We start from the raw sequence: 533,029 nt of genomic DNA on the forward strand, positions 1-533,029 counted from the left end.
AGACTGAAGACTTGCCACCCTCAGAAGATGTACGGCCGGGGAAATGTTGTAGAAGCTGGAAGGAGCCATGGAAACAATGTTGCAAGAAGAGTCTTCTTTGTGGATGCAGATTGTCGGTTCCTGGAGGGTCCAGTCGCAGTTCCAGTGGCTAGAAGTCAAAGTGGAGGTTGCAGAGGAGTCCTGCTGGAATCTTGCAAGCTGAATCTGAAGACCCACCCAAGACAGAGACCCTAAATAGCCCTGAAAGGGGGATTAGTCACCTAGCCAGGTGACCACCTATCAATAGGGGGCTCTGACGTCACCTGCCTGGTCTGGCCACTCAGATGCTCCCAGAGGTCCCTTCCAACCTTGGATTCACGATGGCAGAATGCAGGGACCCTTTGCAGGAGCTCTGGGCACCACCCCTAGTGTGGTGATGGACAGGGTCACTTCCCTTTCCATTGTCTAGTTTCACGCCATAGCAGGGATTGAAGCTCCCTGAACCGGTGTAGACTGGTTTATGCACAGAGGGCACCAAATGTGCCCTTTAAAGCATACCAGTGGCTTGAGGAGGCTACCTCTCCCAAGCAATGTAACACCTATTAACAAAGAAGGAGGGTGGTCCCCCCCTCTCCCAAAGGAAATCCTTTGTCCTGCCTTCCTGGGCTTGAGCTGTTCAAGAAGCAGGATGGCAGAAACCTGTCTGAGTGGTGGCAGCAGCTTGGGCTGCCTGGAAAACCCTGGAAGACTGGTAGGAGCAATGCTGGAGGTCCACTAAGGAGCCCCCAGAGTGCATGGGATCATATTGGGGTATGATTCTAACATGTTTGATATCAAACACGCCTAGGCTCTGAGTTACCATTATGTAGCTGGATATAGGTAGTGACCTATGTCCAGTACTCATGTAAAATGGCATCCCCATACTCACAAAGTCGATGAAAATGACACTGGAGTTCGTGGGGCACCTCTGATAGTGCAGGGGTGCCTCACATACAAGTACTTGCACCCTGCCCTCTGGGATAGGAGGGCCTACCATAAGGGTGACTTATCGTGACCTGGTGCAGTGCCCTATGGTGAAAAAGGGTGCATGCACCCTTTCACGCAGGCTACAGTGGGAAGCCTGCAGAACACTTTGCATGGGCCCTCCATGGGTTGCATAATACATGCTGCAGCCCATGGGGATCCCCTGGTAACCCAAGGCCCTGGGTACCTGTGTACCATATACTAGCGACTTACATGGGGACACCAGTATGCCAATTGTGGGGTGAAAATGGTACAAGTTACCAAGTTAGAAGGGAGAGAGTATAATCACTGGGGTCTTGGTTAGCAGGATCCCAGTGAACACAGTCAAACACACTGACAACAGGCAGAGAATGGGGGTAACCGTGCCAAGAATGTGGATACTTTCCTACAATTATTTTATAGATTGGTGTGTTTGTAGGATTTTAAACATGCAATGCTATTTATACAAACCCCACTGTCCTTTTGAAGTTGTCACACTTGTTCAGGCACTGCTGTGTCACCATTTTACGTTTTGTTTCAACTTGCAAACAAGTACATGTGCATATTAATGAAGGCTCACTTACAGACTCTATGGCTTGAGAGTGTTGGGTTACTGCCATTCAAATCATTAAAGAATTTTAAAAAATAGCGACTCTGGAGTCCACCCTGACAAGTTAGTGTCATTATTACTTGAGGTGGGCAATCCCCCACCCCAAAAAAGAATCCACCTCCTTATACTTGTCTTTACACCAACCATTATAAAGAAGTGTTATGTGGAACACATTTCCCCAGAAGACACATTGGCATTATCTCTGCTTGAGAGAAAAATCTCAGCCCCTGCTAAGCCAGTGCCAGCAAAGAAAAAAATAATAATCAGAGCAACCTACTGCTAAGACTCAGTTCCCTGGTTAACTATTGACTTCTGGTCTCAGGACTAGACCTGAGTTGATGCACTCTTCACACAGCGAGTATGCTTTAGAACCAGGGCCACTGGAATTATGTGGTAGGGGAGGACCAAATGATGTGAAAGGGCTGACTAAATAATGTGGTAACAAAATGCAAACCATGCAGCATGATGCAACACATTTTTTGCTTGTATTATGTCATTTTAAGGTTTCACCTGCACAGTGTTTGAGAAATCTCTTGTAATGAAAAAAAAATCTTTAAAAGGGTTTTCGTTACTTACAACTGGCTGGCTACCACGTTGCTCACGGTACCTGTCTTCTTATTGGTCAGCGGATCCTCCTGCCTTCCGACTTCCTCCTAGGCTTCAGAGTCTTAGTCCAAGCTGTGGAGCTAAGACCAAGCACTGCTTCCTGTGGCCAGTGTGCTTGGACCTCTTACCAAGCAGCACCAGCAAATTGACCTCCCGCACCACCTTATCTCTGTCCTCTGGTAGATTCTTATCATCTTGGACTGTTCGGTCACTGCTTTACCCTCGGAACTCACTGTGCATCCCATCCTGTGCCTCGGTTACCACAGCTTTCTGTTAAATAGGGACCTAGAGCAGCCTTGAGAACAGCCTGAGCATTGGCTGCTCTCGGTGCTGCCTACTGACACCCCTCCTCATGCAAACAGGGCAGAGCTGAGTTACGAGCTATATCCCTGTTCCCCAGCGAAGGGCTGCTGTCCCAGTGGTCTGCGTGGGACTCGGCTCTGCCCACTATCACTCACTTCTGCATCTCATTTCTATCTCCCAGGTGTCTCATAAGGAGTCCGAGGCCACAGCAGTCTTAGAGATGGCTGTCACGGCTAATGTTAAAATGCACTGTAAACATACTTCAGGGTAGTCACGCATGTGAATGTGGGTGGTCCTCACTAGATGTAAAGTGACACAAACAATAGGTACTCAACAATGCTGAGTGCAGTTGCTTCTTTGGAGAACTTAACCTATTTTAAATGTTAAATAATATAATTCAAGAGTGCTATGGGAGAACCGTTATTTGTATTTAAATATCTGTTGACCGTTTCAGACCATATGGATACCCAGAAGATGAGGCTCCTTTTGTCTGTTTTGTGCTGGCAAGTGTTCTCAGTAGCTATGAGGATTCCAAAATGGACGCCATTGGGCTTGAACTTCAGTCCTTTTTTTAGTTTTCACTCATCCAGAGACCGGGCAAGAGCCTCTTTTTTTTCCTCTTGTGGTCTAAGATGGCAGAAATCCAGGTGAGGGCTCTGCGTGGCTCAAGAAACAGCAACGTACAAGTAAATGACAATTGCTTTTCAGTGTGAGAGGTTGCTGAGGAGCACTGATGGGGTCAAAAGGGTTGCCACGTGGATTCTTGGTGTACAAAAACCACAGAGGATCCATTGGTGTAGGACCTTAGGCCAGCGCTTCACACCACAAAACTTGGTCCAGTTCTCTAAAGCATGGAAGCTGTCCTGTGCAGTGTGTGTCGCCAAGTACACAGTGTTTGTTAGTCAATTTGCCAACTGACGGGCTGGCTAAAAATAATAATTTTTCTAGCTTAAACAAAAATAATTTTCGATTCTTTTAAGGACACAGAGGCGAGGATTATGCTTTTCTTTCTTTACAGTAGCCAGTTACAATAATACACAAGAAAAACGACATATCCCATGAACCTCAAGTCCTTCACTAAGTACAGGAACTTCCATTTTGTAATCCTCTTTCTTTGCAAACGGAGCTGGAATTATAAGATCAAGAATAACATTAAACTGAACTCAGGCGGAAACCAAGAAGTAGAATCCTCAAACCCTTGCAACCACAAGAACTCCAAAGGGAGTGGTCTTCCTTCACAAAGAGGAATGAGTCATCCTTCACACAGGACTGCAACACCTGCTCTTTATACCAACTTCATGTGGGAATTATTCAACTTCAGCCGTGTTTCTGATCCTTTTGTATGAAATCATAAAAAGGAAGCCATAAAATCCATTCCATCAATCATTATAAGCAGAGAAATATCACAGACAGGGCGGGAAACCCAATTGGAATCACAAATGTATATGCACAGGAGTAACACCAGTAATGTACCAATGATTCACATATTTAATCAGTACACAACAAATCAGGGTGGGATAATCCTCGCCACCGTGTCCTAAGTGAAATTGAAAATTCTTATCCCGTAAACTAGATTTTTTTTTTTTAATTCTAAACCAGGACCGGAGGTTCCGATTATGCATGTATAAAGCAATGCCACCACCACTTCTGCTACATCAACAATCACTTTATAATAGAAAGACTTAAAGGTTGACTCAGATTACCAGCCCACTGCATTCATAATATCTTCAAAGTGTGAACCAAATGCGAAGGATTTCGAGGCCAAAGCTCCTCTTGCTGAATGTGAGCCAAAGATAGAAGTGTCTATACCAGCCTCTGATAGAAGCTACCACATCCATCTTGCTAAAGTAGCGGATGCCACAGGTTTGAAAGGTTTTTGCAATGTAATGAGTACTTGCTCTCCTGGGTCTACTCAAGATTCACTGGTGGTCGTTTCATAAGCTTAGAGGCATTACTCTATATACAACTTAGGGTTATTGGTTAACACTGTTTAAGAGTACCATTCTGGTGTTAGATTTAGCCTTCTGGAAATAGAAAAGGAAACCCTGTCTGGGGAGAAAACTCTGCCAGACAGATTAGGAGCTCGTACATCAGACACTCTCTTACAGGAAATCAAACACAACAACATAGTAGGTTTGACTGATAGTTACTTATGTGAAAGAGACTTATTATCAGACCATTTATCCCCAAAATGTAGGACATAAGTCACATCCCATATAGGTGATTATCTAGCTTGAGGGGGCCAGTACATTCGTATACCTCTCATGAGTTTATACACCACTGGATGTTCTCAGACAGGTCTCCCATCAACTGGGAGTTGTCTCATAGAAATTACAGACCTGTAGTTATAAATAGACTTGTAAATTAGGCCTGATCCCGCCAAGGAAAAAGGAAGTTAATCACCAAGCAGACATCAGTCCCAGTAGGATCGGTATTCCTTCTATCACACATGGTCACCAATTAACCCATCACCGCCGTGCTGAAGCATATTGTTTGTATGTCCCTGAAGTCCATGCTTGATGGATATAGAAGGAAGCTTGTTGTGAAATGCCTTTATGCTACCCACCTGAGTTGAACTGAGAGAATCAACAGATGAGGTTGCCCCACTGGTTCCAGCACCAGGTCCTGGCGAAAGGGGATCAAGAGGGGCATATCGCAAGACAATTCCAGAGCCATAGGGAACCACTGGTGAGCTCTCCAGAATAAAGTCACCAAAATGATCTCTGCTTTCTGATGATGCACTTGAGACAGAACTCTGGGGATCACGCTGAATAAAGAAAATGCATATCCTAGATGTGGAAACCAGTCCTGGAGGAAAGTATCTGTTGCTGTCACATCCAGATCCCAACGCCAGCTGAAAAGCAGAGAAATCTGATGATTGAGATGGGAGGCACTTTTGTGGGGGGGGGGACAAGATGGCGGGCATGTGAGACGACTGATCAATGCTCTCCTCCTCCAACCCAGACCCCCTGCCTTGATTCCCGACTCTTGACTATCACTGCTGCTGCTACCTTGCTGCAAAATCCCGAATTCAACACTGACATGACTCTCTTACTCAAAGCCGGCAGTTTTACCAATTTTGAGAGTTCTGGTGGTGCTGGTGGTGGCTCTAAGGAACCCAAGATGGCGAGATGAGGTACACAGGGCTCAGCTGAGCCCGAGAAGGAGAAGGCGAAAGTGAAGATAGTGGTAAATGCAAAGCCTGTTGTTGCACCGCTTGCAAAGTACTTAAAGAGAAAGCTACAGTTGATTTGTCTTACTCATTTGATGCAGAGTGGCAGTAGGCAGTGCAGAAACTGAAAAGCTAAATACAAGTATGATGAAAAATCTGGATGGAAGTGAAGGCAGTGAAGCGCATAAGGAGACTCCCCAACCGGCAAACAATGGTGAAGCCCCCTACCGTTAGACTTTTCTGTGGTGGCACTCACCAATATGGATATGGAACAGGATGGGTGTGGGGGGGTTGGAGGCACGGTGGAACACCGTCTGTAAATGAGCACTACCCCAGGCTCCAGATAGGTCTCATGAGGGGGCCAAAGCAAGCGTGATAGGGAAGCCTCAAATGAGCAAATAGGTTATGACTAAGGAGAAATTGACCCCCCCCCCCAAGCTAGGACTGGAGAAAGGTCTGGGGGATACATTTTTCTCCTTGTCATATCAATTTAGCTGGACTAATGTTGAAGATATTGATCCTGAAGAGGAGAAGAGTCAAGTAAAGAGTAAAGGGCTGAAGGAACAGATCCTCGCAGATTTATGGTGAATCTCCTCATGGAGGCCTTCACAGAGCTAATCCAGTGGGACTGGAAAACAGAAGTTCAGAGAGCCCACAGATTTCCTTTTAAAGTAAAAAACAAATCAAACGCAGAGGGAGCCAAGACAAGGGCAATACTGATCTGCCTGCATAACTTCCAGGCAAGACAGGCCTTATTCAACCTTGCCTGCCCAGACAGTAAATACACAGCCAAGGGGTGCGATTTCTTTGTCAGATCAGATTTTCGTCATGCAACCGTGGAGCAAAGATAGAGGCTACAACAATTGATCTCACCATTACAGGAGAAAGAGGCTTAGGTCTACCTGATGAACCCAGCTAAGCTGAAGGTGGTTGCTAAAGACAAAACTTCTTATTTTCTGTCTAAGGTTAAGGCCAAGGAGTTCTTGTACTCATTGTGAGAATCAGACTTTGTGGAGGGTAGGTCGTCTGTATATGTTATCTGATATTTATCTGATATTTATTTACCTCTCACAGGGAAAGAGGGCAAGGAAGAAGAGGAGGGAAGGGAAGGAAAAAGGGGAGAAGAGAGAAAGAATTTATTAAACATGTTTATGAGGGTGGGACTCCTTTTGACGTGAGGTATGTTGCTCTAATATTACACATTTTAGAACAAAAGGCATGAAGACTAGGGAAGGAGGTGAGCACAAATCCATTGTGGAATGGACTAGATGGGTCCTATGTCCTCTGCGAACTGGTGGGGGGGTGGTATTGGGGTTGGAATTGGGACAGAGGGTAGGGGAATAACTGGTAGGGATTGGTAGGTGAGGAGTGTGCCTGGGAGGGGAGGGGGGGCTCAGGTTAAGAAAGGGTAAGGTTAACCGGCAAACTAGAAAGTACGGGCAAGGGGGCTTAATGGTGATGCTAGGAAGAATATTCAACAAAAGACAAGGGAGGATAACCCTTTGGGACGACCAGTCAAGGATATTGCAACGGTGCCAGCGGACGACAGACATCCAAAAGCAAATATAAGGGTCATAGGCCGAGAATATGCTCCATCAATATTTGTGGTCTGAACAGCCCCCAAAAGAGGAGAAAGGTGGCAATGGGAATGCAATCAATGCAAGCTGATCTCATCTGCATTCAAAAGACTCAAATCTCTTTGGGGTGGCAGGGAGTGCTGAAGAAACTAGGGTTGACACTCCCAGCCTGTACACAGCAGGCGGTGACAACGCAGGGTGTGACAGTTTGGGCCAAAAACTCTATTTGCAATGCAGGCCGCTCCCTGGTAGATAAAGGGGGGTCACAGGGTCATCTTAGAATGCAATATAGGTATGGCCAGGTTTACTCTCTGCACTATGGATTGAATTTTCATGAGGATGAAGTTCTTGACGCTTTAAATCTGGAATTAGCTTCATGGCCACTTCCGCTACTCATATGTGGAGATTTTAACATCCACTTGGAAGTCAATAAGGGCCTGGGCAAGTATGACAGTTATCTCGGCCGCAAACCCAAGGTATTTCGGGCCATAAGAAGACTGATAAAGGATCATGGTCTTATTGATGTTTGGGAAAAACTTAAGGCCCCAGACCCTGGCTACACATTACTCTTCCCCACAAAATAAACTAGTATGGCTTGATTATTTCTTTGTCTCAGCCACTCTGGCCTCTAAGGCAGTGACAGATCTTTCCCCTAGAATGTTATCAGATCATAACCCACTACTCTTGGCTATACCAATAACCAGATTTCTTAGACCTCGCTGAGCCTTGTCGTTTGATAAAAAGTTATTAGTCGACCCGGGTTATTTAGATCATATGTGTGTTTGGTTAAAACAATTTTTAAAGGCTAATAGAAACACGGCTGCAACAGGAATGGTATGGGTTAAAAGCTGGGGTCAATGGGGAGACTTTGAGCTTTAGTTTACATCTACAGAAGGTGAGGGAGGCAGAGGCTATGAGTCTCTATCAAGAACATTATGTTGGCAGAGGGGAAATTGACGCAAAGTATAATGAAGGCAGAAGAGGTCAGTACAGCACAAGCTGAGTTAAAAACGAAAACCAATCAACATCTTAATAAGGCGGCAGCAGCCAAATATCAGATTTCTAAGGCAGAATGTTATGAATATGGGGAGACCACTGGCAAAGTCTTAGCCAGGCGAATAAGGCAAAGAACGGTAGATATGGGTATAGCGGCTATTAAGGATTCTTACGGGCGCAAATGGGAAAAACCAAAGGAGAGCTTGAAAGTTTTCAAAGATTTCTATGAGAAGCTATACTACGATAATTTAGAACACGCAGCCCTTGAGTACAGGGAGAATTCCTGGTAGGGTTAAAATCATGTAGGCTTACTCAAGAGGAGCAAAATTTATTGGACTCTCAAATCTCATCAGAAGGAATACACAAAGCCATGACCACTTTGGCTTCAGGAAAAGCTTCAGGGCCGAACGTCCTACCGCTCTAGTTTTATAAGGTATTTTTTCAAGAACTACGGAGTGACATGCAAATAACTTTTCAAACGGCTCAGCAAGGACAGATCCCACTGTCTTGGGAAATAGCCAGCATAGTCATTTTTAGAAAAAAAGGATAGACCTCCTGGGTCGTATAGACCAATATCATTGCTGAACTGTGATGGGAAAATATATACTGAGATTTTAGCAACCAGGCGGGCCAGGGTCATTCCTCCATTAGTACGCAAAAGGCAGCATGCGTTCATTCCAGGCAGGGGAGGGTCGACCACATTAGAATAATTATCTCTTGGTTTGATCTGGCGGAAGCACGTCAAACATCATTTGGTTTGGTTCTACTAGACGATGAGAAGGAATTTGATTGTGTTTCTTGGGATTTTTTATGGGATACCTTGAAATGGAAGGGGATTGGGGAAGGCTTTCTAACAGCCATCAAAGCTATGTATAAGGTCCCCAAAGCCCGGATACGTCTGGCAGGCTTAGAGTCAGATTTAATATCCATCTCTAGAGGTACTAGGCAGGGTTGCCCGTGCTCACCGCTATTATTTGCATTATATATATAGATCCCTTTTTAACTAAATTAGAGGAATGTACAGATACTAACCAGGTTGTCTATCATGGAGAGAGGTATAAGGTTTTTGCTTATGCTGATGATGCAGCAGTAACTACAACTAATCCGGTGGCAGCCGTTAAGGAAATTCAAAGGTTGGCTACGCGGTTTGGATCATACTCTGGCTGCAAATTAAATGAGGACAATACCCAGGTTATATGTTCAGGTCAGACTATTAGCAGAGATAAGCGGGTTGTGTCTGTGTCTGATGCTGTATATTTGGGGATCAGAGTCACTGCTGCAGTAGGTCAGCTGGTGAAGTAAAAGATGGCCCCCCTGTTGGTCAAAATAAAAAGAGATCTAGACAGAATGCATGACTTAAATCTCTCGCTTTTGGGCTGTCACAATGTATTAAAAATGAATGTTCTCCCTAAAGTACGATTTTCTCTTCCGAACTGTAAAGAAATGGCTCCCTGTTGCAGTTACCCCCCACTTTTTGCCTGATACTGATGCTGACTTGACTGAGAAGTGTGCTGGGACCCTGCTAACCAGGCCCCAGCACCAGTGTTCCTTCACCTAAAATGTACCATTGTATCCACAATTGGCACACCCTGGCATTCAGATAAGTCCCTTGTAACTGGTACTTCTAGTACCAAGGGCCCTGATACCAAGGAAGGTCTCTAAGGGCTGCAGCATGTCTTATGCCACCCTAGAGACCCCTCACTCAGCACAGACACACTGCTTACAAGCCTGTGTGTGCTAGTGAGAACAAAATGAGTAAGTCGACATGGCACTCCCCTCAGGGTGCCATGCCAGCCTCTCACTGCCTATGCAGTATAGGTAAGACACCCCTCTAGCAGGCCTTACAGCCCTAAGGCAGGGTGCACTATACCATAGGTGAGGGTACCAGTGCATGAGCACTGTGCCCCTACAGTGTCTAAACAAAACCTTAGACATTGTAAGTGCAGGGTAGCCATAAGAGTATATGGTCTGGGAGTTTGTCAAACACGAACTCCACAGCACCATAATGGCTACACTGAAAACTGGGAAGTTTGGTATCAAACTTCTCAGCACAATAAATGCACACTGAAGCCAGTGTACATTTTATTGTAAAATACACCACAGAGGGCACCTTAGAGGTGCCCCCTGAAACTTAACCAACTATCTGTGTAGGCTGACTGGTTCCAGCAGCCTGCCACACTAGAGACATGTTGCTGGCCCCATGGGGAGAGTGCCTTTGTCACTCTGAGGCCAGTAACAAAGCCTGCACTGGGTGGAGATGCTAACACCTCCCCCAGGCAGGAACTGTGACACCTGGCGGTGAGCCTCAAAGGCTCCCCCCTTTGTCACAGCCCAGCAGGGCACTCCAGCTTAGTGGAGTTGCCCGCCCCCTCCGGCCACGGCCCCCACTTTTGGCGGCAAGGCTGGAGGGAACAAAGAAAAACAAGGAGGAGTCACTGGCCAGTCAGGACAGCCCCTAAGGTGTCCTGAGCTGAAGTGACTCTAACTTTTAGAAATCCTCCATCTTGCAGATGGAGGATTCCCCCAATAGGGTTAGGATTGTGACCCCCTCCCCTTGGGAGGAGGCACAAAGAGGGTGTACCCACCCTCAGGGCTAGTAGCCATTGGCTACTAACCCCCCAGACCTAAACACGCCCTTAAATTTAGTATTTAAGGGCTACCCTGAACCCTAGAAAATTAGATTCCTGCAACTACAAGAAGAAGGACTGCCCAGCTGAAAACCCCTGCAGAGGAAGACCAGAAGACAACTACTGCCTTGGCTCCAGAAACTCACCGGCCTGTCTCCTGCCTTCCAAAGATCCTGCTCCAGCGACGCCTTCCAAAGGGACCAGCGACCTCGACATCCTCTGAGGACTGCCCCTGCTTCGAAAAGACAAGAAACTCCCGAGGACAGCGGACCTGCTCCAAGAAAAGCTGCAACTTTGTTTCCAGCAGCTTTAAAGAACCCTGCAAGCTCCCCGCAAGAAGCGTGAGACTTGCAACACTGCACCCGGCGACCCCGACTCGGCTGGTGGCGATCCAACACCTCAGGAGGGACCCCAGGACTACTCTGATACTGTGAGTACCAAAACCTGTCCCCCCTGAGCCCCCACAGCGCCGCCTGCAGAGGGAATCCCGAGGCTTCCCCTGACCGCGACTCTTTGAACCTAAAGTCCCGACGCCTGGGAGAGACCCTGCACCCGCAGCCCCCAGGACCTGAAGGACCGGACTTTCACTGGAGAAGTGACCCCCAGGAGTCCCTCTCCCTTGCCCAAGTGGAGGTTTCCCCGAGGAATCCCCCCCTTGCCTGCCTGCAGCGCTGAAGAGATCCCGAGATCTCTCATAGACTAACATTGCGAACCCGACGCTTGTTTCTACACTGCACCCGGCCGCCCCCGCGCCGCTGAGGGTGAAATTTCTGTGTGGACTTGTGTCCCCCCCGGTGCCCTACAAAACCCCCCCTGGTCTGCCCTCCGAAGACGCGGGTACTTACCTGCAAGCAGACCGGAACCGGGGCACCCCCTTCTCTCCATTCTAGCCTATGTGTTTTGGGCACCACTTTGAACTCTGCACCTGACCGGCCCTGAGCTGCTGGTGTGGTGACTTTGGGGTTGCTCTGAACCCCCAACGGTGGGCTACCTTGGACCAAGAACTGAACCCTGTAAGTGTCTTACTTACCTGGTAAAACTAACCAAAACTTACCTCCCCTAGGAACTGTGAAAATTGCACTGTGTCCACTTTTAAAACAGCTATTTGTCAACAACTTGAAAAGTATACATGCAGTTTTGATGATTTGAAGTTCCTAAAGTACTTACCTGCAATACCTTTCGAATGAGATATTACATGTAGAATTTGAACCGGTGGTTCTTAAAATAAACTAAGAAAAGATATTTTTCTATACAAAAACCTATTGGCTGGATTTGTCTCTGAGTGTGTGTACCTCATTTATTGTCTATGTGTATGTACAACAAATGCTTAACACTACTCCTTGGATAAGCCTACTGCTCGACCACACTACCACAAAATAGAGCATTAGTATTATCTCTTTTTACCACTATTTTACCTCTAAGGGGAACCCTTGGACTCTGTGCATGCTATTCCTTACTTTGAAATAGCACATACAGAGCCAACTTCCTACATTGGTGGATCAGCGGTGGGGTACAAGACTTTGCATTTGCTGGACTACTCAGCCAATACCTGATCACACGACAAATTCCAAAATTGTCATTAGAAATTGATTTTTGCAATTTGAAAAGTTTTCTAAATTCTTAAAAGACCTGCTAGGGCCTTGTGTTAGATCCTGTTTAGCATTTCTTTTAGAGTTTAAAAGTTTGTAAAAGTTTGAATTAGACTCTAGAACCAGTTGTAGATTCTTAAAAAGTATTCCAACTTTTAGAAGCAAAATGTCTAGCACAGATGTGACTGTGGTGGAACTCGACACCACACCTTACCTCCATCTTAAGATGAGGGAGCTAAGGTCACTCTGTAAAATAAAGAAAATAACAATGGGCCCCAAACCTACCAAAATACAGCTCCAGGAGCTTTTGGCAGAGTTTGAAAAGGCCAACCCCTCTGAGGGTGGCAACTCAGAGGAAGAGGATAGTGACTTGGAGGAAAATTCCCCCCTACCAGTCCTATCTAGGGAGAACAGGGTCCCTCAAACCCTGACTCCAAAAATAATAGTCAGAGATGCTGGTTCCCTCACAGGAGAGACCAACACCTCTGAAATCACTGAGGATAACTCCAGTGAAGATGACCCCCTGTTAGCCAGGATGGTCAAAAGATTGGCTTTGGAAAAGCAGCTCCTAGCCATAGAAAGGGAAAGCAAAGAGATGGGCCTAGGTCCCATCGATGGTGGCAGCAACTTAAATAGGGTCAGAGATTCTCCTGACATCCTAAAAATCCCCAAAGGGATTGTAACAAAATATGAAGATGGTGATGACATCACCAAATGGTTCACAGCTTTTGAGAGGGCTTGTGTAACCAGAAAAGTGAACAGATCTCACTGGGGTGCTCTCCTTTGGGAAATGTTCACTGGAAAGTGTAGGGATAGACTCCTCACACTCTCTGGAAAGAATGCAGAATCTTATGACCTCATGAAGGGTGCCCTGATTGAGGGCTTTGGATTCTCCACTGAGGAGTATAGAATTAGATTCAGGGGGGCTCAAAAATCCTCGAGCCAGACCTGGGTTGATTTTGTAGACTACTCAGTAAAAACACTAGATGGTTGGTTAACTGGAAATGAAGTGTGTGACTATGTTGGGCTTTATAATTTGTTTATGAAAGAACACATTCTAAGTAACTGCTTCAATGAAAAGTTGCATCAGTATCTGGTAGACCTAGGTCCAATTTCTCCCCAAGAATTGGGAAAGAAGGCAGACCACTGGGTCAAGACTAGGGTAACCAAAACTTCCACTGGGGGTGACCAAAAGAAAGGGGTTACAAAAACTCCCCAGGAGAAAGTGGGTGACACTAGAAACAAAGAAAAAGAGTCCTCTGTAGGCCCCCAAAAACCAGAACAGGTGGGTGGGCCCCAAGACACAACCCAAAACAAAGGTGGGTACCAGGGTAAGAACTGGGATGCCACTAAGGCATGGTGCCACAACTGTAAACAGTCTGGGCACCACACCAAGGACACTTCTTGTCCCAAAAACAAACCCCAGAACAAAATTCCAGGGGTAACCAGTGTAGCCATGGGAGATGACTCCTCAGACGAGGAGGTCTTCATAGCCTTCAACTGGAAACAGGGCCCAACAGGTGAGTTGGAGATTCCAGAGGGAAGTAGACACTTCCACCACCTACTGGTGAATGGAATCCCAACCACTGCCCTGAGAGACACTTGTGCCAGTCACACTATTGTGCATGACAGGCTGGTGCTCTCAAACCAGTACATCCCAGGTGAGACTGCCAGGGTAAGAGTTAGCCTAGACAGGGTCACTAAGAGGCCTGTGGCTTTAGTGCCCATAGAAGTGGGTGGCACTCTTAGCTGGAGAAGGGTAGTAGTCAGTACAGACCTCCCCCTTGATTGTCTCCTTGGAAATGACTACCCAGAGGTTAGTCAGAGCCCAAGAGAGGAACTGGTCCAGTGCCAGTCCGCTCCCAAGGATTCTGGAGTGCCTGCCTCTGCAGTAAATGCAAGTAGGCCCCAGAGGAAAAAGAAAAGGAAACAGAGTAGGAAAGGTGGACAACCTTTAGCCAAGGTTCCAGCAAGCCAAGGAGATCCTGCTCCAGTAGGGGAGAACTCCAAAAATGGCTCTGATAAAGTCCAACCTGACCCACAAGAAGTCCTGGCTAGTCAGGCAACTGTTAAGCCTGGGTGGGTGGCTCCTCAGCTAACAGAAGAAAGAGTGGAAGAAGGGTGTTTACTACAAGATGTGGTAACCCCCCACTCTAATACAGCAGACAGGCACCCTGAACCCAAAGAAGCCTGTAACTTAGCCCCTTCCCTTGTAGGTGAAGAGCTAAAGATGTGGTTCTGGGCACTGACAGCTGTCAGTGGCCTCTGCTGGGTGTTAGCCTTTATGGCTGCACTATCCTTGGCATGGTGGTCTGACCCCATGCCAAATAACAAGTTAGGCCCCCTGACCCTGTTGGTCATGGTGGGGTTACTCCAGCTCTGGGTAACCTCTTTGGGTAAGCTAGGGGTGACCCTGGCTAAGATCAGATTAGCAGAGGTGGATACCTCTGACCTCAAAATAGAGAGAATGGGTGAAGACATAAAAAGCACAGACAAGAGGCAGTTCAGACTAGGTCCTATCACTGTGGAAGTGGGTCAGTTCCCCAGAGGGAATGACCTGAACAGGAGGATGTAAGGCAGAGTAGGCCCTGCAACAAACCAGCCATTTCCTCTACTCTTCCTCGCCTGACAGACTAGGAAGACTCTTCCAGCGTTGGCTGAGTCTCCTGGCCTGTGGGCTGGGGGGGGCTTGTGTAAAGAAATGGCTCCCTGTTGCAGTTACCCCCCACTTTTTGCCTGATACTGATGCTGACTTGACTGAGAAGTGTGCTGGGACCCTGCTAACCAGGCCCCAGCACCAGTGTTCCTTCACCTAAAATGTACCATTGTATCCACAATTGGCACACCCTGGCATTCAGATAAGTCCCTTGTAACTGGTACTTCTAGTACCAAGGGCCCTGATACCAAGGAAGGTCTCTAAGGGCTGCAGCATGTCTTATGCCACCCTAGAGACCCCTCACTCAGCACAGACACACTGCTTACAAGCCTGTGTGTGCTAGTGAGAACAAAATGAGTAAGTCGACATGGCACTCCCCTCAGGGTGCCATGCCAGCCTCTCACTGCCTATGCAGTATAGGTAAGACACCCCTCTAGCAGGCCTTACAGCCCTAAGGCAGGGTGCACTATACCATAGGTGAGGGTACCAGTGCATGAGCACTGTGCCCCTACAGTGTCTAAACAAAACCTTAGACATTGTAAGTGCAGGGTAGCCATAAGAGTATATGGTCTGGGAGTTTGTCAAACACGAACTCCACAGCACCATAATGGCTACACTGAAAACTGGGAAGTTTGGTATCAAACTTCTCAGCACAATAAATGCACACTGAAGCCAGTGTACATTTTATTGTAAAATACACCACAGAGGGCACCTTAGAGGTGCCCCCTGAAACTTAACCAACTATCTGTGTAGGCTGACTGGTTCCAGCAGCCTGCCACACTAGAGACATGTTGCTGGCCCCATGGGGAGAGTGCCTTTGTCACTCTGAGGCCAGTAACAAAGCCTGCACTGGGTGGAGATGCTAACACCTCCCCCAGGCAGGAACTGTGACACCTGGCGGTGAGCCTCAAAGGCTCCCCCCTTTGTCACAGCCCAGCAGGGCACTCCAGCTTAGTGGAGTTGCCCGCCCCCTCCGGCCACGGCCCCCACTTTTGGCGGCAAGGCTGGAGGGAACAAAGAAAAACAAGGAGGAGTCACTGGCCAGTCAGGACAGCCCCTAAGGTGTCCTGAGCTGAAGTGACTCTAACTTTTAGAAATCCTCCATCTTGCAGATGGAGGATTCCCCCAATAGGGTTAGGATTGTGACCCCCTCCCCTTGGGAGGAGGCACAAAGAGGGTGTACCCACCCTCAGGGCTAGTAGCCATTGGCTACTAACCCCCCAGACCTAAACACGCCCTTAAATTTAGTATTTAAGGGCTACCCTGAACCCTAGAAAATTAGATTCCTGCAACTACAAGAAGAAGGACTGCCCAGCTGAAAACCCCTGCAGAGGAAGACCAGAAGACAACTACTGCCTTGGCTCCAGAAACTCACCGGCCTGTCTCCTGCCTTCCAAAGATCCTGCTCCAGCGACGCCTTCCAAAGGGACCAGCGACCTCGACATCCTCTGAGGACTGCCCCTGCTTCGAAAAGACAAGAAACTCCCGAGGACAGCGGACCTGCTCCAAGAAAAGCTGCAACTTTGTTTCCAGCAGCTTTAAAGAACCCTGCAAGCTCCCCGCAAGAAGCGTGAGACTTGCAACACTGCACCCGGCGACCCCGACTCGGCTGGTGGCGATCCAACACCTCAGGAGGGACCCCAGGACTACTCTGATACTGTGAGTACCAAAACCTGTCCCCCCTGAGCCCCCACAGCTCCGCCTGCAGAGGGAATCCCGAGGCTTCCCCTGACCGCGACTCTTTGAACCTAAAGTCCCGACGCCTGGGAGAGACCCTGCACCCGCAGCCCCCAGGACCTGAAGGACCGGACTTTCACTGGAGAAGTGACCCCCAGGAGTCCCTCTCCCTTGCCCAAGTGGAGGTTTCCCCGAGGAATCCCCCCCTTGCCTGCCTGCAGCGCTGAAGAGATCCCGAGATCTCTCATAGACTAACATTGCGAACCCGACGCTTGTTTCTACACTGCACCCGGCCGCCCCCGCGCCGCTGAGGGTGAAATTTCTGTGTGGACTTGTGTCCCCCCCGGTGCCCTACAAAACCCCCCCTGGTCTGCCCTCCGAAGACGCGGGTACTTACCTGCAAGCAGACCGGAACCGGGGCACCCCCTTCTCTCCATTCTAGCCTATGTGTTTTGGGCACCACTTTGAACTCTGCACCTGACCGGCCCTGAGCTGCTGGTGTGGTGACTTTGGGGTTGCTCTGAACCCCCAACGGTGGGCTACCTTGGACCAAGAACTGAACCCTGTAAGTGTCTTACTTACCTGGTAAAACTAACCAAAACTTACCTCCCCTAGGAACTGTGAAAATTGCACTGTGTCCACTTTTAAAACAGCTATTTGTCAACAACTTGAAAAGTATACATGCAGTTTTGATGATTTGAAGTTCCTAAAGTACTTACCTGCAATACCTTTCGAATGAGATATTACATGTAGAATTTGAACCGGTGGTTCTTAAAATAAACTAAGAAAAGATATTTTTCTATACAAAAACCTATTGGCTGGATTTGTCTCTGAGTGTGTGTACCTCATTTATTGTCTATGTGTATGTACAACAAATGCTTAACACTACTCCTTGGATAAGCCTACTGCTCGACCACACTACCACAAAATAGAGCATTAGTATTATCTCTTTTTACCACTATTTTACCTCTAAGGGGAACCCTTGGACTCTGTGCATGCTATTCCTTACTTTGAAATAGCACATACAGAGCCAACTTCCTACACGAACGATACCCTTAGAGTTTGCCAGAAGCTGGCTAGGCAAGTTAGAAGCAGTCAGTAGCAATTTTTTGTGGGGTTACACTAAACCTAGAAGGGCCTTGAAATATAGGACTCTTCCAAGATCCCGGGGTGGATGGGCGGCTCCCAACTTTATGCTATGTTATTACGCCTGCTGTATGCAGCATATGAATGTATTAATTACTAGAGGCGCGGAGGGGTGCAGCTATGCAGAGTCCCCCTCTATCTATGAAATGTTGCTGTGCTCTGAGACTAAAGGTTGGCACCAGACAATATATAGAACCCAGCTATTTCAAAAGAACAAAATTTAAGGCTTTACGAGCCGCCCATAAGATATGGGTACAGTTAAAACGGCGGATTTCTATAGGTAGGATCAATTTTTATACTCCATTGTCCCCCTCATCACTCCCTCCCTCTGTTTTTAAAGGTCCTGTTTTAGATATTTGGAGACATCAAGGGATAACTATGATTGGGGATTTATATACCAACTCCACACTCAAGTCATTTACGGAGTTACAGGCCCAGTATAATCTGTCCCGGAATCATTTTTTTATGTTCTTGCAAATTCGGGATTTTCTCCATTGTCGTAAAAAGGAACTGTCCCCGATGGATAACATTTCAATAATAGAAACAATTAGGTGTAGGGATGAGATAGGAATATTCTATAACTTATTAGTAGACAATCAGCAGGATGATCTCTCTCTCTCTCCAGAATGAAAGATGGGGTATAGGGATTTGGTAAAGAAGGGGTTTGGTTGGAGGAGTCATTAGAGATGGCAGAAAATACTTTTTTTCAGCTAGTCTAAAAACCCAACATTACGAGACACTATTCAACCAGTATTATACGCCAGCTAAGGTCTTTAAGTGGGGTGGCTCTGATGGAAAATGCCATAATTGTGGAGGAGGGGAGAGTGGGGGGGTTGAGATGTGTTTTTGTTTGCCCCAAGTTGAGGCCGCTGTTTTATGCAGTAGAACAGTTTCTCAGTGTTATTATTGAAGGACGGGTCAGTCTTACACCTACATTAGTGTTACTGAAAGGTGGTGGATTCAGCAGAAGAGAATGGATATGTAAAAAAAGAAAGGTATATCCTTTTTATGGCCATAGCAATACTCCGGCTATGTATCACCTCAGGTTGGATAAAAGTCCAGCCCCCGACATTGGAAAAGTGGAGGACAAGATTGTTGGCTATCTATAGTATGGAATTGAGTTTATATAAACTCAAAGGCTATAAGAAGAGGCGCTGGGGGGAACCTATCTGGGCAGCACTGACTAAATGGTCAGAAAGCATTATTATGTGAGCCACGAACATTGAATTATCACTTGTCTATGCTGAATTTGTTGAGTTTTCTTTATTTTATTTTGCCTGACTGTGATTTTGGTCTCCTTCCTGACAGTTCGAATTTTCTGGGTGACAACACAGAATCTATCTGGAATCCCCAGAATTCCATGCGCTGTAAGGAAATCAGGCACGACTTTGACTGATTTACTACAAAGCCCAGGTCCTGAAGGGGTTTAATTGCCCAAGACAAAGGCAGGGGTTTCCCAGAGGCTTAACAGAGGCTAAAGTAGATAATACTAATGCTCTCTTTCGTGGTAGTGTGGTCAAGCAGTTAGGCTTATCAGAGGGTAGTGCAAAGCAATTGTTGTACCCACACAGGCAATAAATGAAGCACACACCCAAAGACTAACTCTAGGTCAATATATTTGTATTGGAAAATTATACCTTGTTACTTTATTTCTAGAACTAAAAGGATTTTATTGCAGGTAAGTACATTTGCAAGTGAATATCAAGCATTTGTATCAAAGACACTTTGTTTGGATTTGGTAAATAAAATGTTTTACAGGCAAGTAACACTTTACAATTTCAAAAGTTGACAGTGACATTTTTAGAACAGTCCTTGGGGGAAAGTGTTAGTGCAGTTTTGAGGTAAGTACTCGACTTACAGTTCCATTCTCTCAGGGTTAGGATGTCCACTGGTCGGGGTTCAGGATGACCCCAAACCTACACCACCAGCAACACAGGGCTGCCAGGGTGCAGAGGTCAAAGTTGAAGGTAGATTTAGAATGGGATCCTATGGAGAAAGGGGGCACTCGGAAACAGATCTGCTGGCAGGTAAGTACCCGCAACTTCGGAGGGCAGACCTGGGGGGTTTAGGTCAGCACAGGGGGGCCACAGGTCAGCACCAAACACACACCCTCAGTGGCACAGGGGCAACCGGTGAAGGGTGCAAACACAGTGTCGGGCTCTCCCAATGCTTTTCAATAGAGGGACCCTGGGGGTCACAAAGATGTTGCAGGCTGGGTCCAGGGGGTCGGTTCTGGGAAACCACAGATGAACAAGGAGGAGGGCCGTCTGCTGAATGTTTCTAGACCAATGGTCAGATTCCCCAAGGCCAGGGGGCTGCTGGTGCAGGGGTACCTTTAGGCATCAGGAATCTTCGGCTGGTTCTTTCGCGGTCAGGGGTGTCCTCCGGATTTAAGCTGCAAGCGTCGTCGTGCTGGTCAGGAGTGGTCAACCCAGGGGGGACACAAGGTCAGAATAGCCTACGGATCTGCTCTTGGCTGGTGGGCCACCTGGACTCGGGCCGTGGGCATCGGGTGCAGAGTGGACAGGACTGACGGATCCGGGGAAGTTCTGGAGTCCTCCTTGGTGTTTCTAGTGGACAGTGCCACAGTCCTCGGGAGTTCTTGGTCCTCCGGTGAGCAGGCAGTCCTCTGGGGGTTTGGAGAGGTCATTGGTCCTGCAGGATGCATCTTCTGTTTGGAGCAGGGCTTCAGAAGCTGCAATCAGGCCAGAAGGGCTGGGGCCAAGTCAGTTGGTGTCTAGAGTTTTCTCTGCTGGGGTCGAATTGGCAGTCCTCCTTATTGCTTCTTTTTTCATCTTGTTGAGGTCGCCTGGAATCTGGTGAGCTAGGTTCAGGGGATCCCTCAAATCCTAGATTTAGGGGTGTTACAGGGGTCAGAGGGCAGTAGCCAAAGACTACTGTCCCTGAGGGTGGCTACACCCTTCCTGGGCTCACTCCCTTGAGGAGGAGGGCACACTCCTAACCTTATTGGTTCTTTCCTCCAAACCAAGATGGAGGATTCTGCAGGGAGGGGGTCACTTCAGCTCTGGACACCTTAGGGGTGGCCCTACCTGAAGTGGTTACTCCTCCCTCTTTTACCTCATTTTCCTGCTGGACTTGCCGCCAAAATTGGGGCTTTGTCCAGGAGCAGGCATATTCACTAGCTGGAGTGCCCTGGGGCACTGTAACAGGAGGCTTGAGCCTTGGAGGCTCACCCCCAAGTGTTACAATTTCTGCAGGATGGAGGCGTGAAGCACCTCCACCCAGAGCAGGCTTTGTTTCTGGCCTCAAAGAGCACAAAGGCTCTCACCCCATGAGGTCAGAAACATGTCTTTTAGTGGAAGGCTGGTATAGACTGGTAAGCCTTACACTAAAGGGTTGGTTACAATACAGGGGTCATCAAAGATGCCCTTTGGGTGCATTGTACAATAGATCTAACACTGGCATCAGTGTCGGTTAATTGTGCTGAGGAGTTTCATATCGAACTTCCCAGTATTCAGTGGAGTCATCATGGAGCTGTGGAGTTCGTAATGACAAACTCCCAACCCATGTACTTAATATTGCAACACTGCACTTACAGTGTCTAAGAATGGACTTGGACACTGTAGGGGCATTTTGCTCATGCAGCTATGCCCTCACCTGTGGTATAGTGCACCCTTCCTTAGGGCTATAAGGCCTGCTAGAGGGGTGCCTTACGTATGCCACAGGCAATGGTTTGTGGGCATAGAGTCCTGGAAGGGGTGCCATGTCGACTTTATCTTTTTTCTCCCCACCTGCACAAACAATCTGTAAAGGCAGTGTGCATGTGCTTGGTGTACATGCTGCAGCCCTTAGGGACCCTCCCTGGTCACAGAACCCTTGGTATCACTGGTACCTTTTACACAGGACTTAGCTGTGTGCCAGGGGTGTGCCAATTGTGGAAATAATGGTACAGTTTAGGGAAAGAACACAGGTGCTCGGACCTGGTTAGCAGGATCCCAGCACACTCTCAGTTAAGTCAGTGTGGGGAGGGTAACCATGCCTAAAGGGGCACTTTCCTACAAGAGTTACCGTTTGATGATCCTGGGCCAAGAGAATTAGGTCGAGATAGATAATTACCCTCACATCTTTGGTCTCAAAGAGCCTCCTCAGCTTAGTAAAACACCTAGGAGCTGAGGCGAGCCTATAGGGAAGGACTTTGAACTTGAAGCAACGGCCCAGTCAAGTGAATTGGAGGAATCACCAATGAGGGGAAAAAATGGGAATTGTCAAGTATGCATCCTTCAGGTCGAGGTTAACCCTCCTGTAAAATGTCTTGGAGCAGGTGAATGTCCTCCGTCTTGAAATACCTGTACACTATCCAGATGTTGAAATCTTTCAGATTTAGGACTAGACGAGTACCACCCCCTTTCTTGTAAACCAAGAAGATGGTGCTGAGGGAACCCCTAGGATGAGGGGTGGAAGGGCAGATTGCGTCTTTCTGCAAGAGGACTTACATTTCTGAATAGATGACGTTTTGCTCTTGTAGGGAAAAATACAGATCCTGTGGAGGGCTGAGTTGGAAAGGGGTGTTGTAAAACTTCAGTTTGTAACCCTGGACGGATTCCAAAACCCAAGGGTCTTGAGTCAGAAGTTGCCAATTGTGTGAGAACAACCATGTTCTGACCCCCAAAAATACCTCTGTAAGTGGAATAATTGTCATCTGTGGATACAGGATCCTGGGAGGCTCCCTGGTGTCCTCAGTTATTTCCTATGTGGAAGTGTTGGTGACCTCCACACTATCGAGAGGGGGAAAAGGAATTGCCTGAGAAAGGATCATGCCAGTTACCACGACCATTGTAGGAGATGTCCTGCTGGGCGCCTTGGTAAAAACCACAGCCTGACGATCGGCCTCTAAATCATCCAGCCCTGCAAAAAGGGTTTGGCAAAATACTTTTTTTCAGAGAGAGCTGTGCTTTGTCCAAAGTGTTATACGTTGAGGCAAATGTGACTAGGTCCTTGATATAGAGACCTCTGAACAGGAGACCCTGAGCTACTGACCCTCCTTCTGATGAGACTAGATCATTTCATTTGCAGTCAATCTGCAACAGGATTGAGCTACTTCTCTTGGTAGATATGGTGCAGTTGGCGTTCCCCAACTGGGAAAATGTGCGCTGCACCCAACCAATGAGAACATCAGGATCTATGGAAATATTGGAATCCTTGGCCTGAAAGGCCAGCTCCAAGATCTTTGTAAGGAGACCAAAAATGTCTACAAGTTTATCCTGACAGATACGCCAGGCTCTGTCGAGGCCTTTGTTGGGATCCTTAGCTCATTTTTTCATGAAGCTAACCATGGTAGGGTCTCAGTGACCTTATTAGCAAGGTGAGGTCTAGGGCATTCCACATGAAGTTTAGCCCAGACCTCTTCATCAAAACTTTGTCTAATATGATTCTGCATATACTTAGCCACTTCCTGGGGACGGGCCCAACTGGTCCACTGCGAGTGGACAATGTCACCTGGATTGGAGGTCAACACCTTTGGGGATTTTGAATGAGAATCAGCACGCCACCCAGAGCTCTTCCTCTTATTGGGCCCCCGTCATCCTCATGCTCATTGTCACTGGAATCAGGTGTGGTACAGTCCATATCTGTAAGGCTTAACTGAGTCAGTTGGGACATTAGGCAGGGGGTGCTGTACCAATGGCCATCCATGACTGTCTCAGTTTCTCGACGGCCTCTGTATAAGCCCATCTCCTAGTCTTAGATTTTGCCTTACCAGGTCTATTAAAGGGGGAGGTAAACCCTCAGAAGGGGTGAGAAGGGAAGCCAACCCTGCTGACAGGCAAAGCCTTTAAAATGGTGGGTAAGGGGACCCAAAGCCCTAGCCAGGGCATTGTTTACTAATAGTTGGACGTTACTGTTGAAGGTGTCGACAGATCCTCTTCTAAGGAGGCTTGCATGTCCTCCTGATAATACTCTATACCACCTCAAATTAGTTATATCCGGCCATATTGCAGGATTATAAGAGGCCAACTGGGCAGCAAAAATGCCAAAATCTGGGTAGCCAGAGACTACAGGTGTGGAGATAGCCGCCTGCGAGAACACTCTAGGCAGAGCAGGGGCACATTCAGATTCACCAGGGAGTTATAGGGAACCAATATCTGGGTACAAAAGAGGCCAAAAGGGGTTAAGCGACCTACTAGTGGAGGGATGCACTGCTAGACGCTGCAATCAATACTCGCTGCTGCGTTGGAATGAAGCGCAGTGGCTCCATGTGTGCCCTGAACTTTGAAAGGCTTGACATGGGACTGCAGCAGTCTAATCACGACGGCCGCGTCCAGCTTCTCAGAAAAGCTCATCAGAAAAGAGCCCGTGAGGGAGGTTGACAGTCTTGGGAGGCAAAAGCGCTCCCGCAAAGAAAAAGGCGGCAATTGGATCAAATTAAATAAATGTGAAAACAGCAGGAGGTGCGTCCCTTGAAACGCGGGAGACACCCAACCATCAAACGAAGAGGCATTGATGGGGAAGCGAAGCCTTATAAACACATCCAAAGACAGTTGAATAATTTGTCGTGCACCCACAATAGAACACACCCAATATATTAAATAGAAATGAGGAGGTACTTAAACGGCTGCGCAGCAGCAAAGGAAAAGGATTACAAAATGGAGGTTCCTGTACTTAAATGACTGGTTTGTCAGCGATTGGAGCACATGACTAGTGATGGACTTGAGGTTCATGGATATGTAGTTTTTCTTTTATGTTATTGCAATAGGCTGCTGCTAATTATATGAAGTAAAAAGAGAGAAGCATAATCGGAGCCTCCGGTCTTGACATAGAATCAAACCTTCAAACCCCAGCAAAGGTATTCAGTAGATCCCGGTTTCAAGAAAATTGAGAAGCACTTTGAGGTTCAGACGTTGGTGAATTTTAATAAGCAAACCGAAACCTCAAAGTGCCATAGCATTTGTATTTTATTGTTAAATTTGTCCCCATGCCCCAAAATCGAGAAATGTTCTGCAAGTGACGATTACAATACCGGAAAACCGGTTGTTTAGTATGGCATGCTTTTCATCAAGGGGAAGGACTGACTGAGTCAAGTAGGAACAGAGTTGGGTCCATATTTATACTTTATTTGCGCCGCATTTGTGTCATTTTTTGACGCAATAGCAGCGCAAACTTACAAAATACAATTATATTTTGTAAGTTTGCACCGCTATTAAGTCAAAAAATGCGGCGCAAAAAAGGTATAAATATGGGCCTTAGTGCTTTAAATGTATCTGGTTCATAATGTTGAACAAGCCCTGTTTCGGCGCCAGAAGAATTTGTTTAGCAGAGTTTTTTTCTCTCCCACAAACGCCTATTTTCTCATGCAGCATTGCTGTGACTGCTTTTTCAAGTTTCTTTGTGGTTTGGCCTGTGAAAGCTAAAGCTGCTCTCTATCTGTGTATTCCAGAAACCGCTTCATCTACTTTCGAGAATGTCTCATTTTTGAAGCATGCCTAAAGCATCTTCCTTGGCACAGACAATAGGGGTCCATGAACGCAGCCCTTGGCTTAGACAACATTACTAATCTATACACTTTAAGTGTAACGTTTGAATCAAGATTGATTTACTTCACTCGAGTTATGCCATCAGCAAATCATTGCTAGTATCGATAGAATTTAATAATTTTCCTAGTAATGATCAGTAGTGTCCCACAAAATTGTGCCTTAATGCTGCGTGTCGTTGTTGTCCCATCCAATTGCAACCTGTCATTCAAAGTTTTGCAACTTAAATCCTGTTATGTGGTTTAAAATAAAATAAAAAGGCTTTTGCTTTCAAGTGTTCCAAAAGCCTGTCTGTTTCTTTTACGGCAGTGGTCTTCAAACCTTATGAGCCGGTCCCCCAGAATTAGGGGCGTAGCTTGGCAGTAAGATTGGGGGAGCTGAGCTTCTGAGTTTCCAACAATGACGCTAGCATACAATGTTAAACTACATTATAAGATAAGCAGGGTGCATGAAAGAGGCCTAAGGGACAGTGGAAAGGGAGATGAGTGCGGATTGGCAGGGGTACTAAGTGAGAGAAAACAAAGCATTTTGTAAAATACCAAACATTATTGAGGAATTTCAAAACCGAGGCAAAGAGAGTTTGTGTACATTTTTGTCTGTGTGCATGTAAAACTTCCAGACACCTTACCATACCTGACTGAAAGCACCCATCCCCAACTATTTATCAGAAAATTCATTTATCAGGGGGGTGTAACACCCCACAATCCCCTGAAGCTATGCCCCTGCCCAGAATGAAAACATTTCACAATTCTATTAAAGTGACAGTTTCAATATATTTAACAATTCAAACATTACAGCTATGTTCAGTTACCTCTTTAAAAAATACAGGACTGCATGGAAGCATAGGCTGCTTGAGCTTACTGAAGATTCAAACTAACCATGGTGAGGGTGTGGGCTACTTTGAGGATTATTTAGAGCCCTTCTCCCTTTGACACCTACGCCCAGTCAGGATATGAGTGACAAAAGATGTTAGTGAGGTACCCTTACAGAGTGGATTATTATTGTATTAATTAAAACCAAGTACTGTTTTAAGCATAGCCAGTTCCCTGCGTGCCCCTTCCCCAAGGTTAGGTTTGGCCCCGTCACCCAGCTTGAAGACTTGAGTCGTAATTGTAAATTGTACTCATGTTGTACTTGCTATATTGAGGCATTAAACCACTTTGGCCCTCATTACAAAATCGGCGGTAAATCCCGCTTACCGCTGTGCAGAAGACCGCCAACACACCGCCGCGGCTGTGGAATTCCGACACAGCTATTACGACCCACAGATCGGAATCCGCCAAAATCTAGACACCCACACAAGTCCGCCACACCAAAGGTCAGTGATAAACTGGCGATAACAAAACCTCCACCGTCACGCCAACAGGAATACGCCCACACTATCACGACCCACGAATCCACACGGTGGTCTTTCAACCGCGGTATTCCATTGGCGGTACACACTGCCGCGCTCAAAATACACACACTCTTACAAAACACAACCACATTGGACAAATCGAAATACACACACCTGATACACATACACACACCACTCCCACACACCCAATACAATATAAAATACACACCCACATTACCCACAAACCCTTACAACCAACATTTTTTGAGAAGCACAGAGACAGCAAAACAAAGACCACACCAGCATACAGAGGCACACAACACCATCACTCATACACCTTCCACGCACAAAACACCTCACACCCCTAAACATCACCCACCCCACACATTACAACACACACCACCTCACACATCACCCACACCACCCCATGGCACCGCAAAGACACCCAAGGTTTTCTGAGGAGGAGCTCAGTGTCATGGTGGAGGAAATCATATGGGTAGAGACACAGCTATTCGGATCACAGGTGCAGCACACCTCCATAGCTAGGAAGATGGAGCTATGGTGCAGAATCGTGGACAGGGTCAACTCAGTGGGACAGCACCCAAGAACACGGGATGACATCAGGAAGAGGTGGAACGACCTACGGGGGAAGGTGCGTTCCGTGCTCTCAAGACACCACATTGCAGTTCAGAGGACTGGCGGCGGACCCCCACCTCCTCCCCCACAACTAACAACATGGGAGGAGTAGGTCTTGGCTATACTGCATCCTGAGGGCCTTGCAGGAGTAGCAGGAGGACTGGACTCTGGTAAGTCAAAGTTTAACTACTTCATCCCTCACCCTACCTGCATGCTATCACATACCCCCATCACTCCAACTCCTCACATATGTCCCACTATCACAAACCACACATCCCAACACCAAGCCCTGCATGCGACAACAAAGCATGGACACCCATCACCAATGCATGTCCACTACACATACCTACACAGACCCCTAAACAATTATCACACAAGGTCCTAGATAGAATGTAAGCACTGGGGTACAGGGTCACCCATTGCACACTATGGCACACACAGATGCAATAATCATGCCTTTAAACCCCTGCAGTACCCCTACCCAACGTCACCGGACAGTAGGTTCCAGACATGTCCACTCCCCCCACAGAAGAGGCCCACAGTGATGACAGCAGCTCTGACCAACTGGATCTAGATGACCAGCCCGGCACATCTGGGACCTCAGGACAGTCGGTTCCACTCACACAGTCACAGGCCACCGTAGAGCCTCCCCCTTCTGGAAACACCAGCACAGCACCCACCCAGCAGGCCCATACCTCTGTCCCCAGGACACGTCAAGCAGCAGTGTGTCCACCACTACAGGGAACCCAGGCTAACCCACCACCCCAAGAACAGCAGGGACCTGGGGGCAGTGGCAGTGTGCACACGGTTCAGGGGACAGAGGCCCAGGAAAACCGGGGAACTGGGAGGTCTGCTGTGCGACAGGGAGAGGACAGGCCCAGGGAACCCACTCTCCACGAGGCCCTCTCCAACATCATGGGAGCGTACCATCATTCCCAGGAGACGATGGCAACGGTACTGGCAAAGTTTCAGGAGACCCAGCGGCTGCAGGAGGAACAGTATTTGGGGTTCAGGGAGGAACTCAAGTTCATCAATACCACCCTGGGCACCATTGTAGGGGTGCTGAAGGACCTCATGAACACCAGGAGGAACACTGTGGCACAACAAGGGGCCCCTGACACTAGCTTGGACAATGAACTGCCCACCACCTCCGCCGGCGCTAGTGGACAGGAGGCACCGACACAGGACCACAACACCAGCACCCCACCCCCTGCAGATGGAGAACCACCCCGCAAGCGGTCCCTGAGATCAAGGACAAAGACAGAGAACAATGCCAAGACCCCCACCAAGAAATAGGACCACCCTGAATGTCATCCCACTGTCCCACTTTGTCACCCTGTTCATCCTTAAACTGCCATTGCTCCACTTCCTCTGCCCCTTTGGACAATGCACCTGTGAGACAAATAGACTGGACTCTGCCATGGACATTCCTCCACCATCACCCCTGACCATTTTACAACCCCCTCCACTATTTTGCACTTAAACACCCTTGAATCACAAAACAATCTGGAGTCAGTCTGTGCTTTCACTAATGTGTATTTGTAATAACTGAGGGAAATAGCAATGTTCATTGTATTGTCAACATACCTATGTCACACAGCTCTAGTCCATGAGGTAGCATAGCAGAGGGCACACAGTGGGACCCACATCTGTGAAATCGAAAGGGAAAGTGACAATTCAGGGTCCATACACTGGGTGAAAGTGACAGACAGATGAGAGGTAGAACAATTTATCAGATGTAGGAGGCAGTGATGTCTTCTTACCTGTGTCTCACTGGAAGTATTGCTGGATCATGGTGTTCCTGTTGTCTATGTCCTCTTCTTCTGCGTCCTCTTCTTCACTGTCCACAGGCTCCACAGCTGCCACAAGACCTCCTTCTGGATCATCCTCCTGCAGAAAAGGTACCTGTCGACGCAAAGCCAAGTTGTGCAGCATACAGCAGGCCACGATGATCTGGCACACCTTCTTTGGTGAGTAGTATAGGGAACCACCTGTCATATGGAGGCACCGGAACCTGGCCTTCAGGAGGCCGAAGGTTCTCTCTATAACCCTCCTAGTTCGTCCATGTGCCTCATTGTAGCGTTCCTCTGCCCTTGTCCTGGGATTCCTTATTGGGGTCAGTAGCCATGACAGGTTGGGGTAACCTGAGTCACCTGCAAATGGCGAGGGACAACTGTTAGACACACACCAACCCTTAAGGACAACCCTAGACCCAGACAACCATTCACACTGTATAGGGTCCTTGTCCTCACCCATTAGCCACACACGATGCCTCTGGAGTTGCCCCATCACATAAGGGATGCTGCTATTCCTCAGAATGTAAGCATCATGCACTGAGCCAGGAAACTTGGCGTTCACATGGGAGATGTACTGGTCGGCCAAACACACCATCTGCACATTCACAGAATGGTAACTCTTCCAGTTTCTGTATACCTGTTCACTCCTGAGGGGGGTACCAAGGCCACATGTGTCCCATCAATGGCACCTATGATGTTGGGGATATGCCCAGGGCATAGAAGTCACCTTTCACTGTAGGTGAGTCCTCCACCTGAGGGAAAACGATGTAGCTGCGCATGTGTTACAGCAGGGCAGACAACACTCTGGACAACACGTTAGAGAACATAGGCTGGGACATCCCTGATGCTATGGCCACTGGTGTTTGAAAAGACCCACTTGCCAGGAAATGGAGTGCTGACAGGACCTGCACTAAAGGGGGTATCCCTGTGGGATGGCGGATAGCTGACATCAGGTCTGGCTCCAACTGGGCACACAGTTCCTGGATTGTGGCACGATCAAGTCTGTAGGTGACTATTACATGGCGCTCTTCCATTGTTGACAGGTCCACCAGCGGTCTGTACACCGGAGGATGCCGCCATCTCCTCACCTGCCCCAGCGGACGTGCTCTATGGATGAAAACAGCGATCAGAGGGTCAGCCAACACTCAGGTACTAAAAAAAACAACTTTATTGCACACATTTGTCAATCCGCTATGTGCCTGTCTTAGTGTGTATGCAAGGCCTAGATATGTGTGACGCATTTAAAATTAATTCCATGTGACCCCCTAAAATGGAGGCTGCCTGACCTGTAATGTGGGACAAGGGGATATGAGGTAACTGCGCTGGCGTTGTACACCGTCGCGGTAGGCGGACGAAGACCGCAGTGCAATCCTGCATTGGTTAACATTGGACCCCATGGGTCCCAGGAGCCAATGATGATGTACGCCGGCGGTGACGGTACGCACCGCTACGGACGTGCTTGCCATTTTCTCTCTGTTCACTCACTTGATACCTGATCTTCGACAGGAGAGGACCTACACTGCAAGTGCTGCTGTGACCTCAGTCTGGAAGCAACAATGGCTCATGTGTCTGGGGAAAGGGCCCCTGCCTTCACCAAGGAGGAGTTGGATAAACTAGTGGATGGGGTCCTCCCCCAGTACACGCTACTCTACGGTCCTCCAAACAAACTGGTGAGTACACTGTGAGCATGCTGTATGGGCAACGCCTGTTTGGAGTGGTGTGGATGTGAGATAGGGGGGGGTGAGGCCTGCATGATCCGACGGTGTGTGTATGTGCATCAGGGCAAGGGTGGGAACGTGGGCCAATGACTGAGACGGTCCGTTCGGTTAAAGTTTTTCCTATTCCCCTGTACTATTCCTCTAGGTCAGCGCCCGCCAGAAGAAGGATATTTGGTGTGCCATCGCCAAGGACATCCGGACCCTGGCGGTCCACCACAGACGGAGCACCCACTGCCGTAAAAGATGGGAGGACATTCGCTGCTGGAGCAAGAAGACGGCGGAAGCCCAGCTGGGGCCTACCAACGTGGGAGGGGGGCCCATCGCACCATTACCCCCTGATGTTCCAGATCCTGGCGGTGGCGTATCCGGAGTTGGATGGGCGCTTGAGGGCATCACAGCAGCCACAAGGGGGTGAGTACAGTCACATCCATCTGACTCTGCGCGCATAGGAGGTGTCTGGGTGGGGGAGGTGGGCTGTGGGTTACCCTAGGCTAGGGCGAGCCTTGTAGGCAAGGACCCTTTGTGAGGCAGGCTAAGTGACACCCCAACCCCACCAGTAGTAAAAGCCATCAACACATAGTCAGGCTCCTGTGTCTTCCATGTGTGCAGCAATCGGGCATAGGCCATGTACCCCATGTCCCTGTGATGAATTAGGGATTTCTAAGTGCATGGTGTAGTGCAGAGGGCTGCTGTGTCTGTAGAGTCCACCACCGGTAGCGATATTGCATGTACAGAACATGTCTTCCTACTTTCTTCCCCCTCCTTTTTGTGGTCTCCCTGTTCTTGTGTGCATTAGCATCATCAGGCGGAGGAGCTGTGCCAACGGAGCAGGAGGGAGCTGCATCCCACATGGCCCTGGAGGGTGACGCTACGGAGTCAGAATTCACCAGTGGGATGGAGGGTGAGGGGAGCTCCACGGCGGGGACTGGAGCAGAGACCAGCAACACCGACTCCTCCTCTGATGGGAGCTCCCTTGTGGTGGCGGCCCCCAGCACCTACAGGTACATCCGCCACCCCCCCACCAGCACCGCCCTCCCAGCAGCCCCTCAGCGTGTGCCCCGTGGCCGCTCACCAAGGAGGGTGGGCATCTCCTTTGCCCCAGGCAACTCAGGCCCTGCCCCAGTCAGCCCTGCTGCCCTCAGTGAGGAGGCCATTGACCTCCTGAGATCCCTCACTGTTGGGCAGTCTACCAATCTGAATGCCATCCAGGGTGTAGAGAGGCAGTTGCAACAGACAAATGCATACCTGGAGGGCATTCATTCTGGTCAGGCAGCCCAACAGAGAACATTTCAGACTCTGGCCGCAGCACTAATGGCAGCCATTGTCCCCGTGTCCAACCTCCCCCTCCAACTTCCTCCACCCAGACCCAATTCCCAGTATCTCAGCCTATCCCAAGCACACCATCAGACCAGCATGCACACACCTCAACATACAAGGGTAGCTCTGGCAAACATAAGCACCACACATCCCACAGGCACTCACACAAGCATCATACCCATGCACACATACCAACATCCACTGCCTCCACTGTTTCCCCCTCTTCCACGTCTCCCTCCTCCCTCCCTGTCACGTCTCCACTCACACCTGCATGCACTACATCATCAGCCACTACCTTCATCACCAGCACGCCCATCACCACACACCGCTCACGTGCAATCACCACCCCCACTACCATTCACACATCCCATGTCCTCTCCCAGTGTGTCTGTGAGCCCTCCTCCCAAAGTACACAAACGCAGTCACACACCCACCCAACAGCCATCCACCTCACGACAGCCTCCAGCCCATGCACCTTCACCCAAAGTCAGCAAACACCTCCTACAACCACTACCTCTTCCTCCACTCCCAAACCCCCTCCATCTACCCGTCCAAGTGTGTCTAAAAAACTTTTCCTGGCAAACCTTGACCTCTTCCCTTCACCTGCCCCCCCACTTCCGTCCCCTAGGGCCCGCCTTTCCAGGTCCCAACCCAGCACCTCAGCCACCACATCACCGGGCATACTGGTGCCAGCAGTAACCGGCTTCTGGAGTGCGCCAAGCAGCAGGGCTGCCAGTGTCCCAAGGAGCGAGCCCAAGGGCATTCCCCCACCTCCTAAACAGAAGAAGTTGCCCACATCCCGGAGGGAGAAGGCCAAAACACCTGCCACCAAGGGCTCAGCCAGGACAACAGCTGGGAGTGGCAAGACAGCTGCGCCACCATCCAAGGTGGGGAATGGCCTGAAAAAGAAAGGCAAGTCAACATCGCCGCCAACCTGCACGGCGGAGAAGATCGCCATCGGCACCGCCACATGCACCGCTGCTCAGGACACCGCCGCCAGCAGCAAGCTCAGTGAGCCCGCCACCAGCACCGCCGCTCAGGACACCGCCGCCAGCAGCAGGCTCAGTGAGGCCGCCACCAGCACCGCCGCTCAGGACACCACCGCCAGCAGCAGGCTCTGTGAGGCCGCCACCAGCACCGCCGCTCAGGACACCGCTGCCAGCAGCAGGCTCTGTGAGGCCGCCACCAGCACCGCCGCTCCGGTCACAGTCGCCAGCACCGAGGTGAGTGAGCCCCCCACCAGCACCGCTGCCCAATGAGCGCCGCAAGCATCGCTGCCAGCGGCCGCGCCACTTCCTGAGCCAGTGGCACCACCGCAGACATGGCTGCCATCCCCAGCGGCCATTCGTACGAGGCAGGTGGTCAGTTCCAGGGGCCTGGCTAGCTTGCATGTAGCACCACCATCAGTGGAGAGAGGCATCCACTACCTCTGTCCTTGGCATGAAGAAGCACTCTGGGCACCGAGCCCCCTCCAGAACCAGTGAAGAATCACATCCACTACCTCTGTCCTTGGCAGGATGAAGCACTCTGGGCACCAAGCCCCCTCCAGAACCAGTGGAGTATCACATCCACTACCTCAGTCCTTGGCAGGATGAAGCACTCTGGGCACCAAGCCCCCTCCAGAACCAGTGGAGAATCACATCCAGTACCTCAGTCGTTGGCAGGATGAAGCACTCTGGGCACCAAGCCCCATCCAGAACCAGTGGAGAATCACATCCACTACCTCTGTCCTTGGCAGGATGAAGCACTCTGGGCACAAAGCCCCCTCCAGAACCAGTGGAGAATGTTATACACTTGAGAGATTGTGGCTTTGCACTCCCCAGGATAAAGCAATGGGCAAACCACCTACTGGAAAGACTTGTGAGACTGTGGCTTTGCACTCCCCAGGATAAAGCAGTGGGCAAACCACCCACTGGAAAGACTTGTGAGACTGTGGCTTTGCACTCCCCAGGATGCAGCAGTGGGCAAACCACCCACTGGAAAGACTTGTGAGACTGTGGCTTTCCACTCCCCAGGATGCAGCAGTGGGCAAACCACCCACTGGAAAGACATGTGAGACTGTGGCTTTGCACTCCCCAGGATACATCAATGGGCATGGAGCCCTCTCGTGGAGCTGACATCGTGCACTCATCCGGCTGAGGTGCCCCCCCTTCCCCCTGAGGTGCCTGTTTTATTTTGATCTGATGCCCCTGCAGTGTTCTCTCCGTTTGGATTGGGTATCTTGTGTGGGCCTCGCCCATGCATTTTGGGCCCAGTGGTCCACGGACTATATAGTGCAGTACATGGATTGGAAATCTTGGGGTACATATTTGTTAAGAGTGTATATATATTTTTGACTAATGGATTTTTCTTGATTACAATCGTTCAAATCATTTCCTTTTGTCCTTGCGTTCTTCCAGGGAGGGTGTAAATGTAATGTTGCAGCTTGCATTTGTGTGTATGTTGTGGGTGAGGGTGGGGGTGGGGGTGTTGTGTGTTGCGTGTATGTGTCACTCTCTTTTCCCTCCCCCCTCCCCTGTGTCGTAGGTGCAGTACTCACCGTGGTCATCGCCGCCGTCGTTTGTGCTCCTGGTAGAGGAGCAGGAAGACAATCGCAGGGAGTATTTGGAGTTCCGGCTCCATGGCGTCCTGGTTCCTCGTGGGGTGTGTAGAGGTGAGCATTTTCCCTTCCAAGTCCTGTTTCCGCCGTGTTTTTGTTCGCGTTGAATCAGCCCCGGAAAAGGTGGCGGATTGGCCTCTCATAATAGTATGGGCGGTACATTGTTTTCCACCTGTCTGTTGGCGGTGACCGCCATGCTGTTTGTTTGTACCGCCGTTGCGGTCGGAGTGTTAAAGTGGCTGTCTATGTTGGCGGTTTCCGCCATGGTCGTGATTCAATTTTTTTTTCCGCCAGCCTGTTGGCGGTCTTACCGCCACTTTAACACCGACCGCCAGGGTTGTAATGAGGCCTTTGTGCCAAGTTACACTCTGTTCTGAAACCCAAGATTAGAGGTTAATCGTAAATTAGTAATAAGTGATTTGTTTTTCTCCCTTGTACGTTAGTTTTGTCAGGTTTGTGCTCGCAATTTCTTGCGTTTAGTAGAGATTAGAGTAGAGGTAGAGTGATGAGAATGTTTTCGAAGGGGAAAGTGGTAATTCTCTATAAGTAGTGGTTGTGTGTGCCTGTTGGAGTGCAATGGGCAAATAAGCATTGGCAAAGCCAATGGATCACAGCGATTGGCTTTGACAAAGTTCTGTAGCCATACTGTAAAGCAGTGTGGATGCTTTGCAGTGTGTCTAAAACAAATTGTTAGGATGCAGCCAGAGCTAATAGGCTTTTTTTGGGGGGCAGGCGTTAACGCTGGATGCATCATAGTCATTTTATCCCATTTCACAAGCCAATCTTGGCCCTAGGCATCCTATCTCCACGGGCCTGTTCTAACCTTTTTCTAAAAAAAAAAAAATTGTTGGATGGAGGGTGGCTGCGCAGCCCCCCTCCCCAGGCCAATCTTGGCCCCGGGGACCCCATCCCCCAGAGCCTGGCCTAATTTTTATTTTTTATTTTGGTGAGGGAGGTGTGTCCCCTCTTCCCAGGGCAGATCTCTGCCCCAGGGACCCCATCCCCCAGGGCCCAGTCATGTGACCTGGGTTCCCTCCAGGGCACTCACTCACAATTCTGGGGACCGTAGGGGGGAGCCTGAAGGCCCCCACTGTCCCCTCTCTGTGAGAGCAATGTTTCCTCTGTCTCCCTGCCTATATCTCCCTGGGCAGGGAGATAAAGGAAACCTCTGCTTGCAGTGAGGGAGAGCTGTTTGACAGCAGAGTGTTTGCTGTGACTTGGCAGCAGCTGTCAAAGCTACCGCTAAGCCACAGGAAACAGCTATGTCCCCTAGGACATTGCAGGAGCAGGCCCTGGAGGTGCTCCAATGAACATAGCCCCGGGGAGGTGGTGGTGGTCCCCGAGGCTGTGGGGGGGTCAGGGGGGGGGAGCTGCATGGCTCTGCGACATTATATTTCTGTTATGCCCCAGGAAGGTGGTGGTCCCAGGGCCTGCGGGGTGTATGGGTGAAGGACTCAATTTTAAAAAACAATGCCCCTAAGACCAGGCCCAACCGGGGGCTTATTAAAAACACAAGCACGGGAGCTTGCACTTTTATTTTTTTTAAAGATTTTTCCCGCAAATTTGCCACGGTGTCACAATTTTGTACACATTTTTTTTTATCAAAAGCTTTTTAGCTCTGGCAGAAACCTCAGCACCAGAGCTAAGCGGTCAGGATGTATCTACCATGGCCAATTTTCTTTTTTTTTTTTTTGACACTTTTTGTATGGGTCTCAGCTCAAGCCTGGTTTGAAGTGTTGGTGCCAATCAGAACTGCACAAGCTTGTCTTTTTCTGTGAATCATCGCAAAGGATCTGTGTCCTTAGATGTAAACATTTTATTTCCCTTTAATTTCTCAAAAACTACTGAACGGGTTTACACAAAATAAGCGAAAGTGTAATCTGTGTACCAAAAGCTAGCCTTCTGCCAAATTTGGTGTAATTCCGTCCAGCAGTTCGGTCTGTAGTCGTATCTAAAGGTCCAATCGGAAATAACTTGGGAAAAGCAACTTTTTTGATACTCCCCCTTTTTTTTAATCCCCCACTTGACAAATCACCCCAAAACTTTCCGTGCACAACAAGAATCACCAGACCACTTGTTTTGGGAACTTTTGTGAAGATTCATCAAATGGAGTTAAAGATAGAGGCTGTTCAAAAAACGCTTTTTCTATAGAAACATGGTCCTGACTATAACTATCTAGTGGCAACTGCCACTACCACTAGGTAGGTATATATATATTTTTTTTTCTTCCCTTTTTTCAGCTGGGAGTTGGAGAAGAAATACCAGATAAGTCATCTGTATATCTCTTTACTGGAGCAGACTCAGCTATATCCACAGCGGCTCACAAAACAGATATCCTTCAGCAGCATGCCACTGGATAAAGAAAGATGCAGATTCAACATTATGGAGAGGACACCAGAATCTTACGGTTATGGACGTCAAGCTAGGGGTTACTGCCAGAGCTGTTTTATTTGTTATAATTACAGATAACATATGCAAAGTTACACTGCATACCAGTATGAGAGCTTGCAATGACAGCAAAGAAGCCAGAGGTGTTTGGGGCAGAAAAGATGCTAAAGCTACTCAAGCTGCCAACAGGCTCAAAAAACAAAAGAGCTTAACCTCTGGTTGGGGATTGCTCATCTGTTGATCCTGTCTATGGGAGGACACATTTAGCATATTCAGCAGAAATAGCACGTGAGATTATTAGAGGCTTGTCTGTCAAGGGCATCTTTTACAATTCAAAGACAAATCACCAAAAAAGCCACTAAGTATGGAAAAAGTACGAAAATCTGAAGGAGCCCAAGAGGCAAATTTTGCAACATATTTGCTGGAGTGCCATAGAGACTGTGCCATCACAAAATAAAACAAAACAGGAGTATTGTTCAAGATCTTTGATCATTCAAAAAACGAATGGAGAGCCACCGTGAACATCTGAGGCTCGAACAAATTTCTGGAGAAGGATTTCTTATGGTCAAGCAAACCTCCCTTTCATAGAAAATGTAAGATGTAATAGGCCTGAAGAGAAAGGAATAAGGCCACTCTTGTCAACACATAGCTTAAGAGGGAAAAGTGGAGGAGCATACACAGTGTGAGACAAATACAGGCCTAAGCCAGGGTACCATGTTAAAATGGAGTACAGGGGCAGAAAGGAAAACTAAGGAACAGGCCAGGTGCAGGGCAAAGCAGTTGCAGCCGGTCCTCACATACCACAGATAATTTAGAAGGCAGCACACAAGAGAGCCTGAGCCCCTTCCTGACACAAGTGTTAGGAGGTGGGGTACATCATGGCAGACCTGAAACGAAGACACAGGATTCTTGTGAGCATCAAGGTTGGTGGAGGCAGTAGGACAAGCTGTAAAACTTCAGAGTATCAGAGCAGTGTAGGAAAGAAACACAGAAAGAATTCCAAAGGTAAGATCAAAAGAAACTGTGCTCGTTAGAGGATGCATACGTATATTACATACGCTACAGCTGCATTTTTTAGTGACAAGTAGTCAGATGCATTATTTGAGAATTATTGCTTGTGCCAAGAATGAAGGTAGATTACATTGTATTGAGCTACTGTGTTAATTGGAAATATGATAAGAAAGCATATACGAATCAAGCCTATAAAAGACGTTGTTTGTAAAAGCTGAGTTGAGTGTGGTTTCAGTTACAGAACTGAGCTGTGCTCCCGGCCGTATTACTCTTTGATAAACATATACTACATTACTACCAGAGTTGTGTCACCTCTTTATTCTTGAAAACCCGACTACATTTTGGCGAGCGGTCGCCAGGAGCCCCGTCTCCTCAAGACCCTAGACAGCGGCTGAAGAAAACACCACCTGCGTCGCTTGAATAGAACATTGTGCGCAAATCAGTTGAGCATACAACTGCCTATTCGACCGGGAGGTTGGGGTTCCAGAGGTTGCCGTCCTAAAGGGTGAGGAAGGGTTGGGCTTCGAACTTTATTATTTAAAGTGCATAATTCGGTGGCAATTGTAGTATGGGGGAGTAAGTGCATGCAGAATTTGTGTGGGTTTTTGAAATACAATGGTGATGCAGAAATGAAATGTGGTTTCCCGGCCACGCCGGAAGACTAGCTAGTAGGGATTCCCTTTTTGTGAAAGAAAGGAAGTAGAAAGAGTACTAGTGCATTACCAAGGGGGCAGTTCCTGGAAGAAATAGATTGTAATAGTATTACCCAGGGGACAGCTCCTGGAAGAAATAGATTGTACTTGTGTATTACCCAGGGGACAGGTCCTGGAAGAAATAATTAGGTACTAGTGCATTACCCAGGAGGCAATTCCTGGAAGGGACAGTTTGTGTCCATCAAATATCCCGGTTAGACCTGGAGGGTTAGAATAGAGAAAGTGAGGTGAATCGGGCAATGCGCACAAAGTCTGACGCTGCAGGAGACGGTTACTTTACCGGCGCCAGCAGGCCTCACGCTAAAAAGGTCAGATGCCTGGTTCACATATACTCGATTTAAGACATCGGGAAGGCGCTTTGGAGGGAGAACAATCGCAGCCGAAGCCTCAGTGGGGAGTCTGACATTTAGGTAAAAAGATGACTGAATGGCGTCAATTGACTTTACCCTGAGCACGGTCAGACCCTCGGTTGCGAATCTGAACATGCGCAATAGCAATGAATAAAAATAATGAGTAACAGGAAGGATAAAAAGAATACGATATTCCACAGCCACGGCCGTCAAATTATAGAAAAAAGGCAAGGGTTCTCGCCAGTGGTTTTACAATCTGAAATAAGTAAGGATGAGAGGATGCGAGGTCTCTGCCATATTATTGATATCCCAATAGAAGAAGTCAAAGCGGCAGGGAAGTGGGGAAATATTAGTACAGATAAAACACATGAATTAAAAGCAGAAAACATCAAAACAAGTGGAAATAAAAAGAAAGACCCTATGAGTGAAGTTAACAATTCCCTGTTGCGGGAAACAGACATCTTCGATCTAGTTTTAACATATAAATGGGCTCACGACCAACCCCATGCCTGTGTAACACCCCTCGGTTTAGCATTACAACGCAAGACCCTCTCATATTAGAAATACTTATTGATGCGTTTTTCACAGACTTGTATTATTTCTGGGGTTTTAAACTAAGGAAGGGACGCCACATCCCCAGACACCATCACTGATAATTTTCATTCATGATAACGTTAAAAAGTGTATTGCACCAGACACCAATCCACTTCGCCCCACCATAAATGCACCCGCACCTGACATTAGTATAGAAGAAGTGCTGGACAGGTGAGCGATCATTATCGCTGATGTTCACCAGCACGGCCTTACGACGATGTATGTCAAGCCAGGCAACACTCCATGAGAACACTTCTCCACCAAGCACACTGCCATATGTTAGCAACATTGATAAGTATATATACATAGTAGCGAGGGAGACAAAGGGCAGAGAAGGGACACGAAGAGGGGAATAGTAATAAGAGAAAAATACAGGAAGCGTATTTGTCCTGGGGAAAGCCATGAATGCCCCCCTTGAACACATGATAAAAACATTCTCGTCAGACAAAAGAAAAATACAGAAATATTGTACGCAATGGCATAGAGATACTAAGGACCATGCTCAGCCATGGCCAAAGGAAGGGATATTTGATGAAAACATAGTTGAGCACACACTGACTTATATTAGATCTAAGTATCAGAAGAGGAGAAAGAAGAAGGAAGCTATTTTGTCATTATGGCGGGTTTTCTGTGATAAGAAGACAAATTGTAAAAGTGACAGAGCCTAAAGAGGCAGCAACGCAGGAGCAAGAGAAACCCCCAGAACAGGCTCCAGAGGAGCCCCCACCATATGGTATCCATCCTACTCTGCCGGCTGCGGGATATCAGGATCCAGAACGGGTTGAACCCGAGGAAGATAGGACAGATGTGAAAGGGGCTGGGAGAGCGCCCAGTCCCAACCCAACACCTCCTTGGGTGGATCATGAGCAGAAGAGAAGAGACAGGGCAACACCTAAGTTGAGGCACACCAAAGAACAGGCAGGAAGATCCAGGAGCCTTGACCCTATTCGAGGGCAATGGACGATTGGGCAGATCATTCTAAAATTGGGAAACACATTGGCAGAAACACTGAGAGAGGCAGCTGGGGAGTGGATGCAGGAAGAAAGAGAGTGGGTAAAAGAGATGGAGAGATCACGGTATGACGAACGTCGAGATGAGATGGAAAGGGGAGCGGGGGCAGAAGTGGAAGATGAGGAATGGGACGAAGGGTTTGAACTAAAAGAAAGTACCTTCAGAACAGGCAGACGGCTGTATAATTTTCTGACAGCGGACTATACAAAGACCACAATTGATAACAAGGGACCCAGTAGAGACAGAGAGAAGGTCAATTTTAAACACATCCAGAGTGGGGCTCACACCTATAGAGACGACAGAACAGAAGGAGGGTAGTTATTATTGTCGGTCCTTTTTAGACGAACTGGCAACATGGACTGAAAGAAACGGGAGGACACCGTGGCCCAGACAGGGGTCTTTTCAACCCTCTGACTTAGCCACGGCAGAAGACTGCATACAGCAGGGATGGGGTGCCTCAGATTGTAACTATCCAAACATGCAGGTTTGCCTTGCAGTCTGGGAGATCTATGCTGAGGACAAACCGACTGAAGTGATACCTTCTAACACGCCACATCCGAGGTTAAGCCGCAGGCTACCAGGTCTCCCGCCCATCATGCAGCTGCCCCTAATTTTTAAGGGAGGGCAATTACCAACATATGTGCCCTGGCAATAAATGGACAAAGAGAATTAAAAAAGAGCACTGCCCCCACTTTCTGAAGGTGCAGGGAAATGGATAGGATGTTTTGAAAAACACACTGCCGGAGTCAACCTCGGCTTGGGTAACGTCAAAGGTTTGTTAAGTTCTCTAGTGGGAGATGAGGTAACCACCATATTTACGAGAGTAGGACTCCCTCAAGTTACATTGATAAACATGCAGTTTGATGGGTCCTCTTTCAACAATGTCTGCCAACACGCTTGGAATGCGCTTCTGCAGACATACCCAGATAGCACTTATAGCAGAAAGTATTAAGCTGATTGAGGACATTGCAGACTTCATCATGAGAATGAAAGAACAATGGGTACAGGAGATCGGGTGTAATTGGGAAAATACGGGAGGAAATGCACTTGTATTTTACAACGTGCTGAAGAAAGGTCTTCCCACCTGAATACAGTCAAATTTGGATGGGGTAGTGAGAATTGAGGCTAAACCGTGGCCAGAAATACAGGCCTACATAATACATTATTTTAAACGGAAACAAGAAAAAGTTAAAGAAAGAACAGAACAGTCAGAGAAGGCCACTGCTAAGTTAGTGCAACAGAAACTCAAGAAACTGAGCATGGAAGGGGTACTTGTGACAGCATAACCAGCAACTATCGCAACGCCAGTGCAAGGGCAGACATCAGGAGGGCAAATAGCAAGTGATATGGGGAGGAGATAAGGAGGTCTGTCAGGAGAGCCAGGAATAATGCAGCGGAGAAGGCAAGGCGGATACCAAGTGGGACAGCAGTGTTATTATTGCGGCAAGGTTGGTCATTTTGCAAGAGAATTCAGAGCTAAGAGGTCAGATGAACGCACGCAAGGGTGGCCTACTTTGCAAAGACAGGAGACTAGACCGCTGCAGATGCAATGGGGACCACAACAATATGGGAGACAGGAGTACCCCCAGACCTCTCAAGCTCAGTGGGTGGCACCACTGGGGCCACTGCTGCAAAATGGGCCCCAAGGGGGCAGCAAAACCATGGGAGGGCAAGCACATGTTAAGGTAGGAGGAGTGATGGTGCAAGGAGGTAACCTCTTTCACGAATCACCTCAAGCGTTCAGTGGGACACTGACAAATAACTATGTCCAATGACAAAGCCCACAGGTACCAACTATGTGTCCAATACTATCGGTAACCCACAGGTCGGAAGGGGAATCCACTGTGACAGTAGCCATAGAAGGGCGCCCCTATCAGTTTTTAATTGACACTGGGGCCATCAAATCTTGAATAAAGGAAGGAACGTTACCACTTTAGTGCGACTCAATGGACACACAAGGGTTTTCTGTTTTCTGGGGCTGTCAGAAGGGTTCCTTTTACGAGATCAGTAAACATGACTGTGGGTGACACACAAATTGACAGGCCATTGTTGCATTCCCCAGAGTCACCCGTCAACCTTCTTGGAAGAGATCTAATGAGCAAGTTGAATATGACCATTTCGTTCCGCGAAGATGGATCGAAGGTGAGTTCTACACCAAGTGTCACGCCAGGCAGAATACTATCCCTCATAGCTCCTCAGGAATCAGGGCAGCAGGTTAGAGCAGTACCAGGTGATACAGAGGCTTTCTTGCGTGGCTTATATGCTGCACACACCAGCGCTGCAAGGTAAGAAAGTGCAGTTACCAAAAGAACTGGTGTTCAGACCTTGCGAACTCATAGACCCCATAACAGAACAAGAGATGTTACTGGACATATCAGTTCTTGAAATAAGACCAACATATGCGGTGCTCATCGCATTCGACAGGAGGTAGAAAACATGGGCATCAATAGTGTTTACAGATTCCGGGGTCAAATTAAGGGATATCTCAGACGAGGAATTGTTCAGTGAACACCACCGGATTGGAACAGTTGTGTTTGAAATGGACATCTCCATTAGAATGCAGTTGCAGTATAGGACAGTGTCAAAATACGCACAAGTCACTAGAAGGAGAGAAAGAGATTTGGCAAAGGTACCGGAAGTGTTATGGATAAAGGGGCCACATGACGTGGGACTGATTAAAGGAGCTGAACCACCGAGGTCATCTCCTACTTTACAGGTACTCAGTCACATACCACTAACCTCTCGTTTTTCAGCAGAAGCTGCAGAACTAGTAGCCATTATCGAGGCACTGCAGCAGGCCGAGGGACTAGAAGTCACCATATACTCATATTCAGCATATGTTACCACCACTGTACATTCTAGCATTCACAAGTGAGAGAGGAGGGAGTTTCTTAAATCTGATGGTGTAGTGGTATTTGTGTTTTGACCACTGACTTTGTGTCGCACCATTTTGCATTAGGCTTAGCTGTCCACCGTCACATTATTGGTCACCAGTTACAGACTCTATTTTGTATTCAGCTTAGCCTTAGCTTCACCACCACATTAAAGGTGCAAGTAGTTTTCCGTAAAAAACATGTTTTGCAACATGTTTTCTATTCTGCGTGTCTGCATGTTCTTTTCTCACCGAAGGGCTAGGACCTAACGTGGAGGAGTCAGTTAGCAAGATAAGGATGTACTAGAATTATGTTTATGGTACAGCAAGGAACGGTTTAGTTTTGGGAAAGACACCTTGGGATTTTGGCAAAGTTCTGACGTGTTTCTTTCAAAGCTTACCTAAAATAGCCAGCATTTTTTAATACTTCTTACAGAGCGGGAGGGGTTTTTCCAGAAAGCTCTTTCCTCGTTTGTTTAAGATATATAAGAGATCCAGGTCGACAGTGGGAGATTCGGATACCTCACTCTGGATTTAGACGAATGCCTCATATATTTCCTGTGAGGGTAGAGATCTCTCTTTCTCGTTGCGGTCAAACCGGCGTCAAAGACTTGCTGGCAGGAGAAAGATGAAGCACCAGACAGGCCCTACGGTGATGCATTTTTATTAATTATTTGCTTTGCATTGTGTATGAATATATCTATACATATATATATATATATATATATATATATATATATATATATGTGTGTGTATATATATATATATATATATATATATATATATATATATATATATATATATGTATGAATATATAAATATATATATATATATATATATATCTCAATATAGGTGTTTGTATCCTTGCATGTATATAATTGCTGTTTATAGATTGAAGATTCTTGCATCAACATTACATTTACACCCCGTAACTCTCTGGAAGAACGCAAGGACAAAAGGAATGGAGTCAAATCAGTGATATATTAGAAATAGTCAGATATACGTTATAATTTGAAAAACAGTATTTACAAAAATATACAATATGTACATAAGGTGGTACATTCTCCACTAAAAATGTCCGTGGGCCACTGGGCCAAAACTCATAGGCCAAGCCCGCACTTGACTCCTGCCGCAAAACGGAGAGAACACTGCAGGGGCATCAGGTGGAAGACACACAGGCACCTCAGGGGCACGGGGAAGGAGGGCCACCTCATCCGGAAGATGGAATAACGCCACTGCTCCTGGAGGGGGCTCCATTCCCACATCAATGTCCTGGGGAGTGAAAGGCCACAGTCTCTCAAGTCTCTCAAGTGGGTGGTTTGCCCACTGCGTGGTCCTGGTGAGTGCAAAGCCACAGTCTCTCTAGTGCGTGGTTTGCCCACTGCTTGGTCCTGGGGAGTGCAAAGCCACAGTCTCTCTAGTGGGTGGTTTGCCCACTGCTTGGTCCTGGGGAGTGCAAAGCTACAGTCTCTCTTGTGGATGCCTTCTACCACTGGTTCTGGAGGGGGATTTGTGCCCAGTGGGCTTCATCCAGGGAAGGACAGGGTGAGTGGATGCCTTTCTCCACTGGTTCTGGAGGGGGCTTTGTGCCCAGTCTGCTTCATCCTGCCAAGGAGGGGGTGAGTGGATGCATATTTCCACTGGTTCTGTAGGGGGCGTTGTGCCCAGTGATGCAACACTTGGGGTGTGTCAGTTCCCAGTCCCTCACCTTGGTGTCTGAGGCACGAGATTTGCCGGGACCAGGATGCATGATAGTCCATGGAGGCAGGGCTAGAGTCCAACCGGCGGCGCCTATGGCTGAAAACTGGTGGTAGTTCCTTTGCTGGTGGGGGTGCTGCCAGTGGTGGAGGGAGGCTCCAGCCCCTCTCCTGCAGCCTCGGACGGCTGCCCACTGGGGCTGCTGCTGCTGGTAGTGGTGCTACTGTCAGTGGTGCAGGTGGCGGTGCTTGCGGCGGTGCAGGTGCTGCAGGTGGTAGGGGGAGGCTCCAACCCTTCTCCTGCAGCCTGGGACGGCTGCCTACTGGGGATGCTGCTGCTGACAGTAGTGGCGCTTGTAGCGGTGCAGGTGGCAGTGCTTGCGGCAGGGGCTGCTGGCGGTGCTGGCCGCGGTGCATGTGGCAGTGCTGGCGGTTGTTCTGGTAGCCACCAGGCCTTTCCCTGCAGCCTCAGATGGCTGAAGTGCCTTGCCTGGTGTTTTGTGCCCCTTCCGCACCTTGGCAGATGGTGGTGTGACCTTGGGTCTGGCAGCTGGAGTCTTTGAGGTGGCCTTGCTGGGTGGTTGTGGCTCCTTCCCCTTGCTGGATGCTGTCCCCTTCTTCACCTTGCCAGGTGGCGGAATGGTTTTGGCCCTGGCAGGGGTTAGTGGCACATTGGCTGGGTTGACGGGTGCCCCCTTTGAGCCTCTTATAGCTGCAGGAACCACAGCGGACGTGGACTTGGTGGCTGAGGTGCTGGGCTGGGTTTTGGCCAACCTGGCCCGAGGGGAAGGACGGGGGGAGGGGTAGGGAAGAGGTCAATGTTTGCCAGGAAAAGCTTCTTAGGGACACTGGGACGGGAAGAGGGAGAAGGTTTGGGAGTGGAAGAAGAGGGAGTGGTTGTAGGCGGTGTCTCCTGAGTTTGAGTGCAGGTGCATGGGCTGGATGCTGTTGTGCGGTGGACGGCTGTTGGGTGGGTGGGTGCTTGCGTTTGTGTACTTTGGGAGGAGGGGTCACAGACACAGTGGGAGAGGACACAGGGGACGTGTGCATGGATGTGGGGGGGTGATTGCCAGTGAGGGGTGTGTAGTGATGGGTGTGCTGGTGATGGAGGTAGTGGATGAGAATGTAGTGCATGCAGGCGTGAGTGGTGGCGCTACTGGGAGGGGGTGGACGAGGAGGAGGAGGGGGACACAGTGGAGGCAGTGGATGTTGGTGTGTCTGCATGGGGATGGTGCTTGTGTGAGTGCCTGTGAGATGAAGTGTGGTGCTTGTGTTTGCCTGAGCCACTTCTGTGTGTTGATTTGGCTGAATGCTGGTCTGAAGGTGTGCTTGGGATAGGCTGGGGTTGAGGAGATTGGGTCTGGGTAGATGAAGTTGGAGGGAGGAGGCTAGAGACAGAGACAATGGCTGCCATCAGTGCTGAGGCCAGAGCTTGAAATGCTCTCTGTTGGGCCGCCACACCAGAGTGAATGCGCTCCAGGTATGCATTTGTTCATTGCAAATGCCTCTCGACACCCTAGATGGCATTCAGAATGGTTGACTGCCCAACAGTGAGGGATCTCAGGAGGTCAATAGCGTCCTCACTGAGGGCAGCAGGGCTGACTGGGGCAGGGCCTGAGGTGCCTGGGGCGAAGGAGATGCCCACCCTCCTGGGTGAGCGGGCATGGGAAACACGCTGAGGGTGGTGCTGGTAGGGGGGGTGGCGGCTGCACCTGTTGTTGGCGTGGGCACAGAGGTGTCTGCCACCGCCAGGTGAGATTCCATCGGAGGATGAGTCGCTGTCTGTGGTCTCCCCTCCTGTCCCCGTCGTGGTGCTCCCGTCGCTTTCCGTCCCACTGGTGCCCTCACCGTCGTTGGATTCGGCCTCCAGGCCCATGTGGGATGCAGCTTCCTCCGTCGCCGGTGCCTCTGCTCCTCTGTCAGATGATGCTAATGCACACAAGGACAGGGTGACAAAACAGAAAAGGGGGTGAGACAGAGGATACACTTGGTCAATGCCAGCAACAACACTACCGTTGGCGTACACAACTCACAGGGAACAGCCCTATGCACTAGGCCATGCACTACCAGTTACAATGCCAGTCAGCAGCCCATGGGGTACAGTGCCTAACGCCATCAGCTGCACACCTGAAACAAACAGGGCTCTGACAAATAGTAAATGCCCACTAACACTATTGGGGTTGGAGTGCATCAGAGCCTGCCCAACAAGGGACCTACCCTGCCATGTTCGCCCTGGCCTAGGGGCACCCACAGTCCACATTCCCACCCGAGTCAACCCTTAACGCGTGCAAAATGATGAATCTGAATTTGTACTCACCCCCTTGTGGCTGCTGTGATGCCCTCAAGCACCCCTCCGACCCCAGATAGGCCATCGCCGGGATGCGGAACATCAGGGGGGTCAGGGTACGACAGGCACCCCTTCCTTGTTTGGAGGCCAGCCCCAGCTGGACCTCCGCTGTCTTCCTTGCCCAGCGGCGCAGGTCCTCCCACCGTTTGCGGCAGTGGGTGCTTCACCTGTCAAAGATCCCCAGGGTCCGCACCTCCTTGGTGATGGCACGTCAAATACCCTTTTTCTGATGGACGCTGACCTGCATGGAAAAGACAGCAGAAAAGGGAATTAGTTAACCGTCCGGACTGCCCCTCTTACAGGAGATCCCTCCCATCCCCAGATGCACATACATTGACCACCAAACATGCAGCACTCTGGCCAGGACGCCTCTGCCCCCCCTACATGTGGCTTACACACACACCACACCATACATTCATGGCCCACGCATCATAATCACAGTGTACTCACCTGTTTGTCTGGAGGACCGTAGAGTAACGTGTACTGGGGTAGGACCCCATCCACCAGTCTCTCCAACTCCTCTGCAGTGAAGGCAGGGGCCCTTTTCCCAGACACTCGAGCCATTGTCGCTTCCAGACACAGGTCACAACAGCACTTGCAGTGTAGGTCCTCTCCTGTATAAGGTCAGGTAGCAAGTGAGTGAATAGCTAGAAAATGGCGGTCACGTCCGCGGCGGTGCGTACTGTCACCACCGGCGTACATCGCCATTGGCTCCTGGAACCCATAGGGCCAAATGATAACCAATGCGAAGTTGCTCGGAGGTCTTGGACCGCCTATCGCAACGGCGCACAACGCCAGCTGAATTACCTCATTTCCACTTGTTCCTCCTCACAGGTCAGGCAGCCGCCATTTCAGGGGGGCACAGGGCCTCGCACCTAACTGCGTCACAGCAGACATTGGCACAGCCACTGACTCTCGGATTCACAAACTGGTTCTGTAAAGGAAAAGATGCATCATTATTGCAATTGATGTGTGAATATGACCCTCTGCTCATCCTTTTCCTCCCTATGCTTCAACCGCTGAGGATGAATATGAGATGGAGACATCCTCCAGTGTACAGAACCCTGGTGGACCTTGCGACAATGGAGGACAGACACATTATCCTAACATACAGACTTGATCGGGCCACAATCCAAGAACTGTGTGCCCAATTGGAGCCAGACCTGATGTCAGCTATCCGCCAGCCCACAGGTATCCCCCCTTTAGTGCAGGTCCTGTCAGTGCTCCATTTCCTGGCAAGTGGTTCCTTCCAAACAGTGGCCATGGTATCAGGGATGTCACAGCCAATGTTCTCAAATGTGTTGACCAGAGTGTTGTCAGCCCTGCTGAAACACATGCACAGCTACATAGTATTCCCCCAGGTGGAGGATTTGGCCACAGTGAAGCTGACTTTGATGCCCTGGGACATAGCCCCAACATCATTGGTGCCATTGATGCTACACATGTAGCATTTGTCCCCACCCCCCCACCTCCGGAGGGATGAACAAGTGTTTAGGAACAGAAAAAGCTATCACTCTATAAATGTGCAGATGGTGTGTTTGGAGTACAAGTACATCTCCCATGTGAATGCCAAGTATCCTGGCTCTGTGCATGACGCATTTATCTTGAGGAATAGCAGCATCCCATTTGTGATGGGCCAACTCCAGAGGCACTGGGTTTGGCTAATAGGTGAGCCCAAGTTCCCCACCTAGTATAAGTTGGTGTCTGGGTACGGGGTTGTTACTAAGGGTTGGTGTGTGTCTAACAGTTGTCCCTCGATGTTTTCAGATGACTCTGGTTACCCCAACCTCTCATAGCTACTGACCCCAGTGAGGAATGCCAGGAACAAGGAGGATAACTGAAAGAACCTTTGGCCTCCTGAAGGTCAGGTCCCGGTGCCTCCATCTGACAGGTGGATCGCTGTACTACTCAACCAAGAAAGTGTGACAGATCATTGTTGCATGTTGCACAACCTGGCCTTGAGACGCCAGGTGCCTTTTCTGCAGGAGGATGGGCCTGGAGATAGACTTGTGGCAGCGGTGGAGACTGTGGACAGTGAGAAAGAGGAGGCAGAGGAAGAAGATGTGGACAACAGAAGTAATATAATACAGCAGTACTTCCAGTGACACACAGAGACACTGTAACTTCAATCAACTTTTCAGTTTTCTGTTGGACATTGTACATTGCAGCCTGATTGCCCTATGTCTATGGCCACTTACTGTACCCTTTGGCATCTCTATTTTCAGATCTCTGTGGCCCACTCTGGCTCCCGGTATGTTTACTGCTGCCCACTAAAGGTCATTCCAATGTAAATATAACTGTACATATGACTTGCAATGTTTTCATAATGTTGTATTAATACATATTTGAATCATTTGATAGACTCCAGATTTGTATTTGTTCCAAGGGTGTTTATTTATGTGCTAATATGAAGAGGGGGATGTGCAACGGGCTGGGGTGCTGGTGGAGGAATGTCCAGTTAGAGTCCAGTCTCTTAGTATCACAGGTGCATTGTCCAAGGGGGCATAAGCAGGGGAGTAATGGCAGTTCAAGGTTGACCGGGTAACAGAGTGGGACACAAGGGTGACAATCAGGAGAGCCTTATTTCCTGGCTGGGGTCTTGGCAATGTTCTCTGGCTTCTGCCTGGATCGCAGGGACCGTTTGTGAGGTGGTTCTCCTTCTGCAGGGGGTGGGGTCCTGGTGATCTGTTGTTCCTGTGGCAGGGCCTCTTGTCCACTGGCGCCCGCGGAGGTGGAGGGCTGTTCTTTGGTGTGGCTAGTGTCAGGGGCCCGTTGGTGAGCCACTGCCTCCCTCATGGTGTTGGCCATGTCAGCCAGCACCCCTGCACTGGTGACCAGGATGGTGTAGATGTATTTGAAGTCCTCCCTGACCCCCAGTTACTGTCCCTCTTGCAGCCGCTGGGTCTCCTGCAACTTGGCCAGTATCTGGCCCATCGTCTCCTGGGAATGGTGGTATGCTCCCAGGATGTTGGTGAGTGCCTCCTGGAGAGTGGGTTCCCTGGGCCTGTCCTCCCCCTGTCGCACAGCAGTCCTCCCAGCTTCCCTGTTGTCCTCTGTCCCCTGAACTGTGCGCCCACTGCCACTGACCCCAGGTGGTGGACACACTGCTGATTGACGTGTCCTGGGGACAGTGGCCTGGGCCCGCTGGGTGGGTGCTGTGGTGGTGTTTCCTGAGGGGGGAGGCTCTGTGGTGGGTTGGGACTGTGGCAGGGTAACCGACTGTCCAGAGGTCCCTGATGGGTCAGGTTGGTCATCGTGATCAAGGTGTGCAGAGCTGCTGACATCACTGTGGGCCTCTTCTGTGAGGGGGGGGACTGGATGTTGTTGGCAACTCCTCTCCGGTGACGTTGAGTAGGGGTCCTGTGGGGATGCAAATGCAGTGTTATTGTATCTGCGTGTGCCATCTTGTGCATGGCTGTGTTTCCCTGTATGGTTGTGATTGCCCTGTCAGCTTTGCCTTGTGTGTGTCGTGAATTTGTGGGCTAGGTGATTCTCTCTAATGGGCATGCTGTGGTGATGTTTGTCCATGCAGGTCTGTGATGGGGGTCCATGGATTGTTGTGGCATGCAGGGTTTGGGATTGGGATGGGTGGGTTGTGATGGTGGGGTATATGTGAGGTGGCGGAGTGATGGGGGTGAGGGTAGGGGTAGGAGTTTGTGATGGCATGCAGGTAGGTTGGGGGATATAGTAATAAAGATTTGACTTACCAGAGTCCAGTCCTCCTGCTACTCCTGTGAGGCCTTCAGGATGCATGATCGCCAAGACTTGCTCCTCCCATGTTGTTAGTTGTGGGGGAGGAGGCGGTGGTCCACCGCCAGTCCTCTGTACAGCTACCTGGTGTCTTGCAACCACAGAACACACCTTCCCCCATAGGTCGTTCCACCTCTTCCTGATGTCATCCTTTGTTCTTGGGTGCTGCCCCACGGCGTTGACCCTGTCCACGATTCTCCGCCATAGCTCCATCTTCCTAGCAATGGACATCTGCTGCACCTGTGATCCGAATAGCTGTGGCTCTACCTGGATGATTTCCTCCACCATGACCCTTAGCTCCTCCTCTGAAAACCTGGGGTGTCTTTGGGGTGCCATAGATGTGGTGTGAGTGGTATATGTGAGGATGTGTGGGGTGATGTGTTTGGGTGTGTGGTGTGAGGTGCGTGGATGGTGTATGGGTGATGGTGTTCTGTGCCTCCGATTGAGTGGGTGCTCCTGGCTTGTGTCTCTCTCTGTTGGCAATATTGTTTTTCGTTGTAAGGGGTTGTGGGTAATGTGGGTGTGTTTTATATTGGATTGGGTGTGTGGGTGTGGCGTATGTACGTGTGTCAGGTGTGTATAATTGGAATTGTCCAATGTGGTGTAGTTTTGTAAGTGTGTGTGTATTTTGAGCGCGGCGGTGTGTACCACCAATGGTTTACCGCGGTTGAAATACCGCCACGTGATTCGTGGGTCCTGATACTGTGGGCGTATTCCTGTTGGTGTAACGGTGTGGGTTTTGGTACCGACAATTTATCACTGACCTTTGGTCTGGCAGACTTGTGTGGGTGTCTGTATAGTGGCGGATTTCTCTGTGTGGGTCATAATACCCGTATCGGTTTACCGTCGCGGTCATTGTATGTTGGCGGCCGTCAGCACGGCGCTAGGTGGCATTTACCGCCAGGGTTGTAATGAGGGCCTAAATGTCTTCTTCAGATTAAGAGGTGCATTCCAGAGAATCTTTTCGACTCCTCTCTGTGTGTGAATTTTGGCTTAGTCAGCAGTAAAGCAAAACAGATGGGTCCCCCATTATGCACAAAGATTTTGTGGCAAAATTGATACAGGCTTTAGCTCTACCGTCCAAGGTAGCAGTGATGAAATGTGCAGTGCACACAAACAAGCAAGATCTTGTCTCCAGGGGTAATGCTTTGGCAGACTGGGCAGCCAAGGAGGCAGCCAAAACATCTCCCAACTACACAGAATCAGAAGAGCACACATAAGAAATGATGATGAGTAGGCAACAGAATAATTCTGAATTACCACCCCTGTACACAGATACAGCACAATTACATCCACATGAGTTGCAAGAGCAGGCACAACCACATGAAAGGGAATTATGGGAATGGAGATGGTGCATACAATTACCAACAGATTTCATTTATAGGAAGGAAAGTACTGGGAAACCTGTAATGCCGCAAGCCCTGTTGTATACTGCGTTAGAGCAACTACATCTCCCCGCGCACATAGCCAAAGAATATCTCCTTGCCACATTACAGGCAGATTGGTTTATCCCACAATTATCTGAAATGATTACTATGTATATTGCCGAATGTGAAGTATGTCAACAATATAGCCTCAGACCCACACTAAAGGTCATTGTGTCAACGATTCCCGGTCCACAGGTTCGTTTGTAAATCTACATTTAGATTTTGTTGACATGATTGACAGATGCAACAACTACAGGTATCTAATTGTAGTTGTTTGCCCTTTATCAAGGTGGACTGAGGCAGGACCCTGTGTACATAATGATGCCAAGGCAGCAGCTCATTTTTTGATATGAAAAGTAATACCTAGGTGGGGAATCGCAGAAGCAATCCGCTCAGATAACTGGACACGCTTTGTAAACACCATTTTTCAACACATCTGCACCTCCTTGGGGGATCAAACATAAATTGCCGTCTGTCTATCACCCCCAAAGTAGTGGTATAGTAGAGCACCTTAATGGCCTGTTAAAAACAAAATAAGCAAACTGCGCTACATTGCATAAGAACTGGCTCCACTGCCTTCCCTTAGCCCTGTATGCCCTCAGAAATCAACCAGGAAGTGATCATCATTTGATCCCGCACCATGTAGTGACAGGACGTCCTACGCCAACACCCTTAACTATAGCAAGACAAAAGACAGACGCTCATAAAGCAACTGAGATTTTGGGGAATGAAATGAGCTGTTATCTGTCTCAGTTGCTGAAGTCTGCTAAGTTCTTCTCTGAACAGATGACATGACAGCAGAAGTGCACCACCGCAGCCCAGCAGATCAGTCCAATTCCTGTGGGTTAACAAGTGCACGTTTGCAATTTCGTAAAATTATGGAAGGACAGTATTATTTAGTCACCCAGAGCACCCCCACCGCAGTGAAAGTGAAGGGCAGGAAAACATGGATACACCTATCGGACATTCGATTGGCCCCTACTCTGTGTCAAACATCGCAATCTTTGCAGGAACAATTAGAGGAGAACAAAGAGAAAGAGGAGTAACCAGATTTTCTTTTAAAAAGCAAGCGGAGTACCTTATTGACTCTGCCAGCAGACATTTATGTATTACTGTTTTGTTTTCTTGCTTATGGTTTGTCACAGTTGTAGCTATCTTACAAGGGTATCTTAATTCATGTTTAGCATCATGTCCAAATATTGTGCTCTTGCAAAGAGAAGCGTATGAGTATAAGAATGTATCCCACAATATTCATGCCAGCTTATTAGTTAATATGTTTTATAAGCATATGACAGAAGTAGGCATGCAAAGTACTAACGCGTCTTGCCTGGTATGCTCCTTAATTCCGCATGTCAGTGATTCAGATAGATTGCATTCATCTAAAGACGTACCTCCTAATGTTACACAGTGTCTTTTGCATCTTTTCCTGTGTACAATGAGAGCACGGATGCAACCCTCACAGGTACAAAGGAGAACATTTTTAGTAAACACAACACAGTATGAAGAGGAGTTAGCTGACATAACAGATATCTTGACCGAGCCCAAAGAAATAGAAGTGAAGTTAGAGACAATGACGGGACAGGAGTTCTAAGGTACAAAGGGTAAGGTGGAAGGCTAAAATATTAGAGCCGGGATTCCTAGGGGGTATCACGACCTACTCTTTTATTTTTATGTAAGTATTATCCTGCCACACCTAGGCCCTATGAGTGTCAGGAAAGACCATATCTCAAGGTAAATGGTTCAGTATACGTCCATGGTCAATGGCACCATGGTGCAACATTTGCGTGCAGAGCTCTCTCCTTATGGAGAGAGAGTAAAAACAACAGTAACCCACAATAGAACTGTCAGGCTATATGGGGTGAACATATACAGAGTTTAACCTGGGTAGAAGCACCTACAACTCTTCGAGTGGGCCGAACACCCATTGTCTTTTCCTTATGTTTCAGGGGAAACTGAATGGTCTCAGTAGGAAAGAACATCAATTGCATCACCACAAGGTACAACGCTGTCGTACAATGGGGCAACTCTAGTCTGATGGGACTATTATTGGCAGTGTGGAGAATGGATATATACGCGACTTCCTGCGGGATGGAGAGGTCTCTGTTCTTTAGTCACTGTACACACCCCCTCCTTGGTGATTCCAGGACTGGATATTTCGAAGCTACATGACCACCCCATAAGCCGTCCAACGAACCTTGTTACATCATCATTGGAGGAGAAGAGCCGCTGAGTATCTTGGCACTGCAACTTGGGCAGAAGTTCCGCAGGAGTATTGATTGTTTAATGATGCCCAGCTATTTTTTGGAAGCATCTTCCCATTCATCCAAGTGAAAGCCACAGCTCCTTGGTTGCAAATAACACAATGGGAACAGATGAAAGCCATCAATGCTACGGAAGATGGTTTCAATGTAACAAAGGGCAGTGCGAGTAATGCTTATGTAACCTAGGTATGTGTTAGACTTGATGACGGCTATGGAAGGAGGGGTTTGGGCCAAGATCGGTAACGCTTGTTGTACATAAATGCCAGCTAATGATGCAGACAATGGAACAATAACAGAGGCCATACAGACTTTGTATAATCTGCAGAAGAGAATGATGGATTGTTTTCTTGGATGCTGTCCTGGTTACCAGAATTGCTTAAAGGACTTCTTCCATTCCTTGTGGTGATCATTTTAATGTATTGTCTGGTCCAAATTATTGTAGGGTGTTGTAAGTCCAGAGGTCAGAAGTTAGGAGGGATGTTTATTAGCAGGGTAGTTAATAAAGTGTGTAAGGAAAAGCAGAATGCATACACTGAGATAGGTTCACTGGACAGGAAAAGTTAGTAGTTGAAAATTCAACTAGAGGGGGGAATGTAATAGGCATCAAGAGAAAGACATGGCTTAAGGGGGAAACGTGCAGGAGCATACACAGTGCGAGATAAATACAGGACTAACACAGGGTACCAGGATTACATGGAGTACAGGGGCAGAAAAGAGAAACGAAGGAACAGGCCAGGGCAAAGCAGTTGCAGCCAATCCTCGCATATCACAGATAATTTAGAAGGCCGCACACACAAGAGTCTGAGCCACTTCCTGATACAAATGTTAGGAGGAGAGGTACATCATGGCAGACCTGAAAGGAAGACAGGGGATTATTGTGAGCATCAAGGTTGGTAGAGGGAGGAGGACAGGTCGTAAAACTTCAGAGTATGAGAGCAGTGTAGGGAGGAAACACAGATAGAATTCCAAGGGTAAGATCAAAAGAAACTGTGCTCCTAAGAGGGTGCATATGTATATTATATACGCTACAGCTGCATATTTAGTGACAAGTAGTCAGGTGCGTTATTTGAGAATTATTGCTTATGCCAAGAAAAAAGGTAGATAACATTATATTGAGCTACTGTGTTAAATGGAAATATGACAAGAAAGCATATATGAATTAAGCCTATAAAAGACGCTGTTTGTAAAAGCTGAGTAGAGTGTGGTTTCAGTTACAGAACTGAGCTGTGCTCCCAACAGTATTACTCTTTGATAAACATATACTGCATTACTGCCAGAGTTGTGTCACTTCTTCATTCTTGAAAACCCGACTACATAGATAACTAGCTTTGCGAAACTCAAAGAATGCTCATTTAAACTTACCCATACATACAAAACATTGTCAGTTTCTGCACTTCAATGAACCTCAAATCAAAGGGTTTTCGATCATTGGACATGCATCCAAGATGTACGACCCTAAAGATTTGTCTGTGAAAATTAATTACCCCTGTGCTGGTCCTGATGAAAGCACACAAGCGTTCTATGTGGTGCTGAAATACCCGAAAACGGTATTGAATTTTGTACAACTAAGAGAGATGCGAAGTGCATCACATGGCGGCAGTGCTTTAAATGGGCCGGTACTCACCGGTACTGAGTACCGGCACTTCTTATTTTTCTCACTCTGAGTACTGGCACTTCTCTGCTGCCAGGAGAGTACCGGTACTCATGAAAGGTAGGCTTAATAGCTGCTAGTGCTGGTTAGCACTAGGCTGTCAGAGTTGAACCTGCCTCTGACAGCTAAGGTGCTGCTGTAGCTCTGAGCCGACCCCTGCTGAGCTTTTCAGCAGGGATTAAGTGCTTAATGTCTGGGTATTCACCATCACGCTGTGTTTGACAGAAGAGGGCCCATTCAGGCCCTGTGCTGTCAATCACATTCAAACTACTGTGTACATATGTGCAAACACAGGAATTGAGGCAGCCCCGCTGACAGAGACAACCAAGAAAGCCATAGGAGGAAAGTTTAATATGTCTTTAATCTCTCCTGCATCTTTTAGAGTCTGTTTAGTTTGTATGTGTTTGCCTTCCTGTATGTGTGTGTGTTTTTCTGTGAGAGAAAGGCGAATGAAAGAGGGAGAGAATCGGGACACTTTAAGGAGGACAGTGTGGAATGCTTTGTGTCTGCTTGTTTCTTTCTGTGTGTGTGCACGCTCAATAATATATAGTATTGTGCAAAACGACACCAAATAACAGTACCACATTAAGAAGCTGCAAATATTACAAAACAAAAGAAATGTTAATTGTTTCGCTTTCATCTTGTGTAACGAGTTAACCTGTTTTATTTAAACACACTTATCATGTGTTTTGGTATTGCTGCAACGGGTATTTAAGTCATAAAGTATCCTCATGTCTTGCTCTTAGCCCCGCCCCTAGCCCCACCCACCACACTACTAGCTCATATTAAGCAGTACCTGCACTTATTTTTTCCCATTTAAAGCACTGCATGGCGGGCCATTAATTATATACTCCGAGTCTATTTCAAAGCATTCCTAGTTTTGTTTTTTTTTATAGTAGCCATAAAAATATATATGTATTGGCGTTGTAAATGCTTATTTTTCAAACCCCACAAAAGCTGCAAAACCACAAACGACCTGGACGGACTAATCCCGTTAGCTTCCAGCGGAGCATGCGCACTGCGCCAGGGGCAGGTGTGCTGTCCTTTGTCTGTGTTCGTGGCTCCAGCCGCCGCCGCTCCTTCCTCTGCACAGTCATTTATCCGCATTGGTCACGGCCGTCATGTGACGGGCGAGGCCGGAAGCGTATAACCGTCTGAAGCTTGCGCGGCAACGGATCCGGTGCGAGAGAGACCAACATGAGTCTGAAAGTGTTTTGCACATCCGTGACGGCCTCGAGGGATGTGAGTGATACGGATGAGGGGCGGGTAGAGTAGCGATCAAAGTGTACGGTTTCTGTGGCACCCATGTGGACAAAGGGCAGATGAGCCTTAGAAGGTGCGAGAAGGGATGCATTGGGACCATAAGTGTTGTCGCATCTTGAGATGGAGTAGCGTTTGATCTTCGGTACGAGGGTCGTCGGGTCAGCTGAGAGGGCCGGCCCAACGAAAGAAGAGATTTGTCATTGAATGTTCCCCCTCATACTGTAACACCCCTTCCTCCCCAAAGAAAAAATAACACAAATCAAGGATTTCGGTTCTATACTCGAGAAGGGGCATGCTTCTCGCTTATGGCTTCACCCAAACGCTTGTCCGTTAGTAGACTACCTTGGTGATGGCCTCAGCTTACGTTCCTTTGCTTAAGATCTGGGATTGTTGAGCAATTGGGTGAATAAGTCATTGGATATCTGACTCGAGTGGCTATGTGTAGTACTTTGGGAGCCGGATCACACAAGACATTCCGACATGGATGTCCTTCCTCTTTTTCTATCATGCGGCGAATTGCACTTGGTTTCCTTTATGAAGCTACTGCACACCCTACAGAATTTTCCTCTCCCTATACCCGCACCTACATGAACACAATGAAGATATAATTACGTTTCTTTCTGCGGAACAGGGGGCACCCGCTGGCCTCCTATGCCACCTGCTGTAAACCGTGCTTCGATGACGGGCTGGTGATGACTGATCCAGGTGCATAATATTTAGATTCACAGCTAATAATAAGGTGACCCAGTGTGGGCGGACAGCCTGTTTATGCGTCTGAGCTTTGGCCACAAGGCGAACACTCTCATTGCTTATTTATATGGTTGGTACACAACGAGAATTGAGATTTCAGCATGGAAGGCAGCTAGCAAACGGGCAGGCAGGAGCGACAGACTTAAAAGTTACCTGTTATGGTAAGGTACGAGATATTTTTCCTTTGAGGGAAGGGAGAACATTCTATGCTAAGAATCTCATCTTTAGGCCGGTGGTTTCTTTAATGAGGCAGTGGCATAGATATCCATAGTGCAGCAGCGACTAGTCTACTGTACATCGATTATAGAGTTTTACTACCTAGACGGGGGATTAGGTATTTTCCTTGCTTTCACTGGAACCCACCCCCCTTTATATGCCATTGTGCAGCGAATCTCTCCGGGTGGTACACGGCTTTAATCTTCACGGGAGTATACGTACCTTCTTGAAATCTTAAGGAGATGGTATGCTGGTGCTCATACTCAGGAGCCTTATGTGAACGTTGGTAACCTGTATCCAAGCTGAAGGGCTTTAAAGGTTGGCACATAATTGGCATCTCAGTGTTAGGCGAAGCAACACAGAGTATGGCATTAAAAACTTTCTCGGAGAGTAATTTGAACTAGTGCACACACACTTTCCTAGATATCACCGACCGCGAGATGTGCTCGGGTCCGATCTACTTTCACGGAATATAGCCCACTGGAGGCTAAATTGACGATGTCCCATCTCACTCGTGGCTACGTCTCATACAATTTCAATATATAGGGTCTATTTGAATCCATCACGTCCTTGGCATTTCAGAGTGGTTCTCGGCTTTAAAGCCTGAGATATGGTGTGGAGACAGGAGATTTTTTTCATATTGCATGTTCATGTCCAGGCTTGAGACCCTTCTGGGAGGAAATACTTAATCATTTAGGGCAGTTCTTCAGAGGCTGCTGGAATTAATCCCAACATTCTCAATCCTAAATATACTCAAAGATGAGGGTATACAAATGCAGAAAAAGGCTCCCCTACTAGAGCTAACATTGAGAAAACAGGACGTAGCACAGAATTGTACGTAAGTAACCCTTCCTAACGTGGCGAAATGTACACCTGTCATGGACAGCTAAAGACGGCTTGTATTGCCTATTTGTGAAGCTCTTGGTTGCCCCCGTCAGCATAGACAGACATTTGTGATCAGGTCAATGGTTATTTTGATGAACATCTGCCGGATGACGGGCAGTTGAATCCCTGCGGGAGCGTATCTTTATCGAGGAATACATTGAAATACCAAACCTTGGTGTATACAAACTCCAAACATAATTGCTAAGCATTTTTGGAGGCAGTGTCTAATTTTGTTTGGTCTAATTATGTCTGTGCTAGCCTGGTCTAGCCCTGTGTGGTATTTGATGGTTTTAAAATGTGAAAAACTCCAACATATTTGAAGAAAAAAACAGTATTGCATGGTGCGCTTGGATGCTCCTTCTATTTTAAGTCTAGGTTATGGCGGCACAACGGTCAAATTACTTATTGCTAACAGTATACAGAGTGGGCTTTGGGCTTCCCGTTTCAAACACTGATTTTCTACGACCAGTTACGTTTAGCCATTGGCTCATCTTGCTTCAGCTCAGCGGAGTATTCATCTTTCACTTAATGCTACTGACATGTTGGTTGTACCCTTCTGCCTCCACCCAAGTTCTTGCATTGAACTGCATTAACTCTCCTGGTTCCCCCGTGTACGTATCACTATAATGTGCTTAAACTTCATGCGTTAGTACCTTAGACCCAGACCTTTTGACTTTGCCAACGTTTGTTTGTTGCGGTGCCTTAGCAGGACCATAGAGTACTGCTAGGGCCCCACAACAGTGCCCAACAGCAGTGGGACGCTATAATTGTTAATAAGGTCATAGAGCAGCATTATTATAATGTCCCAGACATTTGTTCTTGTGTAGCCTGAATGCTGCTTTCCTGAATCTGTACTTTTCACCGTAGATCAAGTCCCAGCAGGCAGAAATTACCCGGATCCTGGAGTCAAAAGGGATTCCCTATGAGTATGTTGATATCTCCCAGGACAACAGCTTCCTTGAGGAAATGAGGACCAAAGCGGGGAACCCAAAAGCTGTCCCACCGCAAATCTTCAATGGAGATCAGTATTGTGGGGTAAGTTTGGATAAGGGAATGCTTTTGTGCTAGGCAAATCCTATCACATTAAGTCCCTGACATCAGGTTTCTTGTCAGGGATGCACCCAGCACAGCAGAAGTTAGAAGCGAGCTATGTTAAAAAAATAAATAAAAATAAATACCCGGTGTTCTTTACTTGATGTCTGCTTGGATTTTGAGACATAGTTCCCATGATAACCCCTTTAAGCAACCAACTTTGGTTTCAGTTTAGTAGAATATAAATGGTACTTTTCCACTCAAACTTAAGGGATCCTTTTCTCTCCCTTCTGACAGGCTTGATTGGGAAAACTAAGGCTCTGGTTTTGGTGCAAAACTGCACTAACGCAGTTTTGCACCAAAACGTTTAGCACCGGCTTGCACCATTTCTGTGCACCAACCGGACACCATATTTATGGAATGGTGCAAGCCGGTGCAAAGGGTAGGCTAGCGTCAATAAAAATGACGTTCGTCGGGTGGAGCTGGCGGTATATGGAAGAAGGGGATTTTGCACCAAAAAATGATGTTAGGCAGGTTAGAGTAAAAAAATTACTCTAACCAGATTAGCGTCATTTTATGGCGCTAAACCTACCATGCCACATGACTCATGCCTTAGAAAATGCAGGAGTCATGCCCACCACCCCCAATGACCAGCACAGGGGACAAGGGTCCCCCGAGCATGGCCATTGCACCCTGTGCCATGTATGGGGGCCCATTTTAGGGCCCTCTAAGGCACGTTAAAAAATAACATTAAATACCTACCTGTACTTACCCGGGATGGGATTCCCATCCTCCGCAGTCCCTCAGGTGTCCCTGGGGCCTGGAGAGGGCACCTATGGACTTATTCCATGGTGTTCCACCATGGAAATAGGCCCACAGGTCCCCTAACGCCTGTCCTGACCCAGGCGTTAAAAAATGAGACACAGCAAGCTTTACACTATTTTGTGACCCCTCCTCCCCTGTGTGCACCATTTTTGCGCTGGAGTATAAATATGGTGCTAATGCCATAGTCATTTTTTGAACGGGAACGCCTACCTTGCATCTCATTAAAGCAAGGTAGGTTTCCACGCCCAAAAAATGACTAACTCCGTCAATTTGGCGCTAGACGGGTCTGGCGCCAAAGTATAAATATAGAGTTAGTTTTGCAACGAATTAGAGTAAAAAAAAAAACCAGACGCTAATTCGGTCAAACAGAGTATAAATATGCCTGAAGTGGCAAATAGCGCATCAGTAAGGACACTTAATAACAACTATAGTCCAGAGGAATGGAGAGTTCTCCAATGTTTCACAAGTATTTTTTGTCATAAGTCAAGTGACATATAGAACATTAGTAAACCTGTTATGCTGGCACTGGTTGTCAAAACATTATGGGAATTGAAGACTACTTTATAGGGGATATTACTGCTGCTTTTGCCCCACCCTAATTCAGGGCGCTGACAAGGAACATTTGGCACAGTGCTTCAGGTGCATTGTATGTGCAGCTGCAGCCCGTTCTTACAGGTACTATCCGGATTTGCAAACAAAGTTCCAAGTCTAAACACTGGGCTAGCACTGATGGGAGAGCAAAGTGACTAAAGTGGCATTTTAATTCCAAAGAATGTGTGGGAATTTTTTGCAGGTCCACAGTGAAAAGCAGGAAGGTCTACAACCCATTGATAGACTCCTCAGTGTGTATAGCATTTCCAGATATGTGCTTTTTAATAAGTTTGTGGCAGGTTTTGAAGTAAACTTTTCGCATGATTATTTTTAGCTTTTTAATTTTGAGAAGACACCAAACCGATCTAAAGTTTATGCATGACCCTTATCTTCACATATAGTGTCTCGGGGAATTTATAAATTGTCCTGCAGCCCTCAAATACTTTGTCTGGGTTGGGAAGCCAGAGGAGACATTGAACTTTATTTTACCAAATTTATGAAAAATAAGATTGAAAACAAAAATGTGATTGCTAGAATGCTTACGTTAATCTCCGCCTGTGGTACTTACTCAAAATAATATCTTAGTGCATTTGTTTTATGCCCATTAGGCTCTTTCAGACCGGTAGGACCAGCTATATGCAAATTGGCCAGGTTCCTACCCCAGTAGGAACAATCCAGCCTGAACTGCCAGACCATATTCCTTCTGAACTGGACACAAGCATTCCCATACCAGTTTCAGCCTATTTAAGCCTTGTCAGTAGAGAGCAGCTTGATGGTCTGGAATGTGGCCTGAGGGATTACCAGTGGCTGAAATTAATTTAAGCATTCCTTCCATCACGTTGTTGTTTGTTGCAGTTGACACAGTAAGTGCAACAGGTCAGCCCAGATGTGGGTCCCATGCTTACCGTAACACGGAATTCGTGAGCTGTACCTCACTTACGAGGCTGATCTGTACATGGCTGGTTTCTAGGGAAAGTGGGTGAAAACAATTGTCTGGAAGGTGGACCCGAGCAATGTGCTGTGACTGAGATTCATTCAGTATTTCCTTCCATCACTTTGTTGTTTGCTATACTTTGCCACTTTTTTTGCCTTTTGAGACAATCGGGTAAAAGCAAGAGTCGCTACATTGACGCGTGTCATTAACTTGCGTGCTGCAACACTTTGAGGCTTTACTCATCATACAATTGCATCCCATGGGTCTTGGACATGTGCTGGTTTGACCACATTGTTGCCTGTGCAACAGACCTGTGAACCACATGCTCTCCAGGATTACCCATTGATTATGAGTGTTAAATTGTAGACCTGTCCACAACCCATATACTACTGCTCACACTACACAAAGCACTAGTTCTTATTTTAGGCAGCTAGGGGCTCCTTTGCGTGCTGCTTAAATATTGCGTGCTGGAACGTGTTACTGGATTTTGTGCTTTATCTGTGGTGACTTGCTGAAGCCCTCTCGAGCAGCATATGCCCCTCTAAATTGTACTGGAATGTTAGTTGGTGTTGATTGAGCCAATTGTATCGCTCCTATTTCTGATGTCTGGGGAAATTGTGGAGACGATTTTCCTGGAAGTGTGGGAAAGTTTGTGTTCACACTGTGGGTGACATTGTAGGTGGCTAGAGCAGGCTGACATTGGCTGCTGCTTACCCGGGAGTCTGGAGCACCCTGCATCTGTCACTAGAGTGTGGCTATATCTCACAGCTATCTTTTTATGTGCTATGTTTCTGTACTGTGCATGACCCTTTCTAACGGTGCTCTTTGTCCGACAGGGTTTCGAAATGTTCAAGGATGCCATTGAATGTGACACCATAACTGAGTTCCTGAAACTGAGCAAAGAGTGATTCGTGATCATCTCATTTTCATCTGACTGACTGCATTCCTACCTGGCCAGATCCCAGGATTGCGACTCTTGAGGTGTCGCCACATTCCGCTGGATCTTTAATTATCTTCTTACCCTGCACCACGTACGTCAGTGTGGTGGACCCAGATGTTAGTGTGCATTCCGTCTGCCTAAGTCTTACAGCCTCTGCAGCTTCCTTTGCTACCCCTTTTCCAAAAGGCTTATCTCATTCCATTGGAGGGACCCAGGAGGGCATATTATTCAGTTCTGTGTTGCTTTGCTGGAGGAATGACCTTCATATCCTAATGAGTGTTAATTACCATTTTCTTCCTCCCAGATAAAAAAAAAAAAAAAACACACCTTGTAAACCACTTTGACATTCCCATTTTTAGGAGCTACTTAACTTGACAAACCTTTGCTCTTGTGCAAGCCTGGAAAGCCCACACTGTACCCGTCTGCTCCTGTGGGTTAAACATCTTTCTCTGGCCAGTCTTGAGTTGCGTATGCCACAGGTATTTTAAATGCTGTAGAGTCTGCCCTCTCCATGAATCTGAGTATACACCCCTTCCCCAGTATTCCATACTCTGCTGCTTTTGTAATCTGGACCAATACACTTGTAATGATTCCTGCCAAAAGGGAAGTTGAAATTGTGCTTTGTCTTCCAAGCTGCTAATAAATGTGATTGGACCTTGGTCCACAGCCTTTTTTGTAACAGTTAATGAGTCTGCTTTTATTTTCTCTTAATACTCAAATACATGTCCATTTACAAATGCATTGACACTTGGCAGAGTGTTAAGATGTCAAACGTTCCAAAGCATCACAGTCCACTATATTCTCCAACCTATCGTTTAGCAACATTAATGAGTTTTGTTTCAGTGAAAATATTTGAGGGAAAAAAACACAAAGTTACTGTTAATGCATCAAGGCAGAGAATTCAAGACCTACTCTGCCCTTGGTGAAACTAGGGTCAGAGAAAGTATTTCCAAGCAGAGTGGTATTGGCACCTGCTTCCTTCTAATACACACTAAAATATTTTTAGAGCGCTTTTAATCTAATTGAATCTAAAAGGGTGCTCTGGGGTGTTGCTTCTATGTTGATTGGTCAAGACCGTATACATGTGGTATTTTTGTAGTGCAAACCTTGCTTAAAGGCACTGGTTACTGTACAAAGCCAAAGGCAACAATACAGTGGACAAGTGATTCTGAGTATAGCTGGCTTGTTGGAGCAGATGTGGAACTAATGGCCTCACCCTATTGTTTCAATCAACAGTAGCCCCTAGTACCAGTGGTTTTGGACCTGGTCCACAAATGTGTAGTACTAGCTTTAGTGAGGTTGCACTTGGACACCATATAATACACCTTATTTCCTCACACAGGTGAAGTAATTTTACCTGGGTACCTTAAGAGAGAGGTTCCAGTACCTTATTTTCCATTAGAGCTCCCCCTGGCAGACTCACTGCCGGACCAGCTCGCAAACCGGTAATTTGAATAGGAAAGATAGAAAGTATCGGTCATACTCCCCATGGGGACCCCAGATCTCCCTTCCTGGCTAACTTTGTTTCTAGGTTTGTATAGAAAGTTGTGGGTGTGTCACTTTACTACTACTCTTAAAGCTAAGCTAAACCATTTGTCATTGGGCCCTTGATGTCTTTCCATAGCATCTCCCTTTAAAGAGAGTATCCACCTCCCCCCTCTGTGCTACATGTAAGGTGGCTGCCAGAGCAACAGAAAGTGGTGAGTCACTAAGTACACTTGTCCCTTGGACGTGGGGAATCACTTTTGGGATATGGTAAGGGCTACAGCTTTGCTTAAGGTGGAGACCGATGCGCACAGTGGTGCTGACAAAGAAGGCAGGTGTGGTTCGCGCCGCTGCAGTCATTACTGCAGTTTTGGTTGAGGTAGGGTGAAGCTGCAGGGTCTTGTTATGTGCCAAGTCCTTGCTACATTCGTATCTATCATGGGATTTCTGCCCTGCCACACCTCATCAGGATCACAAGCCTGTTATTTCCCAATATTACAGTGGTGTTCTGTGCTTACTTAGAGCAGGGTCAGTAACTGATCCTCTAAAATCTGCTGTCACAAAGTCATGAAAATGTACGGGACCCTGGCCTCTCTCATGCTTCAGAAATAGAAAGTTCTCCAAAGCCATCCAGGAAAATGTTAGTAAGTATCTGGGATGGATGAAAGCCTTTGTCTGTTTCTCCACTCACTGGTCGCATTTGACAATGAGACACACCATGCTAAATATGAAATGTTACTGACATGTAACTGTGGTTCTCCAGTATTGGTATCTTTCATAGATTCACATGCTAGAATCATTCCCCGTCCTTGAAGTGGGATTCCCACAGTATCATAACAAAGCAGCCCCTACCTTAACAGTAGGCTACAATGGTGATCGACAATCACTTTAATAGCTTTTCTGTGTCCTTTAAAATGAACTGAACTAAGCCAATCAGGCAACAACACAGTCTAGAACACTCCAAAACAGAGGCTGAGTCCCTCAGATTTTCAAGCACTACTAGGAACATAAGTCCAGTAGTAATGAGGTGAGCCTCTAAGGGGAAGATGGTGGGTCGCATGTGAATCTATAAACAATACTAATACTGTAAAACTACTTTTCTTCTCCAATATTGGATATTCCATAGATTCACATGCTTGGATCAGAATAGCACGCAGTTACAGTACTTACAAACTTTGTTAGTATCATGCAAGCGGATAGCAGGTATAATTCCTACTAGAGAAACAACACATGTATATGGACAAACATACAATCATTTATCATAAACCGTATCAATATGTTTGATGGCATGTGTAGCTGCAGATACACATGCTGTGCATATCTCGCCATCTAGTGAAGTTGTTTTTGTTCTAAGAAGTCTTTTTTTCAAGTCACAGGATTGAGTGACCCTCCTCTCGGTGATAGTGCGCATGGGCATCGACTCCTTTGTTTTTTTTTTTTCCGCCGTCGTGTTTCCTCTTGCTCCGGGCCTTTCCTTTTTTTTTTTTTTTTTTTTTTTTTTTGTGGTTCTTATTCATCCCAGGCACCAGGTCTTTCTTCACTCTTGTGATCGACCTGCCTCCTTAACCCGGGAGGGGGCCGCCTTCTCTCTCACTCTCATCATACCCATCGCAAAGGTGTGGGGGGGGGGTAAACCAAACCGCCCGCATTTCACAACTCCGAGAGGCACGAAAGAAGAATAATCATAGGACAAAACTACGTAATGTTTACAGTGTTTTCCTCCAACCAGACTTTAAATGGTAACCAAAATTTATTTGGCTTAGTAATCAGTTGATCCAACCACTATTTATGGGAGGGCGTGGCCTTACCAACCCCTAGCTAATAATATAGCATAAAACAGCCATTTCTGCAAGTCACTTCTTAGATTTCCTATGTGATCTAATCTCCTAAAGATAACTAATAATAAGGTAATCTTAACCTCAACCCCCAATACATTTGAGATCGTATACCTCACTGCCTCCCAAAAAGGTTGTATTACCGAACATTCCATAAACATATGAACATCCGTGGCCTTTTCCATTCCACACTTTCCACATTTAGTCAACTTTCCCTTCCCCATTTTTGAAAGCCTACAAGGTGACAAGTATGCCCTATGTAATACAAATAAGGGATTTCTTCTATACAGGGCAGGTTTAACCACTTGGTATAGGTTACGCATAGACGCCTGCCAGACCTCGCACACCTGTATTTCCGGGGAAAAAATTACCCCATAAATCATTCGCTAACTTTAATTCCCCATCTACTATTTCCACCATCTCCCAATACCAACTCGCCACTAGTTTTTTTTTTTTTGGGGGGGGGGGGGGGGGTGCGATCTTCCATAATCTTTTCCACTATCCGATACTGCAGACCACAACTCGTACTAACCTTTCAAACCCACCCATTCAATTGGAAGTACTTTAGTTTTAACAAGCCCCCTCCTGGTTTCATCCAGATTTCCTCCCAAGGGATTAAACCACTGTCCTTAACTAACTCACCCCAGCATTTGAACACACTGCATTCTTGATTGGAATAGCCAACACATCTTTAAGGCACTCTGGTGTGCCTGGTGAATCCCAAATGGGTGCCCAACTACTGTAATAATCTATTTTACACATACACCTTATGCTATAGCATAATTTTACTGCATCCCTCAAAACGTTTAACTTAATTTTTGGGAAAAATTTAGTCTCCCCAAATTTAAACAAAAAATGGTTTGAGCCCCCCTTCACTTCCGCTAGCATAGCCTTAAACATTAACCCCACCTCTGTGTCGTTTAGGGAGGAGCAAAGCATCCTAACGTTTTTAAATTGAAACACCCAACCATATAACTGCAGATCAGGTAACGCTAATCCCCCTTTTTCCCTTCTTCTGCGTAACTTCTTCCAAGAAATTCTTACTCCCTTCTGTGCCCACATAAATTAATTTATATCTTGTTGAAATTTGTCTATCAATGTTTTATCAAATTGCAAAGGGATTGAATTAAATATGAAACTAACCTTGGGCAAAATTACCATCTTCTCAAATGTATTCTGTCCAAAATTGACAAAGGTAAATACATACAACTTTTCATCAGATTGCAACAATCCCTACGCACTTTTTTCAAATTAACATCTGAAATTTTCTCAATTTCTTGCACTATCTTGATACCGAGGTATCTCATTTCACTTTTTATCAATGGGCACTCCGACCATTGATTCCATACCATCATTACTGTCTTATCGGCATTAATCTGATAACCCAAAACTTTGCCAAAGTTATCAACTATATCCAAAACTGCTGGCAATGCTGTATGTGAAACTAGTGTACACAATAGCAAATCATCAGCATAATGGGAGACTTTTTTTCTCCCATCCACCATACGAAAAAAATGGGATCCTCTGCTCTTGCCTTATTCTTCTGGCCAGAGGTTCAATATATAGATTAAACAATATCAGTGAGAGTGGGCAACCCTGTCTCGTGCCCCTAAAAATTTGGATAGTAGAGGTCAAACTCCCATTTACTAAAACCCTAGCCGTCAGTTTCAAATAAATTTGGCTCATCATCCGACAAAATGTATCCCCAAAACCATATTCTTTTAAAATAGTAGCTAGAAAGACCCAGTTCACCCTATCAAAAGCCTTTGAGGCATCCATCGTTACCACTGCTAAGGGGAGGCAAAATGTTGTTGCTATATCATTAGCCCCTATTAAGCTGGATGTCAACTCGTGAAGGTGCCTACCCTTCGTAAATCCCTTCTGATCTTTATGAAGAAGGCCACCCACCACTTTATTCAATCTTTCCGCCAACACCTTAGCAAAGACCTTATAATCTGAAATCGGTCTGTAGGACTCACATCTAGATGAACTTTTGGCTGGCTTTAGAACCACAATTATTATAGTGTTATTCCAAGATTCAGGGAGTTTCTCCCCCTTATCATAGATCTCTTCTAACAAAACTAACATTGGCACAATTGCGTTCCCCAATATTTTATACAGTTCTATCGGGATACCATCCGGCCCTGCCGCTTTCCCTCCCTTACTTAACATGATTGCAGACATAATCTCTTCCATAGTAATTTTTTTGTTCATAGTTTCCTTCTCTGTAGCTGTAATTTTGGGGAGTATATCCGCACCAAACCATCTTCGTACCTCTTCTGTCATTACCACGATATCCTGCTTATATAACTCTGAAAAAAACAATTGAAATGCCTTCCTTATATCATTACTGCTGGTCCGTCTCTCCCCCATTTGATCAGAAATCTGTGATTTCGCCCTCGTCATGTCTGCCTTAGCTTTCCAGGCTAACAATTTACCTGGATTCTCGCCATATTCGAAATGGGCCAATTTACTAGCCTCCCATCTTTTTTATTAACCTAGTCTGTAATAACTCCTCCAATTGTGATTTCAAATGTCTCCTCATGTCATCCAACGTATCTAAAGACTCTGACCCACCCATTTCAAGGCGATCACACTGTATTTGCCTTCCAATGTGCTAATTTCCATCCTATAGTTATTTTTCCTTTGCCTCTTAGAAACGCCTTAAACGTGTCCCACACCAGACTTATCGAGGCCGATCCAATATTAAATTTAAAGAACTCTTCCGTCTCTAAAAACAATTCAGTTTTGACATCATTCTCCAACAGCAAAGATCGATGAAGTGTCCATCTCTTCGCCTCTTTTTTTGGTGAATTTAATCGTTAACACGACCACAGAATGGTCCGAAAAATGAACAGCCATATATTCTAAATTGTCGACCATTTCCACTAATCCCTGATCTATCAGAAAGTAATCTATCCTAGATGCATGGCTGTATTTCTTATTCTTAAAAGAGAAAACCTGTTGAGTTCTTGCTCTTATTTTCCAAATATCACGCAAACCCAGTTCTCTATTTCTTGACTTGAAGAAACTCTGAGATTTTGGCATAACTGTAGACCTTGCACTTGATGATCTATCCAAGTTATTATCCAACAGCACATTGAAGTCTCCTGCCATAATAACTGGGCTGGGAAAATCCAAAGGATGCAGAAACATCTTCCTTATAGGTTCCACATCATCGGAATTTGGCCCATAAAACCCGACCACTGTTAACACAGTGTCATATATCTGAAGTTTAACAATAGCCCAGCGACCCATGTTTTCTGATACAGATTTTAACACTACTGCATTAAGTTGCTACTTAATGATTATGGCCACTCCCCTAATATTAGAATTATTTTCAGTGAACACCACATGTCTAACCCACTTCTGAGCTTTAAATAGCTTAGAGCGTTCCCTCCCTGTCAGATGGGTCTCCTGAATAATTAAGATATGTGCTGCATTAAGTTGCTACTTAATGACTATGGCCACTCCCTTAATATTAGAATTATTTTTAGTGAACACCACGTCTAACCCACTTCAGAGCTTTAAATAGCTTAGAGCATTCCCTCCCTGTCAGATGGGTCTCCTGCAAAATTAAGATATGTGCTGGATTATTCCTCAAGTACTGCAAGATTCTATTTCTCCTTCCTCTTATTCTCAACCCATTTACATTCCATGTCATTGCTCCAGGACTTTCGATTCGGAAACTCTATATTCTCTCAAACGTTTCTCATACCATCAATATTGTTTTGGCCGTGGTTTCTTCTGCACTTGATCCAATAGTACCGTCGGGATCAAGGAAATGCCCTTTTGGGCGCTCGTGCCCTTCTTGGACCCGTTCGGGCCTATTGTATCATAGCCTGATGGATCGAACTCCGTTCCGATTCTGTCCTCCGTGCCATGCTAAATTTCCTTACACGGACCAGCACTTGGTCTGTAATCTCTGCTTTTCTCCAGAACATCGTGAGGAAAGCTGTGACGCATGTCAGTCTTTTCGATCGAAGAAAACACTACGCGATGGAAGGGCACGAAGACTGGAGATGGTGTCCAAGCACACAGTCCACCACCGACACCCTCGAAGAGGAGCAGGCACAGATGGCCATTTCGATCTCTGACTCCGACTCCCAACAAGGTTCAGATGATCAGCCAGCCGATAGTAGTGGCGCAGTGTGTGAGTACACCTGCCCAAACACCCACTTTAAAAAAATCAGGCAAGGCCTTGGGTGCTTAACTGCTGTCAAGCCATGGTTCCACCTGAAAAAGACTAATCGTCGATATACCCTTGGGTTTGGCGCCAAAAAAGACCGAAACACTACATCAACAGTTTACTACACCTGTTTCGGTGTCAGGATTGAGCTGAAAAACTCAAACCTCAACCTCTGAACCGAGCCAACGCCCACAATCCTCAGATCCAAAAAGAGTACGGTCTGCTTCGGAGCCAAAACCACGGCCAACAGCTATGGAACTGAAACACCTCGGTCCGGCTTCGGAGCCGAAAACATCATCCTATACAGAGGAAACAGGACTTTTGGCTCAATTGAAGCAGGTGCCCAAAACATTCACTGAACATTCCTCTAAGGGCACAAAACATATCTCTGAACATTAAATAGAGGAATTGGACATTCAACCTATTTTAGAGGGTATGGATAACGAGAAGAGAAGAATACAAATCTAGCATTTCAAGAGACCCTTGGACCTGCCTCACCACTGGCAAAAATGTTCATGCGGAAGGAAAAGCCAAAACCTCTTCAGCTTTCTGCACCATGTTCACCACAGCTTTCTTTTCCTCCACAACCTCTCACTCCACCACCACCATTACACACTCATACTATTTCACAAGGAGACTCTGTAGACCCATGGGACATGTACGACTAGGATCCCATCCCATACCATCTAATGATCCAGATCGCTACCCCACTAGACTAGGGTTCTGCAGAGTCGGTCCTGGAGAGCTGGGCCCACACCAGATTTTTAGCATATCCACATTTAGAAAAATGTAGATTTCTGAAATATCTTTTTTCTAAATGTGGATATGCTAAAAATCTGGCATGGACCCGGCTCTCCAGACCCGACTTTGCAGAACCCTGCACTAGACCATCTCCACCAGAGGATAGTACGGTTTATAACCAAGTAATATCTAGGGCAGCTGCATACCATGGGGCACAAATGTATGCAGAACCTTTAGAAGTGGATTTTCTTTTGAATACACTATCCTCAACTGACAAGCAATACCAGTGTTTACCAATGCTTCCTGGTATGCTTAAGCATGCAGAGGAAATATTTAAATAACCAGTTAAAGCTAGGGTTCTAACACAGAGGATTGACACAAAATATAAGCCTTCACCAATGGATCCAATTTACATCACACAACAATTACCACCAGATTCTATTGTGGTCAGTGCAGCCAGGAAGCGTGCCAATAGTCAGTCTTCTGGGGATACTCAACCCCCTGACAAAGAAAGCAGACAAGTTGATGCTGCGGGCAAAAGGGTGGCAACACAAGCAGCCAACCAATGGTGTATTGCCAATTCCCAGGCCCTGTTGGCAAGATACAACAGGGCATACAGGGATGAGATGCAAGAATTCTTGCAGTACCTACCCAAAGAAAACCAAAAGCGGGCGCAGCCAATTGTGGAAGAGGGTCAGGCCATAACAAATAATCAGATTAGGTCTGCTCTGGATGCATTTGACACTGCAGCTAGAGGAATAATACCAGCATCACAGTTGAGGTCCTCAGGTTTTAAACCTGAAATACAACAGGCAGTCCTTAATATGTAGTTTAACAAACAGCAACTCTTCGGACCAGAGGTGGACACAACCATTGAGAAGCTCAGGAAAGACTGACACAGCAAAAGCCATGGGAGCCCTTTATACTACACCATTTCGGGGTTCCTTTTGTAAACCACAATTTAGGGGAGGGCTTAAAACCCACACTGCAGAGGCTTCCACCTCCCATCCAAAGCAAGGACAGCAGTACTGCTCACAAGGGTCATTTAGAGGCTCTAACACTGGACAAAATTTCAGGACCAGAGGAAAATTTGCAGCCTCAAAGGGTGCTTCCACACCTACTAAACAAACTTTCCAAACATCCCACTATCCCATACGTCTTCTGTGGGATGAAGACTGCAACAATTCCATTCTCACTGGAAAAATATCACCACAGATCAATGGGTACTCACAATTATCCACAATGGTAATTGCCTAGAGCTCATCTCCACTCCACCAAATATTCCCCCTCGTTCTCACAGACTCTCTCCAGAATACTATTCTACAAAAGCAAGAGGTACAATCTCTATTACTCAAAGGGGCAATAGAAATAGTTCCCATCTCACAGCAAGGGACATGAGTATATTCGCTATACTTCCTCATACCAATGAAGGATGGTACTCTCAGACCCGTTCTTGAGCTCAAACCTCAAAATCTATATATCATGTCAGAACATTTTCACATGGTCACTCTACAAGACGTCATTCCCTGAAACAAAAACAAGATTACATGACCGTGTTAGATCTAAAGGACACTTACTTCCACATTCCCATACATCCAGCTCACCGCAAGTATATAAGGTTCGTAATATCAGGCAACCACTACACATTCAAAGTACTACCCTTTGGAGTAACAACAGCACCAACAGTGTTCACAAAATGTCTAGCTGTAGTAGCGGCATACCTCAGAAGACAATACCTACATGTCTTCCCTTATCTAGATGATTGGGTAACAAAGTCCAGCACCATTCTAAAATGCCAACAACACACACAATAGATACCCTACACACACATTACGGTTCACAATCAATTACCAGAAATCTCATCTTCAGCCAGCACAAATTCAACCTTATCTAGGTACAGTACTCAATCAGCATTAGCCTACCCAAATCCACAATGGATAAAAAGGTTTTCAATACCTCATATCACAAATACAGATCAATCAAATTTACACAGTAAGATTTGTCATGAAATTATTGGGAATGATGGCACCATGCATAGCAATAGTACTAAATGCGAGGCTAAACATGAAACCACTGCAACAGTGTCTCTCACAACAATGGTCTCAGGCGCAGGGTCCATTAGAAGATCTAGTTTTGTTAGACCGCCAAACTTACAAATCTCTGCAATGGTGGAATCACAACAACTTAACAAAGGGGCGGCCATTTCAAGACCCAGTGCCACGATCATAATCACAACAGATGCGTCAATGTCAGGTTGGGGAGCCCATCTCAACAATCTAACGATACAAGGGGAATGGGACTAGATACAAAAAATTTACCACATAAACCACTTAGAATTATTAGCGGTGTTCCGAGCCATCAAAGCATTTCAACCACAGATCATACACAAAACAGCCTTAATAAAAACAGACAACATGACAACAATGTATTTTCTGGAAAACAACCGGGGACACACACTCATCCCAATGGTCCCTTCTAGCTCAAACAATATGGAAATGGGCAATTCACAGTCACATTCACCTGCTAGCGGAATACATCCCAGAAATACACAACCAGCTTGCAGACCTTCTAAGCAGGACGCAGCAACAAATACACGAATGGGAGATTCACCCACAAGTAATTCAATATTACTTTCAGATGTGGGGAACACCAAACATAGACCTTTTCGCAACAAGCGAAAACGTGAAATGTCAAAACTTCGCATCCAGAAACCCACACCCTCAGTCCAAGGGCAATGCTCTATGGATCAACTGGTCAGGGATATTTGCTTATGCTTTTCCCCCTCTCCCGTTAATTCATTTTCTGTTCAACAAAATGCGTCACACTTCCCTCACCATGATACTCATAGCTCCCACGTGGGCACGCCAACACTGGTACACAACACTCCTAGATCTCAGTAGTACCAAATCACAAACTTCCAAACACACCAGATCTTTTAACTCAGAACAAAGGTCAAATCAGGTATCCCAATCCCAGTGTGCTCAACTTAGCGATTTGGCTCCTGAAGTCATAGAATTTGGATACCTACAGCTTCCATTAGAATGTATGGACATTCTAAAACAAGCACGTAAACTAACAACCACACAATGCTATGTAAATAAATGGAAACGGTTTGTATACTACTGTCAACCTAAAAATATAGATCCACTTAAAGCATCAGTACAAGATATTATGTGTTATTTGCTTTATTTACAAAAAACAAATGAGTAAGTTACTTACTTTCGGTAATGCCTTTTCTTGTGGATACACTAGCTACCTGTGGATTCCTCACCTAATGAATTCTCTCAATGCTCCAGCATTCGATGGAAATTTTCTTCCAAGCTCTGCATGTCGACGAGGACGTCACTATTGCCAGACTCCCACGCGACTGCGTCTGATGTCATTGTGGCAATAAGAGGACCTTGCCGGCATGCTGACGTCAGTTTTCACTATTTTTTACGTGCCTTTGAGGCGAACAGGTGATCACCTGACATCACATACTTGACATGACTACATCAATGAAATATAATACACAACATTTAATCAAATATAAGCAGCAAAATATACAAATATGTATATATATGTATAACACATATATGTACATGTATATACATATACAATCAAACATAAATACACATCCTTATATACATACACCCTAGGAAATCTTGGTAAGACCAACCAGGCAACGGGGAGGCGGGTGGGACCATGAGGAATCCACAGGTAGCTAGTGTATCTACCAGAAAAGGTGTTACCAAAGGTAAGTAACTTGTTCTTCTGATGGATACAACTACCTGTGGATTCCTAACCTAATGAATATAGTCCCAAAGCAGTACCGCACTCGGTGGCGGGTGCCTGAATGGTCACACCAAGAAATCCTGCAGCACGGACCGTGCAAAATGGCCATCCCTCCTAACCTCCGAGTCCAAGCAAAAGTGTGAAGGGAAGCCCAAGTTGCGGCCTTACAAATTTCAGCCACAGGAACACCTCTAGCCAAGGCCGACTTAGCAGTGGTGGAATAGGCTCTAATTCCAACAGGAGGAACCTTCTTTGCCAAGGAATAACATACTTTTATGCAAAGAATGACCCACCTGGACAGTGTTCTTTTGTGGACAGCTTTGCCTTTCCTCTTCCCGACCTAGCCGACGAAGAGCTGATCGTCCACCTGGAAGTCTCTTGTTCTCTCGATGTAGAAATTTAAAGCTCTCCTTGGGTCAAGCCGATGCAGTCTCTCCTCCTCTTTTGATGGATGGGGAGGAGGGTAGAAAGACAAGAGCGTTATAGATTGTCCCAAATGTAAGGGTGTAACAACCTTTGGTAGGAAAGCCGCCCTGGTCCTCAGCACCACCTTGTCCGCATGAAAAGAAGTAAAAGAGGGTGTAACGCTAAGTGCTTGAAGTTCACTCACTCGCCTAGCCGACGTGATGGCTATGAGAAAAAACATCTTTAATACCAAAAACCTTAATGGACATGAATGTAAAGGATCAAACGGCGAACCCATCAGGAATGTGAGAACTAAATTCAAATCCCACTGAGGCATAATAAATGGAGTAGGAGGAAACCTATTGGTAAGACCCTTTAAGAACCTTATAACTATAGGTGAATTAAAGAGGGTTGATCAGGAAGGCACAGAAAGGCCGACAGTGCCGACAGATAGCCCTTAACAGTCGCAATTGCACAACCCTTCTGCGCCAAGGACAACGCAAATAATAAAATGTCTGACAAATGGGCCCGTAGAGGATCAATTTGCTTCTCTCCACACCAAGCAACAAATTTTGCCCATCTGCCAGCATATATAGATTTGGTGGAGTGTCGCCTGGCTGATAAAATAACGTCCACCACTTCTGGCGGGAGAGAAAAGGAACTCAGACTGCCCCGTTCAATCTCCAGGCATGAAGGTGCAGGCTCTGGAGGTGGGTGTGTAGAACCTGCCCCTGCGATTGCGACTGCGAGAGGAGGTCTGCCCTGTGAGGGAGACGGAGCGGAGGGCACAGTGAGAGTTGGAGAAGTTCTGTGTACCACACCCTTCTTAGCCAATCCGGAGCTATTAAGATGACTTGGGCCCAGTCTTTGCGAATCTTCCTCAGAACCCGAGGAATCAAGGGTATGGGGGGAAACGCGTAAAGCAACTGGCCATACCAGGACATCTGAAACGCGTCCCCCAAAGCTCCTTGCACCGGATACTGGAGGCTACAGAATGACAGACAGTGCGCGTTCTCCCGAGTGGCATAGACGTCTACCTAAGGGAATCCCCACAACCGGAAGACGTGATGGATCAGGTCTGGATGGAGACGCCACTCGTGATTGGCAGAGAAGTGCCGACTGAGACTGTCCGCACGTACGTTCAGAACTCCGGCCAGATGGTTTGCTACTACGCAAATCTGATGGTCCTGTGCCCAGGATCAGAGCCGCAGAGCCTCTCTGCAAAGAAGGTACGACCCTACTCCTCCCTGCTTGTTGATGTACCACATCGCGGTGGTGTTGTCCGTCAGGACCTGAACCGGCTGACCGCAAAGGGAAGAGAGGAAGGCCTTGAGAGCCAAACGTATCGCCCGCAATTCTAACAGATTTATATAAAACATCTGTTCCACTGGAGACCAATGACCTTTGACCGCCAGGTCCCCCAGATGAGCTCCCCACCCTAGAGTGGAGGCATCCGTTATGACCGTGGCCACTTGTGGTGGTTGCAAAAATGGCCTTCCTTGGGAAACGTTGCCGTCCGCAGCCCACCATGTAGATCCGCTGCAGTGTCTCTGGAGATCTTTATCGACTCCTCGAGATCCCCTCTGTGCTGAAACCACTGCCTGTGGAGGCACCACTGAAGAGCCCTCGTGCCAGCGTGCATGAGTGACCAACAGAATGCATGAAGCGAACAGACAGAAGTTGTACTGGAACAACCGCTCCACTTTGAAACATTGGAATCAACGCCTGAATGTCCTGAATCCATTGAGGCGGAGGATGGGCCCGATTCAATGTTGTGTCCAGTACTGCCCCTACGAACAGGAGGTGTTAAGAGGGCTCCAGTTGAGATTTGGGCACGTTTACCAAAAACCCTAGATCGAACAACAACCGGGTTGTCGTCTGCAGATGATGCAGCACGAGCTCCGGAGACTTGGCTTTGATCAACTAATCGTTCAGGTAAGGGAATACCAATATTTCCTTCCTCCTGAGATTTGCTGCAACCACCGCCATCACCTTCGTGAAGACTCGAGGTGCTGAAGTAAGACCAAAAGGAAGGACCGCAAACTGGTAGTGTTGAGACCCTACCACAAACCGGAGATACTTCCTGTGCGACTTCAGAATAGGGATATGAAAGTAAGCATCCTGTAAGTTGACAGACACCATCCAATCCTATGTGTTCAACGCCAGAAGCACCTGAGCTAGGGTCAGCATTTTTAATTCCTCCTGTTTGAGGAACCAATTCAAAACCCTCAGTTCCAGGACATGCCTCAAACGACCATCCTTCTTGAGGATCAGGAAATATCTGAATAACAACCCTGACCCCTTTCCTGCTCTGGAACCAACTCCACTGCACCTTTCGATAAAAGGACTAGAACTTCCTGCTGCAACAACAGGAGATGGTCTTCTGTGCAAAAGGATGGACGGGGAGGGATGTGAGGGGAAAACTCCCAAAAAGGAAGGGCATAACCTTTCCCTACAATATTGAGGACCCAGGAGTCTGATGTGATTAATTCCCACTTACACACTCTTGATCTTAAAAGAGCTCTAATGTATTATGTAGACAGAACAAAGGACTTTAGGAAAACTAAAAAAACTTTTTGTTGCTTTTCAACAACCTCATAAAGGTAATCCCATTTCAAAACAAGGATTAGCTAGATGGATTGTAAAATGTATTCAAACATGAATAACTCCAAAAGCACATTTCACTAGGAAAAAGGGTGCCTCCATGGCATTCTTAAGAAATATACCAATGGCAGATATATGCAAAGCAGCCACATGGTCAACAACACATACATTCATGAAGCATTACTGTGTGGATGTGTTATCTAGACAACAAGCCAGTGTTGGACAAGCAGTGCTAAAAACACAATTTCAAACGACTTCAACTCCTCCGGACTAACCACCGCTTATTTGGAAGAAGGACTGCTTTTTAGTCTATGCACAGCATGTGTATCTGCAGCAACACATGCCATCGAATGGAAAATGTCAATTACCCAGTGTACATCTGTTCGTGGCATGTAGTGCTTCCGATTCACATGCTCCCTACCTCCTCCCCCGGAGCCTGTAGTCGTAGTACTTATTTATGCATATGTATAAACATTTTCATGGACATCGTATTTACTTTTATACATCTATACGCAGTCTTTCACTCCTTACTTCACCCTCCTGCGGGAAAACAATCTAAAAAAGGAGTCAATGCCTATGCCCCCTATCACCGAGAGGAGGAGTCACTCGATCCTGTGACTCAAAAAAAGACTTCTTCAAAGAAAAAAAACTTGTAACACTCTGAGCCCAACACTAGATGGCGAGATATGCACAGCATGTGAATCTGAAGCACTACCTGCTGCGAACAGATGTACATTGGGTAAGTGACATTTTACATATATGTATATATCTTAAAAAAACAAAGGAAACACATGCACTCAACCAATCAATCACCTTATTGAAATGAGTGGCGAAGCACCACCTGTCCAACAGCTGCATCGCTTTGCTGCGCCAATTCTAGGCAATAATGCAGTGTGAATGTTTGCACATTATTCCATGTTACATCATGACATATTTTCACCAGAGGTCCTCCTGCAAACAATGCAGTAGATGGTAGAGACTGCTCGAGTAGTGTGGGTTTTGACCTTTGCTGGTAATGGTTTGCCGCTTTGGAATGACAGTACTGCACAGTGGAGGAAATTCACTGAGTGATGGTTGCCTTTGTAACCAGTGCATCTTTGTGAGTGTTCCGATATGTCTGTGTTAACAGTTGATTGTGAGAAAGTAGCCTCTTTCTAGCATGGTTATCCCCACATTTGGCCTGTTTGTGAATGTATGTCAGTGTGTTTTTACTGTGCCACTTGGATCCTGCCAGCCAGGACCCCAGTGCTCATAGTGAAAAACCTATATGTCAGTGTGTTTTGCCTGTCTCACTGGGATCCTGCTAGCCAGGACCCCAGTGCTCATAGTTTGTGGCCTAATGTGTGTGCTGTCAGTAGTGCTTAACTGTGTCACTGAGGCCCTGCTAACCAGAACCTCAATACTTATGCTCTCTCTGCTTTTAAATTTGTCACTATAAGCTAGTGACTTAATTTAACAATTTCAGTTTGGCACACCGGACCCCGCTTATAAGTCCCTAATATATGGTACCTAGGTACCCAGGGCATTAGGGTTACAGTAGATCTTTATGGGCTGCAGCGTTTCTTTTGCCACCCATAAGAAGTTCAGATAAACCATTCCACAGGCCTGCCATTGCAGCCTGCGTGAAATAGTGCACACACTATTTCACAAAACTTAAGAAACTTATAAGTCACCTATATATCTAACCTTCATTTACTGACGGTTAGGTGCAAAGTTACCAAGTGTGAGGGCACCCTTGCACTAGCAAAGGTGCCCCCCACATAGTCCAGGGCCAGTTCCCGGGACTTTGTGAGTGCCGGGACGCGATTACACGTGTGCACTACATATAGGTCAATACCAACATGTAGCTTCACAATGATAACTCTGAATATTGCCATGTAAGGTGTCTGAGCTCATGGAATTGTCCCCCCATTCCAAATGTGGTATTGGGGAGCCAATTCCATGCATAATGGGGGCTCCACCATGGATCCCCAGTACTGCCAAACCACTCTCTGAGGCTTGCAATGCAGCTACAGCTGCTGCCACCTCACAGACAGGGTTCTGCCCTCCTGGGGTCTGAGCAGCTCAGTCCAAGGAAGGCAGAACAAAGCATTTCCTTTGGGGGGGGGAGGGTGTTACAGCCTCTCCCTTTGGAAATAGATGTAACAGGCTGGGGGGGGGGGTAGTCTTCCCCCAGCCTCTGGAAATGCTTTGAAGGGCACAGATGTGCCCTCCTTGCATCAGCCAGTCTACACCGGTTCAGAGACCCCCAGTCCCTGCTCTGGGGCAAAACTGGACAAAGGAAAGGGGAGTGGCCACTCCCCTGTCCATCACCACTCCAGGAGTGGTACCCAGAGCGCCTCCAGTGTGTCCCACAGTTCAGCCATCTTGTTTTCCAAGGTGTGGGGACACTCTGGAGGCCTCTGAGTGGCCAATGCCAGCAGGTGTCGTCAGAGACACCCCCCCCCTCGATAGGTCCATACCTGATAAGGTAGCCAATCCCGCTCTCAGGGCTACTTAGGGTCTCTCCTGTGGGTGGTTTCTCTTCAGATTCTACTTGCAAGTTTCCAGCAGGAATCCTCTGCAACTACTTCATCCTCTGACCTCAGATTGACCGCAGACTGCTCCAGGAACCGCTCTAACAGCAACAAAGTATCCAGAAGGGCTACTTTTCCTCTGCACCTTCTTCTCCAGCCAGCAACTGCAAGTTTCCAAGGTGTGAAAGCTCTGGGGACTCCCTGTCTTCACCCTGCACTAGCAGGACCGAAGAAATCTCCTGTGGAGTGACGGATTCATTCCCATGCTCACGCAGGCACCTTCTAAGTCGACTGTTTCTCTTGGACTCCTCTCCTGGTGACGAGCGTGCTCCTTGGAACACAGGTGGTGGACCCCATTGATACAGACTGTCCTGAGGTCCTGCTGTCCCAATTCGGAGGAGGTAAGAGCTTGCCTTCCCCGAGTATGACAGTACCCCTGTGCAGCGTGTCTTCTTCACCTCCTCAGGCCTCTGTGCACTGTTTGCAAAATTCCTTTGTGCACAGCCTGACCCAGGTCCCTAGCACTCTATCCTGTGACGCTCAACTCGCTGAGTTGACCTCCGGCGGCATGGGACCTTCCTTTGTAGTGCTGCACCATCCGCATTTTGCACCTCCTTTGTCCCTGTGTCCTGGGACTCCCGTGGGTGCTGTCTGGTCGACTGAAGGCTCTCTGAAGTGCATAGAGCCCCCTCTTCCTCCTCACGTGGAGTTGAGGCCCCAGGTCCCTTCTGGGTCCAGAAAGTGCCACTTTGACGCAAAACACGACTTTGCCGGAACCAAGGCTTGTTGGACGAATCCAGCGCCAAAACCTGCCTGCATCCAACATCTCTTCGTGGGACATCCATTGCATCATGCAGGAACCTGCTGACATCTTCTTTGGGTGCATTACTGCAGTCATCGTCCAACAGAGGACTCTTCTTTTGCACCCTCTTCTGGGTTGGCAGGGGCTCCTGTCCTTCCTGGAACTTCTTCCGACTTCTGAACTTGGACTCCTTCCTTTGCATGTCTTTAGGTCCAGGGATCCACCATTTGTTGTTTGCAGTCTTGCTTGGTTCTTGCAATAACTCTAATCATGACTGGTAGTGTGTCCTAAGGAAACTCACATTACTTTACTCCTACTTTCCTGGGCTCTGGGGTGGGGTAATTTACTTACCTTTGCTGTATTCTTACTCTCCCAGCAATTCTCTACACACTACACTTGTCTAGGGGGGAATTTGTGATTCACATTTCACTTTCTTAGTATATGGTTTATGTTGCCTCTAGACCTATTTTCTCCCATTGCATTTTATAGCATTTCCTATTGTTTGCACTATACTGTGTCTAATTACTTACCTTATTTTAGTGTCTAGTGTATATAATGTGTATAATACTTACCTCCAGAAGGAGTATTTCCTCTAAGATATTTTTGGCCTTGTGTCACCCAAATAAACTACCTTTATTTTTGGTAACACTGAGTATTGTCCTTACTTGTGTATAAGTACTGTATAACTATAAGTGGTATTGCAGGAGCTTTGCATGTCTCCTAGTTCAGCCTAAGCTGCTCTGCTACAGCTACCTTTATCAGCTTAAGCTGCTAGAACACTATTACATTTCACTAATAAGGGATAACTGGACCTGGATTAAGGTGTACGTACCCACTACAAACCAGGCCAGCCTCCTACATTGATAAATTTTCCTTATCTGTTGTGTGCGTTGTAGATCGAACTTAAGACACATTTTGATGTCTAACATATGTAGAAATCTCTCTGTTGGTGACTGTGGATTTGTAAAAAAAAAAAAAGGAATGCTCTTAGGATCAGTGGTTCATTCAGATGAAAATCTAAAGGGACTTTTGGAATAAATCTTGGATTTGTTCTGAGAAGTACTAACTCAGTAAATGTGAGGAAAGGTTCCTTAAGTAATGCAATTTTCAAGAGAGGAACTTGAGATCCATTTTCTGTATTGGTTCAAAGGGACATTTCATGAGTTGTGATAATACAACATTCAGGTGCCATGCAGGGGGAGGGGCACTTATGGGAGGAAAAACCCTGAACAGCCCTTTGATGAATTGCTTAATAATCATGTTTGATCACAAGATTAGAGAGTTAGATGAACGTTGATATCTGGATATAGCAGTGAGATGTACCTTAATTGACACATATACTAAGCCTGATCATGTTAGTGACAGTAGATAAGGTAGTATTTGCTTTGGCGATGCCTGAATAGGATGTAGATTCTGTTTTTGACACCACAGGCAGAACGGTTTCAATTTTAACTCCTAAGTCTTTGTAGTGCTGTCTGCTCTGGCTTTAGCAAGGATGTCCCGTCAGTCCTGAGGGATATTTAGACCTGTAATCTCATTGAATTCCGGAGCCATGTGCATAAATGAAGAGAAGTCTGGTTTGGATGAAGGACCTGGCCCTGTTTCATCGTCAAGAGTGTCCTGGATGGTTTCAGGTGAATGTGGTTGCTTTCCGACAATAGGAGTAGCTCCGTGAACCAGTGCTGCCTGGGCTATTTGGGGACTATCCAGATGAGATAATAGTCTTATGCTTTCATTTTGCTGAGAACCTTTGGCATGAGAGGTTTCAGGTGGAGGGGAACATGCGGGGGAGAGGGATAGGGGGTGGAGCATATGCATAGATCCCTGACTATATGATCAAAAACTCCTTACCCTTGGATGCAGATACCAACTTGTGTAAACTGGTGTTCCGGTTGTCTTTTGTGGCAAAGAGGTTCAGCGCTGGCTTGCCCCATAGGATGAAGATCTGGTCTAACGCTGACTAGTTCAGTTTCCATTCCTGGCAGTTGACTTGTGTTCTGTTGTGTGTCTGCTAAGAGATTTCTTGCTGCTGGGACGTGTTCCACCAGAAGCGTTATCTTGTGCTTCATCAGCCAACTCCAAATGTCCTGCACTTCTACGATCTTGTGCCTCCCTGCTTGTTGATGTAATGCATGCATTGCCTGTCCGGACTAGTACTGACAAACCGGCTGTTCGTGGCAGGAAAGCCTGAAAAGTGAGAAAAACTGCTTTGAACACCTGCCGATTGATATGCATGGTCATTTTGGACCAGAGACCCCTTTTCATTTATTCGTAGATCTTGAAGGTCTCTTAGGAAGCTTCCTTGGTTATTTCAAAGTCTGGAATTTGAGGAAGGAACGTGAGACCCTCGGAGGGACAGCTTGGTTGAGGCCACTATGTTAGAGCTTCCATTATGCCTGCTATGATCTCCACTATATGGTCAAATTATCCCGTTGTCTGTGTCAATTTCTGGTCTCGTTTCTCCTGCAGAGGCCTCATCTTTAGGAGGGCAAAGGGGTTTAAAGTTATTACTGAGGACATCATCCATAGGAGAGATTGGAACATGCACACTAAAACAGTCTTTCTTTGTAGCAGCTTGAGTGCCAGTGCTCTGAGCTATTGATATCTGTCTTGGTATAGAAAGGCTTTCTCTTGGTATCCAAAGCTGCTTCTAGGAATACTGTCTTCCTTGAAGAAACAACTGATAATTTCTGTTGATTGACAGTGAGACCTAACTTGGTGAATGTTAGGCAAGCCTCCATGGCTTCTGATGTTTGACTGGCTGTTATTGGTAAGGCTGTTGAAAGTGTTGCTAAGCTTCTCTGTATGAAGTGAAACCTTGTCCTCCTCCTCCTCCTCCCTGAAAAGGCACTTCCTTAAATCGCAAGGTGCCCTAAGATTCCACAGTTTCAGTGTCAGCCTTGATGGCCTGTAAGGCATCATCCACATGCTGTCAGAGGAGGGCTTCTCCATCATAGGCCAGATCGAATGATCTTTGATTAAACTTCTGGCCAGAAAGAGGTTGCTTTCAGCCAATCTTATCTTCTCAAAACAGCAGCCCCTGCCAGCTGCTGAAAACTTATGGTAGCTATATCCATAGCGCAATAAATTCTTTCTGAGGATGTTCGTTCTCCTTGTAAAATCCGTCTCACCACTGATCTTTTATCCTCTGGCATTAGAGCTGTAAAGGCACGGATATCGTATTACATCGGTCGATCATTCCGGCCAATGATGGAAAGGTATTAGCAGCACCAACAGTGTTGGGGGACTTAGATGAGAACCTTTTGCCTGTCTTATCTAGGCGTCTACCCTCTCTATCTGGTGGAGCCAAGGTAGGAGCAGAAGGCTTTTTAGAACGGTGCTGAGCCGCTTGAGATTATACTGAGTCTGCCATTGGGCGGCCATCTAAACAGGCAGGTGAGTCTTCTGTCACCTTGTATTGCTTGTCTATGCAAGGCAAAACAACTGTTACTGTCTTGGGGTTCTTTACAATTCTTACACCCTCTTCCCAGATATAGTCCACTTATAGATATGGCTCATACCGATTTGTACTATTTATTTATTTATTTTCCCCGCAGGCTCCTTGAAGTCATAAAGAAAGCAGTCAGACTGTTTGACTGAAATGGGCAATTTAAATCTCGTTGCTGCTGTTTCTATTAGGCTGTGGAAGCCTTATATGTCATACAGAGGTTCATCTAATGGTGGCAGAGCAGGTGGTGAAGGAGTAGGAATCGGGAAGTCATTCTATTCATTAGTAGAATCTGGAATCTCTCCATCCTCTCTGTCATCATCCACTGATGAAGGATCATCTGTAAAAGAGACTGCAATGCTGGATGCAGGAGTCCTCTTGGGTGTTACAGGTGGCAGCATGGTTCTCTGTGTTCTAGGAGACATAGGCTGAGGTGGAATTTGAGACTTTGGTGGAGATGCTGGCCTTGCAGACTCAGGAAACCTCTTATAATAGTCCTGTAGCAGCCATTGGAGGTCCTGGAAGAGTGTTAAAGGAACTTGTACCATATTTGGTTCTGATGTATATTGCTCTCCATGACACCTGGGTGGTTCCACATATTATGTTTGCTGGGGGAGTCAGAGTCTTGGTAATACTGGTCATCTTCTTCATCTTGGTACTTAATATGGAGTTCGAAAGGGCTATGAGCAGTGCCAAATGGGACATCATCCTCAGATTCTTCCACATCAAGAAGACGCGTAGGCAGGAGAGGAGACACCTTACATGGAGATGAATGCTCAGGTAAGATGAATGATTCAATTATTTCAGTTGTTGACAGTGTTGTTGAGTTCTTTAAATGTAGAGGTTTTTTTTTTTTTTTTTTTTTTTTTTTACAATTTCTAGAGTCGACAAAGTTATTCTCATTGATGGACTTGTCATCAACAGAGCCTTCATTGACGAAGCTCTTATAGCTGCCAACGATGATCTATATGGTGTCGTCATTGTGTCAGTCGACGACGTGACTGTGGTAATAGTTACCGTCATCGACAATAGTGTTTTCAATGGCAAAGTGGTGGTCGTCAAGAATCTTAAAGCTGTTTTAGGATTCGTCAACAGTTCTGAGGAGGACTTTGGAGTATACACTATAGACTTCACAGGAGTGGATAGCTCAGGTCTGGCAGTTTGTGAGATTTTTTTCTTTTTTCACCTTTTTCAAAGGGTCTTTGACAGACTTGTGGTGAGTCTTCTTTAAAGCCTTCCTGCACTCCTCGTGTTCCTTGGTCCTGCAACCTTTCCTTTTCTGTGACATTTTTGGGCAGTAGAAGAGGTGCCATTATCTTCTTCTTCAGAACTAGGAGATCTTTTAGCTTTTTTTGAAGCCACAGAAGAAGCCTCCCCTCTCTATCCATTATTGTTTTTGTGGAAAAGGTTTGACATATTTTAGTCTTTTACCTGATGTTGAGGGTAGTGGCAGTAAGTACAGTCTTTGTGGGGCCTCTTCACAATGAAGTCTCTTCTTCCTACATGTAACACAGGGTCTGAAGAACCCTTTCTTGGATGATCCCGACATGGCAGTAGATGATGTGCGGTAGAAAATCTGATGGGCTCATCCCCTGTTTGGGAGTGTTTTCAAGAGAGTGCTATCACCTGATTAGCTGAGTTTGGGTCATTTTAAAGGACACGGATAAGCTTTAAAAGTGAATAGCCCCAGTCGTTTAGACTTGGGATTCTCTGGAACAGACTTTGGGGATGAGTAGATGCGGTGCAGATGAACCCTGTACCTAACATTATTCAAAGTGTAGCTCTTGGTTCAAACACTCAACATGGGTTGCCTGTCAAGGCATGGGTGGGAGATTGTTTAGCAAAAAAAAGGTGCAAGACTTTACCTTATGATACTGTCTGAAATCATGAAATGTGGTTGCTTACCTCCTCTTATTCTAACCATCAATCTTTGGGAGTTTCTTCATCATGTGCTAACAAATGGAAGATCAGAGACATCCACAATAAAAACATTGCTTTGGACTCTTAAAATGAGAAATTGAGTTAACTGCAACTTTTTCATATTGTTTCATTTATTTGTAAATTGCGCTTAGAAAGTTAAGATGCCTCAGGGTGTCTGCACTATTAGAAAAAAGAGAAGATAAAGTAGCGCAACAGGGGCACCTGTCAACATAAAGATTTGTGTAGCTTTTCTAAATTGGATGTATTGTATCGCTTACTTATTTCCTGGAGAATTATTTTCCAGAGATGAGAATCCCCTGTCACCACTACTCTTTATTTCTAGGTTTAGGTACTTGAACTTTAAAATGATCCCATGAATGACAAGTTCACCTGAGAACATATGGCACACATTGTATTCTTTGCACATGGTGGATTTAATCGGTGCAGAAATGTTAAAGTCCAGCAGAGCAACTTGAACTTAATCCAGTTTGCCAAAGGCAACCCTTGTAAATTCTGTACTACAGAGACAGACTACCTACATTGCTTTGACCCAGTATCAATTGTGTAGCAACATTTTTAATTGTATGAAGCGGCATGATTTACTATTATGACTAGACCTCCTTAAAGAACAAGACACTTACCTTCGGTAACGCATTATCTATTAGAGACTATAGCAGCAGATTCCTTATCTTTTAATTTCCCATGCGTCAGACTGGATCTGGAAGATTTTTGTCTGAGCAGTGCTCCTGCATGCCATTGGCTGGCATAGTTTGATTCTGTGTGACGTCGTTGGCCCTGGACATCAGGGTAACCTATATAGGATGTCAGTTACTTTTCACAACTTTGTATACCGGTAGTGCAGAGCCATGAAGTAAACTGAGGAATGTGTGTCCAAACTAGGGCCCTGAAAGGGATCAATCCTAGCCATAAAAAATCAGTTCGCAGAGCGGGGAGGCATGGGTGGGTGTAAGGAATCTGCAGCTGGATCTAGTCTCTCCAGGTAATGCGTTACTGAAGGTAAGTAACTTGTTCATCTGATAGAGACTTCTAGCTGCAGATTCCTTACCTTTGAATAGATACCCAAGGAATATCATCCCAGCATTGGGCTGTTGACAAAATAACTAGACTAAAGACTTCAGCAGGACTGAATGGGCGACACGTCCATCCCTACGGACCTGACTGTCTAGGCAGTAGTGTTTGGCAAACGTGTGCGGGGACGCCCACGCTGCTGCCTGGCAGATGACCAGGACCGGAACTCCATGAACCACTGTTGTGGTTGCAACTTTTCCTCTGGTGGAATGGGCCTGTAAGCCCTCAGGAGGCTACTTTTTACCCAAGGCTAGCAGATCTTGATACAGAGAATGACCCAGAGTGCAATGGTTCACTCCCGTACTGCCTGACCTTTCTTGACTGCAACATTCCCCACAAAGAGTTGGCCATCCACCTGCAACTCTTTTGTTTAGTCAAGGCAGAACAACAATGTTCTTTTTGTGTCTGGACAGTGGAGTCACTCTTTTTCTTTAGAAAGATGTAGAGTAGCGTAAAAGGTGGGCAAGGTGACAGACTGTCCCAAAAGACACGGGGTCAACACTTTCAGAAGGAAAAAAACTCTGGTGCGAAGCACTACTTTCCCTTTAAACACAGATAGGGAGGCGTGGATGACAAAGCTTGCAGCTCATTCACCCCCCTGACAGATGTTCTTCCCACTAGGAAGGCTCTCTTGATGGTAAGCAGCCGAAAGGGTCAATTGTGCAGCGGCTTGAAGGGAGCAGCACCTATGAGGTAGGTGAGCACAAAATTAGGAGCCCACTGAGCCATGATAAAGTGCAAAGGGGGAAAACGTGCACAAGCCTTTTGAGAAACATGTGTACAATAGGGGACTTAAACAAATAAGGTTAGTCAGGCAGGCGCAGGAAGGCAGTCAATGCACAGAGATAGCCCTTGAGAGTGCCCAGGGCAGAGCCCTGCTGGGCAAGGGTAAGGATGAAGAGAAGAATATCAGAAAGAGAGGCAGAAAGAGGGTTGATAGACTTTTTTGCACAATACATTTTTGTCATCAGCAGCCGTACATTGTCTTGGAGGAGGGACTCCTAGCTGCCAGAATAACATTATAGACTTTGGGATGAAGGTCAAAGGCTGTCAACTGTAGCTGCTTAATCTCCATGCAATGAGACTTAGAGTTGACAAGTTCTGGGTGGCAAACCCTGCCCTGCTGTTGCAACAGAAGTTCCTCCTGAAGGGGCAACCTGACAGGAGGAATGATGCTCATTCTCAGAAGCTTGGGATACCTGACTCTTGGCACCACAAGAATGACTTGAGCTAGGGTGTTCTTGACCATCTTGAGAACTCTGGGCAGAAAAGGTATGAGTGAAAAGGTGGATAGGAGGCTTGAACTCCTCTTAAGACGAACAGCGTCTCCAAGCGATAGCCGCCTTGGAAACTCCGACTCGCAAAACTGCTGACATAGCGCATTCTTTTCAGAGGCTAACATCTAACGAAGGCTCTCCTCACTGGTGATCCACTAGGCATCGACGGCTGAGCTAATCTGCCCTGGCACCTGCCAGGTGTTGAACCACCAGGGTAATGCCTTGCTGTCCCAGCCACATCCAGAAATGAAGGGCCTCTTGACAAAGGGTCCACAACCTCACCCCACTTGTTGCAGTACCACATGGTTGTGGTGGTATTGTCCATGAACAACTGCACTAACTTTCACTTGACTGAGGAAAGAAATGCTTTCAACGGTAGCCAGATCGCACGGAGCTCCAGCAATTTGATGTGGAGTCCGGATTCTGCCAGTGACAAGTGTCCTCTAATCTCCACCTCTCCCAGATGGCCACCCCCATCCCAGGAGTGATGCGTCTGTCGCTATGGTGTAATCTGTTTGGGGAAGGGAGAGGAGTTTTCCTCTGATACAATCGCGGTTCAACAGCCACCATTGCAGGTCTTTTGCAGTTCCCTCTGGGATCTTGAAAATGTCTGAGCGATTCCCATGATGCTGTGCCCATTTCAAAGCCTGCATATTCCATCTGGCATGATTCAGCAGCAGGAGGACATGAGGCCCAGCAGATTCTCACTGAAATCCAGGACTGAGGCTGAAACTTCGGTATCATAGCCTGCATATCCTGGACTCGCTGCTGGGGAGGATAAGCCAGAAGAACGAGTTACTTACCTAAGGTAACGACTTTTCTGGTGGATACATTAGCTACCTGTGGATTCCTCACCTAATGAATACTCCCATGGCGCCAGCATTCGACGGAAATCTTCTTCCTAGTCTCTGCACGTCGACGAGGACGTCACTCTAGCCCACGCGACGCCGTCTGACGTCATACAGGCAATAAGAGGTCCTCGACGACGTGCCGACGTCAGTACCAACATTTTTTACGTGCATGAGAACAACCACCCAATGCAATGAAAGAGCAAGGCAACATCCCATAACCTTGTAAAATACACAATATTGCAATGAATAGCTGTAAATTTAATATAACGAACAAATATATGCAAATCATGTATGTACACAAAGATATATACATATATATATATATATATACAGATAATATACACACGTATCCATATATACAACGTCTATTGCAACCTTGAAGACCAAGAGAAGCGCACTCAAGGATTACTTGGTAAGACCAGAAAGGCAACGGGGAGGCGGGTGGGACCGTGAGGAATCCACAGGTAGCTAATGTATCCACCAGAAAAGTCGTTACCGAAGGTAAGTAACTCGTTCTTCTGATGGATACAACTACCTGTGGATTCCTCACCTAATGAATAGAGTCCCAAAGCAGTACCACGCCCGGTGGCGGGTGCCTAAATGGTCAAACCAAGAAATCCTGCAGCACTGACCGTACAAAATGGCCGTCCCTTCTGACCTCAGAGTCCAAACAGTAATGTTTCGCAGAAGTGTGAAGGGACAACCAAGTTGCGGCCTTGCAGATGTCAACCACAGGAACACCCCTGGCCAAGGCCGAAGTGGCCGACTTAGCTCTGGTGGAATAAGCTCTAATGCCCTCAGGAGGGTCCTTCTTTGCCAAATAGTAACAGATTTTAATGCAAAGAACCACCCACCTGGAGAGTGTTCTCTTGTGGACTGCCTTTCCTCTCCTCTTGCCCACGTACACGATGAACAGCTGATCCTCCAGCCTGAAATCCTTTGTTCTATCAATAAAGAAGCTCAACGCCCTCTTTGGGTCCAGACGGTGCAGTCTTGTTTCCTCTTTAGAAGGTGAGGCGGAGGATAGAACGTGGACAAAGTAATTGTCTGAGCCAAATGGAAGGGTGAAACAACCTTCGGGAGGAAAGCAGCCTTGGTCCTCAACACCACCTTATCCCCATAAAAAGTTGTATAAGGGGGCTTTACCGATAAGGCCTGCAACTCACTCACTCTCCTTGCAGATGTTATCGCTACCAGGAAAACTGTTTTTATAACCAAATACCTTAAGGGGCAAGAATGCATAGGCTCAAAAGGGGACCCCATAAGGAAAGTCAGGACCAAGGACAAATCCCATTGCGGCATAACGAATGGTTTTGGAGGATATTTATTTAGAAGACCTTTCAAGAATCTGATAACAATAGGGGATTTAAATAACGATGGTTGGTCTGGAAGACAAATGAAGGCTGACAAGGCCGACAAATAACCCTTAATGGTAGCCACTGCACAACCTTTCTGCGCTAGAGAGAGAGCAAAAGACAAAACGTCCGATAGATGAGCATGTAAGGGATCAATCTGCCTCTCTCCACACCACGCAACAAATTTAGACCACCTATTAGCGTAGATAGATTTAGTGGAGTGTCGCCTGGCCGCTAATATAACATCCACTACATCAGGCGGGAGAGAGAAGGAACTCAGGTTGCCCCGCTCAATCTCCAGGCATGTAGGTGCAGACTCTGGAGGTTGGGGTGTAAAACCTGCCCCTGCGACTGCGAGAGGAGGTCTGCCCTGAAAGGGAGACGGAGCGGAGGGCACATTGAGAGTTGGAGAAGGTCGGAGTACCACACCCTCCTTGGCCAATCCGGAGCTATTAAGATGACTAGCGCCCGGTCTTGGCGAATCTTCCTCAATACTCGAGGAATCAAGGGTATGGGAGGAAACGCGTAAAGCAACTGGCCGCACCAGGTTATTTGAAACGCGTCCCCTAACGCTCCCTGCATCGGATACTGGAGGCTGCAGAATAACGGACAATGCGCGTTCTCCCGAGTGGCAAACAGATCTATCCGAGGAAACCCCCACATCTGGAAGATTAAACGGACTTGATCTGGATGGAGACGCCACTCGTGGTCGGCCGAGAATTGGCAACTGAGACTGTCCGCACGTACATTCAAGACCCCGGCCAGATGATTTGCTACCAAGCAAATCTGATGGTCCTTTGCCCAGGACCATAGTCGAAGAGCTTCTCTGCAGAGAAGGTACGACCCTACTCCTCCCTGTTTGTTTATGTACCACATCGTGGTAGTATTGTCCGTCAGGACCTGTACCGACTGACCACAAAGGGAAGGGAGGAAGGCCTTGAGAGCCAGACGTACAGCCCGTAACTCTAACAGATTGATATGAAACATCTGCTCCTCTGGAGACCAAAGGCCTTTGATCTCCAGATCCCCCAGATGCGCTCCCCACCCTAGAGTGGAAGCATCCGTTATGACCGTGGCCACTGGTGGCGACTGCGCAAACGGCTTCCCTTGTGAAAGATTGTTGCTCGCAATCCACCACTTCAAGTCCACAGCAGCATCTCTGGAGATCTTGACAGCACCTTCTAGATCTCCTTTGTGTTGAGACCACTGCCTTCGGAGGCACCACTGAAGAGCCCTCATGTGCCAGCGAGCATGCGTGACCAACAGAATGCAGGAGGCAAACAGACCGAGCAGACGAAGGACCTTGAGGACTGGAACTACCGCTCCATTTCGAAACATTGGAACCAATTCCTGAATATCTTGAATCCGCTGAGGCGGAGGAAAGGCTCGACTCAATGTTGTATCCAGTACTGCCCCTATGAACAGGAGGCGCTGAGAGGGCTCCAGGTGAGATTTGGGCTCGTTCACCGAAAAACCCAGGTCGTTGACTGCAGATGATGCGACACAAGCTCCGGCCACTTGGCTTTGATCAACCAGTCGTCCAAGTAAGGGAATACTGCTATCCCCTTCCTTCTGAGCTCTGCCGCAACCACCGACATCACCTTCGTGAAGACTCGAGGTGCTGAAGTAAGACCAAACGGAAGGACCGCAAACTGATAGTGCTGCGATCCCACCATAAACCGGAGATACTTCCTGTGTGACTTGAGTATCGGGATATGAAAGTAAGCATCCTGCAAGTCGACAGACACCATCCAATCTTCCTTGTTCAACGCCAAAAGCACCTGAGCTAGGGTCAGCATCTTGAACTTTTCCTGTTTGAGGAACCAATTCAAGATCCTCAGGTCCAGGATTGGTCTCAACCGACCATCCTTCTTGGGAATCAGGAAATACCTTGAGTAACAACCTCGACCCCTTTCCTGCTCTGGGACCAACTCCACCGCGCCATTTGAAAGGAGGACTTGAACCTCCTGTTCTAGCAACAGAAGGTGTTCTTCTGAACAATAAGATGGGCGGGGCGGGATGAGGGGCGGGAACTCCCGAAAGGGAAGGGTGTAGCCTTTTCCCACAATACTGAGAACCCAAGTGTCCGTTGTAACAGTCTTCCATTTGCGGAGAAAATGCTGTAATCTTCCCCCTACAGGAGAGGAGTGAGTGGGAAATGGTGGAAGCCTAAGGCTGCTTCCCCTGCTGCACCCCTCCAGAGGATGAGGAAGAGGCAGAGTGCTGCTGAGAGGCTCCTCTGGTGCGGGCCCTCCCTCTCCCTCTAAAAGATCTATAGGGATGGGAAGAAGCAGGTTGCTGGTATCTCCCCCGAAAGGAAGAGGAGGAAGAGCCACGCCCAAATCCACGAAACCTCCTGAAAAATCTGGAAGAGGCAGAGGAAGAAGGAGCTTGGAGCCCTAATGATTTAGCTGTGGCCCTGCTCTCCTTAAAACGTTCCAAGGCCGAATCTGCCTTGGCCCCAAACAGCTTGTCCCCATCAAAAGGGAGATCCAATAAGGTTGACTGCACATCCGCAGAAAACCCCGAGTTACGGAGCCAGGCCTGTCTCCTTGCCACCACAGTTGTGCCCATCGCTCTGGCCACCGAGTCGGTTGTGTCTAGCCCAGTCTGAATAATCTGGGTCGCGGCAGCCTGGGCATTTGAAACAACATCCAAAAGACCCTGGGGAAGCTCCGTTAATGATGAGGAAATGTCATCCATAAGAGCATGAATATATCTCCCCAGGATACAAGTTGCATTGGTGGCCTTCAACGCCAGACTGCAGGACGAAAAAATCTTCTTGGACTGCGCATCCAGTTTCTTCGAGTCCCTGTCTCCAGGCACCGTCGGGAACGAACCAGGCGCTGATTTGGATGAACAGGAGGCCTGCACCACCAAGCTCTCCGGTGTAGAGTGCCTAGAAAGAAAGCCAGGGTCAGTTGGTGCAGCTCGATACCTCCTGGCTACGGCTCTGTGAACCGCTGGGGAAGATACTGGTCTCTTCCACACCTCTAGCACCAGATCCAGCAAAGCGTCATTAAACGGCAAGAGTGGTTCCGCCGCAGCTGAGGCCGGATGTAGCACCTCTGTCAAAATGTTCTGTTTTGCCTCTACCACCGACAAAGGCAGGTCCAGAAAACTAGCCGCCTTCCGTACCACTGCGGGAAAGGAAGCAGCCTCCTCCGTGTATTCCCCTGGAGACGAAAGATCCCACTCAGGGGAAGTGTCCAGCCCACTGGCCGTCTCTAGACCATGCAGTCCATCACCCGAGTCCTCTAGTTCTCCTTCTTCCAGGACTCTTTGGTACTCCTGCTCCTCTAATAAACAGAGAGCACGTCTCCTCGAATGAAGCCTATGCTCGATACGCGGAGTCGACAATGCCTCCGCCGAATTCGAAGATCGGCGCCGATCTTCAGAAGCCACCGACGCCACGTCCGGCACCACAGGTAACTTCGGCGGCGATGAAAGAGCACTCGGAGTGGATGGACCCAACGGAGTCACAGGACAAAATCCCGACGTCGACGGGATGGAAATCTCCGGGGCCAATCCTCTGAAGCCACCGGAGCAGCCACCGGCGCCGACACCGGCGCCGAGCCCACGTTCCCAAAAGGGAGAAAGGGCATAAAGGGTGCCGGCCGTAGAGGCGCAGGATCACCCAAAGAAAAGGCCAAAGGGCCAGCTGGAGCACCCCCTGGAGCCATCTGTTGGAAGATGGTATACATCGCATTTAGGAATGCGGTACTATCGGCTCCAGGGGTGGGGAAAGACGGATACTGGGGTGCCTGTCTCGAAGGCGACCCCGACGCCGGCCTCGACGTCTGAGACGCCGGAGACAACACTTGAGGGTGCACCACTTCAATCACCGACGCCTGTCCAGGTGAAGTCGGCGACGCCGGAGAGGGCAACGGCGTCGATGGATGCGGCGTGACCGTGGGACTGACCTCCCAAGCCCTCCGGCGCCGATCCGAAGACCTGGAACGAGTCTCCTTGCTTGAATGGCGCCGTGATTCTTTACGGCGCCGGGAGTCTCGATGACGCCGATGCCTTGGTGAAGACTTCTTGTGATGTTTTTCTTTTTTCAACTTCGCCATAAACAACTTCGCCTCACGTTCCTTGAGGGCCTTTGGATTCATTTGCTGGCATGAATTGCAAGTCGCGACGTCGTGGTCGGAGCTCAAACACCAAAGGCAGTCGGAGTGAGGGTCCGTAACTGACATTTTGCCCCCACACTCATGACAAGGCTTAAAACCTGACTTTCTCTGCGACATTCTTACTGTAGCGAAGGACTACGCAGCAAAAATACACTGTAACCACGAAAGTAACAGTTGCTCCCTCGAAGATAACCGTTTCGAATGCACGGAAAAAAGGGAACTGACGTCGGCACGTCGGCGAGGACCTCTTATTGCCTGTATGACGTCAGACGGCGTCGCGTGGGCTAGAGTGACGTCCTCGTCGACGTGCAGAGACTAGGAAGAAGATTTCCGTCGAATGCTGGCGCCATGGGAGTATTCATTAGGTGAGGAATCCACAGGTAGTTGTATCCATCAGAAACTGCACTGTGTCTAGAACAGCCCAGATGAATGAGACAGGTGTGACTTCAGCACATTTATAGTGAACCCCAGGGAATACAGGACGTCTGCCGTAGTCTTAAGGTGGGAGATGACAGCCTGGGGCGAGCTCACCTTCAACAGACAGTCAAAATAGGGAAAGGCTGATAACCCTAATATCTGCAGATGAGCTGCGACCACCACCATCACCTTGGTGAAAACCCGAGTGGAGCTGGTAAGGCCACAGGGGAGCACAGTGAACTGAAAGTGCTCGCGGGCCACCTTGAACCGCAGATAACGCCTGTGGGCAGGCAGGATGGGGATGTGGAAATGGGCATCTTGCTACTAAAACGCTACAACCTGTCTCCTTGGTCTAGGGCAGACAAGACCTCAACCAAAGTGAGTATCTTGAATTTCTCCTTTTTGAGGAAGAGATTGATAGTTCTAGGATTCGCCAAAGACCCTTGTTCTTTTTGGGTATTAGAAAGCAGTGGGAATACTAACCACTGCCTACTTCTGATACCGGAACACTTTCTGTTGCTCCATAGTCCAAGAGAGCCATAACTGCCTCGCAGAGCAAGAATAGTTGATCCTCCGTCAACCAATCTTGAGTTGGAGGTATAGAAGGAGGGGAAATTTCGAAGGCGAGGGAGTAGCCCCTCCGAATGATCTGCAGGACCCACCTGTCTGATGTGATGGTCTGCCACTGGGGGAAAAGATGATAGATTCTCTCTCCAACTGGACAGACATGATCCCTGATCAGAAGATCAGGAGGGCTTAGAGGCTGTTCTGCCGGGGTTGGTGTTGGACGACCTCTGGCTACCCTACCCATGGGGCCAAAATTCACCGCAACCTTGTCTACTAAAGGGGCAAAAGGAAAATTAGGTGAGCGGGATCACTGAGAGGTCCAAGGACTTGGCCGTAACCCAAGAGTCCTTAAAGTGCTCAAGCGCAGAGTCTGCCTTCTCGCCAAACAGATATGTCCCATCAAAGGGTATGTCCATGAGATTGGCCTGGACATCCCCCGAAATGCCAGATGTTCTTAACCATGCGTGGCCTCTAAGAGCCACTATCAATAAAACCGCTCTGCCCAGTGAGTCGATTGAATCCAATTCACACCTGATGGTGAACTTTGCTGTATCTCTCCTGTCTTTTACTGCTTGGGAGAGAATGGCCTGGGACCTGTGGCAGCACCTGCACAACGTGTTGGAGTAGCTATCCAAAAGGCATGCTGTGCTCACCGACCACAATACTAGGACGTTGGAAGAAAACATTTTCCTTCCTAAGATGTCCATCCTTTTTGATTCCCTGTCCATGTGTGCGGCACAAAACGTGCCATGGGAAGTCGAGGCTTGAACTCCCAAGCTCTCAGGGGTTGTGTGTTAGGTGAGGAAACTAGGATCACCTGGACAAGGGTGATGGCTGCGGGCAATTGTCCTGTGCTGGGCTTGGACCACGTTCCAAGCAGAACAACAGTCAGTGTCTTGTTGAAGGGGAGCAGTGGTTCTGATGAGGAAGCCCCAGGCTGAAGCTCTTCTGTCAAGAGGGTTAGTCTTGACTGCCACACAAGGAAGTTTGTGGTCAAGGACCTCTGCTGCCCTCTTCCCCACCATTGCATATGATGCTCCCTTTTCCGTAGCCACAGTCAGGGGGAGAAAGCAAACCAGTATTTGGAGATGTGCCCAGTCCACTGGCATCTCCTAATTCTTCACACCAGTCCATAGATGTACATGTGTCTAACAGGTGTTCCAAAGGTTCCAGTGACACCTCCCATTCCTTCATAATGCCTAGCTGCTCCAGAAAATGCTCAGGCGACAACCTAGGCCCAATGGGCCCTGTCGGCGCCTATAAACACTGGGATGAGAATGGGGCTGGCACTGCCGGGAGCGTCGGGACGGCGCTGAAGAAGGATGTGTCTACACAACTGGCGCCGGTTCAGATCCATGAGACCTCATCAGATCCATCGGCGTGGAACCTGATGGGACCTCCTCTGCCCCCATGGGGATGACGGCGCTCCGAGGGGTTGGCCTGCGCAAATGGCCTTGTTGAAATACTTTAACTGAGCGGAGGTTGCTCCAGCTCCAGGAAATGGGGGAGGAGCAGAATCTCGCTGAACCATGCCTGGAACGCCGATGTTCTGAGCTCATTGTGTCGTCCGATGGCCGAGAAGAAGTTGAAGCCTGCTTCGACTTCTTACGTTTTTGGTGCCTCTTCCCTGAATGTGCCATGGACTCTGAATGAGAGTAAGAGGTCTTGGGGCTCATGGAGCAGTCCCACGACCTTCTTCTCAATCGGGACCAAGACATCCTAGGAGCCACACTAACCCAGGCTACAAGCAGCTTCAGGGACTGCTCCCTCAAAGCTTTTGGCGTCATGGCCCGGCAGTCCAAGCACGACGATGAGTTGTGGTCGTGCTTGAGACACCATAAAACACCATAAACAAACAAGGTACGGGTCCGTGTCCAACATGGCAAAGTGACAGGCGCCACACAGATTAAACCCTACCTTTCTGAATGACGTCTTCGACACACTTTGAAAAACAGTCCGAAAAATGACGAAAAAAAACTGTCAGAAGGAGACAGAGGGGTAGCTCTTCTCCAGATCAGCGTTAAGTGGCACAAAAAGAAAAAAAACATCTGCTTGCCTGGGTGGCGCCCATATAGGTGACCGCGACCTCAGTTCCGAGGATGCTGTGCAAAACCGAATGAATCATGCAGGGGAACTGCTCACGCAAAAATCTTCTGGATCCAGTCTGATGCCTGAGAAATTTGATAGTCCATATTTAGTTCCAAAGAAAACAACCACATTTTTAGGTTTGGCAAATAATGGCTCTTACACTCTACATAGTTTAAGGTAAGGTGCTTAGGTTCAGCCTCATTTAGCAATTGCCTTCTTTAGCTCAAGAACCTTTATTATTGGCTGAGACATTGTTAAGCCTATCTTAAATCAGCTCATAGGAGTATTTTAGTCTTCCTATTGTCTATTTCATTATATCCTTTGGCTTCTGCTGGAAGTCATGAGGGACTGTTTTATATCTGAAAAGTCTACTGTTATCACTCATTTAGGGGCAGATTTATGAAAAGTGGCACTGCACTAGGTGCCACTTTACCTGCGCCTCTTAGTGCCCCCCCTAACGCCACCATGGTAGCGCCGTATTTAAAATATGGCGCACGATTGCGGTAGTTAGGGTGACTAGCGTCATCATTTTTTACGCTAGTCCGGCACTTTGCAGGATTAGCATAAAAAATTATGACGCTAATCCTGCAAAGCATCCAGAAGACCATTGTAATCAATGGGGGCCTCTTTTTAACGCCTGCACTTAGCAGGCATTAAATAATGCTGCTAAAAATGGTGCAAAGGAATCTTATAGATTCCTTTGCGCCATTTTTACACCCTCCCCACTTTGTAAATATGGCGCAGTGATTTTCCCCTTACAACGCCAAGTTAGTGTAAAAAGAAAAATGACGCTAATGTGGCCTTGGAACGTCGCAAGGCCAACATAAATCTGCTCCTTAATTCTTTATATCATCCTTGCAATGTATACAGAGACGTATTTTTTTGCACTGCAGTAGTCATTTTGAGGTCACGCTTAAGAACACACGTACTGTCTCTTGTGAGACCTTCTATTACCTTACAGGGTTAAGAGACTGCCCATTGCTTACCACTGATTGTCTCTTTGTCACTGTGATTTTGCTTGCCTCTTATTCGACAGCTTCCACAGACTTCCTTGCTTTTTATCCCTCCTCTGTAGCATGTGTCCTTCCACTCTACTTTTCAGGTACTCCTTTTTTCATTTTTTTTTTTGTTTAAGCACTCTACCAGCATGCATGTTTTTCAGCTGTCTCCTTCATGTACTTCTCCCAGCTCCGTGCTTCTACCACAGTCCCTTCCACCCTTCATTTGTTGTCAATGTGTTTGCTCCAGCTAATCCTGCAGAACAGCAGAACCTGGAGCATTTTTAGGTGCAGAGAAGGCGGGTGCTGTGGGGAGGTGTTACTGCACTCCACTTTTAGAGTTAGATACTGTGAGCGTATTTCCAGCACTTGTCGCACCTCACACAACAAATCTAGACTTGATTAGTTATCAGGCCTCACAGTAGAGCCAACTCCATGATTGGGAGGGCTTCGTTACCACACCTTGGATAGAGCGACTGTGCAGCAGGAGCAGTTTCCACACCTCCGAGCAGTGCCAGTTCTGTATTGGTGATCAGTTACCACACCCCACATAGTAGCACCAAGGTTTTTACTTTAAACTTATGGGCAGTTACTGGCAGGGCCATCCTGAACCGAAAACAGTATTAAAGAATGGAAGGGCATTATTTGAACACAAAGAAAATGGAAAGTAATGATAAAGTATGCAAAACAATTGCATCGTTATTGTCCAGGCAAAATGAATACATCAACACAAGTTTGCAAAACCTTTAGTTTAATAATTAAAATACCAATTAACTAGAAAAAAGATCTAGGAAGGGGGTCAATGGGTATTAAAGATAAGGAAAAAAAAAGCTAGAGGTCAAGTATCTCTATGGTGATTCCAATGAAAAAGAAATGGGACCGGAAGCCGGGCTTAAGAGCCAACAACAAACTAGGAGGTCAGAATGAATGAAAGATGGAGTAAAGCAGTTGGGAGATTTGCTAGTTTTGGTTGCATTACAGTAGATAGGAGACAAAAAAATTATTAAAAAGAGCGGGTGGGGCGCACATGGGTAAAGGCAAGGTGCACAGCGGTAATGAAGAAGTGGACAGTGTTCTCTACCAGAATGGATGTGAGAATTGGAAAAACTGTGGTATATACAAAATAAGAGTAGCTTAAAAAGTGATGGGCTTGCATTTCAAGCTAAAACGCCTTAAATTATGATGTTCTTTGTCAACTGTTACAGTTTGGCACAGCAAAGCCAGGTGTGTATTTGGGAACAGCTTTTGGACTTCATAGGAGAGCTAAGAGTTTGGAGTAAATGCCCATGTCTCACACCACATAGCCAACACTGCCAGTGAGAAAAGACAACACTGCCTGTGAGAAAAGACTCCTTGTGAAGCCAGCTCTGTGCTTTGGAGCAGTTACCAAAACCGTACCCTAGACCTCATTTACAAGGCCTTTGCACCACTGTTGCTTAAATATTTTTTTGATGCAACAGTGGCGCAAGCAGTGCTCTACACTGCTCCACATTTACAAAGTTACGCATTGGGCCCAATGCGTCAGTTTGTACAGCCTTCGTCACGGTGAAATTTACAACATTTTACTGCGTCATTCTGTGATTTTACTGCATAAAAATGTTACCGCCTGCTCAGAGCAGGTGTAAAATTGACACAGGGCTTTTCTCAATGGGGGTCTCCTGGCACGTCTTTTATTTTGATTTTTATGCCAGTCCAGCAATGCATGAGTTTAGCGCCACAGATGCATCAGAATTTCTGACACATCTGTGAAAACGTATGCCATGGAGCTCTGTATTGTAAATACAGTGCATCCATGGCATCCTTAGGGGGCCGTAGGGCAGTGCAATAAATCTGACGCATTGGAGCAGATGTGTCAGATTCCTGTAAATGAGGCCCACTATTTAAGAGCAATTGCCCGACCTCACACCAGCTGATGAGTTTGAGCACTGATATTCCGGCCACAGTGCCAACTCTTACTACCTCCAAAGCAGAGCCTGTTATCACACTCTGCGGTCTCTCCTACGTCAGTCTGAACATACTGCTTTACTAAGGAAGGAGGGGTGGGGTACGTGATGGTAGGAATTCAGTGATGTGCTTATAAGCTAATCTCGGTGGGGAAACACGTGCTTTCCACATCGTGCACCGGGCAAGATCAAGCCTATCTAAATTTCCCATGTTTCCACACTCCCTAAGCCTATGTAGACTAGGGTGTGACGGGTAGGAAGGCACAGAAAGCCCGGAGGTAAAAAAAAAAAATAAAAAAAAAAAGTTTATTTTGGAATCCTCGCAGCAACACCTGCGGACCTGCATGTACTCCTTAGGCTTTCTTGGTCTGCAGAAGAAGTGTGGCGTTGGGAATGAGCCCACACTCCTGCAGGGTTCTGGCGCCATCGCTGTACACGTGCTGGGGAAACGTGCTGATTATGTCATAAGAGCTCGCCCCGGGCTGCCTGCAAGATAAGAAAACGGAATTGTAAAACAAGGTCGCGCCGCGGTGGGTGGAGACTGGAGCTTATTTTTACTGCGCCGAGAGGGGTGACTTACCGGTGCGCATCCAGGTAGATACGGAGATCTGCAATGGTTTCTGTGAAAAGCATCTTCACGATGTATGTCTGGTCCCCTCGTTCAGATTTCACTCGCAGCGTTGTCAAGTTTGGAGCAGTGGGAGGCCGGTTCTGCTCTTCCACCTTCAACCTGAGTCCAGAAAATTGACATTTATCACGTATTTAGCGCCGAAGAAACATCAGACTCATTTAGTCACTAAGAAAGGTCGAGGCAGCGCTGCCACTTGGATGAAAGCGGCAGCAAAGTCTAGAGGGTAAACTAATATGGAGTAAAGAACACTTGCCTCTCTTGTAGTGCAGTAAGAGCTGGGGTGTCCACAAGGATAACACTGGATTTCTTTGTTCCATTAGATCCCTGAAATGAAGCAGAAAAACAGACTGTCAGCAAACATATGAAAGCTGCATCTCCCACGCCTCATACTCCAAGCAGCGGACTTCCTTAGGGACGATGCTGTAATCCGAGCAGGGCTTTCAGTCAGGACCACAATTTACAGACAGTTGGACCTCCAAAGAGCGATGTTATTCTGCGCTCAGGGCCGCTAAAAGGAACATTAGCGCGAGAATGGGGTTTTGGTGGGCAGTCGACCAAAGGGAGGCCCTGTACAGAGATAGGAGGGGAAGTGGCACAGAGCAGTGCTTAATTTGTGCTTGTTGCTTCCGGTGCTGAGCACCAGCACTTATTTTTGAGGGCCGGGGCTTATTCTTCGACCTAAAGCATTTGCTGTGAGCAAAAGACACATATGGGAAAGACGGATGAAGGGAAAAACGAAAAGCCGTCACAAAGGTAGAAAGTAGAAAGTTGTAAGAGTGAGCTGAAGGGGCAGGGAGTGGCTTTCTATGGATTGAAGAGGAACCAGATGGCTTCAGGATTACGCCGCCTCAGTATTCCGTGTTCACACATTTAATTGCAGCAGCTGCGTGTTTAAGAGGAGGGCTTTGGGCACCTGCACTTACAAATTAAGCACTGGCACAGAGTGAGGTGGTAGGCCTTGAAGGGGAGGCAGGCTGGGGTGCATTGCGAGCGGCAGTCAAAAGAGCGGATGACACCTCAGAAAGGGTCTTCATGCACCAACAAGGGCGAGACAATGCTGGTGGACGGGCCCACCTCCGAAGGGGTGAGAACACTGTGGCACAAGGGGATCACAGAGGAGGGGGGCAGGTGAGCGTCGAACAGCGGGAGGAGGGTGAAAAGAAGGGATACAAGGTGGGATTGGGGAAGGCCTCGGAGCTGGCTGCCCCTAAGGGTCCAGACTCTACCCTAGTGGCAGCTATGCTGGAGTGGAGCAAGGATGGAGATATAGGCGACAAGGGGGAGTCAGAGGAGGAGCTGTCAGGGGGGAATAGAGGCCAAGAGTTGAAGGTGGGGTGTTAAAACCCTAGAAGGTGTACTCAAGGATGGGGTGGGGCAAGACTGTGACGGCCAGGGCGCATGGGCGCAAGTACAAGGGAGATGCGACCAGTTAGCAGGAAAGAGGAGCAGGGATTAGAGTGGGGGTCGCAAGTGGCGCATTGCGAGGAGAGTGGCAGATAGTGCTGATTTCTGAAAATGGGGGCAACCCAGGCTTCACACTATAGGGTCCAGTACTCACAGCCTATGTTCTTCCTTTTTTGCAGGGGCGACCAAACAGCAGGTGAGCAGACTCAGGAGAGCACATTGCAGCTTCAGTGCGCTGAGGAGACTTGAAGGCAGAGTACAATGAGGCCAGTCGGATGGCTTTGTTGGCCCGCACAACCACTGATCCAAGAAGGTCTAGATTGGCCTTGTCAGTGCAACCATCGAGCGGGTTAAAAACACCCCTTAGCAAGGCACGGGACGCAGCTTCCCGCTTCAGAAGAATGGTTGGAGGGCATGGTAAGGCCCCCATTAGCACCAAGTGTATGTAAGTCATGACAGACACCAAAATTGGCATGCTGTGCATGATGAAAAATGTGTTGGGGGTACAGAGGTCTTTGAAGACACAAGCCTGGATTACGGATGAGGAGAGTCTGCAGGAGGGTGATTTGGTGGACGATGACATGCAGATTGAGAAAAATAGGTTGTGGCAGCAGGGGGTGGGCTTGGAGAAGGGAGAGGGGATCTTACCCAGCATGTGCACAGTATCATAATGAGACAGGTGCCGGTCGGCAATGGTACGGAGGACCCGGTGTGCTTAACCAAATGGGACAGCTGGCGAGATGGCAGGCTCCTGAGCCAGCACCGACCCCAGTGCCAGGTAACGAATTGGTGGATGGAGGGAAGGCCTCTAGCATGGTTTCAATTGGTGTGGATGCGAGAGAGGAGCTGGAGAGCAGGAACACTAGGTTGAGGAGGGGCCTTTATGTAAAGGTTACAGATGTGGGCATAGAAGACCACAGCAAAAAGAGCAAAGGTGAATCGGCGGGGCATGGGGATAGCAAACAGGAAGTTAGTGTACCTGATGGCGGGCACAAAATGAGCTACTGGGGGACAGCTGGCAGTGAGCACAGAATTGGAAAAGATCATTGGTGGGAACACAGGAGAGGGGAAAGTGGAAGGTAAAAATGATGGGCTTGAGAGCAAAGAGTTGAAGATTACATAGCTGCCTTACATGGGAGTGTCCAAATCTTTGGGCGCGCACTTAATGCTGGCCACCAAAGAAAGAATGTGGAAGGGAGAACATGTGGAGATGCTAAAACTCTTACACAGGGAGTTGCCGGCCAAAGAGGGGTCAAAGGAAAATTACAAGTTATTCAAGAGGCCAAAAGTGGCCTTGGCCATAGAAAATTGGACGGTGGCTTTCTTAATACGTGCCAGCGTGTATTGCGAAAAGTACACAGAGAAGTGCATGGCGCTGTTTAAATAAATGATGTCATAAGGAAGGCGCAGATTAATTACTGGGATATGCATAGACCCAATATGATGACGAATTCAGGGCATCCAGAGACACAATGGGGGTAGATAGGTCCTGATTTATGGCAAAATACGATGGGGCCATCTAAATTTGAGAAGACTGTTGTCACCATAAGTGAGCTGCTGATAGTGTACCGGCCCTTTCAGCAGCACCCCACCTGGAGAGGGGTAGGGAGACAAGGGACAAAGTGGTCAGATGGGAGCCTATTGGGATTCCAATAAAGGCTTGTGCATGAGGGAATATTGCAAATTCTGTCACAAATGTTCCAAGTGCTCAGAAAAACATGCCCTTATCAATTGTTAAGGTGTGGGGGGACAATCAGGCTCACCTGCAGGATAGTGGCAGTATGGGAACGCAAGGGCCCAGCAGCACAGGTGTCAGGTTTGTGGGGAGGTAGGGGGACACATGGATCTGGTGGCTAGGGCTCGTACACCAATTACATTGAAAAGGTTGGAATTCTGGCTACAAAAATATGACATCAGAGAGGGCACAGATTTACTGAGGGAGGGGTTCCACAGGGGATTCTGGCTGGGATACGAAGGCCAGAGGGTGCATAGATGGGCAAATAATCCAAAATCAGTGAGTGCCTGCAGGCAGGTGGTGAGAGATAAGTTGCGTAAAGAAAATCCAAGAGGGCAGGATGGCTGGATTGTTTGGTGAGTGGCCCATGCCTAGCTTGATCGTGTCTCTAATTGGTGTTATCCCCAAAAAGAAAAGAGGCGGTTCAGGTGCATACACAATTTATCATGGCCTGAGGAAGCATAGGTGAATTACTTTTTCTGGAAGATCAAGTCTCAGTGTCATACTCCTCTGTGGATGTGGCGCTCTCCTTGGTGGAGAAGGCGGGTCTAGGGGACACACATGGCATAAATCAACACCAATTTAACTTTTCGGTTGCTGCCAGTAGACCTGGAGGATTTTCAACTTTTGGGCATACAGTTTGAAGGGCATTGGGGGGAGGCATGGGTTCAGGTCTGTATTGGCAAGGGAAGTGGTGTGTGGAAAAATGGCCACAGGAGTGGAAGCGGGGAAAGGAGCATTGCCTTTTCAGAGGTCTTTCTTTTAATGGGGACGGTAACTCTCTGTCGGACGTTGTTGGCACACAGGAGGGTGATGTTTCAAATTGATACAAGGCAGTGGTGCAGGTGGTGAACCAGCAGTCTACAAGAGATGTGCAGCAGATGTTGAAGCTGCTGAGAGTTTGTATTGAGGTTCCTGAAGGAAGATATTCTTTTTCGGGCGAAAGGAGGGGGACAGGGACAGGACTTATATCCCTCAGGAGCATTGGACAGTAAGCAACAGATGATGCTTCAGCTGGTGGTAGGATCGTTGGCAGTGTCTACTAGGAAGTCTTATGCGCAGGCTTGGAAGGAATCTTTGGACGGTGGGGGGTGCACGAAGGAGACAAGAAGACTGAGCCAGGACAGAGGACGTGGTGCAGTTCATTTTTGTTACTAATTGAAAAGGACCTGTCAAGGATCACGATACTAGGAAAGCTGACGGGCATCATGTTCATGGGGAAGCTTTTTTGGGGTTACACGGCAATGGCAGGAGAGTTGGAAAGAAGGATGTTAGAAGGTTGGGCCAGGGAAGCAAGATGTATGGGGCTGATGAGGAGGCCACTAACTTGGAGTTTGTTTTGTGACGTACTCCTATGCCTGTCAGCGATATGTAGGGGTGAGGATGGATCTGTTTTTGTTTTGTTTTCAACTTTGAGGACAGATGTTTCTTGGAGCTTTTTGGGTGTCAGAGCTCTTAGGCAGCAAGGGGAGTAGGATTTTGCTATGGGAAGGAGTGAAGGGCTTAGGTTTGGGGCTTGAAGAACAAGTTACTCACCTTCAGTAACGCATTATCTGGTAGAGACAATATCTAGCTGCAGATTCCTTACCTTTAAATTTCCCCCAGACTTCAGACTGGATCTGGAAAATGTTGCGTGAGCAGTACCCCTGCGCGCCGTTGGGTGTCTTCGTTTAGTTCTGTGCGGCGTCCCTGGCGCCAGAAGTGACGTCACGATTACCTATATAGCCACCATCCAGGCTCACGGACGACAATTACTTTTCACGACTTTCCAATCTGAGAGCACAGAGCAATGAAGTGAACTGACGAGTGAGTGTCCAAACTAGGACCCTGAAAAGGGAACAATACTAGCCCTAGAAATCTGTCCGCAAAGCAGGGGTGCATGGGTTGGTGTAAGGAATCCCCAGCTACATATTGTCTCTACTAGATAATACAGAGCTGAAGGTAAGTAACTTGTTCATCTGATAGAGACTTCTAGCTGCAGATTCCTTACCTTTGAACAGATACCCAAGCCATACGATCCTGACAGTGGGCTGTAGACAAATTTAACTAGACTAAAAAGTCTTGTAGGACCGAACGGACAAAAGACCCATCTTTGCAGACCTGACTGTCCAGATGGTAGTGTTTGGCAAACATGTGCAGGGATGCCCACGTTGCTGCCTGGCAGTTGTCCAGGACTGCGACTCCACGAGCGAATGAAGTGGTTGCAGCTTTTCCTCTGGTAGAATGGGCCATTAAGTCCTCAGGAGGTGTCTTTTTAGCCAAGGCATAGCAGCTCATGATACAGAGTACGACCCAGGTCAAAATGGTTAGTTTCTGTACTACCCACCATTTTTTGCTCTAACATACCCCACAAAAAGTTGGTCATCCACCCAGAACTCTTTTGTGCAGTCTAGTCAGAACAGCAGCGTTCTTTTTCAGTCCAGACGGTGGAGTTGCTCTTTTTCTTTAGAAGGATGTGGAGTAGCGTAAAAGGTGGGCAGGGTGACAGACTCTCCAAGATGGAATGGAGGTCAACATTTTCAGAAGGATAAAGTCCTGTGTGCGAAGCACCAATTTGTCAGGGAACACAGTAAGATAGGGAGGCCTGGATGATAAAGCCCGCAGCTCACTGCCATTATTGCCACTAAAAAGGCTGCTTTGATCGTAAACAGCTGGAGGGGACAATTGTGTAGTGGCTCCAAAGGAGCACACATTAGATATGTGAGAACCAGGTTCAGGTCCCACTGTGACATGATGAAGGGTGAAGGAGGAAACAAATGTACAAGCCCTTTCAGAAACCTATTTACAATAAGAGACTTAAATAAAGAGGGTTGGTCAGACAGCTGAAGGAAGGCAGACAGAGCAGAGAGATAACCCTTAATAGTGCCAGAGCAGAGCCCTGTTGGGCAAGGGTGAAAATGAAGAGAAGAACACCAGAAAAAGAGGCCGAAAGGGGGTCAATAGACTTTTCTGTACAATATTTTAAATTTTTTTGACAATGGCAGGCATATACCATATACCGCTTGGCCGCCAAGATAACTTTACAGACTTTGGGAGGAAGGTCAAAAGCTATCAACTGTCGCCGCTCAAGCTCCACGCAAGGAGGCGAGGAGTTGGCAGGTTAGGGTGGAGGACTCTCCCCTGCTGTTGCGACAGAAGATCCTCCCAATGGGGCAGCCAGATCGGAGGATCAATGCTCATTTGCAGAAGATCAAGATACCAGACTATCCAAGTATAACATGGGCCCGGTTGCTCCTGATCTTCTTGAGATCTCTGAGCAAAAGTGGCATGGCCGGTAAGGCGTACAGGAGGCCTGAACTCCACTCGAGAGGAAAAACATCTCTGAGAGATAGCTTCCTTGGAAACTCTAACACGCAAAACTGCTGACATTGCGTTTTCTCTTCTGAGGTGAACAGATCTAACTAAGGCTGTCCTCACTGCTGAAAGAGTCCTTGCTTACCTTCGAATGGAGACACCATTTGTGGATGGCTAGGCGTCGATGGCTGAGTTTGTCTGCCCTGGTATTCAGAGAAGCTATCAGGTGTTGAACCACCAGGGTTATTCCCTGCTGTTCTAGCCATGTCCAGAGATGTAGGGCCTCTTGACAAAGAGTCCATGACCCCACCCCACCCTGTTTGTTGCAGTACCACATGGTTTTGTTGTCTGTGAACACCTGCACTAACTTCCCCTTGAAAGAGGGAAGAAATGCTTTCAATGCTAGTCGGATTGTATGGAGCTCCAGCAAGTTGATGTGGAGTCTGGATTCCGCCACACACCAGAGTCCTCTGATCTCCACCTTTCACAGATGGCTGCCCCATCCCAGGAGTGATGCATCTGTCACCACTGTTAGATCTGACTTGGGGAAGGGAGAGGAGTCTACCTTTGGTCCAATCTCGGTTCATAAGCCACCACTGCAGGTCTTTTGCAGTTCCCTTTGAGGTCTGGAACATGTCAGAGAGATTCCCCTGATACTATGCCCACTCGAACTTTAGATCCCACTGCAGAGCCTGCATATGCCATCTCGCATGATTCACCAGAAGGATGCAGGAGGCTATGAGGTCCAGCAGCCTCAGCCATTCTCACCAAAATCCAGGAATGAGGCTGAAACATTGGGATCATAATCTGAATATCCTGGACTTGCTGCTCTGGAGGATAAACCAGAAACTGCACTGTGTTCAGAACAGGTCCAATGAAAGGGAGCGTCTGAGAAGGACTCATGTGTGACCTTGGCACATTTATTGTGAACTCCAGCGAACACCAGATGAGGGCCGTAGTAGTCTGAAGGTGGTAGACGATAGTCTGGGGCAAGACTGCCTTCAACAGTCAGTTGTTGAGGTAAGGGAAGACTGAAACCCTTAACCTGCGCAGATGAGCTGCGACCACCACCATCACCTTGGTGAACACCTGAAGGGCGCTGGTAAGGCCAAAAGGAAGCGCAGTGAACTGAAAGTGCTTGTGGCCTACCTTGAACTGCAGGTAACACTTGTAGGCAGGCAGGATGGGGATGTAAAAATACGCATCTTGCAAGTCCAGCACTACCAGCCAGTCTGCTTGGTCTAGGGCAGACAAGACCTGAGCCAAAGTGAGCATCTTGAATTGCTCCTTTTTGCAGAAGAGATTTACGTTTTGCAGATCTAGAATAGGGCAAAGACCCTTGTTCTTTTTGAGTACCAGAAGGTTGTGGGAATAACAACTACTGCCTACTTCTGATATTGGAACCCTTTCTATAGCACTCTTGGGCAGGAGATTTGTAACTTCCTCTTGGAGCAAGCTCAGATGATCCTTCGCCAGCTGTTCTTGGGATGACAGTATAGGGGGAGGGAAACATTGGAAAGGGAGGGAGTAGCCCCTCTGAATGATCTGCAAGACCCATTTGTCCAAAGTGATGGACTGCCAGTGGAGGAGATGATGTTGGATTCTTCCTCCAACTGGGCTTGAACAACCAAACTAGGAGGGCTTATAGGCTGCAGCTGCTGTGGGGTTGGTGGCTGACGACTTTTGGCTACCAGACCCACAGGGTCAGAATGCACCATGTTTACGTCCTCACACAGCTTGGGGAATCTGCACAAGGGTGGCGCGCCACTTCCGTAGCCACGAAAGGGGCAAAAGGCAGATTGGGGGCGAGGTGCTACTGAGAAGCCCAAGGACTTGCCTGTAGTCTGCGAGTCCTTAAGGGCTCCAGCGCTGAATCTGCCTTTTTTCCAAAGAGACGAAACCTGTTTAAGGACATGTCCATGAGGTTGGCCTGGACATCCCCTGAAAAGCCAGATATTCTCAACCAGGTGTGGCGCCTTAAGGCCACCATCGATGAAACTGTTCTGCCCGGCGAGTCAGTCTTGTCCAAATCACACCTAATAGTGAACTTTTCTGCATCTCTCCCATCCTTTACTGCTTGGGAGAGGGTGGCCCGGGCCTCCTCTGGGACCTGAGACAGCACTTGCGCAACCGTATCACACAAGGTATGGGAATAACTGCCCAACAGGCATGCAGTGTTCACTGACTGCAATGGTAGGCTGGTGGAAGAAAACATTTTCTTGCCTAAGCTATCCAGCCTCTTGGATTTCCTGTCTGGGGGAGTGGCAGGGAACACGCCAGAGGAAGTTGAGACTTGGACTACCAAGCTCTCATGGGTGGGGTATTGGGTGAGGAAACTAGGATAACCCAGGGTAGTGCGATGGCAGTGGACAATTTTCCTGTTCACAGGAGCCCTTGTGCTGGGGTTAGACCATGTTCTCAGAAGGACATCGGTCAGCGCTTCATTAAAGGGCAATAGGGGTTCGGATGAGCACTTCGGTCAAGTGGTTACTCTTGACAGCCACTGAGGGAAGTTCAAGGTCAAGGACCTCCGCTGCCCCCTTCACCACCATTGCGTAAGATGTTCCCTCCTCCGAAGCCACAGTGGGTGGAGAGAACAAGCCAGTATCTGGAGAGGTGTCCAGTCAGAGGTGGCATCTCCTAGGTCCTCATACCAGTCCAATTATGTTGGGGTCTCCAACTGGTATTCTAAAGGGTCCAATGCCCTCTCCCACTCTCCCCCCATGCTTAGCTGCTTCATAAAACAGGCAAAGACCTCGGGCCAGTAAGCCCTGCCGGCGCTAGAACTGGCATCATTCGACACCGTTCAGACTCAGAGATGCTGGGGATGAGAATGGGTCTGGCGGTGTTGGGAGCATCAGCGTCTGAATTGGTGCTGGAGAAGGTTGTTGGCTCGACTTGCCCCTATCTGGATCCAAGATCGGATCTGTGAGACCCCATCGGTGCCGAGGCTGGAGCTGCCCAGTGCAGAACCTGATGGGGCCTCCCCCGATCCTGTGGGGCCGTAGGCGCTCCAGAGGGGTCAGCCCACTCAAAGACGAGATGCATGGCCTCGTAAAATTCTTTAAACTGAGCTGAGGTCGCTCCATCTCCCAGATATGGGTGAGGGAGACGCAGAGTCAGACCTGGCAATGGCTCCACAGAAATGTGCCTGGAATGCTAATGTTTCTCACTCGTCTCGTCGGTCGACGGATGAGGTGAAGTCGAAGTCTGCTTGGACTTCTTTTTCTTGTCTCTCTTCCCTGAGTGTCCAGAGGACCTCGAGTTGGATGAAGAGGACTTGGGCTCCGGGAGTGGTTCCGCGACCTTCTCGATCTAGACCGCGCTTTCTGGCGTCGCCGGGCTGCAAGCAGCTTTAGGGACCGCTCCCTCAAAGCTTTCAGCGCAATATGGCCTGGCAGTATGAGCATGATTTTGAGTTGTGGTTGCGCTTGATACACCATAAACCGATCAAATGGGGGTCCGTAACAGGGCGCCACACGGCTTAAAACCTGTCTTCCTTGAAGACATCCTCAACACACTCCAAAAATTGTCAACAAAAAGTTTAAAGAAAACTCTCAAAAGGAGACAGAGGGGTAGCTCGTCTCCGGATCACCGCTAACTGGTGTGGAAAGAAAAGAACTGACATCCAGTGAACCGGTTTTGCCCGTGAAGTGGGGCAACTCCTTACAGGCGAGCACCATGGCCACTATAGGGCCAGTTTTCACATATATGGATGACAAATCGGTTACAGCATTCCAGCTCTTAGTCGTCCTGAGCAGGTCACTTAGTTATTTGGGAGTTGAGTAAGAGGCTATGGAAAGCTTTCCATTTAGGATAGGAATGACCACAGAAGAGGGCAGTAGAGGCTGGAGTCAGGAGAATATCATGGGGCTGGGCAGATGGTCCTCTGAATATTTCTGCCAGTATGTTAAGGGGGGTGGGGGGGAGTCAGGGGATTTTTGAGCCATTATCATATTCTCCCTTGCTATTGCTGTGTTTCCGGTTTGGTTTCAGGCCTGGAGGCTGCAGGTTTATCCATATAGATTGTGGGTCACTCATTCATAAAACTGGAAAAGAGACAAGTGTGCCAGTGGAGTCATGGAGCGATTTTGGGGCTGGATTCCAACCTGTTCACAGTGCATTGTCATGGAAGGGGAGGTATGTGTTGGAAAAAAGTGTTGTCTTTCCTTTATCAAGCTGCTGGTAGGAGAGAAGTGTCCAGATGTACTAGTCCTTCATGTTGGTGAAAATGACTTGGTAGTGGAGAGGTGGTTGGCATTGATGAGGTCAAAGAAGGAGGAATTAAATAAGATAAAAATAGTGGTCAGGGTGTTACATTGTTTGGATAGAGTTTATTACTAGGAGGGCGGGGGGCTATCAAGTCGGCAGGGATCGATAAGGCCAGGAGGAAAATTAACAAGGAAAAGAGGGCCTTTTGTAGAGATTTTGGCATTGATAGGATAAAAAAGCATGCTGACCTGCGATACTGAGTTTGTGTTAGAGGGGACGGTGTCGACTTGTCTCATTATGGCATGGAGCTTAGAGAGGTTTTTGCCTCCACGTTGAATGTTGAACTTTGAGTGTCAGTGAGGGGAGCAGAAACAGACCAGTTAGAGTGTTTTTCTGGGCGGTGGTTGGCCAAGAAGTTGCCATGAGTTTTAGCAAATTTTATTGTTGTTGACAGCTGTAAGCCAGGCTGAAGGGGAACGGGTGGACAAGCTCATGACTAGACAAGGCAGGAAGGAATCGTTTTTTACCTGTAACTCCTGTTCTCTCATAGGGGAATTTCCATGATGTCATAAGCACTGAATAGGCCCGCCCACGTGCTGGGACTCCCGAGCAGTTCTCTAATATATTTTCTTAAATGGAGATTTTTCACCTTTCTTTAGGAAGGCCAGTAAAGACACTTAGGAAACAGACAGATAATGCAGCCTAAATAGCTAGGCTACAATGGCCAAATTCTTCATCATGAAGTCAAAAAAGAGCCATTACATAAAATGAGCATACTTTAAGATGTTTTGGAAACAGTACAAATCTCCACAACCCCATTTTTATGACAGAATCGAGAGCAGGCAGGGCAGAGAAGCCTCATAGGCTGTAATTATATGGCTAAAATAGAAGCTGTGCCTTTAAGAACCCAGAGACTACCAGTATCCCATCATACCCAGCTGGTGGCAGTTGCTTCACTTCTTTTTGAAGGCGATGTGGGATATATAAAGATTGCAAGGACACCTCTGTCCATTCCACTGGGGAAGAGGGAGGGTTGCTTATGAATTATCATGGAAATTTTGCCTACGAAAAAACAGGAGTTAGAGGTGAAAAACTCTTCCTTCTCTCGCAGGGTATAGTCATAAGCATTGAATAGAGTAGCAAGCCCATCTCACATATTGCGGTGGAGAAGACAGATAGTCACTACACAGTTTAGGCAAACAGATTTTGGGGGGAAGCCTGCCCTACTTGAACATCTGCTCTAGCATTGGAGTCTAGGAAGTAGTGTTTGGTAAAAGTATGCCCTGATTTCTAGGTAACTTCTCTGCAAATTTCTGGAAACTGGATATTGCGTAGTAAAGCAGCAGCAGTTGCTTTCCTGCTAATAGAGTGTGCCTTAAGTTTAGGTTCCAGTGATTTATGAGCTTTTTGATAGCACAACAAAATACATTAAAATATCCATCTGGATATAGATTGTTTGGAGGTGGCTAATCCAGTGCGAACCGGACCATAGTTAATAAATAATTGGTCTGTTCAACGGATATCTCTTGTCGAGATAACATTTCAGAATCCTCCTAACATCTAGTGAATGGAGAAATCTTTCTACTGGAGTAGGATTCTGAAAGAATGTACGCATTGAGATAGACTGGTTTGCATGGAAGCCCGACACTACCTTAGGAAGGAATTTCGGATGAGTTCTCATAACCACTATGATAAAATGAAAGACAATGTATAGTTCATGAGAACATAGTGCTTGTATCTCTCTAACCCGGCGAGCAGATGTTATCACTACCAGGAAAGCTGTCTTCCTTGTATGATGTTGTAGGGAAGCTTTGAAGATGGGTTCAAAGGGATCCCGGATAAGACGAGAAAGGACTATATTGAGGATATCCATGCAGTCTTGTGGCAAGTTCAAGTGTCCATACTGCACTAGCTCAGGAGCCATGCCGCCAAATTTAAGGAGGAGAGATTGAGGTGTACCAACTGTCCTCCAAATTTCATTAGTAGGTCTGGCCTGCATGGCAGCTTGAGATGTGGACGATGTGACTGGTGAAGAAGGTCCAAGAACCACCATTGCCATAGCCACTCTGGAGCAATTAGGATCATCCTGGCTTTAGCATGAAACAGCTTGATCAGGACTGCTGGGATAAGGGGAATCGGCTGAAAGGCGTAAAGAAATTTGACGGACCAGTCGATCCATAGAGCATTCCCAAGCCTCTTTGAATGGTAATACCTGGAGGCGAAGTTGTGGCATTTTCTGTTATCTGCTGTGTCAAACAGGTGGCTAGAGGGGGTGCCCCACAAGCAGAAGATACTTTTAACGTATTCATCGTGCGAGACCCACTCGTGATTTTCACTGAAAGCTCTGCTGAGAGCGTCTGCTTTAACATTCTGGACGCCTGGGAGGTGAGTGTTTGTTACCCTCAGATTCCTGGCCAAAAGCTATTTCCAAATCGTCTGGTCCTCTAGTGAGAAGGCTCTGGACCCGGTGCCTCCTAGCTTAAACAGGTAGTACATGGTGGTTGTATTGTCCATCTGAACAAGCAGGCTGTCGGAAGGGAACAATGCTTGCAAGGCCTTGAGCGCCAGATGAACAGCGCAGAGCTCGAAGAGCTATATATATGGTATGTCATCTCTCTCTGAGACCATGATCCTTGAATCTGGAGGTGATCCATGTGAGCTCCCCATCCGAGCAGTGATACATCCGTCACAATGGTTATAGAAGGGACCAGTTGGTGAAACTGCATCCCTTGAAGGAGATTGCTTGGAGAACACCACCACTTGAGGGAACGTAACGCATACAAGGAGAGTGTGATCCTGTCCTCCCACTTGCCCATCAGCTGATCTCACTGGTCCTCTAGACACTCCTAGAGAGGTTGCATGTGGAGATGAGCATTGGGAGTGAGAAAGATACAGTAGGCCATCAAACCAAGAAGAGATGAGACTGCTCTTGCTGTCGGATGAGGTACCCTTCTGAGAGTCTGACATTTCAGAAGGATTGATAAGTGTACCTCTTACGAAGCACACACCTTTGTGTTCAATGTTGTCAATGGAGGCCCCTAAGCAATGCAACGTCTGGACTGGAGTTGACATGGACCTGTTGAAGTTGATATGAATACCAACCCGATGAAGGAGCTTGCAAGTCCAACTGAAATGTAGTTGGGCTTCATGAGAAATGGACGCCTTCATGAGCCAGTCGTCTAGATAGGGGAAGACGAAGATTCAGTGTTTTCTTAGACATGCTGCCACCACAGCCATGCACTTGGAGAATGTTCTGGGTGCTGACTTGAGGCCAAGTGGTAGTACTGTGTTCTGGTAATGGTCATGCCCCACAAGGAACCTGAGAAATTTTCGATGCTTTTTGACGATGGGAATGTGGAAATATGCATTGTGAAGATCGATGGAGTAAAGCCAATCTCCCTGGGGTGTATCTGATGTAAAGCCAGCATCCTGAATTTCTCTTTCCAAATCCACTTGTTGGTGACTTTGGGATCAAGAATGGGTCTGAATTTTTGTTTGTCTTTCTTTGGTACTAGGAAATACTTGGACTGCCATCTTTTGCAACAGGATGTTGACTTCTGTTCTGAGTTAGTTGAGATGGATGGTTTTGGTGGAATGGCATGGTGGTGGGGTGGTAAAACTGAAACAGTACCCATTCTTCATAATATTCAGAACCTAGGCGTCTGATGTCATGCCATTCTTCCAGGTAATGTGCAATGCTTCCCCCTACTGGAGTGGATAACAAAAGAGGGGGAAGGGAGGACACATGGTTTTGTGGCTGATGTTTGTTTACTACCTTGGGTGAGCTGTTGGGCAGTGCATCCTCTTGTCTGCTTGTGCTGTGGTTGGTAGGATCTCTGATGTTGTTGTTGAGATCTATTCGGAAGCCAATGAGGGGTTTTGAACCCTCTGTGAGTAAAATCGACGCTGGTAGGGTCAGAACGATTTGCGCTGTTCCCTGGGTTGTTCCAGACCCGCAGCTTTTAAAGTGTCCATTTCAGTTTTCATTCTTGCCATCTTGTCGTCAGCATGGCTGCCAAATTATGTAGAACCTGAGAATGGCAAATTTTGGATGCAGTGTTGCGCTTCTGGTTTTAAAGATGTCAGCCGGAGCCAAGCATGCCTCCGCAAGGTGACTCCCTGACAACCACCATGTGCAACAAGGAGGGAAGAATCCACAGCTACACTGATAATTTGATTTGAGACCATTGCATCCTTGTTGACGATCTCCAGGAAGCCTTCCCTTTTGTCAGGTCTCAGCAAAATGCTGGATTGAATCCTAAAGGGCTCGGTCATACTTGCCCAAGAGGGTTGTAGCATTGGCTGACTTCATTGAAGTGGCCTCTGTACTGCAGAGTTTGCGGCCTACCGAGTTCCATTTCTTTTCTTCTTTTCTGGAGGTCAAAAGGATGATGGAGAGGTGGAATGGACTTTTTTTGCAGCCAAAACCATGATGAAGTCGGTTGAGGATCAGTACAAAGAAATAATGGGTCTTGATCAAGAGTTCAGTATTTATTTTAAAGCCTGGATGGGGCAGACTTAGCTATGGTTAGAGTTAGGAATAAATCCATGACTGGCTCAAGGAAACCTGGAAGCAATAACCTTGAAGCTATATGCTGATGTAGCATCTCAACGATTACCAATGTGGACAGTGTGGGTACCAACATCGGTATGTTGAGTTTTGCAGCCCCTCAGACTAGCACCTCTTGAAAGGTAGTAATATCATCTACCAGAGAGACACGAGGCAGTGGAGAGTCCGATAATGTTGGTGAATAGTCTCTTGTAGAAGAAGAGGAATGATCAGTATGCCTTTAATGGGAACGTGACCTTGGCCTATGGTAAGATCCATGACCGTGATGGTTATGTCTTGACGTAGTAGAAGAGCATCCCAGTGTGCGATGACCATGATAAGAGTGGCAGTGCGATCAGGAGCAGGTTCCAGGCCTGGGAGCTGGAGTGCTTCTAGGTACTGGAGGAGGCGGTACAGGAGGCGGCGCTGATGGTAGAGGAAGCACCAGTGTTAGAGGTGGAGCCATCGGAGGAAGGGAAGCAGGTGGAGGAGGTGAAGATGGAGGAGGAGATGGAGAGGATGATAACTCAACCAGAGAAGGTGATGCCTTAGATGAAGAATAAATTCTTCTCCTCTTTCTCCACTCCCTCCTCGACATTGACAGACTCCTCGATGTCAACCTTTCACATTGATGTTTAACCCTCAACATCGACCGTCCACGCTGTCTCGATGGCTACCGGCACTTCTCGGCGAGAAGACACTTCTTGACGTCATATGCCGGCAATGGATCAACGGCAAATAATCCCTCGACGTCGACTGATGTGTCGATGGCAAATGTCGCCACTTCCTTGATGTCGAAAAAGTTGGCGCTGTACCCTTCCTCAACGTCGATCCTCTTGACGGGAACCAATGTCTTCTCTGGCCTGAAACATGATTCTCAGACCTTCCATGTTCACTGGAAGCTGAGGGAAGAGCCCTGATGGAAGACTGACCTTCTCCTCTCTGTAATTCCCCACTGGTAGGCTGTGTTTGCTGGCGATGTCTCTGTTCTCTCTCTTGAAGGCGAATGTTCTCTCTGTTGCGCAGAGTGCACCTGGAAAACATCCTGCAGATGTCACAGGTGTAATGGTAAGCAGATGATACAGAGTTCATGAGAGTCTGTTTTCGCATTTTTCCTGCAAAAGCAAGGATACTCATCAAACAATAAAGGCATTTTATTTGACAAAATTCCTCCGTTTTCTGTAAAAAAATAACAGAAAAAGGAGGAATGGTTAAAAGACGTTGTGTAAAGGTGTTGTCACCAATTTCGGAGAAAAATGTTTTCAGAAAAAAACCTATAAAAGGTCGAGCTCAATGCTTCAGGGTTCTGTCAGGAAGAAAAAAGAACTGAAGCAACTGCCACCAGCTGGGCATGATGGGATACTGTTAGTCTCTGGGTTCTCAAAGGCGCAGCTTCTATTTTAGCCATGTAATGATAGCCTTTTAGGCTACTGTTCCCTGCTCTTCCTCATTTCTGACATAAAAAGGGGTTTGTGAAGGAGATTTATGTAACAGCCGTTTTTTTTAAATTCATGATGAAGAATTTGGCCATTGTAACTGTAGAAAGCTGACCTGGTGTGTGGTGGGTACCTATGGTACTTATACGTTATACCAGGTATTCCCTTTTAGTGAACTGTAGGCAGTGTCTAGAAGCTAGGCTGTGTAGAGGTAGGTGTGGATGAGCAACCAAGGCTTATCTAGAAGACATGCAAAGCTCATGCAATACTACTGTAGTCACGCAGCACTTACGCACATTAAAGAAAACACTCAGTATTTTTGGAAAAAATCACCACAAAGTACTAGACAGGAAACCCATCCTTTGAAGGTAAGTAATACACTAAGGGGGTCATTCTGACCTCGGCGGTAAAAGGCCCTTACCGCCGGTCAGAAGACCGCCATAACACCGCCACGGCCGCGGTTAACCGCCACAGTCATTCTGACCCACAACGGCCAAACCTCCAAAATTCCGTCCTCCACTGCAGCCCGCCACATCAGCGGGCAGCGATAAACTGGAGATGACCAAACCTCCACCGTCACGCCAACAGAAATACGCCCATGCCATTACGACCCACGAATCCACACGGCGGTCATTCAAACGCGGTATTCCATTGGCGGTACACACCGCGGCGGTCAGAATACACACACATCACCAAAACACAGCCACATTGGACAATTTGAAATACACACACCTGATACACATACACACACCACTCCCACACAATCAACCAACTATAAAACACACACCTACATCACCCACAAACCCCTGCGACCATAATTACTGAGAGAAGGAGAGAGAGACACAGCAGACAATCCAAAGCTAAGCACACTGAGGCACACTACACCATCACACACACCACATAGTAGCACAAAGCACCACTCACCAACATACTCATCATCACATACACCACCCCACACCTCACCCACACCACCCCATGGCACCCCAAAGGCACCCACGCTTTTCGGACCAAGAACTCCGGGTCATGGTGGAGGAAATCCTAAGAGTGGAACCCCAGCTCTTCGGCTCGCAGGTGCAGCACACCAGTATAGCTAGGAAGGCGGAGCTATGGCAGCGGATCGTGGACAGGGTCAACGCGGTGGGACAGCATCCCAGGAATAGGGAGGACATACGCAAAAGATGGAACGACCTACGGGGGAAGGTCCGATCGATGGTCTCCAGGCACAACATCGCGGTCCAGAAGACTGGCGGCAGACCCCCACCCACCCCTCCCGAATTCACATCGTGGGAGCAAGACGTCTTGAACATCCTGTATCCTCAGGGCCTCGCAGGAGTAGCCGGAGGAATGGACTCTGGTAAGTCCAATCTCAACTACTATATCCCCCCCACCCCACCAGCATGCCAACCCACACCCCCACCCTCACCCCCAACCCCCCAGCACACATCCTCCCTGACAATGTCTCACCAGCACAACCCACCCATCCCAACACCAACTCCTGCATGCCAACACAAATCATGGGCACCCATCACCTAAGCATGACCACTGCACTAACCCCCCCCCCCCCCACTAACTACCCTCACAACACCTCCCTCAAGGGAATGCCTGCACTGGGGGACAAGGGCACCCATAACACGCACGCTATTGTACACACAGAAACAATAACCAAACTCTCTTACCCCATGCAGGACCCGAACGACAACACACCAGCCAGGAGGGTCCAGAAGTGTCCATCCCACCACCGGAACAGGCCCACACTGAGGATAGCAGCTCTGTCGACAGTGAACCTGATGCCCAGCCCGGACCATCGGGGACCTCTGGGCAGTCGGTTCCCCTCAGGCAGCCACAGGCCACACCAGACCCGACCCCCTCTGCCAACACCAGCACAGCTCCCACCCAGCGGGCCCATGCCTCTGTCTCTAGGACAGCTCAATCAGCGGTGTGTCTGCCACTACAGGGCACCCAGGCTAACCCAACACCCCAACAACAACAGGGACCTGGGGGCAGTGGTAGCGGGCACACCGTCCAGGGGACAGAGGCCGGGGGAAACCGGGCAGCTCGGAGGGCTGCTGTGCGACAGGGGGGGGAGGAGAGGCCCAGGGAACCCACTCTCCAAGAGGCCCTCACCACCATCATGGGGGCATACCACCACTCCCAAGAAACGATGGCGACGGTACTGGCCAGGTTCACTGAGATCCAGGCACAGCAGGAGGAACGCTACATGGGGTTCAGGGAGGAGCTGAGAATCATCGGGACCGCAATGGGGACCATCGTCCTGGCCCTCCACAGGATAGAGGACGCGTTGCGGGACCATGGTGCACCACACAGGGCCCCTGTCACTAGCCCGGACCAGGAACAGCCTACCACCTCCGCCGGCGCTAGTGGACAGGAGGTCCCAACACCTCGACAGCCCCCCAGAACCCCACCTCCTGCTGAAGAACAACCACCCCGTAAGAGGAGCCTGAGACCAAAAAAAAAGACAGAGTAGGATGTCAAGACCCCCGCCAGGAGGACATACCCCCTCAAGTCTTCCCACTGTCCCACATTGCCACCCTGTCCAACCATGAACTGCCTATGCTCCATCCTTCCACAGGCAAAAGGACAATGCACCTGTGAGACTGAGAACTGGACTCTGCCATGGATATTCCTCCACCCCCACCCATCACCCTTAGAATCACATGTACCGATATCTAGCACTGTAAATAAAGCACATTTTGCACACAAATCTGTTTTGAGTCATGCTGTATTATTAACAAATGTATTACATATTACTGTTCGATTTCTGTTCTGTCAATTAGTCATGACAACATACCAATGTCAATACGCTGTAGTTCATGGGCGAACCAAGCAGAAGTCAGGTACTGAGTCAGACAGCACTGAGAAGGGAAGGGAAAGGCAAAAATTAATGAAAAACATCTGTGGGGAACTACAGAAAGTACAGATGCAGGAGGCTATAAGCAATTGTGAAATGGCGTGGGTGATTCTTACCTGTGTGTTACTGGAAATACTGTTGTATCACTCTGTCCCTATTGTCTGTGTCGTCCTCAGAGTCTTCCTCCTCTTCACTCTCCACAGGCTCCACGGCTTCTACAACACCACCATCTGGACCATCCTCCTGCAGGAAAGGCACCTGGCGTCGCAAAGCCAGGTTGTGGAGCATACAGCACGCCACGATGATCTGGCACACCTTCTTTGGTGAGTACATTAGGGATCCACCTGTCATATGCAGGCACCTAAACCTGGCCTTCAGGAGCCCAAAGGTTCGCTCAATCACCCTCCTAGTACGCCCATGGGCCTCATTGTACCATTCCTCTGCCCTGGTCCTGGGATTCCTCACTGGGGTCAATAGCCACGGCAGGTTGGGGTAACCAGAGTCACCTATTAGCCACACACGCTGTCTCTGTAGCTGTTCCATCACATAGGGAATGCTGCTATTTCGCATAACATACACGTCATGCACTGACCCAGGGAACTTGGCATTTACATGGGAGATGTACTGGTCAGCCAAACAGACCACCTGGATATTCATTGAATGGTAATTCTTCCTGTTCCTGTACACCTGTTCATCGTCATTTGGGGGGACTAAAGCCACATGGGTCCCATCAATTGCACCAATGATGTTGGGGATGTGTCCAAGGGCATAGAAATCAGCTTTCACTGTAGGCAAATCACCCTCCTCTGGGAATATGATGTAGCTCCGCATGAGTTTCATCAGGGCAGACAACACTCTGGATAAGATCTTGGAAAACATAGGCTGAGACATCCCAGATGACATGGCCACTGTTGTCTGGAATGAGCCAGTTGCAAAGAAATGGAGGACAGACAGAACCTGCACTAGAGGGGGAATTCCTGTGGGTTGGCGGATGGGGGACATCAGGGCTGGCTCCAGCTGGGCACACAGTTCATGGATGGAGGCTCGGTCAAGTCGGTATCGTAGTATTATGTTGCGTTCTTCCATTGTGGACAGGTCCACCAGCGGCCGGTACACGCGAGGATTCCTCCTTCTCATCGCTAGTCCCAGCGGACGGTGCCTAGGAAGGAGAATATGGAGTACAGAGTCAATCCACTCACAGGTACGTACAACACAGCTTGCACAGTACAGGTAAATGTATGGTTTGATATGTTTGTATGTGTGCCATTGCAAGGCCTAGGCCTGTGTGACGCATTAGAAATTAAGCCATGTGGGCCCTTGAAATGGCCGATGCCTGACCTGTGAAGTGGGACAATGGGATGTGAGGTCACTGCGCTGGCGGGGCACACCGTGGCGGTAGGCGGTCGAAGACCGCTGTGCGAAGACGCATTGGTTAACATTGAAGCCTATGGGTTTCAGGAGCCAATGACGATGTGCGCCGGCGGTCGCGGGACGCACCGCCGCGGTACGCACCGCCGCGGGCGTGACCGCCATTTTCTATCTGCTCAATCATTCGAGACCTGATCATCCATAGGAGAGGACCTATACTGCAAGTGCTGCTGTGAACTCGGTCTGGAAGTGACAATGGCTGCTGCTACTGGTGAAAGGGCCCCCGCCTTCAGTTCAGAAGAGTTGGAGAAGCTCGTGGACGGGGTCCTCCCCCAGTATGCGCAACTCTACGGTCCTCCAGACCAACAGGTGAGTACACTCAGTGCACATTGAATGGGTTATGCCTGTGTGGAGGGGGGGGGGATGTAAGTTGGTGGGGTGTGGAGGGAATGGGGAGTGCAACGCACGACAGATGAGAGAATGGGAACCATGACAAGGTTGGGGAGGGGGGGGCATGTACTCCAAACATGCAGATATGTGACGGTTTCTCTTTCCCACCCTGTACATGTCAAACAGGTGAGCGCCCACCAGAAAATCGATATTTGGCGTGCCATCGCCGAGGAAGTCCGGAACTTGGGGGTCCACAACAGACGGGGCACCCACTGCCGCAAGAGGTGGGAGGACATCCGCCGCGGAATGAGGAAGACCGCAGAAACACTGCTGGGGATGGCCTCCCGACCTTGGAGGGGTGCCAGTCACATCATGACCCCCCTGATGTCCCGGATCCTGGCGGTGGCCTACCCTAATTTGGATGGGCGCTTGAGGACAGCACAGCAGACACAAGGGGGTGAGTATCCGCACATTCTCCTATCTGTATGCGCATTGGAGGCGTCTGGGTGGGGGAGGAGGGCTGTGGGTGACATTAGGCCCGGGCGCTCTCTGTAGTGTAGTCCGCTCCCTTAGGCATGGCCCTGTGCCCCCGCACCCCACCTCTGTAGGGTGCCAAGTGCAGCTACCCATGCTCCAGCATCACACATGTGCGCCTGTGTTGTCCCTAGACCTGTTTGCCTAGTCAGAAGTACTGAGTAGTGTACCCCAAGTTCGCGACTTAGTGCACGAGGCACCTGTTTCTGTCCTCTCCGCAAAGGGTATTGCTAAGGCATGCACTCAACTTTGTTTAATTTCTCCCCCCACCCTAAATCTTTGTCTTCTTGTGTTTTAGCATCATCAGGTGGAGGAGATTTGGCGTCGGAGCAGGAGGGAGCTGCAGGTCACCAGGCCCCGGTGGGCACTGACACAGACACCGAGGGCACCAGTGATCCGGAGGGCGAGGGGAGCACCACAACGGGGACCGGTGGAGACACCAGCGGCACGGACACGTCCTCGTTTGGGAGCTCCCTAGCGGGGGCGGCACCATCTGTGCCCCCCGCAACAACAGGTACAGCCGCCACCCAGCGCACCAGCACCGCCCTCCCAGCAGCCCCTCAGTCTTCGCTCCGTGGCCGCTCGGCCAGGAAGGCGCGCGTCTCCTTCGCCCCAGGCACCTCAGCCCCTGCCTCTGTTACCCCTGCTGCCCTCAGTGCGGAGCTCATTGACCTGGTGAGGACGCTCATTGTTGGGCAGACTACCCTTCTGAATGCCATCCAGGGGGTGGAAAGGGAGGTGCATCGGAGCAATGCCTACCTGGAGGGCATTCATTCGGGTCAGGCTGCCCATCAACGAGCGTTCACTGCTCTGGCCTCAGCACTGACGGCAGCCATTGTCCCTGTCTCCAGTCTCCCTCTTCTATCTGCCTCCACCCTTTCTCTGTCTCCTGTACCTCAACCTATCCCATCCACACCATCAGACCAGCCTGCACACACCTCAACACCCAAGGCCAGCTCATCCAAACATAAGCACCACAGAAAACACAAGCATTCACCCAAGCAACACACAGATGCAGACATATCAACAGTCACTACCACCTCTGTGTCCCCGTCCTCCTCGTCTCCCTCCTCCCTCCCTGTGACGTCTACACTCACACCTGCATGCACCCCAACATCAGCCAGTTCTTCCACCACCAGCAACCCCTCCACTACAGTCCGCACACCTGCAGTCACCACCCCCACTGGCATTTACACTTCCCCTGTGTCCTCTCCCACTGTGTCTGTCACCCCCTCTTCCAAGACACATAAACGCAGGCAGACACCCAAACAACAGCCAACCACCTCACCACAGCCTACGTCCCAGTCACCTGCACCCAAGGACAGCACACCTGGCTCTCATACAACCACATCCTCTTCCTCCACTTCTCTCACCACTACTCCTACCCCTTACCTTGGTCCCAAGAAAAATGACCTCTCCAGTTTTGACCTCTTTCCCTCCCCCGACCCACCCCCTCCAACTGGGAAAAGTCCCAAGGGCACCTCAGCCACCACCAGCCCAACTACTACAGTGCAAGTGGTGCATGGCATGTGGAGTCCACCCTTTGGCGGCAGTAACACTTCGGTGAGCAGCAAGGGGACAGCCAGCCCCCCCCCAGGCAAGAGGACCCGGAAATTGAAGGGCCGCCGTGAGCGGACAGAGACGGCTGCCCCCAAGGAGGTGACTCCGGCCACTTCACCGGCCACAGCAGCCAGGGGAGGCAAGGGCCCGAGAGCCCCATCTAAGGAGCGAAAGGAGAGCAGGGCGGAGAGGACAACCACCAGGAGCGCGGAGCAGGAGGGCCCCACAAGCCCCATCCCGGCTGCAAGGGACGACACCAAAGGGCCCAGGACTCACTCCCCGAAGGGGCCTGACACAGCACGGTCGGAGGGCGACTGAGCAGGGTGTCCAGGCCAGGTATGACTCCCTTGACATACTGCAAGAGCACCGCTGAACAGGGCCCCGCCGTGAAGACAGGTACCGCTGAACAGGGCCCCGCCGTGAAGACAGGTACCGCTGAACAGGGCCCCGCCGTGCAGAAGAGCACCGCTGAACAGGGCCCCGCTGTGCAGAAGAGCACCGCTGAACAGGGCCCCGCCGTGAAGACAGGTACCGCTGAACAGGGCCCCGCCGTGAAGACAGGTACCGCTGAACAGGGCCCCGCCGTGCAGAAGAGCACCGCTGAACAGGGCCCCGCCGTGAAGACAGGTACCGCTGAACAGGGCCCCGCCGTGAAGACAGGTACCGCTGAACAGGGCCCCTCCGTGCAGAAGAGCACTGCTGAACAGGGCCCCGCCGTGAAGACAGGTACCGCTGAACAGGGCCCCGCCGTGAAGACAGGTACAGCTGAACAGGGCCCCGCCGTGCAGAAGAGCACCGCTGAACAGGGCCCCGCCGTGCAGAAGAGCACTGCTGAACAGGGCCCCGCCGTGAAGACAGGTACCGCTGAACAGGGCCCCGCCGTCTCAAGCACCGCTCCGCTGGGCCCTTCCTGTCAAGCACCGCTCCGCTGGGCCCCGCCGTCTCAAGCACCGCTCCGCTGGGCCCTTCCTGTCAAGCACCGCTCCGCTGGGCCCTTCCTGTCAAGCACCGCTCCGCTGGGCCCCGCCGTCTCAAGCACCGCTCCGCTGGGCCCTTCCTGTCAAGCACTGCTCCGCTGGGCCCTTCCTGTCAAGCACCGCTCTGCTGGGCCCTTCCTGTCAAGCACCGCTCCGCTGGGCCCCGCCGTCTCAAGCACCGCTCCGCTGGGCCCTTCCTGTCAAGCACCGCTCCGCTGGGCCCCGCCGTCTCAAGCACCGCTCCGCTGGGCCCTTCCTGTCAAGCACCGCTCCGCTGGGCCCTTCCTGTCAAGCACCGCTCCGCTGGGCCCCGCCGTCTCAAGCACCGCTCCGCTGGGCCCTTCCTGTCAAGCACCGCTCCGCTGGGCCCTTCCTGTCAAGCACCGCTCCGCTGGGCCCTTCCTGTCAAGCACCGCTCCGCTGGGCCCCGCCGTCTCAAGCACCGCTCCGCTGGGCCCTTCCTGTCAAGAACCGCTCCGCTGGGCCCCGCCGTCTCAAGCACCGCTCCGCTGGGCCCTTCCTGTCAAGCACCGCTCCGCTGGGCCCCGCCGTCTCAAGCACCGCTCCGCTGGGCCCTTCCTGTCAAGCACCGCTCCGCTGGGCCCTTCCTGTCAAGCACCGCTCCGCTGGGCCCCGCCGTCTCAAGCACCGCTCCGCTGGGCCCTTCCTGTCAAGCACCGCTCCGCTGGGCCCCGCCGTCTCAAGCACCGCTCCGCTGGGCCCCGCCGTCTCAAGCACCGCTCCGCTGGGCCCTTCCTGTCAAGCACCGCTCCGCTGGGCCCCGCCGTCTCAAGCACCGCTCCGCTGGGCCCCGCCGTCTCAAGCACCGCTCCGCTGGGCCCTTCCTGTCAAGCACCGCTCCGCTGGGCCCTTCCTCTCAAGCACCGCTCCGCTGGGCCCCGCCGTCTCAAGCACCGCTCCGCTGGACATCGCCATGTCATGCACCGCTGCGCTGGGTCCCGCCGTCTCAGGCACTGTTTATGGTTCACTGTGCCCACCATGCCTCCTCCTTGACCACTGGACTCTGTAATCCACCTGAGAGACTGTGGCTTTGCACTCCCCAGGATGGTCCAGTGGGCAATCCACCCACTGTAGAGACTTGAGAGACTGTGGCTTTGCACTCCCCAGGATGGTCCAGTGGGCAACCCACCCACTGCAGAGACTTGAGAGACTGTGGCTTTGCACTCCCCAGGATGGCACAGTGGGCAACCCACCCACTGCAGAGACTTGAGAGACTGTGGCTTTGCACTCCCCAGGATGGCACAGTGGGCAATCCACCCACTGTAGAGACTTGAGAGACTGTGGCTTTGCACTCCCCAGGATGGTACAGTGGGCATGGTGGCTCCTCGTGGATCTGGCGTCGTGGACTCATGTGGCTGTGGTGGCCCCCCCTTCCCTTCCCCCTGAGGTGCCTGTAGTTTTGACATCGGATGCCCCTGCAGTGTTCTCTCCAAAGGACTCAGGTCTCGTGTGTGGGCTTTGCCCTTGTTTCGCAGAACCTTGGCCCACGGACATGTTAGATTCGTAGGATGTGCAGGACTTGTTACTTCAGTGATACACTGATGTGTATATCTTTTTGGTTTTTGTAAATATTTTTCACGGTTGCTCAATTATTTCCAGGTGCTTTTTTTGTACATGAAAATTTATTCCAAATTTGGTTGTGTCGTATTTTTAAAGGGGCTTTGTGTGGTGTCACTGTGACTTCCTGCTCTGCATTGGTGTGTACATATTGGGGGGGTGGGGGGGTCGCATATGTGTATGCCCATAACCTTTCTTCCTCCCCCCTCCCGTGTGTCGTAGGTGCAGTACTCACCGTTGACGTCTGCGCCGGAGTTCGTACTCGTGGTAGATGAGCAGGTAGACGAGAGCAGGTATGATGTTCAATTCGGGTTCCATGCTGTCCGGATTCCGCGTGGAGTGTGTCGAGGTGAGCGTTTTCCATTGAAAATGTCTGTTTCCGCCGTGTTTTTATCGGCGGGGCTCCCGCCCCGGAAAAGGTGGCGGATTGGTGGGTCGTGATAGGGTGGGCGGTACATTGTCTGCCGCCTGGCTGTTGGCGGTGACCGCCGCGCTGTTTGTTTGTTCCGCCGTGGCGGTCGGAGTGTTAATGCGGCGGGCTGTGTTGGCGGTTCCCGCCAGGGTCAGAATTGCATTTTTTTGACCGCCGGCCTGTTGGCGGGTTGGCCGCCGCTTTATCACCGACCGCCAGGGTCAGAATGACCCCCTAAATATATACACTAGTAATCAGAAACAGGCATAGAAAAGGTTAGAAAGCAGTGCAAATAGCAATAACCAATAGGGACCCTAAGGGGAGCACAAACCATATACTAAAAAAATGGAATGCGAACAAGGTACCCCCACCTAGGTAAGTAAAATGTGTAGAGGGGAGCTGGGAGTACTAGAAAACCACAGAAGTAAGTAACACAGTACCCCCAGCGACCAGGAATGCAGGCGTAAAACACTGGATTTTCCCCAAACCACCCAAAGGGAGGAAAAGAAGAAAAAGAAGACTCCCAGACAAGCCTACAAGAAAACCAGCAGTGGATTCCTGAAGATAGAAGACCTGTGGAGAGAGGGAACCAAGTCCAAGAGTCACAGTGGAGTCCAGGAGGAGTAGGAGCTACTACCCAACCAGCTGTGGATGCAGGAGTTGGTCGACGTTGATGAAGAACAGGTCAGCACTGCAGTCCAGGAGCCATGGAAGAGTTCCTGATGGATGCAGATGAAGCCCCACGCTGGAAGGAAGATTGCAGACGGGTGTTGGTGCAGAAATTCCACCAACAAGCCTTGGCAAAGTCAAACTTGCAGTTATTGGAAAAGAGATGCTGCAGGGGACCAGCAAGGCCCAGAAGGACTCAACCCAGGAGGGGGAGTCACAGGGGACCCTCAGCATCGCAGAGAGTTCACAGGAGCAGAGGCAGCACCCACAGGAGTCCCAGAAGAAGCCCATTCGGCACTACAAAAGAGGATCCCACGTAGGAGGCTGTGCTTTATAGGATGGAGTGCTGAGGGTTGGAGCTACACGTCGCCGAAGATCCTTTGGAGGAGATGCAAACAAGCCCTGGCAGCTGCAAGAGACTCGGTGCATGGGGGTACTGCCCCGTGTGGGAAGGCAATGACTTACCTCCACCAAAGTTGGACTGCTGGCAAAGCGGACAAGAGGACTAGTCTGCACCAACACCTGTGATGCAGGATCCACACAGTGCAGCAGGAGAGGGGATCCACGCAGCCGGTTGTCCCTTGTTGTAGGTGCCTGCGGTTGCAGGGGAGAGACTCCTTCATTCTAAGGGAGATTCCTTCTTCTTGTGCAGGCTGAAGAGTTGCAGTCTTCTGAGGATGCACAGCTGGGGAAATGTTGCAAAGCTAGCAGGAGACGTGGAAACATAGTTGCAGAAGAGTCTTCTTTGTTGTAGCAGCATTTGTTGGTTCCTGGAGGGTCCAGTCGCAGTTCCAGTGGCCAGAAATTGAAGCAAAGTTTGCAGAGGAGTCCTTTTGGAATCTTGCAAGCCGAATCTGAGAACCCACCCAAGAGAGAGACCCTAAATAGCCCTGAAAGGGGGATTGGTCACCTAACCAGTTAAGCACCTATCAGGAGGGGGCTCTGACCTCACCTGCCTGGCCTGGCCACTCAGATGCTCTCAGAGAGCCCTGCCAACCTTAGAAACAAGATGGCAGAACCCAGGGATCCTCTGGAGGAGCTTTGTGCACCACCCCGAGGATGGTGATGGACAGGGGAGTGGTCAATCCCCTTTCTATTGTTCAGTTTCATGCCAGAGCAGGGACTGGGGGTCCCTGAACCGGTGTGGACTGGTTTATGCACAGAGGGCACCAAATGTGCTCTTCAAAGCAAACCAGTGGCTTGGGGAGGCTACGCCTCCCAAGCCAGTCACATCTATTTCCAAAGGGAGAGGGTGTTACCTCCCCCTCCCAAAGGAAATTCTTTGTTCTACCTTCTTGGGCTTGATCAGATCAAGCAGCAGGAGGGTAGAAACCTGTCTGAGGGGCAGCAGCTGGGCTGCCCAGAAAACCCTGTGAGACTGGTGGTAGCAATGCCGGGGGTCTTCTAAGGAGCCTCCAGATTGCATTGAATCAAACTTCCAATACTTGCAACAGTACTGGGGTATGGTTCTGATGTGTTTGATGTCAAACATGCCCGGGTTCGGAGTTACCATTATGTAGCTGGACATAGGTAGTGACCTATTACCAGTACACGCATAAAATGACGTCCCTGCACTCACAAAGTCCAGGAAAATGGATCTGGAGTTTGTGAGGGCACCTCTGCTAGTGCACGGTGCCCTCACACTCAGGTACCTGCACCCTTGCCCTCTGGGCTGAGAGGGCCTACTATAGTGGTGACTTATAGTGACCTGTAGTGAAAACAGGTACATGCACCCGTTTCACGCAGGCTGCAACGGTAGGCCTGCAGAACCCTTTGCATGGGCTCCCTATGGGATGCAAAATAACTGCTGCAGTCCATAGGGATCACCCGGAACCCAAATGCCCTTAGTACGTCCTTGGTTGAGTCCTCCTGGGCCTTGCTGGTCCCCAGCAGCACCTATTTTCCACTAACCACGAGTTTGCCTTTGCCAAGGCTTGTTAATGGAATTCCTGCACTGACACCCGTCTGCAAACTTCCAGCGTGGGGCTTCATCTGCATCCATCAGGAACTCTTCTCGGCTCCAGGGCTGCAGTGCTGACCTGTTCTTCATCACGGTCTACCAACTCCCGCATCCACAGCTGGGTGCTTAGTAGCTTCTACTCCTCCCCGACTCCACTGTGAGTCTTGGACTTGGTCCCCTCTCTCCACTGGTCTTCTTTCGTCAGTAGTCCACAGCTGATTTTCTTGCAGGCTTGTCCGCTCGTCTTCTTTTCCTTCTTTTCCCCCTTTTGGGTGGTTGGGGGAAAATCCAGTGTTTTACTCCTGCATTCCTGGTCACTGGGTGGTGCTGTGTTACTTATCTTTGTGGTTTTCTGATACCCCCATCTCCCTTCTACACATTTTATTTAGCTAGGTGGGTGTACATTGTTTGCATTCCATTTTTTTAGTATATGGTTTGTGCTCCCCCTAGGGTCACTATTGGTTATTGCTATTTGCACTGTTTTCAAACCTTTTCTATGCCTGTTTCTGATAACTAGTGTATATATTTAGTGTATTACTTACCTCCTAAGGGTGGGTTACCTGTCTAGTATTTTGTGGTGATTTGTTCATTTTTGTTCAACTGAGTGTTTTATTTCATATGTGTAATTGTTGTGTGACTACAGTGGTATTGCATGAGCTTTGCATGTCTCCTAGATAAGCCTTGGGTGCTCATCCACAGCTACCTCTAGAGAGCTTGGCTTCTAGACATTGCCTACACTTACCTAAGAGGAGATACCTGGACCTGGTATAAGGTGTAAGTACCATAGGATCCCACCACACACCAGGCCAGCTTCCTACAGATTATATGTGATGTGCACCTGTTTCAATAAAGCAGACTTTTTCACACAAAGCTGGTGTCAGTGGTCTGGGCTGCACCCCCTCTCCCCAAGGGGCTTTCGAGGAGCAGCCAACCAAAGGGAAGTTTGTCCCCTGGAGGATTGGGGGAGTTTGTGCAGTGTAACAGCTGTTACCGTGTTTTGGGGCTGGGTTTGGACTATTTTATAGCCCTCACATAACCAGCCACCATTTTGTCTGTAGTTGACATGGTTGCAGTGTTCCTGCCCTCCCATTCCTTTCATCATTGGTTTCTAAGGGTGATATTTGGTGGTTTTCCTTTATTAGACCGACGGTCATTGGACCAGGTGCGTGGGTGGAAGCATGTATGTTGTTGTCGCTTTGAAGCACGTGCAGATGCAGTTGGCTGAGAAATTGCTATGAGTTTTAGTTAATTTTATTGTTGTTGACAGTGGTAGCCAGGCTGAAAGGGAACGAGTGGACAAGCGCATGCCTGGATGAGGCAGCAAGTTTAATGTTCATTAGGGAATTAAGTTAGTTGGAGGTTTATAGTTGCAATAACACTGTAGGGGAAGTTAAAGGTCTTAATTGCTGAAGGAGTTAGTAAAGACTTGCAGTTTTAATTTTTGTGAGGGGGAGGGACATTTAGAGGCGGGGAAGTAGTTTAACATAGTTGAACATCTCTATATTGTGAGGTTTTAGTTTTGTGAGGCGAAAGGCCCATGGATTATATGTGAAGTGCTCCCGTTTCAGTAAAGCAGCCTTTCTAACACAAGAGCGGGTGTCATTGGTCTGTGCTGCTCCCCCTCTCCCCCAATCAGTCCTCTGGAAAAGAGCATCATAATGAAAGAACCTCTAATGAGGCACACAATGCAGCCGAGCCTTCAGAAAGGACTACTGCACTAACAGGAACATTCTACTGAGAAGAGGCCTGTCAGAGTGATATACGCACTATGGGACAGATTTACAAAAGAGTTACACAATACAGCGCAGCAGGCAAAAATGCTGGGATGCGTTTCATGACAGGGAGGGAGCAGGAAAGTGCCAAATCAACAGAGATATAGCGCTCTCCTTCCCTCTCGAATCGATGGTGCAGAATTTTGCTGCCAAGCACTATGCATATACCTGTGCTCCATAGTGCAAGGGTGTGTGCATGAGTCTAGCATAGGTTTTGTATTGGGAGGGTTCCCTTCTAGTGTAAAATACTATGCCTAGACAATTTAAAAACTTGTCCTACTCTGTATCTGTGCTTCACAGTGCAGCACATATGCAAAGTCCGAAAAGGAAGGAGAAATTAAAACATTTGTCTTTTTAACGTCTGTTTTCAAAAGGTGTTATTTTTTGGATGCAAAATGCTTTCTCATATTTTTGGTAGATAAGGTTCTGGATAAAAAAGGGTGGGTGATTGCATGGGAACACACATGTAACTTCCCCTTGACGTTAATTAACGGTAAGCAGCGCATTGCGCTACTTTTAGTCAATTTCCAGCACAAAACAAGTTTGTGCTGGAAAGTAAATAATAAAATAAAAGTTTTGTGCTGATTTGCGTCACTTTTATGAAGCAAACCCAGCGCAAAATGTTCGTAAATCACCCCCTAGACCTGAAACTCAAGTGTTGTTATTCTCTAAGCAGGGTTTCCAAAGAGAGAATACTTGATACAGTGGAGCAGGGCTTCCATATTTATGCGTTATATTGGCAGCATGGCCTCTGTAAAGTTCCAAGACATTGAAAGTGTGGGTTTCTAGAGGCAAATATATAATGAGAGAAGGGGATCCAAAGAGGATCCTACAGAGAGCAGGACTTCCACAGAGGGATATTATACCAAGATCAGGGCTTGTAGAGGGGGATTTTATATTGAGAGTTGGTCTTTCACAGAGGGGCACATGAAACTCACATTTGAGCCTCCGAAGACACACACTGCACTAGACAGAGAAATTTCAGAGAGGATCACAAAGTAAGACTAGAGACTCAAGAGAGCAATAATATTCCAACAACAGCACCTCCAATAAACAATGAAGGTACTCAAAATAACAACAGGAGGGCCTCTAGAGGAGAAAACTGTACTGAGCCTTGGGGGCAGGGCCTCTAACATGGGAACACTGAATTACATATCGAGAGTGAGATATCTGCAGTTAAACATTGTAAAACCAGGATCTGCAGAGAGAAACATTACACTCATAGCAGGTGATCTCGAGAGGAGCATTATTTTCAGAGCTGGCTTCCAAACGGAGACATCAGACTGCAGGGCCTTCTGATGGAAACGCTGTAATAGGACTAGGGCCCCTAACAAAGGAAACATTATATAGTGATAGTGGGGCATCCACCATTAAAATGACACCAGGACCTCCTGGGGGAAACATACAGAGAACAGATTTTCAGTGTCAATAACTGTACTAAGAGAAGGGCATCCAACAAGAGAACACAAAACAAAATATGGCCACTGTAGGTGGAAACCTACCTGTAGAGGATCTTGCACAGCCCCTCTGATATCCAAGACCTGGCCACCTTTGACTACTGCTCTGGGAAGCTTGTTCAGAAACTGATCCAAGGAGAGCTTGTACCCTGATTAAAAGAAGGCAGAAGAAAATCACTGTATATAAAACCAATCAAAGAAGAAATTCTGAGTTTCTACTTAGTGGGAGGAATACCCCAGTATCCGTTAATTTAGAATATACCAAGTGATCACACCCATATGGTGTAAGTTCTGCCCATTGACAGATGATCCACTTCTTCTGATACTCTTCGGAATTGTTTATTTATTTATAGTTTTTATATAGAGTAGCCCAAGCCATTAGAGCACAGGGTCGCTTTACATAGAACACTCTAGAAATGTAAGTCATCATAACATTAACAGAGGAACACATGTACCAAAAAGAACTAGAAGGGCAAAGGGAAGCTATGGAAGGTAGAGAATTTTGAGATTTTTTCAGAAGGTAAGTGAGGGTTGGTTATTATGTCCTCAGTTTGTGTGCTAGGCATCAGAAGGGCTGTCTGGGAGTTTTTTTTTTTTTTTAGCTTTGGTCCACACCCTATCCTGACTATACCATTTTTAGGAGTCCAGACAGTGTCACCCAAGAAAACCATCAGCTTTGATGGTGAAGTTGCTTTAGTTAGGGAAGCCTAAATTAAAAGGCAGTACTTTTTGAGGCTAAGCCAACTCTGTAGGCCTTACAGAGATCACATGATACACTGGAAGAGGCGAGTACCCAGGGTGCTCCCAGGCTTCCCCTCTCAACCCAGTTTCTTAGGGTTTAAATCATACTGTTTATCTCCACAGTAGTCGCCTCAATATAGTAGACCTTTTAGGGTCAGTTCCCATAGGACATTCCATTCTTCCTTCAAGTCCATTGGCTCAGCAGATAAGTATGCAGTTGTACATGCAAGATCAACTAGGGTAAACAATTTTAAATGTATCCTCCTGCAGTGAACCTACTCTACCACTGTGACATCCTAGAATGCACACTCCATTCAGGATTCTACTTGAAACCACTCTCTTAGTCAAACAGACTAATGAGATTCCTTTTAAACTTGTTCAAGTATGCTCAAACTGCTTCCTCGGATCAAATCTGCACATTCCATAAGTCTTACTAAAACCTACAAGTTCTCCTGATGCTGAATAATTGTTGCAAATCTATAATGTTAACAGGCATGCCTAACAGGTGCTTACCAATGTACACATCTGACCCACTGCATGACAGAATAATATTTTATAGGAATTTTTCATAACTCTCACTGCAAGCCAATTTTATTTCTCATGTACAATGTACAGAAACGATGATCTCAAACTCAGAGGCTTCAACAAAAAAAATAGAAATTAACTTTAAACACACACAGTGTAGAAATTGCACATTTAACAAAACTATGCAACAGCATGGCTGAACATGCCATATAGCGCATGCATTTATTGTCCGACCCCACTGATGAAATCTTGTTCCACTGTTCCAGAAAGATATGGCTTTTGTGTTTTTTTAATTAAATGTAAGATATCTGGTGGATGTGTTGGTGTATGATTAGAGTATACGGTTGATTGTTTGGAGGCCTGTTAGTAAGGGCGGTAGATTATGAGGTGGGTTGTGTGGAAAGATGATGGTGGATATGTTGGCAGATGATGGTGAGTGAGTAGGCACTTATGATGGTATGTTATATTGCCATGCTGGGTGTGTTGCTTGATGGATGTGTAGGGGGTTGCTTTCATGTATGATGGGTGTGTTGAGATGATGCTGGATGTGTGGATGTATGATGGTAGATTTGTTGACAAATGACTATGGGTGTAGTATTGGAGTATGAGCTTAGTTCTTTAGAAGTCTGTTGATAGGTGTGGTAGCTTATGGTGTGGGTTGTGTGTATGTAGACAGTGGTATTTAAACACCTGGGCAATATGGGGATGGGGGCTATAAAGCATCCTAATCAGGGACAAGGCAGGGTGTGTTGGAGCATTTCCTCCTACCTGCAGCTGGACAATAGAGGTCATAGCACTCTGTTTTTAGTTTTCTCTCCTCCACCCTTGGGCAAAACAGAGAGGGGCATGAATACTCTTTGGCAATGATATGGAAGGTGTGCATAAGGAAAACAGTTACTTACCTGTAATTGTAATTCTCCAGCATTGGTATCTTTCATAGACTTGCATGCTTTACTCATTCCCCATCGCCAAGCTGGGCGTCCCACAGTAAAATTTAGAAAGCAGTACCACGCCAAACATAGCCAGCAATGGCTGAAAAACATTCACTTTATTATCCTAGTCACATCATTTGAAAATAACCAAACGCCAGTCAATTAGAATACTGGACCCTGAACACCACTCCCCTCAGAGGCTATCATACTTCATGTTTTGCAGTTCAAGTGTGAAGAAGTTAGTGTTAAATAGGAGAGGAGGGTGGGTTGTATGTAGATCTATCATAGAAACCAATACTGCAGAACTGAAGTTACAGGTAGCAACATTTCCCTTCTTCAGTATTGAATCCTTCATAGATTCTCATGCTTGAATCAGAATATTAAGCAGTTAAAGAATACATACATAATTATTGTAGCGGATAGTGAGATATAATGACAAAAAAGGCTCACTTTATTGGAAAAGATGACGCAACACTACAACACAACACTGCCTGTCCAACAGCTGCATCCTTTTTTCTACTATTGAATTCAAATATTAATTTTGAGTGAACATGGGTCTATTCTTCCACACTGCTGCACTGCAAAAGCCTTGTACTGACACACCAGAAAAATAGAGCAGTAGATGTGCCAACACTTCTTGTAGATTGTGCCTTTACTTTACTTTCTGGAGGTCTTCTTGCTTTGCGATGACAAAACACAGTGGCCACCGATATCAAACAGGCTATACTTTGTTTTGAATGAGAGAGACCCTTAACAGGCATACCATAGGCTACCAATAGTTGATCTGTTGTTCTAAATTCTTTAATCCTGTCAATGTAAAATTTCAAGCACCTTCTTACATAGAGAGTGTAATGAGCTCTCTCTGCTTCATCCTTCTTGTTTTGAAAGAATGTTTTTAAAACCGGATGCGCATTTAAGTGAAAATCCAATGGTAACTCTGTAGTGAATGACTGAATCAAGGGTTTGTTCTTAGTATAAACTGGTCATAACTAAATTACATGTAGTGCCCCTTATTGGTAAGGGCTTCTATTTCACTCACTCTTCTTACAGAAATCAATGTCAACAGCAATGGCATTTTCATAAAAGATATATCAGTTTGGCTTTGCGAATTGGTTCAAAAGGACTTTGCATTAGCTGTGAAAGTACTGTATTTATTTACCAAGAAGTTGGTGGATGCTTCAACGGAGTATAAGCTCTAAAAAGTCCCATTAAGGATTCCTTACCAACTCCATTAGACAAAGATTAGACAGAGGTGGTTTATTGGAAGATCGTCTAAAGCGTAATATAGCTGCTAAATGTACTTTAACAGAGGCATGAGAAAAGCCTAATCATGTCAGATGTAACAGATAAGGTAGCAACTTTCTGATCTAAAGGATATTAGGGGTGAAAATATTGTCTAGACATGATTAACAGAAACACTTCCATTTATATTTGTAAGTTTTCTTTGCTGTTTCCCCCCTACCTTTAACTAGGTTCCCTTTACAAAACTGTGGTATATTTCGCTGTGAGTATTCAATGTGTTCAAGAGCTTAATCGACAAGCTTAAGTATTCCGGATCTGAAAAAACTGCTTGCCATTTGTGGAGAGTCCAAAAATTAATTGTTTTCAGCCTAATATTATGTTGTTGCAATAGGCGAAGTAGATCTGAGAACCAGTCCTGTCTGGGCCATGTCAAGGTTACCATTGATATGGTATGTTAATTAAGATTGTATACTGCACGTTCGCAAGTGGTTTCCTGGCACTTTTTATAACGCATAGCTACTGATGTGAATTAGGTCAGAGACTGCTAAGTTGCGTAGGCTTGTTTGAAAAGCCATGTCTTCAAGCATTTACAAAATAATATGAAATTGGTTTTGTAGGAAACTGGCTCTCTATATGGTGCACTAAACATAAGTACACTGTGCAGAGGATCCCCAATTGGTTTGCAGAAGCAAAAGTAGGAAGGACTAATAAACAAGTTACTTACCTTCAGTAACGCATTATCTGGTAGAGACTTTATCTAGCTGCAAATTCCTTACCTTTGAATCCCCTGGCGTCAGCTTCGAGATCGGAATCTTTTGCTGAGCAGTACCCTGCGCGCGTTGTCAGGTGGCGTCGTTCAGCTCCACGTGGCGTTGTCAGCATCGTCGTAGCTGTCTGTGACGTCATGGTCGCTTATAAAGGCTCCACCCTGGCCCACGCACGTCAGTTCATTTACCCACAAAACATCCACACCAGAAGCGCAGAGTCATGGATAGAACCAACATTTTGTCTGTGCAAATCGAGGGCACTGAAAGGGAATAAACCCTAACCCAACCCAACTAGATATATCTGCAGAATGGGGCGGCATGGGTGGGTGTACGGCAAAAGTAGATAGGACTAATGAACAAGTTACTTACCTTTGGGAACGCCATTATCTGGTAGTGTTGGAGGCTGGCCTGGTTTGTAGTGGGTACCTTGGGTACTCAGACCTTATACCAGGTCCAGTTAGGCCTTATTAGTGAAGTAGTAGTGTTTTAGCAGGTTAGGCTGATAGAGGTAGCTATAGCAGAGCAGCTAGGCTGAACTAGGAGACATGCAAAGCTCATGCAATACCACTTATAACTACACAGTACTTATACACAAGTAAAGACAATACTCAGTGTTACCAAAAATAAAGGAAGTTTATTTGGGTGACACAGTACCAAAAATATCTTAGAGGCAATACTCTTTCTGGAGGTAAGTATTATACACAATATATACACTAGACGCCAAAATAAGGTAAGTAATTAGACATACGATAGTGCAAACAATAGGAAATGCTATAGAATGCAATGGGAGAAAATAGGTCTTGGGGCAACACAAACCATAGACTAAGAAAGTGGAATGCAAATCACGAATTCCTCCCTAGACAAGTGTAGTGTGTGCAGAATCGCTGGGAGAGTAAGAATAGAGTAAAGGTAAGTAAATTATCCCACCCCTGAGCCCAGAAAAGCAGGAGTAAAGTACTGCAAGTTTCCTTAAGACACACTACACCTCGTGATATGGATTATTGCAGTAACCAACCAAGCCTGCAAACAACAACTGCTGGATTCCTGGGCCTGTAGACCTGCAAAAGAAGGGGACCAAGTCCAGAAGTCATAAGACGTTCCAGGAAGGACAGGAGCCCCTGCCAACCCAGAAGAGGGTGCAAAAGAAGAATCCCCAGTTGGACAAAGACTGTAGGAATGCACCCTAGGAAGATGCCAGCGGGTTCCTGCGTGATGCAAAGGATGTCCCACAACGTGAAGATGGATGCAGACGTGATTTCATGTTGGAGGACTTGGCTACAACAAAGTTGAGTTTTGCGTAAAAATTGTGTGAGGAGGAAGAGGGGGCTCTCAGCACTTTAGAGAGCCCTCAGGATGTCAGGCAGCACCCACGGGAGTCCCAGGACACGAGAACAAGGGAGGTGCAAAACGCGGTTCTGCGGAACTACAAAGAAGGGTTTCACGCCCCCGGAGGTCAACTCAGCGAGGACCTGGGCCAGGCTGTGCATGAAGGAATTTTGCTAATAGTGCACAGAGGCCTCAGGAGGTGAAGAAGACGCAATGCACAGGGGTACTGTCGCTCTCAGGGAAGGCAAGGTCTTACCTCCTCCAAATTGCGTCAGCAGGACAGTCTGTGTAGATGGGGTCCACCCTCTCATGTGTTTCCATGAGCACGCTCGTCGCTGTGAGAGGAGTCCCGGAGTACCGGTCGTCGACTTGGAAGGTGCCTGCGTGAGCAGGGGAGTGACTCAGTCACCCCACTGGAGATTTCTTCGGTCCTTCTGGTGCAGGGTGAAGACAGGGAGTCCTCAGAGCGTGCACACCCTGGAAACTGTTGCAGTTGCTGGCTGGAGCGGACGTTGCACAAGAAAAGTATCCCTTGTGGATACTTTCTGCTGTTACAGTGGTTCCTGGAGCAGGCTTCGGTTGATCCGAGGTCAGAGGATGAAGTAGTAGCAGAGGATTCCTGCTGGAAACTTGCAAGTAGAATCTGAAGAGAACCCACAGCAGAGACCCTAAATAGCCCTGAGAGGGGGATTGGCTACCTTATCAGGTAAGGACCTATCAGGAGGGGTCTCAGACATCACCTGCTGGCACTGGCAACTCAGAGCCCTCCAGAGTGCCCCCACACCTTGCAAAGCAAGATGGCTGGAGTCTGGGACCCTCTGGAGGAGCTCTGAGCACCACCGTTGGGTGGTGATGGGCAGGGGAATGGTCACTCCCCTTTCCTTTGTCCAGTTTCGCCCGCCAGAGCAGGGGACATGGGGTCCCTGAAGCGGTGTAGACTGTCTTATGCAAGGAGGGCACCATCTGTATCCTTCAAAGCATTTCCAGAGGCTGGGGGAGGCTACCCCTCCCCAGCCTGTAACATCTATTTCCAAAGGGAGAGGGTGTATGACCCTCCTCCCAAAGGAAATGCTTTGTTCTGCCTTCCTGGGACTGAGCTGCTCAGACCCCAGGAGGGCAGAACCCTGTCTGTGAGGTGGCAGCAACTGTAGCTGCAGTGCAATCCTCAGAGTGCTGGTTTGGCAGTACTGGGGGTCCATGGTGGAGCCCCAGGATGCATGGAATTGGCTCCCCAATACCAGATTTGGAATGGGGGGACAATTCCATGATCTTAGACACCTTACATGGCCATATTCAGAGTTACCATTGTGAAGCTACATATAGGTACTGACCTATATGTAGTGCACATGTGTAATGGCGTCCCCGCACTTACAAATTCCCGGGAAATGGCCCTGAACTATGTGGGGGCACCTTTGCTAGTGCAAGGGTGCCCTCACACTTAGTAACTTTGCACCTAACCTTCAGCAAGTGAAGGTTAGACATATAGGTGACTCATAAGTTACTTAAGTGCAGTGAAAATGGCTGTGAAATAACATGTGCGTTATTTCACGCAGGCTGCAGTGGCAGTCCTGTGAAAGGGTTTGTCTGAGCTCCTTATGGGTGGCAAAAGAAATGCTGCAGCCCGTAAGGATCTCCTGGAACCCCAATGCCCTGGGTACCTAGGTACCATATACAAGGGACATATAAGGGGGCACTAGTATGCCAATTTTGGGTGAAATACTGACTTACCAGTATGCAGTGACAAAAGTTAGAGGAGAGAGAGCATAATCACTGGGGTCCTGGTTAGAAGGATCCCAGTGAACACATTTATGCACACTGACATCAGGCAGAAAATAGGGGTAACCACGACAAAAGGAGGGTACTTTCCTACATCAGGTGGCTACGTGGGCATCTCTGTACACTTTGCAAAACATTGCTGCCTCGACAATCAGGTACAGAGAGACGGACACTTTGCCGGTTCAGTCCTACAGGACTTTTTAGTATAGTGGAGGTATCCATATCTGTTGCCACCAATAGGGAGCCCATGCAAAGGCTTCTACAGGACTGCCATTGCAGAATGTGTGAAAAGGTGCTTGTGCCCTTTCACTGCCATTTACACTGCACCAGGTCACTTATAAGTCACCACTGTAGCAGGCCCTCCTGCCCCGAGGTTACGGTGCAGAGTACCTGTGCGTGAGGGCACCCCTGCACTAGCAGAGGTGCCCCCACGACCTCCAGGACCATTTTCTCAGACTTCGTGAGTGTGGGGATGCCATTTTACACGTGTACTGGATAGAGGTCACTACCTGTGTCCAGCTACATAATGGTAATTACGAACATAGGCATGTTTGGTATCAAACATGTTGGAATCATACCCCAATGTAAGTATTGGTTGTATGATTCCATGATCTCTGGGGGCTCCTTAGAGGACCCCCAGTATTGTCATTCCAGCCTTCTGAGGTTTTCCAGGCAGCCCCAGCAGCTGCCACCTTTCAGACAGTTTTCTGCCCTCCTATTTCTTGAGCAGCTCAAGCCCAGGAAGGCAGAACAAAGGATTTCCTTTGGGAGAGGGGTGTTACACCCTCTCCCTTTGGAAATAGGTTTTACGGGCTTATGAGGGGTAGCCTCCCCAAGCCACTGGAAATGCTTTAAAGGGCACATTTGGTGCCCTCCTTGCATAATCCAGTCTACACGGTTCAGGGACCCAAGTTCCTGCTCTGGCGGGCGAAACTGGACAAAGGAAAGGGGAGTGACCACTCCCCTGCCCATTACCACCCCACGGATGATGCCGAGAGCTCCTCCAGAGGGTCCCTGGGTTTTGCCATGTTGGATTCCAAGTTGGCAGAGAACTCTGGGAGCATTTGAGTGGCCAGTGCCAGCAGGCGACATCAGAGCCCTCCCCTCATAGGCACTTACCTGTTTAGCTGACCAATCCCACTTTAGGGTCTTTCTCTTGGGTGATTCTTCAGATTCGGATTGCAAGACTCCAGCAGGAATCCTCTGCATCCTTTACTTCACCTTCTTACCGAAGGAACTGCATCTGGACCCTCCAGGAACTCTACAAACTTTAACAAAGAAGCAAAGATGACTTCTGCAACATTGTATCTTCAGCTCCTGACAACAACTGCAACTATTTTCCGGTCGTGCATCCTCAGAGGACAGCCTGTCTTCAGTCTGCACCAAAAGAACGAATGAATCTCCCTTGGAGTGAAGAAGTCACTCCCCTGCTTCAGCAGGCATCTCTCTGCATCGACGACCGGCAGCGTGGGTCCCCTCTCCTGATGAGTTGTGTGGATCCAGCCTCAGGGGTGGTGGACTGAAGTAGTCCCGACAGTCCTGAAGTCCTACTGTACAATTTTGGTGGAGGTAAGAGTTTGCCTCCCCTCGCACGACAGTACCCCCATGCACTGCGTGTTTGCAGTTGCCAAGGCTTGTTGGCATCCTTCCACAAAGTGCACCGTGCAGCTCTGGCCCCCAGCACTCCATTCTGCAATGCACAGCTTCCTATGTGGTTCCCCGGTGGCGTGGGATCCTTTGTTGTAGTGTTGCGTGTGCCTCCTTTTGCACCTTCTTTGTCTCTGTGCTGTGGGACTCCTGTGCATGCTGCATAGTCTTCTGAGGGCCCTCTGAGTTTCTGAGAGCCCCCTCTGACTCTCCCTCCTGGGTAGAGTCCACCAGGTCCCTCCTGGTCCCGGGCAGCGTCATTTTCTGCTAACCGCGAACTTTACGTGTGCTAAGGCTTGTTGACAGAATCCAGCTACGCAAGCCAGACTGCAATCTTCCATCCGGAGTGGGTTATCTTCTGTACTAACCAGGAACCCACATCCGTCTTCTTGGGTGCAGTACTGACTGTTGTTCTTCACCGGTGGCTCTTCTTTTGCACCTTCATCTGGGTTAGCAGGGGCTCCTGTTCTCCCTGGACTCTTCTGTGCTTCTTGGACTTGGTCCCCTTCTTCCACAGGTCTTCAGGTCCAGGAATCCACTGTTTGTGTCTTGCAGTCTCTTCTGGTTCTTGCAGTCTTTCTTGTGTGTTCTAGGAAAGTTACTGTGATTTACTCCTGCTTTCCTGGGCTCTGGGGTGGGTTATATTACTAGGTGGGAAACCGACATTAGCATTCCACTTTGTTAGTATATGATTTGTGTTCCCCCTAGGCCCAATTCTAACTATTGTGATTTTCACTTTTTGCACTGTTTCAAACTGTTTTTACAGCTACTTCTGCATACTAGTGTATATAATTTGTGTATTACTTACCTCCTAAGGGAGTATAGTCTCTATGGTATTTTTGGCATTTGTGTCACCAAAATAAAGTACCTTTATTTTGGTAACACTGAGTATTTTCATTTATGTATGTGAGTACTGTGTGACTACAGTGGTATTGCATGAGCTTTGCATGTCTCCTAGATAAGCCTTGGCTGCCCAGCTACAGCTACCCCTAGAGAGCCTGGTTTCTAGACACTGCCTACATTTCACTAATAAGGGATAACTGGACCTGGTATAAGGTGTAAGTACCATAGGTACCCACTACAAACCAGTCCAGCCTCCTACACCTGACAGATCTCCAGGACTGGAACGCCCCGGGCTAGCGCGGTGATAGCAGCTTTGGCCCTGGCCGAATGAGCCCTCAGGAAGCTGCTTCCTGGTCAGTGTGTAGCAGATCTTGATGCAGAAAACTAACCAGCGGGAAATGGTTAGCTTTTGCAATGCCCGACCCTTCTTTGCTCCAATGTATCCCACAAAGAGTTGGTCATCCACCCGGAACTCTTTTGTGCGGTCAAGGTAGAACAACAACGCTGTTTTTGGGTTCAGTCGGTGGAGTCGCTCCTCTTCCTTGGAGGGATGCAGTAGAGCAAAGAAGGTAGGTAGGGTGATGTTCTGACCCAGATGAAATGGGGTCCCCCACCTTGGGATGCCAATAAGGAAGAAAGATAGCCCTTGAGATGACCCAAAGCAGAACCCTGCAGGGCAAGGGAAAGTAAGAAGAGAAGGATATCAGAAAGAGAAGCAGAAAGATTATTAATAGACCTTTCTGTAAATAATACACAAAGCGTTACCAACAGCAGGCATACACCGTTTTAGTGGTGGGACACCTGGCTGTCCAAATAACTTTACAGACTTCAGGAGGAAGGTCAAAAGCCATCAACTGCCACCGCTCAATCTCCACGCATGAAGGCGCAGAGTTGACAGGTTCAGGTGGAGAACCCTCCCCTGCTGCTGTGACAGAAGATCCTCCTGAAAGGGCAGCCTGATCGTAGGATTGTTGCCCATTTTGAGAAGCTCGAGATACCAGACTCTCCGTGCCCAGTCCGGTGCCACTAGGCTGACTTGGGCCCGTTCGTTCTTGATCTTCTTGAGAAGTCTGGGAAGAAGTGGTATGGGCGGAAAAGCATACAGGAGGCCTGAACTCCATTTGCATCGAAAAGCGCTGCAGAGCGATTGCCGCTTTGGAAACTCCAACGCGCAATACTGCTGACATTGCACGTGCTGAGGCGAACAGATCTAACCAAAGCTCTCCCCACAGCTGAAAGAGTCCTTGCGCCACCTCCAGATGGAGATACCATTTGTGATCCACTAGGCATCGACGGCTGAGTTTGTCTGCCCTGGCGTTCAGAGAACCTGCGAGGTGTTGAACCACCAAGGTTATGCCCTGCTGCTCCAGCCATGTCCAGCGACGCAGAGCCTCTTGACAATGGGTAAACGACCCCATCACCCTGCTTGTTGCAGTACCACATAGCTGTGTTGTTATCCGTGAACACCTGCAATTTCTTCCCTTTCACAATGGGAAGAAATGCGTTCAATGCCAGTCGGATTGCCCAGAGCTCCAGCAAGTTGATATGGAGTCCAGATTCCGACAGAGACAGCAGCCTCTGATATCTGCATCTCCCAGACGGCCACCCCACCCCAGAAGTGACATATCTGTCAATATTGTGAGATTTGGCTGGGGAAGGGAGAGGAGTCTGCCTCTGACCCAATCGCAGTTCACTAACCACCACTGGAGGTCTTTTGCAGTTCCCTTGGAGATCGGAATCGTGTCAATAAGATTTCCCTGATGCTGTGCCCAATGGAACGTCAGATCCCACTGCAGAGCCCTCATATGCCATCTGGCATGTTTGACTAATAGGATGCAGGACACCATGATTCCTAACAGTCTCAGAGTCTGTATCACCAAAATCCAAGATAGAGGCCGAAACATCAGTATCATAACCTGAATATCCTGGACTTGCTGCTCTGGAGAATAAACCCAAAACTGCACTGCGTTCAGAACAGCCTAGGTGAAAGGGAGCTTCTGAGAGGGAGTAAGATGTGACTTCGGTACGTTTATAGGGAACCCCAGCGAATGCAGGAGGTCCGCTGTAGTGTGAAGGTGGCTGATGAGAACTTGGGGCGTAGGAGCCTTCAACAACCAGCTGTCAAGGTAGGGGAAGACTGAAATCCCTAACCTGTGCAGATGAGCTTCTACCACCGACCAGGTGGACAGCGTAGGGGCACTACTGAGACCGAAGGGGAGCACAGTAAAACTGAAAGAGCTCATGGTCAACCTTGAACCGCAAGTAATGTCGGTGGGCGGGCAGGATGGGGATGTGAAGATACGCATCCTGCTAGTCCAACACTAACATCCAGTCTCCTTGGTCTAGGGCAGACAAGATCTGAGCCAGAGTGAGCATCATGAATTTCTCTTTTTTTGAGGAAAAGATTGACACTTCTTAAATCCAAGATAGGGCGAAGACTCTTGTTCTTTTTTGGAATCAGAAAGTAGCGGGAATAACAACCACTGCCTAAGTCTGACATCAGTACTCTTTCGATTGCTCCTTTGGCAAAGAGAGCCGTGACGTCCTTGCAGAGCAAGATTAAATGATCCTCCATCAGCCATTCTCTCAATGGAGGGACAGAGGGAGGGAAAGACTGGAAGGGGAGGGAATAGCTCTTCTGTATGATCTGCAAGACCTGTTTGTCTGCTGTTATGGAACGCCAGTGAGGGAGATGAAACCGAATCCTCCCTCCAACTGGGTGAATATGGTCTTGCAGAACCATACTAGGAGGGCTTGGGCGTTGCGGAAGAGGGGGGCTGGGTGGAGGCCGACCTCTGGCTAGACCCTCTGGGCTGAAGGTACCTCAACCTCGTCCTCGCACTGGATGCTGTGAAGATGGAGGACAGTGGCTGACTTGTGGGTGGCGTGGTACCTCACCCCTTCTGAAGCCTTGAAAGGGGTGAAAGGCAGACTGCTGGCGAGCGGGCACCGAGAGGCCCAAGGATCTGGCCATAGCTTGAGAGTCCTTGAACCGCTCAAGCACTGAGTCTGCCTTTTCTCCAAAAAGGCATGAGACGTCAAAAGGCATGTCCATCAGGTTGGCCTGGGCATCCCCAAAAAGCCAGTGGTGTGAAGCCAGGAGTGCCAACGAAGGGCCACTGTCGATGAAATCGTGCTGCCCAACGAGTCGGTCGTATCCAAACCACACAAATTGTAGACTTGGCTGCATCACTCCTATCCTTGACAGCCAGAGTGAGAGTGTCCCGTACGCCCTCTGGGACCTGAGGCAGCACCTGTGCCACCATATCCCATAAAGAATGGGAAAAATGGCCCAATAGCCATGAGGTGTTTATGGACCTCAGTGCCAGATTGGATGAAGAAAACATCTTCTTCCTAAGTTGGTCCAGCCTCTTGGATTCCCGATCCAGGGGAGCGGAAGGGAAGGTACCATGGAAAGTGGAAGCTTGGACCACCAAGCTCTCCGGGGTGGGGTGTTGGGTGAGGAAACTAGGGTCGGTAGGAGCTAGTCGATGGCAGCAGCCAATTGTCCTATTAACAGGAGCCCCTGTGCTGGGTTTGGACGACATCCCCAGGAGGACCTCAGTAAGGGCCTCATTGAAGGGCAACAACGGCTCTGATGTAGCAACCCCCGGCTGAAGCACCGCTGTCAGGATGTTAATCCTGACCGGCACCGTAGGCAAGTCTAGGTCCAAGACCTCAGCTGCTCTACGCACCACCATGGCATAGGACTCTCCCTCCTCCGTAGCCACAGAAGGAGGTGAGAGCATACCAGCATTTGGAGAAGTATCCAGTCCACTGGCTTCCCCTAGATCCTCATTCCAGTCCTGCTTCTCTAGTACATACTTTAAAGGGCCCTCAGACCCCTCCAATTCCTCACCTGTGCCTGGCTGTTCAAAATAAGCTTGGTGTGCAGGTGCTGAAACTGTGTAAGAACAGCTTCAGAGTACACACAATGGACTCTGCCACACTCAAAATGGCGATGCTTGAACATCAAACCCAACTTTGTGATGCCGGAGCGTCACAGGTCACTGGAACTCATATCTCTAACCACTCTGCTTCCAGTAACAAGATGGTCACCAAATATGCACAAGCCTCACTCTCTCCGACTTTTGTTGAAAATGCCAGTCTCTCAGAGACGATGCTGTTTTCCCCCAGTGTGTTCCATCCGACGACGTCCGAATCCAAATATGGCAAGACCCACAAACTTGATAATCCTACCACACCATCGCTCGCAAGTATCAGCTGGAGGTCCACTCAAGGCTGGTAAGATGGCAGGTTATATTTAAAGCAATACCATTGTACGAAAACATCTTCTTGAATGTCCGGCTTGATAATTGTATCAAGTAGTATATATCAAAACTGTTGGAAATAGATGAACAGCAGGCTGGAATCTTGAATCCACTCGGAAATTACCCTGGAATTACACAGGTTGTGTACAATCTTGTGAGTACTAAAATAAATCATTGCCAAAATGTTGTAGGGGCTTCCATTAACAACAAGGTAACTTGGATAGGTTTCTCTTCAAGTTTTAATCCAGTACACGACCTGGTGTTGATCCACACCAGAGAGACAGCAGCAACTGACTACCCTGGAATTTCACTCTGCCTTCGTTCTAAACAGAATGTTCTTGTACCAAACTTACAGAGAATATTAATTTGCCAAGCTTACATCATAACATCCAACACGCAGAACCCCCAACTGCAAGAGCTCCCGGACAAAGAAACCCGACGCCTAAGCATAACCCTGCATTCTTCATGCCTGGGCCCTGGAGAAAAGGACCAAAGGTGCACCTACGTCCCCGAGCACCTCAAGTCTACCACCTACCTGTTTGTTGTCCCTGACTGGTTTCCTAGACAGAGCCTGCATCCTGTCTTCACGGGGACCAAAATCCCACAGGAAACCATTGCTCACCTGACGCCTTACTGTACCCCTGCACCCGGCCACCCTAGTGCTGCCCAGAGTGACCTGCTGTTGTGGTTCTGATCAGTGCACAGTACTTTCTTGAACTCTCTGAGATTGGCCTTGTAAGTTATTGTTAACCTTGTATTTGCTGAACATTGTTTTCCTCCATAGGTTAACATTGAAGAACGCTGAGAATTGCCCTGTGTTGATTTTTTAATCTGAAAAGTATTTACGCTTGAAAAAGTGCTTACCTGTTTACAAAGTTCTTGGGTTTGAAATATATATATATAAAGAAGTGTTATATTTACAATTTGGTCTCTGATTTATTCTTTGAGTGTGTGTCTGTTGGAAATGGCCCTTTCTGCAGGGTTAATCCAAAACTCTTTTGCCTTTCTCCTCCTATTTTCCTGACCCTCTTTTTGTTGGCTTTAGGACTCTGGGCACTTTATCACTGTTAATCAGTGCTAACGTGCATGTGCTCTTTTCCCTACAACTTGGTATAATTGGTTTACACCTGTTTGGCTTATTTAATGTACCTATATGTCCTTTGTTAAGTGGTATACCATGTACCTAGGACCTCTTAAATTAAATGCTACTAGTGGGCCTGTAGCACAGATTGCGCCACCCACAGAAGTAGCCTCTCAAACCTGTTTCAGGCTTGCCACTGCATTGCCTGCGTGTGCAGTTTACTGCCATACTGACTTGGCAAGGCATACTACTTTCCAAGGCCTAAACACCCTTTTTACTAAACCTAAGTCACCCCTAAGGTAGGCCCTAGATAGCCCTGTGGGAAGGGTGCTGTGTATTTAAGAGATAGGACATATATCTTTATGTTGTACAAGTCCTAGTAGTGACAAACAGCCTATTTCGTTTTTCACTGCTGTGAGTGCTGCTCCCCTCATAGGTTTGCATTGGAAATGCCCTTACATATATCTAAGTGGTATCTTTTGATCTATGAGGAGTAGCGTGGGCATGTTTAGTACTTAATGGTAGTGAGAAATCCTACTTACTGGTGTAGGTGGTTTTTTTATTACTATTTTAGAAATGCCACTTTTAGAAAGTGAACATTTCTCTATGCTTATAACTCTAGTGCTTTCCAGCCTGATTCCAATTCACGTCTGGGGCAGAGTGACAGCTCCACTTGGTGCATACTTTATAGACAGCCATAACACAGGAGTGGCTGGGTGTGACAGAAGATGCATCTGCATACTGATAGTCTTCCTGGACTGGGTAGAGGGAGGGTCGTTCTGACCTTACATGTGAATAGGTTGTGTCCTGCCCTCACACAATGGACTGATTACCCACCAACTGATGTCTGGAGCCAGGGCTGGGTTGAAAGGCTGTTGTGCTTCACTTGAAAGGGCTCTTTTGAAGTTACCTCCTGAACAAAGGCATTTCTGAGTATAAGTAAAGGGGCTGTAGCCCCCTGATTCGAAGAGCACTTTTGGAACTGGAACCAAACCTCTGCGAGAGAGACAGCTGAATTGCACAAAGGGCTCATCTGGACCGCGATTCTTTTGTTGCCCTACTGCTTGGTCTCTGCTAGGTGGCCCAAAGGACTCATCTGGATTGCCAGCCTGTTCCCCGACTCTGGACTCCCAAGGTTCTGTGGAACTACGAGGAGGAACCGCCATTGATGGCCCTATTGAGCTGGCCTCCCTGTCTATTGCTGCCTGCCGTGGGTTTGCCCTACCAGTATTCTCCCAGGGGCCAGCGTTAGGTTAGTGTTGACCTGCAACTCCCTGGTTTCCTGTGTGTTCCTGGCCCCTGCCATCTGGGCTCATGTGGAGTGCCTGATATGGTTGCTTTGATGGTGCCATTTAGCGCTTGGTGAGTGCTTTATTCATCCGAATCCATTGTGCTGCAAGGAGATATGGAGGTGCGGTGCCAGCGCATGTTCCGTGCTCGCAGGGCCAGAACAGGCTCTATCCATTTATATCGCCTTGAGGGATTTGACCTCCCCAGTGCTTTTTGGCTGAGCCCCCTACCGTGCACCGCCTGACTCTCAGCACTTGTGGAACATAGTATGTGACCATCCAGCATGAGGAAGCCCTCCCGCAGCAACAGCCACGTTGCTGCAGCAACCAGGCTTTCCTCTGGGATATGGCTACAGGGAAGACACCGCCTGCCATGAGAGAACCTGCAGGCTACACTGTTCACCCCTGACAGGCATTGAGGGAGAGTGGGGCCAGGGATGGAGAAACTCCCAGCCTGCTGGAGAGGAGAGGAGAGCCGGAGAACGGACCTCAAAAGGTCCGTGTGGAGTCTCCCTGTTCTTCCCCGGTAACCACTCAGTGGAAGGCAGTCGCAATGTTGTACACAGACTGCAGGAGACCTAGCAAGATCTCCCCATTAACATAATAAGTGTATGAGCCACTACCCTAATACTTTGTTCTCACCTGGGGGGGGCACGTGTTATGCTGGGCTCTGGGTCACCATTATTGGGGGATTCGGCAGAGGTTCGGGGAAACTTCACCATGAGGAAATTCCTCAGAACACTGCTTCTTTTGTAACGAGCGCTGGAGCTCCTGCACCTGACACAGTGGATTTCGTTTCAGTATCGTATACTTGCTAGATGGAGCGCAGCGCGCTGTAGCCTCCATGGGAAAGGGCCCGAAGAGATTGCTAGATGATCTACATTTCTCTACTATGTTTATGCCCTCATACTCTTCTATGCTGCACCGTATGGCTTGAGGTGATTCTTGTGTTGTTATTGCCTGGCAAGGATAACATATATATTTCAGGTTCTGCATTCTAGGAAATGGGAGGGTATGTTTTTATCTCAAGTGCAGTATAGGAAAGTTTCCTGTATTTTGCACTATGGAAGTTTGACAAATTGCATAAGGTTGCAGAAATATCACTGATGTATGTCATCTTGGTCTATAGCTTTTATGTAATACAGTTTATTTTCATATAACTTGGTGTGGAGCCTCTTTTGTGGTGTACTTTAGTGTGTCACTGGTGCGAGTGTGTTGCGCAAACGCTTTACACATGACCTCTAGAGATAAGCCTGACTGCTCTGTGCCAAGCTATCGGGGATGAGCACAGATTATCCTTGTGTGTAACGGACTTGCCCTGACTAGAGTGGTGGGTTCTGCCTGGCTTAGGTACATATCCTAGCCAACCATAAATCCCATTTCTAACAGTGGCTTCGAATCCGGCATCTTTTGCTGAGCAATACCCTGCGTGCGCCATCAGGTGATGTCGTTTGGATCCGCATGTGTTGTTCGGCTCTGTGTGGCGTCATCAGCTGCGTTGAAGCTGACGGTGACGTTTCGGTCACCCATAAAGGCACCACCATTGCACGCGTACATCAGTTCTTTTCCTTCCGTGCTGGTAAGGGCAGGTCCGGGATTGAGCTACCCTCTGCCATTTTTAGCAGGTCTTTTCTTCATCCATTTTGTCTAAGATTTTTTTGGGTCTGTGCAGGGATGTCATCGAAGAAGACTGGGTTTAAGCCATGTGGTGCCTGCCATCGCACCATGTCGGTGACGGACCCCCACAAGGTATGTCCCTAGTGCCTCGGCAGAGACCACGACTTGAAGTCGACGTCGGTTGGCGCGACTCTTAGGAGGTCACAGTCCCGCTTGAGGAGGAGGTCGCAGGACCGCTCCAGTAGTCATCTTCTTTGCACTCGGGGAAGAGGCACAAGAAGAAGAAGAAGTCCAAGTGGATTTCAATTTCGCCAAGCCTGTTGGCCGATGAGGTATCACAGGAACGTCAACGTTCCGAGCACAGTTCCGCGGAGCCGATGCCAGGACCGACTTTGCGTCTCCCCCCTTAGCCAGGAGCCGGAGCGACCCACGCTCAAATTAAAGACTTCTACAAAGCCATGTGCCTCGTTTTTGAGTGGGCTGCCCCCGCATGTGGGTCTTTGGATCCTGTGGGTCAACAGGGGCCCCATCAGGTTGGACACTGGTGGCTTCGGCCTCGGCGCCGTTGTGGACCCCCGGGATCCGATATCAGATCCGGACCAGTGCCGATTCCACACAGTCAGCATCCTCTGGCGCCGGTTTCAATGCCATTTTGTATATGCAGAAGTCAGTTCAGCATTCCCTTAAGCTGTTTGAACACAGTGTCCGGACTTGCACACCTATGCACATTTTCACTTATTTAAAGAAAATCTTTAGCACTCAGTGATTGTCATTTGAAAGGGTCAAACTGTTATCTGCCCACCTACTACATATAACTTTTATGCAGAGCCAACTCAGTGATCTGTACACCGTAATACGTGTTAAATCTGGTAACATTCTGGGGTTGTGATTAATTGTTTCTCAAAACTATTTGCTTTATATTTATATATTCGTACAGTAATATAGTTATAGCATCTTAAGGCAACATTACACCTCCACCTCTGTTTTTACCTCAACCAAGAGCAGCTATTATATGCTGGGAAGATTGGGTGGAAATATTAGAAAATTGTACTTTAACTTTAGATGGGCAAAACTTTACTCTTGTTCGCAAAAAAGCGGTGTTGTTGAGTGCATTGGAGTGTGAGGGACTACGCATCTTCAAATACTTACCTATCGCATTAGGTCCTAATGGCCAACCCATGGATTAAGTTTTTAAGGAGGCTATCAGACAACTTGAGAATAGATTTGAGAAGGAGGTTTTAAGGAAATGCCTCCTTGGCATGGTTACACCCTGACTTTTTTCCTTTGCTGATGCTAAGTTATGATTTGAAAGTGTGCTGGGACCCTGCTAACCAGGCCCCAGCACCAGTGTTCTTTCCCTAAACTGTACCTTTGTCTCCACAATTGGTACAACCCTGGCACCCAGGTAAGCCCCTTGTAACTGGTACCCCTGGTACCAAGGTCCCTGATGCCAGGGAAGGTTTCTAAGGGCTGCAGCATGTCTTATGCCACCCTGGGGACCCCTCACTCAGCACATACACACTGCTTGCCAGCTTGTGTGTGCTGGTGGGGAGAAAATGACTAAGTCGACATGGCACTCCCCTCAGAGTGCCATGCAAACCTCACACTGCCTGTGGCATAGGTAAGTCACCCCTCTAGCAGGCCTTACAGCCCTAAGGCAGGGTGCACTGTACCACAGGTGAGGGCATATGTGCATGAGCACTATGCCCCTACAGTATCTAAGCAAAACCTTAGATATTGTAAGTGCAGGGCAGCCATAAGAGTATATGGTCTGGGAGTCTGTCAAACACGAACCATAATGGCTACACTGAAAACTGGGAAGTTTGGTATCAAACTTCTCAGCACAATAAAATGCACACTGATGCCAGTGTGCACTTCATTGTAAAATACACCCAGAGGGCATCTTAGAGATGCCCCCTGAAAACATACCCGACTTCCAGTGTGGGCTGACTAGTTTTTGCCAGCCTGCCACACACCAGACATGTTGCTGGCCACATGGAGAGAGTGCCTTTGTCACTCTGTGGCCAGGAACAAAGCCTGTACTGGGTGGAGGTGTTTCTCACCTCCCCCTGCAGGAACTGTAACACCTGGCGGTGAGCCTCAAATGCTCTCATCCCCTTTGTTACAACGCCACAGGGCATCCCAGCTAGTGGAGATGCCCGCCCCTCCGGCCACTAACCCCAATTTTGCGGCATGGCTGGAGGAAATGATGAGAAAAACAAGGAGGAGTCACTCTCCAGTCAGGACAGCCCCTGTGTCCTGAGCTGAGGTGGCTCTTACTTTTAGAAATCCTCCATCTTGCAGATGGAGGATACCCCCAATAGGATTAGGGATGTGCTCCCTCCCCACAGGGAGGAGGCACAAAGAGTGTACAAAGAGGGTGTAGCCACCCTCAGGGTCAGTAGCCATTGGCTACTGCCCTCCCAGACCTAAACACACCCCTAAATTCAGTATTTAGGGGCTCCCAGAACCGAGGAAGATAGATTCCTGCAACCTAAAGAAGAAGAAGGACTGCTGACCTGAAGCCCTGCAGTGAAGACGGAGACGACAACTGATTTGGCCCCAGCCCCACCGGCCTGCTTCCCTACTTCGAAGAAAACTGCAACAGTGACGCATCCAACAGGGTCCAGCGACCTCTGAAGCCTCAGAGGACTACCCTGCATCTAAATGATGCCTGAAGAGGAAATCCACAGGCTCACCCTGACCGCGACTGCCTGCTTCAAGGAACCCGACGCCTGGAACCAGCACTGCACTCGCAGCCCCCAGGACCTGAAGGAACCGAACTCCAGTGCAGGAGTGACCCCCAGGAGACCCTCTGCCTAGCCCAGGTGGTGGCTACCCCGAGGAGCCCCCCCTGTGCCTGCCTGCATCGTTGAAGAGACCCCTGTGTCTCCCCATTGATTCCTATAGGAAACCCGACGCCTGTTTGCACTCTGCACCCGGCCGCCCCTGTGCCGCTGAGGGTGTACTTTCTGTGCCTGCTTGTATCCCCCCCGGTGCCCTACAAACCCCCCCCTGGTCTGCCCTCCAAAGACGCGGGTACTGACCTGCTGGCAGACTGGAACCGGGGCACCCCTATTTCCATTGAAGCCTATGTGTTTTGGGCACCACTTTGACCTCTGCACCTGACCGGCCCTGAGCTGCTGGTGTGGTAACCTTGGGGTTGCCTTGAACCCCCAACGGTGGGCTACCTTGGACCCAACTTTGAACCCTGTAAGTGTTTTACTTACCTGTGAACTTAACAAATACTTACCTCCCCCAGGAACTGTTGATTTTTGCAGTGTCCACTTTTAAAATAGCTTATTGCCATTTTTGTCAAAACTGTACATGCTATTGTGATTATTCAAAGTTCCTAGAATACCTTAGTGAAATACCTTTCATTTAAAGTATTACTTGTAAATCTTGAACCTGTGGTTCTTAAAATAAACTAAGAAAATATATTTTTCTATATAAAAACCTATTGGCCTGGAATTTGTCTTTGAGTGTGTGTTCCTCATTTATTGCCTGTTTATGTACAACAAATGCTTAACACTACCCTCTGATAAGCCTACTGCTCGACCACACTGCCACAAAATACAGCATTAGAATTATCTCTTTTTGCCACTATCTTACCTCTAAGGGGAACCCTTGGACTCTGTGCACACTATTTCTTACTTTGAAATAGTACATACAGAGCCAACTTCCTACATTGGTGAATCAGCGGTGGGGTCTAAGACTTTGCATTTGCTGGACTACTCAACCAATACCTGATCACACGACTAAATTCCAAAAATTGTCATTAGAAACTGATTTTTGAAATTTGAGCTATTTTTCTACATTTTTAAAAGTCCTGCTAGGGCGTTGTGTTAGTCCCTGTTAGCATTTCTTTTAGAGTTTAAAAGTTTTGTAAAAGTTTGGATTAAGTTCTAGAGATAGTTTTAGATTCTTAAAAAGTATCCCAACTTTTAGAGAAATAATGTCTACTGCAGAATAGACAGTGGTGGAGCTCAACCTCACACCTTACCTGCATTTTAGGATGTCAGAGTTAAAGACTCTGCAGAAACCAGAACATAAAAACTGGATCAAACCCTACCAAGGTACAGCTCCAGGAGCTCTTGGCAGAGTTTGCTAGAGACAACCCCTCTGAAGATACCCTTACAGATGGGGAAGCTAGTGAGGTGGAGGAGAACTTCCCACCTCCAATCCTAGTTAGGAAGACCAGGGTTCCTCCAACCCTGACTCCACAAGTGATAGTCAGAGATGTTGCTTCTCCCACAGGGGAGTCCAACAGCTCTGGAAGCATTGAGGGCAGCCTCAATGAAGATGACCTCCTGTTAGCCAGGATGGTCAAAAGATTGGCTTTGGAGAGACAACTCCTAGCCATAGAAAGGGAAAGACAAGAGATGGGTTTAGCTCCCATCAATATGGGCAGCAACTTAAATAGGGTCAGAGATACTCCTGACATGCTAAAGATCCCCAAAGGGATTGTAACAAAATATGAAGATGGTGATGACATCACCAAATGGTTCACAGCTTTTGAGAGGGCTTCTGCAACCAGAAAAGTAAAAAAATCTCACTGGGGTGCTCTCCTTTGGGAAATGTTCACTGGAAAGTGTAGGGATTGACTCCTCACACTCTCTGGAAAAGATGCAGAATCCTATGACCTCATGAAGGCTACCCTGATTGAGGGCTTTGGATTCTCAACTGAGGAGTACAGGATTAGGTTCAGGGGGGCTCCAAAATCCTCGAGCCAGACCTGGGTTGATGTTGTTGACTTCTTAGTCAAAACACTGGATGGTTGGATTAATGGCAGTGGTGTAAATGATTATGATGGGCTGTACAATCTGTTTATGAAAGAACACCTGTTAAGTAATTGTTTCAACGATAAACTGCATCAGCATCTGGTAGACCTAGGTCCAATTTCTCCCCAAGAATTGGGAAAGAAGGCAGACCATTGGGTCAAGACTAGGGTGACCAAGACTTCCACAGGGGGTGACCAAAAGAAAGGGGTCACAAAGACTCCCCAGGGGAAGAGTGTTGAGACATCCAAGGGTAAATGTAAAGAGTCTTCTACAGGGCCCCAAAAACCTCAGGAGGGAGGGTCCAAAGACTCTTCACAATCCTCATTTGGGTACATGGGTAAAAACTTTTATCCCAAAAAGGCCTGGTGTCGTAGCTGTAACCAGCAGGGACACCAAACTGGAGACAAGGCCTGTCCCAAGAAAGGTTCCACTCCTACTACTACTCCAGTTAGCACTGGAATAGCCAGTCTCCAGGTGGGATCCACAGTGTGCCCAGAGCAAATCAGGGTTCACACTGAAGCTACATTAGTTTCTGAGGGTGGGGTGGACTTAGCCACACTAGCTGCCTGGCCCCCTAATATGCAAAAATACAGGCAGCAACTCTTAATTAATGGGACTAGTGTAGAAGCCCTGATGGGATACAGGTGCCAGTGTCACAATGGTGACAGACAAACTGGTTTCCCCAGGACAATACCTGTCTGGACAAACTTATCCAGTCACCAACGCTGACAATCAGACTAAAGTACATCCCATTGCTATGGTAACTTTAGAATGGGGAGGGGTCACTGGCCTGAAACAGGTGGCAGTCTCCTCTGCTATCCCAGTAGACTGTTTGCTTGGAAATGACCTGGAGTCCTCAGCATGGGCTGATGTAGAACTCAAAACCCATGCAGCCATGCTGGGTATCCCTGAACTGGTGTGTGTCAAGACAAGGGCACAGTGCAAGGCTGAGGGTGAAAAAGAGGTGTTGGAGCCTGGAAGAATGGCCCAACCCTCCAAGAGAAAAGGAAAGAAGACTGGGGAACCAGCTTCAACACGGCAAAAGAAAAAGAATCTCTCTTCCCAAGAAGACGTTCTGCCCTCTGAGGGAACTGAGCCCATAGAGTTGGAACCTTATAAGGTTGAACTCTTAGGCCCAGGGGGACCCACAAGGGAACAGCTGTGTAAGGGGCAAGAAACCTGTCCCTCTCTTGAAGGCCTTAGGCAGCAAGCTGCTGAGGAAACAAAAGGAAAAGTCAGTGGAACACAGGGTCTATTGGGAAGATGGACTCCTTTACACTGAGGCAAGAGATCCCAAACCTGGTGCCACTAGGAGAGTGGTAGTGCCTCAGGAGTTTAGGGAGTTCATTCTGACCTTAGCCCATGATATTCCACTTGCTGGGCATTTGGGACAAACCAAGACTTGGGAGAGGTTAGTCAACACTTTCTATTGGCCCAACATGTCCCAGAAAGTAAAGGAGTTGTGTGCCTCCTGTGCCACCTGTCAAGCCAGTAGTAAGACAGGTGACCATCCAAAGGCCCCCCTCATTCCACTTCCAGTGGTGGGGGTCCCCTTTGAAAGAGTAGGAGTGGACATAGTGGGTCCACTTGAACCTCCCACAGCCTCAGGGAATCAGTATAGCCTAGTAGTAGTGGATCATGCTACTAGGTACCCTGAAGCAATTCCCCTTAGGTCTACTACTGCCCCTGCAGTAGCCAAAGCACTCATTGGTATCTTTACCAGAGTGGGATTTCCTAAGGAGGTGGTTTCTGACAGAGGTACCAGCTTCATGTCAGCATACCTTAAACACATGTGGAATGAGTGTGGGGTGACTTACAAATTCACCACACCATACCATCCACAAACCAATGGTCCTGTGGAAAGATTCAACAAGACATTGAAAGGCATGACCATGTGGCTCCCTGAAAAGCTCAAAAGGAGATGGGATGTCCTCTTGCCATGTCTGCTTTTCGCCTACAGAGAGGTGCCTCAGAAGGGAGTAGGGTTTTCCCCCTTTGAACTTCTGTTTGGCCATCCTGTAAGGGGACCACTAGCTCTTGTTAAAGAAGGCTGGGAGAGACCTCTTCATGAGTCTAAGCAACATATAATGTACTATGTACTAGGCCTACGTTCCAGGATGGCGGAGTACAAGGAAAAGGCAAGTAAAAACCTTGAGGCCAGCCAACAACTCCAGAGGATGTGGTATGGCCAAAAGTCTGCTATGGTTGAGTTTCAGCCAGGGCAGAAAGTCTGGCTCCCAGGGCACTTCAGCACAGATGGAGTGGCCCTTACCCAGTGCTAGAGAGAAAGAGTCAGGTCACCTACCTGGTAGACCTAGGCACTAGCAGGACCCCCAAAAAGGGTGATCCATGTGAACCGCCTCAAACTCTTTCATGACAGGGCAGATGTAAACATGTTAATGGTTACAGATGAGGACCAGGAAGCTGAGAGTGAACCTCTCCCTGATCTCCTCTCAACTGACCCTAAAGATGGCTCAGTAGATGGAGTGATGTATTCAGACACCCTCTCTGGCCAACAGCAAGCTGACTGTAGGAAAGTCCTACAACAGTTTGCTGAGCTCTTTTCCCTAACCCATGGTCAGACACACCTGTGTACCCATGATGTGGACACAGGAGACCGCATGCCTGTCAAAAACAAAATCTTTAGACAGTCTCACCAAGTTAAGGAAATCATCAAAGTGGAAGTCCACAAGATGCTGGAATTGGGAGTCATTGAGCACTCTGACAGCTCCTGGGCTAGCCCAGTGGTCTTAGTCCCCAAACCTCACACAAAAGATGGTAAGAGAGAGATGAGGTTTTGTGTGGACTACAGAGGACATAATTCTGTCACAAAGACAGATGCCCATCCCATTCCAAGGGCAGATGAGTTAATTGATAAATTGGGTGCTGCCAAATACTTGAGTACCTTTGACTTGACAGCAGGGTACTGGCAAATAAAAATGGCACCAGGAGCAAAAGAAAAGACAGCATCCTCTACACCTGATGGGCACTATCAGTTTACAGTGATGCCCTTTGGCTTAAAGAATGCCCCTGCCACCTTCAAAAGGTTGGTGAATCAAGTCCTTGCTGGCTTGGAGTCTTTTAGTGCAGCTTATCTTGATGATATTGCTGTCTTTAGATCCAGCTGTCAGGATCACCTGGTCCAGCTGAAGAAGGTTTTGCAGGCCCTGCAAGCAGCAGGCCTCACTATCAAGGCATCCAAATGTCAGATAGGGCAGGGTACTGTGGTTTACTTGGGACACCGTGTAGGTGGAGGCCAAGTTCAGCCACTCCAACCCAAGATCCAGACTATTCTGGACTGGGTAGCTCCAAAAACCCATACTCAAGTCAGGGCATTCATTGGCTTGACTGGTTACTATAGGAGGTTTGTGAAGGGATATGGCTCCATAGTGACACCCCTCACAGAACTTACCTCTAAGAAAATGCCCAAGAAGGTAAACTGGACAGTAGAATGCCAACAGGCCTTTCACACCCTGAAACAAGCTATGTACACAGCACCAGTTCTCAAAGCTCCAGATTACTCCAAGCAGTTCATTGTGCAGACTGATGCCTCTGAACATGGAATAGGGCAGTTCTGTCCCAAACAAATGATGGCCTTGACCAGTCTGTTGCTTTCATTAGCAGGAGGTTACTCCCCAGGGAGCAGCGTTGGAGTGCCATTGAGAGGGAGGCCTTTGCTGTGGTCTGGTCCCTGAAGAAGCTGAGACCATACCTCTTTGGTACTCACTTTGTAGTTAAGACTGACCACAGACCTCTCAGATGGCTAATGCAAATGAAAGGTGAAAATCCAAAACTGTTGAGGTGGTCCATATCCCTACAGGGAATGGACTTTATAGTGGAACACAGACCTGGGACTGCCCATGCCAATACAGATGGCCTTTCCAGGTTCTTCCACTTAGAAAATGAAGACTCTCTTGGGATAGGTTAGTCTCATCCTCTTGCGTTTGGGGGTGGGGGGGTGTGTGTAAGGAAATGCCTCCTTGGCATGGTTACCCCCTTACTTTTTGCCTTTGCTGATGCTAAGTTATGATTTGAAAGTGTGCTGGGACCCTGCTAACCAGGCCCCAGCACTAGTGTTCTTTCCCTAAACTCTACCTTTGTCTCCACAATTGGCACAACCCTGGCACACAGGTAAGTCCCTTGTAACTGGTACCCCTGGAACCAAGGGCCCTGATGCCAGGGAAGGTCTCTAAGGGCTGCAGCATGTCTTATGCCACCCTGGGGACCCCTCACTCAGCACATACACACTGCTTGCCAGCTTGTGTGTGCTGGTGGGGAGAAAATGACTAAGTCGACATGGCACTCCCCTCAGAGTGCCATGCCAACCTCACACTGCCTGTGGCATAGGTAAGTCACCCCTCTAGTAGGCCCTACAGCCCTAAGGCAGGGTGCACTATACCACAGGTGAGGCATATGTGCATGAGCACTATGCCCCTACGGTATCTAAGCAACACCTTAGATATTGTAAGTGCAGGGTAGCCATAAGAGTATATGGTCTGGGAGTCTGTCATACACGAACTCCACAGCACCATAATGGCTACACTGAAAATTGGGAAGTTTGGTATCAAACTTCTCAGCACAATAAATGCACACTGATGCCCGTGTGCACTTTATTGTAAATACACCCAGAGGGCATCTTAGAGATGCCCCCTGAAAACATACCCGACTTCCAGTGTGGGCTGACTAGTTTTTGCCAGTCTGCCACAGACCAGACATGTTGCTGGCCACATGGGGAGAGTGCCTTTGTCACTCTGTGGCCAGGAACAAAGCCTGTACTGGGTGGAGGTGCTTCTCACCTCCCCCTGCAGGAACTGTAACACCTGGCGGTGAGCCTCAAAGGCTCACCCCCTTTGTTACAGTGCCACAGGGCATCCCAGCTAGTGGAGATGCCTGCCCCTCCAGCCACTGCCCCCACTTTTGGCGGCAAGGCTAGAGGAGGAATGAGAAAAACAAGGAGGAGTCACTCCCCAGTCAGGACAGCCCCTAGGTTGTCCTGAGCTGAGGTGACTCTTACTTTTAGAAATCCTCCATCTTGCAGATGGAGGATTCCCCCAACAGGATTAGGGATGTGCCCCCTGCCCACAGGGAGGAGGCACAAAGAGGGTGTAGCCACCCTCAGGGTTAGTAGCCATTGGCTACTGCCCTCCCAGACCTAAACACATCCCTAAATACAGTATTTAGGAGCTCCCAGAACTGAGGAAGATAGAGTCCTGCAACCTAAAGAAGAAGAAGGACTGCTGACCTGAACCCCTGTAGTGAAGATGGAGACGACAACTGATTTGGCCCCAGCCCCACCGGCCTGTCTCCCTACTTCGAAGAAAACTGCAACAGTGACGCATCCAACAGGGTCCAGCGACCTCTGAAGCCTCGGAGTGGCCCTGTTCAAGAAACTGCAACTCTTTGCAACAAAGAAGCAACTTTTAAAGACCACACGTTTCCCGCAGGAAGCGTGAGACTTTCCACTCTGCACCCGACATCCCCGGCTCGACCTGCGGAAAACTAACACTACAGGGAGGACTCCCCGGCGACTGCGAGCCTGTGAGTAGCCAGAGCTGACCCCCTTGAGCCCCCACAGCGACGCCTGCAGAGGCCTACCTTGGACCCAACTTTGAACCCTGTAAGTGTTTTACTTACCTGTGAACTTAACAAATACTTACCTCCCCCACGAACTGTTGATTTTTGCACTGTGTCCACTTTTAAAATAGCTTATTGCCATTTTTGTCAAAACTGTACATGCTATTGTGGTTATTCAAAGTTCCTAGAATACCTGAGTGAAATACCTTTCATTTAAAGTATTACTTGTTAATCTTGAACCTGTGGTTCTTAAAATAAACTAAGAAAATATATTTTTTTATATAAAAACCTATTGGCCTGGAATTTGTCTTTGAGTGTGTGTTCTTCATTTATTGCCTGTGTATGTACAACAAATGCTTAACACTACCCTCTGATAAGCCTACTGCTCGATCACACTACCACAAAATAGAGCATTAGAATTATCTCTTTTTGCCACTATCTTACCTCTAAGGGGAGCCCTTGGACTCTGTGCACACTGTTTCTTACTTTGAAATAGTACATACTAATCCAACTTCCTACAGAGGTGAACTTAGTTATGGCTAGATATCAATTTTATTCATAACCTCAGACTGACCATGAAAGTATTGATGAATCTGTGGCAAGATTAAGGAGTTATCTGTCAAATGAATTGATATGTGATCAGCTTATAGTGCAGTGCACAGAAAGGAAAATTCAGGAGAGATTATTGGCAGCAAAGGATCCTACACTGAAAGAAGCCATTGAAATGACTAAACTTATAGAGGAGTCACAGCGTAGCATAAGAGAGTTGAATAGAAGGGATATGTCCAGTGATGTGACAGCTCTGGCGAGTGAAAATCAGGATTTCGAAAGGGATGTCAATATAGTATCTAAGAAAGGGGGCAGAAATGTGACAGCGGCCAGAACTAAAGGGAATGAATGTACCTGTTGTGGGAGTACTTATCATATGTCGGATTCAAAAAAATGATTTGCACTATATAAGGAGTGTTGAAAGTGTGATCACAAAGGCCATTATGTGCGTATGTGTAAGGAAAACAGTAAAAGCAGCAAAGAGCTGAAGCCTAGAGTGAACATAGTAGAAGAAATGGATGATTTCACTAGAAATTATAGAATTTTGGGCATTGATCAACAAGATAAAATAGATAATCTTACAAGATTAGTCAATAACAGGAGAAATAACAGGCCCATGGCTAATTTTAAGATAAATGGGTGAGATAAATCTTATGGTTGATTCTGAGTCACTTTATACTATAATTCCTGAAAAGTTGTTCAAAGCTCTGTGGGATGATGTGAATCTGTTGCCCAAGGATATTAACCCAGGGGGTTACCAGAGAGAAAAGATTGATATTTTGGGGTATTTTGAGGGGATCATACAATACGATACAAGGTGTATTGGAGGTAAAGTTTATGTTTCAGCAGAAGGTCCTCCTATTTTAGGGTGGGTGCACCAGTTTGATCTCAACATTATAAACAGTCCCAGGGCACCCAATCAAGTGTTAGTTGTAGAGGATGTTCTACTTGAAGACATAGTTAGTGATGCCCAAAATGTGTTCAGAAAAACTTTGGCAGGTCTAAAGGGGTATGCACATAAAATTTTTCTCTGAAATGATGCTGTCCAAGGACAACACAAACTTCGTAGGGTACCTCTTGAGAGAGACGAGGTTAAGGAGGCACTAGAAGTTATGTTACAAGAAGGCATTATTGAACCAACAGAGGCATCTCTTTGGATATCTCCGGTGGTCATTTACTCAGAAATCTGATGGTCTCTTAACATTTTGTGTTGACTTAAGATCGTTAAACCAAAATATTGTGGTTGACTCATATCCCCGTCCTAATATTAATGAATTGTTAACATATGTCAAGGGTGGTAGGTATTTCTCAAACTTAATCTGAGAAGTGTGTATCATCAAATCAAGTTGCATGAAAGTTCTAAGGCTTTGACAGCTTTTACAACTTCAGAAGGAACTTTCCAGTTCACTCGCATGCCGTTTGGGCTCACGTCAGAAGCAGATGTATTTCAGCGTATGATGTCAAATTTGTTCGGAAAGATGGAAAATGTTATATTTTTCCAGGATGACATTTTAATTGTGGGCGAGACAATCCAGAAACATAGGCCCACATTATGACATTGCCGGTATAAATCACCTACTGCCGCAGTGACAGCCACCAAAAGACCATGACCGCGGCTACCATCCATATGGCAGATTATGATCACAGCCGGACTTCCGCCACAAGAAGGGTGGAAATCTGGCAGTGGCCATACTGGTGGATAGTGGTAAGGTGGCGCTGCTACCACCAGCACCGCCACGCCTGACGGAAGACCAGCTGGATGAAGCTAAGTTGGGCTTCCGACAGGGGAGGGGGTGAGGGGTGTTGTGTGTGTGTGTGGGGGGTTGTGTGTATGAATGTGTCGGTGTGTGTGTGTGTGTGTGTGTGTGTGAATGCGTCTGTGTGTGTAGTGTTGTTAGCGTGGGTGTATGCATGTGTGTGAATGTGTGTAAGAATGGAAATGCGAATGCGTGTCTGCATTTCAGTGTGAATGTGTGTATGGATGTGTGTGAGCATGAATGGATGTATGCGTGTATGAATGCGTGTATGCCAGTGTGATTGAGTGAGTGTATGCATGGTGCATGTTTGCGGGTGTGTGCGTGTATGGGGGTTGTGGAATAGGAAGGGGGGAGCTTGGATGGAGTGGAGTGTGGGGGCATCTGGGGAGTGTTTGGGGGGGTGGGTGAGCGTCCTACCAGTGACAGGGAGGGAATTCCCTGTCACTGGTAGGGCCTACCACCATGGTTCTGATAGCGTTGCTAATGCCACAAAAATCATGGCTGTAGGCTGGCTCAAAATGCCCCCAGCGGTACTATAGATTGATATCTCTGGCCAGGCGGCTGCTACCGCATATGCCATAAGGTGGTGGTATGTACTGACAGCCTGTTGGCGGTACTACCTCCACCTTAACACCTACCGCCGGGGTCATAATGACCCCCATAATGTCATCTAAAAGTGCTGAAAATATTGGGGGATGCTGGTTTGTGTCTGAATCAAGAAAAATGCTTGTTTTCAACACAACAAACTGAGGGCCATATTTATACTTTCTGACGCAAAACTGCACTGACGCAGTTTTGCGTCAAAAGGTTTAACGCCGGCTAACGCCATTTCCTCGCGCTGCTCGCGCGCCAAATGTATACTTTGACGCTTGGCAGAGCACACCACTGGTTAGAGTCATTTTTTTTACTCAAACCAATGCGCCATGTCGTAAAGAAAAATTACGTTAACGCGGCAAAAATTACTTTTATCTGGTTTACGATGCCGCAAACTCAATATGCGCCTTTTTTGCCACAATTGCTACAAAAAGTGGCACAAACACAGCAAAATGTGCAAAGGAGAGCCAACATGGATCCCAGAAGCTATGAGAGACCCCAGGAAGATGACAGCTGCCCAGGAACCAGCCAGGAGGACCCAGGAGAGGGAGAAGAAGAAAAGGAAGTGTCGGTTCAGTGCAGAGGAGCAGGAAATACTGGTGAAAGAGGTGACGGAACACCAACACCAACACCAACTTTTTGTCACCTCTAAATTGCCAAGTGGGAGGAGAGAGGCAATTTGGCAACAAATTGTCGATAAGATCAACAGTGTGGGAGAAGTACAGAGAACAGTCATCGAGTGCAAGAAGTGCAGGCATGACTGCAAGCGCAGGACCAAGGAAAAGATGGCAAGGAACAGGAAGGCAGCACTGTAGACTGGAGGTGGGAGTCCAGCATCATAGGAGGCCCTGGACCACATGGAGGAGATGGTGGCAGCCGTCATCCCAGAGGAGATCGTAACAGGGATTCAAGGACAGGACAGCGCAGACTACCAGGATACAACACAGATGCAGGGTAAGTGGCATGGGGAACTAAAATGCCTAATTGTTAACTTCAAGCGGGGGGGGACATACCTACTACACAATGCATGTAAGTCATGATAATCAGGGAGTGGAAAGAGCAAAGGGGCATGGCACGGGGGTATGGGCTGTGCAAGTCAAACCTGGGGCACAGCACAGCACAACACTACACCAACAACCTTTGAATTGGGGTACGCTGCCATGCCAAGGATGTTGGAAAAGCAAAGCCAGTCCAGGAGGGTAGGGTACAACGTAAAACTGGCATGCTGTTACACGATAGCTGGTATTGTCGTTACATGAACTAGGGCTCAATTAACAGTCTCAGGCCATATCCACAAGTGGCAACAGTTGCCACAACCACCTCTGCTGTGTGTGCAGGTCAAGTAGCTAATGGCAGTTTCGTGCCCATGGATCAAACACACCCAAATTAGAAGGTTCAGGATGACAACGTTATCTATCCCTTGTAATCAATAAAAATGTGCTAATCCTGTCAAATGCTAATGTCAATAGTCGCTGCAAACATCAGGCATTGTCATAAACATTATTAAGTACACAGCAGCAATGTCATACCTATGCTGCACATGTCAGGGTCTACCCTGTGCCTGGGTCACAATAGCTGCAGTTCCACCATGCAAAATCCCAACTGTCATACTGCTAAGACAACAGCATTGAGGGGGAGGACATATGTTTCCGGCCAGTGAAACACACCCGCACAGTGAGAAGAGGAAATGGAACACTGTTAGGACCATCAGTGCAATCCAATTTAGCACACATTCCGCAACATCAATATTACACACTACCAATGCTGACACCTGTATAGTGCCATGCAAATGCTATACATAGTATATGCTAGGTCTCAGCAACATATAGCTGGCTGTGAAATATCAGAAACTGGGTCAGTTCCAGATTGTTAAGTGTGGTGCAAGTGCCATCAGAACACCCACAGTCAGTGCAAGGCCACAACATGAGAATGGAAGTAGACGGAGGGTTGAGTTGTACAGTAAGGTGGCAACATACAATTTTGGCAGAACCTACACCTAGAGAATGTGACCCAGACAATTCCCCAAACTGCCCACACTACATGTGACATGCAGGTGGGGCATAGGCCTGGGAGAATGCTAATCTTAATGACAGGAACAATGAACAGGAACCAAGATCACAATGTGCAACTAATAGGAAGTCAGGCACGTCACATCATAAATGCCACAACACAGACACACTAATTGTACAATATCTCATTGCAGAGGACGATGGCTCTCCTAGGTTTATGCCTGTCCTGGACTTCCCTGATGACATGGATGACAAGTTGACAAACATCAGCCAGCAGACCCTCCAAGATGTCCTTGGAACCCTCCAGACCCCACCTTCAATCAAAAGGAGGAGCGCAGAAGTAGCAGCCATCACAGAGGACCCACCCACCACCCCAATTGTACAACCTGCCAGCTCCAACCCAGCTGAGGACTCTGACGACACTGGCACCAGCTTTGAGAGGACTGTAGTTGGAGTACAGCGAGAGCTGGCCAAGGAGGTGTGGGTGGGGAAGCAAAATATGGCAGCCAGCTAGAGGGGGTGCGTTCGTGCATGATGTCATCTGCAGAACAGGCAGCAGCCATGGCAGGGCAAATATCTATCTTGCAAGAACTTCAACAAAGTGTGAAAGAAATCAGCACAGTAGTAAGGAAGTTGTCACAACACCTTGCACACCAAACCTTTCACTGCGTGCACAAATGCAATATTGAGCCCCTCAGGGCCGACCTGGCTGCCTACCACAGTGATGTAGCTGCTGTACGTAAGAACCAGCAGCTCCTCCTTGCTGCAGTCATGCCCTCAATGGACAACTCCTCCTCTTCCTCCTCTTCCTCCTCTTCAGGCATTTGTGGCTCTGGTTCATAGAGGGGAATGTTCCTACTTACACATATGTTGTGCAGGATGGCACAGGTCAAAATGATCTTGCAGACCATTTCAGGTGAATATAAGAGGCTGCCTCCGGTGATGTCGAGGCACCTGAATCTTGAATTCAGGATGCCAAAAGTCCTTTCTACTATGGTGCGTGTCCTCCGATGTGCCTCATTATAGGCACGCTCTGATGCTGTGCTTGGGTTGGCAAATGGGGTCATGATCCATGGCTGGATCCCATACCCCTGATCAGCTGAAAGAGAAAATGAGTGAAAAAATGTTGATGTAGCTTGAACCATGATTATCACTTTGCATGGCAGTTGTTATCTTGTGTTGTCTGTGACCCATCTGTGTTTGTGTTATTGTGTGGAATCCTAGGCTTCTAGGATGTACTATCAGCATTGGGTTGTTTAATTATCTAAACTGGTGTTTGGCTGATTGACTAGATATCAGCGGTATTTTTGTACACTTGCAGTACATTGTGTACTTCCATGTATTATATCATGTGAAAGAAGTGTCCATGTGTCTTCACTGGGGGTGACATGATACTTCCACAAACAGAATCGATTCCACAGTGGTGGTAACACGGTTGCACTATGTGGCTTGAAGATCACATCCAATTCAACGTATGTGAAAGCCTGCGAAAAACAACAGTGAGGACCTTTGATTTGGCTAGGTGACAATGTACAACACATCTCCATAAGTTGGCAGCACTGAAGTGTTGTCAATTGACAATGCAAAAATAACCCATGTGTGACAAGTTCTATGCATACCTATTTTTGTGCCCTCACTGAGTTGGCTCATGTGCAAACGTGTACCTACACTACTGAACCTGCTCTACGTAAGCTGGCTAACTTGGTTGTGGGGGTGAAGGTTTAATTGTCAGAAGGTCCATATGCCTGTACATCTGTTGTGTATATGTGTAATTGTCTCAATCCATATGTATGCAATGTGCACTTTGCAATAATGTCACAATAATATGTGTTCTAAGCACAGTCCACTTGCTTATTAGTAGTGGGCAGTGTCACCCTAGGAGTGATGTGAGATGTTGGTACTACCTCAATGATTCCATGTCACCTTCATTAGAGTCATCATCATCATGCTATGTGTCTCTTGGTGTTTGACCTGCAGCAAAACACATTACACACCCTTTACACAGGAGGTATTGCTTGGAAGGGTGTGTGATTGAGTGTTATTAATGTGATATTGAAAGATTCATCTTCCAAGTTGTACTGCCAGTTAAGGCCATGTCATTGTCACTGTGTGGTTTTAAATTGGTCCCTTGTGGCTATGGAGTGGCATCTGTTGTTATTTGCATCTGTCATTTGTTCATAGGTCTGTATCCCATTGGGTCAGGATATCAAACATGACTAGCAGTGTCACAACCTCAGTGTCTTCCTGGCCACATGTCAATGTAGTGATGTATGTGTTGTGTGTCCTACAGGGTTGCTGTGCAGTGTGTATATAACTAGGTTTCTGTACTTACCAACAAGTAGGCCATTTCCATATCATCCATCCTGGAAGTGTTGATTGATGGTGCTGTGGCAGAAGATGAATGAATCTTGTACACTCCCAGGATACTTTGCCACGATGTTGGTGATCAATCCCCGGTGATCCACAATGGCCTGCACATTGATGGAGTGTGTGTGCTTCCTGTTGCGGTATAGAGGCTCGGTTGCATCAGGTGGCACAATACGTACATGTGTGCAGTCAATGGCACCAAGCACATGTGGGAAGCCGTTGATTTGGTAGAACCCCTGTTTGGTCTCCTGCTGCTTCTGCTGTGTGTTGGGGAAGCTGATGTGGCGGTGTGAGGGAGATGATGGCATCAAGTACCTTGGGAAGGAAGGCAGAGAATGAGGGCTGTGAGATCCCGGTAAACAGGGCACCAGTTGTTTGAAAAGAGCCACTTGCCAACGTGTGGAGGACAGCTAGCAGCGTGGTCTCTGGTGGAATGGTGTGGGGTGTCTGCAAGCTGGGTGCCAACTGTGGCTCAATGTTGCGCAGCAGCTGCTGTATGGCTTGCCAGTTTAGTCTGTACCTCTGGATGATGTCATGTTCCCTGAGGACCAAAAGGGTTGTCCTGGTCCGGAATATCCTCTCCTGCCTTCTGCATTACCTTTGGGGTCCCTGTTGGTGTGGTGGAAGCTGCTGCTGTTGGTCCTGTGCTCTGCGTCTATGTGCATGCTGGATGAATAGCACCTCCATGTCTTCCTTTTTGAGCTCTGATGTTGCTTCTGTGTGTTTTCCTTAAGTACTGGTGTGTTTGCCCCATTTTAACGCCTGCCCTGACCCAGGTGTTAATTTGTGACGCAAATTGGGCTGTGCACCATTTTCCGCCTCCCAGCCGTGCGGGATTTTTGCACAGTTGGATAAATACGGCACACAGGTGTTTAAGTCATTTTTTTGGACAGGAACGCCTAACTTGCATGTCATTAACGCAAGGCGGTTTCACGCATCCAGAAAATGACGCACACAGCGGAATTTTGACGTTCGTGGGGTCGGGCATCAAAGTATAAATATGGTGTTAGGTTTGCACCAAATGTGCGTTTAAAAAAAATGACGCAAATCCGGCACAAGCAGAGTATAAATATGCCACTGAATACCTGGGATACACCATATCCAATGGGATTATCAAACCAAAGAGGTGTTTGATGGAAGCAATCAAATTAGCACCCTCTCCTTCTGATAACAAACAACTGAGATCATTCTTAGGTTTGATAGAATATTATTCTAAATTTGTAGACAAATTTGCAGACAAGACGGAAGCATTAAGAATATTATTGCATAAAGGAAACACATTTTTATGAAAAAGCGAACAACAAGAGTGTTTTGTCAATATTAAGAATGAGATTTGTGATGCGGGGATTCCCGTTGCTTTTGACATTAAACTAAGGTTGATACTGACAGTTGATGCTAGAGCAACAGGTTTAGAAGCTACACTATCCCAAGTACATGGATGCAAGTAGAAAACAATTGCGTTTGCTTCTCACACTCTTACACAAGCTGAGAAAAATTACTCAGTAATACAGAGAGAGGCTTTAGCTGCAGTATGGCGTGCTGAGCATTTCAGAGTATACTTGTGGGGGGTTGCAATTCGTCCCACGTAGTGATCACTAGCCCTTGATCAAAATTATGTCTTCAGGCGGAGCTGGCAAAGGGTCAGCAAGATTGGCCAGACTGGCGGCTAGATTACAAGTGTATCATTACAAGCTGGAATTTGTTCAAGGATGGAAGAATGTGAAAGCAGATTGTCCAGATTGTCCCTTGAGTGGAGAAGTGTGCATGGTCAGTCATCAAAATATATTGATACAGAAGAGGCTGTAGCCTCAGTTACGGATGTTGTGGAAAATGGTATGGGTGCTTTTACGAAAGAGGAATGGGAGATAGAAATGAGATCAGGTCATGTTTTTCATGAAGTCTTAAAGATGATTTATAAAGGAACCAAGAGAGAGAGTTAATTATCTGTGTCTACAAGACCTTATTTAAGTGTGTTGGATGAGTTGTCCGTTTGTGGTGAGAATGTAATAATGAGAGGTGACCAATATTCTACCCAGGAGTTTGAGATTTAGGTTGTTTAGTCTGGCACATGAGGCATATTTAAGCCAGGGAATTACTAGCAGGAGGCTTAAAGAGGTATTTGTTTGTGGCCGGGTTTGGATGGACAAGTCAAGGTTTGGGTTGAGAGATGCAACATATACAAGGAGAGTGAGAAAAGACTAAAAGTGGGTGACAAGAGAGACTGTGGTCACATGGAGGATCCTGGGAAGCCGTGCCATACTATTTGTCTTGATTTCATTGGACCAATGTCAGAGTTACCATGTGAGTTAAGGTTTGCAGCTGTAATTGTGGATGTGCATTCAAGGTGGCTCATATTGAGATTTATGAGGGATATAACCACAAAGACAACCATAGAACTTATAAAGATTATATTTGAGCAAGAGGGTATAACTTCAATACTTATTACGGATAATGGGACTCAGTTGACTTCTAATGAAATGGTTACATTCTTAAACCTATCCAGGCTACCTTTTTGTTGAAGGAAGCACCCACAACATTGAGCCTACAGGTGTCATCAGGGAGCCCAGCTGGGGAGGGGGGGAAGCCCAGGGTGGATTTGAGCTCAGGAGAGCCTGAGTACGTAGTTGGCACCAGTGGCCCACCTCATATGGGGTCAAAGGCGATGGGTGCAGTGGTTGCTGAAGGTGTCAGGTTTTCTCTCACCACAGGGCGGCGGGAGAGTGGGTCTTCGTGCAGGGGCTGCAGGCCACTTGGAGGGGGAGGTCCAAGATGGGTAAGGCCACACTTGACTGGGACTCTGGACAGCTGGGGAACCTTGCAGTCACTATTGGTTGTCTTCACCTCGGATCGTGGATGTCAGGTGCAGGGGTCACTTCGGGTGTCGGGTCTTTACTGTTCTGGAGGCTGCAGAGGCCTATTTTGAGACTTTTTTGCACAGCAGAGGCAATGCAGAGGCAATGCTCACAGGAGTCTTGAGTCTTTATGGAATACAGGCAGTCCTCCTGGGTTTCTTGGAGGCTCACCTGCAGGACGAGTCGTCTTTTGGGCAGAGTCTGTTGAGCTCAGCAGGCAGGTCGGAGGGACGGTTCCATGTCAGCTGCTTCTTCTTTTCCTCTTCTGCAGGTGTGACTCTTCTTTGTCCTTTGCTTCTTAGGTCATCAGGATATGATTTCTAGGGTTGGGGTGCAAGTAAATAAGAATTACAGGGAGTGCCAGGTGGTAGCCAATGGAGTGACTACACCCTTCTTATGACCACTTCCACTGAGAAATGGGCATAACCCTAACCCTAATGGCCTAATTACTCCCAAACAAGATGGAGGAATTTAAAACGTTGTGTCCACTTCAGCTTCTCCACCTTAGGGGTGGGACTGGCATGGAGAAGACACATCTTCTAATATGCCTAATTTTCCCGCCTGTGCCGCCACCAAAAATGGGGTCAGGGCAGGAAGGTCAGTCATCTCCACCATCTGGAGAGACCTAGGTCACATTACAAAGGAGTCGAGGCGTTCGAAGCTTCCCACCCTGGCATGTCCATCATGCCTGGGTGATGTGATAACACCCCCGCTTTTGTATCTGGCCCTCGAGAGCGCTGGCTCTCTCCTTGGGGGGTCAGTCAACCCACTAGTAGCTGGCTAGATTTTCAAGGGGCCCCTCTAAGGTGCCCTCTGAGTGCAGATATTAATAAATTCCTCATTGGCATCAGTGAGGGTTTATTAATCTGAGGTGTTTGATACCAAACATCCCTATATTCAGAGAAGCCATCATGTAGCTGGGAAACTGGTAGTGACCAGATTCCACCACATGCATGTAAAATGGCTGCCCTGGTCAATTACTATGTCTGAGAATCGACAAAGACATAGCAAGGGCACATCAGCTTGTGCAGATATGCCCTCACATGTAATATAATGCACCAAGCCTTAGGGCTGTAAGGCCTGCTAGAGGGGTGACGTACATATATGCACGCAGTGTTTAGAGGACATGGCACACAGGCTGTGTGCCATGTTGTGTTTTCAATTTTGGGAGCACTTTGTCATGCAGTCTGCAATGGCCATCTGCATAAGTTTGGTACTGGGTCCCTCAGAGTGGGATAAGTTGTCCTGAAGCTCAGAGGGGCATTCTTCAGTACCCATGCCCTAGGTACCAGGGGTACTATTTATTGGTGACATACAGGGAGTTGAAGGGTCTGGTCACTTGGGGATCAAACATCAGGTGTATTGTTTTAGGGAAGGAGCACTGGCACTGGGGACCTGGTTAGCAGGAACCCAGTGCACTTCAGTCGAAGTTGCATCTAAAAGCCAGGCAAAAAGTGGGAGGGGGTTACTGCAACCAGAACCCAGCTCCCTACAGGTTTCATGGCAAATATTATCCAGCAAAGAATTCCAGCATACAGAGGCCAATGCTGCAAAGCTATGTCCACCTGATCTGCATTTGCGGAACTACGGGACTGTAAGTCGATTTGCATGTGTCAATCTTAAGTTGCATGGGGGAAGATACATCTCTATTTTTTCGGTCATAAATTTGAGTGCTAACCCATTCACGCTTTTGAAAACTGTGCATTGTGATTCTACATGGTTTCCTCTTCATCCTGTTCAGCATCTTTGGAAACATGAGTATTGGGGGAAGTGCACAGGCAAAGATTTCTGGCTCTGCTAAGGAAAACACATTCCCCTACGACTTCAGTTGTTGATGCCAACATGCGTAAAATTGGCAATTCTGGTTTTGAGTGTTTTAAACAGATCTAGCTTTGGCTTGCTTCAGTGACTGAATACGTTATTTAGCAGTTGTTGTTTTAACTTCCATTGATGGTTGGCCTCATCCACAAGCTCACCAAAAAGTGCTTCTCCATTATAAGGCATGTCCCAGATCTTACCTTGCACATCTGGCCTGAAATATGTTGACTGCTGTCAACTTTGAATTCTGAGATCCACAGCCCCTGCAAGCTGCCTTAACCCTGTAGACCCGTATCCATGGCACAGTCTATAATCCCAGATGATGCTTCCTCCCCTTGATGCAGGATTTCTTTTTAGCATCAGCTGTTTTGTCTTCTGGCAAAGGTCAATATATGTGCTTATGTTCGATCACATCTGCCTGTCGATGAGGAATCTGCGACTAAATATAGGCTCTAATTATAACATCTGCAGTACATACCGCCTACTGCTGCGGTGACGGATGCCAACATACCGTGGCTACTATCCGTCCGCCATATTATGAGCACTGCCTGATTTCCACCACAATAAGGGCAGAAATCCGGCAGTGCTCATGGTGGTGGACGGTGTTAAGCTGGGGCTGCAAACACCAGCATAGCCACCCCAAAAGAACGCCGCCAGCCGTATTATGACCAGTAATACGGCCTGGTGGTGTTATGATGGCGGGGCACTGCTGGCTGTAGCAGTGCCCCCTCCGGTTCCCTGCCAGAAGATCTCCTTGCCCAAGGTAAGTCGGGCTTCCGACAGGGGAGGGGGATGGGAGGGTGGGGGGTGTTGTGTGTGTGTGTGTCTGAGTATGCGTGTAAATGCGTCTGTGTGTGTGTTGTGTTGTTTGTGTGGGTGTATGCGTGTGAGTGAATGCGTGTAAGAATGGTGAAGTGAGTGCGTGTCTGCAAGTCAGTGTGATTGTGTGTAAGAATATGTGTGAGTATGTCTCGAAGTATGCATGAATGAATGCGTGTATGTCAGTGTAAGTGAATGGGTGTATGCCTGGTGCGTGTGGGTGTCTGTGTACGTGGGAGGGGGGTGTGGGGAGCTGTGACTGTAGTGGGGGTGGGGGAGGGGGAGTGATGTGTGTGTCTGTGGCTGTGGGGGGTGGGGTCAGTTGTGTGCGTGTATGGGGGGTGAGTGAGTGGATAGGAGGGGGGTGTGGGTTTGTTTGTGTATCGGGTGTGTGGGGGTAAGTTTGAATGGAGAGGGGGTTGGGGGAGTCAGGTGAATGTTGGGGGGTGGGCTACTCGCCTACCGGTGACAGTGAAAGAATACCCTGTCACTGGTATGGGCTACCGCCATGGTTTCCGTGGTGTAGCTAACGCTACGAAAACTATGGTGGTAGGCCGGATCATAATGCCATGGACAGTACCATGCCGGCTGCTGGGCTGGAGATAGACATCTCCGGCCCGGTGGCTCATACCGCCATGGCAGTATTAGTGGAGAAGTGGCGAGTTGGCTGCAGCCAACCCCCCAATCTCATAATGTGGCAGTATGTACCGCCAGCCTGTTGGCGGTGATACTGCCACACTATCCCTGGTGGCCAGAAGACCGCCAGGGACATAATGAACCCCATAGTCTCTACCAGAAAATGTGTTACCAAAGGTAAGTAATTTATTCTTCTGATAGAGGTGTCTAAACACAGATTCCTCACCGTCTGAACAAATACCAAAGCAGTACCTATATGGAGGTAGGTCTCTGAATGGACTCAAGCCAAAAAATCCTGCAGGACAGAGTGGGCAAAGGGCCCATCTCAGCAACCCTGACTACAGTGCTTCATGAACGTATGGCGGGATATCCACGTGGCCATGCAGTAGTAGTAGCCTTTGGCCCTGGTAGAATGAGCATGCTGTCATTCTGGAGTCTGCTTTTTAGCCATTGTGTAACAGATCTTAATGCAGAGCTCACTCCAGCAGGATATGGTTCTCATCTCTACGGCCTTTTGCCCTAGAGAACCACACAAAGAGGTGATCGCCCACATGGTGTTCTTTGGTATAATCTATGTAGAAACTCAGCATTGTTTTGAGGTCCAAGTAATGGAGTCTCTTCTCCTGAATAGCAGGGTAAGGCAGAGCACAGAACACCAGCAAGGTGATGTTCTTACGGACATGGTACGGTGCACTAATGTGAGGCAAAAAAAAGATGCCTGTATCTGCAAAACCAGCTGGTCTCAGAAGAGAAGGGGGGGAACATAGTGGGTTGATACAGAGGGCCTGAAGCTTACTCATGCCATGTCAGTGTTATGGAAATGAGGAACATTGTCTTGTGGGTGAGAAGCCACAAGGAGCAGCTGTGAAGCCGCTTGAAAAGAGTACACATCAGAAAAATAAAGACCAAGTTACAGTCCTATTGTGGCATGAGAAAGGGAGAGGGAAGAAACAAATGTAAACCTTTCAAAAACACATAACTGAGGACTTAAAAAATTAGTGCTTATCTGGCAGCCACCAAAAAAACTAAAGATATGAAAGTTAACCTTTAACTGTGCCCAGAGCAAGACCTTGCCATGCACGAGATGAAACAAACAACAGAATGTCAAACAACCTGGCCTGGGGAGGGTCATTCTGGAATGTGCAGCACCAAACCACACATTTGTTCTCACAAGACATATACAGTTTTTGTTGAGGAATGCCTGGCTGTCAAGATTACATCAACCACCTCCTTTCAGTCTCAATATATGTAGGCAGAGATTGCAAAGGACTGGGTGCAGAAGCCTGCCCTGTTACTGCAACAGCAGGTCCTACTGGAGAGGCAGACTAATTGGAGGAAAGATGCTCAAGTTTGTGAGCTCTAGATAGCATACTCTGCCTGCCAATCCAGAGCCACCAGGATGACTTGGGGGCAGCTGGTCCTGATCTTCTTGAAGATTATTTAGTGATCCAGCCATTTCCATCAGTGCAGGACCTCCAGCCACAGAGTCTGTGACCCAACCTGGCCCTGTTTGTTGCAATACCAAATGGCTGTAGTGTTGTATATGAGCATCTGTACCAGCCTCCCGTTGCTAGAAAGAAGGGAGGTTTCCAATGCCATTAGATGGCCCTCACCTCCAGAAGATTAATATGGAGCCAGGACTCTGCTACAGACCAGAGGCATCTGATCTCCAAATGTCTAAGATGGTGACCTCCAACCCAGAAGCGATGCATTGGTCATCACTATCAGCTCTGGGTGGAGTTTGTCCTTTTTGGGCACTAGAAAGTAGCAAGTATAACAAACATGATCTATCTCTGGTGTGGGCATCCTCTTGATAGCACCTTTGGCTAAAAGGGCTTTCACTTCCTGCTGCAAAAATGATAGATGGTCCTCTATCAGTCACCGGGGGTGTTGATGGTGAGACAAAGAAAGTTCAGGCATGTCCCAGGCAAACGTTTTGCAGGACTCACCTGCCAGGTGCTATGGTCTGCCAATCAGGCAATAATTGTTGAATTCTGACTCCCATTGGGTTGCTGTGCTCCAGTAAGGGCATGCTAAAAGGGTTTAGCGGGATGGCTGCAAGGGGCAGTAGCCCGCTGGGCGGCCATTGATCTTGGCCACAGGTGCTGTGGGCTTCACGCCTCGACAGCAAAAACGCTGAGTGCCTTGTGGAGGCTGGATAGGCTACCAGTATGGGGAATCTCTACATCTACTGAAACAATTAAAGGAGTGGTAGGTATAATGTGGCTAGCGAGGTAGGGCTGATAAGCCCAGGAAATAGGCTGTGCCCCTCCTCTCCTTGACCTTCTTGAAAGCAGAGTCTGTCTTGTCCTGAAACAGGTGAATCCCATCTAACGGCATGTCCATGAGGGACTGGACATCCCCTGAAAACTGTGGACCCCAGGCAAGTGCGGCAGCAAAAGGCAACACTTTTGCCAAGGGCCTGCCCGATGAAATTGGTGATGTCCAAGCCACAACAAATTGTGAACTTAGTGCTGTCATGTTCTCCTGTATAGCCTGGGGGGGGTTGGGGGGGGGGGGGGGTCAGAGATCCTCAGGAATATCTGAGAGCACTTGAGGCACTGAATCCCAAAGGGTATGGGAGTAACAACCCAGAACAGAGCTGGCATTTACAGTTTGAAGCTCCAAGCTAGTGGGGTCAGTTTTGCTAACAGATGCCTGTACAACCAAGCTTTTAGGGGAGGTGGGCTGAAATAGAAAATGCTGGGTCACCCAGAGCAGGGTTGTGGTGGGGCTCAATCTGGTGGTTGATTGGAGGGCCAGAGCCAGGTTTGGCCCGTACCCCCAACAAAGTATCTTTCAGGCCCTAGTATAAAGGTAAGAGCGGATGGGTGGATGTTTGCTCGGGCTGAAAGCCTTCAGCAGGAACATTGGTCTTGACCTCAAAGATGGAGAGCTGGAATTCAAGGACTCTGGCTGCCCTGCACATTACCTTGGAATAGGAAGCACTCTCTTGAGTGGCAGGACCAGGGGGTGAAAGAAGCCCAAACTCAGGAGAGGTATCACGGACACAAGCCTCTTGTAACTCACCAGATCAGTTGTACTAATGGTATGGCTTGCCAATTATCACCTAGGTCGTAATGGTTATCTGAATCTGTGCCAAACAGGAAATGCGGAGTAATGTGTTCTCCCTTGTCAAGGCTCGGGTGGAGGAAACAGCATCTCAACACCAGTCTGGAGGGGCTAAAGTCAAGGATAAACCGGTGCTGACTCAGAATCAGTATGAATGGTACCTTGTCTTTCCGGGCTGATGGAGTCAGCAACAGCGTTAAAGTTGCAGGAACTGGCGTGGACCTTGGTGCAGGAGGTGGAGTCAGAACTGGAGATGGCCCTGTGGTGAGCTAGGAAGGTCCAAGGGGCGCTGAGGGCAAACCTGCCAGCGGTATTGCAGATGGAGGGCCTCTCGGCTCGAAAGCGCACCAGAGGGAGTCTGCAAGGATCTGAAGAGTCAGAATATGATCTCACAGAACTGTTTGATCTGCTTTGGCAAGGCGGACAACCACAGAAATTCGGGTTGTGCTGGAACAAGTTGTGGAACAGGCTCAGAATTTGAATGACTTCTGGGACGTGATGTATAGCGCGCTCCCTGCATCATCTCAGGAAAGTGAGAGTGGGTGGAAGGGGCAGAGTCCCTCTTAGATTTCTTGTGGTTCTTCTTCAATGTACCAGATGACTTTAATCGAGACAAAGACCGACCTCTGGAATAACTCCTGTGACTTCTGGATCAGGACCAGGACTAAACTTTCAGTTTGGAGCAGTCTTGTTGCGGAGTCTTCTGGTGCTTGGCAATGTAGAGTTTCAAATTGTGGTCCTGGATGGCCTTTAGGTTCATCAATGTGTAACTGCTGCAGACCTTAGCGCTGTGACTTGACCCTTAGCACCACAGGCAAACCTAATGAGGATCTTTCATAGACAAATATTTGTGAAAGTCCCTACAAAGTTTAAAACTAGTCATCTGGGAGGTGACATTTCCCTTGCACACTGTTACAATTTTTAAGAGGTAAAAGAGGTATAAAAGAGAAAAGAGGGAGCTCCAGATGCGTTTCTGGTGGTGCGGCGAGAAAGAAGAACAAGTTACTTACCTTTGGTAACGCATTATCTGGTAGAGACTCTATCTAGCTGCAGATTTCTTACCTTTGAATTCCCTGGCATCAGCTTTGAATCCGGAATTTTTTGCTGAGCAATACTCTGCGCGCCATACCTGGTCATCTATAAGGGCCCCACCCAGGTGGGCGTATGTCAGTTCTTTTTCCTTCAGCGCCTGTTAAACACAGGTCTGGGATCAAACTATCACCTGCCTTTTCTGGCAGGCCTTTTTCGACTTTTTTGTCGGAGACTTTTTGTCTGTGCGAGATGTCCTCAAGGAAGACGGGTTTTAAACTGTGTGGTGCATACCATCACGCTATGTCGGTGACCCCCTCAACAGAGATCACGACTTGAAGTCGTGTTCAACCTACAGTCAACGTCAGTTGGCATGACTCCTTGGAGGTCACAGTCCCGCTCGAGGAGAAGCTCGCAGGACCGCTCCAGGAGCCCCAAGTCCTCTTACTCCCACTCAAGGTCCTCGGGGCACTCGGGGAAGAGGTACAACAAGAAGAAGAAGTCCAAGACTTCGACTTTGCCATGCCCCTCGGGTGACGAGGCAACTCAGGACCATAGATGTTCGACGCATGGTTCAGCGGAACAGATATCAGGACCGACTTTGCGTCTCCCCCCCCAAATCCGGGAGTCAAAGCTAATTTAAAGAATTTTACAAAGCCATGCGTCTTTTATTTGAGCGGGCTGCCCACGCTGGGGAGCCTGTGGGCAGCGCGGGGTCGGCAGGGGCCCCATAGGGTTCGACGCCGGTAGCTTCAGCCTCGGCACGGTTTAGTACCCTGGGATCTGATATCAGATCCAGATCGACGCCGGTTCCACACAATCGGCCTCCTCTGGCGTCGGTCCCGGCATCGACCCTCTCCCCAAACACAGGCACCCACCGGTTGTGAGAGCCCCATCCTCATTCTGGATGATCTGGTGCTGGAATGATGTTGTACGACGCTGATTCCGACTTCGACGGCCCCAACAAGGCCCAGATCAGTGCCTGAGGCTTATTTTGAACAGCCAGGCACAGGTGAAGAATAGGAGGGGTCTGAGGACCCTTTAGAATATGGATTGGAGCAGGACTGGCATGAGGATCTAGGGGAATCCAGTGGACTGGATACTTCTCCAGATACTGGCATACTCTCACCTCCTTCTGTGGCTAGGAAGGATGGAGCATTATATGCCATGTAGTGCGTAGAGCAGCTGAGGTATTGGACCTAGAGTTGCCTACGGTGCCGGTCAGGACAAAATCCTGACAGAGGTGCTTCAGCAGGGGGTTTCCTCATCAGAACCAATGTTACCTTTCAACGAAGCCCTCAAGAATGTCCTGCTGGGGAGAGGGTACAAACCCAGCACAGGGGCTACTGTAAATATGACAATCGGCCGCCGCCATCGACCAGCTCCTACTGACCCTAGTTTCCTCATCCAACACCCCACCCTGGAGAGCTTGGTGGTCCAGGCCTCCACTTCCCCTGGTGCCTTCCCTACCCTTCCCTGGATAGGGAATCCAAGAGGCTGGTTCAGCTTGGTAAGAAGATATTTTCTTCTGCCAGCCTGGCGTTGAGGTCTGTAAACACCTCATGCCTATTGGGTCGTTATTCCCGTACTTTATGGGATACAGTGGTACGGGTGCTGCCCCAGGTCCTGGGGGGCGTGTGGGACACTCTCACTCAAGCTGCCAAAGATGGCAGAGAGGCAGCCAAGTTTACGATTAGGTGTGGTTTGGACACGACCAACTTGCTGGTCAGGGCGATTTCATTGACAGTGGCCCTTCAACGCCACACCTGACTTCGTACTTCTGGCTTTTCGGGGATGTCCAGACAAACCTCATGGACATGCCCTTCAATGGCTCACGCCTTTTTGGACAAAAGGCAGACTCAGTGTTTGAGCGGGTCAAGGACTCTTGGGCTCCGGCCCGATCCTTGGTCCTCTCGGCGCCAGCTCGTCAGCAATCTGCCTTTCAATGCTTTTGAAGCTTCAGAAGGGATGGGGTACCATGCCACCTTCAAATCAGCCACTGTCCTCCATCACCTCAGCATCCAGTGTGAGGGCGAGGTTGTCGTACCTTTAGACCCAGAGGGTCTAGCCAGAGGTAGGCAACCACCCAGCCCCCCCTCCTCTGCAGCTTCAAAGTCCTCCTAGTGTGATTTTGCAAGCCCATACACGTCCAGTTGGAGGGAGGATTCAATTTCATATCCCTCACCGGCGGTCCATAACATCGAGCTAATGCATCTTGCAGATCATACAGAAGGGCTATTCCCTCCCTCTATGCCTCCATTAAAAGAACGGCTTATGGAAGATCACTTAATTTTGCTCCGTGAGGAAGTGGCGTCCCTCTTGGCCAAGGGAGCTATAGAAAGGGTCACGATGTCAGACGTATGCATTGGTTGTTATTGCGGCTACTTTCTGATTCCAGTACAAAAAAAAGGGTCTTCGCCCCATTCTGGATTTGCGGGACGTCAATCTCTTCCTCAAAAAGGAGAAATTCAAGATGCTCACTCTTGCTCAGGTCTTGTCTGCCCTAGACCAAGGAGACTGGATGGTAGCTTTGGACTTGCAGATGTGTATTTTTACATCCCCATCCTGCCCGCCCACAAGCGTTCAATGTGGGCCACAAGCACTTTCAGTTTACCGTGCTCACCTACGGTCTCACCAGTGTCCCTTGGATATTCACCAAGGTGATGGCAGTGGTAGCAGTTCATCTGCACAGGTTGGGGGTTTCAATCTTCTTCTCCTACCTCAAACACTGGCTGTTGAAGGCTTCTACACCCCAGGCTCATCAACCACCTTCAGACTACTGGCTTCCTGCATTCACTGGGGTTCACTATAAACGTGCCAAAGTCACACCTGACTCCCTCTCAGAAGCTCCCTTTCATCTGAGCCATTCTGGACACAGTGCTGTTTCGGGCTTATCCTCCCGAGCAGCGAGTCCAGGATATTCAGGTTTTGATACCGATGTTTCGGCCTCTATCCAGGATTTCAGTGAGACAGACTCTGAGGCTGTTGAGACTTGTGGCCTCCTGCATCCTATTAGTCATACATGTCAGATGGCATATGAGGCCTCTGCAGTGGGACGTGAAGTTCCAGTGGTCGCAGCATCAGGGCAATCTTACGAACGCGGCCCGGATCTCGCAGGGAACTGCAAAAGACCTGCGGTGGTGGTTAGTGAACTGCTATTGAGTCAGAGGCAGACTCCTCTCCCTTCCCCAGCCAGATCTCACAGTAGTGACCGATGCGTAACTTCTGGGATGGGGTGGTCATCTGGGAGAGGTGGAGATCAGAGGTCTCTGGCGGAATCCGGACTCCATATCAACTTACTAGAGCTCCGGGCGATCCGACTGGCATTGAAAGCATTTAGTCCTGTTCTAAAAGGGAAGATAGTGCAGGTGTTCACAGACAACACCACTGCAATGTGGTACTGCAACAAACAGGGCGGTGTGGGGTCATGGACCCTTAGTCAAGAGGCTCTGCGTTTCTAGACATGGCTGGAACAGCGGGCATAACCCTGTTGGCTCAACACCTAGCAGGTTCTCTGAATGCCAGGACGGACAAACTCAGCCATCGGTGCCTAGTGGATCACAAATGGTATCTCCACCAGGAGGTGGCGCAAGGACTCCTTCAGCAGTGGGGAGAGCCTTGGTTAGATCTGTTCACGTCCACAGAGAACACACAATGTCAGCAGTATTGCCCATTGGAGTTTCCAAGGCGGCAATCGCGTGGCAATGCTTTTAGTCATGAGTGGAATTCAGTCCTCCTGTATCCTTTTCCACCCATATCACTTCTGCCCAGAGTTCTCAAGAAGATCAAGAACGACTGGGCCCAAGTAATCTTAGTGGCTCGGGATTGTGTACAGAGAGTTGGGTATCCCAGGCTTCTGAAATTAAGCATTGATCCTCCGATCAGGCTGCTCCTTCGGGAGGATCTTCTGTCGCAGCAGCAGGGGAGGGTTTTCCACCCAAACCTGTCAACTCTGCACCTTCATGCGTGGAGATTGAGCGGCGCCAGTTGATGGCTTTTGACCTTACTCCTGAAGTCTGTAAACTTATTTTGGCAGCCAGATGTCCCTCCACTAAAATGGTATACGTCTGCCATTGGAAACACTTTCTATATTATTGTACAGAAAGGTCTCTTTCTGATATCCTTCTCTTTATACTAACTGTTGCCCAGCAGGGTTCTGCATTGCGTACTCTAAAGGGCTATGTTTTTGCCTTATCAGCATTCCTTCGGATGCCTGATCAGCCTTCACTTTTCAAATCTCCCATTGAACATAGATTCCTCAAAGGGCTTGGGCTTGTACATATGTTTCTCCCTGTGCCCTTTGTTATGACCCAATGGGACTTAAATCTGGTCCTCACATTTCTTTTGTGTGCTCCCTTTGAGCTCTTACACAACTGTCCCCTCTGGCTGCTTCTTAGTGGCAATAACATCTGCCAGGAGGATGAGTGAGATGCAGGCTCTTTCATCCAAGCCTCCGTATCTCACTATATTTTCACATAAGGTGGTTCTCAGATCATGTGCCTCTTTCCTCCCCAAGGTGGTGATCCATTTGATCTGGGTCAGACCATCACTTTGCTCCACCACATTCCTCTAAAGAATAGGAGCAACTCCACAGGCTGAACCCAAAGAGAGCGTTGTCCTTCTACCGTGCAGTACAAAAGAGGTCCGGGTGGATGACCAACTCTGTGGGGTACGTGGGAGCAAAGAGGGGTCGGGCAGTGCTGAAACTGACCATTTCTCAATGGGTCTGTCTCTGCATTAAGATCTTCTATGCATTGGCCAGGAAGCAGCCTCCTGAGGCCTTGAGGGCTCATTCTACCAGGGACAAAGCTGCTACCACTGCGATAGCTCAGGCGTACCAGTCCTGGATATCTGTCGGGCAGTACCATGGATATCCTTGCACACGTTTGCAGAACATTACATCCTGGACACGCAGGTCCGGAAGGATGGACACTTTGCCCGTTCGGTCCTACAGGACTTTTTAGTGTAAAGAAGGTTTATCCGCAGCCCACCGCCAGGAGGCTATGGCTTGGGTACCTATTCAAAGGTAAGGAATCTGCAGCTAGAAGTCTCTATAAGAGGAACAAGTTTCTTACCTTCGGTAATGCATTATATGGTAGAGACTCTATCTAGCTGCAGATTCCTTACACCCACCCATGCCTCCCGCCTCTGCAGAGATGTCAAGTAGGGTTAGGGTTTATCTCTTTCAGGGCCCTAGGTTTTGCAAAGACAAGCTGCAGGTTTGACTCTGCGCTTCTAGCGTGGAAGTTCGTGGGTAAAAGAACTGATGTACGTGTGCCTCGGTGGTGCCTTATAGACGATTGTGATGCCACAAATGGCTCCAACGACGCTGACGATGCCATGCAGAGCTGAATGATGCACAGGGATCCAAACGACGCTAGCCGACGGCACACGCAGTATATTGCTCAGCAAAGAAATACAGATTTGAAACTGACGCAGCACCACTGTAAGAAAGTAGCCTCTTTCTAGCTTGGTTACCCCCACTTTTTGCCTGTTAGTCAGTATATTTGTCTGTGTTCACTGGGATCCTGATAACCAGGATTCTGGTGATTATGCTCTCTCCTTGTAAACTTGGTTGCTGGAACCTTTTTCACCCCACATTTGTCACACTGGTGCTCCCATGTAAGTCCTTAGTATATAGTACCTATGTGCCCAGGGCATTGGGGTACCGAGGGATCCCTCTGGGCTGCAGCATGTATTATGCCACCCATAGGGAGCCCATAAAAAGGGTTCTGCAGGCCTGCCATTGCAGCCTGCATGAAAGGGTGTATGCACCCTTTCACTACCAGGTCACTGCACCCGGTCATTGCAAGTCACCCATATGGCAGGCCCTCCTAACCCAGAGGGCAGGGTGCAAGTACCTGTGTGTGAGGGCAACCCTGCACTAGCAGAGGTGCCCCCACATACTCCACTTCCATTTTCATGGACTTCATGAGTGCAGGGATGGATAAGTTACTTACCTGTAAATCCTAGTTCTCTTCCAGGGGTATCCTCATCAAAGTCATAAACATTGAATATTCCCGCCCTTGTGCGGGGACCCCGGAGCATATATAAAATATATACACATTATACATGTGTAACAAACAGTCATGCAGGCTATCATGTTAAAAACAGGCTAAAATGCTTTATTTCTATGAAGTTTTTTTTTTTTTTTTTTTTTAAATACTACAATAGAGCATAAATAAGTACCCAAGCTCCTAAAACTAGGCTTGGGGAAGTAAGCAGTAGCAAACTCTAGTGAAAAAATAGAGAAAACTGCATTGAAAAACAATGAAGCATTCTTAGCCAATAGGCTGCATGCAGGTTAACACAGGAGAACCATAAAAACTTTGGCACTGTGCCTTTAAGACCCTGAGCACCTCCAGTATCCCACCATGCCTCAGGGGTGAAGGAAAGGTGACAGTTGGTTCACAGTTAGGTCAGTTCTTTTTACGGTGACAATTTGTATAATTGAATCAAAATACTGTCTGTCCTGCACTTCCAGTAGACGTGTGTCCGGGGAGGAGGGTGGGTTGTTTATGACTTTGATGAGGATACCCCTGGAAGAGAACTAGGATTTACAGGTAAGTAACTTATCCTTCTCTTCCAGGGGATCCTCATCAATAGTCATAAACATTGAATAGATTAGCAAGCCCATCCCTAAACCCAGCGGACTGTCCGATAGAAGTGCAGGAATAGACATGACTTACGCAAATAAATTCCTTAGAGAGGCCTGCCCCACTTGGGCATCCGCTCTTGCATCTGAGTCTAAACAATAATGTCTTGTAAAAGTATGTACAGACTTCCATGTAGCAGCCTTACAAATCTCAGATATAGGAACATTGTTCAGGAGAGCAGCTGTAGCCGCTTTTCCCCTTGTGGAATGCGCTCTAGGCCGGGCTAGCAATTGTTTATTAGCTAGCTGGTAAGTATTAACAATACAAGAGACTATCCATCTTGATATTGTTCGCTTAGATGCTGCTTCTCCTGTCCTTAAATGACCATAGTTCACAAACAAGCGGTTAGAATTTCTAATCGATTTTGTCTTGTCCAGATAAAATTTCAGCACTCTTTTCAAGTCTAATGAGTGCAATGCTTTCTCAGCCGGAGTTTCCGGATTGGGAAAGAACGTCGGTAAAGTTATGGTCTGATTAATATGGAATTCTGACACCACCTTCGGAAGGAAAGATGGGTGAGTTCGCAGAACTACTCTATTGTCATGAAAAACCGTGTACGGTTCTTTTGCAGACAAGGCCTGGATCTCACTGACCCTCCTCGCTGAAGTAATGGCCACCAGAAAAGCCGTTTTCCACGTAAGGTGTTGTAAGGAAGCCTTATGGATAGGCTCGAAAGGAGGGCCCATAAGTTTTGCTAGGACTATGTTCAATTCCCACGGAGGAGAAGGCCTCCGAATTGGCGGAAAAACTTTCTTCAAACCTTCTAAGAAATCCTTGACTACAGGTTTCGTAAAGAAGGATTCCTGAGAAGGTGACTTGCGATAGGCAGTAATAGCAGACAAATGTACCTTAATAGATGATACCTGCAGACCGGATTTCGCTAGGTGAAGCAAATAGGACAGTATGACGTCCTCCTGCGCCCGTATGGGATTATGGCCTTGCTGACAGCACCATATGTAGAATCTCTTCCACTTAAAAGCATAGGAACGCCGCGTGGAAGGCCGTTTGGACTCTTTCAAAATGTTCATGCACTCCTGCGAGAGTCCTAGGTGCCCATACTGCAGGAATTCAGGAGCCATGCTGTTAAGCTCAGAGAGGGTAGGTTGGGATGCAGAATCCTGCCCTCCATTCTGCTCAGAAGATCCGGTCTGCACGGCAACCTCCTGTGAGGTTTTTCCGACAGGTTGAGGAGATCCGTGTACCAGAATTGCCGAGGCCATTGTGGCGCTATAAGAATCATTCTGGTCCTGGATCCGTAAAGTTTGCTGATCACTGCCGGAATGAGGGGAATCGGAGGAAAAGCGTAAAGAAATGTCCCTGACCAGTCGATCAACAGGGCATTCCCTCGAGATCCTGGACGGTAGAACCTGGATGCGAAGTCTGGGCATTTCCTGTTTACATCGTCTGCGAAGAGGTCCAGTTGAGGCCGACCCCATTGCGCGAAGATGTATTCTGCGACTTCGTCGTGCAGGACCCAATCGTGAACGTCCTCCAGGTGTCTGCTTAGAAAGTCTGCTTCTACGTTCTGCTGACCTGGCAGGTGAACTGCTGTGATTGACATTCCTCTGGCCAGGAGCCAATGCCATATCGCTTGGGACTCTCGTGAAAGGGGTAGGGATCTCGTTCCCCCTTGTTTGTTCAAGTAATACATCGTGGTTGTATTGTCCGTCTGTATCAATAGAGTTTTCCCCTGAATTAGCGGTGTGAAAGACTTGAGAGCCAGATGGACCGCTCTGAGTTCTAGCAGATTGATGTGGTACTGCTTCTCCTTGTCTGACCACAGACCCTGCGCTTGAAAAGGACCCAGATGAGCCCCCCATCCCTGAAGAGACGCATCCGTTACCAGAGTGTCGGATGGAAGTACCTGGTGAAACGGAGCGCCCACTGACAGGTGAGGTCTGTGCATCCACCATCTCAATGACTGCAGTGCTACCTCCGGTAGCTGCATTGTGTCTTCCCAGCGACCTGTTCTTTGGCTCCAATTGGCCTCCAATGCCTCTTGGAGGGGTCTCATGTGGAGTCTGGCATTTGGGACAATAAAGATGCACGATGCCATGGAGCCCAGTAGTGATGTCACTTGACGTGCCGTAGGTGCGCTGGCTCTCAACAGGTCCTGGCACTTCATGTTTATTGAGGACAGTCGTTCCTCCGAAGGATACACTTTTTGTAGTTTTGTGTTTATGATAGCTCCTAGGTAGTGAAGACTCTGCGTTGGAGTCAAGGTTGACTTCTGGTAATTGACCTGAAGACCTAGAGCTTCGCAAACTCCTAGTACAATGTCCCGATGGCTTCTCGCCTGCTCCGGAGAAGAAGCCTTTAGTAGCCAGTCGTCTAGGTATGGATATATGTATATCCTTTGTCTTCGTAGATGCGCTGCCACCACTGCCATACATTTCGAGAAAACTCTTGGAGCAGATTTCAGGCCAAAGGGTAGAACCCTGAACTGGTAATGCTGTAACGCTACTCGAAAGCGCAGGAATTTTCGATGCTTTGGAGCTATTGGGATGTGGAAATACGCATCCTGCAGGTCGATGGAGCACATCCAGTCTCCCTGATGCAGTTGAGGGAAAATTTGATGAAGCGCTAGCATTCTGAACTTCTGTTTTCTTATGTATTTGTTCAGCAGTCTTAGATCCAGGATTGGCCTGAAAACGCCCTCTTGACCCTTCTTTGTTACTAGAAAGTAACGGGAGTAGACCCCCTTTCCTCTGTGGGCAGGTGGAACCCTTTCTATGGCATTCTTTCTTAGGAGGGTGAGAGCCTCCTTGCGTAGCAAGGTGAGATGAGCCGGATTGTGTTTGGTTGGTGGCAAGTGTGGTGGAGGCTGCTTGAAAAGAAGAGAATAGCCATGTTCGACAATATTGAGCACCCATTTGTCTCTTGTGATAGAGTGCCACTCGTGAAGATGAGCAATAATACTTCCCCCCACCGGAGTGGTGTACAGTGTCGAGGGAAGCGAGACTTCATTGTTTAGTGGGTGCTTTTGGAGTGGACTGTTGAGGTCTGCTTGACCCTCGCTCCCTTGTGTTTCTTCGCTGAAACAGAGGGCGCCCCTGTCGTTGCTGAGACCTTTGCGACCAATGAGGGGTTTGAACCCTCTGTTGGAAAGGGCGTCTATCGTACGGTCTGTACCTCCGCCTGAAATCTTTCCTTCTTTCGAGGCCTACCGCCTTCATGGTATCCACCTCGGTCTTCATGCGGGCCATCTCTTCGTCTGCATGGGCACCGAATAGAGAATTCCCGGCAAATGGGAGATTCAGGATACGTTGTTGTGCCTCCTGTTTCAAGCCAGTGAGCCTCAGCCAGGAAGATCTCCTCGCACAGATACCATGTGCGTACCCATGAGCCGCCAAATCCGCCCCATCCGCTGCCGCGCTGATAACTTGGTTAGATACCAGGCATCCTTCCTGTAGAATCTCTTGGAAATCTTGCCTGTCTTCTCTGGGCAGTTTTTCCGTAAATCTACTGAGGGAATCCCACAGAGAACGATCGTACCTGCCCAGGAGCGCAGACGCACTAGAGACCTTCATTGCTGAAGCCGCTGTCCCGCACATCTTTCTTCCCAGAGAGTCTAAATGCCTGCTCTCTTTATCCGGGGGTACTGTGGATGAAGATGCCACCGAGTGGGTCTTTCGGGCGGCAGCTATGATCACTGAGTCTGGTGGCGGATCCTTCCTAAGGAATAAAGGGTCTTGCTCTGGAGCCTTGTACTTTTTAAGAATCCGAGCCGGGGCAGACTTAAGCGAGGCTGGGGCCAGAAAAGTGTCCATGGTCGGCTGCAACAAACCAGGCACTAGAGGCAGCAACTTTTTCGACGCTGACCTCTGTTGTAGTGTCTCAAATATGATTGATGAGGAGGTAGATGGTTCTGGAACCTCTATATTGAGTTTCTGTGCTCCTCTTAGTAACACCTCGTTGAAAGTGTTTATGTCATCCACTGGTGAGACTCTAGCAGGTGGTGAATCTGTAAGAGTAGGTGAGTAACGCCTGACAGAAGAACCTGATGAAGACCAAGAGGGTGATCTTCTTGAGCGCGACCTGGATCTCCGTTGAGAGCGAGATCTGCTGCGGGACGCTGTAGCCGAGCGCCTAGTCCTCGCGGTCGGCTGTCGAGGAGCTGAACGAGCCCGTTCTGCCCCGGCTGTCGGCGATGGCGTTCTTGGCGGGGAGGCAGTGGGTGAATACATTCGCGAATATTGCGAATCTGGGGAGGCCGCTGGTCTGTTGAGGCTCTCCAGCCATCTCGGAGATAGGTTGATGGGCGAGACATGCCCAGGAGATGCTCTTGACCGAGAAGAGTCGCTCTGTATGGAGACCACTGGAGACTGAGCCTTGTCTGGCGAGGGGCGATGTTCTGCTCCCTGTTGGACAGGTAAGACCTGCGTCGACGTCGATGGCTGTTTCGACGTCGAAGGACGCCCAGTCGGTTGGTCCTGCCTCGACGTTGATTGCCTCGACGTTGAGTGCCTTGACGTCGAACGGCGTTCCTTGGACCTCGACCTGCTCGCCGTCGTGTGCCTCGACGTGGAGCGATGGGAGGTTGACGGCGGATGTTTGCCGTGCCGTCGTGGAGATCTCGACGTCGTGTGTCCTGACGTCGGGGGGCGCACAGCCTTTGACGGCGACCGGGCATGCCGGCGGTGGCTCGACGTCGATCGGCGGGCTGCCGTCGACGGAGACCTGCCCCTACTCTGATGTTCCCTCGACGCCGTTCCCTTCGACGTCGGGTGCGTCGCCGTCGACGGCGATCTATGCCGGTGGGACGGTGGTAGCGACGACGTCGACGGTGAACAAGCAGGTATTTTCCTACCTGTCGACGTCGACCGGGCCATTCTCTCCTGAGAATGGCCTTCTGGATGCCTGGGGAGCGAGGAGGACGATGTTCTTTTCCTCTCCTGAAGCCCATGAAGTCGGATCTTCTCTCTGTCTTTTAGAGTCCTCCTAGACATGTTCTTACAGTACTGACAAGTGTCAGGGCAGTGACTCTGAGGCAGGCACACTATGCACAGAGAGTGGGGATCTGACTGGGCCTTCTTCTTCCCACAAGCAGGGCATTTGACAAAAAGAGAAGGCATTTTTCTGTCAGAAAAAACCTTCCCAGCTCAGACAAAGATGTTATTTGTCGAGTGAAAAATGAAAAAACGCTTTTTTAAAGAATTTTTCTGAGGAAAACTCAGAAAAACTGAGAGCTCAATGCTCCAGGATCCTCTCAGAAGGAGCCGGAAAAAAGAACTGACCTAACTGTGAACCAACTGTCACCTTTCCTTCACCCCTGAGGCATGGTGGGATACTGGAGGTGCTCAGGGTCTTAAAGGCACAGTGCCAAAGTTTTTATGGTTCTCCTGTGTTAACCTGCATGCAGCCTATTGGCTAAGAATGCTTCATTGTTTTTCAATGCAGTTTTCTCTATTTTTTCACTAGAGTTTGCTACTGCTTACTTCCCCAAGCCTAGTTTTAGGAGCTTGGGTACTTATTTATGCTCTATTGTAGTATTTAAAAAAAAAAAAAAAAAAAAAACTTCATAGAAATAAAGCATTTTAGCCTGTTTTTAACATGATAGCCTGCATGACTGTTTGTTACACATGTATAATGTGTATATATTTTATATATGCTCCGGGGTCCCCGCACAAGGGCGGGAATATTCAATGTTTATGACTATTGATGAGGATCCCCTGGAAGAGAAGCCATTTTATGTGTGTACTAGACATAGGTCACTACACATGTCCAGCTACATAATGGTAACTTCGAACCTAGGCATGTTTGGTATCAAACATGTCTGAATCATTCCCCAATACTGCTGCAAGTATTAGAAGTATTATCCCATGCACTCTGGGGGATCCTTAGAGGACTCCCAGCCTTGCTACCACCATTCTTACAGGGTTTTCCAGGCAGCCCAAGCTGCCTCCATCCCTCAGACAGGTTTCTGCCCTTCTGCTGCTTGATCTAATCAAGCCCAGAAAGGCAGAACAAACGATTTCCTTTGGAAGAGAGAAGTAACACCCTCTCCCCTTTGGAAATAGGTGTGACTGGCTTGGGAGGGGTAGCCTCCCCATGCCACTGGTATGCTTTGAAGGGCACATTTGGTGCCCTCTGTGCATAAACTAGTTCACACTGGTTCAGAGACCCCCAGTCCCTGTTCTGGTTCGTGAGAAACTGGACAATGGAAAGGGGAGTGACCACTCCCCTGTCCATCACCACCCCAGGGGTAGTTCTCAGAGCTCCTCCAGATGGTCCCTGGGTTCTGCCATCTTGTTCCCAAGGTTGGCAGGGAATTCTGGGAGCATCTGAGTGGCCAGGCCAGACAGGTGATGTCAGAGCCCCCTCCTGTACAGCTGGGTGGGTAGTTGCTCCTACTTCACCTGGACTGCACTGTGACTCTTGGACTTGGTCCGCTCTCTCCACAGGTCTTCTTTCTTCCGGAATCCACCGCTGGTTTTCTTGCAGTCTTGTCTGGGTGTCTTATTTTCCTCCTTTTGGGTGGTTTGCAGAAAATCCAGTGATTTACTCCTGCTTTCCTGGTTGCTTGGGGGGTACTGTGTTACTTACCTCTGTGCTTTTCTAGTACTCCCAGCTCCCCTCTACACATTCTACTTACCTAGGTTGGGCTACTGTGTTCACATTCCATTTGTTTAGTATATGGTTTGTGCTCCCTAGGGTCACTATTGGATATTACTGTTTGCACTTTTTCTAACCTTTTCTATGCCTATTTCTAATTGCTAGTGTATATATTTAGTGTATTACTTACCTCCTATTGGTGGGTTGCCCTTCTAGTATTTTGTGGTGTTGCGTTTCAAAGATAAAGTACCCTTGTTGTACAACTATGTGTTTTTTTCATGTGTGTAAGTGCTGTGTGACTACAGTGGTATTGCATGAGCTTTGCATGTCTCCTAAATGAGCCTTGGCTGTTCATCCACAGCTACCTCTATAGAGCCTGGCTTCTAGACACTGCCTACTCTTCACTAAGAGAGGATACCTGGACCTAGTATAAAGTGTAAGTACCTTAGGTACCCACCACACACCAGGCCACCTACCAGCATTCAGAGGTACTGCGGAAACGTTTCCAGATCCAGTCTGACACATGGGGAATATTCGTACTCTATCAGCTTAAATATATTTTTACACCTAGTAGGGTATTTTACTCCTTTAAGCAAAAGGCATCTTTGGACCACCAAGCTACCCAATACCAAACAAACACTGCAGGAAAACAATTAATGCAATGTGCAACACAAGAAGGACACAGTCTGCCTTTAGGACCACAATGTAGCACTCCTAGGAGAACTGCTTGGGGTTCATGCTTTAGCAAGCTGCACTGCTGTGACAAGTACAAGGCATTGGGCGCTGGTTGTTTCTGCAGGTGAATTCAAGATGGAGCAGTGTCTGGCCATGGTGAGTAGCAATCCCCGACAAAGGCACAAAGACAGCTGAAAACGGCACTGGTGACCCGTGATCCAGCGTTAAATCCAGAGAAGTAAATAAAAGCCTAGCCCTTCCATGCTGACCACTTCTTAATTTATGTATTTCAGCCCATAAATCAGTGGATGGTTCTCAGGGATCTCTGCCTGCTCTCAGCCTGCCCAGGTCTGCCGTTCCCATTATACATTTGGCTGCCACTGTGATGCAGAATGCCTGGAGATGTGCTGGTAGCATTCAGGAACTCTGCACTTATGTCTCTCATAGGTCTATGTACAAACTAATTTTCTGCTGTACAGCTACACCCAGGGAGATTTGCATATTCCCACGTACAGCTCAATATATCAATGTTCAATAGCAATACTGAAACACTTTAAGCCCCCTCCCCCAACACACGTATGTGCAGACACAAATCAGCAGAAATCCATAAGTGCATATTGATGGAAGGATGCTATACAGGAAGTCTAAGTCACACTGATGTATTTGCTGTTTTTCAAATTTTAATTTAAAAACAAAGCAAGAATGGTTGTCGTGCAGATTATCCATGTTTAAGGTACATAAGAGAATATGAAAAAGTTGGGAGATGATTCAAGTGTGTGAACCTATGAAAGATACCAGTGCTGAAGAGCAACATAGATATCTTTTGAGTTTTAAACTGTATTGATACCAAAGGGAGGGTAATGGCAAGTTGGTGCGAGAATATGGCAGTATTCTACTATATAATATTGTGTAATGTAGACTAGAACATGTACCAGAATTAGCACCTATGCAGATTGAGGTGTTCAAATAAAATCACCAAGGAAGTCAATTTCACTTTCAGTGCTGATTTTCACAGGTCATTAGTTCTATCACCTCTTAGATAAGAGTGTGAAAATGAAAACTTCTCTGGGAACTGAATAACTAAGATTCATAAATGGGACCAGACAGGTATTCCATGCATAAGGGCCCAAATCCCCATACGTCTAGCATGCTGAAGCTTGCACCTGGATACTTTTGTAAATGTTGTAAAGAAGCATGAACTTAAATGTGTGTGTGCTGATGTATGGTTGTGTTGAAGCAACTAGTTTTTTCATTCTGTAATTTTAGGAGAAAGTATATAAAATTGTATTTAAAATGTATCGAATTGGCATATTAAAAGACAATGCTCTACGTTTTTTGGTAAGTGTGAGTGCCATATATTATTTTCACACTACTCTAGCCTTTCATGTTAGTTTTTTAAAAACAGATATTTCACATCTGAAAACATTATTGGTAGACAAAATAGACTGGTGAATTTTACTTTCTGGTTAATTGGTGTAAGCCAACTCCTATTAAATGTTTTTTAGCTGGTTTCACTTTAGTGTTCTACGTTCTTGCCTTGTATCTACCCTGTATTGAGAGATAAGTATTTCAGTGGGCTCAGTCCCAAAAAAAAGTTTCATCCCTTCTAGACAGCTGCACTGTTGTGACTTTGCCCTTCAGAATAAAGCACACATACTTTTGCATCCATGGGATAAAGGTAATTATTTTAGAATGGTTTTATTTATAAGACAGGCTACGTAAGCAGTATTTCGTTGTATAGGGTTCAGCCTACTAACTTTGCATACAAACTCCCTCCCTCAGCTCCAGCAACGAAGCAATCCTCATAGATTTTCCAAGATGGCAGCCTGAACAAGCGGTTAGGGGTGGAATTCGAATAGGAATTAGAAAACCCATGTTTTTGGCATTGTACTTGAATGAATGAATAAAGAAAAGAGATTTGTGTATTACCTCTGTTACCCAAAAGATGATGCCTTGGCACTGAGGAATTAAGGAGGTAATTAAGCAACAAAGGTAACACTGAAGAGCCAAGCTGTTAGCCCCTTTCTAAATTGAAGATGGCAGGACATATGTAGGAAGCTGACCTGGTGTAGGTGGTGGGTACCTAAGGTCCTTACACCTTATACCAGGGCCAGATATGCTCTATCAGTGTAGTGTAGGCAGTGTCTAGAAGCCAGGCTCTCTAGAGATTAGCTGTGGATGAGCAGCCAAGGCTTATCTAGGAGACATGCAAAGCTCATGCAATACTGCTGTAGTCACACAGCAATTACACACATGGAAGAAAACACTCAGTGTTACAAAAACAAAGGTACTTTATTTTAGTGACACAGTTACCAAAACATACCAGAGGGTACCCTCCAATAGGAGGTAAGTAGGACACTAGATATATACACTAATAATTAGAATTAGGCATAGAAAGCAATAGAAAACAGTGCAATAGCAAATAGGCAATAGTGACCCTAGGGAGAATCCAAACCATATACTTAAAAACATGGTATGCGGATGCAGGAACCCCAATTCCCCCCCCTCCTGGTGAGTGGGATGTGTAGAGGGAGCTGGAGGAATGAGGAAACCACAAAGGTAAGTACCACAGTGCTAAACCACCCAAAAGGACGAAAAAGAAGATAATGCAACACCCAGACAAGATTGCAAGAAACCAGCTGTAAATTCCTGAAGAGGAAGACCTCTGGAAGAAAGGGACCAAGTCCAGAAGTCACAGAAGTGTCCAGTGGGGGTAGGAGCCACTACCCACCTGTCTGTGGTTGCAGGAGTTGGTCGACGGTGGGACGAAGATGGTTAGCAATGCAGCCCCAGAGTCGGTGAAGAGTGCCTGGAGGATGCAGTCGACGTCCCACGCTGGATGGATGATTGCAGTCGTCAGTAGCGTGGAAAAGCTATCAACAAGCATTGGCAAAGGCAGAAGTCGCAGTGAAGCAGAAGTGGAGCTGCTGGGGACCAGCAAGGTCCAGGAGGACTCAACCCATGGGGGGCAGTCCTATGGGGACCCTCGGCAAGACGGAGCCCACAGAAGAAAAGGCAGCTCCCACAGGAAACCCACTGGAAGAGGAACCAGGAGTCGCAGGGGAGCCCACGCAGCACAACTGGAGAAAGGTCCCAGGCCACATGAGAAGCATGCATAGCACTGTTGCCTTTTACAAGGGACTTGGCTGTGTGTAGGGGGTGTGCCAACTGTGGAAGCAGTGGTACAGTTTGGGGAAGGAGCACAGATGCTGGGGCCTGGTGAGCATGATTACACCTTTCCCTCTCATTCCATTTCTGGTTTGGAAGGTCAGGTAAACGTCTCACCATGATCTTTGTAGCTCCCACTTGGGTGCGTCAGCCCAGGCTCTCAACACTACTAGATATCGCAGTAGTTCCTGATGAGACACCCAGACGCAAAAAATGCGAAACCTAGCAATTTGGCTCCTGAGGTTATAGTTTGGCTACCTTGGCTTACCACCAGAATGTATCAAAATTCTCAAGGAAGCCCGCAGACCTACCATTAGAACCTGTTAGAAAGCAAAATGGAAGATTTTTGTTTGCTACTACCAACCCAAACAAATTGATCCTATGAAAGCCGCGGTGCAAGACGTTGTCTGCTACCTGCTTCATTTGCAGAAGGCATATGTAGCATACACTTCTATACACTACTTGCTGCAATGGCTGCCTATCTTCAGAATAACAGCATCTCTCACTGTTCAAAATTCCAGGCACTGAAGCTTTTATTAAATATTCTGCCTCTGGTTTCTCCAGAACAGTCCTGAAACGTTAACATTGTTCTCACTAGACTCATTGCTTCCCCATTTGAGTCTCTTCCCTCATGCCGACTTCAGTTTGTCATGGAAGGTGGCATTCTTAGTCACCATCACTTCACTTAGGCATGTTAGTGCGCTCCAGGCTTTAACCTTAGAAAAAACTTTTTTCCAAATACATAGTCAAAGTGGTTCTTTGCACTAATCCTAAACTCCCACCCAAGGTAGTTTCACATTTTCACCTCAATCGGTCCATTGAGCTCCCAGTCTTTTTCCTGCAAACAAATTCTGTTGCGGAAAGAGCTCTTCATACTTTAAATGAAAATCCAGCACATCCAGATTAAGTCACAAGTGTATTCACACTTGCTACATTAAGACCTTTACCTTTTTTGCCCACATCACACCCTAATTGTAAAAAGTGAGCCACTATGACCTTTCTTTAACTTTCCCTTAGCGGATATTTGTAAGGCAGGTTCATGGTCTACACCACACACCTTCACTATTGAATGGCTGTCTTAGCACACCAAGACGCCAGTGTGGACCAGGCAGTGCTAAGAACACCTTTTCTTACACATACCTTTCACTTCTTTCTCACTTGCCTGTGGGAAAACATTCTAACAGTGGAGTTGATGCACATGCGCAATATCGCAGAGATGAGTCACTCTACCTTGTGACTCGAAAGACTTCTTCGAAGGAGAAAAACAACTTCCACAACTCCGGACCCAACACTAGATGGCAGAAGTATGCAGAACATGTGAACGTACACCTCTACGAGAGTTAAGGAATGCTGGTAAGGTGGTGGAGGTTGGTTAAGGATGACTTTTAAGAATGTTGGGGGAAGATTCTGAAATGTTGATGGAGGTGAGGAGAAGAGAACAATGATATGATGTCTGACATGCCAGGGGTTGTTGTAACTGAGTGGAATAAAAGTTCAACTTTATTTATATAGCATCTAGTCACTTCTTAAAATGTTCAGAGTGAACCCAATGTTGATCGGTTACCCGCCACCCCAGGACTAATCATCCTCTCTTCCATTACCTAGTTCATAAGGGTACTAGTTGTGCTTCAGTGATGACGGGCACGTGCTACTACCATGACCTCCCAAACAACCCTACTAAATTCGCCCTCATTTATCTCACCCTGCTACTATGATCTCCCTAACCCTTCCACAGAATCTTCCCTCCTCCATCCCACTTTACTCACCCCAAGCCCCTGGGATGAGTAAATGAGGGATATACTCCTAATTAACACTTCTGGATTTCTTTCCTCCTCCACCCCTCCATTACTCCTGTCAGTCTAACTAACAAACTCTCAAATCCACGGCTCAAATTAACTCATAATAATACTAAAACTGTACTCATATTTCCTGATACTAATCCATAACTTATTCTAGTTGGGTTCCGGAGTAGCGTGCTACTCGCCAAAAAGCGCTTCGACGCCTTGTCAGGGGTAGTAAGCGCTATATAAATACTATTACAATACAATACAATACAATAAATGTTATGAAGAAAACTAGTTACTTACCTGTAAGTTTAGTTCTCCAGTATTGGAATCTTTCATAGATTCACATGCTTGAATCATGCCCCGTCGTCGAGATGGGAGTCCCCGGTATCTTTAATTACTAAGATAGGTTAAACCTAAAGGCCCTTAGGCCTCTCAGTTTTGCACTCTATCAGAGTCATTTTAAGAAAAAAAGGACCAAACTTAAGAGCCCACCAATCAGGCGAGACCACCCTTTAGAACCTTCCTGAGAGAAGCTCTAGTTCCTCAGATTTTCTAAGCACAAGTGCATAGATGATATAACAGAGATAAGAGAGGTGAAGGTGAGCTTCTCCGGGGTGGCGGACGGGTCGCATGTGAATCTATGAAAGATTCCAATACTGGAGAACTAAAGTTACAGGTAAGTAACTAATTTTCTTACTCCAGAATTGGAACTTTCATAGATTCACATTCTTGAATCAGAGTAGTAAGCAGTATTGATGTACATTGTAGAATACGTATCTCTGTTCCATAAATATGCTCATCGCATGTCTAAATAAATATTTACATAACTTAAAGTTGTAAATGTTAGATATTAGACTTTTTATGAGAATTTACAATGCATCTAAGACTTTTTTTCCCCCTAAAACAGACAATGTGCAGATCTGAACTGAGGATGGTGGGATGAGAGATATAGCTCACCTTTACTGAAAAAGATTTCTTAGGACCACCTGGCCCACCGCTACTTGTCCTTGAGAGAATAAATCCAAGCAGTAATGTCTGGTAAATGTATGGCAGCTTTTTCAAGTTGCTGCCCTACAAATGTCACGATACACCTGCAAACAGTGCTGCGGATGAGGATACTGCACGTGTTGAATGAGCACGAACAGAGGTTTGCAGTGGCTTGCCCGCTGCTTGATGGCAAAACCGGATTGTTGAAGAAATCCATCTTGCGATGCTCTGCTTGGAGAGCGATTGACCCCACCTTGGTGCGCCTAAAGCCACAAACAGTTGGCTGGTTTTGCAAAATGCTTTGGTCCTGTCCAAATAGAATTTAATGCATCTTTTAATGTCTAAAGGAGCGTAGAGGCTTCTCCGCTGGAGTTATAGGATTTGGAAAGAATGTTTTCAAAACTAAGGGCTCTTTCAAATGGAAGTCTAAGGGGACTTTTGTTATGAAGCGCAGGTTCATGCGCAAGATTATTTACATAACTTAAAGTTGTAAACGTTAGATATTAGACTTTTTATGAGAATTTACAATGCATCTAAGACTTTTTTTTCCCCTAAAAACAGACAATGTGCAGATCTGAAATGAGGATGGTGGGATGAGAGATATAGCTCACCTTTACTGAAAAAGATTTCTTAGGACCGCCTGGCCCACCGCTACTTGTCCTTGAGAGAATAAATCCAAGCAGTAATGTCTGGTAAATGTATGGCAGCTTTTTCAAGTTGCTGCCCTACAAATGTCACGATACACCTGCAAACAGTGCTGCGGATGAGGATACTGCACGTGTTGAATGAGCACGAATCGAGGTTTGCAGTGGCTTGCCCGCTGCTTGATGGCAAAACCGGATTGTTGAAGAAATCCATCTTGCGATGCTCTGCTTGGAGAGCGATTGACCCCACCTTGGTGCGCTGAAAGCCACAACAGTTGGCTGGTTTTGCAAAATGCTTTGGTCCTGTCCAAACAGAATTTAATGCATCTTTTAATGTCTAAAGGAGCGTAGAGGCTTCTCCGCTGGAGTTATAGGATTTGGAAAGAATGTTTTGAAAACTAAGGGCTCTTTCAAATGGAAGTCTCAGGGGACTTTTGTTATGAAGCGCAGGTTCATGCGCAAGATTATTTTATCCTGTTTAATCTGTAAAAAGGGATCTTGTATAGAGATTGCTTGAATCCCACTGACTCGCCTGCCTGATGTTAGAGCAACAAGGAGAGCTACTTTCTAAGAAAGGAATTTCGTAGATGCTCTATGGATTGGTTCAAATGGTTGCTTCATGAGTTACGCAAGAACAATGTTTAGATTTCAGGAGGGAGGAAGAGGTCTGAAGAGTGGAAAAACTCTGAAAAGCCCCTTTAGAAATTGTTTAATTAATCTGGAGTACCATAACGAAGGTGAAGCACCCAAACGTCTATAAGACGCAATTGCCGCCAGGTGAACCCTTATAGAGGAATGGGCAAGACCTGAGTGCGCCAAATGCAGCAAATAAGCCAATATTTGTTCCGGTGATGAGGAAACAGGATCAATCGATTTTGGCACCACAAACAGAATCTCTTCTATTTGCATGAATACGTTTTGTTGGTGCTAATTTCTCTGGCCCTTGACAGTATATCCCTGCACTCCGGCAGAATGTTTAGATGTGTGAACTCAAGGTGCTCAGGAGCCATGCTGATAACTGCATTGATTGAGGATTCTGATGCAAGACTTGTTTGTTGTTCATTGTCAGCAGATGAGGAGATATTTTCAGTGGGATGCAAGGCTTCACTGATAGAAGAAGCTCAGTGAACCAATGCTGGCGAGGCCAGTATGGGGCTACTAGTATCAGTGTGCATGGTTCCCTCTTCATTTTGGTTAGGACCCTCTGGATCAAGGGAATGGGCGTAAAAGCATGGGCAAAGATTCTGGACCATGCTATAGAAAACTCATTTCCCCATGATCCCCGTTGGTGATGCCAGTTTGTGTAGGATTGGCGTTTGACAAGATGGCGAAGAGGTCAAGGTTGGGTGTTCCCTACTGAGAAAATATGTGGTTGATCATGGACTGGTCCAGTTCCCATTCACGACAGACTGATTTTAGTCTGCTGGTCAAATCTGCTATCTTGTTCTGAATGCCTAGAAGATGAACTGCTGTTAGGAGTATTTTATGCTTTATGGCCCAGCCCCATATCTACTGAGCTTCCCTGGAGAGAGAAATTGATTTTGTGCCCCTGTTTGTGGATGTAATGCATCGTAGTGGTATTGTCTGTTCTTATTACCACCTCTGAATTGGCTATGTTTTGGAAGGAACGCCTGCAAGGTTAGGCAAACTCCTTTTAGCTCTAGAAGATTGATGTGTAGCGTTTGAAACGATGGTTGCCATTTGCCACTTATTTGCAGATCCTGCAAATACGCTCCCCAACCCTCTAATGAGGCGTCTGTGGTGATAACCCATGGGGCGCAGCGATGAAGCAATGATAGGCCGAAGGAAAGAAGATGCCAGACCATAGCAGAGCCTTGGTGATGACCGGACTGATCTTGATGTGATCTTCGAAGCTTCTTGAGACCTGGACCCATTGCAGACTGAGCTGTTCTTAGAGGGGGCACGTTTTGAGCCTGCAGAATGGAACTATAGGAATGCGCGAAGACATCATCCCCAATAATGATTTGTAAAAGCGTACTGAAATGGATTATTTTCATTGCACTGACTTTACCAGAGATAGCAGTCTTTGTTGTCTTTCTACAGTGGGGCAGGCAACGCTGGATTGATTGTTCAGGTTTGCCCCTAGAAAAGTTATTGTGCGTGATGGTTGTGTTTGGACTTCTCCCAATTTATAGTTAGAGCTAAGCTGTTGAGTAAGGCAATGCACTTTCTTGTTGACCTGGGTATTGCTGAGAAGGTGTAGGAAGTTGGCTCTGTATGTACTATTTCAAAGTAAGAAATAGAATGCACGGAGTCCAAGGGTTCCCCTTAGAGGTAAGATAGTGGCAAAAAGAGATAATTCTAATGCTCTATTTTGTGGTAGTGTGGTCGAGCAATAGGCTTATCAGAGGGTAGTGTTAAGCATTTGTTGTACACACACAGGCAATAAATGAGGAACACACACTCAAAGACAATTCCAGGCCAATAGGTTTTTGTATAGAAAAATATATTTTCTTAGTTTATTTTAAGAACCACAGGTTCAAGATGTACAATAAATACTTTAAATGAAAGGTACTTCACTCAGGTATCATAGGAACTTTGAATCAGCAAAATAGCATGTACAAGTTTGACAAAAATGGCAATAAGCTATTTTAAAACTAGAAACAGTGAAAAATTCAACAGTTCCTGGGGGAGGTAATTATTTGTTAGTTTTGCAGGTAGGTAAACCACCTACAGGGTTCAACGTTGGGTCCAAGGTAGCCCACCGTTGGGGGTTCAGAGCAACCCCAAAGTTACCACACCAGCAGCTCAGGGACGGTCAGGTGCAGAGGTCAAAGTGGTGCCCAAAACGCATAGGCTTCAATGGAGAAGGGGGTGCCCCGGTTCCAGTCTGCCAGCAGGTAAGTACCCGCGACTTCGGAGGGCAGACCAGGGGGGTTTTGTAGGGCACCGGGGAGGGACACAAGTCAGCACAAAAAGTACACCCTCAGCGGCACAGGGCGGCTGGGTGCAGAGTGCAAACAGGCGTCAGGTTTACAATAGGTTTCAATGGGAGACCCAGGGGTCTCTTCAGCGAAGCAGGCAGGCAAGGGGGGGGCTCCTCGGGGTAGCCACCACCTGGGCAAGGGAGAGGGCCACCTGGGGGTCGCTCCTGCACTGGAGGTCGGATCCTTCAGGTCCTGGGGGCTGCGGGTGCAGTGACTTTACCAGGCGTCGGGTTCTTTGAAGCAGGCAGTCGCGGTCAGGGGAAGCCTCTGGATTCCCTCTGCAGGCGTCGCTGGGGGGGCTCAGGGGGGCAACTCTGGCTACTCACAGGGTCGCAGTCGCCGGGGAGTCCTCCCTGTAGTGTTGTTTCTCCGCAGGTCGAGCCGGGGGCGTCGGGTGCAGAGTGGAAAGTCTCACGCTTTCGGCGGGAAACGTGCAGTCCTTTAAAAGTTGTTTCTTTGTTGCAAAGTTGTATCTTCTTTGGAGCAGAGCCACTGTCCTCGGGAGTTCTTGGTCCTTTTAGATGCAGGGTAGTCCTCTGAGGCTTCAGAGGTCACTGGACCCTGGGGGACGCGTCGCTGTTGCAGTTTTTCTTGAAGTGGGGGGACAGGCCGGTAGGGCTGGGGCCAAAGCAGTTGGTGTCTCCGTCTTCTCTGCAGGGCTTTCAGGTCAGCAGTCCTTCTTCGTCTTTAGGTTGCAGGAATCTATCTTGCTTGGTTCTGGGGGGCCCTAAATACTCAATTTAGGGGTGTGTTTAGGTCTGGGGGGTTAGTAGCCAATGGCTACTAGCCCTTAGGGTGGCTACACTCTCTTTGTGGCTCCTCCCTGAGGGGAGGGGGGGCACATCCCTAATCCTATTGGGGGAATCCTTCATCTGCAAGATGGAGATTTTCTAAAAGTCAGAGTCACCTCAGCTCAGGACACCTTAGGGGTTGTCCTGACTGGCCAGTGACTCCTCCTTGTTTTTCTCATTATCTCCTCCGGCCTTGCCGCCAAAAGTGGGGCCATGGCCGGAGGGGACGGGCATCTCCACTAGCTGGAATGCCTTGTGGCGCTGTAACAAAGGGGGTAGCCTTTGAGGCTCACCGCCAGATGTTACAGCTCCTGCAGGGGGAGGTGAGAAGCACCTCCACCTAGTACAGGCTTTGTTACTAGCCACAGAGTGACAAAGGCACTCTCACCATGTGGCCAGCAACATGTCTGGTGTGTGGCAGGCTGGCAAAACTAGTCAGCCCACACTGGAAGTCGGGTATGTTTTCAGGGGGCATCTCTAAGATGCCCTCTGGGGTGTATTTCACAATAAAATGTACACTGGCATCAGTGTGCTGAGAAGTTTGATACCAAACGTCCCAGTTTTCAGTGTAGCCATTATGGTGCTGTGGAGTTCGTGTATGACAGACTCCCAGACCATATACTCTTATGGCTACCCTGCACTTACAATGTCTAAGGTTTTGCTTAGACACTGTAGGGGCATAGTGCTCATGCACCTATGCCCTCACCTATGGTATAGTTCACCCTGCCTTAGGGCTGTAAGGCCTGCTAGAGGGGTGACTTATCTATGCCATAGGCAGTGTGAGGTTGGCATGGCACCCTGAGGGGAGTGCCATGTCGACTTCGTCATTTTCTCCCCACCAGCACACACAAGATGGCAAGCAGTGTGTCTGTGCTGAGTGAGTGGGCCCCAGGGTCGCATAAGACATGCTGCAGCCCATAGAGACCTTCCCTGGCATCAGGGCCCTTGGTACCAGGGGTACCAGTTACAAGGGACTTACCTGGATGCCAGGGTGTGCCAATTGTGGAAACAAAGGTACAGTTTTAGGGAAAGAACACTAGTGCTGGGGCCTGGTTAGCAGGCCTCAGCACACTTTCAAATCATAACTTGGCATCAGCAAAGGCAAAAAGTCAGGGGGTAACCATGCCAAGGAGGCATTTCCTTACAGAAGGTGTTTGCCTTTATCAGCCAGTTGTCTAAGTATGGGAATACTTGATGTTTTCTTCTTGTGAGAAAGGCTGAAATAGGAGGTAGGCACTTTGTGAATGTCCTGGGAGCTGATTTTAGGCCAAATGGAAGAACTCTAAATTTAAAATGTTTTTCGGCTACCACGAATCTTAGGTACTGTCTTTGGGCAAGATGAATTGGGATGTGGAAATATGCATCCTTCAGGTCTAGGGTAGACATAAAGGCCCTCATTCTGACCCTGGCGGTGTCTCACCGCCAGGGCAGAGGGCAGAGGAAGCACCGCCAACAGGCTGGCGGTGCTTCCGGGGCATTCTGACCGCGGCAGTAAAGCCGCGGTCAGAAAAGGGGAACCGGCGGTTTCCCGCCGGTTTTCCCCTGCCCCAGGGAATCCTCCATGGCGGCGCTGCATGCAGCGCCGCCATGGGGATTCCGACCCCCTTCCCGCCAGCCTGGTTCTGGCGGTCTTCACCGCCAGAACCAGGCTGGCGGGAACGGGTGTCGTGGGGCCCCTGGGGGCCCCTGCAGTGCCCATGCCACTGGCATGGGCCCCCTAACAGGGCCCCAACAAGATTTTCAGTGTCTGCATAGCAGACACTGAAAATCGCGACGGGTGCAACTGCACCCGTCGCACCCCTTCCACTCCGCCGGCTCCATTCGGAGCCGGCATCCTCATGGAAGGGGGTTTTCCGCTGGGCTGGCGGGCGGCCTTCTGGCGGGCGCCCGCCAGCCCACCGAGAAACTCAGAATTACCGCGGCGGTCTTTTGACCGCGCAGCGGTATTCTGACGGCGGGACTTTGGCGGGCGGCCTCCGCCGCCCGCCAAAGTCAGAATGAGGGCCAAAGTCTCCCTGGTTTAACTGGAGAAGGACGTACTGCAGAGTTATCATGCAGAATTATTGGTTTTTCAAATAGGTGTTTAATTCTCCGAGATCGCGGATCGGTCTCCAGTCCTTCTATTTCTTGTGAATGAGGAAGAATCTGAAGTAAAATCCTCTCCCTCGCTGTGATGATGTCACCTTTTCTTTTGCACCCTTGAGCATTTTGCTGATCTCCATCCTGAGTTGGTGCAGATACTTTGGGTAAGTCTTACGAGGAGGACTTGGAGAAGGTATTTGGACAAACTCCAGCGTGTGTCCACACCTTACCAGTTGTAAGACCCACTGGTCTGATATTATAGTCTACCATTGCTTGAGAAATAATGAGATTTTTCCACCTAGATTTAGAGGTAGGTGTTTGGGGGTAGCCGGAGCCCTGGACACATCATGCTCTGCGAGCCGAGTCTTTACTTGGTTGAGCTGAACGTCCTCTGGTGGTAGAGCTATTGTAAGCCGCTTGTGGAGGTTGTCTTCAGGAGTATTGCTGATGAAATTGTTGGGAGGTAAATGAGAACAACAGATATCTAGACTGCTGATAGCCTCCCCTATATGAAGGCATTCCACATCCTCTCATGGCATGAAAGAAAGACTTTTGAAACTGCAATGTACCAAATATTTTGACGTCTCTGTGTCAAATTTTATTGACTGCAATGCCTTGTCAATATATTTCCCAAAAAGCGCTTGACCATCAAATGGAAGGTCTAATATTTGATTATGTACTTCCAGAAGAAATGATGTGGCCTTCAGCCAACCTTGCCTTCTGAGGACAACTGCCCCTGCAAGCTGACAAAATGCAGTAGTGGCTTTGTCCATCGCACAATCAATTATCTCTGCAGATGTGCGTTCTCCCTCTTTTTTCCTTCTGCTTTAATGTCCTCCGGCAGTTGATCAACATATAGGGCGATGTCAGCCCATAATTGCCTGTCATATCTGGCTAACACCGCAAGGGAGCTAACCGCTCTTACAGTTAGACTGGACATTGAAGAAAATCTTTTGCCAATATTGTCCAATCATCTACCTTTCTTGTACGGAGGTGCGGATATTGGCGTAGAAGGATTTTTGGATCTTTCCTGGGCTGCTTGAGTTACCACCGAATCTGGGTGAGGGTGACCAGTCAAGCATGCTGGGGCATCTTCAGGTGCTTTATATTTTTTATCCAGGCATGGAAGCACTGCTGTGCCTGTCGCTGGGTTTTGCATGACTTTCAAACCTTCCTCCCATATGTAACTGACGAGTGACATGGAGCGTACTGATTTTTAGATTGGCTCCTTAAAGTCATAGAGAAAGCAATCAGTTTGCTTTGATGGTATGGGAAGTGCAAAGTGTTTAGCAGCCCTTTCCATAAGATTAAGGAATCCTCCAATGTCCTCTGGAGGTGAGTCTACCTTTGAAAGTGAAGGAGAAGGTGGAGCTGGGATTATATAATCGCCCCACTCTGACTGGTTGTAGAGAAGCCACCTTCCTCTTGTTCTCCTTGCGATATGTCTCTCTCTCCTCTTGATATGTTTGATCACTTGCATAGTATTGTGGGTCATAAGCTTCATCATACTTATCGTCATCCTCCTGGTACTTTACATTCAACTGTGAGGGACTGTGCACTGTTCAAAATGGACCCTCATCATCCGATTCGTCGTCACCCTCCAAGAGATGGACTTGTATTAAAGGGGTTATTTTACTAGGAGGAGTATGCTCTGGTGTAATTTTGGTAGTTTGCTGTCTTTTGTGTACTTTTTCTCTTGTCGACGGCATAAGACGAGCACTCGTCGATGCTGCCTTTGTTGTTGCAGATTTTGAAGATATTTTAACCGTCAATGGTTTAATGGTGGAAGCTACCATCGACGGGGTCGTCGCTGATGATGATGGTAATGAAGATACCATAGTTACCATTGTGGATGATGAAGAAGTATAGGTTTTCATCGACGCCAATGTGGGTGACATTGTCCTCTTCAACGGTGGGTAACTCGTCATTGGGATTATTATAGAAACCTTCGTCGACAGTGGAACAGATCTCGTCCTTGCTGTCGTCGACGAGGTTGTCGTCAACGGTGGGGATTTGACAAGTGGTCTGTTGACTGTAGGAGCAGAGAAAGGTCTCTTAAATGATTCAGCAGACTTAGAAGATACTTTTTTTTAGCCCTTTCTGAACTAGTGAAGTGTCCTCTTTCCCCTTTTGCAGAGAATTTGTGAGGAGATGAAGAAGGGCTGTGGCCTTTGTAAGACCCTGAGGCGGTCTTTTTGTAGGCCTTTCTTGGCTGCTCTGAGGAGGACTTTGAGTGAGGAGATCTCACTCTTTTACGTGATCTCCTGGAAGATGGGAGGGAATCATCGCTCTCAGAATCATCGAGTAGATTATCTTTAGATTTAAGTTTTTGCAACCATATCACCAATCTGCCTTCTGTATCCTTCAGGGATTTAGAGGAGAAGGTGCGACATGCCTTGCAGTCCTTGACAGAGCGATCTGGGTAAAGGCAGTATATGCAATTCTGGTGAGGGTCTTCAGAGTGTAACCTCTTTTTTCCACAGGTTTTGGAGGATCTGAATAAAACCTTCTTCTCCTTGTCAGACATGGTTAAGGCCTTACCAGTTATCAGTCAGAATTAGTTGTGAAGAGTATAACCTTTTGGGTATTCCAAAAAAAGAGAAAAGCAGAGCTCTGAGGAGACTCCCTAGGACGACGTTCGATAGAAAATCTGAGGAACTGGAGCTTCTCTCAGGAAGGTTCTAAAGGGTGGTGTCGCCTGATTGGTGGGCTCTTAAGTTTGGTCATTTTTTCTTAAAATTACTCTGATAGAGTGCTAAACTGAGAGGCCTAAGGGGCTTTAGGTTAACCTATGTTAGTAGTACTTAATTAAAGGTACCGGGGACTCCCATCTCGATGACGGGGAATGATTCAAGCAGGTGAATCTAAGAAAGTTCAAATACTGGAGTAAGCACCTGTTACGGATGTTTTTCAAAATGTATGTGTTCTGAAACACGTTAGGCTGTATTCCAACATATGCAAGTTCTGAAACACCTGCTCGGGCTGTCTTCTAACGTGCACATTCTGAAACACCTATAATGTCTGTTTTTCCAACATGTACATGTTCTGAAACGCCCTTTATGGTTTCTTTCAGTACGTATGCAATCTGAAACAACTGTTAGGTCTGTCTTCCAACATTTACAAGTTCTGAAACACCTGTTAGGGCTGTCTTCCCACAGCAATGACTTAACAGCAGCAGAATGGCAGAGTAAGGTCTCTGAAATACAGAGACGTTGCTGGGTCTGGCCTTAATGTTCCAAGGCAGTTTCAATATTGAAAGTACCAAACAGTGGTTTGAGTTGGGGTCCTAGGTGGACTGTGGGGTCTGTGGTTCTATGGTGATAGTTCTAGACTTACAACAGAGGGGAATATTCATCAGTCATTCAGTTTAGCTGCTCTTGAAGCAGCGACTAAGCTTTTCTGCACCTACGAGACCTCTCTACTAATTACCTTTCCGGGCTCCGTCTAACAGGTCCATTGGATTAATTTAATGTTGTGGAGCCAAACTTTACTTCATGGACACCTACAAACGTCAAGGTGTTCTGATGGAGACTGAACTTCCAAGCACCGCTCGATCGGGGTGAAGGATTGGGTGGATACAAACTGTCATGTCCATCACATGCTGCACTCAATGCAGTAATGTACTGTAGAGACCCCTAGTAGGAAGCCTCATGGACACCTGAGTGTTGACTGCCCCTAAATCTACATAGAGTGTATAAGTTACAGAAATCCTCAAAATGTTTGTACTGAAAGGGTTGTTGACCCTCCGTACTGACATTGTAAAGGTGAAATCTAAAGCCCCTTCTGGTTTTGACAGTGTACTGGACGAAGACCAAAACAAAGGATAACCATCTTTCAGTTTTCAGATTGATGGATAATGATTATTTCCTACTCCCGGAAATCACTCACCAGGTATCTCACTGGTTTCCAGTGTGCTGTCACCTGCTGGCAGGGACCCTCCAACCACTTGTCCTTGGCCAGGAAAGCTCTCCCACCGATGAGTCTCACGGAAAGTCACATTTCTCCTATCAGTAACCTGAGAACATAGTAAAAACAAAGGCAGAGTGAGCCTGCGTGGCACCAGGTCAAGGGGCATCACATGTGTCCACCCGTCAGAAGAGAACCATTGGTAATAACCAGTTTAAGAATTTTTACAAGTAAAATTTTTGCAAGAGGACAAAAACAAAATTCCAACATAGGCACAAAATGTAAATTTTAAGTATGTTGATCCAGGAAAAAACATTTCCTTCAAGCTGTGCTGTTAGACCAAAATGACTAGCATCTCCTACTACATGAGGTATAGTTAACACTGAAGCAGTTGTGCTTTCCCTTTTACGAATGTGCTCTTTGCATCAGCTTTGCAATGAGTTTTCAGTAACAAGCACATCTTTAAGTTTGGAACAAAGATGATTAGGAACGTAGATAGTTTAATGTGTATAAGAATGGGTCATGTGAAGTTAAGGGACACGTGCCTATCTTTTCCCCCAAAATTACAACCTGAGACTGAAACTTCTCATTTGAAGACAGTAGTAAAATACTGAGAGGATGAACAAAAAGAGTAAAAACAAACATTTAAAAAACTATGTGTGATTTTGTGAGTCAGTTTGTTGCTTTCGGGAAATATTTCATGTTTCTTCAAGTAAAATATTCTGGAAGGAACAAAGCTGCTCTTCAGCATGGCTAAACATTAGTGGCCTTATGTGGAAGTGGAATGTGGTAGATTGTATCAGAGTTGAGGGGGGTAGGTTGGAGCTGAGTAGAGTGGGGTAGAATTGAGTGGGTGTGGATTGGGTAGACTGGAGTGAGGTGGAATGGGGTAAACTGAAGTGGGATAGAGTGGAGTAGGGTGGATTGTAATGGAGATCTGGGTAGTTTGGTGTGGTAGACTGGAGTAGGTTAGACTGATTTGAGGTGGAGTGGGGAAGATTGGGGTGGAGTAGTTTGGGGTGGATTGGAGTGGGTAGATTGCAGTGGGGCAGACTGGAGTGGGGTATATAGAAGACCAGTACCTCAGGGTAGATTAGGGTAGAGTGGAGTGGTACATATTGGGGTAAAGTGGAGTGGGGTGTCTTAGGGTAGATTGCAGTGGTGTGCAATAAATTGCAGTGGAGTGGGGTAGATTAGATTGGAGTGGAACGGATGGATAGATTGTAGTAGAGAATACTGGAGTCGAGTGGGGTGGATTGCGGGAGTGGAGTAGAATGGAGTGGTGTGGGATAGATTGAGAAGAGGTGGGGTAGAGTGGAGTGGATTGGGGTAGATTGGAGTGGAGTAGATGGGGTAGATCGAGTGGGGTGGATTGAGTGTGGGAGTGGGGTAGACTGAAATGGGGCAGACTGGGGTGGATTGGGGCAGACCAGAGTGGAGTAGGATAGATTGGGGTATACTGGAATGGAGTGGGGTAGAATTAAGTGGGGTATGGAACACTTAAGTAGATTGGGACAGATTGGGTAGAGTGGAATTAAATGTGGTAGAGTGGAGTGGGGTAGATTAGAGTGGAGGTGGGTAGGTTGGAGCAGAGTCAAGAGTGAGTCAGATTGGTGAAGAGTGGAGTGGGGTAGATTGCAGTGAAGTTGGGTAGATTAGAGTGGAGGGGGATAGATGGGTGGATAACAGTAGGGTAGATTGGAGTAGACTGGGATACACTGACGTGGAATGGGGTAGATAGATTGTGGTGCATCTGGGTGGGGTGGAGTGGGGTAGAGTGGAGTAGTTAGGGGTAGATTGGAAGTGGAGATTGGAGTGGGGTAAAGTGGGGGTTAGATTGGGGTAGGGTAGTTTTGGTTGGGTGGGGTAGATTGGAGTGGGAGGGAGTGGATTACATTGGAGTGTACTTGGGTAGATTTGAGTGGAGTGTGGTACATTGGAATTAATTGGAGTGGGTAGATTTGGGTAGAGTGGGGTAGATTGGGTGGATTGGGGTGTTGTACATTGGAGTGGGCTGGAGAGGGGTATATTGAGTGGAGTTGTGTAGATAACAGTGAAAGAAGTTGGACAGATTGCAGTGGAGCTTGGAGTGCAGTGGGGTAAATTGAACTGCAGTGGGGGTAAACTGGACTCCGCTGACTGAAGTGGAGTGGAGTAGATTGGAGTGGAGTTTGGTAGACTGGAGTGGAGTAGATATGGGTAGGTTGGGGTGGGATAGATTAGAGTGGAGTGGTTTGGAGTGGGGTAGATTGGGGTATATTGGAGTAGACGGGAGTGGAGTGGGGTAGATGGGGTAGTTTGGAGCAGAGTGGTGTAGATTTGGGTGGAGTGCACTAGACTGGGGTAGAGTGAAGTGGAGTTGATTGGGGTAGATTGAGTGGGGTCGGGTAGATTGGAGTGGGATAGCCTGGTTACCCTCTTGATGATTAGTGCGCTATACAAATCCGGATGATTGACTGATTGATTGGAGTGGACTGGGGTAAACTGGAGTGGAGTGGGATAGATTGAAGTGGGGTACATGTAAGTGGGGTTGATTGGAGTGGTTTAGGTTGGAGTGGGGAAAATAGTTGTGGGGTGGAGTAGGTTGGAGTGGAAAGAGGGCATGGAGTGGAGGGATGTAGAGTGGAGTGGCATGTTGTGTCATGGATTGAGTGGTGTAGATTGAAGTGGCATGTTGTAGAGTGGAGTGTCGTAGAATGGCGTGGGGTTGCATACAGTAGAAAGGCATAAAGTTGAGTGGCCTAGTGTGGAGCATGCATGGTGTGGTAGCGCACTGCCATTACAGACAACACATTTTCAACTGAAATGATCATTATGGCCCTCATTCCGACCCTGGCGGTCAAAGACCGCCAGGTCCGCGGGTAACGGAAGCACCGCCAACAGGCTGGCGGTGCTTCAGTGCCCATTCCGACAGCCGCGGTCGGAAAACCGGGTCCGGCGGTTTCCCGCCGGATTAGCCCCGGCTAGGAGAATCCTCCATGGGGATTCCGACCCCCTTCCCGCCAGCCTGTTTCTGGCGGTTTTCACCGCCAGAAACAGGATGGCGGGAACGGGTGTCCTGGGGGCCCCTGCACTGCCCATGCCACCGACATGGGCAGTGCAGGGGCCCCCTAACAGGGCCCCAGTATTCTTTTCACTGTCTGCTTAGCAGACAGTGAAAAGCGCGACGGGTGCAACTGCACCCGTCGCACACCTGCAACACCGCCGGCTCCATTCGGAGCCGGCTTCTGTGTTGCAGGCCCTTTCCCGCTGGGCCGGCGGGCGCTCCCTTGGCAGGCGCCCGCCGGCCCAGCGGGAAAGTCAGAATGGCCACCGCGGTCTTTTGACCGCGGAGCGGCCAATTGGCGGTTCCCGAAACTTGGAATGAGGGCCTATATTTGCACCAGAACATGGTTTTACTGCACACAAATTATAATGTGAGCAAATGTTATCACCAAGTGAGTGTATTCATGTGTTTTGATTGTATTCAAATATTTGTTTCCACCACACTTTAAAATTACAAAAAAGTGCTTCATTTGTACTAAGTCTGAAACATCAGCACAGTTCACTTTTTGTTGTGTGCTGGAAAAAAAACATCCTACACCCTTTCCACTCTTGGCTACTCAGCAGGATTGTCACATAAATTCTCTCACGTTGAAGTCAGAAAAACAAAAGTAAACACTAGGCAAAAAATGTGAGTTAAAAACCACAAATCGTATGGCCAGCAATGGACACAATGCATTCCTAGGTGAAGCTTTCAGAATGCCCACAAAAAGTCATAAGCAAAGCAGACAGCTGCACTGTCTGGTAGGTTTCAACCTAAAAAGTGAAGTAGATGCACTGATTTTAGTGTAATTCCTAGAAACTCATGGTATGCATAGCTTCTCTAATATGCTTTCGACTTGGGCGTAGTTTTCGATACAACTGTAAAAGATTGATGGCCCACTGGTAACATCTGATGCTTTCAGAGCAGATTTAGCTTTAAAGACTTAGGCTAATATTTAACAGAAAATAACGAACAGAGATGCTGCGCCAAAATTGGCAGCGCGGTCTGTCATTTTCACAACGCAGGGATGCGCTGTATTTAAATGAATACGGGGCACCCCTGTGTGGTTCCCTGCGCTGGCGCTAAATTTGCTGCCGACGCAGCCACCCTTACGACATGGTGCAAGGATGGCTGCATTGAGGGGAAGATTGTTTTTGTGCAGGAAGGGACACCTGACACCTGAAGGGACCTGATGAAATCTCTGAAAATGTTGTGTCAACTTCGTGACACTGGCTGATTGAAACCTGCACCTGCCGTCAGCATGTCGGGATCACTGATTCCGGCGGAGACAGCTCTACCCTGGCAGTCAGACTGTCAGGGTCATAACGTGGGGGTTGAACTACCACAGCAGCGGCGGTGCAGACCGTCACCACGAGTCTGGTGGTCTAGTAACCTCCAGACTTGTAATTAAGCCCAGCCCATTGGGAAAGTGGTGTCAGCATTGTCGCCGGCTCGTAGTCAAGCCAGCGGCCATGCTGACGTCCGCAGGGGGCACCAACACCCTCGTAATGCGGAGAAAGCGCTGTGAAAAGGCTGTTGGAGATCCAGGTTGTAATCAGCAAGGCAGCGCTGAGTGCAGCGCTGCTCTGGCTGATTGCAACCTGCACCTTCCGTCAGCCTGTCGGGATCACCGATCCCGTCAGAGACTGCGGTACCCTGGTGGTCTGACTGTGGGGTTGTAATATGGTGGTTGGACTGCTATAGCAGCGTCGGTCCATACCTCCATCGCAATTCTGGTGGTCTAGTGACTGTCAGACTCGTAATTAGGCCCTACGTCTTACAGTAGAAAACTGCAGTGGAAAAGTTCTGTTTCATCAACAAGGATTGGAAATGTATTCCCAGTACTTTCTGGTTTGGAAAAAGGACCAAAAGAAGAGTTCAGACATTCAGGATGCTTATATTACACCAGATCTATTCTCAACTACAAGAAGGGGACTTGACGTGCGCAATAGGTCCTCAAGATGCCTACCTCCACATTCAGATAATAACAAAGCATCAAGTGTTTCTCCAATTCAAAGCTGGCTCTAGACATTTTTAAAACAAAGTTCTACCTTTTGGACTAAAGTCAGCACCACAAACATTTGAGAAATGTATGGCTATTGTTGCACAGGAGACAAAAGATGTTTGTCTACCCTTCCCTAAATGACTGATTAATAAAAGCAACATCATGAGAGGGAAATACTGAAGCATTTTCAAATATGCCTGAACACCCTGACCATGTTGCGCCTTTGGGTAAACCTCAGGATGTCTACAGTTTACCCAGTGCAGTGAATGGAGCTATACTAGATACTCAGACCTATATTTATACTTTTTTAGCGCTGCATTTGTGTCGTTTTTTTACGCAAAAGTGGTGCAAAAATACAAAATACAATTATATTTTATACGTTTGCGCCGCTTTTGCGTAAAAAAATTATGCAAATGCGGCGCTAAAAAAGTATAAATATGGGCTTCAATCCCTAAAAGTGTACCTGTTGTAAGAAGTACCAGGAAGAAATGAGGTAAATAGTAGTATGCTTTATTGGTCTCCACTCGCCGCTTCCTCCTTTCACTCAGTCGATCAGCAGTCTGCCTCATGCCACAGTTGATGGACAGAATGTAGACCGAATCAAACATTCACCCCAGTCAGAGATCTGGGTTTAATCCATCAGCTTTTTTGCTCACCATGCCGTTCCAGTTTGGACACAGCCATATGAAAATCAGTCTTGACCCTGTTCCCCACGGGAACAGTCCAGCCCGAACTGCCAGGCCAGGTCCTCCCTGGACCAGAAACAAGCATCCTGGGACTGGTTTCGGGGTATCACCCAGTCTTCAGCCAGGCTAGCTTGAATTATGCAGGAGGCTGGCCTGGTTTGTAGTGAGTACCTTGGGTACTTACACCAGGTCCAGTTATCCCTTATCAGTGAAATGTAGTAGCGTTCTAGCAGCTTAGGCTGATAGAGGTAGCTATAGCAGAGCAGCTTAGGCTAAACTAGGAGACATGCAAAGCTCCTGCAATACCACTTATAGTCACACAGTACTTATACACAAGTAAAGACAATACTTAGTGTTACCAAAAATATAGGCAGTTTATTTGGGTGACACAGGACCAAAAATATCTTAGAGGCAATACACCTTCAGGAGGTAAGTATTATACACAATATATACACTAGACACCAAAATAAGGTAAGTAATTAGACATAGGATAGTGCAAACAATAGGAAATGCTATAGAATGCAATGGGAGAAAATAGGTCTACGTGCAACACAAACCATATACTAAAAAAGTGGAATGCGAATCACAAATTCCCCACTAGACAAGTGTAGTGTGTGCAGAATCACTGGGACAGTAAGAATACAGTAAAGGTAAGTAAATTACCCCACCCCAGAGCCCATAAAAGCAGGAGTAAAGTACTGCAAGTTTCCTTAGGACACACTACAAGTCCTGATTAGTTATTGCAAGAACCAACCAAGTCAGCAAACAACAACTGGTGGATTCCTGGACCTGAAGACCTGCAAAGGAAGGAGACCAGGTCCAGAAGTTGAAAGAAGTTCCAGGAAGGACAGAAGCCCCTGCCATCCCAGAAGAGGGTGCAAAAGAAGAGTCCCTGTTTGGACGAAGACTGAAGAAATACACCCTAGGAAGATGTCAGCAGGTTCCTGCATGATGCACTGGATGTCCCATGGAGAGAAGTTGGATGCAGGCGAGTTTTAGCGCTGGATTCTCCAACAAGCCTTGGTTCAGGCACAGTTGGGTTTTGCATCAAGTAGGCGCTATCTGGACCCAGAGGGGACCTGGGGGCCTCAACTCTGTGTGAGGAGGAAGAGGGTGTTCTCAGCACTCCAGAGAGCCCTCAGAGCACCAGATAGAATCCATGGGAGTCCCAGGACATAGGGACAAAGGAGGTGCAAAATGCGGTTAGTGCAGCACTGCAAATGAAGTTCCCACGCCGCCGGAGAACAACTCAGCGAGTTGAGCGTTGCAGGATAGAGTGCTGGGGACCTGGGCCAGACTGTGCACAAAGGAATTTTGCAAATAGTGTACAGAGGCCTCAGGAGGTGAAGAAGACGCAGTGCACAGGAGTACTGTCGTTCTCGGGGAAGGCAAACCTCCTCCAAATTGGGACAGCAGGACCTCAGTACAGTCTGTGTCGATGGGGTCCACCCTCTGTGTTCCAAGGAGCACGCTCGTCGCCAGGAGAGGAGTCCAAGAGAACTGGTCGTCGACTTAGAAGGTGCCTCCTTGAGCAGGGGTGTGACTCCGTCACCCCACAGGAGATTTCTTCGATCCTTCTGGTGCAGGGTGAAGACAGGGAGTCCTCAGAGCGTGCACACCATGGAAACTGTTGCAGTTGCTGGCTGGAGCTGAAGTTGCAGAGGAAAAGTATCTCTTCTGGATACTTTGTTGCTGTTACAGCAGTTCCTGGAGCAGGCTGCGGTTGATCGGAGGTCAGAGGATGAATTAGTAGTTGCAGAGGATTCCTGCTGGAAACTTGCAAGTAGAATCTGAAGAGAACCCACAGGAGAGACCCTAAATAGCCCATGAGAGGGGGATTGGCTACCTTATCAGGTATGGATCTATCAGGAGGGATCTCTGACATCACCTGCTGGCACTGGCCACTCAGAGCCCTCCAGAGTGTCCCCACACCTTGCAAAGAAAGATGGCTGAAGTCTGGGACACACTGGAGGAGCTCTGGGCACCACCCCTAGGGTGCTGATGGACAGGGGAGTAGTCACTCCCCTTTCCTTTGTCCAGTTTTGCGCCAGAGCAGGGACAAGGGGTCCCTGAACCGGTGTAGAGTGGCTTATGTAAGGAGGGCACCATCTGAGCCCTTCAAAGCATTTCCAGAGGCAGGGGGAGGCTACCCCTCCCCAGCCTGTAACACCTATTACCAAAGGGAGAGGGTGCAACACCCTGCTCCCAAAGGAAATGCTTTGTCCTGCCTTCCTGGGACTGAGCTGCTCTGACCCCAGGAGGGCAGAACCCCGTCTGTGAGGTGGCAGCAGCTGTAGCTGCATTACAAGCCTCAGAGAGCTGGTTTGTCAGTACTAGGGGTCCAGGGTGAATGGAATTGGCTCCCCAATACCAGATTTGGAATGGGGGGGACAATTCCATGATCTTAGACACCTTACCTGACCATATTCGGGGTTACCATTGTGAAGTTACATATAGGTATTGACCTATATGTAGTGCACATATCCGGGAATTGGTCCTGAACTATGTGGGGGCACCTTTGCTAGTGCAAGGGTGCCCTCACACTTAGTACCTTTGCACCTAGCCTTCATTAAATGAAGGTTAGACATATAGGTGACTTATAAGTTACTTAAGTGCAGTGAAAATGGCTGTGAAATAATGTGTGCACTATTTCACGCAGGCTGCAATGGCAGTCCTGTGAACTCCTTATGGGTGGGAAAAGAAATGCTGCAGTCCATAAGGATCTCCTGGAACCCCAATGCCCTGGGTACCTAGGTACCATATACTAGGGACTTATAAGGGGGGGTCCAGTGTGCCAATTGAAATGGCGACACATTTAAAAGCAGAGAGAGCATGAGCACTGAGGTTCTGGTTAGCAGAGCCTCAGTGACACAGTCAAACACTATACACAACACACACATTAGGCCATAAACTATGAGCACTGGGGTCCTGACCAGCAGGATCCCAGTGGGACAGGCAAAAACATACTGAAGTACAGGTAAAAATGGGGGTAACATGCCAAGAAAGATGGTACTTTCCTACACAACCCCCACTTCCCCCAAACGAAGGACAATAAGGCTAACCTTGCCCAGATGAGTCTTCATTGTCTAAGTGGAAATATCTGGAGAGTCCATCTGCATTGGAGTGGGTACTCCCAGGTTTATGTTCTACTGTGAAGTCCATACCCTGTAGGGAAATGGACCACCTCAACAATTCAGGGTTTTCACCTTTCATTTGTTTAAGCCACAATAGAGTTTTGTGGTCTGTTTAAACAATGAAGTGAGTCCCAAACAAGTAGGGTCTCAGCTTCTTCAAGGCCCAGACCACAACAAAGGCCTCCCTCTCTATGGCAGACCAACACTTTTCTCTAGGGGTCAAACTCCTGCTGATAAAAGCAACAGGTTGATCCTGCCCTTTCAGTTAAGTTGTGATCATACTGCCCCTACCCCTCATTCAGAAGCATCTGTTTGGACAATGAGGCCCATATTTATTCTTTTTTAGCGCCACATTTGCACAGCTTTTTGATGCAAAAATGGCGTAAACTTACAAAATACAATTGTATTTTGTAAGTTTGTGCTGCTTTTGCATCAAAAAGCGGCGCTAAATGCGGAGTTAAAAAAAGTATAAATATGGGCCTGAATTTTTGGGAGTAGTTTGGGCTCTTTATGACAGGTGCAGAGCACATTGCCTGCTAAGCTCCTCAAAAGCTTGCTGACAGCTAGCTGTCCACAATAAATAATAAAAGGCATCTTTTTACTGGTGAGGTCATTAAGAGGGGCTGCAATGGAGTCATCATTCTTAATGAACCTCCTGTAATACCCAGTGAGACCTAAGAAGGCTCTAACCTGGGTCTGTGTAGTAGGGGAGCCCAGTCCATAATGGCCTGAATCTTCCCCTGTAGTGGTTCAATCTGTTCTCCACTTACCAGGTGGCCCAGATAAACCACCTTACCCTGCCCTATCTGGCACTTTGAAGCCTTGATAGTTAGGCCTGCCTTTTGCAGGGCCTCCAAAACATTCCAGAGGTGGACCAGGTGGACATCCCAGGTGGAGCTAAATACAGCAATATCATCGAAGTATGCTACACTGAAAGCTTCCAAACCTTGGAGAACTGTATTCACCAGCCTCTGAAAAGTGGCAGGTGCATTTTTCAAACCAAAGGGCATAACAGTGAATTGATAATGCCCCCCTATGGTTGAAAATGCAGTTTTTGGTTTAGCATCCTTTGCCAATTTGATCTGCCAATACCCTGCAGTCAAATCAAAGGAGCTTAGATACTTGGCAGATGCCAGTGTATCTATTAGCTCATCTGCCCTGGGTATAGGGTGAGCATCAGTTTTGGTTACAGTATTAAGACCCCTATAGTCCACACAAAACCGCATTTCTCTCTTTTCATCTTTGCTATGCATCTTTGCTATGTGGTTTGGGGACCAGCACCACAGGGCTGGCCCATGGGCTACCAGAAGCCTCAATAACTCCTAGATCCAACAATTTCTGAACCTCTGTTTTAATACAATTTCTGACATGGTCAGGTTGCCTGTAAATTTTACTTTTGACAGGTAAACTGTCTCCAGTGTCAATTGTATGTTCACACCATGTGGTTGTACCAGGTGTGAGGGAGAAGAGTTCAGAAAACTGTCCTAGGAGATTTTTACAGTCTTCCTTCTGCTGAGCAGTAAGGCAGTCTGCAAGAACCACTCCTTCGAATAAGCCATCAGCTTCAGTGTTGGAGAAGAGGTCAGGGAGAGGGTCACTCTCTTCCTCCTGCCCCTCATCTGTGGCCATGAGCAGGGTTAAGTCAGCCCTGTCATAGTAAGGTTTCAGGAGATTGACATTAAGTATCCTAAGGGGACTTCTGGCAGTGCCCAGGTCCACCAGATAGGTATTGACCTATATGTAGTGCACACATTTAATGGCGTCCCGCACTCACAAAGTTCTGGGAATTGGCCCTGAACTATGTGGGGGCACCTTTTCTAGTGCAAGGGTGCTCTCACACGTAGTAACTTTGCACCTAGCCTTCATTAAATGAAGGTTAGACATATAGGTGACTTATAAGTTACATAAGTGCAGTGAAAATGGCTGTGAAATAATGTGTGCACTATTTCACTCAGGCTGCAGTGGCAGTCCTGTGAAAGGGTTTGTCTGAGATCCTTATGGGTGGCAAAAGAAATGCTGCAGCCCATAAGGATCTCCTGGAACCCAAATGCCCTGGGTACCTAGGTACCATATACTAGGGACTTATAAGGGGGGTCCAGTATACTAATTGAAATTGGTAAATGAAGTCTCTAGCCTGTAGTGACAAATTTAAAAGCAGAGAGCGCATAAGCCTTGAGGTTCTGGTTAGCAGAGCTTCAGTGACACAGTCAAGCACTATACACAACACACACATTAGGCCATAAACTATGAGCACTGGGGTCCTGACCAGCAGGATCCCAGTGAGAGAGGCAAAAACATACTGACATACAGGTAAAAATGGGGGTAACATGCCAAGAAAGATGGTACTTTCCTACACCTCACACCAATATTTTAAAGCAGACTCCCACTCAACTGAAGGGTTATTCTAACTAGCATGTGAGAGGAGGTAGGAAGGGCTATACCATTATTGTATTTTTGAATACTTTAGCAAAAGGCTTAACTGAAAGATAATCTAAACATTACTAAGTACAACACATCCCCCAACCTATAAATTGTTGAACTAATGTGATGCAGAATGGTTACATTACAATACATCAACACATGCCACAGACTTGGGAAGATAATGTATGCATAACAAGGTCAACTATAACCCCCCTGGTATGTCACAGAAAATACTACTTCATTACATAGTCCTTGTGCCAAAAGGGGAGACTACGATTTCTTCCTTCCCAGTGCATGATGTAGGGCGCTGATGAGGTGCCATTACCTGTGTTGTCGCCTGTGGGTTGCTGTTTTACCGATCTGTCCATGCTCCACATTCGACCATTTTCCATTATGACTACATGGTGTTTCACTTTTGCGATGCACATGGGGTCATAAAACATCTTCACTCCTTCTACAGGGTTTCTTAATGTAGATCCAGTCTCCTGTTTCCCATTTTTGGGCCTAAAGCATGCCTTGGATTGCTGTCTCCACTTGAATATGATTTGTACAAGCTAATTGGATACAGTCTTTTATCATTCTATTAACTCTTTCCACCATACCATTGGCTCTAGGGCAGTAGAGTGCTGTTCTTAAATTGTCTGATACCCAGTTGCGTTAAGAATTCTGTCATTTCAAGGGAAGTGAATTGTACCCCATTGTTCGTCACAATAGTAGAAGGCACGCCTTCCATCCCAAACGTGTCTATTAAAAATGTTATGAGAGAGCTTGTGGTAATTTGATTTATCATCTTTGCAAACACCCAATGCGATTGGTAATCGACCAATACGAATGCAAATCTCTTTGTTAGACCCTTATGGTTGAGTGGGCCAATTTTGTCGAGAGCTATCTTTTCGCAAGGTTTGTCCAAAACTTGTACCGGGGATACAGGACTTATACGAATTGTTTTAGATTTGTCACTGTTGGCACAAATAGTACAGTTCTTTACCTTAGCTTCAATGACGGAGTCCATTCCAGGAAACCAGTAATGCTCCCTCAGTAGAGCCTTAGTGAGGCTTCTGCCTAAATGACCCTCATGTACTAGGTCTATGATTTTTTTCTCTCAATGCATCTGGGGGGACTATTTTGTCATTCCTCATTACTAAGTTGTTATTCACGTTGAGTTCTTGATGCACCTCCCAATATTGTTTGAGGTTCTCCTGTAAGTTTTTGTTATTCTTTGGCCATCCTTGTAGAATGTGGTTTTTTAGGTGTTGTAACACTTCATCCTCAGAGGTGTACTTTTCCCCTTCTTCGTTATTAATGGCTATTGAATTGATTTCTAAAATGGGATATTCAAAGGTCTCATAATCTTCTTCTTTGTTCAGTGGGGCTCTTGAAAGGAAGTCTACAGCCGTGTTGAGATTTCCAGGGACATATTCTACTTTGAAGCAAAACCCCTCCAATCCTAACACCCATCTGGCTATGCGTGGAGTACTGTTGGCAGCTCCTTTGGTTGTAAACATGTACGTTAGGGGTTTGTGATCCGTACGGATTTTGAATTGCAGCCCCCACAAAAGGAACTTGAAATGTTTGACTCCCCAGAAACACGCCAAGGTTTCCTTCTCAACTACGGAGTAGTTCATTTTGGATTTGCTAAGAGATCGCGAGGCAAACGTGATGATCGTTTCCTTGCAATTAATTATTTGAGAAAGGGTAGCCCCCAGACCTTTGTTGCTGGCATCCGTAGTTAGTATGGTTCCCCTATGGGGTCAAAGCTGCACAGATGCGGAGCTGTAAGGATAGCCTCCTTAAATTTTAAAAAGGATTCTTGATGCTCATCCAGCCAATTGTATTGAGTGTGATTTTTCAACAGTTCCCTTAAATTAGCTGTTATGGTAGCAAAGTTCTTTACATACTTCACCATATACTCCGCCAAGCCTAAGAAGGATTTGAGTTCTTCTTTATTTTCTGGAGCACAAGCTTCCTTTATTGATCCTAGTTAGCATATTTTGGGTTTAAAACCCTCCTTGGATATGGTATGGCCTAAATAGTTTACTGCACTAACTCTGATTCTGCATTTGTCCTTCCGTAAAGTGAGTCAGGGCTTCTTTGCCCTTGCGGAGGACATTGCGTAGTATCTTATTGTGTTCTTCCACTGTGAAGCTACAGATTAGGACGTCATCTTGGAAACACAAGGTTTTGGGTATCCCTTCCAGAATGTGCTGCATTATTGTTTGGAATACTGTGGCCACCGATGCCAGACCAAATGGCATTCTGCTGAACATGAAAGTGCCCATAGATGTGGTGAACGCAGTTAAATAGCTAGATTCTGGGTGCAATTCTACTTGGTGATATTCCATTGATAAGTCAAGTATGGAAAAACAAGTGGCTTTGCCCACAGTACTTAGCATTTCATGGATGCGAGGCAAAGGATGTCTCTACACATATGTTGTCGCTCAGGTCGCGTAGATCAACACATAATCTGATGCATCACCATTAGCTTTCCTGGCTAGTACAATTGTGGATACCCATTCTGAACAGTCTATAGGTTGTATGACTCCTAAATCTTTTAGCCTGGTTAATTCCTTTTTTAAAGGGCCCCACATTAAGTGTGGTTTCGGTCTTGTCTTGTGTACTACAGGTTTGTAGTTTGTTTTCAACTCAATCTTGTGTTGGTACTGTTTTAGGAGCCCTAATTTTTCAGAAAATACTTCAGGGAAGTCATTGCATATGTGTTTGCTTGCAGTGGCTTGATCTACTAGTAGTACTTGCTCCGGGTTATCGGGATCTAACTTTATTCCTAATTCCTTTCGATGTTGCCAACCCAGTAGATTTGAGCCTTCTTGTACTATGTACACTTTGCCCACAGTGGATTGATCTTTGAAAGTGATGTGTGTATGAATCATGCCTTTCAGAGGAATCGGGACCCTAGTGTATCCGCTGGGTGAAATATCTGGGGATTCAATCTAAGGATCGCTGTTATTGGTTATCAATTTGAAGTCGGAGAGGTTGATAAGCGTAAATGGTGAACAAGAGTCCACAAACATTCTCACCGGTTTGCCATTTAAACTAATGTCGCACACTGGATATGTTACTTGGTTGGTTGAGCTGTCATCCCCTATTTGTAAAATTATTTTTTTATACTTTGGGAATCTTCCTCTCTCATACTATTCTCCTTGCCTCCTGAGCTTCTTGATAAGTCTCTGCATACTCTGGCAAAATGACCCTTCTTATTGCACCTCCTGCATATGGCACCCTTGGCTTGGCAATTCAAATAGTTGGCCAAATGGTTACTGCTCCCACAATGATAACACTTAGTTTTACTTTGCATAAATTCATTTTTTTGACGTTGTTCTCCACTTGAATTATTTTTTAATTGAATCTTACATACATTGCCCTTCAGATCCTCTTCTGATAGTTTGGACACCTGTTCATTTGTAGTAGTGACCTTCATTTCCTTCAAACATATTGCTGTGTGTTCTATAGACTTGGCAATTTCTATGGCCTCCAATAAGTGTGGTTGTTTTTGCAGTAACTTCTCTTGAATTTTCACGTTGTTTGTACATCTAACTAGTTGGTCCCTTATTAATGAATCAGTGAGATTTCCGAAATCACAGAACTTGTTTAAGCCTCGGAGAGCTGCAACATAACTAGTTATATTTTCTTGTGTGCCTTGCACACGGCTGAAGAATTTGTGACGTTGCAGTACAATGCTGATTTTGTCTGCATATTGATTTTAACGTTTTAATAAAGTAATTTTGTACTCATCTACGTTGTTGCCCAGTATTTCCGGTTCAGGAATAGTTTCAAAATGTTTTCCTGCCATGGGGTCCTAAGTTGTACAGTAAAATATGCTGTTTCCTTACTGGGCTAAATGTTTCAGCACCTATAGCTATAAGGTAGGATTCAAAGATGTGCACCCATTCGTCCCATGGTTCAGTGGGCTCCCCCAGTTCATTCAAGAATAGTGGAGGTTGTAGCATACTAGCAGCTGCCATGGTGGTATCAAAATTCCAAGAATTGTTGTAGTTAGCTAGAATGTATAAGCTTTAGTTAGTTGTAGTCAATTTTTCCATCATACAATATTAAACAATTGTACAGTTTGTCATTTTTCAAAACTTCTCTGAGTAGATTACGTTAAATGTAGAAAGATCTTCCAAAGATATGAAACTGACGTAATGATAATGCTGTATGCTCTAGAAAATGAATATTCACATTTCACTTTGTCTAAGATCAGAGTTTAAACCGTTTAGATTTGCCAGCACAAAATAAATGCAATATCCTTAAGTATACTTGATATTCCTTAACTAGCCAGTAGATGGCGCTGTAGGATAATTAATTGTTGTGTGACAGACAACCACAACTGTAAATAATCGTTCTTTTAATAATTTTAAATAAATGGTAATTTCTCAAAATTACCAACGGTTTTATACAGTTCCATGTACTTAAAGAGGATTAAAACGTTTTAAATAAGTAATGCTTGTCAATATACATGTAAATTATACTTCAAACGGGGAGCAGGGAGTCCAAAATTAATAAATAACATGGTATGCGTGTCACCGACAATCCATGAGGACACACAGAGCCCAACTTGTGATAAGTGGTATGGTGTGCGTGTCACCGAATATATTTAGATTTAGACTACAGGGCTTAGATTATGGTGAGTGTACAGCCTTAGAAGTGCCAGAAAGGAGTTCTGGAACAAACATGCTTCAGGAAGCGGGGCACGCCTCTAGGGACGGTTTAGTGACTTAACCCATTAATGTCGGCAGAATTGAGCGCGACGACTTACACATCCTCAGGAAAGATTACAAGGGTATGTGCAGAATCTTTACAGCTGGAAGCGGAAGGCACACAGAAGGGGAGAAGACCACGCTTCCCACTTGCGCAGACAGCTCATTGCCAGAAATGTTGCAAGAAGTACCAGGAAGAAATTAGGTAAATAGTAGTATGCTTTATTGGTCTCCACTCGCCGCTTTCTCCTTTCACTCAGTCGATCAGCAGTCTGCCTCAGACTAACATTCTAAAGCAGACTCCCACTCAACTGAAGGGTTATTCCAACTAGCGTGTAAGAGGAGGTAGGAAGGGCTATACCATTATTGTATTTTTGAATACTCTAGCAGAAGGTTTAACTGAAAGATAATCTAAACAATACTAATCATAATAGTATCCTTTGGAGGAGAGGCTATCATCAATGCAATTGAAATGTCACAATCTATCGTAACCTCCTCATTCAAATGGACAACACAACAATAATATGCTACCTGAACAAGCAGGGAGGGGAGCTTTCAAGACCTCTGTCCCTCAAGTCAACAACCATATCAAATGGCTCATTGCAAGAAACTTAACAATCACAACTGTCCATCTCTCAAGCATTCAAACATAAAAGCAGACTCCCTAGTTGAACTTTCCAGGAAAATCACAACTGAGTTCTAAACGACAAAGTTGTAGACAGAATTTTCCAAGAATGGGGTTATGCTCAAACAGACTTGTCTATAGATGTGAAAAACAAGAAATGTCAATATTAGGCATGCATAATCTACCAGCTTGTTTGAACCAAACCACAAAGCCTTTTTGCAACACTTTATATGAACAACAGCGTTTTAGTTATTATCTCTACTTGCAGAGTATGTGAACTTCAGGCTTTGTGTGCTACTGAAGCATACACAGTTTTCCACAGAAACAGAGTGGTAATTACAACCCACCCCAGCGTTCTTCCTAAGGAGGTTCCAGATTTTCACATCAACCTAACAATCTCTTTACTTACATTGTTTTTTAATCCAATCTGTAAGCTCCAGCACAGTGATCTCTGCATTCCCTAGATGTAAAAAAGGTTTGAAACCCTACACAGACAAAACTAAAGCTATAAGACAATCATATCATCTTTTTCATACATTACAGTCCTGTAAGTACAAGTTTACCTTCATCAGAGCAGTCCATTTCTAAATAGATAGTTTCCTGTACATTACGTTTATACCAGCTAGCTAAAAAGCCTCTACATGGTAGACCTAAAGCACATTCCACACAGGGAAATTTGCTAATATAGCCCTCCTTAGAAATAATTACATTGCAGAAATTGGTAATGCTGCTACTTGGAGATCTGTTCATATTTTCACTAGACACTATTGTCTGAATTTAGACTCTAGAGTGGATACTCAAGTAGGGGAGGCATCTTTGAGGAAACTTATCAGATGATTGCTAGAGCTGTTTCGATTATTGGCCTGCTTATTTGGGATGCTAAACAAAAATGGGGCAACCCAGTATCCCTACGAACCCAGGTAGGAATATAATGTAAAACATAAAATGGCTCCCTCAGGAGATGTAGATGGCCTATACTTCTAACGCAGAAATAATGGTTAGACACAAAGTGATACTACAAAGTTCATCAATTGAAAAACCCCTAGTATTTGGATGCACAAGCCTGTTCAAACTTACTGTGAGGGCGGCTCCTCCATTATAGTTTAGGAGCGTCGCTTCACTGTTAAGAATGCCCGAGACACTGCCCAGAGGTGAAAAATAAAATGGTAATAAAGTTAGTTTATTACCATTTTATTTTTCATTCCCTGTCCCGAACAGAGTGTCAGGATGAGCTGGGGCTAGGTGAGTGCTAATAGCAGGGAGGAGTGGTCAGCTGCCTGTTCACTTGTTTAAAGTGCGCATGTCTCTGGCCAGCTTGTTGCTAGCTGCGCACTTTAAACCTCTTAACCCAGCTGTTTTATACAGCTGGGTTGAAAAGAAGCACAGGCCTCCAGTGCCCTTGGGAGCACAGAGAGAGGATGCTCCTCCAATCCTGGCACTTCTTTCATGCTGATTAACAGCAGGAGAGCAGTGCCAGGATTGGTGAAGGGAGTTGGAGCTTGGAGAGAAGAAGGAAGCCAGAGCAAAGAGGATGTCACCTTCGAAACATGGTTATTTTTTATTTTATTTACCCCCTTCTTGTGCCCACCCCCACTTATTTGCCCACCCCACTACTCTCAGTAGTTGTCGGCCACCCCAGCTAATGGTATACTCATTACATACACATAACAATAGGAATGTTTCTCCAGATGAAATTTAACAAAAGAACAGTAGGTGCTCCTTGTGAACAGTGCAGTGTTTGGTGAGCAGTGCAAAAAGGTGAGCAATGGTGTGTGGTGTTTCATAAAACAGACATAAAGTTGACTCTAATAATGATTTCAATTTGTTAGTTGGAATCCTTGTCTCCAGTGACGTAACAAGTTCTTTTGCTAGCAAATGTTTGTTTAAAGTGAACACATATATGTTGACATTTCGAACCATTAGCTTTAATGTGTTGCAGACTCTTCAAGACCCAACAAGGAAGACACCTTATAGCTAATATCACTCATATTTGATTCGCTCATAAATCGAAAAATGTGGATCCATCATCTTTGTCTGATATGGTATGGCCTATCTTTGTATATTATGGTATGGCCTGTGTTTGCTTGGTATGTTATGGTATAGCCTGTCATTGTATAGTATGGTATGGCAAAGTATGTTATGGTATGACCTGTATAGTATGATAGGGTATGGTAAAAGCTATGTCAACTCTGTATTTCTAAAACTTAATTTATGGCCCCTGAGACCAGGGGTAGCGAGGACAGTTTTAAGTAACCCTTAAAGAACCAGTCTGCAGTGTGCAGTACTTTATTCTACACACGTTATGCATAATATTAGACTATAAAACAAGCAAACAAGTCATCAAATTCGACATTCTGAACTAACATTAAAGCTATCGCTATTTTGAGTTATAAATATCTGCAAATCCAAATGGACCAATAAATACATGTTCAGACCAAGAGCTGTATTCACTTTTACAAGAGCGTTGCTATGAAATTCCCTTTTACTGGCTGCATTACTCAGTTCAGGCTGCTTTCAGCAGAATCTAACTCTGTGGACTCGCCCTTCTCCTCTCCCCCTTCCTATTGCACACTCATTCACTCATACACAAGTAAATAGTGCTCATCTGCTTCTTAGAGGTGGCGAGGTGATGAAGAGGTCACGGGGATAGATGCCGTATACACCTAGTGCCAGGACGCAGCAAAATATTTTCACAGATATTTGTCTTATTGCAACAGAAGCCTCTCTAGACACATAAAAGAGGATAATGGCGGGACCTGGTTGACTCAAATGCATCAAACTAATTTAGGTAAATGGCGTGCCAATCGACCCTTCATTGCTAAATGAAGACATTTGTGCATTGGATGTATGTATGGCGCGAGTCTTGCACGCCCGTTGAAGAGACATTTCATTGATCTGGCAAAGCTGCCAATGCAAAGGAGTGATAGAAGGACATAACGTGACAGCCAGGGCTGCTGCCTTTGGAACTGTGGTCTATGCACATCACTTAATCTTCTCATACCTAATAAACAAACCTGACTCTCTGTAATGAAACCGGTGCTCACTGAGAGTAGTCCAATGCCCTTGGGCTGAGTTCGCACTAAATATAAAAAAACAAAAAACACAAGAACACAAGAGAAGGCAATACAGAAGTGAGTTAGGGGCACAGAAGTACATGCTAACGTGAAGCATAGAGCTAACACAGACGTACACTGCTTGAGAACGACATGGGGGGCGGTTGAGAAACATACTAGGGAGAAAACTGGATAAAACATACACTCTTATGGACTGCTTCAGCCTCCCAGGTGGCCACTCCAACCTTGAAAGGACACATCTGTCTAACTATCAACTATGGGTGGAATAGGGAGAGGGGTCTTCCACTGACCCAATCACGGTCCAGCAACCACCACTTCGGGTCTTTTGCAGTCTCCTAAGAAATCTGGACATAGTCAAAGAAGTCACCTTGATGTTGGACCCACAGAGACTTCACATCCCACTGCAGAGCCAGAATATGCCACCTAGTGTGCTATACCAGCAGGATGAAGGAAGCCATGAGTGCCAGCAGCCTCAGAGTCAACTTCCCCGGAATCCAGGACAGAGGTTGAAAGATCGGGATCGTAGCCTGCATGTTGTAGGGGAAAGACAAAAAAATGAACTGGGTCTAGAATGGCTGTGACGAAGGGGAGCATCTAAGAAGCAGACAGGTGTGACTTTGACACGTTGATGTGAACCCCAAAGATGACAGGAGGTTCACCGTAGTATGGAGGTGGTTCTTGACTGCCTGGGGCAAGACCGCCTTCAACAACCAGTCTTTGAGTTGGGAGAAGACTGGAACCCTCACCCTCCAAAGATGTGCTACTACCACTGCCATCACATTCGTGAACAACCATGAGGCACTGGTGAGGCCAAGAGGAAACACAGCAAACTGAAAATGCTCCTGTCCTATCACAAACTGCAGGTTGCGCCAATAGGCCTGTAGGATAGGTATATAAAAATAGGCGTCCAGCAGGTCCAACTCCACCATCCAGTGTCCAAGGTCGAGGGAAGCCAAGACCTGGGCAGTGTGAGCATCTTTTATTTTCTCCTAGAAGAAGGCATTGAGAGGGCGCAGATCTAAAATAGGGCTAAGACCGCTGTCCTTCTTGAGTGACAGAAAGTAGCAGGAATATGTCTCACGTCTGCTACCGGAACCATCTTGACAGCCCTTTTGGCCAAAAGGACTTGTGCTTCCTGCCACAAAATGGAGAAATCATCCTCTGTTAGTCGCTGGGGGGATGGTGAAAGGTGCAGCAGAGAAGACAGAAAGGGTAGGAAGTATCCCTTGCAAGCAATCTGTAAGACCTACCAGACTGACCAGACCGCTTGCCAACCTAGTAAGAATCAGCAGATTCTGCCTCCTATCAGGTGGCTGTGTCCCCGCGAGGGCATATTAAAGAGTTTTGGCGGGTGGGTCCCTGGTAGGCGGTAGGTTGGGTGGTCCACAAACTTGGCTGCAGAGGCTGTGGGCACCATGGCCTCTATCACAAACCTGCTGGGTTCCCTGCGGGTGCCAAAACAACACAGTGATAGATGGAATGCTAGAATTAGTCTCAGCCACTGGCAATCACTCAGGCCACATCCTAATCCATTTTTTTTTGCCCAGCATGCCACCCCAGTTTGGACCGAGCCATGTGCAAATCCATGGGAACAGCCCAGCCCAAACTACCACGTTCCCTGCAGAGAGTGGATGAGTCGGCGATAAGGGGCACCTACTGCAGAGCCATGAATGGAAGTTTAGAACTGTTGGGCTTGGCAAGGTTGGGTGGAAAGGCCCAAAGAGTGAGCAGAGGTAAGTTATCTGGTCATCCAATAGGCTAACATAGGGACGTGGAATTGTAACAATGCAAGAACAGGACCAGTCCGGTGGAAACCAATGGTGGATTCTGGATGAAGAGGACCTGTAGAAGAAGGGGACAGAGTCCAGTCCATGCAGGAGTGTCCGGATGGAGCAGGAGGCAATGCCCACCCTTCTGTGGGTGAAGATCAGGGAGGACAGTGATGGATGAAGGCCAGCTGCGGAGTCCAGGAGCTGCAGCAGAGACCCTGAAGTCACCTAGCACCTGTCCCTCGAGGGTCTCTGGATTGCTGATGGGTCAGTGGGCAGGAGGACCACCAATAAGCACAAGTAAATGTAAGTTGGAGCTGAGGAGGATTTGCGGGTCTGGAGAGGACCAGCAAGGTCCTGGGGACTCAACCCTTGGATGGTAGTCCGGGCTAACCCTAAGAAGTCAGGAGAGCCAGCAGAAGCAGTCAGAGCCCGCACGGGCAACCCACTAGCAGCAGGCACATTTAGTCGCAGTGAGGCCCAGGCAGCACACCTGTGGGGTGCTCAAAGGAGCCCTCAGAGTGCATGGAATCATGCCACCAATACTGCCATCAGTATTGGGGTATGATTCCGACATGTTTGATACCAAACATGCCCAGGTTCGAAGTTACCATTATGTAGCTGGATCCATAGGTTGTGACCCATGGCCAGTGCATAGCTAAAATGGCTTCCCCACACATACACAGTCCAGGGGATTGGAGCTGGAGTTTGTAGGGGCCCCTCAGCTCTTGCAGGGGTGCTCACAGACACAGGGACCTGCATCCTACCCTTACGGCTGAAAGGGCCTACCATAGGAGTGACTTACAGTAACTTGGTGTAATGACCGGCAGTGAAAGGGTGCATGCACCTTTTGACGCAGGCTGCAAATGGCAGGCCTGCAGACAGTTTGCATGGGCTCCCATGGGTAGCATAATACATGCTGGAGCCCATGGGGGACTCCTGGTGTATCAAGGCCCTAGGTACCTACGTACCATATACTAGGGACTTAGAGGACTACACCAGTATGCCAATTGTTGGGTGTAAAGGGTACCAAGGCAACCAAATTTAGAGGAGAGATCACAATCACTGAGGTTCTGGATAGCAGGATCCCAGTGAAAACAGTCCAAGCACACTTACAACAGGAAAAAAGTGAGGGTAGCCATGCCAAAGAGAGTGACTTTCCTACAATGTGCGTACCTGAGGATTTAGAGTGTGATGAAAAATGATTTTTGGAGCGTCTCCAATGGTTCTGGGACCGAGAGCAAAGTTTGGAACTGGAGTGGGGTTTGAAACGGTACTGTTGCAGAGTCTTGTCATGCTTGGCAGAGTTTCACTGCATATTCCCTGATGGCCTTCAGGTTCATCATCGCATAGTCTCCACAGGCCTTGGAGTTGTGGCTCGATCCCAGGTGCCACAGGCACATCTGATGGAGATCTGTCACAGACATTTGTTTGCAGCAGTCCCAACAGGGCTTGAAACTTGTCATTTTAGGGTGTGACCTTCCTTGAACAACTGTAGAAATTTAGTTGAAAAATTGAGGTAAATGTCTCTGAGAGACGAGAGGGAGCTTTGGATCCGCTTCGGAAGGGGCCACAAGAAAGGAGCTGACATCAGTGCATGAGAGTGGCTCCTAAATATGCTATGCATGTCATTTCCAGAGCAGAACAACATCAGGGTGGAGCTTCAGGTGCCACCTTTCGGCACACTGAGGTACTGTTGAAAAGTTTCTGGATGCAGTTTGATGCCTGGGGAATATTCAACCGGTGAGGAATCTGTGGGTAGAAATCTCTATCAGAAAATTAATGCAACATGTGTGTCCTTCCTTGCAGAGGTGGCAAGTCAAATGGGGGAGGCGGCGCCTAGACGGAAGGCTAGCGAGGGCTTCATTTATGTCATAATGGTGTGACGGCTTCAAGGCTTCGGGAACTGGCATGGGGCTGGAGGTGGAATGAGTGCAGGAGTCAAAGGAGGCCCAGTGGTAGATTTGGGGAGTCCTGTTGGCAGTATATGAGATGGAGGGACTCTTGGCTCTTTGAGGCCTGGTGGCACGTCAGAGGGAGTCTGTAATGATCGGAAGAGTCAAACTCTTCAATCTGTCTCACTGTCGCAGAAAGCCCTGTAAACTCGACTTGCTCTGGGAGAAGTTGCCGGATGGGCTCTGAGGTGGAAGTGAAATCGAGAGGCATAGCGAAGCCCTTGCACCTTCTCAGGAAAATATGAGTGGTGGGAAAAGACCAAGACCAACTTGGATTTTTGATCACTGACACAATACTGTGTCAAAAATGTCGTTTTTACAAAATATTGTGTCCCTATACTTATAACGGTAAGTGCAAAAATATCAGAAATAAAATATTGTTTAACACTAATATCGTACGAAGATTTGGAAGGTATATCGGATGATGAGGCCCGAACATGATGCTGACCTGGGCGAGAAGGACCTAGCTATGTACAGTGTACTGAGTTACTTGTTGGGTCCAGGCTGAGGGTTGCTGGCCATCTGGGGAGTGTGCAGATCGTGACGAGGCGTTAAGGGGATCTATTTGAGAATGTTGCACATCTTCTTTTGTTTTTCGCAAAACAATAAAATATATATTTTTAAAAACACTAATATCGTCCAAAAATATTTGCTCATATATATATAAAATATATATAAAGTAGTACATATTAAATATTTTAATATACAACATTAACATAATGTACATTACATAAATCATATATATATATTTTAACACAGGTAAAATATAAAAAAACTCAAAATTTTCAAAAATATTAAATTATTTTAAAATATTAAATGTCAAAAATAATATAAAATTAAAAAATAAACAAATTAAAAAAAATATACATATATGTAACAAGTAATAGGAAAAATACTGGAGCCTGGGAATATTAGAAATATAATTTCCCCCCCACCCCAGTTTAGGCAACAGTAGGGAAACTGCTGGATTTCGGAGGGGTAAAATTTATTATTTCCTACTCCAAAGGGTGCAACCGTAGGGAGTGTTGGACTTAGGAGGGGTAGCTTTACTATTCCCCCTCCAAATAGCACAACAATGGGGAAAGTGTTGGAGTTAGGAGTCAGGAGCACTCAACCCCCCAGTCTAAGAGTGGGCGTTTTGATATCAACAATGCCAGCCATTGGTGCCCTGCACCCCATATCGAGTGCGAGAGAATACCATTTAGCTTGGTGAACAATCGTTTGGGGTGTATAATCGGTAGGGCAGTGAAGAAATACAATAAATGAGGAAGGATTATCAGTTTAGCAATCCCCACTCCCCCCATCAGTGATAACGGGAGCGAGCACCAGAAGGAAAGAGAAACTCGTATCGAGCGCTTCACTCTCACTATATTGCCTTCCTCCAGTGCCCTGACAGTATGATAAATTTGGGCACCAAGGTATTTAAATGTATCATGGCATCATTGAAGGCGTTGGTCCAATGAGGTACCTATGTGAGGTTCTGGAACGGGCACGAGGGGAAATAAACAGGATTTGGGCCAGTTCACCTTGAGGCCCAACACAGCTCCAAATTCTTCCAACAGGAGCATGAGTGCCTGTAGGGAGGTGCTGACATTGCGTAAGTAAACAAGCGCATCATCTGCATAAAGGGATATAGTGCGATGGATGTCGAGTTCCGGAATCCCCCATTCCCTTGCCCGTAGCCGTAGGTAACAAGCCAGCAACTCCATTGCAACTGCAAACAGCAGTGGTGATAGCAGGCAACCTTGCCTTGTGCCTCTCAAAATGGGGAAGCTGTCGGATATTAGTTGCCATGTCTATACTCTGGCCACCAGTTCTGTGTACAGGGTGTGTATTCAACCTTTGAACCTCTCCCCAAAGCCCATGCGCTGCAGCATGGATACAAAGAAGTCCCAACACAGGGTGTCAAAGGCCTTCTCGATTTTGAGAGAAACCACAACCCTGCTATGTGTCTACGGGTGTGTGTCGTGAATAAGACGTAAAAGATGAGGTATGTTAAGAAAGGTACTACAACCTGGTATGAAGCCAGATTGACCCTCAGAGACCAAAGTGTTGATCACCAGGAGCAACCTATTGGCAACCACTTTCCCTAGCACTTCGCAATTGAGATTAAGAAGGGACAGTGGGTGGTGTGATCGGACGTCCAAGGGGTCTCACCTCAGTTTAAGCAAAACGACTATTAGTGCTTCCCGCTGCAAATCTGTTAGTCGGCCTCGAAAGTGGGCCTCGTTAAGCACCTCTAGAAGGGGCTGAGCAAGATGAGCAGAGAATGTAGTGTAATACTGTATGGGTAGCCTATCGGTGCCTGGGGTCTTATTCCTGGCTATCTGAGCAACAGCGGTCTTAATTACTGCCAACTTCAGCTGTTCATCCATTTCCACCTTCTGGAGCGGTTTCAAACTAGGAAGCGGGATATCACATAAGAAACTCTGCAAGAGGGAGGGGTCGGTGGGGAGCACATCTCCATTTAATGTGCAATAATATTCATGGAACGTGTCACTAATGTCAGTTTGCGTCATAGCTAGTGAGCCGTTGATGTGTCGTATAGCACTAAGTGGTATGTGGGGTTGACTTTTCTTGACCAACCATGGTAGTAATCTCCCGGAGGGGGCACTTTCCCATGTTGTCTAGAGATCCATTATCTATAATCATGTTTGCTCAGCCTCGTGTCTGTTCCCTTGTGAAATGCACATAAGCACTGGAGGCGTTCGATCCCCACCCCCTGCTGAGCTACCGTCTTTTCGAGTGTATGTAACTCAGCTTCTAGTTTTATAAAATTTCCATGTGGTGTGACTCAGACCCACCCCCCAAGTAACAGTCATGCACCTATCCCGCACCACCACTTTATGTGTGTCCCATTCTGTGGCCAGGAGTAGGGTAGAATCCTTAGTTAAGTCAAAATATTGAGATATGCAAGCATTCAGGTCTTCTGTGAAGAAGGCATCGAGCAGCACTTCTGTCTGTAAGTGCCAGTTGGGAATATGCGCGTGTGATCTACTCCAATGTAAGCTCACTTGTAGGGGGCAGTGGTCCGGAAGCGTGCCAATGTGGATTCCGTGTCATTCACTCTGTCTGACAATTTGCAGTGATTTGTTCGTAGCAGATTTACTTCCAATGAGACAGCGTCAATTCGGGTTTCCAGGGAAGTTTTGGTGTCCTGTATGGCCTGGGGCACCTTATTGAATTGGGTAGAATTAGCCTGTAAGGTCTTGGTGGCGGGAAGCATGTCTGCCAAGATAACATTGCAGACTTCGAGTGGAAGGTTGAAAGCTGTCAACTGTCGCCGCTCAATCTCCATGCATGAAAGTGAAGTGTTTTCAGGTTCGGGTGCAGAATCTTGTCCTGTTGCTGTGACAGAAGATCCCCCCGAAGAGGCAGCCTAATTGGAGGACCTGTACAAATGCTCAATAGCTCAGGATACCAGACTCTTTGTGCCCAATCTGGAGGAACAAGACTGACTTGGGCCCGGTCGCTCCTGATCTTTTTGAGAACTCTGGGCAGGACTGGTATTGGCAGAAAGGTGTATAGGAGGCCGGAGCTCCACTTAAGATAAAAAGAGTCTCTGGGCAAGAGCAGCTTTGGTAACTCCGGCATGCAAAACTATGGATTGAGATGTCATCCATGGTCCGCTAGGCATTGACGGCTGAGTGTGTCCGCCCTGGTGTTCAGCGATCCCACCAGGTGTTGAACCACTCAGGACATGCCTTGATGTTCCAGCCATGTCTAGAGGTGCAGTACCTCTTGACAAAGGGTGCACGACCCCACCCAGTCCTTTTTGTTGAAATACCACATGGCAGAGGTGCCATCCATGAACACTTGTACCAGCCTTCCCATGCCTGAAGGAAGAAAGACTTTCAATGCCAGCCATATCACTTGAGGCTCCAACAGGATGATGTGGAGTCTGGATTCCGCTGGAGACCAGATTCCTTAGATCTCTACCTTTCTCAGATGGCCACCCCAATCCCAAAGTGACACATCCATCACTACAGTCAGCTCAGGCTGGGAAAGGGAGAGGGGTCTGCCACTGACCCAAATTCGGTTGGTTAGCCATCACTGCAGGTCTTTTGCAGTTCCCTCTAAGATCTGGACAAAGTCAGAGGGATTCCCCAGATGCTGTGCCTACTGGAACTTCAGGTCCCATAGCAGAGCCCTCATATGCCAACAGGCAAGTGTCATAAGAAGGATGCAGGAGGCCATGAGGCCCATCATCCTTAGAGTCAGTCTCCCCGAAATCCAGGCTAGAGGCTGAATCATCAGTATCATAGCCTAAATATCCTGGACTTGCCACTCAAGAGGATAGGAGATGTGAAAATAAGCATCCTGTAAGTCCAGGGATACCATCCACTCTCCTGGGTCAAGGGCAGACAGGACTTACATGAGCATTTTGAATTTTTCCTCTTTCAGGAAGAGATTAAGAAGGCGCAAGTCTAGCTTGGGATGAAGACCTCCGTCTTTCTTGGGCATCAGAAAGTAGCGGGAATAGCAACCAAAACCTACTTCTTATACTGGCACCTTCTCGAGAGCTCCCTATAGGCAAGACAGCTAACACCTCCTGAAGGAGCAAGGAGAGGTGGTCCTCTGTCAGCTTGTTCATATGTAGGTGGCATGGGGGGTGGTGACAAAAGGGGGGGAATACCCCCTTTGGACAACCGTCAAATCCCAATCGTCAGATGTTGCTGACCTCTAGTGGCCAGGTAATTGCGTATTCTGACCCATCCCACTGGATGCCCATGATGGTGAGAGGGCATACTAATAGGGTTTGGAGGCTGCGACTTCTGGGGGGGCAACTGGCTTGACTTCTGGCTGCCTGTCCCACGTCTGTGGGAACCAGGTCCTGGGCCATGAAAAGATTGTGTGGTTTGCTGGCTGTGGTGGTTGGGCATGTAAAAATGCATCTGGATGCCTCTTTTGTGGTCACTAAATTGACGAAGAGTAGACTAGGATTGATGAGGGGCCATGGAAAGGCACTAGGATCTGCCCATAACCCTACTGTCTTTGAAGCGTTCCAGTGCTGACCCCCCCTTATCTACGTGGAGATGGGTGGCATCAATGAGCATGTCCATGAGAGAAACCTGGACATCCCCTGAAAAACCAGTGGTTCTCAGCCAGACGTGGCGTCCCAATGCCACAGACGATGAGATTGCTCTACCAAGCGAGTTGGCTGTGTCCAGCCCACATCAGATAGTGAACTTTGTTGCATCTCTGCCATCTGCAATTGCCTGTGGCAGGGTGGCTCGAGACTCCTCCGAGACCATTGGGAGCACTTGTCCAACCGAATCCTAGATTATGTTGGTATATCGTCCCACCAGGCATGCTAGGTTGGGGGAAGAGAAAACCCCCTTACCAAAGGTGTCCAGCCTCTTGGATTCCCTGTCCAGTGGAGTGGAAGGGAACATGCCAGGGTTAACTCAGGATGTGGAAGCCTGGGTTACCAGGCTCTCAGAAGTGGGATGCTAAATGAGGAAAGTGGTATCTCCTGGAGCACAGCAATGGCGGCGGATTCACAGCAGCCCCTGTGCAGGACTTGGACCAGGCCCCAAGAAGGACATCTGTAAGTGCTTCATTAAAAGGAAGTAAGGGTTTGTTTGGATGGGGTAATTCCCTTGCTGAAGCACTTCTATCACCAAGGACAGCTGAAGGTCCAAGCCATCAGCGGCCTTCCTCACCACCATAGCCATGAGACACCTCCTGCATAGACAGGGTAACAGAGAGACCAGGCCGGTGTTGGAGAGGGGTCCAGATCACTGACATCTGCCAGTTCCTCCAGTTCCTTGTACCAATTGTCTTCAACATCTTCTAAAGGGTACTGGTAACCATAAGGGTACTCAGACCCCTCTTATTCACCCCCAAGTCCAGGTCTATAAAAAAAAACAAGGCACTGGCTCTGACAGGAGGAGTCTGCCCCCCTTCGGCGCCAGCACTGAATGATGCCCTTCCAGCTTGGAGTCTTGGACGACAATGAAAATTACACTGCAGTGGGACTGCGCCAGGGGCCCCAGCACTAGAGCAGGTGCCAGGGAAGGTGGAGGTGGCTCGACCAATGCCGATCCAGATCCATCACTGGATCCAAGAGGCCGTACTGGTGTGGGGGGGAATCCCACCAGTGGAAGACCAGTAATGGTCCCTCCTGAGCCAATGGGTCCGAAGGTGCTCCAATGGGACAGATAACCCAAATTTGAGGTGCATGACCTTACAGAATTCTCATAACTGGGCAGGGGTTACTAAGGCTCCCAGAAACTCTGAGATGTGGATACAACCCAGCCGCAGGTTCCGCCACAGAGCTAGGCCTCCAATGCTGGCACTCCCTCGTCTTGTCAGATGACTTCGACAAACGTGGTGAAGTCGAAGGTCTCTTTGACTTCTTGCTGTTCTTGTACCTGTGAGACTTACCCAATTTTCCCAAAAACTTCAACTGCAAGCGCCTGGAGTGGCTCTGTGAACGATCTTGAGATCTTCCTCTCAACCTAGATCTTAAGTGTTGTGGCGTTGAGCGGCAAGGAGTTCAAGGTACAGCTGCCTCAAGGCCTTTGAGTGTATGGTGCAGCAATTGACGCAGGTTTTGGCGTCATAGTCACACTCCAAGCATCAGAGGCACACCAAAGTGTGGACCTCTCACCCACATCTATTGATGACAGGCACCACATGGTTTGAAACCAGCTTCCCTAGTAGACATCCAGATGCACCAGGAGACAATGACAAAATATCTCAACAAAAAGTCAAAAAAGGGTAAGTAAAAAAAAGACGGAGTTAGCTGGATCTGCGCTGACTAGCACGGAAAGAAAGGAACTGACGTCAGCATGCTGGGGTGGCGTGTATATAGGCACCATGCATGTCACTTCTAGTGCGGATAACACAGACAAAGCAAGGTAGAGCCGAACAACACCACCTACCAGCACAGTGGTACTGCTCAAGTAAAATTTCCTGGTTCAGTCTAACTCCTGGGGATTCTAAGGTAAGGAATCTCCATCTAGAAGTCTCCATGAGTTATATGGAATCTTTGGTTTCATTACAGTTACAGAAATCAGGACTGGCCAACATGTCTATCAGACTTAATTTAACAGCAGTAGTTACTTTTTAATCATCTTTATTTATTGAATATTAAACATACATGTTACAGCCCACATGTATAGTTAACACTGTTGTATGGTACCTGCTGAATGCCCCCCTTGGGAAAATCCCCAATATATAATTGCTACATAAATATTAGTCTTGTATATCAAGTTCTCAGAATAAACCATCCATTTCCCCAAGACCTTACGGTGTTTCACCCGGCTGCCACGTGATTTATACACAAATTGTTCTGCTACATTGCAGTAGTCCATCTCACATGTCCAAACAGTTATCGGTGGTGGTAACCCTGATCTCCAGTGGCATGCTATATCTCTTTTAGCAACAAGGAGGCTTATGACAATAGAAGCCCTGTGTGGCATCTACCTCTCCACTCGTCAGTCAACCCCAGTACGACTAGTTTTGGTTTGGGTTGTACTGGGCTGCCCACTACTTCTGGGGAAATGTTGCAAATATTGTGCCAATGGCATTGTATGATCTGGCATTCTCTGGTTGTATGGAAGAAGGTTCCCAGGCTTCTTTTGCATTTCGGGCACTGTGTCTAGACCTTTTTTCATCTTGCTTAGTTTTGTGTGGCTGCAATATATGTGGTGGAGGTATTTTAGTTGGATTAATCGCCGTCTCATGGAGATTGCCAACATCCTGGGAGCCACTTTAGCCTTGACCCAGTCTTCATCATTGAGTGTGTCCACATCTCATTCCAAGTGTTTCCACATGATCTGGTGTATTGTTTACTAGTGAGTGGTATATTGTAGAGATCCTTTTGTTCCTCATTCGGGATTCTTTTATGTATGCCTGCAGTGGGTTGTAACATGGGAGGATTTGCATTGAGGTAAGAGAAAATTACAGACCATGGCAGTGCTGTAAGTATCAGTCGAATTGTGATTTGTGCATTGAGTATGTGCCAGCCAGGTGCTGGAATGTGCACATACAGTTACCCTGCCAGACATCCCCGAATTTGGATGTCCCTATGGTGCCACACTGTTTGAAGCCTCCCAGCTTAGCTGCATTTTTTAACCAGGTTCCTACCCATAGTGGTGTTTTGCCTGTTGGCACCCTGTGCCACCTAAGTCACCGTCATGCTTGGTGACAGCACATCAGTGTTGTTTGGGTCGTTGAAGGGGGTGCTGCATGGGTGTAGGGGGCGACAGAGTTATCCCAGTGTTCCATGTCACTAAAGAGCCTGGAGCTCTAGTGCTAAGGTGGGGTTGTCCCAGTCAGTATAGAGCCAATCATTAATTGATATGATCTGTCTGGCCCAGCAATACTGGAAGATATCTGCTAACCATTGATGTAGGAAGCTGGCTCTCTATATACTATATCAAAGTGAGGTATAGTGTGCACAGAGTCCAGGGGTTCCCCAGAGGCTTAACAGAGGCTAAAGTAGATAATACTAATGCTCTCTTTTGTGGTAGTGTGGTCAAGCAATTAGGCTTATCAGAGGATAGTGTAAACTATTTGTTGCACATATACAGACATTAGAAGAAGCACACACTCAATGACTTAACTCCAGACCAATGGGTTTTATATAGCAAAAATATATTTTCTTAATTTATTTTTAGAACCACCCGATTTAAGTTGCAGGTAAGTACTTCAATAGTTTTGTATTTCACACATGTATCAACAGTTCCTTGTTTGAAATCGATAAATTATACAGTTTTTGAAATATTGGCAATAATCTGTTTTAAAACTTGACACACTGCAATTTTCAGAAACAATTCCTGGGGGGAAGAAAAGTTAGATCGATAGGCAGGCAAGTATAACACTTACAGTTCCAGTCTCCGGGGGTTAGGAAGTTCACAGGTTGGGGGTCAAATTAACCCCAAACATCCACCACCAGCAACATGGGTCCGGCCGGGTGCAGAGGCTCAATCTAGGCAAAATTAATATGGGCTCCTATGGAGACTGAGGGCTCTAGGTTTCAGATCTGCAGGCAGGTAAGTACCTGCGTCTTCGGGGGGCAGACCTGGGGGGCTTTAGAGGAGCACTGGGGGGGGCCACTAGGAGGCACCAAACATACACCCTCAGTGGCACTGGGGTGGCCGGGTGCAGGGTGCAATTAAGATGTCGGGTCTCCAATGATTCTCTATGAGGGGACCTTGGGGGTCACTCATAGGCTGCAGGCGAGGTCCAGGGGGTCATCTTGGGCGAACCACAGGCTGGACAGGGAGGAGGTGCTGAACCCTGCTGCACCGGAGGTCGGGTTCTCCAAGACCTGGGGGATGTGGGTGCAGTGGGTCTTTAGGTGTCAGATATCTTCATCTGGAGCTTTTGCTGCAGGAGGGTCGTCGGGATTCCCTCTGCATGCGTTGTCATGGAGGGGTAGAGAGGTCAACCCAGGGTGGGCACTTGCTCAGAACCACCAGGGGATCCTCTCCAGCTGGCTGGGCCACCTGGACACAGGCCGTGGGCGTCAGGTGCAGAGTGGTCAGGACTCAAGCATTCGGTGTGAGGCTGGAGTCCTTAGTTGTTGTTTCTTCTTGGACAGAGCGATTGTCCAGGGGAGTTCTTGGTCTTTTTTGGGTGCAGGGCAGTCCTCTGGAGCTTGGCGGAGGTCGCTGGTCCCACTGGATGCATCACTGTTCTTTTGCAGGTTCTTTGAAGCAGGAGACAGGCCAATAGGGCTGAGGCCAAATCAGTTGTCATCTTCCTTCTTCTCTGCTGGGGGTTTCAGCTATGCAGTCCTTCTTCTCTCCTCCCATGTGGTCAGAAACTTGTCTGGAAGTGGCAGGCTGGCACAGACCGGTCAGTCCTATACTAGAGAATTTGATCAAATACAGGAGCATCTCTAAGATGCCCTCTGTGTGCTTTTTAGAATAAATTCAACACTGGAATAAGTGTGGGTTTGTTGTGCTGAGAAGTTTGATACCAAATTTCCCAGTATTCAGTGAAGCCATTATGGAGCTGTGGAGTTCGTAATGACAGACTCCCTGACAATATACTTAATATGGCCTCACTGCACTTACAAAGTCTAAGAATGGACTTAGACACTGTAGGGGCATTTTGCTTATGCAGCTATGCCCTCACCTGTGGTATAATTCCCTGCCTTAAAGCTGTAAGGCCTGGTAGAGGGGTGAATTACCTATGCCACCGGCAGTGTTTTGTGGGCATGGCACCCTAAGAGGGATGCCATGTTGACTTTGCCTTTTTCTCCCCACCAACATACACAATCTGCAATTGATGTGTATGTGTTTGGTGAGGGGTCCCTTAGGGTGGCATAACACATGCTGCAGCCCTTAGGGACTCTCCCTGATCACAGGGCCCTTTGTACCACTGGTACCTTTTACAAGGGACTTATATGTGTACCAATGGTGTGCCAATTGCGGAGACAATGGTTCATTTTTAGGAAAAGAACACTGGTGCTGGGGCCTGGTTAGCAGGATCCCAGCACACTCTCAGTTAAGTCAGCATCAATGTGAGGCACAAAGTGGGGAGGGTAACTGCAACAAGGGACAGTTTTCTACACTAGACCTCTGACACATTTCCAATAAGTGATAAATGCTCAGTTGCATCCCCGCCCATAAGAATCTCACAATAGCCGCATGAAGAGTGTTGTGGATAATTCTGTTAAAGAGGAGTTTGGAGAGAGAGATACTCTCAAACAGAGCTCTCCTGCCAGCTATGGTCAGTGGAAGGCTCTCCCATATGTTCACATCTCCTCTTGTTTTAGCTATCAAGGGTGCAATTTTATGTTATGTTATTTGTACTTATAAAGCGCCTGACTACCCGGAGGCCTTGCAGCGCTAAAAGGACAACAACAGGAACTAGGGTATTAAAGAGCCAGGTTTTAATCGCCTTTCGAAAATTAAGTTTGTGACTAGTTAATCGAATACTAAGGGGGAGGGAGTTCCATAATTTAGCTCCCCGAAATTACATTACAGCAAATGCAGTGACGAGTGCTGCGTTTCAGCATGAAGCAGTTTTGGTCAGGATGTACCAGGGTCGCAATTGACCTTACCAGGCTACTCGCTAAAATCTGGTCTCCATAATGTGCCTATGTGAGTCATATTTGTCTAGTGGTTTTTGTGGGTTTGATATCACTGATATAGTGGCCCTGCAGAGGTCAAGGGGGAGTTACCCTGCCTTCAGGGCTTTGGTGTACATGCCAAGCAGAGGCAGAGACTATTGCGATGCATGCCTTTTGTACTTTACAAGTGGGAAGCCATTGGGGTTGTGTGGTTTCCCTGTTAGGAGCAATTGGATAGCTTCTAGGATTTCTGTAACTGTGAGAGGTTCCTCTGAATCCGGTTCATCTTCCTCATTGGTGTAGGCAAAATCAGGCCTTCAACTAATGGGTTGTCTCTTTCAGCTGAGGGTGTGGATCACTCCTCATAAAGATGAGTGTAGTAGGTCGCAAATTCCCAGGCTTTGTGGTGGGAAGCCGTTAGGGTCTGACCTGTGATGGTGACTAGGTTCAGGATCAGACGTATGCCCTGTTCCCTACTCGGTAGCCAGTATAATACCTATCCTGCCTTATCACCTAGTTCGTACAATTTATATTCTATTGCTTTGTATGCTGTGGATGCAGAGTACAGCATCTTCTTCCAGAGAGTGAGGCTCAGCAGGTTAGGTCTGGGTTTTTGGCAGACATCTAGCATCCCTTCCTGTCTTTCCTCTGCCATTCCACCCCTTTGCTGCTGTCTAGTAGGATATTACCTGCCCCTGTAGCACCACCTTTATAGCTTCAAAGAGTATCGCTAGGGAGACTACTATATTTTTATTCATTTAAAAATAGTCAGTGATTTGTTGTCTAAAAAGGTCAATAAAGCAGGGGTCCTAGAGCCACCAGAAACTCAGTCACCAGTGTCCCTCCTGTTATCATTCAGGATGTCTAAGTGAGACAGTTATTGGGGCATCATCTGGGAGGACATGTGGCAGGATCTGGGAGATGGCCAAGCCTATTTTGTCTGTCAATGGCACAAAAAAGTAGTCTAGAGTAGAATTTATGTGAGTGGAAAAAGGTGTATTCTGTAGCCTGTGGGTGCAGTACTCGCCAGGCATCCATCTGGGCTAAGGAGGTGGCTCATGCCTGCAGGCTGACTGATTTGGACGTGTGAGGGTACCTTTGCAAAACCCCACTTGGAAAGCCCAATGTCCAAGCCGAGCCTTGCAAGATTGATTGCAAAGTGGATTAGGTATGTTATGCTAAAGCAAAGCATAGTCTTCACAGGGTTAGAGCACACTCCACTTGCATGAAAGGACCTAATATGGCCTGCTTTTAGAAATATATCCCTTGCAGACATCTGCAAAGCAGCTCCAAGGTCAACATAACACACTCTCAAGAAGTATTATTGTGAAGACCCGGGGTCTCCAACCATTTCTGTAGTAAAAGCTAATTATGTTCAATAAAAATCTTCCCGAGCTACTACTATTGTAAGTGGAGTGATAATGACCACAAGATTACATTAGTGGTCAACATTTGCAAGATTACCAGTGATAACCTCAGTTCATCAAGCACAGTGGCTAGCAGCAATGCGAAAAAGGCTTTGCCGAATTAGTTAGTTACCTTCGGTAATGAATTATCTGGTAAAGGCATATTCTAGTTGCAGATTCCTAACCTTAGAATAGATACCCTAATTTAAGAGGACATGCGCCTCATCTTTGGGCAGTCCTGCCCTGTCAGGGAGCCTTTGGACCCGCAGGGTTGAAAGGGGCCCCTTCGGGTTCCGCACCGGCGGCTTCTGCCTCTGCTCCGAGGGGCACTCAAGGATCCACTTCCAGATCTGGAATAGTGTAGGCTGTACCCTTGCGACCTTCCCCGACAAAAGTTCTGGTGCTGATGCTCCCAATGACGCTTGGGCCTGCGGACGACGTCGATCATATACTCATCGCCGACTTCGACACAAAACCAGAGCCACGGAGTTGGAGTTGTGCCGCTCAGCCGGGTCACTAGGCAAAATTCTGTGGAAGCAGTACCATATCTGCTCACAAGAAATTAGGGTCCCAACTCTACAGGGATTGTGCGGGACAGATGTCGATTACGGGCTGTCACGCAGTCTGTCTGTGGTAACTAAGGTCTAACCATGACCTACGGGCCTGCCCTTTTTGCCTCAGTATGCACCCTAAGGCCATAAAAGAGCAGGAGGCTAAGCTCTTCATGGTCAGGGCCAGAGAAGACCACTGATGCCGTAAATGGTCAAGGCATAGCTGTAGGTCTCCATCTTCCTCTTCTGCAGGCAAGAAAAAGAGGTAATGTAAGTCCAAGAAACAATGTAATGTTAAGTCCCCCTGTTGCTCTCTGTCTCCCACAGTACCCTCGTCCTCAGAAATGGATTTAGTCAAATTGACTCCGTACAGCAATGTTCTACCACTGGACTCAGCACTGGAGTGACCTTTGAATCTTCCAGAGCCCTCAATAGCAGTGCTTCCTCCACCCGAGGTTCCGACTTCAGTTCCAGTCTTCCCTGAGTACCCCATTCCAGGGTCGGACAAAGCGCCATTCTTTAATGCCATATATTCTATCTTTTTGAAGGCATTAGTACATTTGGGGCCATGAACAACTTACTGGCTTCCAATGTTGATACCCTTGCATCCAACACCCTTCAGTGACACTTCAAAGGATCCAGCACCAATGCCATGCTGTTTTGAACTGACACTCAGGTACACAAAACCACAGCAATCAATGCCGAAGATGGCACCAACTCCACCAGTGTCGCAACCCGATCTCACCACTGAGATCAAATCCAGCAGGAATGCCCAAAGTCTTTTGGAGGAGGAAAACTATAGAAACCTTCTGCATAACATTTTTGTCAATAGGGACTCTGACCCTATTTATTAGATGCTCTATGGTGACTCTGGGCATGATTCTTATGAATTTCAAGGACTGTCCTCCCCCAATAGCACAGACGCATCTCCTGGGGTAGCTATGGGCTTCCCCACTGGCCCACCAACGCCTGAAGCGGCCTCTCTCCACAAGGTGATGCTGAAAGTTGTGGAAGTCTTGGACTTATAACTTCCCATGACAGTAACCAAGACCAACATTCTCACAGAAGTCCTTTTGCCTTCCTCTTCAATATCAAACACATCTTCCCTTTAATGAGGCTATTTTTAAGCCGGTTTTGGCAGCATGGGAGATGTTTTCTTTCACTTTAGCAGTCAACCAGCTTGTAGGTCACCGCTACTGCCTAGCCACAGGTGACCCAGTGTTCCTTTCAGCCAATCCTTCATGGAGAGCCTTGTTGTTCAAGCCTCATGTTCCAGAAGCTAATCCAGAGGTACTTTCCCAACAGGCCATCTCACAGAGAATTAAAACAGTTTGAGGCCTGATGCAAAAAATAAATTTTCCTCAGGCAGTATGGCCCCAAGATCCCTTAATGCTAACTGCCCTCTAGCTAGATACAATCATGCTTTATAGCATAAGGCCCAAATGATCTTACCACCTTGTTCTGCATATCATGAAAGACCATTTGCAGGAGCTCATTCTCGATGGCCAGAATGTCTCCCACCACATTATAAAATCAAGCCTTGACACTGCGGATTCTGTGGTCCATCACATGGGAACCTCCGTCACCATTCAGAGACATACATGGTTCAGTGCATTTAACTTTTCTATGGATGTCCAAGTAAAACCTATGGACCTTCCTTTCGATGGGGTATGACTTTTGGTGATAAGGCTGATTCACCTTTAGAGCATTTTACAAACAGCAAGGTCACAGCGCTCTCCCTTGGCCCGCAGCTCCCGCCTCTGACCAAAGCCTCTGACTTTTGCCAGTTTCCTCACTTTGAAGGCTTTTTGAGGTGATCTTCTTTTCTTTCAAGACAATATCAACTACAACTCCACAAAAGCCTAATCCTGTTGTCTGATAATAAGGTGGTAGAAGATAGGGAAAGGGCCACAGACCTACCTTGCAACACTCCTCCTTTTCATCCTGCTTCTCTCCTGCACTGCCAGGAAAGCATGTTTGTTTCCCCAAGTTTATCTGGAGCATGTTGGAGGGTTGGTGTCTTCTTTTCTTCTTCCTGGAAGGCCATTACTTCAGACCACTGGGTCCTTTGAACCACAGAAAAGGGCAACACCCTCCAAACTCCATCCCCATGCGGCCCCTCCCTCTTCTTCGTCTTCAAATCACCTTGCCATATTGCAGCAGGAGGTGTCCACTCTTCTTTTAAAAGGAGCATTGGAGTTAGTGCCAGAGCATGAAGGGGGCAAGAATATTACGTCCATTACTTCCTCGTGCCCAAGCAAGATGGCAGTCTTCATCCCATGATGGACCTCAGCGACCTCAATTCTTCCTTGTTAAGGGAAAGTTCAAGATGATGAGCTTAGTTCAAGTTCCACATCCTTTTGCAAAAATCTGTAAAACGGCGACATGGTCATCCTTGCAAACACCTTTTCCAAACACTAATGTCAGAACTCTGAGGTGTGCAGGGATGGACACCTTGCCAGCTCCGTTCTGCAACATTTCCTCATCTAACCATACATCAGCCCTCCTCTGAGGTGGGGTACTGCTATGAAATCTGTTCACTAGGTGAAAAATCTGCCAGTAGAAGCAGCCTTCGAAGAAAAAACTACTTACCTGGGGGAACGATCTTTCTGGTGGATACTCTCTCTACCTGCAGAATCCTCACTGACATGCCTGCCTCCCCCGTTTGCGGATGAGTTATAGGGAAAGTTAATAAGATTCCAGATTATACATTTTTTGTTACTGCACTAATAGTTTGATGCCATCTGTCCTCTTGCCTTGAAGCTTGAGAAACAATGAATGTAAACTGACGTGTTGCACTGGGGCAGGGGCTTTACTGCTTCGATGACGCTGCCTTGATGTCATTTCCGGTATGGATCAATTCCAGCACCCTTTACTGGCAACTTGAGCGCTTTTAAGTTTCCATTTGGTGCCTGGAATAGTTCTACCGGTGAGGAATCTGCAGGTAGAAGTATCCATAAGAAACATTGGGGGTTATTCTAACTTTGGAGGAGTGTTAATCCGTCCCAAAAGTGACGGTAAAGTGACGGATATACCACCAGTCGTATTACGAGTTCCATAGGATATAATGGACTCGTAATACGGCTGGTGGTAAATCCGTCACCTTTCCGTCACTTTTGGGACGGATTAACACCTCCTCCAAAGTTAGAATAACCCCCATTGTTCCAAACACCTGCTTGCGAGCCACTGCTTTAGTAGGAAAGCATCACTTTTCAGTCTATTCACAGTATTTGATTTACAGCTAAATATGCTACAAACGGAAAATGTTACTTACCTGTAACTATCAGTTTGTATCTTGTAGGGCTGAAGATTCATACCTCCCTGGATTGGGGCTTATGTTTCACCTGTACATATCTACTGTTGTGCTTTGCTTCACTAAAAACTTAATTTGGATTTTGACTCAACCTTTGGGAAGGAAATAAAAATAAAACGTATTCTTCGAAGAAAAACACCTTGCAATATCCGTACCTAACACAAGAAGATAGGAGGGTGCAAAGAATGAGAATGTGCAGCACTACAGGGTACAAAGAGATAGTTACAGGTAGGCAACGTTTTCCATTCATCAGGCAGTATTTCTGGCATGCAAACCCCTTTAAGGCGCAGAAGATCACACGTAAAATAAAACTAGAAATGAACAATCAATTGACACTGAGGTGACCTCAGGCTCGTATTGACCCTTGCTGATTTAACAGTTTTGGGCCTTTTCCATAGCATTAGTTTTAGGAGGCATTCCTGACGCTGCCTTCCTGGCCACTGGAAACCACGATCAGCAAGGACAAGCCGTGGATATAGAAGAGAAATCCAGGAATACCACTTCGTACCCATGGCCACTCTTAATTGACGATTACATTAAAGTGTGGAATGTTCCTCATAGGTTAATAAATATCAAATTCTTTAAAATATCTATGTTAATAAATTGTCTTAAGCCTAGGGGATTATCACTGCACATATTGCCAAAAAGCCCTTTCAGAAGTTAGTACTAAAGAACTCCGAAACAGGCAGGGTTTAGAGAAAATCCTCATCTGCTTTCTCCCTTATTTACTGGAGGTGGAGGTTACATGGTAATCTGATTATGGGAAAACCACTTAATGCCCTTCATGAGCAGATAACGCAGGCTTGGGCCTCCTGAGTCACTTGAGATGATAGCAAAGGATCACCTGCACCTCGCATACTGAGAGTTGTGGTTTCACTTTTCACATTCTACGTCTGGTTCAGCACGTTTCAGCCTCAAACTGCAGTTGGCTGAAAATCCAGCAGCCAGCAGGGAACTAAGGAGTTGCTATTGACATGGAGCCACTTGTCAGCTATGTGGAGACGCAAAGGAGCAGCTCAGTTTCCTTTTCATCCTGTGTTGGCCATTTTATTTTTGTAAGTGTGTCAGAGAAGTTGATCGCTGTTCAAAATATTTTTTGATGGAACTCGGCTACCTGAAATAATAGAGAACCTTCCCTTGGACCCCGCCTAGATGCAGGACAGTGTTAAGTTATACCTGGCCTTTCCCACCCCCAGTTACCACTTGACACCTCCGCCGCCATGCAATTCAGGCTAATTTCAGCTTTGCAGGTGCAGCCACTTTTTCCTGTGTTTCTGTAACTGACAGGTTCAGGGCTCAAGATTCCTGCTTCGACCTACATCCTGCCTGCAAGAGACCTCGACAAGGAATGCTTCACAGAGGAGGGTGGTAAAAGACAGAGGTGGAAGGTGAAGGACAGGACAGGGCAAAAAGATGGTGGAAGGCAAGTGAGTGACATGACCTAGGGGAAGATGGTTGGAGGCAAGAGGTAGAGAGAGAGACCAGAGCAGAGGATGGTACGGGGCAAATGAGAATGAGCACAGCAAACTGGTAGGAGGCATGGAAGAGGTAGAGGTTGCAAAAGTGATGGGAGTCACGGCCTGGAGAAAGCATAGCCGTCAACAGGCTCAATGGCAGTGCCAATGTTTTGAAAGCCAATCGTGGCTTTTAAAACAGCATTAAGCGTGTTGGGGCTTGCATCTCACTTGCTTCGTTAGATAATTAAAGGCATTAAGTCCAAGCATGCTTAACGCTATTGACTGAAATAAAAAATCTCGTTGAGATCATCTACAACATTAGACAAGGTGGAGATGCTGGTGAGGATTGAAAGACAGGCTATGGTGGAAAGCATGTGAAATGTGGAAAACGTAAGTGGTCTTGAAGAGGATAATAGACTAGTAAGAGAATGACAGGTTTTAGAAAGGCTAAATAAGTTATGTGACATAGAAAAGGCAGGGTTGGGAGTTGGATGGTGGGAGGTAGGCAAGATGAGAGGCCGTGTTACAGTTATGGTGGTGCTACGCTGCTGAGAAATGAAGGTTAAGGCTTGGAGGCGATGGGGGAGGTAGAGGCTGGTTTTAGGATACCAGGACCTCTGAAGAATGTAGGACATCTGGTGAGAAGTGTCGGTATGGTGTTTTGGTGGGTGGAGGAATGCTGAGGAGAGATTGGAGCAGTGGTTGTAGGAATACATGTGAGATGGAAAATTTGGGTTTATGGCTATATAATGACAAGAAGTAGGAGGTGTAGGGTGGTGAAAGATGGATTTATGATGGACGAAGTTTGACTTGTCAAAGACAGACATCTGAGGTTAATAACATAGGAGTAAGCACTGTTATCTTACCTGAAATGGAATGCCGTCAGGAAAGCGGGCCTGCAGCTCCGATGGGAAGTAGCCATCCATGATGTCCTGAAGACACCGCTATGGTAAAGCAAGAGAGGTGTTAAGTGCAGTTATTATCAAGTCACCTCTGAAATGATCTTCACAGAAAGTGTATCACTACAAATACAAAGACTATACTCCTGCAGCATCCCCAGACTCAACTCCACCACCCCATCAGACAGGTCTGCACCACTCGTGCAACATACCAAGATTTCACTGCACCACAATCCCCACGACGGTGATGTTTCATCATCTCCCATGCTGTACCTCTGGAGCATCCTCACAGACTGCACTTGACTACCATCCACAGATGGCACAGCTACGCCATCATCAACACATACAGCGCTGCATTACACCCCTGCAAAATCTTTATGGAACTCACAAAGTGTACTTCACCTACACAATTATTCCTGTAGCATCTACAATCTGCACCACATCAGTCCTCTGCAGCATCCCCATAGTGTACTGCAGCGGTTCTACAGCATCCTTTAAAATGACACTACCTTCCCCATAGACTGACGTACTGTTGCATTCCCACATATTACACCACATCCCTCCTGTAGCATCTCTACACAAATACACACTCACTACCAGAGTGTAGATGGTGTGTGACACTGTTCATTGGTTTATCGATGTAAGGTGTGGGGGCCAAGGAGAATGAGGGGATGAACAGAGATGTATGATGTTCTGTTTGATTATTTGAAGCTGTTCTGGGATTGTCGTTGATGTGGGTAATTGTCCTAACATGGAGTATTGAAGTTGCATTTGTAAGTGTGAGAGTTGCTATGTGGTTGGTTAATGTGTATGAAACCTGGATGCAAGGGTAACGGGTATTGTAGGTAAAGAGGGGACCTGGCAGCTGGGAGGTTCTGAGTATTGGTTATTTTTGATGTGCTGTACGTCAATGCAGACTTATTTGGCATCTGTGAGTGGTGGGAGGTCATGGGGTTGTAACCGTGGCTTGGGTAATGTATCTTCTGATAAAGCTTAATTATGAGTGATGCTTTGGGTCTGGTATAGGATTTGAGTTGGGAATAGGTGAGTTTTATAGGGATGTTTGAAATTGGTGGAGATCATTGAATGAAGGGTGGTCATTTGATTTATCAAAAAGATTAAATTACCTCATGTTGTATTCTGATAGGTGTGGGAATATAGAGAAGGACCCTTTTTACCTGGTACGGAGGATTATGCTAGCTAAAAGATTTTCTTTTGTGGCTGGGGAACTGTGGGATGATTGAGGGTTACAAGTAGTTGTTTAAAGGTTATTTGGGTATGGACTGTGTTTTTCTAAATCTATCTCCTTCCACTCTCACTCTTTTATTCATCACCCTCTCAGCCACACTAAACCACACACTACTGGCACTCCTATTGCCCATCTCTTTAAATCATCTTATTATCTCACATCCACCCCTTCCTCCTCCCTCTTCTCTACAACCCTCTCCTCATCATGTCTTAATTCTCATGTATCCTCTCCATCCCCACACTAGTACTTCTTTGTCCTCAAGTCCATTCTTTCTGCACCATCTCACTCCTAACCTCCTACTCCTGTAAATTTATTTTAAAGACTGTTTGAATTTGATCCAGGAATTCCTTACCTTTGAGTCCTCTTTCTAAACCTCCTGCTAAATTGACTTTACTCTATCATCAACTTCTCAAATCCCACTACTTCCTCTTCTGCAAGCCCCGAATGCGAGCTCAATGAATAACTAGCATTTGCAATGCAACGGATCTCGTGTTTGTTCAAGTTAGAGCTATTAGCGTTGTAAATTCCTAACTCGACTTTTCTTGCCACATAAATTGAAAATGAAAAGTAAAGAGTTGACATAAGCAAGCCAATTCAAATTGCCACGGCCGCAATGAGCATGAGTGCAAAGGAGAGACACAAAAAGAAAAAAGGTTTGCTCGCAGTCAAACATATCGGCAATCGCGCAATTATTAATGTAACAAGATCAATGTCCAATGTGGTAACAAAAGTGCCCCAAGGAGGGACAAACGTAAAGCATTTACCAATGATAACAAAGTATTTTTGAAAGGCAAGCCCATGAATGAGTGATAGTGATGGGTGTGGTTAAAAGCCCACATAAATACCAACACATCGCAAAAGCAGAGCTCGCGCACTGCTATGCTCACCCTAAAAATCATTTCGGCATCCAGGATCTCTATGCCAAATTAATTTTCAGAAAAAAGACCAGAGGCAGACTTGCCACTGTCCACAAAGCAGCTGTTTAAACCAAATGATGAATGGACATCCAAGCCCCCGTACATGTGTCATTATTTATCCAATGCTCTCCATCGTAATCCTTTACATGCACATTCCCCTTGATCTATAGAGTACCACAGTACAAACTAGCTTTCACTGAACTCTTCCTGGACTTCACTGCTGTGATACTATTAAAACATTCTAACCTCTGAATAATTGTAGGTTTGCACATAGTTAGACATGCCTGTATCATATCAAGAGAAATATAATCTCTCTAATCTTGAATCAATTCATTTTCTATGGGCCAACCCACGCATCAAGACACACACTTGTTGCAATATTTTCCCCGACATCTGGGATCCCAGAAACTGCATCCTATTCATTCATCTTGAATGACCATTTCATTCCAGTATTTCACGCTATCACCAGTAAAAATAAGTAACTCCCCTAACCACTGTACACCTGTAACATCCTGGAGGAAACTAGATTTCACCCCCAACTGATCCACCCTATTCACTGTCCTTATCAACACCACACCAGTAACAGTTGAACATTTTTATCATGCTCCAGCGACTGTCTTCGAAGATCTTGTACCACTCAAATTAATCTCACCCAATACACGTTCCAGGATACACGACTGGCTGACACTTGACTTCAAAGCGCTCAAAATCTAACAAAAGGATATTTAAAACATTATGGACGAAGATTTACAGTAGCAATGAAAAACATAGCCCCTCGGTGCCACTGTAAAATATGTAAGATAACTGTCAATAATGGAAATCAACAACACTACTTACATTGTATATCAACAGCCTCTTCAACAAAGGATCTACATAAAATTATAACTTATGAATGCATTCCAAATTCCAGAATGCATTGGCACGAAAGTGACACTTTCTCAGGCACTAAGCAATTCTTTCACGAACCATCAAAAAAAGCAAATAATCTCGAAACTCACCATGATGAGAAAAACGACAGCATTTTAGCTGGAAATTATTTTTCTTTAACCTGCGTGCAGCAGAATACCTCAAACGTAACAAAAGTCTGTGACTCATCAGGTTTACCAGCGGATCCAAGAGCTGCTCACATTCTCAAGGATATGATCATGAAAAACTTTGTGGCCATCCGGGCCAGTGCCCTACACTATCATTCTTTGGCTAGACTGGAGGCATCCCAAAAGAACTAAAAAATGACACATATCAAACTTCTATCTAAAAACCTGACTCTGATCTCTTGGATCCTTAATAATTATTTATTTAATATGAATTTATAAAGCGCACTGTCACAAACAGCAGCAGCATGGTCGAACATAAAAGAAATAACTAGATTAGTTAGCAGACACAAATATTACATAAATTAAACAAACATAGAGAACACAAATCGGTACAAGGGAAGTTAGCGGAAAAGCCAGGTACTGAGCTTTAAAATGCAATATAGTTCTCCATCATCCGACCTCAAATTGAATACATTCTAAAGCGATGAGCCCAGAACTCCGAAGGCTCTTACTAAAGCCTGTGACTTCCCCAGAGCGTGAGAGAGACTGATTTCAGAGAGAGGGCATATATGTAGGGGTGGGTGATGTCAGAACGACATTTCGGTCCAACCCCCTATATGTGCACCAAAGAGAGAATCTTGAACTTAATACACTGTTGTTTGGGAGGGGGTCCTCCGGCAGAAGACGGGGGAGCTGCTGTCAGCAGCAGCGTCTGCCAGCAGAACACCGCCAGGCCGTATCATGGGTCATGATACGGTCTGCAGCGGTCTACTGGCGTGGCGTTGCTGCTGGCAGCAGCGCCACCTTACTGCCATCCGCCAGCATGACCACAGCTGGATTTCCGCCATCCTTCTGGCGGAAATCCGGCTGTGGTCATAATCCGGCTGACGGCTGGTAGCCGCGGCGATGGTCTTTTGGTGGCCGTCGCAACGGCGGTAGGCGGCACATACCGCCAATATTATAATGAGGCCCATTATCTTATCTAAGTGACAAATTGTTCATCACTTCACTTCCCCTATTATATATTTAACTCCACAGCTGGTGTACTTCAATGCTCAACCATTGCTCTCCTGTTTATCATCTATCATCTACCTTAGTGCACTACCAGATCTCATATCCTCCTTTTATCTCAACTACCGTACCTATGCTGATCACACTGAAATCATTATACAGCATTAAAAATGTATCCTGTCTTGGTGCCAGTACCACGTGGAACTACCTTCAAGCAACTAATACTGGATAGCTACTAAGTATCTCAAGCTCAACTCCTCAAAAACAGAGTTTCTTGTAGCTCGATAACAGGACTACTCACCATACTTCAATCATATGAACTCAGTGTAGGAAGCTGCTTCTGTATATACTATATCAAAATGACAGAATGAGATATAGTGTGCACAGAGTCCAGGGTTCCCCAGAGGCTTAACAGAGACTAAATTAGATACTACTAATGTTCTCTTGTGTGATGGTGTGGTTGAGCAGTTAGGTTCATCAGAGGGTAGTGCGAAGCATTTTTCTGTACACAAACAGGCAATAAATGAAGCACACATGTAGGAAAGTACCTTCTTTTTGGCATGATTACCCCCACTTTTTGCCTGCTGTCAGTGTGATTTGACTGTTTTCACTGGGATCCTGCTAACCCCGACCCCAGTGACTGTGCTCTCTCTCCCTCTAAGTGTGGTTGTTTCTGATTTTGTACACCCACAATTGGCGTACTGGAGCCCCCATGTAAGTCCCTAGTAGATGGTACCTGGGTACCCAGGGCATTGGGGCCCCAAGGGTTCCCCATGGGCTGCAGCATGTATTATGCCACCCAAGGGAGCCCATGCAAAATGTGTCTGTAGGCCTGCCATTGCAGCCTGCGTGAAAGGGTGCATGCACGCTTCCACTACAGGTCACTGCACCAGGTCACTGTAAGTCACCCCTATGGCAGGCCCTCCTAGCCTAGAGGGCAGGGTGCAAGTACCTGTGTGTGAGGGCACCTCCGCATGAGCAGAGGTGCCCCGACAAACTCCAGCTCCTTTTTCCTGGACTTCATAAGTGCGGGGAAGTGATTTTACCCATGTCCTGGACACTGTGTCCAGCTACATTATGGTAACTCTGGACCTAGGCATTTTTGGTATCAAACATGAAAGAATCATCCCCCAATACTGTTGCCAGTATTAGTTGTATGAATCTAAGCACTGTTGGGGCTCCTTAGAGGACCCCCAGCTTTCCTCCTACTAGTTTGTAGGGTTTTCCCAAGCAGCCAGCGCTGCTGCCATCCAACAGATAGGTTTCTGCCCTCCTGCTGATTGACCAGCTCAAGCCCAGGAAGGCAGAACAAAGGATTTCCTTTGGGAGTGGGAGGCAACACCCTCGCCATTTGGAAAAAGGTGTTAGATGACTTGGGAGGAGGTCCCTTCCAAAGCCACTGGTATGCTTTAAAGGGCACATTTGATGCCCTCCTTGCATAAACTGGTTTGCACCAATCCAGGGACACCAGGTCCCTGCTGTGGCACAAAACTGGACAATGGAAAGGGGCCACTCCATTACCACCCCATGGTTTGTGCCCAGAGCTCCTCTATGTGGCAACTGAATTCTGCAATCTTGAATCCAAGGTGGGCTGAGGCCCCTGGGAGCCCCTGAGTGGCCAGGTCAGGCAGGTGACATCACAACACCGTCCTGATAGGTGGTCACCATGCTAGGTGACCATTCCCCCTTCCTGGGCTATTTAGGGTCTCCCTCTTGGGTGGGTCCTCAGATTCGACATGCAAGATTCTAGCAGGATTCCTCTGCATCGTTTACTTCATCTTCTGGCCACCGGGACAGCAACTGGACCCTCCAAGAACCGACAATCTGCAACTCCAGCAATGTCTCCGCTTTACAACATTGTTTCTCCAGCTCCTTCCCACAACTGCAACATTTCCCTGGCTGTGCATCCTCTGAGGGCGATGAGTCTTCAGTCTGCACAAGAAGCAAGAAGGAATCTCCATTGGAGTGAAGGAGTCACTCCCCTGCATTCGCAGAAACCGACTGCAACGACGATCAGCAGCGTGAATCTTCTCTCCTGCAAAACTGCATGGATCCTGCATCATGGGTGGTGGTCTGGAGTGATCCCATTGGTCCTTTCTACCAGCTGTTCAACTTGGGAGACGGTAAGCCCTTGCCTCTCCTTGCAGGACAGTACCCCTGTGCACCACGACTCTTGCAGCTACTAAGGCTTGTTCGCTCTTCTTCCAAGGGATCTTCAGGCTCCGTGTAGCCCTGTCATCCAGCACTCTTCCCTGCAAAGCACAGTCTCTGCTGTGCCTGCTGCCTGTGAGTTGCCTGTGGAGGCTGCCTCCTCGACTTCTGACTCTCCTCACTGCTGAGGGTCACCGGAGACTCCCCTCCTTGGGTTGAGTCCCCCCAGATCTTCCTCGTCCCTAGCAGCTATTCTTCTGCAACTCTTGCCTTTGCATAGGCTTGTTGGTAGTTTTTCCAAACCACTGACTGAATGCAACTCTTCTTCCGACATGGGAGAGCAGATCCATCACTCTTCTGCTCCTGTGCTGCATAGCCGACTCCTAGTCTTCACCGTTGACCTGGTCCTGCATCTCCAGAAGGGTGGGAAGTGGTTCCTGCCCCAACCAGACACACCAACTGGAATTGGACTTGGTCCCCTTCCTTTGCAGGTCCTCTTCTGTCAGGATCAATCTTCAGTTTCTTCCAGTCTTGCTCGGGTCTTGCACAGTCCTTTTACAAAGTTTACCTGTGGGTTTGGGGGAAAACTAGGTACTTACCTCTTCTCTCCTGGTCACTGGGGGGGGGGGCAGCCTGGTACTTACCTTTTAGGGATCCTAGTCCCTCCAGCTCCCCTCTACAGATTCCACTTCCTTGGGCGGGGGTCTGACTTTCCAATTACTTAGTATATGGTTTGGTCTCCCCCTAGGGTTTCTGTTATTTCACTGTTTTCTATTGCTTTCTTTGCCAATTCCTGACTTCTAATGTGTACATAATAGTGTGTTTACTCACCTGCAAGTAGAGTATTGCCTATACAGTATTTAGTATTTGTGTTACCATAGTAAAGTACCTTTATTTTTGTAACACTCTGTGGTTCTTTCTTGTGTGTAAGTGCTGTGTAACAATAGTGGTACTGCATAAACTTTGCATGTCTGCTAGATAACTCTTGGCTGCTCAGCCACAGCTTCTTTAGAGAGCCCTGGCATCCTAGACACTGTCTACACTTCACTATCAGGGGATACCTGGACCTGGTATAAGGTGATAACACTATAGGTGCTCACCACACACCAGGCCAGCTTCCTCCAACACACAATGACTAACTCCAGGCCAATGTTTTTTTATAGCAAAATTATATGTTGTTACTTTATTTCTAGAACCACAAGATTCCAGTTGCAGGTAAGTACATTTGCAAGTAAGCATTCAAGATATGTATCAATACCACTTTGTTTCAATTTGGCAAGTTATACGGTTTTCAAATAAATAGCATAATCTGGCACAGGTCAGCACCAAACACACATCCTCAGCGGCGCAGGTGCGGCCGGGTGCAGGGTGTAAACACAACGTCGGGCTCCCAATGCTTTCCTATAGGGGGGGGCCCGAGGGTCACAAAGATGGTGCATGCAAAGTCCAGAGGGTTGGTTCCAGAAAACCAAAGGCTGGAGAAGGGGGAGGGCCCCCTGTTTGACGATGCTGCACCAAAGGTCAGATTCCCCAAGGTCAAGGGGTGCAGTGGTATCTTTTGGCGTTGGGAATCTTCGTCTGGTTCTCTCGTGGTCAGGGGAGTCCTCCGGATTTAGGCTGGAGGTGTTGTTGTGTTGGACAAGAGGGGTCAACCCAGGGTGGACACTTGGTCAGAGTCACCTGGGGACCAGCTCTAGTTGGTTGGGCTACCTGGACAAGGGCTGTGGGCGTTGGGTGCCGAGTGGGCAGGACTCCTGCATCCGGGGCAGTTCTGGAGTCCTTTGTTGGAGTTTCTTTCTGGATAGGACCGTGTCCACGGGAGTTCTTGGTACTCTGGGGTTCAGGCAGTCCTCTTGAGGCTTTTAAGTGGACACTGGTCCTGCAGGATGCGTCACCTTTTTGTAGCAAAGCTTCAGAAGCTGGGGATGGGCCTGTAGGGCTGGGGCCAAGTCAGTTGGTGTCTTCAGTCTTCTCTTCTGGGGGTCAGCTTAGCAGTCCTTCTTCTTTATTCTTGTCTTCTTCTTGAGGTCGCCAGGAATCTGACAAGCTAGGGTCAGGGGAGCCCTTAAATGCTGGATTTAGGGGTGTTACTGGTGTCAGAGGGCAGTAGCCAATGGCTATTGTCCCTGAGGGTGGCTACACCCTTCCGGTGTCCACTCCCTTTGAGGAGGGGGGCCCAGACCTAACCCTATTGGTGCCAAGATGGAGGATTTTGCAAGGAGAAGGTCACTTCAGCTCTGGGCACCTTTGGGGTGGTCCCAGCTGAAGTGGTCACTCCTCCCTGTTTTGGCTAATTTTCCTGTCGGACTTAGTGCCAAACGTGGGGCTTTGTCTGGGGGGCAGGCATCTCCACTAGCTGGAGTGCCCTGGGGCACTGTAACAAGAGGCCTGAGCATTTAAGTCTCACCACCAGGTGCTAAGTTCCTGATGGGGGGAGGTGGGAAGCACCTCCGCCCAGTGCAGGCTTTGTTTCTGGCCACAGACAGCACAAAGGCTCTCACCCCATGTGGTCATAAACTTGTCTGGAAGTGGCAGGCTGGCACAGACCGGTCAGTCCTGCACTAGATGTTTGGCTAAAATACAGGGGGCATGTTTAAGATGCCCTCTTGGTGCACTTTTCAATAAATCCAAAACTGGCATCAGTGTGTTTTTTTTTGCTGAGACGTTTGAAACCAAACTTCCCAAAGTTCAGTGAAGCCACTATGGAGCTGTGGAGTTCGTAATGACAAACTCCCAACCCATATACTCAATATGGCCACACTGCACTTACAATGTATAAGAATTGACTAGGACACTGTAGGGGAATATTGCTCATCTAGCTATGCCCTCACCTGTGGTATAGTGCACCCTGCCTTAGGGCTGTAAGGCCTGCGAGAGGGGTAACTTACCTATGCCACAGGCAGTGGTTGGTGGGCATGACACCCTGAGAGGAGTGCCATGTTGACTTTGCCCTTTTCTCCCCACCAGCACACACAAGTTGAAATTGCAGTGTGCATGTGTTTGATGAGTTGTCCCCAGGGTGGCATAATACATGCTGCAGCCCTTGGGACCTTCCCTGGCCACAGGGCCCTTGGTACCCTAGGTACCTTCGGTACCTTTTACAAGGGTCTTGACTGTGTGCCAAGGGTGTGTCAATTGTGAGAACAATGGTTACGTTTTTGTGAAAGAACACTGGTGCTGGGGCCTGGTTAACAGGATTCCAGGACTCTCTCATTCAAGTCAGCATCAATATCAGGCAAAAAGTGGAGGGGGGTAACCATGCTAACAAGGGCACTTTCATACACACAGGAACTAGAACCCCTTCTGTCTCCTCCATAGTCGCTTGAATTGAGAAACATCAGATTGATTATATTCTCCATACTTTCCCTTATACCACAGGCAAATAAAGTGACCAAATGAAGATTCTACATGATGAGGCGCCTTTGATAAATGTTCCCATAACTAGGGTTCCCACAAAAGGTCCAAGTTACCATTGTATTAGTGCTCTCCTACGTTAATACGCCAATTAACTGTATTTTGGAGCTTCCCTTTTAATACTGTAGAAACTACACAGAACTCAAAATGCAGTCGCCAGACTGGTGCTCAAACCTACAAAGGTGTACCTACACGAAACCTTGGCCCTTCCTTCTACAAAGGCTTCCAGTAGGCAGAAGGATCACCTTTAAAGCTATGTGCATAGATTTCCAGGTGATCAATGGGACTGGGCAACTCTTCTTTAAAACAAACTCCAGACATATTGCCAAACAAAATCTCTCACTGAAGGCTTGGATCATTGGTGACTGTGCCTCCATTCAAAAAGTTGAAACAATGGAACCTCCTCTGCCCAGAATACTAAACTCTGGAATTCAGTCTCTGTTCAGATAAAGAATATTGTCACTCACCACCAGTTCCGGAAGACATTAAAGACATGGCTCTTCCTGTCATAGTGAACACAAGATGCAGACTATGATATATAGAAATTTCCAAACAGATTACATGGCTGACTGTCCTCTTACACATGCTCCGTAGAACTTTATGCATATACGCTGCAAGGCATGATGCACCATCATGTACCTCAACCAGCATCTCATAAAAAGGTCTTACATATCAAAACCCCTTTTGACTAGACCGGTACGAAAGGAAAACAACAAAAATCAGATTGTTTCACAGCTAACAGTTATGAAGCACTATATACTGCTGTATAACAGTGTTTGAAACTTGGAGATTTTAACTTCCACCTGGAGGATAGAGAGGATAAGGACACTTCCCCTTCTGCATTTCATGCCCTGTTTTGGCTGGAGTCAATTGGTCACCTCAAGCACACAAGCAGCAGGTCATGTACTGAATGGGGTGTTCTCCACACAGGAACTGGTCACAATGGGCAATTGTCAGCAGTTAGAATGGTCGGATCATTGTTAGATCCCCTTCAGCATTATACATAGAAGTTCTCCGCACCCCAAGAACAAATCTAATATTTTGAGTCGTAGTTGGGGGTGAGTCAGAAAGGAAGACTTGAGCCTGGCCTTACTGAGGAGTCAGGAGAGGTTTGAAGGGGGAACAGGGTTCTCAGGAACAGAAATGACTCCTAGATAAGGGAAGCCATTCAGGAAATTGCACCTCTGAGGGAGATTAAAATAAAGACAGCAAAAAGCATCGGCCCCCTAGTACATGGATGATCTCAAGTTCCTTCGAAAGGCAATGTAGGAAACAAATAAGAAAATGGAAATTAGATTCTGGGCCGATGGAAAAAGCCAAGCTTAGGGAGCTTTGGAGAACTTGCAAAGGTGCCATTAGAACTGCCAAATCATGTTTTTATTCCCAGAAAATCATATGTGCTTCCAACACCCCTAAAGAATTATTTAAAGTGGTTAAGGCACTTGCTGCTCACAAATTTGTGATAAAATCCTAAGAATTCATTCTGAATTTTCTCCCCCAAGCTTAGCTCAGGGGATCTCTTGCCCCAGCACCCGAGATGAAAGTGAACGAGGCCCTATACTGACAACATTTGCTCCTCTAGTTCCCAGCAAAATTAATTACCTTCTAGCTAGAATTCACTTGGCGTCACCCAAAGACTCCTGCCAACCAAGAGTACCTCAATTACTAAGCGACTCTATCGCTGTGCCACTGGAGACAATTTTTGCAGAAGTGCTAGACTCAGGGGTGTTTCTACCCACTTGGAAGGAAACAATAATCATGCCGCTGAACAGAAAACCTGGAGGCAAACCAGACGATCTTAAAAACCTATGCCCTTGTACCTACGCTTGCAAAAATTCTGGTGAAAACATATCAACCAAGAGCTGGCCACCTTCTTGCTTAATCACGACTGTTTGGATGTATCCCAGCATGGGTTCTGGAAAAACTACAGCATGGAATCCGCTCTGATTTCCACTGATTCCATTAGGAGACAAGTTGACCAGGGAGGTGGTGCCATCCTGATACTACTGGACCTGTTGGTGGCATTCAATACTATCTTGCCCCAAATTTTGCAAAACCGCCTACATCAGGCAGGAATGAGTGGTCTGGCTACGAGCATCCTGGAGTCTTTTCTCCAAAACGGGACAATAACAGCTGTGGCGACTACAGCTCAAACCCCTTTCAGATTCCCTGTAGAGTCCCTCAGGGATCATAACTCAGCCCCACCCTCTTTAATTTGTACATGACTCCTTTGGCTAAAATCATCTGATCTTTTAACTTCCAGATGTTTTCATATGCTGATGACTCCCAAATTATTGTCAATATTCATGACAATATACAGATTACGGTAGACAGATTTCAATCCGGCATGAAAGAAATCAGCAATTGGACGAACCATAATTGGTTGAAGATGAACGGTGATAAAACGGCTGTCAGCATCTTTGGGGCAAACACCTCCATTTGGAGTCATAGCTGGTGGCCTGAGATCTGTGGGACCCTTCCAAATCTTATTTCTAAAGCCAGGAACCTTGGGGTCCTCTGCGATTCAGATCTGACTTTTAATTTGCAGATAAATAAAATTGCCAATACTGGTCTTTGGATAATTAATTCTAAAAATAGTTCTGCCATTTATTCCTCTAGACCTCAGGGTGACAGTGGTGCTTGCCCTCATAATCTCTAGACTGGACTACTGTAAGGCCCTTTATTTAAATATAAACCAATTATCCCTTCACAAGTTGCAGCTAATACAGAATGCTGCCGCTTGACTAGTGCTTGGGCTACCGAAATTCTCATCCATTACAGAAGGTCTGAGGAAAACGTATTACCTTTAAAGCACTGTGCCTGACTCATAAGGACCTTCACTCTCAAGGATCAGGATACCTACAATCGACCATTAACTGGTACACTCCCAACCGTCCTTTAAGATCAGCTGGGCTTAGGCTGGCCTAGAGCGGAAGAAGTAAAAAAAAACGAAATGGGGAGACAAAGCCTTCTCAATGCTCTGGAACTCGCTCCCTCCAAAAATTAGAGAGATATCATCCCTCCTGCCATTTCAAAAGCATCTAAAGACTTGGCTGTTCGCATTTTAGGTGGCTGCTTCGCTTCAGCCTTCTCACCTGCTTAGCACTTCAATACCTCTAGTCTGAATGCGCTTTTAAAAATAACCAAAAATACTAATACAATTACAAATAACAAAAATAAATGGCCAAATGAAATACACTACACTGCATTACCACTGTCACAGGCTTGACTGCTGCATCACCACCATCACTGTCTCCACAGGCTACATGCTAACACTGTCTGCCCCCATTATGTTCTACTCTATCACTCCCACAGGATGCACTGCTTTACCATCCCCACAAACTGCACTGAACTACCTTCCACACAGATTGTACTGCTGTATACCGATTCCCAGACTGCACTTTTACACCATGTGCAGAAACCATGAATGGTACGGCCAGTATGGCAATGCCGAAGAATTACACTCTAGCATTATCCCAGAGAATGCACTGCGGTTTCTTTCTTAGAGACAGCACTGCTGCATTCTCAGATTGCCCAGCAGCACCATCCACACAAACTGTACTGCTGCTCTATTCTTTCAGGCAAGATAAACAATGATGGATGGAATACCTGAATTCATCTCAGCCACTGGTAATTATACTGGGACACATTCCACTTTATAGTTTTTGCCTCATGTGTGCCATTACAGACAGGTAACAACCATCTGCAAATCAGTTGTCATTCCACCTCAAAACGGGTAGTCCGACTGCTGGAAAAGGTTCCTGCTAAACAGGAACACAAGTAACAAAGACATATTCTGGCCTTGTTAAGCCTCATTAGTGAAGTACAGTTTGAGTCCAGTGGCACAGCGAGTTGAGGCACCTCAACTGAGAGAATACCCCTCCCTACATGCTGCAACATCCCCTCATAGTGCATAGTTGTATCAGATCCAAGGACTGCACTGCTGCCCCATCCACACATAAGGCACCTCTATGATATCACTGCACTGCTGCACCATCCTCACGGACTCACATGTGATAGTGCTTAGTCCAACTAAGTATATTTGCAAGGCAAGCCTGGGCCAACATCAAAAGCCCCTGCATAACCATATTGCACCTTTGTACCTGTGTGGAGCGCTCCTCATAGGACCGGAAGGGGCCCCCAAACATGACAATCCCGTTCTGATAGAGTGTGAGTGGGATGGGATCAGGCTGTCTTAGCCTGGCTCCACCATCTGTGTGCTCAATCCGTGACTCTCCTTCCCCAGCAAGGGCATTTAAATCCTTTATGTTTTCCAGTACTACATCGAACTTCATCACAAAACTAGAGGGCGTAGAATCTCCTGCAAAACAGAGAAAATTGGGAGATAAGTTAGACCCATAGCTATGTGCTTCCTCACTTTTTTTTTGAATGAATGAATCTTTATTGCCTGATTAATTAAAATCATAACAACATGTTTAAAATACTAAAAATAATAGAAATAAAATAGGCAGCAAGAGATACAATTCCGGTGCCAAGAGTGATGCCTAGTCATGGCACCTTCTATGGGATGCTGTAAAGTGGTATAGCGCCCAAAGTTACCCCGACCTGGTGTCCCCAGATGTTAATCACAAGCTGTTTACACGAGTGGATACCCATAATGCAACCTTCTACGAACGTCAGCCAATTGTTCGCCAGTTGACCCAGACCCGTTTCCAGTATCCAAGGCCATTAGGTGACAGGGGGAGATGACTTGGGTGGCAGGAGCCATCTCGTCAGAGCCGTTTCTTTGAGGCCCCCCCCGCCCTACACAAGTACCCTTGCTAATTAGGCTCCTTTCCTGACATAAGGCTAAACACAGCTTATGGAAGAAGTTTCCAAAACAGGCCTGTTCTATGGGGACTACTGTGGTAAAGGTAAGGCTTAGGGCTTCTTTGCATGTTCTCACCCCATGTTTCAAGAACATAGGTTTTAACAGGAGGTGCCGTTCAGACGCCAAACAGGGGCAACAACATACAAGATGTTTTATTGATTCAGTGTGGTATTTACACAACATGCATTCATGCATGTGCCCTTGTGCAGTTTTCCACTTCTGTCGATATTCCCAGGCAGGTAAGGTTAAAAGGTGCATCTGAAGGATGTACTGGAACGCTCGTTCTCCTTGTGGGGCTTTTAGATAAGGCTGGCGTTTGGAGGTTATACGATTCATGCACGCCGTCAGCTCCACGAATGTCCCAGACTTCCTCACTTGGTACATACAAGTTACCAACATTATGGTAGTTGTTTCCAGAAAGTGGCACACCACCTACTTCACAGTTTCTTCAAGATGACAAGCTCTTCTTTGGTAATACATTGCTTCGAAGCAAAGCTCAGGCGATCAAGACCTAGGCTGGTGAGGAAGGGATCTTGAGACCTGCTCTGTGAGGAAGAGGCTCCTCCTAATACCTTGCCTATGAGGAAAAGCATCCTGTTAAGACCCTGGCCCATGAGGAACAGTGTTCACTTGAGACCCTGGACTTGAAGAAGGCACATAAGATCTTAATATGCAAAAGATCTCTGAACGCCTCGGGCTGATGAACTATTCCCATTTGCAAACCACGGATGGGCAACTTGCATTCTGACTGGTTTGTAAATGGGACAGCAATTTGTAATGCAAACTATCGACTGACAGGTAGCATCACAAGCTATATAGTCACAGTTGGTTAGTAAATGATCTGCCTAATTAATATTATTTAGGTAAGTCACAGTTTGCTACCCCCTGTGACTGGCTGTGCATGCACGAATGGAGGCCTTCAAGTGATAGCAAATCTCTATCCTTTTCTTTATATTGCTAAACAGGAAGGTTTTTTAAAGTAATGTGTCATTTAAAGGAACAGATTTTGCTTTAAAAAAATATTCCCTGGACAACTGCCTACTCCTCTTTAGGGTACCAACTTGATTCCCAAAGGAGAATCAATCCCAGGGAAACAGCTTCCCCTTTGCAAATGAGTTACTACCCCAACTAGGGGGAAGCGGCACAGTAACTTTGAATGGTTTGAGATCACAATAGCTGTCCCAAACCATTGATACATTCCATTGCAAATCCCAAATAAGAGAACACCTCTTTCACTCTCGCTACTATTTGCGAAGTGTTGCAGATCGCAAAAGCCCTTTTATGAGTCAGGAAGAATTTTCAACTTGTAAAAGGGGTTTGCTCATCAGAGTACATTCAGTAGCCATCCCACCCTTCAGAAAGAACCCTCCACATTTTTGTTCTCTATGCCTACCATAACTTATTTTGGAAGGTTTTCCTCCTGTTTGGAAACCATTTCTGCCCTGGGAATCAAATGTGGTTTTGTCAAGAATAATGGCTCTGCCATTTGAGCTAATGCACAAACCACTTCACAGCCTCTTTTGTCTAGAGTTGCTTTCTGATTGCCTTCACTTCATCTAGTACTCTTAGTGTTATTCAACTTTTGTTTATTAAGAAATGCATTTTTTTTTATTATGGCCTCTTATGGCATGCGATGGGCTGTCATTGTGTAAAGTATGGTATGCCCTGTCATTTAATAGTTTGGTATATAGTATGACCTGTCACTGTATGGTATCGTATTGCCTGTCGTTTTACAGTATTGTTCCGTATGGCCAGCCATTGTATAGTAAGGTATGGTATGGCATGGTATGTTATGCCATAGTATGATATAGCCTGCCATTGTACAGTATGGCCTGGCCTGTCATGGTATGGTCTGTCATTGTATAGTGTGGTATGGCATGGAATGGCCTCTCATTGTATAGTATGGGGTAGTACAGCATATTATTATAGTATGGTATATGGTATGACCTCTCATTGTATAGCATGATATGGTATGGAATGGCTTGTCATTTCATAGTATGGTATGGTAGGTCCTGTCATAGTACAGTATGTTATGATATGGCATGGGAAAGCATGTTTTCATATAGTATGGTTTGGATTGTCATTGTGTAGTATGGTATTGTATGACTTGTTATTGTATAGTATGGCATGGCCTGTCATGTATAGTACAGCATGGCCTGTCATTGTATGGTAAGATATCACCTGCCTGTCATTGTATATTATGATGTGGTATGGCCTGTAATTGTGTAGTATGCTGTGATATGTCCTGTCACTGTATAATGTGGTATGGTGGTGCCTGTCATTGTAGACTATAGTACAGTATAGCCTGTCACTATAAAGTATGGTATGCCATGTCCTATCATTGTACACTTTCATTTGGCTTGTCATTTTCTAGAATGGTATGGCTTGTCACTACATAGTATGATATGACATGGCTTATCAGTGTATAATATAGTATGCACTGTTACTGTAATTGTGCAATATAGCATGTTATGGTATGGTCTGTAATTGTATAGTGTGGTACGGAATGGTATGGCATGTCATTGCATAGTATAGTAATGTATGGTACGGCCTTTCATTGTATAGAATGCTATATAATGGCCTGTCATTGATAGATTAGCATGGTATGGTATGACCTGTTATTGTATAGTATGGGACAGTATGGTATAACCTGTCATTGTATAGTACAGTATGCCGTCTTGCCCTGTTGTATACTATGATATCGCCTGTTACTGTATAGTACGGCATGACTGTTATTGTATGGTATGGCCTGTCACTGCAAAGTATGGTCTGGTCTGTCATTGTAAAGTATGGTAAGCACTGTCATTGTATAGTATAGTATGATATGGAGTGGCCTGTCATTGGATTCTATGGTATGGTATGAAATTACATGGCCTGCCATTCTTTGGTGTGGTACGGGCAGTTATGGTACAGTATGGTAAGGCCATAATACGGTATAGTATTGTGGCCCTACATTGTACAGGGTGGTCTGGCCTGTCATTGTATATTTTGGAATATCATGCTATGGCCTGTCATTGTGTACTATGACACAGCCTGTCATTGTATAGTGCAGTATGATATGGAGGGCCCTGTTATTGTATATTCTGGTATGGTATGGAATATTATATGGCCTTTCAATATATAATGTGTGATAGTATGGTATGATCTGTCATTGTATAGTATGGTATGGTATAACCTTTCATTGTATAATATGCCATGTCACTTTATACTATGATATGGCTTGTCATTGTAAAGTATGGTTTGGTATGGCCTGTCTTTGTAGGCTATGGTCTGTCTTTGTGTATTATGGTATAACCTGGCATGGTACGGCCTATCTTTGTACAGTATGCCTTGTCATTGTATAATATATTATGATATGGTGCGGCCTGTCATTGTATACCATGGTATGGTATGATACGATATGGCCTGTTGTATAGTATGTCATGGCCTGTCATTGTATGGTATGATATGGTATGCACTGTCATTGTATAGTATGGTATAGAATCTCATAGCATAGTATGGTATGCTATGGAATAGTCTGTCATTGTATAGTATGGTACAGTATGGTTTGTCATTGTACAGTATGGTGTAACATATGGGATTCTATAATCCCTGTATAAATGCATGTCTCTAATTTGCTTATAATAGGTGTCTTGTGACCCACCCAGTCGCTGATTTTAAAAAGACATAAAAACTCAACTATTATAAGTTATTAGAGTCGAGTTGTTGGGTCACAATGCCTACTGCAGAGCCAGCAGCTGGGGTGAAAGGCAGGTCAGGTTGGAGAGCATATATGAAGCAGCTCTAATAAATAAAGTTTTTTTTTTTCTTCTGCTCTATTTTAATAGCCTACAATGACAGGTAGAGAGAATATGTTTGGTATTTTGCACTCCACAGATAGAGAACACCTGGAATCTTTCTGCATGTTTCTAGACATTAATTGCGCCTTTTTTTAACTGACTGTTTCTAGTATCTGTTTGCAACAAATATCTAACAGATTTTTATGTTTAATCCTGCACCAGAGGTTTTATTTTTATTCTTCATGTTTGCAAACATGCTCACTTTTTCATATGAAAGAGCTACACACCACGTTTTCCAGTGGTTTGTGGGGAAGATGATGGTGTGACCATGTATTATTTGAGATAAAGTACCCCCAGATGTACATGTACATAATAAGGATATTAAAAGTCACATCGGAGTTCCATAACCTTATAAAGGAAATCGGCCTTCGGTCTCATTCCTCTGTATTGTTATGGAACTCCTCAGTGACTTGACAAAGTGATACAGCTTGTAATTTTATGGTATGGATCGGCCTCTTATTGTATAGTAAACATATAAGGGGGGGCTTGAGAACTTGCTGAGTGCTCCTGCTTGAGAATCCTTGCCATAAACAAGATTGCCACAATCTTTTAGTGTAAGAGGGCATTGCGCTGTTGGAGTAAAACCACACTTATAAAGCCACATTTTTGTAACAAATACTGTAAACATTGTAATATATGTTGAGAGGCAATTCCTGCATTTTGTTTTCTGAAACTTTGGGAACATTCAGGAGACCCCAGTTACATCGATGGTAACAAATGCCTATCAGCCTAATCAGAACTGATTCCTGTTTCTGCAGTAGTACCTTTCAAGGTCAGCTCAAGGCAGCAAAAGAGACATACCTGATAGATGTAGATGAAACTGAGGTGCAGTCATAGCGTATACAAAGTTGTTTTAATGTCTATTCTGTATGGGTAAATCACAAACTATATCCTGCTGTTTCATAGGAAAACATCTCCAGGGTAGCATCATTCTCCAGGGAAAGTAAGGTAGGCGCTCTGGTCATTATCCTTGGCACAAGAAATGTGAAAGTCATAAGGAAAGTGAGGGGGTTTAGAAACTCTAGTCACAACTGTTGTTTTTTCACTCAAAAGGTTTCCCTCCCAGCAGTTCCTTCCCCAATGCCCTTTCCCTCGCCTGGCCACTCTAATAGTCTGTGTCAAAACGACATTCAGACTTTGTGGTGCCTGGAGTTGGACCATTCGGCCAGCAAGCAAGCCCCGAAGAATCATGCTTTGACAGTATGGTATGGAACGGTGTAGCCTGTCATTGTATACTATGGTGTGGTACTACCTGTCATTATATAGTAGTATTTCGCTTGGACTGTAATTGTATAGAAAGGTAAGTTATGGTATGGCCTTTCGTGGTATAGTATGGCATGACATGGTATGGCCTGTAATTGTGTAGTATGGTATTGCCTGTCATTGTATGGTTTGTTGTGGTATGGTATAGCCAGTCAATGTATAGTACAGTATGCCATGAGCTGTCATTGAATAGTATGGTTTTGTGTGGTCTGTCATTGTGTAACCTGCCATTGTTTAGTATGGTATGGCCTATTGGTATATAATATGCTATAGTTTGTTCTGTACTTGTATGGTATGGTATGGCCTATCATTGTATAATAAATGATTGTACAGTATGTCATTGTATGTATAGTATGGTATGGAATGGTCTGACAATGTATAGTATGGTATGGCATGTTATTGTATAGTATGGCACAGTATTGTGTGGCCTGTCATTGTACACTATGATACATTATGGTATAACCTGACATAGTATACTACGGAATGCTATGTTATGGCCTGTCATTGTATACTATGAAATGGCCTGTCATTGTATAGTATGGGATGTTATGGCCTGCCATTCTATGGCATGTTATCATATTATGACCTGGCATAGTATGTTAAGGTATGGCTGTTTTTTAATTGTATAGTATGGTACGGTATGGTGTGACCTGTGAGTGTGCATTATTGTATGGTATGTAAATATAAATCGAGGATTTGTAAAGTGCAGCAAATCACCTGTGAGGGCCTCAAGGTGCAAATTGTAGGCATAGGGAGATTAAGTTATTTGCCCAGGACCACAGGACGTTGAGCCGTTGCCGAAACTCAAACCTAGCTCCCCCAGCTCCCAAGTCAGCAGCTCAGGCCATCACCACATCCTCTCATGGCCTGTCTTTATATAGTAAAATATAGGGTTTCACTATATAGCATAGTATAGACTGTCATTGAAAGATAAAATATGGCCTATCATTGTATGATATGGTATGGCATGGCCTGTTATTGTACAGTATGATATGACTGTTATTTTATAGCATGATATTAAGTGACATGCTGTTTTATAATATGGTATGGCATAGTATGATACGTTTGGCCTGTGATTGTATGGTATGGCATATTGTATATTATTATAAGGTAAGGTATGGCCTAGTATGGTATGGTATTGCCTGTCAATGTACATTGTAGGGCCTGTCATTGTATGGAATGGTATGGTAAGGTACAGCTTGTCATTGTATAGTAAGGTATGGTATACTATCACAAGTCATTATATAGTATGGAGAGCCACAGTATGATAAATCATGGGATAACTTGATATAGTTTGCCTGTCATTGTGCAGTATGGTATAGCCTACTATTATATAGTAAGGTATGTATGACCTCTCATTTTAAAGTATGGTATGGTATGGCCTGTCAATGTATGGTACGACCGGTCATCATAGAGTATGGTTTGAAATAGCCTGTAAATGTATGGTATGGTTATGGTATGATATGACAGCATATGGTGTGGTGTGGTATGATATGGCCTGTCATTGTATGGTATGGTATGGCCAATCATTGTATGGTATGGCCTGTCATTGTATAGTATGGTATGGCCTGTTATAGTATAGTATGGGATGGTATAGCCTGTCATTGTATAGTATGCTATATGGTCTGTCATTGCATAGTATGGAATGTCACTGTGTAATACAGTCAGCCTGTCATTGTATAGTATGGTACGGCTTCTTACTGTATAGTATAGTTTGGTACAGCATGTCTCTTGTATGGTATGGTATGGCCAATTATTGTATGGTATGGCCTGTCATTGTATAGTATGGTATGGCTTGGCTGTTATAGTAAAGTATGGAATAGTATAGCCTGTCATTGTATAGTATGGTATATGGTCTGTCATTGCATAGTATGGCCTGTCACTGTGTAATACAGTCGGCCTGTCATTGTATACTAGTATGGTAGGACTTCTTACTGTACTGTATAGTATAGTTTGGTATAGCCTGTCATAGACTATGGTATGGTATAGGTTTTCATTGTATAGTATGATATGGTATAACCTGTCATTGTGTAGTATGGCATGGCCTGCCATTGCACAATATGTTATGGTATGGTATGGTATGGCTTATCATTGCATGGTATGTTAAGGTATGGCTTGTCATTGTATGATATGTCATTGTATAGTAACGCATAATATAGAATAATATGGCCAGTAATTGTATAGGATAGTACGGTATGTGATTATATATTATGACCTGTCTTTGTAAAGCATGATATGGCAAGTCATATAGTAGGGTATAGTATGGTATGGCCTGTCATTGTATACTATGATATAGTCTGTCAGTGTATCGTATGGTGTGTATGGCCTGTTACTGTATACTATGGTATGGCATGGCGTGTTATTTTTTACTATTGTGTGGAATGGCCTGTTATTGTATAGTATGTTATGGCCTATCATTGTATAATATGGTATACTATGGCTTGTTATTGTGTGACTGTCCAGTATGGTCAGGTATGGTATGGAATGGCATGTAATTGTACATAATGGTATGGCCTTTTATTTAATATTATGGTAGTGTATGGTATGGTTTGCCATTGTGTAGAGGATATTGCCTGTGATTGTGTATACTATGACATGGCATGGTATGGTTTGTCATTGTATAGTATGTTAGAGTGTGGCCTTGCACAGTATAGTATGGTATGTCCTGCCATTATATAGTATGGTATGGTATGATATGATATGATACAGTAGGGTAGGAAAGGGAATGGAATGGTATGATCATATACATATCTGGTATGGTCTATCACTGTATGGTATGGCTCATTATGGCATAACCTGGCATTGTTCAGTATGGCATGGTGGGGCATGGTCTGTCATTGTATACCATGATAGGGCCTTTCATTGTATAGTATGGCATGGTTAGGTCCACTGGAATTATGCGGCGGAGGGCCACATTATGTAGCAGGGTTGAGTAAATTATGCAGCAAGAAAAGGCACATTATGCAGCATCATGCAACACATTTTGTGATAGTATTACTGATTTTGTCGTTTCTAAACTTGTTAACACTGTCTAGCCATTTGTTGCACCTCATTAGTACCAGTTTAACACCTCAATATGGCAATATGCTACAGAAAGGTGACCAGTCAACCTCTGCAAAGGGCCTTCTGCTGAACGGCAACATGTGTTTCTGCATTTTTACTAACTTTTGAGCTGTTTGAGTTAGAAATAACTTCTTTTTGTTAAAATCTACAGATTATGCAGCAGATGATCGGTTATGTGGCAAATGTGGCAAATTGACAATTATTACAGTATGGTATCATATGGTATGGCCTGTGATTTATAATATGGAATTGTGTAGTGTAGTCTGTTATAATATAATATGGTATGCCCTGTCATTGTTTAGTTTTGTTTGGTATGGTATGACCTGTTATTGTACAGTATGTATGTTATCATATGACCTGTCGTACGGTATTCTATGCCCCGTCATGGTATGTGGTGTGGTATGGTATTGCAGGTCATTTTATAGTATGATATGGGCTGTAAATATGTCTGCTATGATATGGTATGGCCCATCATTGTACCATATAGTATGGTATGTCCTGTCATTTTGAAGTACCGTATGGTCTGCCATTGTATAGGATGGTATAGTATGGTATGGCCTGTCAACATATGGTATGATCCATCACTGTATATGGTGTGGTATGGCCTGTCATTGTAAAGTATAGTATGGCTGTTATTATATAGTATGGAATGGTATGGTATGGTCTGTCTTGGTACAGTATGGAATAGACTGTCGTATAGCAAGTTATGGTATAGTATAGCCTGTCACTGTGTAATATGGTATGGAATGCCTTGTTATTCTATTTATGGTATGACTTGCTGTATCTCATAGTTTATTATGTTATACTTTGGCCTCTCATGGTATGGGATGATAGGGTAGGGTATGGCCTTTTATATGTTATGGTGTGGCATGGTGTGGTCTGTCATTGGATAAGGTAGTATAATATGCTATGGCCTGTCACTGAATTGTATGGTTAGTTATACCCTTTCATTGTATAGTATGGTGTGGTATGTTATTGCCTGTCATTGCAAAGTGTCATATGGCCTGTCATAAAGTACTGTGAGATCTGCCTCTGTATAATATGGTATGGTAAGACCTGTCATTGTATAGCATGGTACAGTGTAGAATGCCCTGTCATTGTCACTGGAATCATACAGCGGGGGGCAATTTATGCAGCAGGATTGAGTAAATTATGTGGCAAGAAAAGGCAAATTATGCAGCACATTTTGTGACAGTATTTACTTCAATATTTAGTCATTTGTAAACTTGTTAACAATGTCTGGGCATTAGCTGTACCTCATTAGTACCAGTTTAACACCCACATATAGCAATAAGCTACACAAAGGTGGCCATTCAAACTTTCCAAAGGGCCTTCCACAGCACAGCAACACAAGTCGCTTGCTGTTTTTGCACCGTTTTATCCAGAAACCACTTTTTTTAAATAAAATCCTCAGATTATGCAGCAGATGATAGATTATGTGGCAAATCTAGTTATGAGAAAATCACTGTGGCCGCACAATCGCATAATTCCTGTGGACCTGGACATTGTTTAGTACGGTATGGTATGGAATGGTATTTTATAGTATGGTATTGCCTCTCATTCTATGGTATGGTAGGGCATGTCACTGTATGCCATGGTATGTCCTGTCATTTTATGTTATGGTATGATATGGCATGGTCTGACACTCTATGGTATGGACTGTCACTTTAGAGTATGGTAGAATTGTGTGGTATGATAAGGACTGTCAATGTATAGTTTGGCATGGGCTGTCATTGTATAGTATGGTATGGCCTATCAATGTACAGTATGAGATGACATTGTATAGTGTGGTATGGTACAGCATTGTGTGAAGTGTATGGCCTGTCAATGTAAAGTATGACATGGTCTGTCATTGTATACTGTGGTAGTGTGCCTTTCATTGTATAGTACGATATGGTAAGGTATGCCCTGTTACCTTATAGTATGGAATAGTATGGCCTATCATTTCATAGTATGGCATGAAATAGCATGTTATGGGCTTTCATTTTATAGCCTGGCATAATATGTTTGGTGTGGCGTGTCATTGTACACTATGCTATAGCCTGCCACTGCATGGTATAGTCTGGCATGTCATTGTATAGTATGGTGTAGTATTGTATGGTATGGTATTGCCTGCCACTGGGTAGAATAGTATGGTATTGTCTGTCATTGTATATTATGGTACGGTATAATATACCTGTCATTGTAAAGTACTGTATGGTATTGCCATTCATTGTATAATATGGTATTGCCTGTCATTATAAAATATGGTCAGCCCTGTCATTGTATGTTATTGTATGGTATTGTCGGCACTGCATAGTATAAGATGACATGTCATTATATATTATGGCACAGCATGGTATAGTCAGTCATTGTATAGGATGGTATAGTATGGTGTGCCCTTTCATTTTATTGTATGGTAAATTACACCTTATCATTGTATAGTATGGTGTGATATGGTATGGTATGTCATTGTGTAGTATGGTATGGCCTATCATGGTATAGCATGGAACAGTATAGACTGACATTGTATAGTATAGTAAGTTATAGTCTGTCTTTGCCATGGTATGGTATGGTCCGGTATGGCCTGTCATTGTACAGTATGATACAGCCTGCTATTGCACAGTATGGTTTTGTCTGCCACTATATAGTGTGGTATGGGGTGTTTGGACAAAATATCAAGCTTAAAATATCCAAGATACAGAAATAGCGGGAAATAAATATCGTGATACAAAAATATTGTGATGCAGACATATTGTTAATAAGAATATTGACCTTCTAGGTAAGTAATATAATTTTCAAAAATATCTGTGTTGTTAATATTGTTTTCAATAAAATAGTTGTAAAAAATATTTGTTTTAAAATTATCTTTGTGTTTTAGTTGATATATTCATTTTTATATGTTTAATATTTTTTGCATTTATTGTTAACAATATTTTTAAATATAGTTTGTAATTGTAAGTGATTTACAATTTTTAATGTATTTGCTAATAGTAATTTATAGTGTTGTAGCAGGTTGTAAGGTTTGTAGGGGTACAGGGTGGGAAGTTAATTAAGTAGAATAAATTATTATATTTTTAAGGTATAGTTTAGGTGTGGGTTGTTAAGTTTGTAGAAGTATAGAGTGGGAAGTTAATTAAGTAATAATTAATTAGCATTTATTATTTAATTTAGCAATTATGTAAATTGTTTAATAAATATATTTTAAAGTTCTATATTAGGTGCAGGCTGTTGTGTTTGTAGGGCATCAGGTGGGAAGTTATTTAAATAATAATCAACAATGAATTATGGTAATTGTGATATACATATTTATTTTAGTTATATTTTAAGTGTGGGCTGCTAGGTTTGTGGGAGTATAGTGTGGGAACTTAAAGTAATAAATCAATAACAATTTTAATTCATAATTAATTATTAAAATTTTTAATAATCATGTAATTTGCTTAATTGTTTTGTTAATTTTATATATATGGTTTTTGTATTAATAGTTTTATATTTTTGGACAAGTAACAGGGTTATTAAAATATGTTATGTGTTTGAAGTGAAGAACTTCCCATCTGTAGCACACACTGGAGTGGGAATAGTAAATTTAGCCCCTCTGAAGTCCAACGCTTTCTATACTGTTGTACAGACTGGAGTGGGAATAGTAAATTTTACCTCTCCGAAGTCCAACACTTTCCCTATTGTTGCAGAGTGTAGTGGACATAGTAAATTTTACGCCTGCAAAGTCCAACACTTTCCCTACTGTTGCACAAACTAGAGTGGGAATAGTAAATGTAACCCCTCTGAAGTCCAACGCTTTTCCTACTTTTGCACAGACTGGGGGAGGGAGATTACTAAATTTTACCCCTTTGAATTCCAACACTTTCCCTACTGTTTCAGCTGATATGCTAATATGAGAATATTCTAATGATTTGCATATACATACTAATGAGAAAATAATGACAACTTGAGCTAATAATCGAAATAACGTGTAATGTGTAAAATGAGCCCTCGGGGAGTGGTCACCATTTGTGTTAACAGTACCAAAATGATGTGACATTTATAAAATGATGTATTAATATGTTATAATTAATAGTATAAACCTATGTTTTGTTATGCTTCGTATTCTTAACTTAGTCACACTAGAGGCCTGGTTGGCGCTTGGCCTTGCTTGCTTAAAGGTGGAGACGCGATGAGCTGCCGAGGACTGGAACTGGAAAAAAAGGACTTTGAACTGTACAGAGTTCAGTGATGAACCCTGCTAGAGAAATCTGCAAACTCACCAGCGGACAGGAGACGATCAGAACAAATTGATACAATTATGTGTAGAGTAGGCTAAATGTACTTTCCCAGGACTTGAACAATGAAGCTACTGAACTAAAAGCTGGGGGCAACAATTTTGTTTCCTGAAGAGCCGGATGATGTTCTCACCGACAGAAGGACCAATCATGTTAATGGAACTTGACTCTCAAAATAACGTAGACAAGTGGTAAACAAAAACTATAGGTTAGAGTCATAACCCCTGATAAGGTTGACCAATTGGCGGATTGTGGGATGGACTGAAAGACCTAAAAAAAAAAAGTCATGACACAGGGGGAAGAATCAGAATGGAAAGGCGAAAGTTGATGACGTCAGGAGACGCTGTCCGAAGTGCTGACATTCTGGGTTTGCTCCCTGTGAGCTCGAGCCTAGCTGATGACTGATGACCTGGAGATGAAGACTGACTCGTTGCTGATCTATCTTGGATAGGTAGCTATAACTTGACTGACTAATGTGTGCTTTTTCTTCTAGGTACCAACTGCGCTGTTTAAAAATGTTTTTCTCTTTGAGTTAGATTTTTCCAAATTATTGGTTTTTGACTAAATTGTTTTCGCATGAAGACCCACATGCTGATGCTAATCTGAGATAGGTAGGCTGATAAGGGTGACCAATGGTGACTTTGACTTTGACAAACTGACCTGCATTGCTGAATTATTCGACGTATATGAAGTAACTAAAGCTTAGATTGATGTTGAATTGCTACTAATGAAATGGATGAATTTCTGCTTATGATGCTAATAAAGTTTGATTAATCATGGATTCGTTGAATAAAGGCTTGATTAGTTTGTAATTAATAGGGAATAAAACAAACTAACCTTTCATGAGTGATGGTGTTTAGTGTTTGATTTAGAATTGCGGTATTGCATGCACATTAGTATTGTCGTTAATGTTTTTTTACTATTCACCACTTGGCTAGGATACTCTATGCAATCCAAAAGATTCATCGACCTATACGCGTCCCCTTGTAAGTTTACTTACTAAGGACAAGGCACGCTAGCACTACTGTTGCACAGGCTATAGTTGGGAATAGTATAATTTAACACCTTCGAAGTCCAAAATGTTTTCTACTGTTGCACAGATTGGAGTGTAAGTAGTCAATTTTACCCCTCTGAAGTCCAACACTTTCCCTACTGTTGCACAGACTGGACTGGGAATAGTGCATCTTTTATTTTCTGAATAAAATACTTATTTTTAAAATTGTTGAAATTTATATATTATTATTTTTGATTGTTTACTTGTTTAATTCTATATTATTTGTTTATATATAAATATTTGTTTTAATGTTTGTAATATTTTAATAAATATTTGTTTTAATGTTATAGTTTTTTACATTTGGTAATTTATTTTAATGTTTTGCACTTGCGTTTTAATTTTTTTTATGTTTCATTTAAATATTTATACATTTATTTATATATAGTTATAGTTTTTACAGTAGTACATTAAAACAATTCAAAAAATGTAATATAAATTAAAATATATTTATTAATAGTGTTGTATTATATATGTATAAATAAACATGTATATATGTGTTTTATATAACTATACAGTTAGATGTGTGTATGTATATATATATATATATATATATATATTTATTTATATATATATATGTACATATATTTAAAAATATTTATTTTGCTTTAGATTGCTATATGTTAAAATATCTTAGGTTGGCTAATTTATACTATATAAATAATGGAAATCAATATTTTTGTATTATTTTCAAAAATATTAGTATAAATGATTTTTTTGTTCCAATATTTGTGTACTTACCATTTATAAGTACAAGTAGACAATATCTTTCTCTTCAACATTTTTGACTCAATATTTGTGTCTCGATTCTTTCTATTTTCTTATTCCGGTAGTCTGCCAGATACCTGTGGACCTTCATTGTATAGTATGGTATGGGAAGTAATGTCCTGTCATTGTATAGTATAGTATGGTATGGCTGTCATTGTAGGTTATTGTAGAATATGGTTGAGTATGATGTCATTACACAATATGCTATGGACTGTCGTATAGTCTGTTATGGTATGGCCTGTTATTGTATAGTATAGCCTATCAGCATATAGTATGGCATAGTTTGATATGAACTATGAATACAGTATTGTATGGTATGTGCTGTAATTGTACGGTATGGTATGGTACCATCATTGTATAGTATGGTATGGTCTATCATTATTATATATTATGATAAGGTAAGGTATGCCCTGTCATTTATGGTTATGGTATGATATCACAGCATATGGTGTGGTGTGGTATGATATGGCCTGTCATTGTATGGTATGGCCAATCATTGTATGTTATGGCCTGTCATTGTATAGTATGGTATGGCCTGTTATGATAAGGTAAGGTATGCCCTGTCATTTATGGTTATGGTATGATATGACAGCATATGGTGTGGTGTGGTATGATATGGCCTGTCATTGTATGGTATGGCCAATCATTGTATGATATGGCCTGTTATAGTATAGTATGGGATGGTATAACCTGTCATTTTATAGTATGGTATGGTATATGGCCTGTCACTGCATAGTATGGTATTGTATGGTGTGTAATTGCATAATATAGTATAGTATGGTACGGTATAGTATGGTCTGTCACTGTGTAATATAGTCAGCCTCTCATTCCATATATGGTATGACTTCCTACTGAATAGTATAGTTTGATATAGCCTGTCATTGCCTATGGTATGGCCTGTCATATGGTATGGTATAGCTTTTTATTGTATAGTATGATATGGTATGACCTGTCATTGTGTAGTATGGCATGGCCTGTCATTGCACAATATGTTATGGTATGATATGGCTTATCATTGTATGGTATGTTAAGATATGGCTTGTCATTGTATGATATGGTATCGCCTGTCATTGTATAGTAAAGCATAATATAGAATATAATGGCCAGTAATTGTATAGGATGGTACGGTATGTGATTATATATTATGACCTGTCATTGTAAAGCATGATATGGCCAGTCATATAGTAGGGTATAGTATGGTATGGCCTGTCATTGTATAATATGGTGTAGTCTGTCAGTGTATCGTTGGGTGTGTATGGCCTTTTATTGTATACTATGGTATGCATGGCGTGTCATTTTATACTATTGTGTGGAATGGCCTGTTAGTGTATAGTATGTTATAGTCTGTCATTGTATAGTATGGTGTACTGTGGCTTATTATTGTGTGATATAGTTTGTCACTGTATAGTATGGTCAGGTATGGTATGGAATGGCATGTCATTGTACAGAACGGTATGGCCTGTTATTTAATATTATGGTAGTTTATGGTATGGTTTGCCATTGCGTAGTAGGGTATTGCCTGTGAATGTGTATACTATGGCATGGCATGGTATGGTATGGTTTGTCATTGTATAGTTGTTAGAGTGTGGCCTTGCATAGTATAGTATGGCCGGCCATTACATAGTATGGTATGGTATGATACAGTAGGGTAGGGTAGGGTAGGGAATGGAATGGAATGTTATGATCATGTACATATCTGGTATTGTCTATCACTGTATGGTATGGCTCATTATGGTATAACCCGGGATTGTTCAGTATGGCATGGTGGGGTATGGTCTGTCATTGTATACTATGATAGAGCCTGTCATTGTATAGTATGGTATGGTATGGTCGGGTCCACTGGAATTATGTGGCAGGGGAGGGCCAAATTATGTAGCAGGGTTGAGAAAATTATGTGGCAAGAAAAGGCACATTATGCAACACATTTTGTGATACCATTACTGATTTTGTTGTTTCTAAACTTGTTAACACTGTCTAGCCATGTGTTGCACCTCATTAGTACCAGTTTAACACCTCAATATGGCAATAAGCTACGGAAAGGTGACCAGTCAACCTTTTCAAAGGGCCTTCCACTGCACGGCAACATGTGGTTCTGCATTTTTACTAACTTATGAGCTCTTTGAATTAGAAATAACTTATTTTTGTTAAAATCTACAGATTATGCAGCAGATGATCGGTTATGTGGCAAATGCGGAAAATTGACAATTATTACAGTTCGGTATCATATGGTATGGCCTGTGATTTATAGTATGGAATTGTGTGGTATAGTCAGTTATAATATACTATGGTATGCCCTGTCATTGTTTAGTTTAGTTTGGTATGGTATGGTATGACCTGTTATTGTACAGTATGTTATCATATGACATGTTGCATGGTATTTTATGCCCCGTCATGGTATGTGGTGTGGTATGGTATTGCAGGTCATTTTATAGTATTATATGGGCTGTCAATAAGCCTGCTATGATATGGTATGGCCCATCATTGTACCATATAGTATGGTATGTCCTGTCATTTTGAAGTATTGTATGGTCTGCCATTGTATAGGATGGTATAGTATATATGGCCTGTCAACATATGGTATGATGTATCACTGTACATGGTGTGATATGGCCTGTCATTGTAAAGTATAGTATGGCCGTTATTATATAGTATGGAATGGTACAGTATGGTCTGTCTTGGTACAGTATGGAATAGCCTGTTGTATAGCAAGTTATGGTATGGTATAGCCTGTCACTCTGTAGTATGGTATGGAATGCCTTGGTATTCTATAGTATGGTATGACCTGCTGTATGTCATAGTATATTATGTTATACTATGGCCTCTCATGATATGGGATTATATGGTAGGGTATGGCCTTTTATATATTATGGCGTGGCATGGTGTGGTCTGTCATTGTATAAGGTGGTATTATATGCCATGGCCTGTCACTGAATTGTATGGTTAGTTATACCCTTTCATTGTGTAGTATGGTGTGGTATGGTATGTTATTGCCTGTCATTGTACAGTGTCATATGGCCTGTCATAAAGTACTGTGTGATCTGCCTCTGTATAGTATTGTGTGGTAAGGCCTGTCATTGTATGGCATGGTACAGTGTAGAATGCCCTGTCATTGTCAGGGTCAATGGAATCATGCAGCAGGGGAGGGTCAAATTATGCAGCAGGATTGAGTAAATTATGTGGCAAGAAAAGGCAAATTATGCAGCACATTTTATGACAGTATTACTTCACTATTTAGTAATTTTTAAACTTGTTAACTATGTCTGGGCATTAGTTGTACCTCATTAGTTCCAGTTTAACACCCAAATATACCAATAAACTACACAAAGGTGGCCAGTCAAACTTTGCAAAGGGCCTTCCACAGCACAGCAACACAAGCCGATTTGTTTTTGCACCGTTTTATCCAGAAACCACTTTTTTAAATAAAATCCTCAATTTATGCAGCAGATGATAGATTATGTGGCAAATCTAGTTATGAGAAAATCACTGTGGCCGCACAATCGTATAATTCCTGTGGACCTGGACATTGTTTAGTACGGTAAGGTATGGAATGGTATTTTATAGTATGGTATTGCCTCTCATGCTATGGTATGGTATGGTATGGTAGGGCATGTCACTGTATACCATGGTTTGGCCTGTCATTTTATGTCATGGTATGATATGGCATGGCCTGACACTCTATGGTATGGACTGTCACTTTAGAGTATGGTATGGAATTGTGTGGTATGATAAGGACTGTCACTGTATAGTTTGGTATGGGCTGTCATTGTATAGTATGGTATGGCCTATCAATGTATAGTATGAGATTACATTGTATAGTGTGGTATGGTACAGCAATGTGTGAAGTGTATGGCCTGCCAATGTAAAGTATGACATGGTCTGTCATTGTATACTGTGGTAGTGTGGCCTTTCATTGTATAGTACGATATGGTAAGGTATGGCCTGTTATCTTATAGTACGGAACAGTATGGCCTATCATTCTATAGTATGGCATGGAATAGCATGTTATGGGCTTTCATTTTATAGCATGGCATAATATGGTTGGTGTGGCGTGTCATTGTACAGTATGCTATAGCCTGCCACTGCGTGGTATGGTCTGGCCTCTCATTGTCTAAAGTATGGTGTAGTATTGTATGGTACGGTATTGCCTGCCACTGGGTAGTATGGTATGGTATGGACTGTCATTCTATATTATGGTATGGTATGGCCTGTAATTGTAAAGTACGGTATGGTAGGGCCATTCATTGTATAATGTGGCATTGCCTGTCATAATAAAATATGGTCTGCTCTGTCATTGTATGTTATGGTATGGTATTGTCGGCACTGCATAGTATAAGATGACATGTCATTATATATTATGGCGCAGCATGGTATAGTCATGGTATAGGATGGTATAGTATGGTGTGCCCTTTCATTTTATTGTATGGTAAATTACATCTTATCATTGAACAGTATGGTGTGATATGGTATGTCATTGTGTAGTGTGGTATGGTATGGCCTATCATGGTATAGCAAGGAATGGTATGGACTGACATTGTATAGTATAGTCAGTTATAGTCTGTCTTTGCCATGGTATGGTCCTGTATGGCCTGTCATTGTACAGTATGATATGGCCTGCTATTGCACAGTATGGTTTTGTCTGCCACTATATAGTGTGGTATGGGGTGTTTGGACAAAATATGAAGCTTAAAATATCTAAAATACAGAAATAGCGGAAAACAAATATTGTGATACAAAAATATTGTGATGCAGAAATATTGTTAATAAGAATATTGATTTTCCAAGTAAGTAATATCATTTTCAAGAATATCTGTGGTATTAATATCGTTTTCAATAAAATAGTTGTAAAAAATATTTGTTTTTAAATTATCTTTGTGTTTTAGTTCATATATTAATTTTAATATGTTTAATATTTTTGCATTATTGTTAACAATATTTTTAAATATCGTTTGTAATTTTAGGTGATTTACAATTTTTAATTTATTTGCTAAGAGTAATTTGTAGTGTTGTAGCAGGTTGTAAGGTTATAGGGGTACAGGGTAGGAAGTTAATTAAGTAGAATACATTATTATATTTTTAAGTTATATTTTAGGTGTGGGTTGTTGGGTTTGTAGAAGTATAGAGTGGGAAGTTAATTAAGTGATAGTTAACATGTGTTAATTATTTAATTTAGCAATTGTGTAAATTGTTTAATAAATATATTTAAAAATTCTATATTAGGTGCAGGCTGTTGTGTTTGTAGGGGCATCAGGTGGGAAGTTAATGGTAATTGTGATATACATATTTATTTTAGTTACATGTTAAGTGTGGGCTGCTAGGTTTGTGGGAGTATGGTGTGCGAACTTAAAGTAATGAATTAATAACAATTTTAATTCACAATTATTACAATTTTTAATAATCATGTAATTTGCTTAATTGTTTTTTAATTTTATATATATGATTTTTCTATTAAGAGTTTTATATTTTTGGTTCAGTAACAGGGTTATTAAAATAAGTTATGTGTTTGAAGTGAAGTACTTTCCCTACTGTTGTACAGACTGGACTGGGAATAGTGAATTTCACCTGTCCGAAGTCCAACACTTTCCCTATTGTTGCACAGAGTGTAGTGGACATAGTAAATTTTACACCTGCAAAGTCCAACACTTTCTCTACTGTTGCACAAACTGGAGTGGGAATAGTAAATGTAACCCCTCTGAAGTCCAACGCTTTTCCTACTGTTGCACAGACTGGGGGAGGGAGATTAGTACATTTTTACCACTTTGAATTCCAACACTTTCCCTACTGTTGCATAGGCTAGAGTTGGGAATAATATAATTTAATACCCCCGAAGTCCAACATTTTTTCTACTGTTGCACAGATTGGAGTGTGAGTAGTCAATCTTACCCCTCTGAAGTCCAACGCTTTCCCTACTTTTGCACAGACTGGACTGGGAATAGTGCATCATTTACTTTCTGAATTAAATACCTATTTTTAAAATTGTTGAAATGTATATATTATTATTATTGATTGTTTACTTGTTTAATTCTATATTATTTGTTTATATATAAATATTTGTTTTAATGTTTGTAATATTTTGATAAATATTTGCATTAATTTTATTGTTTTTTATATTTGGTAATTTATTTTAATGTTTTGTACCTGCGTTTTAATATTTTTTTATGTTTCATTTAAATATTTATACATTTATAGTTATGGTTTTTACAGTAGTACATTCAAATATTTCAAAAAATGTAATATAAATTAAAATATATTTATTAATAGTGTTGTATTATATATGTATATATAAACATGTATATATTTGTTTTATATAAGTATATAGTTATATATATATATATCTATGGAGATATATATATATATATATATATATATGTATATATATGTGTGTATATATATATATATATATATATGTATATATATATATATATATATATATATGTGTGTGTGTATATATATATATATATATATATATATATATATAAACACTTGAAAACGGCAATTCCCTTGCCGCTCCTGACCGCCAATGGTGCCTGGGTACAACGCGCGCCACCGCGTTTAACATAAACACAACACCTTATTGATACATAAGGCACCCGGCACTCCGTGAATGTGCTAAATAAGGTTTAATGGAACCACACAGGAACGCGTTTCGGCGTCTCCGCCTTTCTCAACCTGTGGGGGCTGCCATTTTTTCCCCATTTATATACAAGTGATTTTCTTAAAGCAACATGGTACCACAAAATCATAATAATGCAACATAAAATATCTATCATTATTTCTTTTAAACAAACATTATATATGACTATAAATGAGATTTCCCATGTCACATTTTTGGTATTTTGTCTATATAAACCTCATCTTTATAAACAAAATGTAAATAATGAACATGAAAAATATAAAATCATACTAATCATCAATTGTGCCAATTACAATGATTGGTTGAATAAACATTAATCTATACAAAACAAAACACAAAAAAACACAATAAACAAACAAACTAATCAACATTACCCTAGAAAGTATGGAGACCTACTGGAAACTCATTGGAAAACTGCAACCCCAATGCTATAGATATGACTGTAATCAGCTATGACCAAACATCAACTAAATCAATGTTATAATTGTTTTCATTTGTAGAAAAATGAGTTAGATATCTGGAGGAAAAACCGTACTGAAAGGGAGAAAGAATAACTGTGTGCCCGAGCAAAAGTAAGTTACCATGGAGGGGACCCACGTGAATTAACACAGATGGATATATAATTCTTCGCTAGAGTTCAACCCTGCTGGTTCTCTTGAGTCTAGTAACAAAATGTATCTGGATTCTAATTTTCTCAAATTTTTCGCCCAGCTATTCCCAAAATACTGAGGCTCATTCACGTGGCGGTCCGACCATGGATTCGGGGGTTTACATAAAACATACAAAAACATTCCCTTGCAATAAAAAAAAAGGTCAGGACACTTCCAGCCAGTTGCAAAAGAGTTTACTTTCACACAGAAAGTTCCTCCTAACGCGTTTCAGCCGTAGCCTTGTTCACAATTTTGTCCTGACCTTTTCGTTGATTGCAAGGAATTTTTTTTGTATATGTGTGTATATATATATATATATATATATATATATATATAAATATATATATATATATATATATATATATTACCCAAAATCCTCCTTTTACATGCAGAGAGTTCCCGGACACCAAATGGAGGTCCAAAAACTTTATTCACCAATGCTTCCTCCCAGAACAACGCGTTTCAGCCGTAGCCTTGATCACGTAACAATTGAGAGTGTCTCACAACCAACTATATACCACACCCAACATGCACATAAGGACAAAAATATAAGAATAAAAGAAGGACTATCAGATCACCCAACTATCACATAGTGTGCAAATGTCAGCACCATCTTGGAGTGTCTAGAATAGCCCATAAGCTGTACCAAAATTGATCTTACAATTGCAGAATTATCCACATCATTCACATTAATTAAATTCCTATATAATCCTCCAAATAACCTACATATTGCATATAAAATATTAAATATTGAATATTATTAATAACCCAAATGGTCAAAACAATTTTTTGCATTCAATAAATATGTGCTATTAAATATTACATATTATTAATATCCAAAATGGTCCAAAACAATTTTTAAAAGAGCATAATGTACACTGGATAACGTTCTATTCCTAAAATATCCACATTAGTTTCTCTCATTGACCTTTGAATAATTATAATCATTTGACTGACCTTCATATTAAATATTAAATATTCAAATACCTTAAATGCTGTAAATATCAGAAGATAATCCAAGACTGTAAAATATGATATATATCGGATAACATTGTATTCCTAAACACATAAATGCACATTAGTATACGAATATACCTTGACAGCCCTATATTGATATTCAAAACAATTCCTATGCATGTATACAAATATGTGTCTCTTACTCCGTACCACATATCAAAACACCACCCACAATGTCACATCTATCACAAAACTGTTTTTATCTCTATAAATATATATATATGTATTTAAAAATATTTATTTTACTTTATATTGTTATATGTTCAAATATCTTAGGTTGGCTAATTTATACTATATAAATAAGGAAAATCAATATTTTTGTATTATTTTCAACAATATTAGTATAAATGATATTTTTGTTCAAATATTTTTGTACTTACCATTTATAAGTACAGGTAGACAATATTTTTCTCATCTACATTTTTGACTCAATATTTGTGTCTCTATTTTTTTATATTTTCTTATTCGGGTATTCTGCCAGATACCTGTAGTATTGCTTGAGCTGTCATTGTATAGTATGGTATGGGAAGTAATGTCCTGTAATTGTATAGTATGGTATCGGCTGTCATTGTAGGTTATTGTACAGTATGGTTGAGTATGATGTCATTACACAATATGCTATGGATTGACGTATAGTCTTATGGTATGGCCTGTTATTGTGTAGTATATCCTATCAGCATATAGTATGGCATGGTTTGATATGAACTATGAATATAGTATTGTATGGTACAGAAGGTGCTGTAATTGTACGGTATGGTACCGTCATTGTATAGTATGATATGGCCTATCATTATTTAGTATGATAAGGTATGCTCTGTCATTTTACATTGTATAGTATAAGGTATGGTATAGGATGCCATTGTACTGGATGGTACGGTGTGGCCTGTCATTGTATAGTATAATATGGCCTGACACTGGTAGTATGACCTGTTATTGTATAGTATGGTATGATATTGTATGGTATAGCATGTCACTGTATAGTATGGTATGGGATGTCGTTGTTTATAGTGTGGTATGATAATGTGTGCCATTGTATAGTATGTATGGTATGGCCTGTCATTCTATAGAATAGTATGATATGGCACGGTATGTATGGCCTCTCATTGTAAAGTATGGTATGGCCAGTCATTGTAAAATAATGCTTGCTATGTCATTGTGTACCATGGTATGATCTGTCATTGTATAGTATGGTATAGCCTATCCTGATATATTAGGGCATGGCATGGTATAGTATGTCATTGTATAGGATGGTATGGTCAGTCATTGTATTGTACGATATGACCTGTCATTGTAAAGCAAGGTATGGTCTGTCATTGAGTAGTATGTTATGATACGGTATGGCCTGTTGCTGTATAGTATAGCATGGTAAGGAAAGCCTTCTCACTTTATAGTATAGTATGGTATGGCCTGTTTTGGCATGGTATGGTACGGTATGGCATGCTATTTTATTGCATACAATGGTATGGTAGGCCTGTCATTTTATAGTAAGGCATGGTATGGCCTGTAATTTTATAATATGGTATGGCATGTCCTGTCATTGTATAGTATGGAATGTCTTTGTATGTTAAAATATGGTATGGTATGGTACAACTGGTCACTGTATAATATGCTATAGTCTGTCATTGTATAGTGTGTTATGGTATTGTCTGTCATTATATAATAAGGTATGGCTTGTCACCGTATGGTATGGTTTGGTATGGCATGTCATTGAATAGTATGATATGGTAACTATTGGCTTGTCCTTCTATAATATGGTATGCTATGGCCTGTCATTATATGGTATCGTATGATATGCGGAAGCGCTGTGAAGCCGTTAGAGGGGCAGGAGCCCTTTAAAATCAGTATCGCGCTCCCGCCGTCGCGGGAAGCGCTGTGAAGCCGTGGGAGGGGCAGGAGCCCTTTAAAAACAGTATCGCGCTCCCGCCGTCGCGGGAAGCGCAGTGAAGCCGTTGAAGGGGCAGGAGCCCTTTAAAAACAGTATCGCGCTCCCGCCGTCGCGGGAAGCGCTGTGAAGCCGTGGGAGGGGCAGGAGCCCTTTAAAAACAGTATCGCGCTCCCGCCGTCGCGGGAAGCGCTGTGAAGCCGTTGGAGGGGCAGGAGCCCTTTAAAATCAGTATCGCGCTCCCGCCGTCGCTGGAAGCGCTGTGAAGCCGTGGGAGGGGCAGGAGCCCTTTAAAATCAGTATCGCGCTCCCGCCGTCGCGGGAAGCGCTGTGAAGCCGTGGGAGGGGCAGGAGCCCTTTAAAATCAGTATCGCGCTCCCGCCGTCGCGGGAAGCGCTGTGAAGCCGTGGGAGGGGCAGGAGCCCTTTAAAAACAGAAGCCGTTGGAGGGGCAGGAGCCCTTTAAAAACAGTATCGCGCTCCCGCCGTCGCGGGAAGCGCTGTGAAGCCGTTGGAGGGGCAGGAGCCCTTTAAAAACAGTATCACGCTCCCGCCGTCGCGGGAAGCGCTGTGAAGCCGTTAGAGGGGCAGGAGCCCTTTAAAAACAGTATCACGCTCCCGCAGCGCGGGCTGCGCCCGGGCTGTGCCCGGGCCAAGGGCGGGCCCGTCCTGCGCCCGTCCAGCGGCCGGCAGAGGCCGGGCTGGGCCACCCCCCTGACATCTATCACCCAAGAAGGCAACATTGGACTTAGTCCCATTTGCTATAGCCAACTCTGTGTCCCCAGTCAGCTGCTCCACTAAATCTGACACCTTATCGTTCAACCTTGCACCTACACCAACACCAGATGGGCAAAAGGAAAGCAATAGAGGCAGGGGCCAGGGCAGTGCTAAAAGCCAAGCGAAAAAGGCATAAGCATGCAGCTAGCAACTGCGTCATGGATAGAATCGACTCTCTCCTGGGCGAATGCAATGGAATACTAACTAGTCCCCAGGGTAATATTTCTATTGAAACTGGGGAGGGGCCCACTTCAATTAACAGGAAGGCTGGTCCCATGAAAATCGCCGAGATTTTCGTGAAACGTAGGCAACAAGTCACTGGCACTACAGGGCTGGGCGAAAGTAGGAACGTTATCACCCATACCGCCCCCTCTCTAGTAGAAGACCTACCACTTGCCACCAACGATTCCATCCAGCTCAGCAACCGTTTCGATCCCTTAACCAATATCCCTGAATCACACGACGACATCACCCCAGACACCCTGGCAGATGGGCCAGCAGCAACCAATATGCATTTTCCTCATGTAACCCCACAGCATATTGAATGCATACAAGTCCTAAGGAAGGAAGTCACAGAACTCAAGCATATGGTTAACTCCTTAATCGCAATAGTAAAACAGCTAACCCACGCAAATAACACGACCACCACTAACCTTGCCCAAAACCCAACCCTATCAGGCATCATAACAAATCCGCCCAACTCCTCAGCTTCTAGCCACGCCGGCCCTCACCCTACCGGAGAAAAGACCATGACCTCTTACCAGACACCCCTTTTCCACAACTCAGGCATAGGAAACTCACTAGACATCTATCATAAAACACCCAAACCCATGAGCAACACTGCCTCAAAATACTCTGCACAACCTGCCACTGATCAGTCCCATCTAGGTAATATAGTCCTAATGGTTAACGTTCCCAAGTTAACCACATTGACACGCAGGGAAGGGGCAGACTCCATCAAAAACAAGGCAATCCATTGGATTCGCCATGTTAGAGGCTGCCGATCCATAATACGAGAGGACATAATCAACGTAGTACGACGGCCAGTCCCGGGAACTCACTTTGATATCCTAAAACTGACACTCAAGAACAGGACTATGGTGAACAATCTGGTGGCCCTAGACGCAAGAACAAGCCCACCAGCACACTCACGCATCCAGTTTAAACACCCCAGGCCACCCACGCCCTACGAGGAGTGCTCGAGTTACCTCCCAACAGAAAACCTATCCTCTCTTGGTAAATATGATTGACTCACAGCCTCACCTAAATTCTATGCAGGCAAACCTCGCACCCTTCTAACATCTACCACCCCCAGATCCTCCTTTCGCCCCACCACTGCTTGTCCACGTATTCTCTCCCCTACCCATGATACTAAGACCACTTCCGGTCCACTGAACAATCACGACAACGATGCTCCTTCCATCTTGCATGCACATTGCCCACCAAACCAAGTGCTGCTGCCTAGGCCTGCAAGCACTTCCTGGATCAGGACCAGGCCAGTTCCAACAGTGGAACATCACCAACCACCGCAAGCCTCACGGGCAAACATTGGTATCAACCCATCTCTGCTCACTCAACCTCCTCTGCCAGACCAACCCCCGACAGCCAACCTTACAAACCCCAGGCATTTAGACAGGATAATTCAGCCACAATCCGGGGTACGACTTGTTTCATGGAACGTGGCAGGTTTGAAATCTATTCTTCCCTTGCCATCCTTCTCCTCCTTTATTGACGAACATAACATATGTCTCCTCCAAGAAACATGGTCACTCGTCCCACTTTTCCGAACAGGCTACACAAATTTCCACATCCCCGCTGTGGCCAGCACGAGAGGCAGACCCTCAGGGGGTCTGACCATCTGGATCAAAACATCACTCAGCTGCCATATATCACAGCTACCTACTGTCTCTCCCGACCTGTTAGGCATTCGTCTATCCTTTGGGCCTGACTCTGTGGTGAACATCTTTAATATCTACACTAGAGGGGTCAGGGGGGGTCAAGTCTCCAAAAACCTCTGCGCCCTCGTAGCCCTCTTACAAAATTATCCCCGCCACCACAAAACCATTGTGGCTGGGGACTTCAACGTCACATTCGAACCTCTTGACTGGGATGATCTCAGGTCCACCCACGAGGAAGATCAAGCCTGGTCTATCCCCGCCCTGTCAATCCCACCCATCAAGAGATGGACGCCGGTCGCTATTCAGGTCAAATCACTGACCATGGAGTTTGGGCTCAGGGCGCTAAATGGCAGAACCAATTCAGACACCAATGGCAGTCATACGTACAATAAAACCAACCACACCAGCAGAATCGACTATTGTCTATTCGATATAAGACTATGGCCTCTAGTCATCGACATGACGATCATCGAAAGGACTGAAAGTGACCACAACCCTCTCTGTCCACACATTAGCTCCTGGTAATCTCCCAGCCACGTCCAACTCCGCAGCTGTAGCACCCGAGGGCATTAGCCTGGCCAACAATAAAAGACACTTAAAATGGGACAAGGTCGTGGCTCAGCCCGCACTCATCAACGCTGCCAATAATACCCTAAAATCCACACTAATGGGCCTAGAGGCAGGTTCTGCAACTCCCCACCAGGAAATAAGTTCAATCCACACCTCCTGCTTTAGGGATATCGCAGCTCACTTCTCAGTACCTCCAGCCCACGACGACAAACGACCCATAGGTAGGCACCGCTGGTTCAACAAAACGTGTCGGTCCCTAAACAAGCGCCTAGTTCAAGCCATTAAATCCAAGGACCCCACCGCCATCCGTGTAGCTAGGAAGTCCTATAAATCTGCAATACGCGTAGCCAAGCGTGATCAAGATAACAAATGGTGGACAGCACTCAGCGACGCTGTGCGCGAGAGGAACAATAGTCTGTTCTGGTCCCTGGCAGCGCGAGGCCCAGAAACTAGTGGTTTGGACATCACAACCAACATTGCCCCAAGAGACTGGATAGTTCACTTTAGTAGTCTGTACTCCCCTGATCATGATAGCCCCATCCCTGTTCATACGGGCCCCCACCTAAATCTCTCATTAGCACCCACCACCCCAGCACCCCTGTTGTTTTCCCAAAGCGATATAACCTACTCTCTAAGCACCTTAAAACGCGGCAGGGCCCCTGGATCAGACTGCATCCCAGCAGACCTGTTCTCAACAGACCTAGCATCCTGGTCAAGATACCTCACCATTCTAGCTAACGCAATAGCATCTGGGGCGCCAATCCCCGGGTCTTGGAAAGCGGCTATTGTTATTCCAATCTTTAAAAAGGGCGACAGATCACTTCCCTGCAACTACAGACCTATTAGCCTAATTGACTGTGTCCAAAAAGTCTTCTGCCACTGCCTCTTAGGAAAGATCGAAGTATGGATGACTGACCGCGATATCCTTAGCCCCCTCCAAGCCGGTTTCAGAAAGAAGATTTCCACCACTGACCAAGCCCTCAGATTCCTATTATTATATTGGAAAATAGTGTACATTGGTAAAGGCAGCCTTTATGTAGCTTTTGTGGACCTCAAGTCTGCTTTTGACCTAGTATCTCGCAATAAACTTTGGGCCACTCTCTCTCGGATGGGAATCCCGGAGCACATTCTTGCCATTTTGATACGACTCCACGAGGACAACTACGCACAAGTCAGGTGGGGCAACAAGGGCCAACTAACTGATAGAATCCACGTTTCCCGGGGTGTGCGGCAAGGGTGCGTACTTGCCCCGACCCTCTTTTCCCTGTATATCAATGAAATTGTCCCCTCCCTCCTCAGACTGCAGGCTGACGCACCCTCACTTGGCACACAAAAAATCCCAGTCTTACTTTTTGCCGATGACACTCTTCTAATATCCAAGACCCCTAGTGGTCTAAGGAAACTCCTTGCGTGCTTCGAGCATTTCTGCTCATCACAGGGACTCGAAATCAACGCCTCGAAAACAAAACTAATGACCCTTAATCCCCACAGATCTTTTAAAGGGAAGTTTACTCTGGAGGGCTCCTCACTTGAGAAGGTGGGCATTTTCAGCTACCTGGGCATAACATTCACTGACAACATGTCCTGGAAGCCACACATAGGAAAACAAGCCCTAAAACTAAGACAAACAACAGGGGCTCTACTAAAAAATTTCCACCTCTCACACACAAAACCAATTCGCCCAGCATTACAGTTATACGAAGCACAGGCCGTTTCCTCAGCGCTTAACGGGGCTGAACTTTGGGGCTATACCAAAACCCAAGACTTAACCACCGCTGAAAACAGCTTCCTAAGAAACCTTGTGTCCCTTCCGCTAAGCACCCCACTGTTCCCTCTCTTCAAGGATCTCGGCATCAAACGCATTGGTCACAAAGCCCGCTTGCGACCCCTGCTGTACTGGCGGCGTCTCTGGACCACTCCGGAGCTCGACATCTTCACCGAAGCTCTACAGGTCATCCTAAAAGCCGACCATCTTCACAGAATCCCCTGGCTACAATGCATCAAGGACCAACTGTACTCACTCGGGCTCGATGATCTCTGGAACTCACCAGCCACGTCAGTCTTTCCCTCGAAAAGCAAACTAAAGGAACTATACTGGCATATGGCCAACCACGAAGACACGAGGGCTGCACTGCACACTACACTATCTTGTGACTTTGCCAACCTAAAAGAGTCATGCAAGTACGAAGCTTTCTGGGACCTAATCACGGCCCCAAGGGAAAGGAAACTGTACTTCCAGCTCCGCATTGGAACACTCCCATTAAGACTTTTCACCAGTAGCTGGTCACACAATGAATCAACCGCATGCCCCGCCTGCAAAGCCCCCGTCGAGAATCTCCCTCACCTCTTTTTTGCTTGCCCCGCGTACACCGCCCACCGTAGGAAATGGCTGGCCCCGGCATGGAGACTACTGGGAGTCCGCTGCTCTGCGCTAGCCCTGCGAATCCTCAGATCAGACACCAGGCCAACGCTAGTGATCGCCATCGCCAAATTCCTCGGAGCTAGTTGGCTTGTCAGAGGGAAAACTCTTATGGATAAAGACTCTAAATAAGACTGTCTCAACATCCTGCGCAGCGCATTTTATTTTATTCCATTTTTATTCCACTTTTATTTCACTTTTTCCATTTTTCTCTTATCTTTTACTCCCTTTTTATCATTATATTTACCTGTAATTTTGATTATGTGTATTTATTTGTATTTATTAGTGCTCGCGCTTTTTTGGCTCTTGTAGCCGCAATAAAGCTCTTTTGAATTGAATTGATATGGCTTGGCATTGGATAGTGTGGTATGATATGGAATAGGCTGTCCTTGTATAATATGGTATGGCCTAACCTTGTATGTGTTTTAATAGTATAGCATTGTATTGCCTGTCATTTTATGGTATAGTAAGGCCTGTCATATAGAAGAGTATGGTATGGCCTGTCACGTAAAGTATGGTATGGTATGGCCAGTAATTGTGTAGTATGGTATGAAATGGCCTGTCATTCTATGGAATGGTATGGTATGTCCTGTCATTGTATTCTATCACCGGACATTGTATAGTATGGTAGAGTATGGCCTGTCATTTTATGGTTTGGTATGTCATTGTATGGTATGGCCTCTGATTGTATAGTATGGGATTTTATTGTATGGTATGAGCTGTCATTGTATAGTACAGTATGATATGGCCTGTTATTATTAAAATGGTTTGCCCTGTCATTACATATTATGGTATGGTATGGTCTGCCATGGCATAGTATGGTATGGCCTTTCATTATGAATAATGGCATGGTGTGGTCTGTCATTTTATAGGATGGTATAGTATATTATGGCCTGTCATTGTATTGGTTGGAACGTTATAGCCTTTCATTGTATAGCAAGGTGTGGTATTATATGGCCTGGCATTCTACAGTATGAAATGGCCTGTCATTGTAAAGTTCTGCACAGTATGGAATCCCCCGTCATTGTATAGTACGACAGGGTGTGGAATGCCCTGTAATTGTAGAGTATGGCATGATATGGCCTATTAGTATGTTATCGTATAGTATGGTATGCCATGATATCTAATTTTATAGTATGGTATGGTATGTCCTGTCATTCTATAATATGGAATGTTATGGAATGTCTTTGTATGTTATACTATAGTATGGTGTGGTACAACTGGTCAATGTATAATATGCTATAGCCTGTTATTGTATAGAATGTTATGGTAGCATACCATACTATATTATAACATACGAAGACATTCCATAACATTCCATATTATACAATGACAGGACATACCATACCATACAATAAAACTACATAATATGGTATGTATAAAGTATGGTATGGTCTTTCATTGTGTAGGATGATATGTTGCCTGTCATTGTATAGTATGTTATGGCCTCTCATTGAATAGTATTGTAAGATATGGGCTGTCACTGCATAGTCTGGTATGGCCTGTCATTGTATTGAATAGTATGGTATGGCCTATTGTATCGTATGGCATGATATGGTATGGTCTGTCATTTTATAGTACATCATAGTATGGCATGGTGTGGCCTGTCATTGTATGGTATGGTATAGCCTGCCAGTGCATGGTAGCATATTGCCTGTCATTTTAAAGTATGCTATGGAATTGTATGGTATTGCATGGACTGTCACTGTATAGTATGCTTAGTATGGTATGTTATGGGCTGTTATTGTAAACTATGGTATGGTATGGCCTGTCATTGTATACTATGGTATGGTATGGCCTGTGAGTGTATAGAACTGTATGGCATGGCATGGTATGGTATGTTTGGCCTGTCGTTATAAAGTATGGTATTGTCTGTCATTCTGAAGTATGGTATGGTTTAGTGTAGCTTGTCATTGTACATTACGATACAGTAAGGAATGGCCTAGTAGTCTATAGAATGGACTAGTATGGCCTGTCATCCTACAGTATAGTATGGTATGCTATGGTATGATTTGGCCTTTCATTTTATAGCATGGTATAACATAGTATGGTGTGCCCTGTAATTGTATAGAATGCTATTACCTGTCAATGCATGGTATGGCATGGCCTATCATTGTACAGTATTGTATGGCATGGCTTGTCACTGTATGGCAACGCATGGTATGGTATGGGCTGATATTGTATACCATGGTATGGCCCGTCACTGTATAGTTTGTATGCTATGGTCAGTCATTGTATAGTACAGTTTGGTATGGCCTGTCAATGTAAAATATGGTCTTCCCTGTCATTGTATATTATGGAATTGTATGGTCAGTGATTGTATAGTATGGTATGGCCTGTCATTATTATACAGTATGGCATAACATGCTATGGTCTGTCACTGTAGGACGTTACAGTAGGTTATAGGCTGTCATTGTATTGAATAGTAAGGTATAGCCTGTAATTTTATAGTATGGTGTGACATGGTATGATCTGTCATCGTGTAGTATGGTATGGTGTAGCCTGTTACTGTATAGCATGGTATGGCCTGTCTTGGTGTGGTATGGTGTAGCATGTCATTGTATAGTATGGTATGGTATACTATGTCCTGACATTTTATAGTATGGTATGGCCTGTCATTGTTCAGTACAGTATGGTGTGGAATGTCCTGGCATGGCACAGTATGGTATGATTTTGCCTGTCTTTGTATAGTATGGTATGGTATAATCCGTCATTGCAAAATATGGTATGGCCTGAAATTGTAAAGCATGTTTTGGTAAAGTATTGTCTGTCATTGTATCGTATATATGGTATGCTGGCCTGTCATTGCATAGTATGGTAAGGTATGAAATGGGCTGTCATTGTACAGTATGGTATGGTATGTTATGGCCTGTTGTATAGTATGGTATGGCCTATTATTGTATAGTATAGTATGGTATGGTATGGCCTGTCATTTTATAGCATGCCATAGTATGACCTGTCATTGTGTAGTATGGTATGGAATGTCCTGTCATGCATAATATGGTATGGTGTGGCCTGTTATTGTATAGTATAGTGTAGTATGATTTGGGAATACTAGGCTGATTGCAGAAGCCCCCTAACTTTTTGGCCCCATTTTTCACTTATGCTGTTGTTTTCCTGACTCTGATGGAACCCTGGGCACTGCTACCCAGTCCCAGGGCCTGTGCTCTGATTCACGTAGGTAGGCAAATTAGGTTAATTATAATCGGCTGTACCAACCAACCTATAATTCCCTAGTATATGGTAGGTCATGTAGGTTTAGGGACCCCAGCTTATATGGTACATCCATAGGTGCACTGCTGTGGTGCCCAGTGTCATTTTAAAGGTAGGCCTGCCTTGCTGGCTGCTTTTAAGTTAAAGTTAACCCCAAATTCAACTTTGGAATTAAAAATACTTTCAAAGTCGTAAAGTACCTTATTTTTACATATAAGTCACCCCTAAGGGGTGCTCTACGTCCCCCCAGGGTTCAGTGGAGTGTAACTATAAGTAGGGACTTTATAAAATATGTTTTATATGCCCTGGAGAGAGAAAAATAGCTAAATTCATTTTCCTCAATTATGGTGAATGGGCTCCATAGGCTAACACGGGGAGACTTTATTTTTAATTAATAAAGTCTCAAAAGGAGCTACACAGTTTAAATTTGGTGTCAAACTTATTGTTATAACAAAACCAACAACTTGCCATTGTTGAATTTGATATAACTAACTCAGGGAAAGAGTTTTAGAATGCTACCTGAAAGTTGCCCACTTCAGCCCTGTAGTGCTCTTCTCTGATTGGCCAGCCTCTGGCAGCCTGGCCAGGCTGCCTGTGGCGGGGCCTTTTTCCCGCGTCGAGGGAATATTGGAAGAAGGTGATAGACGCAGCACTTAAGGGGGTAGTATGTTTATTTTCTTGCTCGTTTGGGATTTATAACACTGAGTTGTTCGCCAAACTGTTATACTCCAAGTCCAAAATAAAATAATTCCCTTTTCTTTTCAGGGCTCTTTGGTGTTCTCGGGACGGCCTGGTCCGGTTCGGAGGAAGGGTCTTGTTCACCCGGTATTCATGGCCCAGGATTTCCCAAACAAAAGAAGGAAAAAGGAACAGGTAAGTGGGGCAAATTATTTATACACGGTTTAATAAGGGTTAGTAAGGAGTGAAAGGGGGGGGGGGTTCTGTGGAGGTGGAGGAATGTGGGGTTACTTTTCGTTTTCGTGCCTTCCTTTTTTTGTGTCCTCTCTGTGACCCTCTTACTCTTTTATTCCCTGGTCTGGATACGGAGGGTGTGGTTATTCTTTAATTATCGGTATTCCTACTCAGATGAGCTCCCCTTCCTTACAGGATCTCAGCCCTCCCTCTTTAACCCCCTTAAACCCAGCCAACCACCCAGAACCCCAGCCCCAGTCCCGGTACGCTCGTACCTGGCTTGGCCACGCCCCTCCAGGGACGTGGCCGGCTTGCAGGGGATCTCCCGACTTCGCCTCGGCAGGGGCGGGAGGCGCCCAAGGCTTTCCGCTCTCCTCGCGTCGATCCTCGTCTACGGCGGGGCTTCCTTTCCGTCTCGGCGGTCCGTGCCGTTCCTCTCTTCGACTCTGCTTGACGTCGGCTTCTCCTTCCGGGACGCGTCTCGCTCGCCTCTCGTCGGCTGTTCTTGCCTGACGGATGACGTTGGACGTCATCACGTCAGGAATCCCTCGGGTGCCCCCGGGGTATCCCTTGTCGGTCGTTTCCTTCGACGAGGAAGGGGCGTCCGGAGGCGCCCGGTTACACATCCCCTCACATGAATGGGGCTGATCGAGCCCCACCAGATCCGGAAAGCGGGACAGATAGTCAGCCTGACCCATAAGGTCACCAGGGAGGTGGCACACCTGGAAGGAGAAAGGTTGGAGTTCGATGAACCATCTCAAAATACGATTGTTGGTATTCTTGTATCTTGAGAGCCACGAAAGGGGTGCATGGTCCGTATATAGTAGGAAAGGTCTGCCCAAAAGATAGTATTGGAGACTTTCGATAGCCCACTTAATGGCCAGACATTCGCGCTCTATAATGGGGTATTTTTGCTCCCTGGGAAATAGCTTACGGCTAATAAAGACGACGGGATGGTTCACCCCATCTTCATCCTTTTGAAAGAGAACGGCCCGACCCCCACATCGGAGGCATCCGTTTGGAGATGGAAGGGTTTGTCGAACTCAGGACATTTCAATATCGGTTGAGTGGTGAGATACCTTTGCAAGGTATGATAACTATGAAGTTGAGTCGGGTCTAGTTGTGGGATGTTGTTGGGCTGTCCTTTCCTTAAGAGATTGGTTAGGGGGGCCGCCAAACTGGAATAGTGGGGAATGAACCTTCGATAGTACCCCACTAGACCTAAAAAGGAACGGATTCCCTTCTTCGTGGTGGGTGCATTGGTGTGTAGGATGGCTTCGATTTTATTCTTTTGGGGTCGAAGTATACCGTTGCTAATGTGATAACCCAGGTAGGAGATCTCCCTAAAAGCCAGTCGGCTCTTTGCGGGGTTGGCTGTCAGTCCAGCCTTCCCTAAAGCCGAGAAGATGTGATCTATGTGGGTCACATGGTCTTCCCAGGTCTCACTGAAAATAACGATGTCATCCAGATAGGCCGCCGCGTATCTGGTATGAGGTCGTAATATGGTATCCATGAGACGTTGGAAGGTGGCGGGGGCGCCATGCAACCCGAAAGGGAGAACCTTAAAGTGATACAATCCGGAGGGAGTAGCGAAAGCCGTCTTTTCTTTGTCTTCGGGACCCAACGGGATCTGCCAATATCCCTTGGTCAAATCAAGCGTAGACATCTATTTTGCTTTCCCCAATCTTTCTAAGAGCTCGTCTATCCTTGGAAGGGGATAGGTGTCAAATTGTGATAGGGAATTGATCTGTCTAAAGTCAATACAGAAACGTATAGACCCATCAGGTTTGGGCACCAATACCACGGGCGAACACCAGGGGCTGTGGGAAGGTTCTACGATGTCTAGATCTAACATCTTCTCGATTTCGTTTTCTACGAGGATTTTCCTAGCTTCAGGGATACGATAAGGCTTTAGTCGCACGGTCTTCCCAGGTGGTGTGAGGATATGATGATGTACCAATCGTGTCCTACCGGGTATCGAGGAGAACACCCGAACGTGTTTATCGAAGAGATTCTTCAACTGTCTATTTTGTTGATCTCCCTCTCGCCAGGGGGGTCAGTGGGACACCAGCCTATCTCTAGTTCCTTAACTGTATTAATCAGGCAGCCGTGCCTTGGGTCGTTCGGTGGTTCTTCCCATCTTTTTAATAAGTTAACATGGAAGATCTGGGACCTAGGGGGGGTTATCGTTAAGCTGAATCTTATACGTTACGGGAGTTACTAGTCCTGTTACGGGGTAGGGTCCCTGCCATTTTGCCAATAATTTGTTATCGGAACTGGGAAGAAGAACTAGCACTTTATCTCCTAGGGAAAAGGACCTCAATTGGGTATTCCGATCATAATTCCTTTTCTGCTTGTCTTGGGCCCTCTCCATGTGCTCCCTTACGCTTTCCCATACTGTATGTAGTTGGGTTTTTAACTCATGTGCGTATTTTAGAATGGTTTTTTCCCCGTCTTCTTCTTCCCACATCTCAGCGGCCATGTCTAGTAGGGTCCGTGGTTGTCGCCCAAACAACAGTTCAAACGGACTATGGCCCGTAGAGGCTTGTTCGTGTGTCCTGATTGCGTATAATACTAAGGGGAGTTTCCTATCCCAGTCCTTACCTGTCTCCGAGATAGCTTTCTTTAGTAGTGATTTGAGGGTACGGTTATATCTCTCTACTAAGCCATCGGTTTGTGGGTGATAGACCGACGTCCGTAACTGATTGATCCCCAATAGCTGACATATTTGTGTCATCAGGTTGGACATAAATTGGGTCCCTTGGTCCGTTAGGACTTCTCGAGGAAACCCAACTCGGGAAAAGAAGCCTATCATGGCGTGTGCAACACTCTTGGTGTTAATACTAGAGAGGGGAATAGCCTCAGGGTATCTTGTGGCGTAATCCACTAATACCAATATATAACGATAGCCTCTCGACGAGGGTAGAAGAGGGCCAACGAGGTCCATCCCTATTCGGGAGAAGGGCACATCAATGATGGGGAGGGGTTGTAAAGGGGCTTTTCTCCGTGAGCCTGGGTCAATCAATTGACATTTGGGACATTGTTGACAGAACTTCCTAATCTGGGAAAATACCCCTGGCCAGTAAAATTTTCTCAACAAATACTCCTCGGTTTTCTCCCTCCCATAGTGTCCGCCCCCCGGCTGACTGTGTGCTAAGTGTAGAACTTGTTGTCTATAGGGTTCTGGAACTATCAACTGTTTCTTTTCGTCTTGGTCTTTGTATGTGACTCGGTATAATAGGTCCTTGACTATGGTGAACGAGGGACCCTTATCCTGAGGTTTCCGTGGCCGTGCACTTTTCCATGCATGAATCAGACTGGGGTCTTCTCTTTGAGAAGTCCGGAAGCTGGGAAGGGCAGTGAGGGCGAGTACCTTTGTAATTACCCGGGGCGTGCTGGAGAGGTCTTGAGTATAGGCTTTCTTCATTATTCTTTTCTCCTTCCGGGAGAGTTTAGGTCGTACCCTCGGAGGTGATAGAGGCTCACCGGAGAAAGGAGCATCTTTCCACCAGTTGTTAGTTTCTTCGAGCTGTCTGAGGCTGTCTAGGAGTTGGGGGAATTCCGAAAAGTCAGTTCCTATAATAGCTTCTTCAACCAGTTGTTCTACTAAACCCATTCTTATGGGTATTTCTTTTCCTCCCCAGGTGAGGGTTGTCCAGATTAGGGGATATTCTCTGGTTTCTCCATGGATGCAACAGATTGATACCGTGAGTCCCGAAGTACCGTCATGGGCGTCGAACAACCCGGCCCGGGCCACAGACTGGCTACAACCTGAATCGATGAGGGCCACTGTGCTTTTCCCATTGATAACGAGTCTCTTTTTATAAGGGGTGTCTCTTTTTCCTGTATAAAAGACTCTTCCTCTAGTAACCCCTATTTCCATGGGTTCCGGTTTTTCTGTTTTCAGGGGGCATCCTCGAGCTATGTGACCCCATTCCCCGCAACTGAAACACTGAGGTTGTTGTATATAGGGCCTATCCAGTCCCCGGGTTCTCCCTATGTCCTCATTGGTTCTTCGTCCCCCTGTCGAGGATGTTCCCGAACTCAGACGCAGGGGACTAGGTGTTGACCGGGGGGGGGGTTACTTTGAACTCAAGGGAGCGATGAAAAGCGCAGGCCAACTCGATGGTAGCATTGGTATCTGGGTTTGGATGTTGTTTGATCCAGTTGCGCGTGGACGGAGGCAGCGCGTCCATGTATTGCTCTAAGAGCACGATCTCAATAATGTCTTCCCGATTTGTCCCTATGGGGCCCAACCATTTGAGACCCAGATCTTTGATCCTAAAATATAGGGCCCGGGGATTTTCGTTGGGTCCCCACTTGGCTTTCCTAAACCGGACGCGATAATGTTCAGAATCAAAACCCACCCGTTCTAAGATGCTCTTTTTAATATCCTTATAGGGGGTTATTCCACCGGGGTTTACCGCTTGATAGGCGGCTTGGAGAGTCCCCGTCAATAAGGGGGCGATATACTGGCCCCATCGTTCCGGAGGCCAAGTAGCGGAAGTAGCAACTCGTTCAAAATTGGTGAAAAAGGCATCGGGGTCTTCACCTTCTTGATATCGTTGTAAGACCGAACTGGGCACATTTGGGTGTACACGGGTAGCAGCGATGGTATCTGTGAGATTCTTAATGGCGGTTTCATGAACCAACTGGTTGTTGGCCATTATGGTGGCCTGACTCTTAAGGGCATTTTGTAGTGCCTCTCTTTCCAATTTGGCCTCTTTTTGTTGTTCTTCCCACACTAATTGCAGGTGTCTTTGTCCGGAGGCCAACTGTTGCATCATATCGGATATGGTACACTTCTCCTCCATGGTTGGGCCGTCTCGGTCGCCTCTTCCAATATCCCACTTCTGACACCACTGTGGCGGGGTCTTTTTCCCGCGTCGAGGGAATATTGGAAGAAGGTGATAGACGCAGCACTTAAGGGGGTAGTATGTTTATTTTCTTGCTCGTTTGGGATTTATAACACTGAGTTGTTTGCCAAACTGTTATACTCCAAGTCCAAAATAAAATAATTCCCTTTTCTTTTCAGGGCTCTTTGGTGTTCTCGGGACGGCCTGGTCCGGTTCGGAGGAAGGGTCTTGTTCACCCGGTATTCATGGCCCAGGATTTCCCAAACAAAAGAAGGAAAAAGGAACAGGTAAGTGGGGCAAATTATTTATACACGGTTTAATAAGGGTTAGTAAGGAGTGAAAGGGGGGGGTTCTGTGGAGGTGGAGGAATGTGGGGTTACTTTTCGTTTTCGTGCCTTCCTTTTTTTGTGTCCTCTCTGTGACCCTCTTACTCTTTTATTCCCTGGTCTGGATACGGAGGGTGTGGTTATTCTTTAATTATCGGTATTCCTACTCAGATGAGCTCCCCTTCCTTACAGGATCTCAGCCCTCCCTCTTTAACCCCCTTAAACCCAGCCAACCACCCAGAACCCCAGCCCCAGTCCCGGTACGCTCGTACCTGGCTTGGCCACGCCCCTCCAGGGACGTGGCCGGCTTGCAGGGGATCTCCCGACTTCGCCTCGGCAGGGGCGGGAGGCGCCCAAGGCTTTCCGCTCTCCTCGCGTCGATCCTCGTCTACGGCGGGGCTTCCTTTCCGTCTCGGCGGTCCGTGCCGTTCCTCTCTTCGACTCTGCTTGACGTCGGCTTCTCCTTCCGGGACGCGTCTCGCTCGCCTCTCGTCGGCTGTTCTTGCCTGACGGATGACGTTGGACGTCATCACGTCAGGAATCCCTCGGGTGGCCCCGGGGTATCCCTTGTCGGTCGTTTCCTTCGACGAGGAAGGGGCGTCCGGAGGCGCCCGGTTACACTGCCTTTATGAGGTGTAAAGTGGCCTTGGCTGAACACAAATGAAGTGCCTGGGGAGGAGAACTTCCTCAGCAGATGGTGAAACAGGATGGAGGGAGAGGAGCCAAACTGTCCTTCAAAAGAGGGAAGGACATTTTGGCCAGCAAGGGGACCACCCCCATTTCCGGCAAAACCAGACAGCAAGGTGCCCCCTGATTATATTAGAGGGCTAGAAAGGGGTGTGTTAAGGGAAATAGCCACACCAATGGGTGGGATCAGCCAGATCTAACCTCTGAGACTGACTCTTTGCCATCTTGGATTTTGGGAGAATGTTGCTCCCTGGGATTGACTTTTTTTTTCCACATTTCCCAGGAAGTATGGTCACTCAAAAGGGTGATGGCCTGCATGTTCTTGTTCAGAAGGCCCCCTTGCTTTCCACCCAACGAGCATGGATAAAATTGGCAGAGCTACACCCCCACCTCAGACAGATCCCTGCTAGACCCCTGACCTGGACCCCTGACCTGCACGTGGACATTGCACTCTGAAGGACTGCACCACCTGCACATTTGGGCTTCTCTACCAAAAGTACTTTGCCTGTCTTCAACTGCTTGCTACAGGTAGAAAGTAGCGGATCAGAGTCCCCTGCATCAAGCCATGAAGAAAGTGACCAGCTGATCAGTGATCATTTTTTTATTTGGTGCATTCTGGGAGTTGGAGTCCTAACCCTCAAGGAGCAACTCAGAGCTTATGGAACCTTGGGGTGAGTTGTGAATTCCTATAAAGACCTTCTCGAAGAAGATCCAGAAGTTTGGAGAAGATTGGAGCACTTTTGAAAAAAAGCTCCATAAGTGGACCAATCCGACGTCATGAGTCAAGCCATCTTACATCGACCACGACCTGGCCTGGCTTGCAGGTTTATCCTGCTTGAAAGCTCCGGAGCACCAGACTTCCAGGGTTTCACCAGGGGCTCGTGGAAAGGCAAGCCGACGATGTCAACTCGAAATTGGCTTGCTGTGGAGGGTCATCCGATGTCAGAGAGAAAAAGTTCCAAAAAAGTTTCTACTTCCAAATGTAAAAAGTTGACCAAGGCTTCTCACGCAGCGTATCCGAAGAGGGCTACATGGAGGTCGGTTTCGTACTTCAAGTTCATCCCAGACAAAGATTTCCATCACAAAAAATCATCTAAGTCCGAATGTAGAATTCTTCACCGAGGTCTCCTGCGACGCGTATTTGAAGAGGGTTCCAGGGAGGTCAGATCCGAAATTTGACTTCATCCGGGGAAGAAAAATCTTCAAGAAAAAGACTAAGATGGTCATAATGATTTTAGCGGTCTTTACTGAAGACCGCTGTGCTTGCAGCGGCTGCCAAACGACGGCCGCGGAGGCAGTGAATCGACTGCCGTATTATGAGTTACAAAGACAAAACTGCCAGAAAGCAGCCACAAATCTGACACCTCCAGGCAGAACTTCAGCAGGAGAGAGGCTGTCCCACCACCCTCATTGCCATGCCAAGAAGATACCGCCCTCCAAATGACGACCCACAAATCAACACAGCAGTCATTCAAAGGCGGTAAGCCACTAGCGATGTGGACCGCCATGGTCCCAATACTGACTTCCCAACAAAACTACCCCACATTGGCCATTTCAAATACATCACATCTGATACACATATAAACACCACACACACTCACAAGTATAAAACACACATCCCACAATCCTCTGCAATGGAAAACAATTGCAATCAAATAGATGATTGTCAAAAAACATGATCCTTGTCAAATACCATACTAAATTCACAGACCTTATGTCTTACAAATACAGCTCTATAATGAACTATCAACATTACTACAGACATGGCACAACCTCAGTAATGGCATTAGAACACACACCATGACAGAGCCCTGCCATGTTGTCTGTATGGCACACTCTCCTGCATGGCATCCAGTGCTGGGGAAACTGTCAGGAAGGCCCAATCACAGATGTGAAATGTGAGGCCATCAGTACAGCCATTACACTACCAACAGCATTTCCTAACTACAGAGGCACTCTGAGTCAAAACTTTGAGTTGGACAAACCAATCTCAGTAAACATACAGTTGAAACATAGCAAAGGCAGGAGTACAGTAACCCCATATCTCCCTCCTGTACCACTAACCACACTGAGATGATCGAGGTAGAGCAAACCACGTACTACTGAAATGAATATAAAAGCTGCCACACACCATTTCATGAGGTGATTGTCGTCAACTCAACGACAAGCCTATCAGACTGCCATTGGAAGTACTGCTGATTCAGCTGAGTCCTGGGGGGTTATTACAACTTTGGAGGAGGTGTTAATCCGTCCCAAAAGTGACGGTAAAGTGACGGATATACCACCAGCCGTATTACTAGTCCATTATATCCTATGGAACTCGTAATACGGCTGGTGGTATATCCGTCACTTTACCGTCACTTTTGGGACGGATTAACACCTCCTCCAAAGTTGTAATAACCCCCACGGTGTCCACATCATCCTCCTCCACATCTTCATCACTGTCTACTGTTCCCTCTGCTATCACCGGTGCACTGGAACAAACCTCCTCTTCCAGTAATGGGACAATGCCTTCTGAGGGCCAAATTGTGCAGCATGCAGCAGGCCACGTCTACCTAGCAGACCTTATCAGGGGAGTAGAGCAAGGATCACCTGAAATGAGCCAGTGGCCAAAAAGAGGGGCACTGAAATTACCTGTACATTAGCAGGAATAGCATTTGGATGACAATTAGCAGGCATGAGATCAACCTCCAATTGTGCACACAGTTCTCTGATTGTCACACTATTTATACGATAGGTGAGCAGTACATGCCGTTCATCATTGTAGCCAGGTCAACTAGGGGCGGTGCACAGGTCTATTCCTCTGCCTCCACAATGGTCGGTATCTACACATAGCAAACAATACAAGTAGGACAAAGAAAATACATATTGAGCACCCTTTTTATCAATCAATGCTGAAATATCAACGTTACAGGCAACCTATTTGCCATCTATGCTCTTGTTGCTCCAACATACTGACGGACATCTAATACAACCCCTTTCATTATATTGTATGTCTAAAGCTTAGATGTACAATGAATGGTGACGTGAACATATGAGTCACAAAACCATATAGTACATCACAATTCCCTAGGTCTGACAGTTTTGAGCACAGCATCGATTACGATACAAATGGTGTAAGGCATTATCATTTTAGATGAGTAACTTCACAATGTGTAGGGCCTGGAATGTAGTGTGCCAGATTGAGCTATGACGCACATATAATTGGGTAAAATTATAAATAACAGTGTAAAATGTCAGCCGTTTGTCCTGCATGCAGAGGACAGATGTAAGTGACCTCACTCAGCTGGCGTTATTCATCATGGCGGTGGGCGGTCGGAACCGCCGTGCAACTCCTTATTGGATAACATGGATGTATATGCAGAACAGGGGCAATGAAGATCATCGCCGGCGGTGACGGTGATCTCCGTCACAGACGTGACCTCCATTTTCTAAATGCCATTTCACTTGACTCCTGACTGTCCTCCTCTGTGTGTGCTGCTGTGTCCTGTATCTGGAAGCCATAATGGCAAGTTCTACAGGTGATAGGGCCCCAGCCTTCACACCAGAAGAACTTGGGAAGCTTGTGGATGGGGTCTTACCCCTGTATGGACAGTTGTATGGGGCTCCAGATAAGCAGGTAGCACCTTTTATGTATAGTAGATGAGACATGGTTGAATGTAGTTGCATATGTGGGCATGCAGTATGTCCTTTTGAGAGTGTTGTGTTGTGCAGCCTTTATGTGCACATAAGCACGTGTCATGTGTAGCATGACTGTGATGTATACAATATGTAGTCAAATGCTGTAACTGGTTGAGGAGTCTAAATAAATGTGTCCTTATGTCTGTGTTTCCCATGCAGGTCAGCGCCCATCAAAATAAGGGATTGTGGTTAGCCATCGCCAAGGAAATGCTGACCCTGGCGGTCCATAGCCAGCAGAGCACCCACTGCAGAAAGCGGTGAGAGGGCCTGAGACGCTGGGCCCAGAAGACCAAAGAGGCCCAGCTGGGGATGTCCTCCTAACTAGGGAGGGGTGCCCGTCGGACCCTGACATTCCTAATGGCCCGCATACTTGCAGTGGCCTGCCCAGAGTTGGATGGGCGCTTGAGGGCAGCAAAGCAGCCACAAGTGTTCCTCATGTTGGTATTGAGTTGCATAGTGTTTGTATGGTTAGCTGATAGCTAGTGGATGCCTAAGTAATCTCTGGTCGGGTTTGTAGCTGAGGTCCTCATTGTAATGCTAATTGGTCTGTCTGATAGGTAGTTGTAAGTTAAAGACATGGCTACATATGTAGAGAGCTACATCCTGGGACTAAAATGAAGATTGGTGACTCTCATTTACTGCTGTTTTCAACTAGCTATGTGGGATGTCCAGGCAAATGCAGGTTGTTCACACACTGTCAAGTGAAGATGTCCCTCAGTTAACTCCCACAAGTGGTTTAGTGAGTAGTAACAGTCTGCTGCTTTATCAGTGTAGTGTTGTCGATGGATGATTGTAGGGGGTTCAAATTGCAAGGTCTCCTGTGGTCAGTAGCCATTCGTTTTGTCTGGTGTTTGGCACAGCGTACTGAATTTTGCTTGTGTATTGTTGTAAAGTGTGGCTATTATCTGGCAGAAGTGTGGTTATTGACCCTATGCTCCCTTTCTTTCTCCCCCACCCTCCCTCCTTGTCTTCTTCTGTCCTTGTGTGCATTAGCACCATCCGGCAAAGGAGAAGGGGCACCAGCAATTGGGGGGCTGCAGCTCACGGGACCCAGGAGGCGGAGTCCACCAACACGGAGGGGACCAGTGGGCTGGAGGGCAAGGGGAGCATCACGGGGGACAGGAACTGCTACATCTGACTGATTCCTCCTCTGATGAAAGCTCCCTGGTGGTGGCGGTCCCCTCTGGGACTACCCCAGCAACTAAATCATCTGCCACCCCCATTACCAGCACTGCCCTCCCATCAGCTCCCCACCTAGTTGCCCATGCTCGCTCATATAAGAGGGTCGGCATCTCCTTCGCCGCAGGCACCTCTGCCCCTGCCCCAGTCAGCCCTGCTGCCCTCCAAGAGCAGGCTATTGACCTCCTGAGATCCATCTCTGTGGGGCAGTCAACCATGGTGAATGCCATCCAGGGGCTGTCATTTCAGAAGCAGCAAAGCAATGCCTACCTGAAAAGCATTCACAGTGCGTTGGCTGGCCTACAGAAATTGTTTCAGGATCTGGCCTCCTCTTTGACGGCAGCCAGTGTCCCTACTTCTTCCGCCCCCTCTCCAACTACCTGTGCCAAGTCCCAGAGCCCTCTCCCCCACCCATCCCAAGCACACCATCAGACCTGCATGCACCCAAGACAACAGACAAGACGTGCTAAGACAAACACAAGCACCACAGGTCACATCACAAGCATACACACACCCAACACACACCAGCAAACACAACAGCCACTGCCTCCACTGTCTCCCCCACCACCTCCTCCCTCACAGCCTAATCACTACTCACACCTGCCAGCACTGCATCCTCACTCCCAGATCCAGTCAAAAGTTCAGCCCTGCCAACAGTCACCACCACAGCAGACACACAGACATGCACCACATACACTACATTCACAATGACCACCACTACCATCGCACCCACATGCAGCACGCCCACCTTACTTGCAGACACCACCTCAACATACATTCAGACAACCTGCCTACCTTTTCCCAGCCGCTCTTCCCTCCTCCTCCCAAGACACATAAACACCCCCACTCACCCACCCAACAGTCATCCACCTCACACATGCACACTTTGCATGCACCTACATCCAAGTCCAGCAGACCTACACATCCTACTACCATTCTCTCTACCTCCATTCCCAAACCTGTTCCCACAATCTGTCCCACTGTTCCTAAAAAACTTTTCCTTGCCCACCTTGACCTGTTCCCTCCTCTAGCCAAACCCTGTGTTTCCCTAAGCATCACGTTCCCCTCCCCCAGCCCAGTCCCTCCAGCTCCCAGTCCTCTTATGGCCCCCATAGTGTTTCCCATGTCCCTCCCCCAGCCAAAAAGCCTCCCTCTAAGGCAATGACTGTAGCCACTCCCACCCCCGCTGCAAGAATATTCCCCGCCATCTAAACCTAAGGCCAAACCCCCACCCCCTCCCAAACCAAAGCCCAATGACCCCCCCTTCCAAACATAAAACCCCGCCACTCCCCCCACCCTCTGACCCCTGAAGTACCTGCCTGCCCCATTGATGTCCCTGACCAGTGGAGGCCATGAGGCTGTCAGGAGTCAAATTTGGGCGACATTATGCCGTTGTGTGCATATTGCACTTTTTGGACTGGTTAATGGCCCATTCTTGTATAGTTTTTTATTACAACATATCCTTCGAATACATCTGCCCAACAGATGACGTTGGTGTTGATTTAAGTGATTTGTCTGGTCTTTCATTTTGTGTGCTTATGTTATTTCTGTATTTTTGGATCCATTTTTTAGCCCTGTGTATGAAATGTGCGTGCCGTGTGTGTTGGGAGTAATGTGTGAGTTTTGGTTGTGCCTGTCTGTGATTTGTGTGTGCCTGTGTGTTTGTGGCTGTGTGTGTGTGTGTATCGGGACAGGTGTTTGTGTACGTGTGTTAATGTGCGTGGCAGACCGTGGCGGGTGTGTGTGTTGCATGTTGCTGTGTTGCGTGTGGGTGTGTAGCTCTCCCCTTCCCTCCCTAGTGTGTACTCACGGTTGTCGTCTTCGTCTTCGCGCTGTTCCTGTACTTGGATTGCGTGGTAGAGCATAGGGAAGACTTCCAGTTCTGGTTCCATGTCGGCCGCAAACTTGTCTGTGTCTGTGGAGGTGAGTGTCACTTTATATACTGCTCATTTCCGCCAGGCTTTTCGTAGCGGTCGGTCCACCCCAGAAATCGTGGCAGTCTGCTGACTCGTAATATGGTGGCCGGGGATATGCCTTCTCCTGGCCTGGGGATGGCAACCGCTGTCGTCAGTGGTCGGACCGCACTGGTGGTACTGGTGGTGATGTGGCTATGTGTGGGTTGGTTCACCGCCGCAGTCGTAATATGGCGGTCAGGTGACTGTCAATATCATAATCACCACATAAGTCTGAACATTAAAACTTTGACTGAGGCCTCCCTCTTACTGTAGCCGAGCAGGGCTCCATCGCGGTAAGCCTCGAATTATGACTTTGCCACAGTTGAATGCGACCAGATGTCTAGATTGGTGCTTTTAGTTTCTATGCGCTAAAAAACATTTATTCTTTAAAATTTCATATATCCGGTTCCCTTTATTGGAGTTTTGTTGTTTTAGTGTCATTTCAAATATAAAAATATACTCTATTTTGATAAATTGGTGTTTTGTGTTTTACTTATTTACTGTTTTGTGATTTTTAAATGCTTTACACACCTGTCTCCTAAGTTAAACCTAACTGCTAGTTGCCAAGCTACAAAGGTTTGAGCTGGGATTCATTTTTTGAGACCTGACGGGTGTAGGTACTTACCTGCCCTTACCAATAATCCACTTTCCAACATATAACCTGTCATTGTAAAAGATGGTATGGCTTGACATTGTATAGCATGATATGGTAAAATATGGCCTGTTCTTGTATAGTATGTACTGTATGCATATGGCCTGTCATATAATATGGTAAGTTGCGGTATCGACTATCATTGTACAGTACTGTATCGTATGGTATGGCTTGTCATTGTATAGTATGGTATGGCCTATCATTGTATAGCGTAGTATGGTATGGTATAGCCTGTCATTTTATAGTATGGTATGCTGTGGCCTGTCAATGTATAGTATGGTATGGCCTGTCATTGTATAGTGTGGGATGGGACTGTATGGTATAGTATGGACTATATAGTATGGACTGTCACTGTATAGTATGGTATGGTATGGTATGGTATGGTATGAGCTGTCATTGTATAGTATGGCATGGCCTGTCACTGGATAATACAGTATGGTATGGCTTGAGATTGTATAGTATGTTATGTAGGCTTATCCTTGTATGGTATGGCATGTCACTGTAAAATATGTTCTGCCCTGACATTGTATATTTTGTTATGGTATGCTCTGTCATTATATATTATGGTATGGCCTGTCATTTTATATTATGGCATGGTATGGTCTGCCATTCTATAGGATGGTATTGTATGGCATGGTCTGTCATTGTATAGTCTGTCATTAGTATGGTATTGTGTGGTATAGTGTGGTCTGACATTGTATAGTATGATGTGGCCTGACATTGTATAGTATGATATGGCCTGACATTGTATAGTATGATATGGCCTGTCATTGTAGAGTATGGCATGGTCTGTCATTTTATGTATGACATGGCATGGTATCGTCCGCCATTGTATAAAATGGTTCTGTAAGGCATGGCCTGTCATTGAATAGTATGGTAAGTTATAGCCAGTCATTGGTATGGTATGTCATTGTATAATATAGTATGGTATGGGCTGTTATTGTATCAATCAATCACTCAATCAGTAGATTTGTGGAGCGCTACTTGTCAACCGTGACGTTATCCAGTTGCTGGATACCATACAGTAGGGTATGGCCTGCCATTTCTAATATGGTATGGCCTCTCAATTGTATAATAGTCTATTGTATGACCTGTCATTGTATAGTGATATAAGGTATGGTACTGGCTGTCATTCTACAGTATGGCAGGGTATGCCCTGTCGCTGTGTAGTATGGTACTGAATTGCCTATCACTGTGTAGTATGGCATGGTGTGGTATGGCCTGTAATTTTATCGTATGGCATAGTATGATATGGTGTGGACCGTCGCTATAAAGTATGGTTCAGTCTGCCACTGTGTGGAATGGTATGGCCTTTGATTGTATATTATGGTATGCTATAGTATGGAATGTACTGTTACTGAATAGTATGGTATGGTATGGACTGTAATTGTATAGTATGGCATGGTAAGGTCATTGTATATTATGGTATTGTATGGTATAGTATGGCCTTTCATTATATATTATGGCATGGCATGGTGTGGTCTGCAATTGTATAGGATGGCCTGTCATTGTATTCCATGGTAAGTTATACCTTTCATTGTATAGTATGGTGTGGTACTGCAAGACCTGTCACTGTAAAGTATCATATGTGCTCTCATTGTATAGTATGGTATGGTATGGCATGACCTGTCATTGTATGGTATGGTACAGTATGGAATGCTCTGTCATTTTATAGTACGGCATGGTATGGAATTTCCTGTAATTGTAGAGCATAGTATGGTGTGGCCTGTCTTGGCATGGCATGTTATTGTAAAGTATGGTGTGGCCTGCCATTGTATAGTACGGAATGTCTTGTCAATGAATAGTATAGCCTGTCATTATATGTTGTCATGTAGTATGGCGTGGCGTGCACTATCATTGAATAATATGGTATGTATAGGACGGTATGCTAAGGTACAGCCTGTCATTGCAAAGTATGGTATAGTATGCTTTGGCCTCTCATTGCAAAGTATGACAAGGTATGTCCTATCATTGTACAGTATGGTATCGTATGATCTGGTAATCTTTGTATTGTATGGCATGGTATGGTATATTATGGGCTGTTATTTTATGTCATGGCATAGTATGGTATAGTGTGGCCTGTCATTGTATGGTATAGCCTGCTATTGTATTGTATGCTATTGCCTGTCATTGTATAGTATAGTATGGAATTGTATGGTATGATGTGGAATGTCACTGTATTGCATGGTATGAACTGTTATTGTAAATTATGGTTTGATATGGCCTGTCATTTTATTTTATATTATAATACAGTATAATATATTATGGCCTGTCATTGTATAGTTTGGAATGTTGTGTCATTGAATATGATTTGGTATGGTCTTTCATTGTATATGATGATATGTTAAGGTATGGTCTGTCATTGTATAGTATGGTATAGTATGCTATGGCCTCCCACTGCATAGTGAGGTAAGGTATTGGCTGTTATTGTATATGATGGTATTCTATGGTATCACATGGTATGGCCTGCCATTGTATAGTATAGTATGGCCTATCATTGTATCATATAGAATCATATGTTATGTTATAGCCTGTCATTTTATATTATGGCATAGTATATTATGGTGTCGCCTGTCATTGTATAGTATGGTATAGCCTGCCATTGTACGGTATGGTATTGCCTGTCATTTTATTGTATAGTATAGAGTTGTATGGTATGGTATGGACTGACACTGTATATTATGGTATAGTATTGACTGTTATAATATACTATGGCATGGAATGGCCTCTCATCGTATAGTATGGTATGGCATGTAATGTATTATGCCATTATAAAGTATGTTATAGTCTGTCATTGTATAGTATTGTATGGTTTGGTGTGGCTTGTCATTGTCCATTATGATTTAATAAGGTATGGCCAGTCATTGTATAGTATGGGATAATATGGCCTATCATTCTAAAGTATGGCATGGTATGGTATTGTATGGCCTTTCATTTTATAAATATGCCATAGTATGGTATGGTGTGCCCTGTCATTGTACAGTATGCTATGGCCTGTCATCATATAGTATTGTATGGTATGGCCTGTCACTGTATGGCAAGGTATGGTATGGCCTGTCATTATATAGTACAGTATGTTATGGCCTGTCAATGTAAAATATGGTCTTCCCTGTCATTATATATTATGGTATGGTCTGTCATTGTAAGTATGGTATGGTCTGTCATTTTATAATATGGTATAGCATGGTATAGTGTGTCATTGTATAGGACGGTCTAGTATGGTATGGGTTGTCATTGTATTGGATGGTAAGTTATAGCCTGTCATTGCATAGAATGGTGTGGCATGGGATGATCTGTCATTGTGTAGTATGGTATGGGATAGTATGGCCTGCCATTGTATAGCATGGTATGGACTGTCATTGTATAGTATGGTATGGAATGTCCTGTCATGCATAGTATGGTCCGTATTGTATAGTATGGTACGGTACGGTATAACCTGTCATTGTAAAATATGGTATGGCTTGACACGATATAGCATGATATGATTTGATAAGGTATGGCCTGTCATTGTATAGTTTGGTATGGTATGTCCTGTCATGCAGAGTATGACGTGGCATGTCCTATCATTGTTTAATATGGCATGTATAAAGTTTGGTATGGTTTTTCATTGTATATGATGATATGTTAAGGTATGGTCTGTCATTGTATAGCATGGTATAGTTTGCCATGGCCTCTCACTGCATAGTATGGTAAGGTATGCTATGCTATGGGTCATTATTGTATTGTAGTGTATGGTATCATATGGTATGGCCTACCATTGTATAGTATAGCCTATCATTGTATTTCATGGTATGACCATGGTATAGTACGGTATGGTATGGCCTGTCATTGTAAAATATGGTCTTCCCGTTCATTATATATTATGGTATGGTCAGTCACTGTATAGTATAGTATGGTCTGTCATTATATATTATGGCATATCATGGTATAGTCTGTCATTGTGTAGGACAATACAGTATGGTATAGGTTGTCATTGTATTGGATGGTAAGTTATAGCCTGCCATTGTATAGTATGGTGTGACATGTATGATCTGTTATTGTGTAGTATGGCATGGGATAGTATGGTCTGTCACTGAATAGCATTGTATGGTATGGCCTGTCTTGGCATGGTATGGTACGGCATGTCATTGTATAGTTTGCAATGTCCTGTCATGCATAGTATTGTATGGTATGGCCTGTTATTGTATGGAATGGTATACCTGTCATTGTAAAATATGGTATGGCTTGACATTGTATAGCATGATATGGTAGGATATGGACTGTCATTGTATAGTATGCATGGTACATATATGGCCTGTCATATAATATGGTAAAGTATGGTATGGGCTGTCATTGTACAGTATGGTATCATATGGAATGGCTTGTCACTGTATACTATGGCCTATCATTGTATAGCATATTATAGTATGGTATGTTATGGGCTATCATTTTATAGTATGATATGCTGTGGCCTGTCAATGTACAGTATAGTATGGGCCGCCACTGTATGGTATGGTATGGTCAGTCATTTTATAGTATAGGATGGTATTGTAAGGTATAGTATGGAATGTTACTGTATAGTATGGTATGGTATGAGCTGTCATTGTATAGTATGGCACGGCCTGTCACTGGATAATACAGTGTGGAATGACTTGAGATTGTATAGTATGGTAAGTAAGGATTGTCCTTGTATTGTGGCATGGCCTGTCATTGTAAAATATGGTCTGCCCTATCATTGTATATTTTGGTATGGTATGTTATGTGACTGTATAGTATGCTATGATCTGTCATTTTATTTTATATTATGGCATGGCATTCTATGGTCTGCCATGGTTTAGAATGGTATGGCATGGCATGGCATGGCATGTTGTTGTATAGAATGATATGGCCTGTCATTGTATAGTATGTTAAGGCCTATACTGGTAGTACACAATGACAAACCATACCATAATATATAATAATGACAGGCCATACATACCATGTCATCCCATACTATACAATGACAGACCATAACATAATATACAACAGGCCATACCATACCTTACTATACATTACGTGACAGTCTATACCATACTATACAATTCCATACCAGCCAAGAGACTAACTCCTGGTGAAAGCGAATGACTCCTAAGACAAAAATCACCAATTTATTCTTAGGCTGCAATGCCACATGAGGAACCTTTTCTCAAAGCCTGCTAATGGTGGGATGTATTTATTTAAACATACTTCCTTTCTTATCTACATTTACCATGCCTCTGGATTTTAATTTGATTTTATATTTTTTGAATTGTGTTCGTTTAAGGCTGCTCAACAGTTACAATAGATAAACAGACTTACCACTGGTGTAGCAGTGTCATCATGTTTCTTGCTGTCTTTGGTCCCCTTCACAGACTGTGATATGTAAGCTTATGAAGGTTTCAGGGACATGATAGAGGTCGGTACACTAAAGGAGTAGATTAAAAAGCATCTTTCTGGACCCTTACCTGGCTTCCATAGACCTTGGAGCTCCACTACTTCATGTTCAGTTATCTCATGTTTGGACACCTCTCCATCACTCTTCTCTTTATCTCCAACCCAAACCAGGCCATAGTCATTGAGAAAGCCCTATAATGACAGAGAGGTTGGTCAATGGATGATCCATGGTTAATTATAAGCCACTGTGGCAGCCTTATTGTTATTGTTGTCATTTACATTTTTCATGTGATTGTTATAGCATAATCATAGTATGACAGTACAACAACTACACCAGGTATGTCCAAACAATTTTAGGCAAGGCTTCCTCTACTGTCTGAGAAGATTACAAGCCTCATGAACATCCCGTCAGTTACGATGAGCATGAAAGCCTAGTGAACTTCCATCAATTTTGGGGGTGTCACATACACATAGATAGGAAGGTTTATGCACCAAGCCCGCAAAGGGAGGTCTAAAGATTAGTGTATGCCACTTTGATGGCAGGGAACAAAGATGGCATGCTAGCACAGATGAGAATCCACTGAGGTGTATTTGAATACTACCAAAGAGAAGGGGTATTTCTTCAAGTGCCATAGATCTTTCACGGGCTGCAAATCTCTGGATTTGTTTTGGTATCCGAGCGAATTCTGAATAGACATTCACCTTTCTGAAAGGCCAGTTCATCCCCTGTAACACCTTTCAGTAAATGTTTGGTGATTAACATAATCACTTTTTTCAGGTTCTTGTGCCATTTGGTCGAAGAGGAAGAGGCTTCCTTGAGAACTCCAAGGCAAGATCATTCTCAAAGGTACCACCCATCTGTCCATAGTTATATTCTAACAACCCTTAAGACGTGACATGTCCTACCTACCATAAGCAGGGTCAGTGAAGGAGCAGAGAGTCCTAGCACGTTAGGGTGAGATGATATATATATATATATTTCCATACAAAAACACACGCACCCATCATCACTGCAGTGATCTTGGGTGGCAGGACGGAAGCCTCTGTCCATTTAAGGAAGCTCCTGTCGTCCTCTCTCATTGGCTGACCTTGTCATAGGTCACCCATTTAGAGGAAGACCTTCCTTACCTCGTCACAGAGTGGTATGGGGGTCAGTGAGAGCTGCTGACCCCACTCCACTCTTTGATGAGCGTCACTGATAGGCAGGGATTACAACTCAAGCCCCCAAGGGTAAGTCTATCAGTGACGCTACCCCTTGTCATGGGGGTGGGCCCTAACAGAAGACTTTGCCGGGCTGAGGAAGTCACACCCACCGGGCTTTCAAATCTTAAGCCTGGCAAATTGCGATTCAAACAGACAGGCACCTTTGGTGCATGTACAGGGCCTGGCTGCCTGACCCAAACATAAAGAGTGTCTGTCAGGCTGACCTTTGTTCAGCCTGACAGACGATCTTCCTGCATCAGAAAAAGGTGGCGGGGCAGAGCCCCTCCGCCTTATTATGAGCTGTGGCTGACTTATTTTTATTGAAATGCAAAGACTGGTTTCGTTTTCATCTTTGTCTTTGCTTTTTTGACTGACTCCTCTGTTGCCAATGTTGCTGAATATAATTTGACTGCGACTATACTGTCTACACTGAAGACAGGAGGATGACTGATGCTGGTACCTGATTCTAGCACGTATACTATTGAATGGACTGCCATTTCAGAAACAAACCCAGTAATCGTACAGTCTCTGTGTCTGTTTTCCCTGACTACAGGGTCTCATCTACTTGCTTCCCGAAAACATTTTGGCCATCAAAAGAAATGGCCAAAACTGTTGACTGAACTTAACGTCCGAAATAAGTACTTTTTGACATTACCGGGACACTTCCAGCTAAACTCACTGGCAAATGAATTCCTGGGTGCATAGATTAAAGCTGAGGAAGGTAAACCTGCTAGAACCTGGGTCTACATTGGGCTTGATCTCTTGTACTTATAAAGCGCTCAAGGGAGACTGTCAAGGTGACTTGATGGAGGTCCAAGACAGATGGGAAAATAGCATACTGGGGTTGCTCTCGGAAAGTGCCTGGGAGAAAGCGTTTGCTCAAGGAAGTTGCGAGTAATGTGATACTCAATCTCATTCAGCTTAATTACTTGCACCAAGCCTTTATAACCCCACAGTGCCTACACAGATTTGATAGACCTCGGTCAGATGCTTGCCCTAGATGTGGGTCTGCCATGGTGTCTTTTCTCCATATCACATGGGGCTGTAACAAACTAGGGGATTTCTGGGGCGAGGTCATGTGGATATTACAGGTAGCACATGGGTGCCTGTGGAGCCCTCCATCAGTCACTGCCTACTGGGAGTACTTCCGCCACCTACGAGCGGCGCTAAGATGTGCCATTGATTCGGTCTCCTGGGACTGGTGCTCGCCAAGTGATGGGTGGTGATACGCTGGACACAGACTAAGGGACCGACGACTTGTGAATGGATGGGAGACTTGTGTGTATGGGGCATGGCGGAGGAGAGGCGACTCCGGACAGTGCGCATTGATGACCATGCTGAACGAGATTTAGACATTTGGGCTGGTATTTTAGCTAGCTTGTCAGAGGTAGATTTACAGACAGATTGTACCCTGACGGCCTCCCAAGAGCCAGAGTCAGTGGCTCCCCGGTGGAGGACGGAGGTGCTACTAGGATGACTGAGACTGAATATCTGAGTGTGCTTGGGTGGGTTTCTGTGTGTTGGGGGCTGTGTGTTGCAGGCCGCATGTGGATATAGCTATCTCCTGCGGCTGCTTGGTTCTACTCTGTTTTTGCTCTTCAGCTGTATTATTCTGCTATGTCTGTATTCTGTAACTGGACAACTTTACTATTTTGTCATTGGATCTGATGTGGAATAGATATTGCTCTGTTTTCACATGAACCATATGTACCGTATTAATAAGCCTTATCTTGTCAAGATTTCTTTAAAACATGTTTTTAAAAAAGGAAACTGAGGTAGAAGCTTCCTCTTTATCTTCAGGATGGCTCTAGCTTGTAGCTTTCCTTCCTTTCCGAGGGAGTTTTTCAAAGAAATTCCATTTAACTGGTGAACGTATCTGGGTACTACCAGTGCTTTAAATGGAAAAATAGAAGTGCAGGTACTCTCTATCAGAGTACCTGCTTGTTTCTGAGAAGTGCCGGTACTCTCCAATTAAAAGTATTACGTTTTTCTTGAGATATGCCGGTACTCTCCCTCTCAAAATAAAAAAGTGCTGGTACTCAGTACCGGACAGTACCGGCCCATTTAAAGCACTGGGTACTACTGGGAATGTGTTAGTGTTTTGACTGAATCTGCTGCCAGAACTTTAACCTTGTGACACTGACCTTTGGCAGTATTGTGGGTGTATTTCCTGGGGCCCTCACTCCCCTTCTACATTTAATCTGAAAACAGAGCCTGTCCTGAAGTTTGACCCTTAGACGCAAGGTCAGAGGGCTTTTTCCATTGAAGAAGTCTTGGAAGGTGGCTTTTTTCAAGTAAGTAAAAGATATAACTTTCGGTGTTCACTCCTTAAATTGAAGCCTCCATTCACTCTCGAGTATGGCTAATTCCAAGTGCCTTTCTTAGTCTTTCTGTGCTTCAGCTGAAAATGTGGTAAATATGTTGCATTTCTTTGTTATATGTCCCTGATGGAGACAGGATAGGAATTTAGTATATGGGTAATTCATGTAGACTTTTTGTTTTCCAATTTGCAGATCTTAAACAAGGGCTTGACGGAAGCCAAATAAACAAGCATTTGCAATGCAATGGGTCTCGCGTTTTCTTGAGTTAGAGCTATCACTGTTGTAAATTCCTAATTGGACTTTTCTTGCCACATAAATTGAAAATGAAGATTAAAACCGTTGACATATGCACGCCCCACCTCAAATTGTTTGCTAGAACTGACTGGAGCGAGATAATTACTTCAGCTTTATATCAGCTGGGTCGGTGCTCTTTTAATGCTGCTGATGCAAAGGCCGAATTAAGGCCCATATTTATACTTTCTTAGCGCTGCATTTGCGTCATTTTTTGACGCAAAAGCAGCGCAAACTTACACAATACAATGCGCCGCTTTTGCGTCAAAAAGCAGCGCAAATGTGGCGCTAAAAAAGTATAAATATCGGTCTAAGTGTCTTAGCAAACTGGTTCTGCTCGGCAGACAGTAAAATCCTGAGGCCTGCTAGAGCCTGGCTGAGTTATTGGCTCCCTGCGTGAATGTCTATAAGGATCACAGCTGGGATGAAAGGCAAACTTAAATCGGGGGAGGGGCCATCACACACTGTAACAGGAGGAAGTGTGACGTAGTGTGATAGCCAACAAAAATGTTCACTTAGTGAAACCGCCTGGGAGGGAACTCAGCACACAAAGGAGGGACATTTCATAAAATACACCAATTAAAATGGAGCATTTAAAACAAGCACAACAATGAATAAATAACAAGAGTGGGCATGGTTAAAAGCCCACAGAGCTATTACAACAGACCAGAGCGCTTGCGCGCTTGACCCTAAAAACTGGGGTAAAAAGTCTACATTTTCCTTAGAAAAAGTTTAGAATATAGAGAGCTGTCCGTCAGAGTGAAACAGAGTAGCATTTTAGGAAGAAACAAATCAAATTGTGGAAAATACTACTTTGAACAAATTTAAGGCACAGCTTGAAAGGATTTATCACTATTAGATGTGCAATGAGAAATCTGGCAATTGGAAGTCAGGGTCCATCTCTTGACTGGCTGAAGTTCGAGCCACATAATGAAGTTGACTAATTACATGAAGTCTATGGCTGTTTTCGATGGTATTGACTGTGCACTGCTTTGTTGTATGATGACAAGGAATAATTCAAGTATATGAACCTATGAACCATTTAATGCTGGTGAACTCATTTTAGCCTGCCTAAAGCAGAACAATAAGCCGGAAAGAAAATAACTTTTTTTTTTAAAGCGGAGGATGCATTACCGTTCACTGTTTGGACTTTAAATATCGCCTTCGCTAGAAATAAATTTTCAGAAAGATAGAGTATGACATCTGATTGAACGGCTTCTTCCTTGCACATCAGAAGAGTGAAAACGAACAAAGCAGAGGTCTAGATATGGTATTGAGATGAATTAAAAGACATAGCTCAAACAATTATTAGAACAGCAAACTTGTATATTCATTTTTCAGCTGGAGGGTCATTTAAATAGGGATCCAATACTTTTGAAACAAAAGTTTTCAAAGAAAGTGCTTTCCCAAAAAAAAAAAAAAAAATTCACACAACCTTAGCAGCAATCAGCAAAAATGCACAAGTACGCAAAGACTCTCGATTAGAGCTAAGGATCTCCACCATAAAGGTAGATTAAACCTATTGGAGCGTGTATTACAGTCTGCATTTCCAGAAACATTATAAAGCTGCACCCATCTGGGCAGGCTTCCTGCTTTTTTAGGTTAAAGAAAGAACATCTAATTGATCTGTGATGGCAGGAATTCTGAAAGGTGTTTCACTGCCTCTCTCAACATCTACCAAATCACAAGCCAATCAAGCAAAGAAGATGGGCTGTCCTCAGAGGATGCACGATCGGGGAAATTTTACAATTGCTGGAAGGAGCCGTGGATACAATGTGGCAGGAGGCGTCTTGCTTCTTTGTTGCAGCTTGTCGGGTCCTGGAGTGTCCAGATGCAGTTTCTTCGGTCAGAAGTCGAAGTGGAGGTTGCAGAGAACTCCTGCTGGAGTCTTGGAATCCGAATCTGAGGAACCACCCAAGAGAGAGACCCTACATAGCCCTGAAAGGGGGACTGGTCGCCTAGCTGGGTGACCACCTATCAGAAGGGGGCTCTGACATCACCTGCTGGCACTGGCCACTCAGATGCTCCCAGAGTTCCCTGCCAACCTTGAATCCAAGATGGCAAAACCCAGGGACCCTCTGGAGGAGCTCTGAGCACCACCCCTGGAGTGGTGATGGACAGTGGAGTGATCATTCCCCATTCCTTTGTCACTTTTGCTCCAGAGCAGGGATTGGAAATCCCTGAACCGGTGTAGGCTCGTTTATGCAAGGAGGGCACCAAATGTGCCCATTCAAAGCATTGCCAGTGGCTTGGGGAGGCTACCCCTCCAAAGCCTGTAACACCTATTTCCAAAGGGAGAGGGTGTAACACCACTCTCTGAAAGGAAATTCTTTGTTCTGCCTTCTTGGGCTTGAGCTTTTTAGCAACAGGAGGGCAGAAACCTGTCTGGGAGGTGTCAGCAGCTTGGGCTGCCTGGAAACCCTCAGAAGGCAGTAATGACAATACTGGGGGTCCTCTAAGGAGCCCCAGAGTGCATGAAATCATACAACCAATGCTTGCAAAAGCAATGGGGTATAATACCAACATTTTTGATACCAAACATGCCTATGTTCGGAGTTACCATTATGTAGCTGGACATAGGTATTGACATATGTCCAGTACACTCGTAAAATGGCGTCCCGGTACACATGAAAATGGGTCTGCAGTTTGTGGGGGCACCTTTGCTAGTGTAGGGGTCCCCTCACACACAGGTACTTTGTACCCTGCCCTCTGGGCTGGGAGGCCTGCCATAGGGGTGGCTTAAAAGTGACCTGTGTAGTGAAAAGTGGCAGTGAAAGGGTGCTTGCACCTTTTCACACAGGCTGCAATGGCAGTCCTGCAGAACCCTTTGCTTGGGCTCCCTATGGGCGGCAAAATATATGCTGCAGCCCATAGGGATCCCCTGGTACCCCAATAACCTTGGTACCTAGGTACCAGATGCTAGGACTTAGAATGAGGCATCAGTGTGCCAATTGTGGGATGAAATACAGAGTTTTGGGAGAGAGAGCATAATCAATGGGGTCCTGGTTAGCAGGATCCCAGTGAACACAGTCAAACACACTGACATCAGGCAGAAAAAGGGGGTAACCATGCCAAGAAAGAGGGTACTTTCCTAAAAGGATACTGAGCCAACTCCTGAACTGGCTGTGCGAGGCACTAATAGTAGTTTTGCCCAAGCCCTGTGCAATCCTACCATCCTCTCTCGTTATTAAATATAAACTGTATACTGGGCAAAGTGCTGGGTAATCAGTGGCTCCTCGTAGTTTGTACACTGGTGCATGAAGACCAATCTGGGTTCATCCCTGGGCGTAACACCTTTTTAAATATTCGTAGACTGCTGCGCCTGACAACAGTGCCGCTCCAGATACTAATGGGCAAGTGGCGGTATTGCTTGATATCGAAAAAGCATGTGATACCCTAGGGTGGGATTACCTTCTAGTGACATTGGAGCACATGGGCATGGGGCCGGGATGGCGCATGTGTGAACGGGGCAGCTAATCCTGAATATCTTGAAATACAAAGGGGAACTAGGCAGGGCTGTCCGCTATCCCCCTGATTTTTGCCCTGGCCATGGAACCCACGGCTTGTCAACGGCGCCTCCAAGCATGGCAGTGGGGAATAATAACACACAGGAAATCCCACATGGTCTCACTTTACGCGGATGATCCTCTCATCTTCCTGTAATGTGGCACATTTGGCATTGTGTCAGGACTCTGGGTAAATTGGGATGTGTTATGCCTATTTCCCATGTCCCGGTGTCTAAACCAGACACAGTGACCCTCCTGAGCTTCTGACCCAAATGGTGCTGCAACACATTTAAGTATTTGGGTGTCCAGATTTATCATGGTGAGAAGGACCTCGGAGAGGGCAATTTGGTAGGTCAGTAAGCTCAGTCAGGAGGATTCTTCCCTTTTGGCTGTTGCTACTGTTATTACCGATAGGAAGTGTGGCGATCTCCAAAATGCTCATACTTCCCCATCTCCTCTACTTTTTGTGGCGCTTCCATTAATGCTCCCCCTGGCACTCTCCATACTTCAACTCCCTCTCTCTGAGGGAGACATTGGTGCCCCTAATTATGAATTTTATTACACAACAGTACAGTTGCAATGGTCAGCATAATGGCTAAGCACAAACCATAGCCCCAAAAAGGCAACCATCTGTGGGATACTGGGGGAACTCAGATTTATTTGTAGCTGGTGGACCTCAAGCTTGTTCTGTCAGGAAATGCATTTAATGACAATAGCTCTCCTTTACTGGAAATTATATGTGTGCAGCACGAAGCCACAACCACTGTGCTTATTCTGCTGTAGCACCTTCGGTAGCTTCGCGAGATAACCCGGAGGTTTGCAGTAGAAGTATGGAGGGAAGCTGAGACTATTCTCCTGTGTGATTTATTTATGGGGGGGAACTCATGTTTTTTTCAGGACATCATAGATACCTATGGAGTGACGGTGAGGCACTTCTTGTTATTTCATGCATAACAATGTGTGATCCAAGATATATGGGAGCGTAGAGGAGCAGAATTTTTTCAACTGCTGACTCTGCACACATTATTGTTCTGTGGCGGCGCTCGACAAGCATCTCTATTTTGTACATTGCATTAACTGCAGATCAGGCAAGCATGACAGCTAGGGCCCCAGACTGGTGGACTGAAGGCTTCACACAGCTACAGAAGCACAATGGGCCCGAGTCCTCCATCAGGTCAAAGAGGTATCCTGTAATCCTTGGCTTCGTTTTACCCAGTTCGATTACTTACAATGAGCAAACATTACAACACAACGCATAGAATGTCCCAGATGTAAGATGCCTGTAGCTGATTTCTATCATATGGTGTGGGAGTGCTCAGTAATACAGACAGCCTGGGTGAAGGTCACAGAAATAGTATCCACAGTTACGGATCACAACTTCTCCTGAGTCCTGCTTACTTGGACTCCAACCCAAAAGTAAAGACGAGAAGCATCTTCATAGGTTTATTATCTTTGCCTCTGTCCTATACAATGTACTGGAAGGCACCAGTAGCCCGGCCCTTCGATACTGGCTACCTACACTGCTGAAATGGTCTCACGTCAAAGCCATGGTGTTAGCAGGACTATGCAGGAGAGGGAATACAGCGACAGGTGATGGATGTTAGGAAATATATATTAGAAATCTGGAGGCCAAAAACAACACCCGCCAACCCTGAGCAAGGTGCAATACGGAACCCAGATGCAAGACGTTACTGATGAATCATACGTACTCACAACATGGGACTCACGTATTGCGCCTCTCGTTTGGACCCCCAGGTTTACCCACATGGCCTGTGCTTCTCACCACTACACCTGGGGTGAACAACTTCTAGCGGAGCGTGCACAGTTTACATTAGTCAGCTGAAATTCTATGTCAGGATCAAAGGTGAGTGTTATGCTCATCTCTCTTCTTTATTTCTTCCAGGAGCCATTTATGAACAAAAAACACAACAGGCCTTTCCAAGCCCCATGGGCCACCAGTGTGTCACTATTTGTAACACAGCGGCAGCGGATAGTGCGAGCCCATATCTACAAGGCCTCGCAAAGCCACTTTCCGTGGCTTTTCATGGCCTTGTAGATATGGTCTAAGGTAATGCAGTGCAAGTCATTGCGTTGCCTTACAGTGCGTCAGGAAGGCATTCCATGGGCGCTGCTTTGCGTTTTCCCACACAATATTCGTGGGTTTTAATGCATTTCTAGATTTACATGAATCTGGACAGGCACAACGAGGAGTAATATCTTTATTTCTCCTTGTTGTTTCCTCTTTCTGAAAATGCCTCCCAGGATAACTTTTGTGCAGAAAGGTGTCCCTTCCTGCAGAAAAACAATCCTGCCAAAATGCTAGTCACCCTTACACCATGGTTCACGGGTGCCTGAGTTGGCGCTAGGCAGAAATTTGTGCACCAGTGCCGGGGGAAAGGACAGAAAATAGGAAAGGAAAGGACAGACGGTGCATTCCTGCTCTTTCCCTGTGGCACAGGGCAGTGCAGCAATATTATTTGCTGCGTTTCCCTGCCCCACGGGGCCTGTAAATATGCCTCTACAGTTCCCAAGAACCTCTTGGAAAAGAAACTAAAGTATTGTCCATATACTCCTCCAAACACGTTTATGCCCCATCTTTCTTTGCTGCTTCAGCAGCCGTTAAGATAAATACCTGACATTCTCTCTTTTCCAAATATGTTATTTTGGTATAATTATGTAATTTTAATGGTTGTTTTTTAGTTCTAATGGCAGGCCTGTTTCCAGAGGTATATCTTTAGGAGGCCATGGCCATCGGCTATGACCAAACATTAAATCTGTGCTCTAAATCCTAGGAATATCATGGCATAAGGATACTGAGGACAGAATATTGAAAGGTATGTGCATATATGGAAGCATAGATTTACCATTCCTAACTCAACATCTACATGCATTGAAGACATATATATATATATATATATATATATATATATATATATATATATTGTGTTTCCTAATTCCAACCAACGTATAAGTGGAGTAAGGTTTAGAAAAACTATACTTACTTACCTTTTAATAATTTGGATGCAATATTCTGTCCTCGATATCCTGTAAAATCAATATTCAGGTGTCGATATTCAGGTGCACACCATGTGATTCTATGTGTAGGAATTTGCACACTCATACAACTTTTCACAATCCAACTTTAAATACTGACTTTGATGGGATTTAAGGAGTGAGGATGTAAAGTTGTAAAGTAGGCTGACTCATCTTTCTGTATTTTCAGAAATGTTCAAACTTTGTGCAATGTCAAGCTTATTCATTTCTTTAAAAAAAAACAAAAAAGCTGGCCTCAGCTCAGAGCCATCCCTCCCACACCTCTTTCCTCAGGTGTGGGATGTCCAACCTCCACACTCATTTTATTTTTTTGCTGGAGGATGTCCTACCTGGGGAATTTGCATTAAGAAACCATCACACCTGAAAGGCCTGAAAGGATAAACCTTCCCTCGTGTAAATTTAGGAAATCTTAATCTGCTGTGTGGAGTTTCCTAATTCCAACCAACTTCATAATCAGTTATTTAAAATAACTTTAAAGAGAGCTTGAAGCAAATCCATCAACAACATTTTGAGAACTTAGTGGCAAACAATGTGTTTTAAACATTTTAGCGATGCAACAATGGTGAAAACTATTTAGAATTTAAATGCCATTCTACAGAGGAAGTTGTGAGGGTCCCACAATGTATTTCAGTATAAGGTTGTGAAAAATGATGTATAGTGAAATCACATTTCATGAGAAGCACAAGTCAAAACTGCATGGACTTGACACAGGCTCCACAACTCATAGTTACACGCAAGTTGTACAAAAGGTGCTGTACAAAAGGAGCCCCTTGCCAGACATCGAACAGCAAGGCAGATAGGAAAGGTAAAATATAGGTGATCATGTGAGCCCAGGATGGGTCTTTTTAAGGTCTGTGGCCTGGCTAAGTACATTAATTCCATATCCAGGTAGAACAGCCATGGATAGACAGGCACCAGTACTGTCTAAAATGCTCTGAGTGGTGGTTTCATGCTTGCATTTATAATCCTGAGCTGTGATAACATCTCTGTTTGATGCTGCTTGGATGGTACCTCCCATTTCAATGCTACAGAGTACTCCACTTCCCAAATTATGGACATTCTTTACTCTTTTACATGCAGCAGAAATCCTTGCATAGGACCCTCAAGGTAGCACATCGTTACTTTACAAACTCCTGCCCATTAGCAGCCAAAGGACATGTTAAAAGAACAATTCATCAGAAGACATAGCCTAACATTTAACCTGTCTTAGAACATGTAGAAAAAGCAATAAGATAAAAACAAACTGTAAAGGAATTTTTATTGTTCAGTTACCTTTTGAACTCCCACACCTCTATACTGTGACGGCTACCTCGGTCATTTGGGGGGAACAAAGACTGTTACGGGTAGTCCCGGCCCTCAAATTCCCCCTATAGCTACGGCCCTGTGTAATGGTCAGCTGCTTGTGATTTAAGCCTGCAGGGATGTCTAGGCGATTCTTTTTCAGGAGAGTTTTTTCATTTTTGCTACTGAGTGATTTATAACTTGAGCTCGTGAACGCTGCGCAGTGATTTTGAAAGGCCCAACGATTGGCAGTTTCTCTTAAAACTGGGGAAAAGGTAGAGGAGCATGGCGCCGATTTCTTTTTCCTGTGAATATTTGAGTGGGAAACCTGTCCACCCCCTCCGGAGTCTGACGTGACTCTAGGTCTGCAACTGAGAATCAAACAGATCTCGCTGGTCGCCCAACCTTCAAAAATGTTTTGAATGAGCAAGATAATCAAGACCCTGACAGAGGGGAAGGTGCTCTCTATTCTTGTTCTTGGGGTGACGATTTCTTTGATGCCTCAAATAACGAAGCAGTAGCAAGTGTAATAGTTCCCATGGAGCAGAAGGCGGCTTTTTTAGAGCTCAAATGTAAGGAGCTTATATTTCACAAGAAACATACTTGGGTCACATTTGAATCTTCCTCGTCTAAAGAAACATGGGGAACCCCCTCCCAAAAAACGCCACCGCCAAAAGGAAGCATGTTTAGTGAGTTGATCGTGAGGCTTTTGCAAAATTAAAGAGGTCCTCAAGATCTCAGGTGAATTTTTGGAAACCTCAGATAATGTAGGACCCCCTTCCTTTTGGAGTGAAATAATGAAAGAAGCAAACAACATCTCGCCGTGGCAAATTTAGGATAGCAGCACAGCAGGTGAAACAAACATTCTTTTGCGATAATCCCAAAGTATACATGCGGCTATCTCCCCTCGACAAGCCCAGGTCGGGTTAAAGTCTTAGACTGGTAGAGTGATTAGCCTCATGTAAAGGATTTTACTTCGGCCAATAAGGCTGTGCTTTCTCCGGGGAACAGGTTGTATCCAGGACCGTGGTCAAGTTGCTGCTACGAAGACTTTCGATATCCCGCCCGAAGGAGGCTCTTTTCACCTGCCATGTTTGCCTTGGGGAGCCCGCCTCCTCAAAGATTACTTTAAGGTGGTATTTGAGGGTTGACCATGGGGCTCGTTAGAGCCTAAGGTAATACTTTATGTCCCCCTGGCATACAAGGACTGGACTCCACAGACCCAGCAGGTTCACAACACTGAGAGATTTAAATCTAAGATGCCTTAGGTGAATGACTGACGTGGTCCTTCTTGAGACCCAAACTCCAAGGTAGTTGTAGATGGGAGCTGCTGAAATATGTAGTACTCCCAACCGCCAATAGGATTGTTTATTTGTGGGGGTACTTGCCAAAAACAACGATCTTGGTTTTAATCTGGTTCACCTGCAAATTATATACCTGGTTGTAGCTCTGCAGTGCATTCAGGGCTCTCTGTAAACTGGCTCTGGTATGATCCATGATTAAGGTGTCATCTGCTTATTGCAGGATGGTAAGCGCACCCCACATAGCTTTGGAGTAACTAGGCTGGCTCCTTCCAGGGCAGCACCCAGGTCGGCAGTGTAAAGATTGAAAAGGAAGGGGGCGAATATCAGCCCTGTTTGAGCCCATTGTAGGTCGGCATTCTGTCCGTAACCGTACTGGGACTTGTTTTTACCCAGACCCATGTCCCCTGATGTAATGATATGAACGTCCTGATAAGCAGAGGTGGGATTCCTCATGTGGTTAACTTCCCCCATAGCCTGCCCCGACACACCCTATTGAAGGTGGTGCCTTAATCAAGGAAGCAGCAGAAGGAGGTTGTTGAGAGGCTCAGTACGGCAGTGCCATGATGTTATCTGTTGTTGAAAATTCAAACCTAAAACCTTATCGAAAAAGTGGAAGAATACTTTTTCAGTTACCCATGCTTCTAATTCCTTCAAAAGGATATGTGCGTAGGCTTTGGCTTCAACACTGAGAAGGGCAACCGGCCGGCTGGGTTAAAACGGCAGCCCCTTTTATGAATGCGGAAGAGAATGGATCCCATCCAGGAAAACAGAATTGTTGCTGAGACATACGTGTGATTGAAAAGTGGCATGAGGGCGGACACACAAAAATCTTGAGCCATTTTAAATACGGCTGCTGGAATCCCATTGGGGCAGGTGCCCAATCGGGCCACATTTTCTTAAAAGCTTCTCTTACTGCGCCATCTTGAATAGATGAACTCTGCTGGGGCAAGGAAAAGGACATGTAGAGCGGGAGAAGGGGCAGCTTCCACCTCCTGAGCGATTGTGAATAACTTGTTAATGTGGCTGATCCCAGCCTTTTCCGCCAGACCATTCTCTTGGAGCTGCCCTGAGTCGCCCAAGCGATTTAAGTGCCTCCACAAGCGGGAGTGTTTTTTGTCTTTTAATAAGGTAAAAATTCTGAGCCATTCTGCTTCGATGTACTCTCTTTTGAGCTGCCAGACTTTCAGCTTGCACGCCGCCTTGACTGCGGTGATGGTTGGGCTGCCTGCCACATTGCTACTTCTTCTAGCCGCCAGTACCCTACGAAGTGAGTGTTTGCTGGCTGCTAGCTCCTTGGTGCATCTCGTACATGAGTTCAAATCAAGGAGAGTTTGTACAGGAGATACCGTTGCCCATTCCCCAACGCCTGATGTAAGTTCCCTACAAGTTCTTCCCAATGCCCAAGTACTGTTGTTCCATTTGGTGTCATCTTAGCAGCCTTTCTTCTCTAAACCCAGACTAAACGTTTGTTACCAAGTCAGGTGGACCATTTAATTCTACGAAGAAGCTTGTGGCGCTCTTCCCCTGTTGGTTCCCCAATTGCTAGTAGTGAGGGAGAGTGTAAAGAGGCCAGTTGCAGGGTTGCCTGCAGGGGGCTGTGATCACTCTTGCCCCTGTCATCGACTTCAAAGTCTTGGAACGTGGGTGGCAGCCCTTCGATGACAAGGATGTAATAAATTGTAGATATGATCTTAAAAGTGGAATTAGTGCGCCATTGGGGGAAAAGTGCTTCTTTTAAGGTCTGAGATGATCTGAGGTTGTGATTGTGGAGGAGAGAGTGTAAAGGTAATTGTAAGGTTTATTAAGATCCCTGATGTTTGAAGTCACCAACTACTATGCCTTGATGAGAATCATATGTGAACAGCAGCTCTTTGATTGTTCTTGCTAGCCAGGATAAGGCCTCTTTCTTTTGAAACTGTTCAGGGTTGTAGTAGGAGTTAAAAAGCAGCAGGCATAGGGCTTGAGAGTTAGACTTTAACCTTTGATGAGCAGGGCTTGAAGAGTGTCCGAATTGCTGGAAATTTCTGAGGCCACTATCTTTCGGGCGCGTTTAATGAAAATGGAAAGCCTTTCTGCCGGGCAACCAAATATATTATGTTTTGTGGCCATGATGTGAAAATCATATTAAGCAGCAAGCAAAATAGATTCAAAATTCAATAGCCCATGACTCTTGGATGCATGGTATGTCACCAATAACTAAACAGAAGGGAGCTGACTTAACCTCTAAAAGTTTCTGGAGACCTGCCACGATCCAAGGAATAACTGTCAGCTGTTGACTGCTGCCTTTCACTCTGTTGGTATCCCTGTCTGGCTGTCTGAGATCGATGTTAGGAGTAATGCCTGTGGGAGCTATGTCCCGCAACAGGATCTGCCAATGGTGTACAAAAGGACACAGCCCGTTGATTATTGGTGCATGTTATCCTAAGGGTCATGGGAGCCTTGTGGCATGTGTGGAAAGGTCTGATGCTGCTGTTACTCCTGTCTGTGCCACGCAGGACTAATGCTGCCCCCTGCGTTTTTGAGGGGGAGGCAAGGACTTGCAGGTATTTCTCTGTACAAGGAGACTTGATTTCTATCTCCCATTATGCCAGTTGAGGCGCTTCCTTGATCACTACACAACGGAGGCGCTGGTGAAGACCTACCTAAGTTGATTCACCATGAGTGCTCCCGGGAAGGTTCTGAATTCTTGCCCACTCCAGATCCTCTGAGTGGATACGAGCCAAAGATGGTATGTGTTTGACACTGTGAACTTTGTCTGAAGCAGGAAACACTCCTAGGTTTGATCTAGCTTTTTGAGCTGGAATAAGAGGGCCCAAGCCTGGTAGGTCAGTCATTAAGATTTTGTTATGGTTGGCAGCCAGTGCTACCGAGTTAGTGGGCTGCCTGTTGTACGAAGAGGACGCTGAAGGGTGGCATGGAGGGACCTCTGCTGGGAGCACAAAGGGTGCAGCGCTTGGGACTTATGCCTGGGTTACTAGCTTACTGGCCTCTGTGTTCGACTTGCTGGATGCTTGTGCACGTTTGGACTTGAAGCCGAGGTTTGCCTCTTGGAATGCGGAACCTGATTCCTCTAATGGAAGTCCCTAGACACAAGCACCGATCTTTGTCTTTTTGGTAACTTGTTTGTTTGTGGGCTCAGGAGAGAAGCTAGCTATAGGGTGTGAGAGTTCTGTATGTTCCAGACAGAGGAAGGAGACTTAGAGGGCTGTGTAAAGCCCGCACTAGTTGGGTATTTATTGGCGCCCAGTTTGGAGTTGAAAATTGGGAATACTCCCACTCTGGTGCGGGTTGGGAGAAGTTGCTGCTGCAGCGTGGTTTTAAATTTCACCTTTTTATTCTGATTCCTCAGCTCTTTCTTGGCCCACCTAGACATCAGTGCCACTTGGGTTGCAGGGCTAGATGGTGCCTTATCTTTGTTGTCTCCCTTGCACTCAACCTCATAGCTAGGTCTGGAGCGGGGTTGATGGTCTGGGGTGTGAGATCAGACTGCCGAAACCAATGAGTCCTGATAGAATGAAGGACTGTCCAATTTGTATGAACATGAGCTGGGGTGTATCTCCTCTGAACTTGTGGAACCAGAAGTGTCTTTGCGGTGGGCACTCGAATTGGATGGTGTCAACGAGCAGTCTTTGCCTTTCTGTTATAGCTGCACAGGAGCACAAATTGGTGGCTAGTTTGTATTTTCTCCTCGATGGATTCGATCTTAGGCCCATACTTATACTTTCTTAGCACCGCATTTGCATCATTTTGTGACGCTAAATCGGCGCAAACTTACAAATTACAATCGCATTTTGTAAGTTTGCACCGATTTTGCATCAAAAAACGACGCAAATGCGGCGCTAAGAAAGTATAAATATGGGCCTTAGTGCCTAGGCTCACTAGGCGCTTCACAATCGACTGCAGTAAATCTACTTGGAGCTCCATTTTTGTAGACTGCCATACAATTGTTCTGGCTATTGTGTTTGCGCTGCTTTTGTAGCAGAGGAATACAGTTGTTCAATACTATTAGAGGCTCAGGGTGCCAGGGGATAAGGTAGCTGCATACGTGGCAGCAAGATTGCATCCACCGTTAGAGAAGGAAGTACATAATCACCTGAGTGATGATTGCCCCCTTCCATCGCTGGACGGTAAGTTGGCACTCACACCACAGGCTGACGTTTGCATGGCCACTTTTTTAGCAAAATATATTTGTGATCCAAAAGAAGGGCACAGACAGATCCTGGTGTGTTGCAAGATAAACTTCTTGATATCATGGGTCCATTAGAGATATTGGATATGGCTGAAAAGGACAAAGAATTGGGCTCTTTTATTTGCCTAGCTATTCTCTCCAGTTGGGCTCAAAGGGCAATGCAAACTGTTCCCTTTCTACAGAGCAGTGACGATCCTTCTTTATTAAAGTAGATCCGAAACGAAGGGATATTTCTAGAACTGAGGCTGGCTCAGTAGCTCAAGGAGGTCTTTTTGGGATCCTTTTATTAAGTAATTAGGCAAGTCTGTGGCCACATTTACTTAATTGGATAAGGGCCACGCTTCCATAAAGACAATTTTTCCCCAAAGTTTTTTCAGGTGTCAGTCATTGCAGGAGGCGCTCGGCTGGCCGTTTTCTCCCACCAAGCCCATTCCATAGGTCAAGAAGTCAAACAAGGACACTGGCAGGACGCATCCATATTTGGTGTCTTCTAAACAACCAGCGATTTCCGAGGGACGAAGAGGTAACAGAGGTCGTTTCTGTGACAGCTCATCTGGATCAACTAACTCCAGTGAGTGTTACCCCTTCCTCACAACTAAGAGCGGGAGGCAGATTAGCACAATATGTTCACAATTGGAGGCTTCTTACAAAGGATGCCTAGGTTCTTTAGACAGTGCAGGGATTCCAAATAGAAATCTTAGGTTCCGCTGTTCAAAATTCATATCCTCGTCTCCTAATTTTTCTCATTTTTTTCCCCAAACAAGATTATGCTCTGATTCAAGAAGAGGTTTTGGCCCTTCTTGAAACAAGGGATATAATTCCTACCTCTCTTAATTTCAAAGGCATTTTAAGCAACATTTTCATGGAAAAAAGGGATGGAGGTTATTGATCAGTGATAAACCTGTAGCAATGTAAAAAATGTCTTGTCTATCAAACTTTCCAAATTGAGGCCCATATTTATACTTTTTGACGCAAAACTGCGCTAACGCAGTTTTGCGTCAAAAAAATTGGCGCCGGCTAACGCCATTCTGAACCGCCATGCGGGCGCCGTATTTATTGAATGACGTTAGCCGACGTTAGCCGGCGTTAGCCGCTGGCGCCGTCTGGTGTGCGTTAAAAAAAACGACGTACACCAGGCTGCGCCGGCGTAGGGGGATATGGGGCTTGGGCGTCAAGAAATGGGGCAAGTCAGGTTGAGGCAATTTTTTCGCCTCAACCCGATTTGCACCATTTTTTTTCACTCCCAACCCCCATAGAAATGACTACTGTCTTAGCAAAGACAGGAGTCATGCCCCCTTGCCCAATGGCCATGCCCAGGGGACTTCTGTCCCCTGGGCATGGTCATTGGGCATAGTGGCATGTAGGGGGACACAAATCAGGCCCCCCTATGCCACCAAAAAAAAAAAAAAAAAACACTTACCTGAACTTACCTTAATGTCCCTGGGATGGGTCCCTCCAGCCTTGGGTGTCCTCCTGGGGTGGGCAAGGGTGACAGGGGGGGTCCCTGGGGGCATGGGAGGGCGCCTCTGGGCTCCTTCAGAGCCCACAGGTCCCTTAATGCCTGCCTTTTGCAGGCGCTAAAAAACGGCGCAAAAGCGGCCGTACGTCATTTTTTTTGACCCGCCCACTCCCGGGCGTGAATTTTGCCCGGGAGTATAAATACGACGCACATGCCTCGGAGTCGATTTTTTAGACGGGAACGCCTACCTTGCATATAATTAACGCAAAGTAGGTGTCCACGCAAAAAAATGACGCTAACTCCATGGACTTTGGCGCTAGACGCATCTAACGCCAAAGTATAAATATGGAGTTAGTTTTGCGTCGAAATTGCGTCAAAAAAAACGACGCAATTCCGGCGCAAACAGAGTATAAATATGCCCCACAATGTATTCACCTTCTATGAGATCTAGTGATCAAGGCGACTGGATGGTCCATCTGGATATAAAGGACGCATACTCCTCCATTACAAAATATACTCCTAACCAAAGGTTCCTCCAATTCATTTGGGGTTTCAGACACACAAATTCACAAATCTACATTTTGGTCTGACTTCAGCACCTGGGTGCTTCACTAAAGTGCTTCATCCGGCAATAGAATATCTTCTTGCACAAGGATCACGTCTAATAGGTTATTCAGACAATATCCTCATTTTAGATCAATGTCATTGGAGTTTGTTGTGACACCTTCAAAGGGTAATATCTTTCTTAGAAGATTTAAGATTTGTCATAACGTAGAAGAAATCCTGCTTCCTACCAACAAGGAACATCAGTTTCCTAGGTTTCGTTAAGAAGCTTCTCTCAGTCTTGCATCCATGAAAATGAAAATGATAAGACAGCAACTACGCAAGACGCTGGCAAAGCAGAAAATGTCCTGAAGACAGATAGCAAGTCTGGTTGGCCTCTTGTTATCTTCTATTTAGACAATATTTCCAAGCCCACTTCATTACAGGGCTCTTCAGCACCTAAAAGCCGAACATCTAAGAAAGGGACTCACTTATTCCCAGAAGGTTTGTCTATCCCAGGAAACAAAGGGCAAGATGGGTTGGTGGTTGTCCAATTAGGCAGTGCGGAAAGGAATAGCTGTCTTCGTCCAGCCCGGATATTATCAGATCAGATGCCAGCAGAGAGGGTTGAGTAGCTTTTTGCAGTGATATTTGCACACAAGAAAAATGGTTGACCTCAGAAAAAGGTCTACATATCAATTGTTTGGAGTTATTAGCAGGTTTTATTGCAGTACAGTGTTGGACCAGAGACAGGATTCAATCTAAAGTCCTTTTGAAGATGTAGAGTGTTTCAGCTGTTCACTGTATCAATTATTTAGGAGCAATGAGATACAAGATTTTGGCAGAATTAGCCAGGAATATTTGGAAATTCTGTCTGGAAAGGGAAAGAATATCTTGGTAACAAGGAATTCCAAAACAATTGCAGATTGGCAATCTCGTAATTTCTGAGATGCAAATGCTTGGAAGATCCTCTCAAAGATTTTCAGTCAGGTCTTAAAGTGTTGGGGCACATTTTCTATCGATCTCTTTGCCTCCAGGTTGGACCACCAACTCCCCAGGTATTTTAGTTGGAAACCGCATGCATTAGCAACAGATGCCTCCCTACAGGATTGGTCCAAGGAGCAGGGATACACATTTCTTAATGCTGACCCACCTCTTGGCGCAGACAAGGAGACAAATGGCAGATTTAGTGGTGATGATTCCTATTTGGAGATCTCAGGCATGGTATCCAGTTCTGATGCAACTTCCCTGGGGTTTTCCAATCCCTCTTCTTCATCTCCCAGATCCATTAGGAAACCTGCATCATCTAATCATGGAGGGCATATTATTCTTGATGGCCTGAAGGATTACAGGAGACAACTGAAAGTCCCAAAGCCTTTCAAGACAGACTCAATTCCTCCATTCCAGAGCCTGGGCAGATGGAACAATTAAGAAGTATAAATGGGCATAGTCCTGATGAATACATTGGTGCACACAAATTAATTTGGATCCCGTGGGGTAAGATATAGTAAGTGTTTTGAATTTCCTAGCGGATATGGCTGATCATACAATGGCTTGTAGGAAAGTAAACACATTTCAATTGGCCATCTCAGTGGTCCATGATCCAATTGATCGTAACCCGGTAGGAGAGCATCCATTCGTTAGAAAGTTGCTCAGAGGTGTTTATCTTTCTCTTCTCCAAGAACCTAGACACTCCTCCGTTTGGGAAATTAACAGAGTCTTAAATATGTTTAGGCACAGCAATACATACTCAACTCTGAAAGTATTCTCTGCAGTGTTGGGAATGCTACTTTGCTTGGTCTCTTGCAGAAGAATATCTGATGTAAGGGATCTCAATTTAACATGCAGAGCATTCGCCGTAGATGGGGGGTACTTTCAACATCTCTAGGAGAATGAAATGCAATTCCATAGTCATATCATATCCTTCTTACAGGGATGTCTCAAAATTGTGTGTGGTATAATGTCTCAGGGGATGTGAGAGTACAACAAAAGAGATTTGCCCAGTGGGTGAAAATCATTTGCAAATTTCCATTTGCAAACCACACAGAGTAGTTTCTTCTCCAACCACAGCCTGATGGGTTAGTTGGGTTATGGAAGATGCAGAAATTAATACAAAGTCGTTTGGGGCATATTCTGCTAGGCGAGCTATGGCCTCTAAAGCTTTTTGTGTAGGCGACAGATTAGAAGATATTCTAAATGGGGTTGACTGGTCTTCTGAATCTACTTTTAAGAGGTTTTACTTTAAACCAAAGGTTGATGTGGCAGTACTGGTAGTCAATACGCTCAAAACTAGCATAATCCTTACCTCCAGTCCTAGCATAGAATGTAAAATGTCCTAGCTATCATAACAGAATGTTTTAGTAACATGAAGGACTAGGAGGCGAGGAATATGCCTCCACATGATCAGGGTAGGTCATCCCACCCTCTATTCTTCACTAATAGGCCAAGAAATGTGCAATGTTAAGTAAACAGTGATTACTTAAATCTTGTTTCTTAATAACTGTTGAAGGACGTATACAACTATTGTATTGTGTACCTAGATTTGTGTTAGAGGTGCATTCTCTGACTTAAAGGTATTTTGGTATGCTGGCTATGGTGTTTTTCAAGGTTGCCTACGTTTTTTCATACCTTTCTTAGGTAATAATTCCAATAAACAAGAGTAGTCAGAATTTGCTGGATGGCGCTTCTCGCAGTAATAAAGAGGGGGCATAAACATAGTTGGAGGACTATATGGACAATGCTATAGTGTTCTTTTCACAGAGGTTCTTGGGAAAAGTAGTTTTTTGTTCTTATTAAATGTTACAGCTGCTGGAAGAAATAAAGAAGAAAGATAAGCAGGATCGTCACCTCTGAGTCTTTAAGAGAATCAAAAATGTCTGTTATGATAACTAGGAACTTTTTCATTCTTGGGTCACTGCTGAACCATCATTCTACATTCTGTGCTGTATCTGCAGGGAAGGGGACTATGTAGTCATCACTTCTGCAAGCCTTTATTGCAACAAGAAAGTTTATAATGCTGTAGTGTGTCCAGTCGAGGAACTGGTGAGAGTGACACGAAAATGACGTCACCCAACAGAAAATCTGCTGTTGTACAATAATAATTTATAATGCTTTAAAGTATCCAGCCATACTGATAAATGATAGATCATTTTATTACCTGTATGTCCTCTTAGATATAAGTGGTATTGACTTATGATGACTGATGGCGGCTGCCAGAATGCAAAGGCTTCTTTTAAGGCTTTTCTTGATTTTGAGTAGTCTTTAAAGGATTGTAATATGTGTTCATTTTGGGCCAGGGAAGCAATCTGCACACCACTATAATTACAGGCAGTTGAGACAAAGGTTATACCAATACAACCAAGATGATAATTAATCCATGGCTTGCACTGAGTCCAGTTATTGCACTATTTGTTTTAAATGTATTTACCTTTTTATTGTAAAACACAATACAAACACTGCAGTCAATGCACCCATGAAAAAACTATTTGTGACCATCCAGCACAGTGCAAGGCTTAAACAAATACAAAATAACAGAAAACACAAAAGAAGAATGAAGTGACTGTTAGACATGGGGTCTCTAGTTGGCAGTCGGTTTGCACCCTGCCAACGTAGAGACCCTCTCTCTAGTCAGGATAAGGGAGATACCCAGCTCAGATAACCCCTGCTCACCCCCTTCTTAGCTTGGCATGAGCAGTCAGGCTTATCTAATAAGCAATGTGTAAAGCATTTGCACATAACACACAGTAATACAGTGAAAACACTACAAAAGGACACCACACCAGTTTTAGAAAAATAGCCAATATGAGAAAAATCCAACATACAGTAATAAAGATATGAACTTTGCAAGAATTAACTTAAAAATACAGTTCCTTGAAGTCGATAGCTCCGTCTGGGGCTATCACGGCCTTGAGAATAACAAAATCCAACAGTTCAGGCCGTCAGCGGCATCACGGGCCAACTGCAGTGTCGGGAAGACCCGCAAACAGTACCTTGGAAATGTAGGGCGTCGTTATCCACGAGATGAGATCCGGAGTGCGACGTCACTGGCATTGGTTCTGGAGCTCGGTGCGGGGGTCGGTGGGCCCTTAAAGTCACACGCGTTGCAGATCGAACTCCGGGCTGATGACGAAGTTAGGAGAGCTGGCATGGATGGCGTCAGGGCTGCGGTGTGAAGGGGGACGATGTGACGTGAGATTCCCACAGGTCACGGTGCAGGCAGCGTCTTAGTGACAGCGTCCTCTGGCGTCGGTGAGACCAGGGCTGCGGTGTGAAGCGAGGCAGTGCGACGTGCGGTTCTCCAGGTCACGGTGCAGGCAGCAGCATCCTTGTTGCTGAAGCGCTGTCGTCGAGCCCGCCCAAGGCAGCTGTGTGGTGCCGGGCGGGCTCTGTGTGGTGCCCAGGGGTCGGGGTGCAGACAGGGGAGCATGTTGATGACACTGGAGTTGATGAAGCTGGTGTCGGGGGAGCGGAGCTGCGTTGCGAGGTGGTGCTTTGTGTACCTCACGAGCGGTTTCCGCAAGCCACGGTGCAAGCAGTGGCACCGGTGTCAGCGTGAAGCGTCGTCATTGGGAATGCCAAGGCTGCGGTGTGAGGAAGAGGATGCGGAGTGTGGTGCCCACAGGTCATGGTGCAAGAGCAGCTCGGTGATGGCGTCAGGTGGCTGCGTCGGTGAGACCAGGGTTGCGGTCAGAATTGGGGCCAGCTCTATGTGGCGTTGTCAGGTGACAGTGCAGACGGCGTTGGGTGGGTTTTCTTCTGTTGCAGCACTAAACGCACATTTCCCAGTGCTGTAGGCAGATGAAGCTGAGGTCTTTGATATCCCTGAGACTTTCAACAGAAGGCAAGATCTACTTCAAGACCTTGGAGAAACTTCACAGGCAGGATACACAGCAAAGTCCAGTCTTTGCCCTCTTTAAGGCAGAAGCAGCAATTGCAGGTCAACCCAGCAAAGCACACACAGCAAAGGGGCAGTACTCCGCCTCAAGCCCTTCAGTTCTTCTCCTCGGCAGAGGTTCCTCTTGATCCAGAAGTGTTCTAAAAGTCTGGGGTTTTGGGTCCACTACTTATACTCTTTTCTGCCTTTGAAGTAGGCAAACTTCAAAGGAAAGTCTCTGTTGCTCATAAGATCCTGCCTTCCCAGGCTTGGCCACAGACACACTCCAGGGGTTCAGAGACTGCACTGTGTGAGGGCAGGCACAGCCCTTTCAGGTGTAAGAGACCACTCTTCCCTCCACTCTAGCCCAGATGGCCCATTAGGATATGCAGGCTACACCCCAGCTCCCTTTCGGTCAATGTCTAGTGGAGATTCACAAACAGCCCAATGGTCAGTCTGACCCAAACGTGGAATAAACAAGCAGGCAGAGGCACAGAATGGTTTAAGCAAGAAAATGCCCAGTTTCTAAAAGTGCTGTTTTCAAACAGACAATTAAAAAAAAAAACTTTACAAAAAGATGTGTTTTTAAATTGTGAGTTCAGAGATTCCAATCTCCAGATCTCTATCTGCTCCCAAAGGGAAACTGCATTTGAAAGTTATTTAAAGGCAGCCCCCATTTTAACCTATGAGAAATATAGGCCTTGCAACAGTGAAAACCGAATTTGGCAGTATTTCGATGTTAGGACATGTAAAACACATCAGTACATGCCCGACGTTCTAAGTGCAGTGCACTCTGCCCACGGGGCTACCAAGGGCCTACCTTAGGGTTGGCTTACATGTAGTAGAAGGGAAGTTTGGGCGTGTCAAATGGGTACACTTGCAGGGTTGAATTGTCAATGTAAGACTGCACACACAGACACTGCAGTGGCAGGTCTGAGACATGTTTACAGGGCTACTCATGTGGGTGGCACAATCAGTGGGGCAGGTAGTATTTGATTTACAGGCCCTGATCACATCTGGAGCACTTTAGTAGGGACTTACCAGTAAATCAAATATGCCATTCAGGGATAAACTAATCACCAATACAATTTATACAGAGAGCATATGCACCTCATGACTGGTTAGCAGTGGTAAAGTGCCCAGAATCCTTAAGCCAACAAAAACAGGTGAGAAAAAATAGGAAGGAGGCAAACAGTTTGGGGATGACCCTGCAAAAACAGCCAAGTCCAACAGTGATGCTGAGAAGAAACAAAAAAGAATAAATTGTATTTGACATACAAAAAATAATTGTATAGAAATAAAGACAGGAGGCCGTCCACCCTGAGCCGGCGGGTTTGGGAGATGGGGGGCACTGAGGAAAGAACTTTAGACCACACCGTCATCATTATTGGTTAACCTTTAGAGATGGTAACACAATGATTGCCATATATCCTAGGGCGGGAGGTAGGCAGTTGCAAAGAAGCAAAAAGTTCAGATGTGGTATTGAAATAGGATAAGTCGTTTAGCCATCAAGATATAGTAGGAGATGTTGTGGCCTCCCAGTGTAGCGAGTTCTGTCGTTTAGTGTTGAGAAGGGTGATGGCTGTGTAAAGTCCGAGTCGCTGTTGGAGTGGCTTGACATATTCCAGATGTGCCGTTAGGGAATCCGGAGCAAGCTGATGGTCAAGCATAAGAGACAACACAGTGTAAATGCCCCCCCATAGATAGCTATCACCCCACAAGTCCATGATAGGTGAAAAAAGTCTGTCTGATCAGAATGGCATTTTGGACATCAATGCGGTCTGGTTGGGTCATGTTAGGCAAGTGCCCGTGGGGTCGTGTATTCCCTGTTGAGATACTTATAGTGTAGCAATTAATGACGGTTGTTACCTGAGACAAGTTTGGTCTATGCACAACAGTAGCACCAGGTTTTATCTGGTAGGGTGTAGGAGGCTAGCTTGGTTTGTGGTGGGTACCTATGGTACTTACACCTTATATCAGGTCCAGGAATCCCCTATTAGTGAAGTGTAGTCAGTGTTTAGAAGCCAGGCTCTCTAGAGGTAGCTGTGGATGAGCAGCCAAGGCTTATCTAGGAGACATGCAAAGCTCATGCAATATCACTGTAGTCACACAGCAATTACACACATGAAAGAAAATACTCAGTTGTACAACAATAAAGGTACTTTATTTTTGGAACACAATACCACAAAGTACTAGAAGGGTAACCCTCCAATAGGAGGTGAGTAATACACTAAATGTATACACTAGTAAACAGTAATAGGCTTACACAACGTCAGAAAACAGTGCAAATAGCACTAACCAATAGTGACCCCAGAGGGACCCCAAACCATATACTAAAACAATGGGATGCGAACACAGGACCCCCACCTAGGTAAGTAGAATATGTAGAGGGGAGCTGGAAACAACAGAGGTAAGTAACAGTACTCTTCCTACTCCCCCCGACCAGGAAAGCAGGATTAAATAACTGGAATTTCCCCAAACCACCTAAAAGGAAGAAAAAGAAGAAAATAAGACACCTAGACAAGACTGCAAGAAACCAGCTGTGAATTCCTGGAGAAGACCTGTGAAGAAAGGAGACCAAGTCCAAAAGTCGAGGAGGAGTAGGAGCTACTACCAACCCAGCTGTACTTGCAGGAGTTGGTTGATCGTGAAGAACAGGTCAGCACTGCAGCCCTGGAGCTGAAGAAGAGTTCCTGATGGATGCAGACGAAGTTCCGCACTGGAGTGAAGATTGCAGATGGGTGTTGGTGCAGAAATTCCAACAAACAAGCCTTGGCAAAGGCAAACTCGCAGTTAGTGGAAAAGTGGTGCTGCTGGGGACCAGCAAGTCCCAGGAGGACTCAACCCAGGAGGGGGAGTCACAGGGGGCCCTCGGCATCACAGAGAGTCCACAGGAGCAGAAGCAGCACCCACAGGAGTCCCACAGGATGAGGACACAGAAGTTGCAGATGGAGCCCATGCAGCACTATAGAAAGGGATCCCACGCCGCAGGAAAAACACACAGAGGGCTGTGCGTTGCAGGAAGGAGTGCTGGGGACTGGAGCTACACATCTCCTGAAAATCCCTTGGAGGAGATGCAGTGCACGGGGGTACTGTCCTGCGTGGGAAGCCAAAGGCTTACAAAAGTTGGACAGCTGGCATAGAGGACCAAGAGGACTACTCCAGACGACACCTGTGATGCAGGATCCACGCAGCTCAGGATGAGAGGAGATCCACGCTGCCGTTCGTCATTCCAGCAGGTGCCTGCGGATGCAGGGGACTGACTCCTTCACCAAGGGAGATTCCTTCTTCTTCCTGTGCAGGGTCTTCTGAGGATGCACAGCCGGTGAAATGTTGCAAAACTGGCAGGAGCCGTGGAAACAAAGTTGCAGAAAAGTCTTCTTTGTGGATTACAGCGTTGTCAGTTCCGGGAGGGTCCAGTTGCAGTTCCAGTGGCCAGAAGTGGAAGTGGAGGTTGCACAGGACTCCTGCTGGAGTCTTGCAAGCCGAATCTGAGGACTCACCCAAGAGAAAGACCCTAAATAGCCCTGAAAGGGGATTGGTCACCTAGCCAGGTAAGCCCTTGTCAGGAGGGGGCTCCGACGTCACCTGCCTGGCCTGGCCACTCAGATGCTCCGAGCGTTCCCTGACAACCTTGGAAACAAGATGGCAGAACCCAGGGACCCTCTGGAGGAGCTCTGAACACCACCCCTGGGGTGGTGACGGACAGGAGAGTGGTCTCTCCCCTTTCCATTGTCCAGTTTCACTCCAGAGAAAGGGCTGGGGGTCCCTGAACCGGTGTGGACTGGTTTATGCACGGAGGGCACCAAATGTGCCCTTCAAAGCATACCAGTGGCTTGGAGAGGCTACCCCTCCCAAGCCAATTACACCTATTTCCAAAGGGAGAGGGTGTTACCTCCCTCTCCCAAAGGAAATCCTTTGTTCTGCCTTCCTGGACTTTATCAGATCGAGCAGCAGGAGGGCAAAAACCTGTCTGAGGGGTGGCAGCAGCTTGGGCTGCCTGGAAAACCCTGTAAGGCTGGTGGTAGCAATGCTGGGGGTACTCTAAGGAGCCCCCAGAGTGCATGGAATCATACTTTCAATACTTACAACAGTATTGAAGTATGATTCCAGCATGTTTGATACCAAACATGCCCAGGTTTGGAGTTACCATTATGTAGCTGGACAGAGGTAGTGGCCTATGCCCAGTATACACGTAAAATGGCATCCCTGCACTCACAATGTCCAGGAAAATAGCCCTGGAGTTTGTTGAGCACCTCTGCTAGTACAGGGGTGCCCTCACACACAGGTACCTGCACCCTGCCCTCTGGGCTGAGAGGGTCCACCATATGTGTGACTTATAGATACCTGGTGCAGTGACCTGTAGTGAAAACGGGTGCATGCACCCGTTTCACGCAGACTGCAAAGACAGGCCTGTGGGTGGCAGAATAACTGCTGCAGCCCATAGGGATCCCCTGGTACCCCAATGCTCTAAATACCTAGGTACCATATACTAGGGACTTACATGGGTGGACCAGTATGCCAATTGTGGGCGAAAAAGGGTACAGTTAGCAAGTTAGAAGCGAGAGAGCATAATCACTTAAGTCCTGGTTAGCAGGATCCCAGTGAACACACACATTGACAACAGGCAGAAAATGGGGGTAACCATGCTAAGAAAGAGGGCACTTTCCTACAAAGTGGTTTTAAGCTTCAAGAAAGGCTGGAGGGATAAAGTCAGCATATCAGCCATATGTGAACATACATCGACTCCAAGTGCAAGTTGTGTTTATTTACAAAAATGTTAGTAACAAGTAAATCTTCTTGTAGTTCATCTGTCACAACCACTACCTGCACACAGATACACAATTGTCCACCTCGTCAAGATGGTTATAAGGAACCTCAAAACTGAGTTAACAAGGCATGGTACCTGGGAGGCATGGGACAGCTCATAGAACTTAGAACAACATTAGGATGAGCACCTTAGGAAATTATCCAACCAATCAAGCAATCAAAATTATTGCTTCAACTTACAGGTGTAAGTCATACAATATACAACACAAACACATAGGTAAAAAAATATACAAAAAATAAACGTCATGACAGTTCCCAGAGAGTCATCTTGAGCATACAGCATGAACTGCTAACTAGAAGGACACTAAGGCACTCATTATAATATTTGCGGTATATACCGCCTACCTCCGCGGTGACAGCTGCCAAAAGACCGTTGCCGCGGCTACCAGCCGTCAATGGGATTATGACCATAGCCAGATTTCCACCAGAAGGTTGGCGGAAATCCAGCTGTGGTCATGCTGGCGAATGGCAGTAAGGTGTTGCGATTCTGCCAGCAGCAGCGCCACGCCAGTAGACTGTGGCACACCGTATCATGACCCATGATACGGCCTGATGGTGTTCTGCTGGCGGATGCTGCTGCAGGCAGCAGCCCCCAGTCCCGTCTCCTGCCAGACGACTCCCTGACATCAGGTAAGATGGGTGCTCCAACAGAGGAGGGTGTCGGGGTGTTGTGTGTGTGTGTGTGTGTGTGTATGTCTGTGCGTACAGTATGCGGGTGTGTAATGCGTGTTGTCTGTGTGTGTATGGATGTGTGAGTGCATGTATGTTGTGTGCATGCGTGTGTGCATGTATGTATGTCAGTGTGTGTGGATGTGTGTGTGAATGGATGTATGCATGCGTGAATGAATGTGGGTATGAGTGTGTGTATGCGTATGTACATTGGTGAGTGAAGGTGCGTGTATGTCGTTAGGTGGTTCTGGAGAGGGAGGGCGGGGTACACCCCTATCAGGAAGTGTCTGCGCTGGAAGGGGCAGAGGCCCTGTTTATATACCCAAATGTGCCTTTGAAGTGGGGGAGACTTCAAAGAGTGGCTTAGAAGTGCACTCGGTCCCCTTTCAGTTCAATCCTGTCTGCCAGGGTCCCAGTAGGGGGTGTGGCAGTCCTTTGTGTGAGAGCAGGCCCTCCTAGCCCAGGAAAACCCATTCAAAATGTAGATGTATGCAGGTGAGGCTGAGTATTCTGTGTTTGGGGTGTGTCTGAGTGAATGGACAAGGAGCTGGCAACTAAACCCAGCCAGACATGGATTGTAAGGCACAGAAAGATTTAAGTGCAGAGAAATGCTCATTTTCTAAAAGTGACATTACTAAAATAGTAATATTAAATCCAGCTTCACCAGTCAGCAGGATTTTATATCACCATTCTGGTCATACTAAATATGACCTTCCTACTCCTTTCAGATCAGCAGCTACCACTCAATATATGAGGACAGCCCCAATGTTAGCCTATGAAGGGAGCAGGTCTCACAGCAGTGTAAAAACGAATTTGGGAGTTTTACACTACTAGGACATGTAAACTACATAGGTACATGTCCTACCTTTTGCCTACACAGCACCCTGCCCTATGGGTTACCTAGGGCATACCTAAGGGGTGTCATATATGTAGAAAAATTGAGTTTTAGGCTTGGCAAGTATTTTTAAATGCCAAGTCGAATTGGCAGTGAAACTGCACACACAGGCCTTGCAATGGCAGGCCTGAGACAAGGTTAAGGGGCTACTTAAGTGGGTGGTACAACCAGTGCTGCAGGCCCACTAGTAGCATTTAATCTACAGGCCCTGGGCACATATATTGCACAGTACTAGGGACTAAGTAAATTAAATAGTCCAATTGGGTATGATCCAATGTTACCATGTTTAAGGGGAGACAGCATATGCACTTTAGCACTGGTTAGAAAGTGGTAAAGTGCGCAGAGTCTAAAAACCAGCAACAACAGTGTCCAAAAAGTGGAGGGAGGCAGGCAAAAAGTTATGGGTGACCACCCTAGGGCTGTCAAGTCTAACTGTCCACAGTGAAATTACAGTATTGTCAGAAACAAGTAAAGTATTTGGGACACCTAATTGAAAAGGGAACTAGGAAGATTTCCAGAGAAAGGGTCACTCTCATATTGCAGATGAAACCCCCACCTACACAGAGAGATGTTAGAATGTTTCTTTAAGCTATTGTCGCCCGTGGATTTTCAACTTTTCAATCATTTTGAAGCTGTTGCAGAAGCTGACTCCTAAAGAAGTTACTGATCCCTTAGCTCAGGCTTTGGGAATGCCTGATTACACAAAACCCTTCATGTTATTTTGTCATGAGTATGATGCATGTTCTTTGTCCGTTTTGATTCAAGTCCATGGTGGTGTAAACAGCTCAGTAGCATATGTTTCAGCTACTTTGGACCCGGTTGCAGCAGCACTACCTGGCTGGTGGTGCACAGCAGCAGCAGTTGGAATAAGCCTCACTCAGAGTGAGAGCATTGTGATGGAACATCCTTTAACTGTTATGGTCCCTCACTCCATAGACGTTTTGCTTACCCAAACCAAGACCCAACACCTGACTAATGCCAGACTGACACAACACGATACAAGACTATTATTTTCCCAATGTAACACTGAAAAGGTGTACAGTGCTTAACCCAGCAACTTTGCTTCCAAAAGAAAATAATGAAGTTGACAAATTGAAGGAAGTTGAACATGACTGGAGGTTACCGATTTGTGCACAAAACCTAGACCTGACATTAAAGATACCCAATTGGAGGTAAATGACCAAATTATTTTTTGTTAATGGTTCCTGTTTAAGAGATAACATGGGAACATTGAGAGCAGGATATGCTGTGTGCACAATTTCTGGTATATCCAAAGCTTCTTGGCTTCGGGGAGTGTATTCTGCACAAGTGGCTGAGTTGGGAGCATGTCTCTTCACATCTTAAAGTTAACATATATACTGACAGCCAATCCAGATTTGGAATAGTCCACGATTTTGGCCAGCTATGTTCACAGAGACTTTTCCTGATCTCTTCAGGTTCACCAGTTAGAAATGGTGAAAAAATTCATGTTTGGAAACAAGCTTTACAAATGCCTGAAAGGATTGCTGTGGTGAAATGCAGTTCTCACCTGAAACCACAGGATTTTGTGCCAATGGGAAATGGATATGCGGATCAAGTCGCAAAGGTTTGCGTGTTAACTGTATATCATTCAAGGATAAATGAGAATTGTTACCAGAGGAAGAAATATGTACCAGTTATGCACTAAATGTAATTGACACTTAGGAAGAATTGAAAGTGCTTGAGGATAATGTTGACAAGGAGGAAAAGAAAACGTGGCTAAAGTTGAAATGTGTTCAGTGAGAAGATGATATTTGGGTGTCTGGGAAGGGACAAGTGGTTTTACCAAACAATTTGTTAACACAAATGGCTATATATTATCATGGTCAAGCACATGTTGGAAGAGACGCCATGATTCGCCCATTTAAACAGTCTTGGGTTAATCCAAAGTTTAGATAGGTTGCCCAAGCAATTTGCCATTGTTGCATTGTCTGCCAACAGATGAACGTGGGGAAATGGACTGTGGTCAATTTGAGCCATATTGGAAAAGCGGGGGTGGGTATATATAGCAGAATGCAGATGGATTGTATTGAGATGCCTGTGTGTGGAGGATTGAGATATGTGCTAGTGATTGTCTGTATCTTTGGTCACTGGATTGAAGCTTACCCCCACGTAGAAATGACGCCTTACAGTAGCCAAATTGTTGCTTAGGGAACCGGATACCTTGTTTTGGTATTCCAGTCTCTTTAGAATCAGATAGAGGCAGTCACTTTAACAATGAAGTAATTAGATTGCTACGTTCAGCTTTAAACGTTGAGCAGAAGTTGCATTGTAGCTACCGCTCTGAAGCCTCATGACTTGTAGAGCAAATGAATGGTACCTTGAAGTTTAGAACTGCAAAGACGTTTGCGTCCACGCCAGACACACTACCATTAGTTCCGATGAGTATGAGAAACACACCGGACAGAAAAACTGGACTGTCGCTGCATGAAATCTTCATGAGAAGAGCAATGAGATTACCAGCGGTTCCTGCCAATGCTCTTGTGAACATGACAGAAAATATGGTGTTGGATTACTGCAAGGGTCTGGATGAGGGTTCGCGTTTTCTTTCATCAGGTGGAAGTCACCACACTGCAACCATCTCAAGATCAAAACCACAACCTGAGAACTGGACATTGGGTTGTGATCAGAAAACACGTGAGGAAGACTTGCTTGGAGCCCAGATGGAAAGAGCCATAACAAAGTAGTACTGGTTACTACTACAGCTGTGAAGTGCGCTCAAGTTCCAAACTGGATTCATGCCAGCCATACTCGGAAAGTACTCTGTCCCTTAGACAGTGAAGAAGAGTTGTTGAGAGTACCAACAACTTCCGGACAAACTCCAGAATCAGAGAAGAAAGCTGGAGAATCAGAGCAGACCCAAACAACTGTAAACACTCCTGTGAGAGATTAACTGGAAGACATACAGGAGAGTGACAGTGAAACAACCTCAACTGCGGCAGCAGGAGAGTCTACTCAGAGGAGGGCTCTCCCGGAAGCAAATGGTTTTGAAAGACAAACAGAGCAAACTGCAGACCCCGAAGTGGAAGGAGTTAAGGTGGGTCAAAGCCAAAACTATCTGACTCCTCCTGAACCAATTGCAGGCACATAAAGTGAAAATCCTGCAGAACAAAGAGAAGTTACAAGTTCAACACTGAAAAGAGCATTGACAAAAGGTCCACTGAAAGGAGATAAGTGGCCTAACCTCCAAGCCAAGAAGCAATTACACGGACAACAACTGAAGAAGAAATAGACACAACAAGAAAAGAAGATTCGAGCGATGGAGAGTTAAATGGGGAACAAAGATTGAGAAGAAAGCGAATTGCAAGCAGAAGGTACGCAGGCCCAGAATGGGCGTATGCAACAACAAGTGAATCAAGAGATCCCAGGTCAATAATTTGTCACATGAAGGAGATCAATGAACTAAACTTTGTAAATTAGTGAAACTAAGAAAAGTGAAAGAGAGACAATCGAAAGTAACCGCAAGAGACTTTCATAATAATCTGATTTGACAAGCTGCTTAACCGATTTTGACAAGCTACCTATCATTAACAAAAGTCCTGGAAGACAGACTGAAAGCTGTAAATAACTGCTGTAGGACGTTGGGGAGTTTTGTTTTTGTTTTGTTTGCTGCATAGTTATATTTTCTCTTCTACTTTCGAATTCTTTACAGATCATGAGTAACCACAACCAGCAGGTCATGAACAATAGGTGCTGTAAATACATAGGTATTGGCTTGGTGATTGTGTACATGATATTGTGTTTGGTATTAATTGTGAGTATGACCTTTCTTGATAGGGTTGCAGGTAATCGTACCTCTGCTTTAGAGATGACTACTACGCTTACAGAATTAGATAAGTTTAGGATAGATGAGGAATATTTGCACGTAGACAGTTCCCAAGGACTTTCTTCTAATGTTTTCTATCGCCTGTTGAGTGAATATGTTGAGTCGATGAATGTGAGAGAATGGTAAGTGTGCACACAAATTCCTTCATCAGTAGAAGAAGGAATTACTTACCATAGTTTGTCTCTTACTTACGGAATAAGGTGTAGTCTTTTACTAACAAAATTCTATAACCAAGAAAACATTCAGTATTTCCATTCAAATCATGACTATGGCCCTCATTATGACTTTGGTAGAAAACCACCGCAACCAGCAGACTGCCAGTGCTGGCGGTCTGCTGACTGCCATAGTTGGAGTTGTTGGTGGACTTCAGCCCACTTATGGGTGGAAGTACAACTTCGTCGGCCTGACCGACGGAGCTGAAGAGGCGGGTGCATCATCAGCACCCCCACAGCAGCAAGACTCCACCCGTCGTATTACGAGCTGTAATACGGCTTGGCAGAGTATTTCTGAGGCAGTGGTGCATTAAGAGTGAGGACGTGTGTGGGTGCATGTGTGTGGACGTGCGGGGTTGCATGTGCCGGCAACAGGGATAGGGATTCATGTATCCTGGTGCGTTTCTCCCAGGGTTTTTGTGGCGGGGTGACTGCCACGAAAAGCCTGTTGGTCTGCAGATTTGCCATGCCTGGTGGTCTGAGGCCTGCCACCAGGCATGAGGTGCGACGGGCCAGCCGGCATTGTGGCCCTTGGCTTCTGCCAAACCCCACAACTTGTAATTTGGCAGTCTTTACCGCCGTATCCGCAGCAGTAAGGTCGCCACAGCTAGGCTGGTGGTCTGATGACTGCTAGCCTCGTAATGAGGGCATTAGTATTTTTGTTTGTTCCTATAATTAAGTACCTGAGTAAAGTAGCTAAGAAAAAAAATATAGAGTTAGTGAGAGGATTCTTTGAACCTACATTATCCTTTTGCACAGATTACACACACAGGAACAACCTCATATGCTTGCTTACACCCATAGAAAAGAGTTTCTTACATCAGACTGATGACAGAAGAAAGGCACTGAAGGAGAAGTTAGAGAAGGACTTAGAGAAAAAAACATTTAGAAATAATCATGCATTTAGCTAAATAAAGACCCAAGGAAAATTAGCTTTAGATGCACAGTACGTAGGGAAGCTTTGTGTATATAGGCCTAAATCTAGAACTGACACATTGTGGGAATGAGTGAATGTAGACGTGTGTTTCTATTCCAGAGTAAACAGACTTTCATGTTAAATGGACAAGACCCAGCAATTCCAGGGGTTTATTACATAGGTGGACCAAATGCTCATTACCGTCTTCCAAGAGGATTATTTGGGAATAGTCTTCCCAAAGATTTATCAACTTGAGAACCTGAATAAGGTACCTAAAATGAATTAATTAATTTCACCTACTAGATCAAAGAGATAATCTTATTTTGGCATGGTTGGAGATATATTTGGAACAATTATTCCCTCAGTTGGAGTTATTCTGAATTCTTTGAAAATCCAGAAGTTGTCTACTATTGTGGAAAAGATGCTGACTAATTTTTCAGGAGCCATGATCCTAATGGATATAGAAATGGCTGCAGTAAGATCTATGACTCTTCAGAACCGCCTTGCGTCATCCTTTTTACAGAGGAGGGTGGAGTTTGTAAAATACTGAACTTGCAACATTGTTGCACATTTATCCCTAACAGTAGTAAAGAAATGAGAGGCTTTATTAACAATCTGACTAATGAAAGAGCTGAAAGAACTGGGAGTTTGGGAAAAGGTTGGCAAGGGTTTTGTTTCTGTGGGAAATTGGCTGGGAAACCTAGGAAAAGGTATAATTTTGAAAATAATACAGATAATATTGAATATTGTGACTTGTATAATTGGAGTATGAGGAATTTATAAATTGTATCATGTGATTAAAGTGAAGAGGTTGAAAAATGATCAGAGGAGGGAAACAATTAAAATGGAGAAGTACTTTAGAGAAAATTTGAAAAGGGAAAGAAGAAATAAAAGTTACAGAGAATCCAAATGTTAGATGAACAAATTTTTGTAGAGAATGATGTAGGGTGTGATGACATATTTAATCATCAGAGGAGGGATTGTGAAAGCTGAATTATTTACTAATGATTTCATTTATTTAGGGTTAAGAATTTGCATAGAATTAGGATAACATACAAATAACATGCGACTTGGAAAATGTGCCCACTTGAGTGGCCGTCATTTAATACGTAATGCTTTAGTGACTTAATATTATTATTAGTTGAAGTTCACATGTAGAGAAAATTATAGTAGTATGTCACATTAATAATTTCATGCTATGTATTTGCTTTATTTACCATAGGCCTTAAAGTTAGCGTAGGTTTGGGCCTAGTCTGCACAACCTCATGTCAAGCTGCAATGTTTAATAAAATGGTGGGAAAAGTATGACCAGAGAATTAATGATTTAATTGTTCACACTGTGCTGACCAAATTTTTCTCAGATGTCTTTAGCTTTCTCATGAGAACTGCCTGTTAGAATGTCTTGTATCAGAAAATGCAACATTGTAGATTTGATGCGTGAGACAGCATTGTTCCCAGGAACCAACAATGGATGCACTGACTGGAGAACGGATCGCAACGAAAAAAAGTTACCTGACGAGTTTGACAATGGGAACAGGAGAAGAGCCAAGACAGTTTAGTTATATCTTAGATTTGGGTTTTATTTTCTATTGGATTAAATGTAAATGTACGATTTTTTTACTAATGACAATGTGGAAAGTTTATTTGGGAAATACTAACTTAGCCCGACTGCACAGATGAGAGGGAGCTCTTTTCTATTCAGATTTTCTCCGTAGTGGTTCTGTTTGAGGAGTTGAACAGTTCCTGATGACTTTATTTCTAACTTTGACTTTATTGCTTAAATTGCTACTAGTGGATGCTGCCCCCTTAGAGATCGCTTCTTAAATGGTACAGATAGCTTAAAGTTCCTTTCACTGCCCATTGCTGAAGCTGACCAGACAGATGTCCAACTGACGAAGAGAATTGCAGCTTGTGGATCCGTTTGAGGAGGGGTGTAACAAAATGCTATTGTTCTTGTTGTAGATTTGTTCTTTGTTTCTAGGTACCAACCACTATTTTTATAGAGGCATAGTTTAGATGTTGTTAAATTATCTTTTGACTAAAACTGTTTTGCATGAAGCCCAAACATGCTATTCTAATCAGAAGGATAGTTAGGAAGCCCTGGAAATGTAAACAAATTGCCATTAACAAAGAGTTGATATTGTTCACCTGTTGAATCTAGATGTATGTCATTTCTATTGTGCAGCTATTGTTGTTATTAGTTTGTACTGGGACTGTTGAATGCTTAATTGTAAATGCTTTGGATAAATTGAGATTCTTTAGAGGATTTGGTCAGCCAGTATTGAGACTAATATACGCGATGTTACAATTGTTAATATGGGGAAATAAACTTTCTGACTTTTACTAAAAAGTGTGGTTATTCATGGCCACATGGGTCATGGTGCGTGAAGTTTACTAACTCAAGGTTTCTGACATAATTTGTTGTTGTATATGTTGTAGTCACTATATTTGGTGTGAATAAACTGAAGAGTGATGGTGAGATTCCTCTAAGCGCGGTCAAAAGATCCATAGAACCTCTAACGCGCCCCCTTATGAATAAATTATAACAAAAAACAATAAGGTCAGACGCACACATACCCGAGAGCCTGGATCCACCTCCGAAAGTCCCGTTAAGGTAATGTCGTTACAGATGCCTTCTCTGTAGGTATTCCAAGGTTCCAGGTCTTTGTCCATTTATGGGGGCAACCATGACTCCATACACCATTTTTTCAGTTAGCATGAACCAACCCTTTTCTTTTTTACAGTCTTCCAATCGGGCGGTAGGTCTCTTTCCCCCACAGTCTTGCATTGTTACATTTGGCCACCACCAGACCCACTGTCCACCATATCGCTTCATACATGTCACCTCAGTCTCTCCCTCGATTCAAAAGGCGCCACCCTGCCGATGCTGTAAGGGTACCCCCTTGTCACAGCACTCATACATGCCAAGACCTCTGTCCAAAAGGTTTGAATTATAGGGCAGGCCAGCTAAGTGTGGTGGAATGTACAGGGGTGTCCACAACCGTGTCAGCAGTTCTCCCCCTCCATTCGACCCATCTTCAACAATAAGACTTGGGTATAATATGTTCTATGTAGTGTTAATAATTGAATAAACCTAAATCCCACCCACATGGCCACCTCCTGTGGGGACGCCAGGGCCTCAGTCCACTCATCCTCCTCCATTTCTCCTAGGTCGTGTACCCATTTCTCCCTCTGGTGTACTGAGGTGTAAGGGGTGTCATTGAGTAGCTTTTTGGGGCATATATTAATCGAATAAACAGTCTTCCAGGGGCAGAGACTCAGGCAGGGGGTTTTCCTTAAGCAATATTGCCATGAGTGTGGGGCGTACTTGAAGATAGTGGCAAATCTCAGAGGGTGCTTGTTGGTAGTCTCGTCTAAGGTCTGACCATGGGATTACCTCCCCATCCGCACAGAGGTCCCCCATTTTGGAGAGACTGATAAGGTCCCACTTATCAAATCCCTGCAGTGTGCCTAGGGTGCTTAGTGCTGCAGTGTCCTACAAGGGGGTTGCTTCTGTAACTTTGCCCTTGCATCCCAATGCATTCAGGGCCGTATGCCAAATGGTGACTATGGTGGCCGTAGGGCCAGATATACGGGGTATGGTTGGGGGCTCTACAGGGCCCTCAAGTAACTGGATGGCTGCATAAGGAATCTGTCCATGTGAAACACTTGTTCATGTGGGGGATGTGAGCCCAACAGTTAATGGTAGTGAGCTGAGCTGCCCATTAATTTTGTGTAGGCATGGAAGGCATAGCCCCCTGTCATACCATCCCCTGGTGAGTTTGTGTAATGCTATTCTGGACGGCCCTCTGTTCCAGAGCAGTGTTTCAAGTTCTGAACTGATTGCCTTGAAGTAAGAGTCATGTACTGGTAAGATGTGTTCTGAAGAAGATTCAAGAAGCGTGGTAGGGACATCATTTTGAAGAGGTCTGCTTTGCCGAAAAGTGACAGAGATAGAGTCTACCAGTGCTCATTATCACGTTTCAGCCTGGTTAACGGGGGTAAGAGGTTTTTAGTGTAGAACTGGTCAGGGATTTTGGTGATGTATAGTCCCAAGTAGGGAAAATCGTCCTCTGCCCCCGATGCCTCACAGTCTTGTGGCAAGCGGAGCATCATGCCCTTAAGACAATGGGTTTCGAACTTTTTAATTCCGCTCCCCTTAGTGCAAAAAAAAAAAAAGAAGAAAAAACACATTGCCCACCCCCTTCAAATTTTTCACAAAAATTATTTTCAGTTGGCAATGTTTAAATATGTCTAGGCTTATTTAAATATTGCAGTTAGGTTCTGTTACCTTTTTGAAAATGCAATCAAATACATGATGGCCAAACATACTATTCTGGTCAAGCAGGCCTTACTAACATGTAAAAGTATCCATAGTGTGATTATTAGAAATGCAGGTGGGAGCTTTAAAGAATATTGGAGTCCCTTCCCTTTTGACACATACTCCCAGCTTGGATAGAAATGACAAAACATGGTCGTGATGGCCCATTACAGAGCGGTTTAGTGCCACTCATTTTTTGCTGCTTAAAACAAAGCACTGTTATCTGCATAATGCTTCTTTTGGCCACAGCCTCGTACCCTCCCGGGATCATTTGAGGCCCCCAACCCCACTCCCCCCTGGTTTGAAGACCCCTGCCTTAAGGAAATAGACTAGAGACTTACTCCAGTTTATGGTATAGCTTGAATAACTGCCAAAGGTCCTAATGATTTGAGTGAGACTGTTGAGTGTGTTGTCAGATCCTGTAATGTATAGGAAGGTGTTGTCTGCGTATAATGTCTCACCAGTTGAGACCTCTGACCAGCAGGTCTTCTCTGACCCAGGTTGCAGGAGGTTCCAGCATAAGAGAAAAGATTAGCGGCAGGGGCAGCCCTGTCAAGTGCCACAGCGGAGGTTAAACACATGGGACACCACGCCATTTACTCTGATTTGGGCCAGTGGATGTGTGTAGAGTAATCTGACCCAGCTGACAAAGCAGTGACTGAGACCTAATCGGGCCAAGACCTCAAAAATATATGGCCATTCTATGATGTTAAAAGCCATTCTAGCATCCAGGGAGAGAACTAACACGTCCTCCTGAATGTTATGAGACTTACATGGTATCCCATGAAGGCAGCGCAGATGTAGAGTGGTGCTGGGAGCGGGCATGAAGCCCAATTGGTAGGGGTGACCAAGGGAGTGACTACTTCGTGTAAGTGAGATGCCAGCACCTTAGCTTCACCACTGAGCAGGGAGATAGGCTGATACAAGGAGCAATCGCCGGGAAGTTTTCCCTCATTGGGTATGTCTACAATGGTGGCCAGACGCTGGTCTCTGACCAATGAGCCTGATTGTCTGGAGGCTAGAACATACGCAATAAATGGGGAGCAAGTTTTGCCACAATTAGACTTATAAAGTTCTACTGGCATGCCATTAGGGCCAATGGCCTTGCCAGAGGCGAGGTCTCATATGACTTGTGTGATCTCGGCCTCTGTTAACTCCTCTTCCAGAAGGGCCCTGTCAGTTGAGTCATGTCCTGGGAAGTGTATGTCTGCTAGGAGCTCTTTGGCATTCTCTCCCGTGATGGCAACCGCAGGGGACTATAGATGAGTGTAATAGGCGGTGAAGGTCTCTGCCACTTCTTGGAGGTCATCTACAAGTGTGCCAGTCTTTGAGCATATTGCTGAAACCCACTGACTTGACTCCTCACTCCTATCCACCAGGCCCAGAGTTTCCTGACTTTGTCACCTACTTTGTAAAGACGGTGTTGCGTTGCCTGGTGACTTGCCTTGGTGGCCTCAGAGGCAGCTTCTCTGTATTCTTTTTGCTTTTACTGCAGTGTGTTTAGTGGTAGTAGAGGCTTTAGTGATAAGATCCCACTCAAGATCTTGCAGTTCTCTTTTGAGGGTCTTGATCTTGGCTCGTTTATCTTTTTTGTGCCCCACAATCAGTGTCTTGTACGCTTCCCATAGAGTTTGTGGCAAGTCTACTGAGGATTTATCCTTCGCAAAGTACTTGTCTGTTACTTTTATTACGCCCCTTCTAACAAGTGGGATTTTAGGGTACCAGTGGTTGAACCTGATCTCACGACTGGTGGGGTTCATACCTGGTCCTAGAGCCCCTCAGGTTGGTGAATGGTCAGAAATACCCCTAGCTAAGTGTTGGTCTTCAAAATAGTGATGAGGTGGTGTTGGAGGGTGAGCACGTGGTCAATTTTGGAGAGGCTGCCTTGTGCCCTAGAGTGGTGTGTGAAATGTCGCGAGGTGGAATAGTGGGTGCACCAGAGATTTATCAGACCAAAAGCCGTGAGGAAGTCCGGGAGTGGGTGATGTGAGGCCAATGCCCGCCTCAGGGTAAACTGTATTGCTCCTCGCAGAGCACTAGGTTAAAATCCCCCACCACAGTAGTAGTATGTCATCAGTTACATGGAGCAAAAGGCCTCCAAGCTCAGATAGCAATTGGTTGTGGAGGCAGAGCCGAATATAAACAGAGCCGATGTTGACTCTCGTACATCCACAAGTACCAGAGAGAGCTGCATAGCGTCCGTGCGTGCCTGACCACTGGTGGTGGATGTTGAGTGAGAGCACCTAGCGGACCAGCATACCCGTTCCCCTCAAACCATCTGTGTACCCTGCGTGCACGGCAATTTTGTATCTCCTTCTGTCCAGTGCACATGTGTTGCCTAGCATGTGGGTTTCCTGGAGTCGGACAATGTCAGGTGCCTGACGATTAATGTATTGCAGCACAATTTTGCATTTAATTTAATTTTATCCCCCAGGCCACTGACATTCCAAGGGAGGAATTTTATCTTGGACTTAGGGATTGGTTCTGTCATTTGTGGATGGAGGTATTAAAGATGGGCTCTCTAGCTGCCCACCTAGCAACTGTAGTTGGGAAGGGGTCGATCTTGTCAAACCCTGGATCCTGTATGGTAAAACTAATGTCCCACCTCAGTTTATGTTCAGCGAGAGGAAAATCACAACACAAATGGAAACAAAACCCCAGAAACATTTCCCCCCTCTGTGCCTCTCTGCATAGGGGGTGTAGAATTGCCCACCCTCCTAACATTGCAGAATGCCTGTCGCCTCAAAGTGGTAGGGAGATCTAAGAGAGGTAGTGGTGACAGCCACCGAATTCCTCCCGCCTACCCCTCCCACTCATCAGGTATATTGTTACCAGAGTCTCATGTTTACAGGAGTAGGCTAACCGGCCTGGCCATCTGAAGCTTTCAGGTCCTCAATCTGGATAAGAAGAGAAACACTAAAAAGGAGGGAAAGGGGAAAGAGAAAAGGGATTTGGAGAAGAGGGTCCCCCCAACGCAGAGCTGCATAGGTGGGAGACCATCTTCCTTCACTCCCCCTCTCTGGTCCTGTCGCTTTAGCGTTCTATGTTGCGGGTGCCCCCTGCACCTAGGAGCTGTGGTGAGTATTGTCCAGGAGTATGAGGGGATGATTGTCTGTTGATGGGTTTTCCCTCTTCCACAGATGATGTTGGGATTAGGGTGGAGATTTCATCATTCCCACGTCTCTGCATCCCTCGAGCCAGTCCCATGCCCCCCCTCCTTTGGTGAGGTGAAGTACCAAGTTTTCCCTTCCACTGCCACCTGCAGTCGTGCCGGAAACACCATTGATTATTTATGGCCTTTGTCACGCACTGCCCAGTTCACGTCCCCAAAAAATTGCAACATTGTTGTTGAATGTGGAGAGTAAAGTCCGGAAAGAAATGGACTGCAGAATTCTCAAATCTCACGGGGCGGGGGCACTGCGTTCCGCCTCCGGGATGATGTCTCAATCTCGAAAGTTAAAGATGCACGTGATGATGGTTTGAGGTGGTGTACCTGGCTAGGGCATGGAGCCCGAGACTCTATGGGCATGTTTGACTAAGAAGTACTTGGAGAGTCCGATCAGTTGCAAGCCTTTCAGGATGATATCTCCCACAAAGCGGTCAACCACCAGGCTCTCAGTCTTTTCGATCACCGCCACTATGCGCAGATCATTTCTCCGGGATCGCCCCTCGAAATCTTCAAGTTTTGCACTCAAGAGTTTCAGTTGTGGTGCAGAGCTCCTTCACATGCTTGAGCAGACTGGTTATTTCCATTTCAATAGTTGCAATGGAGTCCTCTGCTGCTTTCAGTCTGGTGCCCATGTTCCAGGGGTCCACCTTCACTAGGGAGACATCCGTGGAGATGGTGTCAATTTTGGTCTCTAGGAAGCCTCTGACCCCCTGGATTGCAGCCATAATGTCTTTCATGGTGAGAGTTTAATTCTCTGATGGGCCCCTCTTGTCCTGCACTGGTGTCCCCTCTGATCGTGTCTCTGTGGCATCGCTGCTGGAGAGTGTAAACCTATTCAGCTTGGTCTGGTGGGCCATTCGGGCGTCCTTGCCCCATCATGGTTGCCACAAGGCCACGCTCCAGAGCAGTGATAGGGGTTGCTGTTTTCCAGTGAAGCTTGTGACTTCACAGACCCCCGGGGATGATGTCGGTCACAAGTCAATGAGTCAGCTTGGAGAGAGGGCAGAAGCATTTGTTGGAAACTTCAGGATGCGGGACCCACAGTTACGATGTCTAGTGGGGGGTGGCCTGGGGGACAATCCCTGAGGCCTTAATTGCATGGTGCTGTGTGTAGCTCTATTTGATTTCAGTATGTAGGCTGTGGTAGGTGGAGCTGGATACGTGTCTGGACTGGAGACGTGGGGTCCCCCAAGCCCAAGAGCCTCTTGCAGTAGGACTCACACGTGGGGTATTGCCCCCAGGCCTCACCTTATTTCAGGTCTCAGAGTTGGTGTACTTTCTTTTTTTAAACACATTTTATTGCATTTTAATTAACCATAACAAAGGTACAGTAAAGCACATTGTCATACTGATATCTATGATATTCATTTCAAGTACAAAATTGATGTCATCCTATTATAAGAGCTTAAAGTAGCACAGTGGAAAACCGTTGAATATCCTCTTCCCTCTCACTAACGCCCTAACAAGCAAGAGCTGTTCCCGGTCCTAATCAGTTACTCCCTGACACTACATTGCAAAACAATGACACGTCCTATGCGTAGCCTATTAATATATATAGGTGCATCGGGATGCAACTGGGTATTATGAATGGCAATGGGTTATTTCATGTTATTGTTCATGTATTTCATGGGAGTATAATAGAAGACTAGGCTCTGCTACCTCACTATTAGGCTGGGTTTCTGAGTCGTACTATAGTAATGTATAATTTAAGAGTGTACTTCCGTTTCCTCCTGCGCATCTGCTCAAAATTTTTCTAAGTGCATGTCCCACTCCAGGGAGATGTGTTTTTTGCGTAGCCCCTATATTCCTCCCTGTGAAGTGCTTCACTTTCAACCTGAGCCCATTCCAACACTTCCAGTTTCCACTACACTACCTTGGGGGTGTACGGGTGATTTCCAGTGGCGTGTGATAGTTCGTCATGCCACTATAAACGCCAAGGCTCCACCCCCATCTTTCATGTACATGAGCATAAACTTAAAATAACAGTGTCTGGTGTCATGACCGGTTGCACGTTTAAAGGTCTGCGCTATTTCCGCCCAGTAATTGTGTAATTGTATGCAACTCCATAGCATATGTATGAGATCTGCGACCATCTGGTGGCAATGGGGGAAGCCCGCTTCAGCCCCCGGTTATAATTTATTAATGCTATATAGGGTGAGGTATGCCGTATGAAATATAGAGAATTGGATAAATTTAAATCTGGAGTTTCTTGATATGTTTTTGGGGATTGTAAGCAGTCCCTTCCACTCTGCATCTGTCAATACACGGTGGAGGTCCGTGTCCCACCTCTGACGGAGTGAAGGTAACGATATTCCCAAATGTGATCTTAGGCCTCTATACAGCCATCGGATTAAATGTTTGCCATGACCTGCTGTATGTAAGACATTCAGGAATTCAAACGCAGTAGATTCAATGCCGTCCGGTGCCCAGTTTTGACGCACATACCGGATCAAACTTGCGTTGACCAGAAACAGTGTGTCTGGCAAGCTGTGAGCCTGTATGACCCCCATACCAGCTCAATCAATAAAGTATTCAAGGCGGCAAACATTGTGGTACCGGTTGATTAGTGAAATAGTACAGAAGCCCTGGAAGGAGGCCATTTTTGCCAGTTCCAGTCTACCTGCCACAGAGAGGGGTAATGTAGTCCAGAAGGCTATTTGCGTCTTAATAGAATTGATTGCCCATTGCAAGTTACCCTCTAAGATATCCTTTAGATCTCTGTAGATATAGATCCCCAAATAGCAAAATGTATGGGTCACCACTGGGATTTGAGCTGCTCCCAGCGTCAGCGTCTGCGGAGCTAAGGTATGCTGAAACACAAAAATGCATGATTTTGCAGCATTTTTGTTTGTAGACCAGAAAGTCTACCAAATGCAGTCAGTTTGTCTGCTATCGCGGACATATCTTGTTGTATGTCCCGTACACTATCATGTCATCCGCATATAAAGAGGTGGCCTGTATGTCGCCCCTAAGTGGGATGCCCCAGGCCAGTGTGCTACATCTCAGTAACTGCGTTGGGGGTTCAATTGCCAATACAAATAATAATGGCGATAAAGGACAGCCCTGATGCGTGCCTTGGGAGATATTATGGGAATCTGATATACACTTTCCTGTTTTTGCCCTTGCCGTAGGTAGTGAGTACAAGAGTCAAACCCACTTAGTATATGAGGTTGGTATTCCGTAGTGTGCAAGTGTGGACAACAAAAATTCCCAGCTCAGTGTTTCATAAGCATGTCATATATCGAAGGATAGGCAGTCCGCATATGGATATTTGGCACTCGAACTGTGCATAACATGGAACAGCCGACGTAAATTGAATTATGTGTTATGGTTAGGCACAAAGCCATTTTTGTCCATGTGTAATAACTGTGGCAGGTGTAAAAGAAGTAGTTTTGTAAGAATTTTGCTTAAAGATTTTTATTCGGTGTTCAGGAGAGACAATGGTCTTTAGGAGGTTAACTCACGAGGTGGCTTATCTGGTTTCACTAAAGATGTGACCAAAGCTTGCCGCGTTGTGGGGGTAATTGTCCCTCCTGTCATGAGTGAGTATATCATTTTAATAGCTGCAGGGCTAATTTGTGTATATAGGTAGTATAAAATTCAACAGGCAGTCCATCGGATCCTGGTGTTTTGTTGAGTGCCATGTCCCTTGATTTCCCTTTATTGTAAGATCAGCTCCCAAATCCACACAGTCTTGTAGTGTTATCTGAGGCAGGCGCGTTCTATTCAAGTACGTGCTCAGCAGTGAATTAGGAGGAGCTATGGGGGCTTTTATACAGTTCAGCATAGAAGTCCCGAAACACTTTGTTTATACCCAATTGCGTACTAACCACTTCTTGCGTTTCGGAGTGTATGGCGAGGATTGAGGTTGGAGAGGAGTGGGATGTACTAAGTGTGCTAGAAGTGCCCCGGATTTGTCAGCCTCTGTGTGTGTCCGTTGTATATATGTCTTATAATCTATTAGTCTTAAGTGCTCAAAATATTCTGCATGTGCAATCCTCAACTTCTGTAGTATCTCAGGGTCAACTTCTCTCCTGGCCTCTGCCTGTTCAGTAGTAGCCACGGAAGTTTCAGCATCCTTCAGGGCTGTCATTATTTCGTTACAAACACCCACTAACTTGCCAATAGAAGCTCCTTGAATCACCACTTTAAAAGCTTCCCACTCATATGTCAACGAGGTAGCCATTCCTGTGTTTTCTAAAAAATAATTATCTTTAATCTGTGACAGTGTTTTCCGGAACGGCGGGTCTTCCAAATAAGTGGGTTGTAGCCTCCAGGGGGGTATTGGTGTCGGAGTTCTGCCTCATTGCAGCATCAGTTCTAGGGGGTTGTGATCAGATAATGTCTTAGCGAGATAGGTGAAGTGCGTTATAGTGGGCAGTAACACAGGAATTTATCTATGCGGGTGTGTAACTTGTGTAGATAGGAATAAAATGAGTATTCACATAATCCCATATTTTTGGAGCACCAGGCATCTATCAGGGACCAACCCGATACCCATTGTTGAAGGAATGCTGCATGTCTTGTCGTCACTGCTCCAGGTAGTGGTGGATGGGAGCGTTCTAAAGATATGTCTAGTACTGTAACAAAGTCTGCACCCAAAAGCCATTGGTAATACTCCCATTCACTAAGGATTACTGTTAGACGTGCCCAAAAAGTTTTTGGAGTCAGTATGCGGAGCATATATACAGCCCATGACCAGTGGGTCTCCATCCAGTTTGCCCCTGAACAACACATATCTGCCCTGTGTATCAATAGGTATATCTTGAGCCTCAAAGGAAACCCCCTCCCTGATCCAAATAGCCACCCCTCTAGCATATCCTGAATATGACATAGTAAAAAGCTGTCCCCTCTATCTTATCTGCAATCGAATCACCTCAGATGTGAGCAGATGTGTCTCTTGTAGGTATACTATCTATGCCATTCTCCTCTGTAATTGGGCCAATATTCTTTGCCTCCGATGTAGACTACCCAGGCCCCGGACATTCCTTGTTAGGATTGTGTAAGAAGCCATTGCCACTTGTGTTGCGTCGTGTGTGATAACGTACTGTTAATATACAATTTGTGTAGCTGTATATGCTGATGATGTATGTTGGCAGGGAGGTCTGCTACTTGCTGTTAACTATGTAAAACCAAATTCTCTGTCCAGCGTCATACAGTCATTCGACCAAACATTACAGAAAACAAAAACCATATGCACATCAAACAACTTGTGCCTATGCTTGTGTGGGGGACATAAGCCATTGTATAGATCACCATTCGTTTGCTGCGGAGAACAACCCAGACCCGGCCCCAGACGATCATAAATTTATGCCGTGCTGAAGTGGGCTCCAAAGTCTGCTTGAATATTACATATGGTCAGAGGTCCACCAGCTATACATTCCTCCTAACACAAAGCAAACCTCTCTGCCGTAAGTGTGAGGGCCACACCTACTTCAACTAGCACTAAGCAACTGGGTCCAGCATGAATGTACCATTAAAAATGGCGTGTCAGAGAGTCATAGAGGGAAACAATGCCAGGCCCTCAACAGAATCAGAGTCTGAGCCACCTTCTTGTGATGTATCCGCACTGTCACGGTCAGCACCATCGCGCAGTCATGAAGCCGATTGCAGCGCCTCTAGTCAGCCCAGCGGCGGATGCTGTGAGGAGGGTATAAGACCACTAGCCTTCTCAGGAACCCCAGCTGGTCGGGGGTGAGGTCGGCAAAGCTTCCTTTGAGGTCTGGGGAGCTCCCAGGTCTCCCCACTTGGTCTGCTGAGGCTAGGAAAGGTGTTAGCTAGCCATGTACGCGCCATGTCCGTAGTTTCGCCGGGAACATTAATGGATAAGTAACTCCAGCAGCCTTGAGATCTTTTTTAATGGATTGGAATGTAGCTCGTCTCCTTTGCACTGCTACTGTGTAATCTGGGAAAAATGAGACTTTCGTGTTGTTGACCAGAAGAACAAGTTACTTACCTTCGGTAACGCTTTTTCTGGTGGATACACTAGCTACCTGTGGATTCCTCACGTAATGAATTTTCCCCATGCGCCAGCATCCAACGGAAATTTTCTTCTAGCTCTGCACGTCGACGAGGCCGTCACAATTGCCCGACTCCCACGCAACGCCGTCTGACGTCATCCAGGCAATAAGAAGTCCTCGCCGGGGTGCTGACGTCAGTTTTCACAATTTTTTACGTGCCTTTGAGGTGAACAGGTGACTACCAACAATACATATTTGAAATGAACTCCATAATACTATATACATAACTACAAAACTTTATATATATATATATATATATATATATATATATATATATATAAATAAACAATGGCAACAGTATATACATATCAATAATATACAGATACACACCCAAGGAAATCTTGATAAGACCATCCAGGCAACGGTGAGGCAGGTGGGACCGTGAGGAATCCACCGATAGCTAGTGTATCACATATATAAACAATGGCAACAGTATATACATATCAATAATATACAGATACACACCCAAGGAAATCTTGATAAGACCATCCAGGCAACGGTGAGGCAGGTGGGACCGTGAGGAATCCACAGATAGCTAGTGTATCCACCAGAAAAGGCGTTACCGAAGGTAAGTAACTTGTTCTTCTGATGGATACAACTACCTGTGGATTCCTCACGTAATGAATAGAGTCCCAAAGCAGTACAGCACTCGGAGGTGGGTGCCTGAATGGTCAAACCAAGAAATCCTGCAGCACGGACCGGGCAAAATGGCCATCCCTCCTGACTTCAGAATCCAAACAATAATGCTTAGAAAAAGTGTGGAGGGATGCCCAAGTTGTGGCCTTACAGATGTCAACCACAGGAACACCTCTAGCCAAGGCTGAAGAAGCCGACTTAGCCCTGGTGGAATGGGATCTTATCCCAAAAGGAGGTTCCTTCTTCGCCAGAGGATAACACAATTTGATGCAAAGAATGACCCACCTGGATATTGTTCTCTTGTGCACCACCTTGCCTTTCGTCTTCCCCACATAACCGACGAAGAGCTGATCTTCCAGTCTGAACTCTCTCGTCCTGTTGACGAAGAAGCTCAATGCTCTTCTTGGATCTAGTCGGTGTAGTCTCTCCTCCTCCTTTGACGGATGAGTCGACAGACACCATACAATCTCCTTCGTTCAATGCCAAAAGCACCTGCGCCACGGTCAGCATTTTGAATTTCTCCTGTTTGAGGAACCAATTCAAAATCCTCAGGTCCAGGATTGGTCTCAACCGACCATCCTTCTTGGGGATCAGGAAATATCTTGAATAACAACCCTGACCCCTCTCCTGCTCTGGAACCAACTCCACTGCACCTTTTGATAAAAGGACTAGAACCTCCTGTTGTAACAACAGGAGATGGTCTTCTGTACAGAAGGATGGATGGGGAGGGAGGGGAAGAGGAAACTCCCGAAAGGGAAGGGTATAGCCTTTCCCCACAATATCGATGACCCAGTCTGATGTTATTGACTCCCAAATATGGAGAAAACGCAACAACCTCCCCCCTACAGGAGATGCATGTGAAGGGATTGATGGAGGACTAAGGCTGCTTTCCCTGCTGCACCCCTGCCTCTTCGGAGGAAGAGGAAGAGGCAGTGTGCTGCTGGGTGTCCCCTCTCGTACAAACTCTACCCCACCCCCTATATGATCTATAGGGGTGAGCAGTATTAGGTTGCTGGCCTGCTGGCTGGAATCTACCCCAAAAGGAAGAGCCACGCCCAAACCCCCTGAACCTCCTAAATTATCTTAAAGGAGTAGAGGTGGAAGCTTGTGAGCCCAAGGATCTTGTGGTAGCCCTACTCTCCTTGAACCGTTCCAAGGCAGAGTCAGCTTTTGTTCCGAAGAGTTTGTCTCCATCAAAAGGTAGGTCTAGGAGGGTAGATTGTACATCAGAAGAGAATCCCGACGACCTTAACCAGGCCTGTCTTCTGGTCGCTATGGATGTGCCCATTACCCTGGCCACCGAAACAGATGTGTCTAGCCCTGACTGGATGACCTGAGTTGCCACCGCCTGTGCATCAGCCAAAAGGCTCAGAACATCCTGTGACAACCCAGTCTGTGCAGTCTTGGCCTCCTCCATTAGGGCTTAAATGTACCTGCCCAAGACACAGGTTGCATTTGTCGACTTTAGGGCCATACTATAAGAAGAGAAAGTTTTCTTTGCGGACTGTTCCATTTTCTTGGATTCTCTGTCTGACGGGACCCCAGGAAAGGACCTGGGAGCTGTACGCGAAGAACATGAGGCTTGCACCACCAAACTCTCTGGAGTCGGGTGTTTTGAAAGAAATCCTGGATCCCCAGGAGCCACTCAGTATCTTCTAGCTACAGATCTATTCACTGCAGCAGAATACACAGGCTTTTTCCACACTTCCAAGATTGGATCCATGAGCGCATCATTAAAGGGGAGAGGCAGTTCCGACACAGCTAATGAAGGGTCCAATACCTCAGTGAGGATGTTAGTCTTAACTTCAGCAGCAGGAAGTGGAAGGTAAAGAAAATCCACCACCTTCCTCACCACTGAGTGAAACGATGCAGCCTCTTCAGTGTACTCCCCAGGAGAAGCCAAGTCCCATTCCGGGGAAGTGTCCAGACCGCTGGCGTAGTCCAAGCCCTGTAGGTCCCCCAGGGGCTCTCCGATCTCACCCTCTTCCAGGAGCGGTCTCCTATAATCCTGCTCTTCAAGAAGTCGAAGGGCTTTTCTCCTGGAGCGCAGTCTGGCCTCAATTCTCAGAGTCGACAAAGCGTTTATTGATGCGGGAGACCTTGGTGGCACCGATCATCGGATCCATCGGACGCCGGATCCATCAGCGCAGTGGGTTGATGGACCACCCTCTCCGGCGCCGATTGAAGCTGAGGCGAAGACATCGTGCCGGGGCAGCAGAAGTCGTCAGCGTCACAGGCCTTCTAGGAGACGCCAACGGTACTGGCGCCGAACCAGCACCTCCCACAGGCCAGAAAGGCATGAAGGGCGTCAGTCTGCACGGAGCCGAACACCCAAGTCAAATGCCATAGAACCCGAAGGTCCAGCAGATCCACCGACCGGGGCCATGTTGGCGAAGATATTAAACATTGCATTTAAAAATGCGGCTGGATCCGTACCTGGCGCCGGAAACGCTGGGTACTCCTGCGGCGCTGGTGCTTGAGGTGGAACCGGCGTTGGCTTGGGCACCTCCGATTGCGCCGGTTAGAAGGTCGGACTCTGATGAGGTTCGACCTCATAAACACATGGTGACGGAGAAGCAGGAGGTGTCGACGGTTGAGGTGTCATAGTCGGGCTAACTTCCCAACCCGTACGGCGCCAAGCCGACGGGGACCTCGAGCGGGACCGGTCCTTACTCGACCGACATCGTGAACCATGCCAGCGCCGTGAGTGATAGCGACGCCTCTTATGAGACTTCGAAGACTTAGAAGAAGATTTTCGATGATGATGTTTCTCCTTCGACTTTGCCAAGAATAACTTAGCTTCCCACTCTTTGAGTGCTTTGGGGTTCATCCGTTGACATTAACCGCATTCCTCGACATCATGATCGGAACTGAGATACCACAAACAATCATTATGTGGATCCGTAACCGACATACGGCCACCACACTCCCTACAGGGTTTAAACCCAGATATTCATGGCCGAGACATTATTAACTAAGCATCACTACACAGAGATACAGTTGCTCCCTGGAGCCTCGAAGAAATAACTGTTACTCGAAGGCACGGAAAAAAGGGAACTGACGTCAGCACGCCGGTGAGGACCTCTTATTGCCTGGATGACATGAGACGGCGTTGCGTGGGAGTCGGGCAATTGTGACGTCCTCGTCGACGTGCAGAGCTAGAAGAAAATTTCCGTTGGATGCAGGCGCATGGGGAAAATTCATTACGTGAGGAATCCACAGGTAGTTGTATCCATCAGAATTGGCACCTTTATCCGGCTGCCCCAGCAGTACATCTCAATCTCTGTAGTTCAAGATTTTTGCGACAATGGGTCTAGGAAGAGAGTCCGGGACAGACTTTTTTGTCAGAACTCTGTGAGCTCTTTCAACTACAAATATATCCGAGAGCCCCTCCGGGGCCACCACCGTCCAGAGCCAATTCTCCATGTTTTGTGTTGGTGCTTGTCCTTCCGTTCCCTCCGGGAGCCCAAGATGCGAACATTGTTCCTACGGGCTCACCCCTCTGCATCTTTGGCCCTCTCTTGCAGGAGCGCAATCTGTTGTGTCAGCTTTTTGATCGCTGTGTCCCAAGCTATGCCAGCAGGTTCTAAAATGGTAAATTTAGCCTCATTATTTTTGACTCTATCCACTAACTTATGATGTTCTTCTTTGATGAAGGATACTTCTGTGGTTAGATCCTCTGTCTTCTGTTCGATGGCCAGTCGGGACTCTCACTTTTCAAGGAGCATGAGGTCTGATTTGTCTTGGGGTGGCTCCTGGTCCGTAGGGGGAATACAGGATAATGAAATCGGAGCCATGGATTCATCAGAAGGCGGGTGCCTGAGAATGTCTGGAACCAGATTTCACTTTAGATTTCCCCATCTCACCACTCCGAAATCTGCATTTAACATACGTTAATTATTGGTAATAGTTGTCAACAACAACAGTGGATGCCATCCTTTACCTTATAAACTTGAGGGGCAAGGGCCAGGCGCGCAGAACCCCCACTCAGTGTTCACAAGCCACTTTGTGTTAGTTGTCGTGACTCTGGAGGAAGCAGGTGCAATTGCCAATATTATCCTCCTGCGCCGTATATTCTCAGGTGTATTTGCAGTCAGAGTGTACCACACTAGCTCTTAGTTCGCATTACTCACACAACATACCACTTCATCTCTGCCATAGTGGGATATAATCCAGATGAGTGCCCCTTTCCCCCATTCATGCCTGTGTAATTCGTATAGGCCTTTGGTGTCAAAAAAGGGTCTGCATGGCCTGTGTTATTTGCTACGTTTGCACGTGTGTCCTGTGCAACACTGCCCACACAGTCACAGACTCCCTTCAGACCCCAGTTCCCTCAATCATCCCTGGGGGGCCAAGCAAGGCCGCATAATGTAAGGTCCGGATCCATGCGCCAGCTTCACAGCTCTCGGGAGGGGGTCATCTTGTATCCTTACATAGGTGAGGAGCAGATGAAGGACCACCTCGACAGCCCACCTGCTCCCACTCACCTCTGATCACCTTGGGGGCACCAGGCCCCAACTCAGTCTTCAGCGAGAGCCCATGGAAGCCGGTGTGATAACATTAATTGATCCGGTGAGCCAGCGGTCATAACAGCCATGACAGTGGCGAAGGGGGTATCGAGCACTTCAACTGTATTGAGGAGGCACAGCTCAGTCCAACGGAGGCAAGGAGCGGGCCCCGGGTCCCCGACGAGTTCAGCTGCCAGTCCGCTTCCACTCACCTCCCACCCAACATCAGGTGCAAGGCTCCGCTCTACTCCAGGACTGAGCTGGACTGGTAATCAGCCAGCCTTCTCCGTCTGCACTGATCTGGAGGCGTCTTCAGGCTCTCAACGCCCCCAGCCGCATTGCCACAGGAAGGCAAGGAGCTTGCCGATGGGCTGCTGTGTCAGTACCGGTCTGTTCGCTCCCACTCACCTCTGTGCAATCTCGGGTTTCTGGGCTCCAACGTCTTCCCTTGTGTATCTGCTCTCGGCCAGGTCAACTCCAGTGTGCGCCGATGTCAGGGCAGCTCAATCCACCCGATGGTGAAGAGCCACATGGGTGGTACAGGGTGTTTGGCCAGGCCACTCCGTGTTCCTCCTCTATTATTGGCCCTCAGCTGTGCTTTTTGTTGCATTCTGGTTCCGGTGTGTCTGTTGCCCAGGTGTATGAAGCCGGCACTGTGTTTCCCTGAAGGATTAAAGTAGATTAACCGGGGACGGTCCGGGAGCCCCTCCGCTACACGTTCGCCATCTTGGGCGGTTAGCCATTCCCCCCAGTGTTGGTGTACTTAAGGTGGCCAGGATCTCCTTCGGCGCCCCCCCCCCTCACTCACCGGGGGCCCCCATGTGACTGAAAATAGTCTGGTGCGTCTGCTACAACACAAAATCGTCCAACAGCTGATGGGTGCTCCCTTAAAGTGTGGGTCTCAGATCGTCTGTTCCGGCCATTAATTGAGGCCAGCGCCTGTTCCCAGCGGTGCCAGCTCTCAAGGTCATGCCTATATACGTCAGCACCGGATGTGCTGTGCTCCCCAGGGTCCTCCGGCATCCAAAGAACTCCTCTGGAGTGGGCCCTGAGGACAGTTGGCGCTGGTTTTCCGGGAGTCAGGCTGCATCAACAATCGAAGCTGCAGCCGCCCACGCCCTAGGCCTCACGAGATCAGCACTGCGCATGGTGGCCAAGGTAGTCCAGTGTAGCCTCAATGGTAGCACCACGTTCTCCCACCACCGATACTAGGTTGTGGGTCATGGATGCCAGACTGTTGCACGGATTTTGGCAGATCAGTGCCAGCGGAGTTTGTGAGCCGCACTAGGCTGCGACCATGTTGCTCGGCTGACTGCTACACCCTTCCTTACAATTTTCAAGTAGCTGACCAGCTCAGGCTTAGTCCAGATTCTAATCCAATACAAAACTGGTCTAAGTGGAAAATGCTGATCTTATCAACAACACCGAGCTCCAACCTGACAGCGTCCATGGTAGCAACCGGTTCAAGATGAAGGAGGCATTGTAGAAAGCAGTTCTTATTTCCCACCACGACAACAGCTTTCTTGTACCCCCACAACTTGACCCTATAGATGCCTTCTGATATGGTCTATGCTTGATGTGGCTCGAGAGCAGGGGCTTCTCATCTGCAGCCACAGTTATCCAGGTATTTTAGGACTGCATTGGCACACTGACTCACGTCACTTCACTTCATATTGATAAATTCTCCTGATAGAGGACTTTTATTGCCACCATAAGTTTCTGTGGGAAGACTAGATCTATGCAATTAAGTGGTCTGGTAACAGAATCAAGTGGTCCAGCCTCCACATTACGATTGTGGCAGAGCTGCCACGGTTTGAACGCCAGCGCCACCAGGTTGCCGCCAGTCGACAGCACTGCCCAGGGGATTATAAGTCCCCTCTCCTGCGGCTTTTGCATGGCGGTCCCTCCGACATGCAAAGGCTGGCGGAGAAGGAGTGCCGGGGCTCCATTTGGCATGGGCAGTGCAGAGGCCCCCATGGAAAGCCCCATAACGCTTTTCACTGCCTGAATTTATGTATGTTTACTTCAGGACTATATACTACAATGTCATTGCCTGATCAGTTGTGCCTTGTCCTTTTCTAAAGCCTGTTTGCAGTGGTGAAATAATGTCATTGTCCTTGGCCCAGTCTTCCAGCAGTGTAAGTAGCAGTTTGGCATAGGTTTTCCAACTCCACTGAGCAAAGAAATTGGTAGGTGACCATTTTTGCGGAATGGTATAGAAATTGCTACTCTCCAGGACACAGGAGCCTCTTTCTACAACTACATTGTAGAAAGTAGTAAAAAAAAGGTACCCAGTTTGATAAATCACATTGGAATGTGTAAGTCAATATTCTGTCTCAGACTGGGGCCTTATGATGTTTTTTACTAAGAATGGCCATACGGATCTCCCTTTCTGTGAACTCAATACAGTGGTCCATGGTAACCGATGTTAAAGTAGGAGGACTTATTGGGTTACCCCACTGCCTCATTTTCATGAGGACCAGATGAGGATCTGGCAAGAAGATTGAAGCATTCAATCAGGCTGAGTTATACAATGTTTAAAAATAATTATAATACTAGGCAGCAGACGGGATACAGTTGTCTAGATTTCTGGCAACACCTTTGGAGCTGCAGCTAACCGATGACCAGAATCCCTTAGTGTTCCTATCCCTTAATGAATCCTTGACAGCCTGGCACGCTTTTATGTGAAGACACCTTCTCCTATATTTGCTAGGGTGTTTATACTCCTGGCATAGTACTTTTAGGCGTAATTTCCCATATGGCATGTTAGAGTGATTGCTAACAATTGCTTTGACTTTCAACCATACCCATCAAACCAGTCAGTTTTCAATGTGATAAACATTTCCATGAGGCTGCAAGATGAAATGGATTGCGGGATACCTGGCCTACGAGAAGTCTTTATTAGATTTTGGAGCTTTACACTAAAGATACCAATGATTATAAGATACTTGAGACCCTGTTTTCCTGATTTTAGTATAATATTAGTACGGCGCCAGGCAACAGTTTTCCTGTTTGTTGTAACATACAAATTTTGATAGGTCAGATCTTCAGAGGCCTTTCACTTGTCTGAGGCTCAGTAAGGAAGTCTAAGATGGACTATCAGTGGGTCATGGTCTCTTGCTATCCTTCTCTGAGCTAGAAAGTCATCAACCAACTGGCATGATTCCAGATTTATGAGACTGTAGTGAAGGAAGCTCTATCGATTCCCAGAGTGAAATGTACATTAAGCAGGAGAGTCACTACGAATAGCGCATATTGCAGGGAGGGGTAGATCATTACTTAATATAAAATCAGTTCATTTAGTCCCTTGCTTTGATTTCCCAAGAGTTTAGAAGAGTGTATGGTATAAAACTTGCTGCTTTTTCTTTGAGCACCTCTATATCTACCAGTGATACACCGGGGGTGTTAAAACCTCCACACACCAATATGATGTGAGGTTTGACTACAAAGTAGCCTGCCATTGTACCAGTAGGTCGTGGCTAAATGCACTAATACACTTCCCTAACTCCTGTAGGTGTACATTAAATTCTGTTGGATTTCCAGGTAACACATAAACACATAAACATTGATCATATCTAGATCACATTTTGTGGGTAATCCGCAGCAACTGGATGAGGTCACTTGACTTCAGAAAGACCGTGGCTTACTAAGCCTAGCGAGAACCAAATTGTTAAGCCTTCTTTTGGTCTATCTTTATGTTAGACCTGGCATCCTGGGTGTGGTCTCTCCTGTCTTTTTTGCCTCTGCTTCCCATGTTTTGAATGTGTGCTGGACTCTGTTTTTGCTATTTTTGGTACTCTGGGTACTTTACCACTGCTGACCATTGCTAAAGTGCAAGTGCTCCTGTGTAAAGTGTAAGTCTAATTGGCTTTCCCTTGACTGGCATATTTGATTTATTAGTAAAGTAGACTAGAGGTACCCTGGGCCTGTAAATCAAATGCTACTAGTGGGCCTGCAGCAATGGTTGTGCCACCCACATTAGTAGCCCTGTAAACATGACTCAGACCTGCCACTGCAGTATCTGTCTGTGCAGTTTTAAACTGCCAATTCGACTTGGCAAGTGTACCCACTTGCCAGGCCTAAACCTTCCCTTTTTATACATGTAAGGCACCCCTAAGGTAGGCCCTAAGTAGCCCCAGGGGTAGGGGGCAGTGTATGTTAAAGATGGGACATGCACTGATGTGTTTTACATGTCCTAAGTGAAATACTGCCAAATTCAGTTTTCACTTTTGCAAGGCCTACCTCTCTCACAGGTTAACATGGGTGCTGCCTTTAAATATCCTTAAATTGCAATTTTTCTTTTAGAAGGGACACCTTCCTGCACAAAAACAAGCCCCTGTGGCATATTCCTAGCTATGTGTGCTACAGAATTCAGCCACAAAGAAAGAGGAAGTAACAAGGAGAAATAAAGATATTTCTCCTTGTTACGCCTCCCCTGGGAAGGTGTAGCATTTTGGCACATTCCCAGGTTTACCAGCGCTGGGAATGCGTCAAAATCCATGGGAGTTGCGTGAGAATACCCACATAATGCTTATGGAATGCCTTCCCAGGGTTAAGTAAGGCAATACATCAATTTGCCCCGCATTGCTTTAGTCCAGATTTATGAAGCCACTCAGGGCCATGCAAAGTGGCCTTACGTGGCTTCAGAAATCGCATTTGGGGTTTGCAATGTTCATGTACCACAATGCGTGGTGCAAACGCGGCACTAACCCCCTCATAAATATGCACCTTCATTTTTAGGTCTTATTTGAGCTGTAGTTATGAAGGTGGTTGCGGTATGTGAAGGCTTTTGCAAGTAAATTTGTCCAGGATTAGCTGTTCAAATCATGGGCAAATAAACATTACTAGGATTATAATAGGCTTCAGAACCTACCACCATTTTGGGCGAAGTGATGGAAACCCACAAGGCTAAAGAGAGGCAAGCAGGATTGAGAATATCTCCCGCATGGCCCTTAGAAGTCGATCTGTTTAATAGGTAATTGATAACACCTTGTTCTGACTCCAAAACAAGGGTATAGGGTCTCATGTCTCTAGAAGCAAGTTTGAGCATCAAAGGATAACAAAACCTTTGGTTATTAGCAGTCATCATCGGGTTGACGATAGTAAATTGCTCCGTTTGATGAAAGCCTGTTTTTGCTGACCAAATTTCAATGGAGTCATTAGAGAGGGCAATATAGCGGTTGGAGCAGAGCAAGATGTCTTCAAGAGCAATCAAAAGCCTGTGGGATATCCTTGTATGTGAGTGTGCGCCTGGCATGTGGAGGAACACTTCAAGGCTGGAAATGCTGTTGCACCCCTTTCAATGACTTTTGCAGGAGATGTAGCAGTTGTGCATTTGGTGCATGCTCAATTGCGGACCCTTTTCCAAAGTTGCCAAAACGTAATCATTCACTTGATCTCAGTACTTTTGGATGGTGTCAGATTTCACGTGCTTCTTATTTATGGTTTTCTGAAGACTTTATACAATTATTGTCTGTGCACCTTTCTCAATTTTGGAAGTTCTTCTGAACAGCAGGTGGATTTGAGTGACACAGTAAGAGATTGGGTCACCTGAGGTATCGTCAGCAAAGCCTTGAGGGACAGTTATCAATATTTGTTGGTCTAATACAGGGGGTTAACTGACATGTTCACTAATAACTGACGCTTTCCTCTGTCAGTTCCTGCTCGGTGCACCAGGAGCCTTGATTTCCAGGATCTCCTTTGCTGAGATTCTTTTTACAGTCTACATCTCCCTTGCTCCTGTCTGCTCGTGCTTTTCCTCATTTTCACTGCTTTCTCCTTTCTTTTTCTGCCGTTTTTGTGTGCCTTTTCTGTGCTTTTCCCTTGTTATCACTGCTTTCTTCCTGCTTTTTCCACCATTTGTTGTGTGCCTTCTCCTTGCTTTTTTCTCGTTCTTACTGCATTCCCCCCCAAATTGTGTGTGCCTTCTCCTTGCATTTCCCTTGTTTTCACAGCTTTCTCCTTGCTTTTTTCCGTGTTTTTATTGTGCCTTCTCCTTGCTTTCCCCCCCTTTTTGTGTGCCTTTTGCTTGCTTTTGTCTAATTTTCAGTGCTTTCTCCTTGCTTTTTCCCATTTTTTGTGTGCCTTCTCCTTGCTTTTTCCTTGTTGTTAGTCTTTTCTTCTTGCTTTTTCTCCCCTTTTTTGGTGTAGCCTCCCTACACAACTCCAGACCATCACCTCACTTCCAGAATTCTGAAGGACCCTCAAGACCTGGCTGTTCGAATGAGCCTCACGGACCTGCAAGCGCCTGGATACCATGTTCGGTGATTAGCCATGCTTTACAAATCCTAATTGATTGATTGGGATCTACTTTAATTAAGCAGAGACAGACTTTTCCTTTAAGACATACAATGAAGGCCAGAGTTTATTAGGGCAGTAGGCAAAATACTGGCTTAATTCTCTTGCTCTTTGTGAATTGCTGTAGTGGGTATTAGCTGGAATTTAGCCATTTCGATTTGATTAAGAGAAATCTGCAGGTCTTTGCCAATACGGGTAGTAGAAATTTGTTCACAACAGGTCATGTTGGTAAAAGAATATTGGGACTTAATAAAGTCAGCAAAAGAGGTGCCCAAGTTTGCAGCTTTCTCTAATATACTTGGAACCCGGTCGGTGCCCGCTGGTGCATGTGATCAACTGAATAAATGGTTTCCAGCCTACTGCAAGCATGATAGCAAAGCATAGACACCAATAGACTTTGTGTCAGAAACTGTACTACTTGCAAAGTAACTGTTGATTCTATTGGCCAGTGTCTGGAGAGGCACTGAATTAGTTCTCGTCGTTGCTGAACAACTAATGATTGCCTGGGGCTGGGGCCTTTGGGAGAAAGTTGCAACTTGGCTTTCTCAGTCTCATTTTTCTCATCATCGGGGACGAAAGAAGCACGTATAGATGCAGTAGGCAAGTGACAAGGTGACGTTAAATTTAGTCAGTTCCCACCAGGTAATTTTCCTGGTACTACTGTTTTCACCACACACTCAGATGGAGAGCTATTGATCATATGGGCAGTCGCAGCTGCTCCTGACAAGAGGCCGGGGGAACTGCCTTAGGGCGTTCTCTGCAGCTTCCTTATGTCTACAATGACTCTCTAGATTACTTTCGATAGGCGTAGGTGTGGCTAATTCTCTTACCTTGCTGTTTTGCCTGGTGTACCTTATTTTCCCAGACAGCTAAACAAACCTACTACATTTCACGCTGAGCTGTCTTTGCTGTACTGAAATATTAAGTTGGTACAGTATTGAGAAAAAAAGACTTGTATGCTGATTGTGTGCTGGTTAGATGCATTAAAAAGGGCTTCCTCTAGTGGCTGTTTAGCTGCTATCTAGAAAAAGGTCTATCTGTAGCGATGACACAAAATGAAGTTTGTGCAGCTACCTTGATGATGCAGACAGATGGATACCCCAGCACACAACACTTTGCCACAAGATGCACCAAGTCTGCCTTCAGCGTGGAACTTGCCTCCAACTCACACCAACTGTGTGGCAGGCGCGCCCACACCCAGGCCTAGACAGGCTGGCTACCCAGCACTAACTTATGGGAGGGGACGAAAGGAGTACAGCGGACCACAAGAGAAGGGGGATGAGGATTGCTCCCCTGTGGCACAAGCTCGCAAGGTCCCTTCATAGTGGTTTGACTGATGCTGTCAGCTGGTTGCTATTTTATAGCAAAAAATAAGCTGTCTATACTGGGCTGAGAAGCCGTAATTCAAATATTCAAACAAATAAAACAGTCTCTTTGTATACACACACTTACCATTCACCGCCCGCACTGGTAGTTGCAGGCAGCGGTCCTCAGCCAAACAGCGGGTGGGGATGGTGGCTGCCTTGCAGGAGGCACCCCCTCAGCTACAGATATCTCAGGGATACAGCGTCAGAAACCAGGTTCCCAGCACCCACCTTTGCAGAGGCTGCCCCCAAAGGGGGAATTGAGGGCTGGCGCCATAACGACCACCTGGAACCTGTAAGGACTGGTTTAACCAGTTTGGGGGCCAGATGGCGGCCACATGAAAGGAATCCCCTCCCCATGTCTTCCTCCGTAGAGAAAAGGGTGGCAAGTTTGGTGTCCAGGTGAGGTGACCAATGAGTGAGTATATGTTCAAACCCCCCACTGGGGGGAAAGGAGTAACACAGCTGTGGGCACAAAGGGGGTTCTAAGGCACCCTGCCCCTCCCCCATTCCACTATGATATACTGGAAAGACAGGGGACAGCGCGCAGCTCGTCAGAGCAGCAACACAACTCTGCATCGAACAGCTGAGGATTTCTCCAACTATCACCTCCTTGGCCGGTGTTACAGATGCACAGAAGACCGCTGCTTGGGCAGCAATGCAACTCTGCATTGACCAGCTGCCACGATCACCACAGCAGCCCAGGTAAACCAGGCTCAGAGGACTGTGCTTAGGCAGCGATGCTTCTCTGATGCACCTCTGCACAGTGTGGAGGGCCCAGGAGGTGGGGCTTCCCACGAACACAAGACGCAGTGGACCGCTGGTAATTTTTCAGTGATGTGACTCTCAGCCTCCTTTCCCAACCTGTTCCAGGGGCGTGGCCCGAGCGCTGAACGAGCCTGGACAGCTGACGGACTGGTCCTTGGTCACAGGAGTCACCAGTGGCCACGTGGTACAGCACTCAGCCTCTTATATGGAAGGTTCCAAAGTAGGGTTGTTGTAGTCATTTGCTTACATTCATTAGTAAGGGGAGAATAATTACTTTAATTCTCCAGAGCAGTGTAGAGAGAGCCCTGGGGCATGGCCAGCCGCACACTCACACAGAGAAGAAACGAGCGCCCAGAGAGAGGAAGCGAGTGCGTTGCTGAAGCAGCGTTAATGGAAGGAGTTAAGGTCACAGACCCTCAAACTGACAGAGAAGAACAAGTTACTTACCTTCGGTAACGAGGTATCTGGTAGAGATTCTATTTAGCTGCAGATTCCTTACCTTAGAATTCCCTGGCGTCAGCTTCGAATCCGGAGTTTTTTCTGCCCAGTATCCTGCACGTGTGTCGTTGGAGCCCTCTATGACGTCACTGTTGTCTATATAGACGCCGTCTCTGCGCGCATACGTCAGTTCTTTTCCACAACTTCCCACGCCAGAAGTGCAGAGTCATGGAAGAACCAACAGTTATGGATTTTACCTCTTTGACTGTTTGAAGTAAAAATTCTTTCATACCTTTAAGAAAGGCAAAAATACCAAAATCATATATACACATATGCATATATATATATATATATATATATATATATATATATATATATATATATATCTGTATAAAAAAAATATATCCGCAGAGCGGGGAGGCTTGGGTGGGTGTAAGGAATCTGCAGCTAGATAGAGTCTCTACCAGATACCTCGTTACCGAAGGTAAGTAACTTGTTCATCTGATAGAGACTTCTAGCTGCAGCTTCCTTGCCTTAGAATAGACACCCAAGCTATAACCCCTGGCAGTAGGTCTGAAGGAGATTTTTACACTAGGAAGTCCTGCAAAACAGACCGGGCAAAATGCCCCTCTCTTCTCACCTGGCCATCCAGGCAGTAGTGTTTTGCAAACGTGTGCAAAGAAGCCCACGTTACAGCCTGACAGATGTCCACCACCGGTACGTCATGTGCTAACGCAGTGGTAGCAGCCTTCCCCCTAGTAGAATGAGCTCCCGTGCCCTCGGGAGGCTGCTTCTTTGCCAAAGCGTAGCAGATCTTTATACAGAGAACGACCCAGCGCGAAATGGATCGTTTCTGCACCGCCCGACCCTTCTTTGCACCAACGAACCCCACAAAGAGTTGGTCGTCCACCCGGAACTCTTTAGTGCGGTCAAGGTAGAACGATAACGCACTTTTTGGGTCCAGCGGATGGAGACGCTCCTCTTCCTAAGGGGGATGTGGTGGTGCAAAGAAGGTGGGCAGGGTGATATTTTGAGCCAGATGGAAAGGGGTCACCACCTTGGGGAGGAAAGAGGCACAAGTTCTTAACACTACCTTGTCAGGATATATCATGAGATAAGGTGGCTTTGAAGACAAAGCCTGCATCTCACTCACTCTCCTGGCAGATGTAATTGCCACCAAAAAGGCTGTTTTAATAGTGAGCAGCCGTAGAGGACAGTTATGCAAGGGCTCGAAGGGAGCACACATAAGGAAGGTAAGAACCAAATTAAGATCCCACTGAGGCATAACGAAAGGCACAGGCGGAAACAGATGCACAAGCCCTTTCAAAAACCTCTGTACTATAGGTGATTTAAACAGAGAGGGTTGATCGAGCAACTGAAGAAAAGCCGATAAGGCTGCAAGATAGCCCTTGAGAGTCCCCACGGAGGAACCCTGCTAGGCGAGAGACAATATAAACAAAAGGATGTTAGACAGAGAAGAAGAAAGAGGATCAGTAGACCTCTCTGAACAATATTAAACAAAACGTTTCCAACGGCAGGCGTAGATCGACTTAGTAGAGGGACGCCCGGGCTGCCAGAATGACATCACAGACCTCGGAAGGGAGGTCATAAACCATCAACTGTCGCCGCTCAATCTCCACGCATGAAGGCGCAGAGTTGACAGGTTCGGGCGGAGAACCTTCGCCTGATGCTGCGACAGAAGATCCTCCCGAAGAGGCAGCCTGATTGGAGGACCAATGCTCATTTTGAGAAGCTCTGGATACCAAACTCTCCGTGCCCAATCCAGAGCCACTAGGATTACTTGGGCCCAGTCGTTCTTGATTTTCTTGAGAACTCTGGGCAGAAGTGGTATAGGCGGAAAGGCATACAGGAGGCCTGAACTCCACTCGCGACAAAAAGCATCACCTAGCGATAGGCCCCTTGGAAACTCCAACACGCAAAACTGCTGACATTGCCCGTTCTCTATGGAGGCGAACAGATCTAACCAAGGCTCTCCCCACGGTTGAAAGAGTCCTTGCGCCACCTCCGGATGGAGACACCATTCATGATCCTCTAAGCATTTTCGGCTGAGCTCGTCTGCCCTGGCATTCAGAGAACCTGCCAGGTGTTGAACCACCAGAGTCATGCCCTTCTGTTCCAGCCATGTCCAGAGACGTAAGGCCTCTTGACAAAGGGTCCAAGACCCCACACCGCCCTGCTTGTTGCAGTACCACATTGCAGTAGTGTTGTCCGTGAACACCTGCACCACCTTCCCTTTCACAACAGGAAGAAATGCTTTTAATGCTAGCCGGATCGCCCGAAGCTCCAGCAAGTTGATGTGGAGCCCGGATTCCGCCAGAGACCAGTGACCTACCCCAGATGGCCGCCCCATCCCAGAAGTGATGCATCTGTCACTAGCGTTAGATCTGGTTGAGGAAGGGAGAGGAGTCTGCCTTTGAAAAATCGCAGTTCACTAACCACCACTGCAGATCTTTTGCAGTCCCCTCCGAGATCTGAACCACGTAGATAAGATTTCCCTTGGTGAACACCCGAGGGGCACTGGTGAGACCGAAAGAAGCATGGTAAACTGAAAGTGCTTGTGGCCCACCTTGAACCGCAACTAACGCCAGTGAGCTAGCAACATAGGAATGTGGAAATACGCAGCCTGCAAATCCAACGCTACCATCCAGTCTCCTTGGTCTAGGGCAGACAAAACCTGAGCAAGAGTGAGCATCTTGAATTTCTCCTTCTTGAGGAAGAAATTGACGTCCCTTAAATTCAAGATAGGGCGAAGGCCTTTGTTCTTTTTGGGAATCAGAAAGTAGCAGGAATAACAACCACTGCCTACTTCTGATATCGGGACTCTTTCTATGGCTCCCTTGGCCAAGAGAGCGGTAACTTCCTCTCGGAGCAAAGCTAGATGGTCCTCCATCAGCCATTCCTTTGTCAGAGGGATAGAAGGAGGGAAAGACTGGAAGGGAAGGGAGTAGCCCTCCTGTATGATCTACAGGACCCACTTGTCTGTGGTGATGGAAAACCAGTGAGGGAGATTAAAACAAATCCTCCCTCCAACTGGACGGACGTGATCCTGCAGAACCATACTAGGAGGGCTTGGGCGCAGTGGAGGGGGACTGTGTGGCGGCTGACCTCTGGCCAGACCCTTTGGGTCTGATGGTACCACGACCACGTCCTCTTCCGGGATGCCATGAAGCCTGAGGTGGCTGAACTGTGGCTGGAGGGGCGAAAGACAGACTGCTGTCATGCTGGCGCTGAAAGGCCCAAGGATCTGGCCGTGGCTCGAGAATTCTTGAACCTCTCAAGCGCGGAGTCTGCCTTTTCGCCAAAAAAGCGAGAGCCATCAAAGGGCATGTCCATCAAGCTGGACTGGACATCCCCTGAGAAACCAGTAGAACGTATCCAGGTGTGGGGCCACTGACGATGAAATCGCTCTGCCCAGCGAGTCGGTCGTGTCCAAACCACACCGGATCGTAAACTTGGCTGCATCTCTCCCATCCTTGACAGCCTGGGTGAGAGTGTCCCGTACGCCCTCCGGGACCTGGGGCAGCACCTGTGCCACCGTATCCCATAAAGTATGGGAATAACGGCCCAATAGGCAAGAGGTGTTTACGGACCTCAATGCGAGGCTGGTGGAAGAAAACATCTTCTTCCCAAGCTGATCCAGCCTCTTGGATTCCCTATCCAGGGTAGCGGAAGGGAAGGCACCACGGGAAGTAGAGGCTTGGACAACCAAGCTCTGAGTAGTGGGGTGTTGTGTCAGGAAACTAGGGTCGCTCGGAGCGGCCTTATGGCGGCGGCCGACCGTCTTATTCACAGGAGCCCCTGTGCTGTGTTTGGACCAAGTACCCAGAAGGACGTCTGTAAGAGCCTCATTGAAGGGCAACATCAGCTCTGATGTTGTCACCCCCGGCTGAAGCACTTCTGTCAGGATATTCGTCCTGACTGGCACCATAGGCAAATCTAGGTCCAAGACCTCAGCTGCCCTACGCATCACCATAGCAAAAGAAGCACCCTCCTCCGTAGCCACATTAGGAGGAGAGAGAATACCAGTATCTGGAGATGTGTCCAGTCCACTGGCCTCCCCTGGATCCTCATACCAGTCCTGTTGTAATCCACATTCTAAAGGGTCCTCAGACCCCTCCCATTCCTCTCCTGCGTCTGGCTGATCTAAATAATGCTCAGACAATGATCTGGGCCGAATTGGCACAGTCGAAGTCAGAGTCGACGTCGCTCCGGCTCTGGATCATCCAGAATAAGGATGGGGCTACCACCGATGGGCGCCGGTGGCGGAATCGTCGACGTCGGACCCGGCACCGAAGGAGGTCGACTGTGAGGGACCGGCGCCGGTCCGGATCCAGTATCGGATCCTGGGGTCTCCAACGGCACCGAGGCCGAAGCCACAGGCGTCGAATCCGAAGGGGCCCCTGCTGACCCCGCAGAGCCCGAAGACTCACCCGAGGGTGCAGCCCGCTCAAAAACGAGACGCATGGCCTCGTAAAACTCTTATTTGAGCGGGGGGTTCGATCCGGTCCCCGGAAAGGGGGGGAAGTCGCGGAGTCAACCCTGGCGACAGCTCTGCAGACCGCACTCGGAACGTCGACTTTACCTTGACGCCTCGTCAGCCGACGGGCGTGGCGAAGACAAAGTCCGCTTGGACTTCTTCTTTTGCCTCTTACCTTCGGATGACCTCGAATGCGAGTAAGAGGACTTGGGGCTCCGGGAGCGGTGCCGCGACCTCCTCCTGCTGCGTCGCGCCGACCGAAGACGAATGTCGGGCCGCAAGAAGCTTAAGGGATCTCTCCCTCAAGGCCTTCGGCGCCATGGCCCGACAGTCGGAGCACGAGGTGGAATCGTGGTCCTTCTCCAGGCACCAAAGACAAACAGGGTGTGGGTCCGTCACCGACATGGTGCGATGACACGCACCACACGGCTTGAACCCTGTCTTTCCCGAAGACATGACTTCAAACAGTCAAAAAAGCCTCGACAAACCGTCGAAGAAGGGTAGCTCTTTCCAGAACTGTGCTTAACCGGGCAGAAGGAAAAGAACTGACGTACGCGTGCCGAGACGGCATCTATATAGACAACTGTGACGTCATAGACGGCTCCAACGACGCTGACGACGCACGCAGAGCTGGTCGACGCACGCGGATCCGAACGACGCCACCTGGCGGCGCACACAGGGTACTGCTCGGAAAAAACTCCGGATTCAAAGCTGACACCAGGGAATTCTAAGGTAAGGAAGCTGCAGCTAGAAGTCTCTATCAGATGGTTTTTTTACCCAAGGTGTATCCGTGGTCAGTACCCTCCTTTAAAAGACAAAAGAAGTAAGAATGGGCTCTTGGGGCAGGAATTGCCCGATAAAGGATAAGCGCACTACAGAGCAGGCTGTCCCAAAAAAAAGTGCCCTAAGAGAGGCTACCTCCATCCTGATCCAGCAGTAGCAAGGGTGGGAATGGAAGCAATACCAACCAAGGAAGACCAGGCCCACTTAGAGCAGCCCAATGACATTGAGGAGATGCTCAACAAGGTAAGAATGGAAGCAGCAAAGTATGGAAAAGACTGGTTGCAGAACAAAATGGCGGAAGATGTGGACGAAGCCCCCAGTGTACAGCAGATGGACACAGCATTGAGCACTAAAGATGACCAGGAGTAGCAAGCACAGAACACCCCCTTTCCCAGAGAACAAAAAAGCACAGAAGTGTGACAGCAGAACTCCCAAGAAGGGCACCGGAAAGAAAGGGCTAGGAGGAACAGGCCCGTCGTCTGCAGCCAACACAGTGACAGTGGGACCCAGCAGTGGGGAAAAAGAGAAGGCATCGAATGGTGAGCATATCAGGCAATAATTAAAGCATGCTTGAAATCTTTTGCACCCCTGCTATTTAGCAATAATGGTGCTGTGCACAGTCAGGGCTCTTGAGGGGGGGAGAGGGGGAGGTTAGAAGACGCAATGCCCTATAAAGGGCGGGAGACAGAAGGGCAAGTGAGTAGAGGAGACCAGGGGATAATGGGGTCACCGACAGCGGCATGGGGTACAGCAGGGTTTAATAAAGGGCCCATAACCAAAAGCCCAATAGTAACAACTCAGGCACCTGAGGCATATGCAAGGACCTCACTGGGACACCCCACAATGATCACAAAGGCGACAGGTTTAGCAAGCATGATCCCACTATCAGTGAAAGAGAGAATATGGAGGACAGAGTTCATCAACATAGTCACCCTATTAGAAATAAAGATGGAGGGGCTAGATCTCACACTGTGTGATGAAAAGAAAGAGGACAAGCGCGAAAGGAGGAAAGCCAGGAAAGAGACAACTGGTTGGATGCATTCAGGGTGATGGTGTGTGTTAAAGTTGAGAAATTCCCCCACTGCGCAGCTGATCTCTGGCTTTATGAGTCCAAAATACATGAGGCCTGTAGACAATTTCCAGGCGGTACGTGGCTGGAGTATGACAAGTGTTTCAGACTAATAATGCAGGCTCGCCCAGAGATGGAGTGGAACAAAGAGGATGTGTCTAGCTACATCCACAAAATGATGGTGGCCAAGAAAGTAAAAGCATGTGCAGGGCAAAGCCAGCAGCCTTTTTGGAGCATCCATTTCAAGGGGAAACAGGAGAAGTTTAGGCCGGCACATAGGTACTAATCAAGCCAAAGCTGTAAAGCACCCAGTGGAAAGGGACTGCTAGCCATATGCTGGAAATATGACACAGATGATTGCACATGGGGGGTGGGATGTAAATTCAGACACTTCTGTTCCTCTTGTGGGGGTGAGGGGGATCAGCCAGCCTCTGGATGCAAGCGTAGCAAGCATTGAGCAGATAAAAAAGAGAAGCGAAAGAAGCATTAGAGTGCATGAGGCACCAAGGGGGAGACATGGGAAGTTGGCAAGTTAGACAGCAAGTTGCACAGGAAACTAGCCAATGATTACAACAACAAGGCTCCTAGTGAAAGGGTTTTGAGGAAGGATTCATGATACTTTTTAAGGGCCCGCCACAGGGACTGGAAGTAGGAACTTAAAATTTGCAGATGACCACCCAGATGTGGTCCAACATAAGATAAAAAAAAGAAAAGGACGTGGGCCGCATTGAGGGCCCCCTGACCACTCCTCTTCCTAAGGACTTGATAATCTCCCCTCTTGCCCTAGGGTGGTCCCCAAAAAAGAGCAGGGCCAATTCAGACTTATTCACAACCTCTCCTTCCCTGATGGGGACTCAGTCAATAACAGGATTGACATAGAGGCTTGCTCAGTAGGGTATGCCACAGTGGAGGACACCATTGATTTAGCAAAATCAGTGGGCAGGGGAGCGCTAATGGGGAAGGCAGACATTGAGTCCGACTTTCGACTTCTCTCGGTCCACTGAGAAAGCTTCCACTTACTGGGTTTCCAACATAAAAAGCCAGGTATACTTCGACAAAGCCATACCAATAGGGTGCCCATATCATGCTCGTATTTTGAGTATTTTGTATGTTTTTAGAATAGGCACTACATAAAAGGCACCCTCAGGGTGGCAAACTTCATTACCTGGACGATTTCCTGATTTGAGGTGAAGAAACACGACACAAGGTGCCCCTTAGACTTTGAAAAGCTCATTGGGGTGATCAATGCACTAGAGGCAGTGGCAGACAACCACTACAAATGGGCATTATTCAGGGCAGCCTTCACAAAAGCATTTTTGGGGCCTTCAGGATCACTGAGCTGGCAGGCCTAGTGAAAAGGAACACAGGATCAGCCTGCTTGTAGGCCTCAGACATTAGGCTGGACACAGAGAAAGCCCACTTGCTGCTCAAAAGATTCACAACTGGTAGCTTGGCAAGGGCGTTTGGTTGCACCTTAGCTTCTTAGAAGATGCAAAGTATTGCCCAATGTGCTGCCTCCGGGATTATGTGGCAGTCCGCCCCAGCAGGGTGGGGCCCCTCCTCATACACAATAATGGGGAAATGTTAAGCAAATACCAGTTCTTGACGGTCATGCACAAAGCCCTAGGTCACACAGGCTTTAACCCCTCAGCGTTTGGGTCCCATTCATTCAGGATTGGGGCAGCCACAACAGCGGCTCAACATGGGCTGACAGAGGAGGGCATGAAGGCAGTAAGCAGCTGGCACTCCGGCACTTACAAAAGGTATATACAACCACATTGTCTGTGAGCTGGGCACATCCCCTCACATACATGGACAAACCAACCACATGCTGAGGCATGCCCACATCGGCATGTATGATTGTCTAACAAGGAAAGTGCCAGAACCGAGGCCAAGCAAAGGTCAGGACTTGACTGAGATGTCACCCCTGTTGTATTACCTAACAACAATGTATGATTTACAATGGCATGTCATTCTTGATTGCTTTATGATTGTTTTTGCAATGATTTGACAAGCAGTGTTTGACATGGTGATCATGCATGGAAATGAAAATCTGTTGCAATACATTTGTGTAGTGGTGATTGCTTAATGTAATGTAAGTGTGCAGGAAGGAGACTGAAGTGATCCAAGTGCGGGAGTTAATGCTGAGAACACTCCCCAAAGGGGGCATTGAGGGCACTTGGGACCCGTAAGTACCAGTTTGGTGGCCAGACCCTGGCCACATCAAAGGACCTCCTCCACAGCACCAATTTTGGGGCAAAGGTGAGGGGGACGGTGGTGGTGGTGGGGGGTTTATGTTCAAACCCCTCAATAGGGGGGGCAGGAGTCACACGGCTGTGGGCACAATGGGGCGCAGTCCCGTCACTAGGACATACTGGAAAGACAGGGGAGAGCGCGCAGCTGGTCAGTGAAACCCACCCACCAACACCAGGAGGCCAGCAGTTATCGCAATGCTGGCAAAATGGAAAGGAAGGGGGACAATTGTTGGTAAGACAGCTCACCTAGTAACGCAGTGTGCCGATGAAGGGCCACTCACCTGCAGATGCCTTACGGCAGGGTGAATGGGGCGGGCAGGGGGGTAAACCGTACACAGCTCTCGCAGCCCAGACCTGATAGACGGCATGGCACAAACACACACATGGTAGAGAGTTGGGCCTAAGTAAAAACATGGGGCTACCCACCCTCACAAACATGGACAAACCAACAGTATGCTGAGGACCCCCAAATCGGCATGTATGATTGTCTAACAAGGAAGGTGCCAGTAAACAGGCCAAGCAGAGGTCAGGACTGGACTGAGATATGTCACCACTGTTTTATTACCTAACAGCAATGTATGATTAACGATGGCCTGTCAATATTGATTGAGTTTTGACAGTTTTTGCAATGATTTATGACACCCATTATTGATCTATGACTTTATGACGAGCACTTATGGCATCTCTCTGACTTAAGACAAGCAATGTTTGATGTGGTGATCATGCATGGAAATACAAATTGCGACATTACATCCCACAATCTGTTGCAATACGTTTGTGTAGTGGTTATTGCTAAATGTAATGTAAGTCTGCAGAGAGGGGACTGGAGTGATCCAAGTGTGGGAGTTATATAAATGAGGCAATGCCTGAAGGCCTCTAAGCGAAGGGCTGGCTGGGGGCCACGAGAGGCTACTGCTGCCAGCTGCCCAGCATGGACTGTATTGGAGCATCTGTCTCAGGGCGTTGGGCAGGGATTTGCACGATTAGGGCTGGCAGCTGACCACTGCTGAAAGGAAAGAAGAGGGGAGGTGGGTTGGCGGCACTGGGAGCACAAGCAACATCGGCTTCTAGACCGACCACTTCTGATCACCATACAGTGCCTCTTCAAGCTTAATGGCCACTTTCAGGCCACGGTGTCAAACGCTCTGCAGACAACACTGTCTGCTTGCCACGCTCTGCACTCAAAATGCGGGCTTTACTCTCAGGACACAACTTTGCGGCCTGCATTGAGGATCTGGAATGCTGAATGCTTAAAAGATCAGAAAAAACACACAGCTAGACTTAAAATCAAAGGGCCTCATTTAGGAGTACGGTGGTGCAGGGAAGTGCAATGCCTTGCTGTGCCGCCTTGTGCAACTGGGAAAGGGAAGAAATGCACTGTATCTTCAAGATATGGTGCATTTCTGTCCTCTCCCCCTGCTCTGGTGCACAAATTGCTGCCATGTGCCAACCCGGTCACCCTTGCACCATGGTGCAAGGGTGCCTGAGTTGGGGGGGATGATTTTTTTTGTGCAGGGAGGGACACTTTCCTGCACAAAAACAATCACAAGAGTTGTTTTCCTCTTTCTATGTATGCTGAAGAATGAAGCACACATAAAAGAGGAAAAAACGGAGAGAAATAAAGATATATCTCCCTGGTGCGTCACTCTCACTCCACCCCTGACTTGTAAATCTGGGAATGTGTCAGATTCCTTTGGGTTCCATGTGTATTGTGTGGGAACACACCAAGCAACACCCATTGAACGCCTTTTCACGGAGTGTTATGCGTGAAAGGGGTCCATATTTACAAGGCCATGAAAAGCCACGCAAGGTGACTTTGTGTGGCCTTGTAAATATGGGCTGACACACTGCACCATCGGAGCGTAAAGAAAAATGACGCTCCAGTGATGCAGTGTGCCGCTAGGGCTTCATAAATGAGACCCCAAGTACCAGGTTTAGGGCTCCAATGCAGTTGAAGTTCTGTAAGTTAAAGCATACACTATCAGAATATATATTATGAGTGGTAGCAGGGAAAGCCCTCCTTTATCTTTAGTTAGAGCTGTTTAGGGCATTGTAATAGTGCCCAGACTTTTTGCCAATTAAGTAGGGAGTGACCAGAATAATTTGTCATCAAACAAATTGGCTCAGATTCCACTATTTACGAGCCTTTTTGAACATGTTCCCTTCAACGTACCATTTCTCTATTCAGTCCTTTCAGCTAAGTACCATATTGAGAATTTCAAAACAACCTTACCTCCATCTCCCAGACCCGGTTCTGCAGCTCCAGACACTGCTTCTCCAGCTGTTCAACTCTGCTGGGCTCGGAGGATCCTTCTGTGGGTAAGAACAACAGAGAAAATAAGACAGCCTTTCACGAAGAAAGATATGGTAAATGGCGGAGTCAAAAGCAGAGATTTAAAGAGGGCAATCTGGATGGGAGTGCAGGGAAGCAGAAGGTGGAATGAGTCAGTAGAGGGGTCAATGGGATCAGAAAAAGGGAGGAGGGTGCAATTTGTTCTGGCTTCCAGTGGGGATGTGATGCTTGTTTAATGCAGTTAACCCAGCAATGTACTCATTCAACCATTTACATTGCCTTACATCTAAACGTTTCCTTCCTATCCACTTTGTTAAACATGACCCAAACTACAACCAATCAGAAACCACCTCATCGAGCCGTTCCCCTGCCTGAGGCTTCCAACTGTCAGATTTTCTACTGCAAGTACAGTGTGAGTAACCTATTGACAACTCATCCGAAAAAGAGATTTGGCAGTTTTTCTTTGGCAAAAGGGTACAGTAAAATAAGATCATGGTTGAAATTCAGAGTAGGAAGTATTTGTTTAGGACTTGTAAAGCATGTGGTAAGAAAAAGATTTATGTGAATGATCCACACACAAAAGTGCTTATATAGTTTAAATCCACACTAATTTCTACCTTTACCTGTTTCCCTTATTCTCCAACACAAAGGACGATCATATCATATCGAGAAACTCGTCATCATCATATTGGCACCTCAGATAGTCTTGAGATCTTTTGGGGTATATTTTGTCCAGTATTCAGTGTTTATAGGATAAAATGATACCAATGAAGAATTCTGAAATTGGTGAGGTGGAATCTCATGTTTCCAGCTTATTTCATATAGTAATTCAATACTTTATTCCAATCCATTATATAAGCTGCATCCCAGTGTCTCTATACCACTTCTTTCAGATAGACAAAGGGATCAGCAGATGATCTTGAGTAAGTTTCTCAAATCCACCACCCTGCATGAGTTTCATGATGACTCTGAGTATGTTGAATTCTGGTAGACACCCTGGGAAACCGGCCAAGGTAAGTCAAGTGTCCCTTGAAACTCCAGAAAAGGAAAAAGATTGACTTATACCTTAAAGGACTCTATCAATATGTTGTTTTTCCTGTTAATCCTTAACATGCATCCCCAGATATTTCCGGGACCCAGATTTCCACATCAGTCCTAGGCAGGGTAGGAGTTCCACTGCCTGATGAGCTATTGCCCCGAGCGGCAACCAGCGTAATATGGACAGTTGGTCTGCAACCATGACATATTTCAAATTTATTGAGTATTCTTAGCTAATGTGGTACTTTGGGTCCCTCATACAGATAAATATATTAGCCGTATATAGTGACACCACGTGTATCATATCACCTATTCAGACACCCCAGTCCACTATGTCCTTTCTGCCACTGCCCAGCTCCCATTTTTTGGAGATCGCACCACCTGTCTCAACCCTCGCAAACAGGACAGGCGCATACAAGTCTAATCCAGCCTATTAGGCATGGGGCAAAATTGAGTTACTCCAAGACCCAGTGCATACAATCTGCTCCCTTAATATTAAATGTTTTTTCTGTGTCAAGAGAAGCACTTCGCATTTCATCCATTTCCAAAAAATATTTTAAGTGTGTGTAGGTTAAATATTGCACTACTACCTGGTATGAATCTAAACTGGTCACTATGTATCAGTGCCAGGTTTAGCTTCAATATTCTTGGAGCTATGACTTTACTAAGGCCTTTGATTTCTTTGTTGATCATTGATAGAGGTCTATAGTACCTCATGTTTGTAATATCTTTCTCTTGTTAAGGGACCACTAGCATCAAAGCCTAACTCATTGTGTCAGCTAAGCAACTGACCTATCTGGCCTCGTTGGAAACCTCCAAAGGTTTACTGAAAAGTAGACTGTATGCAACTCTGTATAACTCAGAGGGAGGGAAGCAGTGAGTAACTTCCCACAAACTTGCCTCCCTGCCTATCCTTAAGGGTCACCTCCAGTTTCTCCTTAATAAGCAGAACATTCTCTGTTTCCCCCATCATGTCCATGGACAATCTCTAGAGCAGGGGTCTTGAAACTGGGGGGAACCAGCCCCCCTAGAGGGGCCTCAAATGACCCCCGTGGGGGCCAGGCTCTGGCCAAAGGCATTATGCTAACAGGGCTTTATTTTAAGCTGAAAAACTGAGCAGCAGTAAACCGCTCTGTAATAGGCCATCACTAACATATTTTGTCATTTACATCCAAGCTGGGATTATCTGTCAAAAGGGAAAGGACTCCAAATACTCTTCATAACCCCTACCTCCACCCCCAGTAATCACAATGTGCATACCCTTACACTTAAAAAAGACCTGTGTGACCAGAACAGTATGTTTGGTATCATGTATTACATTGCATTTTTAAAACAGTAACAACTTTACTGCAATGTTTAAATAAGACATATTTAAACATTGCCAAATTAATAGAATAATTGTGAATGATTTGGTGGGGGGATGATTTTTTTATTTTCACTGGGGGGGACGCTGCATGAAAAAGTTTGCGACCACTGCTCTACAGCTTGGCCTTCCTTAAGTATTTTTAGAACATGCCACTTACAGACTCCTGGGTTGTTTCTGTTTGCCCATTATTATCTGTAACTGCCAGAACACTCTCCCCTTGTCCCCTGTTCTAGCTCTGCTATTTTCCTCTCACTGTCTATGATCTTTCTCTGAAGGCAGGAAAGACACCAACACTTATCCAAGCATGGTCCAGGCAGGCAGGGTGACATAATTGGGGATCTCTGTCTCACAATCCTCCTGCTCAATTCCTTCACTCAACAACTCCTAGTTGCCACACAGATCCTCACAGTGGAGGAGCATCATATGGCAGTATAGCAGCATTGAAAGGGGGACCTGTTGCGCCTCAGTCCCAGGCATGTACTGCAATTCACCGCTCTGACATGAGCAATCACAGTCATTTGCCTTTGACGTCTTGGGGGGGGATAAACACAGAATTTGCAGGATATGTTACATTCTTTCCATCTCATAGGGTATCTGAGTTTTCACCACTGCTGCCCCAGACCGAACAGGAGCATTGTAGCATGAGCAGAGGAGAATCCCTCCTACATGGTTGCTTAGTTTGTGAAGGGAGGGTTTGTCTCACCTAAATCTCCTGTGCATGTGTCACTGTATTGTATAATCACTAACGGTCATACGTGGGGAAAGTCTATACTGTATATACACATAGAGAGGTGAGAGGAAAAAAGGCACCAATCACCCTCCCAGCTGTCAATGCAACACACAACATACTGGCCTATAAGACTTTCCTTATGATGCCATTATCTTAGAAGCAGTGCCCTCACCCACATTTTGTAGCATGCTTTATCATAGGGCGTGCTTCTTACACCTCCTGCGCCATAGTGTACAATGATGGTGCTTAGTTTACAAAAAGCTTTAGATCAAAGTGAGATCCTCATCATAGGTGGCTAAAATTGTCTAGAGGAATCTCACATCTATTAGATTTTATTGGCAAGTATCTCTGACAGGTAATGTACTGGGATGGTCTTAGGCCATCTATTACCCTATCATCCATTAATTATTGGCAACATGTTTCAGCTGATACTTATGCAGCCAAAAGGGTCATCGGCCTTCGTCAAGACTTGTAGATCCCTACTTATCCTTGCTATGAGCAGTCAGTTGTTATGTTGTGGTGCACCCAGCGACCTCCCTTATGCAGGACCATTTTAATTGCCTGTAAGGCATCATATACATGTTTGCCCCTTAAATGGCATGCTTAGCACTCTCGACTGGACTTCTGACAAAAAGGATGTGTTTAGAGCCAGCCACATATTCTTAAGGCCCCTGTCCCCATTTGCAATCCAGTGCTTGAGGCATCAAGCAATCCATCCATTAGTGCATAGGATGTAAAGAACGAGTTACTTACCTTCGGTAACGACTTTTCTGGTGGATACATTAGCTACCTGTGGATTCCTCACCTCATGAATACTCCCATGGCGCCAGCATTTGACGGAAATCTTCTTACTAGTCTCTGCACGTCGACGAGGACGTCACTCTAGCCCACGCGACGCCGTCTGACGTCATACAGGCAATAAGAAGTCCTCGCCGACGTGCCGATGACAGTACCAACATTTTTTACGTGCATGAGAATAATAATAATAACCCAATGCAATGAAAGAGCAAAGCAACATCTCTTAATATTGTAAATCACACAACATTGCAATAAAATAGCTGTAGATTTAATATAACCTTTTTTTTTTTTTTTTTTTAAACAAATAAATATATTTATACATACGAATCATGTATATACCCAATATATATATAGATTTATATATACATATACACATATATACAAATATCATACATGCAAAATGTATTGCAACTTTGAAGACCAAAAGGAGCACACTCAAGGATTGCTTGGAGAGACCAAAAAGGCAACGGGGAGGCGGGTGGGACCGTGAGGAATCCACAGGTAGCTAATGTATCCACCAGAAAAGTCGTTACCGAAGGTAAGTAACTCGTTCTTCTGATGGATACAACTACCTGTGGATTCCTCACCTCATGAATAGAGTCCCAAAGCAGTACCACGCCCGGCGGTGGGTGCCTAAATGGTCAAACCAAGAAATCCTGCAGCACTGACCGTGCAAAATGACCGTCCCTTCTGACCTCAGAGTCCAAACAGTAATGTTTCACAAAAGTGTGAAGGGACGACCAAGTTGCGGCCTTGCAGATGTCAACCACAGGAACACCCCTGGCCAAGGCCGAAGAGGCCGACTTAGCTCTGGTGGAGTGAGCTCTAATGCCCTCAGGCGGATCCTTCTTTGCCAAAGAGTAACAGATTTTAATGCAAAGAACAACCCACCTGGAGAGTGTTCTCTTGTGGACTGCCTTTCCTCTCCTCTTGCCCACGTATCCGACAAACAGCTGATCCTCCAGCCTGATATCCTTCATTCTGTCGATATAGAAGCTCAACGCCCTTTTTGGGTCCAGGCGATGTAGTCTTTCTTCCTCCTTTGAAGGATGAGGCGGAGGATAAAACGTGGACAAAGTGATTGTCTGAGCCAAATGGAAGGGTGAAACAACCTTCGGAAGGAAAGCAGCCTTGGTCCTCAACACCACCTTATCCCCATAAAACGTTATATAAGGGGGTTTAACCGATAAGGCCTGCAACTCGCTCACTCTCCTTGCAGATGTTATAGCTACCAGGAATACTGTTTTAATAACCAAATACCTTAAGGGGCAAGAATGCATAGGCTCAAAAGGGGACCCCATAAGGAAAGTCAGGACCAAGGACAAATCCCATTGAGGCATAACGAATGGTTTTGGAGGATATTGATTCAGAAGACCTTTCAAGAATCTGAGAACAATAGGGGATTTAAATAACGATGGTTGGTCTGGAAGACAAATGAAGGCTGACAAGGCCGACAAATAACCCTTAATGGTAGCTACTGCACAACCTTTCTGCGCTAGAGACAGTGCAAAAGACAAAACATGTGACAGATGAGCATGTAAGGGATCAATCTGTCTCTCTCCACACCACATAACAAATTTAGACCACCTATTAGCGTAGATAGATTTAGTGGAGTGTCGCCTGGCCGCTAAGATAACATCCACTACATCAGGCGGGAGAGAGAAGGAACTCAGGTTGCCCCGTTCAATCTCCAAGCATGTAGGTGCAGACTCTGGAGGTTGGGGTGTAAAACCTGCCCCTGCGACTGCGAGAGGAGGTCTGCCCTGAGAGGGAGACGGAGCGGAGGGCACAGTGAGAGTTGGAGAAGGTCGGAGTACCATACCCTCCTTGGCCAATCCGGAGCTATTAAGATGACTTGGGCCCGGTCTTGGCGAATTTTCCTCAACACTCGAGGAATCAAGGGTATGGGGGGAAACGCGTAAAGCAACTGGTCGCACCAGGTTATCTGAAACGCGTCCCCCAACGCTCCCTGCATCGGATACTGGAGGCTGCAGAATAACGGGCAATGCGCGTTCTCCCGAGTGGCAAACAGATCTATCCGAGGAAACCCCCACATCTGGAAGATTAAACAGACTTGATCTGGATGGAGACGCCACTCGTGGTCTGCCGAGAATTGGCGACTGAGACTGTCCGCACGTACATTCAAGACCCCGGCCAGATGATTTGCCACCAAGCAAATCTGATGGTCCTTTGCCCAGGACCATAGCCGAAGAGCTTCTCTGCAGAGAAGGTACGACCCTACTCCTCCCTGTTTGTTTATGTACCACATCGTGGTAGTATTGTCCGTCAGGACCTGTACCGACTGACCACGAAGGGATGGGAGGAAGGCCTTGAGAGCCAAACGTACAGCCCGTAACTCCAACAGATTGATATGAAACACCTGTTCCTCTGGAGACCAAAGCCCTTTGATCTCCAGATCCCCCAGATGAGCTCCCCATCCTAGGGTGGAGGCATCCGTTATTACCGTGGCCACTGGTGGCGACTGCGCGAACGGCTTCCCCTGTGAAAGATTGTTGCCCGCAATCCACCACTTCAATTCCACAGCAGCATCTCTGGAGATCTTGACAGTACCTTCTAAATCTCCCTTGTGTTGAGACCACTGCCTTCGGAGGCACCACTGAAGAGCCCTCATGTGCCAGCGAGCATGCGTGACCAACAGAATGCAGGAGGCGAACAGACCGAGCAGACGAAGGACCTTGAGGACTGGAACTACCGCTCCATTTCGAAACATTGGAACCAATTCCTGAATATCTTGAATCCGCTGAGGCGGAGGAAAGGCTCGACTCAATGTTGTATCCAGTACTGCCCCTATGAACAGGAGGCGCTGAGAGGGCTCCAGGTGAGATTTGGGCACGTTCACCGAAAAGCCCAGGTCGAACAACAACTGGGTTGTTGACTGCAGATGATGCGACACAAGCTCCGGGGACTTGGCTTTGATCAACCAGTCGTCCAAGTAAGGGAATACTGCTATCCCCTTCCTTCTGAGCTCCGCCGCAACCACTGACATCACCTTTGTGAAGACTCGAGGTGCTGAAGTAAGACCAAACGGGAGGACCGCAAACTGATAGTGCTGCGACCCTACCACAAACCGGAGATACTTCCTGTGCGACTTGAGTATCGGGATATGAAAGTAAGCATCCTGCAAGTCGACAGACACCATCCAATCTTCCTTGTTCAACGCCAAAAGCACCTGTGCTAGGGTCAGCATCTTGAACTTTTCCTGTTTGAGGAACCAATTCAAGATCCTCAGATCCAGGATTGGTCTCAACTGACCATCCTTTTTGGGAATCAGGAAGTATCTTGAGTAACAACCTCGACCCTTTTCCTGCTCTGGGACCAACTCTACCGCGCCCTTTGAAAGGAGGACTTGAACCTCCTGTTCTAGCAACAGGAGGTGTTCTTCTGAACAATAAGATGGGCGGGGCGGGATGAGGGGCGGGAACTCCCGAAAGGGAAGGGCGTAGCCTTTTCCCACAATGCCGAGAACCCAAGTGTCCGTTGTGATAGACCTCCACTTGTGGAGAAAACGCTGTAATCTTCCCCCTACAGGAGAGGAGTGAGTGGGAAACGGTGGAAGCCTAAGGCTGCTTCCCCTGCTGCACCCCTCCAGAGGACGAGGAAGAGGCAGAGTGCTGTTGAGAGGCTCCTCTGGTACGGACCCCACCCCTCCCCCTCCCTCTAAATGACCTATAGGGGAGGGAAGAGGCGGGTTGCTGGAACCTCCCCCGAAAGGAAGAGGAATAAGAGCCACGCCCAAATCCCCGAAACCTCCTGAAAATTCTAGAAGAGGCAGAGGAAGAAGGAGCTTGCAGTCCTAACGATTTGGCTGTGGCTCTGCTCTCCTTAAATCGTTCCAAGGCCGAATCTGCCTTGGCTCCAAACAGTCTGTCCCCATCAAACGGGAGGTCCAGCAGGGTCGACTGCACATCCGCAGAGAACCCTGAGTTTCGGAGCCAGGCCTGTCTTCTTGCCACCACAGCCGTGCCCATCGCCCTGGCCACCGAGTCGGTCGTGTCCAGCCCAGACTGGATAATCTGGGTCGCGGCAGCCTGGGCGTCCGAGACCACATCCAAAAGACCCTGGGGAAGCTCCGTGAATGAAGACGAAATATCATCCATCAGCGCATGGATGTACCTCCCCAGAATGCACGTGGCGTTGGTGGCCTTCAACGCCAAACTGCATGCCGAAAATATTTTCTTGGACTGCGCATCCAGTTTCTTGGAGTCTCTGTCTCCAGGCACCGTCGGGAAGGAACCAGGCGCTGACTTTGAGGAACAGGAGGCTTGCACCACCAAGCTCTCCGGCGTAGGGTGTCTAGAGAGAAAGCCAGGGTCAGATGGTGCAGCTCGATACCTCCTGGCCACAGCCCTATGAACGGCCGAGGAAGACACCGGCTTCTTCCACACCTCCAACACCGGATCCAGCAAAGCCTCATTAAATGGCAAGAGAGGCTCAGCTGCAGCAGAGGCCGGATGCAATACCTCTGTCAGCAAACTCTGCTTTGCCTCTGCCACCGGCAAAGGCAGGTCCAAAAAGCTCGCTGCCTTCCTCACCACAGCATGAAAGGAAGCAGCCTCCTCCGTATATTCCCCTGGAGATGAAAGGTCCCACTCAGGGGAAGTGTCCAGCCCACTGGCTGTATCCAGACCATGCAGTCCGTCTCCAGAGTCCTCAATCTCTCCCTCCTCTAGGACTCGCTGGTACTCTTGCTCTTCTAAAAGACGGAGAGCACGCCTCCTCGAATGAAGTCTCTCCTCGATACGCGGAGTCGACATGGCCTCCGCCGACGTCGAAGAACGGCGCCGATCTCCAGAAGCATCTGACGCCGCGTCCGGCGCCACAGGCAGCTTCGGCGCCGAGGCAGGAGCCGGAGGACGAGGTCTTGGAGCCGATGGACCAACCGGAGTCACAGGGCAAAATCCTGACTTCGACGGAGGGGCAACCTCCGGGGCCGAAACATCCGAAGCCACCGGAGCGGCCACCGACGCCGGCACCGGCGCCGAGCCCACATTCCCAAAAGGGAGAAAGGGCATAAAGGGTGCCGGCCGAAGAGGCGCAGGATCACCCAACGAAAAGGCCAAGGGCCCCGAAGGACCAGCCGGAGCAGCTCCTGGAGCCATCTGCTGAAAGATGGTATACATCGCATTAAGAAACGCGGTACTATCGGCTCCAGGAGTGGGAAAAGCCGGATACTGGGGTGCCTGGATCGAAGGCGACCCCGACGCCGGCCTCGACGTCTGCGACGCCGGAGAAAACACAAGAGGCTGCACCACCTCAATCACTGACGCCTGACCAGGTGAAGTCGGTGACGCCGGAGAGGGCAACGGCGTCGATGGATGCGGCGTGACCGTGGGGCTGACCTCCCAAGTCCTCCGACGCCGAGCCGAAGGTGACCTCGAATGAGACTCCTTGCTGGAGTGACGTCGTGAGTCTCTACGGCGCCGGGAGTCTCGATGACGCCGGTGAGACCTTGGCGAAGAAGACTTCTTATGATGTTTCTCCTTCTTCTTTGACTTTGCCATGAATAACTTGGCCTCGCGCTCTTTGAGGGCCTTCGGATTCATGTGTTGACATGAATCGCAAGTCGAGACGTCGTGGTCGGAGCTCAAACACCATAGACAGTCGGAGTGAGGATCTGTAACTGACATCTTGCCCCCACACTCTCGACAGGGCTTGAAACCCGACTTCCTCTGAGACATTGTTACCGCAGAGAAGACTACGCAGCAGACAATACACTGTAACCACGAAGGTAACAGTAACTCCCTCGAAGATAACCGTTTCGAATGCACGGAAAAAAGGGAACTGTCATCGGCACGTCGGCGAGGACTTCTTATTGCCTGTATGACGTCAGACGGCGTCGCGTGGGCTAGAGTGACGTCCTCGTCGACGTGCAGAGACTAGTAAGAAGATTTCCGTCAAATGCTGGCGCCATGGGAGTATTCATGAGGTGAGGAATCCACAGGTAGTTGTATCCATCAGAACTTTCCTTCTTTAAGAATTTTCTTTGCTTTGCTTGCTTTTCCTCCGCCAGTTTCTATGTAAATGGGGTGATGCTACTCAACAACCGCCTGCCAAAGCTAGAAAAACTGGCATTCACTTTCGTCATCTTCACTGATGTTGCAGTACACAAGCCAATTCTTAATCCCATAATGTCCAACAGTTTAAGTAGGGACCGCACATGAAGTTGCTGTATCTCAAGACCATTTCAGTGCTGCCACTAACAAGAATGAGTCCCTCTTCATTTGATTTAAGAGTCGTACTGGTGCTAACTCTTGGGTTTCATTTTTTTTTCTCAATAGAGGATTTTGAAGCTGGACGCTTAGCCAATTTTTGCATGCATAGGGGTTCAAACATAATCTATGGGAACATATGCAAATGGTTCCTTATGTCCTCAGTTGGAAGGAAAGGAGTAAGTGGCATTGAAGGATCTGCTATCAGAGCCTCTGCTTGTCATACTGGCTGATGAGGCAGGTCAGCCTGAGGAAGCATGCTTATATTGGGATGAGGGTAAACAATTGTAGAAAGCCTTCATCAGTTGTTTCATGGAATTGAGTGGTAGTTTTACTGAAATTGAATATGGGGTAGTGCCAAAATCAGTATAATTGTTGCTGTAATCAAAAATATTATAATCAGTGAAGTCACTGTTGACAGAGTTGGTGCCAAAATGATGATCATCAACAGTATTGCCTTAGCCAAAGGTAGAGGTCTGTCAGCAGACAATGTGATCTTTGACTAAGGGGTTGGTCCTTGTGAGCATTGTGATCTTCATCGACAGGGGCCTGCTTTGACTTTGAGATCTTCATTGATGAAGTGGACTTTGTTGGCACTTAGCTTTTGTCATTGGCTGTAATGATCTGTTTTTTGCCATCAATACAGACATCAAAGATGATGGCTTGGAGAATTATGTTTTGCCTTTAGCCATTAACGGAGAAATAGCTGAAGGCAGCAATTACTTTTTTTTAAACTGAGGGACGTGGGTTTAGATGTGGATTTCTGTATTAAAGCATCACCAGAATTATATGCCTGCGCCTTCATGGTAGGCGCAGAGGGTCATTTGGAGGGAAACACTTCAAACTTTGTTGAGAAGCCTGCGACTGCATCCTCAGAACTTACAAGCTCTAATTTCTGTTTTTTGTTGATGGGGCAGAGAGGTGCTCTTCAATGAAAGTCATACTTGAAAGGCAACATTCAAGCCCCCAAAGAGGCTGACCATCTCTGTCATTGAGGGTCCTTGCACTAAATATGCCACAGGTTAAGCAGTATTTCGGAACATGTCTTGACTTATGGAGACAACAATTAGTATGGGAGCCTTCTAAGAAGATCTTTCTTGATCTGCAAACTGCATATGTCTTGAAAAGTGATTTAGATTGTGAATGTTCCTCAGCTATGGTTAGACAGAAAAGTCCAAGCACTCAGCCTGCATGTATAGCAGCAGCATGTGCCTACCTTCCTGGGAAAGCTCATCCAAAAATTAATTTCTGAAGAAAAGACCCCAGAGGATTACCTGTTGCCCAAAGAAATGCAGTAAAAAATCTGACAGTTACTATCTCTGATGAGGGCTGAGGCTCTGAGCACCGCCACCTCACTGGCTACAGTTCAGGTATATACTTAGGTGGATTTGCTGTTTCGTTATCTACTGTACTGGGAAACTGCTGTCTTAACATTAAATACAGATGGTTGCCGGCTTGATGGAGGGGAATAATTCAAGCATGTGAACTATGAAAGTTCCAACGCTGGAGAACCAAGTGTGATAACTACAAATCTTTTGCGCTCTTTGGCACTTCTTTGATTGTTTTCTTTTGCTTCTGTGATACTTTAAAATATTTATTGCTCTTATACTTGCTGTAATTGTTTTGAGCCCATTCCTTCATTTCATCAGAGCTGGGTACCGCTCAGTGTCATTTCTTGTGAAGCTACTGTAACCAGAGGCCATGTGATGTCACGCCCTTCAATGCTGGCAGGCCATGAGAGGACATATTATGTAATCTCTGTTAACACTGGTAAAATGAAGCAAGAGTTTTTGCATAATCCGTTCCACTGTAATCTGAGCTGTGTTTGACATTTTAGAGGTATAGTCAGAAATAAGGAGTTGGTGATAAAGAATGTAACTTAACTCCTATAGCGCTTTTTCTGTTAGAGACCTTAGAATATTCCCCAGAAGTCAAACTGGATCCGGACAATATTGAGCAGTACCTCTATGCACCAGCAGGTAACGATGAGATCTGCGTCAGAGGCATCTGCATCAGAAGTGATGTGCGCAGTGCCCATTTAGGTGTCACCCCGGCTCGCAGTTTCTTTCGTAACTATTTCTGTGTTAAAACTGCAGAGCCATGTTAGACTGTTTGACCAGTCTGCAGAATCTAAACAGGATGTTAGGGTGAATAGCACATGTCACAGAATGGGGAGGATGGGAGGGTCAGTGAGAAATCTGCGGTTACATAGAGTCTCTACCAGGAAAGGCGTTAATGAAGATAAGTAACTTGTTCTTCTGGTGGAGACTTCTAATTGCAGATTCCTCACCTTAAAATAGATACCCTGCTGTGTTGCTGAGACAGACGGTCCCCCCGAAGAGGCAGCCTGGTCAGAGGACAGATGCTCATACTCAGGAGTTTGGGATATCAGACTCTCCTTGCCTAGTCCGGAGCCAATAAGATAACTTGGACCCTGTTTCTTACAATATCACATAGCGGTAGTGTTGTCTGTGAACACCCGAAACAGCCTTTCTTAGATGAATGGGAGAAAAACATTCAATGCCAAGTAAATCGTCCTCAGTTCCAGAAGACTAATGTGGAGTTAGGACTCAGCTGGAGACCAAAATCCTCTGATAACCACCTCTCCCAGCTGACTGCCCCAACCCAGAAGCAATGCATCCGATCCCAGTGTCATTTCCAGATGAGAAAGAAAGAGGAAGTCTGCCGTTGATCCAATTGCATTTTGTTAGCCATTCCTGCAGATCTTTTGCAGCCTACTTTGAAATCTGAAACAGGCACGAGAGATTCCCCAGAGGCTGCACCCACTGGAACTTCAGGTCCAACTGGAGAGCCTGCATGTACCATGGGGTGTACTTTGCGTACAGGATGCCAGATGACATCAGACCCAGCAACCTCAGAATCAGTCTCACCATAATCCAGGACTGAGGTTGGAACATTAGGATACTAGCCCAAATGTCCTGGACTTCTCTGCTCCAGATGGGAGGCATGGAATTGCACTTTGTCCAGAATAGCTTCAATGTAAGGGAGCATCTGAGGAGTCAAATGCGACCTTGGCATCTTGATAGTGAACCCGGGCAAATGCAGGAGGTTTGCAGTAGTATGGAGGTGGATGATGACTGCCTGTGGCGAGTCTGCCTTCAGCAAACATTTGTTGACCTCTGACCTCCAAAGGTGACTGCAACGACTGGCGTCAGTTTCCTGAACATGCAGTGGGCACTGGTAGGCCCAAAGAGGACCACAGTGAACTGGAAATGCTCATGGCCAGCCCTGAACCACAGGTAACACCTGTGGGCTCGTAGGACAGGAATGTGAAAATTAGCATACTGCCAAGTCCAACGCTGCCATCCTCTTTGCTGGGTCCAGGGCAGACAAGACCTGAGTCAGTGTGAGCATCTTGAAATTATTTTTCTTCCATTAGAGCAGGTGGTGCCTAATCCTGCCGCCAATGGTAAAGTCATGCTGGATGGAGGGATTACTAAAGTGGCCTGGAGGCACCAGCTGCTTAAGGAGAGGAATCTGGGGTTAGAAGTCTCTCACAGAATATCCCTTATACACTGCTCTGCTTGCAGTTATCTTGCCCTTTGCATTTTGCCCCCGGTGAAGGGAGAAGATTCTAAAAGCTACCTGAATACATTTGACCATTCACGTTTTACAAAAAGACTAGGGGAACTTAAGAGGTTTCTTTAAGTGTGGAAGAGAATAGTAGAAGAATTGCCCCGGAATAGCAGTGCACTCCCAGGAGGGAAAATCCTAACATTTTCCTGCATGTTTCAAGCTCTACAGTACTGACATAAGCTCATATAGATTGGTAAAACTAAAATATCACATTACAAATGCATACCAGAAATCAACAATTCATAGCAATATTTGCAGTTGAAATACTATTTTCAAAGATGTGCTTGAGTGACGATACAATGGGTTAGTATTGTGAAGGAAGATATATAGAAAGGCAATTTCACCAGGAATTATGGCCCCTGGTAGTATGGGTTAATTAATTATGGTGACGGAGGAGTGTTAAGAGATCACTGAGGTATTAATTTAGGAGAAGAGATTGAAAACAGAGAATAGGAGAAAGGCACTGACATATTTGCATCAGGGGCTCCAGGCTTTTTCATTACAGGACAATCAACATGTTTAAGTACATCTCATGTTAGAGAACGTTAATACATTTAAAAGTGAAAAATATTGAAAAGAGTATTAAATGCAAATCATGTGGAGACTTTGAGGACACTGGTAGACGATTTTAAACTTCACAACTGCTGATCAAAAATAAACTTCATGATCCTTGGATTATTCTGTCCTTGCCAGATCCATATTACTGCAGTATTAATAAACACACACTCGATTATCCTGTTTGGAAGAACTACTGGGATGTTTGATCACAATCACATACCAAGTGATTATGAAGTGTTGTATCACTGGAGATCAGCCCACATCTGAATGGAAGAGAGATCAAGTTAAGCAGGCAACCTCTGAGTATAACTTACCTGTGATCTAAGCAGGGTATTTAGGCTAGTGAGTCCTACTTAATTTAAAAGAAACTAAACAAGATGATAATTTTAAAAGATCATCATCAAAAACATTATTACAATTAATAAATTATATTGGTATGCTATGGAAGATTTAGCAAGTGCACTGACACACTGGGGTCTCTAGGTGCTAATAAAAAGCTTTAGGAATAGAGAAAAGTTTGAGTTGAGGAATTTCTTAGAAAGCAGAGTTTGTAAATTTGGTCTAATAAAGAATATGTGATGTAGTGATATAGTGGTTCTGAGATATACAGAAAGAGTGTTTTGCAGCTTTGGAGCTAGAAATTAGAAAGATTGACTGCCTTCACAAGTTTTTCTCAATCTAAGGATGGCTACTAATGTTCAGGAAGATCTAAGGAAGAAGATCTAAGAGTTCTGGAAAGAATATTAGGTCTTAGGCACTGATGAATTCAATTTGGTAGAGTGCACTCATTAAAAATGCAAACCACCTAAATGGTGATCCCGGCATGGATATGAAGCCTAAGAAGAGATCTCAAAATAGGGGGGTTACATGGCAATGGTAAGGCACCAGGGAGACAAGGGCAGCCACTTGATTTTGAATTTATGCAGAAGAAAGGTTTTAAGTGCCCAGTCAATGATTCTTTCGAATAGGTGCGGAGTGCCAATGAGTATGGCCCTATAAACTGTATTGTGAGGACAACAGCATCCAAGTGGGGGAAAGAAAAAATCACTGGGGGGGAATATTTGATGAACAGTGAGTCCCATCACAGGCTTGATGAGTGACAACCTGATCGCAAAGTAGATCTGCTGAGACACAGAAAGCCAAAAGAACTGGCATAGAACTGAAAAAATGTGATCCTGGTGGTGACCCATCACTGAAGGCACACTCACATTCTGCAGGTGTTGAACAGGAAAGGCCGCCAGACACAAACACAGCACTGACAGTCTGTATGCAAGCCAGGTTTAGTTCTGTTCAACTCACAGAATATAACTCTTGATGTATGCATCTACGTCTCTGATTTTAAAAGAGAGCTTTGTATTTCTCTCCTTTATCTTTTGAATTTCAGGGCTTCTAATAATTTATTGACCTTTGGTGTTGACAATACTTGGATCGTGGATGAAAAGTGGAGACGCAGGGATCAGACGTTGTACTGTGGATAAGAGCAGAAGAGGATGGGGCAGAGGTGTGGAGCAGACAGACAACTATGTAACAGCCGGAGAACCTTATAGTATCAGTTATATTGTGAGCCAGCAGACAGACACTGTGACAGCGCAGGGGAAACTGGGACAGAGGAAGGGAACAAAGTAGATTACAGACTGTGTGCCAGGGAAAGAAACACTGAGACTAGAGGGACTGCTCCGGAAGAGGGGCCATCATGGTATTGGAGACTGTGGGCCAAAAGAAGGGACACTGGGAGCAGACATACTGGCCATATTTTGGAATAGATTGCAGGTCTGAGGAATGGACCCATGAAGAAAACAGACAACTGGGTGACAGAGCAGAAGACAGTGGGAGCAGACAGCAGAAAGTGGGCCAGAGGAGGAGACACTGAGAACCGAAAGACTGCAGACTAGTGGATGGGACACTAGGCACATACAGAAAAGAAGATTGTGGGTTAGAGGAAGGGACTCTGGAGCAGACTGTGGGCTGGAGGAGAATACACTGAGAGTTGAAAGACTGTGGTTCTGGGAGGGAGGACTGTGAGAGGAGACTGGTGGCCAAAGGAGCTGACACCTAGAGCAGACAGCAGACTGTGGCCCAGAGAAGGTAATACTTGGAGCAAACAGTCTCTGTGCCAGAGGAGAGAAAGCTGGGAGCAAAAACATTCGGGGCCAGATTGGAGAAAACTGAGAGCAGACATAAGACTATGGTCCAGGGGAGGAGACACCGAGAGTAGAGAGTGTGAGCCAGAGGAGAGGATCATGGCAGGAGACTGGGGACCAAAAGATGGGGCAGTGGAAGAAGACAGACTAGGTGAAAGAAGGGGATGTTTGGAACAAATCGTGGCCCAGAGCAGACTGTGGGCTGGAGGAGGGGGACACTAGGATCATACAAGAGTCTGTGGGTCACAGTATAGGATTGTCGGAGAGGACTGTAGGCCAAAGAAGGAGACTGTGTGAGGAAACCGGGGCCAGAGGTGGGGACCCTGGGAGCAGACAGAAGTCTGTGGGCTAGAGGAGGGGACAGTGACCTCACACAGCATACTATGCCATATAGGAGGAGACACTGGAAGCAGATAGCACATCAAGGGTCAAAGGAGGGAGCACTGAGTGCACACAGCATACTATGACCTACAGGACGAGATACTTGGAGCAGATAGCACATCAAGGGTCAGGGAAGGGAATACTGGGAGCAGACAACAGACTGCAGGCCAGTGGAAGGGACTGTGGGCACAGTTAGCCAATTACTGGCCAGTGTTGGAGGGGTCCTTGACACTGGTCAGACTGTGGGCCCAATTTTGGGACACAGAGCAGACAGCAGTCTGCGGGCCAGAGGAAGGGACTGTGGGAGCAGTTAGCAACTACTGGCCAGTGTTGGGGGCAGGAGGGTGGTCTCTGAAAACAGTCAGACTGTGGGCCCAGTTTCTGGACACAGGGAGCAGACAGTGGCCTGTGGGCGAGGTGGAGGAACACTGAGAGCACAGCATACTATAGGCTAGAAGAGAAAACACTGGGAGCAAAGCGCAGACTATGAGTCTGGGGAGGGGACACTTGGAGCAGGCAGCAGATTGTTGCCAAAAGGAGGGGAGATTGGGTTCAGAGAGCAGACTATGGGCCAGAGAGGCAGACACTAGAAGCAGACAGCAGATTCTGGTCTAGAGGAGGAGACTGTGAGAGCAGGTAGACAACTATTAGCCTGTTGAGGGTCCCTAAAGGGTCAGTCAGACCGTGGGCCACAAGTTGAAACATTGGGAACATATAGCTGACTAGATGGTACGCTGAGGGCTACATGTGGATATGCTGATTGCAGATCGTTGGCCTGAGCAGGGGACATTGGAGCTGGTTTACTGTAGGCCAAAGGAGGGAACCATGGAAGGAGATTGAGGCCAGATGGGAGGGTCCTGAGAGAAGAGAGCGTACTGTGGGCCAGAGGAAGAGTCAGGGGTAGCAGACAGTTTATTTTCTTTTAAACATTATTTTTATTTGTGTTTTCCAATATGAGAAAGAGATATAAGGGGGAACAACACAATATAACACGTTCATAGATAGCGATGATTAAAAACATCAAATACTTGAATTAGCAAGTGATACATGTAATACAAGTAGCATCTGAAGTCCCCCTGAAACAATAATCATAACTTAAAATACAATAACAAGAAACCAATAATTAAACAGGGGATGGAGATGGATCGAAAGCAACACAGTAAATGATGAAGACCATTGTAAGTGGCAGGGGCAAGGGAGGAGGTGCGACTAGTCTGTCTGAAAAGAAAATGCAATGACCGGTATCAAAGGCAGAATAGAGCAATGGGGCATTGCACAGAGTGGCAGGAAGATGGGGCGCCGCCCCGCGAAGGTCCAGCTGTTGTGTAAGGTTGGGGAGGGGAGTGTGTGCCCAATTAGGTTGCAGAGAAGGAGCTTGTGAGGAAGAGTCCGAAATTTGGTCGACTGGGGTAATGAGGTGTAGAAACTGAGAGAGCAGTGTATCCCATGCTGGAAATATGGGACGTCTGAAAATGCGTCGGAACGTCTGATAACGGAGTGCAGTACCCTCTGCAGCCCCCCATTTCCACATGCTCCATACCATGCCTCTATAGGCGGGGCAATGGGTACCTTCCAGTGCAAAGTAAGTGAGTGTTTAGCTAAGAGCAAGGCCAGGCTGGCAAAACGAGTACAAACAACATGATATTTCCTACACCTAAAAATGCCAAGGGCGCAGGCCTCCCAGGAGTGGAAATTAGTGAGTCCGTAAGATGGTGTGTATACCTTGTCAAAAGGTGTAAATAGCAAGGCAGGACCACAACATGTGCCAGAGGTCTGCCTCAACTGATCTACAGCGAGGGCAGGTCAGGTTCGCTGTGGGGAAGATTTTGTTAAGTAGCGTCATGGTTAAATAAGCATGATGTAAAATGTGAAATTGTATAGTTTTACATCTCGCATTTCTAGAGAAAGTGTGTGGGAATGCCAGTGCCCAAGCCCACTCCTTGTCATTGAATATCCTCCCCACCTCATCCTCTTATTTCGTGAGAAAGGGGCCCAATAAAAGGCCAGTGTGACGACAGAGAGCTTTATAAAGCCATGTGATCAAGGGACGACCATCACCCATGGTGAGTATGGTTTGTAACACAGCATGAGTGGGCAGTTCTTCATCTCTAGTTCTTCATAGCCTATAGCAAGTGTTGTGAAGTTGGCGACAAGTGAGGATTTGTCCAGTCAAAGTCTGCCTGAAGCTAGGGAAACGGAAGAAGGTGACCATCTGAAACAAATCACTAGCCATTTTGATCGAATAGTTCAGCCTAGCAGGTAATGCCTGGGCGATATAAAGACATGGATAGCATGGAAGTCCCACTGGGAATCCAGGAGCATGTTGCGTGAGGCACTAAGCCTACAAAGGCACTTATAGGCATTTTGTACCTGGAGTGACCTACATGGCCCTGGGAGGAGGAGGTGGCTCCTGATAACGGCGGGAGTGAGGGGTGGGATGATGACAGGTTTCACCAAGGTTTCGACCAGCTATCCACCTAACTATCTACTGTAGTTGAGCTGCCAGACAGTACAATTCAAAAGAGGAAGCACCTAACCCTGCCTCCTCAGGTGGTAACTGCAGCTTTCGTAGGGTAATCCTGCAGCATCCCCTCCTCCAAATTAATACACTGACTAAGGAATCAAGATCTCTAAAAAAAAATCCCAGGGAGGAATCACAGGGAGATTAGTAAATAAATACAGAAGGCAGGGCAGGATAACCATCTTCGATAATGCAATCCTTCCTGTGGTGGATAATGGCAAGTTTATCCAAAAGGATACTAGGGATTTGAGTGAGGTCAACTCCAGATGTAGAATGCCCTCTGAAAGATCTTCTGGACAGCAATACAAGGGTAGACCCAAATAATGTACTGCAGAGTCTCATCTGGAAAGAGGGGCACCATCTATGATGATTTCACGGTGGTGAGGGCATCATCTAATGGGTAAACGGAGGATTTGCTCTGGGCAGTTTATGGCCAACAGTAGAGGACTCCTGGAGTGTGAGTTAGGGATGGGGCCAGAGAAGGGGAAATTGGGAGCAGACACAATCTGGGTCAGAGGAGGGGAAACTGGCACCAGAGAAGGGGTGTACTCTTCTCACTCGCATCTACACACTGAACATTTAGTCAGAAACATGGTATCTGGCTCCTCAGAAGGGGCTTTGTGGAGCACCCTCTCTGGACACCCACATGGATGAGAAGCAGATCAGGGACACTCAGGAAATGTTGAAACTTACCTTTTGCCTGTTTCTTGAGGATTTTGATCTTCTCCTCTAGAGTTGCAATGGTCCGATCCTAAAATTAAAAAAAAAAAACAGACAAGCAAAGGGCCTGTGGATTAAAAAAATACACCCTATTTGCTCTAATAACCTTCCAAAGAAAGGGCCCAAATATTGTGTCAAGGGAATACAAAGACCAGGTAGTCAGGGATTACTGTGTGAGCTCTATAAGTATAAGAGCAGATCCTGGATATGTGGTATCAGCCAGATGGTGCATGTGAAAGGGGTGTTATGTCACATATTGTGGTGAGAAATATCAACCTCCAAAAATATTGCATGGGCAGTATCGACTATCTTTATACTGCTTAGGGAAGCATAGATTTACTGTTTTTTAATTGCTTTTTATTGAGGTGTTTTCCACACAATACATATTTTAAGAAACAACATATAAATGTACAATACACATGATCCGAGGAGAGGAGGAGTGAGTCAGCGAAAGCAAAATTATCTCATTGTATCAAGGAATGAACCAAAACTGCAGGCGAAGCAAAACAAGGGGGGTGGTTGTTCCTCCTTTCAGCAAAAGAAAATGAGCCAGTTTAGTGAGTGCCACTTAAGTCTGTTGTACCCACAATGGGGAAATGTGCAAGAGAATGACTGCGTATGCCTAAATTGTGTGAGTTGCATGGACAGCTAGCCCCAGTGAACTAGCAGGCGTGGTGGTTTGGAGTGGGAGTATCAGTGGCCTATGGCAGCTTTATGTCAGACCTAGGAGTTGAGCTAGCAGAATGTATCCTACCCTGTAATTGTTCTGGGTTTCCCCACCCTGCGCTTAAGGCATCTAACCACATCATCTTCTGCCTCAGGCCATTTCTTAAGTTATGACTACCAATTATTCATCAGTGGGGCGTACTGGACTTCCAATACAGCACAATTGCGCATTTTGCAAAAGCAAGTCTGATAAATTTACTATAAACGTTGTCCACCTTTGGACAAGGTATTACTCTTAGGAGGCATGATTTTGGTGTGAAAATGTGAGGCTTGCCCTACACCCGCATGACTAACTCAAACACACATTGCCAGGAAGCTTGGAATACACTTCACTACTGTAAGAAATGTATGGCCAGATGTATCAAAGTCTCATTTTGCAGTACCTAAATAGTGAATTTTAAGAAATCACTATTTAGTAAATGAAAAATGGTATGTAACAAAATAGGGAATCCTAATAGCTATTCCTACAGAATCGTAATTGCTATAAGGGAATTGCTATTTGGGATTGCGATCCCATTTGTTCCGATGGGCCTGGAGGCCCATAGGTGCGAATGGTTTTGCATAACTTAAATTGTGATTTACTCTCAGGAAATTGCAAAATTGGGAACTGCAAAGCCAAGTGTACCAAGTGCCTAAGGCCTCCTTTGATGCACCCCAAAAATAATGTGTGCACATGTAAAGCGCACACAAGCGCTAGGGGCATGTGTGCGCTCCATGGCACTTTAAAAAATGCATTTTTAATGGATTTTTTTTAAATTGCACATGGTTACTACCAACTTGGAGTTGGTGGTAATAGCATTTCCTAAATGCCCATTTTGCATTTAGGAAATGCCTGTTACATGTGCTCAGGGAATCACAAATAGGAAACCTCTATTTGAGATTTCCTATTAAGGGACTCGAAAATTGCAATTCCCTATTTGGAGTTTCAATTTTAGGAAATCACAAACAATTGTGATTCCCTAAAATTGCACTGCCTATGCCTTTCATGAATCTGAAAAGGCTATTTTGCATTCGCAACGATCAAATTTACCAATTTGCACCGTTTGCAAATGCAAAATCGGTCACATCTGGCCCTAGGTTATTAGCTGAGAGGGGTGAGAGCCCACTCAAGTAATAATCACAATCCTTGTCAGGGTGAACAACAAAAGTAATTAAATATTCCTGTGCTTAATCCTCTGGAAGGTTGGCACAAAAGCAGCCAGGTTTAACTTAGAAGCAAAATGTGAAGAATTTCGCCAGCACTCAAATAATAATACGTTGAAAACACACTCCAAGAGCAATCCCAAACAAATTGAGACAAATAGAGAATATTTTAATAAATAAAATGACATAAAATTAAAAAAATCCAATCATTAGAACCGGAGAAACTACAAAAGGAACGAAGGGCCAACTGTGGATATCTGGTCATGCTGGACTGGGACAAGGTCACAATTGTAGGCCAATTGCAATGGAGTGCCGGTCGGATGAGGACCAGACATGGCCTGCTGGGACTCATACCTTTTGTTCTTTGTGTGGAGCTGTGTTGTGCTATGATGCAAGACTCTGCGTCGCGATGTGTAAGGTCTGTCGGGCTGCTGATTAAGAGCTGGGCAGTGCTTCTATGCAAGGGTCTGCGCTGGATCTGGTGAAGCCACTGATTGGGATTTGAACAGGGCTGCTACGTGAGGCCCTGCGTTGCCTTGCCCGTTCAACCAGTGTAGTTGCTGATCAGGAGCTGAGAGGTGCTGCGATGTGAGGCCCTAAGTGGTTCTGCATCGGGTTCGGTAAAGCTACCTATCAGGAGCTGCAAGGTGCTGTACTCTTACTACAGCCAGGGGTCTAGGACCTTGAGAACAGCACTTCGATGGTTCAAGGCGCCTCCCACACAGGCCAGCAATGAGGACCAAGTCAGGCCCAATTTGATCTGGTCAACTGGAAAGCAGGAAAGACCTCTGAAAGCTTGTGTACCTATACATCCTGGGTTCAAGGCAAGTAGGTCCACTCTTTTTTCTGAGACAGCAGGACAGTCCTTTTTTTCTGAATCTTATCAGGTCCAGTAGTGTTGTAATGAGAGGTGCTGGGGTTGCCACTTTTATGCCCAGTGCCACCTATGTAACCCTATCTGGTTCTGGTCAGTTATTCCTATTTCCCTGGGTTAGGCTCCAGAGCCTGGCTAGTAAAACAAAGGACGGGCAAGCCCAGGTGTGAGCTGCATTTGCCAGTGACAGGGCAGACTTATTCTGCAGTCAGGAAGGGCTAGGTACAGCCACAGGCTAATCTTTAGGTGTAACTGGGGAAAGGGCTAGATCCTTCCCAGTCATCCAGTGGGAAGACCCTCATATCTCCACACCCAGGCCCGTTTGTCCACTGTATGGGGGAATATACAACACACCACAGAGGGCCATTAATAGCCAGGTAACATTAGCAGAAAGGTACATTTGGCTAAGGCAGGAAAACTGTAACTTTCTAAAAGTGACATTCCCCAAATCATAAATTAAAATCTAATGTTACAATTAAAGAGGATTTTAAATTATGGATTAAATAAATTGGAAGAAGTATCTCTCCAGCTGTTCCCAAAAGTAATGCAGCACTTGTTAAATGCAATAAGGTAAACCAGCATTAATCTATGGGAGAGCTAGCCTTGCTGCAATGAAAAAACGACGTTGTTTTTTTTTACTGCCAGTAAATGTAAAAAATGAAATATGCATGCCCTACCTTGTAAACACCATGCACCCTGCCCTATGAGCTACTGTGATATACAGTAGGAGTGACTTATAAGCATTAAAAAAGGTTGGCAAAAGGTTTATTTTGGCAGGTCGAAATGGCAGTTTCAAAACAGCACACAGAGGCTGCAGGGGCAGGCCTGCAGACAAGTTTATGATTAAGAGGCCACTTTAGTGGGAGGCAGAATGAGTACTGCAGCTCACTGGCAGCATTTAATTTACAGGCCCTGGGTACATGTAGTACCATGTACTAGGGACTTGTAGGTATATTAGATAAATAATCCAATTGGGGTATACCAGTTTTACCATGATTGGGAGGGAGAGCATAAGTACTTCATCACTAGCTCGCAGGAGTTAAGTGTGGAGAGTCCTAAAGCCAACAAAACAGGTTGAGCAAAACATGGGAGAAAAGCCAAAACTCAGGGGGAATACCATGCCAAAGATGGTCATTTCCAACAACTACCATGCCACGTGAAAGAAATCTGCCAGGTCATCATTGAATCTAGGGCATTGTGCGAGACAGTGGTGAAAAGCTGGTGCAGCCTGACTAGGGTGAGGTATGTACAGAGTTAAACTGTAATAGCTTAAGGTGCACATTTATTGAAACTTTAGGTATGAGGCAGAGGATTGAAGTCCATCCCTCTCTGTCAGTTTAATCGGGAGGTCTTGACTCCATTCAAATTTTAAAGGTGTCAGGGGCAATGCTTGACCATTCCTGAGTGCATGGTTTATATTCATAACTCTGTGGTGTTTAGATATCCAAGTCAGAAGTGTGCACAATATCGCGCCTATTGCTGATTCAACATTGGGGTTTCCTTGCTGTTGCTCCATGGACTGCCACATACGTAAGGAACTGCTGGGAGGTTGTAAGACTAACACAATTCTGTCAACAACAGGAGGAGTGCAGAGTCAAATAACATATATATACATGTATGTATGTATATATGTATATGTATATATATATATATATATATATATATATATATATATATATATATATATATATATATATATATATAAATAAAATTATATATGCAAAACAAAGTTGTCCTCCGGACAAAAGCACACTTTCACCAGGTTGCAGTTTATTTTGAAAAGCAGCAAAGCCAGTAACATTCAAAGAATTCTGTACACATTTTCCAGGCCTTACGCGTTACAGACATCTCGTCCTTGGTCACAGGCCAAATACTTGGGTTGAGCAAATGATTGCAGGCACCCGATTACTTGATTAAATGCTTCTGTGAGTTACACAATGCATCCTGGTAGTGGTAGTCCTGCACATTGATATTACATCTTTAGTAGACAATCATTTCTGCCCGAAGGACAACTTTGTTTTGCATATATGAATATGTGTGTGTATATATATATATATATATATATATATATATATATATATATATATATATATATAGCTATCTTTATTGATTTTAAACGCAGTCCAGTAGGAGCAATAGCATAATAGTCAGACATTAAAGCACATGAACACATTTTCGAGTCAGAATGAACATGCAAACCTGGAACACCTCATTCTCCTGCTAAACAGACTAGGATTAGCACACACCCATAAATATCTTTAACTAACCATTATAACACTATAACATTACCCAGTATCGTCAATATCTCCCATCAGCAATCTCCACTATGTCTGCAGCTCATAACTGGACCAACTCATATGATGGAAGATTTTGCCCAATGTGACTTGTCAGCTAACAAACCTAGCTTTGTGACGCCAGACAAACACTATAAAGGGAGATCCGGCGAATATGCGGTCTTGCAAGGTGATTTGTGAAGATTTCAAAGCCAAAAATGGTGAGTGACCTTGGGAAAAAAGGGGGCACATGTGTGGCTTGGAAGCTGTCACCTATAACGTATTTCAAGACACATTTCTGCTTGCATATTGCTTTAAGTATCCTAACTCAGGGGGTGCATTCAGAGTGATCCAAGACATAATCCACTAGCGCTGTACCACCAGATAGTATGACTCATAGTCCAGTGCACCCAGATGGTTGGCGTCTGGAAGAGCATGTCCACGGCCACCCAGTGTCTGCCCAGTCCCCACACTAGTTCAGTAAACCGGCACTTTGACTTTTGGAACAAGGACTGATTTAATATCAAGGGCAGATTTACAAATAGGTACAGGAGATGCTGTAAGGGCACCATTTTGGACAGCGCTCTTTGACCCAGCAGAGACAGTCAGAGCTTTCCCCAGAACATAAAGGAGGACGTAAGGGACACAATTGCTCAGTCCAGATTCCCCTCTCTGACATTGTTTAAGTGCCTGTATATATGCACACCAAGATATTTAAACATCTGCAATGCGATGAGTGCTGGGACGGAGCCCTCCTCCTCATTGTTGCCCACAATTGCGTCAGTTAATGGGAATATGCTGACTTGTTTCTGGTAACAAACCTGAAACTGCCCTAAAGGCCTTTAGAGCACACAAGGTCAGGTCCAGGCCCAATGTAACATCAGCTGGGTATATCAGAATATTACAAACACTAAAGAGGGGAAAGAGGAGCCACTCCATATCTGTCCTCCCAGATACTGACACCAACATAGAAAAAGTAGGACAAGAGGAAAGGCGGATACCTCATAAAACTCATCAAGGTTACGCCCTAGTGGGAAAACACGTTGGATTCTTAAAAATGCCCTCACCCACTCACTGTGGCATGCTTCATCTTCGGGCTATTGCTTCAACATCCTTGCAATCCTCAACATCAGGGATGGAGCAAACAAGGGAGGGGCTTAGACAATACACAACATAAACCTAGGGATCTTCACCACAGAACATATATGCATTAAAACTATTTATTGGTGCCCTAATCATATTTATTCATGGGTTCCCTGGATAAGGTTAAAAAATCTTCTACTACGGCGGAGATACTGGGGAATTATCACCCATCCACCGCTATCATCTGCTATTGTGTCACAATCCCTGAGGTTGGCTATCGCGGGGATGTTGAAGCAATAGCCCGATGATGAAGCATGCCACAATGAGTAGGTGAGGGCATTTTTAAGAATCCAGAGTGTTTTCCCACTAGGGCGGAACCTTGAAAGTCATTGTGAGCTATTGAAGGCTAAACAACTCGTGCTTTGTTACTGGACACCCCCACACCCAACTAAAATGCCTTTAAACCTAATGTACTTGAGCCTGTACTAAGGTCTGAACAAATAACTTTGACTAGAGGCACTAGAACAGGGCTGCCATATGTGTCAGTGAGTGTGAAAACAACAGATGATGGACGGAATGAAGAACAAATCATTCACCTCCAGTCACAGATATGGGTTTAATCCATCATTTGTTTTGCTTGCCATGCCATTCCAGTTCAGGCCCTACCATATGCAAATCAGTCTTGACCCTCTTCCCCATAGGAACAGCCCAGCCCGAACTGCCAAGCCAGGTCTACCCTGGACCAGAAACAAGCATCCTGGAACCGGTTTCAGGGTATCACCCTTCATCAGCCAGGCTAGCTTGAATCTGGTGGCATAGCAAGCACGGGACCCTCGTCTGGGCATACCCTTCCCACTTGGGGCGACAAATGCAAAAACAACAGATGATGGACGGAATGAAGAACAAATCAAAAATTCACCCACAGTCACAGATCTGGGTTTAATCCATCAGTTTTTTTTCTTGTCATGCCATTCCAGTTCAGACCCAACAATATGCAAATCAGTCTTGACCCTGTTCCCCATGGGAACAGTCCAGCCCGAACTGATAGGCCAGGTCTTCCCTGTACCAGAAACAAGCATCCTGGGACCGGTTTCAGGGTCTCACCCTTCATTAGCCAGGCTAGCTTGAATCTGGTGGCATAGCAAGCACAGGACCCACATCTGGGCATACACTTCCCAACTGAGGCGAAAAATGCAAAAACAACAGATGATGGACGGAATGAAGAACAAAACAAACATTCACCCCTAGTCACAGACCTGGGTTTAATCCATCAGTTTTTTTGCTTGCCATGCCATTCCAGTTTAGATCCAACCAAATGCAAATCAGTCTTGACCCTCTTCCCCATGGGAACAGTCCAACCCGAACTGCCAGGCCAGGTCTTCCCTGGACCAGAAACAAGCATCCTGGGTCCGGTTTCAGAGTACCACCCTTCATCAGCCAGGCTAGCTTGAATCTGGTCGCATAGCAGGCACGTGACCCACATCTGTGCATACCCTTCCCACTTGGGGGGACAAATGCAAAAACAATAGATGATGGACGGAATGAAAAACAAATCAAACATTCACTCCCAGTCACAGATCTGGGTTTAATCCATCCGTTTTTTTGCTTGCCATATCATTTCAGTTCAGACCCAACCATATGCAAATCAATCTTGACCCTGTTCCCTATGGGAACAGTTCAGCCCGAACTGCCAGGCCAGATCTTCCCTGGACCAGAATCAAGCATCATGGGACCGGTTTCAAGGTATCACCCTTTATCAGCCAGGCTAGCTTGAATCTGGTGGCATAGCAAGCACAGGACCCACATCTGGGCATACCCTTCCCACTATGTGTCAGTGAGCGTGTGGTCTTCGGGTATGAATATGAAAGGAACTTGAGGGTGTTTGAAAACCTGTGTTGTACGTACTTGTGGCACAGGACATACCTTTCGCCATATGTGGCATTTCAAATGTATAACACAAACATACTATTGTTTTTTTTTTTAATATGGGAGAATTTAACATTTCTCCCATTAAAGAATGGTTACATTTTTCAGTTATAACTATGGCACAGTGTTCTACTGGTCACTGGGAGCAAGAGGCCTGCTATTTGTAAATGCAACAGTCTGAAAAAACTAATTAGAACATTAAAATAAAAAGGTAACTTACTCATTAAGGTAACTTTTTATTTTTATTTTCTCCAGTTTAAAAGCATTGAGAAACATCCTTTTGTTTTTACCTCCAATATTAATTTGACAAGGACTTTTATTTAAAAGTTAAATACCACAGTGCTTCAATTCTTCACCTTTGTGCCTCACCATGGGTCATAAATCTGACTCCAAAACTGCTTGTTATCCGGCCCTGCTAACTGCAGCCTGATGATAATAATGTAAAATAAACACAGCCTTCCCTTATCTTTAAAAGGAAAAATGTGACCCAGGGCTTATTTAAAAATTAACTCAAGGCTGTGAGCTACTCTGAAGGTGTCTGGGAGCTACCCGTAGCTTACAATGGACTGGTTGGAGACACCTGGACTAGGCATTGCTGATCGCCTACCTGGCAAATACTGTTAGTCAATGGTATAATCGCAAGCATGAACAGCACGGGTGACAGAGGACAGTCCTGTCTGATGCTTTTGTGATTTTGACAGAACTCCGAGAACTCTTGTTCAATCTTTACCCGCAACACAGGATAGGCGTATAGAATCATGATTAGGGCAACATGTTCCCCACCAAAACCCATGTGTTGCAGCACCTCCATTAAATACACCTACTATAAACTAATGAATGCCTTCTCCAGGTCTATGGAGAGTTCCACACCATATGTGCCGGCACCCCTTTCCAGGACACGGAACAGCTGCCTAATGTTTGAGGATGTACTCGTACCAGGCATAACCTTACACTGGTGGTGTGTACCAAGTAAGGTAGCTTGTGATGGACCCAGTTTGCTATGAGCTTACCCACTTACCCCTTTTACAGACTAGGTTAAGGATGGAGATTGGATGGTAGGATCTCTTATCTAATGGGTTGCCTCTGACTTTTGAGAGCATCGCTGGAAAATTGTGCTACCCTGCCACACCTGCCACTTCGTATAGGGCTGCAGGACATTTTCGGTGGTGTGCTTGGCAGCATTTGAAAAATGAACTGTTTGACTGCTCCATAACTCAGCCTTCCATACCGAGCTGATGCTCCAGAGATAACGGTTTCAACTGTGCTGTATCTAAGAACTTGTCCATGAGGCTGACGTCAACCTCATATGAAGAGCTATACAATTGCATATACTACGCTATGAATACCACATTGATATCTGCCTGTGAAGGGCCATATTTATGACCAGGTTTGTATTGGGGTTGCACGCAGCGTGGTTCATGTGAGACGCAAACCTTAAGTGAGATTTATGAAGCCACACACAGCCACCTTGTGCGGCACTGAGTGGCTTCATAAATCTCGAGTAATGCAATGCAGTGCAAATTGCTACATTGCATTACTCTGCGTCAGGGAGATGTTTCCATGGGTGTTGCGTGGGTATTACCACACAACATTCATAGATTTTGATACATTCCCAGATTTACCAGAAGTGATGGATCTGGAAATGCACCAAAAACCTATGCCTCCTCATGATGTGTAACAAGGAGAAATATTTTTATTTCTCCTTGTTTTTTCCTTTCTATGTGTGCTGCATTCTGAGAGGAAAAAGCCTCTCAGGATTGTTTTTGTGGAGGAAGGTGTCCCTTCCTGCGCGAAAACAATCCTGCATGCAACGCAGGCACCCTTGGACCAAGTTGCAAGGGTGCCTGCATTGGTGCAAACTAGCCAAAGGGGTGCCAGCGCGGAGGAAAAGGCAGGAATGTGCTGTATTCTTTTCAAATATTGCAGAATCCTGCCCTTTCCCTGTCACTCACTGCAGCACAGCAAGGTGACTTGGTGCACTCACTACATGACTATCCCCATAAATATATCCGCAGTGTCCATTAGGATGGCAGACAGCTAAGATTGTGGCCCTGTGGTGCTCTGTTTCAGTAAGCATGCTTATGAGCGGCCTGCTTTGTCCTGTTTCATAGTCCACAGTGCAATGTATTCCTTATAGCTATTCGTTGCCAATCAAGGGCTCAGGTTGATATGTTGCTGCCTCACTTGAACATGGTTGCACCTCGCGGTATCTGTGTCCACCGCTTGTAACTCTGGTGGGGGAGGCAGATTGCACACTGCCAGAGTAAACTGAGCCCGTTCAGTCTTGCAGATACTGGAAGAGCTCCTGGTGCAGATACTGCTTATGAACAATTTGAAAGCCTCCCACTCGATTATAGGGCTGGAGACTGAAACAGTGTTAGTTTCAAAGTAATGCTTGATCTCATGAATGATGCCTCTGAATGCAGGATCAGATCCTCAATGGCTGAAACCTGTAAATGCCACATGGGTATACTTGTCCTGGTCAGTCCCCAGTTTACAGTCCCCAACAGTGAACAATGGTCACAATAATTCCTTGCGAGGTATTCCGCATTTTGTACAGACCCACCAAGGTAGGGTGAGACCAAGAACATGTCAATTATCATATGCAGTACATAAAGGGCTGAGAAGTAGGAGTACCCACTATCCAGTGTATGAGTTTCTCCATAAATCTGACACAACCCTGTGTTCCGTCGATCTATGCAGTTCCTTGGTGGCTCTGTTTGCCTGTACACCCTAAGGGCGAGCTATCGAGTTTCCTGTGTGTTGGACCTGGCTTTTTGACAGGGTCATCCCCAAACTTTTTGCCTCCTTCCTCCTATTTGTTCTGACCTGTTGTTGTTGGCTTTTGACCTCTGGGCACTTTACCACTGCTAACCAGTGCTAAAGTGCATATGCTCTCTGTGTAAATGGTACTATTGATTGGTTTACCCATGATTGGCTATTTAATTTACTTATAAGTCCCTAGTAGAGTGCACTATATGTGCCTAGGGCCTGTAGATTAAATGCTGCTAGTGGGCCTGCAGCACTGGTTGTGCCACCCACTTCAGTAGCCCCTTAACCCTGTCTCAGGCCTGCCATTGCAAGGCCTGTGTGTGCAGTTTCACTGCCACTTCGACTTGGCATTTAAAAGTACTTGCCAAGCCTAGAACTCCCCTTTTTCTACATATAAGTCATCCCTAATGTGTGCCCTAGGTAACCCCTAGAGCAGGGTGCTGTGTAGGTAAAAGGCAGGACATGTACCTGTGTAGTTATATGTCCTGGTAGTGTAAAACTCCTAAATTCGTTTTTACACTCCTGTGAGGCCTGCTCCCTTCATAGGCTAACATTGGGGCTGCCCTCATACACTGTTGAAGTGGCAGCTGCTGATCTGAAAGGAGCAGGAAGGTCATATTTAGTATGGCCAGAATGGTAATATAAAGTCCTGCTGACTGGTGAAGTCGGATTTAATATTACTATTCTAGAAATGCCACTTTTAGCAGACTCTTGTCTGGCTGTAAAAGTGCTCTCCAAGGGCTTGGATAGAGCTTGCCTCCTGTTCCCTGAAGTCTCAGGACCAAAAAGACTTCTCTCTTCCACTTGGACGCTCCGTGCGCCGAAATTTTCGACGCACAGCTTGTTCCGCGGCAAGAAAAACGCCGCACACCGACGCTGATCGATGCAACGCCTTCGGGACGACCGAAACTTTGACGCACGGCCTCGCAAGGGCACTAAAATCTTGTTGTGCCCTTCAATCCACGTCTGGCTAGGTTTAGTTGACAGCTCCTTGTGCATTCACTCAGACACACCCCAAACACAGGTTACTCAGCCTCACTTGCATACATCTGCATTTTGAATGGGTCTTCCTGGGCTGGGAGGGTGGAGGGCCTGCCCTCACACAAAGGACTGCCACACCCCCTACTGGGACGCTGGCAGACAGGATTGAACTGAAAGGGGGCTTGGTGCATTTCTTAGACACTCTTTGAAGTCACCCCCACTTCAAAGGCACAACTTAGTATAAAACAGGGCCTCTGCCCTACCTCATCAGACACTTGCTGGAGAAGAAACCTGAACCAGAAACCACATCCTGCCAAGAAGAACTGCCTGGCTGCTCAAAGGACTCACCGGGCTGCTTTTCTACAAAGGACTGCTGCCTTGCTGTTGGCCTGCTGCCTTGCTGAACTCTTGTATGGCTGTAAAAGTGCTCTCCAAGGGCTTGGATAGAGCTTGCCTCCTGTTCCCTGAAGTCTCAGGACCAAAAAGACTTCTCTCTTCCACTTGGACGCTCCGTGCGCCGAAATTTTCGACGCACAGCTTGCTCCGCGGCAAGAAAAACGCCGAACACCGACGCTGATCGACGCGACGCCTTCGGGACGACCGAAACTTTGACGCACGGCCTCGCAAAGACAACGCCGCCCGACTTCCCAGGAGAAATCGACGCGACGCCTGCCGTGAGATCAAAACTTTGACGCACGGCCTCGCAAGGACAACGCCGCCCGACTTCCCAGGAGAAATCGACGCAACGCCTGCCGTGAGATCAAAACTTTGACGCACGGCCTCGCAAGGACAACGCCGCCCGACTTCCAAGGAGAAATCGACGCGACGCCTGCCGTGAGATCAAAACTTTGACGCACGGCCTCGCAAGGACAACGCCGCCCGACTCCCAAAGAGAAATCGACGCGACGCCTGCCATGAGATCGAAACTTCGACGCGCAGCCGGAAAACAAGCAGGAAAATCCACGCACAGACCCGGGACATCTGGTACTCCCCGCGATCCACAGAAAGAGACTGTCCGCGCGCCGGAAAACGACGCACGACTTCCCCCGTGGAAAATAACGACGCAAGTCCGCGTGTGCTGAGGAGAAATCGACGCACACACCAGTTTTCCACGTATCTCTTCTCCTGTGGCCCTCTGAGGAGATTTTCCACCAGAAACCAGGTACTTTGTGTTTGAAAGAGACTTTGTTTGCTTTCTAAAGACTTAAGACACTTTATATCACTTTTCAGTGATATCTTTACAAATTCATATTGCAACTTTGATCGTTTTGACCTGAAAATACCCAGATAAATATTATATATTTTTCTAAACACTGTGTGGTGTATTTTTGTGGTGTTATACTATGGTGTTGTATGATTTATTGCACAAATGCTTTACAAATTGCCTTCTAAGTTAAGCCTGACTGCTCGTGCCAAGCTACCAGAGGGTGGGCACAGGCTGATTTTGGATTGTGTGTGATTTACCCTGACTAGAGTGAGGGTTCTTGCTTGGACAGAGGGCAACCTGACTGCCAACCAAAAACTCCATTTCTAACACTGTGGGAATAGAGATTAAAATCCCCTTTGATAAGCATGGGCCCATGAAGGGCTTTCTACATGAAGTGATTCAGTATGTGCAATTGTGCAGTTTTGCCTGTATTGGAAGAATAGAGTCCTAGTATGTGTATCAGTGTGCCATCCAACAAGCTTGTCACAAACACTAACCTGCCCTCAGGGTCAACCCTTTGTTTCTTTCATTGGAAGGGAACTCCTGGGTGAACCCAGATTAAGATACCCCTAGAGTAGGCGGTGAATGAGGTGTGGAATACTTCGCCTGTCCAAAGGGTCTGCAACTTCTGTCCCTCAGATTCTGTGAAGTCCATTTCGTGTAGTCTGGCAATGTGTATATTGTGTCTCTTCAAATAGATATGTATGTGATGGCTCTTCACCACCTGGCCCAACCCTTAATGTTCCATGTGAAAAAGGTATATCTGCGGAAGAGGACTATATTATAAGGGAAAGTACTGCAGCTGCCCTATCGCTCTGTGTGCACCCCTCCGCTCCATCAGATGACCCACAATTGATCTGCACATGCACTGCCTGTGGGAAATGGAAGTGAAATCACTGATGAATAAAGAATCATCCCCTTAATCTAAGGCATGTACATGAAAGTCCAAGAGAATAACAGACAACAATGACAACCAGATGTCACAATTCATTGAAGATAACTCCATACTTTGAGACTACCAAACTGGATTCTGCCCAGGAAGAGGCATTGAATATACACTCATCGCAATCTGGGATGATCTTAAAAACACAGTTTGAACACAATGGAGTTTACTTGGACCTCTCAGCTGCCTCTGACACTGTTAACCATAACACCCTAATTCAAAGGCTCCACAAAGCTGGCATAGAAGGAACTGCTCTCAACTGGATCACATGCTACCTTCAAAACAGAACAAATGTCATCTATTCTCCCCCTTTCTCATCCAAACACTAATTCAACAAAGCAGGAGTCCCTCTTGGATCAATCATCTCACCTATGCTTTTCAACATCCACATGATGTCATTACCAGAACTGATCAATGAATTTCAACTCACATGCTACAACTATGCAGAATACACACACATACTCCTTAAACTGCCATGCCCCAAAGACATTGGAAACTCACAAATCTTCAGTTGCCTCGAAGTTGTTGATCAGTGTATGACTTTGAGCCATCTCAAACTGAATGCTTCCAAAACAGAAATACTCACATGTGGCGACTGGAAAAATTATGACCCACTGTGTGCCTGACAATCTGGGAACACCTCCTCAAGTATCTAAGGAAGTTAAAAACCTTGGAATTACCATAGACTCCATGTTAACAATGAATGCCCAAGTGAAAAAGTTAGCACGAACAAGCTTCATCACCTTGAAAACTCTATGACGAATCTTCCCTACCTCGGATTTCCACACGAGGTCTAGGCTACAATCTCCATTGTACTATTTATACTAGATTATGCCAATGACTTCTCCCATGAATCATCTCTATCTACTATGAAAAAACTACAACGCATTCAGAACTCGGCTGCCAGGCTACTGCTACATGTAAAGCCACAAGCCCACATCTCTCTGCCTTAAAGGCACTACATCGGTTACCGGTTGCCAGAAGATCCACCTTCAAGCTGCTTTATATCGCCTATAAAGCAATACATGGAACAGGATTGCTTTTTATTAGGAGTAAAATCACTAAATACATTCAACAAATAAACCTCTGCTCAAGATTGGCACCCCACCTGAAAACACCACCATACAAGAAAAAGACTATAGGTGGTACATTCTTCTCTGTTCAAGCTATGCAATTCATTACCCCCAAATATCCATGGATCTTGTCTTCAGAAGGCTACTCAAGAGTTGTCTCTTTCCTTCGTAACGACCATATCCAGGCAGCAATGGACTGCATATGCCTGTGTTGGTAAACATTTATAATCTCATTATGTGTATATATATATATATATAGATTTGTGCATTTCTTTAAGAAATGTGTATATTTACTATTTCATAATACTAAAATATGTACATACTCAAAGTGTGTTTAACAAATGTACCATTACTCACATTTAAAGTATATATATGTGTGTTTATATATATGTGCATATATGTACATACAAGTATGTATGCAATGTATGTGTATGTATACATATATATGTGTAAATTATTTTACGCTTAACATGTTGATAGGTCATTGTATAGTTCCTAGATAAGTTATTAGATTAAATAATTATGAATCCCTGCTTTCATTTTAGCTATCACAATGATCAAATGCTATCCTCACTATTTTATCAGCATGCATTTCACTATGGAAAACTGAGGAAAGATAAAATAATGCTAGAAAAGTACACAAATTAACCTCAAATATTGCTAATCTTGAAACTCTGTGTTTATACTACACAAATTTAAATCTCAAAATATTATATCCATTATTATATTCCTTACACATATATTCCATTACTATGTATTTACGAATCTCTTTATTTCTTTCTTTAGTCCTACTGTACAAGAGGGAAAAAAAGAATTTATAAAAAAAAAAAATAGCTCTCTGAAGCTTTACTCTGTCTCCCCAACACCCTATAGCTCTATCATTCTATTCTCCATTCCCACTCTCCTATTAACCCTGCCTAAGCTCTTCCCTCTTCTACCGCTCCTGGCTGACCCTGAACCTCAGTTTACTACTATGATCTCCCAAACAATCCTTCTATATTTTCCCTCAGTTATCTCACCTCTGACTCATCCAAACCCCCTTCTACTACAATGATCTCCCTAACCCCTTTCTACAGACTCTTCCCTCCTCCATCTCTCCTTTACTCATCCCAAGCCTCATCCTATTATTACAAACTCCCAATTAACACTTCTGGATTCTTCCATCGTCTATCCCTTCATTATTGTATTCAAGTCTACTAACAAACTCACAGATCCTCTTCTCAAATCAACTCATACTAATACTAATACTGTACTCATATCTCCCTATACTAATCCACCACTAATCATTTTGGGTTCCGGAGTAGCGTGCTACTTGCCGAAAAGAGTTTCAACACCTCATCAGGGGAAGTAAGCACTATATAAATACAATTGCAACTTAGTCTACTTAAAATCCTATCCGGGGTCTTTGTTGTAAACTGACCTCGCTCAAACATCAGGTAGCCTTGAAAATGTAGACTGACAAAAAGGAAAGAGAACACCAGAAAACAAAAGATCAATGAGCAAAAACATACAGAAGAAAGGAGCAGGGAGAATATGATAAACCAGGGAAAAGAAACCTTTGACTGATGGTGGAAAAAGGGGGAGGTCACTGCTTGGTGACAGCATAGAGTTCATAGCTTTCCTATTGGAGGAGCAAATCATGGTTCATCTCCTGTGCGGAGCATCCTGATGGCCCACAGTGAAATGAGAGGAGTGTTCTATAGAGGGTCACACGACAGATCAATCCAAGCGGAGAGTCAGGTTTGGTTGTACAGTCCCAACACCATGCCCTCGCTGCTGGGTGGTGGAACCCCCAGCGATCCAGGAAAACAGATACTCCAGCTGCAACACCCAATGTCAATGGAATTAAATGTACTTATTCTGCTATTTCCATGTGATTTCACAGCAACAGTTGGCACTGAGGACTAAATCAGTTTGTCGGCTGGAGAGTGACCTTAGGATGTTTGGAGTAATCACTGGAACTGGCCTATGGGCCACGTGCCTTGTTACTGAAGTCTTTTGTGAAATGTTTGTTTCCAGCATGGATGGCTGCTGGCGTCTGTAGTGCGGCATTCGTACCGCCACCGCCTGTGTCCAGTCCAGTGTTGATGTACTGTGGCTAATGCCTGTTTACATAGAGTCCCTTGGTGTCCTGGCCCCCAGCTGGTCATGGCACTAACATGGGAGGGTGGGCCATGGTTCTCTGCCCAGGCCTCCTCTGGAACTGTGAAGATATTTTCAGTTTGGCGGGGAAAAGCAAAGCGTATTTGAGTCCCATTTCTTGCAGCTTGCACTTCACTCAGGTAAACAAAACTTGGTGATGCTGGACCTCCAAAGTATAATCTTGAAATATGAGGACTTTGCAGTTGCTAACCGTAAAGTACCCGCACCTCTGGCCACCCACAGGATTGCGTAACAGTCTCTAAAGTGAAAGAGTTTGGCCACCAGAGGTCTATGGAGTGCCCAAGGGGTGGGGGCTACACTGGGACGAGGAGCACTTGTTCAAATGACGCCACTACTTTGGTAGCAAACCAGTCTTCTAAAAAAGCTACCATGCCCTGCTTCTCAGTGGCCTTAGGAAGCCCCACCAGTAGGATATTGCTGTACTGCACACAGCCCTCTGTGTCCTCTGCCCTGTCTTCTAGGAAATAGATGCAGTCTGCACCCATAGCCTTTTGAACCTTCTGGTGGAGGTCCAGAGGCTATGGGTGCAGCAGCTGCAGAGGGGATTCCAACTGGATCACACTTTCTTTGAGCTTCTTTTGATCCTCCCATAAAAATCCTATTTTTGCCTCCGGGGAGCTTCTTGTGAAACTGACTGCCTTGATATGGTGGGTGGCATCGGAGAAGCTGACTTGCTCTATGTCTGTGGGCTATGGTGGAGTGTATGGTGGTGGAGAAGGGTATGGTGGAGGAGAGGGTGGTGGTATGGTTGCATTGGGTTTCCCCATTTGGTTGTGGAGTGGCTGGAGCCACAAGCAGGCCTTTTGTCTCTGAAGGGGACATGTCCCAGATGCTAAGAGGGGGAGTTGAAAAGCAACTAGCCTGGGCAGTTGGTGCCCTATAGAATTGTCTCCAGCCAAACATTTGTTCTTCTTGGTCGGCTCACTTACCATCTTTCTCAGCCCGCAGGCAGCAACAGTGTGTGGTAGCACAAGCAGCAGACTTGTGCTGTCTCATAAGGTCTTCCCCGGAAGTGCTGGAAGAGTAGCCACAGCAGTTAACATGATGTCCCATGCTTCCCCACCACCAGTAGCCTGCATTACACCATGCTGTCCGTGGGTCAGGTTCGTAGAGAGGGCTCACTCTTGTTAAGGGCAGGGTGCTGCTTCAGGTTGGGTCATTATGTTCTAGTGGTTAGGCAAGTATCTGCACAGTATAAGTCACGTCTCACCATAAGAAACATGATAACAGCTGTGGATGTCCCTAGGCCAGCTGGTCATTCAACTTGCCCTCCCGTGAACCCCTGTGTGTATGGGCACCAGCCCCAATATGGCTTGCAATGTTAATATGGATAGCGGATTTTGCCAGGGTCAGTTGCTGACTCCTTCTCCTGTGCTGAATGGGAGTGGAGGAGCCTGAAACTCATTGTGCAGTGATTTAGAAGCTGTTTAAATATAGCCACCCAGGAAAGGCAGGCCAGGGGCCCTATCATCCAGACAGCTCCATGTGTGATGTGCCAGAGTGTCTCTGGTATGCACCCTGGTCCTGCAGGGCTCTACTGCTCACCGCTTACAAGTACATATGCCCGTTTCCCTGGGGCGGGCGCAAGGGCCCTAGAGCCCTGTCCACAGGCCGAGTCTGAGGCAGAACACATGTCAATCTGGGTGTACAGACCACAACAAGAAGGCCACCAGCAACTCTATTTAGGGTACTTCAAGCTTCAGCCTCCATAACTTTTTTTCACACAAAGTATCCATGCCAAATTTGTAACCTTTTTTCCCCAACACCATGGTGATCCTAAGGCTACCCAAGGCTTATGGATTCTCCTGGAGAAGACCGAGAAAATAGCCAACATATAGTTAAATTGAGTTTTTTCAGAAAAAAGGGAAAAACTGCTGCACAAGAAAATGCCTGGTTTTTCCTTAAACAAAATTGCATCAACAGAAGGTTTGCTGTCCTAAAATCGTCATCTTCCCGGTTTTTAGGAAAAAGCAGAGCAGAATCAAAAAATAATTTTTTATCACCATTTTGGCATTTTTCTAAGAGGTAGCCAATTTTTGCTAATTTCTGTGCTTTCAACCTACTTCCAGTCTGTGGAGGAAGCTGAAAAGTAGACAACGTTTCTGAATTCAGAAACGGGTCTTTTGTGTAGATCCCTCAAAGCTGTCCTAACAAAGCTAACTGTTGAAATAAAAAACAATCTTATCATTGAGTAGGAAAAAACAACGATTTGTGACAACGTTTTTATCTGTAACATCTTGTCACAATGGCTGACTTACAAAAGCAACATATCATTATGCCCACTATACTCTTCTGGTTGTGGAAGTATATAGGGTTTGTAGGTTGCCCAGGAACCTGAGGTACCCCAAGCCAACAACTGAGCTCACTTTACATGATTTCTTTATGTACCAACTATAGAACAATTCATTATGTTAAAATATCAAGAGTGTAAAATGGTATGATGGAAGCCTATATATTTCTCAATTATACAATAGATACAGAGTTTTGGAGCAGTGGTTATTTGTACACCTCTGAATTTGGGTTTAACTATACTGTTGTGTGATTCAGAGGGCATTTTTCAAAATGTCTTCTATCTTGCACACTGGGATTACATTCAGAAGCCACAAATGCAGAGAAATCAAATTGGTAATAACAAATGTTCTACTATCTTGTGTTCCCTGATAAACACAATATCTCACTTGTATGGCTGGGCCTAGCGCCTGCTGCAATACAAAACATCCCAAAATCTGACTTGGAGACATAAAATGTCACCAAGCAGAATCCACATATATTATTTTTTTCCAATGAGGGTAGCTGCGGATTTTGGCCCTAACTCAGCTGCCACCCAGGGATACCTACCATATCTAGCCATTGCAGACATCCGTGAATTTCCTACTACATAGCGTTCCTCTATGAATCCTGATGAAAACAGTACCTTATTAGTGGAGGTTTACCTGGTGCCTGCGATCTCTCCATACTGGATACCCAGGGGAGTCCAGGGTGTGGTAACTTGTGTGGTTCTCACTAGGTTTTCTTTCCCAGAAACCCTTGCAAACCTCACACTTTGGCTATAAACACACATTTTCCTCACAATTTTGTGAGGGAAAGTTCTGGAATCTGAAGGGAGCCAAAAATGTACTACCATTGAGAGATCCCCTACGTCTTACAATAAAAAAAGGTACCTCGTTTGTGTGGGTGGGCCTAGCACCTGCAACAGTAAAGCGGCCAAAACACATTTCAAAATCAACCTTTCTTGGGGAAAAAAGGACCTGATTTAGCAAGAGGATAGCTGCGTTTTTTGGGCCAGGCTTGGCTGCCATTTAGGGAAATGTGCTTGCTGACTGAGCTCTCTTAAATGTTTCCTAGCTCTCCTCAATTCCACTGAAATCAAATCAAATTCACTTTATTTCGGTCACAAATTTGGCCATAAGAGCATGCATAAAAACATAGCAATCCACCGCTATTCAAAATATAAACAAGGGTTCAAATACAGTTTTGATCAAAATCAGCAGCAAACAATTCTCCACAATTACATAAGTTGTTCATATGGCAAAAATAATTAATTACACGCTAACTGATATCATGCATAACAGGGTAATACTTAACAAGTGCAAAGCGTAATACCAAGATCACAAAGTTGATTCAGTAAAGCGCATATAACTTCCATCATAAAATAAGAGCTTCCAGTTAAAACATTAAAGAATTCCTACTTATTGCACATTTTAGAAAAGAACAAATGTTGACACAGTTAGATGGGGAAATCAGTTGTTACAGATACAAAAGGGCTAATCTAGAGGTTCTAATCTCCTGCTTTCGTAGATTCGGAATTAAGAACCTTTTTTTAAGATCAGTAAAAAATTTACAAAATAAAGTAAAATGCAACAGCTTTGTGGGGAAGATTTATCACATGGACATAATTTTAGGGCTCAAACGGGCCAAGGGGGGAGCTAAGGTGCCACCTCACAAATCCTTACCTAAACCTAGTGAGCATTAACCTGCCCCAAGAGCCATCAATTCATTCTAGGTATGTTCCAGGGATGGAAAAATGTGAATCTATGCATACCCTTATTCAATTTGTGGTCCTCTCCGAGGGCTCTTGACCTTTTCTTAAAAAGCTGTTTTTACTCACAATATAATTGTTTTTCGCATGGTGGAGGGATTAGTGAAAAAGGTTGGCCTACCCAGCTTTGATAATTCAGTTTTGATGTAATCAAACCAGGGAATTTTCATGCCTCTCTCACACGTGAGGCTATCATTCATGATCTCTCTATTAAGCGAAACATGTGGATTAGCCCAGATGAAACACCACAAAAAGGAAGGGGGGCAACTTAATTGTATCCTTGGCATACTCCATCACAAGCTTCTGGTTTATAATAAAGGTAGGGCATGCAGGTGGAACGCCCAGAAGTCACCTAAGCACCCTATTTTGCTCCAGTTGGAGGGGCTTGTGTTTGAGGATCCCCAAATTCCTGTGCCATAAGTAAGGATTAGGAGACACTATTTCTCATAGACCTCCACAAAGGGGGCTACAGGTTTTCCCCCCAATGTGTTTGGTCATCCAATCCACTCACGCCTATCCTTTCCACATTAGAGTGGCTTACCATGGACTGCCACTCTGCCCTTAAGAGTGCATACCTCACATACAGGGCAATTTGTCAAAAAGCCTGAATGACTATCTCAAAAACTTCGGCTCGATGGAAGAAACAGAACTTCAAAAATGCCAGGTTATAATATGGCTAGATACATCCATGTTCGAAAAGACTTCCAGCCTGAATCAATCATACTCTTGAAACTCTCCAAGGATTTGGAACCCTATACAGATATGTCCAACAGGATACATTAATAGCCACTTTTGAAAGTGACTTCAAACAGTATGCCCCAAAACAGCTTTTAGTAATTCATACCTGCCTACTTGTCATTGATCTTCTCAAATCCTGTGCAGCAAAAATAACACCATCTTTTTGAAGACCTACATTTTTTGCTTTCGGACATGTTCTCTGCTTGTCTTGCTACTGTTATGTGTCAACTCTCTGCCAAGTGCTCTGCACAGTGTGTCCAGTCTTGAAGCTCTATCATGAGCCTAAATAAATAGATATTAGGACCTCCAAAGGCGAGTGACAGACTTTCTTGCTCTGATTTTGTTGTAACTTTTCAATTTAATATAGTCTCCATTTCATTATAGCAACTACGCACATGGCACAAGACATGCCAATGAAGTTATCAAACAGAACTAGGGTTTATTTGAAATATAGTTTATATTCTTTCAGTTGATAAGGAGGGAATACAACATATGCTTGCAAAGACAGAGAAGCTTGCAAATAGAAAGAGGCTTTCAAAGACAAACAGAGAGGCTTTCAAAGACAGGCAGACTGGTACATAGATAGGCAGACAGGTAAAGAGATAGACCAGCAGATGGATAGACGGGTAGATAGATAGATAGATAGATAGATAGATAGATAGATAGATAGATAGATAGATAGATAGATAGATAGATAGATACGTGTATGACAAACAGTAATGTAGTTATAAATCCACTTAATTTCATGCATACTAAAAAGAGGATAACTTTATAAAGAACATTTTCAAATGGGCACAATCTGATATGCTGTAAAATAGCAGTATCAAGACAAACAAAGGCCACTGTGAAAGGAATTCACAACACCATTGGCAAGAGACAGGAACTGATAAAGTGAGAATGTGACATGTGCTTACATCAAAAGCACCATAAGGCGCTGTTAGAAAGTATCCTGCTATTGCATCAGGCTTTACACATAAAGGCCTCCCTAAAGAAATAATAAAACAACAAAAACACTGGCAATGAAAAAAACTATCCTATGTGCAAATGGTCTTCTTATGAAAAAGCAAAATGCAGTTACTCAAAATGAAGTTGGCCAATGGCTGAAGTAGTTGGACCCACTGCCCTATGTTGTGGAAGCACAACACGTATGACACAGCAGACCAATAGATGATGAAAGTTGGCTGGCCGAAAGCCCCTTTATGTATATTATACATAGAATTTTAGTACAATCAAAAGGTCTTGGCTAACACCAGATGTAAAAAGGAGTCAAGGACACACATACCAGAGCACTGTAAAAGGAGGTTCAAAGATTTGAGAGTCGTAGCAGCACAGCAGAGACTCTCAATGACACACTACATTCCCTGCAAAAAGACAAGGACCCATTGAAGATTGTTCTTATTTTACCTTTTGGTGAATTTCCTGTGCTTGACTTTTCACTCTTTGCTCCAAAAGACCAAGCTTGTGCATCATGGTGGCCATGAGCTCCAGGTCATTAGGGGCTGACACTGCAAATCAAAAGCTTACAACATCAGAATATGCAGATGCACACACCCAAGAGACCCCAACACTTGTAACTCAAGGGAGCTCCATCACATGGACACATGGCACAGAAAATCTTACAAGCACAGCAAGTGAAACAACGAAAAGAGTGTATGCAAACATTGTAGATGCACAGAGAAATATGGAGCAAAAAGAAAGCTGTACGAAGTCACACAGCTGCTCATGCACACAATATCTGCCAGCAAAGAGCTTATGCACCCTGGAGTCACAGAAAACATACAACAAGGGAACACAGAACAAGAAAACCAAGACAGAGGCCCACAACATACACCCTGGAAACACAGAGAGACGAAGAAGGTAATCCAGGATAAGGGAACACAAACAGAATGTCACACCATATGACATGGAGGCACACAATCATGTAGGGTAAGGTAACCCAGGCAAAGGAGGGGGCAACATATACCCAGAGGAGCTCAGATTAGTAGTTCAAAGGATCACAGCATACACCCTGGAGGTTCACAGACATACAGGGCAGGAGTACCTATGCAGAGGGTCACAACATACACCTTGGAGGTGTTCAGACATGTAGAGCAAGGGAACCCTGTCAAAGGGGCAAAAAAACACCCTGGAGGGGCACAGGCATACAGTAAAAAGAAACCAATGGAGAGAGTCACAGCATATATTTTAGAGGAGCACAGAAAAATACTACAATAGAACTCAGGCACAAAAATCACAGTATACACCCTGGTGGCACACAGGCATATAGAGCACAGGGGTCACAACATACACCCAGGAGGGACTCATACAAGTAGTGCAAGGCAACCCAGACAAAGGGTCACAAAAAATACCCTTGAGGTGTACAGACATGGAGGCGAGCACACTTTGAACTTGGGAACCCTGACAGAGTACCACAGCATACACAATGGAGCAGCACAGACATGTAGAACAAGGTAATACAGTATGCACCCTGTAGCCACTCAGACATACAGTAAAAATGATAACCAGGCAGAGGGTCATCGTATACACATTAGAGACACGTATTTTGTTTTCTTCAGTGTGAAGCCCTAAATGCGATGGGTATGCCCCAATGTGGGTCCTGTGCTACAGGACTCAAGCCCTACCTCACTGATGAGGCCTAACTAGTCTAAAACAGTCTGGGGTTGCTTGTGTCCCTGTTCAGAGGGGACCTGAAATGGCAGCTCGGCAGGACTAATCCTATTGGAGCAGGACCAAGTCTGATTTGTCTATGGCTGGTTCCTGTCTGAGGTGGCACAGTAGGGAAATAAAAAGATCTGAGTAATTACCATTTGCTGGTATTAATTCAAGCATTCCAAACATCGCATTTTTGTTATTTTCTTTACGACTGGTATGCCCTGAAGCAGGTCCCCTGCTCACTGTGCCATAAGACTCAAGCTATACCTCAGTGATGAGGCCTAACTAGTTCCAAATCAATTTCGGGGTTGCTTGTGTTCCTGTCAGATGGGTCATAACCTGGCAGTCCGGGCTGAACTAATTCTATTGGAGCAGGAGCAAGGCTGATTTGTGTATGTCTGGTTCCTCACTGAGATTGAACCGTAGGCAAAAAATGGACTGGAATGCAGCTCTGAATAATTACCAGTTGCCGAGATACAATCAAGCATTCCACTCATAATTTTTTTGTTTTCTGCTGACATTTAGTAAAAGGAATCCCAGACAAAGGGTGTCTTCGAATACTCTGGAGGTGGCAGACATATAGTAAAAGGGACCCCAAGCAGAAGTCACAGTGTAGGAAGCACATACACATCTAGTACAAGGGAACCTTGGCAGATATTGTAAGGCTATGTGAAGCAAGGGAACCCAGGCAGAAGTCACAGCATTCACCCTGGCGGCATATAGACACATAGAAAAAGGGACACCATCGGAAGGTCATAGCATACACCCTGGAGGCACACAGACAAGTAGAACAAGGGAACTCTGGTATAGGGCCATGGCATACAGAACAAAGTAGCCCCACAGAGGAGCATGTCACGTAACCAGGATGGACACAGACATGTAGAGGAAGGGAAACCAGGCAGACTGTGTACGAAGCAAAGTTATCCAATGAAGCAAAATCTGCCACCACCATGAAAATATAGCTCCTAAACAGACTGTTCTGACTGTTTCTCTAGGACAGTCTTATCTACCCATTAGCAGAGCAGGACCGAAACGGATAGCAACTTCAAATAAATCCAGGATTTGTAAAGCATGGCAAATCACCCATGAGGATCTCAAGGTGCTGAATTGTAGGCACAGGGAGATTAAGTGATTTGCCCAGAATCACAGGATGTTGAGCCGACGCCAAGACTCTTACCTGGTTCCTCCAGTCAACTTTTCAGTTTCAACAAAGAAAGTCTTGCAGGGGGCGTGGCTTGGCCAGCAGAGATGGCGGACATGTAAACGTGCCGCTCCGCCGAGGCCTTCTATTTCTCCGATAAGATCAGTGCCCCAGAGGGAACCCCCGACAGTAGTGAGGTCGCGGGGGCACCGGAAGGGCCTGTGAGTCCAAGGCGGCTGTCCAGCGATCTGTGGGGTGGACCGAGGGCGGATGGCCGGACGCGTGCCGCGGACGGCCGGCTGAGATTTGGTGCCTGCTGCTGGCTCGCGGAGTGGGCTGCGCTGACTGTGCAGGAGAGGAACGGTGCTCCGGAGGAGTTGGAATGTGGTGGCCGAGAGGAGCCGATCAGCTCCGTTGAAGCCTCGGGGCGGATGGGAGGCTGCTGAGGCGCAAACACAGGAGAGGGAAGGCCAAGGAGGGCACGTGAGGAGGTGCAACAGAACGGCCCGGCGGGGCCCCCTTTCCTTGTTTCCCCCGGACGGAGAGACGCTGGATGAGCTGGAGCCTGAGTGAGTGTTGGGGACCCCCAGGAGGGGAGCGGAGGGGGACCCAGTGGTGAAGAGGAGGCGTAGACCTTGGAGCGCAAAGGCCCCGATGCGTGTTGTGGTGACCGGGACGGGACAGAGCAGCACTTGGGGAGGGCTGAAACGTGGCTGCCAATTGGGGCCGGCCAGCTCCGGCAAACAGGCACCTGGAGAGAAACTTAGGGCTGAGGTGGCCCGGAACAGGACAAAGGAAGGCCATGGGAGACGCGAGAGGCGACACCATTGGGGGCGAGGGGCTTGCCTGGCCCAAAAGAACGAGTGGACTGAGGGGGATCCCCCCCCCCTTCGGTGGCGGGGCGGTGGATGTGCTGGGGAACAGGTGAGCACTGAGGGCCGATGGAGGACGCAGAGGGGACCAACTATGGGGAGAAATAGGCTGATCCGGGAGTGTGACGCCCTGAGGGGGACGCCCCGGGTAGAGACAGTGAGACGCACAGCACGGGCGGCTGAGTGCGGCTGCGATTGGCCCGAGGCCTGGAATGCAGAACTGGATGAATGACCCAGAACCAAGAGACTGAGTGGACTGAAGCCACTACATCACCGATGACCTGCACAAGATGGACATTCTAGGCTGAATAACTGGGGGAGTGCATGGTGACCCCAAGAGCAGAGCACGCCTGCGGAGGGGGAGAGAAAGTGCCCGGAGGTGGTCAGAGACCTGGAACGAGCTACATCTGGGGAGGGCAACCCCCCCGGCCCGTACTGGCACAGAGCGAATGACAAGGTCGGTGGAAATGCGAATGTCGTGATCACTGCTGCCCCCCCCGGGGGGAGGACGTCCCGCCGCTCGGGACTGAATGTCGACCCAAAGCCGCAAGAAGAGTAGGCCACAAGGGAAAGAACGCGCAGGTGGCCCAGGCACGTCGGAAATGGCCGAGTCGGTACCTCACGCGTTGCAGGAAACACTAGACAAGATCCTGGGGGCAATAGAGCAGTCCAAAACGACCCTCCAGCGAGAAATTGGCCAGGTGTCGGCATAACTGGGCCTACTGGTGCAGACCATTAGAAACTAGCAGACAGGGTCCTGGATGCAGAGACAACGCTCACAGCAATGGCACCAGAGAAACAGGTGGTACACACCACACTTGAGCAACTGACGGACCGTGTCCAGAGGCTGGAACGCCATGCGAGGATGCAGAAGGCCGCAACCGCAATGTGCGTATTATTGGGCTGCCGGAAGGAGCTGAAGGGAACGACGCAGTGACCTATCTGGAAACATGGATGCGACAGGTGGTGGCTCCGGATCTACTAACTCCCTTTTTTGCTTTGGAAAGAGCTCACCGTGTCCTAGTGAGACCGGCGGCGCCTGCCCGTCCTCTGCTGACCGTGATAGCTAAACTGCTGCACTACCGGGACAGGGACATCCTACCGCAGCGCGCAAGGGAGGCAGGCCCTTTCAGGATCGACAACGCATCAGTGACCCTATTCCCGGACTTCACGGTGGAAGTACAGACTAAGAGAGCATCATACATGGCGGTGAAGAGGGCCTTGAGAGATGCTGGTGTCCAGTACTTGCTCTTATTTCCAGCTAGGATGAGAGTAATCTGCGACTGCAACAGTACTTTTTTCCAGTCGCCACAGGAGGCCTGGAATGGCTAGAAGCACACAAAATGGAGGGTAACCCTGGATCCTCTCCTGGGCCGTCGCATAACCAAAAGCGCAAGGGGAAGAGGCGACGCCGGCACAGAAGGACCAGGCCAGGAGATCGGTCCTAGAGGCGGTGGCATCGCTGCAACAGGGGAGGATGGCGACCGAGGCCAGTGGTGGGGACTCGGACCACCGAACTTGCTCCTCGGACTCAGACTCTTACCATTCCGATGGGGGCCCAATAGTGAGCCCGAGAACTGCAGATGACCTATAAGGAACGTACGTGGTAAGCTGATGGGTTGCCCTCCGGAGGCGAGATTTGATGGAAGGCCTACGTGCCGTGAAGGTCTCCCCCCCACTTAGATTCTCGTCCAACGCCCTCAGATGGTGAGAACTCTTTATAACTTCATGTTATTGTTTGGCTCAATGAGCGTACACTGGACGACCGCCTGTTGCGGTATTGCCCTGGGAAGAGGGAGTTGGGGTTTGATGTTCCTTTTTGATTACATGCGCAAGGGGTTACTTATTTTGGCATTCTGGTATACAGCAAGACCGAAACGTGGCAGAATGCTGGGGACCTCTGGGTCCCACGAGGGGGCATTGACCCCCCTGGACTTACTTACCACACCTCTATGGCCTACAAGTTGATAAGTTGGAATATTCAGGGGCTGGGGTTACCGGTTAAGTGTCATAAAATCCTGTCGTACCTCAAGAGAAGGGGGATGCATATAGCAATGCTTCAGGAAACACACCTAAGCGTACAGGAGGTAGATAAACTGAGGCGCATGTGGCGGGGACAACTTAATGCTACTACATACTCGGCGTACGCCAGAGGGGTACTGGTTTGGATCAGGGCGGGAGTTCTGTTTGAGGCCATCTCAATAGACTTGGACACAGAAGGGAGATATGTAATAGTAGAGGGTAGACTACAAGGCATGTCAGTGATGCTAGGTTGTATATATGCGCCAAATCAGGATCAGGCTTCCTTTTGGCACGCGTTATCAGGGGGGATGGCCAGGTACTCCGGAGACCACTTCCTAATTGGGGGGGATCTTAATTGCACACTGGATCTGGGGCTCGACCGCTCCTTCCCTCCTATGCATGGGGCGGCGGCGCACAAAATGGTAGTGGTTCTGAGAGAATGGATGAGGCATTGGGGAGTGGAAGACACATGTATATTACAGCACCCACAGACTAGAGACTACTCATTCTATTCAGGATTACATCACCTCCACACTACAATAGATCGGGTGGTGTGCTCCGGCTCCCTTGCCCACAAAATGGTCTCCTCTGAGTACTTGGGCCGTACGATGTCCGACTGTAGAAAGTTGGCTCTGTATGTACTATTTCAAAGTAAGAAATAGCATGCACAGAGTCCAAGGGTTCCCCTTAGAGGTAAGATAGTGGCAAAAATAGATAATTCTAATGCTCTATTTTGTGCTAGTGTGGTCGAGCAGTAGGCTTATCAGAGGGTAGTGTTAAGCATTTGTTGTACACATACAGGCAATAAATGAGGAACACACACTCAAAGACAATTCCAGGCCAATAGGTTTTTATATAGAAAAATGTATTTTCTTAGTTTATTTTAAGAACCACAGGTTCAAGATTTACAATCAATACTTTAAATGAAAGGTACTTCACTCAGGTATCATAGGAACTTTGAATCAGCAAAATAGCATGTACGGTTTTGGCAAAAATGGCAATAAGCTATTTTAAAACTAGACAGTGCAATTTTCAACAGTTCCTGGGGGAGGTAAGTATTTGTTAGTTTTGCAGGTAAGTAAACCACCTACAGGGTTCAAAGTTGGGTCCAAGGTAGCCCACCGTTGGGGGTTCAGGGCAACCCCAAAGTTACCACACCAGCAGCTCAGGGCCGGTCAGATGCAGAGGTTAAAGTGGTGCCCAAAACACATAGGCTTCAATGGAGAAGGGGGTGCCCTGGTTCCAGTCTGCCAGCAGGTAAGTACCCGCATCTTCGGAGTGCAGACCAGTGGGGTTTTGTAGGGCACCGGGGGGGGGGGGGGACGGGGGACAAGTCAGCACAAAAAGTACACCCTCAGCGGCACGGGGGCGGCGGGGGCAGAGTGCAAACAGGCGTCGGGTTTGCAATGGAGTTCAATGGGAGACCCGGGGGTCTCTTCAACGAAGCAGGCAGGCAAGGGGGGGGGGCTCCTCGGGGTAGCCACCACCTGGGCAAGGGAGAGGGCCACCTGGGGGTCGCTTCTGCACTGGAGGTCGGATCCTTCAGGTCCTGGGGGCTGCGGGTGCAGAGTCTTTACCAGGCGTCGGGTTCTTAGAAGCAGGCAGTCGCGGTCAGGGGGAGCCTCTGGATTCCGTCAGCAGGCGTTGCTGGGGGGGCTCATGGGGTCAACTCTGGCTACTCACAGGGAGTTCTTGGTCCTTTTAGATGCAGGGTAGTCCTCTGAGGCTTCAGAGGTCGCTGGACCCTGGGGAACGCGTCGCTGTTGCAGTTTTTCTTGAAGTGGGCAGGTAGGGCTGGGGCCAAAGCAGTTGGTGTCTCCGTCTTCTCTGAAGGGCTTTCAGGTCGGCAGTCCTTCTTCGTCTTCAGGTTGCAGGAATCTATCTTCCTTGGTTCTGGGAGCCCCTAAATACTCAATTTAGGGGTGTGTTTAGGTCTGGGAGGTTAGTAGCCAATGGATACTGTCCTTGAGGGTGGCTACACCCTCTTTGTGCCTTCTCCCTGAGGGGAGGGGGGCACATCCCTATTCCTATTGGGGGAATCCTCCAAAATCAAGATGGAGGATTTCTAAAGGCAGGGGTCACCTCAGCTCAGGACACCTTAGGGGCGGTCCTGACTGGTGGGTAACTCCTCATTGTTTTTCTCATTATCTCCCCTGGACTTGCTGCCAAAAGTGGGGGCTGTGTCCAGGGGGCAGGAATCTCCACTAGCTGGAGTGCCCTGGGGCATTGTAACACGAAGCCTGAGCCTTTGAGGCTCACTGCTAGGTGTTACAGTTCCTGCAGGGGGAGGTGTGAAGCACCTCCACCCAGAGCAGGCTTTTGTTTTGGTCCTCAGAGAGCACAAAGGCCCTCACCACATGGGGTCAGAAACTCGTCTCTCAGCAGCAGGCTGGCACAAACCAGTCAGTCCTGCACTGAACAATTGGGTAAAATACAGGGGGCATCTCTAAGATGCCCTCTGTGTGCATGTTTTAATAAATCCAACACTGGCATCAGTGTGGGTTTATTATTCTGAGAAGTTTGATACCAAACTTCCCAGTATTCAGTGTAGCTATTATGGAGCTGTGGAGTTCGTTTTTGACAAACTCCCAGACAATATACTTAATATGGCCACAACTGTACTTACAATGTCTAAGAATAGACTTAGACACTGTAGGGGCATATTGCTCATGCAGCTGTGCCCTATCCTGTGGTATAGTGCACCCTGCCTTAGGGCTGTAAGGCCTGCTAGAGGGGTGACTTACCTATGCCACAGGCAGTAGTTTGTGTACATGGCATCCTGAGGGGGATGCCATGTCCACTTTGCCTTTTTCTCCCCACCAACACACACAATCTGCAATGGCAGTGTGCATGTGTTAGGTGAGGGGTCCCTTAGGGTGGCACAACATATGCTGCAGCCCTTAGGGACCTTCCCTGGTCTCAGGGCCCTTGGTACCACTGGTACCTTTTACAAGGGACTTGTCTGTATGCCAAGGGTGTGCCAATTGTGGAAACAATGGTACATTTTAGGTGAAAGAACACTGGTGCTGGGGCCTGGTTAGCAGGGTCCCAGCACACTTCTCAGTCAAGTCAGCATCAGTATCAGGCAAAAAGTGGGGGGTAACTGCACCAGGGAGCCATTTCCTTACACCGACCATAGCCCACTAATAGTCACCTGGCAAAGGACAGAGACGAGGGCCCCAATATGTGGAGACTCCAACCGCGGGCACTGGAGAACCCGGCGTAGAGGGAGGAGTTACGAATATACCTCAGGGAACATACTGGGATCAACAGAGGCTCCACGGGATCCCGCAGGACGGAATGGGAGACACTTAAGGTGGTGACCAGGGGCCATTGGCTGGGACAGTCAGTGGGGATCAGACGTGCCCTAGTCAGCGAATTGAATCAACTGGAAAAGGACCTGCATGATAGGGAGGTTGAGCAAAGAGGGGACCTGGAAACCAACAGCTGACTGTTCAGGGCCAGAGAGACATACCACCAGACACTTCACAGACTGAAATGCCACGATTATAGGAAACGCATGATGTCCGTGCAGGATGAGGAGGGTAGGGCGGGCAGACTACTTGCCTGGTTGGTACGACTCGCGGGTGGGAATGACCCGATCACAAGTGTGAGAGGGACGACTTGGGACCAGGTTTACTCGCCGGCTGAAATTAATGATGTTTTCAAATCCTACTACACGGCCCTGTATAAACACCCAGAGGACGAATTACCGCGGACGGTAGGGGAGCAGCTGGAGTCCCTGCCTTTGACGGGCCTTGGGCCAGATGACAGGGGCGGTCTGGGAGTGCTGATCTCCCTGGAGGAGGTGAAGGTAGCTATTACACAGTTAACCGCGGGTAAGACTCCGGGCACGGACGGGTTACCCATGGAATTCTATAAGACATACATAGATATATAGGCCCCAGCTCTGGTTGAGCTTTATGTGGAAGCCTTTGAGAGCGGTACCCTCCCGGGGACCCTGAGGGAGGCGCTGGTGGTTCCGCTGCCCAAGACAAAATCTAAAGAGAGATCGGTGACTGACTTCCACCCCCTGTCTATGCTGAATTGCGATTTTAAGATCCTCAGCAAGGCACTGGCCAATAGGCTGTTACAACACATCCCCACTCTTGTGCATGAGGATCAAAATGGTTTTGTGCTCGCACGCAGCACATCTCTGAATCTTCGATGGTTGTTTTCGATCCTGCACCGGCCCCTGGTGGAGCGACGACCTGAGGCTATGCTCCTGTCAGTACACTTAGAAAAGGCATTCGACTAGGTGAGGTGGGACTATCTCAGAACAGTGATGGAGAGAATGAGGATGGGAGAGAACTGGATCCGCTGGGTTGAGTTACTGTATCACCGACTGGTTGCCAGGGTGCGGGTCGGGGGAGTGGTGTCTGATTCTTACCCTATAGGCCGAGGCACGAGACAGGGCTGCCCCCTTTCACCCCTGCTGTTTGCGATCGCCATTGAACCCCTAGAGGCGCCAGTTTCATACGGAGGGGCGGAGCAGAGGGGTGACGCTGGGCCAGGAGGAACATATCATCTCGCTCTATGCAGATGACCTGTTGATATACCTGAGAGATGGCCAGTCCGGGATCCCATGGGCACTGGCACAGCTGGAGGGATTCGGTGCGAACTTGGGTCTTAGGGTTAACAGGGGAAAGACGCACGTTTTCCTTGCTGTCTGAGGGTGCTGGACGTCCGTCTGCGTGTCCTGCGGATCTCCCCTGGACACCACGCTCTTTTAAGTATTTGGGCATCCATATTTTCCGCGACCTAAGTGATCTGCGGGATTGGGAATCTGGGGGCAGCCCTCCGCTCCTTGCGGTCTGCTGTGCAGTTCTGGTGCTCTCTTAGACTCCCAATGATGGCCCGGGTGGCTCTGACCAAAATGATAATGGTGCCACATCTCCTGTGTTATTTTACGAACTTACCGTTGACTGTTCCTGGGAGCTAGTTCAGGGAACTGGATGTGCTCCTTAGGGGACTTGTGTGGGTCGGGGGCACCAACGGACGTCGCTTTCCATTCTTCGTCGGCCTGCATTGGAGGGGGGACTGGCGGTCCCGGATTTTGAGCTGTATTACCAGGCATGTCAGCTGTAATGGGTGGCTAGGTGGGTCTCGGGAGGACATCGGACGGGACTGAGAGTGGCCAGCGGTGAGATGGTGGCGGAGGCTTTGGAGGCTGACTTGCTAGGTGCTGGAAACTTCAAATCTATTAAATCGGTCCTGCTGACAGTGGCCCTCTCCTGTTGGAAGAGATGCCTGAGGCAGACGGAGGCGAGTGTGGCCTATTCTCCTGGGCTACCGCTGACTGGGATACCGTTGAATACATCGGGCAATACCCTAAGTGGGGGTCAGGTGAGGGCATGGACCCGGGCTGGAGTGTTGGCGATAGGAGATCTCTTTACAGATGGGGTATTGAGACCCTTCGAGAAACTAGTGGAAGAGGAGGAGATCCTCGCGGGCCAATTTTTTATATATCAGATGATGGTTCTTGCGGTGAGACGACTATGGTCAACAGTGAACGCGGAACCAGAGACCCATGCCATATTACATTTGCTTCTGACAGAGGAAGGGGACAGCCATCTGGTCACCAAACTCTATAAGGCTTCTATTGGTGCCACCCTAAAACCCTTACAGACCCTGCGGGCGAAATGGGAGGAGATAGGGGTAGGGAGCTAACGAATACGGAGTGGCAGAGGGTGCTAGCATATCCCCGGCAAGTATCTAGAAACACCCGGTTTCAATATATCCAATATAATTACATCCACAGAACATACCTCACCCCACACAGGCTCAGAATGATATATGGGGGAGAGCCCAGGGACTGCCCCAGATGACAGGCGGCGGACCCAGACTTTTACCACATGGTCTGGGACTGCACCAGCATTCAGGAGGGATGGACCCAAGTACTGAAGGACCTGGGGGAGACCCTTGGCACCAGACTCCACATGAGCCCACACTCGTGCCTACTGGAGTTACACGGAAGGCCAGCATCCAAGAAAGTAGGCAGTAGGTTTATAGATCTTGCAATGATTTTGTATAGACGCCGGATAGCATTGACCTGGAAATCCCTGGTGGGGCCTAAAATTGAGGATTGGAGGGCAGATGTATCACTATGGGCCCAAGCTGAGCTACAGGCACTTCAGAGAGAGGAGGCAAGGGGGGGTTCAGACTAAACACATAGCCCCACTATGGAAAGAGATATTGGAGGGCTGGGAGGACCGAGGGCGAAGGGGTGAAAGACCTCGAGAGGATGATCACGACAGAATGCCAAGGGAAGAGGCCGAGTTGAGAGGTGAAGGGAGAGAGGAGGACACAGGGGGTCAAACACTAGGGAGAGAGGAGGGGGGAGCGATGGAACACTAACCAGTTGGGCAGGACAGAGCTGGATGAGGGTAGACCAAGCCCGGAAACCCTGCGAACGGACAGAGCCCTGTTGCCCTAGATGAGAAAGATCCTTACGAGTACGAAAGGATCTACACTTGTGGGGCGCAACAGGAGCACGTCCAAGTGGACCCCAATGGTAGAGTTGTCTACATGCACTGGAGAGATGGGATCTCAATGCCGTCATTTATCCCACTTGCGCATGGTTTTGTTTTGTTTTGTTTTCTTTTGTTTGGTTTTCTTTATTTGTTTTTTTTTTCTTTTCTTTTTTCTTCTTAGTAGTTAAAGTCCATATATTCTACTGATCAGGTGGTCACAGTACGGGGGGATGATGAATCCATGAGCATGAATAAAATGCGAGGATAAACACGAAGTGTACAGGGTGGACGACACCACGACTACCCAATTATAGCAATAATATTGCCATAAGTGTGCGATCGGAATGAATAGTGTGAATCTGTAACTATGGCCTGTTTGGAAGAATACGTGTATGTATCAATGATCACTAACAGATGTGTAAGGAAATGCCTCCTTGGCATGGTTACCCCCTGACTTTTTGCCTTTGCTGATGCCAAGTTATGAATTGAAAGTGTGCGGAGGCCTGCTAACCAGGCCCCAGCACCAGTGTTCTTTCCCTAACCTGTACCTTTGTCTCCACAATTCGCACACCCTGGCATCCAGGTAAGTCCCTTGTAACTGGTACCCCTGGTACCTTGGGCCCTGAGGCCAGGGAAGGTCCCTAAGGGCTGCAGCATGTCTTATGCCACCCTGGGGACCCCTCACTCAGCACAGACACACTGCTTGCCAGCTTGTGTGTGCTGGTGGGGAGAAAATGACTAAGTCGACATGGCACTCCCCTCAGGGTGCCATGCCAACCTCACACTGCCCATGGCATAGATAAGTCACCCCTCTAGCAGGCCTTACAGCCCTAAGGCAGGGACCACTTTACCATAGGTGAGGGCATAGGTGCATGAGCACTATGGCCCTTCAGTGTCTAAGAAAAACCTTAGACATTGTAAGTGCAGGGTAGCTATAAGAGTATATGGTCTGGGAGTCTGTCAAACACGAACACCACAGCACCACAATGGCTACACTGAAAACTGGGAAGTTTGGTATCAAACTTCTCAGCACAATAAATGCACACTGATGCCAGTGTACATTTTATTGTGAAATACACCGAGAGGGCATCTTAGAGATGCCCCCTGAAAACATACCCGACTTCCAGTGTGGGCTGACTAGTTTTACCAGCCTGCCACACACCAGACATGTTGCTGGCCACATGGGGAGAGTGTCTTTGTCACTCTGTGGCCAGGAACAAAGCCTGTACTGGGTGTAGGTGCTTCTCACCTCCCCCTGCAGGAACTGTAACACCTGGCGGTGAGCCTCAAAGGCTCACCCCCTTTGTTACAGCGCCACAGGGCATCCCAGCTAGTGGAGATGCCCACGCCCTCCGGCCACAGCCCCACTTTTGGCGGCAAGGCCGGAGGAGATAATGAGAAAAACAAGGAGAAGTCACTGGCCAGTCAGGACAACCCCTAAGGTATCCTGAGCTGAGGTGACTCTGACTTTTAGAAACCCTCCATCTTGCAGATGGAGGATTCCCCCAATAGGATTAGGGATGTGCCCCCCTCCCCTCAGGGAGGAGGCACAAAGAGAGTGTAACTACCCTCAGGGCTAGTAGCCATTGTCTACTAACCCCCCAGACCTAAACACACCCCTAAATTGAGTATTTAGGGACCTCCAGAACCAAGCAAGATAGATTCCTGCAACCTGAAGACGAAGAAGGACTGCTGACCTGAAGCCCTGCAGAGAAGACGGAAACACCAACTGCTTTGGAGACAGCCCTACCGGCCTGTCTCCCCACTTCAAGAAAAACTGCAACAGCGACGCGTCCCCCAGGGTCCAGCGACCTCTGAAGCCTCAGAGGACTACCCTGCATCTAAAAGGACCACGAACTCCCGAGGACAGCGGCCCTGTTCCACAAAGACTGCAACTTTGCAACAAAGAAGCAACTTTTAAAGACCACACGTTTCCCGCCGGAAGCGTGAGACTTTCCACTCTGCACCCGACGCCCCCAGCTCGACCTGCGGAAAAGTAACTCTACAGGGAGGACTCCCCGGTGACTGCGAGCCCGTGAGTAGCCAGAGTTGACCCCCCTTAAACCCTACAGCGACGCCGGCAGAGGAAATCCAGAGGCTCCCCCTGACCGCAACTGCCTGCTTCAAAGAACCCGACGCCTGGGAAACACACTGCACCTGCAGCCCCAGGACCTGAAGGATCCGACCTCCGGTTCAGGAGCAACCCCCAGGTGGCCCTTTCCCTTGCCCAGGTGGTGGCTACCCCGAGGAGCCCCCGCCGGCCTGCCTGCATCGCTGAAGAGACCACTGGGTCTCCCATTGAAACCTATTACAAACCCAACGCCTGTTTGCACTCTGCACTCGGCCGCCCCTGTGCCGCTGAGGGTGTACTTTTTGAGCTGACTTGTGTCCCCCCCGGTGCCCTACAAAACCCCCCTGGTCTGTCCTCCGAAGTCGCGGGTACTTACCTGCTGGCAGACTGGAACCGGGGCACCCCCTTCTCCATTGAAGCCTATGAGTTTTGGGCACCACTTTGACCTCTGCACCTGACCGGCCCTGAGCTGCTGGTGTGGTAACTTTGGGGTTGCCCTGAACCCCCAACGGTGGGCTACCTTGGACCCAACTTTGAACCCTGTAAGTGCTTTACTTACCTTTGAAACTAACAAATACTTACCTCCCCCAGGAACTGTTGAATTTTGCAGTGTCCAATTTTAAAATAGCTTGTTGCCATTTTTGACAAAACTGTACATACTATTGTGATGATTCAAAATTCCTAAGATACCTGAGTGAAATACCTTTCATTTGAAGTATTACTTGTAAATCATGAACCTGTGGTTCTTAAAATAAACTTAGAAAATATATTTTTCTATATAAAAACCTATTGGCCTGGAATTGTCTCTGAGTGTGTGTCCCTCATTTATTGCTTGTGTGTACAACAAATGCTTAACACTACCCTCTGATAAGCCTACTGCTCGACCACACTACCACAAAATAGAGCATTAGAATTATCTCTTTTTGCCACTATCTTACCTCTAAGGGGAACCCTTGGACTCTGGGCATGCTATTTCTTACTTTGAAATAGTACATACAGAGACAACTTCCTACAAGATGTAAAAAAAAAAAAAAGAAAAAAAAAAAAAAGAAAGTCTTGCAGAAAAGAGTCTTGTAAGTGCTCTGTTGTGGTCCTGGAAGTTAGCAGGTGATCAGCCAACAATGACTCTTTCGTAGAACAAAACACACAGGACGTGTTTGGGGTGGTCTCATTCCCACCCACTATCTGCTTCCAAGCCTTCACCACAACTGTTTATTTGTCTGCCTGTCTACGCTTCCTGTTCCTACATCCAGATGTGTTCTGCTTTTTGGGAATCTCACAAGGCTAGGTTCAGTGGTTAACAGTCCACACACAAGCCCTGCTGTTTCAAGGTCGACAGGAGGTTCTGTACCAAGGAGTAGCCAGAAAATTAAAATACCCCCAGCTCATAAAACACACCACTTCCATCTATCCATATATTTACCCATCCACCCATGTTAATGCATCCATCCATCTTTTGACCATCCCTCCATTCACTCTTCACCATCTGTCCATTCTTCCATCCATTCACACTTTTACCAGTCAATTTGTTCACTCTTTCATTCAACCTTTCATCCTTCCATCAATCAATCCTTTCACACTTCCATTCAGTCATTCTTACGACCATTCATCCTTCCTTTCACCTCTCTTCCCAATTGCCTTTCTTCCTGTCACCATTCCTTTCTCCTCCAGTTCTTTTTTCCCTTTCGATCTACCCATCTATTGTTTCTTATATTTACTTTTTTCTTTCATATCTTTCTCCGTCATCCTAATTCTTCTCCTGTGTTTCTCTTGCTGCATTTTCCTGTTTTTAATTTTATTTTTGGGGATTCCTTTCCTGTGTATGCCAGCTGAAGGCCCAGAACCATCTCCCATAGCATATTCTAGTTGTGTTATTTATTAGCACTTTGTATGCAGACGTGCAACATAAGAGGACCATAAACAACTACTTTAGTGTTTGTGTGGACCCAATTTACGAGTTTAAGCTGCATAAGAGGGGCCCCCTATGCCTCTGGTATGTACCCCAGTCTTATAGACGACAGCCAACACAAGTATGCATGCATAAATTCTTATGCTTCATTATAAAACACCATCATAAATACCACTTAGCAGAGCTGGGAGGGAATGCCCCTACTCTGATTCCCAACCCCAGTTTCTCTACAGTCTCTGACTCATGGTGGAAACACTTGTGCAGAAGTGGTCAGTTCAAAGCATTCAAAGTACCACAACAGTAATGGTAGAGAAATGTGCTGCCCTTGCATAAACCACTTAAACTGTTTCTCTACCATGGAATACCAAGGCTGCTCTCACCCAAATTGACTTGGTGGCCCCCTGATGTAACTCTTCCATGAAGACACCGGCCTGCAATGTATCTCCTTCTACCTGGACCTCCAAGATCCAATCTGTCCTTGTAAGCTACCTGCTTTCTGGTAGCAGTGGGCTACACCTTCCTTCATTGTGTCCTCTCGCTGGCTTTAACGCAGTCATCTGATGGTTCGTGCAGAGGGAAGCAGTGCTTCTGCAGCCTGACTATGCAAACAACAGGTAGGCTGTGTGTCTGTAGCCGACAACTAAATGTAGTACCTTTACAGGCATTTGCAAGCACCCATATGATAAATCTTACAATTTCTGTTCATACTTTAGAGGAAAGACATGCACTGAGAAGCCAGTTAGTGGTTTCTTAATGCACAGAGTCAAAATGCTATCATTTGTAAAAGGATGGAAATCATGTGAAAAAGCAGAATTTCTACAGAGGGGCACAACATACAACTGGTGTTACATAGACTTGGAGTGCAGCGAAACACCGGTAGAAGCCACAGCCTGCACCTTGGAGGCACACAGACATTAGAGCAAGAGAACCCAGGCTGGAGATCATAGCATAAACTGTAGGGGAGTACAGACAGCTATTAAAAGTGAACCAATGAAGAAGGAATTAGTTACTTTCCTGTAACAGTTCTCCAACATTGGTACCTTTTAAATATTCACATGCTTGAATCATTCACTCTTGTCAGGCTCAGAATCCCCAGTACATTAACATAGCAGCATACAGTGTAAAGTATACAACATACAACATTCAGTGTCAAAAGGGCCATTGGCCTGAAATAACATGGTATCTTTAATAGCACGCCCACCTCATTTGAAAGAAGCCAAACTTCACCCAATGATGTGGAAGCTCAAGCTCTCCTACATTCCCTTGAGGCCACCATAGCTCAGATCTCCAACTACACGTGTAAGACTAAAATATGATGAGCCTGGGACCGGTGAGGAGGGAACGTCAGATGTGAATATATAAAAGATACCAATGTTGGAGGACTCGAGCTACAGGTAATTAACTAATATCTTCTCCAGCATTAGATTTTTTATATATTCAGATGCTTGAATCAGAATAGCAAGCAATACATATTATAATATACAACAAAGTGGGAAGCAGGCACACCTTTAATGAAACTGATTTCTCAATACTGCCTGTTCCACTGCTGCATCAGCTTTTATTTCCACATCTAGGCAGTAGTACTTTGTGAACATATGCCTGCTCCTCCAGTAGTGCTTTGTGAATGTATGACTGCAAAGAAGATGTCCTTCAAGGGCACCCCAGCATAGAGTGCCACAGTTGAAGCCATGCCCCCGGTGGAATGCTCCCTCACTTTTCTATGGAGAGGATGCTTGGCTTTGGCATGATAGAAAACGATGCAAGCTTTGTGCCAACGAGCTATCCGCTGTTTGGACATGACTTGACTTTTTCGTGGTTGACCAAATGACACAAACAGCTGGTCTGATGTGTGTACGTCCTTTGTCTTGTCTATTTGGAATTTAAGATATCTACGTAAGTCCAAAGAATGTAACAAACTTTCTGCTGATGACGACAGCTTTGGAAAGAAAGAACTAAGGATGACAGGTTCAATTAGGTGAAAGACAGTAGGAACCTTTGGAATGAATTTAGTATTGTTTATGAGAATTACACCTTGCCCTTCATGTATCCGAGAAAAGGTTCCCTGATGGTGAATGCTAGAATCTCTCCCACTCTTCTGGCGGATGTTAGAGCCAGGAGTGCTGTTTTCCATGAGGCAAATTTTAAGTCTGCTTTATGTATAGGCTCAAAAGGAGGTAACATCAGCTGACGGAGGACTGAATTATGTTGCTGTGGAACCGAAGAATCTTGAAAAGGTGGAAATGCTCTGAAGAGCCCTTTCATTAACTGCTTAATAATGTGCCAGTCATCCAGGTATGGGCACACTTGGTGACCTTCTTGCCTGAGAAAAGTAGGAACTGGAGCAAAACATTTGGTGAGTATTCAAGGAGCTGATTTGAGTCTGAAAGGGAGCAGCTTGAACTGGTAGTACTGCCCCACTACAGAGAATCAAAGCTACTTTCTTTGTTTTAGATGAATGGGTATGTGGAAGAATATGTACTGAAGATCCAGATAGGTCATAAAATCCCTTTCCTGCATCATCAGGAGGACTTCTTATAAACTAATCATCTGATGTGACTGTTTCTTTAGACAGTTGTTCAACTGCCCCGGATCCAGTAATGGTTTCCATGCAAGTATTCATAATCTGTTGCAACGTTATTAAAAAGGCTAGTGGCACTTGAACCACATCTGATTCTCTATAATACCTTGGTGGTTTCTCTCTCATACCAATTTGAGTAGTTTGAGACTTATAACCTTGCTGATAAATATATTAGTTTAGGACTCATCGTCGGCCATTTCTTCTCCAAAATCTAAAACATATCTTACAGCCAATTGTCTTGGGCTGTCAGCAAAGCATAGTCACTAGTCTCCTCTTCTTGTTTTGACTGAAATATTTGAGCTCGAGGTAAATTTGACACCTCTAATGGTGAACAAAACATCTCTTTACGTTTACCGTTGACAGTTTGGCCATCAACAGCACCTGTGTCAATAGTGATTTAGTCGACGACTGAATGAAAGTTGTCGACGAAAGAGTCATCATTGATGAAGGATTCATCGGTATGGTTGATGTCGACTGTCGGATCGTTGTCAATGGTATGATTGTCACTGATAATTTTGTTGTTGTTGACGAAGCTCTCATCATCAGTGACGGTGTTGATGTCATCGACAGTCTCATCATTTACAAAGTTTCGTTTGAAAATAAGACTTTTGAAGATTTCTTCTTCTTTACCACAGGCTAATTCCCTCTGTAGTGCTCAGAGATATGCTTATCATGTGTATTACCGGAGGAGGAAGCAGCAAGTCATGTACCAAATAAATCATGCTTGGGAAAATGTACAATTTTCCTCTTGTGCGCTGCTTTCGTGGAAGTGCTTGTATGGGCACTTTTCACAGAATTATCCCCTAAAGTTGGGTGCTAGTTGTAAAGGTCTTTCAAATATCGCATACTGGTGCCTTAGGAATTGGATAATGGCAATAAATGCACTGAGAATGTGAGTCTTCAGTATAAATCTTCTTGTTTCCACAGATAAACAAGGTTTAAATAGAGATTTTTTCTCTATCAACAGTGGTGACATTTGGTGATGGCTGGCTGTCAGATCAAATGATCTCTTTAGTACAGAAAATATAGTAATTTTGTAATCATCCCAAAACAAGTCACAGTATTTAAGTGCTAAAGATAGGGCTGGTTCAAATCCAGGGTAGACCAAAATAAACAACAATTTCAGATTCACTGAAGTGCCATAGTAGGGTTCTGCCAGGGGACACCCTCACACACAATGAGAGGCAGAAATCTAAGCTATAGAGTCCTTTAGGCAGAGTAGGCAAGCTTAAGCTTCCACCTCATTGGCTGAAGTTTGGTTCTTTCAAATGAGATGGATGCACCACTAAAGGTACTATGTTGTTTCATGCCTATGGCCTTTTTTGCACTGTTCATTGTATGTTGTTAATTTTACACTATGTACCAGCGATTGCAAGCCTGACAACAGGCTTCAAGCATGTGAATATATAAAAGATACAATGCTGGAGAACGTCATAAATAAAGAAACACAAACAGAGGGTAAAACATATACCCCAAAGGTGCACAAACATATAGTGCAAAGGAACCCAGGCACAGGGTGAAGCACACAGACATGAGAACAAGGGAACCCAGGCAGAGGATCACAGCATACATGTAGGTGGTGCACAGACATTCAGAACAAGGGATTTCTGGCAGAGGGTCACAACATACAACCTGGTTGTGCAAAGACATGCAGTGCAAGTGACCCAGGGGCGTGTGAGGCACACGGACACCTAGAGACAAGGAAGCCCAGGTAGAGGGCAACAGCACACACCGTAGAGTCACACAGAGATGTAGAATAAGGGCAACGAGAGAGAAGGGCATGGCCTACTCTCTGGAGGCACACAAAGATATATAGGAAGGAAAGCCAGGTAGGGTGTCACAACGTATACCCTATAAGCGCACAGATATGTACAGCAGGAAAATCCATCTCGACTATAACAGCATACACCCTGGGGAACATGGACACGTACAGCTGAGGAACAAAGGCAGAAGTCATAGTGTACACCCTGGAGACCGAGACAAATACAACAAGGGAGACTAAGCAGAGGGCTACATCATATACACTGGAGGTGCACTAACATCTACTAAAAGGGAATCCAGACAAATGGTCACACAGTACACCCTAGAGGCACACAGACAAGTAGAAGAGGGGGACCCATAACAAGGGAACCCAGTCAGAGGATCATAGCATGCACCCTGGAGGCACACAGACATTAAATAAAGGGAACCCAGGTAGAAGGCCATGGCATACTCTATAGAAGCACACAGGCACGTAGAGAAAAGACAGACAGCCAGCAGGGCACAGCATACAATCTGGAAGCACACTGACATTATGTATAAGGGAACCCAGGCAGAGAGTGAACGTCTACACTCTAGAGGTGCAAGGGAATGTAGGCAGGTTCTCACTACATACTCTTGGGATACACACCCACATGCAGTACAAGGGCACCTGGGCAAAGGGTGAGGCACCCAGACATGTAGAGCAGGAAACCCAGATAGAGCCTCACAGTATAAACTAGAGAGGCACACATGCATGTAGAGCAAGGGGAACCAGGTACATTGTCACAGAGGCACCTCCAGAGCACAACACATAAAATGAAAGTGTAGTTTAACAATGAGGAAACACACTTATATGTAGAGCTAGTTATACCAGGCAGAGGGCCAGAGCATGCTCCCTGGAGGCACACATGCATGTAGAACAAGGAAACACAGGCAGGATTCTAGAGCAAGGGAAACAAGAAAGAGGGCCACACACTCTACATTTATGGACACCAGCTATAGCCTTTTCCTCCCATCTACAACACTATCACCTTTCACTCACTACTGTCCATTTTCGCTGACTTATTTCCCCCATTTTTTACTCATCTCCACCTTCCACACACCTCTTATTTGTACTCACCTGCTACCTACCAAACATTGTACTTACTAACTATTCCCTTACACTCACCTCTTAACAGTGTCACCTTTCACTCACCTATCTCCTTCCTTCCCTCTTCGTTCTATTTCAAGGTCCTAACCCCCACACCCCACCAGCATTTAAGCAGATTAATCTTAGTGAATGGACAGGGTGTCCTCACCCACCTGATCAGAGCAATAAATCAATTTATTCTTTCATTACTGAGTAGTCAGAAGTTTTAAGGCAACCATTTGCTGTATCTCAGCTAGTAGTGCCAGCCACCCAAGATCTTCCATGACGGTCCTCTGCCACACCCCATGCCGAGACCACACTTTGGGCCTGATTACAACTTTGGCAGAGGGATTAATCCATCCTAAATGTGACGGATATCCCGCCCGCCGTATTACGAGTCCATTATATCCTACGGAACTCGTAATACGGTGGGGAGGATCTCCGTCACATTTAGGACGGATTTAACCCCCTCCGCCAAAGTTGTATACAGGCCCTATATATCCTAAAGCTTGCTTTGCATCCTCAGAGTCACTACTACTGTCTTCTCTCTCACCTACCCTCTCCTGCCTGCTATATTGGTGCTTTGGTGCTTCCTGCAAGCAGCACACGACAAATAGGGAATCACCAACAAACAAATGACAAAACTCAGCTGTTGAATCCCACCCAAATTACCTGCTTTATAACATTAGATCATAAATAATACTAAATCACACAACCAGCAAACGATTTCCCCAAAAGTGTTCAATACAAGTGAGCTCATTTATTGCCACAAATCAGCCTGATGTCTATCTATTTGTTTAGCAGCTGTCAGTTATAAGTGTTCAAAAACTGTAAATCGTAAGTCTACTTGCTAGATGAAGGTATTGTACACAGTACTAAATAAATAACAAATAAACAATCAAACTGACATGAATACAGCACACACATTAAACATCAGTTGTGCAAAATTCCCACAGGCCCCAGAGACTACTTCAGGTGACATGTACATGCAGACTTCGCTAAAAAGGCTATAATGCAAAGCAGAATTTAGCGCTAGTTTGTGTTTTACCCGGGACGATTCTCTTTGTTGCATTGTCGTGAGTGGTGGACGCTGTTCCTGTTGAGACTTTTAATCTGGCAGGCAAGATGTCATTGAGCAGAAGAGCTTCGTCTTCTGTAAAAAGAGAAAACAATAATGCGAGATGATCCACAAGCCACGGTGTCGATGACTGGCCGGAGGTTATGAGGTGAGAGTGGTGCCAGACATGGTGATGGCAACCCCTAAAGCGGCTAAGGCAGAGGCTAGAAAGGAGACATACAGGGACAGAGAAGATCATGGGTGCTACTGCACAAACAGAGGCACTAGGGCAGGGTCAGAGAATTACGGGATGAGGGCAGGGTCCGAAGCCAGGTCGTGATGGCGAACCAGAGGGGCTACAGAAGAGGCAGAGTCATGTGGGTATGGGCAAGGACGTGTGATCAGGTAGTATAGGGCACAATCCGATAGGATAGCTCCTTGGGTCAACTTAACTCTCATGACAGGAGCAGGCTGGAGACAGGGGTCAGAATAAGGGGCACAGATGAAGAGATCAGATGTGTTGGGGGCTAGAGTTAATTTAGCAGAGTGAAGCCACTGCTTAGCTAGGAAAGGTGAAACCGGTCAGTCTAGCACTCTGGACAAGGATAGGGCATTATGTCATCTGGGGAAGGTGGATAGAAATGCTAGTTTAGCAGGATGGAGTCCTTTGGAGAGGGATGGAGCCTGGGTAGCTGAGCAGTGTAGACAGTGAAACCATTCGTTAAGTCTAACAGGGAGGTGTGGAGGTGAAACCAGATATAAATTGAGGTGGGTAAAACCCTGGACAGGATTAGCATGTGAAAATGTGAATTGAAGGTCAGTTTAGAAGGGAGAGGGGTTTAGGTCAGCTAAACAAAAGGCATCAGAGCCACAGTGCAGCTAAGAAGAGGGAAGAGACGGGGTCAAATTAGTAGCATGAGGCATGACTCATTTACTCATGGCTTAAATATGTATATGTATGTACATATATGTGTGCATTCATGTGTGTATGTGTGTGTGTATATATATATATATATACACACATATATATATATATACATATATATATATATATATATATATATATGTGATATTCTATGCTTAACATGTTCATAGGTCATTGCATAACTCCTAGATAAGTTGTTATACTAGATACTTATGAATCCCTGCTCTCATCTTATACCACACTTATCTACCTATCACCATATGTCATGTCTCTATCAATCTATCCTCCATTCCCACTCTGACTCTTCCCAAATCCATTCTACTACTTTCATCTCCTAAATAACTCTGCCTAAGCTCTTCCCTCCGCTTCCACATCGAACTCACCAAACCTCACTTTACTACCATGATCTGCCAAACAACCCTACTATATTCTCCCTCATTTATCTCACCCTGCTACTATGATCTCCCTAACCCCTTCCACAGACTCTTCCCTCCTCTATCCTCCCTTTACTCATCCCAAGCCTAAATCCTATTACCATAAACTCCCAATTCTTTCCTCCTCCACCCCTCCATTACTCCAGTCAATCTAACTAACAAACTCTCATATCCGCGGCTCAAATTAACTCATAGTAATACTAAAACTGTACTCATATTTCCCTATACTAATCCACCACTAATTCTTGTTGGGTTCCGGAGTAGCATGCTACTCGCCGAAAAGCACTTTGACGCCTCGTCAGGGGTAGTAAGCGCTATATAAATACTATTACAATACAATACAAAGATTAGTTTAGTGGGTCAGAAGGAGCATTATGGCAGCTTAGCAGGTCGGAGGGGGCGTGTTGACATAGGATAATGTAACCATAACCAACGAGCTATAGAAGTCAGGAAGCTGGTAAGAAGGACAGGTGTCAGGAAAGTATGAGTCATGTGTCAGTTAAGCAGTGAGAAGAGTCAGAGGTGACTTTCAGTCCAGCAAGGGAGGAGCCGGTTCTTAAAAAGATACTGATTTTGTCCTGATCAAGTATATATATATGGCTTATTCTGGGTGTGTTTGCAGATACACCCTCACAAACGTTCAGCACTGGCCCTCCTGGTGCTGTGGGTTCCAAAGACATCAGGAATTTAAAAGGTATTTCAGAAAGTGGTCTCCCCATATAAATTCTCATGTACGAGTCAGAGGAAGAGGAGGTGGTGGAAACTCTCACCTGTGTATGTGTCCGGCTTAAATGGCACAGCTCTTTTCCTGTGAGGGTGAAAACAACAACTGTGAGGCACGAGTGAGTTAACCAACATACTGAGCACAAGTGCGTTCAGTAACCGAGGCACGATTGATGAATAAGCTATCATGAGAAGAGCAAACATTTACTGACTGAGTACAGATCATGAACAAGACATGATGAACACACAACAATATGTTCAATAAATGAGGCTTGAGTGAGCAACACCGTATGCTGAGTACACAAAGCATTCCATTAACAAGGCATGAGCATGCCACAAAAAATGCTGACTGCAAAATGTATTCCATAAACAAGTCACAGGTGGAACACGCGACATGAAGATAGGCATTTAAAGAGGCAGTGAGATACGAGCCATACTGAGCATGCAACATGCTCTATAAGTTGGGCATTAGAGAAACAAAAGAGAGCACACAACAGCACATCAACAAATGAAGCAAGAGCATGCAACACAACATGCATTAAATAAATGAGACACAAGACACACCAGGAGCACATCAATCCTTATCACAAACACCTACCACTGCAGGCCACACAAGCACACAGGGAAAACAAGGGGCAATATGTGGGGGTGGAATACACAATGGAAGAGAACCACTGGGTGTTTGCAAATTTATAGACCCCACCTCCATTCATGGACCCCATGTTGGCAGCACTTTCAGAAGTACTGCTTCAGACCACTGGAGGGATGACTAAAGTGGCGGCGATTTTAACTCTGTCATGGACTCCAGTAAAGACACCAGGAGCCCAATGACAGCACACAGCTCGAATCCTCATAACAAGAGGACACACTCACTAGGCTTAAGCGATGTCTGGCGGACCCTTAACCTTACAGAAAGCAAATTTACGTATTACTCCATCCCACACCAGTCCTCGTCTAGAGCTGATTAACTCTTTCCCGCAGCCAACATTGGTGCAGGGGCAGGTGCACATATTATACCCCCGCCCTCACGGACAATGCTCCAATAAAGGTGACTATCCACTGGCCAGGGTGACCATGTGGCGAATCATGGAGACTGAACGAATAGCACGTCTGGGATGGCAGTTCCTGGAGCAGTTCTCAGAGCACCTGCTCTATTATATTGCAGACTACTTGAAGCTCAACATGGGTTCTGTTGAATCTAGCATCACACTTTGGATGGTTCTCAAGGCTGTTATCCAGGGTTAAGTCATATCTTATCAGTCCGAACATACCACTCTGAGCTGCTGATGCGACAATAGCTGGTCTTACTCCAACTTACCTTAAAGTAAAATATACTCGCTACCATGCTGCAGGCATGTGCCGTGCCACAATACAGAATATACAAGCGGGGGACGAATCGGGAAACTCTCGTACTGGCTGGAGGAGAGATACCCAGAACTGCAATTAGCGCTTTCAATACAGGTCAAGGATTGTAGTTTTAATTACGTTGAGACTAGGTCTTCCTTGTCACAGACTTTACATAATCTGTGGACAGAAGAACACCAGCAAAAAAAATATATACAAACAAGTTTCTCATGTCCACCATCTTTCCAAGATAACGGACTTCCTTTCCTCACCTATAATTAGCATAAAAAAGAAACCAGCTTATCCCACTTCCTGTAACACAAAGCCCCATCAAAAACATAGCCCCGAGCCTGGCAGGGATGAGAAACCTCCACTGTGACCAGGAATACCTGGACGCATAGTAATGAAGATTACCAGCAAATAACCAGGGCATTGCCTCCTCATCTGTCATCCTCACTACAGTCATTACGTACTGACCGGATACTACATAAAACTATCTGCTACATAACAAAAGACGCTAATCTAGTCTTCAAGCAACAACCCGAACCTAAGAATATTATCGCCAACCTGTCAACACTCTCAACCAAGACACTCACCTAACCAAATGGAAAACACTCACTGCGGAAGACACCACAACTATCATAAAAACAGTCCACTCAGGGCCCAACAAACCCTTGCCCCCATCACATCTACAACATGGGAGGAACACAGATCAGAAGGTTCTTCACGCACATCATCAACTCCTTCATCAAATCAACCACCTTCTCAGAAGACTGGAAACATGCAGCAGTCCACGCCCGCTTCAAAAATCCATCAGACCACCCTATCGAGCTTAGCAACTTCCGACCCATCTGCCTGCAACCATACCCAGCCAAAATGATAGCGAAGGCAATCTATAAACAATTCACCAACCATTTCTAGCTCCACAACCTACTCGACCATACCTAATCAAGTTTGTGGAGCAACCACAGCAAGGAGAGAACACTCATGCCAGCCATGGACGAAATCCGTACAATAATGGACCGAGAAGAAACTGCTGCTTCACCTTACTCGACCTCTCTGTGGCTTCTGATACACTATTGCACTTCACCCTCATCAGAAGACCGCACGACAAAGACATCAAGGGACAGGCCCTCAACTGGATATGCTTCTTCCTCACAGGAAGAATACAGAATGTCAGGCTAGCTCCCTACATATCGGACCCAAGTACCTGGTCTGTGGAATTCACCAGGGTTCCTCACTCACCCAACCATGTTCAACATTTACATCACTCAGCTCGCCAACATCATTAAAGCACGTCATCTCCATCGTTTCCTACACGGATGACACCCAATTCTCAATGTCTGACAAGTCCACCACTCCCAGAACCAACGTCGCTGACTGCATGATCATTGTAGTAGAGTGGATAAAAGCCAATTGCCTGAAACTCAACTCTGACAAAGAAGGAAGTGTTCATCTTCGGGATCAGGAACTCCTCCTGGGAATCCACCTGGTGGCTTTCGGGGCTCAGACCCAAACCAACCAACGATGCAAGAAACCTAGGATTTATTCTGAATGAAAAACTCAACATGACAGCACAGGTCAATCCAGTCAGCTCCTCCTGCTTCCATATACTCCACATGCTTCACAAGCTCTTCAAATGGATATCCTGGGAAACTAGACGTGCCGTCACACAAGCACTCATCAACAGCAGACTAGACTACGGCAACACACTCTACACTGAAATCTCTAACCATTTTCTGCATTGGCTCCAGATCATCCAGAACACCGCAGAAAGACTCATCCTGTTCCTAACATCACATGCTCACATCATACCACATCTCAGAGAGCTCCACTGGCTCCTCATACATAATCAATACCAATTCATACTGATCACAAACGCACAGAAAGCACTGTTTAGCACAAAAGAACGAGTTACTTACCTTCGGTAACGACTTTTCTGGTGGATACATTAGCTACCTGTGGATTCCTCACCTCATGAATACTCCCATGGCGCCAGCATTCTACGGAAATCTTCTTACTAGTCTCTGCACGTCGACGAGGACGTCACTGTCTCGCACGCGACGCCGTCTGACGTCATACAGGCAATAAGAGGTCCTCGACGACGTGCGGACGTCAGTACCAATCATTTTTTACGTGCATGAGAACAACCAGGCAATGCAATGAAAGAACAAAGCAACATCCATTATATTGTAAAAATACACCACATTGTATGAATAACTGTAAATCTTTTTATGTACATATATATATATATATATATATATATAAAACTCTCTCTTTTAAAATATATACACACACCAAGTATATACATAAAGATATATAGACATATACCTATATATATATAAATATATTATATATATACATCTATTGCACCCTCAAAGACCAAGAGGAGCACACTCAAGGATTACCTGGCAAGACCATAAAGGCAACGGGGAGGCGGGTGGGACCGTGAGGAATCCACAGGTAGCTAATGTATCCACCAGAAAAGTCGTTACCGAAGGTAAGTAACTCGTTCTTCTGATGGATACAACTACCTGTGGATTCCTCACCTCATGAATAGAGTCCCAAAGCAGTACCACGCCCGGCGGTGGGTGCCTAAATGGTCAAACCAAGAAATCCTGCAGCACTGACCGTGCAAAATGGCCGTCCCTTCTAACCTCAGAATCTAAACAGTAATGTTTTGCAAAAGTGTGAAGGGACGACCAAGTTGCGGCCTTGCAGATGTCGACCACAGGAACACCTCTGGCTAAGGCCGAAGTGGCCGACTTAGCTCTGGTGGAATGAGCTCTAATGCCCTCAGGAGGATCCTTCTTTGCCAAAGAGTAACATATTTTAATGCAAAGAACAACCCACCTGGATAGTGTTCTCTTGTGGACTGCCTTTCCTCTCCTCTTGCCCACGTATCCAATAAACAGCTGATCCTCCAGCCTGAAATCCTTTGTTCTATCGATAAAGAAGCTCAACGCTCTCTTTGGGTCCAGACGGTGCAGTCTTTCTTCCTCTTTGGAAGGATGAGGCGGAGGATAGAACGTGGACAAAGTAATTGCCTGAGCCAAATGGAAGGGTGAAACAACCTTCGGGAGGAAAGCAGCCTTGGTCCTCAACACCACCTTATCCCCATAAAAAGTTGTATAAGGGGGTTTTACTGATAAGGCCTGCAACTCACTCACTCTCCTTGCTGATGTTATAGCTATCAGGAAGACTGTTTTTAAAACCAAATACCTCAAGGGGCAAGAATGCATAGGTTCAAAAGGGGACCCCATAAGGAAAGTCAGGACTAAGGACAAATCCCATTGCGGCATAACGAATGGCTTTGGAGGATATTGATTTAGAAGACCTTTCAAGAATCTGATAACAATAGGGGATTTAAATAAAGATGGTTGGTCTGGAAGACATATGAAGGCTGACAAGGCCGATAAATAACCTTTAATGGTAGCCACTGCACAGCCTTTCTGCGCCAGAGATAGAGCAAAAGACAAAACGTCCGATAGATGAGCATGTAAAGGATCAATCTGCCTCTCTCCACACCACGCAACAAATTTAGACCACCTATTAGCGTAGATAGATTTAGTGGAGTGTCGCCTGGCCGCTAATATAACATCCACTACCTCAGGCGGGAGAGAGAAGGAACTCAGGTTGCCCCGTTCAATCTCCAGGCATGTAGGTGCAGACTCTGGAGGTTGGGGTGTAGAACCTGCCCCTGCGACTGTGAGAGGAGGTCTGCCCTGAAAGGGAGACGGAGCGGCGGGCACGTTGAGAGTTGGAGAAGGTCGGAGTACCACACCCTCCTTGGCCAATCCGGAGCTATTAAGATTACTAGAGCCCGGTCTTGGCGAATCTTCCTCAATACTCGAGGAATCAAGGGTATGGGAGGAAACGCGTAAAGCAACTGGCCGCACCAGGTCATTTGAAACGCGTCCCCCAACGCTTCCTGCATCGGATACTGAAGGCTGCAGAACAACGGACAATGCGCGTTCTCTCGAGTGGCGAACAGATCTACCCGAGGAAACCCCCACTTCTGGAAGATTAAACGGACTTGATCTGGATGGAGACGCCACTCGTGGTCTGCCGAGAAGTGGCGACTGAGACTGTCCGCACGCACGTTCAAGACTCCGGCCAGATGGTTTGCTATCAAGCAAATCCGATGGTCCTTTGCCCAGGACCATAGTCGAAGAGCTTCTCTGCAGAGAAGGTACGACCCCACTCCTCCCTGCTTGTTTATGTACCACATCGTGGTAGTATTGTCCGTTAGGACCTGTACCGACTGACCACGAAGGGAAGGGAGGAAGGCCTTGAGAGCCAGACGTACAGCCCGTAACTCTAACAGATTGATGTGAAAAATCTGTTCCTCTGGAGACCAAAGACCTTTGATCTCCAGATCCCCCAGATGAGCTCCCCACCCTAGAGTGGAAGCATCCGTTATGACTGTGGCCACTGGTGGCGACTGCTGGAACGGCTTTCCTTGTGAAAGATTGTTGCTTGCAATCCACCACTTCAAATCCACAGCAGCATCTCTGGAGATCTTGACAGTACCCTCTAGATCCCCTCTGTGTTGAGACCACTGCCTTCGGAGGCACCACTGAAGAGCCCTCATGTGCCAGCGAGCATGCGTGACCAACAGAATGCAGGAGGCAAAAAGACCGAGCAGACGAAGGACCTTGAGGACTGGAACTACCGCTCCATTTCGAAACATTGGAACCAAATCCTGAATATCTTGAATCCGCTGAGGCGGAGGAAAGGCCCGACCCAATGTTGTATCCAGTACTGCCCCTATGAACAGGAGGCGCTGAGAGGGCTCCAGGTGAGATTTGGGCTCGTTCACCGAAAAGCCCAGGTCGAACAACAACTGGGTTGTTGACTGCAGATGACGCAACACAAGCTCCGGGGACTTGGCTTTGATCAACCAATCGTCCAAGTAAGGGAATACTGCTATCCCCTTCCTTCTGAGCTCTGCCGCAACCACCGACATCACCTTCGTGAAGACTCGAGGTGCTGAAGTAAGACCAAACGGAAGGACCGCAAACTGGTAGTGTTGCGATCCCACCACAAACCGGAGATACTTCCTGTGTGACTTGAGTATCGGGATATGAAAGTAAGCATCCTGCAAGTCGACAGACACCATCCAGTCTTCCATGTTCAACGCCAAAAGCACCTGTGCTAGGGTCAGCATCTTGAACTTTTCCTGCTTGAGGAACCAATTCAAGATCCTCAGGTCCAGAATTGGTCTCAAACGACCATCCTTCTTGGGAATCAGGAAATACCTTGAGTAAACTCCTTGACCCCTTTCCTGCTCCGGGACCAACTCCACCGCGCCCTTTAAAAGGAGGACTTCTACCTCCTGTTCTAGCAACAGGAGGTGTTCTTGTGAACAATACGAAGGGCGGGGCGGGATGAGGGGCGGAAACTCCCGAAAGGGAAGGGTGTAGCCTTTTCCCACAACACTGAGAACCCAAGTGTCCGACGTAACAGTCTCCCATTTGGTGAGAAAATGCTGTAATCTTCCCCCTACAGGAGAGGAGTGAGTGGGAAATGGTGGAAGCCTAAGGCTGCTTCCCCTGCTGCACCCCGCCAGAGGATGAGGAAGAGGCAGAGTGCTGCTGAGAGGCTCCCCTGGTGCGGACCCTACCCCTCCCCCTAAAAGATCTATAGGGGTGGGAAGAGGCAGGTTGCTGATATCTTCCCCGAAAGGAAGAGGAGGAAGAGCCACGCCCAAATCCACGAAACCTCCTGAAGAATCTGGAAGAGGCCGTGGAAGAAGGAGCTTGGAGTCCCAACGACTTAGCCGTGGCCCTGCTCTCCTTAAACCGTTCCAAGGCCGAATCAGCCTTAGCCCCAAACAGTTTGTCCCCATCAAACGGGAGATCCAACAATGTGGACTGTACATCTGCCGAAAAGCCCGAGTTACGGAGCCAGGCCTGTCTCCTTTCCACCACAGTTGTGCCCATTGCTCTGGCTACCGAGTCGGTGGTATCCAGTCCCGTCTGGATAATTTGGGTCGCAGCAGCCTGGGCATCAGAGACAAGATCCAAAAGACCCTGGGGAAGCTCTGTAAACGAAGAGGAGATGTCATCCATCAGAGCATGAATATACCTCCCCAGGATACAGGTCGCATTAGTGGCCTTTAACGCCAGACTGCAGGACGAAAAAATCTTCTTCGACTGCGCCTCTAGCTTTTTTGAGTCTCTGTCCCCAGGCACCGTCGGGAAAGAACCAGGCGCTGACTTGGACGAACAGGAGGCCTGCACTACCAAGCTCTCCGGCGTAGGGTGCCTAGATAGGAAACCAGGATCAGTTGGAGCCGTCCGATACCTCCTGGCCACGGCTCTGTGAACTGCTGGGGAAGATGCCGGCCTCTTCCACACCTCTAAAACCGGATCCAGCAGAGCGTCATTAAAAGGTAACAGAGGCTCCGCCGCGGCTGAGGCCGGATGCAACACCTCCGTCAAAAGGTTTTGTTTTGCCTCCACCACCGGCAAAGGCAGGTCCAAAAAACTAGCTGCCTTCCGTACCACTGTATGAAAGGAAGCAGCTTCCTCAGTATATTCCCCCGGGGACGAAAGGTCCCACTCAGGGGAAGTGTCCAGCCCACTGGCCGACTCCAGTCCACGCAGCCCATCACCCGAGTCCTCTAGCTCTCCTTCCTCTAGGGCTCGTTGGTACTCCTGCTCTTCTAGTACCCGGAGAGCACGCCTCCTTGAATGCAGTCGTTGCTCAATCCGCGGAGTCGACAATGCCTCCGCCGAAGTCGGAGATCGGCGCCGATCTTCCGAAGCCACCGACGCCGCATCCGGCGCCACGGGTAACTTCGGCGCCGACTGAAGAGCAGCTGAAACAGATGGACCCACCGGAGTCACAGGCCGAAATCTCGACATCGACGGGATGGAAATCCCTGGGGCCAATCCCTCCGAAGCCACCGGAGCGGCCACCGGCGCCGACACTGGCGCCGAGCCCACGTTCCCAAACGGGAGAAAGGGCATAAAGGGTGCCGGCCGAAGAGGCGCAGGATCACCCAAAGAAAAGGCCAAAGGCCCAGCCGGAGCACCCCCTGGAGCCATCTGTTGGAAGATGGCATACATCGCATTCAAGAATGCGGAACTATCGGCTCCAGGGGTGGGAAAAGCCGGATACTGGGGTGCCTGTCTCGGAGGCGACCCCGACTCCGGCCTCGGCGTCTGCGCCGGAGAAAACACTTGAGGCTCCAATACCTCAATCACCGACGCCTGTCCAGGCGAAGTTGGTGACGCCGGAGAGGGCAACGGCGTCGAAGGATGCGGCGTCACCGTGGGGCTGACCTCCCATGTCTTTCGGCGCCGATCCGGAGACCTGGAACGAGCATCCCTTGAATGACGCCGAGATTCTCTACGGCGCCGGGAGTCTCGATGACGCCGATGTTTTGGAGAAGACTTCTTGTGATGCTTCTCCTTTGACTTGGCCATAAACAGCTTCGCCTCACGTTCTTTAAGGGCCTTCGGATTCATGTGCTGACATGAATCACAAGTCGAGACGTCGTGGTCGGAGCTCAAACACCAAAGGCAATCGGAATGAGGATCCGTCACCGACATCTTGCCTCCACACTCACGACAAGGCTTAAATCCAGACTTTCTCTGCGACATTATTTCCACGGAGAAAGAGTACGCAGCAAGATATACACTGTAACCGCAAGAGTAACAGTTGCTCCCTCGAAGATAACCGTTTCGAATGCACGGAAAAAAGGGAACTGACGTCCGCACGTCGTCGAGGACCTCTTATTGCCTGTATGACGTCAGACGGCGTCGCGTGCGAGACAGTGACGTCCTCGTCGACGTGCAGAGACTAGTAAGAAGATTTCCGTAGAATGCTGGCGCCATGGGAGTATTCATGAGGTGAGGAATCCACAGGTAGTTGTATCCATCAGAATCCATAATTTCCAAAACTAAAATAGTTTACTGCAGCTGTAAACTTAAATCCATAACTAACATTAGGATGCTGAGTGCATGTATTAAGCCTCAATCACTGAACTTAGTATTGAGCTTGCAAAAAGAAGTAGAAATATTTCTCACCAGTTGCAACCATTAGCAGTTCATAAAGGTGTAAGGGGACACACAAATAGCTGCATTGCATCTCAATCGATGCACCCTTCGATAAGGACCATGAAGCTGCCTTTCTCCTTGTGGGTCTGAATTCTACATGGTCAGACAAGGTTCCAAAATATTCTACTTAATCCACTGCTCAAAGTAGAATTAGAAGTTTTCATATGCTGACCCGCTGAACCAGATGTCATAAACAAAAAAGCATCAAGCTTCTTAAATGATTATGTTCTAGACAAAGAAATCAGAAAAACTCTTTCGCATCCAATGAATTCAAACACTCTTCTAATGACGTTGGGTCCAGGGCAAACTCAAAAAGCACATAATTCCTACAACAATGAAACTGTGATCCACCTTAGGCACAGTCTGAGGACTTCCCTGTAACACCGGTTTGTCTGGAAAAATCCTTTAAAAAGATTCTGAACTCAAAAATGTTCCCAATTCCCCATCTCTCCTAGCTGAGGAAATGGCAATCAAACATACTACTTTATGAGTCATAAATATAAGAAAAAAACTCATTAGCCTGGATACCTAAGGATACGTTTCTTCTAGCAGTAGGCTCCTGAAGACTAGTACAGCTCCCTATTGGGCCCAAAGAGTAGAGGTTGCTCAGCCCATCATAATCCCATCTTTCAGGAAATTCAAAACTTCACTGGCTCTATTGATACACTAGAGAATCCCCTAGGTTCACACCACATCTCAAACCTCCTCCAGTGACAACAATATGATTTTCGGGTAGCTGGCTGTCTTGACTGTTTTATGAACTCTGCTATGTGGAACAACCCTTAGATAACAAATTCAACCTCTCAATGATCATGCTCCCAGATGAAAGCACATGAGAAGTGAATGGGGAAACTGGAATCCACCCAAGGGGATAAGCAACCACTGGAATCTCCCAAACAGGCTGAATTGACAACTGCAACAATAGGGGAAACCATGTCAGCCATTTTCAACAGGCCACCATCAAGATCACAAATGCCTCGTCATCCCTGATCTTCTGTAACACCGTGTGAATCATAGGAATGGAAAGAAATGCAAACAACTGACTTTGGGCTACTTGAAAGACATAGCATTGACTCTCCATCCTTTCATAATCATGCAAGGCATAATCATGCAAAAGCAAGGAAGAAGGGCATTCTCCCTTGGAGCAAACAGATATATCTTCAGAGACCCAAAGATCTTTTCCAACTGTTGGAATACATTCTGAGCCAAATATAGTGAGCTAATTGGAGAAAACACCATGCTCGGATGGTTTGTTGCTTAACTTTATCTCCTTCAAAGATAAACAGTTCTTAGAGATAACAGTTTGTGCTCTCTATGCATATAAATTTACGGTGTTAACCTCCCTGATGGTTTATGGAATTCATTACCATCCTGTTGGCGGTTGTGATCTATAAATGGTGATCCTTCAGATGTGGGGCTAAGGGTGTCACCGCCTTGAGCTCCCTCCAGTTGGATGAACACTCTGCCTGTTGTGTTGTAGACCTGCTTTGAACAGAGGAATTTTCTAATGTGACACCCCACCTGGCATCCATGGTCACTATCTTTGATGGCAATATCTTATCCGCCAACCACTAGCTCAAACTTCTCTGAACCTGAAGCTCCACTAGTATCTATTATTCGAACTGTTGGAACCCCAGATCCAAATGTAAAACCAGATGAATTACCAGGAGATACATGTGTAATGGAGTCCAAGGCAAAACAGTCAGAGTGGATACCATCAGATTCGAACTCCTAGCCACTATCTTACAGGAAGAAACAAACATGAGTTCTCTGTTCAATTTGTTTCCTGTCCAGTGACAGGAGTACTTGCTCCAAGTCTGTCCTGAAGTGTGCTCCAATAAACTGCAGATCCTCAGTAGGTTTTAGGTGTGATTGCTTGTCATTTAGCAAACATTCATGTAATTGGACAAGATTGCATAGCTCCCCCACTTGTAAAGCATTGGAAAAAGAAGAACAATAAATGAACCAGTCATCTAGATAAGGAAAAGACCTATTATGAATTATCCCCACTAAAGTTTCCAACACATTTGTGAATACACTAAGACAAGAAGAGGTGCTGAAAAAAAGTACCTAAAACTGGGAATGCAGGCTCTCTACACAAAAGTGAAGAAACTTCTGCCACATTTAATGGGCTGGCACATGGAGCTATGCATCTAGTAGATCTAGTGATGCCAAGAAATCTCCTTCCTTTAAAAACAGGAAGAATGTCTTGCAATGTCAGCATTCCAAATTTCCCATGTAGTACATACCCATTTCCAGTCTTTAGATCCAGAACAGGTTTGTACTTCCCTGAAGATGTTTTCCTCACAGACAGAATTAAATGGACTCCTCTCCTCCTCTGATGGAATGACTATGGGATTATTGTCCTCTTCTGAAGTAACTTCTGGATTCTATCTTATAAACATTGACTCTTTACTGCATTTTCATGGAGCAAAGTGATTCAAAAGATCTGGTGGAGTCACTGGAAACACTACTTGATAAACTTCTTGGAATATCTGTAGTACTCATTGATTTGAGATCTATTTTTCTCATTACTTTGCATAAAACTTGAGCTGACTTCCAAGTGGGTGCTAACCTTCCTCCACAGCATGGGTACTCCAACATTTTCTCAGGGGCCAAAAAATATGGTCTGTGATGTAACTGAAGGTTGCATTGTTAGTGGGGTGTTGGTTGGGTGAGATGCTGATAGGCAATAAAATAGATGTAGGGAAAGCAAAGCATATACATCTAGAGACTGAATTGCACAATATGTCCCTAGAATACCTGCTATTCATCTCAGCTTCCCCACCTTAACAAATAGCATGATCCTAGGCAATTGTTTTAGTTGACTTTCTCTCCTTTTTCTTTATTACCACATATAGGAAGACCTTGAAACACATAACTTCAGGATGTACACTGTGCAAAGCCTTCTCCAGTGTTTGAATTATTAAACATAATGTTGTTCATGTATAAAAGGAATCAAGGCCACCCAAAGAGTGCACATACCAACTGACTTGCCTCTTTAGTTCACTATTGGCATTGTTGTATGGGTGGGGGAAGAATATATGTTTCTTAATTTATGTTTGAAAACTATCACTTTTAACATAATACGTTTTAATGCACTGATATAATCTAATGTACTAAGGTGTAAAGGTTCTGAATGTTAAGAGACTTTATCATATTTTTATACTTTTGCTGCATGATGTCTTTAAAAGTGAAGGTGCTTCTAATGTTACGTGTGCAGGACTACCTAGTTACCTCCTAACACCAACTAATCTTTTAAATAAATGCTTGCCTGTGTCTTTTGTGAGCTGAGTCACGTAAACAGCAGTCCAAAGAATCTGTCTCTCGCTGGTCTTGTAGGTGCCATGTGTTTTCTATCTTCAGCCAACTTTTTCACCATATCTTCCAGCTGGTTTTTGAAAAGCTTCATTCCAGAGATAGGAAACTGGACCGCACCCAGTTTCCAGGATCTCAGCCAGATCTGATGCCTAGCTGCCATCTGACCCTCCTGGCACTCCAGTACCACAGATCACATGACATGCTGAAGCTGAAGCTGCACTGCGAAGCCTTGTGCCCAAACAAGGAGGCTACAAATTGCCTGTCAGGTACACAAAATGTCCACTAGAGCAGGACCTAAACCCTTGGTCCACATGGGTCGGTCCGCTATGGCAGGACATCAATCCCAGCACAAATGCGATTGCTATAGTGGGATCTCGAGTAACACCCACATGAGTCCGCTATAGCAGGTCGTTAGCCAAAAGATTCCACTAAAGCAGGACCTCTAACAACATTGGCTGACAGAGTCATACCTTATTGTCAGAACCTTGTTCAGAGAACCACGGTGCAAGCAAGGGTTACTGGGCCCAAGGTGGGCCTTGAGGCCTTTTACTCCGGATGTCCCGGGGCCCAACCCACTATAGGTTTTGAGCAACTGGGCCAAGTAACCATTCAGTACTTGGCTCTCAGTGCTACCTCAGGTTAGGCAGTAGAAGGCTTCTCTGGAGGAAGGTAGACATAGGGGGGTGAACACAGGCTCACAACTCAAAATACATGCAGCAGCAATAAATGTTTATCCAGTCAAAAACTTACTTTTATGGAAATAAGGAATATTTCTATATGAACAAAAAAGAACATACCACATTCACAAGCAATACATACTCTTCCCTGTGGTCAGGGCTCTAGTGTTTTATAGGCCGGCCCATCAGCCCCACTCCCTTCAAGCAAGCGGTAGTGATTAAACCTCATTCAATATAGGCAACATTCAGGTTAGGCCCCAGTAGCAGTCCAAATCTCAGGAATCCCACTTCAACTCCGTATTAAAGTCAAAAGTGTTTGAGCACCACAGGGCTATCTGGAAAGCAAGTTTCCTGGCAGCCATCTGGCCTCAAATCTGTCTTACCCACACCAGCAGGATCCCAGCGACCAGAGTCTCTGAGCACACCCCCTCTACGGGCACTGGAGATGCAGCCGCAGCTGCAGACCTGGTCTTTCTAAGCAGCCCTGGGGAGCTGCACTCAGCTGTCCTAGATCTCCCCGATACGTGGTCAATAAGTGGCCAGGGTGGTTCCGGTGGCTCTTCCGAGCTGGGTTAGTTTATTTATTTCTTCCCACCAGTGATGTGTGGTGGGAGCGGGGTAGGAGGTGAGGGGAGGATGGGTATCCTTGGTGCTAATCATCAGTCATAGCTCAGGACTGCCAGGGTCACCACAGTAGTTTGTCTCCTCCGATGACGATTCTGACCAGCACACACTTCTTGCTTGGTTCTGGTGGCCACCTTTGGCATATGAGGTTACTGTCCCTCCACTGCACATAGCCTCTGGCATGATCGGCACAGCTGCAGTCTTCATGGTGGCCCTACCTGGCATACGGGGTGGCCCACCTAATATCTCACACGGTCTATGACCTGCTTGGCATGGGAGTGCTCTTCACAATGGCACCACCTGCCATACGAGGTTGACAACTTCACACTGCAAACAGGTGATGAACTGTTTGATGAAGCAATGATCACAGTTCACTTCGCTGCAACCCTTCTTTGGTATACAGGGTCGATGAATTTCCCTGCACACGGGCAAGAACCCGATCGGTGCAGTAGCAGTCTCCTCACATCTAGGTAAGGGAATCCACTCAACAGGATTCCCCACTGGACCGCGCTCCCTCTAACACTCTCCTCTTCTTCACTGCGTACACCGGTCTTGGCAAGCAGGCAGGCACTGGCTCCAGGCTCCAGGCTCCAGGACATGTGGCCTTGGATTCCCTGGGTGATGTCCCCTGACCCAGCTTGGAGAGTAACAGGCTTTTTTTTGGGGAGTCTCAAACTACCCTTCTTAAAGTAATTTCCAGACACCAAATATGAATTTGAAACTTATGTGAGGTCTGCTTCCTTCTGAAGTGCCCACTCCTCTGTTCTCTTTTACTCTAGAAAGCAGTCACAGCAGCAGCGACTCCTAATCTGACATCCCAACAACATAGGCAATGGGCGGTGCTTGAGGTTCAGACTTGAATGTTAGCCACTGTGATATGTATAATCAAATGATTATCCCATATCAAATGATTATCCCAGGGCTTCAGCCCTACTCTTTATGAACCTCTCCTTTAACCCCATCTCCTTCCCGAGATGTGCACAGATCCCTCCTTTTGACCTCTCTCTCAATCAAAAAGCACTGTTTGAACCATTCGGCAGAGGCTCTCTCACTTCCTCCAGTGTGTCTAACTCATCTTATAGGAATACAGTAATAAAACAAATCTGGCTAGAGGGATTCCTCTACCGCCTCTTCTCATGTTTCTCCATTCAGCCCTGGGTCTCTCAAAATGGAACCCAGAGACTTTCATGTAACGCATATTTCACTGGCATACACGCGGCCAGCACATGCATATAATATACATGCACTGCATAGCACCACATCCTTTATACATATTGTACAACTCACAGATATACATACACCCAGCACATGCAGACAATATACATGCACCTCACAGTACTTCATTTTCCCTGTGCTGTACCCTTCACAGGCACACATACGCCCAGCACATGAATACCACACATGTACTGGCAGCACTACACACCAAACCAATGTAGATCAAGGATGAGTTAAACACAGCAGCAGGACTTTAAATGAGTGAGCCTGTAGGCCTCACTACAGTGACACAGATTAAAAAGGACCTGTTTTGTCACTCCTATTGATCACTACATGGTATGCTGCCACCATCACACTTGTGCTGCTTGGTCCTTTGTGGCCTTTCACTACTATATACATTCGTCTATGTCATTGTGCACACACATGATCTATGTTTGCTTGTGACAACAAAAATCAGCATTAGGGATCCAGACATCTTTACAGTTGAGGTACTCAGAGCAGGAGTCCACATCCATTACCATGCAAGAGGCTTTTCTGTCCCGACACTTATCAAATACTGTTACACTTATCAATCTGAGTTGCTAAATCAATTTTCCACAAACTTTAAGAATAATTAACCCTTGGATGTGCCTGGTGACTCACTGCACAAAAATATAACAAAATGGAAGTAGGATGGGAAGATTTGTTTTTTATGAAAGGATTGGGAAACATGGCATGTGTTTTTTGCTTTGAGCTTTTCTGTCTTCAGGAGCATGCACTCATTACTTAATGGTTGTGACAAGGTAGAAGGATGGGGAGGTAATGCCTGTTTTTATCAGTTGATGGTCTGTTGCTGGATAAAGTGCAATTAAGATGACTGAGGGTTCCTGGGGAGATGTAGTGTGGAGCCAGGTCAATAAGTGACCAGACTTTTTCTTCTAATCTGTCTTATGGATGCTGCAGTTGGTCATGAATTTGACCCTCAGGTCTACTGGCAAGCATATGAATGCTTTGAAAGCCTTTTATAAATGACTGCTTTGCCAGAGATTGCCTCAAAGTTTGGCTGCAGAATTTTGTCGTTTTTTCCAAAAATCTCTATATCTCTATCTTTTTTGGAAATTCTGTGTGGATCCACTTTTCCCATCAAGAGAGCCTTCCTCGATGTCACCATATGGTTAGTTTACAACTGTATGAGATTTTTATGGAGACAGGGAGATGTAAAAATATTCTATTCACCACTCCTAGGGTCAGATTTATCAACAATTTAAGCTGGTGCACTGTCACCAAGTGTGACTTAAACTGGCACAAAGTGCTGAATTTCTATTTACTTTCCAGCAAACACTTTTTTGCACTAGAAAATTGCCTAAAAATGCAAAGCAGAGTAAGTGTCAGGGAGGCGTCCCATGGGTGTTCCTGTGCAAACAAATCTGTTTTTTGATGCAAAGCCTTATATACTAACATTTACAGACATGGCTTAGAGCCAAGAAACTGTGCCGCCGTAAGGCGGGTGCAAAGAACGAGAACATTTTGATTTCAACAAACTTTTCTACCTTTGGATGTGTGCTCTACTTAGCACACACATAGAAAGGGGAAATGTTTAAAAGTGAGTCCCAGAATAGGATTCACTTCCAGTACAAACACTATTCTAGACTCATGCAAACAACATTTACACTACTGTGCAAATGTGTGTGTGTGTGTGTGGTGCAAGGCAGCCTAATTGTGCACTTGTGCTTGGGCAAAGCCATGCCATATCTCAGCAAATACGGCACAGTCCCGCTCTCTCCCTTTCATGCAACACAGTGCAGCAACTTTGGTTGCTGCGTTGTGTGAAATAACAGTAAATTTGCTCCCTAATGCTCATGTTTAGTACCTTCAGTACCTAAATCCAGAACCTGCAATTGGCGATAAGCCAAGGAAAACAGTTCCACCTCTGTGAAACTACTATTTGTTCCTGCCCCATCACTAGTTGCATGCGCCACTACTGTGTGGGTTCTTTGTGAGACACAAATCCACTTTCTACAGCCTAATGGAGGTTTGAGGCATGTCAGGTACTTGCGTGGCACAAATGTGCCCTTTACAGAAAATCATTGGTACTCCTGTGTTGTGATTCGCGATTAAAATATTTGCTGGTCGTTAATATGTGATGGTCATAATAGGTGAGTATTGAAGATAGTACACGTATTTATCCTATTGCTCATGGTTACAGTGTCCAGTTTCTGAACACAGATTCTACGCGGTATTACGAACGCACAACTCAGTCTACAAATAAGTAAAAGAGAAGCGAGGAATAACAGTTTAAATCATTAACTTGGGGAGGGGCTTAGCTGCCTGGTGATGATCTAAAACTATGTCATGAAGGCCCTAAGCTTCAGCCTCATGCTGAACACGTCTCAGAATAGGAGAGTGTATGAGTGCCAGGACAGAATTTTGGAGATGAGGGGGGTCTCCAATGGAGATAGGGTCATAAATGTGAAACCCTTGGGCTGACTGCGGTCTCATAAGTGGGGTCTTCGGTAAGGAGTAGCCTCAGTCACTGTTTTAAATGGACAGGTGCTGTCAGAAACACGCCTTAAATTTGAAAGGCAGAGTGCCAGCACTCCTCAGTAACACACAGGTACACGAGTGCAGTGAGGGCAGGCTCTTCTGCATTTTCATTTGAAGTAGTATTCCCAACGGTTAGGGGGTTGGAGATCGTGAAGTCTCCTCTTACTTTTGTTATCCGACTGCAGAGGCGGTTTCAGGCGGGTGGTCGCTTAGACGGGGGCCGCCCGAGACTAGGGCTTGAGGGGATCTCAGGCTCCTGGTTGTCTCGGGTTGGAACGGTGAACGTTAATGACGAGCCAACCGTTTTCGCCACTTAATTTTAATTTAAGTGACCGGCAGCGGCTGAAAGTACTCGAGGCTCTGTGGTCTCATGGAAAAATGGACTAAGAATGGAAGGGTGAGGTTTGAGCTGCTATGGGGACCGCCGTAACAACAGTGGTCTCAGCCTGGTGTTCCAGGGTGGATACTGAGTAGAGGCTGGAGGGTGATACTAGGTTAAAGGTGGTTCTTGGGCGGCGGGCTTTGGGCCGGGATAGTCTCGGAATTGGGATGAAGGTCGGATTTGTGGCGTAGGGGAAGCGGCACAAATAAAAGTTGCGTTGGGCAGCGGAGAGTTGCAGGTTTCGCCCCCCACCACCACCGGCCATCTTACCCCGGGTTGGGGAGCCCCGGTAGCGGCGCCCTGCGCACCCGGCCCAGCGAGGCCCCCGGGGAGCTCATGAGACTCTGTGACCGCTACAAAGCCATTGTGCATCAGTCGCCAGGCAACCTCAGCGAGACTTTCGATTGGATAAATCTCGGTTACCGAGCAACCAACAGTAAACAGAGGCAAGTGAACTGAAACTGGAAACATAAACGAAGGACTAAGGCAACCAGTTTCGACAACTAGAATGCTAAAATTTATGTCTTATGCACTTTTATGTTGAGCGGACAACAATCAAAAGTGTAAAGGGCTTTATTTGGAGGAATATGTACTTAAATGGATAACTACAGAGGGTTCGAATATTACAAAAATTAGATACATAAGGTTATGAATTACAACGTGTTGAATCTTTACCGAAAAGCAAATAGTACAAGAATTATAAACTGCTGGATGAAATGGAGGCAGAGAAGTTCTGTGCCAAGAGAAGAGACAACATTTTTGGAGACGATTAGTTGCAGTGTCTTAGCTAATATATGCTGTTAATGCTGATTTTATTAATGAATAATATATACAAAGGTACACTGTTCCACACGTTCTATAACGACCTAGGGGACCTAAAGTCTCAGGAGCAAGAGCCCTCAAGCATCACAATGGATGACTGGCATCATCATCGGGAAATACTCCTCGCCAGGCCGGCACTGCAATGCCTGACGGGCTCCCCGAAGGGGGGCTCTAAGCCGTACTGCTCTGATAGTGACCGGTGGTTTCAAACTATACAGACAGAAATACCTGCATTCAGGCACCAGCGCACGTAGGAGAGAACAGGAAAAAATACTTAAAATTGGTTATTCATCGCACAATACACATCATAATTTTAATCAGTACACAAGGATGAAGACCAAGATTAAAAACAGAAGGAAAGTAACAGATTGAGTTATGATGCTCAATTACTCTCAAAGAGCAGCAAACCACAGAGGACTATAACTGTTATAGTGCCTCTAAACAAGGGTAGACATGTTTCGCGTCTTAAGGTCCAACCGGATCCATTGACGCTTCATCAGGACCAATAACTAAAGATTTAATCAGCTCTTCTCCAAATAAAGAAAAAATCTTAATATAAGGTTAGGAAAAAAACGGTCACTTACATTTAAGTAAACTGGCTAAGTCAAAGTCAGAAGACAAAGAGATAAAAAATACACACACCAAAAATACCCAGAAGGTGGTTGTAAAGGTGTATACGTGAAATACATGTGTGACGGGTCATTAAGAGGGTGCAACAAGTCAGGCTTACCATCCCCAAGTCAGGATCAGGCTCCTTGGGAGGCACGTTCCAAGGACTCAGATTAACATTGTGCACAGTAAACACAAATCATCAACATAAGTTACCACAATACTTATGTATATAGAAGGTATGGTCTGTCATGTATAGGGTTATTATTAATATCAAAAACCTGGAAATGACACATACAATAGTGGAAATAGGCACAAAATTGAGCTATAAAGAGTATCCACGTGCATATAATCAACATATCAGTGCTTGTTCAATACAATCGTATGACGAAGGATTTAACTTGAAGCCGATCCTGCTGTGAGTCAAAGCAGGTCTCTAAGTCAGTAATGTCAGTGCAAAACCCCGTTGAAAGTTAAATTGTACTCACATACTAGTTAACGGACCATCGCTATGGACCTACCCTCTGGAACAGCGTCCCGTATCAAAGTGGAGCGGGCGCTGTCAGAGCTTTTCATAGACGCCGCAAACCCGGAAGTGGCTGATTCCCCAAGGTTCGCGCGCGTCTGAGGAGCAGCAAAAAAAAAGAAGGACGCCTCGTCGGATCCAGGAGACAGAAAAAAATAGAAAAAGGGCTCGCCATTTAGCCTGACCTCAAAACAAAAAGTAAAAACAACGGAAGGACTACCTTCATATTAACATGAGACAAAGGTAGACGAAAAGCGTAAAAAGACTCCCAATCAAGTCTAAAAAGGTCCAGAGTCAGAGAAATAGAGAAAGGACTCCCCATTGAGCCTGTAGTCAAGAAAATTAAGAAAGGACTACTTCCATATTATTTACAAATAAACGTGACGAAGAGCAAGGACTCTAAATTGATAGAAAATCAAATCTTTGACCAAGGGATGTAACAGGGCATAGATGTTACATAAAACCCTTTGATGCTAACATAATAAAAGGTTATTTTCTGACATAATTGTAAAAGCCAGTTAGGGTGTCAAGATGCATGTTACTCATTCAGAAGGAATTTATTGAGTAATCCTTGTTGTTATGAGAGTGAGGTCCAAGGAATGTCATCATTCAGACCCCGTATGTTGGTCCCTAATTTGAACACCCATCTTTGTTCAGTTCTGAAAAGATACCCTGCATCATTTGGTCGAGCTCTGGGTGCCTCTACTACCACCCACCAGAAGTCATCAGGAGAGTGTGTAGCTTCCAGAAAATGTGCACTGAGTTTAGTGGTGATTCTATTGCATCAGATGTTACTTCTATGTCCGTTGATGCGTGTCTTAACTGGCCTGGTTGTCATGCCAATATAACGTAAGTCACATGGACACGTTATCATGTAGATGCAATTCCTGGTATTGAAGTTAGTGTGTTTCTTGAGGCGCCAGGTCCCTATGGGGTTTAGATTCAATGTCATGAGGTGCCTAGTGAGAGAACACACATTACAGTTACCACAGGGGTGATGACCTTCAACTGGGGGGAGACCCCATAGCGTCATTTGAGTCGGGGTGTCACATGGACGTTGTGGACGAGAGTGGACCACAATGTCCTTTATGTTGGCTGTACATTTGAATGCAAAAAGAGGTCTTGGAATTTCGCAACCCCCACTAGTAAGAATGGGCCATATTTTGCTAATCAATTTCTTAATTGAATTAGATAAAGGAGTAAAAGTAGACACACATGTTAATCTGGTCTGAGGCTCCTTTTCAATAGTCGCCAGTAAGGCATCCCTATTGTTATTCCTAGCTCTTTTTCGTGCTTGGTTAACAATTCTAGAGGGGTAATGACGTTCCAAATGTTTCTTTTGAAGAGAGTCAGCCTGATGGTCAAATTCATGAGATGAACTACAGTTACGTCTCAGCCGTAAAAATTGGCCAACGGGTAGATTGTCCCGTAGAGATTTCGGATGGTGACTCTCATATAACAGAAGAGAGTTACGATCAGTTGGCTTATGATAAATAGTAGTGGACAGTTTTCCATTATTGATGGTGATCATTAGGTCTAGAAAAGGTAATTGCGTAGCAGATACGGTGGCAGTAAATTTAAAAAAGGGATCAAGAGTATTGATCCAAGCTGTAAAATTATCTGCAGGTTATTAATGAATATTCATGTATTTTGAGTGTTGGATTTGCGTAGAAAATGTACTGTCTTAGAGAAAATAATGCATGCATTTGAAGGTGCTCCTACCAAAGTGGCAGTCAATGTTCACAAAGTTTACTTATTAATGGCTTATTAATATGAAATGTTGAGTTCATGTTTGATTAATGTGGTAATATGTCATATTAAAGATTATGTATTAGCTTTATTAATACTTGGTCTTAACTTGGTGAGGTCTTGGCCTAGTTGCACGGCCTCATGTGAAGCTGCATTTCTTAGGCGTTTAATAAAATGGATGCTTAGAGAATTAACTTGTGATTTTCCACTGTACTGACCATGTGCTCGTAGCTGAAGTTAGTTCTCATGAGAAACTGCTTGCTAGAAGATGCTGTACTTGCTAGTGAAACAATGTTTAATGTAATGTGTGTAAGACTGACCGTCCCAGGAGGAGACATTGGATGCACTGACTGCAGTATAAGCTGTAACAATATTGATACCTGACAATCCGAATGACGAGAGCGGGAGAAGAGGAGCCAATCACCAACATGTGAACCATGTACTAGAAAAATCGTAGATTTGAGGTGTTAGTTTCATTGGACTAAGTGTGAACATGCGATCCCCTGACCAATTAGGATGTGGGAAATAGTTTTAGGAAACCTAACTTAGCCAGACTGCACCAAGAGGACAAAAGCCATTCTCCCCATTCTTCTTGAGTGCTTAGTTATCTTCTTTCGAACTGCTTAGAGAGACTTTGCTTTTTCTGAGCTTTGATGCTAAATCCTGATGTCTTGCTGACCGAACTGATGTCCTGTTGACGAAGACTGTCACGGCTTGCTGAACCATATTGGGGACAGGTATACTGACAATGTTACTGACTGTAATGTCTATTTGCTTTTGTTTCTAGGTACCAACCACTATTTTGATAGAGCCATAGTTAGATGTTTTTCCAAATTTGTGTGACTGAATTGTTTTGCATGAAGCCCAAACATACTATTTCTAATCTGGTGTTAGTTAGAGTTCTCACTGATGAAGTTCCCTACATGTAAAAACAGTTGATGGCTTTTCCTTGCTGAATCTAAATGTATGTTATATTGTTTGCACGGTTATTCTTGCTATTAATTTGTACTGTAACTTTAGAATGTGTAGCAGCTCAAGCTGTAATTAGATTGTGAATCTTTCCTCGCTTTGCACAGCCAGTATTATTTCTGTATGTTTATCAATTGATTTTGAGACTAAGTTACGTGACATTAGCATTGTTAATATAGGGAAATAAACATTCTAAGATTTACATAAAGGTGTGGTTATTCATGGCCACAGGGTCATGGTGTGTGGAAATTACTGACTCCTATTGATTATTGATGTCATTTATTGTTGATGTTATTGATTTGTATTGGTACCTGATATATGGTAGAAAAAACTCAAAGCGCAGTCAAAACGTCCAACGGCCTATTCACATCTCCATTGTAAGTTTACTTGATAAGGTCTGACGTGCTAATAATGCATGCCTCTAGACCTGATTCTAGAGGGGGACACCAGATGTTTCAAGGCAAAATTTTGTTAATTTTGGCTGTTTCCCACCTGAAATTGCCTCTACTTAAGTAGAAGGCAATGTGAGAAATAACTTTTTTTAGGATCTCCATCTTTCCTCTTCTAAAATGTTGGCATGTATGCCCAATAACCCTGCCTTGTGGCTGGACTACACATCTTTCTGGTTTTTCTCCCCCCTGTGCAGCAGTCGATAAAAACAGTTGCAGTTATATGTAGAACTGCTACAAATTCCAGAGAATCCCACAAACATTTATTTTTAGGGTTGAGCCTGCAAGTGCATGTACTAGCGCATGCATCTCGCTTGCAAGACTCTGTTGTGTTCAGTAAAGAGCTTGGAGCCTGCCTCTCACTCACCATTTGTTGGTCTGGGTGGCACTCTTCTTTACAGTCTTGTATTTCGTCAGGGCACGCCCGCCATCATTTCCTTTCCTCTGTGTGGAGCAGGGATTAAGCACTAATTAATTAAACTTAATTAGTGCCCATCTGCCGTTTCCGTCGTGATCAAGGTACTAGTGCCCCAGAAACAGAAGGCTTGTGACTGGCAAATCCATGCCCAGCAGGGCAAACATAATTGCAAATGTTTATTCTTTAAAGCTAGCTTTTTTTATTTTGCCAAATTGTCTTTTCTTACTTTCCACTCATGTTTTCTTTTGTTTTTGCTCGTGGGCACTGTTTTTAAAAGATGACAATTAACTTGTTTGAAATATTGCAAGTGATAGTATTTCTTTATTATGTGTAATCTCTGAAATTATGCTTTTATACATAATCATGCAGTATACCCCGATCCACCCCACTCAGATCCGCCCTACTACTATCCAACCCACTTTACACCACACCAATCAACCCCATCCCGATCCAGTCCACTCCAACACACCCACTTTAATCCTCCCAACCCACCCCAATCTATTCTGCTCCTATCTAGTTGGTCCCCTCCAATCAAAAACAATCTGCACCATTCCAAAGCAATCTGCCCTACTCCAATCAAAACAATATGCCCCACTCCAATCAAAAACAACGTGCCCCTTTCCAGTCTGCCCCACTGCAATCTGCTGCACTACAATCCAAAACAATCTGCCTCACTCCAATCTGCCCTACTGCAATCCAAAACAATTTGCCCCACTGCAATCCATTTCAGTCTGCCCCACTCCAATCTGTCCCACTTTAATCCAAAATAACCTGTCACACTCAATCTGCCCCACTACAATGCCCAATAACCCACTCCAGTCCAAAACAATCTGTCCCACTCCAATCCAGTCCATGTTACCTCACCCCAATCCAACCCACTCCATCCCAATTCACCACACTCCAATCCACGCCCCTACAACCCAGTCCACCCACACCAATCCAATCCATCCCCAACCCAACACAACCCCAGTCTGCTCCAGTCCAATCCACCCCATTGCGTTCTAATCCACCCTGCTCCAATCCAAACCACCCAATCCCACTCCAATCCAACCCGCCCCACTCCAATCATCCCACCCTTGTCCAATTCAACCCACCATTGTCCAATCCAATCCACCCCACTCCAATCAAGTCCACCACTATCCAATCCACCTCACTTAAATACAATCCACCCCACTCCAATACAATCCACTTTAATCCACCCCACTCAGTCTAATCTAGACCACATTAATCCACCCTACACCAGTCGAATCCACCCCACTCCAAACCACCGTAATCTAACCCACTTCAATCCATTACAGCACTCTCCAATCAAGCCACCTCACTCCAATCCAATCCACCCCACTCCAGTCCAATCCACCCCACTCCAGTCCAATCCAATCCACCCCAATCCATTCCACCTCACCCCTATCCAATCCACTCAAATCCAATCCACCACACTCAATCGAAACCACCCCATCACACCCTGATTCACACCACTCAGTCCAATCCATCCCACTCCACTCCGATACACCATACTCCAGTCCACCCCACTCCAGTCCACTCCAGTCCACCCTGCTGCAGTCCACCCCCCCACCTCATGCCAATCCTGTTCACCTCACCTCACCTCAATGCAATCCAATCCATCCCAGTCCACCCCACCCCACTTCAATTCACTCCACTCTACCCCACTCCAATCCACCTCACTACACTCCAATCCACTGCACTTTACCCCAACCCAGCCCACCCAATCCCAGTTCAGTCTACCACACTCCAGTTCACCCGTCCAGCCCACCCCACTCCAATCCACCCCACCAATGCATTCCTCTCCAACCCACCCCACTATAATCCACCCCACTACACTCCACCCCAATACAATCTACCCCACTCTAGCCAGTTCAGTTCACGCCACTCCAATCTCATCCAGTTACCCCACCACACTCCAATACACTCCACCTCTATGTAATCCAACCCACTCCAATCCATTTCACCCCAATCCAATCCACTGCAATCCAATCCAACACACCCCACCCCACTCCAGTCCACCCCGCTGCAGTCCACCCCACCTCACCTCATGCCAAAATAGTTTACCACACCTCAATGCAATCCAGTCCATCCCAGTTCAGTCCACCCCACACCAATCCACCCTACCCCATTTCAATTCACTCCACCCTACCCCACTCCACTCCACCTCACCACACTCCAATCCACTGCACTTTACCCCAACCCAGCCCACCCGATCCCAGTTCAGTCTACTACACTCCAATTCAACCCACCCAGCCCACCTCGCTCCAATCCACCCCACCAACACATTCCACTCCAACCCATCCCACTATAATCCACCCCACTACACTCCACCCCAATACAATCCACTCCACTCTAGCCAGTTCAGTTCACCCCACTCCAATCTCATCCATTCACCCCAACACACTCCAATCCACTCTACCTCTATGCAATCCAACCCACTCCAATCCATATCACCCCAATCCAATCCACTGCAATCCAATCCAACACACCCCACCCCAATCCAGTTCACCCCAATCCAACCCACCCTATCACTCCAATCCAAATCGACTACCCAATCCAATCCAATCCAATCCACCCATCTCAAATCCACCCCAATCCCACCCACCTCACCCCATTTCTTTCTACCCCACTCCAATCCAATCCACCCTCCTACCTCAATCCACTATAACCCACTTCACCCTATTCCACCCCACTTTCCTCTCCAACACACTCTGCCACTGAATCCTACTCCACTCTACTCAACTCTACGACACTCTAATCCTCCATTGTACATCATTCAAACAAATCCACTCCACAATACTCTAGTCCCCCACCCCACTCTGACACCCCACACCACTAACCTTTATCCATGCTGAACAGGAGCCACACTGGTGTACAACATGGTAAAACAAAGCCAATAGGTCTTGTATAGGCAAGACCTATAGGCTCTGTCAATGCTTGTTAGCGCTTGTTATTAGGGCCTAATAAACACATGCCAATAGACTTGATTCAAGCGGGAGACTCCTGTTTTTTTAAATCCAAAAATGACCTAATTGTGATTGTTCCCCGCCTAAAATTACCTCTTCTTCGATTGAAGTCAACGGGAAAAAATACATTCTCACAATTCTTTTTTTAAATCTCCAACTTTTCTCTTCTAAAATGTTGGCATGTATGTAAACATTTAAAGCAATCCCAGGCTGTAAACATGACAAAATGCATAGTTTGCGTTTTCACAGATTGATGATTTAATACATTGTTTTTTATTGACATTTTTATTTCCCATACATTCCCTCTGGAGGTCTGAACAGTTTATACTTTGTAAAAATGATGGTAAATTAGCTGTGTTGCATGTAAACTGCAAACGTAAGCACATACTAAATACTTCATTGCTAAGGTGACCAGATGGCTCAATGCCATCACCCTCTTCTTTGTTCCTAGTATGTAACATAGCTGTACATACACAGCTGCCAAATAGTCCCTGTTTTGACTCAGGTCGGTACTGCAACATTAGCAATACCTGGTTTGAGGGCAGAAGCGCTCAACTCTTGTTTAGATCCTGCAGTTGCAAAAGGCCTCCTATTAACCATACCAAAGGCTTGCAGTGGGCCTAAAGCTCGTGCATTGCTTACCATTTGTTGACTTTGTCACTCTTCTTTGCTTCCTTGTTAATCAATGGCTTGGCTTCCTCTTCTTGTGTTTACCCCTCTCTTGGAGTATAGCCTCTTTATTGCCATCATTTTGACTGGGTGACTTGCATTCTTACACTGCTCCCATTCAGAGAACTGATTTTTTTCTTTTCCTGTAAGCATTCTATTAGCGAGCATGTGTTTTTTAGCTCTCTCCATTGTGTTGCTGTTTCCTCCACACCAAACACCCTCCTAGACTCTGAGTGTTGCTCTGAACCCCATCTAGATTGTCTGTAAAAAGGCAGCATGATGGTTTTTTGTGTGAATGTATAACTAAAGAACATAATTTTACGGGTTGTTTTTTGTTTAATATCCCGCATTCATCGTACTGCAAGAAAGGTCCGCGTTGGCACACAAAGGGCCTGATTCTAACTTTGGAGGACGGTGTTAAACCGTCCCAAAAGTGGCGGATATACCACCTACCGTATTACGAGTTCCATAGGATATAATGGACTCGTAATACGGTAGGTGGTATATCCGCCACTTTTGGGACGGTTTAACACCGTCCTCCAAAGTTAGAATCAGGCCCAAAGCCTTTTATGTGTTAGGAAGGCTGCTGCACTCATTCAGTTGAAGTAATTGAAAAGGAGATGTCTCTTCTTCTGGCGACCCATAAATTTGCTCCCTCAGCTACTGTAGAGGACCTAGGGCCATATGTACGAACACATTTTCCCATTGACACAGAATGGGAAAAACCCTTTGCTACATCTGGCCCCAAATAACTCTTGCCTTTGTTTCACTTCTGAGTCCTGTGGAAAGTGAATTAGGCCTTGGGATACTTTTTCCTTCAAATTGCAACACTTCCTTATTCTATTTAAATTCTGGTCAGTTTCTTGAGTAAAAGGTACTTAAAAAATAAACCATGCAATTTATAAAGATTGAAAATATTGATTTAATATACAGTTCTAAGACACCTTAAGGTGTGTTTTGCTTTTCTGCCAATATTTTGAAATGTTAATTTAGCTTTTATGTTTTTTGTTCAAATCAATGCTTTACAAACAAAACAACCTCAGTGTGGTGGCCTCATAATAGGGCTGGCACTGAACAATAGCTATGAATGTTAATAAAGTATATTGTTCAGTTAAGAGTCTTAGATAATGTATTAGCTGCCTAGACCCAAGTAGGTAGAAGCCTTAGCTGTGTGGAGCACAAGGCCTCACAGTCCCAAAGGTGGCATGCTTCTCTGCACTGTCCACCAGGCCCGTCTTGGGGGCTCTGTGCTGGAGATCCTTTTGTAGCCTTTCAGATTGCGAGTGTGCAACTCCAAGGCTTCCATGTGAACTGAACACCAAAGACTAACTAGGAAGATTGGCGAGGAGTAGTGCAAGTTAAAATTAACTATAGAACCCATGTTGCCTCCGTTTATTTGTTCCTGGAGTCCATGGTAAAGATTAAAACAAATCAGAGACTAAATACGATGATAATGTTCCTTGTTTTCTCACTTGGGGATTATTGGTCGGTAGTTGGTCAACATGTTTCTTGCCTTCTCAGCCACTAAGAATCTATGGCAACAGATACCTAATCTTCTCTGCTGTGGGTATTCCTACACTGTTGAAGAAACAAGTGAACTCCCCACCCACCCTAGTGAAATATAAAATAAGGAAACGATAGTAGTTATTGTTCCCAGGACTTACATCCCTTGCTTAGGAGCATCGTCATTGTGCAACACTAATGGCATAGTGAAATAAAAATAAAAAAACAAACAAAGACAAACGTAAATCAAAAATAAACAACATTTGCTGGAATGTTGAATCAAAAAAGTAATTACTGAACGATACCATAATTTCTCATGTTGGCATCACAACCATCACTTGGAATCACGTGTGCCGTGCTCATGCAGTAAGAAAATGAAATAAGGGCCCCTTAGGATTCGTGAGACCTGGCCATTCACAGGTCATCTGTGTCAAGGGGCGCAAATGAATATATCAGCATATCTTCATCCTACCTCGTGACGTATCAACCCTGCCAGGAGCATGGATTTACTGCCCTAATGTAAAGTGCAAGCTGCTGCGCCAACCCATCGTTCACATTTATGAACGTACAGAATGCTGGAGAACGTACTCCCTTTAATCTGCATCTCCCGAGGTTAGTGTGATGCATGCATGGGGGTGTGATGATGTAGAGCGTTATGCGTCCACTCTGATAGAAATAGCCCTGGAGCAGCCATGTTGAAAGGCATTGTTTACTGTCTGAAAGAACAGGGATCTCTGCCCTCTGTTAAAAACGTTTATATTATGAAACATGAATGTTAACAAAAGAAGAATACATGTTAACAAAAAACAGTGTGCATAGTTTGCACAAATCATTGTGGTGTTTCAGTGAAGGATAATAGTATTTTATCAATCTTCTTGCGGCAGATTGAAAATTAGGTTTTAGGCAAGCCCCATATAAAAAGACCCCAGGATAAAAATAGGGGAAGGTGACGGAATAAGGGCCTCTTTAATGATTAAGCAGATTACATTTATTGACTGTAAAAAGCTAGGTTAGCTTGATCTCTCTCCCACAGGAGTAATGCGTATACAAGGGATGGATTGATATGATAAATCCAAGTATAAGAGGATATCTTCTAAACAGTCCAATCATAAGAAATATATCCAGATGTTTTCTCCAGGTACCGCTATAAAGAACAGTGTTCTTATTTTGTAAATATATTAATCCCGTCGCTGCCAGGCCTTTCCCCCTCCTGTGCCAAGCCTTATTTTTGCTATTTGGGGCAGTTCGTGCTTAGGCCCTCATAACTTTTTGTCCACATAAACTATCCACGCCACATTTGCGTCCTTTTTTTCCAACATCCTAGGGATTCTAGGGGTCCCCAGAGTTTGTGGGTTGCTGTAGGAAACTACCATCTTGCCTGGCATGTTACCCCCATATTTCACTGAATATATGTTGTTTTAGTTGTATGTGTCACTGGGACCCTGCCAGCCAGGGCCCCAGTGCTCATAAGTGTGCCCTGTATGTGTTCCCTGTGTGATGACTGTCTCACTGAGGCTCTGCTAACCAGAACCTCGGTGGTTATGCTCTCTCTTGCTTTCCGAATTGTCACTAACAGGCTAGTGACCAATTTCACCAATTCACATTGGCATGCTGGTACACCCTTATAATTCCCTAGTATATGGTACTGAGGTACCCAGGGTATTGGGGTTCCAGGAGATCCCTATGGGCTGCAGCATTTCTTTTGCCACCCATAGGGAGCTCTGACAATTCTTACACAGGCCTGCCACTGCAGCCTGAGTGAAATAACGTCCACGTTATTTCATAGCCATTTACCACTGCACTTAAGTAACTTATAAGTCAACTATATGTCTAACCTTTACCTGGTAAGGGTTGGGTGCTAAGTTACTTAGTGTGTGGGCACCCTGGCACTAGCCAAGGTGCCCCCTCATTGTTCAGGGCAAATTCCCCGGACTTTGTGAGTGCGAGGACACCATTACACGCGTGCACTATACATAGGTCACTACCTATGTATAGCGTCACAATGGTAACTCCGAACATGGCCATGTAACATGTCTAAGATCATGGAATTGTCACCCCAATGCCATTCTGGCATTGGGGTGACAATTCCATGATCCCCCGGATCTCTAGCACAGACCCAGGTACTGCCAAACTGCCATTCCTGGAGTTTCACTGCAGCTGCTGCTGCTGCCAACCCCTCAGACAGGTTTCTGCCCTCCTGGGGTCCAGCCAGGCTTGGCCCAGGAAGGCAGAACAAAGGACTTCCTCAGAGAGAGGGTGTTACACCTTCTCCCTTTGGAAAAAGGTGTCAGGGCTGGGAAGGAGTAGCCTCCCCCAGCCTCTGGAAATGCTTTGATGGGCACAGATGGTGCCCATCTCTGCATAAGTCAGTCTACACCGGTTCAGGGATCCCCCAGCCCTGCTCTGGCGCGAAACTGGACAAAGGAAAGGGGAGTGAACACTCCCCTGACCTGCACCTCCCCTGGGAGGTGCCTAGAGCTCCTCCAGTGTGCTCCAGACCTCTGCCATCTTGGAAACAGAGGTGCTGCTGGCACACTGGACTGCTCTGAGTGGCCAGTGCCAGCAGGTGACGTCAGAGACTTCTTCTGATAGGCTCTTACCTGTGTTGCTAGCCTATCCTCCTTCCTAGGTAGCCAAACCTCCTTTTCTGGCTATTTAGGGTATCTGCTTTGGGGAATTCTTTAGATAACGAATGCAAGAGCTCATCAGAGTTCCTCTGCATCTCTCTCTTCACTTTCTGCCAAGGAATCGACCGCTGACTGCTCTGGACGCCTGCAAAACCGCAACAAAGTAGCAAAGACGACTACTGCAACCTTGTATCGCTGATCCAGCTGCCTTCTCGACTGCTTTCCTGGTGGTGCATGCTGTGGGGGTAGTCTGCCTCCTCTCTGCACTAGAAGCTCAGAAGAAATCTCCCGTGGGTCGACGGAATCTTCCCCCTGCAACCGCAGGCAACAAAAGACTGCATCACCGGTCCTCTGGGTCCCCTCTCAGCACGACGAGCGTGGTCCCTGGAACTCAGCAACTCTGTCCAAGTGACTCCCACAGTCCAGTGACTCTTCAGTCCAAGTTTGGTGGAGGTAAGTCCTTGCCTCCTCACGCTAGACTGCATTGCTGGGTACCGCGTGATTTGCAGCTGCTCCGGCTCCTGTGCACTCTTCCAGGATTTCCTTTGTGCACAGCCAAGCCTGGGTCCCCGACACTCTAACCTGCAGTTCACGACCTCCTGAGTTGTCCTCCGTCGTCGTGGGACCTTCTTCGTGACTTCGGGTGAGCTCCCGTTCACTTCTGCGGGTGCTGCCTGCTTCTGAGTGGGCTCCTTGTCTTGCTGCGTGCCCCCTCTGTCTCCTCACGCAATTGGCGACATCCTGGTCCCTCCTGGGCCACAGCAGCATCCAAAAACCCTAACCGTGACCCTTGCAGCTAGCAAGGCTTGTTTGCGGTCTTTCTGCGTGGGAACACCTCTGCAAGCTTCTTCACAACATGGGACATCCATCCTCCAAAGGGGAAGTTCCTAGTACTCTTCGTTCTTGCAGAATCCACAGCTTCTACCATCCAGTGGCAGCTTCTTTGCACCCTCAGCTGGCATTTCTTGGGCATCTGCCCACTCACGACTTGAGTGTGACTCTTGGACTTGGTCCCCTTGTTCCACAGGTATTCTCGTCTGGAAATCCATCGTTGTTGCATTGCTGGTGTTGGTCTTCCTTGCTGAATTTCCCTAGCACGCATTCTGTTCTCTCTGGGGAACTTAGGTGCCCTTTACACCTACTTTTCAGGGTCTTGGGGTGGGCTATTTTTCTAACCCTCACTGTTTTCTTACAGTCCCAGCAACCCTCTACAAGCTCACATAGGTTCGGGGTCCATACGTTATTCGCATTCCACTTTTGGAGTATATGGTTTGTGTTGCCCCTATATCTATGTGCTCCTATTGCAATACATTGTAACTTTACACTGCTTGCATTACTTCCTTTTGCTATTACTGCATATTTTTGGTATTGTGTACATATATCTTGTGTATATTTGCTATCCTCATACTTAGGGTACTCACTGAGATACTTTTGGCATATTGTCATAAAAATAAAGTACCTTTATTTTTAGTATATCTGTGTATTGTGTTTTCTTATGATATTGTGCATATGACACCAGTGGTATAGTGGGAGCTTTGCATGTCTCCTAGTTCAGCCTAAGCTGCTGTGCTAAGCTACCTTTTCTATCAGCCTAAGCTGCTAGACACCTCTCCTACACTAATAAGGGATAACTGGGCCTGGTACAAAGTGTAAGTACCCCTTGGTACCCACTACAAGCCAGGCTGGCTTCCTACATTGGTTGTGCAGCGGTGGGATAAGTACTTGCAACTACTTACCACTTTGTCATATTGTACTTTTCATAAGAGAAAAATATACAAAACAAGTTCAGTGTATGTACACCTAACTAAAAAGTTTTGCTTTTCTCCTCTTACTCTATTTGCTAAGTGCTGAAAAGTACCTCTAAACTTTCTAAAAGTTCTAAAAAGTTGAAAAAGTTTTTTTTACTGTTTCCTTAAAAAGTTCTGAAACTTTTTCTTTCTTTTTCTGTCCCTCAAACCCTTTTCTATCATGTCTGGTACAGGTCCTACTCTTAACCTGGCCAGCACAGCTTATGATCTCCTTAGCTGGAAAACTTTGAGGAGTATCTGCATTGATAGAGGTTTAGGGGTAGGGAAGAATCCCTCTAGAGAACTGTTGATTAACATGCTCATTGAAAATGATAAGGCCTTAGCTGGCACATCAGTTGAGAGGTTAGCAGATGGTTCACACTCTGATTCTGGGGTAGCCCCAGCAAGAATGTTAGATGGTATTCTTTCCAACCTGCCCCTTAGCAGACCCCCTAGCATAACTGGTACTAATGTGAGCTCTCATCACAGTAGGGATGGCATTCCTCTAGGCCAGGTTGTTAGGGTGCCAACTGTTAGGGACAGGTCTCCTTCTGTTGTTTCACATCATTCTTCTGTGTCAAAGCATGCCTAACCCACCTACCCTGATGACAGAATGTTAGAAAGGGAGCTCAATAGATTGAGAGTGGAAGAGACCAGGCTGAAGCTTAAACAGCAACAGCTGGCTCTAGACAGGGAATCTTTAGACTTAGAAAAAGAAAGACAGAAGTTGGGGTTTGGACCCCATGGTGGCAGCAGCAGTATTACGGATAGTAATCCTGTGAAAGAGCATGATTCTAGGAATCTGCATAAGATAGTTCCCCCTTACAAGGAGGGGGATGACATTAACAAGTGGTTTGCTGCACTTGAGAGGGCCTGTGTTGTACAGGGGGTCCCTCAAAGGCAGTGGGCTGCTATCCTATGGCTATCTTTCAGTGGAAAGGGTAGGGATAGGCTCCTTACTGTTAAGGAAAGTGATGCCAATAATTTTACAGTTTTAAAGAATGCACTCCTGGATGGTTATGGCTTAACCACTGAACAATACAGGATTAAGTTCAGAGAAACCAAAAAGGAGTCTTCACAAGACTGGGTAGACTTTGTTGACCATTCAGTGAAGGCCTTGGAGGGGTGGTTACATGGCAGTAAAGTTTCTGACTATGAAAGCCTGTATAACTTGATCCTGAGAGAGCATATTCTTAATAACTGTGTGTCTGATTTGTTACATCAATATCTAGTGGACTCAGATCTGACCTCTCCCCAAGAATTGGGAAAGAAGGCAGACAAATGGGTCAGAACAAGAGTGAACAGAAAAGTTCATACAGGGGGTGACAAGGATGGCAAGAAGAAGGATGGTAAGTCTTCAGACAAGGGTGGGGACAAATCTAAAAATGAGTCTTCATCAGGCCAACAAAAACACTCTGGTGGGGGTGGTGGGTCCAAATCCTCTTCTAATCAGCTAAAGAAACCATGGTGCTATTTATGTAAAGTAAAAGGCCATTGGACAACTGATGCCAGTTGTCCAAAGAAAAGCACCAAGCCTCCCACTACCACAACCCCTACTGCTACACCTAGTGCCCCTAGTAATAGCAGTGGTGGTGGGAGCAAACCTACTAATAGCCAATCCAAGGGAGTAGCTGGGCTCACTATTGGTAATTGGTATTTGGTTGGTCTTGTTAGGGAGACCACAGAGGCTGTGCTAGTCTCTGAAGGTGCCATTGATTTGGCCACCTTGGTTGCTTGTCCCCTTAATATGGATAAGTACAAGCAACTTCCCCTAATAAATGGTGTTGAGGTTCAGGCCTACAGGGACACAGGTGCCAGTGTTACCATGGTAATAGAGAAACTGGTCCACCCTGAACAACACCTACTTGGTGACCAGTACCAAGTGACTGATGCTCATAGCAACACTCTTAGCCACCCCATGGCTGTTGTGAATCTCAACTGGGGGGGTTTACTGGTCCAAAGAAAGTTGTGGTTGCCTCAGATTTACCTGTAGACTGTCTACAAGGGAACGATTTAGAGACATCTGCTTGGGCAGAAGTGGAGTTGGAGGCTCATGCAGCAATGCTGGGCATTCCTGGGCATATCTTTGCTTTAACCAGGGCTCAGGCCAAAAAGCACAAAGGACAGGGTGACTTGGATCCTGGAACAATGGACCAAGTGCTCCCTAAAGCTAGGGTTAGTAAAGGTAAATCACTACCTACTATCCCTCCCTCTACAGTGGATTCAACTTCTGAGGAAGAAGAATTTTCCCCCTGTGCAGAGCCTTCACCAGAGGAGCTGGAAGCAGACACTGCTGAGCTTTTGGGTGGAGGGGGGCCTGCCAGGGAGGAGCTGAGTGTGGCACAGCAGACCTGTCCCACACTAGAGGGTCTAAGACACCAAGCTGTCAAACAGCAAAATTGGGATGTCAGTGACTCTCACAGAGTTTACTGGGAGGATAACCTCTTGTATACTGAAGCAAGGATCCAAAACCTAGAGCAGCCAGGAGATTGGTGATTCCCCTGCAATACAGAGAGTTCCTCCTAACTCTAGCCCACGACATTCCCTTGGCTGGACATTTAGGGCAGATGAAAACATGGGACAGGCTTGTTCCCTTGTTTCATTGGCCTAGAATGTCAGAGGACAAAAAGGAATTTTTTAAGTCCTGTGAAACCTGTCAAGCCAGGGGCAAAACAGGGGGCACTCCAAAGGCTCCCCTTATTCCACTACCTGTGGTTGGGGTCCCCTTTGAAAGGGTAGGGGTTGACATAATTGGCCCCCTTGACCCTCCTGCTGCTTCAGGCAATAGGTTTATTTTGGTGGTAGTGGACCATGCCACCAGATATCCTAAAGCGATTCCTCTAAGGACCACTACAGCTCCTGCAGTGGCAAAGGCCCTCATGTGAATCTTTTCCAGGGTGGGCTTCTCAAAAGAGGTGGTATCAGACAGGGGTAGCAACTTTTTGTCTGCTTACTTAAAGCCATGTGGAAGGAATGTGGTGTAACGTACAAATTCACCACACCCTATCATCCACAAACAAATAGACTGGTTGAGAGATTTAACAAAACTCTCAAAGGAATGATAATGGGACTCCCTGAAAAACTCAGGAGGAGATGGGATGTCCTGTTACCTTGCCTCCTTTTTTACTTACAGGGAGGTACCCCAAAAAGGAGTGGGCTTCAGCCCCTTTGAACTCCTATTTGGGCACCCTGTAAGAGGTCCTCTAACACTTGTAAAGGAGGGTTGGGAACAACCTTTAAAAGCTCCTAAACAAGACGTAGTGGACTATGTACTTGGCCTAAGATCCAGAATGGCTGAGTATATGAAAAAGGCCAGTAAAAAACCTTCAGGCTAGCCAAGAGCTCCAAAAGCAATGGCATGACGAGAAGGCTGTTCTGATTCAGTACCAACCAGGACAGAAGGTGTGGGTCTTGGAGCCTGTGGCCCCAAGAGCACTCCAAGAAAAATGGAGTGGACCCCACATTATTGTTGAGAAAAAGGGAGAAGTCACCTACTTGGTTGACTTAGGCACTGCCAGGAGTCCCCTTAGGGTGCTCCATGTCAATCGCCTGAAACCCTACTATGACGGGGCTGATCTCACCCTGCTCATGGCAACAGATGAAGGACAGGAAGAAGAGAGTGACCCTCTCCCTGATCTCTTGTCTTCCACAGAACAAGATGCTCTAGTGGAAGGTGTAGTTTTAGCAGATTGTCTAACTGCTGAGCAGAAAGACCACTGCATAAATCTCCTGGGTCCGTTTTCTGAACTATTTTCTACTGTGCCAGGCACCACTTCTTGGTGTGGGCACACTATAGATACTGGAGATAGCATGCCTGTCAAAAGTAAAATCTATAGGCAGCCTGACCATGTCAGAGACTGCATAAAACAAGAGGTCCAGAAAATGCTTGAACTGGGAGTGGTTGAGCACTCTGAAAGTCCATGGGCCTCTCCTGTGGTACTTGTACCAAAGCCTCATTCCAAAGATGGAAAGAAGGAAATTAGGTTTTGTGTAGATTACAGAGGTCTCAACCAGGTAACTGAAACTGATGCTCACCCTATACCCAGGGCAGATGAGCTAATAGATACACTGGCATCTGCCAAGTATCTAAGCACCTTTGATTTGACTGCAGGGTATTGGCAGATCAAGTTATCAGAGGATGCTAAAGCAAAAACTGCATTTTCGACTATTGGAGGGCACTACCAATTCACAGTAATGCCCTTTGGTTTGAAAAATGCACCTGCCACTTTTCAGAGGTTGGTGAATACAGTCCTGCAAGGGTTGGAGGCTTTTAGTGTAGCATATCTAGATGATATAGCTGTCTTTAGCTCCACCTGGGATGATCACCTGGTCCACCTATGGAAAGTTTTGGAGGCCCTGCAAAAGGCAGGCCTCACTATCAAGGCTTCAAAGTGCCAGATAGGGCAGGGGAAAGTGGTTTATCTGGGACACCTTGTAGGTGGGGAACAGATTGCATCACTTCAGGGGAAAATCCAAACTATCATAGATTGGGTTCCCCCTACAACTCAGACCCAGGTGAGAGCCTTCTTAGGCCTCACTGGGTACTACAGGAGGTTCATAAAGAACTATGGCTCCATAGCAGCCCCTCTTAATGACCTCACTTCAAAGAAAATGCCTAAAAAGGTATTGTGGACAGCTAGCTGTCAAGAAAGCTTTTGAGGAGCTGAAACAGGCCATGTCCTAAAAAGCCCATGTTACTCCAAGAAATTCATTGTTCAAACTGATGCATCTGAATTAGGGGAATGGGCAGTCTTATCACAACTGGACAAAGAAAAGGGGAGTGATCACTCCCCTGACCTGCACCTCCCCCTGGAGGTGCCCAGAGCTCCTCCAGTGTGCTCCAGACCTCTGCCATCTTGGAAACAGAGGTGCTGGCAGGGTCCCAGTGACACATACAACTAAAACAACATATATACAGTGAAATATGGGGGTAACATGCCAGGCAAGATGGTACTTTCCTACACAACCCCCCCAAACAAAGGACAATAAGACTAGCCATGACCTGATGAGACTTCATTGTCTAAGTGGAAATATCTGGAGAGTCTATCTGCATTGGAGTGGGTACTCCCAGGTCTATGTTCCACTGTATAGTCCATTCCCTGTAGAGATATGGACCACCTCAGCAAATTAGGGTTTTCACCTTTCATTTGTTTTAGCCAAAGTAGAGGTTTGTGGTCTGTCTGAACAATGAAGTGAGTGCCAAACAGGTATGGCCTCAACTTCTTCAGTGCCCAGACCACAGCAAAGGCCTCCCTCTCTATGGCAGACCAATGCTTTTCTCTAGGGGTCAACCTCCTGCTGATAAAAGCAACAGGTTGATCCTGGCCCTCAGAATTGAGTTGTGATAAGACTTCCCCTACCCCTAATTCAGATGCATCAGTATGAACAATTAATTTCTTGGAGTAGCACAGGCTTTTTAGGACAGGTGCAGAGCACATGGCCTGTTTCAGCTCCTCAAAAGCTTTCTGACAGCTCGCTGTCCACAATACCTTTTCAGGCATTTTCTTTGAAGTGAGGTCATTAAGAGGGGCTGCTATGGAGCCATAGTTCTTTATGAACCTCCTGTAGTACCCAGTGAGGCCTAAGAAGGCTCTCACCTGGGTCTGAGTTGTAGGGAGAACCCAATCTATGATAGTTTGGATTTTCCCCTGAAGTGGTGCAATCTATTCCCCACCTACAAGGTGTCCCAGATAAACCACTTTCCCCTGCCCTATCTGGCACTTTGAAGCCTTGATAGTGAGGCCTGCCTTTTGCAGGGCCTCCAAAACTTTCCATAGGTGGACCAGGTGATCATCCCAGGTGGAGCTAAAGACAGCTATATCGTCTAGATATGCTGCACTAAAAGCCTCCAACCCTTGCAGGACTGTATTCACCAACCTCTGAAAAGTGGCAGGTGCATTTTTCAAACCAAAGGGCATTACTGTGAATTGGTAGTGCCCTCTAATAGTCAAAAATGCAGTTTTTGCTTTAGCATCCTCTGATAACTTGATCTGCCAATACCCTGCAGTCAAATCAAAGGTGCTTAGATACTTGGCAGATGCCAGTGTATCTATTAGCTCATCTTCACTGGGTATAGGGTGAGCATCAGTTTTAGTTACCTGGTTGAGACCTCTGTAATCTACACAAAACCTCATTTCCTTCTTTCCATCTTTGGAATGAGGCTTTGGTACAAGTACCACAGGAGAGGCCCATGGACTTTCAGAGTGCTCAACCACTCCCAGTTCAAGCATTTTCTGGACCTCTTGTTTTATGCAGTCTCTGACATGGTCAGGCTGCCTATAGATTTTACTTTTGACAGGCATGCTGTCTCCAGTATTTATAGTGTGCTCACACCAAGAAGTGGTGCCTGGCACAGTAAAAAAGAGTTCAGAAAACTGACCCAGGAGATTTATGCAGTGGTCTTTCTGCTCAGCAGTTAGACAATCTGCTAAAACTACACCTTCCACTAGAGCATCTTGTTCTGTGGAAGAGAAGAGATCAGGGAGAGGGTCACTCTCTTCTTCCTGTCCTTCATCTGTTGCCATGAGCAGGGTGAGATCAGCCCTGTCATAGTAGGGTTTCAGGCGATTGACATGGAGCACCCTAAGGGGACTCCTAGCAGTGCCTAAGTCAACCAAGTAGGTGACTTCTCCCTTTTTCTCAACAATAATGTGGGGTCCACTCCATTTGTCTTGGAGTGCTCTTGGGGCCACAGGCTCCAAGACCCACACCTTCTGTCCTGGTTGGTACTGAATCAGAACAGCCTTCTGGTCATGCCATTGCGTTTGGAGCTGTTGGCTGGCCTGAAGGTTTTTACTGGCCTTTTTCATATACTCAGCCATTCTGGATCTTAGGCCAAGTACATAGTCCACTATGTCTTGTTTAGGAGCTTTTAAAGGCTGTTCCAAACCCTCCTTTACAAGTGTTAGAGGACCTCTTACAGGGTGCCCAAATAGGAGTTCAAAGGGGCTGAAGCCCACTCCTTTTTGGGGTACCTCCCTGTAAGCAAAAAGGAGGCAAGGTAACAGGACATCCCATCTCCTCCTGAGTTTTTCAGGGAGTCCCATTATCATTCATTTGAGAGTTTTGTTAAATCTCTCAACCAGTCCATTTGTTTGTGGATGATAGGGTGTGGTGAATTTGTATGTTACACCACATTCTTTCCACATGGCCTTTAAGTAAGCAGACATAAAGTTGCTACCCCTGTCTGATACCACCTCTTTTGGGAAGCCCACCCTGGAAAAGATTCCCAGGAGGGCCTTTGCCACTGCAGGAGCTGTAGTGGTCCTTAGAGGAATTGCTTCAGAATATCTGGTGGCATGGTCCACTACCACCAAAATAAACCTATTGCCTGAAGCAGTAGCAGGGTCAAGGGGGCCAACTATGTCAACCCCTACCCTTTCAAAGGGGACCCCAACCACAGGTAGTGGAATAAGGGGAGCCTTTGGAGTGCCACCTGTTTGGCACTGGCTTGATAGGTTTCACAGGACTTACAAAATTCCTTTGTGTCCTCTGACATTCTAGGCCAATGAAACAAGGGAACAAGCCTGTACCATGTTTTCATCTGCCCTAAATGTCCAGCCAAGGGAATGTCGTGGGCTAGAGTTAGGAGGAACTCTCTGTATTGCAGGGGAATCACCAATCTCCGGGCTGCTCCAGGTTTTGGATCCCTTGCTTCAGTATACAAGAGGTTGTCCTCCCAGTAAACTCTGTGAGAGTCACTGGCATCCCCATTTTGCTGTTTGACAGCTTGCTGTCTTAGACCCTCTAGTGTGGGGCAGGTCTGCTGTGCCACACTCAGCTCCTCCCTGGCAGGCCCCCCTCCACCCAAAAGCTCAGCAGTGTCTGCTTCCAGCTCCTCTGGTGAAGGTTCTGCACAGGGGGGAAATTCTTCTTCCTCAGAAGTTGAATCCACTGTAGAGGGAGGGATAGTAGGTAGTGATTTACCTTTACTAACCCTAGCTTTAGGGAGCACTTGGTCCATTGTTCCAGGATCCAAGTCACCCTGTCCTTTTTGCTTTTTGGCCTGAGCCCTGGTTAAAGCAAAAATATGCCCAGGAATGCCCAGCATTGCTGCATGAGCCTCCAACTCCACTTCTGCCCAATCTGATGTCTCTAAATCGTTCCCTAGTAGACAGTCTACAGGTAAATCTGAGGCAACCACAACTTTCTTTGGACCAGTAACCCCCCCCCCCCCCAGTTGAGATTCACAACAGCCATGGGGTGGCTAAGAGTGTTGTTATGAGCATCAGTCACTTGGTACTGGTGACCAAGTAGGTGTTGTTCAGGGTGGACCAGTTTCTCTATTACCATGGTAACACTGGCACCTGTGTCCCTGTAGGCCTGAACCTCAACACCATTTATTAGGGGAAGTTGCTTGCACTTATCCATATTAAGGGGACAAGCAACCAAGGTGGCCAAATCAATGGCACCTTCAGAGACTAGCACAGCCTCTGTGGTCTCCCTAACAAGACCAACCCCAACTAAATTATCAATAGTGAGCCCAGCTACTCCCTTGGATTGGCTATTAGTAGGTTTGCTCCCGCCACCACTGCTATTACTAGGGGCACTAGGTGTAGCAGTAGGGGTTGTGGTAGTGGGATGCTTGGCGCTTTTCTTTGGACAACTGGCATCAGTTGTCCAATGGCCTTTTACTTTACATAAATAGCACCATGGTTTCTTTAGTTGATTAGAAGAGGATTTGGACCCACCACCCCCACCAGAGCGTTTTTGTGGGCCTGATGATGACTCATTTTTAGATTTGTCCCCACCCTTGTCTGAAGACTTAGCATCCTTCTTCTTGCCATCCTTGTCACCTCCTGTATGAACTTTTCTGTTCACTCTTGTTCTGACCCATTTGTCTGCCTTCTTTCCCAATTCTTGGGGAGAGGTCAGATCTGAGTCCACTAGATATTGGTGTAACAAATCAGACACACAGTTATTAAGAATATGCTCTCTCAGGATCAAGTTATACAGGCTTTCATAGTCAGAAACTTTACTGCCATGTAACCACCCCTCCAAGGCCTTCACTGAATGGTCAACAAAGTCTATCCAGTCTTGTGAAGACTCCTTTTTGGTTTCTCTGAACTTAATCCTGTATTGTTCAGTGGTTAAGCCATAACCATCCAGGAGTGCATTCTTTAAAACTGTAAAATTATTGGCATCACTTTCCTTAACAGTAAGGAGCCTATCCCTACCCTTTCCACTGAAAGATAGCCATAGGATAGCATCCCACTGCCTTTGAGGGACCCCCTGTACAACACAGGCCCTCTCAAGTGCAGCACACCACTTGTTAATGTCATCCCCCTCCTTGTAAGGGGGGACTATCTTATGCAGATTCCTAGAATCATGCTCTTTCACAGGATTACTATCTGTAATACTGCTGCTGCCACCATGGGGTCCAAACCCCAACTTCTGTCTTTCTTTTTCTAAGTCTAAAGATTCCCTGTCTAGAGCCAGCTGTTGCTGTTTAAGCTTCAGCCTGGTCTCTTCCACTCTCAATCTATTGAGCTCCCTTTCTAACATTCTGTCATCAGGGTGGGTGGGTTGGGCATGCTTTGACACAGAAGAATGATGTGAAACAACAGAAAGAGACCTGTCCCTAACAGTTGGCACCCTAACAACCTGGCCTAAAGGAATGCCATCCCTACTGTGATGAGAGCTCACATTAGTACCAGTTATGCTAGGGGGTCTGCTAAGGGGCAGGTTGGAAAGAATACCATCTAACATTCTTGCTGGGGCTACCCCAGAATCAGAGTGTGAACCATCTGCTAACCTCTCAACTGATGTTCCAGCTAAGGCCTTATCATTTTCAATGAGCATGTTAATCAACAGTTCTCTAGAGGGATTCTTCCCTACCCCTAAGTAGAGTGTCGGGGACCCAGGCTTGGCTGTGCACAAAGGAAATCCTGTAGGAGTGCACAGGAGCCGGAGCAGCTGCAAATCCTGCGGTACCCAGCAATGCAGTCTAGCGTGGGGAGGCAAGGACTTACCTCCACCAAACTTGGACTGAAGAGTCACTGGACTGTGGGAGTCACTTGGACAGAGTTGCTGGGTTCCAGGAACCATGCTCGTCGTGCTGAGAGGGGACCCATAGGACCAGTGATGCAGTCTTTTGTTGCCTGCGGTTGCAGGGGGAAGATTCCGTCGACCCACGGGAGATTTCTTCGGAGCTTCTAGTGCAGAGAGGAGGCAGACTACCCCCACAGCATGCACCACCAGGAAAGCAGTCGAGAAGGCGGCTGGATAAGCGATACAAGGTTGCAGTAGTCGTCTTTGCTACTTTGTTGCGGTTTTGCGGGCGTCCAGAGCAGTCAGCGGTCGATTCCTTGGCAGAAGGTGAAGAGAGAGATGCAGAGGAACTCTGATGAGCTCTTGCATTCGTTATCTAAAGAATTCCCGAAAGCAGAGACCCTAAATAGCCAGAAAAGGAGGTTTGGCTACCTAGGAAGGAGGATAGGCTAGCAACACAGGTAAGAGCCTATCAGAAGGAGTCTCTGACGTCACCTGCTGGCACTGGCCACTCAGAGCAGTCCAGTGTGCCAGCAGCACCTCTGTTTCCAAGATGGCAGAGGTCTGGAGCACACTGGAGGAGCTCTGGGCACCTCCCAGGGGAGGTGCAGGTCAGGGGAGTGGTCACTCCCCTTTCCTTTGTCCAGTTTCGCGCCAGAGCAGGGCTGGGGGATCCCTGAACTGGTGTAGACTGGCTTATGCAGAGATGGGCACCATCTGTGCCCATCAAAGCATTTCCAGAGGCTGGGGGAGGCTACTCCTCCCCAGCCCTGACACCTTTTTCCAAAGGGAGAGGGTGTAACATCCTCTCTCTGAGGAAGTCCTTTGTTCTGCCTTCCTGGGCCAAGCCTGGCTGGACCCCAGGAGGGCAGAAACCTGTCTGAGGGGTTGGCAGCAGGAGCAGCTGCAGTGAAACCCCGGGAAAGGCAGTTTGGCAGTACCCGGGTCTGTGCTAGAGACACGGGGGATCATGGAATTGTCTCCCCAATGCCAGGATGGCATTGGGGTGACAATTTCATGATCTTAGACATGTTACATGGCCATGTTCGGAGTTACCATTGTGACGCTATACATAGGTAGTGACCTATGTATAGTGCACATGTGTAATGATGTCCCCGCACTCACAAAGTCCGGGGAATTTGCCCTGAACAATGTGGGGGCACCTTGGCTAGTGCCAGGGTGCCCACACACTAAGTAACTTAGCACCCAACCCTTACCAGGTAAAGGTTAGATATATAGGTGACTTATAAGTTACTTAAGTGCAGTGGTAAATGTCTGTGAAATAACGTGGACGTTATTTCACTCAAGCTGCAGTGGCAGGCCTGTGTAAGAATTGTCAGAGCTCCCTATGGGTGGCAAAAGAAATGCTGCAGCCCATAGGGATCTCCTGGAACCCCAATACCCTGGGTACCTCAGTACCGTATACTAGGGAATTATAAGGGTGTACCAGTATGCCAATGTGAATTGGTGAAATTGGTCACTAGCCTGTTAGTGACAATTTGGAAAGCAAAGAAAGAGCATAACCACTGAGGTTCTGGTTAGCAGAGCCTCAGTGAGACAGTTAGTCGTCACACAGGGAACACATACAGGGCACACTTATGAGCACTGGGGCCCTGGCTGGCAGGGTCCCAGTGACACATACAACTAAAACAACATATATACAGTGAAATATGGGGGTAACATGCCAGGCAAGATGGTACTTTCCTACAAATGGTACCTCACTTGTGCAGGTAGGCCTAATGCCTGCGACAGGAAACACAACATGAACACATCACATGTTCCCAAAGAAATCTGAAGTGTTTTTTAGAAAGTGCCTAGCTGTTGATTTTGGCCTCTATCTCAGCCGGAACCTAGGGAAACCTACCAAACCTGTAGACAACTAGGGGAATCCAGGATGGGGTGACTTGTGGGGCTCTCACCAGGTTCTGTTACCCAGAATCCTTTGCAAGCCTCAAACTTTGGCCAAAAAAACACTTTTTCCTCACATTTCTGTGACAGAAAGTTCTGGAATCTGAGAGGAGCCACAAATTTCCTTCCACCCAGCATTCCCCCAAGTCTCCCAATAAAAATGGTACCTCACTTGTGTAGGTAGGCCTAGCGCCCGCAACAGGAAATGCCTCAAAACACAACGTGGACACATCACATTCTCCCAAAGAAATCAGACCTGTTTTTTGGAAAGTGCCTATTTGTGGATTTTGGCCTCTTGCTCAGCCGCACCTAGGGAAACCTACCAAACCTGCACATTTTTGAAAACTAGACACCTAGTGAAATCCAAGATGGGGTGACTTGTGGGGCTCTCACCAGGTTCTGTTACCCAGAATCCTTGGCAAACCTCAGGATTTGGCCAAAAAAACACTTTTTCCTCACATTTTGGTGACAGAAAGTTCTGGAATCTGAGAGAAGCCACATATTTCCTTCCACCCAGCGTTCCGCCAAGTCTACCATTGAAAATGGTACCTCACTTGTGTGGGTAGGCCTAGCACCCGTGACAGGAAATGCCCCAAAACAGAACACGGACACATCACATTTTCTTGAAGAAAACAGAGCTGTTTTTTGCAAAGTGCCAAGTTGTGGATTTTGGCCTCTAGCTCAGCCGGAACCTAGGGAAACCTACGAAACCTGTGCATTTATGAAAACTAGACAGCTAGGGGAATCCAGGATGGGCTGACTTGTGGGGCTCTCACCAGGTTCTGTTACCCAGAATCCTTTGCAAGCCTCAAACTTTGGCAAAAAAAACACTTTTTCCTCACATTTCTGTGACAGAAAGTTCTGGAATCTGAGAGGAGCCACACATTTCCTTCCACCCAGTGTTCCCTCAAGTCTCCTGATAAAAATGGTATCTCACTTACTTGGGTAGGCCTAGTGCCCGCGAAAGGAAATGCCCCAAACACACTATGTGGACACATCACATTTTCCAAAAGAAAACAAAGCTGTTTTTTGCAAAGTGCCAAGCTGTGGATTTTGGCCTCTAGCTCAGCCGGTACCTTGGGAAACCTACCAAACCTGTGCATTTTTTAAAACTAGACACCTAGGGGAATCCAGGATGGGGTGACTTGTGGGGCTCTCACCAGGTTCTGTTACCCAGAATCCTTTGCAAACTTCAAAATTTGGCCAAAAAAACCACTTTTTCTTTACATTTCGGTGACAGAAAGTTCTGGAATCTGAGAGGAGCTACACATTTTCTTCCACCCAGCATTCCCCCAAGTCTCCCGATACAAATGGTACTTCACTTTTGTGGGTAGGCCTAGTGCCCATGAAAGGAAATGCCCCAAAACACTGTGTGGACGCATCAAAATGATCAAATACTAAACTACCTGTTTATGCAGGGGTGGGGACCTGCGTTTTTGGTCCTGGGCTCAGCAGCCATATATGGTGAAACCTACCAAACCCAAACATTTCTGCAAACTAGACACCCAAGGGAATCCATGGAGGTGTGACGTGCGTGGATCCCCCAATGTTTTCTTACCCAGAATCCTCAGCAAACCTCCAATTTAGCTACAATAAATCACATTTTTCCCACATATCTGTGTGGGATTACTGCACCGGGACAAATTCCCTACCACCCAACATTCCCCTCAGTCTCCCGGTAAAAATTATACCTCACTTGTGTAGGTGGGCCAAGTGCCTGTGACAGGGAAGAGCCAAAAACATGTCGAAATTGAGGGGGAACCAAAGCGGGTCCAAAAGGGCAGTTTGAAAAAAAACATTTTTAGGCTGACAAGTGCAGCAGAATTTTTATCAGTATAGATGAGACAAGGCTGGGTGGTAGGATTTTTGTGGATACCTGCAGATTCCTGAAGGTTTCATCACAAAAATGTGGGAAAAATGTGTGATTTCCAGCAAAGTTGGAGGATTGCAGGGCATTGTGGGTAAGAAAATGGTGCCGTGTGCATGTGAAGCACACCACCCTGGAATCACCCAGATGTTTAGTTTTTAGATGTGTCTAGGTCTTGTGGATTTTTCTACATGGCAGGGTCCCAAAGTCCAAAAAGTGCAGCCCTCACCATTACAAGTGGGACGATTTTGAGAGTTAGCCAAGCTCTCATGGCCCAAATGTAAAACCAAAACCCCAAATAATCAAACGATCTCTTGCTTGCCATGGGATAAGATGTTTTAGTGTGCAGGGGGGCGAGCTGAAAGACTGTTACCCCCTTCAGTTGGGGTGGGGGCATAACCAGGCCCATACTGGTTGGTAGCCACCACATAACTATTTGTGTTTAATTCCCTGCCATCTAGTGGACTTTCTGCCACCCTGGGTGTGGATTGGGGGTAATTGCCCCATCTGCCCACTGGTGGGCAACACAACTTTGGCCCCATTTATTTGGGGGTGTGGGGTATAGCCATACCCCCACCCTCTTATTTAAAAAAAAATCTTCCCTGGTCTCTGGTGGGCTTTCTGCCCCCCTTCGTGGCAGATTGGCCTTCCAAAAATAGGCTGATCTGCCCACAAAGGGGGGCAGATATGGCCAACAGTAATGTGCCCCCATGGGGAGTGACTCTTGCCCAAGGGGCTGCCCCCCAGTCAAAACACACACAACAATCCCTGGTGCCTAAGTGGTTTCTGCCCCCCGGGGGCACATTGGCCTAATAGAAATAGGTCGATATGCCCCAGAGGGGAGCAGGAATGGCCTAAAATAAATTTGCCCCCCCAGGGGAGTGACCCTTGCTTAAGTGGTCGCTCCCCTTGCGTGAAATTGGTATAAAAATAAAATCCCCGGGGCCTAGTGGTTTCTGCCCCCTTGGGGGTAGATCGGCCTAATAAAAATAGGCCGATCTGCCCTCAAGGGATGCAGAAATGGCCTAAAATAAATTCCCTCCACCCAGGGGAACGACCCTTGCCTAAGGGGTCTCTCCCCTCGCGTGAAATTGCTGCAAAAAAATAAAAATTCCTGGTGTCTAGTGGTTTCTGCCCCCCTTGGGGGCAGATTGGCGTAATAAAAATAGGCTGATCCTTCCCCAAGGGGGCAGAAATGGCTTACAACAAATTTGGCCCCCAGGGGAGCGACCCTTGCCTAAGGGGTCTCTCCCCTCACGTGAAACTGACAACAAAAAATCCCTGGTGTCTAGTGGTTTCTGCCCCCCCTTGGGGCAGATTGACCTACGAAAAATAGGCCGATCTGCCCCCAAGGGGGACAGAAATGGCCTAAAGACAATTTGCCCCCCAGGGGAGCGACCCTTGCCTAAGGGGTCCCTCCCCACATATATAAAAAACAAAATAATAATAATAATAATAATCCCTAGTGTCTATGGGTTTCTGCCTCCCCCCCGGGGGTGGGGGGGGGGCAGATCAGCCTAATTACAATAGGCTGATCTGCCCCCAATGGGGGCAGAAATAGCCTTCAACAAATTTGCTTCCCCCCCAGGGGAGCGACCCTTGCCTAAGGGGTAGCTCGTCTCGTGTGAAATTGACCTTAAAAAAAATATCTGTGGTGTCTAGCAGTTTCTGCCCCCCTTGGAGGCAGATTGGCCCAATAAAAATAGGCTGATCTGCCCCCAAGGTGGGCAGAAATGGCCTAAATATAATTTGTTGCCCCCCAGGGGAGTGACCCTTGCCTATGGGGTCGCTCCCCTCGTCTGAAAAACAAACACAAAATAAACAAAAAAACAAAAAAATTTATCACTGGCACCTAGAGGTTTCTGCCCTCCCTGGGGGCAGATCAGCCTAGTAACAATAGGCCGATCTGCCCCTAGGGGGGGCAGAAAAAGCCTTGAAAATAATTGCCCCCCAGGGGAGTGACCCTTGCTCCACTTATGCCACTTTCACCAACAAAAATGATCCCTGGTGTCCAGTGGGCATTTCAGCAGCCAGATCGCTTCACGATCCGGCTGCTGAAATGCTCTGAGAGACTTCAAAGGGAAGGAAATTCCTTTCCTTCCTCTTGAAGCCTCTCAGGCCCCCATCACATGATCGGAAGAGAATTGAAAAAGCATTTCTCTTCCGATCGCACTGGAAGCTCAGCTTCCAGCGAGATGGGAGGCGGCCTCTGATGAGGTCGACGTCATCAGATGTCACTGGTGAGTTCGGGGGTGGAAGGGGAAGCGATTCCCCTTCCAGCCCTGCCATGAGGGGGGGGGGGGCGGAAGCTCACGAGCTCTGGTGCTGGGACGTAATAGTTACGTCCTCGGCACAGGAGCACTGTGCCGCGGGACGTAACCATTACGTCCCTGGCACAGAACCAGTTAAGTACCCAAGAATCATCCATATGTTAGAGGTCAGAGGAGAAAAATATGTTACATAAATGAAGTCACATGGATATGTAGAGCCTCCTTATGAATTACTCATAAATTATCAATGTAATGCTGCCCTTCTCATAGGTAACTTTCTGTCCTTGTTAGCTTGGGAAAAACACCTCATCTGGATAACTCGCCAGGGTATATCATCATTCAGGCTGAATGTAGGTCTTCAAATGTAAGATCCAATGTTGTTCTTTTAAAACAACAATTTTTTCTGAACATTATCTGTGTTGGTCATTCAAGGTCTGTTTGGATGTTACAAAGTGGGCAATCTTTTTTGTCGTGATATGGTGACATCTCACATTCTCCTTAGTTCATTGATACAGAGTTTAAGAGTTTTATCGGTTTAGTTGTCATATCAATATATTTCAAAAGGCACAGGAGATTGATGAGATAAATGCAGTTTTAGTTTTATAAGTGTGTGTCATTCATTTCACCATTCCTTCCAGTCCCGGGTTTACCTCTTTTGTAGGGGTTTTTGGATGGCACACATTGCATTCTCTGCATGGATAGTGTCCAACGATAGGTGGAAGGCCCCAACATGTGTTTCAGCTCTCTGTTTCTGAGTCTGGTATAGACTACAAATCTTGCAAATTACTTTTATGTTTACAGGCTCAAAGTGGCTTTTCTACGTTTAGGCCTCAACTGGTCAGTATATTCCATTGTTTATTGAGGATCTTCTTCACTCCATTTGAAGAGGGCATGTATGTTGTTACACATGTCCGTTTTAGTTGATCATCTCTGATCCTTGGTTCTAGAAGTCTCTATTGTTAGACCTTGCTCCTTTGCAGGCATTGGATGTCAAGATAACACGTCAGTCCCTCCTAAACCATAGGAATTGGCAAAAAAGGAGATTTGTTCTTAAAGCTCTCAGGTGGTGCTACCACATAACAGTAAGCTGTTGCGATCCATAGCTTTGTACTATGTTCTTGATCTCAACCAGCCTTCATCCAATGTTATCATAAAATCAATGAGAGGGAGTTCCTTTTTGGATATGGATGCCATGAACTTCAAATATGGATCTAGGAGATTTATCCATTTCATAAAATCTAATGCCTAAGTTTTGCCGCATCTCCAAATTATTACAATATCGTCAATGAATCTTCTCCAAAGTTGAATTTTGTTCTTAAATGGACTCGTATCAGAGAGTATAAACCTTCTTGATGCTGTACATGTATAAGCAGGCAAAACTTGGGGCAAAGGTGCTGCCCATTGATGTCCATTGGATCTGGAGTTTTAGGGACTTATTTACAAGTCGCGTGGCACAGTGGCTTGCTGCGCTGCGCCACAGGGGAAGGGACACAATTGTGCTATATCTACAAGAAACAGCACATTTCTGTCCTCTCCCTCAGCACAGGCGCACAATTGACTGCCTAGAGTCGACACAAGCACCTTTGCACCATGGTGCAAGTATGCCTGCATTGCAGACAGGATTGTTTCTGTGGCAAAAGGGACACCTTTCAGCACCAAAGGAATCCATGGAGGATGTTTCTTCTTTCTATGTGTGCTGCATTGTGAAAGAGGAAAAAACTAAGAGAAATAAAGATATTTCCCCTTGTTGCACCTCCTCTGGGGAGGCATAAGATTTTGATGGGAATGTGCCAAAACCCATATGTGTTGCATGGGAAAACCCTCCGCAATGCCCATAGAATACCTCCCTGACACAGTCTAAGGCAAGGCTTTGTGTGGCCTTGTAGATATGGGCCTGCACTATGCATCACCGGTGCATCACAAAAGTGATGCACCAGCACCGCACTGAGCTTGTAAATAAGCCCCATAGTTTTACCTCAAATTGAAAAACATTTTCTTTAAATGCCACTGCGGCACATTCCATGACAAAGTGTTATTAATAAGTCAGTTGTTTCAGCTGAATTAATTAACATATCCTATGTGTCCTTGAGGAAAGTCAGGGTCTTCTCAACAATGGGTCTCCTCAGTAGTGGTCTCTTATCTCTGTCAATTTTATTAAGGGAGTAGAAAGAAAGTATTTTTGATTGCTGAGTGTTAAAGAAGTCCACTTCCTTCTAGGTGATCCATTCTGACAACTCAGGTTCATTGATCAATATCTAGATCTTTTGTTGAAGCTTAGGAGAGGATTCTGGTCAATGGTTGTGTAATATTTTGTGTTCCCTGGTAGTCTTTGGCATTCCTGCCTGTATTCCTCATTGGAGAGGATAACAATAGGCCCTTATCTGATGACTTGATTGTAATGGAGTCACCATATGCCAGAGTTGAAATTGCTGCTCTTTTGTCCCTTGTAAAATTCTGAAATTGTTATTTCAGTTTCAGTTTCTGGACATAATTCATCACATTACAACAGAGGCCCAGCTAAAAGAACTACCACAGGATGGATAGGAAAAAGGATTTTCCTGTTAGAAAAACCCTCACCCACCAGGGTTACCCTTTGGTGGCATGCTTCATCATTGGGTTTCTTCCCGTTCTGCTACAGAGCGGGGCGTGCTACGACCTACAGGATACATGGGAGCACTGATGTAGTCTCATCAGGGTGAATCACAGGAGGGATAGGAGTGGTGGGGTCTTCAGTGAGTTAAAAATACTTGTGTCCTAGTAATTCCAATGATTTAATAGATCTCTTGGAGGCAGTAAGATTAAAAAGGGGGCTGCAGAAGTGGGGGATGTAATGTACCTGACTTCCTAGTCTACATGTTCCGAAGCCTTACCCCTAGGCTCCTCTTCAGGACCAGGGTGGACTCCCTGGTGCCACTCCTAGTTTGACTATCTCTAATGAAAGCATAAATGATACATGCTCAGTGATAAGGTGCAATTCACCTAACTAATGTGGTGTCATAAGATGATACCTATCATTTATGGTGTCCATCATTTATACTCAGTTGTATTTGGGCTCTCATATCATAGCTCCTCCGGGAGGGGGTGTGCTTGTAGTCACACTTTCCTCAAAGTGACACACCCGCTCTGTACCTAACGCTCACCTACCCGGGGTCTGATGATTCATGCTGTTTTGTGTCCTTCTTTCTGAATGCCAGATTTTCAAAAAATATGCATAGTGCACTGGTCACCAACAGGCCATTAGTGGTTGCATTTACATGTAGATATTCAGTCATATTTGCCTCATGGAGAGCTGTCCTTACTTGGTTTTCCCTCAGGGCTGACAGTGCGTCCCAGTATTCCTTGAGGCTCCCAGATGGTATCCTACCATTGTCTCCCAAAAGGATGGTGTTTTGAAAATCAAGCTAGCCTGGATGATGAGGGGTGATACCCTGAAACCAGTCCCAGGAAGACTGTTTCTGGTCCAGGGAGAACCTGGCCTGGCAGTTCGGGCTGGACTGTTCCCATGGGGAGCAGGGTCAACATTGATTTGCATATGGCTGGTCCAAACTGGAATGGCATGGGTAGCAAAAAACGATGGATTTAGGCCCAGATCTCTTACTGGGTGTGAATGTTTGACATGCTTCAGCATTCCGTCCATCACTTGTTCTTTTTGCAGTTGAAGCGCTTCACACCCAGCAGCACGTTGCTCCAGAGTCCAAGGTAACTGTTTTTTAGTGCTTATTGTTGGTTATTGGGATTCATCAGGAAAACATTACATGCATTTACACCACATTCTACATTCTATGTGGTAAATTAAATTCATCAGAGTTAGGTTTGATCTTTAGTGAAAGGGCTAGGTGAAGTCATGCAAATAAATGGTTGGTGGTCTAAATACATGAACTAGAGGAGAATAGGTATTGTTAGTTAGCAGGTTATGGCATTTAAAAGATTATATATTATTTAAGTTTCTAAACTGCTGTAGACTCCCTGCGTAGGTGTCAGAGGCCCCAGGCATCTGCGGGCCACATGTTAAGAGTCACTGCTCTACACAAAGGCAGGAAGAATGAGATGGATACTTAAAAAAGAACCAAACCAAACTGGTTCTGCTGCATGAGACAGTGGATGCACTCTCTTTGATGCAACTTGCAGCACTGTATTGTACGCACGTGACAACAAACCTCCAGCAACATGTCTGGTCCTCCCCCTTCCAGGAATGGGTAGCAGCACAGGCCTGCACCTGCAGACTTTCTCAGCACTGCACATATTAGCAGGCCATACAGCAGCATTGCGTAATAAAAACACAGTTTATAGCCAAAGGTCGCGCGCAGTTGCCTCAGACGCAGTGTAGTGAGATGGTTTTACAAAACAATACGCATTGCCTGTGTGCTTGATTTGATAAATTGGTGTGAAACAGAACAGGAAATCAAAACAAGAGCACGGATGGCACTATCTGTCATAGACAAAGCACATTATTTGATGCATGTTACAATAGTTACCTCTAAATTGTTCCCGTCCTTATTGGCACTAGTTGCGTCTGGTGCATTCGGTTGCTCCAGGGTGTTAAAATTCATTAAGCAACACAAATCCAGCATTTAAAGAAGGAGCTCGCTGAAAATATTAAAGGCATTGGTGGCACCCTTTTCATCTCTGGGGCCACATGTTTTGAAACTCAACCTTTGTTTCTCACCACAGAAAATGGTTAATGTAGGATCTAAATTTCGATTTGGTTGATTCACCATCCGTTCTGGTGTTTTGGGAACAAACTGGCTACAACTCCATAATGATTTCAAAATCTGGTACTGAAAGATTATTATGTTTAATTCAGAGTATCACCAACAGCACATTGGTTACTTTGTTGACTACCGCACATCCAAAGGAACAGCTGCTGGCATATTGTTCTACATTCTTAGATGTAATCTAGATTCCTTATGCATATCCAGATCCCAAGAAAGGTGCAGATCAACTTCTGCCCCAGCACAGTTACAATTGTGCTATTGATCTTATATATGTGGTTGATGTTCCACATGGAAGGATTTGCCCATGAACCATTCAAGAAGATAAGGAGCTGAAAGAATGTTTGGATGAAAGTTTGTCTTGAGAGCTTATTTATCCTTGCAGTTCTCCAACAGTGGCTCCTTATTTTTCCATCCCTAAACAAGTTACTACATTCTGCCCAGCATTGATTTTTGTGAACCCAATATCATAACCACAAAAATCCTGAAACTCTTTCTATTTACTTCTATATTGTTGTGGCCAGTTGACAATGTTCCCATCTCTTCTAAGTTGGGCATTTAATCTTGTTTGAATCGAGGACAGTGATGAATGGAAGAGTAATTTCAATGCCAGATATAGGTAGTAAGAGTAACTAGGTGTGACTTTTGTCACGTGTAATGCCGCAGCTGCTTTCCAACACTTCATCCACGAGGTATTCGTGAGATATCTTGGATATATTTATAATTACATATCTGGATGACCTCTTAAGTGTTCACAGTAAATCTACTGGAACATCACAGGCATATGTAGCAAGTATTGTTCCACCTACAAATACATGTCTTACATAATAAAGCTGCAGTATGTGTGTCCGAGGTGTTGTCTCTTTCTTTTCTTGGTTTTCTTATTTCCATAGATGGCATTAGCATGGATGATCAAAAGATCAAAGTGGGAACTTCTCTGTTCTTCAAACACTGATTATGTCATCTCCTACATGCTAGGATAATGCGCTGAGAAAGTGGATGTATTGTTGTGCTGGGAAAATCATAACCTCCATCAATCCTAGTGTTGGTACCAAACATGGCTGAATACATACTCCATTAAAAAGTAGAGGGAGAATACACAAAACAAACAGAACTGAATGGAACTGAGGGGCTAACAACAGTATCTCCAAATGTGTTATTTTGGAGAATGAGATGACTTGTTACACATTTTTCTTTACTACAGAAGGTAGTAGGTTGGTGTTCTACCTCTCAATTGCTGGTCATTCAGGAGAAGGAACGATACTAGAATTGTTGATGTAGTTTGTTTCATGCATTGGAATACTGGAGAGTGTGAAATAATATGTGAAAGCTTGTCAAACTTCTACTCAGACTACATCAGATCATTAATGTTCCATGGGTCCACTACAGCCTCTTCCAACATCAGTACAACCTTGTCATATTACAACAACAGACTTCATATTTGAATGTCCCCATTTATAGGGTTATACAACACTTATAGTTAATGTGGACTAACTCACCATAGGACATTTCGTGAAACCGGGGAAAGGTTATCCTCTGCAACATAGTTTGCATTTGTTGTTTTGGAGAACATAGTTTGGTTGCATGGCCTACCAAGTATAATCATCACTAATAAGCGTATTCATTGCCACATTTCAGAAGGAATTGCTAAACCACCTGGGGACTTTCAATCATCTTCTACAAGTTACCATCTGGCCAACTGAAATAGTAAATCAGCCACTGAACAATGTTTACTAATCTTCCTCATTGATCATAAGGATTAAGGAACAATTGGTCCAATAGCTGCAGTTGACTAAATTCGCATACACTAATTCCTTACATGCATCAGTGGGCAGGTGCCTTTCTTTGATACTGATGGATACCCTCCCTGTCTGTGTCCTTGGGTCTACAAAGGATAGCCAACGCCCAGCCACAAACTGTTGTACATTGGGCACCAAGTAAGGCCTCATGCAAGAGTACTATATATGACCATCACAAATCCTCTTCTGCTTACAAGCTGGAGTATCTGGTGTGGATGATCACAGTTTTATGTCTTTAACTGAGCCTCATCCAAAGGTTCACACCAAGGTATGTGCCTCCTTTTGTATACTGAAGCTTGTGGTAACTGCAGCTGAACAGTTAGTTCTATCAAGGGAGTTGAAGATGCATGATGTGTTCCAAGTATACTTTGTAAAAACTGCACCTGTATCACAGCCAAGCCCTCCACCACTTGTCATAGTGATGCTTCTTCTGAGTTTAAGGTAGAGGCAGTTCTGAACTCCCTTATTAGGAGGGTAAAGCTGCTTCTTCTGGTAGCTTGGAAGGGCAATGATGTTGCCGATTACTTCTGGTAATCTGGGAGGAGGGCAGTCATTAACCTACATGGATTTTTATATCTGGCTTGGCAGTGCAATTGTCACTTGCCCTTTGAAACTACGCCAATATAATTGTACAGTTCTTTGCTTTTACACAAATACATATTCATTCAAATGCTATTTACGTGTAATGCTTTATATTACCATACACATTTCTTTAAAGCCAGACCTACTGATATTATCAATGGCTGTTTTATGCAATTATGAGGGTAATCTGCCCCTAAAGTGCCTGCTCCTCATTTGCTAGCTAGGCTTTGTTACCAATTCTCTAACAAAACTTGGGTACTTAAAAAGGGGGTTCTACATCGGGGGCAGCCTGTCACGAAATGAGGTCATGGAAGACAGGAGCCACCTATGCCCAATAAAAGTTACAGAATTCAGTGAAATAAAGGCTTGTTTTACTTAGGCTGCTATTTGTTTTGTGAGCTTCCTTTAACCTCTGAATTTATAAATTACATGGGAGGAGGACAGGGAGTGAAGTGTTTGCATCCATGGTTTCTCGCCATATCCAATTCAGGCATACTGCATATCCCTTTCCCAGAGGGTAAGAATTGCACTACAGGTACTGTGGCCCTGATTTAAGAGAGCCTAGCGCCACTTTAGCACCGCCTTAGCGTCATTAGGTTCGAGCCTGCGTTGCATGCGCTCGTGCATGCGTATCGCAGCGAAACGCTTTAGTGTTTAGAAAAGGACTCGGAGCCCTGTCGACGTCACGTCACTGTTTTTGATTGGTTCGTGGGCTTGCCTAATAAAATCTGCTTGCTTTCATTAGTCGAAGGCATGCATACGTCATGCCTTTTCCGGTGGCTAGCCCTCCTCGAGCGCATCGACCAAGTACAGAAAACAAGATTTCGCTTGGCAGAAGTCGAGCGCTTTACATAGTTAATTGCACTTTTTTGGTTTACGTACATAAATGCACTTTTGCCGATAGGTGAAAAGTCGGGTTAGGAGTTTACACCGCTATCAGCTCTAACATGAGCAAACGCGAGACCCGTTGCATTGCAAATGCTTGTTTTTTTAATGCTAAGGCGGTGCTAAGGTGGCCTTTTCCCTGCACCAAATTTACAAAGTGGCACAATGCATGCATGGAGATTTCTTGCGTCATTTTTGTTCGGCACTTTTAACACCTGCTCAGAGCAGGAGTTAAAAGGGGGCACACCTTTGTTTACAATCGCTTCCCCCCCATGTACTGTTCAGGGTTAGCCCCAAAATTTTAACACTAACCCTGAACAGTACATCAATAGCATAAAAAATGTTGACGTTACTGCCTTCAACATTGTGCCACACACAGTGGCGGTAGGGGGTGCTAAGGCGTGCAAGGAAAGTGGCCCTCTGCTCTGGGTGCAGCACCACTTTCCTTTCTGCCCCTGTGATTTTTAGCTCGTGGAAAAGAGGATCAACATTTAAGTTGAGCCTTGACCCACTCTCTGAGTACTGCTTTAAACCCTGTTTTTCTGGTGATCACATAATGTTCAACTCAGCAACAGCAGCGCTCTAAAGCTGGACCTAAAGAGTCCAGGATTTCACTGGCTGGGAATATATCTCATAGGTATACCCACACACACGCAAAATGGTACACACCAAAACTAATAAAAGGTGGCTAAACAAACATATGTTCACAATGATGTTGGGAGTAAGAAGTACATGTTTTGATTAGGCAGAAGCTGTATGGTTTCACAAAAAAAGTGCTTGCCCTGCACCAGATGTGATCATTTTGTTTATTTATCCAGCTTGCTGATTTTGAAGTTAAAGGGGCACACACATGAGTTGTAAAGCTGTAAAAGTGTATAAGATAACTGGCAATATATTGGTGTTTGTCATTCTCTGGTAGCAGCAAAGATGGGAGGAGGGCAGTTATTAACCTATCTGGATTTTTATATCTGGCTTGGCAGTGCAATTGTCACTTGACCTTTTAAACTATACCAATATCATTTTACATGTCTTTGCTTCCACACAAATACATATTCATTACCATTCTATTTACTTGTAGTGCTTATATTACCATACACATTTCTTTAAAGCCAGAATTGGCATTACCAATGGTTGTTTTATGCCGTTATGAGGGTAAAATGCTGGCCATGTGACAACACTAACGAGAAATATGCACATTGTATCTCAACTCTTGACAGATGCATACATTGTAGAAAGGCACTTTAAAGATGTTATATGCTCAGCTGTCAGAAGTTTGCTTTTAGGTAGGGAACACGGCAGATAATGGACGCAGCTCTATTTGGGCTCGCCACACCATACGGAACAAAAGCTGAGACAGACGTTTGGAACAAGCATTGATTGACTCGCCCACTTCTACTAATCCCAAGCAAAACAATTCTTCTCACTCTGCTTCAGTTGCCTCTTCTGCTAAAACTGAGGTAGTTGTGGATTAAATCAAGACGACAATAATGCTATATATAAAAAAAAGATAAATAAATGTGAACATGTTGTGTCTGCCATGTACATGTAAGCCTGAGGAGCCACCTGCATGTAAGTACTAGGATTCATATTTCACACACCTTGACATTTAAATGCCCAAGTAGCAATGCTTATGGAGTAAGTCGGGTGTGGAACATTATTTTCTGCGAAAGACGACGCACTCCCTTATTTGCATAATTTATTCATCTTGGAACGCCTGTGTATGCGTTTTCCTTTAGCCATAATTTACATAATGGCTTTTTATGTAACATTTGGGTTTATGAACGTGTAGGACTATGCTACTATTACGACTTTTGCAGTTACTTAACGAAGTATAGTTTAGTTACCTGTTGCAATAGTCCTGCAGCGGGACGAAGAAAAACTTACTGACACATAGTTGTGATTGTAGAGTGTAGACATCTTTGGAAGTTTCCAACATTGTTTTGAACTGCTTTCTTGAGTCCTGTGGGGTGTCCTGAGACCACAGCCTCACATCACAAAGAGGATATTTCACCACAACATATTGATTGTGGAACATTCTGGGTTTTGCTGAGGAATGCTTTGATAGTGCTTTGGAAAACGGCACTGTTTTTTTCAGCGATATGACTGGGTAGGCTGCATTGTAGTCCTGTTTTTCCCTCATACCCATAAGTATCCAGCAGGTCAATGACAGTTTCCGAGCCGAATTACTGAAAATCCTAGGCAGCCCATCTCATAGCAGCTTCCACTTACGTGGGCTGCTATCTCCCCGTTTCCAGGTAGGCTCCCTAGAGCTAACACTGTGGCTCCTACTGGTTTTCACTAGGTTGCAACAATTCTGTTAATGGGCAGATCTCAAAGACCTACTAGAATGGCTGTGTGTGGATATAATTGGCTTGAGACATCTCTGCTTGTGAGTAGGCCAACTGCAGTGGTAATCTGTGGGGTGTGACTTCTCTGTGTAAGGGCGAAGTCTATACACCTTCTACTGTGGTTGCTCTTGTGTTGGTATGCCTCGACTTCTGAGTGGTCCTCATGGACCTACTGCTGTGGTCATAGTCTGTAATCATACCTACACCAAAGAAAGGGGATGCTCGTCTTCTAGGGTATGGTACCACAATATTGAAACCAAAATATTGTCTGACAGAAACACTGGCCCAGATTTAAAAGGGCCCAGGGCCTCCTTGTGACACATTAGCGTCATTTTTTGTACACTAATGTGGCCCAACGAGGCCAAATTCGACATGCCAGATTTACAAAGTGGTGCAATGCATGCATTGTGCCACTTTGTAACCCCTTGCGCCACATTATGTCTGTGCCAGACATACTGTATGCAAGGGGGGGGTGTTCCCCCGTTAGGGGGGCTGAAAAATGGTGCAAAGAAATCTAAAGGATTTCTTTGCTCTATTTTTTTTCAGCATTTGTAATGCCTGCTCAGAGCAGGCATTAAAAGGGGGCACACCATTGGTTACAAAGGGCCCCTCTGTACTGTGAAGGGTCTGTGGCAAAATTTTGGTGCTAACACAGTACATCAATAGCGTAAAGAATTCTGACGCTATTGTCCCCTACCCTACCCTCAAATACGGTGCACACATGATGGCGGCAGTGGGGTGTTAAGGGGTGCAAGGAAAGTGGCACTGCACTGGGTGCAGCGCCACTTTTCTTTAATCTGCCCCATTGTATCCTAAATATTGTTTCCAAACATATTGGTTCAGTGGAGTTAATAATATTAAATCTATTCCCAGTGGGCCAATATTTTTCTTTAAAAACAATATTCAGGACACAGTATTTCTGTCAGACAGTGTTTTTATGATTGATTTTGTGACATTCAACCTCTTTTAGGAAGTGCAATGATAAAAATATTGCCACCTACTCCACTCTATACTTTCAACGCATACATCTCCTCTTACTTCCTTACCTACCTACCATCTCCTGCTGTGCTTCCCACTTACACTGCCACCTCTCATTTACCCTAGAGCTCTTGGACCACCTCTACCAATTCTTCTGTTAACCACCTTCTCTGTTCTCCCCCAACTGCTCCCTCCTCTAGTCTTCTCTCATAAGCCCCCTGGGTACCTAATCCTTTAATTTAATTTTGGGATGCAAATTCTTCTTTCCAAAATCTTATACATGCCTCCATACCACTCAAATGTGTCCCTCCTCCCTATAAGCACACCCATAACTACCTCAAACCTAAACATCCCACTGCCTGCCACCCATCATTTTCTCAAATTCCAAGGCCCAAATTTATGTGGGCCTAGCACCATTCCAAAGCCACATTAGCGTTATTTTATTATGCTAATGTGGCGTTGGAAGGCCAAACACGCTGTGTCATATTTACAAAGTGGCGCAATGCTTGTGTTTGAAATTCTGCAATTTTTGCTAATGAGATTTCACACAATTTCAGAGAAATTTTACTATATCTTGTGTGACAGTTTTTAAGTGGAGATATACTTTGTAAAAAGAAGTAGTCTTTGAGATACCACATTTTTTTGAGAATTTTTGATGGTATTTATGTACTGTTCAGGATTTGCACCACAATTTTGATGCTAATCCTGAACAGTACATAGGGACCTATTGTAATCAATGGTGTGCCCCCTTTTAATGCCTGCTTTGAGCAAGCGTTAAAAATGCTGATAAAAATGGCACAAAGAAATCATTTAGAGTTCTTTGCACCATTCTTTCAGCCCCTCTAACAGGGGAATGCCCCTTGCATACATTATGACTGGCGTAGGCATAATGTGGCGCAAGGGTTACAAAGTGGCGCAATGCATGCACTGCACCACTTTGTAAATATGACGAGGCAAATTAGGCCTCGTTGGACCACATTAGCGTAAACAAAATTACACTAATGTGGCGCAAGGAGGCGCTAGGCCCTCTAAAATCAGGGCCTAAGTGATTTAGTGGCTTCAAATCTCTAACTTTCAGGCTTTACAACCACTGTATCACTTTTTATGTTTTATCCCTACTTCATAATTGGGAAATGTTTTTCCTAATTCCAAAATGGGTTTAGAAATGATAACTGATTTCAAATTTGGAAGGGGTGTGTTTTAGGCCTTCCTCCCAAACTGCTAATCAGTAACATATGTATCAATGGTTTGTGACTGTAGTTCGGTCACAAACCGTTGATCAGTCACTGTCTTGCAAGCTGGGGTGTTAACAGATGCCCCTTTTGAACCTCTTGCCCTTAAGACATCAGGATGGCAGCTTTAGGGAAAGTAGGAAAAGGAGTAGTGAACACCTGCCTACTCACACTGAAGTTTTCCAAAATGAAACTTGAGCGCCTTTAAAATAAACATTTTCCATTATGGCCTAACTGGCCACAATCCCTGTGTTAAAGCCAAACATAAGGCTTCACAGGTTGTTCTGGCACCATCTGCGATTTGTTGATTTGTGAACTGACCTACTAGTACGTAGACCAATCCTAAAAAAAAACAGTGGTTGCAAACAGTCAGTATGCAATTTACGACTGCTTTTTGTGACAACCAATACAGTATATCTGGCAATATGTCCCAACACTGGTTAACTTGGGATGGGTGATTCACCTTCAAAGAAATGTGAATTACCTATCAAATAACCTATGTTATTGTTCAACTGTTCCTTCAACAGGAATTCTACACATTTTGCTAAACTACGCAGGTCCCCATTTTGACAGTTTTACTTTTGAAAAATCTGCATACTTGCAGAAGATCTGTCTGTCCAAATAGGCAATATTTGAAAATCGACCCCTTCACAAATGAAAAGTATTAAGAAACACATAGATGCCCCGATGTCTGCTGCACCAGATTTGTAGTATGTCTTTCGAACTCACGCTCCTTACCAATATACCATAAATAGGATATATTACACCCTGAAAACTTCCAACAACACACTCCGAAATAAAATCCAAGCACCCGATGTAAATGTGAGTGCTTCACCTCCTCGTCAGTGCTATAAAGTGCTCTACAAATGCTACAGTGTCCCTCATTTGTGGAATTCATGTACATTTCCATCATTACACTTTGAAAGATGCACCAAACACAGGTTTCGAGGCAAACTGCTGGGAATGTCATGTGATTTTTCATTAACTTCTATTCCACCTGTGCAGAAATCTGAGTAGACTTAAGCACAGGGACAAACAAGTCTGCTTTCCAGGTTCAATTTGTTTCTGTTTTACCTCCGAGGGGAAACATTTTTTATCCCAGAAAACTCGCATTAGTATCCGGGAAGGGGAGTTGCTACTGCCCTTGGCTACAGTAAATCCACAGCCATTTCCAGGCTGGGAAAGGGTTGGATAGGAGTTTAAGAATTGTGGAAAATGTATGTTTGTGGGCGTTTCCAAATTACAAAGTTGATTGCACTTTGTAGTGCCCATCCAGTTTCATGGGATCCACTACTGCAAATTTCTCCACACTCATGGCAGAGAGATCCGTCGCAGTGAAACCACTTATACTGCCCTGGAGCCCTTTTGTGAAATCCTGGCTGATGTAAACAGAGGTGTTTACAGCTGAATTGAGCTGTCTGTCTCTTCTGTGGTCTCTTCACCTAATTAAGTGAAAGTGCCTAGGCACTGTTTCAGATAAACCCCTTCTTATGTCACCAGGTCTCACCTAAAAACCCATGACTAGTTAATTAATCACGCTCTGTAAAACTAGCTTGTAGAAAGGCGAATGACAGAATATATGACTATTTGCCCAGTGACATGCTTAGATCTGGCATTTGTCGACATTCCCTATGTTGTGGTCAAGATATTTAGAAAATTCGTAAAAACTAACATGAGCATGAAGAGTGCATACACTGAATTGCCTCGTATACGAAGCCAATGGAATGCTAATCTTGTAATTGGGTCTAGCATAAAACTCAGTTTGGGGCTATCTAGCAGAACTGACAATAAAAGGAGTTATAAGGGGCATGATATGGGGGTCCAGGCTTCTTTTTTCATCAGAAGTTGATTGCAACGGTAAAACAGCCCTCAAAGTTATTTTCAGCTGTTAGATAAAAAAAAGCGTCTCTTCTATTCACTCAGTGATGGAGCATAAATTTGGAAACGTGGAATCTTCTTTCTAGAAGTCAAAGGCAGTCTTCTATCCTAAAAGAAAGTCCTCCTTCTATAGAACTTTAGAACACATTTTGTGTATATCCACTACGCCTGCATCAATGAGGTAGTGCTGCCTGAGGATAGATGTTTCCACCTCAACCTTCCTTTTCTCTTCCAACATGTGTGCCTTGATATCAAGACCCAGGGCTGCCTATCTCACTATGTCATCTCATCCACCTATAGTACCAAAAATGAACTCCACGGAAATACTTGTGCTCGTAGTCAACATCAGTGTCCAAACAATGCTCGATATACATCTGCTACAGTTGTGAAAGATGGTTCATTGCTGAGGCACAACCTGGTATCAAGATAAGTTGAAAGTTTGGTCACATAATAATTAGGTTAATGTTTTGCCTATAGAGAATTTAAAGGGAGTAAACCAAGAAGGCAGCTTCCAAGATTGCCTGGCATTTACAATCGGATGTCATGAAAAAGAGTGAAAATAGAAGCCGTGTGTGGTTAATCGAACAAAAAGTTGTTCATTCTTGCTTGTGCCATGCTTACCAATTTCTACAAGATTTCTGTCTTCAAAGTAATTTGGAGTAATTGCTTCCATTTAAGGGACATTTGCCATCAATGGGAGACACACCGGAGTAGAGCTGTGTGTGTAGGGAATACCCACTGCATAAACCAGAGTAAAGAATATGGGACTGAGAGCAGAAATTCAAAAATATATCTTATATTACAGACAGTTCTTTCTCAAACATGCACATACATACAAGGGACAAGTGTCCTAGGTGCCCAGAGGAGTGAAGTCATAGAGTTGGGGAAGCCCCCCAGAGGATGTCATAGTGACAGTCACAATAAAATATACATGGTGGTGGGGGTCAGCCCTATGTCCACCCTCTTCCACACCTGATGCTCTCCAATGAGACTTCTACAGGATCCAAGGCAGAATTTTTAAAAAGTAGAGTTTTGTAATGCTTTGGAAACAGAGAGGTATCTGAGCATATAGAGTCAATAGCTCAACAGTGTGTAGTTGTTTGCAGCTTTGTGGCAGCCACTAGAAACTGCAGCGCAGTAGTGCAATTGCTTCCTTGACTTTTTACAGCGTAGTCTGTCCATCCCAATAGTCTTTCAGTTCCTTCCCTTGAGGCACAGCTGGAGACAGGTCCTTGCGATAGCTTCAGCACAAAGCTGTATGATGATGGCTGTAACACTTGGGAGGCATGTCATCTAGGCACTTTCATGCTCTCTAGGCTTCTGTTATATGAGATGGCGAGTTTCTCTGGAAGATGACTTGAGGAAGAATCTAACCCTAGTGTCTACTTCCAAGAAGAGGAAGAGTGCTTCCTATCTATCCTTTAATGGAACAGTCAAGCCACCTCTTCATAGCACTTCTATGGTCCACAGCTGCGTTGGCCTCTCCTCTGCCACGTCCCAGAGGACCGCTTGGTCCTGGTCGAAAGCCTGCCCTCCTGTAAAGAAAAAACAAATCATTCAGCTAGTAGAGATGGCACATGGCAGTGTTCCAATGCTTTGTTACATTACTTTACTTGTCATTCCATTCCCTTCCTTCTCTTCTGGACTATTTAACGTAGCAATAGTTTTGCCTTGCTGTGCCATATGTGCAGTACAGATTTGCATGTTTATCTCTTCGGGGGAATTTTACATTATTACCAACTCCAAACTACAGGAAACTACAGGTTAAAAAATGATCACTTCCTTGCCCTATTTGAAAATAACAATGATGATTCTATGAATACTACTCTATTACTACACATAATAATTGATACCAATAACTATTAATAATAATTATAGTAAAAGTAACAGCTAATGATACCATATGGAATGACTATACCTTAAAAATAATAATATAAAAGATAATAACAAAAATCTAATTATAACTATTAATTATAACAATAACTGCATTAATTAGCTCTCCCCCATCCGGTGAGGTTACCTTTTACATCCAGGATCATGCCATCGAACATCTGGTTGCAGATGTGCCCGTTTGAATCAATTCTCCAGGTCTGGTACGGAATGCGGTTCTGGGACCACAGCACCACTTTAGCTCCATTGTGCGCAGATCCGATGACCTGCAGGCTCATGGCCGGGGCCACCTGAAACACCAGCAAAAAAGCAACTCTCAGATACCTTTCACTAATGTGCTTGCATAAAAAACATTTTTGGGCAGAGATATTATTGCTGTTTGCAAAGTGTATGTAATGTTGCACACTGAGAAGTCTACTGGGGACAGGGGTGTGGAATTCTTATATCCCGACACCCAGAACATATGGTTTAGGGTCAAGGACAACAAGTTTTCATGTTTATTTTGTCCTTGGGACAAGTAGGCCCACCGCCCTGCAGCACAAACCCCTTTACTGTTAGTTTAAAGGGAAGGAAACTGTCTACAGTTGAGGTAATATTTGTGTCCATATGTTTATGCTGTTCAAACCTGTTGTGTCCATATGTCACATCAATGCAAAGCCTTTATTATTAGGGTGAGTGCTCTAAATAAAAGTTGTAAGGTTACACTGCACTACTGACAGTGGTTCCAGTAAAAATATGTGTACATGCACGTTTGAAAGTTTAACAACGTGAGGCTATGTATAATGCTCTCTAATTAGATCCAGGTTTTTGCAGAAGCTTGTAAGCAAAATTATTGATTCTTCGCCTTCAAAATAAAATGCAGGTAGTTAAAAAACGTTTTGGTAAATTACTGTGGAGTTTTAGGTACTATTTCTTTGATGCATAATTTAGTAAAATGTGTTCATGCAGGCTAGTATTTTCAAAAAATATTCATCATGGAAAATCAGTATAACCATTGCCAAAAAGATTATGGGAATCATGAAAATTAAAAAGCATTGGCAAAGGCAACCTATACAACATTGGTGGTCAGTCTTTTGGTCTTGTCACTGTGGCCCTCATTCTGACCTTGGCGGTCGGCGGAGAGACGGCGGTCGGACCGCGAACAGACCGGCGGTATTAAAAATGGCATTCTGACCGCGGCGGTCCCCGCCGCGACCGACCGCCACTTCCCCACTCCGACAGCCACGGCGGTCATGACCGACGGGCTGGAGTCTGCGCACTCCGGTCCGGCGGTCGACCCAAGACCGCCAACGGTATCATGACCCTGCTTACCGCCGCGGTTTCTGGCAGTCGGGAACCGCCATGCGAACCATGGCGGTAGGCACTATCGGGGCCAGGGAATTCCTTCCCTGGCACTGATAGGGGTCTCCCCCACCCCCCACTGCCCCCCCGAGTCCTCCCCCCACACCCTCCACCCCCCTGCCACCTCCCAGAGGTGGTACGAACCCCCTCCCCACCCCCACCCCGACATGCACATACACGCACCCCGACATGCACACACCCCCTACATGCACATATACACACCCCCTACACACACACATACACAACGGGGACACATACCCGCACACATACATGCCGACATGCGCACCCGCCGAACTACACACATTGCCCATAGGCACAGCAGCACTCCCCGCCCGCATGCACGCACTCACACACCCCCTCTACACACTCCCACGCACACCCCCATGCACGCACACATCACACAACACCCCCCCACCCCCTCCCCTCACGGACGATCAACTTACCTTGTGCGTTGGTCCTCCGGGAGGTGACAGGAGCCATGGGGAGGTGACCGCCAACAGAAGACCGCCAACAGAAGACCGCCACACAGAAATGTGGGTCGTAATTCTGTGGGCGGTGTTCTGCTGGCGTGGCGGTGGAGGTTGACCAGTCTCCACTTTCCCGCCGACCGCCAGTGTGGCTGCTGGCGGTTTTCCGGCGGTACGCTCCCAGCGGTCAGAATGCGCACAGCGGCATACCGCCGCGGTCGGCGGTCTTCACCGCGGGGGTAACTCGGCGGTCTTGCGAAAAGACCGCCAAGGTCAGAATGAGGGCCTGTGTGTCTTGTTTTGACATGGTTTTTGTAACACTTGTTGTGGGAGTTGCCAGGTCCTTGCCATTGTAACCAATGTTGGCAAAAAGCAAAATACATTTTCGTCTCAAAAAGCACACATTGCCACAGTACTTCCTGGAACGGAACAAAACTACTCTGTGTGCCAGTATGCTCCTTGTGGAAGAGCAGAATGCTATCCCTCACAGTAAAGCCAGACAATAGATGGATATAGAGATAAACAGAACTATAATAAAAACAGTGGGGCACATTTACCAAAATGCCAGACAATGCAGTGCAGCTGGCAAAAATGCTGTGCTGCCCGGCGTGACAGGGAGGGGGCAGGAGGGCAGCATATCTACAGAGATATGGCTCGCTCCTTCTCCTTCCCTAGTACCAGTGCAGATTTTTGCTGCCGTGCACCACGCACACACCTTTGCACCACAGTGCAAGGGTGTGTGCGAGAGTCCAGCATAGGTTTTGTACTGAAAGGGTTCCCTTCCAATACAAAATACTATACCTAAACAACCTTTAAACCTTTTCTTACTCTGTATATGTGCTGCACAATGCAGCACACATGCAAATAAAAGCAAGGAGAAATCACAACATTTCTCCTTTTAACTCGTGGTTTTAAAAAGGTGTTATTTTTTGACGCAAAACCTTGACTTACATTTTTGGTAGATAGGGTTTTACATCAAAACCGGAGGGTAAATGCATGGGAAAACTCATGTAATGCCCCCTTGAAGTTAAATAATGCAAAGCAGCACTTTGCACTACTTTTAGTTAATTTCCAGCACAAAACAAGTTTTGCTCTGGAAAGTAAATAATAAATAAACATTTGGAGCTGGTTTGCCTCACTTTTATGATGCAGAGCCAGTGCAACATTTTAGTATATCACCCCCAAAATGTCTTGGTTGGTGCCAGACCTAATTAGGGCCCAATTCTTAAAGAAAGTCACAAAAGGGCACCCATGATGTATGTCTTTGCATTAGTGGCTTTCACAATTTCACAAGAATTTACAGAAGCAGACCAGGAAATCATACATAATGAGTACTGCTATAATCTGTTGCTGCACTACATGGCACCAAAGGGACAAGTAGATTTTTTTACAGGACAAGTAGATTTATGAAGCAACCTGTCCCAAGGACACGTAAATATTTTGTTAAATTCCACACCTCGATTCGGAGAGTGAAACAACACGCAAAACCTAAAGCTGACAAGTGCCCAGGCATGAGAACACAATGGCTGCGTACAAGGAAGGCACAGGCTGGAAGTGGTGGCATTGCCCAAGACATGTAAAATCTGCATGAAAAATTACATCAGTATTCAATGTTTGGAAATGTTTACCTGCAAAATGTGATAGCAGTGTACAAGTAAGAGTGGAGCCTCGGCAAGAACTCATGAGTGTATCCACAAATAAAAAACATCCTAGATGGGACATGATGACAGAATCGGGAATTTAAATAGATTGAGAAATGTGATGGTAACGTACAAAGAGGGAAGAAGCATGAACAGGAATTGATGGTAGGAAGAAAGTATTAGCAATGTAAACCCCAGTGAAAAGGGTGAGCAGGAGAGCAGTGATGATAGCGTCTAAAAAAGAGGCAGCACACGATTTTTGTTTCCAGTGAAGAGGACACACGCCACTGTGAGCAGCGGTGCAGAGTTCCTTCCTCTGTTTGGGAAGGTTCTTGGAAGAACTGACGAATGAATCCTTCATCTCTGTTAGAGGGTTCATGGGAGAATAGATGTAAGGTACCTTTGATTCTGTGGTAGGTTTTTGGGGCACTGATTAGGAGTGGGCAATAAATTCCACTCCATTAGCACAGTTGGTGGAATTTTGGCCAATCAGCGTAACAGAGTTTTTTCTCACACGTGACTCACCAATGGTAAGTTACCAGGTTGGCACCCCCAGTGTGATTTCTGGAAGCTAGCAAGGCACACTGCAAGGCTGTCGTACCACGAATGGTCACGCGTCGCCGCAACCATTCATTGTGAGAAAGCTGATGCTCAAATAGAAAACCTACTTGACCGGCAGCAAAAGCAGCTCGACCGGCAGTGCCCTATTATGCTCTGCGTGCTCATTTTTGAGTGCAGAACAAGTTCCTGGTGATAAAAATCAGTGCGAGCAGCGTGAAGTGCTAATTCCCGCCAGTTTGCGGAACTCTGTGGAATTTTGCAGAGTTTTTATGGAACTCTGTGGAAATCTGCGGAGTGAAACTCTGTGAGTTATGCCCACCCCTAGAACTGATGCAAGCTTCCTTTCTCTGTGCGAAAGCACTTATGGGAGTGCCATTGCAAGGATCCTTCCTCTTTGTGGAGGGACTCTTGGGAGAACCGATGCAAGCCTCCTTCCTCTCTGTGGAAGTTCTCATGTAAGTACAGCTGAAAGGTGACTTCCTCTTTCTTCATGGACTCTTGCTCTTGGGAGTTCAGATCTGAGACTGCTTCCTTTCTGTAGAAGGGTGCAAGCGAGTACTGATGTAT

General features: G+C 46.3%; 3 protein-coding genes across 3 annotated transcripts in view; 1 reads left to right on the forward strand and 2 right to left on the reverse strand.

Moving 5' to 3' along the window:
* The first annotated feature begins 57,985 nt into the window (after positions 1-57,985).
* On the forward strand, positions 57,986-65,023 carry SH3BGRL3 (SH3 domain binding glutamate rich protein like 3). The gene is made up of 3 exons (XM_069224029.1): positions 57,986-58,143; positions 60,883-61,050; positions 64,234-65,023. The coding sequence occupies exons 1-3, from the start codon at positions 58,099-58,101 to the stop codon at positions 64,303-64,305; spliced, it is 285 nt and encodes a 94-aa protein (XP_069080130.1). The 5' UTR covers positions 57,986-58,098; the 3' UTR covers positions 64,306-65,023.
* A 36,542-nt stretch (positions 65,024-101,565) lies between these two features.
* On the reverse strand, positions 101,566-481,437 carry UBXN11 (UBX domain protein 11). Its single transcript, XM_069224030.1, has 14 exons — positions 481,288-481,437; positions 462,910-462,947; positions 460,772-460,876; positions 438,541-438,641; positions 415,169-415,226; positions 395,056-395,135; positions 321,378-321,498; positions 267,644-267,861; positions 253,732-253,809; positions 211,677-211,803; positions 135,627-135,730; positions 103,659-103,729; positions 103,355-103,504; positions 101,566-103,260 (listed from the first exon to the last, which is right to left on the reverse strand). Exons 1-14 carry the CDS (start codon positions 481,353-481,355, stop codon positions 103,128-103,130), a joined length of 1,452 nt encoding a protein of 483 aa, XP_069080131.1. The 5' UTR covers positions 481,356-481,437; the 3' UTR covers positions 101,566-103,127.
* Positions 481,438-527,343: 45,906 nt separating this feature from the next.
* Positions 527,344-533,029, reverse strand: part of CRYBG2 (crystallin beta-gamma domain containing 2) — a 332,393-nt gene continuing 326,707 nt past the window's right edge. Inside the window, exons 21-22 of the mRNA XM_069224031.1 lie at positions 528,584-528,743; positions 527,344-528,098 (exon numbers count right to left, since the gene is read on the reverse strand). Of these exons, the coding sequence (XP_069080132.1) occupies positions 528,010-528,098; positions 528,584-528,743 (249 nt within the window). The 3' untranslated portion in view covers positions 527,344-528,009. The remainder of the gene's footprint in view (positions 528,099-528,583; positions 528,744-533,029) is intronic.

The sequence above is a fragment of the Pleurodeles waltl genome, chromosome 3_1 (genome assembly GCF_031143425.1).
Source record: "Pleurodeles waltl isolate 20211129_DDA chromosome 3_1, aPleWal1.hap1.20221129, whole genome shotgun sequence".
NCBI classification, from domain to species: domain Eukaryota; kingdom Metazoa; phylum Chordata; class Amphibia; order Caudata; family Salamandridae; genus Pleurodeles; species Pleurodeles waltl.

What these genes read in the sequence shown, in the direction of transcription:
- SH3BGRL3 (XM_069224029.1), top strand. Translation starts at nt 58,099, where the DNA reads ATGAGTCTGAAAGTGTTTTGCACATCCGTGACGGCCTCGAGGGAT. An exon ending in CCGTGACGGCCTCGAGGGAT is followed by an intron (nt 58,144 to 60,882) that starts GTGAGTGATACG and finishes TTTTCACCGTAG; the next exon opens with ATCAAGTCCCAGCAGGCAGA. An exon ending in ATGGAGATCAGTATTGTGGG is followed by an intron (nt 61,051 to 64,233) that starts GTAAGTTTGGAT and finishes TTTGTCCGACAG; the next exon opens with GGTTTCGAAATGTTCAAGGA.
- UBXN11 (XM_069224030.1), bottom strand. Translation starts at nt 481,355, where the DNA reads ATGAGCTCCCCGGGGGCCTCGCTGGGCCGGGTGCGCAGGGCGCCGCTA. An exon ending in TAAGCCGGACACATACACAG is followed by an intron (nt 460,877 to 462,909) that starts GTGAGAGTTTCC and finishes CTCTTTTTACAG; the next exon opens with AAGACGAAGCTCTTCTGCTC. An exon ending in CCTCAAGAAACAGGCAAAAG is followed by an intron (nt 395,136 to 415,168) that starts GTAAGTTTCAAC and finishes TCTTACCCACAG; the next exon opens with AAGGATCCTCCGAGCCCAGC.